General features: G+C 39.3%; 1 protein-coding gene across 2 annotated transcripts; it reads right to left on the minus strand.

Moving 5' to 3' along the window:
- Positions 1–24926: 24926 nt before the first annotated feature.
- On the minus strand, positions 24927–278959 carry UNC5D (unc-5 netrin receptor D). 2 transcript variants are annotated; one of them, XM_053465190.1, is made up of 17 exons: positions 278642–278959; positions 160378–160596; positions 152067–152210; positions 150984–151087; positions 96103–96283; positions 93237–93404; positions 89441–89605; positions 82644–82676; positions 72742–72927; positions 69318–69695; positions 57783–57867; positions 52480–52648; positions 51393–51620; positions 46913–47062; positions 36756–36920; positions 32567–32745; positions 24927–25409 (listed from the first exon to the last, which is right to left on the minus strand). In XM_053465190.1, the coding sequence occupies exons 1-17, from the start codon at positions 278718–278720 to the stop codon at positions 25205–25207; spliced, it is 2838 nt and encodes a 945-aa protein (XP_053321165.1). In that variant the 5' UTR covers positions 278721–278959; the 3' UTR covers positions 24927–25204. The 2 variants fall into 2 exon arrangements, with proteins under 2 accessions (XP_053321165.1, XP_053321164.1); XM_053465189.1 differs by lacking the exon at positions 82644–82676.
- Positions 278960–576716: the final 297757 nt, after the last annotated feature.

Genomic DNA, 576716 nt, shown 5'->3' on the forward strand with positions numbered 1-576716 from the left:
TGTTATATTGTGCATGGAGGATGAGTGAGATTGCTGGATAGGATACTAACCTTTAATAACACGTATTTCTTGCTAATGGGGATAACACATCTATTAAAATCTCATCAGAAGAGATTTAATTTATCCCAGAGAAATAATGTTTAATCAATCCTTGTTTGCCTAAGCAAAGATACTTAATGTCTGGGTTTTCTTTTTTTGTTGTTTTTTTTTTTTTAGAAAGAAATGTTTCAAGAAGCTTGTGGATTTTAATAACTTCCATCTCAGTACCAGAACCTAACGTATCTAACGGTATTCATCGACGTAAGGATTTTATACAAACACTCTTCTGCGCTCCACCTGCTCTGTAGAGAGCAAGAGAGATGACTTAAAAGTCAATCCCCCTTCTCTGATCTGTCAGGATTTGAGGTCAGACAGCTCCGTGGTACACAGAATCTTTCCTAGCATTGAAATGACTTTGTTTTATCCTCCAGGTCTTAAAAAGACAGCAGGAAATGGATTTGCTGAAGATTTCTTTGTATGTTTTCCTCTCCATCCTGTCAGGATAACTCGACAAGTTTCTGCTAAAGAGATATTTGTCCATCGTTAAAGAGATCTGAGTTCTCCGGGTATTTGGCACTGAGAAAAAAAAAAAATATATGGGCTCATTTTTACTGTGCTTCATGCAGAGGATGAGCTAGGGGCTGATGAAACGTAAGAATTGATTGCTCTGAACTCTCCATTCTATCCTCAGCCCAGAGCTGCGGATGGACTAGAATTTTTAACCTGTTCAGCACAATGATTGTTGTTTTAGCTTAGGTACTTTATATTATATATTAGCATTCTTATATTTATTGTGACAAGGTGAAAGGATGCTTTTATATAAGCAGGAGATTGGAAATGGCAGGTTTTCCCTGTTAACTATGGGTCCATTTAACAAAGCTCCCCCCAGTTAACATACAAACACTTTACAAACACACACTCTCTCCCCCCTTTCTCGTAATTTCTCCCATACCTGCTCATCTCTCCCATTTCTCCTTACCCCTTTTATTTCTGATTAAATCTCCAATTTCTTTTTGTGTCTCCTCTGCTTTCTATTTATCTCTCTATTTTTTCACTGTCTCTGCATCTCCCTTTTTCTATAATTTCTTTTTTTATCTTTCTTTGTTTGCTTTACCTCTCCAACCTTTCACTTTATTTTCCTCCTCTTTTCTCTCTCTCCCTTTCTCCCCTTTGTTTTTATCTCCCCTCTTTTTTACCCCTTCTCTCCTTTTTCTTTTTCTCTCCTCCTTTTTCTTTACCTTTGCTCCTTTTTCTATTCACCTCACCCTTTTTGTTTCTTCCTTTTCCTCTTTACTTTGTCTACTCTTTCTCTTTATAGTTCTCTCTTTTCTCTCTACCTCTGCTTTTTTCTTTCCTCTCTATCTCTCCCCCATTTTTTCGTCTCCTTTTTTCATTATCCCCCTTTTCTGTATCTCATCTCTCCACACTGACATTATCTCTCCTCCTACTTCACTTTATCTCTCCATTTTTTTCTCCACCTCTCCCCTTTATTTCATCTCTTCTTGCTTTATCTCTCCCTTGTCTACCTGTCAACCTTTTCTCATTATTTGCCCCTTTTAATGATTACTCCCCTTTCTCCCTATCTCTTCCTTTTATCAGTATCTCTCCCTTTTCTTCCTCCATCTCTCTACTTTCTCCTCTTTGTCCCCATCTCTCCTCCTTTTTAATATCTTTCTCCTTTCTATTTAACTCTCCCCATATTATCACTCCTCTTTTTCAACAGTGTTCTCTCTTTCCCCAATCTCTTTTTTTTCATTAGCTCCCACTTCTCACCATCTCTCCTCTTATTATTATTTTCTTATTCTCTCTATCTCTCCCCTACTTTTCTCTTCATTTTTTTTTTTACATTTATTCTATATATCTCCCCTTTCTCACCATCACTTACCTTCCTGAAGTCTTCTCCTTGCAGGCCGCAAATCATGGCTCAATTGCAGATTCATAACAGAGAATTCAAAATGTGTGAAGAACAGTCATTAGGGCACACTGAGCTGTGTTATTGCATTAAATCAATAGTATGAGGGCGTTGGCATTCAAACAGTTTAAATAACACGACATACATAGCAGATGAGTAGCTACCTTCATTCAGCAGATTTCCTTCTATATCTCGTCTCCGTACGCCCCACGCATGTTTGTCTATCACTGCACTAAAAACCTCTTATCGCTCACGCGACTCTGCAGTAGCTTCTGGTAATGACTGAAGCCTGTTGGGTAATCCATATGTTTGCTGTCTGCTGTTCCAGATTGCAAAACGAGAGATGCCGGGATGCTGACATGCTTGGGATGCCTGAAACGAGATGTAATGCAACAGACTAGTCTAATAGAGGAAAAGACTGGTAACCCTTACTAAGCAAGGAGGAGAGGACACAACCTGCAAAGAGCTGGAAAATATAGTCTTAGACTGTATGCTTGGAAAAAAAGTTCTATAAGGAAAGATCTATTTGGAGTATTTTAAAACATAGTGGCATTTATATGAAGGCTATGTAATCCATAAGGTCAAAATTTGCATATTCGCCATTGGGATCACAGAGGGTGCTTATGCTGCAACAAGTTTGCCTGATGTCCAACAGGGTATCAAAAAGATCTATGCGAGAAGATCCAACTATCTCTTATTTCGTCTACGTCCTTGTGATCGATCATTGCTAGAAACTAAATTTTATGATATAACCAATTGTCAGAGGCAATTGCAATATAAGACTCCAACACTGCCCTCATTCCCTTTGCATAAATAGAGGAGACTTACAGTGTGCCTGCTGGTCTAAAAGATAAATTATCAGGACACCGTAAATAAAATGGGATAAATAAAAAATAGTATTAAAAAGAGACACTATTAACATGCACAGAATTTGAATACCATTAGATGCATGGTTCCATGAGATGTATTTATTTGGTAAGTTTCTAAAACTTGCTCTCGGTATTAAGCTAAACAATTCAAGGCTTGTTTAACAAAGATTAAATAGAATTTCTTCTAAGTATTGATACTTTAATGGCAATGTCGAATACCAATATGTGAATCCTCCTGCAGATCGGTAAGTGTGTATAGTACAGGGTTTTCAATTAACTCTGTGATTAGAGCGTATTGCTATTAACTCCCGGGTCTGTAAACATGGCGTGTTCATTGGATTTACTGTTTGATTTGGTCTGTGGATCAATTCAAGAAACCCCGTATTAATTTCAGCCTCATTTGTTTTCCCACAGGAGAAGAGAGCAGTGATTTAGGGCTGTCCCGTTCCAGATACTGTTTATCACTTGGCCTGATATTTCACAAGCAGTCAATAGAAGGTCCTTTTTATCCTGTGTCAGCCAGACAGCTGAGTGATTTAGGCTGAGAAGGGATGTTATCATATCTGCGCCAACATAATACTACCAAAAGGCAGAGCCATTAACACATCTCAAGCAAGGAAAAGCGCAGGGAACTCTCTAATAAATGAGGAAGTAAATCTCTAGATCTATGGTTTGGCCATAAAACATCCTTTCTGCTCTTGTTTAATGAGCTAGTTATACATCCTACAGCGGCTGGGCAATACTTTATCCTTCTTGTTCCTGGTGTAGTTTATTTCTTTTCTGTTATAGAACCACTAGCGAAAATGAAATCCTTGTTAAAGGGATAGATGTGTCTGTTTTTTGCCATGGTTTAGAGCCAAAATATGTGTTTGATTCACTGCCCCTGTCTTTCAGCAAAACGACCACCATTTCACTTAGAAAGTGCTTGTCACCCTCGCTGCAGGGTTTACAAAATGACCCGGTGAAGCCTTATCAGCCAGCAATGAGGAAGAGAGGACAGTAGCGTCTCGTCTAAAACGAGAGGGTAAGAGGCTTAGATGTGATGTAAAGTATTTTTGTTTCACTGAGAGGGTGGTAGATAAGAAGAAGGGCCCCTCAGCATAAGTGGTAGAGTTTGATACATTCAGGGAATGTAAACATGCACGGCATAGCCCTATGGCTAAATATAAGAGAAGAACAAGGAGTGGTTAAGGTTTGATTCTTTACAGCAGATTAGATGGGACAAATGGTCCTTCTCTCCTGTAATATGCTTCAATGTTTGGCATCAAAGAATAATGTGTTTTATTTGCATAAACCACAGAAACATTTGCCTTGGGCCAATCCAGGTGTGGTGAGAAATCCTGAATATTTAATGAATACGAGAAATAAAGCCTACCCTTTCTTATTACAGGTTTTCATTTGGCCGGGAGGTCCAGCCAGTTTATGGTGATACAGTTTATTCCCTCCTCCCGTGGGGTATCTTGGTGTGGAAGGTGAGCTTGTGTATGTTGTCTAAAATACAGTATAAATCCTCATGGTTATTTCATCTACAAATTTTAATGGTTGGATTTACATGCACGTAGTTTATTCTTCTTTGACCTGCTGTCCAGGGAAATCTGCCCTGGACTACAAACCCCATGGGAGAAACCGTCTAGGCCTACAGTATATCCTTCACAATGTTTGTTATGTTTGTTTTACATGGACGCCATTCCTGTTGCTATGTCACATGACTGAACATTGACCGTTGATACTCTGGAACTTATCAGTTAATAAAGTCCAAAATAATAGACGACACCTGCAGAGTGCACGTCATCAATGTTATGGCAGATGCCTGTAAGTCCAAAACATGTACAACTATGTGTCTCGGTCTGCAATGAGTTACATTTCTGAATCAATAGTGATGTTTGTGTAAAAAGGAATACTTTAAGAGCTTTGCTCGTGTCTTTATGCCAAATGGATCACTGGAGAATAACTTATTGATAGGCTGTAACCATTTCTTTTAAGATATGTCTGTTCCAGTGTATTATGTTTCAGAATAGAGTTGTCTGGAAAAAAGGAAAGGAGAAAAAAAATCAACATCTTTATCCCTCACTCTTAATGTGTTTTGATAGCTTTCTTAGCAGCTTCCCCAGTTTAGATAGCACTGTCTTAATACCCCCTCTAAAGGGACATCAGACGTGAAATCTCGTGTCAATCTTCCAGCCACGTTTAAAGCACTGTCCGTGTTTCAGAAAAAAAGCGTCTTCCTCTTATGGATTATTCATTATACTCTCCACAGGGGCAGCTGGAAAACTGCAGAATCAGTGCATTACTTGTTTGATTAAGGCTCAAATTCTCCCCAAATACTCCCAGAACAAACAGCGCTCATCCAATTAGCAAACAACAGGCCTCGCTTATAATAGAAATTTGATTTTGAAAGTTGAAGGCCAGGAAGTAGATAAACAATTTGCCAGGTGAAACGAGGTAAAACTTGTCTCCCTTTAACCCATTAAATAATACTAGCCACCAAAATGATATTGGCTCTGGGGCATTTTATATATTTATATACTGCGCAACACTTTTCAGTGGAAGCTCTGCTTGGCTTCCACGAAGTGCATTTTTTCAGTATTTTTCTTAAATATTGCTTAATAGGATGTGGAGGTTTCAACTATGACGTGTAATCTCTGATGAATATGGTTTTCTTGGAAAAAAAAATCACTAGGGAAGACTTTGTGTTTATTGTATATTTGGAGATTTTTAAACTCACTGTAACTTGAGATTTTTAAAACGTCTCATGTTTTCAGGTTGCAAGACAGTGAACCTTTCAATGTTTGAAAGTAAAACACAATCTAATTTGGAAGGTTAGGGGAAAAAGCACTCCATCTGAAGTCCTAATCCATGATGTTGGATGGTGTGTTTTCTGGTGGGATTTTTGGATGTTTAGGTCTGTTTTGGAATCACCATTGTCATTAGGGCTCATAGGTGAGTCTTATGTTAAACTATAGCTCAGTAGCAGACCTAAAAGGGGGCAGGGGGGTGTTCTTCCCCGGGTGCCACTCTTCGGGGGGGGGGCCACAGCCGCAAGCTGCAAGCCCGCGTTAGCCGGCCGTTGGGCCGCATAGACGTATGCCCGGCCCCAATGAAGCTTGGTCGGCCCCCATATGCTTGCACCCCCCCCTCAACCTTTAAACAGACTTGGCAGAGAACATTATCAACCCAGTGTAGTAAAAACCTTAGGAAAATCTTTCAGCCAAAGCAGCCCAGGGGGCTAATTGTCCCTCTACCCACCAGTACTACCATGCACAATACAGACATTTCCCAACATACTTTCCAAATACCAGTACCAGTTATAATCCCTTTTTTTTAACCAAGGTAACTTTCTACAAAGAGACAAAGTTTAAGAAGGTATTAGTGAACCAGATTATAAAACTCCTATAGGAATTTGTGAATAATGAGAAAGAGTGTGTATTATAATAGATGCACCATATGTAGCCTTCAACGGCAAATAGAATATCGTATAACCCTTTAGAGTATTCTTATTGTCACCAATGCTAAAGTGCAGTGACAATGCCCCTAGGGCACTTCATATTTTAATCATGACACCATTAGCCATTCTGTTCTGTATCCTACATTTGGCCCAGAGCTTAAAACAGCCCAAGCATCTCAGGTTACTATTTTTACATCCCACACAACACACTTCCCAAGCTTATACTGATCAAGAGGATTGGTAGCCAAGGATTCCAGAAATAAAATGGCAAGGGGGAGCGTAGGATGGGAAGCAATAGAGGCATTAGACACGAAAACTCACAGCACTGTCAGTGAATCTCTTTTTTTGGTTATTTTTGGTTATGATATACAGCTATATCAATATATGAAACATCCCCTGACCCCATATGGTAATGATGCAGAATCGTGGAAATATTATAAGTTTGTGCATGGAGTTAGAAGAGCGAAGACATAATTTTGGGACCTGTTTAATTTTCCCCCCTACGTGAACATCCTAAATAGAATTTAGAAATTGAATTATAATAAATATAATACATGAACTCAAATCCACTATATCTATCACTATCACATCCTATAATGAGCTTAATAGTTAGAAGGAAAGTATCCTGCAGCTTCTTCTCTACAAACTCAGTTTACCATTATATGTTCTGTACTGAAAAAACTTTATTGTTTCATCTGGAGGATTTAGGAGACTTGTATGTTGGGCTCCTATATTGGTGATTCTTACATGAATGTAGCCCTTGTCTGATCCATCCATTGGGAAATATTGTGATCTTACCAGATTTCGCTCCTACAGCATAATAAAGCAGGGACAGACTTCGTCACTGTCTTACATACATTTATTAGCTGTTGTTGCTGAGAAATAATTCACAGGGGATATTGGTAGCTCTACCTCACGAAACCCCACAAAATCCTGGCTCCCTCTGATCTCCAACAAGGATTGCAGTAAAAAGAAATGGAAGAAGAATAATGGACCCAGATGAATCTACAATAAGGTTGAAAATCTGGTAGGCTTTACTGAGAAGGTGTTAGAAATGTAGAACAATCACCCATCAGGAGGGGTAAAGATTAATTGTTGGTTGAATTAATGGTCGAATTCTCCTCAGAAAAAGTTATTTCCTTTAATAGATTATGCGCATAATCGAGACAAGGCACACAACACACTAAAGTCGAAGCGTTGTCTAATTACGTATTTGGATTACATGGTTTATATAACTTCTTATACTTCTTATCTGCTTCTAATAGCATGCATCATTCTGATTGGTTACTTTTTAAGCAGGTTACGCCTCTTAGTAGATATGTTGGCGCAACTCGTCATATATCATAGACTAGACATTTTCTACTGTCTTTGTCAGCAATAATATTTATGATAACATAAGCATTTTTCTAACATTTCCCTCCTGTTTATCAAAATATTATTCAATATCAGTCTCCTCATCTTCAGTATCGGTCATTAACACTGATTATTCATCTTTCATGTCAACAACGTCATTAATATATAGAGTCTCAGATACTTGTAATAATTGATCACATTCTTCTTTGTCGATCAGGGAGTACATAGTCTGATTTACAGCTTTATCAATTGTCTTATTCAAAAATCCTTGGCAACATGGAATAAAACAGCATCCTCCGAATATTAATACTGCAGCTACTATAGTGATAGTAATTATTCCGGATATTATCATTCCCGACCATCGCCCGAACCATCCTTCTAACCAAGAGGTGAACACATTATGTATTCCTGCATTCTCGGCAAATTCATTTGATAAGAATGTTAGATGTTATCGTGGGCTTTAGTGATGCTCTCATCAGGGGCGGTGTTATTTGGTATGAAGGTGCAGCATTGGTTGCCGTACATCTTGCACACGCGCCCTTTCTCGGCCAATAGCATATCCAAGGCCATTCGATTCTGCCAGACCATAAGAGAGGTCGCATCCAGTTGCTTATATATTCCTTTAATAGCATCTCGAGTATAATTCACAAACCGCTGTTGATTATAATAGAGGTAGTTTATCCAGTCCACGTTTTTCGCTATTGTACTCCACCAGAAAAGAATTGATTCGAAACCTGCAGCAATTTGGATTCGGACTTTGAACTCATTTGGAACTCTTCGTGGTACTCCAATTTCATCAATATATATATTCGATCATCAAGCAATCCTTGTGGTTGTATTGGTCGCCTTTTCCTTGACTTTGGCTCCTTCTGTGAAATCAACAGGTTTATAGGTACAATGAGTTGTATTATTATTTTCCTTTTTCTCTGGGATCGATGAAAAGTCTTATTTTTCCGGTCTCCGCACAACCACCAACCACTGGGTTGGCTGTCGCAGTTCTGTGGAAAAAATCTTGACACATAGTGATTTAGACAAATCTTTATAATCAAAATAGCTGCTATTACCCCGAAGTTCCATACAGGTGTAATTTCCCCCATATATTTGCACTGTTGGAGGTAATTGGGGTCTCTTAACCTTGGGAAACAACAAGTCTAATATATGACAAATTCCATTTCCAGATGGGGTATAAGTCTTATCAAACAGCTTTATTATGCAGTCAAATCCGACTGGATCATTCTCTTTTGTTAATGGAAATGGCATCGTAGCCAACTGCGGATAGGCTTCTGCACAGACTATACAATTCTCTTTGTTTAGACTCTTTACAGTAAATCGAAGCCATTCCAACCAAACGTTATCTCCATGAAATCCTGCTTCCAGGGCAATCTGATCAATAGAACTCAAATTGGTATACGGAATTACCCCTGTCTCAATTTCCTCGATATCTCTTTCTTCCTGGATCTGAAACTCTTTTTCTGCTTACATTCAGATCTTAATCTTTTTACAGATTTTGATTTTACTTGCTCTTGCCCTGGGCATATTATATCCCCAATCTTGACTAGCTGTTGTCCACATAGCATAATCCCAACCAAGACATGATGTTATACTTCGTTTTCCAGGGGGCTTTTCGGGCATCCAGCATATATATATATATATATATATACATCGGCCTTAGCATAGTTTCTTGCTTGCCCAATATTTTTACAATGAATCAATTTACACAGATCAATTTCAATGGAACTATCTCCTGCTAATGAAAAAGTCAGATTTTGTGCTTTGGTATCTTCCCATTTGGTCACCTTCTTCTCATCCCACTTAGCATTAGTATTAGAATAAGAAATTATTGTAAAAACATCAGTCACTACCCAATAAACTATAAGCAGGCACCACCCCTTCATCCTACCTGGCCGTCAACTCAGGGTTTGGGGAATGGATTTCTTCACTGGCTTGAGACGAGTCCAACCTATCGTCTGGACCCCCCTTTGTACCCAGACTTAATGAGTGACTACCAGCAAGTGGTGTTACCTTCTTACAGTGCGACTGATGTATCCAACAACTCCTCTCAGCTATCTTACACGCCGTGGGGGTGGTTAGTAGTACTTGGTACGGTCCTTCCCACCTCGGTGATGACCAATTCTTTCGTTTGATTATACTTATTAGTACCCAATCTCCAACGCTCAATTTCTCAGGAATTGGCTCTTGTGTCTCTGGAAGAGAATTAACAGTTTGTATTGATCTGGTATTCAACATTTTTACCATATAATCTGCTAGGGTTAATTCCCTTTCATCATTTGCCTCTTTTACCTTTATCTGTGGCAAACTATAGGGTCTCCCATACATTACTTCAAATGGGGTGAGACCTTGCTTGTTGGGTGTAATACGCATCCTCAATCTTACCATTGGTAGGCAGGAAACCCAATTCTTCCCGGTTTCTGCCATGGTCTTTTGTAATTTATTCTTTATTGTTCCATTGTTACTTTCTACCAACCCTGCTGACTGAGGATGATAGGCGCAATGATTCTTTAATTGTATACCAAATACTTGTGCAAATCTGGAGATTAGTTGATTGACAAAATGAGGCCCATTGTCACTATATATTCTTTCTGGTATTCCATATCTAGGAATGATTTCTTTTATCATGACCTTAGCTACTGTATCTGCATCTGCGTGGGCTGTTGGGAATATTTCTACCCATTTAGTTAATGCATCAACAATAACTAGACAATATTTTAAATTTATTTAGTTCAATATAATCCATGCAAATATATTGAAACAGATACTCTGGGTTGGGGAACTTCCCAATAGCAAATTTGAGATTTCCCTGTGGATTATATCGAGCACAGATAAGACAATTAGCACATAAAACATTTTTTTTTAGAGTAATTTTGGAACACCTTATCTATAATAACTACCATCCCTCCTGTTGAGACATGGCTCAGCCCATGACTCAATAAGGCTGCATAGCGAAATAATGACTTCGGCAATATTGGTTTGTTGTTAATATAAAAATTTTTGTTACATAGAGTCGCTTATTTAGACTGCCAATATTGTTTTTCAGACATAGGGGCAGCCTGTTGCATGTCATACAAAACCTGGTGATCAATTTGTATTTCATTAGTGATTATGGCAATCATCTCTTGAGCAATTCTTTTTGTTTCTATATCTGCACGGTTATTGCCTAATGCAAGGATCTTTGCTGTTGGTATGAGCTGCACACTTTATTACAGCTACTTCTTTTGGTAGATTTATAACCATTAATAGCTCTTTAATTAAAATTTATAATTTATCGGTTTCCCTGTGGAAATCATACCTCCTATTTTCCCCATTGTTGTGCAAACACATATATAGTAGAAAACACATATTGACAGTCGGTATAGATATTTACCCGCTTGTCTACTGCCCATTTGCAGGCCTCGATGAGAGCCATTAATTCAGCCACCTGGGCTGATAAATAATTAGATAATTTACCTGCCTTGATTACTTCAGCATTGTATTCAATGTTTCCTTTATCCCTTTTCCACGAGTGATTAATCTCACATCACAACACCATATCTCCCACAGACTTCCACTAATCAGCTTGCTGTTTACACAGAGACAAATGTGGTGTTATACCTTTAGAAAGTGTGGTCATTCAGGGGGGTTAATATACAAGATAATGCCCCTTGTCCTTTGTCTGTCAGGTAAAAGTATTCTGTCTGTATTACGGTATTTCATTCGTCTTTTAAGTGTGATTCATAATACTCGTCTCCTCCTGCTGTTCTCTTAACATACATTGTACAATGAAAATTATTTGAATATTGAACTTGTAAATAATCACAGGTCTCAGATGTCTTATGTACAAGTTCCAAAACCTGTATTATATTTCCCTTATTTTCAGTAAAATCTATGTTCAAGGCATAATAGTAACGATCATGCCGTCCTTGATAGTTATTTCTTCTTTCCACTGTAACATCAAACTTGTCTCCCACGGGTGCAATGTGCACTCCTAACTTTTTAATTAGATCTCTTCCCATGAGATTTACGGGACATACCTCAGATAATATTACACTGGCAGCAATTATGTTTCTAGACTCTGGATGTTGTATTTGAAGGGGAACAGATAAGCTTTCGGTATGTGTCCTCCCTTTTACTCCCTTTATGTGAATTTAACCAGTCCCTTTCTGTATGCCCGTGCAGGTGGGATAATTCAATAGAGTTCGTGAAGCCCCTGAATCTACCAAAAACGTTACACATTTGTTATTTACAATTAAATCAATTCCAGGCAAATTTGACAATAACAACACATCATGAACATTACAGAGATCTAATGTCTTTTTCTTGTATTGGTCATTGCTCTGGGGAGTTCTGCTTTCTCTTGTCTGGTTCGGGACACTCTTTTACTTAATAACCTTCCTTTCCACAATTATAACATCCATGTGACCGTCTGTTACCTCTACCTCTTCTACCTCGGTACGACCGTCTGCTCTTGCCATAACTTCAAAATTTCTCACTTTTTCTTCACCATTTAATTGATAACTGTTACAGAGCCCTCATATATCCTCCCCAAACTGTCAAGGATCCTCTTTTGGACTTTTTACATGTTCAGTAGTTTTTTTAATATCTTTCTCTGTTCATGTTCTATGCACCTACATGGTTAACGGATATATTTGACCTTGACTACTCCCTAAGGAGGCGCGTTACTTATATTGTTACTTTAAGCATATTAATTTGAATATAAAATAAAACAAGAAGATATATATCGTAAAAATTACAGACAGGTATACAGGATATCTTATTATTTTAAAAATAAAATGTGTTCATTATAAATTCTAGCATTTAAAATATTAACCCTTATTTAAATTAATTCTGAAAGAAGCATCTGAATAAAAGCATTAGAATAAAAAGATAAAAAAGCTCTTCTAATGTCGACTCTACATATAATTTATGATCGATCACAGATAACAGACAAGACATACATTTCACAGATTCTGGAACCAGCTGGAAACATGGTTTGGAATTTGGAACGTTATAATTTAGTCACTACGTAGTTTCTTTTAAATCCACCACTCCGAGTCTAGACTCTACTGGGATGGTCCAGCCATCCGAAACCTGAGGGATCCGCCCTCAATTTTAAATGCACTATACCTAAACAATGTGAATTTATGCCTAAACATTTTCTAGATTGAGTTTATACATAAACTGTTTGTCTCCTTTCAGTGGTTTCTTCTTTATCCACAAGAAAACACTCTCATCCTTTTGTTTCTTTCCCTTACTGTGGGATTTCCCCATGATACAATCTCACCGCAAAGCAGAAAACAAGGAAAATCTTTCGGTATTTATAAGATACCACGTCTGGACAGAGTGAAACAAAGGACCTCGGTATTTATAAGATACCGCTTCTCGACAGAGTGAAATAAAGAGCCCTTGGTATTTATAAGATACCGTTCCTAGACAGTAAAGGCAGGAAAATCACTCTCGCAGCGAAGTTGTTCACTTGCAATCCCAGCACTTGATCACAGAGAGCTTCTCACAAATGCCGGGGGGCGTATTAACAACAACCTTATTAACTGTTCGTTCGCCGTAAAGGACTCCTGAACAGTCATTCACACAGATAGATTCATTCAGACAAGATTTGTGACATGGGTTGGTATAGCTGTCCCTGGACCATAAGAGCTCTTCTCTTTAAGGTCTTGTGATACTCATTCACAATAATACAAGCCGCAACCAACATCAACAGTATTATCACAATTACAAACAACAATTCGCTATCACAAAAATAATGACTAACTACCTGTGCACATTTCTTCTGATCAGCCTCAGTACTCCAAGTACTATTCTCATTATCGAATGCATACGCAGTTATTTATTTCAGTAGTCCCTGACAGACTTTGACCTCCTTTAATATTTCCCAGAAATATTTTTCTTACTCACATTTCTGAAGAGAAGACCGTACTAAATCTTCGGGAGGACGCTGCCGGTTTCAGGGACGATGTCGCGAAGTGCCTCTAATTAACAGCAATCTTAGCTGGAGGACTTTTATTACCTCAGATGCAGATTCTTGAGGTGCGGTTCCTCAGGACCGTCGTCCCTGTCTCCGGTCAGGACCTCCTCACACGGGGCACCAAAATGTTGGTTGAATTAATGGTCGAATTCTCCTCAGAAAAAGTTATTTCCTTTAATAGATTATGCGCATAATCGAGACAAGGCACACAACACACTAAAGTCGAAGCGTTGTCTAATTACGTATTTGGATTACATGGTTTATATAACTTCTTATACTTCTTATCTGCTTCTAATAGCATGCATCATTCTGATTGGTTACTTTTTAAGCAGGTTACGCCTCTTAGTAGATATGTTGGCGCAACTCGTCATATATCATAGACTAGACATTTTCTACTGTCTTTGTCAGCAATAATATTTATGATAACATAAGCATTTTTCTAACATTAATACAGTAAGGGACTTTAAACATGAATGAGTTTAACATATAGCTATGCTGAACCTAAGAGAACACCAATGGCTGATCTAGGTCTTTAGAGCAGGAAAAACATGCAGACTAGATAGGCAGATTGGTTCTTAATTACCATAGCTTCAGGTGTCAAAGTGACAGGTACCCGATCAACCTTAAACCACAGTTAGTCTGCTTTAGCCTTTGCTGCTTTACCCCCAGAGAAAAATATGTTATGACCTTGTAAGCCACTCCACGTGACGCACATCTACGGCAACGTATTACTATCTGCGCCTTCTCCATAAAAGACGAGCCATTTAACTGTGATGTACAGAGTGAGTCTTACAAGTAACCCAGCCATCTGTTGGATTACTGGTTGGGTTTATTGTCTAGTCTGCCTACCTGAGAGCATTCATCAAGCAGTAGAAAGTGCCCCAAGCCCCAAACCCATTATGTTTTCAAAGGGAATGTCACAAACATATTGTGTTTTCTAGTTTTAACTTAATACAATGTTTTCAAGGATCTGCAGATTAGTCATTTGTATGTGTTATAGCATTACCATAAAGAATCAGTCCGATGTGTTGTTTGAGGAGGAAAAGTCAACCATAACACCATGTGACTGACAACAATGGCCGCCTCCAGGACTGCAGATACAGGAAGTTTATTGGAACACAGGGTACTATGAGGAAATGTTTATTCACTACTAAATATCTAATTATTTCTCTGTATAACTTCTAACTTCCTTTTCCCTCTATGTTCTCAGTTATGTTTTATCCTTATATTTTCTTAAATACACTATTTATACAACCTCAATAAGGCGCTATAACATTAATGACTGTTTTTCTATTATCACGACTCCATCTCTATGCAGCCATTAGATCCTTCATGAAAATTGCCTTTACTTTAGAGAAAATCAAACAGAACCGGATAGAGACTGAATGTAACCTGCTTGAAACAATGAAGCAGTCATGGGACTGCGTATCTTGTACCTAGCACTGGGAAAAGTAATTAGAAATGGGTTGTTTTGAACACTGAGGCTGATGTCCTTGGTCTTCTCAGTAAAGCTGGCATGGATTTTGCTAATCAACATGGACATCTCTATCGCTGTGTTTAAGGAAAAGTTATTTGTTGCTGCGCTGGGTTATTTTGTTAGGTTGGTGTTTTCACAGAAAAAGTTATGTTCCTTCACAATGCAAACAGTTTAAGGATATTTTTTATTTTATTTTAAAGACATTGCTTCAAGATTTCAGTGTCATCCAGGCCTGGACTGGCAATGACGAGGCAGCCTTGGCACTCTAAGGCCAGCGGTCGCCTACTTTCCATGGCATTTTTAGCTGCAATATCAATAAGGGAAATTGGTTTATTAGGAACATTTATTTGAATTATATTAATTGAGGTGATGACAGTTACCGATAACCTCATCTCAATGTATAAGTACATTTGAGGTCCATGGCAGGGGCTGTAAAGCTCTGGAATATACTAGCTATGGGGGTGGGGATTACAAGTACTGTTTAGATTTTCAAGAATAAACTGGTAATTAGTGGTGCTGATACTAATTTAAAATGTTATAATAACATTAATAATAACAATAATAAAATAATTAATTTTAAAGCCAACAGAAGGCAAATATTATGCAATAAGTCTCTCTTAACTACTCCATAGCAGCAACAAAGTTAAGGAGAAAAAACGCAGTACAACCAAACATGAACAATAGAACACAGGTGAGTCAATCATAACAGTCCATAACACATAAAAGCTCAATTACTTCCTCTTTCTGTGCTGCTCCTCAGAAAGATAAGTAAATGTGCCTCATCCTTTACATATTGATTTTATCTTATTTACTATTTATACTATTTGTTGGTTATGGGTTTTGTGAGCTTAGAATTTTTTATTGTACTTATTTATTTATTTGCATATATTCCACTATGTTTATTTGTTTTGGGAATTTTATTCCCCCTTTATTTTTTTCATAGGGGTCTTTCCTTCGGTTAAGCAGTTTGTTTTTTTCTCGGAAAACCGAGAAATTTAATTCTCCTCATAACTGAAGAGCTCTTAGAGCGATTCTGACTGTTCAGCCGCAGTTTTGTTTTCCAGGACCACGGACAGCGTTTTCTCCCCTGACGTTATGCTCACCCTTCATTTTATGATACACTTATTCCTAAATTTTATATTACATTATCAAAAAAATAATATTAATTATATTTAATAATATTAAATACATTAAAATATTTTGTTCAACATGTCCACAGACAATCCAGTGCATACCACATTAAAGGACTGCGGCTCATAAAGTCAATACGAATTAATCGCGTTCACCATGGATTACTGACAAAAAGCAGATATACCACTTTACCTGTAAGGATGTTAATTGGGGTAAAAAGGTGGCAAAAAGGAGAAAACCTGACTCCTATTGCACGTCCTTAAGCGAGACAGACACTTCAGAGGAATCTAGCTCTGAATTATCCTCTGATACCGATGAGGAAATTCCTGAGTTTGGCACTTCAGTTGTAATTGAAAACGTGAATATCACTGATTAGGCCATTCTAGATGTTCATATATGTTACCATATTTTAGTCCAGAACAGATTAAACATTCTTGGTCTTCTGAGTGGTGCCCTATTCCACAAGCGGCTAAATATCTAGAGCACTGGGTTCAGAGACCTCTTGATAAAGTTGCTAGAAACAAACTTTATTTGGATATTTGACCTCAACTGCTAAGATCCACTGGCACCTTAGTCAATAGTCCTGCTACATACATAGGCTTGGCCGCTATTGTTATGTTTCTCCTCAGATAAACGTGTTTCCTTTTTGAGGTGCGCTACTTTATGGTGACATTTAAAGATTATGGGTCAACTGTGGTCATGAAATTTGTAACTAAAGTGAAAAGGCAACTCAGCTTATCCAACTATTAAAATGTTTGTTCAGAATGTATTTATGGAGCACGAAATCCTGGGAGATTTCTTTGTGAGTAATCACGCTGTTTTATATTCTGTAATAGCAATGAAAACATTAATTACTGCCTTATTATCCTCACCTCTCTGTTCACAAATTTTGTGATTATCATGGGAACACCGTCAGATATGACTGTTATCAATCCCTGGGGGTTTTAATCAAGCCATGGGGTCATTATCAGAACAAAGCTTAAAATATGTACGGCTTTACATTTTTGGGTTGTTCGGTTGATGCTTATCTCTTTCTCAATTTATGGCTGCCTCCATTATTACAGGACTATCTAATTTGTTGGAGGTAGGAGTGTATAGACTTTTAGAAACTGTTGGTTTGACCAGGAGTCTCCAGTTGATGTTCTGCTTCCCCGGGTCTCTGGGTTCCTTTCCTCTGGGCGACTTGCCACATCTACTCCTTAACCTTCCTACTCCCTACCAACTAAAGACTGTCTGAAGCTAACCAACAGCTAGACCTGCACACATTAATGTGATGATTGCTTACCAGAGCGTTCACTTTGCCTGCCATACTTCCATGGGCTCTATTACCTTATGATATTCTTTCTTTTTTTTCTTGTTCATCCTCTTTTGTTCTGTATGTTGGTGGAACTTCCGGTGTCCTGTTATTTTTCCAAACTATTATTCAATCCCTGTCCACATATAGGAAACTTGTATAATCTGAAAATCAGGTCCATTTACAAATCCTTAATGCCCGTTTTAATATCAATGCCTCATGGCTTGGCCTTCTATGCCTCATTTGAAATGGTAGATTCAAGTTCCAATGTAAGGGAAAGAATAATTCTTAAACCAATTTGGGTTAATTAAAAGTTATATAAAAAAGCCGGTTGAGTAAAACTGCCGTATCGGTGAACGAAACAGCTTTTGTTTTATGGCATATGTTGTTTTTTTTATTTTTTTTTTCTTTCACGGAGCTCCGTACCGCGAAGATCCCCAGTGGAGTACAAAGAGAGCAGAAATAATTATCATTTTAATTGTGTTGTTGAAAATTCTCAGGTTTCTGATGGAGCTGGAGGGTGAAGAAAAATTACTTCAGTGACTAGGAAGTAAACGAGGAAAGTATTTTAAGCATGTAGTGTCTGTGCTGTCTTTTCATTAAATGGTGGCACATTTCTCAACCTCTTTGTTGCCAGATAAGAAAAGGGTAAGTCGATTCTTGCATTCTGTACTGGGCAATGTTTTATTATTACAGACGAACAAGCTATTCTGTAAACAATGTGGTTTTGTATGATTGTCTGCATTCGTCAAGTGATAGGGGTTTTATTTTGGTGATTATTGTAACGTGCAATTGAGGATCTGGAAAAATGACTAGGTCCAAACATCTCCTTACTACCCAAAAATACAAATGTTTACTTGTTTACAAAACAATATGTCAAACTCCATTTGCTTCACTTATTCCTGCCTTATGTTTTTACAAGTGAAATGTTGGTCATTTACTTTCCCGTTGGCTGCTAGAATTCTGCAGTCAGAGCACACATCATGAATTCATTCAGAAATCCAGAATTTTATATTTTTATATGTTTATCTATGACCTTTGTGAAGCTTTACATATGATTGTTTCACTTGCTTGATAAATGTATCTACATTGGCATAGTCTTCCCTGCCAACTTTATGACATATTGCACCGGGAGGACTTAAGAACCCCCCTGAGTGCCATAAAGGGGATCACCTCTGATTTTAAAATATCAATTGCTTGGTTGATCACATTTAATATGTGTATTATTATTTTAAATTGATTCCTGGTCTACAGTCTTAATGTCACTATTATCCACCCTTTCCCAATAAATCAATTTATAGTGTCTCCCAAACAAATGATTCAGTAATAAACGTTGTGTGTTAATGTTTAACCTTATCAGGAAGAAAATCAGGAAGATCGCTGAACCTTCACAAGATTAAAACCATTTCTAAAGTATATCAAATGTATGGTTACCTTCCGGGCATTAACCCATATCTGACTGGTCACAGCACCCTGCCTCGAGTTTTTAGAAATCCCAGTTAAGATAGCTAATCACATAAAAGTTCCTGTTAGTTTTCCAAGCAACCATGTGTTTGCGATCATATTTTTAGCTGTACCTAAAACTGTCTCTGCTTAATACAACTGGTATTATGTTATATTCACACAGCTTGATTGAGTTGTAAAAGCCTGTATTTATCTCACTGGTGGGCGGCTTTACATAAGATTTAAAAGATGCAAAATATAACATGCATTCTCCCTTTAAAGGATTATTTGATTAACCTTTTCGTTCCCGGTGAGATGTATTGCTGCATGGAATAGGAAAAATAAGTAAGATGGGCTATTTTAGCCTTGTTCTTCCTTGTTAAACATAAAACACAAGATTATGAAAGAAGATAAGTATCGATTTGTCGAGTCTCCCTACTGTTGTATACTTCTTAAGGTTCAGACCTATTTACCCAGTATTTATCCTATTTACACACTAATATGTGCTGATTTGAAATGTTGGGAATTACTATTATAGCATCTGAGTCCAAAATAAAACCAAACAAGAATAACAAAACAAATAAAACTGAAACATCAGTGCATTAATTCCAAAGTATTTATCACCTACCACTTTATTGTAGGTCCAAAGAACAGTTAATAATTTAATGTAAGATTCGTTTTTAAAATCTACATTATTTTCAGAACCTTACATTCATTGTATAGTTATTTGGATTTTTATCTGCATTATTTATATATGTTTTATGTTTATATATAAATATATATATTTATGTATGTTTTATATGTATATATATATATATACAGTATATCTATATGTATATATATATATATATATATATATATATATATATATATATATATAGACTTTATTTATGTCCATTTCATCCTAGAAGCAGTAGTGTTGGGGATTTATTCAAACAATCTTGTGTCAGTAGAGCTAATTTATATAAATACAGAAGAACTATCATCTTAGGTACTCATTTATATGTCCAAACCGTATATATGTCCAAACCATGGAATTCTGGTTTCATAAACATTCTTAATTTTCCTGGACCTAAATAATCAGTTCTTTTAATGAACAATATCTCACCGATAAACAATTTTTTTTAAAGTAATTAAAACAGTAGTAACAGGCAACTTTTGATTTAGAAGCAGAATTCTTATTAGAAATTTGAAAGCATTGGATCCAAATAATGGAAAACACAGCACACGTTGTGACTGAAGCATCAGTAAAAGACCCTTTTTAATAATAAACAAGTAATATGCAAGAAGTGACTCCTGTACATTCTGAAACGGCAGCCGTACAAGTTTTGCAAACTCTACAGAAAAAAGAAAAAAAAACACTCAAACTGCCCCATTTAGGATGTTTATATTCAATACAATATAAGACAGCTGTTTGGCATTACCAAATATATTTGTATATGTATATATATTTATATATTTATAGAGTTATGTACATGTGCTGAAAAAAGTTGCAGATGCAGACTTTGTTTTGAAGTTTTCTTTTTTTTATTTTATTTAAGGATTCCATCCATGTGTTCACATATAACATTCAGGTTTTTTTCGTTGATTGGACAAGGCACAGAGTTTACAGCCGGATAGAGCTGTTACTGATTGGTTGGTTGATTAGTTTTGAGTAACCATTTCAGTGCCAGGAGGACTCATCAATGCACTGCATTGCGGATGCCTTTGGCAGTGAAAAGTGAAAATCTGCTAAGCCCCAAATGTAGAAGCCTTTTTTTTTTTTCAAAATCACCCTGTGTTTTATAATTTCCATTATGGTCCATGCAACCATTACAGGAAAAAAAAGCTACATATAGATATCAGGGACATAGAGAAAGAGATATTCAGATGTGCTGCACCAGAAACGATAATGACAATGGCCTATAAATAAAGTTACGTCTTTAATCCTCCCAGAATAAAATAAAAATCATTATATAGATATATATATACTGTACACAACATTATATATATATATATACGGTATATATATATATATATATATATATATATATATATATATATATATGCATGTACTATTTGATTTCATCTATGAAAATAAAGAATTATTTTTGTATGGCGAAGGGATTGATCCAGTGCATTAATTAAAAGAAATCGATTTGGGTTTGAGGAGTAGTCACTAAACTGTGCAGGGAAGTTTAACATTTCGACTTACTGATTTCAACTGTTCATTATGGCTAGAAGAGCAACTTTTACCGTTAATAATGCATATATAATGAGGATTATTCTTTAAAGCCAATTTACTAATTTAACCCCTTAATGACAAAGTGCATTGTTTTCAATGGGTTTAGGGACCGCTTATTGTCCTTAAGGGGTTAATGTTTCATTATGCATGGCCAGCTCTGCCCTTCTTACAGGGGAAGCTCACTGGGGCTGGTCCCAGTTCCTGATTTAGTGAACATACCCCACTATGTCAGAGAATTAAGATAAGCTTGTTATGAGTGTGTAATCTCGGCTAATCTGTTTCCCATGTACACCTGTTGAACTCTGGTTACCATTTTTCATGTACATATTTGTTAGTGAAGTATGCAGCTTTTTTGGTATAGTCAGTAAATGGTACCCTGTTCTTTATCACCTTCTAAAACCCCTTATTATCATGCTCCCAACTCTCCTTCAGACAGATAGCCTTCATCTTACAGGTATTATCCAAAAACATGGATTTCTCTGTAAGAATATGTTGGTATTAAAGAGCTCACAACACCAGCCCCAATGCATTTATCCATTTTTATGACATTGTTATAAATTTGCCATCAGTTTTAATTAAAACCTATTTGCGGGTGTTTTTAAAGGTAAAGTGTGCAGGGATGCCCAGCTTCATCCCATAGTAAAAATGTGGATCTCATCATTTTTACCATATACATGGAAAATCACAAGAATGTTTTAGCAGCATGTTATGTGTGCAGGTGCCTTCTGATTGGTGGGGGTTTGAGTCAGATGACTTATACAAAACAAGGCCAGAAATCATCTTAGCACAGACACAAGTAATGAAGTCAAAAGTATTCACCAAGTTACGAACTCAAGAAGTGAGCTTTAAGAGCCTGACCCCCTAATTATCTAACACAGTAAAAAAAAAATAATAAAACAAGCAAACTTGTGAATTTCAGAAAAAATGGTTCACACCGTCTCTAAACAATTCTGCCTGCATTTTTTATATACAAATTTACCTTTAAGCAGCTTTGGTGCATATGTCAAGCTTCTCCTTCTGATGGTATATATATATATATAGCACTATCAGAAACAAGACTTACTGCCATCTATAAGTACTGTACATTACATACGAGAAGGTTGAAGTGGACATGCCCAAGCCAAGTCATCGTCCACCACATATGAATGCATCCTTTTAAAAGTGTTCAAGACTTGAAGCTGTAAGGTAGAGAGACATTTTATTCAGCCTGCCTGTAACTCATGTTTCTCCCCTACTGCTAAGCCAATGACACCCTGCCCAACTCGATTAGATTTACTATCTGATCGGCATGCAGCCCTCGTTACCATTGGTTTTACCAGGGAGATCACAATACAGTTTATACTTTTTCTGTGTTATTAAAGCAAACACACCAATTACATCTGTTTGAGAATTTGTTGTCATTGTTTACCTCGGAGGTAATTGCTTCTTGGTCTCAATACAAATACATTGATCTATAATAATGATCAGATCGCCTGTGGTTTTGTCACTGATGTAGTCAGTCAATTAAAAGAAATCATCTACCCGTTTCATATTGTTTCTTCAGCAGGGCCAATATGCAGCGCTCTCATGTGGTCTGTTTATTAACCAAGAACCAGGGGTCATCCTGTCAGACAGGAAGAGCAAAGATATCATAGACAACAAAGGAAGGAGATCTTTACAGTAAGGGAATAAAGGTATGGAATCCACTGCCAAGAGAGGTGGTGCTATCAAACACAATGAATGTCTTTAAAAAGGGTCTGGATATTTTTTTTTTTTTTAGAAAAGCAGAACATACTCCAAGGAGAAATTTGATATGGCGAAATTCGAAAAAAATAGCTCAACTGGGTTTTTTGCCTTCTTTTGGATCAAAAGCAGATAGGATACGTAGACGGGCTGAACATGATGGGACTTATATCTTTTTAAACCTAAATTACTATGTTACTATGTATTGTTACATATTGTTATTGTTGTAACATTGGTGACCAATTATCCCTTTACCATTACATGGTTTTAGGATCCCTTAAATTACCGCCCTTTCATTACCGTTAGTAGATTTGTGGTGTAACAAAATATACTTTTGATCATGTAAGTAGGTCCTTATTAGGGTGGACTCGATGACAATCCTTGGTAAAGTTGAACCTAAACAAGCAACTAGATTTTAAGCTTGAGTCATTCAACAGTATAGTAGATTACCTTGAAAACAATAAGAAAACTTAATTAATATGTTTATCAGTTTTATCCGAGTTCTTTAATAAGTAGGGCTTTATCGCTGACATGTATAGTAAATATTGAGCAAAATTAGGATAACATTTTGATAATACTTAAGTTTTAATACTGTGTATTATCCAACTTTTAGCCCTGGCTCATAAGGATGATGACAACCATATGTGAAAATCAGCTTAAGGGCCCTATTTTTTATGGAACACTCACTGCCATTGCAACATGGTTGGCAATATTATAAACAGTCTTAACTCTGTGTTACTTATTTCTCAAGTTTCAGCTATTTCATGTGTTCAAAGGCCGAATGAAACGACCCATTACTGGTTTAATTAAATTTGTTAAAATGCCAAAATTAACTAAATACTTCCTCAGTGACATCACACATTTCCATAGACTTTTATATCAAAAGCTACTTAACATGTAAAAGCTACTTAAACATGTATATATGTGTTGTGATTGACTTTTATCGCTGCAACGTGACCCTTGCATCTTGTAGGCTACACCTAGTTATTTTTCTTCAAATATTTAGCACACGGGACATTAAAGATATTCAGCAACATAATGGTGAGGGCATGAGAAGGGGTGTAAAGAAATAGCCAGCAGTAGGCCCAGTAGATAAAGCTGATCTTAAGTACTTTGAAAGGCTTGTGGAGCAAGACAAAACTTGGTTATAGAGACTGTCCATAAAGGGTGGTTGGGAGGATTCAATAATTTCTCATACCAAATACCATATAGAACAGCAGTGTTCAGCTCCTGTCCTCAAGGACTGCAAACAGACCACAATTTCTTGGATATCCTAGCTTGACCACAGACATCTTAATTAAAAACCTGTTGTTAGACAAGAATACACAGAATTTGTGGCCTGCCTGTCTCTTTCATGGCCTGGAGTTGAACATCACTGATACAGTGAATTGGGCAAGTTAAACTGAATTTGAATTACTGTCTGAATTCTACCATCAACTTACAGAAAGTTGTTGTGTACTGCCATGCTTCTGCTCGTGTTCCTAAATGGTGTACAATGTTCTTTGGGCTGCCATGGTGTACACAGTTAATAGCACTAATAACACTCGGTGCCATAATCCTGTTCCAAGATCTGTTTAATACAATGCAAACACATTTTCAGCTGTCTAAAGGCTTTTTCTACATTAATGCAAATGAACATTATATATATATATAAAATATATATATATAAAACGCCTCGCCAGCTGCAGACCCAAGGCCTACAGCACTCACCACTCCGTTACTAGCTGAGCAGCTATGCTGGAGAAATGCAAACAAGTTGTAAGGTGGGTCTCAATCCAGCAGGGACACCACACAAAATGCACATGCCAAGGAATAACATGTATTTGTTGGTGACTGCATTCTAGTTTCTCAAAGGCAAAGCAGATTGGAAAGCCTTATAGGGACTGGGCTACTTAGCATCATTATAGAGTGTAACACGTCCCGTTAATATGGAAATTGACTTCTTTTTCCTCCCTAACCTTCAATGGGGTTTATCTAAACAAACATTTTTTTCACGTATGTCTTTTGTAGACCACAGAGAAGAGGAGAGATTTTTAAGTATTTTCATTTAGCGATCCGAACACTCCGCTGGTGGATGGCTTTTTTTTCTCCAAATCTTTCAGCACAAACAAGGTTTTGTTCAGAAATGTTTCATTCTTGATTCACAGAGAAGCAGCACATCTTCACAAGCCATATCTTTGTACTCTATAAAGCATTTTGCATTGTCTGGAGTGAGGAAGAAACATACAGCTCGTTTCTTCCCTGTAACTTCCATCTCAAAAGAGGCTGGAATCCATATTTTAGACACTGGCCCCAGGAAGCCAGGAATAGTCATTTATTCAAAGGCCATTCTGTCTACTGTAGCTGAAGTCTGGGTCTTCTGTATGAGTCTCTGTTACCAGTGAGAGTTTGCTTTGTGTCCTTCCTATTTCCTCCAGCGCACATGCCAGAGAATCCAGGTTCCCATCATATGGATGTCGTGCTTCCCACAGATCCAGAATGACGGCAGATGGGCTGCTCTTAGTAGCAAAGTAGCTCAAGTTCCTACAAGGATAAAGCAAAAAAAATGAGCAGGGATACAGAAGTGCATGTAAACAAAAGTCTACGAACGAAGTGTAAGCATTGCATGAACAAGACTTTCGTGCTTACCAAGGAAGGGTGGTTCGATTTACTAAGATGATTTGCACGAAAAACTTAGTGACATACTAATATGCAAGTTGCGTGTGAGTGATTTTGACTTTACATTTTGGTGCATGTTTACATTTTGCGAGGGTATGTTGAATGAATGACTTGAATGGAAACTCACATGTCCTTACCCAAAACTACCAAAATTTAGATATTAATAGATTAACCCCACAACATAAATAATTAAATAATCATAATATAAATTAAATGAGAGTCCCTGCATGGCGGGGGCAGGGATAATAAAATAAACCTTAGTTGTACAGGGCCTAGGAACGCCTCAATCACATAATAAATAAATGGACCTCAATTGAACCTCCTAACCCCAACAGGCAGGAGTTGTGAGGCATAGATAACCACTTAGAATTTCTTATTACATACCCTCATTATATCATTAACCATATCATTGTCTTATCTCTTATGAAGGCAGACAGTGGGTATCTATGTGGTTTGAGTATTCGTGTCTTGTTTTGTGTATTTTTGGGGGGGTTAGCTCTCCACAAAGTAAGAGTAAGCAGAATCTGAAAAATCTGTAAAAACTCTAAAAATGGAACATTGTTTGGAGGATATCCTCTGCTCTGTAATCAGTGTTTCTATGTACAACAGTTAATGGTCCCTTAAGGTTACACAAGGCTCTTGGGGAAATCCGACTAATAGCACAAGTATGAAGTCCATGCTTGAGACTGGATTATGAAGAGTGCAGAAAGTACTCATTTTACTCAACACTGTGACTGTTGATGTTAAACAGTAACACAATACCATATGTTTTATTGATACAGCACTCCTAAGAGTTGTTTGTTCAAGTGATTTTTATGGAATAAAGATGGAACTGAGCAAATTAGTTTTCTTCCTTCCATCTGGCCCCCCTGGTGAAATCAGTTAACCCTTTTTATGTATGTGCATCTACAATAAAGCAATGCATTTTAGCAAACTAAAGTAATCAAAACAACTATCTCCAATATAAGGGCTGCACTCCAAAGTTTCAAAGCCTCTGTAAAGTTTGTAAGCAGTGTTATTGCACTGTTTGCCATAATCCACTCTTAAGAAGGGAAAAAATGGAGATAATATATTCAACTATTCTGAAGGTCTTATCCTTCCCCTCACCCTCAAAGGGTGACTGAACTAATCAATAACAATCAGCAACGTAACAATGGAGGAGATATATCCACTAAGCTAGACAATGACCTACATTTCTACATTTTTCTCGTAAATATGTATATAAGACATTTAGGGCCTGCACGTCATTCCCTTCCCAATACAATGTCTGCACAATCCCAAAGAAGCCACGTGAGATCCAGAAACCCGAAGCACCTTTGGAGCTGTTCCTTTGCGACAGGACGACCTCTGACCAATGCTTTACGACAGGAGTGTTTGGGAAACAATAGGTGCACATACGATTACATGATTTCTACAGTCCTTTCAACAGACATGATGAAAAAAAAATAGCACGCCATTTCAATCTTGCATGTCCTGTGCCATTACGCATGCAACTGTCACTCACAATTGCGTTACCATGGCAACTCACACAATAAGAGTATTTCACGTTGAAAGGAAAATGTTCTTTAGTAATGCTGGGATGAGGAACTGAATGGATAACAACACGCGTGGAGCCTCTCTGTATATTCAACTAAACATCTAGCCGCTAATAGTGATTACCATAACGACACTAAGGTCTGCCCGTCACGAGAAAAGATGGGCTGACCCGGATGTAGATGCTATTTCAGAGAGACATTCAGTATTATGATTATTTGGTCTCAATGCAGTAATGCACTGAATTATAGTAAGCATATGTCTTTGTTTTTTTTTAGCAGAAATGTTGCTTTTTAATTTATAGCATCACTTTCTTATAAACATGAATTGTAACTTTTCATCATCTGCCGACGGCAATGTACCGAGCTGTCTTATTCCTGAAATGTAATCTCTGTAAAGACGGGTAAATAGAGCCTCGGTCTGCCATTCCTACAGCAGGTGCGGTGCTCAAAGATGGAGCATTTAAAACCCACCTGCAGAATCTGGATACTACTAAAAAAAGAAGGACCCTAAGGTTACCCCTAATGCGTGTGATTGTTTACAAATTGGGCTGATACCTACCAGCCGTGGACCTGATAAAAGTCCATACTGAACCCACGCTAAAGTAGGATTCAAGCACTTTCCTCAAAGTCTTATCCTCCTAACCCTTTTGGTTGCAAGTTTAAAGCATGCATTGGAAAGCATGACAGGTCTAATAGGGTTAAAGAGGCAGCTGGGATTTTTTAAATCAAAGAACCCTCACCTGATAATAAAGAAAATAATTAAATTACAGAGTGAAACGGCGAGCCGGCAGTAGGGCCACTTGAGTGTGGAGCTATTTATATCATTAATACCGTGCCTTTATTAGCATTCAAAGTGGGTCCGATTGGAAGCACCGTGATAAAAGGCCATGCTGAAGCACAAAATCGCTTTTGTTTTGAAACTTGCTATACATGAAGAGAGGTGGGCTTAGGGACAGATTGCCAAGAAGTACAAGGCTCATAACATCTGGTGTTTTGGAGTTCCTGTTATTGTCGTCACGTTACACTATTTCCAATTTGCGTTTTAAGTTGGGTATCAATCTTCAGACGGCAGCCATCCTCATCTCGACTGCCCACTTCTATTCTCTGAGGAACTAGGAACTACCTGAGAATATCTGTTGTGTTCTTTTGTTCATTGCCAACCAAAATGTTAACCTTTTGAGCACCTCCATTGTATTGGGGGAACGAATACATTTTATACATCTTACACGATGGGTCTTGTTGTGCTCTTTTTTATAGATACCATTAAGTACTCCATGGCATACCTCCCAAATGTCCTGGTTTTCAGAGGACATTTTCTATTACCAGTCATGGTATGGCTGCCCCAGTATCGTGCATTGGGGATCACGGGCCAGTTGGGGAAATCTTTGGAACTCCCTTGACTGGCCCAGGGATATGTAAAATCAATAGAGGACTACGCTGTTGCAGCAAAGGCCTTCCATCGTAACTCCCACGTGGACACCTTATGCAATATGTATATTTTGAGATAGGAGACATGACCTGGCAATAGGGTACAGCGGACAACTACGCCTCTTACTTACATTATTGCTGCTTGTGTGGCCAATCCAGTGCTTTACTGGTCACCCTAGTCTGGAGCCAGTGGCTGCCATGGTCTGCTACAGACTTTAATACAAAAAATACCCACCTTAACACACCACCAGTGCCATGTTTACGATATATTCCTTTTACACTTGGAAATATCCCGGTTACCCCTGGTCTGTAATGCTGAATTGCATTTTCGCTGTATAAAAGTTTGTAAATCGGATACCAGATTTAATTAATAAATCACACAAACTCATCCCAGGCCTTGAAATCAGTTGTCACTGTTAACATTCTGAGCACCATAACACATATAACGAAATAAACAAAAGTAATTATCGGCGTGACTCAGGCTATTCCATTTCTTAACTCAATCCTTCCACCAACAGCCCTAAGGAGCTTACAAGTAGATTGTGGACGGAGAAAGAAAGACAGATTTGTTATGCATTATTCGGATACAAATTAGAGATGGCAGGCATTTCAATCCATGACTTAATAACAAATACTGTCCAGCTCTACAGGTCACAACGTTCACCCATTTCACATCCCCTAAGAGTATTAGTCCTAGAGGTATGGCATCCGCATTATTCACCAGCTGCGATCCATATATTTGCCTCTATGAAAGAACACTTATTATGTATGTATTCAAAAGCTTGGAGGCAGAATAAATCTAATTTTTTTTTCCCCGCAACAGGATGTATTTATTAGATTTTCCCATTGGGAAGTTTAGTTATAAAGCTTCGCCATTAATATTGCCTTCATCAGGGTTGGCCTCAGGGCGTGAATATATGTAAGTGTCAGGGAGGGGTTGGGGCTATGGAATGTCTTTATTATTATTCTTATAGATTAAAATCCAGGCCCTAGAAAATGATTGACTTTAAAAATTAGATTGTAAGCTCCTAAGGGCAGCCATTCCCTTTTGGCTATATGAGTCTGTGCGTATACCTACAAATATTGCAAACAAATTATTCTCCTTCTTCTGTTATGTGAAATAAAAAAGCAGTTGTGTTGCTTGAAGAATACACAACTTGTCAGTGGGTGAACAAACCATCTGGTCGTCTTCTAAATATATAACACGATTGCTTTACCTGATAAATACGGCACCCACCTATGTATCTTAAATCAATGCATTAGAAATAACAATACCAAAAAATAATAATCATAAAAATCAGGAGAACAATATGTTAAGATCCTTGCTCCTATTCTATATAGCATTGGTGCATATCTCCAGGCATCAAGTACCACAAACTGGCCAGAAATTCTGGGTACCAATGCTGAAAACACATAGTTTAATTGAATTAACCCCTTGAGTTCTGGGGTTGGGGCACATTTTTCCTTGTGGGAGATCAGGACTTTTTTTTTTTGTTTGTTTCAATATAGTTACATTCAGGTAAAACCATATAAAAAGTTTCAACTTTACCTAAAGAAACCTATATATTTTTTAAGTTAAGTTAAGCTAGTAATTGACACCTAAAACCGTGCATCTGATCGCATTTTAAAAAATACAAAAAGACCAAACAACATCATTTTCCCAGTTATTTCCCCATGAATTCCAAAACCAAATAGAAAAAGTAATGGAAACAAAATATTTCTTTAAAAGCTTCCATGCCCTTAAATGACATTCATCCAATATCGGTGGAAAATATACATGTCCACAAGTATGACAACTTTTGACAGCTAGAATAGCCATCGTCCAGTTCATCATTCTGGCTGAGGGTGATGGGAGTTGTAGTCCATAGACACCTAGTCCATTTTTCTTATTTAAAAAAATGTATTTTTTTATTTTTTTTAATATTGTTTTATGGGTGGTTAGAGTAGTGGTGGGGCACTCATGATGTCATACGCTCCCTGCATACCTGCATGGCACACACTAACCAACTTGTATCTAATAAGATCAAAGGAAAACATCTAGTTTATGTTAACTCAGGTCATTGCCACCTCAATTCAAGAAAGAACAAGGCTACATTTATGTGTTGAATATTTGGCTGAAAATATATGATAATGACATAATAAGCTTGTAACGCCTGTAAATGTGGTGCGGTAATTAATTTAGACCTATGCAATTCCTAATTCTGTGGGATAACATTTATTGTGTTGCGACTTTGAATGCTACAGTCTATATGTTGGCATTTGAAACTTTCAGTGATATACAGGGGTTTGATTCAACAGTGCTTATGTAACATGCATTTTCATCCACCATTAACCCCAGTTAAGGTTAAGATTGGTGCCTGAATTAAGCCCCACATGTTCTTTGCTGAACTAGAACAAAAACGATTTTCCAGACATAGGTTATTTATAGGATTGGAGCTGGGAAAGAGGAAGAGAAAGTGGCACCAAATGTAATGCAAAGTTCCAATCATGGTGCCATCCCTGAACATCTGGGGCAACAATGCAAGGTCATAAGATGGCCACTTACTTTTATACCCCAACTCCTCTTCTAACGCCTCAAATTAAGGGTATTGGGGTATTAAGTCTATTAGGTTCGCATATGCTATCGCCAGGCAACTTTTCTACTTCAAGGCTGATCCCACCACATCCTTGCTAGATGGCTCTGATGCCATCAATCGGTGTCACCTTTTGTTTTAATCTACACACTTCTACATTTGACCACATGAGGGCACCTGGGATAGTTTAAAGTCAGGTCTTTACACAGCATTTCTGATCTAACTTTCTGACCTAACAGAACCCTTTCTGTGATACTTCTAGAAGTTCTCCACGTGGTCCTGTGAAATGTATATTAGTGGGTTTTGAGGAAAAGTAGACATTGTGTATTAAATTGTGCTAAATGTTTTTTGTCTATGCAGACTCTATGCCTTCTTTTAATGTGTTGCAAAAGGATTTTTTTTTAAATGAATGCCTTAATTTAGAAAACATGTCCTTGATTTTGCTTTTGCCATTACGTCATGTTTTTCTCACAGCGTGAGGTGACATTATTGTCTTGTATTCTACAGTAACCTTGGAAGTCTTAATAGGGGATGTTGCAGTAGAATCTAGTATAATGTGCTTTTATGTGAATTTTTTTGTAAATGTAACCCATTTGGCAGAGATTAATGACCCCTTTGCCTCCATTGTTTTCGTTAAGAGTGCTCTCTGACTTTACCTGCCACCTATTTTATTATAAATAGGTAAAACATTTTCATAAACCTTAAAATGTTTGAAGCAGGTGTTCTTTTAAAGTTTCTATACATCTGCACATAAATTCTACCGATACCTGGGAACTTTCCGGGTTTGACCCAGAGATTGCCGGGTGAGCGCTGCTTCTCCGGTTCTCCGGGTCAAGACCCTAATCCTCTGGGCGCTCCCTGCCCATTTTCCCTTGAATTCGGGGTGTTTCCAACAGACGTCAGCGGGAACGCCCGCCGTCAGTGGGCAGTCCTGGCCGCGTCCCGCAAGGGAAGGCTCTGGGTAGCCGAAGGCCAAAAGTTCCCAGGTATAATTCTACCTAAATGAAGAAATATTAAACTGGGACATCTAGGAAGGCATCATGTGGAGATCATCACAAAACTACCCACTCATTTTTTGCATATGTGTCTGTGGCTTACTCAGTAAAGTGGGGGATTGCAAGTAGCTTCAACACCATGCTTTAAGAAGGGCTCCTACAACAAGAACTTGGTTGTTCCAGTAAAACTCCTTCTTTTTGAAAGTACCTTCAGCCTATTGAACTATGCAAGCACACTTTGAGGTGAAAAACCTGAAAGCTTTGGTCCTGTATAATGAATAATTATGGTGTGGGGGGGGGGATGAAACAAAGTTTCAAGTACTAATCTGGAAATCAATGAATAACATTGGAAGCAATTAGTTTCTGTGTCTAGTTAGGAGAGTGATGCAGAAATGTCTGTGTAGGTTCCATTTGGAACTAGAACCCCAGCCCTCATTGGCTAGAACCCCAGCCCTCATTGGCTAGAACCCCAGCCCTCATTCTCAACCTACCTGCTTATAGAGAGTTTCTGTGCTAACAGCTGCCAGTCTTTTCCTTTGGAGTTTGGTGTGTCAAATGTTGCACATATCCTTTGCCTGATAGAGTGTGGAATTTTAAAGGCTTTAGGACCAGGATGTGCCAAGTAATTATCGTCTTCTGGTGCCAAGAAAGCTATGGTTTCACGCTCATTCTGCAGGAAAATTTACAGAAAAGCAAATATAAGGAATACATTTCACTAATTTTGAAGTTAGAATAACAGCAGAGAACAGACTTATAGGAACGCGAGAACACTACAGAATTCTCAGTCTTGAAATAGCTTTATATTGAATGATATGACTCTTTAGGTTAATTCATTTTTTCGCTTTTGTCTTAAATTAGCAGAAATGTCGGTCATCCAATAGTTCAGCCTGATCTATTACGCATTTAAAAGAGCTGTATCCTCACTTTGCTTCTGTTTACCTATTTTAATGATATCTTGCTTTACAAACTAGACTTATTGCAGAACATAGACCACAATCATACCACCCTGGGTATGTGACATTAACATATTAAATAATGACAACTAAAACATGCTTACTTGGCAAAAATGTAGTCTTTGTTAACAAGCTTATATATATAAAATGATAATATATTAACCGATGCAACGCCTATCTTAAATAAAAAACAAATAAAATAAATCTGAAAAATAAAAATAGATGTTATATATAACTAACAATTTCATAGTGGGAACTGTGTTTTATTTATTTATCTCAATGAAAAGTAGATTTTTTCTTAAAATTCTAAAAAAAAAAAAATACACTTTAGAATCTGGCATAAACAGCAGCATTGGACTGTCACATATCTCAAATACTTAAATGAAATCCACAGGGAAAGGGTAGGTTTTTATATATAAAACACTCTGAACACCCGGAGGGAATTTTAAAGCAAGCAGTCTATTTATTTCGAAAGAATCAGCACCTCGTCGCTTCCTTCTTCTCCATCACCTCCTGAGAACTGGATCCCTATTAAGGAATCTCTTTGAAATGAAGGCTAGCATTCTTACCGCTATGTACATACTTAGCAAATACTCCTCTGATCTATGTTTTGGAATTTCACTCTGATCCAAATATAGGTATAAATGCTTGCACATCGATATCAAATAACAAAGCTCATGCAGGACTGTGACTCAACAGAGCCATTTGGGAGATAATTGTGAAGACGTTTTACTGTTGTAGAGCTATGCCCAAGACATTCAAACTAGAAACAACCCATTGGAGAGATTTTTCTTCACTGAGATGTTGGTGGATAGCTGGAGTGGCCTTCTAGCAAAAGTAGTAGAGGGATTTGAAACATGCGCTGCATAGGCATAAGGCTATCCTTAGCACAAGACAAAATATACTAAGGTTTGAGGTTTACCTTTAAGCCTCGTACCACTTGCCTCCATCAGGAACCCCTTAAAAACATGTTGTGATGCAGTGTGTGACGGAACTGTCCATAACTGGGGCCCCTGGAGAGGACTGAAAGCAAGCCTGCTACCCGCAGATTATGGACCCTGTCTCCCTGCCCTGGTGAGTGGGACTGTTGTCCTCGTCTGGGACCCGAACTCCCCAGTCTCTAAGTGCACCCCAGGACTGGTTAGTGGGACAGGTGCCCTTTGCCAGCCCCCTGCATCCACATTTCTAGGAGCGACGGAGCTGTGCTCCCCGACTGAACTGGATGCAGACACGGTTGGGGTCTGGCCCCAGTTCAGTCTTCTTTTTAAAAGGGGAGATATGTGACAGAATGACCTGTCATACAGGAGCCCAAGGTACTCAGAGATGGCTCCAGCCTGGCTGCCAAACAGGCAGGATTTCCATTGTTAAACTAATCCCATTAACAGGATGGCTACCAGGGGGATATCCAGTAGCTAAAGGGGATTAAAGGTTGGGTTGTCTACCTGTTTATCAATGTTGATTTATGTTAATGAAGTTCTGTGGCTATATCAGTCTATGTTTTACAACAATAAACTGTTCATTCCTGCTGTACTCAATTCAAGGTAGTTGTGTGTCTACTTATTGGGTACACATAGCAGGGTTCCAAGATGCGCATGCTGGCTGGTGCTGGAAGTGATTCCGGGGACAAGAGGAGGATACATGTGGGTGATCTCTGGGAGTTACTACAGCTCTCTTGGTGAACCCGTTACATATGTCTTTCTAGAACATTTCTATCTAGTTTTAGATCGGACTGAGGACATCATTGCCAGGAGAATCATTGTCTTCAACGTGTTGTACAGCATATAAAACCGGAAGCTGCCCACTAGCTTGTGTGACAAGTCTTTATGACATTGTTCAGCCAATTTCCCCATGAAACCACCAGACTTTACAATAGCCAACACAATAACAAGGTGCAGGGTCGGGGTGGTCCGCTATCAGAGCTTGTTAAAGACTGAATAATAATAAATATAATAATAACAAGCCTGAAAAAGGTACAGCTCAACAGCAAAACAAAAAAGTGTGAGAGAGACCAACAGGCGTTGATAAACTGACTATGGGGGTAGAGTTGATAAATGTAAGTATACAGCTCCAATGCAGAATGGGGCCATCAGTAACAAAATATACAGAGTCATCACTATTCATCACAACGTGACAAAAAGCCTATGTCATGCATATTGCATTTATCTATATTATTAATCCTCTGCTGAACCTATTCATATCGGGATATAAAATGGTCTCCTGGTAGCGTTCGCACTTGTTATATATCAGTGTTCTGAGTCTTGGGATCTAACTGGCAGATGAAACTTTGGTCTAATATAAAAGAAAATGACAGTTAATAATGCTGATATCTTGACTCGAGACAGCTCACATCAATTTCGCGTCCTGTCTCCAGCTCTCTTTTTCTATCTGGCTCGTGCTTTAAATGCCACTTTGATGAATATGAATTTTGGTGGAGTTCAAATTACAGATCCCCTTTCCTTTACAATTCTGAACGCTGTTTTTTTCCTAGCTATTTTTTTATTCTACTTTATTTTACACGCTGATGTGTATGCAAAAATGATTTTTAAAGCGGGTTATGAATATCCTTGAAGGTTGTAAAATGGCACGGCAGAAAATAGGCTGTACATATATATTACGCCATGTAAAAGGGGAATCTGTTTGGCCTAATATAATCTTGGTAATGCTCACATTATAGGAATTTCTTGGTGCATTTACCAAAGGAAATGCACTTTTAAAAGAACTGTAATTTACATTTTTTTCACATATGTACCTGGCTCAGTAAATTCTTCTGTTTCAAACATGGGGAAAGGGCTACAATTTAAGGTGATTAGCCCCCATTAGTCTAAGAGACCTTCTTAGAGGATGCCAGGAGAGACCTAGATAGGTATGACAGAGATTCATCATTATGTCTCTGTACTACGCAACAAATACACACAATAAGTTACTTCTAGCTATTATATTTGGACACAAAACATTTCCAGTACCCTAATGAAAACAGAGCTTAACTTATATTCCTTGATTTTGGGGTCTTCAGAAATTTGTTATACCTTTTTTTGGACCATTAGTGGTCCCACACTCAAAGAAGTGGAGTTGAGAGCTCATAGGATCCATCTTTAAATGTAATCTTTAAAGGTCATGTGATTATATATGACCTTACATCTAATGAATGTTGGGCCAAAGATGTCACATACCATTACCTCTCAGATCAACGGGACAACATCCATTATTGTTTTTAATATTCCTATGCTGGATACCACCATGGTGCCGCACTTCACTGACAGTCAGTGGAGAAGGTGGTGGTACCCTTGTAAGGCCACAGTGGATCACCAGGTCCCCAAACGTCCTCTTCTGGGGCTGCACCTACTACATAGGGATGTGAGACTCCTTCTTTATCTCCTCAGTCAAAAGGCTTACAAAAAGTCCAGATCATTTTACCCCTACCCCCCCTGAATAGGGGAACCACTATCTTAAAGAGGAGATGACAGCCCTTCAGGTGGAATTTCCAGTGCATTCAAAATCCAAAATAAACTCATTCCATCAAAATGTTCACAAAGCAAAAAAGTGTAATTTACAATATGGGGGGCATGGAATGGCTAAAAAGTTTTTTTTAGCTCTTTTAGTGATATAATAAGTGAGATTGCATTTGGGTCCAGAAGAAGCGTGCTCCACAACAATATTAATATTACCTTACCATTCGGATACATCTCACCTGTAAATAAGCAGCTGCGCATTAATGTTGTGTGCTCACCTCCAGAATTGACGTTTGGACCTGAAGAATTAGTTCATGCCCTTTGACCTGTCGGACACAGATCTTGCAGGACAGCTGGGTGGTGGCTGGGGTGTATCGCTCCAGGGAGAAGGCACAGTGCAGTGGCTGCTGGTTGCTGCACCAGACACGGGAGAAGGGGACCTCCTGGAAAATAATTCAAACACAGAGATATCATGAGCCAATCAGACTTCTCATACCCTTGATCCCTTGATCCTGTAATAGTAATTGGAGGGCACTAATGGTAGTGACGTGTGTACATTAACTATTTCTGTAATCCATGTTGTTATAGAGAATAAAATGTGAGTAATAATAAAATTTAAAAAAAGCCAGCAGCCTGTGTATTGTGCAAATCTGTTTACCCCACGAGTGGAAAGAAGTTATTAACCAGTTATTAAGCATGTGCCATTACTATTATTATTACACTACATTTCTAAAATATGAATATAAAACCAAAAAGAAATCCGAAAGTCTATGCAACAATAGTATACCCAAAGATAAAATATTTAAACAGATAGTATAGGGTGTTTTATTGCTTGTATGAGTTTATAGCACCTGTTTCAGTACCATGGACAGGTAAATGTTAAGCAAGTATTTGTGTTATAAGCATTATGAGTAATAACCATACTGCTGTCTCCCTAGCAAATAGATTGTAAGCTCACAAGAACAGGGCCCTTCTCTCCTTCCGTACCAGTATGTTTTAATGTGTGTTAATGTTATTGCCATTTTAAATTGTCTCTGTTAATTAGTTATAATGTCCCCTATTGCAACAGCTCTATGGCATCTGCTGGCGCTATATAAATTAACATAGTTGGAATGGGTATGAGACAGTCATGCTTGGTATTAACCTCTTAGATCATTACCTGTCAGTAGCCCCAAATCTATCCTCATTAAATCACCACAAACAGAACGTATAACACAGATGGTCTCGCATGATCTTAGGCAATTCAGTCAACTAATCTTAAAAAAAGGATTAACTATTTTGGAAATGTAATAGTTAATCTGTTTTTCAAACTTTAGATTTGAAAAGAGGCTGGGAAATGCTGGCATCAATTTCTTAACAAAATGATAAATTTACACGTAGCATACTGTACATTGTAGATATAAAATAATAAAGTAACTATAAAGTTCAGTGTTTTAAGTCATCATGCTCAATTTCACATAGAAATACTCTGTGGAGCATGAGGCGACAGAGGAGACCTCAATACGAAAAATTAACAGTAATACGTTATAAATAATACATTAGTTAAAACATGGTATCTAAAGCAAAACTAACGTAATCTGGAAACTGACAAACATCCTAACTGTGTTCATTAAAGGCCCATTTAATATAAAAAAGCAAATAATGCCACTTCACAATTTTAGTTATTAGGCGTAAGAGGGTCTACATCAAAGGCTATTTATTTTGTGACCTAGAAATAATTCTACGTGCTTATCCCCTCTCCAATTTCCATGGAAAAGGTTTCAACCAAAACAACCTTCATCACAGGCTCACAGAATATTTGATTAAATTATAGTTTACAAGCTCTGTTTATATATTACGACCAACAAACATCTCTTCTTTAAACTTTTTTACTTGAACAACCATTTTGTTTTAAAGAGACAGTAAATGAGGCCAAGTTTACACTCAGGTGATTCCGGTGTAAAGTTTGAGGCATAAATGTGAAGCGCCATATTCTTTTTATGAAGAAGTCAATGTTTTTAACAGGTCATTAAGTTGAGCCCATGTGTCCTTGTCATCAGGACATCGTAGCTCCCAACAGTCCCAATTTTTTATGAGATATTCTTGATTTTTATAAACTGTTACACCGTCCCGTTGTTTCAGTTTTGAAGGAATAGGGTATCGGAGGCCAGTTGGGGAGATCCCTTGATCTGCCCTGACTTGCCCAGTGAGCTGTAAAATCAGTAAAAGGTTTGTTCTCCATTGCAGCTGCCAAGTGGCCACCTCGCAATGTTCTGAAGTCGCAATGTGGCTCTTTCTGTAAGGCAGGCATCCTGACCCCACCAACATCTGGTGCTGACCCCCGCACACTTCTGTAAACAGCTTATATCTGCCTGTTGCCACAACCCACAACATGGGTCTCCCAAACTGTAAAACGTAAGGGTTGTTGGGGAATATGGTACATGTTACTGTGGTAGCCTCAAGAACCCACAATATTCTGCCTAGAAGATGACTCCTAATCCTAGAAGTGCAGTCATCATTAAGCCGTGCATCTTATAGCGTGCCATCTAATATTGTTTTTTTGGGACCTGCGCTAAGAATGGTGCAGTGCGTAAAAATAGATTTATATGCTCCATAGTGTTTGTCGTTTAAAGGAAATATTGCAGGTAATGATAATAAAAACAGAGCTAACTATTTTGTCCAATAATTTCCATTTCTGCTGAATACCTCATTACTACAAGAATTAAAATAAACCAATCTCCCCTATAATACCAAGCACTATTGGATGTATTATATCATGTCTTCTCTTATTAGAGAGTATATATTTCATATAAAGTGAATGGCTTTTCTCTGCACAAAACAATGCTGATTACATTGGAAACACATCCTAATTATACTTGAACTGGCTTTCTTTGCAGCTAATGGACTCTTTTATTATTATTACTACTATTTCTATACTTAACGTGAGATTAACAACTTGCGTTAGTTGGCTAGAAAAGTGTCCTCTCAACGATAGTCTTCTACTTGCAATAATAATATGGCCCTCCAGTAGCATAATCCACTTACAATATATCTTACATGTGAAGTATAGATGTAAAGAGAGGTGAGCAGTAGACTATGAAGAGATAGCAGCATATTGTTATGTAAATGCCACTGGCCGTAATTGCACAGCAGTTAAATTGGAAGAACCTTTTGTGAGAAAATCCTAGTTATAGAACAGTAGTCATTACCTGGTATAGACCAGCGGTAGTAGTAGGCTAATAGAGCATGAATGCAAAAAAGCTTGGGATGTGCATAAAGAATTATTAGTAAAAAGACTACAAGGACAAATTAGTTAGCTTGTTGGAATCCGTTTAGACTAGAAGAGTTTTCTAGTTGATTATATTACCATCAGAAATAACCAATGTCAGTCTTTTGGTAGACACACTTCCAACCATCTCTTTTGTTGATCATGGGCCAGTTGGGCAGATGATCTTCTTTGACCAGGCCATGATTTACAGGTTAGCTCCTATGATGTTTCAACTCAACCCATTTAAGTGAGGGGCCAGGGTATGATGTCATACGATGGTGATCTGCATCAATATTTAGCAAAATGGATGGAAGTTCAATAATCTGCCCCTAGCCCAAGCTCTTGCCACATCCCTCTTTGGCTTCCTGGAAGGTGTATAGACACAGTGATATCAGAAGCAACTATTTCATTTTTCTCTTGATCTATACACTAGCTTGCAGTTCTAATCTAAGCAATGTTTAGGTAACAGATCAAAAGTGAGTGTTTTTATCAATGAGTTAGGTAGCGGAAAAAAGGTAAATAAGGAATAACCGGTATAACCTTCTGGCACTGTGAGAAACGTAGGAGGGAAATGAGACATTGCAAAAACAACATAACAGTAAAAAAAAGCGGGGAAAATGTGCCTTGAAACCATGTCCCTAATGCACTAAACGAGTACTAGGTATTCTCGGAATTTTCCACATGTCCTATTTTAAAGTGTTTATTCAGAACAATTGTAGAAAAGAGCATCCTGTGGTCATCACACCTGCTCTGATGGCACTACACTTAAAACTGTCTCTGTACTGATGATACCGCAGAGAAGCGCCATCCATGGGCACACGCGGTAATAGTTTCTTTTTTTATATATATTTTTTTGTAATTATTATTATAAATTATGGTAAACTCTCTCTGTAATTGTGACATGTACCATGTCTTTGAGAACTCAAACACAGTTGCATTATCTCTACTACTATGAAGGAGTTAACAGTCCTTCAATAAGAGGGAAAGACATTTGGAAAGACATTATCTCCTATGATCCAGTTTATGTTTTTGTAATGCGTGTGAGTCTTTTCGGACCTGAAGTATATAATAAAAAAATGCCTTCTTTGTTTGGGATGACTATCTAAGTCGAACACAAGCGTTTAAGAATGAAATCCTCCAGGTATCGTCTGAAAAGTATTCTCTTTAAAGATTAAGCACAATTTTGATGTGGTATTCTTAAAATACTTACTTCAGATGTATAAAGATAATCTTCAATCAGTTAAGCCTTTGTAAGGGCAGGTGATTTGTTCGGTGGGATATTTTATAATAATAATATAGATTTTATACTAATTGCCTTGTTATCAGTTTTGGTCTAGTTGACCCACATTGTTATTTTTTTATCCAGCATGAAAATGTGGATCTATTTTTTAATCCAGCATGTGAATTTTATATACCATGCCCCCTAACATTTCTGTTGTCCGAATTGAGATACCTGTGTTGGAGGTGCAGCTGGGACACGTTGATGGTGCCATAGGTGGGAGTGGACATGGCTGTGTGTGTGTGTGAGCATAAATGTGTAAGTGGGGTGAGATGGAGTGTGTGTTAGAATGAATGTGTAACTGTCTGTTAGTGATTATGATTAAGTATGTGTGATTTGTGTTACTGTGTTTACATACGTGTGCCAAAGTGTATGTTAGAAGGGGGGCAAGGGGCAAACAAGGCCACGTTGTGTGGGGGCAATGGTGGCACAGACCAGCTGTTGAAGTTGGGCGCCCCAGTGCAATTTTCGCACCAGGGCCTTATGGTTTCTAGTTCTGTCCCTTCCAGCGTGGAAGGCCATCACTCTGAATTCCATATTATAGGGGAGTTATCACTAATGGTCACGGAGGCCGAACCTAAATGAATTTAGGGCAGAGCTCTGGTATGTAGAAGCGTTGGCCAGTCTGTTTGGCTTAAGAGGGCGAGTTGTAGGCTGTAAAACACATCTGGAAGTTAACCCTTCCAATGCCAAACCCCTGTGTTAGCCTGACACAGGCTCTGCATGACAGGCTCGAATTAAGACTCGATTGGTACGCAATATATCTTTGTAAAAACGTTTTGTCTCTCCAGCTGGTGTGGATGGCAACTGTCATCATCAAGCCATGGGCTCCCAGACATGTTTTCCCCAGTAGTCAAGTGACAGAAATTGCCCATCTGCCCAAAGCTGTTTCATTTTTTTTTACACTCTTTCCCCACTGGGCTTGGATGACTTCGGAGGAGATACACACACACTGTGCGCTAAACTACGCAACTAAGAAATGGCAGAACACCAGTTGTCTTTGGCCTGCTGTTCTCCTTATTCTTGATTCATCGGTAGAGTATCATGGCTCTCCCGCCGATACACACAGAACACACACTAAAATACATGATCAAACGGCGTCAGCCAGCTCTTTTCTGAATGCAATTATGGGAAATATTTGTCCACTATTTACAGTGACCTCTAGATAGGAGTTCCAGTATATCAGCAATTGTTATTCTAGACAGTGCCAAGCTCTGTGCATGGAAATGTTTCAGGTCTGCTGTCCTGAAAGGCGGTTATAGACTGCCTGTACCTGCCATGACAAATTACAGGAGTCTGCTTTCTCATGTATAGTTATTACATCGGTCTTGACTAATTTAGCAGTTGTGAAGTGATGATAGTGATCTCATTTCGAGGACCCGTGTAAATCCAAACCAGCTAATAATGGGGATTTAATCAAAGTCAGTCAATTTTACATTTTGTAACTGTCAAATGCCATCGATATCTAAAGACGTTATAGTTAAAGAAGTGTGTATTTCTTTGTGTTATCTAGTTAATAATATTGAGATAGTATTCCTGGTTATGTAGAAGAGGGTCTGCTGCCCACCTAGAACGCCTTCATCTTCCATTTTAGAAATCCTACTTGTGATATATGTTAATGTACAGATCGTGTAATCCCAATGTGTCTATTGCTGAACTCTCATCACTGTAAGGCAACAACGAATCAGCTTTCTATCCTGAGGGGTATTTTTTTTTAAATGTGTAATCTATTGATTATTTACATCATAAAATATGGTAAGCTTAATAACCCATAGGCAGCCTGCATTCTCCTCTACAAGTATGTTTATATATATATATATATATATATATATATATATATATATATATCTTAATGCCTTAGCTACATTGTATGTACTAATGGCAACAAAAGGGTTAGCCAGAGAATTGTAAAAGAAATGCATTCTCTTGGGTGCCTGTGAATTTTGTTGGCACTTTAAAAGAAAAGCTAATATTTTTTTATTGTTCTTACATTAGGGCCTGTCAACGTGTTTGACAGACAGAGCTGTGGAATTTGATATAATATGTGTGTTACTTAATTCTTCTTACTAAAACTGCCATAAACACAAAGGAAAAATGCAGTCTGCTGAATACATTAAGTCGTGGAACAGAAATACCACTCTTCGTGTAGACTTATATCAAAAGGTGCCTTTCAATGCTGTAGGAAGTCAAACATGGCTTCCTGTTAACCCTCTGGCACCCAGGGAAGTATATGCCAGGCTAGAAGAGCTTTGTCTATCCAAATCAACGCGTTCCTCACCTCCGAGACTCAAATGGTTAAAATAATTTATGTTCCTAAATTGAGTCCATGTTTCCTAAATCATACCCAGCTCATTTTATGATACTCCAGCACATCGCTTCCCTTTTTTATATACTGTGCCGTTATAAAGTAATGCTTCTTTCATCTGCATTTTATCTCCCCGTTGTAAATTTTAATAGTTACTTAGAACTACGGCACTCGTGGAACTTTTAGCAGAGTACGGATTGGATACACCATAAAGATTAATGCCTAAGAATTTAAATTGTTATAATGCGCCTCTCTCTCTATTTTTTTTCATAGTGTCCTATTGTTCCATTTTGCTTCAGAATGGAGAAGGGATTTTGGCAGAAAAACTATTTTTGGGGGAATTTATATGAAAAAAACTATATGATGTGCCCTATATATTTTATAAGGGGTGGGCATGAATACATCGGATAGGGGAATTACAGATAAGATATCTCACTTTTTTTTCTCTTTTAGTAAAATATTTTCTGCTGTTCTTGAAAATTCAGAACAGTAGGGTCAGGAAAAAAAATCATGTGATTACTTGTCTAAAAAGATTGCCTGCCAAGGGAGAATATGATCTCTGAGCGTGATATTGAAACATTGCAAATGTTTCCAATGTATCAATCTTTTAACCTCTGCGCGTGACAAACAGCAGAATATTACCAAACCTGGGAACTTCCCAGGGCAGTAAACTCGGAGCTCTCGAATTCGAGTGGCTTTGTGTAGGGGTGTGGTTAGGCAGCCATATGGGCGTGGCTAGCCCTACATAGGGCAGAAAACGCCCCGAACAGTATTGAGTGGGAGGGGAAGGGGGTGTGGCTGAACACTGCTCCCCTTGCCCAGAGGAAGAGAGAAGAGACCTGAAGACCCATTGAAGCAGCGGTTCACTTGGAGACTCTTGGTCAAACCCATAGAGTTGCCAGGTATGCATATGATCAAATTTCTCTTGGTGATTGCAATCGGCTATTTACCAAGATAATATCGCAGGTAGATGCACACAGGATTATTCTTTTAACATCCCCCTCCCCCTTTTGACCTGGTGTGCCATTACCAATTAAAATGATCAAATATACTAGTATACCAAGTCCTTGATAATCGGTGCTATCTCATAGTAAATTAATAAAATATCTCCAAATATATGTAACCAGAGGAGTCACGGCAAGAATTACACAAAGCTGCAGAAGCTCCCTTAAAGCCTGAACTATTTTCTAAGCCTGTGTGCCGATGATTAAGCCCCAACATATGAATGTCCATAATGTCTTTAGTATTACAGTAAAAGCACGTCCGTCCATATGGAGAAGCCTTGTACGTACCGATTAACAAATCCTCCACATTTTGGTTCTTAAATCATCTCAAATACTGGATGGGAATCAAAGCGGAGAACTTTCACATCCATTCAAACAGAAAAATCATCATAATAACATAATCAGAACATAAATCTTTTTTTAATGATGGATAAAAATAAACATGAACTTTTGAGCTGGCACGATTAGAACCAACTGAACTAATCTAATGCGATCAGACAGAAACGTTATGCCAGACAATTCTGTAAAAAGCATTGTCTCCAAAATACAGGAAGCACTTGTTCTATATATTGTGCGTTTCTTACAATGCAATGTATGATGCAATGTATGTATCAATACTTTTCACAGACTCAACAGATTACTATATAGATACTTTAACCCATCAAAGGGTTTTTGGAGTCCTTTTTCGGAGGCAGAAAGGAACAACACACTTAAGTTGTGCTGACAATGGTTTGGTTCATACACAATTCCTAGGCTCATTAAAGCTTTTCACAGACAATTATGTTATTTTTTTTAATCAAACATCATGTTATTTTAGTAAAAACGATGCACAATAGGATCATTTTGTCCTGCTGAAAATCGGCATAAAGCTATCATGAATCTAAGACAAAACTGAGGCTTTACATCAGAAAAAAAAATGAACAGACTAAAGTTTAAACATTTTCCTAGCCACATGTTGGCGTAGATTGGCAGATCGTGAGTAATTTCAGGAAAATTACAGTATTCAACACCTACAATATATGCCAATTTATTACAAAAACAAAAAAAAACAACAACAACATGTTTTAATGTTGAATTACGTTCTAAATTCACATTTTTTTTATAAAAAAAAACCTCTAAACTACCGTATTTGCTCGATTATAAGACGACCCTGATTATAAGATGACCCCCCAAAATCTAAATATTAATTTAGGAAAAAAACAAAAAGCCTGAATATAAGACTACCCTATAGGAAAAAAAGTTTTACTAGTAAATATTAATTCATGTAAACAATATTTTCATATTTAATATAAGCTATGATTGAGAAAAATATATATTTTTTTATTTCCTTTTATTTGCCAACCTGCCCCCCCAGTTATGCACATCTGCCTCCAGGGTTGCCACTCTGCCCCAGAAATGCCTTATACCCCCTATTTGCCACTCTGCCCCATGATGTGCCTTTTAACCCTCTATATGCCACTCTGCCTCCAGAAATGTCTTATACCCTCCTATATGCCACTCTGCCCCATGATATGCCTTTTAATCCCCTATATGCCAGAGTGGCAAATAGGGGGTATAAGGCATTTCTGGGGGTGTATATATATATAAACTGCTAACAGCAATCACACTCCTATCAAGCCAAGGCAGCCAGTACATGCTGGAACCTGAGGATGATAGGAGTGTGAGTACAGCCTCCCTATGCCATGCTACCACCACCATTACACATCCATACTAACACACACTCATTCACAAACCTTTAAATACTCATTCATTCCATTAATCACACACACACACACAGACACACACACACACACAGACACACACACACACACACAAAACCCCCCACCCCCTTACCTGAACTGCAGATCTCTCACTCGAAGACTTCTGCAGGTCCCGGCTGTGAGTGCAACTTCTCTGGCCCCGCCCCCAGAGGAAGGAGGGGGAGGCAGAGTTATGTGACACTCTTCTAGCTTCCTTTTTTCCTGCTGCTCGCGACCAAAGCCCGGTAAGTAGCATGGCCCCAGCGGACATTTTGAGGTCTTATTAGAAGACGACCTCGATTATAAGACGAGGGGTATTTTTCAGAGCATTTGCTCTGAAAAAAACCTCGTCTTATAATCGAGCAAATACGGTATATGCAAAAACAACAATAAATATCACACATGGTAATATATGATATTCAATATTGTTTAGATATATAGTTTAGTTCCAATGGTGATTGGAGATTGTGTTACTGACTTTCTCATTCACAACCCTTGCCAGACGTTCCACTGGTGCTTTGTTATAAGTGGCGGACACGATCTGCTATCTAATTTTTGATTAGATGGCAAATTAAGTCTGATATTACCAATCTTATTATTGCTTAGGCAGGGAAATGTGCACATCTTCCCCTGTCTGCGATGTAAAGCGATGTTAGAAGACTCCTGGCATCAGACACGTGGATGGCCTCTGGAGTATTCTGCAATCGTTACTGTCGTACACCTGATACCCTTCACATAGCACTAAATGCATTAGCTATTAATCAATGTGTATTAAGTAAAAATAAAGGTCCAGCTCATTGCTCACAACGTCTGCGGGTCGAGGGAAAAGATCTATAAAGTAAACACAAATGATTTTTGTACCTGACATGCAGTAAACGGTTTGATCCTCCAGAGGAAGGGAGGGATGTCAAGAACAGATATCTGGATGCTAAACGTATTCCCCTTGAAATGAAGCAACTTTGGTTCCTCCAGAAGCTGTCCACCTTGATGTCTCTCATCAGAAAGCACTTCCTACAGCAGGGGGAAAAAAAGAGAAATCAATAAAAAGGATGAACCCACAGAGTTTTAGAAGGTGTCTGAGTGGCATTTTTAGTAATGTCATCTTCGGCAAGCTATATTAAATGATTATAAAGCTGATATAAAGACAAAAGAATAATGCTATTAGTGTTAGGACCATACATTTATTACACAAGCTGCCTTTTCCTGTAATGGGACACCAGCTGAATTCTAATCTAGTCTACGCACTTACATATCGCAGAGAACCAATAGATAAGCCTGGATAATAGAGAACAGTCAAATATACTTGGTGTGGAGGCTCTGGGAAAAATGAGGTATTCTTAGATCAATGTGAGTTTTTCAAATACCTATAGCTTTTCGGTTTTCAATTAGGGTAATTGGTTTGCTTTGTGGAAGCTGAGATTTATGGCTAAGAGGGCAGATCAACGGCATCAATGAATTTCCTGTCCTGTTTCTGTTTTTTTTGCTCCAACTAGTGAACCAGAGGCAAAGTGAGAGAAAAACAGTGGAGTAACCATTCATATGCATTAATTTTATGAGCAGAGGTTAGTATACGCATTAGTTGCAGTCCCACAATAATAACTTATTACACCAGGGCTGGACTGGGAAAGGAAAGCGTCCCTGTGGTGGCCAGCTCGATAGAGAGAGTTGCATGATATAGTTTTATTCTCTCACAGTGTGTGGTCATGTGAATCCCGCCTGCGGCTGCTCGCTAAAGGACCATGTCTGCCACACAAGGCCTTTTAGTCACTGGCCCACCAGGCGTTTGGCCAGTCCGTAAATGATATTGAGGCCACTAAGATCAGTAAAAGAGGTTGACATAATAGTGTGTGGCTGCCTACCGGATACACACACTATATTTTTCTTACGACTTATCTCCACAGCCATGAGGTCCCACGAAGCACCGCTGGATGTGGCTCCCAACTAATTGAGTAGGCCACGTCCAGGCCTTACTCGCCGTAAGCACATGTGTGACTGTGAGAGGGTGGCATGTACGAGAATCATGTGACAGAGCCCAATTCTTCTACTTTATTTCCTAGTTGACCCCAGATGAACCCTGAGGTACCCTATAAAAGTACAGAGTCTTCCTTCCACTCACTGCCCTTGGTTGGTGTGGACATCCTAGTATTATCTACTGCATCTATGATTCAGGGTATTCCTGGCTCTTCCTTTGGCTTGAGTTCAGTGTCCGTCTGTTGGTATCCTGACCTGGCCTGCCCTACGATTACGCTTTCCTGACAATTTGGTTTTGACTTATGCAATTTGGTTCTGACCCGACTCGCCCTTCGACTCTACCCTAGTTTTTTTAGTTCCTGCTTTGTGTTTCTGCATCTGGTCCAATATCCTCTTGAGGGTTCCATTATTCTACATACCCGTTATAGGGTCTAAAAGTCACTGGCTGATTTTCCTCCTGATCAGGAAGGTTTGTTTATATGTTCCATATTTTTTAATCTTTAAAAAATGTTGAGGTGTGTAGCATGTGATAGGGAGAGATGTGAGCCGCGGCCTCCAACATGCCTTTTCTGAATAGCCACCTCGCGTTGCTAGCTTCACAAGGAGACTGGAAGGACAGTGGGGCAGCTACCCAGAATAGTGGAAAAATGCCTCTCTCTCCCTCTCTGTATAACTATGCCCAAAAAATACAATTTATCTTCTTATCTTTGCTTTGGGTACCTTTTCAAACTCAATGTGATATTATGCAATCAAGAGCTGAGCAAATCGTTTGTGACGTGGGCACTTAGAACCAAGTCACTATGCACATCTGTCCACGTAAAAATCACGACTTGTAGCCGATGTACTTATTTCAAAAGACCGGTTTCCCTGGTCTGCTACTGTCATCAGAAAGGACAAGTGTGTGCGGCTACAATTCATTTCAAAAACAACAGCAAGACCTGAGCTAATTGTTTAGGGACGCTGTCTTTCTCTGCAAAGTCACAAACAATCTAAAAAAAATTAATCACAAATCCAGCTCCTCTGTTCACCGATTGTGCCCTTCTGTCCGAACGACCAGCAGTAAGCATTTAGTTACAGCAGGAGTCTCGCTCAGTCAGCTGGCAGCATTTTGCACCTCGTGAAAAGTGCATCCTATTTTTCCTAATAATGCGTCTTTTGAGCCACCCTTTGAGTTAGAGAATAGAAATCTTTCCAAATTGCAGGTCACTTTAGTAAGAAGGGCAGGGGGTTTGCAGTGTGCCAGCACCTGCCGAGACCAATCGCTGCCAGCCGCACTTTAAATAGGGAAGGAAAAAAGATCAAGGAAACCTTCCAGTCTTTAGCTATTGGTTCTTTTGATGCCGGGGAAAATGAATATTTTAAGAATAATTTAGGATTTTGATCTAATCCATCCATGTTACTCATTAATGGAATTATCTTAATGGCCCATTCTGTTTAAAATGAATATGTTTTAATAACAAGGTTTATTGTATGAGTGACTATAATGTTAACGTTTTGTTTAATGATGGTGGTATATTCCTGATGTTCTGTATATTTGTCTTTCCATATGTACACTTTTAAAATTCTATTTAAGAACAAAAATGCCAGATTTTGGAAAACTCTTAAATGGATATGTACATAATTTAATGCATGTTAGCGCTGTTTTGTCTATTTTTTTTAGACACACAATACTATCCTGCAGCCCCACTCCTTTCTAGATATGACATGAACAGACAGAGCCCAGCTCCCCCCCCCCCCGTGTGACTAAGAAGGACTTTACATGAAAGGAGATGCCATTTTGAGAAATGGTAATTCTGGGGTTAAATGTGAAGCAAGCACTATAGTAAGTATATATATATATATGCCATTGATTAGGGAGCTGAAATGGTGGTTTATTTTCATGTGAGTTGGAGTAACTTATGGGCTATTATTAACTAAACCACTGTAATAGTCCATCCACAGGCATCGACTTAAGCTTCTAGCTTCGGAATGGCCGAACATGGTGGTCTTGCAGCCGGAGTGTTGGATTGTGCATGAACCTGACTTCTGACATTTATTTTATTACAAGCGCAGGGGCACTAAGGAAGAGCAGTTTGGATTTGTCCTTCATATGGTTAACCTTATGAGATTGAAACATTGTCCTTTTGTCTTCGCTTTAAAGTGAGCACAATTTGCAAGCCCCAGAAGTGTGGATCTCTGTCTGTTTGTTCACAGTCAGTGCTTCCGTGCCACCTCAGATTAGTTTGCTGCACGGTAAATTTTCTTTTGGACAGAACATCTCTGATACGGTGGCTTCCTGCACTTGCTGCTTCAGAAGGTCTACACCTTCTGCTTTTTGTTAAAGAACAGTAGAGAGAAGCAGCACGTCTTTGCAGTACAGCCAGCATTAATACCTTCCATTAGCTGACGGTGCAAAAATCACTATATAGGTGTAATTGGTAAGCTGCAGGTTGATATTTTAAAGGTTTGGGGCAGTTAACCTTATAATTTCCTTGCGTGTCTGACCTTTTAATTTTATTCTTCTACATTAGCTACATTACTATATTGCATGAATGTATGTACTTTAAAGGGGAACTCATATCTTTTATTACTAGTTACAGTTTATAAATTACATTTCCAAAATAGTGTTATTTTACTGTTAAAACACTTCTAGTTTTTGCATAGTATGATGTTTTCAGCTGCATATTAGCCATCTGTGTTTGTCACAGATCTGTTATCTCAGCCCAATCCACTAGACAAACATCCTGACTTCTTATCGTAGTGCCCATGGTAAATAATAAAATGTCTCATTGTTACAGACATTCTAGCAATTCCTCTATGGCGGAATGGACTTCATTAGCACTGCCATAAAGAATCAGCGTAGTGTGGTGTTTGAGCATATCACATGACTGACAATAATGGCAGCCACCACATCTGCAGATAAAGGAAGTTTATTAGAACAAAAGAAAAATATCTTTCGCATGGGACCTGTCCTTTAAATGAAAAACCCGGGGCAAAATGTTACGTGTAGCATATACTGTATAGTATAGGGATGGAGAATAATTTTTGTTTTGTTTTATTTGCATTATATGTAAACATTTAACGTAATTGTAAAATAACGTTATCATCCGCATCCTCTCTACTCAAAATCTACACGGAAATCTCCTTTAATGTCTTTGTTTCTTCAGTTATTTTATATACAGGTCAGTGAGTCAGCTGAGGGACTCATGGCCACAATGTATCTCTATAGAGATAGGGTTGATAACACACTGGAATTCTTTTGCTTACAAAGTTTAGCTCGTAAGAACATATGGTTTTTTTAAGCTGGGTGAAAGAGGGGAAATGTAGATTATATTTTCATTAAAATGCACACATTCCTTGACAGTGATTTAGGATGTCACATTTCCTTTACCTGGAACGCACACGGGGTATTGTCTATGCAGTAGACCCTCAGATTATAGTCCAGAGAGTTACAGGACATGCAGCCAAACACGGCCACCTTGAGCTCCTTCACGGCACAGTCAGTGAGAGGTTCCCCAACCAAAGCATATGTCCCGAAGCTGTCTATCAAGATATGGCAAGCAAATGGGTCCAAAAGGCAATAATATGATGTGGTTTCATCATCAGTAGACATCACTTCCTGTAGAAGAAAAATAAAATCATTTTTGGCTCTATTTTCCATTGAAAATTAAATTCTGTGTTTGCTTTAAATACATATATCTATGTATTTTGTATAATATAACTAGAAATTATGAATCATAGGACACTGTATACCATCAATCTTTATAGATTAAATATATGGTATATTTGCCTTTGCAGGTACTCATTAAAAGTTGCTGAGAGGCATTGGCTAAGTGTGAGAAGTTGGAGGAAAAAAAATCCTGAAAAATCCTTTATTACCACTTAGTAAATCATCTCCTAATATTTAAGATTATGCAAAAATCCGCATATGCCAAGAATATTGGTACCAATGAACCTGACACTGTGTGTCTCCAAAAGAGGCGCTTGTGTAATGAACAATTTTTTCAAGGAATACGCCTGACCTTTTTTCTTTTCTTTTTTTTTTTTTTTATAATTAGAGGATGCCATTTGCAGTATTGTCAAATGTAAAATAAGGGAAGAAAAGACTCTCAAGGTAAAAAAGGATAAGCAGCTCCAAAAAACACCAAAAATGTGGTTCCTCTACACATAGAACTACAGATCAAATTGGAGACAGGTGGGAGTGCTATGAGTAAGAACTAAAATTATATATATATATATATATATATATATATATATATATATATATATATATATATGTATACAGCTGGCAAGGACTATACATAAAATGTTTTAATATGGCCAAATGACTCCAGAACACATTGAACATAAAAATTAAACAACATATAAAATAGTATGCAATGATTTAGCAATCGTGCGTCAGGGTTTAGATATGAAGAACCAGAACCTGGGTTTCTAAATTCAATAGGTTATTGTATGAGAGGCAGAGAGCCCCTTACCTCCCATTTGCCCTGTTGAGATCTTCTCTTCAGCCGGATATGCCAGTGTTCACAGCTGACCTCGGCGCAGTGAGGGATTGTTAAGGCCACAGGAGTTGACAAGGTCACATCATTAGGACCACATGTTACTTCAGGTCCCAGGAGAACTTCGGCTCCTTCAAGCTGCAAACTTTTAACAAAAAACAGCAAGAGTAAAACAGTGACCCCAAAGAGATAGCAAGAGCATTAAAGCCAACTGCATGTGCCTTTCTCTCTGTTCCTTGGAGGACTCGCTTAACCCTGACATAGTCAAATAGAATTCCTTCCATATAATCACGCCAGTCGTTGTTTTAATGTATGGCTCTTACAGTAATACCAGAAGATTTATACAAGTGATGGATGAATATGTGGTTTGGACCAAATTGATGACAATCCATTATATTACTCTCTTCTAATAGCAAGACGAAAGTGACACCTAACTTTTTCCCCCTTTTCTCCAAGTACCAGCCAAAACTATACTCTGACGTTAAAGCAACAGTCTTTAGAAGTCCAATACGGATTTTGAAAACTGGCATTGGTAGGGCGAACTTGGCATGCTCATCTACGGATTAACTTCTTTGACAGCTGGATAACCAAAGCCATCTTGCAGAAAGAGTGTAAATCCGGCAGGCTTAATACATGGCAGCCAATGAAAGAACAGCCTGCTTGCATCGCTATATATATATATATGAAGGTGCTGTATAGATCAACAATTAAATAATGTACGCCAGGTAGAAGCGCCAATAAGGTGAAACAAATTGTGTGCCACAGCTGACCTGGAAAACTTTTTTTATGTTTATTTGCAATTTGTATTTCATATTTAATTAATTTTTTGTTTATTCATTATTGATACAAAATAGATGCAACTATCTGGGCTGCCGCCAACACCTTGTGGACAGCAGCCAATAAATCAGTATATGATACATATGGCCACCCATTGCACTCTTATGCCAGCTGCTTTGACCTTTATAGAATATAGCTGTGTGGCAGCCACACACTTATGTTCTGGATAGACTACACAAACCGCCAATTACTTTATTTTCAATTAATTGAAACTGTCAAATAGCTATAGCAGCCTTTTATTTTATGAATAGCTTACAGTACTTTAACTTGTGGTCCATTCAAGCCAAATGGTATATATATCATAGATGCGCAAGGGTAAAATGCAATACTATGTAATGTATATGCTTTTAGGCAGATGCAGACAGCATTGCCCTTGGGGGTTGCCATCTTAAAAGCGTTGAATGTATAAATGTGAAGACACACAAATGGTGTTTGGGGATTGTTTGGCCTCCTGTGTTGGTAACCATTTAATGGAGGTTTACTTCTTCACCTTTTTCATTAGTAAAAGCTTTTAAATCAAGACAGGTGCTAAAAACCCATTAGGTCCCATTCAAGAAACATGAAATTCTGAAGATGTCCCATAGGACCATTAATGGAGCCACACAGAATATAAAGAAGGTCAGATACTTGGAGAAAGGGAAAGAGGATAACTAGAGGGTGGGAGGTGAAACCAGTATGAAGTCAACCTAGAAGAAAATAGCAAACACATTAGAAATGGAGACTGTAACAGATAGGAAGACTGATAAAGGTGAATAGATAGGTATGCTGATAAAATGAGAGGAAGTATTGGGTTCACAGCTGTATTGATTACAGAAATCTGAATTCGTTGCAGTTTATATTACATTTATGGAACTAACAGGGATATTACAATCTACTCAGCAGGTCTGATATGTCCCCCTTCTAAGTACTCTTCTTAATGTTTAAATGCTGGGTCAGGCAGTGTCTTCAATAAAGAAGCAGCAAAGTATTTAGAGGAAGATCCCAGTTTTTGTTGTGGAAGAACTGTAAAGGATCATTTTATGTATTCTTCAGTAATAAAAGTCACGAGGGCTAGCAGACAGAAATACCTAGACACATCATGCAGGCTTGTAATATCTAGAATCCTACGAAAAAAGCACCCGTAATTCATCTGTATCCTACTGACTAGATACATTCTTATTCCACTGTAATTCATCTTAATCAAGTCTAAGTGATATCATATCTAAACAGCCCCACCAAATCAAGTTTTAGAGATTATATTATATAATACAATGGTAGTAACTCATTAATTTCCAAGATTACAAACAAATATCTGTGTTCTCCATGATTTAAGATATTTAGAGCTATGCCTTATGCTTTGGTTATTGGATGTTTTCTTGTTTGTAAATGAGGAACTAAGCCTTGTGCCCCTCAATTTACACTTACCCATACTTCACAGTTATCTACCTCTTATCTTATCTGACCACGTGTTAGCAAAACACCTTAAAATTTTACTAACTATGCCTTAGTACTATCTTTGAAAACCTACCATCATCAGGTAGACTATGCCTTAGAACCCACCATCATCAGGTAGACTATGCCTTAGAACCTACCATCATCAGGTAGACTATGCCTTAGAACCTACCATCATCAGGTAGACTATGCCTTAGAACCTACCATCATCAGGTAGACTATGCCTTAGAACCTACCATCATCAGGTAGACTATGCCTTAGAACCTACCATCATCAGGTAGACTATGCCATAGAACCTACCATCATCAGGTAGACTATGCCTTAGAACCTACCATCATCAGGTAGACTATGCCTTAGAACCTACCATCATCAGGTAGACTATGCCTTAGAACCCACCATCATCAGGTAGACTCACATAAGCATTCATTTGGACTTGGCCCCAAAAGTCCTCCTTGAGTACAAACCTTAGCTTAGTATTTGCTATTTTCCAAAATAATAGCTAGTCATTTTGAGTTTATCTCAGACAATAGTGTAAATGTATATCTCAGTTTTGGACTTGTGTGCAGAAGAAAACTTAAATTCATGTTTAATTGTGTGTTCTGCAACTATTTCATGTGGTTTATAAACGAGATGATAAGTACCGACAGACAAATGTAGGTATTCTCAAGGTCCTTTCTAATGGATTTTGCTGTGCCTCTTTAATGCAAAGATTAAAGCAACTGAAACATGTTTTCCGTATAACCTTTCTGATTTTTATTCTCTTTATATTCTTTTCATACGTATTTTGGAAAATTGACTTCTTGATTAGGCCTTTTCTGCTGTATTCTCTCTGGATGTATGTGAACCTATCGCCCTGTGTTTTTCTGTTTTGCTACAGATAGGTTTGTCAGATGCTTGATATTAAAAATAATCTCTCCTTACTCCAGGGTGACAGCCGTTGGGGTGTAATTCAGTTAATCCATATAGCAGACGTTCAGAATCAAAAAATAAATAAGGAGTGCTCTTATCCTAGACAGCTTCTTTGAAAAAAAAGGAAACATTGTGTCCTTATCGCGGCCTTGTCTGGATTTGTCCAGATGGGAACAGTTTGAAGGCCTGTCTTAATTTAATGAAGAGGCGAATGGACTGAATTGTGGGACTGATAAGCAATTGGAGTCAACATCTTTCATGTACACAGATGCTGCTGTGGGTTTTGGCTGGCGAGGATGTTGCCATTGAAAGATGTGCTGTGCGTGTATGTGTGTATTGCTATCTAAATATACAGTGTCGAGAAGGAACTGAAATTGAGAGATAATCCACAAATTTCAGCATAATCCTGAAACATACGTCTAATATGACTGGAGGTAGCATTAGGGTAAGGGGCAGCCATATACAGAGACTTTTAATGGGACTTTGTGAGCAAAGGTAAGGCGTTTAAGGATTTTATTTACAGAATTCCAGGTATAAACACATTTTCTGCTTTTTATACACTTTATGTTTACGTTTAGGGCTCTGGAACGCTCTGATACTCTTATACCCAGCAAACATCCTGAGCACCTAGAAAAGAAGGCATCAGGAGAGAACGAGGGACCGAGGTATTTGGGATGGGATTCAGTGGGACAATCAATGCCGAAAAAAGGCACACAATTGACTCTATATGGCGATAAATAGGAGATGATCATATATCAATAAGCGAAATTAATTTTATGAACGCATTGTTTCATTAGTTAATCGTACAAATATTCTTTTTCATCTAGAAGTACCCAATTCAGGGACTGGAGAGAGCAGGGACTTTTTTTTTTTGTAAAGATTTAAAGATGTCAGCGGTAGAGTTAAAAGTCATCATGGCATTTTACAAAATAAACAGCCATCGAATCTGTTCAAACCATATGTTTTTCCAGCTGATTCCTGTTCCAACTTTTCAATTGCTTTTTTTTTGGCAATGAAAGTAGTCATGTGGGAACCCGCAGGCTCGGTTAGAGAGAGGATGATGACTTGTGAGAGTGACGGATCAATAAGTGGAGGGGACATTAATATTATTAGGCAGGATCCCTCAAAATGTGGAGAGATGTTTGCCTTTGGAACAAGGGAGTAGGAAATTGGTCTTTGGCAATACAGTAACTTCGAAAAAAAACATATTACTTTACCGAAAATTTAATATGACCTTCTTGTCTCAGTTGCCATATTCTTGAGAAGCCCAGTCTGAACCAGTTTGTGTGAAACACTGTTTGAAAAGGAAGGCTCTACCTTCAAATGTAAACTGAAATTATTTAATTTATAACTATTTTCATACTGGTCTAAAAGCTAGAAGGTCTAGGTCTCCATGTTCTTTGAATAAAGGTTATTGGGAGATGTCGTTCGTGATGTCGGGGTGGTGGATAAGTAGAACGATCTCAACGAGGAAAGGGAATTCATGGGGTATGCATAAGGGTATCATGCTTATAAGACAAGACCAAGGGCCAAATGAGGTTTTAACAGTACTGAAAAAGGAACTCCTGAACTAGATCAGGAGAACGATAAAATAAATAAAAATAATTTGGTGGAATGAATTTTGCATGTAGAACAGAACTATTTATTGACTGTTAGTGGAACTTTGTATCTTAAATGACCAGAACAAAAACTGCGTATAACTGGAATCCAGTAAGATATTTTATGGAATGGATAGTCTTTTGTGCTCACGTTGTTCAGTTAGCAAAAGGGAATAGTCCGGCCACATAACATATAAGTGGCATTTGGAGAATGGAAGGACATATATAACGGATGAATCGGTAAATATATACAGCGTCGGAATGAAAGGCATGAGCTGAAATCCTTTGGATTCCGTCTCGCAGAGAATTTTTACTTCTATTACAGTGAATTAACTCAGAATGCTGTTCTAGCCTTTATAAAACGGCTTGCCTTGCTATCCAACAAAAGCCACAAGAGGCTCCCATACCAATCACTCTGTATCACTGACCTGAAACAAAGAAGCATTTTTTCATTGCAGTTTAAGTACTTTGCTTCCATTTCCTGATGCCTATCATTCACTTTACCTTGGTTCCCCTTGATTGACTGACAGATAGATTTCCCAGGAGTTGTCTTCTGCAATCGCCTCATGTGGGATCAACAGACTCACCCCTGAAAAATAACAAGGAAAAGTTTAGAGACCGAATTAAGGTTCTGGCATCAAAAAAACACTGTGAATGAGAAGACATTCCTGACTTTTTTTTATAAGTGTACTAATTCTAATAATAATACAAAAATAATTCAAATATTGTCAGATTTTAATTGCAATGTGTTAGGAGCACAATACCTAATCTTTTAAATATGTGTCATATGTATAGATCCCAGTAATCCATTTGATGAGGTATTGATAAATATTCATCTATTGACGTAACATTAAATGAGTGGTTTAATTTTGTGATCTTTGTATAACATGGAGAATGAGTAATGTTAGAAAGTTTTCATAAATGGAATGGCGGTCCAGAAGATGTAGTACAGAACGATACAGAATATGTAGGACAGAATAGTATGGCAAATAGTTAATATAAGACAAGGACCAAGAATGGTTTGAGAGCTTACAGCTTGTAGGAACAAATGAGCAGATGGAACGTGCCATATTGCTCCTATGGTATGCTATTGAGTGTGTTCACAAAGAGTTGAATTATCATGAAGTTAGTCATGAGATTAAATCTTCATTTTAACGAGTTTAATGGCCAGTCCAGTCCTCCTCTCAGAGAAAACCTTTGGGTTCCTCGCTGTGCCATTTTAGGCTATGGTAAAACCGATAGAAATGCACAGTGCTTCTCCATGACTGGTGCACGGAACGTCACTCGCCAAATGGCGAAGTCATGGGGTACTCCACCACCGGCACTCCCAAGCGAGTTAAGCTTATGGCCAGTGTGTCTACTTAGTGATCATAGTGATCTTTTGTGTTGGGCACTAAGGTGTGATGTGTAAGGGTTTCTACATGGGTGGGAGTGGGACAATTATGTACGGATAAATATACCCTGCATTTGGTTACTTTTTTATCGGAAAATTGGTGTTATTTGTTGGTTTGCATTGCTTACTATTATGACGTTTCTAAATTCGTTACCTGATATGTGGTTTTGTAGTACAGTTTAATACAGTCGTCTCGAAAATCTACCATTTTCTGTCTGGCATGCATTTACAGTAAAACACAAAGCCAGCAGGGTGAACAATAACCCCTATTAACCATACACGAGGCATCCAAGTTTGTAAAAATGCATCATGTTATTCAATATTTCCAGAAATGACCCTTCCGCAGTAAACTATGGATTTTCCCTGTGCACTATACATTATGTCAATATATGTTTGCGAATATTATTTCAGTGTTAGCTGGCAATTACAATAATGTTATCATACATGACAAATTCCTACGTGAACTAAAATCGTCAATACAAATTATCTCATCTGATCAATACAGTGTCCTGGGCATTATTCCTCAACGGTTTTTAATCTCTCGTTATGATTACTCCATATATATGTATATATATATCTATAATGACATTTTAGTAAAGCATTAATTCATTTGCCTGTAGCTTTTGATTTTACTACAGTATGCATCTCTGTTAACTCTTTTCTAGCCAAAGAGGTGTACACGTCATACATTTAGTAGCCTCCAACTCCCAGATTGACCTTCTTAATGGTATGTGATCCTCTTCATTAAAAGTATGGACAGTGCTGGCATTTGTAACACAACACTTTTACTTCCTAAGCACATTCTCTGATGCTAATATTCAGAGTGTTTGGTGTTCTTGTGCTACATGAACATCTCCGAAAGTATTGATATAAATTGAACCAGGTTTGGACTTGGTGGTGTGAATGGATGTGACAGACTCTGGTGGAACAGTGTCAGGAGAGAGAGAGGTTAGATGAAATATTAAAGAGGCCAGTCATAATACAGACACAGGAATAGCGCTAAACAGCAGCAAAACTAGCAGGGATTTTGGATGACACCACCATTTCTTAGAACCGGGCAGATCTTGCCCTTAATTGGCCTGTCCCCTGCCCCCCCCTCGACCATAAGAAGAACATCATATTGTGACATCATGGTCCAGCATCTGATGTCACTTCTTAAAAACCAGGAACTCGGAGCAGACTTGAATCTGTCCCTGGGTGACTTTCAAAGTTACACCCCTGGACATTAGCTCCTTATATTCCACCGAAGGACACTTCTAACTTTCCATGCTGGAAGTTGTAGCCTAATGAGCTTTTTCATTTTGTAAAGAAATGCATGGCAGAAAAATCGTAGAACATCAGTTAAAAATCATGAATCTAGCTATATGTACGTGACATACAGATGTAGCCAGACTCAGTAATTATTTTAAATGCATGTTTTTATACCCAGCCTGATTTGCATATTGTGATACAGTTAATCATCCATTATTCTGAGGTCACCAAACTCAAAATGAACCCATTCATCATCAGACAGCTGCCGCAGGGGATCACATTTAAAAAAAATCCCTGTTATATGTTCTTAGGTGAGCGTAGCTGAGGCAAAGTCAATGATATGTATACGTAGCACCTTTTAGATCTAGCGTATATAGCACGCAAGTTAAAACCTCTGCCTTTAAACCTTTAAAAAGGTGAACCTATAAATCCGTTATCACGCTGTGAACATAATCGCTGCTTCTTTGTGTGCGGGATAAGATTTCTATGCTGGGCTTACATCCCCTTAAGTTGATCTCTCTTTTTGAGTTAACGTCTTACTTGATGTGTGTACCCTTTAAGCCTTCAGAAAGTGGATTAAAGGGTACAGAAATGTCTGAAAAAATCCTTTATTTAGAATAGTTATGTTGAGGGTTTTTAATTCATATAAGGTTACCGGTAGGGTCATAATTCTATCACAAATGTTAGGGTGGACTGCCTAACAGGGGTGTTGCGTGTTGAATTGTCTTTTTTGCTCTTTCTAAAAGATAATATTGTCCTACAAGGAGCAGCGGACAAAGAAAGAAGAAAGAAGAGCATGAAGATGCCAGAGAAGAAGTGGAGCTGTGCGGCAAGGAGACAGGGACACAGAAGCGGTAGGGAGGGTAGACAGACATTCAGTGGGAGTGTTGTAGAGAGTGAGTGATATTGTGAGAGAGCATGAGGGGTTTGCTTAATTTCATGTATTTTGTTGGGTCCCTCTTCATTTTAGGAGATTCGTATAATTTTACAAAATGGGCAAATTTTGTTAACATTGAAATTCATATGAATCTGAATGCACAAATCAGTTTGGAGCTGCTTGTATTAAACGTTTTGTGCTTTATTTCCTATGTAGTCACAGCAGAGTGTCTTCTCTTGGAGCACTTGGGAGGCGTCAGCTGCAAAGTTGTTTTTTGAATGTTATGTACTAACAACACCTTGGCATGAAGGGTCACGGCCATCCTAAGAGAATATCTGGATGCAGGTTGTAAGTCACTGACCCAATGGCTGAATAAAGCCACGTTGGCTAAGCAGTCATGGCAAATGTGTTCCTGATGTTAAATATACCGCTCCACAAGTGAGTTTGGATAAATACAATAAAGGTTGATCTATCTTGAAAAGACTAACATCGTATGATAGGTTGATTGGTCTGTATCAGTAAGCTCAGAGGAGGAGAAATGTTTATTTTATTATCATGACATATTTGTCTTTCTGCCTCCAGCCATAGCTCTACTTATTTTATTATACGAAGAAGGGTATACCATTATTTAAGGGTATTCAAAGAGAAATGTATGACTTTGAAAGGATTGTTTTCTTCCTTTCCATCCGCAATAAATTATTAAATGTTTTCAGTTGATTTTTCTGTTTGTTTTTCCTGGATCAACCGAGAGAGCCATCAAAGGCTGAGGGTGATTGATTTCTGCCATTTTCAATCTCTGCCAACGTATCTATGTGTAATTCATATAACATATTATATATATATTGGAGTGACTTCCTCTTGAAGCTGAAATCTCAAAGAAAAGGGAAATGATCCATTTGAATGGGACCCAATAACTCCAGGCTGTGTTAAAATCAATCCAGTTTGATTTTTTTAAACCAGCTGTGTTCTCAATGCAGTTGCACATTAGGCGCTGGAGCATTGCGCGTACGGCGTGTCTGAAGGGCAGTATGTGTTAAGGGCAGACTGCCTGCTTGTGAACGTGCCATACTATCTCCAAGATCCCATCTATTTCCTCGCTACTTCCAAGCCTGAGAAGAATCTGAAATTAGCCTGGAAACGATCAAATTCAGCTTAGTGCTCAGCCAAGCGAACGGCCAACAGTACGCAGAGTTTAGTGACTGATAGCGCGGCACCGTAGACCCCAGAAGAAGCTGCCACTTCTCCTCGGCTGTGTCATTCGATGAGCTAGCTTTGATTAACCCGAACACCTGTTACCCAAGACTGCCTTTTATTTGATCTGGCAGCTGAACAAGTCATCGTGTTTTTTACATTGAATAATGGCACAAAGAGAATGGAGAGAGAAAAAAAAAAAAAAGAACAAACATATTCCGTAGTCTTAGCTGTATTTTCAGGTCAGAAGCCTGGTAGTCGCACATAAGTTCTTTCCTTTATGTTTCTCTGTGGGTCAAAGTAATCATTTTCAAAAAATAGCTTCATACAAAAAGAAAATGTTGTATCATGGGTCAGGAACAAAAAAAGAATGTTTCTTATTTAAAGACTTGGCACAGTGAAAGCACTTATAATGTAGTGATTGGATAGTAATGATGTAGGTTTTAGCTACAAGAAGGTTAATGGGTAGAGCTGGCATGGATAGAGCCTTTCTTGCCGCACAAGGAGGATTTAAAACATCTTCCTCTTCTCTGTTATGGTTTTTATACATTTCCTTCTAGTTTTTCTTTACCAGGTGGACAGGTTGGCTCAGTTTTTTTGTGTCTCTTAGTAACTAGCCAGTTTGCCCACCTTTGTTAAAGAGTATCACCACGTAACAATACAGATTTTGCTTCTTCAACATTCTTCTTCGCTATTTTACTTACCAGTCTCTGTTTTCAAGGTCTTGTGGCTCTACTTACTAAACTGTGTTTTCCAAGCCTACGCCACCAAAAAAAGGCCATAATGATACATTTCTAGTTCTTGCTTTTAATTTCATGGATTACATTAGCCAGGCAATATATATCTTACACACACAAATATAATAAGTATTAAGCTAATTATAACAGTGTTTGTTGTGTGTGTTTGGCACAGAACAATAGGTAAAAAGAAAGTGCAGAAGCCCATAAGCAGTTACAATTGATTTTTTTTACCTAACGAGGCAGAATATTCTGTATATACTAACTGACTTCTGCGTAGACCTATCACTTCTGTGTCCTTAACGTATTACTTTAGGCTAATATAAGTAGCATTGGTAGATTAGGATTCAATTACTGGTGCAGGCAGCTTTTTTCAAGGATTCATATATATATATATATATTTTTTTTTTTTCTTTTTCTTTTTTTTTTCCATTTAAAACAATGTAACATATTCCCTTAGTCAGGTCTCACTATGAGTAGAAAACGGCAGCGCGCGTCTCTCTTAATCCTGACACCAGTCTCATTCTGCATTCATAGATCACTTGTAACAGCAAGGCCTTTTTTTTTGGAAGGTGCCACATGATAGATGCTGGTTTTATTGTCTGCATCATTATGACAAAGCGGATCTGCTAGCAGCATTAACATGGTGATTTGAAACCAATATTTCAGTCCCTGATCTTCGTATCAGTTTGCACTGCCATCCGCAGCCCATTTATGTATGAGTTTCAGTATATCGGAGCGACTGAATATGATTGACCATCAGTTTAGAAGCAAGCTTCGTGTTATATAGTCCAGTAGTGTTAATTGAAGAAGAAAAAAAGATTACTGTAATACAGAATGATGCCTTTATATCGAACTAACATGGATTTTTTTCTTCAATTTAGTTTAATATAATATTTTTTACTGAGGGGCATGAAATGAGAATAGCATGTTATAATACAAGCAGTTTTATCTTGTTATCTTAAGCATTGTATATTGCACTACATAGGGGTTATTAATGTAATGCCATTTCCCTAATTGCCCACCTATCTGCCTGTCTATCTGTCCAGTTGCATGTAAATTTCCAGTGGGGTTCTGGAAAACCCCCCCACTCATGTACTGCAATTTGTAATGTCTCGAGATCAGGAATTTCTATGGTAATTTTCCTTTTTTTATTTGCCTACAAATGTGTCTGTCTCCAGCTCTATATAGCATGTAATATGTTGATATCTTCTCTATAGCGTGTGTTTTTTTCAAATACAAGACATATTATTTTATTGTTGAGTTCTATCGTGTGTGATTCATCGAGTGGGTAAATCTCTTATGACTTCTTCCACGGCAGGCCTGTTGGCTGGCTGCTAGCCCTAATCGAGCGCTGGGCTTCAGCCTGTCTGCCTCCTACTCCACACCCATTCTGCATCCAACATGCCTAAAAAACATACTCCTCCTGCACCCCTGTTGGATTTAATTGTCTAACAATTGTGCGTTCTAAATGTCTGCTCCCTGGGCTCTCACGCTTTGAGCAGCTATCTTGCTCCCCTCCCAATCACTGAGCTTTACAGCTTCGTTAGGATTGTTTTGTTATGTTCACTCTTCTTTTTTATCGTTATTTCTTTTTTTTTTGACACCTGCACAAAATCAAACCTTATCGCTCCTTCCCTGCGGGGTTCTCATTGTGACTGGGGGAATATTAGAGAACATACTGTTTCTGTTGTATACAGTTGACAAAATACAATATATTTGTTTCCAGATGTTCAATGAATCTCACTCTAGAATTATGCTGGAAAAAAAACTGCGTTATGTCTACTGAAAAGGACAAAAAGGATTAGTAAAAATCTAGGTACAGAAGAGTACTTTCTATGCACCATTTGGTAGAAATGGCCTTGCATATGCCACGTTAATGTGAAAGATGATGCTTCTGAAGAGGTTACAATTATAATAAATGGGTGCTAATACAATATGTTTGTATTATAGTTTGAGCTGTATAGGCAATGTGTATCTGTCTTGTTTGACACAAAATAATATTTAGAGACAGAACGCTAGATATCATGGACTCAAAATCGCCTGCCTGGCTCAGTCAACCAAATACTTTTTCATGCCAGCAGGTAGATCAAGATGACAGGATCTCGTAGTCCAAAGCAGATGGTACATCAATGGCCACCTCACCTTGCTGACATCCAAACATTTTTCTCCTTTTATTTTTCATAAAATATCTGTCGTGTGTAAGCTGAATGCAATATGGAAGCTAAATTTCACCTAAATGTAACATTTGGAAATGCGGAAAATGTGTAAACAGCGGCCTGTGAGAAATCACAAAGACACAGGAGGTGAAAAATGTCCTCAAGTCTAATAAAATCTAAATCATTCGTGAAAATATAAAAGGATTAAATCCCGCAATCTGATTTGATGTTTCATTCGGAAACATACCTTGTATAAGATGAAAACAATGATGAATATGTACTGAGGAAAAACAAAATTGAACATGTTTCTAACAGGGTCACCATGTTGAAAACCAAAAGAATATCCGCAAAATGCCATTAATTAAAAATATGTAAGCAAAAAAAGCTTTAGAAAAATTAATTAGAGGGGAAAATAGATTTACAGATGGAGAGATTAATGAATAACAATCCCAAAACTTTCAGATCAGTTTTACTGGAGTTGAAATCTGACAAATGTGTTTGCTTTAACTAGGATAGACATCAACCGACTATCCATCTGCAGGCGGCACAAATCTTAGATCAGACTCAGAACACAAGGAACATACATTTTCTATATTTATTCATTGATGTGATGGCCTACCCATGCTCCGCAGAGGTTGTCTATGTGCCCAAAACATTGACTGGGGGTTATTATAGAGCGCGAGTTTTGCAGTAACTAATAAACTTTAATATGCAGTATGAAGGGCCAACCATGGCGGACTGAGCGGGCACCAAATAATTCATAGTGGCGTTTAGGGACTTAACGCTCCTGCAAACTCACCTGGAAACTCCTGCTTTACTGAATAAACATCCAAATAATGAATCAAAAGATCTATACTGGCGAGTATATAAACTAAAATAAAATTGTGCAAATAAAGACAGTTTTTGTTTTTTGTATACATTGTACAGCCAATACACTGTTTCTTGCAGCATGCTTACACCTGTTTGGTAGGCCTCGTATTATACATTTGTGTTATTTGAGCCTGTGACTAGCTTAGCGCACCGACATTTTTCTTTTCCCTGTTTGCACATATTTGAGGTTTTTGGCTCCTCATCAGTCTGGTTGCAGCTTGCTGTCCAGGGGTTAATAGGGAGGAGGTTTAATTGCACCTCCCCCAACACATTAATAAGGTTTTGGTAGCAGTATAAGCTGCTTTGTGTGTCCACTACGTAGGAGGTGAGAGTAGGTTCTCACCCTATTGAGAGTGTGCCTTGACGTGGCGGGTGAGCTTAATTATGCTTTGGCCAATTCATATAACCAAAACCTCTCATTTATATTATGTTTATATATTTGTTGCCAACTTTATTAGGGTAAGAAGCGCAGAGAGTTTTTGTTTTTTAAAATAAAATTGTACTTAAAAGCCTAAAGATAATTTTACTGGGTTTTATAATACGCGATTGACTAGTCCTATTGTATGCCAGATTACGTAACATACAGAAACACATTTCTGACAAAATGTTTTACATGACTTGTTTTGTTGGAGAAAAGGAGGCATATTCAAAATGTGTATATATAAATATACATACAGTGCCGTGAACAAGTATTTACCCCTTCCCTATTTCCTCAATTTTTGTTTGTGTCACATTTTGTTTCAGATCATCCAACTAATTTTAATATGAGACATAAGACAATGTGCGTAAACATCTGTAGTTTATATCTGTTCAACATAAAGGATGATGTGTTAATAGACTACTTTGTGCTAGGTCAGCAATCATGGGAATTAGAGATGATTTTAAGCATCCATAACTAAACGGAGTTTTATGTAAAACTCTGTAATCTGTTATATGATGCTGTCACAAGGAATTTCTCAATGACATGACTGGATTACTTTAATTTAATTGTTGAGTTCTACAACTATTTTAGACATGTATTTAGAATTTTGCAAATGCTGTCAAGCAGAAATGTAAGACCCAAAAAAGTTGTGGTTGCCATGGAGGGCCTTCCCATTATGAACCTTGTTTCCTAACAGAGCACAATGTGACTAATTAGAAGTTATGTTGGCACTGAGCCGCTCTTGACATGGATATTACCGTATATTTGGGAGCAGAATGCGTGATTTTCAGAGACAAGTTTGAAAAGTGGGCAATATTCTGGTGAATTTAAATAAGGGAGGCCAACCCCCTCTCTGCTTTCTTCATCATCTGTCTCCTAGTCTTTGACAGCACAGAGGTGTCACAGAAATATTGATTGTGTTCTTTTCCGTCCCCCCACACAAAAAAAGACTACGGATTCATGTCCTTGCCACAACATTTTCAAGTGAAAAGTAGGCGAATCATTTTATGATCTCAAAAAATACGTTCCCCTAAATATGAAAACGATTTTTTATTGTGCACATTTAAATAACTAATGATGCTCTTTATCTGCAATTAACTACGTAAATAACAATAAAATTAAAATAAAGAGCCAAAAATGAACCCATATTATGATTGGTATTTAGAATTACCAAATACTATAATCCACTGTGCAAGGCCCGGTTACTAAACTGTTTTTATATGCAAATGTGTCTACATTTAGAGTGACACGCCGGCCATCGTATGCATTTTAATGTGTACAATAGCTGAGTGGCCCCTTTACATTTTCGCAGTGCCCCCCTTGCATATGCACGGAGGGATTCTGCAATATCCTCCTATATGCATTCTCCCCTTTCCTCGTATCGCACTGTACGGCTTGCAGAAGATGTGATCAGTGGTGATGTTTCAGTATTTAGGCTTCAGTTCCACTAATTCTTTTTGGCTAGATGTACCCAGTACCTCTGTACACTCTGTACCTCTGGACCTACAATGGAGCCTTTTTTTTTTTTTTTTAAGTGGAGGAGAGAGAGGGGCGCCGAAGGGTTTTCGCTTACGAACTCGGCGCCCCTCTCTCTCCTCTGCGAGCCCTCTAGCTTGGTCTCGGCTTGTAATGCTAAGCGCCGGAAGATGACGTCATTTCCGGTGTTCATCATTACAAGCCGGCACCGAGACCGAGCAGGTAGACTCGCCGAAACACTGCAGAAAGGTAAGTACAAAGGGGGGGGGAATAGGGTAGATAATAGGGAGGGAGAGGAAGGGTAGATAGGAGGGAGAGGAAGGGCAGATAATGGGGGGGGCGGCAGAGGAAGGGTAGATAATGGGGGGAGGCAGAGGAAGGGTAGATAATGGGGGGGGCAGCACTTTAAACTTCGCCCCAGGTGGCATTATGCCTTGGGCCGGCACTGGGGGGGGGGCACCAAAAAATATTCCAAATTGCCTTGTTTATCTGCACCTTGAGAAGAAGACTGTGCTGTGGAGTTTAATCGTAAAGCAAAGACACCTGAGCTTTGGAAGCAGGAAAACGGCAGGAATAATCATACTTCTATAAAATTACTATGCAAAAGAAGTATAGGATTTTTTGAGGTTTTGCATTCATTGTATCAAAAGAAACCAGGTTAGATATGTATTTTTCATTTTTTTCCTGAAATTCCAAAGTTGATGCAGCCGAAAATGACATTTGTCTATTGCACGCTTTCACAACAGTTCTCCCTAGAGTCATAAAATGCAATAAGAAATGGAGCAATGCTGATTCTTAATTTAGAAATGAATTTGTCTGTCTTCATTAAATTATTCAGCCTTTTGCAAGATGCATGAGCTTCTGAAGTTAGTACATTGTAATGCTTTACATAACATGGGGACTTATTCCACACAATACAGTAAAGTGGATTTTAGGTAATATTGGATTGTCTATTAGGCACACTAGGCATGTGCATAGGGACCTGGTAGCTCTATTGGATACTCTGCAAACCTGGAGGTTACCCCTGGAGTCTCCAAGTGAAGAAGAGCTGGTTCCTCGGTGATCTCAGTTAGTATCTGCAATGTCTGGCCAAGAGAGCATTGTGTGGTTACACCTATTCCTGCCTACTTTCCACCCACTATCTGCCCCTTTAAAGTCTCCTACCCCAGGAGAAGTGGAGCTCTTGGCTGCCAATTGTAAGAAGTCCCTATGGTGATGGCTAGCTGCGGTATATATCCAGTCGACTGTAGCCAGGGCACATAACATTAGTCCACAGTACCACGTACAAGGATAAGTGGAGCCAGGCGTGTGTTTATTTATATTTGCTAGTGGGTCTGAATAGTCAAAATATGTACTTTTTCAGATTTGAATTACACATACGATCATTTTATTCGGCGAATGATAATTTAGCTGTCATTCACTAAAGCTGATCAGGGTCAGTCTTACTGGTGTGAGGTGACCAAATAGGTCTCTGTTTCCAGCTGTTGTCATTGTAATCATGATTAGCATCTGAGGTGAAATCACAGTTTACAACTTCAGGGCCCCCCAAGAAAGTGATGTTCTGAAAAAGAACTGTGCTGTTAAAGCTATTTTGCTTGTACACATCTCATACACAGTTATGAATGTCAGTTTTAGCCTCTTTGGTAAAGTTTGAAGATTCTTACCTGTATTCGGCATCACTAGACGACCTCCTTGATGGCCAAAAAGCCCACAGACTCTCATTTCTGGCTTGGATGAAATAGATGAAAGGTTCTGTATGTAAGGTGTTTTATTCCTGCCATGGAGAGTTCCAAAGCACCGGTTATTCCCATGAGGAAATGTTCCAGAGAGAGTCTTTCCATGGAAATCAGGTCTCTCTGTCACTCCTAGAGACACCATGAAGGAACTTTGCACTTTGACTTTAATGTCTGTTAACGGGTTAAAGATAGAGGACTCTGTCATGAGCTCCTTGTCCATTGGGTCTTGGAAACAGATCGGACCACTGTAGGTTCTGCTCACTGTTAAATCAGGTTGAAGTGATGAGTTCAGGAGAAGAGAGTTACCTAAAGAAAAAAAAAGAAAAAAAAAAGAAATTTTCTTTTAAATCAGATATAACATTATTACCTTTGTTCATGTGGGAAGTGTTTGGCGCACAAAAATATCTCATCATATGTCAGTTAATGCTAAGAGTTCAAATCTGCAAATAACATTTTTTTTCTATAATTCCTCAGCATATGATTAACCTTTGACCCCTTCACATGTGAAATTGTTTTCTTCTGCCATTAGTGATTCACCTTTCATCACTTCATGTATTATGAGTTCCTGTTTGTTCTCTCTTTAATTACTGACCTTTCAGTATTTAATGACTTAATACACCTCAATTTATCTGCATTCATTACTCCATGTTTAACACTCCTTTCATTGACATAGTACATGTCTTAGACAGCTTCCATTTATTATCCAACTTATTGTCCATTCATAAAGTTTTAAATCCATCATGATCCACTTGAGTATTCAAATATAAAACTTCTTTCCATGCAAAATGCTCCTCACATCCCTCCATTCTTCATCCACCACACACACCTTTATTATAAAATACTCTTCTTTATTCCATGGTCATCCACCTTCTCCAAGATACATTATTTTATTGCTCCAGGGATGTTTCCCTTTATTCACTGTTGTATATGTAGTGTTTAGCAGCTGTATGTGCTTATCTGATGTCCCTTCGTTATGAATGAGGCAGATTTGATCACATTTTACATGGCCTTGATCCAAATCCATTCCATCAAGGAGACATCTGTGACATCTTCTACCTTCCAACAAATGAAACGCTGATGGAGTGGACATTTGCAATAATACACAAAACAACTCTTGTTCCAGAACCTAAAGAATCCCACGCAAATGAATCTTCACTTCCTTAGCTTTGTGAGCACGTCTGTCAATTGTGTGGGTCCAACAAAAGGTACCAACCTCAGCCAAACACTACAATAGGGTAGAAGTATGCTAGTGTTTTTCATGATGAAACAGTGTGGAAATTTCTATTTGAGCAACACTTTAAACCCCACATATTTTTTGGGGGTGATTTGGGGGCCATTGTAGTTGTCATTCAGACCTTCATAGGCCAGTAATACAACAAGGAAGGCAGTTTTACCTTCTGTACTGGCTTGCGTGACAAGCTTGGTGGAAAATAAATGATGTCTAGCTGAGGAAAAAACATTGAGAAATGGGCTAGATACAGCATTAATAACTGCTACTGCCGGATAATAGGGTTGAGAATCATTGGGGTTAAATTGTTATAGGACTTTTTCTTCTCTTGGGAATGCTTAAGTCACCAGTTATGAAAAAAATGCCTATATTTTCATTTTTGTCCTAAGCCTCAAGGCTTCCTAAAGCATATTTTATTTATTCTTCCACATTGCTAAAGAACACTGTGTAACAAGCTTCTCTAATGAGGGAAACTGTTCTCTGTCTCTAAGAGGTACAGTATTTTGCATCCTATGCATAATTCTCACACATTGCGGTGTGGAAAACAGCTGGCATAGGAAGGAAGGTATAAGGAAGTGTTTATTCACACAGGCTTTTCTGGATATTCTTTCTGTACAGAGCTGCTGGGTTTGAATTCAGTTTTTCTGGAAATTTTCAGATGGTCGTTTGGAGCAGATAGCAGAGAACTTCTATCGATTTTACTGACCTAATATTAAACATAGATTTTTGTAGAAGATGCATATTTCAGCTACAATGGGCTATATTTCTAAATAGCAAGTCTCAGTAAACATTCTCAATGTGCAGCAACCTTTACCAACTGCGCATATATTGCATACAATGTCAGTCTTAGTGCCAGGTGATTCTTATCTCTACTCTTGGCCAGAGCCAGGACCTTCCTGCTTTACAAAAGCATTTTACCCCTAAAGAAGCAAAGGGGCATGCACAAAATATCTTTGCCTATATTGATATTCTAAATGTTTTAAAAAAATCCATGGGGTGTTTGTATGTGGGGGGGGGTAAAGGGACTTCTTGTCTGGGGTGCTATGTGGTTGAGGACCATCCCTGATTGCTGATGTTCATCTCTAAATACAGTTACGTAAGTTTACATATGTTTATTTAGTGTATAGTGGGATAACACATAACATGACATAAGTGATAAACTTACTTTAAGACTACTCTGTTATCTTTCTCAAGCAAATAATCTTCCTTCCTGATATAGCTGTTTTTTTAAGATGATGGCTTCTCCTACCCTGGAGGAACGTTGAGTGGTCTCAGCTGCACTATCAATCTGCCCCATAGTGCTCTATTCTACCACCTTACTTCCTACTCATCTTGGCTCAGCAAGGTTTAGCGATGCTGGTGTTAGTAAGATGTTCCAGTACTGCGTAAGGTCTTCAAGGACTTTATTATAGTTACAATATATATGGCCCTATCCATTGCTCCTTAAAATGTTAAATGCCTATATTCTCTATTGGTTTCTTATTAAGAACCACAAGGGCCTGCTTTCGTAAAACAGAAGGGTCTATTGTATTCGTAGCACTTGGGCTCTGGCCAAGAGTCTGCAGAAGAATTGGTCTTTTCCATCATGTAGCGCATGCTGTTGCAATGTTCATGATCCCAACGTACAGACATAATGGAGTTCTTCTAGTAAAGCCATTGCTACAATGATTATGAGAGAATAACAAAAGCAGTGCAGTGTTTGCACACTGTGAAAAAGCAATTTTGGCGATGGAGCTGTAATGGAGATTAAATTCATCAATAGGGAATACAGTCTGGCACCAGTTTAAAGCACATTTTCAACATAATGTGCACATTCCTCTTTCAAATGAATACTGGAAAATTTTAGCTAAGGGTGTGGACCATTTCAATCATTAAATAACATAAGATCTGTATGCAAAGTATAGCAGTGATGGTATTGTATGTATGTAAAGAAATCCAACAAACTCAGAAGCTCTACAATAACATTTTTGAGTGAGATGACAGTCGTACTAAAGGAACAATACAAACGGTAACGGAGTTGTCATTTCTTTCTTGATTTTTGAGACATCCAAATTGATAAAGCCACTAATGAAGTTCTGGAGGCTATGAGGAAAGACAAGAAGCTCAAGGTTGTAGAAAACTAACCTTGACGGACAGTTTTGAAATTGAAGGTCTGAAAGCCTCCTGTCAGGGCAGACGAATCGATAACATCCACGCCGTATTCACTCTGACTTCTTCTGTACAAGGTAACTCCCACCGCCAGCACAGCTACAGCAATAATGGCTGCTCCAAGACCAGAGTACAGGGCAATGTCACTGGCTGTGTCGGCACCTACATAGAAATTGAAGAAGGGGGGGGAAGAAAAAAACAATCCAGCTTACTTGAAATTGTTGAGGTTGTATTGGATCATTGAAATCCACACCACTGAGAGATTCCGGCTGTCAAACAATGTAAAGAAATCAATACTCTACAGTGCAGCGTTCTGGTGAAGTGCTGGTGGTATGCCACTTTTTATATGTTTTTTTTAACGCATCCATTGTAACTTGGAAAATGTTACGGCTAATCATTTTTGGGTCAAGTTAATTTTTATGTCATGTATTTTTGGTCATCAAATCCTGTGTGGTTAAAGGTCCTTATTCACTAACTCTGTCTAACTATGTCTAAACCCTACACAAAAACAATCCTTCAATCAAGTAACATTTCCATAATTTTTGTAAGGAAAACTTGCCATGCACCTCAAAAGTAGACATCCATAGGATGCTGCCATAGAAACCATCAGAAGAAAAAAATAAAATGACAAATCCCTTAAGGATACAAAGTCGGATGACAACACTTTGCACTAGAATAGACCCCCAACCCCACCCCATGTGCAGTGGTAAGAAGATATTTTTATAAATACATCAGGAACGCTATGTCTCAAATAATGTGCAATAAAGTTATAATTCACTATTTACTACTATTCATACCCTTATTGGAAAATAGTCTATAGGGCACCATACTTGTATGTGTAGCTGATGAGTAAAAGGAAAATCATGTTTAGGGGTTGTCATGGCCGAACCGATACTAAATAGCTCTGCAAGTGGGTGCCTGCAAACTTTGAGCCACCCCTGCTGATTGCATTGTTGATGCACATATTTTGGTAAACGTAATTACCGTGTATTCCTTCTGACTAAATTGCTTAGTGTCTTCCCATGAAAAAAATAATGCTGTTTTGCCAAACCAAATATTGGACACCCTTGTTAGTAACAGATGTTTGTTATTGTTGCTATAGCTCCACATATAGAGCGATTATTAGATTAAATGTGCCCTTGGAAAGTAGAATTAGTTTATTTTAGAAATGCTGTTCATGTTTCAAAGGAACATCTCAAGAAGCATTGTAATGTTCAGTACTCTAAAAGAATAGCACTATAATTTTATTGCCACATTTAATTTAAACTTAACATAAAACGTATTAAAATAATTTTACGTGGACATATAAACAGCTTTACCAGGGGCAGGTCAAATGGGGCTCTACTGTGGAGGTTCAGCTCAATGGGTAGATTGGAAACCTTGTACACGGTCAATACAAACTATGAAAGGCTGTGCTTTGACTGGCATGGGCTTCTACCTACTACCTTGAACCTTCTAATGTCATGTCCCAACATTCTGAACAAAGAAGATGTGAAGAAGAGGACCCACTCCAAAATGTAGATTCTTGGGGGTTGGCTTAGCCATTCGACTGACCTAGAACAGCACCATGTATGAATATATCACTACTTTACCCTGGGTGTCCTCTAGCTTATCCCCATAGGGGTAATGTAAAAAGATGATTCTCATGCAAGGTTTGGGAAAAGAGCAATGCTATCACTATAACAATAAATGAGAATAGTCCAATCAGCAAGAAAAATCCATCTGTCGAAAACACCACTTGGCAAACTCTGATCCAGCACCACCTTTTTAAACACAATCCCGTTAAGCTTGGTGTGAAACAGATTATAGTGGTTTCCAGCAGTGATCAATGCAGGTCACATAAAGCAGTTAACAAATAAGTAAAATTAGAAATATATATGAAACTGAACAAAAAGTGCTTTCTGTTTCACTTTTCTGCCTAATGATTTCCTTTTAATGTTTCCTCTTTAGATAGATATTAGATTTGTGCTTTGTTAAACACATATTTTTTTCTGTTTGCTTTTAGCAAACTAGACTAGTGATACTTAAAAATCAATGAGATATAAGCAATCATGATACAATAACGACAAGAAAGATCTATGGAAACGTCCACATTCTTTTCACGGCTCTCCCAGGGATTGCTCTGTGTCTGTGTTGCCAGAACTGTCTGGTGAGAATGTTACAAAACATTTAGTTAATGCATATTAACTGAAAGTGAAAGTTTCTATTAAATGTGATTATACTTCCAGAACGCACCTGAAGATAATTTAGGATGTGCACAAGCAGAAAATGAAACATTCTGTTTAGTACATTAGAAGACATAATTGATTAAAATTAACTCATTTATAGTAACTGCTTATAAGAGTGAGCTATTTGCCTTGGGATCACCAGGTTAAATTGGAATAAAAGCATGGTTGGGTACCTTCACTCTCCAGCTAGAATATAACTGCTATTATCCTCATGTGTTGATCTCCTACACAATACATTGTATCTTACTAATGAACATATGTTATGAAGGCCAATTCCCAAAAGGTAAGCCCATCAAGTTGATGAGATGAGATGTTGTGTGCACAACTCATCATTTAGTGAGTAAAACCAAATCTGTCTAGTATTTGCTCATTTTGTCTTTCCTTTATTATGGATTCTATCTCATTTTTTTAATAACAGCACCTAACTTACAAGATTGTATATCTACAATAGTGTTGTCCAGCATTTTAATGGAGACAGTCACATACAATAGGAAAACACGAGGACAGACACCATCAAATTAATAACACTAGCTTATTACATTATAAAGGGTATGCTTTTCAAAACTGCAAACAAAAGCATGCAGTCAGAGGTCCGCAATCCGTAAAACAATGGTTACCATCAAAAGAAAATGTCCTCTACATTATTTAGATGATTCAATGGATTGATGAGTTTTTGCATGATGTTGAATTAAGGGACAAAGCTACAATTCAATTCGGTAGGTACTAGAGATCTGTTGTGTATGCCACTCCATGTAGTTGAATCACAGTTCATGTCCGATGGGTGGGATCTATGTATTCATGTAATAGACAACTATGGCTTCCATATCTACGAAGCCTAGATCATGAAGTAAAATACTGCGACGAACAAGTGTATGACTAAAAAATACAAATACAAAAGTTGCAATAGTTTAAGCCAGACAGAGAACAGGGAATGACAGCAGTATTTTCAGTATTCAGCATCCCCCCTCCCCCAGTTATCAAGATTACAGTACATTAAATAGCCTAAAGTGAACATCATTTGAATTTATAGCTGGTGGTTGTTAATGTGTATCTAGCTATGGGTTGGTGGGCCATATTTCTAAATGTGAAAACTTGGACAATTTTAAACATTAGTGCTAAATGTATCAACATTTACTGTTGAGAATGGCACTGCATGGGCTCAAACTGAAAAAGAAAATTCTCAGGTCACAATTAATGCGTGGGCTCCTTTGGTATTCTTTACTTTGCACCTGGATTCAAAAGAGCATGACTCACCGGCTTAACTTGGTAAGATCCCTGCCTGGTTACAGGGATCTTCTCAATTGATAGCTGTTAGAAGCAGCTTGGTGGGGATCTGCTGCAAACACAGACTTGGTCAAGCCACAGGGGGCTCATTTTGGCAAAGCCATGAGCAACTTGGCAAGCCAAATTCAGCTAACTTTCGTTTGAGTTTCATTCAAGCTATTCTGAATCTTTGTTACTCGTTACTACTGATACTGCGTGGAAAAAAAACTTCTTGAGCAAAATTACAGTGTTATTTACAGTAATGTAGGTTAGCATTGACAAAAAATATTTTTATTTCATTTTGTTCTAATAACCATACCTGGGAACTTCTGGTCTCCGGCTACCCGGAGCCTTCCCTGGCGGGACGCGGCCAGGACTGCACACTGACGTCAGCGGGAAACACCCCCAGTTAAAGGCAAAATGGGCGAGGAGTGGGGCGTGTCAAGACCCCGCTCCCGCGACCCAGAGGATTCGCGTCTTGACTCGGAGAACCGGAGAAGCGGTGCTTTACCTGGCAATCTCCGGGTCAGAGAATTCCCAGGTATGCTAATAACCCTCTTTTATCTGGAGACCTAGAGACTGTTGTTGTTGTTGTCAGTAGTGATATTTGGGTGATTTTGCCCGCTCAAACATCACACTGACCCGATTCTTTATGGCAATGCTAAGGTCAGAGTGTGTGAGTGGACTAAGGTAAGAGAGCTCAAACACATATATACATTATGTAAAAACTAGAAAAGTAAAAAAATAAAATAGCATAATATTTGAGAATTAAAAGAGTTTGCTAGTCCTGTGAAAGAAAGCGAGGGAGTGAAAGTCTATCGTTTATACTTGACTTTTGCGAAAATGGAGAATCTGTGGATGCCGCAGGTGGCTTCTCAAGAGCTCTAAATCTTTAGGGTATGGAGTTTACACACGCAGGTGCACATTACAAAGAATTATGACAATGTATAACAATGGTCTATAACACACTAAAGCAAAAAGAACGATGGCTACTCTTTGCAATAATATTTAGCAGATCTTATGCATGAACTGGTCTTTTATACTTGCTTTGAATGTAATAACCCTCTGATAATGAATGAAAAGTTTCCTCGTTCAGATAATAAAACTTACTAATAAGCTTTAGTGTCTTTTTAACTGTATAAAATGTCCCTTGGTTCCAATAATGCTTCTAAAGGTTTGAAAAATGTTTGAAATGAAGAATTCTTGCTAAGTCCATATTTTGAAGCAGCGTGAATGGCTCTTACATTTTTAAAGATGAGCGCAGGAAGAACTTATTTCTTAGCTCTGTACAGAGGATCTAACGGCTGACAGCTGGAACCTAATAGGTTATTTTTTTTTCTGATTTTTTTTTTCTACTTAATGGGACAAAACAAATGATTTGTCAAAAAAAAACAACAATTAGGAGTAATATAGATAAAATAAGTAAAGAAAATATTAGGTGTAAAATCTGAATGCAGCTCCCTAATTGCAACATCTGTGTTATTGTTATCAATTTATCCATGCCATTAAGGTATTTTATATTTCCCAGAAAATACAATTAGCTGACATGTAAAATATCTATTTGGTTATTATTTGAGTCAGAAATAAAACCAACACAGTAAACTGAATAAGTGCTGCCACGAGCAGAGGTAATCTAAGTTTGCTGCATTTATGAGGGTGTCTATGTCTCATGTAATAACGAATATATCTACAAACACCAACTGCAGATTTAAAAAAAAAAACACTAAAAACAATAAACATTTCACAGATTTATTATATCTGTAAATTACAAAACCCTGGAGACACGTCGGCAGTGAGTGGTTGTTATTGAGGGCCCTGGACAAGGGCAGAAGTCCCCATAGTGTTATGTTTGATGCATCTGGATGGAGACAGGGGCTGTAGTTAGGGAAGGCGGGAATTATGAGGAGAATTGAGATCCATGAGGGAACACCATGTGTTCATTTAAAGCAGGGTACATGAGACATGCACCCCTGGTCCTGCCTTTTCTAGTGCCAAAGGTAACTATGTCTCCAATGCCCTTGTCCTGTAGGGTCTGGGTTTAGTAACATTGGAGAGACGATGGCAACAATGGCCAGCTAAGTGCTCTAGGTAACGGCAAGGCCAACCCTTTCTCCAGTAGCGACCCATTCAAATTTTTTATGTGGGTGGCATGAAAATTGGTAGCAATATTTAAGTCTTGACTGAATTTGTTTCTTTATTTATCTACAAAATGGCCACCAAATGTTGCGTTTGGCACATAACTAATAATTGAGATCTCCAACTATTGTTTTTGTTTTGTTTTTTAATAAAATTCATAATCTCTTATTCCTAAGGCAAAAAGAAATATTAAACAAAATAGAAAGTAATAAAAGACAAAACATTGTCTCGAGACCAACTGAGCAATATTACAAATGATTTCAGAGCTCAAAAATATCCTATAAAACTGTAGTTATAACTGATAAGTGAGGATCGTCACTCCTAAATAATATTTTTTTTTTCTGGAAATGTTAGCCTTCAAATTCAGCTTTTGTCTTTCGTTCAAATGGAATAGACCCAAGTGTGGAGGGAAAAAACTAAAAACAAGACCTTGACATACACTAATAGCCCTTGGCCTGAGACCACATATGCAAAAAAAACATTTATATGAAGGTGTATTGACTAAAGGTTTAATAGGACTTTTATTTCATTTCCCTGGAAGTAAATGCAGCTCCTGAAACACTTAGACTTTCTTTGTTCTTCTATGAAGTCTTTGTAGGAAGAATTCATTGTGATCTTTGTTAACAGATTCTTCCTTTGTTGCTAAACTAATTGTTAGGAGATTTGTTCTTTGTACTATTTTGATTTTAAATTAATCATTAAGGGATTAAGCCTTTGTTTTTTTATTTCACTAGAATAATTATGTGTTAGTAGGTTTTTTTTGTAGTACAAAAAAATGCTACATTGATACAGAAATCAACATTCTCTACACGATCACAGCCATATATTATGTATCAACCATTGGCCAAATATACCACTCCAAACCAACCGTGACAATTTGGAGGGCAGGGTCAACGTCAAGAAAAACAACCACGTATCTGTCACTCTTTTCTGAAAAAGTGTAATCACTGGGGAAAACATAAAACATTTACAAAGCTTTCCTGTGCCTTTACTACTAACAATCTCTTTTTCTTGTGGCCTGGACCCTCAAAAGTACCACAAAAGAGCATTATTTAATTCTTAATTTTGTTAGCACGGAAGCTAAGTTTATTTCCCCACATATTCCAAGTATTCTCGGAGTGCTGACTGAGTCCACCAAGTTGCCTAAAGGTCACTGAGTTGTGCAAAGCACAAAAACATATTATTATGGGACTTAACTGGGTTGAAGGTAGGAAAGGACCATGGATACTTTACTATATGGATTGCAAGGAGTTGGCTTCTAATTAATGACTCATTTTTATTAACTAATTCAATCTTTACCTGGAGTTTTAGCAGGCCTTATTGAAGAAACTAATTTAATGCATTCCTAGTAGGGCAGTCTTCAAATATAACAGGGCCTAAATGGTGCCTTGCAGAGATATTGTATCCTCTCTGTCCTTCCAGTCTATTTAAGGTCCATCCATACCTGTCCTCTCTTATTTGCTTACATAGGGGAAAAGCTATTTCTTTTCCATTTACATTGGGTTGTATGGAATACATTGTGAACCTCCTTTGTATTATATTGTATATCTTAATTGCTTATATGTTTATCATTAAATAATAACACACTGTCCACCTATCACTGTTTTGTGGTTTTTTTTTCTGGTTTCTTTATACTCTGTTTAGTGAGTACCTCTCCATTGCTATTTGGTTCTGAAATATTGCACATATTGACAACTTGTGACAATATTTGTTAATATTTCTAAACCATATCATAAATATTGAGGTATGTAATATAGCTGGTGCAGATTGAGAGTTTTGTGCCTACTGTACACCACTGCTTTAGGATAAAGAACCACTTGTATGAAACAATATTGTAACATGGTATGTCATTACTTTGTACAATGAACAGAGAATTGATTAAATATAACAGGGCCCATGCAAGTAAAGGCAGAAACATCACTTCTGAGTCACCTTTGAGCCAGTGTGTCTTCTAGAAAAAGGTCACATGTCCCGAAGGCTGCTCCTGACTCACAGTCAGGAAGTGGAGCAGGCAACACATTATTACTTCCCCTGATCCCCTGAAACGCAGTCTTAATGTACCTCAATGACGTTAACTGTTTTAATTATTTTTCATACACATTTTTTAGTTTAAATTAAATAAATATCAGTCACTAAACCAAAACAATGTATTTGAACTTGGCAATAAGTCAATAAATGTGTAGACGTTTTGGGAGAGGAATTATATCTGCATTTACAGGATTAGACCTGTTAATCCTGGCAAATTAGGGGTTAAAGGAAACATCAGTTAGTTCCTTGTCCTTGTACCGTGCACGTCTATCCGTTATATGAGGCTTTGGCGCCTGAACCACACTGTGCATCTCATTGATATTTACTAGAACAGGTTGTTCTCCAATTATCTTCATAATTGCCTTTGATTTTGCTTCATGCCTGATTCACATGGTGTTAAACGAAGAGCCTCTTTAATTGAATAGTTGCAATGTTTCTACACAAAGCCCTAGTATTCCCTTGCAGAGGGAATCATCGTTGAGCTGCATATCTCTTACACCACAATTGATTTTATTGGCGCATATATTTAGGTTTGAAATAGGATGCATTCACACAGTACAGCTTGGAAAACTCTGAATCTTATCTGCGTATTGATGGGATGTTTAACACACACTGGGACATTAATGAAGCGTCATTCGCTTTGTTTGAAAGACCATAAAATGTCTTTATGGCATCAGATAATGGGCATGTGTACAACGTATTGAATCACTGGCTTCCTTCTGTAAAGATTCCAAGATCTCCCTCCCGTTCTTCATTTCAGAAGCCACCGGGGATCTACTGTCGACAATAAAGTCACCAGATTGGGCTACAACATAAAAGCCAAACATATTAATAAGCCAACAAAAATCCACAGAGCCCATTATTGTGATGTAGGAGACTCTGATGATCAGAACACCGTTCTATACATCTACAAATCAATTTAAATTGTGTTTACGGAAATATATTTATCTGCTCATAATGATTATTTAGGAGAAACAATTAATGCCTGATACTGATATAAATGTACTTTCCCACACAATCAATCAGATACAGTTTTTCTTTTTCCCTTTGGAAATTGGTATTGACATGCAGGCCTCTAGAGCTTATTCTGAAAATGCCATGACTTCATGGTTGGATATTCTACATATTTTAATGTATTGGCTGTCTCTAGAATGATAAACAACCAGGAAATTGTTATTTCAGGTTGCAAAAAAAAAAAAAAGTGTGGGCCTATAATTTAATAACACAAAAACACGTGCATCTTACATCTGTAAGCTGGTGTGTCCAGTGATATATTAGTTACGACCACCAAAAAATGCCAGTAATTCAATTTGATTTAGCCGTATAAAAACTAATTATGTCTACACTAAATTGTATTGCTCCCATGTGTCCCACTTTAGGAGAAACAGTCCTTCCTTATCCCTCTTGTGTCCCTCTTTCCTAGGAGCGTGGAATGTATAGTAGATAGGTATCACAGTGGTTAACCGCTTTAAATGTCACATTTTTTGTATTTAAACAGCAGAAAATGTGTTTGTAAATTAACTTATAAATTGAATTCAAAACATAATTTTTCATTGAAATTCCTCGCTTATTTACAGTAATTTTAAATGTTTAATAGTAAACAGCGGGGTCTCTCCACTTAAGAAGGAGTTTGCAGGAGAGGTGAACATCTCAACTCAACCTGATATCACTATGTGTTATCAAGGACTAACCCCGGTGAGCTTCACCAAGAAGGTCTAAGTTGGACCTGCATAATGCATAGGTAATATGAGAGAGCCCCTTAAAGCATTTCTCACTGATTTCGCTATGTATTGTATAAGGAGTCAGTCCTTCACCCAGGAGTAGGTCGTTGAGGTTTACTTGTCATAGTGAAATTGGGCTGTTGAGATGTTTAGCTCTACTGTAAACTCCCTTTAGTGAATAGTCCCCAACTGTATTGAAAGTGAGCATTATAATAGATCACGGTGACTGGTCTCACAGGAGAGACTTAGGGTTGTCATCTCAGAATATGGTGAGATTTTTCATCCAACATCCACCCACCTGAGTGAATAAATCTCAGTGTTTCATATTACAAACATGGAACTTCTTCCATCTTTTCTCATTTCTAATGTAATTTTCAAACAACTTATTCACTATATAAGAAAATTGTGATAAAAAAAAACCCCATATTAAACCTTAAAAAAAAACTCCATGCTCTGGTCACAGGTGGATAAAAGAATATTTTACAAAAGAAAAACAACTTACTTTGTGATTTTATTTCATGAAGAGGTTTTTTCTCTAAAAAAAGAGAGAAATAGGAAAAAAAAGAAAAATGTACTTAATATTAAGACTGTATTCACTACTGTATTCTATGTATACAAATCATTTAATATGAATATCTTGCAACATGCACTAGATGTAATTATTAAATGTATTATCTACTATTAGTAATGTATTAATTTATATATACTACGTGTCATTTATATCATATATATATTATAAATACCATGAGGGAGTAACTAAATGTTTCATTGAATTACAATGATATCAGTCGGTGATAAAGTAACCCACCACCACCATTCAATACCCGACACACCACCTAAAACGCAAGCATCTATCTATGGCGTAATTGTTATACAGTCTTACATCAGTTTAAGGATACTATCAATGTTTTATGTCATTGTAATGTATATATGTGTATATGGCATGCTTGTCCATATCCGGAAAGCCACACTGTTGGGTTAAAATGGAAGTCCCATGGGAAAATCCTTGAGCATAAAATGGAGTGCTATATACAGTAATGTAGGTTGGCTTTGGCAAAAAACACTTATGAGTTCCAACATTTCTTGATCCCGCTGTTGCTCGTATTCTATATGTTATGCCAAGGCCCTGGTGTACACTGAAAAGGAAGGCCTTGCCATGTAGAACTTGCAGTCTAATTACACTTAGACTGTAAGCTCTACAGGGCAATAACCCCCTTTCCTAATGTAGTCATAACTATTGTACCACGATCCAAATGTCTGTAGACTATTGTACTTGTTCTATGACAGCACTTATTGTACCTCCTCGTTTATTATACTGCTAAGTCTGTTAGTGCTTAATAAATAAAAATACACATACATATGTATTGATGCTATTGTTCATTTTATCTAAGGAGAGCATTATGTCCATCTTCAATGGATGACTTTTCACATTCCCCTAGGTAAATGTGTGCCTCCCTAGCTCTGTGAAGCTATGAAAGCCTCTTAAATTGCTGTATTAATCTGTGGAGGCCCTAGGGGTCTGCAGTCTCATAAATATTCAAAAGTCACAAATGGAAAGAAATCGTTTCCTCACAGGTGTTCGTACCACGGAGCAGTGAAAAGCCTGAATTCATGTCTGCCCATAGTGTACAGCTTAGTATAAAAGAACATAGACAAACACAACACAGTAATTAGGAGGCCACATGCCGATCATCAGATGGAGCTGTCTGGCGAGGTCTATTGAGAAACAGACTAAGTGAAGTCCCTAGAGGACATTGCCAAGTTTTAGGCAAGGCTACTTCCAGAACACTCATTTTGTGTTAAAGTTTCTCTTCTTTATTTGCTTACAAAACATAAATCATACGGCACCGATCCAGCATCTTCTATTATTTTGTGGTGGGGACATTCTAAAAGAACCGACCCAAGACTCTTGAATATTAAATGGTTCTAATAACAGTTCTCATGAAAACAATGACTTACCAGAAATTAAAGATATTACAAAATTAACCATACGTGAATATTTAAGCAGGAATTTCCATTGAGAAAATATATCGTTAGATTAGAGAACAAATACAAAACTGCCAGGCTGTCTTACCATGCGAATAAGATCATTTTCCCTGAGATTGGTATAAACGCCCTGAGATTCAGAGTCAAAAGATGTGTTTGTAGGTAGCTATGCTAAAAGCTTTTAGTGTCTGATCAACAGTTTCTGGCCTTTTACTCACGGCGGAAATGCCCAAGTGTGACACACTGTGTGAGGCGTTCAGAGAAGCAAGGCCGCTGTCAGAAATTTTAAGGCCCAGCTCCAATTTAGAGGCTGGGCCCCCACCGTTTTTTAATCCTCCAAGGTGCCCTTGATTTTAAAAAGCTCATTCCTCTTTGCCTAGATTTCCCTATGTTTTTAAACAAAAAGCCCCTCTGGAGGCTAGGCTAGCAGAGTATATAGCAGAGATCCCATAATATTGCTATAGAACTTAAAATTCATGGAAGTTGACACAAACAATGATTTGTGTAACTTCCCCCAAGAACGAATTTCTCCTTAAACCAGGGGTGACAAAAAAATGGCTCTCAAGCATTGAAAATAGGGTTTGTTAACAGCGAGTTAAGGAGTTTGCAGGTACCGCCGCACCTTCGTCGTGGGGTAAATTCTAACAGTTGTTGTAGCGCATATAACATGAAGAGGTTTCATATTGTGTCGAAGCCTATGCAAGGCTAACACACATAGGGTTATAATCAAGATTCTCAACTAAATACAGGGAGCATGGGAACAGAGCTCATCAATTGATGTTTTGCTATTGTTTGGGTACCCTCCCTTTAAACGATGGTTAGGTTAACACCAGAGGAATCACTAACTGTGGCATATCACTCCAATATGGGCATTCCATACCATTATCTTGGTTGGCAGCCAACAAGAGCTGTTTTTTCTGCCATTATGTTATCATTTTTTGTATCCACTATTATTTGTGTGCCAGGGATCCATATCCTGAATATTAAATCCCTTTACAGGTGGAGGGGGCAGGTGACACTGTGCAGATGCTCTCCCAGCATTGAAGGGATTGAATAATATTAAACAAAGTAGAAAATCTGAATGCCCAAGTGATAACAGATGCGGTTTTGTGCCAGTGGGACCTTACTGCTCGTATAATGAATGAAGGGCTAAGATCTTTTCACCTCCCCATCTGCAATCAGTCGCAGAGAAGAGCTTGCAGAATGTGTCTATTCAGTATTAACTATAGACCCTTCAATGGTTTCTTTATGAAAAGCGGCGAGGATCATCCATGCAATGGAGATAAGCCCTGTTGTAATCGGAGATTATGCCTCTTGTACTTTGATAACATTTGTATGATAAATAGATTTTGATGCTGGTCTGTGTGTTACAAAGTCTGGGTGCTTGAATAGAGTGTATAGAATAGCTTTTTTGATGTTCAAAGACTAATTACCCTTTACTGCTGTTATAAGAATGAGGAGGCATGAGACGGAACTTGGAAGAAACTATTTACCCTATAATTGCTAGAAAAGAGTTGGCAACCACATGGGATCTTTGTGTAGAAATCAGTGTTATATCTGTCTAGCAACATGTCCACACAGTCGTTTCTGATTGGTGGATGCTTTGTCCAATTGAATGTTTACAGTGGCAGCTAAACTCATTTGTGAGTGCTTGACCACTTTTATTGTATAATGCACGTCCATCCATCTTTAGTAGTTGCCACTCGCAGAATATCCGACCTGAGTATGCATGCCTGTTGACAACTTTATTGTGTATTTACTAAACTAATTACAAGCTATTAGACCAATACACTATCTGCTGGGCGTTTATAAACTTAAAAATGTCATTGGCGAATATTTGCCAGTGATCCACATCAAGCAGCAGATGTACAATGTTTAGACCAGTTGTGTATTCTGGGGCTAGTTACCTCTATACGAAGGACAGTCCTTTTGGAACCATGTGAGCTAGAACACGAGTCTCACTAGCTAGAAATAGAACTATACATGCAAGACATGGAATGTGGATGTTGTCACCTATGAAGCTTAACAGGACAAAATAGGACAAAATAATGAGAAAACTCATTCTGAAGACGTAAAAATGTTATACAATTTTCAGTAACTTATAGATATAGATACATATAGATATAGATATGTATTGGGATGACATCCATTTCAGATGAGACAACTGGAGATGCTTAAATAAAATACATCATGGAGGATAGCAGTGAATTGAATGCAGTTTTCCAGTTAAAGCAGAGACTTGTTCACCCTAATACAATCTGCTCCCAAAATGATAGTCGATGCCAGATTACATGTTAATATTAGCCCATGAGTGGGACGGTAAATGAACAAATAAGGCTCATTACTCTTAGTGGTACATCATGTCTCCAGCAGCTGAAATTACCTTCCTGACTGTAGTAATGTCAATCCAATTTCTAGCCATATCATTGACTTTAATTTTGTAATTCAGTTTCATGTCGCAAAAAGGTTAGATGTAATTTTAGTAAGTAAATGTGAACTACCTTTATTTACTCAGATTACTTCTAACCTTTTCTCTACTCCATCAGGGGCAGTGAATTATTTCAGCGAGGATTCATGCAATGTCGATCCGTACATTTTATCATGGGTGTAGGAACTGGAGGGGTTGAGAGGGTCGAATCTGGCCAGATTCAGCCAGAAACAGAATCATCAACAACGCTTAGATTATATTGTTCTATCTGATAAAAGGACAAGGCAGCCTTGGTCACATTAGATTTCACGGCTCTTACGTCTTTCCTGCCATTGTTAGGTCATTGACTTCGGTATATGAGATTTGTAGTTGGCTTCTAAGGTAAAAAAAAACGAGTGATGAGTACTGAGAAATTCTACATTATTGGATATAAAATACAAAAAATAAAGAAGGGTTACAATGGTTTCACTTTTAAACCAATACCACATACTATTAAATATGGAATATACAGTAGTATGTCGTATTTTATTTGGTAGATGGTGAATTATTTTAGTACACTGGCCACATTGGTGATTTTTAAAAACATTATTTAATTGTGTGTGATATTTATTTTAATATATATATGTATTAAAAAAATAATTGAATATATGTTTTAATAAACTTATTATGTAACAAAATATGAACAAGGAGCCCCACGTTAAAAAGGATCTACTGAGTTCAGAAATGTATTTAATGGTTCCTCAAAACCAGGGTTTGATGTATTAGTGGAAAAAAGGGGGGGGGGAAACAAAATGGTAAAATTCAATGGCTTTCTAGAAATATCAGCATGCTGCATGTGACCCACAGCAATAGCGCAGACTAAAATGTTAAAACTAGTAGCTTGAGGTCACACAACAGGAAGATTTACTTTACTGAGAGGGTGGTAGATAAGTGGAACAGGCTCCCAGCTGATTCGGTAGACGCTCTAATGCAGTGAAGGAATTTAAACAATGTATGGGATAGGCAAATGGCTCCTGAATCTAAGTAAAGACCAACGACTTATTCATGGTTGAGCCTTTACAGCATATAAGACAGGCTGAGTGGGTCTTATCTGCTGGGAAATTCTTGTTTTCCCCTACAATGGTTTGAAAAAGATCCTGTAGTTGGATCAAAACATTGCCACGTGGTGGAATAAACACGTCAATTCACTGAGTGCTGAATTATATACCGTATTGGCTCAGATATAGGCCGCACTCGAATATAGGCCGCACCCTAAAAGTTAGGTGCTTTTCTAAGGAAAAAATTTTCCTAGTTAAAAAAAAAACGTAGAATAGATCTGCTGCCACTCTGCCCTCCCCCGAGATATGCTGCCACTCTGCCCTCCCCTGAGATATGCTGCCACTCTGCCCTCCACCCGATATATACTGCCACTCTGCCCCCCCCCTGAGATACCGCTGCAGGGGATCTGTATCCTAACCCTGCTGCCTGCCCGGCGCCTGGAACTGCATGTCCCGGGCGTCGGGCGCTAGACCCCAAATATAGGCCGCACCCCCACTTTAAAGATTTAAAGTGGGGGAAAAAAGTGTGGCCTATATTCGGGCCAATACGGTAATTTATTTTTTATTTTGCTGTTTTGGATCGGGTGGATCCTGCTCGGGAATTACTTCCACTATGTAGGCACATCTTTCCATGATACTGGTTATTGCAGCCAAACATATACTCCATGGGAATCGGAATAAATGTTATCAAACTAATACATTTTATAAAAACTACTTAACAGCACATTTAGTATGGGAATTACAACCCCCCAAGTGCATGTAAGTAAAGCTGGGCATTAATTTACCTCTAGAGACAAGCCAGGGCTATATTATAATTTAGGGCAGCTTCTATTGCAGGCACTGTGTACACTACACACTCCCTCCCCTCTCTCATCAGTTTCTTCTCTGTAGCTGCACACTCTCTCTCACACACTCCCTCCCCTCTCTCATCAGTTTATTCTCTGTAGCTGCACACTCTCTCACAAACTCCCTCCCCTCTCTCATCAGTTTCTTCTCTGTAGCTGCACACTCTCTCACACACTGACTCTCTTTCCCCTCTCTCATCAGTTTCTTCTCTGTAGCTGCACACTCTCTCTCACACACTCCCTCCCCTCTCTCATCAGTTTCTTCTCTGTAGCTGCACACTCTCTCTCACACACTCCCTCCCCTCTCTCATCAGTTTCTTCTCTGTAGCTGCACACTCTCTCACACACACTCTTTCCCCTCTCTTGCTTCCCTTTATCCTGTTAGTATCTTTTCTGCAGCTGCACACTGTCACACACTAACTGGATATGATTTCAATGTTATTTATATACAGTATATCTATATATATACTGTATATAAATAAGATATAAATACATATATAATATGAAGTTGTAATGGTCAACAAAATGTGACTGTTCAGACTAGGTGCAAAATCCTCAGGGTTTATATATAACGATGACAAATTGTGGAAAGACACTACAATGTACTTTCCATTCGATAAAGAACTTCTATGATGCTCCATTTGAAGGTCACTTGGTTCCAGAAATAGCCTCTTCTCAAAAAGAAAAGCTGACTGTTATGTTTCATGGAACTTTAAATCATCGTGGTTAAACGTAGAGTTACTTTTGCTGTTTCAAGGACCTCATTTTGTTTAGTCTGTTGGTCAAGTTGTTAGCTTTCCATCCAAAAGTTATTGCGATAAACTTACATAGAGGATAGTAATAAAATGTATATTCATGACCTACAATCTGGATTTCATTTGATGTTTCTACAAACCCAACAGCTGTGGGTATACATCATTTAAACACCAACATACTATGTAAATACAGGTACCTACAGCAATTTTAGCTATAGTAGACAGTTTAATCTATATGTAACGGATACCTTGAATGCACAGTCCTTCAGTGCAGTTTTCTGACTCTTGGCTTAGACCTTCGCAGGACTTTCCTCCATTCCTTGGTGAAGGTGCCGTGCATTCCCGGCCTCTCTGGTGCTCACATTCAGGGCTGCATACGGACCATTCACTCCACACCTCCCAGTTACCATCCACTGAAATTACAAGGAACACAGAAATTAGCTCAGCAACGCACCATAATTCTACTTAGACTGTAAGCTCCCAAAGGTAGGGACTAGAGCCCTGCGCGGGACTGCTTTTTGAATCCCGCTCCCGCCCGCTCCCGTTGTTTTGAATCCCGCTCCCGCCAGCTCCCGCAATGTGGGTGTTCCGCTCCCACCACATTTGTGGCCAATCCCGCCCGCTCCCGCCACATTTGTGGCCAATCACGCCCGCCTCCTTACCGCGCAGTCCCGCAAGGCTGCCCTCGAGTTGTTCCCTCACAGCATCTCTTCTCTTGCTCCGCCCAGGAACAAGGCGGAGTCACAGGAAGTGACGTCACATCACGTGACTCTGCCTTGTTCATGAGCGGAGCAAGATAGGAGACACTGTAATGGAGCAGCGAGAAGGCATCCTTGCGGCACTGTGCGGGATTACCGGGACCCGCAGGTACAGTACCTGACCGCCCGCTCCCGCCCGCAGCCCCAGAAAGACCGCCCGCTCCCGCAAGTTTTTTGGACCTGCGGGACCCGCCTCCCAATGCAGTCCTCTAGTAGGGACCTCCTTTCCTTATCTGTATATATATATATATATATATATATATATATACATATATATATATATATTGTATCACCTCTTTTTTTGTAATAATACATGTAAAGTTCCCTGTTCCCTTCTTCTTCATATTTATTGTTTTATATAGCACCATCATATTCTGTAGCACTGTGCTACATCACAGGATTGCATTGATCTACATATTTGCTAAAGATACAACTAGTGATATTTTTTTTTTTCAATCAAGTAAGCAATGTAGCAATAGTTTGATATGAGTCATATATGACGGTTGTTCTATCAGCACAATACTTGTAAATGAATTCTCTTGTGCATCGTGTGTGTAATAACAGTATGCATGTGTTTTACGCTCTATCAATATTACTAACATGCACGCTGGGCAGTGCCCTCTGACCTCACACTTGCAGCAGAGAACAATTAATGAGTCATCGGACTAACACAGGCAGACAAAACAGTAAAAAAAGGCTTCTATCCATCCTTGGTACATAGACTGCTATTTAAATGAATACAGATTGTTAAGGGGGTTAATGGTATTTAAAGTCTGGGACGTCTTTAAACATAATGGGGTTTGGAGCAAGGCCAGTGTTTTCTGACTGCGATAGCAGACCTTTCCACCAAAGCTTCGTCTGCTGTGCATCATGATATGAGGTCATACTTAAGCACTCTCCAACAGCAGATGGAGAGTTCTGTGCTGGCACCTCTGGACTATGGTTGCTGTTGAGTAGGCCAAAGAAACAGCTGCTATAAGCCCTTAAGGTAAGCCTAGGCCCAGGGCAGCTGTCTCTTTTGTAAAGATTAAGGTGATGAAACATCTGAACGCAGAGCCAGCTCTGTCAACTTGGCTGGCTAAGCAGCTGCTTAGGGCAACAAGTTGGTAAAGGGGGTCTTCTATAGGCCGAGCAAACAGGAGAATGCAGAAGAGGGTATGTATCAGAGACGGCCTAGGGCACTAAACCCTATCCTTCAACATCTTTAGTTCCTGGTAAACCTTGCTGCTCCAGCAAGGGCCAGAGTAGATGGCCAAACGACATTTGGCAAGGAGTAAAGATATTGAACTCAGCACCTCCAGGGAATCGAGAATACATCAACTGAACACATCTCCTGTAAGGTATTTGGCTGTGGGAGTGGAGAAAGGGGCAAATCCAGACCCCCATGCATTTGCAAAACAGGCAGCATAAAAACATTAAGGAACCATGCAGCTATAATTTGCATTAAAGTGTCACTTTAAAATTCACAAACACTGAACTTTACATTTCAGTTTCAGTTACTGTATTCGGGAATTAGGGTGGAATGGCTCTCTCTGTTATTACAGCATACTTCACCACCCCTCCCTCCTAGACACACAGATAGCGAGAGCAGAATTTTATTAATACTTATTAATTCTTTAAGGCAGCTTTATGCACGTACCAAGCTTTCTTCTATTTTGAAGTCCAAAATACTTAGCTTTAACAGATATATGAGACTACTGTTTGGGAAATGAATTTTTGAGCGGTGAAAACGACGGCAATAAATTGAGAAGACCAATGAAAAGAAATGGAGCTTTATATACTATAAACAACTCATTGACTTCTGTTCCCCTCTCTGTTAAGGTTATGCTCGCACAAGCTAATGCATTTTATTGTCTCTTTTTTTTTCATAAAGGGTCCCTAGAAGCAGATACTGGAGGAACAAAGGAGCGAGGAAGGACAGCTTCTCCATTGTGACCTAAATAAGCTGGAATTCAGTCTATTTGGTGAATGTGTAATGCATTTTAGTCATTTGAGCATTCTTTCCTACAGCATATATCAATCACATTTCTATTGAAATTTCAATGTGATTGTGATTCAAGTTGGATGGAAATATGTTTCTTACATAGAAACAACATTAACATGACACAAACACTGTCCCTTCATCATATGCATGACTTATTTCCTGAGATCTGGTTTGATAATGCTGATGTGGATAGAGGTTGTAAACAACCCAAATAAATAAATAAGACTGTGAACCCCAGGGAGTTGATTACCATGGCATCTGGGTACAGCTGCTATATATCATACATATGGCCCCCTGGGGTGGAGCAACTGGAGAGCAGGGTGGGCCAATGCTCCGTTTCCCCATGCTGTGGAAATTCCATGCCGGGTTTTCCAGGAGGCAAGAAATCTGCAGGATCCGGTCCGGGATTCCTATGGGGCCGGCATCAGGCACAGGTGCTGGACATTAAAAACCCCTGGAGCCTGATACTCAGAGAGACTGTTGGGGGAAGAGGAAGTTTCTCTGCGCTCCCAGGGCAAGGAGACGCACTGAACAAGAAGACCATCCCTGAGCCAAGTGAGGCAATACCTGGCTGGACATTTTTTGTGTTGTCTGGGGGAGGTTTTCCAGAGCCTGGCGTAGCTGGGTCTGGCTGGGAGGTTGAGGTAGTGGGTGATTAGGCTGGTCAGTCTGGACCAGCATAGTTTAGTTAGAAAGGCTCCAATTGGGAGCTAGGTTTTCTTTTTATGATTTGGTTATGGGGTTTGAGTAGTTAAAAAATAAAGCACTGTGTTTTTGCTACAAGCTGGTGTTCCTGACTCTGATTGCCCTAGAGGACTGTGCTTAAGACCGCTAACTGTGGCATTTATGGCCCTTGTGCTACAGGGTTTGTCGCAATATACATATACATTATATATATATCAATTTCTATTTCCTATTTGCAAAGTCAGGATAATAGTATAAATTATATTCTAAACATAGGTTTAGTCCATTCTGGAAAATCTGGAAGCTTTGTGTGAAAATCTCCACCTCCATTCAAATTCTGCCTATTACTAATACATAGTGTGTTATTATTCACATTCCAAAAATGCAAGGTACACATTATTGTTATTATTGCATATTTACAATGTTTCACTAATGGCTGCCCGATCCAGGAGACTAACCTCGAGGATCAGTTAAAATAATGTGTTTTTTGGCAAAAGATGTTTCTGAAAAATAAGCTTATTATTGCCAAGCTTTCATATAAAACATTTTTTTCTGGATTCTGTGATTGAGTACACATGATGTTTGGATTTCTTTGTGTGGCCTGTAGAAATGACTCACCTGGGCACAGTGAAGTACAGGTGGTCTTCTGCATGGACATTCCATCACAGAAGGATCCACCATTAAGAGGTGCTGGATTAGTGCAGGTCCTGGAACGTTTTTGCCATCCTCGACCACAACGCACATTACAGGATGACCACTCGGTCCATGAAGACCAGGCTCCATTCACTGGGAAGAACAAAATAAACTTTAAAATACACTTCGTATTGGTCAAAATTACTTTTTTGTGCAAAGTTTAAGAAGGTTAATAATGAGTTGAATATCTTGTGTTGCAAACAGCTTGGATTAGATGTTTTGTTCTTCCTAATTTGACTATTCAGTCTCCAGGCTTTCTTTCTCATTTGTTGAGGACCACAGCCTTATTGTTAGGTCTTCCTTGGACATGAAAGCTGAACAAAAAGTTGCTCTCCTAATATATCTTGACATGGGTTATTTTCTTATCATGACCATTCTGTTCATAATACATTGATCTGTATGGTGCCACATGTGTGTGTGTTTGGGCTCAGAAATGCTTAACTAAGACCCAACTCGGCTGCATTCTAGTTTCAAAGAGTCAAATATATACTGGACTTTTAAGATTGTTTCTTTACTATCTGCAAAAAGTCAAGGATACAAATAACTTTTCATGCTGATATTTTCATTAGTGCATGCTCAATTTATAACAGCAGAGTTACATATCATGGATGTATTTTACCATATATAAACATATGCCCCTTAGGACCTTATTATTAAACCTGTGAACATTCTATTTACCATGTTGTCATCTCCCAATCCATCAGGGGTTTTTGGAAGGTATGAAACTCTGCTGGTGTCTTACAATGCTTTGGCCAGCGTCCATTTACCGTTGTATACATTTGTATAGACCAAACGTTATTGTGAGATATTATTAACTTCATCACATCTAAAAATTTCTAAGAAAAATAGCACAATTTTAAAATAGCAAGAAATGTTCTCTGCATCAACGACCTAAAGTGCTGCTCTTCTGGCCATCATACTCTCCTGGTACCCCCACGACAGCTTGTTTCTGACATTTCTCTAACAGAATCCCTAGATTTTCATCTGTAATCAATAAGTTCAGTCAGTGAACTTTTCTCGTGGTCCTGGATGGCTGTGAGCTTGACGCAGACTGAGTTCAGACTGACAGCTTTGACCTGACGGGAAATTTGAGGTTACCACCTCAATTCTGTTCACACAGGAGTCTCTAGCGCAAAACAGCAGCTCAATGTACGTGTCAAATGTTAGAACCTGTTCAGCTTTGTGAAGTTCTGAAAGATGACTACAGAGATTACATGACTATAAATTCCTTTCTAGTGTTTGTTTTAAACAGGAATCCTCCATCCATTTCTATTTAGGTTGTCAGGCCAGTGTTTGATACATCGCAAAAGGGGCTACCTTAGCAGCAGTCATTTGACCCCCCTCAAAATCCCCCCGGTAATTCTTTCAGTATTCCCCTGGTATATTCGCATATAATATTCTGTGCGGTGGCTGATCATATTTTCCTATCTCTTATTGGTGATAGTTTGTTCAGAATGGAGGAACCGAGGGGCCGCTATTGATCCAGGTGCCTTTTTGTCCAGAGGTATAACTGGGCTGGGAAAGCCACTAGGGAAGGTATGCCTAGGGCCCCATTATCATTAAAGATGGCCCTGTATATATACAATATGTATGCAACACATTGTCAGGACATGTTACTCTTCTCGCTAGGACTTGGTGGGTTAATGTGAACTGCCAAAGGATGAGAGGGTAATGTACATTGTGGCTGCCACAGTCCCCTAAGGCTTTGCACTGTGGGATATACTGTACATAATATTGATCATATGGAATTGTGGTCCAGGTATTTTTGGAGCTTTACACCACATGCTGGTTTCTATTACAAACAAGCATCATGCATAACACATTGCGGTAATTGGAGTAATTAATAGAATAACTGTATCTGAACTTCTTGTTCCTTGGCTATAATTCTCTACCTACATCATGTTACAGAGGCTTTTTTGGAGAAAATCCCTGCTTTGATTCTCTCAACACAATCAGATCATTCTGAGCTTTTTGTGTTTCAGGGAATTATTTTCTTTTATTTTACAAAAAAGACTTATGGTAATCCAAAATGAATTACAGACATGGAGCAATACTTATGTGGGTTTCATAAAACTCATAATCTAGATAAGGTGACAGAGACATTTCATGAGTTCAAATTACCTGTTTCCAATTATGGAAATGATCATGTGGGTAAGTTACAGATTAGAAACCTCGAATTGGACAGCAGATATGAAACCTATGGTCCATCTAGTTGAGTTGAGCTGAGTGACAAGAATGCACCTCTATGAGTTAAATGTATTTTGAGTTAATTTATGAAAGTGGGACCTCTCAGGATAGTTGACATTTCATCTTGCTATACATTATGAAGGGTCAACCCCAGTGAAGTCGGTAAAGTGTATTTCAAGAAATGCCAGATTAAACTATGCATTATGCAAGGCCAATTTACACCGACCTATAGAAGCATATTGAATTTAGCCCTTCATATTGCATAGTGAAGTTGGTGAGTGAATTCTACAGAAAACTCTCAATGTAGTGAATAAACCCTACTTTGTTGTAAATTATTGGCCTCCCAATACTACAATCAGTAAAAAACCTAATTGTTTAAGCAAGTATATTCTGGTCCACTATGACCAGTATGAGTTACTTCTGTGGGATCTTTTTTCCAATGGACATATGAGAAGGTAACAGCAATAGACTCCTTCATTATGTCCAGTGGTCATGTCTGCAGACCTCTTTGGTTCATCTCATTCTGTTGTATGGGTGAACAATTTCTCAGATAAAACCCTGGGGAATGATACCACTTGCCATAATATTTTAACGTGCTACTCACCAAAAACCACGACTGTGGCCGATGCGCTCCTCCTCTTTGCAACAATATTGGATGCCATGCAGGTATAGTTACCGGAGTCAGAAAGACGTGCCTTATGAATTATTAGATTGTGATCGGCCCTTGTGTCGATATTGTCATCTAGAATGGAGTCAATGGGCTCTTCATTCTTAAACCACTCCACCTGGAAAAGGAAGCATTGTTAGTTATTGTCATATATTTTTTTTTAATTATTCATATTCAGTATCACTCCATTCAGCCCTCCAGGTACACGGCCGCAGCCACATCTACTCGGTATCTACACATATCCTCATATCGATATCATAATTAATTTAAGGATTAATATATTAGCTTTTGTCCCATACTTCTATGCCTTCCATGTGGCACCATCTCAAGTAACCATCTAAAATCAAATCATTGCTACTGAGCTGTATTAAACCAAACCTTTGTCTTGAAGGCATCCCAAATTCAACTGGATGGTGATGGAGAACTGGTACCACCGCTACACAGATATTTATATACCGTATATCAAGTTTTTTAAAAAAATAATTGTTTATTTGCAGCGCAGTTGAACACACTGTTGAATCATCCAAGTAAAATAATTATTGCTTGGGGTAGATGTAAGACTATCTTGAATGGTAACCTAAGGTCATTTAGAGGTCGAAGTATTTTAAATTATATTTTGTCAGTTTCTTACTTTCTCGTTGCTGATTATTCATTATTTAGGGATTACTTGCATTAGATCAACAAATTCCTCCCCCACATTGTGCTGCTCTATTGAATATGTTGGAGCAACAGGTATGGCACGGACTAATGTCCTATGTCTGCAAATGAGGCGACTTTTTTGTACTCTAATGTATTTCATTTCTTTCAGCAATTGGATTTGTAACTGCTGGTTTCCTCTTCTATGTTAAAAAATCTTTGCCTCTTTCCTATAATGTTTGATTTGTGACAGCTTAATATTAGCTTAATATTCTGCAGGCATAAAGCTAACTCCCAGCGTTTGACTCTGTCGCATAGAGATAAAGAAGAAAGACTTGGAAATGAATGGAAAGCATTTAGAAAGAGGGGTCATGGCACAGGCAGGACCGGATTTTAACATGTTGTTTTCTGAAGGCCATCAACTGGAACAAGGCAATGTCAATCAGAGACATCTACATGGGGTCCCGTATAGACCTTCTCCTCTGTGCCTCTTGGCAATGGAGGGGTTTACATACAAGCCTTGATTAACAGGTATTAAAAAATTATGATTCATTCCAAGACACTGAAAAACAGCTTGGTTCACCTTGAAGACACGGACAGATTTAGGAATGAAGCAGAGCTTGATTAAGATTCGAAAGGGCCTTGGGCAGGGTGTCTCAATTAGGGTTTTATGTCCTTGCTTCCTTAGACTTCATTCAGAGCATAGGGGACCACAGTGTGTATGACTGACCCCGTATCCCGCGCTATAGCTTCTGCTGCATTTTGGTTACCCCCCTTTAGAGTAGAATTTGGGCAGTAATTAACTTTAGGGAAATGATGGTGGCTCTCACCGCATTAAGAAGTCCATTTAATAAATCAGCCATAAGAACAACCCAGACTACCCTAGCAAACAATAGAAAAGCTAGCAGTACATCATACCAACCAAAGTAAGCACAGCAAAGGAAGCCTATGGAACGCCCATATGCTGTACCTGGTCATCGTGGAAATAAGCAGAGGGGTTTTATTCTATTTGGGAAGTCCTGCTTCGCATATGTAAAATACAAAAATGTTACTCTTGTTGCGAAAAAATATCACAGTGGGCCAAGAGTAGAAAACAAAGTGTTTTTTAAACACTGTTCTTGCTTGCTATGATTCATCGCCTTTCCCAGTAACACAAGGTACATAAAAAAAACAGAAGACCAAAAATAAAAGTAACCATTGAGTAGACAATAGTAAAAAAATCAAATCCTACTTATAAGTTGTTCAGGATGATACCCTTTAATGGGGCACATCTGCTGTGTCTCTTTCAGCACAGACAAACCACATTACACATCGTCTTTTTTTTTGTTTTGTTTGTTTATTGTCACAAGAGCGCCTTTCGACCCTAGATATGTCGAAAAAAGATATTGACAAAGGAAGCTTCCAGTGTCTGGAGCTCAAATTGTTGCCGGCAGCTCCTGACCCAGCGGTGTTCGAACACCTTGAAACCCCTGCATGCGACCCTCAGTATTTATTATCATTATAAGAAAATCATTTATTTATCACAAGACATTTTCTGCAAAATAACTAAATGCTTTAGCCCACGAAGAACATTTCTCGGTTCCCCTTGTGTGACTCTGGTGCTTATTCTACTGTTTCTTCTCCACCGAGCTAGACCACAGTACCTAATAGTTGGTAAATTAACTTGTTCATTTCCACATTTAGGACTGGACACATTGCATACATTAAAAAGCACATCAGGAATAATTGCCGTGTCTTCTTACCCCGTAGAGCTACTAATACTACTTCTAACCTTCCTCAGCCTCCACCTCCCTTTCTTTATTTTCTAGAGCCGCTTCAAGTGAGGTTGGTTTTATTAGCATTAAATTAACTTCAGAAGCTCTTTTATGCAATAATTAGATTTTTTCTCTCTCTCTCTCTTTTCCAATCGGGCAAGGCACTTTCCAATTTCTCCCCTTATCTTTACGAGCCTGGCGTTCGTGCATTGCCCTCGCCAAATTGAAGGAACAGTGCTGTGCGTGCGTGTGTTTTTCTAGTTAAGTTATTGGCTGTTTTTTTCTTTCCTCTAACACTTTTAATTTGTGCGCAGAGTCTTAGAAGGACAGAATCTCTGAAGCAGAAAAGTAATAAAGGAGGGGGGGGCTGCTGGATGTTCTCCTAATAAAGTACATTCACTTTTCTGCATGTCTAATAATAATAAGGTACACAGACATTCAAAGGCAAATACACGGTTTACACTTATTAATCTATTAATCTATAGGAACATTTCAAACATTTTAGCACTTTCAATATCTGTAGCTACGTGGAGACTAATAGCGCTTGTTGCCATCTCTACTCTATGTGTCTATTCAATGCGGGAGAGTAGAACATTTCAGCTACCTGATCGCTATGCATTATAAAGGTTAAACTCTTTTGGTGCAAGAAGGGCTGAGCTGGCTCAGTATAATGCATAGTGAGAACATTATCTTCTACATTGCCTATGCATTGTGCAGGACCAACCTCCTGTTGGGTTCTGTTGGGTTTGCCCTTGAATAAACCCCAAATTATTGTTTTGATGCACCACAAGTGAACAGGTAGACAATGCTCTGGATGAGCACATAGTAAACGTAATATAACATATACAAGGGCAAACAGTATGGCCCTAATATGTGAAAACCGGAACTATTCATGAGCAAAGTGGAGAGTCATGGGCAAGAACAGGTGTTCCCATAGTTTTTGTTCTTCATGATAATATATGTTCAGGAAGTGATTCGACGCAGATTTCCATCAGGGTAAACCTGGCAAGGCCTTTCCTAACCTAGTTAGAGATTAATGTGCGTTGTACTTAGCATGCATTTGACCTTTATATGCCGGGACATCAGAGAGTACGAAGGGGACTAGTCTATGCAGCGGCTGTCCAAAATGATGGGACCTTGTACTTTTCATTTAAAGAAATTAGAAGCAGACGCGTAGGAATAGTTATATGAACATAGTAATAATAGGAGCTATCCGATGGGGAGTAAAAATTCTGAAACAGACAAATTGCAACTTTGGTTAATCTTAGCTGAAGCCACTTTGATCTTCTTCGTTGTCACCATAAACCCACTGTCATCACATTAAGGACTTCAAGTTAAATCTACATTGTTGACTATATTCAAAATCTACAACATTTAGGATGAAAAACTCTTCCTCTTACATAGAATTCTGAACATTAAAAGAAATAGTAATAAATCAAAGTTAACTTTCTTTTTAAATGAAAAGTTTGTTTTTTTCTTTATTTAAGTATTCAGGTAGAAATATAAAAAAAATATAAATCCTCAGTCCTTAAAAAACGGTTCTTTTAACGTCTAATATACCCCTGTGCCTGCACCCCAGGAGGAACATGCACAAACACACATATACACCTTTTGTTAACGCTTGAACTGCAAAGCTACATTTGTGAGATGCAGCAGGTAGCCATCTAACCCTTTGTAACAAGCCCAATGTATTGCAAATATACCAGTAAGTCCTGTATTGCTTATGAAGCGTAATATCCACTGCACGGGTCCTACCCTCCACGCAGAGGGTTAAAAATCCAGCTTTCTAGGGATTAGAGCCGCTAAGGATGTTTTAATGCGTGTATCATGAACTGCAGGCCCCCTGTCTGCAATAAACCACACGTTTTAAACAATCCCTCTCTCAGAACCAGACCTGCTCAGAATGAGAATTTTCCCATCAGTGTAGCGGCAAAGGCTAATCACATAATGTGCCAAAGAAATGCAAGGACAGCTATGGATTAACTGAGCTTCCTCACCGAGGGGCAGCGGGCGGTGAATTAGTATTATGTGTTTGTTCCAATTACAGGAGGTAATTATGAAACCGGCTTAGAGTAAATGGGGAGGAGGCTGTGCGCTCTTGGCTAAAGATCTGCACACCTGATCACTCGGTGAATTAAACCCTTAAGAACGGGTTGATCCACAAGATCACCGGTATGTTGAAATCAATTATCCTGATTGCTGAAAATGCATTCTTGTATAATAAACAATTTGTCCTCTGAATATTGGGAAAGCATGACCCTCTACTATAACGCTGAGTAACTCTATGAGTGACATCACACTCTGGGGTGTATTCACTAAAGGGGGAGCTAACAGGAGAATTTGCGAGCGAGTTGTCTTTCAGCAACTTGACTTGGCTATACATTACCCCAGTGAGTTGGCCGAATCCTGATTAAAGCATGCATTTGTATAAGCATCATGAATATTTGTTTTACCTAAATAAAAACTTTGGATCATCTTGCTCGGATTACATCTGCCCATTCTCCTTAGTTACCATAAAAGCAGAGCTCTTAATTTACAGGAACATTTTGGACACCGTTTTGCAATAACGTAGCAAAATATTCATTCATAAAAAATGAATAAATAAAGGTTAATACAACTGCGTAGCGGAGAGCTGACTATTAGGGCACAGACAACATGGAGATGGGAGCTGAATGCTCTATTGTTGTAAATTCTACATCGTCTTCTGTTTATCTTTATTTTAATCTTTTTTTAATCCTGTTTTTTGTTCCCCATCCGTATAACACTTTCAAATAGCTGTAGGTTCTTTGTCGTATTCTTTTTTTGTGTGTGTGTTGGTTTCTATTTTTTTTTAATATATTTGTATCTTTCTACTCTGATTTTCATTTTCTCTTCTGTCAAAAGCAGCAGGTATATTATACATGGCGTGAATGCCTATTCAATTTAAGCACCAAAATCAATACAAAAGAAGGTTTAATACTCTGACTGCAAGTGCTGAAAAGTTTGCGATCAAGCAGCTGCAGATACGCAGGAATGGCCAGGATCAAAGACGCTAAAAAAAAATTGCCCGTTATATATTGATTTTTATTTATATTTTAGAGAGGGTCAAGAGAGTGGTCTCATTATTGTATCTGCACCCCCTATATTAGACAATGCAACACGGTGAATCTGATACCATGCAGCTAACCTTTCTCGGGTTTGTAAGATTTTCACCATTAAAAATAAAATGAAATACAAGTTCCAAGGAGATTGCTGTGGGGTATTACTAATATTCCTAAAATCCACATGAATATATTACTTAGATAAGTTGCAGAACCAACCATGCAAAAGAAGTGAGTATGAAAGCTGAGATCCCATTGCTTTCAGTCGAAGCTCCACTTGCTGGTGTTAGCAAGGAGCTCTAATGCACCGTTATGGATACCAAGGTAGCATACTTAAGTATGCTCCATGCTTCATGGAAGCTGGAAGGGGAAGAAGCAAACGAAACTCAAACTCCAAGAAAAAAAATAACACATGCATTCATTTACATAGTAATAGAACCTTTTTAAGTGGATCTGTGACAACATTACGTTTTCACGGTTCCATACACTAAATAAACCTTTTTAATGGTGAGGCAATTTAAACATGCGTGGGATAGGCATTAAACTACCCCAGATCTAAGATGAGAACATGGACCAATCAAGGTCTGAGTCTTTACATCAGGAAAAATGGGGGAGACTACATGGTGCGAATGGATCTCCTCCTATGTCCTGAGGTTCTTTGGTGGTGGCTGATTTGTGGTAGCCTTTGTAAGGAAGAGAGGAGGAGAAGGGATGATATAATTAGGACAGGTAATATGGCCACCCTTTATCACGAATATAGCAAATATCCCCAAAATAAACAGCACAAACTTCATTATAATTACGTAAAGTTAGTTACAAACTTCAAGGGGCATGTTCCCCAGTAAGCAAAGCCTTGTTTATCCATCATCTTATCCAAATCATAGATTAAGCATTTTCTGTACAGGAGATGTGTTCAGCCTAACACGTGTTTTGTTTTACATGATATGATGATGATGACGGTCATCTCCAAGGCTGGCTCGGCTCTATCTATCTGAGCCTCTCTTACGCCCTGTTTTCAATATAGCCCCGTTCGTCTGGATTTATCAACCCTTGATCGTTGCCTGCTGGATTACAATGACTTTAAAGTAAATCGGAAAAACTAGTTATTCCAATGTAAAAGCCAGCCAGATAAAGATGTCACATTGAATAGAACAACGAGACAAAATCACCTAATGTCATCGTTATTGACCAAGCAATAACACTGAATAACGCACTTTTCTGCACTATTCTGTGTCTTAAGGACCTTTATTGCATTTAGCAACAGTTACACGTTTGATGGATTTGCCACTTATCTTAATAGAGTACAGGTTACAAGATTGTCCTCAATTCTGGGCATCACAAGAGAACAATAGTGCCCAAAGAGCATTTTATAGTATCTCTCTGTGAATATATAGGTGTTCTCATTAACTGTGTGCTATTGTCTGTCACACGTAGGATACACTGATGCATCGTAGAAATATTGTTGTGCATATACTGTAAATACACATCATAAATCTACTTGATCAATGGCAGAAAAGTGATCCCACTGAAATCAAGAGGAGCACTTTATGTGCAGGTACACACAGTTATCTTTATACCCCCTGAATCCTCACGTAGACAGTGCTGGGGCTGACTGGTGATAAGTGCATCACAAGGGCCGATGTGATGGGCAGGGGATCCTGCAGAACCCCCCACATGCATTTGCAAGAAAGAAAGAACACATGACAATTTAAAGGAACCACTCAGCTTTATTCTGCATAATGTACATTTTTTTCCAGCTATGAACACTTGTATTTATACTTAAGAAATGTATTTTGCTGAATAAAAATTGTAAGGAAAAAATATCACAAAAATGACAACATTCTTTTCAGTATGATGGGCATTTATTAATGGAACAATTAATAATATTGTATTATTATTATTATTATTATTTATTTTCACATTTTGAGTATTACATTATTAAATTAATATTATTATTATTATTATTATTATATTGAGTATTATATCATTGTTTTGTAGAAGTAATTTTATACTGGCTCTTTTTGCAGCCAATAATCATGTTGTAAAGCCACAAATTCTCCATACACAATGCGCTGGGAGATAAAACCCGGGATAGACCGTGGCTTCATTTGTGTGTCTGACCCAAGTTCAGACTCATACCTTAATCAGTTCTTGGTCTTGTCTTAAGATCAATTAGATATTTTTTGTTGTGTCCTTTTGAAGACTAGCAGTAATTATAGGCATTTGCATTAACTACTGGTAAATAATCTCAGAACTGTAGACTTCAGTTCATTTTCCCGAAACAGGTCACCTACTCGGGTTCCGTCTTGATTGACACAATTGTCAGCCAAGTAGTTTCAGAGCTGCCACATATAACACCCAGGCTATTTGTATGCCAACTCACAGATACAAGATACCCTTTCTGAAACCAGAAGTATTTCATCAATACAACAGAAAGGCATTAATCTTCATCGCACAATGAATGCCGGTGACAGAAGGGGCAGGAAGGCGGGGGGTGCAAGTTACCTTATCTACCGCATTGTCTAAATTGGTCCGCTGAGGAACAAAATTTCTTTAATCAATGTGCTGCCACCCTGCTCCAGTAAGCATATTTTCAGTTCATTAGATTTAATAAATTTCTCATTATAACAAATGTGACATACCAGTAACAACACTCAATACAGGAATCTATTGCGCCAATGTGATTTTTCCATACCGAGCGGGTACTAGAAGACACCTCCACCCCTCACACGTCAAAGAAAGGAGACAAGTTGGATGTGTACGCTAAAAAATTGCATGTTCCAATTATTGACTTTTCTTTCCTGAAAATCATTATGCATTAAAGAGATATCTTTGTGGGCTGACGTCCCGTGGCTGCTCCAAGCCTAATTATGTTAATATAACAAAGTTGGTGTGCGAATAGATACACATTCTGACACGTTGTACAGGATTTCTACTAATTGTATAAAATTGTTATGCACACGTTCGAGAAATGTATGTATATATTTACATTAGACGGTTCTATATGGGACCAACTCCTCTTGGTTCAGTCCAGCTATAAATCCCCTTGTGTCTATTTCTCCCCTAATGTCCTTCTTTCCAACTGTTCGCTGTGTATCCCAGCATTCTACAGCCCCAAAAAACAGCAGATGAATCTGTTCATACGTTAAATTCTGTAAATAAAATACACTATGCTTCTTCTAAATGCCCTGCTCGGTTAAATAACAAATCTGGAGGTCCCAACGTCACAAAAAAAGTTTTGGTAAAGTCCCTCCCCCTAACCACACCCCCAGAAACATAGGTGTCCATCGGGGATGTTGGGAGGTATGCAATTTGGCTGAATGATTAATGGAAACATGCAAATAATAGATCAAGGACGATTGATAATCATATTGAACAGGGAGGCCTGGTTAGCATTTAAGGGCTCATAGGAGCAATATACAAGCACTTACACATGCAGAATAAACTATAACTGTATAAAGGCTCGAGTTTTCTTTAGACCTATATAATGCTATCCACGTACCCCATTTCATCCATGTCTGATTGTCTAAACTCTGTCTTGAAAAACCTATCATTTTTCTGGAAAATGAAGATTAGCAGTTCTGATCTCACAAAGTCGGCGTTTATATTCCAGTCCCCACCCTCCGTGTCTTCCTTGTTCTACCGTCGAGAAAATCTTCTGCAGCTGGTGTTATTTTCCCTTGCTTTGTCTTATACACAGGTCAACGTGGATTTGATCGCTAGTTCTTTTATACACCCATGCCGGCGGTTATTCATTTCTCAGCCTGACCTGTAGCTTGGAGACACAGATGTCCTTGAGTCTACTACAGCACGCACCTACTCCATCAGAAATCCATTTCTCTCCTCATTGTCTCTGCCCTAATTACACAAAAATGATTGGTATTCTTCTGGCGCCCGGCATAATGATTGGAAACATATGTGTAGGTGTTTTGGGGAGAGTCGACAGATAACAGCTCCCGGTATCAAACAGGGAGTAGTAATCTCCAAATGATGCAGTTTGGGGGCTGATCACACAGATGGGATGACATTAATGGAAACATCATTACGTTCCTCTAATTAATCTTTTTTTTCCCAATTTACTGGATGTCTAGGGATGGGTGTTTAGGCTCTATCAGATGTAGCTCAAGTTGCTTTAATCATTTGCATGCAAAGCAAATTTGAATTTTCTTCCCACAGCATCACTACTAAACCACCCAAAGCTGAATTGTTCGAAGCAACCTTTTGATATACAGTATTTGTCAAGAGAGAATGTATTTATTTGTGTGGTTGGTGAAACTTTTATTTCCTCAAGGTAACATGATTTTTAACTCGTTCCCTCTAGCATAATAGATTGGCCTGTCACCAGCACCAAACGCCATATATCAAATTCTAAGAACATATACAAACATAGAACTTGGCGGTAGATAAGAACCATTTGGCCCATCTAGTCTACCTATTTTTCTTACTGTAAAGATTCAGACTTGTCTTACATTCCTGACATTATGACTACGACTTATTGTTACCTTTGAAACAAACTTCCCACCTCTACTTTGTTAAGTACCTTTATGAACTTAAGTGTTTCTATCATATCCCCTCTGTCTTCTCTCCTCTCTCTCTCCTATATTGTGTCTTCTGTCTCTCACTTATCTACAATCATTTATTTAAATCAGTATATTACAAAACGTGGCTATGCCTTCCACATATGATTGCTTGTCTACAAAACAGTGAAAACAGCAAACATCTTGGGTTTTCTAGAACAGTGTCTTTTCATTTGTGCAGACATCAAATAAAATAGTACATCATTATGCAAATGACAAGTACCTCCTACAATTGATTATAATCATTAAAAAAGATAATTCCTTAAAGACAAATAAGGTACACGTGAGAAACATATATTGGAAGGAAAGGAAAAAAGAAGAAAGAAGGAGGAAACAAAGTGGTGGCAACAGGACCTTATCTACCATGGGGCAAGAGGGGCAGCTGCCTCAGGCCTGCAAAGTGAGGGGCATGCTTCAGCCACCTGGTGGCAATTCTGGAGGCAGATGCGATGTGATCACTGGACAGGACCTCTCATCCCACCCCAGGTGCCAAAATACCCCGCTAAGATGGCTTTGGGTGGTAAATTCTTGGCACTGTCTCCTGGAGCCAAGCAAATGAGCTGTGAAGGTATTGATAGGGCTACAAATCTTCTAAAAACTAAAGAAAACTAAACAAAGGATGAGATATTTTCCAAGAGGAATACATTAAAGAGTTGATTTTCCCCTCCTGAACCATATTATTATTTACATTGGTACTTGAATGAAACACAAGATCCGGAGGCTCATGCTTAACCAGTAATGCTTATTTCATTTCAGCCTGTCAGGTTATTTTGATGTGAGTTCGAGGTGAACGCATGATGCGAGCTGTCTGAGGAGCTCATCTCTCCCTTCTGAGATATATGCATCATTCAATCTCTCTCTGACTCCTGCTGACTGTTCAAACAGTGAGCCCGTGTACTATACACAGAGCTGAGCCTGAGTGCTTTGATGCGGTACGAACAAAGACAGCCTGTGTATGTATTTTTCAATGAAATTACCTGGATACGTCCGCTTGCACCAGCTGGAGGGCTATAATGTAACACAGAGTTAATACAACCGCATTATTTTCCCCTGTGTTCATCACAATGCTTCCTGCAACAGCTACTTGAAGAGAATTTAGCCATCAGTGAGGTTCTGTAATTTCTCACCCGGGCATTTATAGGGCTTCTTTTTTATTAACCCTTTAGTTATCAGTAAAGAAACACTATACTCGGTCTGGCTAGTTAGACCATGAGTGGATGAGTTGACTAAGTTAATATTGTTATTTTTCTTTTATTGCCTTCCATTTTTGAAAGGAGAAGCAGGTACATAAATTATATATATATATATATATATATCACCTCCAATTCTTACAGAAACAACAATGGGTTCTTCTGCAACAGAATTATCAATGACGGCTCTTTGTGATTTTGCTCAGGCAGATATTTGATGTCAAGAAACTGTACCCGGTGCCTTTATTAGTGTGACAGATGTGCAGGACAGCATAGTTATCAGAATTGGTGTTCTTAGCAAAGCCCGGAAGCCGCCCATCGTTTACCTTTTAACAAAGAATGCAATATCCTGCATCCTGTTATCTTCTCTCGGGCAGCCTAATGACAAAGTGGTACATTCCCTGTACAGAATTGCGAGTGCTTAATTTCTTTATTCTCTGCTGGTTTGTCCAGCCTGGAAGGTGATTAATTCTGAAAAACACTGAACCTATCCAAAGAAGTATATCTTAGCTGCAGCCAAATCTAGTTGTACCTCGCTTCACGTAGGGCAAGCAACAAGTGCAGACCATAAATCCCACCACCCGAGGCTATACTCACCTCACGGTTTCATCACATAAATGACATTAAAAAATGTCCCCTCTTTAAAGCATTTTACTTCCTGTATCTGGGAATGGATGTCCCATTTATTACTTATGTGTGCAAAGATAGATAGACACTTATTATTATTTACTGTTTTATATAGCACCATCATATTCCGTAGTGCTGTACAATGGGTAGACAGGATGGGGTAGAATATAACATAAAAACTTGACTTACCGAAGCAACAGGTGAGGAGGGCCCTGCTCAAAGGTGCTTACAATCTAGATAGATAGGTACCAGTCTCAGATTGTCACCCTAGGTAGTTTATCTTCATACTGGTTTATCTAAACAGGTAGGTCACCTTGAGGAGGTGAGACAATGAGGAGTGGAACCACTAGATCTTTCCAGGTCACAGTGATATTGGAACGTTCTCCTTGGGATCATTTAGTTTTAATTTTAAGATCTCTTTTAAAACTCCAGCTATTATTTTCCCCAGGAATAGTGACTATAAACTGACAAAGGGCTCATGAAAACATATTCTTTAAACCATTGGAATCTATGCATTTACCATAAAACAAGATAAAGACAAGCAAACTGGTGTCCAGCGAATCATCAAAGTAACATGATTTCCCATATTAAACATACAAGTTGTTTGCATTGAGCCTACATATAGTACAAAAAAAGAAAAGAATATGAATGATAACACAATCCACTGACCTTTCTATGAGGTCAAATGATTTGAGCCGATAGGATTTATCCTCATAATGTAAATCAATTAAGGAGTTAGAATTATAAAATCTTTACCCGTGATGCTTACAATATATACCGGTATTCAATCCTCTTGAAGTTAAAGAGTTAAACGATTTTACCAGTAAATTAGATTACACTATTAGAAATAATCTGAGATTAGCCTGAGTACTTTAGATTTGTGAGTATTTGTATTTCCTTCAGAGGTATTGATGTTTGCTTGACTGAATCTTTCCCTGCCTTGCATCAGAGCAGACCTAGACTACATTAAATCTTGTTCTTATTGCCTCTCCTATCTTTTGGATCACAGATCTCATAGCTTCATTATTCACACATCAAACAGATCACAGAGGAGCATCAGCGTGCATTCTCCCCATCACCGATGACCAAATACTCATTTGTCAAGCCCATTTTTTTCTCCTTCTTGGAGATGTGCAATGGAAATAAACCCTCTCTTTGATAACCTTCAACTGAATGTAGAGAAATGCCCTTTCCTTGTTATATAAGCTTACATAGAAAAGAAACATAGAATTTGATGACAGATAAGAACTGTTCAGCTCATCCAGTCTGCCTATTTTTCCTGGTGTAAAGACTCAAACCTTAACCCCTTCAGGCTTGGTGGTGGTTATTAACAAAGGACCAAATTGTTTTTTTCATTTTTACCATATGTTTGTTAAACCTTGATTGCCCTTTTCCATATTTGATAAACCTGCACATTATGCATCATGTTGTTCAGAAGAAGTAAGTCCTTCTTTTAAAACCATAGAAGTACATAAAACATAATAGGTATCAGCGAAAATAGATACAAACCTATATTAGAATAAAAAAATTCTCATTTTTTTTTTATCTTGCTTAAATTTTCTTGTATACTGTAAGTGTCACAGCTGAACAATGACCCAATTTATGTTCAGCAACATCTCCTGATTACAGTCATAGCCCACATACATATTTTTTAATGTTCAAGAGGGCCACATCCATGCTTTACCTTTACTCTTAATCACATTTTTTTCATTCTACTGGCTTAAGGAGTTTGTCGGTAGTGATTGTTTTACTTATAGCCCTTATAGGGCTAAGGGGGCACTTTATATATATATATATATTTTAATTATTTATTTTATTACTTTCCATTTTATTTATTTGTTTAGTGTGCCTCAAGATCCCTTTGGGTATCTCTCATACATTTTTGATGCAAGTGATGCCATGGTGATCAAATGTTTTTCTTTATTTTTTGAAAGGGGAGAAATTACTTTTCTCCCTTTCCACCTCCTGATCTGTCTGTTCTGATTACACTGTGATCAGCAAGCAGGGCTCCATAGGCCTTCATTGTCAGTTGCAATACGTGCGATCAGCCAGCAGAGGGAGCAATGGGAGAGTTCAGCAGGGTCTCCTTTTCTCAAGTGAACTTCTGGAAGATAATGCCGATCATGTGATTGGGCATTCCTTGAATGACAGTGTACCGGCGCTTGCGGTGAACTCCATTACACACTATCAATCCATGCAGTCAACAGACATCCTTATCTCCTGTGTAGCAACAGAGAGATGTCACTGCCTCTACAACAAATTCATGACATACCAGTACGTCCTAATGGGCTTCTTCCCACAGGTTTTAAGGACATACCATTGCGTCCTATGAAAACTGAAAGGGTTAATCAGTCCTTAGATTTATGATAGCCATATGCATATCCCGTGCATGTTTAAATACCATCACTGTATTAGCTTCTATCGCTTCTGAAGAATGATGTTCCACTTATCTGCCACCATCTCAGTAAAAACACAAGGGAAAAAATGTTTCCTTCTAACACAAGGGAAAAAAACATTGTCAGGATACAGATCTGGAATATTTGATGGCCAACAAATACTGTATACCACTGCCACCATACTAGCTGACAGTTAAAGTCCTTTCTGTGGACCTGACAATTCTGGCCCTCATGGTGCTGCTGGATTACAATTGTGATGAATTTTGTGGATTTTCTTAAAAGCTGACTTGTCACTTTTAAGCTATAAATCATCAAAGCTGTGGTCTGTATTAAGTGTTCCTGAATCATCTTAAGATATTGTAAGACAGCTGGCTACAACACAATAAGTTCACACATCTTTGAGCATTCCAATTTCACAGCATGACCTCTTAATACTAGGACTCTACCCTTTCTCTGAAAGATACTTAGCCCATCTCTGCTTCTTTCATATGTTTCAAAACTGCAATCAAGCCAGTGTCCCATGATCATTACCTACTGCTACACCATTCATTACTAATCCTTGCTGTAGCCCGAATCTGAAACGTCTTACTGCCCTTTCGTTTGTGCGGCCTTGTCCCTCTCCTATACCACTTACATTCAACACTTATCCAGTTATCTGCTATACTTATGTGGTGCTATTTCATTTTTCTTTGTTCTGGTTTTGCATTCTGGGTTAGGCAGTGCATGTGTTGCAAGAACATTAAATAAATAGAATGCCCGAGCTGACCTGAATAACCAATTTCAATGCACTAATTAAAACTTAATAGTGTATTTTTTTAATTAATCTCCTATGCATTTCCAATTAGTCGCCCCAATGTGTTGGTTTAAGTAACTATGTAACTATACATTAAATAATGTGTTTAATTGTATTACATTAAATGCAACTATAGTTTTACAAATATGTCAGCAAAACATATATCTACCACGTGGTGACCTTAACTGAACATAAATAATAAACCGATATTTTGACATTATTAGTGTGTGTTTTCTTTTCTGTTAGTTCCATTAATTAGTTTGACTGACTTTCCGATCTCCCAGTGAGGCTGCTCATTTCCCTTGTTGGAAGACATGTCTCCAGACAGAGGACCTGCTACATTTTCAGTAAAGAAGGGTCCCACATTGTGGTGATCACAGTGATCTTGCGGTCCCCACTTGTAGCTGACCACTCTGTGACTAGAGCGGCCAGGCTCCAGTCGATCCCCTACCAGTTTGTGCATGTGATTGCTGCTATAGCCAATCACACGCATGGATACAGTCAGATGACAAAGGCAGTGCTTGTTTCTGTTCGTTCTCTCTCTCCAAAACTTTTTTTTTAACCTGGTTACATTTTTCCAATATGAGGACGTAAAGTATGCAAACCTTACTGATACGTATCATTTAATAGGAGCAGAACTATAAAATCTTCTGACTGACTTATATCAAAAGCTAAACCACATCATAGACTTAAATAAGTTAATTGACACCAACTGATGCAAGTTAAAAATGCCTCTCCTTTCATTAATTTAATGGTGGAATTGCCTTGATCTGTGGATCCCACAGTGTACATTAAACTAATAGGTTTATTTGTTACTTTCAAAGCCTCCATATATGCAGTCCAAGCTCTGCCTGCTTCTAATGTGCTCTTCACTCCAAAGGCTTTGGAGTTTAGAATACACAGATAAGATGAATTAACTATATATCGTATGACCTACAAACAACCTTGAAAAATCCACTTAGCTGCAGAATACCATCTGAGCTAATGCCAACATTGGAGATAGGACTTTTCTTTACAGTGACCTCCAGCTTAGCTGGATGACCCTTGGGCAACAGCTTTAAACATCTCGCTGTTGACAAGGCATGCAGGCAATTAAACCATGCTGGGTCCTTATCTACCCTCCCGGTTTTTCAATCCCATCTTAGTGGGTCAAAAGCAACGTTTCTTAAGGTAGCTATATGCAATGTGCATCAAGGACATATTATAGTATAAGATTCACACCTAGGTAATTTTATATATATGTGAGCAGCTATACATACCGCTCATTCAATAGTAAATTCTATTAAAAAAATGAAACATGCTCTGAGCGGCTGATTCTATAGATGAGGCAGAGCTGCCTACCGAGGTATTACAGGAACAAGTCATTTCTTTATCTGGAGCGAAAGGGAACTGCCTAACAGGTACATTACTGATGAAGTCTTGCATACACGACCTTGATAATTCTTCTTGCTTTACTCATTGATGCATTGTGTTCATAGCAGAATAGATCTGAATAGGGATTTTTCCGTTTCCCAACTTCACACTTAGTGAGGTCAACAATACATTGCAGATCGAGCGCATGAAACTATGTATCAGCTGAACTGGACCACTATCAGAAATAAAAGGGCACCTTGCTATCCTGTAACAAATGTGATAACGGTTTACAAATTGTTATGTATCTCTACTGAGAAAGAACACTTTGTGTTTCAGAAAAGCAGTGCATTGTCACGACAAAAGAATGCAATTCTGCAAAAATGAAAGTATTAGATATAGGGTTTTCTTTACAAAATCGCGAGTTGCCCCATTTCATCTCTCTGAATAAACTTTGCATTGTGAAGGCTTAACCTTGGTAAATTGCTCCTACAAGAAATGCTGAATGTATAATGTATGGTTAATTTTTTTCTCTCCTAAATATGCTAAATATGCCAATTTTAAAGGGTTTGCAAAGGCAATAAATATGTATTGAAAGCTCACCTAATGTGTACACCATTGGGAAAGTATCTTAACTTCTCTAAATCCGTCTGATTATTCCTCCTTATTAACCCACCGCTGTCCTATTGTTAAACTGCTTGTTTTAGCTTATGAAAAATACATTACAGAGCTATGAAGAGACAAAAAAAAATAATAAAATACAGCAGAAATAATAAGCTCATGTGCAATCTTGTTATCCGCTAATGCTAGGCAAAAATGTTTTTTCTTGAGGGCAGAACAAAGTCCCTTAATGAAAGATAAATAAATACAAGGTCAATAGGGAGGTTTTTTTATATAGTTAACTATATATGGTATTAGCTATAATTGTATCTTTCAATATGAAAGGAAAAAAGATTTAATGTCCAATGGAAATCATTGCCAAAGGAGATTTGTGCTAGCAGATAAAAAATAAATAAATAAAGAAATGGAATAAAGAGGACTAGGTGGGAAAAGATTCATTTGAGTAACAAATGTAATGTATATATACATGGGCGTAGGAACCCCTAAAAATCTGGGGGGGATAGCATTTTTACTGGTAGGGTATACCTGACCATTTCACCAACAGGGACTTTTATGACATTGCATTATAAATACATAGACATTAATATGTAGTTGGTCCCCCTTTGCAGCTATAACGGCTTCCACTCTTCTGGGAACGATTTCCACAAGATTTTGGAGAGTTTCTGTGGGGAATTTTTGCAACCATGCCTTTATGGACCTTGTTTTGTACACTGGGGCACAGACCTTCCCCAAAACTGTTCCCACAAAGTTAGAAGCATAGTGCTGTCCAAAATGTCTTGGTTTATCACCTTCAGCTCATAAAACGTTCTACTGGATGAATGGGAGAAAATTCCCACAGAAACAGAAAAATCTACAACCACAGATGGACCCCACTGGACACGGCCACAGAGACTACTATGATGTATTGAAGGATCCATCTAAGACTCCTAACACGTCATGCACACAGGAACATATCCACACACTTACAACACTTAACATAATAACATACACATACATACACACCAACATACACACACACACAATAATACACCCAAAAAGATTCCCACCCTAATATACCTAGACACATGCCCACTATAACACACCTGAAAACAGACTAACATACCCACAAAAACAGATGTGCACAATAACATACCCACAAACATACGCTATCACACCCAGACACGCAAACACATCCTTCACTTACTCTGCCTACCCCTAGATTTAACACGTGGCGCTTTGTATTAGTGATGCCCTAGACCAAGTAGCACCCCGCAATATTCTCTTGTGTCCAAATGCTACATACAGTGACACACACTCATTTTAACCAGAAATAGGCCTGGATTTAACCCTAGGCGCCCCTGAGTTAAACATGTGTTACAGGGAATCATTCTCTTCCCTTTAAGTACGACATGCCTGCTCATACACACACATATGCACTGCTCTTACGCATGCCTGCCCACAAAAACACACATATACGCTGCAATTGCCTGCACATACACACTTGCCAGTACTCACACATATGCACTACCCTTATACACGCCTGCCCAAACATACATAAACTGCTCACACACACATGCCTCCCCATAAATATACACTGCCCTTGAACATACTTACACAGACGTATACACTATAAGACAAATACACTCCTAATATACACACATATACACACATACACATATACACTGCCCATACACACATACACACTGCCCATACAGACGTACACATATACACTGCCCATACACACGTACACATATACACTGCCCATACACATGTACACATATACACTGCCCATACACACGTACACATATACACTGCCCATACACACGTACACATATACACTGCCCATACACACGTACACATATACACTGCCCATACACACGTACACTGCCCATACACACGTAAACATATACACTGCCCATACACACGTACAGATATACACTGCCCATACACACGTACATATATACACTGCCCATACACACATACACATATACACTGCCCATACACACGTACACATATACACTGCCCATACACACGTACACATATACACTGCCCATACACACGTACATATATACACTGCCCATACACACGTACACTGCCCATACACACGTAAACATATACACTGCCCATACACACGTACATATATACACTGCCCATACACACGTACAGATATACACTGCCCATACACACGTACAGATATACACTGCCCATACACACGTATATATATATATATACACTGCCCCTCGTTTTGCACATCAGACCCCCCCCCTCGTTTTGCACATCAGACCCCCCCTCGTTTTGCACATCAGACCCCCCCTCGTTTTGCACATCAGACCCCCCTCGTTTTGCACATCAGACCCCCCCTCGTTTTGCACATCAGACCCCCCCTCGTTTTGCACATCAGACCCCCCCTCGTTTTTCACATCAGACCCCCCCCTCGTTTTGCACATCAGACCCCCCCTCGTTTTGCACATCAGACCCCCCCCCCTCGTTTTGCACATCAGACCCCCCCCTCGTTTTGCACATCAGACCCCCCCTCGTTTTGCACATCAGGCCCCCCCTCGTTTTGCACATCAGACCCCCCCTCGTTTTGCACATCAGACCCCCCCCTCGTTTTGCACATCAGACCCCCCCCTCGTTTTGCACATCAGACCCCCCCTCGTTTTGCACATCAGACCCCCCTCGTTTTGCACTTCAGACCCCCCCCCCTCGTTTTGCACATCAAACCCCCCCTCGTTTTGCACATCAGACCCCCCCTCGTTTTGCACATCAGACCCCCCCTCGTTCTTCACATCTCTTACCTTTCTCTTCTTCCTTTCTGCTTTCTCTTGATCTCTTCATCCTCTCCTTCTGGTTTGCCGCTCACTCTCAGTGCAGTGCGGCTGCGCACAGCTGTTTATGCTGAGCGCCGGGGCTGGGATATAAACGTCATATCCCATCGCCCCGGGCTCAGTGATCACACCGGTAAGTGTGCCCTTAATGTTGGACTGGTTAGGGAAATCCGTGATCTCCCCAACCAGTCCTGCACGCTGCAGCTGCTGATCGGGCAGCTGTGCACCGAGGGCACTTACCTCACACAGCCCTGGGGGGGATTTCTCTATTATCGGTCCCCCCCGCATGATTTCCTGGGGGGGATCTGTCCCCCCCGTCCCCCCCGGTTCCTACGCCCCTGTATATATATATATATATATATATATATATATATATATATAAATACACTCACTGGCCACTTTATTAGGTACACCTTGCTAGTACCGGGTTGGACCCCCTTTTGCCTTCAGAACTGCCTTCATTCTTCATTCTACAAGGTGCTGGAAACATTCCTCAGAGATTTTGGTCCATATGGACATGATGGCATCAATTTTGGTGATCCTGTGCGAATTGTAGCCTCACTTTCCTGTACTTAGCTGAAAGAAGTGGCACCTGGTGTCTTCTGGTCTTCTGCTGCTGTAGCCCACCTGCTTCAAGGTTCGATGTGTTGTGCGTTCAGATATATATATATATACACAGAAAAAAAAATGACTACCTACTGCCTATGTGTATAAAGTCAAATAGATTGCCTACTCCTCTAGATAGGCATATGTTGAAACGTGATTGTGAGTTTATGTTTAACTCACTTGATTATTCATGTGCCCAACTGAATAGTCATAATGCCTCATAAATAAGCATGCATATAATAGGTATTGAATTGAATAGTTTGAATCAGCGATGATTTTCTAAGTCAAAAAGTAGCTGATCACCCAATTTCAGACCGTTATTTTGTCACACATGCTCGCTGATGCTTCACGCTGACTGCCGTTTGATTCATGCTGTGGAGCGCGCTCAAACATTTAGACTCGGTGCACTGAAACTCTTGCCAGGGTGGGATATCATCCAGTTGAAAATGTGCAGCAGAATTTACCATCTATTGATGTATCATAGAACACAGGCAGCAGATAATGTCATAAATTCACTTCTTTAAATCCCTCTTTCTATTCCAGTCCTTTTAAATTCAAACAATGCCTTATGAGGCGTACAGAATCGTATACCGTGAAATCTAATCTAACATAGCCATCTATAAAACGCATGCTAATTTTATATTGCACTTTACACAGTGACAGCCACGCTAAAGAAGAATGCATATGAAAGTACTTTGCCTATCCTTCAAAAAATGAAATAATAATAATAAAGCTGCAGCTGCCCTCCTCCTCCATGGACTGATGATTCGTGCCACTGATTGGCTGCTTGAAGCAGCCAATCAGTAACAGGAAAGTATACCCATTGAAATGTGTACATTGGTCCGCATAGAACCCAGTCTGCATTGTTTGCCGAGGTATTGTTTGACTAGTGCCAAATACATCTCATGAACACACATTTGCAGGGGGGGTACATATCCCCCTGCAGAATCCCTTCATATATTTTCAAAAAAGACACAACAGAAATTTAAAGGGACCTTTCAGCTATCATGTGGATTAAAGTGCCTATGATGGCTGAAGTTTCCCTTTAATCTCCAGCTCCACTCTCATGTATGTATTACGTGAACGTTTTCATATTCAGTAGGTAAACACACCAGCTCTTATATAGTGTGTATATTGGCTCTGTAGTAAACACTACCCAACTGGAAAACAGGAAATTACTATTCTCAGAGGAGTATAGATACTTAGACATTATCATACCATTTCAGTGCAGATTAGGTCAGGTGGGATAGTTCCATTAATTAGCATGATTGACATTTGGAACTGCCCTTACATGACGGTAATTAACACTGGTAGTACTGGGACCCAAAACACTGGGCTTTATTTTCTGTAAGCCTGAGGTAGTCAAGCTCCCTAGAGACTAATACCTGCTAGAGAAATCAACAAAGAGATCAGCTATTTCAACATTCTCTGGGCAAGAGATATAAACCTCTCACAGGAGCGTGGTGTACATACAGGTTCGCTGCATGTTACGTTATCACTTAATTAATTTTCAACTTATATCACGTCAAGAACACGTTTCATGTGACCTCTTGGCCTGATCAGGACCCTGCATGCTATGGAAGGCTATGATTTGTTAAATTCTTCTTTCCAAATGGCTTTTCTTGAAACCCACTCTTTATACCTTTTTGCGTCTTACTAACCCGAGCTCCCTTCTTTTTTTATGCCACCAAGACAGAAGTTTCCTCCTGGGGATGGAATAAAAGAAGGTAAAGAATATAGATGCAAATCTGGTGTAAACATAGACACTTTAGTATTTTATTTATTTACTATTATTTATATGTATAGTTATTACTTTATATATTGAGATGAGCCAGAATATTACAGTCAAAGTGTGAGTGCAACTATAACTGAATACATTGTTGCAGTTCTTTGGTCTGGCTACACTATTGTCTTTTTGAGTATTTTTTCTTTTCTTTTTCATATTTATTCATCATGAGCACCCCTTTTATTTGCGTGACTTTTATTTGTAAACATAGATGCAGCAAGATGTGGTAGAACACAGCAGGCCCACCTTAAGAGTTACTTTTTTCATTGTATGTTGCATGATGTAGTCTATGGACATATTAACCTCTAGTGATAAGAAAGTCATTGCTACCCTTGGGTTGTCTTGATATTGGGTTGTTTATAGATTGAAAAAGAAGCAGTGGGGTAAAGCTGAGAACCATCCATACAGAACAACTGGAGATGTAGTTGGTGCCGACACAACTGTTGGATCCTATCAGCAGTGTTGTATAAAAGGTCCTCCAAGTTGACTTCCCAGGACTTACATCAGGCCAGAAACCCTATTCCTTGTGCCTGGACATGACAGAATGTCCTATTATTTCACCGTGCAGGAATGCTGCTTCTGAGGCGTATACTTCATAGTGCAAATCACACACAAAAGGCGTCTTGTATTGTTTCCAACCGGAAGATGGAGTCCCAAAAGGACAATCTGCCCCTGTAATGTGTCAGAGGACCAGGGCCCCAATATCTGCCACCCTAGGTCTCCAAGTCTTCGACAGCTGCAACTTTGCTGGGTTTCTTTTATGCTACCTTAAGAAACATGCAATTTTAGCTAATAATTAATAAAGTCTTGGCCAGATTAAAGAGTTCAAGGGAACACTCTGGATTTTATTTGAACACAACATTTTTAAGCAGGATAACATGCTTCTGTATTTAATCCTCTCTCTGAACACAAGGCTTCAGCTATATCCACTTACAAGGAGAGATAAGCAAAGGGGAAAGGAACACACGATACTGAAAAATAAGTCATATGACGGCAGAAGATAGATTTAGAATTTCCTGTTCCACCGCCCCAAAATCAGTTATTCTTATAGCTTCTCGAAGGACTCACATTTTGCTCACCTATGCTGAAATTAGTGTTCAAAAAACTCTCACAGGTATAATTATGAATTACAAATGAACTATAAAACGTATGTGGACCTTTTACTTTCTAAATTGTGCTTCGAGCTGTAAAATCTTGAATTTCCACATCATATCCCAACTTTTAGAAACACGGGGTTAAAATAACTTGTTGTCATGAAAAAGAGAATAGCATTGTGTGCCTGAATTCAGAAGCTATTTCAGGCAATTCACTTCATGAGACAAGGTGACAGCTGCCAGACTGTGGTGACTCCGCTATGTAGGGAAAATCACATTATTCCGTCGATATGTGAATTGCAGTAACAGCTCACGGTGTCTTTGGAGAGCAGATAACACATTGATGAAGAAGCCTCTATCTGTTTGCTATGTCGCAATTATAACGTTATTACACTAGCAGATTAAAAAAGAAATAATAAAATAATACTATGATCAGGTCCTACTTTCCAATTACACAATGCTGCAACGGTTTATTATTTTTGTTGTATTTTAATTATCTTTTTTTTCCATATTAGAGTCTCAAGTAATCATAATTATGCCCATTGCCGGACTGGCAATGACAGGGTTGGCCGACGGCAGGATGTGCGGGGCTGCAAGTGGGGATTTATTTCATATGTACACTATTCACTGTAGTTACCATAAGAAAATATGAAGATCTAGAGTTATAACATAGCTTTTGGGACAGGCCCAGACTGGCCATTTGGGACACAGGCGGGCTACTGGCCAACAAAGCCACACACTCACCCGATCGGCCGCTCTATAGCGCACGCTATGTGATCATAAATATGCCATATGCTGCTGTCGGCTGCAGTTACGCCATCAGGTGGCAACTCTCCGTCGTTGCCTGTCTGGCCCTGTTCTGGAATACCAAGATCTCTCAAAGTGTTTTTATTTTTGTCATTTCAAGAAAATTGTCACCGTACATTTCTTTTTTCTTTTTTTAAGGCAGGCAACTGCATCTATCCAGAATGTCCACAAGCTATTTTCACCAGTCCAAAGTGTTTACTTTCTTTGAAGGTTCTTCCATCAATATTGTAATCAATAGCTAAGGCATTTTGATGATCACAGATTTATTTATGTGAGGACAGGTAAGTGGCGGAACACAGAATGAAATCAAAAAAGGTATTTATGATGGGTAGGATGATTAACTTAAAAACCAAAATAGGCCGTAATCACAAAACAGATCAATGATTAAAGGACTCTGAATCAAGCAGAGCACCGGCTGATTTTGTATGAGCCCTTCTGGGGTGTGCAACATTGCCCACAGAGAAAAGCAACGTACCACACACATATCAGACGTTGGAAACATTCAGAAACCGACTCCCGGAATCTCAGAAGAGACAGAACATCTAACTAAAAGAGGGAACAGGTAGGGAGTGACATTTTTAGAAGGGATTATTGCATTGATGTGTTAATTCAGATCACACGAATGCACCGGCACAACCTTTAATTGCAGGTCTCAGTTCCTGCCTTGCCCAAGTATTACCCTTGGTCCTTGTTTCTTTGCATCCCAAAAGCTTACTAGATTTACCGATTTTCAATGTTTCAGTCAATAAAATGTACAGACAAACACACACACACACACATATATATATATATATACACACACACACACACACACATCAGCATACCTCCCAAATATCCTGGTTGCTGCAGCACAGTCCCAGTTTGTGGGCAGTGGGGATCACGGGGCCAGTTGAGGAGATCCTCTGATTTCCCGACTGGCCCAGGGAGCTGGGAAGTAAATATTGCAGCACAGACCTCCGCTGCAGCTCCCACCATGCAGTGCGCTGCAGCTGAGCACTGTACTGTACATGGCTATTTAGGTAAGGTGGGTAGGCGGCCATCCTCTGACTCCACCTTCTTCTGATGTCAGCCCTGCCCTCACCTCCTCTTTCCAAACATCCCCAACATCTGTATCGTGATTTATAACCCTGCAGTAGCGTACTAAAGTGGGGTGGGAGCAGTCTGCCCCAGTTGTCACTCATCGGGGGGTGCCTGATGGCCGCCTAACATGGGCTCGCAGGTTACCACTGTATAGATGGCAAACTGTATGAGGAAACGCTTTTCCTGCATCCCCTGTAAGCTGCAGGCCCCCTGACCATTACAATCTGCAAGAAAGGTAAGGTTGGTGTGGGAGAGTGAATGGGTGCATGAATCAATGAATGAGTGTGTGTTTAGGGGCAGAAATGGGACAGGCAGGCTGTTTAGGGGGGAGCAGAGTTGGCACAGGCAGGCTGCTTCAGGGGCAGAGATGGCACAGGCAGGCTGCTTCAGGGGCAGCGGTGGCACAGGCAGGCTGTTTTAGGGGCAGCGGTGGCACAGGCAGACTGTTTTAGGGACAGCGGTGGCACAGGCAGGCTGCTAAAGGCACAGCAGTTGCAAAGCCAGGCTTTGTTTAGGGGAAGAGGCCTACCACGTAGATGTTTGGCTTACCATCGGTGTAATAATTTTTTCAGATTTCTATTTTTTTTCCAGCTAGCATACAGTTTACAAATGTGTGAAATAAATATTCTTGGCAACATTATTTCTTTGTGTGGGGGTGCAACATGCAGTACCCTCCCTGGTTGCCAAATATTCTAGGTACGCCCCTGACCTGTGTATCACAGATTTCTGTCCCATAGTTTTTCAGATATGTTAGTTCCATCGTGCACTCCATTTCCCAGCATCTGTTTGACTTGCTGCTGAATTCATTCTTATGATATTATTCTCTAGTGTTTAATAGAGAGGATAGTATATCACAGACCAGCACAGGAACAAAGCAAGATCCTATGAGGGCCACCCGTCTGATATTGTTGTCCTAAAGAAAAGTCAGTGTTCTACTTGTTAAAGTAGCAGATGGGTGCAAAGTCCTTAAACAGGTGGACATCTACTTATTATGCCCCATATTGCTATAAATTTTGTAAATATCTCTCTCATGTTCCTGAAGATCTAAGGACAAGGTCAAATATACTGAAATTTGTCAGCTAAATTATGCTCCAAAAATCTAATTTCACTGCCAAATCCTGTTTCACAGCTTTCCTACCTCCCATACCGTATCTCTGCTGTATACATTTCAACCTCTCACCCTTTATGAAGGAGGCTTAGTCTTTCTTCACCCACTGCTCTGGAAGCCCACTCCATCTGTCTGTATTTGCTGCATTAATCCCCCTCTCTGGGATAGCTCCAGACTGTCTTCAGTATTGAACTGTAAAACACCACGGCTTTAGATCTGTATTGAAAGAAACTGTTAACACATGGCTAACAATGCATTCCTCTCCAAAAATACTGCCGGGTTGGAATGTCTCTAACAGTACAGGAGGTCCGTAAAGAAGGGAGGAGGTGACTGTTTTGTTGTATTCTCAAATAATAGACAAAAATCTTTAACCGCCATCTCATCTTGTATTCTGGTTAAGGTTTTAATGGTTTCCTCAGAATTCGGAAACACGTCCACATTGTATAGCGACCCCTGCAAAGATACATAGCCCATGGAACTCCTTATGAACAATAACTCTCATCAAGTTTAGCCAGTCAATGAATACCAATAATATACAAACACTGGCACCCTACATATTGTGAACTAATAAGCTTATAGCATGGGGATTACCAGGGTTGACCTTGACTAAGATGGACCCTGTCCAAAAAGCATTTCTGGAGAGTTGGCCAACAGCAAATTAAACATGGTGGCAGTTCTGGTCAACATCAGGTAAGCCCATAGCTGTTCATTTTTGCATTATATCCATCTATTTGCAGACGATCATGTCGACTAAGTCTTCCTTTTTAGAAATGAGAAGGTCACTCCTTTTGGACCAAAACCAGCTTGTTCCCCATTTTCTTGGCAGAAGGTCTACCTTTTCTAGGTGCTTGGAATGTTTGCTTGAAATTAGTGAATCACAGTATTCTACAGCCCTCAACACAATTAGGTGTCCAGACAGTCAAAAGGCACACTACTGCCTAGAAAGCCAAAGTTGGTTATATAATGTATAGCGTTCCTTTCAGATCAATAAGTGTCAGCGAATAATACTGCGAGTTTGTGGCTGTTGCATATGGTACAAATTGCTTTTATTTACCGCTTTCATCTTTCTCAATTTTCTGAGAAACCCTATTCCAATCTCATCTGACTCCTCTAAACAACAGAGTGCGTGAGTCCACTCGCAACTACCGCTCTGTAAATACATTGTCTTTGACCCTCAGTGAACTTTAATGAGGAAGCTGTTGAATAGCTATAGCCAGACATACGAGAAAGAGCACATACATCATGTGTTTCATCATGAAAAATAGAATGAGATGTATCATAATGCATAACAGCCCAAAATTTCATAAGATTGGCCCTATTTGTGACAAAAGGCTCTTTGTCCCTTTTTATCCAAACTCTAGAGATAATTGCCTGATAAGTAACTTTACGTAGGCACAGTTATAAGAGGCTTGTGAGTAAAGATGGGCTGAGGATAGCCCCCTAAAAAATTCTGCCATTTTGGTAGTGGTGGGGGCTGGAATCATTATACCTAACAAATCTGTTGGTTGCCCCATTTTTAGCTCCATAGTTAGGTTCCTATTGAAACCAATGGGAGACACCTTTGGACAACTGGACGGAAGATTAGAAAATACATATTCTTATAGTTTTTTAATACATTTAGGGGTTAAAGAACCACTCAGAATAAATTCACCATGATCAGAGAAAGTGACTATGGATTTGGAGTGAACTCAACAGCAGGGCTTAATTTAGTCTTCATCGGATGCCGAAGGTGGTAATAAGCCAACATTTGCCTCGGGAAGGATCTTAGGCAAAGGACTGGAATTTTTGTTATAGTTACATTAATACTGGTTGGCTTCCATATAAGACTACATAAAATGGGGTGTGAAGTATATAGCTGGCAGGAATGGTTTTTAATCTGATGTCAGTTCTGTATCCACAGTTCAAAATAATATGAGTCTTGTTGAGCGAAGTCTTTAAAAAGCTTGAAAACATCCATCATTGCGAATCACGAATCCTCAGATGTTAGTGCGAAATCTTCAAAATGTGTCAATCCAACATTTCAATGCACAAAAATCTCTCCAGAAGTGTATTTACCCAGCGAGTAAACCCCCCAGCCAACCTATCCTTACCCCTGCACAATATCTAGATATTACCCAATCAAAGTCATTTATTTGTTTCTTCTATAGTCATTACAGGTCCCTCAACATTACACAGTACATTTCCTTTTTTTCGATTCTTAAATTTAAACAGACTGCTCGAAACATTACCGAGACCCCAGAATACCACACAGAACTACCAGATCTAACGAAACGTGGATCCAGATCTGTAGTCAGATCAGAACTCAAGAAGCATACTAAGCAGGAGCAAGAGAACGTAGCCTGTGAAAGTTACATTTAAATGCCCAGTATTTATGGCTGGTTCTGCTGCAACTTAAAAGTGAAAAACATTAACACAAACAGCAGTGTACATAACCCAAGAGAACATCTCCGCAGCTAAGATCAATTACACTTTCTGGCAAGCGGAACAGTTCTACCTGCGACAGAAATACAGCACCTTTTCCCTTCCACTCAACGTCTCATTTACCCATCATCTGGAAATTTGTTTTTGCCATCTAGTAATAACTCATAGATCTTCGTTTTTGTCTTAGCGATTGCAATCTGAAATCAACGAAAGGCTCGTCGGGTCCCTACTGGACAGACACGCTTTATAATGATATTACTTAATTGTGGTATTTAATTCATAATGGCGGACATGTTGATATATTCCCTGGTGCTTTATATTCACTTGGGAAATTTGGAACATGAAAAAAAAATATTCAAGAGATCAGAACACCCAGAGCAAATATTATTTAAAAGCGTGTATCTGAGGCATGAATATTGGGGATTCCGTCACGCTATATGGCCATATATAACTACGTCAAAGTGACCCAGGTTTGGCGAGTCCTTTCTGATTTTTCATGACAAATATCAAAAATGTATACTAAAAAGCATAAAATGCATACACATTCAGATTCTAGGGTGCTGCTAAAATGACCAACATGTACACACAACCAAGCAAGAGATCAGCACCCCACCTGTCACACAGGTGCATCAATAATGGTGTCCAGAGAGGGCTATAAATTGCAGGAGAGTCTCAATGGGTTAAAAGGCAGTGTGGTCCCACTGATTGAGCTCCTTGGTAAGCAATATAGCTATGAAAAATTAGATAGGACTCGTCAAAATTGGGGTACTTTGACCTAGCCCTTACAAAAAAAATACTGCAGTTTTTCTGAAGTAATACTACAGTTTTTTGGACATGAAAAAACTGCAATACTGCACTTTTACTGCATTACTACTGCACATTTACTGCAGTTTTACTGCATTTGTACTTCACTGTACTGCAGTTGTACTGCAGTTATTTTTGTACGGAAGTACAAATGCAATAAAGCTACAGTACTTTGAAGTACAACTGTAGGTTTGCAATATAAAAAAGTGCAGTAAATGTGCAGTAATACTGCAGTAAAAGTGTAGTAAATGTGCAGTAATACTGCAGTAAAAGTGTAGTAAATGTGCAGTAATACTTCAGAAAAAACTGCAGTAATTTTTCGTAAGGGAGTGGCGAGCTAAGCAACATCTTGCCATATATATTGCGACGAAATCCCTATTTGTATGCCTGAGACAGGTGCTTTTATATAGTATAGTACTTGTTGGGTGTGCGCTGATCTCTCGCTTTGTTGTGTGTACATATTGGCCATTTTAGCAGGAACCCGGAATCTGAATTTGTATGCTTTTTACAAATATATATAAAACAACTATTACACTTTCTAATGTGTATTGGTGGCCCTGGAGAATAATCTCCAGATTCTGGCCCTCCATCTTCTTAAGACAGCCTATCAGATCCTGAAGGCGATAAAAAATATACCGTTCCTGCAGCTACTATGACATTTCTCAGGAACATATAAATCCCTACGTGCCGTAACGGGGAAAAAAATAATTGTTAAATAGTGCATTATAAATACGCTTCTCCATGGCAATGGCACTCCCCATCCGTATAAATTTAAATATTTCCATTTCATACTTCTGTTTTGTACACAAGAAGTTGTTAAACTAGAAATGTGCGCGTCTCAGCCCCTGATGTTAAGCAAAATGCTGCAGCGTCTTGCATGAATAACCTTTTGTGCGTACAATTACACATCCCCTATTATCACTGCTTGATTATGTCTATTCATTGCCCACACTTAAAGAGTAATCATTAATTTCTGGGTGTATATATATATATATATATATATATTTATATATATATCGCGGTGCGTTCTGCTGCAGCACAAACAGGAAGATCTAAAATATCTAAAATATCAGCTCAAATGAGTTAATTGAAGAGTCTAAAAAAGTTACGAAATTACGCAGAAGAAAATCCCACCTCTCAAAAAAGTTTCATTGACATAATTAGTCATCCTGCAATTAGCGCTACCTCTTGAGCATTATATTCTTGTATCTCTTCTGTAACGACTAAGGAACATACGCATGGAAGTGTTCCATGACTTATTTTGTCCTTGGCAGCCTATTAAAATCAAATCCCAAACCTTAATTTCTTGGAATTAAATACGCATCTTTCCTATACAGATTGATAATAGCGCTATAAATACTACGGAGGACTCTTATAACTAACACGATCCTTGTTTCGTTTTCAAGAGGAGCTGTCCCATCTGATATGAAACCTTAACTAATACAAGCGCTGTGAACCATCTATTGCTTGTGTTGTTACCATCATTGAAGATTTTGATATTAAGTTATTCAGATTTATATTTTCTGATATTTTGGATACAGGAGTTTAGAGTCACATTCATATAGTGACTTCATCCCTAATAATACCAAATGTAATTAATAGTCTATGGGGAAATATGAGGAAATAATTAAGGTTCCAATGGTCTCCTAATTGTTAGGAGAGTAATTAAAAAAACATTTTAGATCAATAAGGTGCCGCCAGTTAAATTTTTTGGACAATAATATGCTTCAGAAACATATCCTATTCTTCACTTATATATTTTAGGGTTTGTCCCTCCTCAGTCACAACCAGCAAACATTCTTTGGGATCACATATATAGAGTCAAGCATGTAGAACCTCCATAGCTCCCATTTACTTTATTTGACCCAATGGTGAGACCAGGGAACATCTAGAATAAAGTGTTTCACAAGTAAAGACAAAGATCTGAGATCTAAGTCAGCAAATTTACCAAAAGCATCCTGGCTTTAAACCTAACAATTTATCTTCATTCACTTCCTCGCCTTCCTTACCAGACCTTCTAATCAAACATAAAAATACGGTCATTTTTATTCATAGTAAATGATTGGGACTAAAGGTATGGAAGATATTTCTATCACTAAATTCCCTCATTGTTTTGATGTCTACCAATTATTCTGGGCAGTCACTCCATCTATAAAATACCCTTTCAGCTGTTTACCCTCTAGGTTTAGACCATAACCTTCTCTCTTTGTTTGAGGTAGACTTCCATCCTGCACATTGTAGAATCCCTTTATGTATTTAGATGTTTCTATCACATAACACATCTGCAAAGAAGCACATCAACAGTTTTCATATGATTTTTTAAGTGATTTATGATTTTTTTGAGTTTTCAAAGTATCAAGGTCACCTGGAGACACCGATGGGGTACAATATGGTTTCCAAATACATAAAGCAATCTCATTGGCCACTTGGCATTTAATCCAAATAAATTAAATCAAGGATAGGTATTCAAAATGAGTCACTTGTGACAAACCATAAATATTCTACTCACTTACAGTCTGGTTTTGGGGCAGCACGAGATTGTCATTCCATCCTTATATTTGTATGTCTGATGCTTCTTTCTGACTCCATGGATCTTTTTGGTCTATTTTCTTAACATATACATAAAAAATCTATCTATTTGTACATTTCTCTCACTATATATATATATATATATATATATATATATATATATATATATATATATATATATATATATATAATGAACCCTTCACCCTGGGCTTCAGAATCCGGCGGACTATAAGGGATTGTGCTTGATAATTATTCTGTGAAGTACAGAACATAATCATTTCTATGTCCTAGTGTCCGGTTCTTACTTTTACAGCGCAGTATAAGTATTTCATAGCTCTCTTGTCAGCAAGAAGCTCTGTTAGCTGTTAATGGCTTGAATGGTTAAGTTAATGAGGTGCAGTTGATTGCATATTTGATATTCAGGAGACACATTCATTAGCCGTCTTACTGTATATTGCGGCTCAGATGGCTTAATTTGAATACAGAGGATGGCTTGGATTGGAAAAGAGGAGGCCTATTGAGGGCTTCTCGTCATTGGGGACTTTTCTAGCATATTCAGGGCTGTTACAGATTAATAAAAAGCTAGTTAGACTTCGGTATGAGCCGTACAGACACAAAGACTCTGAGCGCTAGAAAAGTCAAATTAAGAATTAAAGCAAAGGATAAGTGATTGTCTTGGCAGGCATTCTAAAGAGGTAGTTTCTTGTATTTGGTTTATGGTGGAAATGAAATACATGAAATATAATAAGATTTTTCCAAGTAGAATTTTGGGGTAAGAGAGAGGAAAGCATGTGTGCCATCCTATTTTTAAGCTTTTGAAAAAGGGTCTTCGATACATCTAATAAATTATATTCAAATAATGTGTTAAGCGGTCAGCCCATCCATCTGAAATAATACCTAATAAATTAATATAGTGTTATTATTTTAAACCTTGTGTAAAATTGGAAATAATAATAAAAATAAAGGTAGATTTGTCAGGAGAAGGTGAGGTTTGAGGTTTTTTACTTCATGTTTTATTATGAAGGTCCAAGATGTCCCCTGGTATGGATGTTACGTTGGAGAAACTGGTCAGAAATCGCTGAACCTGCATAGAAACTCCATTAACAGACACAATGACATTAATAACTTCACCCTGGGCGCCAGAACTTCACTCACATGGACCACTCAGTTTGGGTCTGAAAATAAAAATAGTGAACGGAAACTTCAAAAACCCAGAAAAGCCAGAAAAACATTTGAAATAAACATGAATAACCATTTCAAGGCCGGACTAAATATGGACATAGGATTCCTCTAACATTACCAAAACGTTGTGTGATATAATTCTAATTTATGTATTCTCCCCACACCTCTAATAATATATGTATGAGTTTTTTTTTGTTTTAACGCCATTATCATCCTCACTTTCTCTACCCCTCCAAATTCTTCTCACGCTGGTAAACTAATTTACGGCCACTTTACACTGTTCTGACTTTATCAGTCTCTGTCATTCTCCTTGACCCATATACTGCTGCCCATGTCTCACTTAGATGTTTTGGGGTCAGTATTGCTTTTGACTTAATAAAGGGAGGTTTATTCTCCTGAAAGCTCGTCCTCAAAGTGGAACTTTAGTCCAATAAAAAGGTACTACCTTATATTACATTACATATATATATATATATATATATATATATATATATATATATATATATAGTTTGTATCCATGTACTATATATATATATATATATATATATATATATATATATATATATATGAGTAAACTACAGACACTTAAATCATGTGATGTCCATGACATGCTTTTGAGCATCCTATGAAGAATATCTCCCCACACACAGTGCCAATTAATGCCCATGACTGCTTGACTACTGTCACCCTTCAAAGCACAGCTCTGGCAGATATGTGTGATGGACAAGCGTGAAAATGCCCATTTCAAAACATGTCTCCATGGTGCCTACTTTAAGAGAAATAAAATATGAATCACTTTCATCTGCTAATGGTTATTAATACACAGTATTATTATCCACAATAAGAACAAAGCTCAGGCATTGCAGTTGAAACCACTAGAAGCTTGTGCATTAGAGAAAAAAAGATGGGTTTGCAGATAAAAAAAAATCACATTCAAGCCGAGTTCAGAAAAAAAATCCAATTCTGTATTACCTCTGATTTTGATAATTCATCTCCCCATCTGAAGCAAAGTGCATTTCCATTATGTACAAATCGAAATCTAGTAACTACGGCCTAGAAAACCATCTGAATAACTGAATAAACATAAAGTATACAGCCGCGTCCTTTAAATATGTGCTATTTCCCAGTTCACATTTGAAATGCGATTGAAAAAAAGGGTCTCTTGTTTTCCAATAGGATTATTTACTGAAACCGTCTCAAACGGCGCCTTTCATCCTGTGAATTTCCATCTACGGCGATTAATTGTCTCTGGGATGCAGCGTGAAATAAACTATTGATGTTCAAGCCACTTGGTTAAAGGATCCATATGTGAAGCTTTAGTTGGTTTTCTTTGTAATAGGCCTGCTTGAACTTCACTTCTCAGCCGGTGTCGTGGGAAGGCCCAAAGAACTATATGGTGGAGCGGTAGACATCGTACTTGCAAAGTTTGCCTTCTTAGAAGACACAGCTTATCTTGGGAGCTCAACTTCTTCCCTCCTTCTGTCCCACCAAGATTTCCCACTTTTGTTAGAAGATCAAAAGATTCCGTGGGTGACTCAAAGTCTTCTGCTGCTTTAAAAAGTCAAAATAGTGTGCATAGAAACTGCAAAGGATATGTTTATATATTAAGTTGTGTAAATAATTATTATTCTTCCGGATTCACTACGCATATAGTTATCAAAAGGTCCTACAAAGCCCTGGGTCACCCTCCAAAGCAGTCTGTGTGATGATGTACATAAATGTCATACTCGTACCTGGGAACCACCCAGCCCAGACTGGCTTTCTTAGGGGTGGGGCTAGCTCTAGGTCAGCCTTTGGCTGTTGGGTTTGGAGTAGGAGGGAAGTGGGTGGGGCCGAACACTATTGCCTTGCCTGGAGAAAGATGAAACTGACCTGGAGACTCAAGAAAGCAGTGCGTAACCTGGAGACTCTGCGTCTAACAAAACCAATTGCCCGGTAAGTTAATAATTATAACTCTCACAAATCATTGAAGCATATAGGATAGGTGGAAGTTACTGTATGGCTCACTATTAAGGTCTATTTGGGTGTCAAGTATATTCAAATAAAAACAAAAGCAAGATTTCAATATAAGCATTTTAGCTTGTTTTTTTTTTAATCTGCAAGTATATTTTAATATAGTGCCCCCCTTAATTAATACATTAGATTTGGGGGTTTCTACAGAATGTTAAGATAAATAAAATTTTTGCTTTTCTGTAATTAATCTGCCATGGTAGTTTCAGCCAGGGGAGTGACATGAGACCCCAGTGTAGTGTATGAATGCTCGCTCATCCACCAACTTTCATCTAGGTGTACTAAAGTGTTGGAATGATCAGTCTTTAAGATCCCTGCAAACATGGGTAGCATTTTGCAGCAAAATACTGGTACAGATGTACGAGACTGAATTCTGCTGTCACTTTCCTCTAAAATCACTTGCGTGCACAGAAGATGGCGTATACCTGGGGATAATGTCACGGTTGTCCCCAGTGGGATCAAATGCTGCTGTGTATACAGCTCTGTATGGTTTTAGTCTGCAAAGGAATCATCTTGGGAGTTGATGCCAACCTGACCTGTACATGACAAGTGATAGATTTTAAAAGCTTTAGACTCTTCGCATACATGGAGCTGTAATTGGTACAATTTAAGGATTTACAGTCTTATTTTCCTATCCCAAGCCCCTAGAAAAATGAGACTGGAAAAACGACTGGCACGCAGAGTCTTGGTTGGCATAGCAATCGGTTGTCTTTACGGAAGCTCTAAATGACATTAAGTTATAAGGGGCAAGTAAAAAAGAACCCCTGCTGAGTTCACCATGCGAAAAGGCGCAAGAAACTTCTTAAAAAAAATATCCAATAAAAGTACGTGAACACCTTTTCTACCTGTCAATAAACACTATGGGTTTTCAGGTCACCAATACTGTTATTATTACTACCCCTGCAGTAAGAAGCCAGCAGAATGAAAGTATGACCAAACAGGGTCCTTTAAGATCACAGAAAGTAAGGAAGCCTAATTTATAATCCGTCCTAGAAAAGATGATGATTATATATATATTCTTCTTTGTTTTTAGATATATTTGGAAAGTTGTGGTTGCTGTGAGTGCTGTACAGTGAGACATTTTGGCTATGGATGAGTTAAAGATAATTTCTCCTATATCCTTATGTAGCCCGTAGTCACCACTGTGGTCTAAATTCTCTACCGTGGGCATCCTCGTCTCTGATATATGTAGTATCACCCATCTATGGACAGATTAAACACACACCCCATCTCCTCCACCCCCAGAGCCAACATTATTCTCTTTGGTTTCACAGTGGCAAATTAAAAACGTAAATTTACATCTCTGGTAAACTGCACCGGACATTTTTATTATCCCGGGAAAAGACAGATTTTAAGTTGCAGAGCTCCGAGCTGTGACAAGAAGGTTTATGAATGATGGCCATGAGGATGTTGCGGCATAGAAACCTCATCTGCTTGGTAAACAAAACCAGGGAGCCAGTACAGTAATTTAAGTGTATTTATTGATGCTAACAACAGAATTTCACGAGTCTTATAAACCAGAGGTGTCTTAAGAACCTAAAGCCAACAGATCACTCTTCAATTTTCCTTTTTTTTCTCTCTCTCTCTCTCTAACACCTTACTGTGGTGTCACAGCGCTCGGCAATCAATAATAATTTAGTTCAGAGTCTGTAATAAATCCTCACGGCTGAAATATATACAGAATTATTAGTGACTCTTTGAGTGCCAGGGAGAGATTATTCGATTGGCATCGCAATGAATTTGTCACTGCCTTTGCCGCCTAGGCAGTTACTTATGCCACAATGACACCTGCTTGACCACAGTGTTCACAGCCTGCAGTAAAGCGAATGGAGTAAGCTGTCAACGAAGTCTACTCAATCTTCCCCTGCAAACATTTTCTCTAAACATCACATAAAATATACAACAACAAAAAAAACCCCCTAAACATTGTGTTACAAAGCCGTACGCCTTGGTTGCCTACAGTTCTTTTTTGCGGGGGTGGTGATGACTTACGTGCATGCGCAAGGGCCAGATCATCCTTATACAGCCATGAATAAAATATCAGGACCCAGAACGCAGCACTATATAATTTATATTTAGGGGCTGATGTAGTATGTAAATGACAGGTCTATTCACTAAACTGCAAGTGCTTGCAAGTTGGCTAAAAAAGTGAGTTTGCGGCAGTAAAACGTGCATGAGTTGGTCTAAAGCCCAACACACAAATTCCGTAAACAGAGTTTATCCACTAAATGGAGCGTTGGCAGGAGAGCTGTCTTCTTAACTCTTTATTTCCCTTTTCTTTATGAAGGGCCAACACTGTCAGGTTTCTCCAGCAGAAAGGGCTGAGTTGTCCCTGTATAATGTATAATTCGACTGACAAATCTCACTGATTTAACGATACATTTTCCAGGGTCTGCAAAGCTCACCCTGCAGCAGAAGACGACTGGCTCTTTGTAATGTATAATGAAGTCATAGAGATGTAACACAACTCTCCTGCTTTGTGTTAAGTACAAGAACTACCTAGTAGGAAACCAGGAACCTCGGCGCAGAAATAACTACATCCCTGGAGCTACCCTTCAGATAGAACAAAGCCAACATTAGAGGATCAAGAACTGGTACAGCAAGCCGGTGGGTGACACCAGGACCAAAAGAGGTGCTGCCACCACAGAAAGCAGATCAGGAGGAAGAACGCTAGCGGTGATGAGAGGGTAGTAGCCAGATGTTGGGAGCCATAGCCGGCGTACAGCAGGAAACCACTGGCAGACGCAGACAGGAGCATGTTAGGACAGACATACCATCATTATTTCTACTATAACCCTAGTCACGATATAACTTGTGATTACCGTATTTGCTCGATTATAAGACGACCCCCCAAATCTGAATATTAATTTAGGAAAAAAAGAAAAAGCCTGAATATAAGACGACCCTATAGGAAAAAAAGTTTTACCAGTAAATGTTAATTCATCTAAACTATTTTTTAAAATAAAAGCTATGATTGAGAAAAATATTTTGGTTTTATTTCCTTCTATTTTCCAACCTGCCCCCCAGTTATGCACATCTGCCCCAGAAATGCCTTATACCCCCCTATATACCACTGTGCCCCATGATATGCCTTTTAACCCTCTAAATGCCACTGTGACCCATGATATGCCTTTTAACCCCCTATGTGCCACTCTACCTCCAGAAATGCCTTATACCCCTATATGCCACTCTGGCATTTAGAGGGTTAAAAGGCATATGATGGGGAAGAGTCGCATATAGGTAGGTTTAAGGCATTCAGGAGGCATAGTGGCGTATAGAGGGTTAAAAAGGCATTTCTGGAGGCAGAGTGGCATTAAGGGGGTTAAAAGGCATTTCACAGAGCACTCTGCCTCCAGAAATGCCTTATGACCCCCATTTAACACTCCCCCGCCCCCCCCAACTTACCGGTGCTTCTGACTTCCCTGTCATGTAGCCGGGGCAGCGTGTAGATCCTACGCACTTCCGCTGCAGCCGGAAGGAGGCGTGGCTAGCAGCGGGGGTTGTCTGCGTCCATCGCGCAGACCTTCCCCGACTGTCAGAGATCAGAGTTCCCGGCACCGGTGCGGGGAACTCTGATCTCTGACAGCCGGGGGAAGGTCTGCGCGATGGACGCAGACAACCCCCCGCTGCTAGCCACGCCTCCTTCCTGCTGCAGCAGAAGTCGTCTCTAACACGCTGCTCCAGCTACACACCAGGGACTCAGAAGTACCGGTAAGTGGGGCGGGGGGGGGAGACAGGAGGATCCAGGTCCCCTGCCGCTGCGGGGGATCTGGATCTTAGTCGTCTCATAGTCAGACCTATTTGAGGTCTGATTATAAGACGACCCCGATTATAAGACGAGGGGTATTTTTCAGAGCATTTGCTCTGAAAAAACCTCGTCTTATAATCGAGCAAATACGGTAAGTCTAACATGGAGGCATAACCTAATCTTGAATCACTAAATCGAATGGTGTAAAATGAAGCCAGACTGTATTTTCTGAAAGTACTATTGAGGAACCCGTGAACACCGTTATATACAGTCGGTCTATCCTACATGCCTTAAGCAGTGAATTGATTGTGATGTTTTTCATAATTTAATTAGAATTTTTATGTCTTGTAACAGTTAATTGGAAATTGTTATGTTGATGCCATTTGCGTACCTTTGTATAGATCAATGCAGCAGATAAAGAATGAGAATGGCTGCCAGTCACTTTGTGTAATTGTGTATTGAACTGTGTTGGACGTGATGGATACACACCTTTGCTAACCATGTTATTAACACATTCATGCTGTCTTCATAGTTAATGGGGCCCGGTGTGTATGGAAAACGCAGCCCTCTTTATAGCAGACATGTTATTTCTGCGAAAGGCCAGGTTTTTGGCGGCCAACTCCCATCATTCTCAATCAGACCGCGTGGATGTTCTTACAAATATATTCTGTCAGATGCCGCCAGCACGTTTAGAATTTAGAACATTGTTCCAAGCTTTAGATAAATACCTCATTACAAGATCAAAATGCCTTTTTCTCCCTGCTACCTTCAAGCTGTTTATTTGCAGAGCTGACACACAAGCGAGATTATAATGCTTTTGACAGATTTGACTGCATGAAAATCGCCATCAATAATCCTGAGGATGTAAGGAAAGAGCAAAAAGGAGGTCCTTCTGGCTGACTATCGCAGGGAGCCAGAAGCCATTAGTCTTATTGATCTTCAATGTCCCTAGCACAGGACTGACAAAAAATGCCACAGACTTTCCCCCCCTATTCTTCACCATTTGACAGAGGAGCCTAAATGAGTTTGTCACTGGAGGGAAAAAAAATCAAGCTGATGAATCTTTTTTGTATAATTCTGCAAGCTCCTGTTTCTCGAAGGCAAGGAAGCCATTGTTTGTGCGTTTAATCATTTACGCATTCTCCTATGGCTCCACCGGTATACAGCACTCTGCAAGGATCTAATTGTCTTCTTGTGGAAACATTTCATGTTTCTTCACACCGTCTTCCCAAATCGAGACCCAAATTGTACATCTGGGTTTACATTTATATACACGTCAAAATAATGAGCCACCTTTGCCTTGTTCCCTTTATACGAAGAAAGAGTGAGAAGACTTCTTTTACACTTTGTAAGTTTGTTTAAATGTCACTATACATTTATATATTTCTTTTGGTTTTCATTTGATTTTTTTTTAGAAATGTTAAAATGATAAATAAATGGAATAATACGCAAATACGTGTTCTATATACAGCCAGTGTAGATTTTAAAAAGTGCCCCTTCCAAGTGTCCCGTTTTATGTGCCAAGAGTCTTGACTTCTTGACTTGGCTAAAATCTTCAGATCTCCAAAATCTCCCACTGATCTACAAAATCAATTGAGGTCTCTGTTGTTGCAATCACAGCTCCCACATAAGGACTATGACATCATAAAAGGTTTCAAGCCCACTGTTTTCATGAGGGCGGGTGAAGTTAAATGTGGCAGGAACCAGCATTGCCCAAACACAGTCGCCATGTTGAGAGATTAAACACACTGACCTAGAATTGAGTCAGGTTTCAAATGAAACGTTCCTAAATACAACACAACAAACAATATTAAAAAAAAAACACAACTGGGAAAGAGGAAATATGGCTAACAGATGAGAAGAAAGATTGGAAGTTGTAAAAGAGATGAAGACAATCTCCTTCATTCTTTTTATCCTCATATGCAAAGTCCCATTTATACAGTGGTGCTTTGGGAAACTCATTAAAAACTTTTAATCTGCATTGAAGATTTACAGCTTCCCATAAAGCTAGGCTGAAATGTACCAAGAAAAGTAATCCTAAGTGTCAGCGCGAGGGTTAATGCTCTCTGTGACCGCTGATCTTTGGAATAACATCAAACCTCAAACCCAAAAAGAGAATGTCTTGTCGAAAAAAAATATTCAACGTGACTTGAGTTTTATTAACCTGCTACAGCTTTATAGTTCTCAACCAACCTTCATATAATTCATGAGAGTATCATCCTTTGGAAGATATAGCTTCTTTTCTTCTACTACATACTGATGGTGGTAACTGTGTTTAGATGCATTGGACACATCTGCCAATCTGTATCAGACTGTCAAATCCTTTAACTCATTTGACAGCTGATAGGACTTTTCAACTCGTACAGTTTTCTTGAAGTGAAAGACACACGCTTGGGGTGCTGCATTCTCTGATATGTTTACCTTGTATGAGCAGCTGACCTTCAACTGTCCTATTTTAGTCATACTACAAGTTTGGTGCCGATGATGACTACTGTCATGCCGATCAGCCATAACATTATGACCACCTGCCTATCATTGTATATGTCCCCCTTTTGCTGCCAAAACAGCCCTGACCCGTAGAGTTAGACCTCTGAAAGTGTGCTGTGGTCTCCGGCACCAAGACGTTAGCAGCAGATCCCTTAAGTCTTGTAACTTGCTATGGGGGCCTCCATGGATTGGACCTGTTTGTCCAGCACATCCCACAGATGCTCAATTGGATTGAGCTCTGGGGGATTTGGAAGCCTAGTCAACACCATTTTTGCTTTGTGGCAGTGCGCATCATCCTGCTGAAAGAAGCCAATGCCCTCAGGGAATACTGTGTCCATAAAAGGGTGTACGTGGTCTGCAACAACGCTTAGGTAGGTGGTATATGTCACAGTAACTTCCACATGAATGGCAGGACTCAAGGTTTCTCAGCAAAACATTGCCAAAAGCATTACACTGCCTCCGCTGGATTGCCTTCTTCCCATAGTGCATCCTGGTGCCATGTGTTCTCCAAGTAATTAACGTACCCGCACCCGGCCATCCATGTGATTCATCAAACCCAGCCACCTTCTTCCATTGCTCCGTGGTCCAGTTATTATGCTCACGTGCTTATTGTAGGCACTTTCGGCAGTGAACAGGGATCACCATGGGCACCCTGATTGGTCTGTGGCTACGCATATGTAACAAACTGGGATGCACTGTGTGTTCTGACACCTTTTTACCAGAACAAGAATTAACCCCACAAGAGCTACAGTTTTGAAGATGCTCTAACCCAGTCATCTGGCCATAACGATTTGGCCCTTGTCAAAGTCACTCAGATCCTTACGCTTGCCCATTTTTCCTGCTTCTAACACATCAATTTTGAGGACGAAATGTTCACGTACTACGCGTAATATATCCTACCCACTAACAGGTGCCATGTTAGCAAGATTATCAGCGTTATTCACTTCACTGCACCCACATTCCAAGTGCCCTAAAATAGGAAAAAATAATAATAAGTATTATGCATAAGATTGAACACTGCAGTAGACTGACATTCGGTAAGGGTAGTGTGAATGAATGTGATTATTTATATTTTTCCTCAAAAGGTATATAAATATGATTTCCAGTGTATTATCTTTATTTGGATTGGACTTTTGGTGGGATGTTAAATCTTGTGAAAGACTTAACAAAAGATTTAACAAAAAAAAATTGCTGTATAGCAAACCTTTTCATACGCTTACTTGCCATGATGCCAGAAGGAGATTAAATGAAAATGATAGACAGAATTAAATACAGAAAAAAAGAAGCAGGGAAATATAATTATCTTATATAGGAAAAAATGTATAGTATCGCAGGAGACAAAAGCAACATCTAGATATTTGAATCTAAAGATAGTCTCAAATGGAACATGTGTCTGGTAAGTAAGATCAAAGGAAGTCAGATCCAGGCATAGGAAACACAACAGCCGTGTGCTCAAATAGCGAAATCCAAGCACACATCTGGAGAATGCTAATTCAAGGCAATTTAGCAGATAGAAGGAGAGTGCAGCACTTCAGGGTAGAAGAGATGAGAGGCTGCAAAGAATAGAAATGGTTTATTATCAAGCCTAGAGCCTTGGCCCCAAGGAAAATCATAAAGAGCATATGGTGCATAGTGAACAATGTTAGCTAAACATGCTACCAGGCAAAGTGTCCGTGGCCAAAGATAAGTATTTGCCATTCCTTTGTTAAACTCTTAGAAAAGGTGTCAAGCTTGATGAAATAAGATAATAAAAATCTACATTGGCGGAGGGTAAGTGCTGCCATGTTTGTAATGCTAACTCCCTGCTGATATCAATAAGGAAGTTCTTCTCATTCTTATTACTGCATGACTTTATCCACCACAGAGAACACATATATATATTTATATACATATAAGATGAGTTTCAATCTGGGATATGCTGTAATGTATTTCTTTTCATGATCTCCTTTTCTGAGGACACACTTTTAGAATTGATATAAATAAGGTTGTAGATTGATTCATTCCATGTTTCCTCTGATTTTAAAGATCATATGACCGAATTGGATTATTTGTTCCCATTTTCTCTCCATCATCATTCTGAAGATAAGTACTAGTGCACAGGTAATTGAACATCAATTGTACATGATTGAAATCCCACTCTACAAGCCAAGTGGCAGCAGTGGTGCAATCAGCGATTGCTACACGCTACCCTTCCAATGTTCCAAACACTCCTTCCCATGTATACCTGAGGGTCAACATTCCTACGTTTGTTATCTTTCACGCAGGACGACTACAATGATGAAGTCACAAGACTTCTAGACCCAGCATGTCTTAGCAGAGCCCTTCACATCTCTGCTACCAGCTCTCCAGCAACGTGAAAATGAACTGTACAAAATCAAAGAGAGTCCTTTGAAGTAGTCAGGTTCTTACATAAAATATTACAAGAGGAAAAATGAATCAAACTTACAGAGAAGGAACATTAGCTGTTGACTAAAAAAAAGGCATCCAATCAATAAACAAACTGGCTTTCAGTTGATTACACTAAAGAAGACTGATTAGGAGCCAGCAAGCACAGTCGATCAGTCAAGTATATGAGTGTTGATACGCCGCGTGGGGCGGGGAGCTCGATATCTTTGTTCTTATTATTAACGGAATTGTGCCTGGGATTGTACAGAGCTTTATAGAAGGTCCACGGGAGTAATGAGCAGGACAGGGGTGACACTAACTTTCAACTTGACTCCGGGCAAGTTCCACCAAAAAAACAGCTGCAGAATTGAGTACCATTCAAAGTGAATAAATATTCCACTTGGTTAAGTGGGTTTAATTTTTGATCAGACATTCCAGGTGATTTCTTATCGTGGTACCTGTCACCAGTCTCATGAGGTCTGGACAGGGAAGCTATACTCCAAAAACTATTGTCCAACTTAGTCTCAGCTACCTTTTCATGAGGTAAGTCTACACTTAAAAGTAGGCAGAGTTTTTGTTAAAAAAATACATTTAGTGTGAATAGATCTCATTCTTCTAATCCGGTTATAAGGGTTGTAATTCAGCCATGACTTTCTTCGTTTCATTTGGGTCTCACATACCCAAAGCCCATACTCTGTGTTACAGGAACTGTTCACACAAACATGCTAGCTGTGAATTTACTCTATAAAGTAAAAAAAAAAAAGCTTTTCAATTATAGCAAACTTGATTACAACAATACAGACATCTAAAAACATCAAAACATGCATTTATGGCAACCGGCACCACTATAAAACAGACTACATTACTGAAATTGTGCTTAAAGTGAAATAGGATGGTACATTTCATATGTTCAATGCCTTTTGCAGAAGCAATAATGTTCTTTTTATTTATTTATTTTTTAAATATGCAATAATCGTATGGAAACTGAGAATAAATGTGTAGACATAAACATCCCATCTTTTTAGCAGTTTGGAGGTGAGATTGGGTTTTATTTTGTAGTATGAAGAAAGGAATGCAATAAGGAACATCTAGGAAATGCTGGAATCCTGATAAACCCAGAAAACCCCTAAAATGAATAACTGTAGGGAAGGTGAAGGCTTACGATAATAGGTTAATACATGGAGACATAGAAAGTCAGTAAAAGTTTTTACCCGGTGTAGCAGGTGTCGTCCTGTTTCCTTGATGGAGCCATCATAAATTATAGATAAAGACTTGGCTCAAGTCTCCCTGGACACTAAAAACAACGTTTGTTTCCCTTTCACATTCATAATTCTTCTCACTTCACATTAAAGGCATTTTAAAATAACATTTTTAAAAAGCCATTGAAAGGTCAAAATGTTATAAATATTCAATGCTTTCATTTTTTTTTCTTGTTAAACCATCATCAGATATATTGTTAATCAATAGCAAAATCATTACTTCCACTCAGACAATCTTTTTTTTTTATACACTAGTATTATATAAGGGAATTTCCCTTTAGCAACCATGGGCAAAATTTCACCATTTCTCAATAAAAAAAGGTTAATATTATTGAAACCTCTTGGGATGGCTAATATATTGATTAGAAATGAATGTTGTCATTTCATTAAAGAATGGTAGCCGTGCAAGCAGAGGTTTTACTGGTATCAGTTACCAAATTTTGACATATACCGTACTTATGTATAGTAGTTGAACCTAAATTACTCTTTAAAAGACGCATTCTGTGCCGACGTGCCGGCAAGCTCTACTCTAAAAACCCATATTACAGTTCAATACACTAAATAATACATTAAAATAAGCAATATGTATGTATTAAAACTCTACCTAATATACCACTGGGAAAGATATCTTAACCCCTTCATTAAAAGGGTTTTTCATACCTTAGTCACTGTAACTTTTTGGCCTGTTTACAATATATCTACAAAAATAGGAGAGCGTACAACCTAAAAGCACAAAAGGCACAAAAATTCAGATTCCCTGGCTGCTGCTAGAATAATAATGGCCGATTAGTACACAAAACAAAGCTGAATTCCTGATTTGTTTTGCTTACCATATATCTGTTCAGTCGTGATTGGTCTATTTTTGATTTTCTCCATAAATGTATATATATATATATATAGTTTATATAGACAGTAAGGATCTTCCCAATGTAGACCCATAGGTCAGGCTTATAAGATATTATTCTTTACAAATGCTGACATAGCTTTTTCACCGTAAGTAAATGCATTATTCAGAGCAATCACTGTAAACCTGTACTAACATCTTGTAATATTATACAAAACCAGTCAGCAAATATTTTAAATATTAATCTTTAGCGTCCAGGAGGCAATGTTGAGCACATGTTGAAAGTATGCGTTTGTAAGCAGGTTGTAAACCCTTTATTGCCTGGAAGACACTGAGGGTTTGATTTTTCCAGCTATATGATAAAATACAGCTGTGGCCACAGCAATGTATCCTGGCCTAGGTCGACATGTTGATCAGGCTCCCCATATGCTGCTCTTTAATCTCCCCTATCGGCACATCATGGAGGACTGTGTAGAGCCAGCACAGCCTCCAGAGATTGCAATCAAAGGCACCACATGGAGCGCTGAGGTATAGCCTCTTATCCTAATGCTCCATATTGAGGATGTGACCGGCTGAGAGGAGCCTGTCCTGGGTGAGGTCTAGGGCAGCGTTAAAAGTAAATATGCCTCTGGTACCACCTCTTGCGATTGTTGTTTGTCAACTACTTTAACTTTAGGAAGATGAGATCCATGGTAAAAGGTTTTAGAAATATTATACATTTGCCCTGTTCTTCTGTTATCGTCAATTCTCCTACCACCCTTCCATAGGCAGTTTTGACCGACGACATAAAAATCAATACACAAGGGTGTGGGGGCATAAATGCACAAAGGGAGCTGTCTGGGGGCACAAATACATATGGGGCATGTGAGATAGGTCAGGGATCGCCCCTCGCTGAGGTCAAGGGACAAGTGCCCGTCTTCATTCAAACCAGGCAAACAGCAGTAAGTTTGTGCAATCTGACGCAGGGTCAGGTTTATTAGAAAGGTTGCAAACACACAAGAAATATAACAACACAGCAACAAAAGAAATAACTTGCCTGTCCGGCACTTACTATACAAGGGATGTCCCTCACTACCAGCTGGAGAGCTTCTCTTTGCCAACTTAACATATATGTCCAGCAACCTTTACTCACATGTCTCTCCCACAGACAGGCTTTCTGTGTCCTCAGCCAGAGAGCTACCTGCCCTCCTGGCTTCCCTTTATATCCGCCCTCTCATTCACCTACATTATTCACCTCGCAGGTGGAAGACTCTGGTGTTACTTCACATAGGAAAGGAATCTAGGAGAAACATACCTCCCTTCCACCACCAATCGTACATGAATGTCACAGGCAATACACAAGGGTGGGGGGAGTACATTAATACTAAAGGGGGGCCTGGCTGGGGCATCAACACACAGGGGGAAACACACAAATGTTTGTTTTGTGTAGCTTGACCCATCCTGATGCGGGTGTCGGTGTGGCAGAGCCTGTCTTGGTGTGTGTTTGGGTGTCAGTGTGGCAGAGCCGGTCCTGGTGTGTGTGTGTTTGGGTGTCGGTGTGGCAGAGCCTGTCCTGGAGTGTGTGTTTGGGTGTCGGTGTGGCAGAGCCTGTCCTGGTGTGTGTGTTTGGGTGTCCGTGTGGCAGAGCCTGTCCTGGTGTGTGTGTTTGGGTGTCAGTGTGGCAGAGCTTGTTCTGGTGTGTGTGTTTGGGTGTCGGTGTGGCAGAAGCTGTCCTGGTGTGTGTGTTTGGGTGTCGGTGGGACAGAGCCTGTCCTGGTGTGTGTGTTTGGGTGTCGATGTGGCAGAGCCTGCCCTGGTGTGTGTGTTTGGGTGTCGGTATGGCAGAGCATGCCCTGGTGTGTGTGTTTGGGTGTCGGTGGGACAGAGCCTGTCCTGGTGTGTGTGTGTTTGGGTGTCAGTGGGGCAGACCCTGTCCTGGTGTGTGTGTTTGGGTGTCGGTGGGGCAGAGCCTGTCCTGGTGTGTGTTTGGGTGTAAGTGTGGCAGAGCCTGTCCTGTTGTGTGTTTGGGTGTCGGTGTGGTATTATCTGCTGAGCACTGATGTCATCTTTATCCAGTACACATGGATGCCGAGGAGTTAAGATTCTGTCTATTTTATTTATTTCAATAAAAAGGCCACCAAAATCGTCAGCAACCAGGCCCACGATGCTCTTAATCCAGCCCTGCCTCCAGTATGCGTCAGCCTTCTTAAATCCAGCTTGTACCCACAGTGTGCTCCAGCCTTGTGCAGTTTTATTTGGGTAAACTTGTTTTAAATGGTTTGTGGACTGATTTTGTTTTACTGTTTAAGAAACTTAGTATTGATAGAATGACAAATAAAGTTGATCAAAAAACTGTTTGTTCACTTCTGTTTTCATTATCGCCAAATTAACCCTGTATTAATATGCATTATGAAGCTAAAAGGCCATATTTTCTCTCAGTGAAAAATGAGTAAGGTCCACGCACACATACATTTCTGATGAAGTGGCCCACTGCAGAAAAAACTTAGACACTCCTGCCCTATGGTATACATATGAAACAGATTTCTAACAGATATATATTGTTTTTTTAATCACTTAAGTAGGATTCTTTTGTGCACTGAACTGCGGAATCTAATATGCATGAAAAATGATAGATTCCCTATAAGTCACGACAGCACAGACCAATTATATAAGAAGCAATGGGGAATTGCCATAGGATAGTTCAGAAATTTCAGAATGAATGCCTCCTATATATGTTTTAGCCCTTCATATACTAAACCCCATCGAACCTGAGCAGTTATTGTTATCCTAAGTAAGCACCGCTTTATAAAAGCACTTTATACATATTATATAAATGTAAGTCACCCAATAATCTGAGACTAACATACAGCAGAGTAATAAAACCATGTAACTAGTCTTAATGGTTGAATTCTAATTACTCTGGTACTGTAGCATCAAGCTTAATTGGCGAGGTTTAGGTAATAAGACATTTAGACTGTGATGACTTGGTAATCCAAAGGTTTCATACTGTTGTTTTATACATTTTATTGTCTGATGGGGCATAAATACACTATAGTTAAAGAAAAAGTCAACTACCGTATTTGCTTGATTATAAGATGAGGTTTTTTTCAGAGCAAATGCTCTGAAAAATACCCCTCGTCTTCTAATCGGGGTCGTCTTATAATCAGACCTCAAATAGAGGTCTGACTATGAGACTAAGATCCAGATCCCCCGCACCGCTGCAGGGGACCTGGATCGTTCTGTCCCCCCCCCCATTTAACACTCCCCCCCCCCCGTAGACAACTTATGCTGCAGCCGGAAGGAGGTGTGGGGGTTGTCTGCGTCCATCGTGCAGACCTTCCCCGACTGCCAGAGATCAGAGTTCCCCGATCGTCTTATAATCGAGCAAATACGGTAATACCATAAAACAAGGTAATTATGGTCCATGGGGCAGAACGAATAATTTAACTAACAAATAGCTAATTTACTGTCCTGAATTTATCTCCCTAGAAATTGTACCCAAAGTGTTACTAATTCAATCAACAATGAGTAAGTTAAGAAAAAGGAGCAATAATTGTGCCTACAGAAAAAAGGTCACTTCTTCCATGACACACAGATAGATAGATAGATCGATAGATAGATAGATAGATAGATAGATAGATAGATAGATAGATAGATAGATAGATAGATATGTGCCTCTAATACATATTTCGCTATATCATACTACACAATGTAATATCTGGTAACAGTGACAGATTGGTCTTAGTAGGGTTCTTATGCATCACTATCGCAGTCCAAGCAATACATGAAGTTGAGTTGCACCATTTTGACTTCCAGTCAACAAATCGACCATGTCCATCATGTAATCCCTAAAAACCCGTAATGCCACCACTGCTGTGTCTGTTGAATAATCAACTAGACCTGTATTCTTGGAGCATTTTTTTGTATGTTCTTTTTTGTGTACTCTTGTCTTGTCCCTCCCTTGTCTCCGAAACTGTATTCAACCTCACTTTGAACTGAGTATTATTAAGTGCCACTGGTTCTCAGCCATGGCTGGATTCCAGGCTTATACCTCGTGTATTGACAGACATATATGTCTTGTTAGCACATTAATACCCCCCCAAGGCTTGACCTCAGTGAAAAAAGGGGGTTGTTTGTGCAGACCCCTCCACTAGAGCTGGCTGAAAGAAAATGCCCAACTTGGAAATGGGAGAAAAAGGGGCTATTACACCCTGGGGTTTCTTGCAGGTAATACCTTGTTTCTACTTAATTTGAACCAACGTATATGCCACAAGTGACAAAATATTTGAAGTTTCAGGAAACAACTCTTACAGCTTCAGCAAATGCACTTTTGTAGACAGAACCTTTACGACAGGTATGTCTTTGTTCCTTCATATTATATTTCACCATTGCTCTTTAACTCATCGACACACTAGATGGATTTTCCGGTATCCTTTCCTATGACAAGCTTTTGTCCTTTGTTTCTATAAGATCTACATAAATTGTATTATTCAATAAAATAATAATTTTCTCTATAATCAGGCTCTCTTTACAGCCAATTTCCAGCTCCTTTGTTTAATGCCAAGTCTAAAATACCAATCTAGATTAGAGTCTCCACCAATGTTGCTTAAATAATGTGCATTATCAATATCAGCCTCTTCCGCAATTTTCTCATTACTGAAACAATTCCTTTAAACAGTCTCTTCTCCAAGCAGGCATTAAATGCCCCTTAATTACTAGTATTTAACCAATCAAATGTTTCCATTTCAAAGACCATTAGCTTTCTATTAACACATTAAACAATTTAGTCAAATGTGCCTCATTGAAGGATCTCGCCGTGGGATTGCTTTAAGGTTTATCTCCGATGTCTGTCTCCTAAATGGGACGCTTATTTACTGATGTGCTGTTGTTCTGGTAATTTGTACTGTTGGCAGACATCATGGGCTTTCTGTCAGACGCTGGATGAGTAATCTGAACAGATAAGAATGTCTGTCGAGAATGGAGTCTGTATTTCATTCAATGCATTTGCATGGCAAGGTGAACCACAGCCTAGGGATGCTTCAAGGTGGGTCAAATCCCCGTAAGAGTTCTTTACCTTCCAAGAACTTGTCCAATGTAATAGTAAATTATTTTCAATTGAACTAGTCAATATATAACTTTAAGTCTTAATGCCTATTTCAAAGGTAAAACGCCGGGACAAGTGGCCATAGTCAAAAACAAGAGGACCAGAGAACTAACTGTAATGCAATATACAAAAGTTTTACTTCTCTGATGGGAGGTGGATATGTAGAATAACATTCCAGCGGACGTAGTAGAAGTTAATACAGTCAGCATAAAAATACAGCCTCCATAAAAAAAAGACCAAGGACCTAATAACATTTGCGGTCAACAGGTAGCAATCAGGGGGACCAAATGGGCCTGAAGGCTCTTATCTGTTAAATTGTTAATAATGTATTTAAAGTAATTATATGTGTCTAATCAACCCCATTCATCTTTTCTTCTCGTTACATAGGTTAGAGTTTTTATTTTTGACTGAAATGTATCTTTATTTAGATGGGGTCTCCACTACTGTAAAAAGTGCACTAGGTAAACTTTCTCTATATACAGAATGTTATATATATGCATGCGTTATACATGTACCATTCTGACGACTGAACACTCTTGAGGCAGTAAAAAAAATGATAGATATCAATCAGCTTTACAACCTGACATATTTTATATATGGATAGAGAGTATTAGATGAAGAAAAAATATTTTCATGAAGAGCGTTAGTCCCGGTCAACCCTTCCGGCTGTGTTTTCAGATAAATTCCCTAGGTATCATAGTATGGTACCTCATATAGCTGTGGCAAATGAGCAATAAAAACTGTCATGTATATTCCTTAATATTTCAAATAGGCGAAATAGGGACACTTTTGCATACCCTGACCTAGGATCCATGCTTTTGCAGACAGTAAGGATTATGAGCCAGTTGGCTAGATTCGTCGATCTCCCCTGACTGACCCAGCGAGCTGTAAAGTCAACTGAGGTTGGTGTAGCACCGACCTACAGAGTAGTTTCTACATGTCTATCTCGCGTCGGCCTGCAGCTGAGTGCCACAAATCTTTGGTAAGGTGGGCTGGTGGCCATATTTCTAGGAGGCTGGGCTTTACTGAGACTTTTTATGTGACCTGAAGACCTTTTAATGCTATATAGGTTAATGAGCAAAAAATATTAAAAAGTAGAAGAGTGTATGTTACTTTGATACACACATTCTGCTACATACAGAGGGCATTATTGTAACCTTTAGGACTATATAACCCTGTGATATACAGTGATACCAAGCATTCTAATCTCCTAGAAAAGAGAGACATCTTGAGAGAAAAGAGGGATGGATTTGGGTCCCTAAACAAGGACACTTGAGAGATATGACATGGGACCATCCTCTTCTGAGCTCCACTTGTGGCTGGACAGGTATAATTAATTTATTCTTGTTATATTGTAAGTTTCAAGTGCGCAGTGAGAAAGCAGACGATGAGAAAAGATTATAATACAAAGCAAAAAATAGAAACCCTCATGCCCAGATTAAAACATCACATTTCCATTTCCCCTTAACCGCTAAACTCTCTGAAGGAGCGATGAGTTTTCCCGGCTGAGATGTGAAGTAGAAAGAGTCGCATCTCGCGAATAATGAATTGTTTTGGAGCCGATAAATTGGTTTCCATGAAATAACAAGTGTCTTGTGTTGAGATTGTGTTCTCTTGCATTATAAATGTTCTTAAAAGTTCACATCAACAAGTTAAATGTTCAAAGGGAAACCAAATTGCTCTTCTAGTGCTACAGCATTGGCTTTTAGTTTGACTGAACAAATGGCTGTCATGGTAACGATACAAACCATGCATTTTTCCAAAGAGCCCATTAAGTCTTTCCATCCATATCTCGGCTGCTGTGCTTGCTACTTATGCAGGGCAGACTGATCCCACATAGTTTTATTTTAATAGAATTTATGTTGGATGCTTGGCTGGGCTACCATTTCTCTACAGAATACAAAAAAATATATGAGAGCTAGTTATTGATAAAAAAAAAACACATAAGCCCTAAATCCACAGGAAAAAAGCTACACATTTTGGATTAAATGCATCCATTCCAGCGAGAACATACACCCAAGCTTTACTTAAGAAAGCCACCACCCTAACTGTAACAGAACATACCTCCCAAGGCTATAATATGCATTGTCCCTAGAATCTCCTAAGGCAGACAGTCCATCTTTGGGGCTCAAACATTCTTTCCCTTTTCATTCCCACTTTTCGTGGAGCTCAGAATGTCTGCTTGATATGACCGTTAAGATGATATGTAAATAAAAAGCAGAAATATGTTATGACTTGGTAATATACTTTTAAATGCCTGGCACTCCTCTTATCAAAAGCGGTGCCGGCTAGCTGTGCCGATCAGCCATAACATTATGACCACCTGCCTAATATTGTGTAGGTCCTTGTTTTCCTGCCAGAACAGCCATCAAGGCATGGATTCCACTAGACCTCTGATGTCGTGCTGCAGTATCTGGCACCAAGATGTTAGCACGAGATCCTTTAAGTCCTGTCAGTTGCAAAGTGGGGCCTCCATGGATGCATCATGGTGCCATGTGTTCTCCAGGTAAGCGATGCACCCAGCCATCCACGAGATGTAAAAGAAAACATGATTTATCAGAAGGGGCCACCTACTTCCATTGCTCTGTGGTCCAGTTCTTGTGCTCATGTGCCCATTGTAGGTGCTTTCGGCAGTGGGCAGGGATCAGCATGGGCACCCTGACTGGTCTTTGGCTACGCGGCCCCATACGCAATAAACCGTGATGCATTGTGTGTTCTGACACCTTTCTATCAGAACCAGCATTAACTTTTTTTTGCCAATTTGAGCTACAGTAGCTGGTCTGTTGGATTTGACCACACAGGCCAGCATTGGCCCTCACGTGCATCAATGAGCCTTGGTCGCCCATTACCTGGCTTAGTCCAGAACACACCACTGTTGGCAGACGTTACTTATAAATTCGACAGCAGTTAAGAGCCACTTAGCCCATCTAATCTTCCCACGTTTCCCATCTGATGTAATACCCCAAACCTTACTTGGTATTAGAACGTTTGCTTAGATTCACAAATGACATTAACCCCTGCCAGCTATTCCATAACCTTCTTAGTTTACATTGGCCCTTATTGTTTCACTTGCTTTAAGACATGCCCATTGGTACTAGTCCTCCCCATGAGTAAACCCTCTGTTGATTTTTAAAGCTTGGAACCGTCAATGATTTTATCATGTCTGTGCTGGAAAAGGGGTGGTAATCGTTATTCCCTGCCCTGTATACTCAGCAATAATATTAAGCCACCACCAGCAGAATACTTATGGTATGGAAACCATAGAGAACCGATAAATGATGAGTATGTGCTCTTGTGATTGTCTAATGTTTCTGCTTAATAAGAAAAGTGGAATTTCTCTCATTAAAAATATTAAATCTATAGTTTAACATAGGAGTATACATTTCCAAAGCAAAACTTCTCAACTTTGAGTCCCCCAACAATGCGCATTTTCAGGTTATTCTCAAATTAGAACAGGCCAACCAGTCGTGCCTTTCAGCCATTTGTGCTCTTGTGAGGAGAACAAGGGGACTCTGATCTGGAGGATATCAAATCTGCAATTCTGCATTCCATAAATATATTTATCTCTGCTATTATAAAAGGTTGTGACATATTACTTATTTGGATATTATGTTTCTCTAGGTGACATAGAAAGAAAGACAAAAGCAGACTAAGCAAAACAAAATGACCATGGTGAAATTCGATTAAGATTCTAGTTCGACAGAACTATTTATGGCTATACCTGAAATACTGTAAAAAATAGTTAATGACTCACCTCTGCGGTGGGAACCCCCTCTGGAGGACGGCAGTGCAGAACAATCATTCCTTCTATAGGGACCTCTTTACCTTGGGGTTCTTGCTCAAAGTTTTTTCTTAAATCTACAAAAGATCATAAACCAACATATTCATGAGACTCAATAAAGATCTAAAACAGGTATAAGAATGTCATTGTAATCTCCCCATTGTGTCCAGATTAACAATCAACAGCAACACAGCCAACCAAGTCAGAACAATGTTGGAACAACCTTGGAATTGATGGCTACATACATTCAGAAACCCCAAGCGCTATGATGCTTTTTTTTTTAATTGTGGTCATTAGAGATTCTGGTAACATGTTTGAGGTATACACAACACAAAATTCATACAACAGCAGTATAACTTCTGTAATTTTAACCTATGTAATTTCCTACTCCATTGTGTAGGGTTAACAATAAATAGGTTAATGGCTGTCCATGGCCCCTAGTGGACACAAGCTACCCAGAAACTAACTTTTGGTTCTGTGTATTCTGTATTATTATTTTTTCATTTTTTTATTATTCTTTTCATGTATCAAATTAAAAAAGTGTTATCCCTGCACACCAGAATGACACTCACTGTGCTTATGTGCATGGAAAGGGTAGGTTATGTTGAGTAACCAATGTTCTGGTTTCATCAGAAAAAGGGAATAAAACTGTCAATAAAAGTACATGTTGTATGGGTAGAAAGGCTAATGCTATATGTCTAGAATTTACTGCTCTCCAATACGAGCCAAAGCAAACGGTACAGCCATAAAAGTGAAAGGCTGTGATGTGCACTGTCCCTAACATCTCTTATAAATTAATTTAATTCCATCATTTTAACTTAGACATCTGCCAGCTGTTCTTGTCCCTGCTTTTTAATTCAGTGGGTTCCAGAAGACCAATGTTTCTATCAATAAATGTTCTTCCTAACAAAAATGTCCGTCTATGACCTTGCGTGGTCTTACGTTTAGTCTTCTTTCTGATATTTTTGTTTGCGTTGGTTTACATGTATTTATGCATTGTTTGCCCTTAGTGTAGAAAGAGGGAAGCGGTAAAGAGAAGTTGGCCAGAACACTTACAGGCAATCCTCACAAACGCTCTCCGGCTTTTGGAAGTACCCAGATTGCTCCATGCCACACACTGGCACCAGTAGTCTTCTGAGCCATGGAAATCCTCCACTTGCTGCCTGGTCACATTGATATAGACCTCACGAATCGTCACACCTGGATACAAAGAGACGTATTAAGCCATTTCAGACACCTTACAAAATCTCATTGGTTCAATTGAAAAACAACAATAATGGTCCCATTGATTTACGTAAAGAATGCAGCGTTCCTATGATTGAATGCTTTTGCATTTAAAGAGCATAATTGTAAAACTGCTCTATGGAGAGCAGGGGGATATATCAATTGGCGTAAATAACATTTTTTCAACTCAGAAAAAAGAGGTTGTAGTTGCTAGAGCTTACATTGAAGATGTGGGAAGTTTCATTGGAGTATTCTTTACATAGGCTATAAAGGCACTGAAAAAAGTTCAGCGCAAGTTATTGGATTATGAATGGACATTAATAGTAATTTACCACATATTTTACCCTTTTTTTAGGTCATTAAGAGAGCGAGATCTATATTTAGAGATGGGCTTGTCGGCCTCTGAACGGTGTGGCTTGAGCCAGATATGAGGCAGGATGGGGTTTGAGCTGGCTTGGACTCAAACCGAGTGGAAACCCATGAATCAGAGACGAGCAAAACATTAGACTCAAGAGATTACTCAAGTAAATTAAATTGTGTAACTAAAGTGCATTATTCTTCTATTAAATGCTCGAGTTCAATAACTGTCAATTAGTCACACGAAACAGTCTTTGGAAGTCCTGTCCCCAGCCATGCCACTATGTGTTCCTCTGCAAATCGTGGCATTTATGGAAGAAGAACCCCTAGATACATAGACAGACAGATGAGGGAATAGAGATATATCTCATTAGGAGTCCATATTTATGATGAAATGCAAGGTGTTTATAAAATGTATTTTTTCTTTAACAAGACAGCTCAAGAAATGACCTGCTCTATTTTCACAATAATTAGCGTCATGGGTCAAGCAAGCAAGGTCATTCCAGGTCTCATTTTTACTGTGGATAATGATAACCAAAACTTGACGCCCACAGCTGACTATATTATCCAGCAGCAATAAGATCATATTCTAGCAATGATGAATTTTTATTTCACAGTCTTGATTAGTCTGAAAAGTCATGGTAGCCCCAGGGCAGTAGGAGGGTTCACATACAAAGTAATGGATACACTGACGCCCCACGAGATACTCATCCGGCACTTATATAGGCACAGGCAACGGAAAGAAGAAAGTAAAATTGAGCAAGCAGATTACCTTAAAGTAGATTTAAATTCTATGCTTTAAAAAGTAAGAAGAAAAAGTAATAAATTATCTAATGTATTGATAATTAGATGCACAGATGGGAAATCAGAGGGTAGACAGTATTCCAGAGACTACAGAATTACATATAAATTCTACCTTCAAGAATCAAAGAAGAGAGAAATTCAATGTAAGGCAAATTTTTTGAACTTTCTGTAGAGTTTTAATTCCATGCAGAATATGCTGCTTATTTTCCTGTCAAGTCATACCTTTATGAGGCACATTCCCTCATTGGGACCTAAATCCATCTCCGTCTTTCCTCCCTTGATGTCCCTTGTGTCCCAGTGACTTTCCCAGATCTGTTTTGTCGCAGTAGGAGATAATAAGGTCACAAAGACTGGGTAGGGAGTTTTAGCTCTGACCAAACATATCCACCTCTATACTACCCTGACCTAGTCTTATCCCCATTATAGATACATAGAATCTGATGGCAGATAGCAACCATTTGGCCATCTAGTCTGCCCATTTTTTTATGCTTTAAAGACTCCAACCTTAATCTGGCCTTTGCCTTCTCTTAGGTTCAGGATAGGCACATGACTATCCCATGTATGTTTTCATGGTGTTAACCTCAACCACATCTGCTCGGAGGCATTTACTGCTAATGTAAACCTCCCCACATCCAACCTTCAATATAAAGCATGACATAAAAACTTCATGGGTAAAGCGTCCTTGTACAATAACAAAAATGCATAATTCTGGAAACACAAAACTTGGCAAAATTTTAAACGAACCACAATTCTAACCTTTAGCTACTAGCTTCACCTGTTACATTAATTCTAAACTGTCCTACAATTTTCAATGTTTACTGATATTCTATGGCAAGATCAGATTCTACATTTGTCATGAGCGCTCTCCAGCTATGACTACTGTGTGCCAACTCATTCAACCCAGAATTCGTGATCTTTGTGGTTTTGGAAATGCAGTCAGTGATGACTGATTGGCGTCATCTGTGTATCCATGTCTAATATACATAATCTTACTAAATAAATGACCGTTATATTTTCTTAGAAACTACTTGTTTACATGTTTACACTTACATGTTTAAAGTATGACTATAAAATGTGATATTTACATATTTGGAATTTTGATTAAAAAAAATTGCATTAAGCCAAACTAGAAAAATGATATTACCCTATAATTTAGCCTCCGAAAACTGGATTACTACCAAATTTGGAACCTTTGTAATTTTCTGGATTACTAGGTCAGAACATCATTATAATTTTCCTTTCTCATTCTTTTCTCTAATTACTTTGGAATACATAGAATGAAGGACGCTAAATAAAAATACACTTGGTTCCATGGCCTCCCTCATTTGCTTGTGCTTTTGAGCATAGTATAGGGATGGAAATACATGGACCTGGTCATTTCACCTACAGACGGTTAGGTATGCCTTTACAGTGTACTGATGAGAATCTTAGCAATCGTGGGAACACTGAAGGTCTATAGATGAAGTTTTGTTTCTTGTGTAATTTCGTGCTTTGAGTTACCGTATATCTCGTACATATGCAACCGATTTACAGTTTTTCTTTTTATTTTTGACACAAAATGGCTCCTATTTATTAAATATTAAAGCACCCTGGTCTGTAGAGTGAGAAACGCTGCTTGCTTCACGGATGTCTGGGGGGGGACACGGTGATAGTTTTGAGGTGTTGCAGTACCTTTAAGAAATAACAAACAGAATATGGCGTGCGGGTTTATTCTCCCTCGTGGTTGAACATGAGCGTACCTCCTACATCTGACAGAATACCTCGATGATGAAACGCCAGTGGTGTAGGTAAGTGTTTCTCTTTATCTTGTATGTGGACACCAGCCTTGCTTGGCCTAAACCTGGTGCTTAATAGTCACATTGCTGCTTCCAAACATATGTTCCCATAATCCCCTTATCTCCTGCTCATTATCGCTGCTTTGAAATGTCCATCAGCAGCGGCGTGCTGGGAATGCGTTTGCCAAATGTGTTTTCTTCCTTTGCACCTGGCTGGGGCTTGCAAGGCACAGGAATGATAAATGGCGCAGTGGCTCCCATCCTCGCAGCAGTTTACAAGGCTCACTGAATACTCTGCATGTTAATTTTGGAGTCATGATAGGAAACGTGAACGCAGAAGCAGAATCCCAAGGTGGAGAGCGGTATCTCCCTGCCGCAGAAATCTTATCCAGGCCCTTTTTATTGGTAAAGTAATTTTGTATGAAATTTAAAGTGACATTAAACTTTAAGTAAACAATTAAGCAAATCTTACTTATTTAAAAAGTAACGCTTGCACAATCTTTATTTTAAGAAAAAAAAAAGCTGTATTTCTTACCTTACCACAGATCACTTGCTGCGGGTTTCTCCCTCCTCAACATTGGGGGTACCGGCAGTGTCCGTACGTAATCCCCCGTTTATGCGTTATGCCGAATGCTTAAAATAACAATTGTGCAAATCTTACTTTTCTTATAAGTAAGGTTTGCTAAATTGTTTTCTTAAGAGGGAAAGATAAAGTTTGATGTCACCAAAGAAAAGTTGTCCTTATGCCACAATTCATACCCCCATATTTGAAGAGGGACATTTGTTTTAGAGTTGTGGTCAGAAGCAGAGCTTCATTGAGGTCTTTTTTAATCTACTATTTAGTAGCAAAATTGTATATTATAATGCAATCTTTGCTGTTCATATCATTGTGACTTTCGGCACAGTAAACACTAGAAAAGAAGGATTTGGGACCCAAAGATGGACTTAGTCTACATGCCTTCTCGTATTTCTAGTTTCGTATTTCTAGTTTCTAATTTTCGTATTTCTAGAACTGGTTATGACTTTAAAGAAGGCTTAATTGGGAACCAACTGGAAGCAGCCCATCCTTCAACCCTGTACATTAAAATGACAATAGCATTAGAGGGTTTCTTAGGCACTAGCTTTCTATTGTTCAGATCGATTTCATAACGCCCCGCCGCATGTGTCTCCAAAATAAAGTGGTTATCATTGCAAATGGCATTGTTGATTGGGCCCCATTAATAACTCGTTCTCTCTCTGTGGCCACAGCAGTTCCACATGCAAAGGTTACTAGGGGAAAAATTAATTGGTAACCCTTATAAATGTCACGCAAGACCCTTTTTGTCATGCTCCTCACCCAAGGCTAAGTGCTCCATGTGTCTTGCTGTGCCACTGTTGTTTTCTTCCATAAAATTATCCACTCAAAAGGAACAGATTTAACCTGCGTGTCTCGCCCCCGGCAATTTAAAAATCCATTTACAGCCAGAGCGTCTCATCATGCTGAATACTTTTGGAAATGGACGTTTATCTACATGTGAGTGCTCGGAATTGACAAATGCCGAGACGGTGTTGGGAGTTAAGCAACGACACCAGGGAGAGATACATATGCAATGATATGAGGAATAAAATATGGTTTAAAAGCAGCAATCAGAGAGTAAGGTAGAGCAGGACAAGTGAAGAATTGCCTGCTCGGCAATCCCTTTGTTTAACAATACCTTCCACAGCTGTCCCATCAGGCCAGGGACGGCAAAGAATACAAATAAAGGGGGCTATGTGTTTTTATTTGGAATGTTGCAACAGTTAATAAAAAAGAAATGACAGATTCCCTACTGTGATGAGTATATCTACTCTACCTTATGAAACGTTAATAAAGCAAATGTTAACAGGCAGAATGCATAATTTAATTCTCATTTAATTAGTAATAATAATTGCTGAGTTCAAGTATAAATAGCAGCTAGGATTGCCACTGAACTAGACACATCTGGCCTCCGGGCCATGTGTTGCCGCTGCCTACGTTAAGGTAACGTAACCATTCTTCAGAAGTGTGAAAAAAAGAATCTGCGGCAGAGAAAAGGTTATTCATCTCAAGGAAAATAGAGATAGCAGATTAAACATTAATGTATGGAAGTGATCTGATATGCAACCGGCCCGTTGAGATCCGCGTCTAGAAGCGCAGGGTCCCATATGGATGGCCAGTCTCGACCTTCTACTGGGAATTAGCATAAATACAGTCTGCAAGCCATCCCAATCAATTCTTTTGGATTCCCACAAACGGCGAGCACTATAGCCGTGTTTCCACGTACCCATGTTCTCTTCCAACTGCTAAAAACCCATAATTGGTAAAAAAAAAAAAACTATACAAATAAATTACTATGTTTAGTGCTTCCAGCAGAAGCCAGCGTTTAGTGAGGTGCACAAGCCAAGGAAATGCTTTGGCTCCACGTATTAAAACATTATTACAGGTATCTCACTGGTAATTATCACGCAAATTGGGAGAGAAAGGACCCAGAGTCTGACGCTGATGAGATCAGTATTTGTGAAATACATTTTAGCCATTTTAGTTACATCACCTCCCAGCATTGGCCCTTCAAAACGATTAATAACTAGGAATCTGTCCCTTTAGTGAATAGACCTCATTCTGTGTATCAGTTGGGTTCTTCCTCAATTGTTACCTTACCATGACGTTAATACATTAATAAGGGATTTAGGCTTTTTTAAAACATTGAAAGCAGTGCGAGTGAATAATTATTAATCATAACTCTTTGTATATTTTATTATTTTCCACTCCATAAACTGTGAAAGTAAACAAAAGTAGATGAAAAAGCCTAGATATGAGTGGGAATACTCTATAATGATGTTAGTCACGCATTTTCTAAGCACCTTCGCATCAGCCTACCAAGAAGTGCGGAAGAGCGTGGTACCACAACCTGCTAAGGCATTCTGTACTCACTCGACAACTCACAGATGTTGTTGAATTAAATGAGTTATATCACTGCTCTTATTTTGAGAATGTAATGTTCATGTAATGTTTTTACCAGCCTCGGACTAGCAGATGCCCGGTGGGCCGGTGGCTGACAGCGCCACTTAGTCTTGTGCAGCGTGTGTCCGTGAGCATAAAAAAAACGTAGGGTATCTCCGTGCATAGTCAGTCGTCGGTCGTACTCATGTCATCGCCAGTCCGGCCCTGGTTTTAACTGTTCACCTACTGATGATTCATAATAGAATGTTGATAAAATGTACTGTAAATAGGATGATAGGAGATGGAAGGGTACTGCCTGCTCAGACTGAAGGGAATTAAATAGGAAGTAAAGCATTTAGGGCAGGGTTTCATTACTTAAGATAAATGCACCCCTCAAACAAATTCACAACGCCTGCAAAATGTGTAGATAAACACACTGATACACTGATGGCTGAAAAGCACTTGTTAGATCCCCTCCTCCGCCTGCGACATTTGTCAAGACAGCTCTGGAGCTGACTGCTGGTCAGAGAACCAATCGCCAAAACGACATCTCCTACACGGCAAATAGCTTGGAGGGAATACCCCTATGTATTAACAAGGGGGATACCACTTAAATTTAAGAGACCACTCAGCTATCATGTGCAATAAAGTGTAGATGGTGGCTGGAGAGTCCCTCTAATAGTGTTAGTGCCAGAGGACATATACTAAACTTCAGACTCTATAGGTTCTGAACTTAAACTTATCTTGTGTGGCCGCTGCCCTAGGCCACCCCCTACCACCTACCTCTGTCCCCGCCATCTACCAGAGCGCCAGTATATGACATCATATCATGGTGCGATGGATGTGGAGTGTGGAGGAAGGTCATTATGGAGGATGTGGCGGTTAGGCACAGAGCTCCATAGTGTTTTCAGGCTAGTTACTAGGGAAATCTCCCCACTAACTCAAGGATAAGTGACGTGCCAGGGAGCATGGCTGCCTAATACGGCAATGAGGAACCCTGTTATGTGATAGAGGGCCTGCCGCCCTAAGCCTAGGCGAGGCTGTATTTTAATGAGCGTTATCTGGAAGGAGGCTCGGTTTCTTTCTGAGCAGACTGGCACTAGCGTATTTCCCATGGTACACGCTACACCAATCTATTTCCACGTGGTTTGATTCTATTTCATTCCTCATTACTTTCTAGTTAGCTCCCAAGTAATATTTATTTTTACGTGGAGCATGCGGATCGATCCTCTGGGTGCTATTCACACTTCACAGAATTTTAAGATGCCACCTTTGTTTGGTTTTTTTGAAGTACGTACGTGATATGATGGCGCAAAACTTCCTGACGTGAACAGGAAACGTTCCTTGGTTGTTAATCATCTTTGTCAAAAAGATGTTCTCATGTCAATCCTGCAGACGGCTGCACAATGCTCGGACGTCAGATTTTAATTAACTGCATTTATTTTAAAGCAGCTTAGTGACACATTTCCAATTACTCATAATTTATAGATTGTTAACTGCTGGAAAGGCCCACACAGCCGAGTGTATGCTATAAAATGCTAAGGTCGCGTGTGTCTCTCATCTCAAGATCAGCCTCCTCCTTGTATTTATTAGGGTTGGGTGTAAAATCCCATTTTTGCCTTAACAGATCTTTCTTGAAATGTATCGATTTTCTGTAGCAATTCCTGAAGTTTACCAAAGAATAAATTGATGTGTTTTTCTCATATGGTTTTTGTGATTTTGATCTTGAAATAAAGAGACCTCGTTATGACTGAATTTTTGCTTCTCTTTTATTTTCTTTTGAGGTTAGCACCCTAGAGCTGGGACACTAGACAGCACGTGATGGAGTTGCCACCACTGAAGCCCTTTGGGTTACCCTCGGCCCATGTTGCCTGTGTAAATTTGAAATGTTATAGAGCGTTTTGCTGACAGAATGCCTCGTATTGCACATTTTCCACAAGATGACTGCAGTCCCACTTAACTCCCAACAAACCCTGATGGCAAGACTATCAAGGCAAATTTGGGGCAACTAAGGGTGTTTGACAAATATATAGCTGGATTTGTGTGATTTGGCTGGTGGGCCAACATTTTCCAGTCCACCTTGGTCTAAAGATGTTTGTGACTCTGGATTTTTTGCTGCTTGTGTTTTACAGGATAAAGCAGAGAATCGTGGCACTGGCACAGTATTTGTAACTTTGTCTAAGGCCAACAGAAAAATTCATAATTTGTGGCTCGTCAACCCCGTTCAGCAAACTTTACATATATGAAAGTCTAGGGAGTCACTCATTACCTGATCCTTCATCCACACTCTCCTCGGACACATGCTCATTCTGATGCACCCATTCCCCGTTGCATTTGAAGAATATCTGCATTGCTGGGATGGCCCTACAGCGGAGACTGATGGGGTTGCTCTTGATGATGTAAGCGTCTTCTGGCTCCATTTGGAAATATGGAAGGGTTCCAGGGGCAGAAGGCAAAGACTCTGGTAATACCTCTCCATTGCTGTTTCCTGGGGATACAAGATTATATCAAAAGGTTAGTCAAAGGAACACAACTTATGTTATAGATACTTTACAGCTGGCCTGGGATGGAACCAACATGTTAATAATACGATAATTATACAAAAGCAGCACTACAAACATAAACTCATCTTTTGTTATAGGATGAAATTATGGCAACACCACCAATACTGGTCTGAAAAGGGCAATTGAGACATTAAGGGGCACGTATTTCTCACGTACCATTCACTTTACTCCAATACAGAGACACATATAAGAAAACTCATGAGCACCACGTAACTTTTATCTCTACTCAGTACACAAACATCAGGACAAATAACGCTCCTCACAAAGTCACCAAGCCCATCCCAATACATTGGCGTTATGAACGAACCAGGGTAGGGGAGCACTCCTTTGTAAGAGCCTAGTTTGACCATACCCCAACACTCACAACCATGCTAATATAACTTCATACAAATCAGAGCAGATTCGAAGATGACACAAAGAACATACATAAGTAGCCTTCCCAACACATAGGAAAACATAATCTGGGGATCAATACGTCTACCATCATATTACGTACGGCATCAAGATATATCTCTTCCCACACCTCTTTATTCTACAGAGACCAAAAACAAGTATTTCTAAATCCAGATGCACATTCTCTTAGAAAGCTAAGCAAAGTGTCAGAGAAACCTAATTATCCTTTCTAACCCATATATAAATCTGGGTCAGGGTAGAAAGGTGATGGAAAAATAAGACAACTAACGACACGCCATCCGCTGCCTGCTATCTCTCTATTGATTTGATATTGTGCTGGGTAGACTGTTCATATATGCAGCAGGGCCATAGGGAAAAGGAAACGCAGGAAACCTCTGGAAGCCATGGCTAATACTAACTACAATTATACAACTGAAATTATGCACTTTATCTTTCTGCAAACTTTTTAAATGCACTTAACAGGAAAACCTGTAGGGAGATCACAAGTTGTACTAATTCCCTCTACCCACTATCTAACTAGAATGAATATAATCTCCAGGGAAATCATTTTCTCTTATTGCTAAATTGTTTGAGAAAAATGTGAGAATTCACAAGTTACTTCAAGCTCTGAGAAAGTAGGACATCTATTTGCACAGGTATGTGTTTTGATATATCAATGTTCTCTCAGCTTTTTCTTTGTATGAAGCAGAATGTAGATTTTTGAAATTGCCCATCCTCTTGAAAGCGTGTGACGCAAGGTGCCATTGAAACATTTTTTTATGTGATCGCTAAATGAAGTGTAAAGGTAGTAATAAAGCGAGACGGTAAGGAAGTGGGTTTTACTTGAAATTGTTCCATTCTTTAAATGTTGGCTACAGATACACTAGTCACCTCCAGCTGATGTTGGCTTGTCCATGTTAGTGGTATGGGGCCTGCTGGGGGCCCATGATATCACTCTTAACCATGGGGTTGGGATGGACTTGGATAGAAATCAAAACGACCCCGAATTATGATTAAAGTTTAAATCTTCACAGGAAAAAACAGCTTTAGATGGGCCAAATGGGTATTATATTTCATAAAATTCCATCGACACACCTAAAAGCGTATGCAGGACTGGTGACCAGATCACTTGCTTATTTATCCTTTATGGGAGTGGGTATAGCCTGGGTAGGGCAAAAATGCTATTTCCCATACTTATAGAATTCCCAGTATGATTATAAAACAGAGAAATAAACCAAAAATATGTGAAATTTATAACATTTACACACACACATATATATGGCATTTTTTAATTCTCGATTTTCCAGATGAACTGAAATTAAAGAATAATAAATAAAGTTTATATTCCTCATAAGCATTATAGTACAAAATATCTATAGAAAAATATATAGCATGTATGCCAATGGAATTTTTTGTTATTACATTTATGAAACAATACGGCTAATACTCTTTTTGCCTACCCAGTGTTAAGCACAGATCTATCTTCCTCTAGAAATACATCAGTAGGTGGTAGAAGATTGTAAAGGGCACTTAGAAATATTTAATTCTTTGTGCTATAAACTTACTTCTTTGAAAGGTCAGGCCATGTTTCAGGACTTATGTATTAGCTTGGGGCAGATAAAAATGTAAAATAGTAGTATGATATGGTCTGGCAAAGCTATCATAACCATTCAGAAAGATTAATGCATACAAGCCTATTATCTCCCTGTTAGCTCTGGAGAAAAAATAAGAATTTTACAGGGGAACCATCACTTTCCAAAAATGGTTCTCTGCATTGAAAACCTACGTGAAATTCTAAATGCTGCTCTAGACCAACATTTCAATGCAATGTTAAATTGTTATTATTAGAATATATACAGTGACGGTATGCATCTTGTAGTATTATCACTGTTTAAAGCATAGTAGATGACAATAAGCAGGACTGAGGTTCTAAAACAAGAAGTGCCATGTTAAATGTGGTCCCTTCTTGTTCATCTATGGTCCATGTGCAGTACGACATGATCCGTGTTGCCCAAACTTCTAGCTGGGATGCAGAGAATGACAGGGATGGATATTTATTGCCTGTAACAAGCTGTCCCAATAGGCAAGTTACCTACAAGGCAACCAAGGATCATACCTGGAAACTTAAGGGAGCTGGCTACCTTGGGCTCTCCCTTTTCTGAGACAGTGGCTTCGTGAAGAGGCAAGTCTAGCCAGACATGAGGATGGCCTGACTATGGGAGAGCAAGGACAAGAGTACTGTAGGTCTAATCCAAAGTACCATTAAACGGGTTGGGAGTGGACATAGCTAACCCTGCTCTCTTGGACTGGAGAACAAGGAGAGTGACCTGGACACGGGGGGGTGAGCAGTGCTTCACATGGAAACTCTCATTGACTTGGGCCCATGGCCAAGTGAGGTTTTAGCATGCTGAAATGTTAGTTAAATAGCAAAGAACTGAGAGGAGGAGTCTAATTTGTATTCTTATAGGGTCAATCGCAGGGGTCTGCTGGCCCGAGGGGCAACAGTGTGAGAGAGCTGTTGAGAAAAGACTACAAACAAGGTAAAGAGTAAGGGAGTAAGAGGGTATGAGAGTAAAGGAGTAAGGGAGTGAAGGAGCGAATGAGTTTGTATGTATGTTAGCATGAGTGTGTATGAATTAGCATAAATGTGTATAAGTGTGTGTTAGAGGGAGTGTACAGAGTTATTAAGGTTTTTAGGTTTATTTGAGAAGTGTATCATAACTCAGCTCATCAGATTAATGCCTTTAAATAACAAAGAACATTGCGACTTCAGAGTTTTACTAGAACCTCATGTGGATGCTAATGTTCCTATTAAAATGCATTGTGTACACTTGAGATCTTGTGTATAGATACCATATGTCAAACTATAGAAGTATAATGCAGTTACCAACTCTTCAGGTTGCATTCAGCAGGATGAATGATCGTCAGTGGTAGTACCAGGAAAAAAATCAACTTTAGAGATCCAGCTAATAATGAAAATGAGACAAGTTCTTGACCATAATTATTTTCCGAGAAAAAGCAATATTGTTTGTGCAGCGGGACTATCGTGCAGAGAAACAAATGCTGACAGAAAGAGAAATGTGTTTAGAGAAACTGTTATATAAAGGTTCAGGAGTGGCATTTAAGGTTGAGTGTGCCGCAGAAATATATAGTGATTAGTTTGAGGCTTTGATGGGGACATATTGGGGTAAAACAATACGACTGAATTGAGAAGTGGTATCATGATACAGGTGTCAGAATGAATGATTGGGGATTTAGAAAAAAATATAAATATAAAATGAGATTATTCATGTTTTTTTCTGAACCCTTGCAAGTCGTGTCTTCTCAACTAGGGGTGCAGTAGGTAAACTGTACAGAACTGAACAGGATAACCTGGGTGCAGAGAATGTAATCGCCAGCCACCACCATTTACCGAAATGTATCCTTCTAAGTGTTGTTGGACTCAATCCCCAGCAGTAGGATAGGTATCGTGGTAGAACCTTAACTCAAGATTTGCTGGCAAGTGATAAAAGCTGAAAGTATGCAAGAGATGCAGTTCTGGTGCCTGGATAATGAGGTTTATAATCCAACAACATAAGCAGGGGCAGGAAAAGGCCCAACAATGATCGACCTTGGCAGAGGACAGAGATTTAAAAAAGGATATTCTATTCCTCCACAATATTTCAGTTAAGGAAATAATAGAACTGCAGGTATACAAGCGAACAGATGCATTATACAGTTACTGCTTTACAAACAACAGTGAATATTATTTTTATAAAGTATTGCAGGGTGTACTAAGACTTCATTGAAACACGGATAAATAGAGGGATTGTACAGTACAGCATGTCCTTGTAATTAGGCTGTTTACAGTGAAGCATGAAAACAGATTAGCAAGAGCCTGCATGCTTTCAGTCTATGGATTTTGTATCGGTATTGAAGCAGAGAACCGGGCTGTGCCATATTTCAACCTGTGACTGCTGGAAACTTTTTCTCACTAGTTTCTTTACATGGTATTGAATTTGGATTTGCACTATGATAAACTTTTAGGAACAACTTGCAACAGGCCTGGACTGGCCACCTACTTTATCGGGCAAACATTACACAAACTCACCCAATCTGCCAAACCAGTTGCCTAATGGGTGCTGCAGCGTGCGGCCACCAGCTGGGTATGGGTGGCCAAACGCTATATAGACATAAAAACATAACATGCAGCCTTAAACTGTCAGAGACTAAAATCCCCGTTCCTCCCGGGCCAAGTTGCTCAGAGTGAGTCTAAGACAACAGCTCTGAGCAACTTGGCCTGGAAGGAACGGGAATTTTAGACCTCCTGGTGAAGGGCGGGGCAAGGTAAACCTCAGAGCAACTTGGCCTGGGGAAACCAATGGCTTTGGGTTCAAGATTTAAATTTTAAAGGTCCGTAAGAGCGAATCTATTGGTCGCCAGCAGAGGGTGTTCTTCTGGCATCAACCAACGAAAAGCAGCTGCCCTTCATTGGTAGATGCCAGAGGAGACCCCTACTAGCGACAAACACTCTTCGTTTCCAGTCTTCATAAGTCTATTTATATATACTGACCATCGGCCCACTGTCCCAAGTAGCTGTTCCACTTTTCCCTTTTTACGGGCAGTGGCTCATGGGGGAGATCCTGATCCTTCAACATGTTTACTGGGACACCAATCTTCTCTCCCTCCCAAAAAAACATTTTAGAAGATGCGTCCTAGCTCCTGACTCAACAACTGACTAAGAGGTAAATAATTGCCTATACCAAACACACACAATGATACACTGGAGTGGCTTATTTATTTTTGGATTAAGAACATTCTGTTTTCCTTCATATACCCCCTTCTGTAGCTCTAAAAAATGGTTTTCTCTCTTCTCGTTTTATAAGCAGGTACCTCTGAACGCTGTTGGAGTTAACATGATGACTCCATAGTGTTTCTGACTTGTGATTTCTGGCCTTTATTAAGCACTGTCAATTGTAGCTCAAACTGTTACATTGTCGGGACCTCATACACTAAATTGACCTGCGCTTCTTCCCAGACATGGCCTTTATCTTCTTCTGCTCATTTCCTTGGGATGCATTAATGTTCAATGCATAGGTCATACTCCTCTCATCAAAATAGCTGGGTGACAGGAAGAAAATTGCACTGCCAGCGGTACGCTAAATAGAGAAAAAAGAAAGGAAAATCAATTCCCTATGCAATTTGTGGCAGTGGAAAAAAAAACTCTTCGACAGGTGGTTAGTATCCGTTCAGTTATAATGCTCAAAGAAAAAAAAAATCCTTATCATGTTGAAGCGGCATGTCCCTTAATGTCTCACTCCTGTTTATCGAGTCTCCGAAATACGATTCTGTCTCCTGGCCATGTGAGAATAAGGCCTATTTAAAGATATTCAGCCGTCTGTAAGTTTCTAGCTCGGCTATAACCATTCGCACAGTCAAACGGCAAAGATTTATGAGCCGTCAGCTTAAGTTGCAAACCGGTTGGTTTGGCTGCAGTGTCAGCAGAAGAGTCTGGCGGCAGCCAGGAATCCAGAAAGCCATATTACACTGAGGCGAGATTTGCATCCCCTTCCAAACAAGAAAGTTAGAGTTTGACAGGAATGATGCTTTATGGATGACATAGCTTCAGATAATAGAGACAAATGCTTACGCATGAGAGACGGCGGACAACACAATCCAAAATTCTGGGAAAATGGGAAGGAATACAGATTGGAGTGTTGGTTCTCCAACATTGTGTAACGATAAACAATCAGCTTCTGATTTAATCCAGTGTAGCAGATTTCTACACGGCAAAAGTTGGTTGAAAATGTATATGAAATAGTAATCGCAGGCCAGGCTCGTGGTCATTTAAATTTGTGAAATGTCCTGTCATAACTCATGGCCTCTTTTGTCTGTCTACCTCTTTTGAGCCTAAAACTGTCCTTATTAAATCAAGATTGTTGGCAACTATGGTTTAGACATAGTAAGTTTTTCCATAAAAGCTTTTTTAGTCCACATTCCAGTATTGTTAAAAAGTTCCAATTTTTTTGGGGGGGTTACTAAATTATTGGGGCATCTGTTTAACCGCAGAAAAAAAGTTATAATTGTCTTCCTATCAAACACAGGCATTCATGGTTACGACCTTAGCATTGATAATGGTGATCCACAGAAAAACCTGATTGCCTTTGACGTCAAGCAGGAGTTTCTTACCTCTTTGGCATAATATTGGATGAAAGTTTATTTTTTTGCGTTTTTCGGGAACTGATTTAACTACTTTCAAGGCTTGAACTTGATATACTGTACGTTTTTTCAACCAGAGTAACTATATAACTATATGCAGAAATTGTTAACCTGCATCAGCTGATGCGAATGACTATTCGGGTCCTAGGTAAGCCAGGTGGCTACAGGTATCCATCACTAAGTAGCCAATTATGCGTATGAAGCTTCATTTGTAATTAGTCAATGTTGGGGTTAATTCCATACTGCCAATTAATATATTCATTTTACATAGACGGAATTTTTCTTCCAAAGGGCTTGTACGTGAGTTTTAAGGTTTCCACATCGTCCATTTTAAACTAGACATCTTCCGTATTGTAAAGGCTTCAGGCTGATTGTGCTGGCAGTAGGTAGAATACATGAAGTGTATTAATTTGTTAAATCAGTGTATGGATCCTCCATACTCCTGGGCTGGATTTGTCTAAGATTGTTCTGCTCTGTGTAGAAATCATTGGTGCCTGGCATTAAATGGTCCCACATCAGCCATCCTAAAAAATGGAAAATGTGACGCAATGCTAACCTTGGGGAACAAATACTTTGTAAGGATGATACTGTTATCAGGTATCACTTTTGCTAAATGTGCCCTTTTCACAATGCACACCACCTCGAAGCAATCATCATTCTTATTACTGATTTTCCACAAATCTTACATTCATGCACAGCTGCAAGGAAAACATTTATCGTAAATAACATTAAACTGTTTCTTTTTTATTAAAATAACAATGAGGGACTGGTTATTAATCATGAATATATTTCTTTTTCTAATTTAGAGTGGTTTCTTTTTCATAGATGATATTATTGTATTTGCTTGTTGATTAAGAAAATGTTTTGTGTAGATATATTTATGAAACCTGGGGCTTCTTAATTAATTTTTTACAGTTGTATTAATTATGCAGGCAGACGTATGGTTTAGAGTCTTCAATTGTTCTGGATTGCCAGAATTACATATGGAGATCTAGAAATAATCTGCATCCATATATCAACTAAACTGACAAATGATCCTGATGTCTCCATTCATCAGCATATACAATGCTGGTTCGTAATGTATATTTGATGCAATGCTTGGAATCTCAGAATCTTATTGCCAAAGATTCTTGCAGCCACCACACATAATGAGATTTGATTACTGTAGAAAATGACATAATTTACATTTTCCTGACTGCAATCAATGTGGTAATACAAACAGGAGCAGGGAGAAGGGTGACAGGAGGATTTAGGGGGAAAAGATATTACCATTAGAGAATTGCTCATTAACAATCCCGTGGATCAGAAGACAACTGAATTAAACATATTGAAAAAGAATATATTAACAAAATAATATCCCAACAATTTATCTTTCGAAGGGTTTGGCGGGATTAATTGTCTTTCTGTATATTTGGAATGTGACCTATGGAGAAACCATGTGAAGATATAATTTATCCCAAATGCATCTATAATTGAGTTTGGAAAATAATAGAGGCATTTGCATCAATGAGTGTAATAAGTAGTTAACCTTCAAAGGGTTTAGTGCTAAACTGGGATACCTTGACACAATGAGCTATCTTTATGGTCTAATAACCACATTGGGTGCAAAAGGGTGAGTAATGGTGAGCAGAAACATTTAAACCCGTTGACTTTACATTATGATGGATCAACCCTGGTTTCTTGCTTGAACAATGATGACTGTTTTCCCACCACTGTTATATCAGATAATATTTCAAGAACATCATGTATTAACTATCCAGGACCAACTCAGCCCATCTTGAAAGAGCAGATCAAGGTTGGTCCTTCATAATGCATGGTGAGTCTCTCATTTCACCTTAACGCTCACACAGACTCCCAATTTAGTAAATAAGCCCCACAGCCTGGTGGTATTACGATAGATAAATGTATATCCTAAACATAGCCAAGCAAGCCTGTACTATAGAAGTGTTAAAGGTTTTAGAGGTATAATAAGATCCCCTGGCCCAAGGAGCGTTTGGTCTACTTTATACAGGAAGATCTACACATAATAACCTCCCTATGTGGTGATATGATGATAAATATATGGAATTCTAACTATTAATTTCTGTTTGAGCATTCTGATTCCCCTATTTCACAGGCACTGTGAGTTTCAGATTTATTGCCATGTAATATTTCATATTTTAAAATAATGGATGATTAAACAGCATCCCTAAAATAACAAAAAGTAATCAGAAACCCAAAGGAGACATCAGATCCACTGCCACTCATCGCAGTTACCAACTGAGCTACACATTATTCTCTGTCACAATGTACAGATATCCATGACACGATGGTCCCAAAATAAGACAATGTTCTTTTTGTGCCTTAGCAATTGATGCTATCACCTTTCCAATTGTTTTTGTTAGATTATAATTCAATCATGCTTTATTCTGGGCATGCAGAAAGTTGAAAAGAGTTTAAGGGGCAGGCAGAGAGAAAATGGGTTAGAGAGTTTTACACTTTCTCTTGGCCAGCTTTCACGCTGTAAGACACAGAGGACAGGAGAGAGTTCAACAAGAGACCTGAATAAATTTATCATGAGAAAGTTAAAAGCGGTGAGGGAGCGCCTAACGTGCCAAGAATTAGACGGTCACAGGGGATGATCAGTGTTGTAAAGTTAAATATATTGAGAAAAAATACTTTGGACGCTGATAATAAATTCTTTCCTGGCGAATCAGAGTTTGTGTCATTTTTTTTCCACAGCAAGGGAGGTCCAAAAACTGCATTTTATATAACTTAGTAAAATTAAACAACTGCAAGTGAACGCCTCTTATTTTCTGGCCCTTCAGCCAAGAGGAAACCACCAAAATCTGTGTGGATGCATCCTATGACATGGGAACGTCTTTATAGCTGTTGTCAAGTCCGGAGGGCCAAGAAATTAGTTGCCCTCTTCTTATTTAGTATATTGATCATAGAGAGTGTCCATATGGATGCTCTCAAGGAGCCTCCTCTTGTTGGTGAGTCTGGTTTGGCTCATGTGGGCCCCCCAGGTGCTTTACCCATCTCTAAATGTGGTATTGCTGGTGTATCCTGAGGAACATTGGTAACTCCTATAATCTATGGTCGTTGACCTCATGACCCCAAAGTCTTTCTCACTTCCTCACACTATGATGCAAAAAAAAAAAGAAAATGTAAATATTTGGTACCGTCATCTATATACTTCCTAAACTACCCTTCCTAGTCAATATCAATCATGAAGCATTTGCAAATGAGATATTTCAATGTCCTCGTATTAATTTTTAAGTATATAACCAGCGATGGTGCCAGCTGGCCTTGGATGTGAACAGTTTGCATATGCTATAGGAAAGAGAAGCGAGGATCGAGGCAAGCATGTTGGCCAGAACAGAAAGGGAATGACTTTGCTGACAGCTGTAGTATTTTTGGAAACGAGTCTATGTTTAACTTACTCTTTCCTGCCTAATGGGAATGGCAGGAGGCAATGAAGATGTCGACATAAAATGTGGCATGAATGGTCTCGAAAAACAAATAAATAATGCCGGCAATGATTAAACCCACAGCGCTACACTGTCTGTCTGTCCCACTGTATCATCTCTGCGTCTGTAATGTGGATGACTGATGGCAAAGAGATAAAAGGTTGGATTTATGGATGACATTCTCTGTTGCACACTGTTATATGAGCAAGTCTCCGCGTCTGGCCTGGAGCTCCTGGGTCAACTTTCTCCAAGGAGGGGATTGCTTTTTAGCCACTCCTACTAACTGCCCAATCCCCTCCCAGTCTCCACCCATGAAAGTCTGTCTGGAGATAGCTCCACCCCTCTGTGCAATTAACTCAACCCCCTTCATGAAGCCACTCCCCAGAAGAGGGAGAGCTCTGGCTACCCTAGGGTTCCCAAGCATGTGTACGAGGGTTTAAAAGTCCCATTTAAAGGCATGTCTCCATTTATTTCTACCTCCTCATCACCTTTTTATAAAAAATGAGTCTGGTTAAGTAACTGAAGGTGTCACAATATGTTTGGTGTTGACAAAGGCTATTCATGAGGGGAGAAAGGAATAGTTTTGGGAGTTTTATACTCTATTTGCTGAGGCCTATAAGTAAAGCCCGATTAATGAGCTCTGAGCCCTGGAACAATTGGACAGGAATTGCCCCTCCTCTGGATTTCCTGCCTTTAGCAAGCGCTTTCTTCTTTGCTTTCTGCCTCTTGCTGTCTCTTTTCCTTCTGTTCTATTCTTTCTCAATATTTGGTCATTTCTTTTGCCCCTGTCTCTTTTTTCCATCTCACTTGCTGGTATCTTTTCCTTTTTCCTTTTTTCTTTCTCTTTATGTTATTTTATCTTGCTCGCCTGCCTGCAGATTTGGAGTTTTCAGCATTAGCTCACGCTGCTCTCTAAAATCCCGAAGTGTTCCACTCAGGGACCCATAAATATTGTACAGCACAGCACTACGGAATATGATGGCACTATTGAAAACAATAAATAATAATAATTAACAAGCTTTGCACATCATCTGTGCACAAAACACATGCAAAATGTCTCCCTATATAATATTTTTTTTTATAATATATTTTCCACTTGTTTTAAAATAAATCCTTTTTACTTAGTAAAATGTTTAAAATTAAAAATATTTAATTCCATTCCCATTCATTATGTGTATATATCTATGTGTGTTTATATATATTATATATATATATAATATCAGTAGGGTGACTTTCTTTTTTTCATAAACTGTACATACAGGCCAACCCAGCCATTACTCCAGGAGAAGCTCATCATGGTTGATAACTCGTCATAATCTATGAAATGATGAAAAATTTGAAATGTTGAGCTCTCCTACAAACCTCCTTTGTTACTGAACTTTTCTTCCATTTCTGTATCTGTATTATGTCAATGCCAACTTCTTCAACACACATCTTCATCTTGAATTAGCCCTTAAAGTCAATCGGTGATGATAACCCTACGAAGAAACTGATGGAGGTTGTTTGAAGTTTCAACAGTAGCTGTAAGATTCAGGGCCGGTTGGCAGCTGTGTTGGAGACTGATTTTAGCACTAAAGGAAAAAGCTAATAAGTTGTATAACAGCAGAGAGAAAGTGATAGATGGGCGATTAGTTCTGCTTCACTTAATCAGGTACAGCTCAGGAGGTACTGGAACTCTCCATGGGATATTTTGCCCCCATTTAAGATGGAAAGAAGCGCAAGTAATTGATTTGCCACCATAGGGATTTCTATTTGAGCTCACCCCATTGGGTAGAGGTGGATAGTAATTCTTTCTGCAACGCTTTGACACCTGACTTAAATTCATGGTACTACTTCATGGCACCGCTTATTACATATATTTTTTGATGATCCCCTGTTTCTTTTTTTCCTGCAAGTAAAATTCAGGCAGCTTGTTGGCTAATGAAATAACTCACCTCTAAATTATTCAGCCTGGACATGGAAATAGAGAAGATTACGTAAACTTTTTTCTTATACATTGCCTACATTTCTAAAATGAATCCGGAAGACATTAAAAAATATTTATTTATATTATACTATCAAGCAATATACAAAGAATCAGCTATTATATACTGTATGTCGTAGAATATTTCCATAATAAAGTGTAGATGAGTGGAAAAAGTTGGCTGTGATATAAGCATAGCTTAAATGTGTATTTTTTATAATAATATTAAAATATTTTATGATATTTAAAAGAAAAGTCCAATTTTACTTTCAATATTTTGTCAAAACAGCACATATATTTCCAAAAACCTATCAGTGCCTGCTTTTGGGTCACATGATAATTAAAGGAGAACTCCAGCCCTATTTTCATGTAAAATGCATATTGTAAACCAATTGGTGTATTTATTCTTGTTGGAGTTAGAAAATTAGAATTCTGTCTTCCCCTGGTTTAATGAAAGCAGGAAGTGTACTTAAGTATGCTTTCTGCACATCCTTAGTTGCGCATCAATGGGAGCAGTGGCAGCCAATCACATTTATGCTAGCCACCAGCATAAAGTCATTCAGCTATAAAGTCTAGCCCTCTTTGTAGGTCAAACAGTAACTGAGTGTTTACTTCATTCCTCACTATGGCAGAGGAAAGGGCACAACTTCACTGGTGGGGTATGGCATCTGTGAGTTAGAGACCAGCCTGCTGGGAGGCCCAATGGCCAGTCCAGGCGTGTTACATAGTTACATAGTTCAAGGTTGAAAAAAGACCTAAGTCCATCAAGTTCAGCCCTTCTACCTAACCTTCCTATTCTTGATCCAAAAGAAGGCAAAAAAAAAACTAACTAAGAATTCTGTCATCAGGGGAAAAAATTCCTTCTTGACTCCGAGAGGCAATCGGATTTCTCCAATCTCCACACCCATGACATGAACTTTTAAGTATCTCAAAAATAATGATATTGGCTGATAAACAAAAAAGTTCAAGCTAGTTATAAGCTAGTTAGTGTTGAGGATCCTTGGCAGTGACAGCTCCCCATTAAGCCATTTCAAGAAACGAGACCTGCTAGACAATCAGGTGAAAAATGACTGTAATAATATTGTATACCTAAGAAGACTTATTTAAGAATCTGCAATCTACCCCAGGCAGACGATATCCCGAGCAGCGTTCATTTCTCCTAAACATTGATATAATCTTGATTCACTCCACAGATTAAGCAATAATGGGAAATTAAGATGCAGGTAATTATAGGGAGTTTAAGTGTACATTAATATATTTATAGTCATTAGTGTAACAGTCTGTCAACTGGGGGGTTTGTTTTAATATAGAGACCTTTTTTTTTTTAACCAAAGTATGGGATGCTGGCTGGACCAGACCGAGTGAAAGCTAGCGATTTTTCTTCTTTTTGAAATTGTTATATAAACTTCTTTAGCCTTTGTGAATTATGAAACTTTGATCACCATCAAATAATCCCCAGACACCAACAACTGATTCAGCGCTTACTCATGCGGATGCCCTCAGGCAGTGTGTATTGTCCGGAAGACATGTTCCTAAAATTATGCACGTTAGAAGATAATACACACCAGAAAGTTTGCTATATCCAAAGCTCTCTAATTTGTCTTTAGCCCTTCCCCACCATACAAGCACACTTTCAAGGTTCTTCATTTCCATAATTTGGATAACTTATGTTATTTCTGCGTCAGTGCACTCAAACTCCCATCATGCTCGGAGTTGTAGTTGTAGGGGAATTGCCGCATTCTTGCAAAGCCTGTTCAGAATCCCGTGTTTAATCATCTTGTTAAAGTCGAGCTGAAAGGCGCGGTATGGGAAAGAAAGGTGGCCCCTGGTGTTTAATACATCTTGAAAGTTTTCTCTAAGCCAAAAGCATTGGGCAATCTCTGACTTAGAATTCAATGCTTTAGAGAGAAAGGCTTTAAGAAAGCTCAGTTATTTTATTAGCATTTATTACATTATGTTATATGCAGTAATGGATATGATACATTTGATTTAATTTTTTTGTGTATCCCCCCCCCCAGGTACTTGAGGGAACCACTGATCACATACACAGTATGCATACACATCACATTCACATCGAAGAAATGTTATTGGATATAAATTATCCAAGCCTTGGAAACCATGTTGATTTCAGATTGCGTTATATATATATTAACCCTCTATTACCAGACATGAGCAGTTTCAGACAATTAACCCCTCTATTACCGGGAATTAAAAGTTTCAGACAAATAACCCCTCTTGTACTGGGCATGAGCAGTTACGGACAATTAACCCCGTTATTACATGACATTACACACACACAGTCACAGAAACAAACACATACACACCCACAAATCACACTCACAGTTGGTTTCTTACCTGGTGCTGGCTGCAGCTTACATTGAAGGATGGACTCAGCTAATCAGGAGAGTCTTCTGAACCCTCAGGCAATCAGGAGGTTTCAGAAGTCTCTCCTGATTGGCTAAGACCTCCTTCACTCAGAGCTTACATTCTGGGACAATGTATTGTACTGGACTCAGGCTTATTGGGACCTGGGACATAAAGTCCCATTACTGAACTGTCCCGGGCAATCCCATATGGGTGGTCACCCTAGCTGGCCACCAGCAAACCATACTCACTGCAGTGTATGGCCACTGGCTGGAGATGTTTGGGCACATGCTGTGCAGTATTCAGCTGGCGGTCAAATTACGCCATTTGGGGGTCGTATTGGAGGTGCCAGGGTTAATCATTCTGAGTCCGGCCCTACCACCTTACTTTTCCAGCATGCATAGTGTCTGATTAGTGCCCAGGCTGCTAAATCTAAACTGAGAATCTCAGCAGCCAGGACTGACCCTGTAAATAAGCGACTATTGACAGTTACCTAGTATGTCCTTTATATTTAAAAGAATACCGAGAAAAGCTGCAAATAGAAATCAGCTCCTGCTCTCAAGTTCAAAGATACCGCTAACATTCTTATCAATTAAATTAAAACGGCTAATGCAAAATATATCAGATCAACAACTCCAGGATAATTCGGGCTATTTTCAAGTCTGCGTGACGTTAGTAAAAAGCCGATGTGGCTTAGAACGCGTTCCAATTAGTTTTACCGTAACATGCGACTGGCGCTCAAAGTGTTAAGTAAAATGCAATGCCAGCACTAAAATTATCTAAATGGAACATTAGAAAAAACCCACTCTGCTGCATTCCTATTTGTTGCCAAGTGCACTAAGATTAAACACAACATTAAAGCACTCGTCTGAGGACACTGACGCTGTGAACAGCGGGACTCTATGAAATATAATGAATGGATATTGTTTTGCTGGATCTTTTTTTTTCTTGCTAAAGTGTTTTCCGAGTTTTGCATAAATCTTCTGTGACCGGTCTGGTGAATTGACTCATTGTGATGACAGGGTTAAGAGTGTGATGCGGTGTGCCGCTGTTACCTCCGCCGTGACGGGTGGCCCACCTCTGGGCTGTGTGAATCATACCTCATACACTGTGCCTGGCACTCCGCCGAGACGGCAGCGTGCAGCACCAAGACCCGAGACTATCGCTGTGAACGATAGAAGAGATTACCTCTATACAGGAACATGGATTCATTCCATCATCTAAAAGGCATCTCCTCATATCGTAACATTAAGATGTAATGTAAGGAAGTTATACTTTACTGAGAGGGTGGTAGATAAGTGGAACAGCCTCCCATCAGAAGTGGTAACAAATAATACAGTAAGGGAATGTAAACATACATGAGATAGGCATAAAGCTATACTGAATCTAAGGCAAGACCAAGGATTTAATAAGACTAGGAAGAAATTAGCAGATTAGATGGCTGGATGGTTCTTGTCTGTAAACCAGCCCTATGGAAACCACATGCAAATGTTCCTCTAAATGATAAACACGCTTCAAATGTCTTTGTGTTATACTGATGAGGATAAAATTAACACGGCAGGATTATTGTGCATTAGTGTGCAAAACCATAGCAGCCTATACGCCGGTGGATTGCCAGCCACACAGTTTCATAAACCATTGTTTTTAAAATTGTGGATTCAAATATTTTATGGATAATTCATAAAAAGCCATCGTGTTGCAATTTTGTTTTTAAAAAAAAAACTCATCACCAACATTTTCCATTGGTTGGCATGATGAGAAAACCACAATTCTTCCTTATAAACCCCCACTGAAATATGTGCTAAACATGATGACCTATTAATAAAGTCACTGGGCTGGACCTACAGTAAAGAAGGCTTTCATCCAGAGGCCCTGGGAGTCATAGTTGAGTACCGGACCTCCGAGTGTGTTTAATCTCTACATAGGATGTGGTGTTTGGTCATGCCTGCCCAGGTTCTGCCCAATCCGCATCCTTATATTTGACGATCCACGCCCCTTATCACAGCCGAGCCCCTCTTAAGAGGAGAGCTTTGGGGGGGCTAGTCCTGAGAAGTGTTGTCACTGGAATCCGAGCGCTTGGTAGCCCATATCCTGCCCTAATAAATCTTAATCCATACTTATCTCTTATCTTTAGTATTTACCGTTTACCTTTTTTACCATATTGTAAAAGCTGGGTTAATTATATAAAATTGAAAAATAAAACAGTTTATGGGGGTCTCCCCTACTTATAGCTTTATATTGTGTACTCATTTCCAATTGGCCAATGGTAATGTCAATCACATTTCACATTCTAAAACTCCTAACACATAATACCGGGGGGGGGGGGATTAAACAGAACCAATTAACATCCCTTTAAAAGTAAATAAAAAAAAAAAAAATGAATTCCTTTAATAATAATAATATTCAAGTGTGCTATGAGTCAGTTAAATAAAACCCCCACAATCTAATGGGGTAAAAATGAGTCATGGTAAATCTTATTTTAGAGAGCTCCTCAGAAAATCTTTCTCGCATCCCACTAATATTTTATATTCTATCTTTCCAGTTATTAGTGACTCATTAAATTAGTAGGTCGAGGAAATGTGTGCGACTTTCTATTGCTTATTATCCCCTGTTGGGGGGGTTCTTGGATTCCATCTGGATAAAGAAACGTAAATGCTTGTTACGAGAAATCACTGCGGAGAACGAGGAGAGAGAAACATTGTTTTTTTTTCTCTCTCCTTGAAGTCCGGAGTTAGAACGGATACACGAGGTTAATTACATTTTCGCTGGGTCAAGAGTTTTAAAGACGGTCCTTCTATATTAAATAATCATTATTGTCTTAGAAGTCATATTTTGGACAATACTGATCCTTGCTTGCTTTGAAGGGATCTACAAGTTAGAATGCAATAAGAGCTAAGAACTTTCCTTCTCAGAACTCGGATGACCTTTTAAAATGTAGCCATCTCCAATCCTTTACATCGCCCTGCATTAATGCATTTGCATCTGTAGGTGTGAATTGATCCGGGAAGTCATAAATGTATTGGGAATAGTAATATATTGAAAACAGAAAGGTCAAGTGAGAGACGTAGGTGTATGTTGGACACACAGCATCTGAACAAATTCACAGTTGACAATAAATACACATCATTTCCATTCATGCTGCAGGGTTATGTGGCAAAAATCCTGCTAAATAATTTTTTTAAATATAAAATACCGTATTTGCTCGATTATAAGACGACCCTGATTATAAGATGACCCCCAAAATCTGAATATTAACTTAGGAAAAAAAGAAAAAGCCTGAATATAAGACAACCCCAAAGGAAAAAAGTTTTACCAGTAAATGTTAATTCATGTAAACTATTTTTTTTAATAAAAGCTATGATTGAGAAAAATATTTTTTTTGTTTTTATTTCTTGTATTTTCCAACCTGTCCCCCAGTTACACACATCTGCCCCCAGGCTTGCCACTCCAATATGGCACTGTGGCCCATGATATGCCTTTTAACCCTCTATATGCCACTGTGCCCCATGGTATGCCTTTTGACCCCCTATGTGCCACTCTGCCTCCAGAAATGCCTTATACCCCTATATCCCATTCTGGCATTTAGGGGGTTAAAATGCATATTATGGGGCAGAGTGGCATATAGGGAGGTAAAAGGCATTTCAGGAGGCAGAGTGGCATTAAGGGAGTTAAAAGGCATTGTATAGAGCACTCTGCCTCCAGAAATGCCTTATACCCCTATATGCCACTCTGGCATTTAGGGGGTTAAAAGGCATATTATGGGGCAGAGTGCCATATAGGGAGGTATAAGGCATTTCAGGAGGCAGAGTGCTCTATTAAATGCCCCCGTAACACCACTCCAGAAATGCCCTATGCCCCCATTTAACACACACACACACTCTCCCCTCTCACCCCTCTCAGCCCTCTCTTACCGGTGCTTCCAGCCGGGGCAGTGGGTTGACGTCGCCTTCCGCTGCAGCCGGAAGGAGGTGGAGTTGGCAGCGGGGGTTTGTATGCGTCCGTCGCGTCCGTCGCCCGGTGCGGGGAGCTCTGATCTCTGACAGTCGGGGAAGGTCTACGTGACGGACGCAGACAACCCCCGCTGCTAGCCACACCTCCTTCCGGCTGCAGCGAACGTTGTCTACGCGGATCGCGTAGACATCAACTCGCTGCCCCGGCAACACAGCAGGAAGCACCGGTAAGTGTGTGTATGATGGGGGGGGGTGAGACAGGAGGATCCAGGTCCCCTGCAGCGGTGCGGGGTATCTGGATCTTAGTCTCCTAATCAGACCTCTATTTGAGGTCTGATTAGAAGACGACCCTGATTAGAAGACGAGGGGTATTTTTCAGAGCACTTGCTCTGAAAAAAACCTCGTCTTATAATCGAGCAAATACGGTATATAAAATCTGAGTCAATGGAATGACTGTCTGATTCCACTTACATGGAGAAATTTGTATTTTGTTAACAGTATAGGAGTTATGCATAGGAAGTATAAAAAGTGGTCTTACCACCATAGATGGAACTCCAATAATGATAAGAAGAAATTGATGTCGCTGTATGAGTCCAAGAGAAACTGGAGTCTTTATTTGAAGTTGAAGTTAGAAGGCCATCATAGAAAATTATGTGAAGTTACATAAACTTTCATCTGAAGAAGAGATCTCTGAGGTCCTGAAAGCCTGAGTAACTTCTGTGTTGACCCAATAAAAAGGTATCAACGTTGACTAAAGATTACACTCCAACAGTGAGGTTTCTTGTTCTCAGGGCGTCTATCTATTTGGTATTCTGTTCAGCTGTGTTAGAACTACCACTCCGAGAATCCTCAGCATTGCGCAACATAAACTGCAAACAGTATAATAAAATATAAACAAGGTCCTGATCTTGCAAAGATCACAAAGAAGATGGCCCTGATCTTGTAGGCTTAAAATTTCTTTATAATTAATTCAAGTTTGATTTGCTAAATTAAAAATGTGCAGGTCAAGCCTGGTGAGCTTCTCCTGCAAGAAGAATGTTTTCAGTTCTGTGTAATTCATAGTTACTCGTAAGATTTCTTTAATCATTTGTCCACTGTACACTGCATCATTCAGGGCCATCCTGGCCCATCTTGCAGGAGAAACTGGTTAGCGGTGGCCCTTTGGAATGCATAGTGAAGGTGGTGAGAAGAAAATGCAGCTCTCCTGCAAACCTGCCTGCTGAGAAATAGCTGAGAGACAGGAATTTGTGAAGAAAACATGGTTTGCTTTATGTGTGTCCATTTAAGACAGTGCGTCTTACATGATGTATGGATCTCATTCTGTGTCCAGGATCCCACTTACTGCACAGAGCTGGCTCCTCACATTAACACACCATTTACACCTCCGACGAGTGAAATTATTCTTTGTTAAAGTCCATTTTCTCTCATAACTGAACAATTTAAAAGTGCAAAAACGGGGCAGATAAAAATAAGGGATCAAATCATCTCCGTGTACTAATCCCTTGTAATTCAGTGAACTGTATGATTGAAATATTCACCAGGACTAATGCTTTTTTTTTTTTTTTTTTGTGTTAAGACAGTGAAGCAGTTAAATTTTAAGCAGCTCTTCTAGGCTTTTAATCTGTTTCCGGTGGCTTTTTGCATTACTTATCAATTTTACACTTTAAAGCGTCTTAACACCTGGGCTTTACTAGTGTTAAAAAAAAAAAAAAAAATTGAAAAAAAAATAATACTTAGAATTAAATGGATCAAGCTTTTCACGCCTTATCTAAAGTACGGAATTGGAAAAAATGTAAAAAAAAAAAAAAAGTATGAAAAGATGGCACCTTACGGTCAGTCACGCCTGTGGCCACCTGGTGGATGCACGCAACATATATCCAGGTGGCCGCGCATTGAACGACTGAATGGTCCAGGCTGGTGGCAATAACTCCCAACAGTCCCTGGTTTTGTAGTTACCCCACTGTCCTGTTTTTCCTCAGGGAGCTGCAAAATCAAGCATTGCCGCTTCTACGTGACCACATTGCGACAATCTGAAGCTGAGTGACACAAGGCGGCTCTTTCAGTAAGGTGGACGACCTTGTCCATTACACTTCTGGTGCCTGCCCTACCTCCTGCCTCACCACCACCAAACACAGCATCTGTAATGCTGAGGTTTGGTTACAGGAACTGCAATGCCTTCAACGCTGTGCTCAGTAAAAGGCCTGCCGAATATCTGATTTACTGCCTCACCGGACTTGTGATATTTACTCCACAAAATGTTAATTGGTGGAAATGCCAGATATAACTGAATGATGATCGGGGAGTAAGAGGAAAGGCAAACTTGCTGTTGGAGGTAGTAAATATACGGCTGACACAATGATAAATATTTTTTTAGTTCAGCTCCAGCCCAGACCATTCTCTCTCTCAATGCATGTAATGTAAGCCTTGCCCTGTGTTTAGTCCATTGATCTCACCCTTTGAATAAGTAGTTTTGGAGATAAAAAATAAGGTAAAACATTACACAAATGTAGATGTTGCTCAGAACTCTGCGAGATTGCTCAGGATATGTCGCCATCTAAAACCCTGCCCTTTATGAAAAATGCCATTTTACTTTGGCCTCCAAACTTTGGATCCATACAAGAACTTTGCTATAAACCAGATGTATTTGTAATCCATTTTTTTTAACGTTCAGGGCAAAATGACCTATCTAGTTAATAAATATTGCGGACACAATCATTTATGCCGATTTAAACCCCTTTCATTAGCAGATCAGATCAGAACGGTTGTCTCTGTGTTCTTTAAACGTTGCGTGGTGGCAGGCTGATTTCTCGTAGGGTACATCATAACATCGTAAGAGGTGGCACTCTGTTACAACTTAAGTCTTATATGAATTACTAGAAAGTATATGGCATATTTTGTTCCAGGACACGTTTCACAATCCATTACAAATGCCACAATCAATTGCCGAGTTTTATGGTTTTGCTACATGACCTTCTAAGATGGGACCCTGGGACATGACGTCATAGCCTGGAGCTCTGTACAAAGAAAGCACATGATGGCACAGTCTCAAGGTTTCTAAATCGTATTTCTTATTCATATTATTTACCAGCCCTTCTCCGTGTCTTCTCATACTTGGCTTTCTTAACGCTAAACTTCTAAACTTTTCTTCTACTGTCCCCGATTGTTGAGTTTTCTAAACTCTATCGATCTCTTTTCTCCAATCTCTTTCTAACCTCTCACTGTTTTTTTGTCTTACTACTCAGTTTACTAATACCTCTCTACCGTATTGTTCCTTGGCAAACCCTCTTCCCTAAATCTCTTTTTCTTTCTCTATAAGTCATACAGGATCTTTGTTGTATTAGAAGGCTATCTTTAGAAGTGACAACTAAGACCAGGCAGCCTGAAGCTATCATGTGTTAATCCATGAAGAAGGAAGACCTGCTCTCTGCTTTGCCTTGTTAAGGCTGGAAAGTGCTGTATTTATTTTCTGATTTCAAGTGTTTAAAAAGCAATTTCAGCTTTGGACAAGATGTTGGAAGAAGTGGCAGAGGTAAATTGTATCGGCTTGCTTAAGCTATGGTAAGGGGGGAATGTCTGCCCATTGATTTGGTCTGATTGTTTCTGGGTCACCAGAATAGAAGTGGAACTTTTCTCAGCATTGGACTACATGCAAAGTACGTAGCATTGTTATTATTCTTCATTGATAGCATATTCTGCAGCTCTGGGCTCAGTTTAGGTTCCAGGAAAAATAATATGTAGGCTGAAATTGTGTATGATTTATACCTAGAAATAAGTTATATAAATGACACAGTGTTCCTGGTTTAAGGGCCGATACCCACTTTTTGACTAGACTTGACCATGCGACAAACTGAAAAAACCCCTTGGTCCAGTTTTTGTCTTCAAAAATTCAAATCTGAGCACTTTCAGCTTATTGTCAGCAATATTTTATATTTTTTTATATGCTATTACAAAAAAGAAAATGTGCTTTGCAGTACCGCTGTAAAGATGCTGTTCCACTTGCTCTGCTGAATTTCACATTTTTGTAACTGAATGAAGTATTAGACATGATATCCTAGCACTGATGAACGCCTAACCCTTCCAGAACTAATTTGTTAATCGGATCTAATTTTTTCTAGGAATGCTTAATTGTCATGTGACACAAAAGCAGGCACTGATAGATAGTTTCCATAGAAAACTATAAAAACTGTGATAGAACAGTTACCATAGAAACTGAAAAAGCTTCTCAAAAGGTTGTAGGAAATCATTAAATAAGAGGTAGGCTAATGTCAAGACATATAAGAGGGGGCAATTAATGGAGCAGTGTGTGGCTTTGTTTCAAGCAGCACGATAGGCTCATGATGAGGGGTGGACGGCCCCCCGGCCCGGTCAAAATGTTTCAAACAGGGCTGGCCCAACTTGGGCCGGCTCGTCATTGAAGCAGGAGGCCCAGTGGGGTCGTGTAAAACATAGTAGTACATTGGCAGCTTGCATCGTGTAAGAGTGTATGAGTGATTATGTATACACATATGTATACAGGGGTGGGGGGCCACTTGGCTTTTTCTTTTCCCCCAAAGATGCCAGCCCTGCCATGATGGCATAGTTAAAGTCACATGTGCCACTTAAAATGTCCAAAAATTTGTTCTCTGGTCCTGAATACCTCCTCTATCTGTCTGTAAAAAATATTTTTAGAGACAGATTTTCCGTTGTAGGATTTATTAAATGAACAATTAAAGCCTATTACTCAGGTGATCTCGGGGGGGGGGGGATTCCAGTGACAAGCTTATTAGATTTCATTGTTCCACGAACAACAGCATGAAGACTGACAGGCATTGTAAACGAAACATTGTTCTATAATGATGAGCTGAACCTTATGTCACTGCCTCGGAAATAGCATTGTTTTAATGTAAAATACCACTCTATCTAGAACAGAAATCAACTACAGATGTATAATAAATTACTGCTATTCTCTGTGTCCCCATAACATTCTCAGCGATGCGTGAATCAAGTCTGGTGCAGAATTAGTCCAGCATTAATAAACTGCCTTTAGATCTCTCTCTCTCTTTAATAATCAGGCTTTTCTGGTCACTCAAACAACGTAGCAAGCCAAGGCATAAACAGAAATTTATATGGTCTTACATGTCTAAAGGAGACCAGGTGGAAATCTGCAAGCACGGAACGACTCTTGTGTTGAAATCAACACAGGGTTTGAGGTTGAAAGTCATCGCCAGAGACACAAACAAAAATGGTCAGCGCACCAATATTGTAAAGTGTATAATCCTCAAACAACAGTACGACCTGTAAATGTAAATAAGATCTTAGTTACCCTTGATGAAGGCATCCACACTGTACTTTATGACAAATGATTGCTTATCTGTGTTTTTATGCGTTGTTATGTGTTGTTGTTGCTATTGTGTTGGGCTAAGTAACTTGCATTATGCATTGATTGATGATAATTGGGTTGCAACTCTTTAAGGTTACACCACCCACTCTTATTCTGTGCATATACTATTGTTGTGCCTTCCTGCGGTTCCTGCATATATTGAATTGATTTCTATAGACAAACATTGGCAGTAGGCAGTAACTAGGTCCCTTATTTCCAGTAAGGAGTCATGTTAATGCTACAGCATACAAAGACAATTTTCAACTTTGTGGCACCAGTTTGAGGAAGGCCGTTTTCTGTTCCAGCATCACCGTGACCCTGTTTACAAATCCTGGTCCATAAAGACATGGCGGAATGAGTTTCATGTGGATGAACTCGAGTCACCTGGAGAGAACCCTGACCTTAACCCAGTTGAACACCTTTGGAATGAACTGGAACAAAGCCAGACCTTCTCGTCTATCATCAGTGCCTGACCTCACAAATAATCAAGACCACGGTTTTGACCAAAACAATGGTTAGAGGTATATTTTTTTTTAGAAAATAGTTGCTGTTTCCATGTTCTTGTTTTTAATTTAAGCTGTGAGGCACAAAAAATATTTATAATTCTTAACATGACCAGCGGTAAAAACCAGTGCTTTCAAACAGCGTAAACCGCTAATGAAAGGGAAGGGAAGAGATTTCTTTTATGGAGGCACACATTGACTAGACCTTCTTGGGGTGCAGAGGGGTTGAGACACTACACCTACTACAATACGTGTAAGTTCCGCCAGTAGTGTGCGGAAGCCAAGTATACAACTGAAAACGTAACCAAGAACATGACTTTCATTTACATGTAAATCAGCCATACACATAATGCGGCATTAGCACGTCGATAACGCAACCGTCAGTACGCAGGGTGCGAGTGCAGCAATTATCCACCGGATCAGACTACGGGCAGAATGCACCCATTGCTTTTAGGGAGCTTAGCGGGGTGCCCAGAATGATTAAGGGTCATTAGTAAAGGCCTTCAATTACTTATTGGTCCTCAGGATCTCTTAAAGCTGAGTCTTTCATATTAATACTGTAATTTGTGTAAATGCTTAATTACATACTCAAAATGATTGTATTTTTTTTAATTCTAAATTACAATACACATTTGCGCTGTGAGGCCATTGCTAACTTAAAAGCAAGTAACACAGGATAAAGCACCCAGACGATGCCTCTGCAATTTTCAGGTAGTGAAGTCCCTTTAATTAAAACGTGGTAGGACTCATTAGCAGCTGCTGTAACAATGATGTCTGATCAAGTTTGTTGTGATAAACAAAGGCTTGCTAAAAAGCTTAAATTCCACTATTTTTCTCTTTTGTGAAATGAACAATTGCATTCTTATGGAAATAAGTTTTGGAAACATAGCGTGACAACGTGAGTCAGTTCTGTTTGAAATTTGCATTTATTATTTTACTATGCTAATTTGTAAAGATTTGTAGCTGCTAGTTTCCATAATGCGCCTACCTGAGAATTGTCTATGTTTGACCTGAATTCTCCAGGTGAAGCACTGCTTCCTTGGGTCTCCAGGTCAGCCACCACTTTCTTTGGCCAGATGAATGTTTAGGGCACATCAACTCTCATGGCTAGCCCTGCCCCACACACGACTAGCCCACGACTAGCCCTGCTTCTTATGCGCATGTGCCTATTGTAGGCACTTTCGGCAGTGGACAGGGGTCGGCATGGGCACCCTGACTAGTCTGCGACTATGCAACCCATACGCAACAAACTGCGATGCACTGTGTGTTCTGTATACATTTACAAGTATTGGGGCACCTGACCAATATACCAACAGGAACTTTTATGACATTGCATTCTAAATATATAGACATTAATATGAAGCTGGTCCCCCCTTTGCAGCTATAACAGCTTCCACTCTACTGGGAAGGCTTTCCACAAGATTTTGGAGAGTTTCTGTGGGACTTTTTGCCCATTCATGCAGTAGAGCATTTGTGAGGTCAGACACTGATGTTGGACGAGAAGGTCTAGCTCGCAATCTCCGTTCATCCCAAAGGTGTTCAATGGGGTTGAGGTCAGGGCTGTGTGTGGTCAATCAAGGTCTTCCACACCAAGCTCATCCAACCATGTGTTTATGGACCTTTTGCCTGCAGAAGCGGGACTGTTGGGGGTTATGAATAGACACACGGATACATATTTAAGTCCCAGCCTTTTACCTGGAAACACTTGGTGGTATGATTATGACCCACTCCTTTAACTGTGATGGCACATTACTGGCACACATGAAGTTTCATTGTAAACGCCCATTCTATCAGAGAATCTAAAAGCATCTAAAAAAAATGACTCAAGCCCACCGGCCCTTCAGCTATTCTGTCTATATGATCTTCAACATAAAAGATTAAATATATATTTAAAAAAGTTTTTGGGAAAGTAAAAAAACAATTTCCACAAATTTGTAAAAAATTCATTATTCAGCCACTCTGAAAAAACCTTAAAACACTCCTAAAACAGCAGTAAAATATAACATCTAATTAAATATTTACAGTACAACTACAATGACATGTAACTATTATCCCTATTAAAGGTTAATGAGGATCAACCTCTAATTATTATCACCAGATCAAATGTCTCCATGTTTTTTTATAGCGTATCAGACTGTAAGCGATGTCTTATTAAGAGAATATTGTAATTGTTTCAGTTTTTTTTTTTTTTTTACAACACAATTAGTCTTTTCTAATCAGGGTTTGGTAAATTGCCGGAGACTGAAATGGAATTTGTGATGCGGGTGACATTGAGAAGTGGTTCTTAGCTGATCAGACTATAGCACAGCAGACAGTCCATGAAATAATCCTCTTTGGGTTACGGGTATCGCTGTGCTGTGTGCATGCCGTATAATTTGTGGGAATTTAGCTTCAGAACATTGTGATTTTAAAAGTAAACTTAAAGGGGAACTCCTACTGTTTTTGTTTGTTTTCTGTAGGTGTCGGTCAGTCTGATTTACCTGAAGGACACCCTATCCTAGCTGGACATCAGACGCTTGGGTGCTTGCCAGACGTGAAGTCAGAATTCTTGCAACCATATGTGGCCTGTGTAAGAATATTTCATGCCAATTGCAGCGTACGTATTAACAGAATTACATAGCACTCTGTGCTACATGTGACACAATAAGTGCCATGTTTCGTTCTCCAGGAAACTTTGAGACAAGGCCAGACTGGTAAGGATGGAGAGGCCCTGGCTGCCTGATGACGTCAGTTAGGCTAGATAGGCCCAAAGACAAGCTATGTTTCTACGTCCAGGGAAATCTAGCTGGAGCGGCAGATGGGGTGAGTGTGTGACGCGGTCGGCCAGTGGTCCACCGGGCATTTGCTTGGTGTGCTAGATGGCTGGTCCGGGCATGTTTCCAGGTGATGAAGACTAGCTCCACAAATAGCAGAGAATCATAAGTAGGAGACTACTCATATGAAACACAGGGATATATGATAAAGTTTCTGTTTATGTGACTTTTTGCGATTATAAACATTACAGACATTACACATGTATTCCTTACAGCCATAGGTCATAAAACTATGGTGAAAGTTTCCCTTTAATGCCTTTGTTTGAGCCCAGAGTTCCATTTCTCTAAAGCAGGGGACTCAAACAGGTACCAGCACACTCTATATCTAAAGGAGGGGATGGTGTATTTATCTGTTCTAGCACAATTAACTGTGACAAATAAATAACAAACAAAATAAATAGCAACAAAGTAGTAGAATATTCAGTGACTGGCTATGATACTTTTTGAAATCATTATAATCTTGGCATATACGTATAAACAGCATACTCATGACAGTATGAGTGCAATCAAACAGAATATGGTACTCCGCAAAGTCACTCTCACTCACATCCAGTGGCCAGACTAGATATGAAAGCATACATCCCTCTCCATGGTGTTATAATCATGTTGAGTGTTATAATCTTTCAACTTGTAACGCAATCTTTTTAAGCAACCTCATGCCGTCTTTTGCCCTGGATCCCTCTGGTTGTCCTTGAACTAGTGACTTATTTTCTTCAAGAAGAAGTTGTGGACTACATGATTGCTACCTACCTTCTATTGAGTTACACCTACAGACCATAATCTCTGCCACTATTTAATGCTTCTTCAAGCAGACTACTTAAACGTTGGATGGTCCCTACAGACGTGCTTCGTTATTTGATTTGCTACTGCTCCATGGCATCCATATTGCAACAGAGCTCTTGATACATTACCTTGACTCGTACTAAGCATACAGTGATCACTGACTTTGGCTTGACCACCTAAATCTTGGTTTGTATTGTTGGCCTACAATGCATGGGAAAAGCTCTTCATGGTTTAGATGTATTTTGCGGTTCTATGTCATTGTCTCTCAAAGTTCCAGGCTCAACCAAGGCTCTGAAAAGATTGTTACTGAATCCACAGAACCCAATCTTTACTAAAGGTCAACAGGAGCCAGAAACAATTTCTTTGCACTTTATATATTACTGCACTTGTATGTATTCTTTTCAGTATGGATGCTCAGAAAGCATAGAAAGATATGCCACATTACCATAAAGAATGTTGTATTTCACACAGAGTCGCTTTTATATCTGGAACATCTCACATAGAGACTCTTATTCTCTTTTAACCAGGCATCCTCCCATCAACTAAAGCAAGTGTGAAGGCACTTAAGCTTCCAGGATATGCCCGGAATAGCTGTCTTTGCAGGAAGCAGCCATCCAGTTGAGATGTACTCCAGATGCCAGAGCAATACCTCTGAGTGCCCCGTTTTAAATTGTCTTATTAATGTAATGAAAATGTGAGGGAGAAACGATCACTCCCCTCAATTATCTGCTTCAGCTCAGAAATTCCCTACAGAAAGCTTTAAATAGTACTTTTTTTGCAGACTGCCTATTATATTGTGAATATATTAAACTGTGAAAAAAGCAGGTGCTGTATTTGTTCTGCTTCTATGATCTGTTTTCTTTTGAATCTGATCACTCAGGTTTTTTTTTATTCTTTATCTGTGTATTGAAAGAAAAAAAGGTTGTTTATTGCCTTTGTCGTGATATGCCCATTTAAATATAACTTCTGGGGTTTATTCACTTAATAGTGAGTGGGAGGCAAGAAAAAAAAACTTTCATTAATTATACAGTATGAAAAAAATAAGTTCTCTCTTTATCTCTCTTCAAGGGGAGAGGTAACGGGGATTTGTCCATCCTGACATATGGTTAAAGCAGGGACATGAATCTCATACCAACTCATGTTTTAGCAAATAAACCTATCAGTTGCAGATACTTACATATCTCTATTAAAAACATCATACTAGACATCCCCACACCTTGGAACTCTCTGGGTATTACTCGGAGTCTCAGGGAGAAGCACTGCTTCCTTGGGTCACTGAGTGCCTTTGCTTTTTCTCTGTGCAGGGGAATGTGTTCGTAAGTGGGTGTGACATACACTCCCCTTAGCCCCACCTTAGTGCATTCATAACCCCACCCGTGATTAGCTATCCCCACCTTCACACCAAGCCACTCACTTACAGGAAGAACTCCAGATGGCCTACCTTTGGGCCCCCAGGGCTGGACATCACCTATGGGAAATATAAATAGACGAAGTATAATGCAGAGCTAAATTAGAGGGACTTTTATTCTGTATTGTGTTTCTTCTGATCACCCCCCACTTAATGTAGACTGATGTCCAAATATAAAGAGAACAAGGAATGCTCAGAATGTCATAAAACTGGAAAACTAGAGCCAAATCACCTATAAAAATGCTCAAATTCTTTCTACATGTTTTTTTTTTATACACTTAAAAAAAAGGGTTTGCTCAGCATTAAATAAGGCTGCCCTAATCAATAAATAGGTCAGCAGCTCTCTACATAATCCAATATATATATATATATATATATATATATATATATATATATAAAAGGATACAGACGGAGGAGCCCACATAAATATTGGAACATGGTTGACCTTTAAGGCTACCTTAATGAAACATTCCAGTGTTTTTTTTATACACGATAGAAACTCGCCAGTACTTGCATATATTTTGTTGGCAGCCGGTGGACCGTACCGGCGCAGACAGCTCGCATGCCTTGCGTATGTGTTCGGAATATGCAGTAACATTTTTTTTGCGGGTAGAGACATTTTCAAGAAAGGGAGGGTAGCTAAAGAGAGCGCAGAGCTCATGCTAGATGATGCTTTTTTGTTTTGATGAGTCATTATATTTCCAGGCGTAGCAGTTATGCTAATTAAGCAAAAGCGTGCAATTAAATAGACAGATTGCATTTAAGGCTTTGGAATCTCACATGGTGCTTTTTTTTCTGTTTTGTAATTTAAATTTGCTTGATAAAAGTCTTTTTTTTTTCTATTTTTCAATTCCCTCCTTCAAGCTATTTAACACTAGGAAAATCCACATAGTGCACAATTTCATTTTGCATGAATGGATGTATTCCGCTGTGCGCCATGGCGCATACAACATCTTCAATCTTTCCTAAAGAATTGCTTGTTTATGATCCACAATTAAAATGTTCTACTAATCACAAAGTTCCATTCCCTGCCAGCCTGCACATTTAATTTGTTGTCCTTGCCTTATGACCTGTCCAAGGTCATTGTTAAATGGCGTTGCTTTTTTGACTTGAGATCAGTCTAAAATAGGGTAGCCATGATTTTTAATGGACTGACACAGAAGCGGGTCAACAAAGCGGGTCAACATTTTGATTCCATGCGTTCCTAGTATTTATGGAAATACTAACCTGTGTCTGCCACATCCCTTATCCTGAACCTAAATCCAAGAGACCTATGGAGACCTGGTCACTTAAAGCGACATATAGCATATATAAGGATGACTCCTAAAATAAAAAAAAAGTGATAGTGGGCTCCAAATGTACCTGACATGACTCTAAGTGAATTGTAGAGTAGGGTGGCCACATCGGCCATGTTTTCCAGGACACATTTTTTACATATTGCTGACCAGCCCAGATAAAATGCTGCCCTGCAGTATGGAGGATGTATAATTGACTAATTGGTTCCCTCCCATAAGTCTATACATGCCACGTTCTGCAGGGAAGCATTTTATCTGGGCTGGTCAGCAATATGTAAAAATGATGTGTCCTGGAAAACATGGCCGATGTCACCCTACTGTAGAGCATTACATCAGGTTAATGAGATGTTTGAGTAAGATGTGTACAAGGCAGACTCTGCTTAAGTTTATTAACTCTTCCAAGAGGAAGAGTGCACATCTCCAGATATTTTTAAAAGTTAACCCAAGTTATGTGATTCTGCCAGGCCAGGAGTGGCCATCTATCACACCAGGCAAATGCACGGTGGGCCGCTGGTCCCCATCGCTCTACATGTAGCTTTCTGCCAACAGCCTTAAAGTTCCAGGGCCACCTTGTTGTCCCCAGTTTGCCCCTGAATTCTAGAAAACAGAAATAGACACATAATCATACTATTCTACGAGGAGATCATGAACATAGAAGGGTCAGAAGAAGTCACTTTAATGGAATCACGTTCCTCTACAATACCCTAAACTTTTCAGTTCAGAGGTGTAATCTTGTTCACATATTATGTATGTTTGTACCTACCGTATGGATACTATGGGAGCAGCTAACTTAACGTTGTGTTTTATGAATTTGCCTGATCATCCAAGCCACCTTATTCCTTACCTTTGGTGGCAACCTTTGTAAGGGTAGCTGAATGAGAAAGGATATGAATTCTGAACGGATATTTCCTTGATTTTAAACTTCACTTAGTTGAAATATTCTTTTAATATTAAAGCAAATATCTTCAAAGCAATTTCACCAAAAAAAACCAAGACGCGGAACTTGTATTTATTATGGATTCATTTCGTTTTTGTTTCAATTTGTTTAGATGGCGGTTTTTCCAGTAAGAAATCCGACATTGTTCATAATAAAATATACAAAATTCCAAATGCCTATAATAGCAGCTCAGATTAAACCCATGTTGAAAAAGACTGATTTAAAATGCAATTAATTACAAAACACGGGGCACACCAGTGTGTTAATTACTGCAAGCCCTTCGTTTAAAAGAGCCATTGTCCTGCCAGCTCTACGGTGATGAGTAATTATTTTTCCTTTTCTCAGGATTTTTTTTTTCTTTTTGTAATTCATTTGATGAGTTTCATATCTTGTTAAAAATGGTCTCTGGTGATGAAAGTCACTTAGCATAAATTAATTCTGTTGAACAACTCTTTAAACCTGCTCCGTAACCTCCATTTACGCATGGGTTAAAACTAACTCTGTTCACATTCACTTACATCTTCAGTAACATCATGACATGTAACATGGTGTATTTTTTTTTCTGTAAGAGCTGGGAACAGACAACTGGGATCATTATTCTAATTCATTCAAAGAGATGAAACTGTATCAGGCAATATATTTTACAATTGAACCAGTTCCAATGCTCTTCATAGCAGTTCCCCTACTTACATCTCCTTACTTATGACTATATGATGAAAAGTATGTGGACACCTCTCCTAATTATTCAATTTAGACACAAATTCAAAGTATCTATCACCTCTGCCCCTACTCACTGCCTTCCCCCCTCTGCCCCATCTCACTGCCTTCCCCCCCTGCCCCATCTCACTGCCTTCCCCCCTCTGCCCCATCTCACTGCCTTCCCCCCATGCCCCATCTCACTGCCTTCCCCCCCTGCCCCTTCTCACTGCCTTCCCTCCCTCTGCCCCATCTCACTGCCTCCCCCCCGCCCCTTCTCACTGCCTTCCCTCCCTCTGCCCCATCTCACTGCCTCCCCCCCGCCCCTTCTCACTGCCTTCCCCCCTCTGCCCCTTCTCACTGCCTCCCCCCCTCTGCCCCATCTCACTGCCCCCCCTTTGCTCCATCTCATTGCCTTCCCCTGACATCATATCATGAAAACGCTGGCACCGCGACGGAGTCACAGAGAGTGAGGGGCGCTTGCTGAAAACTCCACGAGCGACCGCTCGGCGCCCCTGCCCGGGACTTAAATTAGAACATTGGGGTTTTTTTGTTGTTTTAACTTTATTTAACATCCTCCATGTTAAATAAAGTTACAAAAAACTTTATTTAACATGGAGGATGTTAAATAAAGTTAAAACAAAACAAAACAAAAAAAAACATGTTTTAATTTAAGTCCCGGACAGGCGCCCCTGTTGCCATGGCGCCCTGTGCGCCCGCACAGGTCGCACACCCCTAAGGACGGCCCTGACCATGCACACTTACAGAGCGGGACCACTAAGTGCTAAAAGGCACAAAGTTTGCCTATCCTCTGTAGGATCACACACTGCATACTTGAGTTGAGATGTTATAGACATTACTTCAGCATTTTATCCCAAGCTTGCCCTTTTTTGAGGACAGCAAGTACAGAAATAAATGCAATAAATGTACATTTGATTAATCCTCACGCAGCAACGGTGAGCCTCGATGTTTTCCTACCGATGTCAGGGTCACAAAGCCTGAACCTGGACGGTCTTATTCTACTCTGATTTAATGATATATCACATTAAATGACCAAGACGCTGATTATTGAATCTTGTGAGTGAATTATGAATACAAATAAACAGATAGGATTGTGAGATGCCTAAAGCTTTATTATGTGAAAGAACATATTGTAGCACAAAACATTGTAACATTAAAACGGTCACAGTTACTTTTAATGAATATATCATTAGTCAAACAGAATCTTACATATGTGTAAGTTCAAAGTAATTGTCTTCTTTAACACAAAGAACACTCAACAACTGTTTCAAAGACAACAACACACTTTGACATGTTATTTTTAAGCATCATATCAAAAGGGGGCCTTTCTAAACAAAACGTCAAAACTATCCCAGTATGCCGACATTGCCCACAATCCACAATCTCTACATCCAGGTCGAAAGATCAATTTTTCAAATAATGAGCCATTGGGACCATGTAAAAATTAGATGTGTCCTGGAAAAAGTGGCCAATATGGAAACTGTTGTTAGAGACCCAGTAATCATACCTGGGAGTTCTCCAGGTTTCGTCCCAAAAACTCTGGGTAAATCGCTCCTTCTCTGGTCTTCTGAGTCACGTTGGTAAATCTCCGGAATGCATTTAGGTACGCCCACTCTCTGCCCTCTTCCCCTCCCATCCCCATACATATTAAATGTGTTTGGGGCTAGCCCCACCCATTTATGTGGCTAGCTCTTCCCCTAACAAAGCCACTCCCCTGAAGAGTGAGAGCTCCAGGTAGCCAGGGTGTGGGTGTTCTCAGGTATGCTAGCAATCAACTGCGACAGTGGAACTAGATTTCACCCTAAGTGTCTAGGGGTTCATAAAAGTGGCTTTAGGCTAGGCCCCGTAAACTATGCGGTATATGGGGGTTTTGTGGGTGAGTTCCATTGGGCAAGCCAATTTAATATGACTGCTTGAAATGCATTTCTGAAATACGATTATTAATTGCCCTGCAGTCCATGTGCTCTATATAGCCCGCATATTGTATCGCCCTCATTCTAATGTAATGTGAAGGTACCCAAATTAATCAGCGTGGAGCATAATGAACACTTTGGTGTCTCATCCAGAAACAAAATAAAAAGGTTGATCCTAAGTGACTTTAAATCAATATGGAGATGCTCTCTGTGGCAAACTGAAAAATGAAAGACTCAACATTCTTTCGGATATATTTATTGAAATTCATGAATGTTTGGAGTACAGAATGCATTGGTCACAACACAACTCCCAGCAATCTCTCACAGCCAAAGAAGGATGAGACACGTTCTGACCATGTGTATTTTGCCTCGTGTTACAAGCTCATATTTGCAAATATGTTGCTGTTATTTAATGCAGCTCTGGATACGAGTGATAGGAGTTGCTGTTCAGCAGCATTTGGTGAGAATGAGATGGGCGCGCTGACATAGCACAAGGATACAGGATGCAGTATATAAGAGCAATACTCAGAATTACGGAAATGCACCACCTGCACACTATAAGAAACAACTTACTTTGTTAATCGTACATTCTCACATATACAGCTCAGTCATCAGTATGATTGCAGAATAAAGTGTATTACACTTGGAAGCGCATGTACACGACTCCTGCAAACACTTCCCTAAAATCTGGCTAGCTGGGTAGTAGTATTTGGGTAGGGTAGGGTTTGAGGTGGTATAAATATGTCTATGTAACTATTTTACACTTATATTATACAAACAAAATCTATAGCAGCATAGCCAAATCCCTCTGTCCCTCTTGCCTCTCCCGATGTCTCTCATAGAGTGCATGACTCACGGCCTTTTTAAATCTCTTACGCTCTTTTTCAACGTCTCTCTACCTTCTCTGCCAACCGATTCTGTGTCCCCGTCTCCTTTTATGCAGCTCTGCTTCTTTTTGGTCCGCTTCGCCCTGCTATTCGTTGCGTTATCCAGGGCTCCCAGAGCGCTTCGGTGAAAGGGCGGAGCCTCTGCACACACCCTCTTCCCTGATAGGAGGAATTGGGTAGTGGCTGTCCTCATGGGGTATGCCGTTGCTCCTCCCTTTTTGCAGAAGTACTCCAAGAGGCGAGAATAATGCAGACAGATTTGCGGAGAAAGACAGGTGCAGAAAAAGTTCTTTTACTCTGCGGATCCGTCTGCATTATTCTGAAGCACTCCAGGACGCGAGGTTAAGGGAGCGGATAGCTGGGAGAAGCGGACCAAGAAAGAAAGGATACGGAAGAACAAGTTGTTTGAACCAAGGGCAGGAATTGAAATTTGTTGAATGGACCAAAACGAAACAAAAAATGTGTTTGAATAATTTTTGGACCATTTAGAAGCCATCACACCTGGTGTCACGCTCCGAGACAGAGAAGGAGCAGAAGGTGATGTGGCAAGTAGACCTGGAAACTTCCTAGATGCACTCTTTCACCTTTTATTTCTAGCTAATCTACTTGTTGTGTCCTGTTTACCCACAGTACGTCACCACAACATATGACGGTGCTATATAAATCAACAATATAATGCAAAGGGCATTTAAGGCACAAATAACTGATATTTATTGTGTCACATTGGTATTTTTTAGAGTTAAAACTGCAGAGGTTCAGGCATTATTACCTGGCTCTTGAACTAGCAGGATTCTGTCCCTTGGCAGTCGCTTGCCCTCTTCTGAGTCCCACGACCATTTATACTTTTCTTTTTATTGCAGAGCTAAGTGCTTCCTGTGATGCAGATGCATTTCCTATTGATTTCACACACAAAGAAGCTCCTCTATGGGTTTATTAATAATGATAACAATTATACAAAACGATAGTCTTACAAAGGACATTTCACCAAGGAGCTTGCACGTCTGATTTACTGATGCTGTGTTATGGACTCGGTCACGCAGACACCTCTCTACTGAAAAATAAAAAAAAAATAAAACACTTCGGGAGTTCAATATGTGAGACGGGAACACAGAGCTTCTATTTAAGGAATTGGCACCAAAATACTTGTTATTTATGGCTTGTCAAAGAAAGCCACTTCTTTAGTGCGAGAGTTTCAGAATTGTTTATGCTATCCACATAACTTTTGGTAAATCCAAGGCATTTTATCAGCTGTTTAAAGGTGTTGTTCCACTTAGGGGGGGGGAAACACTTATTGCTACTTAGGAAACTTTTCCTTTGAAGGTGTAACCACATAAAACAAATTAAAAAAAAGTTACGATTCTCCTTTGTCTTCTATGGCAACAGCCTATCAGTACTTGCTTTAGTGTCACATGATAACGGAGTGTTGACAAACCAAACATTAGAACAATCTGTCTCTGGCTTTAGTTCTCCAAGCAATATTTATTTTGTTATGGTTACTATATTATATTGTACATAAAACATGTTATATTATAAATGAAACATAATCTGAGCATAAAAATGAACTATGTTGTGTGTATATATATATATATATATATATATATATATATATAAACACACATATATACACACACACACATATATATATACATATACACACATTTTTATTCATATACATGCATGTCTAAGTATGTATGTCTACCTATTATTCATTGTTTAGTATGATTTAGTAAGGTATTACCATTTGCATTGTAAGTAGCGCTTTTCTCTGCATTGTAGTGCTTTATAGTTTATTTTCTGTAGGGACCCAAAGTCATACATTAAGGTTCCTTTGAAGGAATCATAATTCACAGCCATTTTTCTTATTTTCCATGAGAATGTTATTGGGAAGGTTATTATGTGAAATAGCAAAAAGGGAAAATCCATTTCCCTGAAGAGCCCGCATTTCTTTCATGTTAGGCTGCACACTTGTCTGCAACAGGAATCAAATTAACTCTTTGGATGCTGTGGACCATGTAGCCCATAGCTAAGAATACCATAGGTACATTTTTTTTTATGGTCGATTTATTCATTTAAGTGAATTTTGCAGTCATTTTATAGAAGTTGCCCCAGTCAAGTAGACCTCAAAACTGATGATCTCCAGGGTCATCTTGGAAACATTTTAGAGGATGAAGGACCTTTTAATTGGCCTTTAGTAGACCATCACAAAGACTCTATGAATATGATGCAAAGATTCCATTAATATGACTTGCTAATGATGTAAGCAGAGTCGGCTCTAGGTTTCCAAGGACGCTAGTTATGTTAAAAAAATATAATATATAAATTATTAAACAATTATATATATATGCGCCATCAGTTTTTCAAATAACAAAAAGTATATTTGTACCTAAAAAAACTCCATTATACATCAACAAAGTAGCACAAAGTAACTTTTTAGAAAATATTCATTATAGTGATATAACTCTATGATACACTCCTATTTTTCCTATTGTTTTATCTTGGTTTAGAAACAGGAGAGTCGCTACAGAGGTTGCATAGCAATGAGACGCTGCTATGGTCACCACAACTTCTATAGCTCCAATGGTTCGAGGATGACCCCCACCAGCCCCTTTTTTTTCCAGGACACGTATACATTTCACATATTGCTGGCCAGCACATTTAAATTGTAACCTTGAAGTATGTAGGGTGTATAAACATAAACAAGGAAATCAATGACTCGTACTGTACTACAGCGTAGTGCAAGGTCAGGAACAGGTGAGTTGTATGTGTGTCCTGGAAAACGTTGTAAATGTGGACATCCTATATACTGCTATCACCCCAAAAGGAAAGGAGAGCATATATGGATGGCTGAGCAACATTAGAGCTCTAGTTCATCGACACCTGCAGTTTATGATTACCAGGGCTGTCATCGGGGGGTACAACCAGTACCCATGTATGGCTCAAGAAGGGGGCCTATATTCCCTGCTCTGTCACAGACTGTTGGCCCTTGCGGCCTGCTACCTGGGACTGGGCTCCTGTAGACTGTTACATGGGACTGAGGAATCACGGCCCTCTACCAGGCCCGGTCCTCTCTCCAGGAATTGGGGCCCAGTGGCCCCGTTGCTTGCATGGGTGACGGCAGTGTGAGGAGCATCGGGTGGAGAAGTGGAAGGAGCTTGGGGTGGGACATGATCTGTACTGGGCCCTAAGATTTTTGATGGCAGCCTCAATCTATACTGCCTATTTTATAACCTTGCAACATGCTCAAAACACGCAAGGCAAAGGAATTTATTAACTGGTTGCATTTTATATGATCATTTTTTGCAGAAAAAATATGGCTAGTTATATATTTGCCTCTTAGAAATGCTACCCTTGTTTCCTTCCGTAGAAAACACGGATTTCAACTGCAAACAAAGCAACAATCAGATCCGCAGCTCTTATGATTTACAGATCTGCCATAGAAAAATATCTAGGTCTAGGCTGGAATCGAATTTTTTATTTTTTTTGCTCTATTACTCTCGGAGCTGTCATGACCCTGTGCTTCTAATTATGGTAAAAAATACTAGAAAATGAGATAGAAGATGGAAAGTTAAATGATGGAGTTGGACAGGAAGGGACCAGTAAGGGAGAAAATAAATCACTTTAGACACATTTCACCTCTAGGAAAGCTAAGTGAATGGACGGCAGTCTTATTTATCATATTACATCAGCCTGGCAGCTGGTTAACCAGACACACAAGGATAGTCAATAAACTGCGCTGAATAATACCCCTTGTCTGTTATATCATTTAGCGAATAAATAAAGAGCCTTCCATTGAGGGCCACGTTCCCCCTTCCCAAGTTAGTTGTATATTAAATGCTTTTTGAAAACTGTTAAATTGACATTTTATGATGATGGAATTAAAGAAGCAGAATGGGAGTGAGGGCTTGAATGTGCCGCTCATAAATGAAATGGAAAAATAACCACATTTTCTCAAAGAAAAGGGTAAAACACACTCACAATCACCTAAGACCTCATTTAGAAATACCCACAGGGCAGAAATTATAATAACCACGGTTTATAATTGTAGAAAAAGAATATTGTTTGAATAGGTTTGGCATCCTAATGGTTCCTTCAAAGAGAAAGACACGATAATAAATCTCTTCTCCAAATCCTTGTGATAGAACATTGACTTCCAAGCAGATAATTGGGAAAGGCAACTTCTTTTTTAAACCGAGTATTCAATGACTTGAGCATGCGTGCCACTACCTTGAACCTGGCAGGACTCCTTGAAATGTTCGAATTTATTAATTAGCCTCGGGGGACCTAGTCATTTCAGCTGAAGTTAGTAGCAACTGCCTCGAAACATGAGGGAACTTGCCCAGGGTTGCAGACGTTAGGGTTGGTTATTATATGTGAAGAACAAAAACATAGGATACCTGGTGACTTTAGTCTGTCATATTTGTGTCTCACTTTTGTAATGGATGGGTGACTGGATGGTATAACACTAATGTCACGTGCACTCCCATGCCTATAAAAGTACTCATGAGAGGACAATGATGTCCTACAAACTGGATTCTGAAAAGGCTTTATGTAACTATGGTAAATCATCGCTGGTATCTGTGTGGACCCAATAATCACCTACTGGGCTAGACTGGCCATGACTGAACCACTCTGGCACTTTAAGGACAGCAGCCACCAAATGATGTATGTACGGCAGCTGGCTGGACACATTATGACCCACGTTGTACTTTTATACTCGCAGTGTGTGGCTACATGTATCCAGCCGGCGGCCACATACTGCAGGACCTGATCTGCTGTAGTATCGCTAATGACGAGGTCCTGTTGGCCACCGGCCCTATCAGGCATTTACCCAGTGTGCCAGATGGCTAGTCTTGGCCTGCTCCAAAATTTTACACAATTGTCATTTTGGCACCTTAAGCCCTGGTGCTTTATGGGGTAATGTTGATAAATATAAATAAGTTTCCATATAATCTATCTGAATGGTAGGTAAGAGACATGGGGTTTAAATGTAGAGTGCCCCCAAAAGCCACTGCGTTTTACAGAGGTTTGGTAGAATTATTCAAATTGCTTTCAATACTTGCAAAAACGTTTTGGATGTTTCAAAAGGAGAATCTAGACTCATAGACTCCGTAGGAAGACAGTCTAGGTAGAAATGTGATAAAGAACTGTTTTACAGAAAGAGTGGTGGATGCGCAGAAAAGGTTCACAGCAGGAAAGGTAAAGGCTAAAGCGGTAATGGAATTCAAAACTGCTTGGAAGAGGCATAATCAGACAGGATCTGTGGCATTTCCTCTGTGCTGTCAGCCACTTCCTTTCTCTGTTAATACAGAGTTACGAGCAACAGGGAGAGGAGAGGCTGGCAGCCCGTGGATGGCAATGAGGCTGTCAGCACTTGGATGAAGCTGGCTACAAACCGCCTCAGCAGGTAGCGTTACTTCATTAAAGGTGATGGCATATAGTGTATTATAACCCCTTAACGTCTGGAGCTGTTAAGGAGCTATAGGCGAGCTCATGCAGATCATTAGCCTTTTATTCCTCCCCCCTCTGACACCTATCCCAGTGCTGAACAAGACTAATTAAAATCAGCAGGAAGCACCATTAGCGCTGAACTTGATGGAGACAGGAAACAGTAAATAACCTTAACCTCTAGTCTGCTGGTGTGTCCGGCTTAACACGTCTTAATGCCTGAGACTTGCCATAACGTTAACCTCTGCAATGCTGGAGTGAATGTCATCGCCTGCAAAGCTAACGATAGCTGAGACAAGCGTGCCGTAACCTTAAACTCTACAGTAATAGACCTCATAATCTGCCATTAACCTCTGCTTTGCTGGCATGGTCTGCATAGTAAACTCATCTGTGAAAGACTTTGGACTGGGTGTGATAACTACTGTCATTAGGGAGCGTTGCTTGAGCCAAACCATACAACTAACAGGAAAAGCAGATCCTCAACTGTTACCCTAATGGATAACGCCCCTAATCTTTACTTAAGTGCCAAGAACACCATGTCATTGTCATCACTATATCATACTTACTAAAGAACTTCTCTTTCTATAAACGGATTGTTACTGTGGGAAATGATACTTGGAGCAGTATGATAGAACATTGTTGTTCCCACACACTGATCAAACACACACGGTGAGACCCCCGAGCTTGGCGTGACATGCGTGGCTACATGCCTGTGGTGCTGCTTGGTGGTTGGAGAAGCCACTGCCATGTTTACAAAGTTCTCCAAATTGGCTTTGGTAACACAAGAGAAAAATGATTTGATGAGGTCACTAATCATTCATGGTTAATGAACAATGCCCACCTAGGACTGGGGGAATCGAAGGAACAGTTGTGAGAGATGCAAGTCAGTAGAGTATCTGATTATTAAAGTTGAATTAACTTTATTAAATGGTCTTGGACTCTTGTGGCATAGTTGGCTGTTGTGGGATTTGTCTAATTAGCAAGTTAGAAAGATCTAACTATGCACCACTTTGTAACCAGGGACAATACACAAATATAAGTAAGTGATGTCTCGTACCCCCAACTCCTGACAAGTTATAAAAGTGGTTGTGTAGATGGTAGAAGGGGAAATTATAGACAGGAGTAGCAGTTAAATGCTTTATTTTATTTGAAGTTCTTGTTAAGGAGAAAGGCGGGGTAGAGAGATAGAGAGAGAAAAGAAGAGATGGGGAGAGAAAGGAAGAAACTACATATTCCACGAACTAGTATTTTATATGGAATATTTTGTCTAAATTGCTCCTGTAAGGAAATCACAAAAGCATTGCCATAAATAATAAAACACAGACAAAATCTCCAAGTCTGCAAAATAGGTGTGCAAGGCATCTTTTAGAAAAAGGTGCAATAACTGCAAAAACATATTGTTCCGATATCAAATGACCAGGGGCTACAAATATGTCAGCCGCTACATTTAGACTAATGGTAGTGAAACGGCAAAGGTTAATTCATTATAGAATGAGATAACATAGAGAACCAGGAGGTAAGCAATCCATTGCTGAGATACATTTTTATATACGCATCATGACCAGTATCTAATATTTCTCATACTCATACATAATTCTGCTAATAGTATTGTTAACTGTGCTCCTTTTCGGTCATATTCTTGCCATGTCTGCATTTTTTTTTATAGTTAAAGGGCTCCGTTTGTTAATAAAGAAGATTCTCATTTGCGCCATAACTTAGGTTCTAGAACAAAAAAAGACTTTCAGCCACATAAAAGACATTTAAGGTTAACTCTCCGTCCCCAGAATTGCACGCACTTTACCCAGACAATATGTAAAAATGAGAAATTAAAATAGCTGGCACAGATCAGAAGACTCCTAATGAAAAGCAAAAATGATGAATCACCTAACACGTCTCTAAGGAATTTTAGCAAAAATTAGGATAGAATGATGAAATGAGATAAACATAAAAGTAACAATCTTCCAGGGTATGACTCTTATTTTTGATAGTATCTAGTCGGAATAACAGCAGGTAACATTTTAATAGATATAATTCAGCTCATGTGACATGATAACAAGAACAGATTTTCATAATGCAGAATAAACAGTAAAGTATCGCCAACCATCCAAGTAGTCTAACATGCTGTAGAAGACAGGGTACATGTTTTGTAATGACATTTTGTAATATGTGACAGGACCCTGAAAATATGGATTCTGCACACATCTTATCCAGTATTTTATAAAACTGATTATAAAGAACAAATTAAGTATTCACTTGATTTGGACATATAAACCTACATTAACCTGAATTGAATATTTCCCTAATACACGTTTCTTTTCTATTAGATAGACCTCTTCCATAGTAATGCCACGTTTCATATATACCAATGTCAAGGCAACATTGCATCATATATAATAATATATAATTTAGCCGGTATGTGCCGTTCTATCTAAGAATTAATGTCATCATCATTTCATTGCATGTCCTTGCTCTGCCAAGGTAGTCGATAAAAGATGTGGCCTGAAATTGCATTTCTTTTTTTGCTTATATATGTTTCTATTGTCACGGGATCTCTCTTTGTTGAGCCTTAGTTCATTACACAAAGAAACTGAGTAATTCTGCTCTACCTGTCCCAACCCCCGTTAAAATATCACCCTGTCTGCTTTATTTTGATATATAGGAACTGATCAAAAGAATACAATAGAAAAAGGATCCTTGGGAGCTGTCCGGCAGTTGGTGGTGCTGATCTCTTCTGGATTCTATTAGTGCTGCCTGCATGTTTGTGTCCATTCAGAACTGTCCAGTGGTCTGTGGTGCTGAACTCTTCTGTGTTCCTTTAGCTCTGCCTGGATCTTTGTGTTGGTTTAGAGGTGCTGAACTATTCTATGCTCCATTAGCATTGCCTGCATCACTGTGTCCATTCACAGCTGTCCAACAGCTGGAGGTGCTGAACTCTTCTATGCTCCATTAGTATTGCCTGCATCGTTGTGTCCATTCACAGCCAGAGCTGCTGAACTCTTCTATGTTCTTTTTAATGCTGCCTGGATCTCGGTGTTCATTCTGAGCTGTCCAACAGTCAGTGGTGCTGAACTCTTCTACGCTCCTTTAATTTTGCCTGGATCTTTGTGTCCCTTCAGAGGTCTCCAATATATATTTATCGCTGCCCAGACCCTTGTGTAAATTAGGAGCTGTCCAGGGGCTAGTGGTGCTGAACTCTCCTGCATATATTTCCCAGTTCTCTTCAGATATCCATAGCTATATTCACTGGGAGCCGATACTAGACATATACCCAGAGGCACCGTTTTCAAAAATACTTTATGTGTCAGTGGAAGGTGAAGAAAAATAAGGTGTTGCTCCCTGGTACTTTCATGAATAAGTTGTGCTGAAATTCATTCTAGATGTCAAACTAGATCTATGTTAACTGACCAAAAAAAAGGTCCCATCTGTTCTCTCCTTGAAGGCCCTTCTACCATTTTTTGCATGTTATTTCTTCACGCTGTGTTATCTTATCTTTGAGTTATCGAACAGTGAATTGCAGCATTTGAGACACTTTTATAAATCAGCTCCTGTGATATTTTCCTCGCACGAGATAACGTACTGCCACAATGTTGATCCGCTCGCTTGGCACTCGGCTATTTATTGGATTTATAACCTGCTAAATGTATGCCAAAGCATTTGTTCATTTGTAATTGCGTCACAATTGTCAACCAGCTTCTTCCGTGATTGCTTTTTGATGCACAGTTAGCAGTGCCTTGAGCTACGAAAACATTTTTCATTTGAGATTTCACTTTAAAGAAACACAGTCACTGTATGTCAAGGCAGATATGATTGTATTGCCTCATCTACTCTACAGGTTCTCTAACCTACCTAAAAGCTGTTTGTTCTCTAGATATGCTTATGTAAATGTCAATCTCCTTCTGCTTTAGATATAGTGCTTATCGCTATCATTTCTGCTAAAGGCAAGTGTATAAGACAGAACGCTATTCAAATACATTTTACTCCCCCCTCCTCCCAACTTTTATTCAATGCCCTTGTTTATCTAATAATATATGACAAAAATAAATCAGTAAATATATTAAGGTAATGGACCCATTACCAAATAATGTCTGTTATTAAATTCTAATTAAGATAAGTATCATAATAACCAGATATAGCATAGCCATAGCTAACTTTGACTAATACATATTAATACAAAAATCTGACATGATATCAGGTCTAATTCTTGCATTCCGCCTACAGGCACCTGACATTTCATACCCCTAATTCTGCATATTGTGCTGCACCCATGAGAATGGGTCTGAATGAGAGCCCTATTCAATTATTATGTGTATAAAATAGAACAAAAAACAGATCAAAGTATCCCCAAATTCACCATAAAATGTCCTTTATTTAATGCTTTCATACACAACCACTGTGAGTAGCCATCTGCTCAACCATGATCGTTTCTCATACTACAAATCCAATAATACATAGTAATATGTGCAAAGTTTGAATCAACAATATTATTGTTAAATAGAATTCTAGTGCAATGAGAGTATTAAAGGTGTTCCTTTTTTCACCCCTACGAATACAGCGTAAAATGTTCTAACAAATCCACCCGTTATAGTAACCGGATTCCCTGTGGTCACAGGCTTCATTATTTCAGGTAATAATGTGAAGTATATTGCGAAGGCTGATTGTGCTGCACAAACAGAGACAGCAGAAGATCTACACCCGTGATTTATGTCCTATACTTAAACTACAACATTCCTAGGACTAGTGCCGGACTTTACAGAGATCAAGAGATACAGCATGTAGCAAAGGAAAAATCAGGGCTTATTTGTATTCTGTGATAGCACAAAATACCATTGTAGAATATATATATATATAGTATACACACAGTATATATGTGTGTTTATAGTGTGTATAGAATTCGACTGCCAATAAAAACCCATCCAGTCTGCCAATTTTCCCTGATGTAAACACTCAGACCTTAATCAGTCCTTGGTCTTGTCTTAGATTCAGGATAGCCATACGCCTGCCCCATGCATGTTTTTTATTCCCTCACTGTATTAGCCTCTACAACATCTGCTGAGAGGCTGTTCCATTTATCTACCACCCTTTAGTAAAGTAAAGCTTTCCTACATTGCATCTACATGATATAAAATGTGTTACAGTAATGTTGTCAATCAATTTCTTTTCAATCAAATACTTACCTGAAATGCTTCCCTGCTCCTCATGTCGGTGAAATGACATATAGATGACCACTTAGGCCCACACGGCCCCTGTGGTGCCCTCCAAGTCCTAGGGGGCCCCAAAGGTCTTCTTGGTGCAGAAGTGGATTCTTTGACATCTGCTACTAATGAATGTTGTAATGATGTATTACCATGCGTGTGCAAAGCAGTTGTTATCATGTCACTGTCTTATTTATGAGCTAAACTGACATGTGGGGTTTATTAGCTCCATGATATAACGGCAGGTAATTGAGTTCCGATTTCACATATGTGAAATGACATATTCAGAGACGCGGAGGATCAGATCCACGATGGGATACACAGGAAGAGCGGGAGGACCCTCAACACAACTCGCAGATGGGGGGGGGTATGTATAGTGTTACACCTCTGAGGCTGCCATTATAAACATACAAACAAAAAATCTTGCGGCATAAAAGCCACCCAACATCTGCCTTATCCTTATCTCTACGAAATGTTACATTGCGTCTTGTTCCACATAGTAAATAAACATTCAAAGCCATTTCCAAGAGGCTACAGATCAAAAAATCCGATGGTTGCTTGATGAAATGAGTCAACAATACCCCCGTAGAGCTGCAGAACACACTGTTCTTTCAGGAATGTATTTACTTATTTTAATGTCTTATACTTGGAAAGATATATGCAGATGTGTATCTGAAATCATAACGCCGCACACAATTGAGTCAAACACACAGAAGGGGGGAATGGCAATGCGATAACTGCCTATTAGCAATTCAATCACCAGCGTGACAAGGTCAGGTGCAAAGCCCCAACCACCGAAGGCTATGGGAAGCACGCGATCCGTTCCAAGGGAAGCTGTTTCTTCCCACTTTTTATAATATATGAAATAGATCCTCCATGAATTGCAAAATAACTTGTCCTCCTAAAACTGTACATGATAAATGGGGTCAATCGCTATGATGTAAAAGAAGTTTCTATTTAACTTTGTTTTGATGTCGGATGTTCTCAGCGATCTATGTAAGAAACGGTAACACAAAATATTTAAAGGGCCCCGGAACTTTTGATTTCACAACCGTACTGACGATGCTTTTGCTTCCACACTGCGTTGCAGTAAATATTGTGTAATATGTTCATGGAAAATAAATATTCAATAAAAAAAAAAAATGGGGTTTTCAACAATCTGTGTTTTGGTTTAAAAGTAAAAAAAAAAGAGTATGAGATTTGTGAGATTTATTGCATATTTTGGCTAAAAATTGCATATTAATCACTTTCTTTTTGAATACAATAAAAGGCGAGGAATAATATACAATGATACAGATCATGAGAACATAAGTTAATGTATTATTTGAAAACATTATATCGATTGATTTAGTGTCCTGAACTGTAAAAAGTATCTTAACTTTGACCCTCTACTATGGGGATGTTCAGTTTGTCCCTAGGTAATGTTAATACCCCCATGCTTGTCCTAGATGGATTGTCGATGGAAAAAAGACATGTGGAGGCATATTGGTACCCAAAATGCATTTTTAAGCACTGAATGTTGTATTATATGGAAAAATGGCACTGAACCAGTACAATGTACTCCTTGCTTGAACTTTGTGGATCATTAGTCATTACTGATTTACCTGTCTCTGAAGGTTTGGACTCTGTGGACCATAAGATTCTTTGTTAATTCAGATATGATTAAACAGAAGTTACATAGCAGAGACAATCACCCTTCGATGACTTTGTTCTACTGTTGTCCTGCTGTAAAATGAATGCACTTAATGGTCCATATGCCTTCTCCTTCACTGTGTGTCTGGCATAACCTTTAGCGGAAAGGACATGTTCAGTAATCTGTAGTGTTGGTCTTGTCTGCTTCTGCATCATTGCCATGTTTTATGTTTGTAGATAACTTTCAGTACCCTCTAGATTCATGAAAAGTTTTCCATCTACAACCCTTTAATGATTGGCTGCATCCGCTCAGAAACGGGGGAAAATTCCGTCAACTCTTTCTTTAGTGAATAGACACTAATGAAGAATGTTCATTTACTTGGAAAATGATGCCTGTTGGTACATGAGTTCTGCGATCAGTCCTCTTAAAATGTATCTGTGCCTTATTTACCATGACGTTCATCCCCATCAGTAACCACGTTCTAGAACCCATGTGAGGTCCTTCTAGGATGGTAACTTTTTTACACAATATGTGGACGTATCCTATACAGATATGCAGAAACCAGGCAGCTGTTTATTTAAAGCTCCACCACCCAGCAGAGAAGAAGTTTCTGACATCGACTGGCCTTTTGACAACTCATGGGGAGGGCAGGGATGTAGCACCGCCAGAGATAGCTCACAAATATAAGAACAAACCCTCAAAACCTTTAACCTCCTCAGGAGACACACTTTGTTACTGAGAAATCAATTGCGATGTGTTAAGTGGCTGTTTGGAGCCCAGCCACGGAAGCAAAGTGACTGCTCTATGTGAGAACTATCCACATAAATCAGACGGTGTAGACATTATCCGCACATAGTGTTAACCGGTTCCCTTTTACGATCTATTCATTTAAAGATCAGAGGGACATTCACTGTTTCGGTGAGTACAATCAGAATAGGAACGTTACAGAACAGGTTAATAGATCTTCTATCTGCCTAAACAGGTCATTTATAGGTCCTGCCCAAGTTCATCTAATAATAGTATTTACAGACCATGCCCGTTCTGTGCCTTCTGCAAAACGCTCTGCCTTTTCCAAGAGGTATCATCTTCCCTGCTTGTCTATAATTTGGCATCCAGATAGCACATTACACCCTCAGCTTCCTCAGTCTCCCTATCATTTCAGCTGCCGGTGTTTACAGCTGGCAGTAGGCACAATAAGATGACCCGTACGTTCCAAAACAGCAGGGTGCGCCGAAAAAAAAAGGAAAAAAACATCAACTTGGTTTGAGATGGCATCTAAACCAAGATGGAGCAGACAATAGGGTGCTTTGCACATAAATAAATCCGTTCAGTATCACTTTGAGGTCTATTGTGAGCAGGAGCATGTGAAATTGATCAAAACGCAAGTTTAGTGAAGAATTTGTCCAAGTCGGCCAAATATATATATAGTTTGTTGTTGCTATCAACTATAGTTGAGGCAAAAGCTCAGCAATGGGTTGCGATGCATTCAAACTAACCGGTAATATGTCCTTGACAACCTTTCCAAACAAGAATGCATATTAAAGCTCACTCTAAATACTTTCATTTGCCTTATTCAGAAACAGAAAATAAAAAAACACCTTATGTAGAAACTGCACCCCTGGTCTGACAATTCTTGGCACCGACTAAAGCAGCCAATCAACGGCAGGGAAGCTCTCCCTTGAAATCAATAGGAGCGCTTTCTGCACATGTGCACTGGGGTCCGAACAGATCCCTGCCCGCAGCATTCTCCAGGTGAGTGCCGGATCTGACCGGTGAGTATACCATGAGCACGGATAGATGTTTGGCTGAACACATTTTGTACCCGGGACATTGCTGGGGGGTGGGGGAAGGGGCAAACGTATATGGGCAGATAGATGTAGAAACGTCTTGTGCTGATGCAGAAGAACTAAGGCCAGTGGCTGCTAAATGATATAGCTGTAGCCGTACCCACGCGACTGCATGCTGCAGGACCCAATCTGCTGAAGAAGCAGGTCAGCTAAGTAGGGGGCGCTATCAGCTAGAAGCCCACTGGGCATTTGCCCGGTGTGCCAAATGGCAGGTCCAGGCCTGCTATTTAATACACCTTTCTTAGCCAATCCACCAATTGACATTGTCATGGCAACGGACATTCTTACTATAAAAGTAGAGAAAACAACCATTGTGGCTAAATGTATTTTTCTAGGTATAAAACTATATAGCTCAAACATCTCCACAGAGCCATGTACAACATGCATCATTAATACAAGAGAGTTAAGGCATACATGGTATTTTTATCATGTTGATGCTATCACGTGAGCCGTAGAATTTTACCTGCATTGCGGGAACACGCAGATCAGTAGATAGGACGGAAAGGCTCATGAATGCGTAACATAGATTTATCACAATCTTAGTTACAGATCTTGTGTTAATGTTTTATTTATCACACTGTATACAATACCGTACAAAGCGTTTTTTCGAAAACAATGCTTACAGTGCATTTTATTACGTTTACCAAGAAAACAATGACCCGAAGAATAAGAACTAGAGATAACAGATATAAAGGAAAGGAGAAAAAAAGGGAAAAGAGAATGAGTCGACCAGGGCTCATAAATGGAAAGTATTATTAGAGAGCCAATGTGTTCAGAGCTTGTAAAAGGTTATTGAGGTCTAGAAGATCGCTGCCTTCTATGGTAACATTAGGAATAATCTTTTATCAGACGCTAATGTTGTCAGGGCAGGACTTGGAGCAAAACTAAGCTCAGGCAGGCCTTGGCCCACTGGACATACAGGTCTTCGCCCATGGCTGGTTGGAACCTGGTTGCTCAGCTTCATATAAAAAATATTGATGTATTTGGCCTCTTGGTTTATATAGAACTTCAGTCGAAGAGCTCAGTGGGGGCTTCTAAAAATTGAGACGCCTCATTAATACAGTATAGATGGTGAAGAAGGACCTGCTACAGTAAAATTACAATTTGTATATGTATTTTTATGGGATAATTCATTCTAAGTTGAAGTATAGCCTTGTTAATAAAAAATTTGGTTTTCTGAATTTGTCATCAAAACCATTTATTGTCAAGCAGGTTCTTGACTTCTAAGAAGGCAAAGGTCGCTGTGTATTGTATATAGCAAAATGTATCTCTGGATTAGAGGACTGCCCCAGAATGAGTCTTTCAAACATTATCTGATTAGACCCTGTTGTTTCTTGGCTGCTGAGACAAGGAATTCCTCATCGGCTGCAGAAAATGCTGACCAGGAAAATTAGAGAAATGCGTCTTGAGTCCAGCATTTTCACGTTTAACCCTTCTCTGCAAAGTACTGCATCTGCAGCTAGTTCCTGGTCTCAGCAGAGGTCAACACCTCAGAAGAACTAGTGGGCTTACATAAAGTGTTCTTGCAGTTGCGTACATTTTTCCTCATCTGTAATGAGACAGTTCTGTCAAAATATAAAGGTTATTCTCTTACTCCCCGGGAAAGTGAAATCACAGGCACATACTATATGACATATGTTCATAGTAAACTATGCATACTGGCTACTAGTGAACAGCAATGGCTGTTTCTGAAGTTTATTGGGACCCTGGGCAAACCTCTGCTTATGGACGCCCCATACCTGCACCCCTCAATCTCTCTACATAGAATATCTTCTTCTTGAAGACCTTCTGTTTTCTTTCTGTTTCCTTGGTCTTCCCTCACTTTAACTTAGTATGACACAAGGGCCAGGCGACATGGGCACCTATAGAGGGATTGTACCCTGCATTAATTATATCTCTATGAAGAGCGGCAATACTGAACAGGCATTTATACTTACTTTGATTATTATCTTGTTTTCCGTTCTTTTTTATGCAAAAATTACATTAAAATATTGTTTTGGGATAGACCATACAACACACTATTAAATGCCTTTTAACACAGAATTGAGTCATATCCTCTAATGTTAAGAATGCTAAGAATGATCACATTGTGTTCTCTTTTTAGACGATTTCTAGCATAAAACACACACATTTATTTAGCCTCTGCCACCTCTGCAGGGATGCTGTTCCATGATCTCAATAAGAGTTTTACATATTGTTTTCTCTCCAGCAGCAGATCATAACCTTGTTTTCTAGAACTCCTCTCTCTGCAGAATATAAGTGGATAGAAAAGATTCTGTCATAACGGAGCTTTTCTCCACTCGCTGTCAGCTCCATCCGCGCACACGTGAAGACGTGTTCTGTATTTATTATGCAATAACCGATCTGCACTAATTGTTGTGAGAATCCCCACGGTCACTGACTAATCTCACACGACAAGCTTTTGTGGCTTAGGCTGTGGTTTCACATCTCTTGGTTAACACCTTACGCCGCTAACGGGACCATAGTGAATAACGTAGGATACAGATCAGCCAGCATCTCCCCTTGCAGAGTAAGCTCTGCTTTAAACAAGACTCACCTTTCAGATTTACAATGTTAATCTGAATGCCTGCAGTGCTTCAAATGGCAGGCTGATTGTCTGACGTTACAAAGGAAATATATATGTGTGTGTGTAAGGCAATAGCAGCCATCAATGCCATAAAGTGCATTTAATATTTTATTCATTAATAGAAGGTTTTATGTTACCAGTGAGAATTCACGTCTATTGAGTCTGTATAACCATGCGTGCAATCCCATCCTGCAGAGCAGCAGGAGACTAATACAAAGACTTTGAAGGTCTGGCCAATATGGCTAATACATTATTAAGGCCTTGTAAAACAGATGTTTTTGTTTTAATCAACCTTGAACCACAGAAGGGTCATTGATAGAAATGATGTCACAGTGTCAAGGGTGATATATAAATATATATTCCTTTATGTATACATTTCTAGATAAACTGGCAGACATACTGTTTTTACATGGCTGTAAATTTTATTTTTTTTATAGTGAAAAGGATTGAAGGAGGAAAAAAAGGTCCATATGTAGGATAACTGATTAGGCTTTCATCATTACATTTCGGTCTAAGAATTGAGGTTTATGTTATAATAATGCATTCAACTCACAGGTCTCCAAATGGGTGGGAATGAAGAAATGGAATAAGAGGGGAAGTTGTAAGGGTATTTACCAGTTGCGGAGGAGAGTTGCCGGAGAGTTTCCAACATGCTCCTTAGCTCATTGGAACTCTTAATGCATTTTGATTAGAACACCCCAGGGCTGTGGTTGCTAGACTCTCCAAAGAGTTTTTATCAGCGAAGCCCTCACATGAAAACAATCACTTTGCTCGTATTCCTAGACCTACTAGAATGCTCACCAACAGAGCCAGCTGAGTTGTGCATGATCTGATTGCTATCATAACTACCAGACAGTTTTATTAAATTAGTTGGTTTCATTGACTCAGGCTGATCTGTTCTCCCATCCTTATTTTCATGGTTGTTGTCTTTTTCTCAGTGCGACTATAATCCTCTCCCATTCTGGGAAGCAACACTATAGCCCTGTTCTTGGATAACTTCCTTGAAAAAGAAATATAAGTGTTTAAACTGATTTCTTTCTTGATCCATGTAAGTTAAACTTTTAATTGCCAGAAGGAGGAACAACACAATCCATCACACCTTGTTCCGGCACTGCAAGAGTCAAATATGGACTCACAGTCATGGCTTGACCCATCTCTTGTATTAAATGTCATAAACTTTTGCACTGACAGAATTGATCTTCAATGTGTTCTCTGGTCTCATTAGAGCTCTCTGAGAGCATGTCTCGTAGGGGATATAAAACAAGACGTGCCTGAGTATGTCGTGTAATGCTGTAAGCAGTAAAGCCAGGGGACCTGTACCTTGATGGTCATTCCCACCATCACATGGCCTATTCCAGATATTAAGTTGCTGTGTATATGGCTTGTAAAAGTATCAAATGAGTAAAAGGCATGTTTGTGAAACAGGAAAATAGGGTAAAAGAGAAATCTAATTTACTTTTAAGATATGTGAGTGTGAGAGGCATGGTACACGATCACTCTGTTCATTTCAGTTTCATTATGCTTTCAATTCAGGAAAAAATATGAAGTCTCAAAGCACACCCATTATAAAGGCAATAGAGGTTATGTAGGTATTTGGAAAAAAACAGGTACAAAAAAACAAAACATAGAGCGCTTGATTTCCATCAATACAAAATGTACTGCCCGGATTGTCTAAAGTTTACAACTATTTCAGACATCATGTGATCTGTTTTATTGGTCTTACAGGGGTCGAAATAAGCAATGAATCCTGAAACAGCAAGGACTAGACTGGCATTCCTGGCACCCCAGTGATTACTATCACACATTTAAGTATTTTAAATTTAAATAAAGATTTATAAAGCTGTTTAGGCACTGCAGAACATTAACAAACATGTGAAAATAGACACGATACAAGCAGGAGCAGAGGGGTGTATGATCTATAATGTACATTTCCTCTCCCTGACTACAATGTATATTAGAAATGATGACCCTATGGGACTTTCCATAGAGGCCTTACCTGACCTTTGGGGGCCCTCAACAGCCACCATTGTCCGGTGGAGGTCTGAGCAACCTCCAGCACTGGCAGGCTTCATCCCTCAAATCCTATGCACCCTTTGTCCTCCCTGCGGCAGCACAGAGCTCCACGTCTACTCAAGTACAGCTGGGTTGGGGAGGTGCGGTGGGAGCTTGCCTTTTATTAATTTTAAGAAGATTCAATCTAACCCACTGAACATTTTCTGCAATAAGGGGCGATCTGGGAACTGTATAACGCCTAGTCGATGAGTTCTTATATCATCTGCAGAAGAATATCTGGACAATATTCAGGGACAGGCTTTCCTGAGAAGCCAGAAGCTGGAAGCTGTCCTGAGAAGCAGGAAGCTGGAAGCTGGAAGCTGTCCTGGGAAGCAGGAAGCTGGAATGAGGAAGCTGTCCTGAGAAGGAGAAAGCTGTCCTGGGAAGCAGGAAGTGGAAGAAGGAAGCTGTCCTGGGAAGCAGGAAGCTGTATGGAGGAAGCTGTCCTAGGAAGCAATTACCAGTCCACCTTGGAGCAGCCCATTCTTGGTGGCTGGAACACAGTGGGTCACTAAACACAACAGTAAAAGCGAGGTGGCTTGTAACCCAAAAAAGAAGTCAAGGAGTTGCCATATTCCATAAACTCTCAATTTAGTGAATAACACTATAGACATTTGCACTTGCAATTTAGTAAATATATCACTAATCTGCATTGTAAAACATCCAGCACTGGAAATGTATTTTGCACAAAGCAATCATTCCTCATCTCTAAACTCAGGATACTCATCTGATTTAAGGCATTATAACATCCTATGTAAACATCTATTTGCTTTTTTTCACTTGCACAGCAGTTGTCTATGAATGCGATTTGCCGAAAGGGTTAAGTAACTATATTAAAGAATCCCCTCTCAAGTAATTACATTTTATTCCCTGCAATGACTATTTCAATTTAACCACTCTCCTGTCACTTTTCACTTTCCGTCTCAGCGCAGAAGCGGCTTGGCAGAAATACGGCAGTACAATTAGTTAGATGTGATATTAAAGATTCAATCGAAATTAAATATTAAAAAGTTATTCCGCTGATCCATGAACAGATCAAACTCGTCTGTTGCTGTAAACACAAATGTTGCCATATGCCAGCTCAGTTGACTACATTTACAATATTAATATATATATATAAATAAATATATATATTATGTATACCAGTGCTGTTACTGTGCACCGCTACATTTTGGTTACAGTTTTCCATAAAGGAACTGCGGACATGAATGTATTATGGAAGACTTCCTACTGAGAGTTCCTAGGAGCTCTGGCTGAGCGAGCAGAGACATAGTCACTTTCTATTTATATCTGATTATTTCTGTGCAAAATGTTTAACAATGAGATTCCGCATTAAAAACGCCCCGGCGATCGGGCGTACTAACCTGGATTTCTGCATACGATGGATCACCGTGCTAAATACATTTCACTCAATTAGATGATCCTGGTAATTATGGAGGTGGGAAAAGATTTACACGTAACATCTACCAGGGTGAAGGTTACTGAATTCCAAAATGCCCATGCAACACTGCTGACTGATACATCTGCCTCCGACACCCTTGTTAAATTACAGAAAACTAAGAATGACCTATTATGTTTCAAACAGCAAAAACTAAGTAAGGTCAATGAGGATTACACCGCTCACCGTGTGTACAAGTGGGCAGAAAGATTCTGGCTTTAGCAGGGGTCCTCGCAGAGACAGGACAAAGATTTGAAGTTTCTAAGTTATCAGACAGGCCATTAACTTCTTCCAAAATAAGCCTCTTGTCCAAAGGCTTATCATTTGTTCCTACTAACAGACCTGACTGGCTTGAATGGGAGGTTGAATGGGAGGTTTTTTGCACATACACAATATAACACTATACTCACTTTAAACTAAAGAGTCACTTCTATCCTTTTATGACCAATATGTCATTAAAATGTAAAAACTGAAACAGGCCGAATCAAACAGTGCTTTTAAACATAATTTTTCGAAAGATGGAATTCAGGGGTTGTAAACGTTATCCACGGATCCATCCATAGTGATCAGTTCTGTGGATAGAGGTGGAGGTGTGGTGATCTTGAGGCACACAATGTATCGTAATTAAGTCTTATCAACTATGTTACTTGGATACATAATATAACATAATTGGACACTGTAATATCAATTAAATGGCCTGTTGGATCTTGTATTGGCATCGGGTCATATAGACGGGACCACATTTGAGTTTTAAATGGAGCAATAACTTGTACGCTCAGTCTTATATATAAGATGATCATATACAATGCCTAGATGTGGAGGTATTCCTTAAAAATGAAGTGATTGGCTTTACATTGTATCAAAAACCTACAGACTGCAACTCCTATGGCCTGCGGCCATGATGAGTTCCCTGCCACACGCATATACAGGCTATACATGTATAATGCATATGTATCTTTGCTGAGCAAGATTGAAAAGCATACACAAGATGATTATTTCAGGCTTCCTAGAAAAAGGCAACGAAAGTTAATTCAATAAAACAGTAACAAAAATGCATGATTGACATTTGATTCAATTTTATCTTAGCCATGAGCCTCTTCGATCCAGGAACCCAACGCCAAAGTTAAAAACATTATGGCAGATTTAGCACTTTAAGTGGTGCTATCAGTTAATATTTTTTTTCTAAGTAAATCTAATCTCGTTCTTCAACCTCAACCTCCATAGTGACCCTACTCCACTCCATGCCATTTACCGGTGCACAGCGGCCAGTAGTAGAGGGCGGCTGGGGTGCTGAATTGGGTGAATTGGCTCCTGGTGCAGTACCGAGCCAACATACATCTCAGGCTTAGGGTTTTTCCTTCTGCAAGTTCATGCTGTTTGGCATTTAATAACCTGGACAGATTGTGTTGAAATACCGTTGATATATTGCATATCTGATCATATGTAAATGTTGGCGTTGGGAAAAAAGGTACCAAATGTTACAGAACAAACACAAACGACTGCTTTCATCACATGCTAATTAGTAGCCAGAGAAAAGAGCATGAAGTGTTGTGGCCTGAGTTTGAAAGCAGTCATTGAAAAGCGGTTAATCTGCACATTTAGAACTGCGAAGGCAAGAGAAAAATACAATTTAAAACATGTGGCCCGGCTGCAGTGACAATGGATTAAACAAACCTCCTCTTCTCCCAGGAGATTATACCCATACCTGGCTGTGTCCTTCAGTTTGCTGTACTGTTTGTGCTCATTATAGGAAAGCACTTTGAACCTGCGCATCTGTGATCAGTGTCTGTGCTGGAATCGGCTTAGCTGTAAGCATCGGGCTCTAGCGAGATACTGGAGCCATCCTTCAGGTTACATAGGGCACTGATCTGCTACATTATTATACCATGGCTTGTAACGTAACAGGTAAAAGTACTATGTAACATAACAAGATGCCTCTGAATAAAGAAATGACACATTGTGATTTACTCTTCCACAGAGACCAGGACAGAGAGTGAAAACAATATTTTTATTAAAAAGAGCGAGCACTATATGCATCTTGTAGATAGAGTTATAGGGCCTGTATGTACTTCTTTGCTATTTTTCTCCATATAAATACATAAGTATATCTTCACTGGGGGATGTTCTGGGTTGCCGGGGTCATGTGACGTGATGTGACGTGAGGCTGGAACACACGTGACGTGACCCCGCAGTAAAGCATGGATGCCGCTGAAAGGGGCAGTTGAAAAAAACCTCTGGAGAGGTAAAGGATATGTTGTGAGGTGAGTGGCTGAGAATGTATTTGTTAGAGTGAATGTGTATGTGTACGCGTTAGCATGAGTGTGCCTGAGAGTGTGATCTGCCCCCAAGTTTTGCACCAGGGTGACTGACGCTCCCCCAGGCTTGCCAACCTCGGCTTGGGCCTAGTGAGCCTTGGACGGGATACGTCACTGAGCATGAGTGTTTAAGTGTTTTAGAGTATGTGTTAATGTGTGTATCAAGAGTATGTATGTGTATGTATGTGTGAATATCTTAGTGCAGGATTGTCTGTGTAAATATGCATAGCGTATGTGGTGCAAAATGGGGTGATAATGGAAGGGGATGGACATTATAGTAGGGAGGAATGATGATTTTGGGGGTATGAATATGGTGGTTGGGGGATAATGTTTGCGGTTGGGGTTGTGTGAATGAATTATGATGTGGGTGGATGGTGATGTCTGATGATGTATGGTGATCGTCAGGGGCAAGTCTACACTTACACATACATACATACATACAGACATACTCACTCACGCACTCTCTCTAACAACTTTCGCATACATACATACACACAGACATTTTTAGGGTAAATCAGTTTTTTCTTTATTTTGTAGTTTTTCAATATAGTTCACAGAAAGGGATACAGAAGGAAAAATAAGGGAGGGGGGATCATGGTATCAACAACATTAGGCGCCGGTCAGAGAAGGGGCACCAGACATTAGTGCGGTAACAAAATGAGAAATCTCACGGCAGTAGCGCAAAGGCGCATGAACATCTACAGACGAGCTACTGAAAGAGGCACAGCAAAACATACAGCACCCTCAAATAAAGTCGTTGCAAACCCAGGCGTAGAGAGGAGGAAGAGTAACACGCCCAAAAGGACGTGGGGAGCCGTAATAGCAGCCTGGGAAGCCAACAAGGAGGCACCCGGTAGCAGCGCAGCAGGAGCGCCCACATGACAGAGGCAGTGGTGAGTATGGAAAGTCATATGCGGGCTGCGTAGCAAGACACGGGGCAATACACGTCCGCCACTGAGAAACGCAGTACAAGCCCAATACGAGGGAGGAGGGGAGGCAAACTGGAGGGAAAAAGACATGAGGGAGACAGACAACGGAGAAACAAGAGGGGAGTGAGAGAAGGAAGAGGGGAAAAAAGGGAGGGGGAAAGAAAAAAAAAAAAAAAAAAACCCCGCGGCCACCCGCCCATACCAGGGAGGAGACGGAGAACCACTCAGGTAGCTAGTCCAACAGAGGACGACCATCAGGCCCCGAAACAAATTCCAGCCAGTGGAACCAAGTGGACCGGTACCGCTCGAGGGACTCATCGGACAGGAGGTGCAATTCATCAAAAACGCGGATCTGCTCCACCCGGAGAACCCACTCCTTAATGGTAGGAGGGGCAGGGTTGCCCCAGTGCAGGGGGATCAACGCCTTGGCCGCCGACAGAAGGTGACGAATCACCGACCTCTTGAACCAGCGCACAGAATAAGGCATATGATGGAGAAGGAAGAACTCCGGCGTAAAAGGAATGGACCGATCCGTGAGGTGCTGCATGTGCTGATGGATCGAGGTCCAAAAAGGAGCGAGCCGTGGGCAGTGCCACCAAAGGTGAAGAAGGGAGCCAGGGGTGGCGTCGCAGCGCCAGCATCTGTTGGGCACATCTGGGCGGTAAGCAGAAGTCAAGGCCGGGGGCCGGTACCAACGGGCTAACAATTTATATGCCATTTCCCTATCCCTATTGCTCCTAGAGCAGCAGTGAGTAACAACACAGATCTTACCCCATTGCGCCGCGGAGAAGGTGACCTGCAGCTCAGATTCCCAACCCCCCATGAACGGCGGCGACACCTGATGAAAGGCCTCGAGCAAAAGGCCATACAATCCAGAAATGCCATGGGACGGAAGCGTAGAGGACACACAGAGCTCCTCAAATCGCGTGCGATCCCGTAACATAGCGTGTTGTCGTGGCAAGGACCGGAAGAAACTACACAATTGCGCGTAACGGAAAGAATCCAAAAAGGAGGGCGGAGAGCGGGAGGACAGCACGGCCAAGGGCTTAAGGCCCCCAGAGGACAGAAAGGAACCAATCCACGGTCCCGTACCAGCAGGGGAAGCCGGAAAGAGATCACGGCCCACCCCAGGAGGAAAATCAGGATTGTCCCTGACCGGGGTCAATGGGGAGGGTATGGAAGAAATCTGCGTCCTCCGGAGGACCTGAAGCCAGGTCAAGTAAGTGGCACGGATAAAGGGGTGGGGCAGAGTGAGCGTGCGCGCCGTCGGAACCGACAGCCATGGTAAGACCTTAACAGGGAGGCCCAGCAAGACCGCCTCAATGCCCACCCACTGCTTATGGGACGGGCTATGCGCCCACTCCAAAACACGCAGCAAATGACACGCCCTAAAGTAAGAGCGGGGACAGGGTAAAGCAAGACCACCCTTCGACTTGGGGAGTATCAGCGTAGTAAATCGAATGCGGGGGGCACGAGCACCCCACACAAAGCGTAAGAAAATGGACCGAAGCGAATCAAAAAAGGAGGGGGGAATGGAGATGGGAAGAGTCTGGAACAAATAAAGGACACGAGGCATAACAGTCATCTTGAGCGTATTGATGCGACCAACCCAGGAGAGCGTCAGCTTCCTCCAGGAAACCAGATCAGCCTGGAGAGCGGCCAGCAGGGGCACAAAATTATAATGATAAAGTTGGGAGAAGTCAGGAGACAGCCAAATCCCTAGGTACCGGATTTGGGGGCTACGCCACGCAAAGGGAAAAGATGCCTGTAGCGGGAGGGCAGCAGCCTGGGACAAATTCACGTTCAGAATCTCCGACTTAGAGGAATTAATTTTAAAATTGGTGAGGGCACCGAACTGGGAAAGCTCCTTGAGGATGTTCGGAAGAGAAATCTCCGGGCGAGTAACAGCGAACAAGAGGTCATCAGCATAGCCCAGAATTTTATGGTGCGTAGAACCCACTTGGAGACCGCGGACGTCAGGGTTCATCCTGATAGACTGAAGGAGAGGCTCCAAAGTGAGCACAAAGAGCAGCGGGGACAAGGGACAACCCTGACGAGTCCCATTCCGTATAGGGAAAGGATCGGAGTAGGAGCCGTTGATCCGGACACGGGCCGTGGGCGTGGAGTATAAAGATCCGATCCAGGCGAGTAAACCCGGGCCAAATCCCATGTGAGTCAGAGTGGAGAGCATAAAAGCCCAGTCCACCCTGTCAAAAGCCTTTTCGGCGTCAGTAGAGAGGAACAACGTCGGGACAGACGTGTGTTTCGCGTAATGCATGAGGGAAAGAGCTCTAATAGTGCTGTCCCTGGCCTCCCGGCCCGGAACAAAGCCCGTCTGATCAGGGTGCACCAGGAAGGGCAGAAAGGGTTTGATCCTATTGGCAAGGATCTTGGCGAACAACTTCAGATCGGTGTTCAACAAGGATATGGGACGGTAGCTACCGCAGTGCTCAGGGTCCTTGCCCTCCTTAGGAATCAGGGTGATAGAGGCCGATAAAGTGTGGGAATGGATACGTCCGCCCTCCAAGATAGAATTAAAGGCAGCTATAAAGTGGGGGGCCAGAAGATCCCTGAACACAGAATAATATCGTAAAGGCAACCCATCAGGGCCGGGGCATTTTCCTGATGGGGAGGACTTCAGGGCCAACAGAAATTCTGACAAAGTAACTGGAGAATCCAGGAGGGCCGCCTCATCTGCCGTGAGGGATCGGCGAATCGTCCGGGCCAGGTACGACTCGACACCGGCAGCCTTACTGGGAGGGGAGGGGCCAAGCGGGCTCGAAGGGAGGTTGTATAGCTCTTCATAATAGTCCTGAAAGCAACGGGAAACAGCAGAGGGATGTGAAGAAATGCGACCCCCAGAGGAGCGCACCCTGGGGACATATGTGGGTTTCCGCGCCGCACGAAGAGCCCTGGCCAAATACCTGCCGGGCTTGTCGCCGTGTTCATAGAACAGCGCCCTAGTCTTCAAAAAGGAGCACTGCATCCTGGTGTTAAGAATGGAGGCTAATTCACCCCGTAAAGTCAAGAGGAGCTGCAGGTCACCTCCGGATAAAGAAGTCTTGTGTGCCTGTTCTGCTGAAGCTATCTGGGTATAAAGCCGATCCACCCGCTCAGCCTCGAGCCGCTTACGCTTGGAACAGACACTAATAAAGTGGCCCCTAATCACACATTTGTGAGCCTCCCATGCCGTCAGCACCGGAGTCTCGGAGTCAAGATTTTCATCAAAATAACATTGGAGGACCCGGGATGCCTCCGCGCAGGACACCTCATCGGACAACAAAGACTCATTGAGTCTCCAGGATCCCCCCGAGGGGCGAGGCAAAGGAGAGGCGAGGGAGACAGAGACGGGGGCATGATCGGACCAGGTGGCCGACCCAATGGCAGAACCAGTCAGGAGTGTGGCAAAGCGGCATGGAAGGAAGAAATAGTCTATGCGGGAATAAGAGCTGTGCGCCGTGGAATAAAAGGTATAATCCCGATCAGTGGGGTGTAGGGCCCTCCAACAATCAACTAACCTATGAGACGCAAGAAGGGAGGTGAGCTTGCGCAGGACGTGGCGGGGGGTCCGCGTAGTACCAGACGAGGTGTCAAACTCAGGGTATAGGGCAACATTAAAATCGCCGCCTAAGACCAGCACACCCTCCTGAAAGCCAGCAAGCTCACGGAGAACGGCACGGAGGGTAACATGCTGGCCCCGATTGGGCAGATAGACATTTGCAAAGGTATAGACGTGGTCTAAGAGCTTTCCCTTCACCAACAAAAACCTCCCCTCTGGGTCTACCCGCGTATCCAGAACCTGGAAGGGCAACCTAGCGGAAAAAAGGATGGCCACCCCCTTAGACTTAGCCAGCGGGTTGTTACTGAAGAAGCCAGTGGGGTACGAGCGGCAGGACAGCTTAGGAGCCCTGTCCCCGCAGAAATGGGTCTCCTGTAGGAAGGCAACATCAACCCGGCCCCTCCGCAATTCACGGAAAAGGGTGGAGCGCTTCTCCGGGATATTCAAACCACGGGCATTTATAGAAAGCAAGTTCATCCCAGCCGGAGCAGGGGGGGTCATCTTGAAAGGTAGAAAAGGTAGAAAGGTAGGGAGATGGAAACCACCAGCGAGAAAAAAAAAAAAAAAAAAAAAAAAAAAAAAAAAGGGGGGGGGGCGGGGATGAGGGAAGACCCGGGCGGAAAAGGTGAGGGATAGGGGTAGAGGGACAATAAGAACAGACACTAACTACGCCAAACGGGTTCGATCAACCCGACTGCACCAAGGCGTCACAGTGTAAGGGGCGAGTCTGCCACAACAGCAAGGGCAGAACACACAAGGAAACAGGGCCAATAAACCCGAGAACCAGAAGCGGGCCGCCGCCCGCAACAGTGAGTAACAGGAGTCAAAACGCCATACGGAGGGAGGAGAGTACAAGGGAGACAGGAAGGAGGCATATAAGTGATACTAGACCTGGAGAAGACAGCAGACGGGAGAGACACACCGCCAGGGAAGGAGCAGGGGTGGCATAGGCAGGAAACACAACCATGTAAGGAGGGTGGGAAACCCCCACACCGTAAGTACGAGAAACACCACCATAATAATAATGTGACAGCATATGTAGAAGAAACATCCAAATAAAAGTGTGGCAACGTAAACATGAGAAACAGCTGAGCGGAGACGTTACATAAACTGGAGTGCAGTGTGTGCAACAAGCGCCCAGAGAGCGCGGTACGAACCGTGTGCAACGTGTACCAAACAGACCCGCATCCGTAGGTACCGTGGCCCGGAAAGCCCATGGAGGTAGGATAATAGTAATAACAAAATAATAATAATAACCCCCCCCAACCCTGATAAGAAATAACAATGAGAATATAGTAGTAATGCGACAGCAGACGTATGAGGAGCCACTCGGTAGCAGCGAAAGCACGACATGAAGACGAGTGCAGAGAACACAGCGCGTGCAGCAAGCGCCCAGAGAGCGCGGTAGTAACTATGTACGATTCGTGTCAGATATGCAACAATGGGTACCACAACCCGCGAAACAAGGCCCACGCAAGCAGGAAACCCCCACACCATAAGTATGAGAAACAACATCACAATAGGGTGACAGCATAAGTAGAAGAAACATCCAAATAAAAGTGCGACACCTGAAACATGGGAAACAACCGAGCGGCGGTGTGTCATAAATTGGAGTGCAAATTAACAAAAATAACAATAATAATGAAAAAAAAAAAAAAAAAAAAAAAACCCCAATAACAAATAATAAGAATAATATAGTAGTAATGCGGCATCAGACTATGAGGAGCCACTCAGTGGAAGTGTGTGATGGATGTGTGTGTGACTTATTAGCGGAAGTGTGACATGGAGATGAGTGTAGAGAACACAGTGCGCGCAGCAAGCGCCCAAAGAGCGCGGTAGTAACGGTGTACAATTCCCACAAGGCCCACACAGGCAGGAGAGCAACAATAATAAAAAAAAAAAAAAAAAAAAAAAAAAAAACCCCAATAACAAATAATAAGAATAATATAGTAGTAATGCGACATCAGACTATGAGGAGCCACTCAGTGGAAGTGTGTGATGGATGTGTGTGCGACGGATTAGCGGAAGTGTGACATGGAGATGAGTGTAGAGAACACAGTGCGCGCAGCAAGCGCCCAAAGAGCGCGGTGGTAACGGTGTACAATTCCCACAAGGCCCACACGGGCAGGAGAGCAACAATAATAAAAAAAAAAAAAAAAAAAAAAAAAAAACAACCAAAACCCCAACCCACCCAACCCCCCCCCCCAGAGAAACACCCCAGATATGAGTGGCAGTAGAAGCATACAAAACAACCTAAGAGAAGTGTGACAGCGGGAAACACAATACCGAAATACCGAGCCGGCGAGAAGAGCAAAAGTCCCGAAGACACAGCGGCATGACGGAGTCCACGGAGGTGGGTGGAGCTGTATAGGAGCCCCAATGGAAGCGGAATGCAAAGTCGGAAGCTCGAGGGTGGTGATCTCAGCCACCGCAGAGAGACCCAACTCCAAGTCGGCCGAAGTCCTCACAGCAGAAAGTCAGAAAGGAGCTGAGCACAGCTGCGTGGAGGGCCAGAGTCACATGACGTAATCCGCAGGGACGGAGGAGAAGAAAAAAAAAAAAAAAAAAAAAAAAAAAAGGAAAAAATTATATATTTTACATATAGAAACAGAAGCGGAGGAGCACACCGCACGCCTCACTCCTCGATGTCACCCAGGCGGCGGGAAACCAGGGCACCTGACAGTGGGTGGTCCGTGGGGGTGCGGCGTCGGGAGGACGCAGGTCGGTCGCGCCTGCGGGGCAGAGGAGCCGGGGCAACCTCCAAATCCGCCCAATCCGAAACCTGAACACCCGGGAGGCCAAGAAGGCGTAAGACATCGGCGACATCATGATGGTGCTGAATGGTAAGAGACCGGTTATCGTGTCGAATCACCAGCGCAAAGGGATGACCCCAGCGGTATGAGATGTGCAGCCTCTGTAGCTCCAGCGTCAGAGGGCGAAGGGCCCGTCTCGCTTGCAGGGTCAGGTCAGATAGGTCGTGAAAGAGCGACACCCTGCAGTCCTGTAGCGGCCAGGTGCCCACCTCCCTCGCACGAGCCATGATGGCTTCTTTCAGACGGAAGTCGGATAGGTGGCAGATAATGTCTCTCGGGGGGGTCCCCGGGCCACCACGCGGGCGGAGAGCCCGATGAGCGCGATCAATAGGCATAGAGGCGTCAGGGGCACGGCCCAGGAGGCCATTAAACAGACCTGTCAGGAGCGCTGAGACATCTTCAGGTGTGTCAGATTCAGGTACACCTCTCACCCGGATATTCTGTCTCCGGCCCCGGTTATCTAAGTCCTCAATCCGGCGGCGCAGTTCCTTCAGATAGCAGGCATGACGATCAGTTGTATGCTGCAAAGCTGTGGTAGTAGTGTGCTGCTGTGTCTTTACCTCCTCCAGGGCCTGCACTCTCTGCTCCAGGCCGGATAAATCATTGCGGAGCGCCGACACCTCATCCCGGACCACCTGCTTGAGTTCGGTTATAAGCAGCGAGAAGTCCGCCCTCCAGGGAGCCGAGGAGAAGAGTTGCAGAACCTCGGGCGGATGCGGCACCGGGGGCAAGTGTGGTGGAGCCGTTGAATCCTCCGCAGAGGATGTACTGGCAGGAGAGGCGGCCTCGTGGTCGGCTGAGGCCTGGGAGGCCAGATCCGCTGGAGTGCGGAAATACTCCCGGAGGGAGGAAGAGGACGACCGGGAACGGTCCCCCGGAGTGGAGGGGTCAGCAGCCGACTTCTTGGAGCGTCGCATGGCGGAAAAGCTGTAAGTAGGCTATAAAAACGTGCGAGCGGCGGCGGAGCAACTAGCTCATGCGGCCATCTTACTCGGCGGCCAGACACGCCCCCCCACACAGACATTTTTGTACACTTACACTTTAGGAGTATGTGTTTTGATGTTTTGAAATATTGGGCTGGTATTCAATTATTTCAGGGGCTGTTTTTTAATCCCAGTCCGGCACTGGTTATGATTTACAGTATAATTAAAGTCGGGTAATAATAAGTGCAGTAATTATGCAAATGTTATGAAAGGTGATACAATAGCCCAATGATACAGGCCTATATAGATTGAACCAAACTGGGGAAGAAAAGCAGCTAAATGGGGTGTATCCAGCCCATAGCCACATGGTAAAGGACTGAATATGCCACACAAGTCGCAGAAAAAGGTAAATGACCCACTTCATCAGGGCACTTGCCTAGTTTGCCAGATGGCAAGTCTGGATCTGTGTATATATTATATATAATATAGCTGTATTTGGAACTTCAAGTAAATCACTGAAAAGGGCCTCTTGCAATGGCTTTGGACCTATAAATGTAAACAGCCCAGGGGAATTGACCCCTATCAATGCTCGACTGTCTCTGCCCCATGATACGCATAACCCTGTAAAATAATGGTCTCTGGAACCGGGCAAATAACAAGAGTGGATCTAATTTAAATATAAACCGTGCATATGTAGATACCCATCTTCAATATGCAGCGATAGTATCTAAATGACTTGCAGTGTTATTATTTTTCTCACATTAAAATAGAAAGTTATCATCATGGGTGCATTAAATAGAAATGAGCAAAATGTATTCCTTGAGAAAGGACACTCTGTTACTGTAACAAAGACTCGTTCCTCATAATACCAACAGCCCTAAAATATACTGAACCGTAATTTAAAAACACAGAATGGCGAGGCAACCAACAGAAGTCACTACTGACTACATTTGCGTTTCAAGGTACGTGATCCAACTACAGTGACAGTCATACTCATGGTCTTTAGAACATTCATAGTGTATCTCTCCATATCTTTGAGTTTTCCTAGAGTGATGTCAACTCTCCAAACTCCTTTAGTGGTGTTATTGTCCTAATAAAAATGTCTCATCTGTATAGAGAAGCCTTGCTTGGTTGCCGCAGCACCACCAGCCAGCTCACCCATCTCTAGCAATAAGAGTATAATTCATTTAAAAACCCTTGAGTGGACAAATACTCAGCGCAGACAGTTGAAGGGGCTGTAAATGTTTGTTTTTATGTCCCCTGACTGCTGAACAGGACTTCGCTTGTCTTCTTTTGCAGCAGCTGCTGCCCATAATCAACCTAGTGTACAAAAAAGGCACTGAGAACCTGCCCAGGCATTCTCTCCAAGCATCGGACTCCGCTGGCACCCATCCACGTCAATGACCTATCATCCTTCCAGACAAGCTGCGGTTCCATCAAGTATGAAAGGGTGGTTCCAAGCAGCTCTGAAGAGTGTCTCTGGAAGGAAGCTGTCAAGAGGAGGGATTCCTTTTATAAATGCCTGTTCTTCTATACATAATACACTTCTACAGGCGAGTACCAAGCAAATAAACATACACATTCCCCTTCATTCCCCCCGGACTCGGTCTCACGCTGCTATAAGGCAATGTGCTTCACTTACGCAGCCGTTTGAAACCGTATATATCACTTTATCCACATTGAGTGTAATAAAGTGCTAGGCTGCTCTTCAAGGCTAAAATGCGAGCGCATTAAGAACGACTGTCATGGTTCATATTAAGTTCAATTTCATTGGTTTTTATATTACACCCCGCAGCAATATCAGTATATGGTAATCAAGGAGCCGGGGACGAGGTATATTTCACTCTGCTGATGCTCTGCTGTACCAGTTAGAATGCATTTATGCTTTTGAAATGTACTCTGTTTTATAGACGCTCGCCCTGAAAATAGATTGCATCTAGTAGTGAAATGAAAATCAAATTACCGTCCTCGTGTGTCTGCTGCTGTAAAGGAGAAACTATTAACCCCTCTGTGAGAGACCGAGAAGGGGTTAAAAGAATGCCCTTTCTACCTTGAAGAGTACACCTAGCATTTATATGTATTTATCTATTAGGGAAGTCACTGGTACAATATGGATGAAACTTCACTCTTCCGTGTGCCATTATTGTATTGAAAGCGGGATACCAGAAAATGTGACCAGCACATATTCCGATAATACAGCCAAAATACTTAAAAAAAGAAATAATGTGTGGATGTAAATTGATTCCCTTCTTGCCGTGTATAACCAGTATTCATTTTAGTAGTGTATTGTTACATATTTATCGGTGTGTATTTTCCTGCTAGCTTGACTTCTCAATTCAAAAATATACATGGCGATTCTCTGGATGCATCCCTGAAGCTTCTTTTTACTTTGCTGAGCGTGTGGTAGATAGGTGGAACAGCCTACCAGCAGAAGATGTATAGATATGAGAATTTAAGCATGGTGGAACATAAAGGGGGTGGAGCCTAAAACAGGTAGATGTTTGTGGCACTACATGACTCCATCTACTTTTAGGCTCCACCTCCTTCTGTCCCATGGGGTCCGGAGCTTATTTACCAGCATTTAGGCAGTGTGTGTCTCTCAGACATACACAACTTAAACACAATGTTGCCCGTGCACAGTGCAATTAATGCATTGTGGATAGGCAGTATTTTTATGCCGGAACATACCCAAAATTTGACCAAAAAGAGACTGTCCCGGCAAATTTGGGACTTTTGGCACATAAGCATAAAACTATCCTGAATCTTAAATCAAGGACTGATTAAAGTCTGGATCTAACATCAGGAAGAACAGGCTGACTAGATAGGTCGAATGGGTCCTGTCTTCCATCAGGTATGGCAGGAGCCAACCTTCTCCACCCCCGACAACCATCTATTTTCCCTGCTGCTTCACCAATGATGATGCCTCCCAAGATGCAGAGTTAAGAAGATCTTGTTGCCAGAACACCTGAGCCTTTAAAATACTGATGACCCTTTCAGGATAACAATATCATATTTACACAAATTTACACTATTGGTTTATTTTCGCGTAACATCATCATTCCAAAGCCTGTTGGAAGCAAAAGGTTAAGCATATTGAATGATTTGGGGGAAAATCAAGCAAATGATTTCTATTCGATTTGATCAGCAATCACAGTAAGAGCTTTCACAGGCAGAAGGTTTAGCGATAAGCAGAATTTCTTGAATATTGCTTGAGAGTTTCCAGGAAGATACATTTCTGTTCTCATAATTTTGAAGTTGCAATCATTCTGTGACAAGTTCAGGCTGGGCAAAACTATTTCAACAAGCCGAGCCATTATTTCACAATGTTAAAATGGTCTGTAGATAGACGGAAACCCTCCGACAAGGGGCTTATTCACAAAATGTGGGAATTTGCTTGTGAGTTGTTGTGACTTACATACCCGGAACTTGCCAGGTTTCACCCGGAGTCTCCATGCATAGCACTGTCTCTCCGGGGATTGAGGGAATGGCTTTCCAGGGCTCGGGGAATGGCTTTGATTGTGCCAACTCCAAACGCAGGTTCCGTCCAATCCCTTCATGCTCTCCAACCATAACCAGTCTCCAAACAAACTAGTGCCATGACACCTGTGACGTGTCCCCTGATTGCTGCCGCACCCTCAGGAGAAGGAGACCTCTGGCCAGCCAACCATGGCATGTACTCAGGTATGATAATCTGAAACATTTCAACTTGTGGCTCCACCACCAAATGACAAACCTCAGTATCACCATATACAAAAAATGGATACACTCATGGGAAAAAAAATATTCTGTCCAAAACTGCATCCAAAAATATGTTGCTTATGTCACATGACCACTTGTGACATCACAAACATTTGCAGAAATGTTGTGAACATCTTGAAGAAGTTAGCAGTTATGACCCGGTTTAGTGAATAACCCTGAAGGATTTATCCGCATTAGAATTAGATCACGGAATACAGGAGTCTATTACTTGATGTATCTAGAAGTAATAGCAGCAAACGACAGCGGTTTAAAATAATTTTTGGAGAGCTTCCAAAATGACTCCATTCCCAGGTGTTATGGAAAAACAATAAAGATGCTGCGTTCTCGCAGAAAAGCGAAATAAATAAATGAAGATGAGTTTTACTGCGAAAATACATCTTAATAAATAATGAGAAATCGTTTTGATCGCAATATTCAGAGAGAAAACGAAATAATGCAGGACAGGCAAAAAACATCAATTTGCTGATACTGCAAGCGCACTCAGAGTACACAGCAGTGTTGTTGTGTGTGTGTTTATGTCGTATCCGCATGAGTGTGTTTAAGTAAATGGGTATACCTGCCCATGTACCATGTACTTTACTGGTTTACGTTATCTCTTGTTTTACGTGTGAAACTGAACATGCGCTCCTTGCAAGAATCAAAAAGGCTTTCCTGAAACACCACAAGCCCCTGCTAGCCAGGCTCTTTGCAAAAATGGTATTCAACCTCATTTGAACTAGTTTGGCATTTCTGCAAGCAAGTTTATTAATTCACATTTTGTATAATTATTAGACTTGTGCATTCGTCTTCGGGCGAACATGGAAACGAACACGAAGAGTGCGTTTTCGTGTTCGTTCCCGAAGACACGCCGAAGAGAAGACGGCGGCGGTAAAACGTAGGCGAAGACGAAGACACACACCACGAAGATCTTCGTGATTGTCTTCGTCTACCATTCCCCCCCCCCCTCTTCTAACTTACCTTGTCTTCGCGGCTTCGCGGCATCGCGGCAGTTCCCGGAAGTGGAAATCCGCAGGTTCGCCGTCACGGGTTACAGGGCAGTGCGAATGAGCCTATTGGTCGCCTACAGAAGACCCTGCAGGTGACCAATAGGCTCACTCGCACGGTCTTTGTAACCCCTGACAGCGAACCTATGGATTTCCGCTCCCGTTAACCCCTTCGATGCTGCGTTATCTAACACAGCATCGAAGGGGTTAACGGGAGCGGAAATCCATAGGTTAAAGGGCCGTGCAAGTGACCAATAGGCTCACTTGCACGGCCCCTTAACCCTTTAAAAAAAAAAGTTAACCCCTAATGAAAAAGTTAACCCCAATGCTGCAACTTACCCTGCCGATCCCACTGGTCTCCCTCCCTGTTCAATTAGTTACATGTCCATACGAGCGACTTTATTGTTCGCTCGTGCAGACTTTTAAAACCCCAATGCTGCAACTTACCCGGCACATCCCACTGGTCTCCCTGTTCTATCAGTTAAATGTCCGTACGAACGACTTTATTGGTCGCTCGTACGGACATTTAACTGATAGAACAGGGAGACCAGTGGAATGTGCCGGGTAAGTTACAGCACCAGGAGCCTAAAAGTCTGTACGAACGACCAACAGAGTCGCTCGTACAGACTTTTAAAATCCCAATGCTGCAACTTACCCGGCAGATCCCACTGGTCTCCCTGTTCTATCAGTTAATAAATGATAGAACAGGGAGACCAGCGGGATCTGCCGGACAATTACGGCACCAGGAGTTTAACAGTCTGTACGAGCGACCCTATTGGTCGCCAGCAGGGGGCTTGTCTGCCATCAACCAATGGCAGACGAGCCCCCTGCTGACGACCAATAGAGTTGCTCATACTGACATTTAAACTCCTGGCGCCAGAGCGGCTTTAACCCCGTATTAACCCCTTAACCGGGGAAAACGAAGAAAACCCGAACACGAAGAATGTCCGCGAATATTCGCCCGAAGAGAAGACAGGACCAGGCGAATATTCGCGGAATACGAAGTTTTTTTTTACGAAGACGAACACGAAGAGCCCCCTGGTGCCCAAGTCTAATAATTATGCACGTTAACCTGTATATGTACCAGATATGTATGTTTGGGGACATTGTATATTTTTTGGCCAAATGTTGTTGTTTACCTTTCCACATGCAAAATCGTTTCCTCCTGATCTTCTCCCCTCTAGCCTCCTACAGCCATAACGTCCTTCTTTTTTCATTCCTCTTATTATCTCTCTCTTTCTCCTCTTTCCTGAAACACCACAAGCCCTCTGCTCTCCACCATGTGTTGGCACTTGATAAATAAAAATAATATTAAAATAATAATGTGTGTTATTAGCGCTGGAAGAGCCCTCCTTAGGATTTCTTGGCACTCTTGCGTTTATACCTGGGAACCTCTCAACAATCTGACCCTGAGACTTAACACTTAAATAGCTCATAATGAAGATTCTATGTAGTGACACACCAAATGTGTTACCAAATGCCTCTAATACCGGTTGTCATTATTTAAAGATAAACTTTTGAGTCACCTGCATTCAAGCAGGGATATCATGCAAAATGTACTGGTAGCAAAATGACTATTTGGCAGTCTTAAATGAACACAGAAGTGTAGAATCAGAAGGGACATCTGAAAATGTTCCCCTTCACCCTGAGACACTGTGATTGGGGTAAAACCCCTGAGACTCTGTGATTGGGGTAAAACCCCTGAGACTCAGGGTTAAACCCTGAGAATTCCCAGCTATACTTGTGCCCCCTCATATTTTCTATACAAATACAGTGTATACTCACTACCAGAGAAGGAGGAAGCGCTTGAGAAGGTTGAATCTTAATCACAATCCCTTCTATGCACTTAGCCTATTTTCTGTTCCTTGGCTTGGAGAAGATGCAATTGGTGGAAAGCATCTCCTGCACAGTAGTGAGCATTCACACATACGCCAGCGCTGGCTTGCCTGACATTTCCATGGTGTCTACTTAAAAAAAGTACTCCCACTAACTGCAATGCAACCAGAAGGGGCTGTACATCTTAACAAGGTAAGTGCTCTTTTTTCTATCTTTCCTACAGATGAAGAATGCATATTAATTTGCGTTCCTAATTGGCGTAGCTATATGGGACATTATACGGTCCCTTTGATGGAGCATAACGACAGCGTTCCCTGTGTTACATTCTCGTTCCTCTCCTTTGTCTCTGAAGCAGGAGGGAGAGTCGCGCAGTTATTGTGCCGGTGAGACATGCCACTGTGTACATTGTTTCAGTGGTTCAATACCTTTTTTAGGACAGATGCTTCCAGGGAGCAATAGATTCGAGCCCAATCAATTCTGTATCCGCCACCAGCATTGTTTGCCGATACAAACCCAGCTGGGCTGTTGAGCCTCCCGCCACGTGTAGTGTCTGAAATGTTATTGATCAATATGATTCATTTCTGAGAAATATGAGACAGTAGAATGCAGTTACTTAGAGTGCGTGAATGGTTACATATTCTATGGAACACTTGAAAAAAAGTGTTTGAATCCCTCTAGTACCATGATGGCTTTTAATGGCTTCCAGAACTCACAAAAAATAAATAATATATTTAGAATTCATACCGAATATGAAGATAAAATAAATGTTCTACTTTGTATAAGTCCTCCAAACTTGCTTGATCCTTGGTTTTGGTTTTCTGTTCTAAACTTCTTTGTCCCATGGTTAAATGCCACCACTACCACTTCAGCTGGAAAGTCATTCCACATTTCCAGCACATTCCCATTCAATAAAGACTTACATTTCATCTCATCATCATCTCAACTTGCTGCAGCAGAGGTTGAATCATCCAATCTGAACGAAAACTCCAGTGCAATTGGCCCAATCGAACAAAATTAAAATGGTGTCCGGCACATACGGCCTTGTAGGGGAAAAAATAAATGGTTTGTTTTTTTCAATTTTTCTTAATTACCAAATCAATGTTAGAAAAATATGTATTTCTAGCTGATTGTGTTAATCCATTTGTAGTATTTTCCGCCATTTTGTTCTATTCAAGCAAGTATTTTTTCTTAATTTAAGAAGGTCAAAGTTGGAGGAAAAAAGTCTAGTGCAAGAATGTCTCAGGGTAAAGGGGCAGAATAATCCGGTCACACAGTCTTTTGTCTTCCTTATATTATTTAAAATAAATATATATCTGTAGGACACGTACATTTAAACTTACCATAGCCCCACAATTGGGGAGACTGTTGGGAGGAGAAGATCTGCTGGGTTCCCAGAGGATGGAAAGGCCCCAAAAGAAGAATACCTTAAGCGTGGTATTACCGGCCTGGACCTGTGTGTGGCTGCCTGGGGAAGGTTTTTCCGAGCTTGGGTCTGGCATGGAAGATTAAATTATTGGCTTTAGACCGACCAGTCTGCCCCAGTAGAGTATAAACCAAAGGGGGCTTTAGTGGGAGCTGGGCTTTTATTTTTATGATTTTATTTTGGGGTATTTGTAAATAATAGTTTGCTGGAAGTATGTTGTTCCTTAGCTTTATTGCCCTAGAAGACCACGCTTCAAGATCTGAAAAGTGGCCCTCAGCTTTAAGGGTTTGTTCCACAATAAATATTGTTTACCCAGGAACATAAGAGAGCCAGCACACTTTATAAGAGTTCAGTAACTATTATTCTTTATAAGAATAATAATAAGAATAATAAGAAGAAGTAACTTTATAACAGTTCAGTAACATGTGTTGGGCTTCTTTTGTGTTCCTCGTCTTCAAAGAGGGATCTGAAGGACTACATGTCTCGTGCAAATCAGGAGTTGTTATTATGGATATGACAATTGTGTATCTTAGATCGTAAAGCACAGCATAGTAGAAGATGTTAGGAGTTGGAACAGAGCCCCGAACACCATTGCCCACATTAGTATTGACAAAACCTTATTTCTTTTACCAAAAGTATTAGGTTTTTTTATTTAATGGTTTAATGATTTTTAATTTTTGCTTTACCTACAAATATTTTGGTAGGAAACGGCAGAATATGTGCATCAGCAGGACCGATATCGGTTCACATTTGCAGCACATATGCTGTTACAGATGGTGCGGAACGTGTTAAATAACTTAGTGTCCTGACTTTTATTGATAATTCAACACGGTGAATACTTGTGATGTGAAAATGTCACGGAAAGCTGCAAAACAAAACCCCAGCATGGGTTTAAGTGCATGTTATTTATGGGGTCAGAGGAATAAAAATCTCCCAGCTCCGTCTGCGGATTTGGGATAGTGAGAGGTGTCACTCAGACAGATCCCGGGGAATTTATAGCAACGTCTCTGCGGACGGCACCTTACTCGCTGCTTTACATCTGTTCTTCTCCGAGAAGCTTTGCTGCAAAGGTTAATGCTTCTGTAATCCTCGTTTCCGCAGATGTTTCGGGGTAGTGCTATATGTCAGCGCGCTCGTTTCAGACGTAACTTCTCCCCTGCCAAAGGATACTTTAAAACACCTCCAGGTAGAAACGGGACATTATGAAGCGATTGACCTTATACTGCTCAGATGGCCCAATACTTTTTACAGCGCAGAACGTTTCTATTGAAATAATCGATGGCGACATTTTATGCACGCTATATACGGTTTTCAATTAACCACAACTGTTTTTTGTGTATCTTCATTAAGTAGCCAAGTTATTACTCTGTTTAGTAATCATCCATGTGTAGCCTCACACATGAAAAAGCCCAAGTATTATGATAATTTCAGCAATCTCAGCGTCTCTGGGAGAAGTCTAATCCGAGCGTGGACCCCTCAACTACTGCGTTTTGAATACATAGACTGCGCTTAAGAATAGGATCCGAACATCACACTCAGGGAATCTCCCTCTGTGTGTAAGACAAGCGGATTTGAGAGATTCTTAAGGCCATAGGACCAATTTGGGGGTTTATCCATAACGAATTCCGCTCCCTAACTCAGCTATTCATTATGAAGAGCCAACAGTGGTAAGTTTCTCCAGCATAAAGGGCTGAGATGGTCCTGAATAATGTATATTTCAATGTGCAGAGACTAACGTGTTTCACTATACATTGTATGGACCAACCAAGCTCGTTCTGCAGGAGACGTTCATTGAAGTTGAGCCTTTACAATGTCTAGTGAAGTGAAGGAGTTAAAGTCATAACTCTCTAGCGCTCTCTCCTTTTAACGAACAGACTGTATTGCTTTTGCTTTGTTCTTCCGTTCAGATACTAATTTTGTCGAAACCAGTATATTTAACATTTTCGACACCGTGTTTGTATTGTTATGTTTCTTTATTAATTACTTTCGTCGTTAATTATTATTTGGTTCACATTAAGCCAACATCTTCATTTAGAAGACAAACAGTCCCGAGTTAAGGCATAAAGAATGGTTCCCACATTTGAAGATGTTTTCCAGTCCTACAATTTATTTCAGGCTTCTTCACGGCCATCAACGGATATTAATTCAAATATAATTTTAGCTTTTTTGTCATTTTAATTTAAACGATAGCTGATCTTATTAGCAATATCTCACTCTTATTGTGTTCTTTTCCCAGTCTTATGTTTGGGTGTCTGAATTATTCAATTTAATTACTTAATTCTATTTAATGAGTTAATTATCATTTTAATTGGTGATTAATTCTTTGCTTTGACGTTATTTTTCTTTTTAACTTTGTTTAGGGTAAGTAGAAAGTGTTTGGCTAATTAAACATCTTTTATTGTTGTTCTACTGTATACGACTGTCATGGATTTATTGGTTACATTTTTATGGCTGGAATTGATAGATTAACCACAGGCTTTTTCCTCTGGGAAAATTCCATATGCCTGTGTGCGTTGTTGTCTTCGTAGGAATATACGGTAATAGAAGCCACTCAGTGCCAACATATTTAAGGTTATGTGGTCGCTGCATTGATATTCTGCCTGTGTCTACATATATTAACAGGGTAGAGCAATGGCATTAAAAGAAAACCCCTATACTGACTTAAATGGCTATGTCACAGACATGACACAAACATTTACATACTTAAAGAGACTTAAAGTACAGGAAAAGAAGCCTTAAAGCCTACTAAGAATGTAATAGGCGCTCACCTTTCTCTGTTTCCAAAGGCATGGCTGATTATTTTGTCACGTTCATACAATTTAGGGTCCAGCATTAAATCCAGCCACAACATGAGTTGTGGTGGGGTAAAGGTAACGGAAAACCCCTCCACTTAAAATTAGGGGGATAGCAAACTACCCCCTTAATTTTAAGTGGAGGCTCTTTCCATCACTTTTACCCCAACACAACTCATGTTGTGTCTGCTTCGCGTATTGCTCCAAGCCTCAGGCAATAAACCAGTATCCAACCTCATAGTGATGAGTCCCATTATGGACAAAACTGCTGACCATGAGTGGTGATCTGGCACCTTTGTCCCGGGCTTTGTTTAAAGTCTGTATAGTACATTTGCTTCAAGGGGTTTATGTATAAAGTGGCAAAAAAGGTGATCATTGTTAATTTGCACACACCTACCCAGAATCCCTTGCAGTGGTGTCAGCGCTACAAGTTTTCCGTGGGAACAGCAAGTCTCTGGGTTTGTCTGGTTGCTGCGGATTAGTGTTTAATAACGCCTCTGCTAACCCCTTACAAAAAGTGAAGAAGGCCGGACTGGCGACCACAGGATGGCTCTGGCACTTTGATGTAGGTGCGACATTTTTATGTTCATCATCCAGATACAAAGTTAGATATCTAAACTATTGTTTAGGATGTGGTTAGAGGTAAAACTAGGGGAGGGAAAATAATTGATTTTATTTATACAATTTATAAACATTTTTTCTGCCATTTCTATAGACGTTATTGTGGCTTTTAGGTCTATAGGACACTGTGATGTACATAAATATTCCAAAGTCTTAGAAAAGAAGGACATCAGGAAAGTATAGAGAAGTAGAGGAGTTTTGGCCACTCCTAAATAGGGACACTTGGATGATATACCAAATGGGTGGCGAATGCCCCAAAATGCCTGCTCACATGTTTTAGTATACATCTTTTATACACATACAAGTGTAATCAAGCTCCAGCTACTGTTGAATAGTATTGGGTAAAAGTATTACCCGAGGGACTTCTCAGGGGAATTTTTTCCCAGGTTTTCAGTTCCTGCTGACATATAGGTTAGGAACGTTGTGAGGTATATATCCATCCCTGGGTACTTTTGAGCTCCGGCTACCCTTGCAGGACGCAGCCAGGACTGCCTACTGATGTCAGTGGGTGGTCCCGCTGACATTGTTGGGCCGCCCTGCTGGCGTTGAGGGTGTTCCATTACTGATGCCGCCAGTGGGCGTTACTGATGCCGCCAGTGGGCGTTCCTGATGCCGCCAGTGGGTGTTCCCGCTGACATCGTGGAAAGCACCCCCATTTAAAGAAGAAGTAGGCCCGGAGTGGGGCATGTCAAGAAATAAATTTCTGCTTATTCTTGCACAGCCATGGGAGCAGGATTAAAAGTGTGCTTCCGGTGGTGGCTGTTATGGTGGTGGTGGCTGATATTTTGCTGTAGTGAAACCTATGATTTCTATGATGCAGGCTTAAGTAGGGAAATGTTGTATTCAATATTATTCAACATAATTACACATTTGAATGATTTATGAAACTGTATAAGTGTGAAGCATTAGCAAATTTAATTTAGGTCTGTAAACCAGAATGTTCAGATGGAATGCCAAATGGGGCCTAGTCATGTCGGTAGCATGATAATTGTAAAAACTGCTCTAGATCCTCACTCCAGGAGATATTATAGACCCCTGTTGCTTAGCGTGACAATAAAAGACTGCATTGAGAAATTGAATCATTATATCTAGTCTTCACAGCTGTAATAAAATTCTAGCTCATCTTTTTTTCGGTTCTAGAAACCAGAACGTAAATGCTGATGTTGGGGTGACTAATGAAAGCATTATTTTGATGCAGGAACACATTAGTCAACTGTGCATTCACACTGACCCATCGATTATCTAATTGTAAAGTGTGTTCGGTGCATCCTTTGCTTGGATCTTCTACAATTTTATGCTGAATCTGCTCCCTCGCCCATTTACACATATTCCCCATCGTTCAAATACTGTGTGTATGCACGGAATATGTGAAGACATACCCCCTTACTTTTATATATATATATATATATATATATATACATACAGCTTCCTTAGCAACACTACTCAGTAAGCCACAAGAAGCTCTGCTCTGATGTCATCAAAGACCACGTTGCCGTTATTTCACTCCATGGTTTTTCATGGTCCTGACATAATTATTGGTCGGCACTTGAGACATATTGCAAAATTATGGGCTTTTTTTAACTTAAACCTAATCAAGAACTGAACGCGATCAGCAAATCTGAGAATTTTAATGGGAGTATCTCCTGCAGCTCACAGCTTTCATTCTACCTTCAAGAAATACATTATTTATACCAAGGGAAGGTTTGCTAAACGCTGCCAAATGATCAAAATGCTGAAATTGATCAATCAGGTTTGACATTTCCCAACACTTTCCTGTGGGATCTTCCTCCTGCCAATAATCGAATGGGCAATTCCATTGTTGAAGGACAAGGTTGCCACAAGCATTTTGTTGTTTATTCATCACATGCTAGGCAAAAAAAAAAACCTCTGGTTTCTACTGAAAAAAAAATAATCTGTTCATTATTCAGAGAAAAGAAGTTTAATACATAACTCTATATGTGTCGGACCAATGGAGCAGGGAGTAAAGGTTTAACTGCTGATAGAGCATCGCCAAGCAGGTGCCCCTTTTCTCACTAAGCCAATTATCCTCAAGTCTCGGGAGGATGAGATGTAAACATTATGCTTGAGGGAATAAAATTAAAAAAAGAATAAGCAAGAAAGCTTAAAAATAAATAAACCAAAAAAAACAGACAGTGCAGATTTCGTGCTGACTACAGACGGCGGAAAAAAAGCTTAAAATGTGGCTGTAGGGGAAAGGCGGTACCTCCGTATGCCGTATTAAATTTGGATATTTGATGTTCTGAAGTATAAATCAATGGGCTTAGAGGTATCGCAGAACTGTTCCGTAATGGTTTTACTACCTGTGGTTCTACTAGATAGTAAGAGATGGATGATTTCCCTTATAATAAAGGACATTCTATTATACAAATAGACTTATGCTTCTTTAACCTTTTGAGAAAACAAAAGTGCTGTCACATAGCACCTAAAGGGTTAAGCTGTGTGCATACCTGCAAGTGTCCCTCTTCAGGACCCAAGCCTTACCTCTAGCCACACCCCCTTTTAACATTTTATTGGTATGCAAATGCTAGCTCATTAAATATTTTTTTTTAGATGAAAATAAATAAATAAATGGATCAATTTCGTGATTTTACAATAAGTGGTCTTGGCCGGAAATGCATCATTTATGTTAGTAAGCTAAATTGTATGGTTATCATTTCTGATCATATTGCAACATTTCATGGATATATATATATATATCTTATGAGAAAAATAATTAAAGAAGGAACTTGTTTCACTTGCTCTCTTCTACCATGTAGCGAGATGCGGAATTTGCCGGGTATCATAAATAAAATAACTTATAATATGTGAAAAACAAAACCCCACAACCACAAGTAACGTAACTTTAAGATCCTAATATATTTACAAATGCCTCCTTTAGTTAAGTTAGATGTTCTAAAATGCTTTATTACTTTCTAGGAGCATCTACTGCAGCCATAATGGATTCCGATGTTAGGAAAATATAGGAAGAAATAATAGCAATACACAGCGTTCCATAAAAAAAGAGGCGATTGTTAGCAAACTGTTATGCGTTACGACTTGTAATGGCTGTTTGTATCCAGTAAGGTACAGTTAACATTAGTGGAACGTTTCATATTTGCTTCCCATTTTTACTGCTCACATTATGTTAGTAAATGACGTTACCTGGCTGGCTGTAAGATTAAAGGACGGACTTTAAAGACGGGGGGATTTAACAGCCGCACACAAACAATGCTTTCAACATGAAAATGACTTACTTCTTATTCCAAATGCAGAAAGCAAGGAAAGTGAAGAAGTGCCAGAATTGTAGTAAAGGAAATAATCATCTACATGTTTAGAATTAAATACACCGGCATGGGTTGCGCAGGAGGATCATACACGTTTATGTATATCATAGGTGAGGCAATGCAGAGTATGGATGAGACTCTAATGAGATACCTTGTCTAGGATTCAAAGTTGTATGAAGACATCAGCAAAGATCCTCTTATTCATCTATTTTAGAATTGTTGCACAACGACGGCTCCCATGAGCTTCCACCAACATATGATTAGGTACAGGCTACACCCAAGATATCACATCCTTGGGGAACCATTTTTTTGGCCACCTCGAATTTACAAAAACAAGTAAAAACATGTCTGCCACAAAAATAAACAGCAGCCAGATCGAAATTCAGCGATAGACCACGTAACATACAAAACAGATTGGAAACAAAGTGTCTTCTTCTATCGGGCCAAAATGTCAACTATCACAATGGTTTCACAACACATTTCTAATGTCTTTTTGAATTTCTTGGGTAGTCCCATATACACGTTTACCAAAGGTTTTCTTGATGATTGGAAAGCTCGTTTCCGTTTTCTTTTATATGTTGTTTCATGTTTGATGGCACTTCCAAAAGGCATTATATGTCCATCAAAAGAGTAATGGACTTGTGGCTCTAACACTATATGAACCCGTTATTTAATCAACCCTATCCTGAAGATGACCCGGCACCAATTCAACGCCTATCTCTGAGTTTACTTATCAATTATAAATGGATACGACCATAAAGCACTGGATGAGGTGCGTGTCTTTAAGAATATAGGATAGCTTTGTCTATATTTATTAGCCTATTTGCATAATTGTCTATATATTCTCGCTTTTGTTTATTGTTTAAACACTAAGTGTTATAGTTATCTTTATTACATTATTTATACAATATTGTATTTCAGAAATTACGCAGGGCTGCTTCTAATCATAACAGTTTTAATTGGATTTTAGTAATTACTTAATCTCATCAAATATACATGTGTACATATGGATTTCTATATACTTAAATGTGTTTTTTTTGTGTACACAGTATGTGAAGCTCGGTACATTAAGCATCAAGCTAATCAGAAAGAAACAATTTTAAATATGTGGAAGGCATCGTTATGGCATCAATGGGGGAAAGAGAATCTTGTTCTAATTCAATAACAATGCCTTTTTTATTTCCTGCGCTGGCACGAGATAAACTAGGCATGGATTAAAAAAATGATCTAATTTATCATTTTTCAATTATTTTTACCCATTACAATTTTTACATTTAGATCTGAACATAATTGTTCCCACGAGCATGGACGTACATCTTAAAATGATAACATGAACTTCATGATCTTCAACTGTAAGCGGTTACCAGGGCTGGGTTTAGGTCCTCAGGTACACAAACAGAACTCCACGACACTGACAGACACACAGACTGCCAAACCCATAAATATATTCCCGTCAGTGGCGTGTTTTCCTTGGGTGCTGTCCCAGGACTGATCCAGCTACCCCCCCCCCCATGGAGCCCTGAGAAATGATGTCATGTACCAGTACTCCATGTCTTATAGATGGACAGTACCTTGTGCTGCATCCCGTAGAGACATAGCCTTCAATAGCGTAAATGGGCTGGTTGAGGAGGTCAGGGATGCCCCACGAAACTGACCCATTGAGCAGCAACACAGCTGAGGAGCAGGTTACCAAAGAGGACTATCTTCCTCCTGATTTTGTGGCAGGTGGATTCCTGTCCCACTAGACCCGTCACCCTAGGCATTGTCAGCCTTGGCTAGAATAAGTCGCTAAACATTCATATATACACATGGAGTCTATAGTCAAAGTTGGTCACCATAAAACAGATGTAAAGGTATGTAGGCTTTGGGGATCTCGGAAGAGGTCAACATTCTTTTCAATAGGAGAAATGACGATAACATGTTTAATTTTATATGCTGTATTTGAATTTAAATTCTCAGAACTTTGACCTACCTGAGGAACCATTTCTTAAAAGTTGCATGCTATACTGTACTGGAATGATTTCCGGATACCTTGTATACTCACAACAACCTGGCCTTTGGCAACCAGCTGCAATGGAAAGTGCTAATTAACATATCTTATGAACCTTACGTTTAAGACAGCAGAGTAAGTGTTGTATGTGTGAGCAATTTGGTTTTTATTGAAGTTGTAATTAACTTTGTAACAGGTGCTGCTACTGCTTTAAAATGCATTCTGTCTTCCAGACAAACTGTATTTGAGAAATCAATTACGGGCTGCATAATGGAAAAAGAAATCATAAAAATGCAGCAACTGAGACAGACGTGGAATGTGTGTCTGAAAATGATGCATCTTAAAACAATGTAATGTAACGTAATATGAACATTAAATCTTGATCTACGCTGATAGCAGGTACACAGTATGACTACCAACTTTAAAGGGGCGGTAAGGCCAGCATGCGCAGTGCAATAAGGAACAACATGGACTTCCAGAACTACAGGAGCTTAAATATTTCCTTATATCATGCAGTTTAAGGGCAGCACACATACACAATAACAAAAAACCTGTAGTATTCTTAATTTTAGGGTCCCACAACCACCAGACTCACAGCTGTGGTGGCTCCTTTATTCTCTATTGCCTAGCATGTTGTTGTGGATGTTGACTATTTTAGTTCTGTATATTGCCTCTATTTCCATTATAATCTTCATTTCATTACAACGCACACCCTACAAAAGGCTGCTCTGATCCACCTTTTATAACAAAGGAACATATCTCTCTCTCTAAGTTCCCCTGCATCTTATATTTAATGCCTGTACTGTGTTATTTACCCCCATAAACTAATATGAATAAGTGTCTCATATATACACAGATACAGATGATCCCAGTTGATACAGTGTTTGGGTTGACCCAGTATTAAAAACCTGCTATGATTTCCCAGACCCAAACCAATCGAACTTGGAAATCCTAGGTGTCTACCATCTTTGCCTTAACCTTGGATCCCCTGTATCGATGGCCATTTGTCTTGATGCTCTGTAATTCTCCAGTTAGGCAAACCAATCTTTGTTATAAAAATCCATATCAGCAAACCAGACATGCGGAGCTATGTGTCATGGTGGGTAAGCAGGGAATTGTGCAGCAGTGTGTCATCTAATTTACTTCTCAAAGCCACTTCTGTCCGTTGTAGCAGCCGCGTCTAGTGATGCCATATATTGGTAGCATTATTGATCTTTCAGAAAATTGGATTCTTTATATCTCATGTCTTTTGTTGGGCTAACCATTCGAATTGAATCGTTGCTGCTGAAACAGAATCCTACGTGCAAAAAAAATGCTTTTCAGAAGGGGGCTGGCAACCCCTTTGGGTTGGTTATATTCAAAGATTTTGGACTGGCAGAAGTTTTTGTTTGTCTGTATATTTTATTTGTAGTTCCTCGTTTAACCACTAGGGTGTCTAAAGTAACAAGTGCCTAGTCAGCATTTGTACCCTGACTATATCCTTTCTGTGCGCCTTTTAACCAGACCAGTTTAGAAAAGATGTATTGGCCAGGGACGGATTATGTGCATTGGGGCACTAGATTATTGGGACACAATATTATTATCCTCTAGCTCTGCTTGTCCCCAGGGCATGAAATCAAGGTGAGCCGATCTTCTGTATCTGATATGAGCATCTGTCAAGTAGTGAAAGCTTGATGTAGACCAACAAAATCAACTTTTAAAACCTAGACTACTTGCTTAAATAATATACTATCTCATTCAACTTACTGCTTCGGAGCTGAATAGAGGAGAATTACTTTTAGAATTGGGTATCTTTTTATCTGTACTAGTTTTGCAATACGTGGTTGAATACAGGATTATATAGAGTTTGTTATTCTAGTTAGATTTGAGTCAATAACACTGCAGGCGGCTGACAAAGCACAAGCAATTAGAACCATTGCAATTTCAGAGCTGTCCACCTTCCGTGTCGCTCTACTTTCTCCGCACACAGCGAGCACGTGATTTCACAGCTTTGTCACACACACTACCTATTATGTTGCAGCTATCAATTCAGAGATTTACAGCGTCTGTAACTGTTCAACGGGACTAATTCTTGGAAGAGGTGAGAACCGATTCTTGTTATTCTACAGATCAGAAGATGGGATGAAGAACTAAAACATGTTAATGTCAGAGTGGCATGATATTTCAAAGAACATTGCTAGGATTGGATAGGACTTGCCGAAATTGACATACTTTGACATAGCAATAAAGGATGATATCGTGTGATGGAATCCCCAATATTTATAGGAAGCCATTTATAAGATTTGGAATATGCATCATGAATCATGTGCACTGATTCCCTGTTTCATTGTGATGTCTTCAAAATATGCATTTAAATGTTAGATTATTAATAAGGAAATACTAAAAACAACTTAAATGGCCTGCTAATGCAATATGAGTTTGTAATTGGTCCAAAGCCAAATGTTCCTTTGATAAGGATCATAATGTTATAGTAACCACTTCATGGCAAAGGGTTATATTAACACCACTAGAAAGCCAGTGTCCTCCAAAAATTATGTCCATCTTTTTGGGTTAATAATAACACTGCACAAGCCAATGATTGGTCAACTTTTTTCCATTTTTCTTAGATATTGATTTAAATGTGATTTGCCACCTTTGTATACTATTCAGTTGACTTCTTCCTGAAGGACATGGGGCAGCTGAGAGACAAAAACTAACATTTGCATTAAGCCTTCTGAGGTCAATGTAGAGGGGTTCTAGTTAGGTGTAGACTAGGACAATGAAATGCGTAAAACCAAGGCTCATGGATGGAAGAGGAAAGCGTTAGGGAAGCGATCTTCAGAACCTGAAAGGGATGGAATGTAATCACAATGATATTGTGTGTTAAACTGTTATTAAACAAATAAATTACATTTGCCAATTCTGCATAAAAACTATTTATATGACAAGAAACATACTGTGGTAGAAAATAATTGTCATTAGTAGCTCATGTCATTAATGCCAGCCTCAAAGAAAAAAAGAACTGGTAGGACCCATGCTACTCCTGCGCTTACATCATTTTTCTGTTTACGACCACGTGATAAATTATAACCACATACACCAACAGTGTGACAGTTACTACAGCAAGGATAAAAGCTTCATATTTCTGCTCACCAGCGCTCCGGATTTGGGAGAAGTGTTACACTTAAATAATGTGCAACTCCATATAAAACAAAATATGTTAAAAGCATAAAACATCTTAAGAAAAACAGAAAAACAGAATGTCTGACATATAAATTCTCCCAAATTGTACTTGAGTTGTGAAAATGAAGCTCTTTGGCAGTATTCAGACATGCTTACTCACACAGACTGCTTGTATCTGGCCATTAAGCGCATCCTTCAGAAATGATATGGCACGAAGGGGCTTTATGTAAAACGCCGGCATCTAATTCTGCTTTGCATCCGTAAGAACCATGCAAAGGTACGCTCCTCACTGTCGTAAAACTGTATCGTATCACGAGGGTCCATCCCAGGCATTCTAGCTTTTACTAGTGTCCCAAGCAAACTGTTCTCCATGGCCCCCTCCATAATTAGTGCTGGCTATTTTATGCAAATAAATGTCTAAATATAGTTTACTTAGTTAAATAATTATACCCGCCTCACAATGGGTAATGCAATAGACACGCTTTACACCAGTGGCCTAGAAACCTGTTTGTTTGATCATTAATTTAATATATTTATGAAGTGCTAAAACCTATTCATATAATAGCCTAAGGGACACATCGGCTTGACTGAGACGGATCTGGCGATCAACTGATAAGATACGAAAGGATTCATTTAGAAGAATAGAGTACCTAGGTAATACGATATGTAAGTGAAAGATGGATGTAAGGTTAATAGAGAAATTAATAATTTTAGGTGCGAAGATCACAAGCTTTTCCACTGGATGTATGGAAATCAACAGTAAGATAACAATGATTTATTTTCAGAAGGTGGAACCTTGGGGGCATACGGGAATATTGGACGCAATTGTAAGTCACTGGCTGTGTTTGTGTCCCTAGTCGACTTGTGTGTGCATAGAACACATTACAGATAGTAAACCAGAACATTTCCTGAGAGGAAGCCATTTATTAAATATAAGATGCAGGAGAATCTTAGAAACAGAGATGTCTTCTCTTGTTTATGAAAGGTGGATCACAGCCGGTTTTTGGAGGAAGGGTGTGATATACATTTATAAAGGGTACAAAAGGTAAGATTTTTGTCTCTGAGCCATGATAAGATTTTATAGATCTATCTATACATTGTTCCAACAGACTTACAAGCAAGTATTTTCCATGGTTACAAGAGATCTTGGATCTCCCCAACTAGCCCATTCTCATTATGGAGGATTGTGCTAATTTGGCACAGCCTCCATAGCATCCTTTACCAAGTGTCATGCGTCCTTAAGAGGTGGACATGATGCCACATCTCGGTGCTCAACAATAAAGACATCAGTCATGGAGGTGAACCCAGGAGATGTTTGGGCCTCTGTCCTAGGTCAGTGCCCATTGCAAATACATCCCCGTGTGGTAATACACAAAAGAGGTGCTGCAAGACTATAATTTATTTGGATATAACTACATGATGATGTTACAGATCTAAGGAACATCCTCCATCTAGACCTTCCTGTTTACAGTACAATCCCTCTTTAGGTAACTGAACACCTTTGATTGTTCTTGGAAATTCTGAAGGAGCCTGAAGGACACTGATTTTGATATTGGTAAAAGGTTGCTATTACAACACTGGGTGCCCTTAGATTTAGAATGTGTTAATTAATCTTTGCAATCAAAATCTTTACCGATGTAAATAACAGAACAGTGTGTGATGAAGGGCTTGATTTAACATAGTAATATTTACTTCCTAGTTTGCTTATTTTTAGAGATGCTCCTTCCCAATTTCCACAATCTGCACATTTGTATTCAGAATTGAGAGCACATCCAAAATACTTCCAAAGGAATTGGGGAAATGTCTTAACGAGCCTCATCTGGCCGCTTATATTGTGTACTCCTTGTTCTAGAGCTTAATAAAGAGAGGCAATAAAAGTTAATAAAACTGTTATGTTTTCTTAAAGACACAAAATACTTTTTCCATATTTAGTCACGCACACGTTCTAATACCAGCGATCGTATGAAGGTAAGAGCTCATAACTGACAGACTATGGGTTTACTTTACAAGCTTTTGTCAAATATATTTTGTGAGTCAGTCCTTCCTGTTTAAACCACAGTTTTCAGTGATATAATACTGTTTGGTCAACAGAGGACTGTATTTTTTTTTCAGCCTCTGTAACCGATGGTGATAAATGAATTTGTAGATCTATATAGAATGCCAGTGGTAAGAATACAGATGTCAACTTTTAAAAATTCACTTCAGGGAGACTTTTCCCATTATATGTATTGATGGAATGTCAGGAGCCCAGGAAAAATGGTTTGTGAGAAGGGACAGATTGGTACAGATTTTTGACAGCCCAAAATGAGCTTTTCATGACACGAGGCACATTCCATTACAGAATCCAGTCCACTGCCACAGGAGGCTGCATTGTGTACGGGGTCTGCGCAAGCACTCTGTGTCCCAGAAAGTGCCTTTTGACCTCAGAGTTATCAAATTGTGTCAAAGACGCATTGTGTAACAGTTTCAGATTAAGCCCGGCAAAATGCACTTCCCCCAAGACCAGATCGAGTTGCCACAATAGAGTTGGTTTACAATACAACGTGGACACACACACACGTATACTTTTGTTTCAGTAGAGTTTGTGTCAACCGAAACACTAAAGTGTGTTTCACCATGTGAACACTGACTCGAGTCCATCACCTGGCTTGGTTCAAGACAAAAAAATATGGGCCTGAACCTCCCGTCTTGTCTGGTTTGTGGTCCTTTGCATCTGCTGTAAGCTCTGTCCAGGCTTGAGTAGATACATGAACAACGTAGTCTTGCACGATGGTCGTGTCCTGGTGCACAAAACAGATTTTTTCCTAACCCAGCACATTGAAGATAGAATATTTTTCTATTTTCAAAGTAAGAAAAGCAGCTAAAATATGGACAAAACATTAGACCTTTGGATGAATTCTTTGTAGAATTCTTTGTGATATGTTCACAAAGCGTATTGTTTAGAAGGTACTTTCTCGTCGTAGAGCACTGCCAAAGCAATATGGCTCTAACTAATCTCTATTGCTGTTGGAGATCAATGTTATGTATTTTCCCTTGGAATTTAATACACCACGGGATCCTCTGCCTCTCATTTAATTAATATTGCTGTAATTTCTTAGCTGTGTTTGCCTCCCTCTGTTCTCGCTTGGCCTCCTTTTGTCGCCTTCCGTTTAGCCTGACGCCTGGAGTCTTTCAGATGGAATCTTCCGATTGCTGTTTGGAAGGTGATCAATTTGCACAGCAGCTCACCAGCCTTGTGTTGTAGCTCGTAGCATTGATCGAGATCTGTATATGCAGAATAGAACACTGTCCTTGCACAAATGAAAGACAGATCAATCCAGCCTTCTTATTAATGTCTGCATTTCTTTAGCCCTGCGTTTCTTTAGCCCTCTGGCTACGATTGGGTTTAGTGAACTCATAAAAATGTTTTTTTTTTGTCAATACTTAGTACCTGGGATGACATGGAGAATATGTAAACACAAACCTTTGGCTTTCCCAAGCTGCTCATGTAGCAGATCCAGTTTGAGGCCATGGGGTCCACATGCAATGCTACGGGAGTTTAAGGATGTGGTGTATGGTTGCACATATGTAATTTAGGGTCCTTTGGCCTTAAAGTGCCATGGTCACTTTTCTTTCCGAGTCTGAACCAGTGGAATGTTGCATCATTGATACATTTTTTTAGCACTTTGCAACATATTATTTTTATATATAATCCCACTGAGTTTCACAAAAACACGTAGACATCATGATGTGTTACGGGCAAATAATAGGCAAGAAGGGTCTATAACATCTAATTTGACCCCGAAGCTCTTCTGTAACATGATTCCAACCTTACACCCCTGCACTGCCTGGCTGATCTGAGGGGTGAAAGGTGAGTGACTGTCACAAAAATAAATTAGATATACATTGGGGAAATGTTCTATATAGGGATTTCACAGAAATGAAATGAATTCCTCCATGGAATTAGTTAAAACGGAAGGGCTGTGGATGCTCAGGTTAGACAAAGAGGCTTGTCAGAGCTAAGTAATGAGTCTGATCCTTCCTTTAGACTGAAAACATACATTAAAATTCAACAGTAGCAGAGAAGTTGCATAAACAAAGAGAAGCTTGAAAGCCACCTTTCTTCAAATGTAAAAATTCTTCACTCATCTGGAGGTTAAAGGGGACAAAATATAGCAGAGAAACCTCATGAAGGGGTAAGCTTGCCATTGTGGGAGTTGAGGTTCATGAGCGGATCTGTCAATTACCCCAAATTTTAAAGTTCTCTATAGCAAGTAAACCATTGTAACTGTGCTTGCAGATTAAAATAATCTAAATATATTAAGAAACCACCATATTTGTAGACCACTGGAGCAGCTATACTCACTTCATGTTCTCAGCTTCTGCATGATTATTCCTTCCCATTAAAGCAGAACTGCCACAGCTTCTAACAATGAGTTAAATTCATTTTAATCGAAACAATCTATTGCTTGTGCCAATTGGTAGTAATGTTTTGAAGATATTTAATTTAAAAAAAAACCTCAACCTCTTGGAAGCTGAGATTGGTCATGGAACAAATGATCAATGACCTATCCGCCCGGAATAGTGAGTTTTACCATTCAAGACTCAAAGAACGTGGTCTTCAGCAGATTGAATATTAAAGGCTGACCACCCTGACCTAAAATTCTAGGTATTATGCCGTAACTGTGTTTCCTCCCTTGCCGTATTCCTGGAAAGGCTATTCGTGGTATTCAGAAACATTTGTATGTATCTGGAACCTCAAGTTCAAATGATACCATCTTGCTGTATTTCACATTACCTTCGGTCTCGCTTTTCATCCAACGCAGAAGTACCCGTTCATCTGTCTTTCATCCAGACAAACATGACATCTATTTAGAAGACGAAACATCTTTGTAAGTGGAAACAAAGATGTTTTTATAGATGTGCTGTACAACATAGCATGATTATGTATATAGTGTGAAGCCTTAAGTGCACATTTACATGAAAACGCACTTCCCTGCCCCGCAGTCATAACGGCCGCTGTTGGCAGCAAACCTCTCTTGATATAATGAATATATGTTATTTCACTACAGGCCATCTTCTTTATAAATGCATTCATTTCATGAAGGTCTAAAATCAAACTTGTCTATAAAACTATTCTTTGCACACCCTGTAAATGAGTTAACTATTGCTGGGATGGGACATTTTCAAGTGAGAGATTCCCACTGAAATAGCACAAAACCGTGCCGCGCTTATAAACTCCCAACCATCTGCTTAATATGCCTGAAGACATCATTTACGAGAAGCCATAATAGGGATGCTTATAAAAGAGCAGTGGTTTTTGTTCCTGGAGTGTTCTGTTTACCGTTATCCCATTGTACATCACTGCAGTGTATGATGGTGATATATAAATCAATAAATAATGATAACAACAGTCTCCGCGGCCTATGGACAACACCAGCTTTATGGCCGTCTAGCCGGCTAAAGAGTTCAGTTACGCTTTGTACAAATTTGGTGTATAAAACATAAGATCACGTGACCAGGCATGCCGTCGTTGGCAGACAGAGAGGGATCAGTGAAGCAACAATTGTTTGCTTTACTGATCCCAGAAGACAACCGTTTGACGCTACACTCTAAATCCCCCATTTAACAGATTGCTCTAACATCGCCGAATAACTATAATAACATTGGCCAATCAGTATGATTAATCCCAATGGTTCTACCAGAATTTCGAGAGTAAATTCCAAGACGTATATTATGTGAATATACGTTAGTAACTTATGTCCTTCCATTTTGTTTTATATAAGTTCTAAAATAGTAATATTCTACCCAATAATACTTCCCGGAGCTATCGAATGTAATATGAATGTGTTTTTTACTTTATGGCTTAAGCATGTTGCTAGAATAAAGTTTCCTTTAGCAGCTGCTATTCCTTTAAGATGCTGACGCTTTTGCAAGATGTAAGGTTTAGTGGGACAGGTGGCCCCCAGGGACTGTGAAGATGCTCTGTGTGGAACGTTGTATTATGATGAGCTGGTCTTAAATCTGTTTTCCCAACATAATCCAGCTGTGAGCTGTGCTGCGCGGTATACTGGCGCTTGTTCGCCAGAGGATGAAAGGCATGAAATATTTATTAAAAGCAAAATCCTCCTCTAATGTATTCTTGATCTGCTTAGAGGAGAAGGAGAAAAGGCCGGAGTGGGTACGTTCAGTATTCACCGCTCATAGGTGCAGCAAACCTTGGCTTTCCCATCTGTATACGCTCCACTTTCCAGTGGCTTTATTACATCTGGCTGGCGCAGGATATATGCATTGGTTTATTACCAGGAAAAGCATATTATATATGATACGATGGTATATTTTTATGTACGTCAGTAATCAGATAAAAAGACAACTTTCTTGCGCTGGTAAACCAAAATCCAAATGCATTTCTAAGGCTCTTATCACGTTGACAGATGGAAAACCTGTTCCATCAGTAGCATAAAATAAGCGTAACCCATGAAGCCTTTTAAATGAGTGATGTTTTATATAATTGTGTGGAGAGAATGCCCTGACCATACATTCTCCAGCCAGATTAGACTATCAGAACCCTATCAAGATCGAGTAGAATACTTTAATCTGCGCCATTGTCACAGAATAGAAGGTGTTGTGAGGACATTGACCTTCCAGCTTGGTGGCATCTTAAAGACTGCATCAACTATTTAGTCTGGATTATTATTGAGTCTACTTATGCCGTTGATTAAAGCATATAATGTGATTTTTACATTTGGGTTAGTAATCAAGCACATTTTTCTTTCTTTTCAAGTAATTTAAATTTTACGGAAATGAAGCTATTACAGCGGATAGTTTTTCTTAACCCTTGTGCCGAGTCAGGAAGCAAATGTCTTTGGATATAAAGTTGTTCATATAGAAATGGACTATAGTCACATACCTTGACTAAACATGCATGTTAGAAGTTGCATTACAGTTTGTTTGAAGGATAGTGGAAGCAGAAAAATGCACTGTAAAGCTGGATTTTAATAATGCAATGATTTAAAATAAAAATAAATAAATAAAAAAGCATAAATATAATCATATCAGTTCTGACCCAGAGTCTCAGGGGTTTTACCCCAGTCTTAGGGAGAATGGACACATTTTTAGGGTTGCATAGTCTGGGATTATATGACCAAAAGCATGTGGACACCCCTCCTAATTATTAAGTTTAGGTGTTTCAGCCACTTACATTGCTAACAGGTATATCAAATCAAACACATGCAGCCATCTCAATAGACAAGTATTGGTAGAGGAACGGGTCTGAAGAAAGAGCTCAGTGACTTTAATAGGATGCCACCATTGTCAGTTCATGAAACAATTCCACCTCGCTAGATCTATCCCACTCCACTGTGCTATTATTGCGAAGTGGAAGCGTCTAGGAGTAGCAACAGCTCAGCAACAAGACGGTAGACCACACATATTCACGGAACGAGGATGCCAAGTTGCACACAAGCTGAAGGTTACAATGCACAATGCCAAACGTCAGTTATAGTGTTGTAAAGCACAACGCCACTGGACTCTGGAGGAGGGGAAACATGTTCTCTGGAGTGATTAATTATGCTTCACTATCTGAAATGGATGAATCTGGGTTTGGCGGATGCCTACCGGAATGAGTAGTGCCTACTGTAATGGTCTCCAGTGAAGGGTATATTAATGCTACAGCATCCACAGCCATTTTAGACAATTGTATACTTGCTGTGTGGCACCAGTTTGGTGAAGGCCCTTTCATGTTCTAGCAATACTGTGACCCTGTGCACAAAGTAAGGTCCATAATGACATGGTTTAATGAGTTTGGTGTGTAGGAACTCGAGTGACACACACACAGCCCTGACCTAAACCCCACTGAACACACTTGGAACGCTGATTGCAAGCCTGGCCCTCTCGTCTGACATCGGTGCCTGATCGTTTTTTTTGTTTAATGGGCACAAATTCACACAGACACACTCCAAACTCTTGTGGAGAGCCTTTCCAGAAGAGTGGAGGCTGTTACAGCGCCAAAAGTGGAGCCAACTCCATATTAATGCCCATGGTTCTGGAATGAGATGGCCAACAAGCTCATACAGTTGTGATGGTCAGGTGTCCACATTCTTTTGCCCAAATAGTGTAGTTAAACATCCAAACTGGCTCTTTTCACATTTGGCACATCAAGTTGATATTGCCGTTTGAATTGGGATGATAAAATAAGTTAGCATTTTACCATTATTAGAACCGTTTGCATATGCCATTAGCAAGTCACCATATTTTGATGGACTACTGAAGGGTTACTATTTCAAGAGTCTCGGGGGCATATCATTTATAAATTGTTAACAAATGGAATGAAGTCATGAGAGCAACTTGAGTTTCATATAAAATTCACTTATAAATCTAGGGCAGTTTTTTCTCACAATGCACTCTTGTCATCCTTCATTTCAATAGCTACGAACTTGTGTGATGCAAAAAGTCAGCTTAAAAGGTAATTTGTAAGAAAGTGGTATTACAGACCAAGTAAATGTAGATGGTTTAGACAGAGCTTATCTTGCAAACAAATCAACATTAAAAGGTTTTTGGAGCCATGTGTTAGCATGCACTGAAACACCTAATGGTCTTGAGTGCGTCTCCAGTGAAACAACTCTCACTTATTCACTAAAGGGGGAGTTGTCTGGATAGTTTACTGGAGAGTTAAATTAATGACATTTCTTTCTTGTCTCGCCCATTGGATTATGGTTTATTCACGCTGGAGAAACTTGGTTGGCCCTTAATAATAAATAATGAAGTTAAAACCCAACTCTCCTGACAACTCTTCCTTAAGTGAATAATTCCCGGGGATTTTGCTGTTGGGAGCACAGCGAGGCTAGTCCCTTCAGACTACCGTATGAGGATGCCCTTGGCTCTGTCTAAATGAAATCTTCGGACAGGTGTTCTTTGATATCTTTGTGTAAGGATCAAGATGATGGGCACATTAACAGCTAATGAGATAAATACAGCATTAGCTGAATGTTGTAGTGGTGGTGGTGATGGGGGTATTCTGCAAAGCCAACCCAGAAGCACCATGAAAAGCTGCAGTTTTTAGGTACCTAAGTCAAGGTTTCCATTTGAATGTCTGTGAGCGATCCCCTAAGTCACTGGTACTATCAGTGCTTCGCCGTGTACTCATCTTTCCTCCTGTTTCTCCTGGGCTTCCAGAAAGATCCCACAGAGCTTTGTGAACAGATGGTGTTAATAAGACAGAGCTCTTATGCGTGTGACTGTTTATTTAGCATAGTCTAAATGTTTCCCTGTGCAAAGCACACCAGCTCTGCAGCTTTTCAAGTGACAGCCCTCACCAAGCTGTCTGAGCTAACACACACATGCACAATATCTCCTACTCGTTGTTCCAAGACAGCATAGTCATGTGCAAGTCCCGTATCCCCTCATTATACCACAATCAGGCCGGAGAGGTGATCAATTTCTTGGTTTGTACACACGCTAACTGCTAAGCAGGAAAGATTATCATAAATTATGAATTAGGATGCCTTGTCTTGTGTGCTGCTAGGAATCGGTGGCCAATAATAATAAGTCTGCATTGCCAAATCAATACTGTCAATCAGTCTCACACCCTAGCCACATCTGGGCTTTTTGGTGCTTGGTAAAATAAGAAAAAAAAAATAGGGATGAAAATTAGATATAATTATTTAAATAAATGCCACACAAGATCTTGGCAGTATCAGGAAAAATATGATAGCACAAACACCTTTTACACGATCCAAGCATATTAACAGAAGAGGGCAACTGCCAGCAGATTTTTGGGATCACTACCAGCATCCTTTTTCATTTTGTGTTGTATATTTTGCTTGTGATACAACATATAGCCACCAGGGGGAGGTTACACGGTAATAGGGACTTCAGGCAGCCTTTGTACCTTGACTGGATCCTTTATGTACACTTTCTATTTAACCCCTGGCTAAACATCGCCATCCCTCCTCGTATATATGATTTCTTACAGAAGGGCCCTTCCCCTCATTTGGGTCCTGTACAATACTGTACAGTATTTCTACGATATACGCTTTAGCCATTTCAAATGAATCTTGATCTTGTACAGACATTACTGTCCACCTGGAGTTATACGACCTGCGTGTCGAGAGTATTGCCTGGTGCTTTTTAAATCACATAGTTGGAGATGTTGGCTTATGTGTTTTAAAAGAAACCTATGTTAATATTGTGGAAATGTCACTAATAATAAGTTATGCGATGTTCTTGTCGCAGCATAGATCATGTGAACGTCTCATAGAATTTCGCCAAACTGATATAAATCAACAAGTCTCTTCTGAGGCTCTGAAGCTGATTAACAGCTGCCCACACGAAATCAGTAATGATTTAAAGACTGGATGGCAGAGGGTTTGTTCTCCAATGAACACTGGCAGATTAAGGTGGAGGTCAGCTGGGGCCAAACACGGTCAAACTCCAAATATCTTTCTCAGAAATAACCCCCATTCACATTAATCCAGGATATTAGGGTAAATACCCCTAGATAGCTATAAAACGCTTGTCCATACAAGTAGGGCTATAAGAGGTTATAGTGTTATATAATGCCCTTTATTCTGTTTGGGCTGGTAATGTATCAGTAACAAGGATTCTTTGCAGTTCTTTCATAGGAGATCATACGAGATCACAGCCATTTATTGCTCATATGAATCCCTTAAAACGGGAGATATTAAAATGCATCATACAAAAAAGGAATTTGTCCAAACAGAAGCTGCTGGCAAGGGGTCCCTACTGTGGGTTTCCTCTCCTGCAGGAGTATAATCAATGGCAGCACATTCACTTCCTGTCATATGAAGTCACAGGAAACAGTCAGTAAGAGTGGACGCTGTATGGCTCTCTGCTTGAAGGAAGGCTCAGAGTTACTGTGTCGGGATCAACCAGCAGCCTGCAGACAGGAGCAGAGATACCCTGTGCAGTTAGGAGCTTGGGTTCATTTGTATAGATGGCAATTTACGGTATGTTTGTATTTATGTAGGAACGTCTGACAGCTATTTGGTTCTGCTTGGACATTTACTTCACTGTTATTATTTTATACGTCTTTGGGGGGTTTCTCCAGTAAGGTCCCGCCAATGTAGCGGGACGCAGTCTATAAGTCGGACGAGAATGGGGCATGCCCCACCACCTCCCCTTAGTGACCCGGCACTTCCCTGAAATGCTCCCAGGGCAAGGAGGAGCCCCGAAGAAGATCTTTGAGCCAAGCGTGGTGTTATCTGCCTTGTTCCTTGTGTACTGTCTGGAAGAGGTTTCCAGAGACTGGCTTAGCTGGCGGGAAAGTCTGTGACTAGTGGGGCTGACCAGCCTGGGACAACAAAGTCAGACAGGGTCCAATTGGGAGCTAAGCTTTTATTTATTATACTCCACCATTCAAAAGTTTGAGGTCAGTTAGAAATGTCCTTGTTTTTGAAAGAAAATGTTGTTCATTAAAATAACATGAAATGGATCAGAAATACAGTGCAGATGTTGTTAAATGATTATTGTAGCTGGTAACGGCCAATTTCTAAAGGAATATCTTCATAGATGGCCCTTCGTCACTCCCATCACTCCTGTGTTCCAGTGACACATTGTGTTTGCTAATCCATGTTTAAGGTTAAAAGGCAAAATGGTAGTGTGTGTATATATATATATATATATATATATATATATATATGTGTGTGTGTTGAATTATGTTGAGGAGACCCCTTGTAAGAGTGTTTTTCGAGGGCCCCACCTGATGTGCCACCATCTGTTAATCTCTTAAAATAAACTCCAAAATGACTCCCAAGTTACACCTGTTTTTTATTTAAAAGAAACACTTATTCCCTTTTCCTTGGAACATCTTACGCTTTACCTTCAGGTGCCGTATGGAAGCCCTGCTGGCGAAGACTGAGAACCATAACAATGAAAGCACCATTTGCTTAGCAGAAATGAGAGTCACTGGGGTAACTGCTTAACCAATTAGCACCTGCGCCGCGCCATCAAACCATCCCACCCTCTGCGTTCCCTTTCTGCCTTTACAAAACATGTCCTGTAGGAGCCGAGAGGAATGAGCAATGAGGGAGAGAGGACAGTAAAATAGCTGATTACCTAATTATCTGAGGGGCGCCAAGGAATTACAAGCTAATTGTTAAGCTGTGGCAGGAAATCTCTTCTTATGGGGAGGGGGGGTAATATAGAGATGCAAATTTTGGGTCCTTAGAAAGTATTAACCTGTTGATCACAAGTAAAAGTCTTTAACCTGAATGAATTAGTGGAAACATCATGTGAATGATCTTTGATGACCCTCCAATATTACCAATATTACCGCTTAATTGGGTGTTCTCCTTATCAAGGAATGCATAGCTTCTGTAAACCATAGTTAATCACACACGATACTGACTGACCTGACAATACTTGTTGTAGACAACAAAATGGCATAGGTTTTGCACTGTTTTCTTCCAAAATGAAATAAATCCACAGGAATTGGGCAGACGGGTGATGACGGGACAGCCCTGGCACTTGAAGGCCAGAGGCCACCTTATGACATAAGTGTCAACGGCTGGATACGCGCAGCTGCATTCTATGTCTTTATGGCCACGTAGTAAAAGATCGGGTAAATATGTGGCTTTGTCCACCAACGGCTCACTGGGCATTTGCCTGGCTAGGGCCTGCACGGCACAGCTTCCCAGCAAGGAGGTACAGCCAGATAAAAGAAGAGAATACATAATACTACCAATCAGGGTGACAACATCAGCCATTTTTATTTTTCCAAAATGCTCATGCATTAATGTATGTCTGCACTGGAAAACAAATGCCCAGTGTGTTCTCCCTAATTCTAGTAACAGCAACGAAGAAATGCAGTAATAGGCCATTGTAAACATCCTAAAATATAAAGACCCTTTAAGCAACAAACACTCTGCGGTACAAACTCTATGCTCTGTAACCGCTGTGACTCAGAGAAGAGGACAATGGCTTGGCAGAGAACATTGTTCCCGTTTGAACCAGTGCATCGGAAGAAAACAGCCTTCGCTAACGCAGAAATGAGATGTAATTTCTAGAAGATGGATCTGAATGTAGCAATTGAAGATGTGAGCAACTGTGGCACGCCGGGCTAAGAAGGAACAATGCAATGTCTTGGCAGCGAGAACCTGAAACCTTGAAACACTGAAATAAAGCACCTTCAAAGACGCGAACTTCCGCATATATCATTTCTAACTGCACGCTGTAGTCCATGGTCATTACAATAGTGGTACTGTTCTAGGAAGGTGTAAATAATGGATATACTGTACAGGGGAAAAAAACAGGATCGGGTTTAATGTTATATTTTCTCCTGAACACGCTACAGGATGTTAGATCTAATGAGAACATCTCCCCTGCAGATTAAGTCAAATTTAACACAAGGGACCCATTGGATAACCATAGAAAATATATATTAGGCTCAATTATATTTAGAAATGTGCAGACTCTCCTGCCATTCTTTTGAAATATTATGTTTACAATGTTCCTTTTTTATCAGCAAAATGGATAAAAGGGCTCAAAGGGCATCACTTTACAATTAATGTCACACTTCCAAGACACTGAGTCATCTGTTGACTAAATCACTGGAATATGTTGAACTAACATAGGATTTCTCCTACACTAAAGCAAGCAGCTTCTGGCTTGGTACACAGAGGAGATACACAAAGTGTGGACGTTCCAGAATACTGCTCATGCTAATTCCCATCGCACCTTACACCGACATTGTCGAATGTACTATAGGGGACCATTCAGTGCATATGGATTCCACTGAACAGGAACCAGGCTTTAGCTGTTACATCATGGTGCTCATGCATCTGAATTAGATGTAATCAATTAATGAAGTGGCCGCCTCGAAATCTTCTGTCCGTCTGTGGAAAATGGAAATTACTCTAAAATTAAAGGCTCAGATGCATAGCTGTAATGTAAGGATGTTTTACTTTACTGAGAAGGTGGCAGAAACGTGCAACAGCTTCACACCACGCGTGGTAGATACTGCGAGAGAATTTCATTAAGCATGGGATAGGTATAACGCTACCCCAAATCTAAGGCAAAGGACTGATCAAAGGCGGAGTGTTTACATCAGGAAAAGTGGGCAGACTAGATGGGCCGAATGGTTCTTATCTGCTGAGAAGTTCTATGTTTCTGTGTTTAAGTGCCTGAGATGGGTTAATTTACTTTGTGTCCTCATCTGATCAACACCTAGAGAGTGCTGGATTTTAATGAACTCTTGCAAGACCACTAGTGCATATCCCCTGCCAGCTGCCTTCTCCAAACACGGCTTTCTATTTATTGTTTAGCAGTACTAAACAAGAGCTTTAAAATGAGAATTTAACATTTTTTAAGCATTAAATCACAGATTTCTTTTTTTATATTTTGACTTAAAAGGTCACTTCAATAACCCAAAGACTAGAACCATATTGGGCATTATTGTTTTCCTGGACACATCTATTTGTTACATGTTCCTTACTATCACCTATACGTTCCTTACTGCTTTATAAGCGTTGTATTAACTTGAAGAAGGAATTGACCCCCTTCTGTGAGTTTCTACATCTCACATACTATAAATGGGGGTCAGCAACATGGAGGAATAAGGCGAGTCGATGAAAAAATGGCTGATACAGCAAAGCTAACTGGTTTTATGATTTTCAGTAAATGTCAAAAGCTCTGCAGCTAGCCTGCTCTCAAGTATTGCTAAGCAATTTAGCTGCGTATATGATGTATTCATATGGTAAGTGTTTCATCATAAATTCCTTCTAAAGTCAATTGACACGTATATAAAGGGGAAACTTAGTATCAGTACTCCTTGTATGCTGTAGAGCACAATGCAATAAATCAAAGGATTCCATTGATATTATGCTAAGAATGTGTGCACATTGATCTATATTCTTTAACAATGATCGCCATGTGCTTACACAATATCTTATATCGTATTTATGTCTACTCATACTCCTGGGTTGATGAAAAATGGGCTGAAATTGCTTCTTTATGCCCAGGGGAAGCTCCCATGAAAACGATAATGGTTCTGCGCCTTAGCTTCTCCTTCCATTTGTGTCACAAATTGGCTGTTTCTGCCAACTTTCTTGTTTGTCGTGTCCCTGCGTAACATTTTATCAACTTTTGCCTGGCTGGACTCCCTGAGCCCTATTACTTACCTTCTTTTTACAAATCTCTTTCTTGGGAAAAATCAAATGAGTGGAATTTCAGAATTACCCTGTGTATCACTGCATGTATACTTAGGATATTTGCTGTATTTATGTGTAGTTCTGCCCTAGAGCTGAGGGCAACAACACTGCTTCTTCACTGCAGTCCTTAATGCTGTGTGCCACCAAATCCTGATGCTAGAAATGCATTCTAGCATAGGCTGACTAGGCCCAGGCCTAAGGAGGCAAGCCCAGAGGGGCCACAGTCCTCCAGCCACAAGACCAGGGGGCAGATTGCCATCTTAAGTGGTGTCCCACTGCTCAATGGACTGCTTAAAATTGAGATCTTTAATCTCCCCAACTGACCCATGTATACCATGCCAGCACAGCCTCCATATACTGCTTTAAAAGGTGCTTGGTCCCTTTAAGCCCTGGAGTGCTGGGTTATGACGTTCGCGCTCCATGGCAAAGATGGCTGTCGTGGAGGTGGTGGCCAGGGGCATTACCCTAGGTCAGCGCTCAAGGTAGATACCTTCTAAACATGCACAACATGGTCCTCCATACTGTTAATGGGTCAGGGAGTGCAACTAGCCCATTAAAGAGTAGTAACTAGCCCATTAAAGAGTGGCACTACATGCAGTCTGATTGCCCAAAAGGGGGCGACTTGCTCCCCGGAACATGGTAGAAGAGTTACTGCTCCCTAGGGTTTATTATCGGCCAGAAAATGCCATTCATTAGGATTCAAATCTTAAATACGGTATAATACATTCACATGGTTGGGAAAAGAAAAAAAAATATTCCAAAAAAAAAAAGAGGTACCTGTCATGTTTATTTTTGTACTTGCATAAAATACACAGTGTTCAAAGACAAATTGCTTTATACCCAACGCATAATACTTTTACAACAGATTTTACCGAAAGCACTGGTAAATATTCCCCAGACTACCAGCTGTGACAGGTAAGTAAATCTTGTATACAACATTACATTATTACTTCTTATTTATGGTATTAACATGCTTAGTTAACCCTTGAAAGAAAGAGGTTTGCAATTTTTCCGTTGTGACGGAGAAAGTGTTAACGTACTTTTACATCTTATTGCTTACACAACCAAACACCTTTTAGAGCTTATAAAAGTTATTATATCGCTTCCATTATGGTAATAAAACAAATCTAGTATGCTATATTGCTCACTAAATCAAACAGCAAGAACAGAAATATCATTAAAGTGCAGATGTAGCAAGTTCCATAGGAATAATATTACTGCATCGAACAACACAAATGTAGTGTATTGGCACTCTGGTACCAAACAACATTTGTGTACGAATCACACACATTATATATATATATATATATATATATATATACACAAAATATCTTATGGTTTTAATATGTATTGGTTTATATGCCACCATCGTACATCACAGCATTGTGAGAGGTTTGCAAAGGTCCATAGAACATCATTTTCCACCGCACACTCTGGTAAATGTCCACCTTGAGAAATGTTGGTAGGGAGAGCCTGGCTCAAATAAGCTTACAATCTAGAAGGAGTTGGGGGTATATTAAATGAGAGTTAAAAGTGCAGATGTTTGGGATGGAAGTGGGGGGTTAACCTGTAAGTAGATAGGATTCTCTGAAGAAGTGGCTCATACAGGATTTCTGAAGGACTTGAGACAAGGGGATAAGAAGGGGGTAGGATTTCAAAAGAAAGGGACCCTTGAGAAGACTTGTCTACATGCATGAGAACATGCATGCATTAGAGCAAAGGACACGCGAAAATCATTAGATGAATGGTGGGACCAGAGATGAGCGAGGAGATGTAGGTAGGGGAACCACTATGAAAAGCTTTGTAGGTTAAGGTCTTGAAGCAAGGTAAATAATGTCTTTGGCACAGCTAACAAAACTTTTATCTTTTTAGTTTGTGAGGCCATTTGTGTTCAGAGCCAAGTTCAACCAAAAAGAGATCAAAGGCTCCCCCAAAAGGCCCCAAAACCAGCCATGATACCAGCAGCCCATAGGGCAAGGTGTTTTATGGGGCTTAGAGCATCAATATTTGATTTTAATATATTCTTTAGTAGAATGTTAATAGTTTTTTGCTATATGAATCCATAAATGCGATTGCGAATGGTAGGCACTCACATGATTCATTAATATCCTACAAGTGCATTTTCGGGGATATATTTATATATTTATGCATTAATTTGATTGTATTTAAGCTTTTTTGGGTAGCTTTTGTTTATTATTAATGAAGTGGACTTCAGATATACTAATATATATATATATAGTTCAAAACACCTATTTTCAGCCTCATGAAGGACCAAGCAAGGACCAAGTGAACTTCAAGTCTGTGTCTTCTTTATACGAGATTACACGCTGCACTTTGGGCAAAGGCCCGAGAAACCAGAATGCTTGGCGTCATCCACGGAGAATCTTTCAAACAAAAATACTAATGGATGGAATATTAATTGAGCTGTTCAGTTGCTAATTGGTAACACTTCATAAGCAGACAGAGATCCTGTCCCATCTTTGAACCCTTTCACTGCCAAAGGGACCTTCAATTTATTGATCTAAGTCTGTAGCGTGGATTATCTGTGGATAATGCACCATAATGTGTCTGTAATGTGCCTCCAGGGCACATTTGAACACTGAGAGCGAAAGAAAGAAATAATGCTTTATTTATTTCATTCTTTCTTCTTTTTTTTTTTTTTTTTTTTTGCTGGAACGCACACTCTGCCAAAACGCTAACAGATTGAGTGTATTTTAAATAGCCATGTAACAGGTGCCTGTTTAGTGAGTTCTGCTGAGCAGGAGGTTCATAAAATACACACAGGAATGATAGTAATTCATTAATAACTTTACTTTCCCTTCCCCGTCTGAAATTACCACTATCGTATGTATAGAACAGCGCCAGAAACTGAATGTCTTTCCAATAAATGTAAAAAAAACATAATAGAAAATTCTATAGGGTATTAAACAATATGTGTTCTGCTTATTTGCAAGTTCAGCAGAGCATTTTACATGTAGCTGACCAGCTCATACAAAGTACTGCCCTGTGTAAGGGATGTGTATATATATATATATATATATATATATATATATATATATATACTGTATATATATATATATATATATACTGTATATGTATAAAATATATACACAAATAATATATATATATATATATATATATATATAAAGAGAGAAAAAGCAAGATAGAGGGCATCGATTATATATATATATATATAAAACACATTTAAAAGGTTTAAATATCAACATTGTGTGATTGCGCGTTTGAGTTTGATGCACAGTTTCCCGCTATCTAAGAAATAAAAGGAAACCACAAACACGTATCAGATTTTGGGTTTTACAGTAGGTGTCATGGAAAAAAAAATGTTGACATGGTCCCTTCAAATTGTACAGGGGATTATTTAACTTTAATAATTTACACAAGCGGTATGGCTGCCTAGGAGTCAAGTCGTGGCGCATCTTGCTGCAATCAGTAGTGCCTTAAAGTCTTATTTCCAAAGCTGCTCCTGTAGGTCCAAATAAAACATAAATTCAAGCGCAAACAAAGGCCAACCCAAAATCATAGTGGCTGGCATTGGGTTAGAAACATGCAAACCATGATTTAATTAAAGGAGCACATATTAGTCAGTGACTGTCTTAATTGCGCTGCACACAGAATAGTCCATGGGAGGCACGTCCGCTGGTCTTCAATTCGGCACGGAGTCTAGGAGACAGTCCTGAGCTCCTCAAGCAGACAGACCTGATCTTCTCAAGCAGACCAATTCCCATCTTGTCTGTACACTGACTGAACATATCACAGACTCCGTCTCCCTGTTTGTGCTGCAATTTGATGCTGAAATTGAACTCATTTCTGTGTAATGAGATGTTAGAGGATTATCAGCAGTGTCAGGCCCAACTGACTTCAAGCTCATTCAGCTAACGTAATGACTATGGCTGTAAGCACTGGTAAATCCACCATTAACTAGATCAAGGAAATCAATCTCTGTTTAATGACAGTGCCTCTTGGCAGGCACATATGTCTCTTCGATCTTTCTTGTGTGACATATAAAGTTTTTGTTTGTAAGGTTTTTAGTGCTTTATTGGCCAAAGCCACACGGCTACACCGTGCCACTAACCAGTCCGATACTAACCCAACGGTACGTGAACCAGGTGAAGGTCCGCACTTTTGTTACCGTGCAAGATGGTAACCAATCTAGCCATCCGAGCTTAGATAAATATATTTTCATTATTTTCGTTTATTCCTTCTGCACAATTTGCGGTTTAATCAGAGTCAGCCAAAAAAAAAACCTCAACGATAAATCTTTCGATGTTTTCAAGAATGCATCTAACCTTTCAGCTAGAGTTGGACAGTTTCTCCAGGTCACATAATCCTTCAAATTCAACTCTGATTTAATGATCCCTTCACATGTCAATTGCTATCATTCCCTCTGGATACATACATAACATTTGGATCCCTGCTTAAATTCAGGTGACAATTCATGTTTTTCACGAGTATCGTTCTTAAAACCACGTGGTTGCCGCCATACGGAAGTCAATACAGCAGAATCTGTGTGATAGGTCACTAAATGGTTAATATTTTAGAGAGCTCCAGTGTCGCCTAATTTTTAAAGCTCACATATATATACACACATGCTCAGCAGGCTTAATATGCCTGTTAGCTGTAGGATAATATTCTGCATTATGACTCAAATATTCTATAATTTGGAAGGCCATATGCCACGTTACCAGGAGCACTAATGGAAAGAAATATTACGGGGACTCTATTAACGTCAGGGAGTCCCTAATTTTAGAGAGAAGTCTGTTCACCGTACCTTTAATGTGGTTTGGAGATATGAATCGTGTTCCTTGTCTGAAATAATCTGCCGTGGTTTGATTGCCCTTGTGACAATCAGAGGACTGTCCACGTGGCATTGCATTGGAGTGCTTCAAGCTGTCTCCGTTTCAAAGTGGTAGACAGACAATTTTCCAAGCACCAGACACAGTCTGTGGGAATGTTAATGTGATGCTAAAATGTGACAACCCGCAGAGCATTAAAATAAGAAAGTCACATGAATTTAGCTATTTGGCTTAAAGAAGCCAGCGACTGGGTGTCGATCCCTCCATAGGTTTGGAGAGTTTTGAGTCTCTGTTATGATGAATGAGTGTTGCCAGGGTATCTGTGTGTAGCAGTGATACATTGCGATGGCACCAGATGGTACAGTACAACTTCCCCGATATCATTTTTGCCAGGAGGATTTATCAACCCCGACATTTCCTCGGTGTATTTGCATTTTGATACGACTTGTGCAGGATTGCAGCGTTTCAGGGAACGGGTTCTGCATCTGGTAATGAAAGAGGGGGCATCCTCATTTTCTAAGACTTTTAAGGTTTGGATTTTCCCTACTGCAAGATTCTTGAAATTTATATGATCATGATGCAAATGTTTATGAGTCAGTGAGATGATCTCAACTAAATATTGGGTACTGGAGAGGACTAGCGGGGAAGGCAAGACAATGCACAGATTTGAAGTACCAGGCATATTTTACTTTCTATATGCTCTAAAGAGTTCTTCTGGCCACCATGGTGTTGAGAGTAGGTGGGATATACACCATTACCAGATCCTTTTCAAGCATTATTATTTAACTTTACATTTTGTAATAGTTTAATATATACCTTTTTTTCCCGATGAGTTTCTGGCTATTTCATTGGGCTTGTCTTCTAAGCCAGAAGTTCCTAGCACTCCACTGAGTAGCTGGTAGCCAACGTACGATGCAGTAACGATCGTAGCGTCCATGCACATAGAACGTCACTTTTTCAATTGATATTTTTTTACCATATAAATCACAACAACTTATATAAATCCATACACGGCGCAATGCCTTAATCAATACGCTTCTAATCATATTGCTACTGTGATACACCGTCTCTATGTACCTCTTCATGTCTCTTACATTATATGGTTGTGTGTTCATGGGAGTTGTAGATCATCAACACTTTAAGAGCTACTTGTTGCTTACATCCATAATACGTTGTGGCTCTGTGACAAAAGGACCTGTAATATTAAATTGTAAGCTCTTTGCCTTCTATAACAGCATTGTATAGCATGGATGATATGGGAGGGACCCCTTCATTACCTGTATGCCCTGACTACTCTTGGGCTTGTTAATTACATTTTCATATGGTACACGGCACACCATGTCAACTTTCATTTTCTTCAGTCCTGTCTCATTTGCTGACTCTTTGCCAGTCTTGGAAGATTCCCAATAAAACGTTGTTTTTAATTTGCTTCAATTGAACCTGTATACAATATTGATCGATTACTCCTTTATGGCTCAAATTATCCATGCAGTTGAAAGCCAATGATTAATAACATAAGACATCGCTCCCTTGATATAACCTGTTTCGTTACCTGTAGGGGGTCTGATGCTAGTGAACCGTAATCTGTTACAAACTCAGACAGGTAGATTTCTCATGATATACTTTTTTATTATTTATTGTTCTATATAGCGCCATCAAATTCCGTAGCGATGTACAATGGGTACTTACATGTAAACATAACACGGGATTTCTAAGCGTCCAAAACTGTAGGGCATCTATTATATATATACTAGATCCAGTGATGGTATTATGGCCAGACGGGTAATAAAATTGTCTGTTTCTATAAATATCCCAGGCAGTAAAATACATTTCTACAGATTGGTGAGTGAATGCTTTCATACTATGAATAAGCAGGATTTATATATTATTGGCTCTTGGCATAAACAAACGGATGCTGCCGTATTAGTCCTAGAAAAGACAGTATAAGGATGATCCCTTTTAGTTTATAGGGTAAGGTATAGCTTTCAACGACTCTGAGGTCCCTTCTTCGGCAAACTGGGGAGTCATAAGGCTTAGCTCTTAGAGCGCCAGCTACGTACACTAAACATACCCATACCTGGGTGAGCGCTGCTTCTCCGGTTCTCCGGGTCAAGACCTGAATCCTCCGTGTCGCGGGAGTGGGGTCTTGACACGCCCTGCTCCCCGCCTATTTTTCCTTTAGATGGGGGTGTTTCCCGCTGCCGTCAGCGGGACCGCCCACCGATGTCAGGGGGACCGGCCACCGATGTCAGGGGGACCACCCACCGATGTCAGGGGGACCGCCCACCGACATCAGTGTGCAGTCCTGGCCGCATCCCGCAAGGGAAGGCTCCGTGTACCCCAGAAAATTAGTCTCAGAATGCCAGCTATATACACTATACATACCCACAGAGACAAGAGCTACGTATATCTACACCACAAACATTGTATGAGTATTGCATATGTTTATTCACATACTAGGTATTCACTTAGTGTAGTATGCCTATAGATGAAACCTAAGTAGTCTCAAAAGCTTGCAATCTAACGCAATTCATGCAGCCTTTTATGGTACCATCTTTACCCAATTTGCTTATTGTCGTTCCACAGCTCACACAAAAGACCTCAATACCGTTTGATACGGCGTCGTGCAGCCATAAAAGGGTTAATTCACTGCTCTACATTCAGAGCGACTGTGTTAATACCGCTGGCTGCCAATAGGTCGAAAGCCAAAAAAGTCTCCCCTGTGTCAGCTCTATTTTTGCAGTTGTTCCCTTTTTTTACAATTAGCAGATGCACAGCTGTTGAGCATAGTAACAGCATGTTAATGAGGTTAATGACACAATGATCCGGGAGCAATTTCTGCACCTATCTCTAAAATAAGCGAGGAAACCAAAAGCTTCCAAAAACCAAAGCCCTCCTCGTGTTAAAAAAAAAACATTCATACTGGTAGGTTTTGTCCTCAGTTCTATGAGCTGTGAGTAAAAAGCAGCCGTGAGTAAAAAGCAGATGTTGAGCAGCACAAATGAGTCTTTAATAATAATAATAATAATAAAAACAATAATAGTAATAGAAATAATAATAATTGTATAATGTCTTCTGCGCGAATGGAAGTGCAAACCTCATCGCACTGCAAGGGTTAAAGCTTCTTTTATTAGTGTTTTTCTATACTCTGTGTTCTCTTAACCTTTTAAGTAGAGAAAGGTCAGGAATGCAAAGGTTTGCAATTTACCGCACAGCTCTTGTTACCTACAAGGTAGAGGGAATTTTGCATCAGCTAAGCCTTTTGGGATGACATGTATGACAGTGATGCAAAACCTTGAAATACTGTATGTTTTCAGGTCGTGGCTGTGCTGAACATGACTGGAATTGTTATATAGACGAGGCCGGGGTTTAAGTAAGCAAAAAAAAGAAAAAAGTAACGACTGTATTCTGCAGCAACCCATCTTTAAGAATTCTGTATCCATTGTTACATCGCTATGATGTCATTAATGATGTAAAGGCTTTCATCCTTGAAACAATCTCTACAAAGTCTATAGATGGAACCTTGGTCTCAGCCGACTAAGAAGACCCTGAGAGTTTTGGTCTTCAACCTGTAACAGTCCTATGCCCCCTCAGGACTTGGGGCAGTGGCATATTTACCTTTAGGGCTGCCCAAGGCACGACTCGGGCCCTCAGCTGCCCCCTCCAAGGGTGCCATCTTCACTATAGGATGGCTGTCATATGCCGGCGTGTCTTAAAGGTACGCAGCATTTTTTAATGCAGCGTATTAGAGCTGTGCCTTCTCGGCACAACCTTCACAGTGTAAGTGGGCTGGTTGGGGACATCAGAGGGCTACCTTGTAAATGGCCCATTGAGCAGTAACACCCCAGGGTGTCAGACCTGTCGGCCAAGGCCAGAATACTCCGGTGACTTAGCCAAGATCCAAGAGCTAAGGGATAACCTACTCAGAACCAAGACCTGGCCGAAAGCGTCTGGCAGAATACAGAGATAGTCCTGAGATAGCCAAAAGCGTCCAAAACTCCTGTCCACAACAACTTCACCAAAAGGCCAGACACTAAAAAAAAAATACAAAAGAAGCAAAAACAGCGCCGGAAAGTTCAACGGAGTGATCTGTGCAATAAAAACTTGCTTTTTTTATGTGTGATATAAAAAAACTGAATAAAAATAAATAAAACTATACTTTAAAAAAATAACTAAATAAAATGAAAATAGCAGAGTCTTAATCTTTTTTTTTGTGAATAAGACGGCATAGAGAGATGTCTCATGATTATGGATTTATTGTAATACAAATGTATCTGTAAATCTCTAGTGGGGAAAGGGCTGCTGATTTAAAGGAACCTAGTTTAGATGTAGCACATTTGCAAATTGTTTACGACTGTTTACAAATTATATTGCTGTTTTAAAGTTCTTTTATGCACTAGTGCCACTTAAAAAAAAAGGCAATGTTGTGAATGCAATCTAAGTAACAGGGACTCGTCGAAGTAATACCTTGTGTGTGTTTTATGATTATGGATTTAGAAAAACAAAAAAAAACAAACATAAAATATACTTAAATGAAACACAGCTTTAAAACGCCATATGGAAAGTGTCGAGAGAAGATCTGATATCTTATACATTATACATATATTGTATATATATTATACAAAGGATTTGGACGTATAAAATCGACGAGGAGGCTTCATAGACCTACGTTACAGATCTCAAATTCACTATTAGCGATGTAACTGGATGAATATCACTAATTAGTACACATTTGGGATTTTAAAAATGGGCCATCTATTATTACGCAATTTTGCATAGGATACAGCATGTCGTATCGCCCCGATGTATAACTCAGTTATTTCACTAGATTCCAGTTGAATAGAATATGGAAACTGGAATGTCTGCTTTCAAGGCATCAATCTTTACTGAAGGTCATTTCAAGGACATTCAGGGCTCGACAATTTTCGTACTTTGATAATAATATGTGTCCTTTGTGGCCACACTGGAAACGCTATTATTTATTCCCATATTGTCAAACTGTTGCTAAAGGAGCTTTGCATTAAGCATGTGTCACAATCCAGGGGACATTTTATATTCCCAGCTTCATGCGAGATTAAAGGATAAGGATACCTGAGAAAAGTCTATAAAACTAAATTGTCGTATTGATTGGTCGTTATTTGACAAAAACAAGTGCTATAGGGCATTTTAGAACCTGAGCATAGTACACATATTCCATTGGACATGCCACTTTGGAAGATTGTTCCTATTTTTACATATAATTGCTATGAGCTGGTAGTAGATAAGTGGAGCATGCTTCCAACAGAGGTGGTAAAAAAAGGTCTAGGATAGCGAGGAGACCAGGGACTCATTATGGTTCAAGTCTTTAAAGCGGGAAAAAGATAGCTAGACTGGATGGGCCGAACGGTTCTTATGTGCGATCAAATTCTATGTTTCTGTGCTATAGAAACTGGAAAAGGTGCTTCTTAAAAGTTAAACCATAAAACGAAATAGTAAATGATGGATCTGCCAAGGTTTATTTGCTTAACATTCTAGGGAGTTCAATTAATGTTTTTTTGTATAAGTGGAACAGCACCTTTAAACCATGTTATTTTAACACTTATGATAGTTACCACTTGTGAAAGCTCCAAACATGTTATTGTCTTGGGGCTCGTATCTATGTTTAGGTTGCGCTGATATTTATATTAACAGTTGTGATATCACTGCTCTTTCAAACCTAATGTGAAAACACAACTACTCTCATTGATTGCCTTAAACGGAATCACAGCTCGGCATTAGATACATTTCTGCGTACTCTTTCCAGTTTACTTAGTAAGACTCATTAGCCCTTTTCCCCATTAAACATTTCATTCCCATTACTTTTGTGTTGGGCAGAGCCGGATCAAACTGGATTGTGAAAGTTTGGGGGGATTTTTAAGCTTAGTACAACTAAGTTGTTTTTTTTTAGTTTTGACACATAGAATAGGACGGTAGATATTAACCATTCGGCCCATCTAGTCTGCCCATTTTTCCAGATGTAAAGACTCAGACCCTAATCAGTCTTTGGCCTTGTGTAACATTCAGCATAGCCATATCCGTGCATACATTCCCTCGCTATATTAGCCTCTTCTTCTTCTTCTTCTCCTGGTGGTGGGCCTTCCATAAAGCCAAAATGCTCTTTCCAAACAATCATAATCTTTTTCATGTTCTTGCATAGCTGTTTCATGTCTCCACTATATATTACCATTCAGGAAGAAATATACAGTGTAAAGCTTTACATTAACACTTCTGATTCATGGTTTCCTTGCCCCACATTTCTGTGATAGGGGACCTTCAGATGTCCTCACTTGCAGCTGCCCCAGTAACCCAACACATGTGGCCGTGTTACAGAAGCATCTACCCCATGTAAGAGATGATGCATGGAGGTGAAACACAACCGTCCTCCAAACTTTCCCATCAACACTCCCTTTAGTGAATGAAACCCCTGTGAATGTGTTAGTAACTTGGCGTTACATGCCCTCCGGTCCAGGAGGTACCAACTCTCACCTCCTTCACAACGTACTGTGACACCACTTCTAACTTCCCTTAGGCTTTGTGAGATCGCTCTAATCAGTAGCGTACCTATTATTTTTTACCCAAAGCCATCCCTATTTATCATTCTCATGACTTGTGCCTTGGGCTCTGTGAAGAACCGGGTTCATATAGTAATATTGTAAAAAAAACAGTTTTTTCTGGTTTAATTATTAAGTGCAATTAATGACATGTAACTGCAGACTGTTTCCAGTTTCCGTATGGTGTGACAGAAAGGTGTTCTCGGGGAATATCCGTTTTGGAAGTGAGAGAGAATGGTAGAGGTGCTCCGATTTGCACTAGGCGATGTACAAAGTGAAGGAGACCTTTTTAAAAGAAGGAAAATGTCAAATCTAAGAGGCCATGATGTGTGGCCACCAGTTGTCATGGCAAAAGGGAGTGCTTTGTTACTAAAACGGGAGAACATTCAAAGAAATACGGGGTGATGACTTCCATAAATAAAATGCAATGTATTAAACCATGGCTGATTCTAGTGTCCTTGTTACTTTTTAACTGTGTCAGGCACATTATTTTGTCCTGCTTCCAGCGTGGTGCCTATGTGGCCGCATGGAATGAAGAAGGTCAATCAGTCTTGCTTATCCATCAATTACATTATAATCATAAACACATTGTGCTGTGTTATACTCATTACACCCCAATATTAATGTATCCTTTTGTGACTGCTGTATGTTTTCTTTCATTTAATTACATGCATGTATGATCCTTTTTTATTTATTTTTTTTAAAAAACACAGACCTCACTGCAATAATCGTTCTTAATATTAATTATTATTAATTGCTCCTCGTAACCCACTTAAAACCTCTCTTCATCTCCAAAAAGCCACTTCTATAATTTACGTTGATCGTTCCATTGAAGTGTATCTGATATCGGTTTTTATTTTACAAAAAGGGGGGTGGATAGGTGGAACAGCCTCCCATCAGAAGTAGCAGAGGCTTATCCAGTGATGGGAAGTTAAGCGTGCATGAGATAGACATAAAGCTGTCCTGAATCAAGACCAACGACTGTTTAAGGTCTCCACATCAGAAAAAATGGGCCAACTAGAGGGACATAATGGTTCTCATCTGCTTTCAAGTTCTGCTTTTCTATGCGTGTCTATATATACATATAGATTGTTATATATTTTATATATCTATATATATATATAATTTAAATTGTTGTTTGATTTTTGTTCTTTATTTTTTTGGAGCGCACTGCTTGTTCCGTCTAGTAAGAGTATGTAAGGTCATCCAAGCATTGCTGCTTTCAACATCTTTTTCATATTGTGGTTAAAACCAAAAGGATCAGAGACAGAGAGGTCGTTCTGAAGAGCAGACTCGGCTCTTTGTTCTAAGCGTCATACCACACAACACTATCACAATTCAGTCATTGCCAATATGTCTAGCATTGAACCCGAGCTTTACAAACCAATACATAACAAACACAAACACACGCGCACGCAGAGGGCTGAACACCTTCTCTCTCAGATAAAACAGGCCACTCACTACTATCATTTAGCTATGGGCACTCAGTTACATTTCATATTCCGATGTCAAGGGAGAAGAAGCAAGAGTCATTCCTGGAAAGACAATGCAGGGAGCAGGCGATGGCGGGGGGGCTACACATGCAAGCGGGTCTTATGTTTGTTTTTTTAAAGGGGTGAATTCACTGAAAGGGTAATTAGTTGACGGCAGCGCGTCACTTATAATGAATGATTGCCGTGCTACACTTATTTGGGGGTTAAAACATTCACTTGTATCTACAGCAACCGATAACGTCCATGTTTTATCACTCTTGTTTCCAGAACGTGGCCTTAAAGGTTAACACTCATCCATTCGCATTATACGCATCTCGAGTACACGCTATAGCTGTAAATGTGACAATATATTACCATGCAAATAATTCGCCGGCAAGCAGTAATTCTGTACTTCTGATTAAAAAAAATAATTTATGTGCGTTTACCGGAATTTAGACACTTTTTTTCATCTATTGCAGAAATGTACACTAACGCGCTGCACTTTCACCAGGTTAATGAACAGCCACAGCAACCGTCACATGAATTTATTTAGAAATCTTCACAGCCTACGTTTATAGCATGGTGAGCGTAAGAAATACTGATTTTTTTTTAATTTTTTTTTTTAATCTGTTTATGAGATATACAAAGTACTTTAAAATACGCTAAACAATACCACAAGTGAAAAATATGTACTACACAAAAATACAGTTAAATACAGTGGGTAAAAAGATAAGATATTTCTACATAGAGAAGATATATATATATATTATATAAATAAATGTAAAGATTATAGAAGATATATATATATCTACATACACACACATACCGTTATGTAATACTATATAATGTTAGAGATAGGGACATTTGAGTTAAAAAATTAATAAGTGAAGGAAGTGAATAAGTGAAGGGTTAACACAGTTAAAGAAATTGAAATTGCCTTGTTTTTTTATCTCAAAACCCGAAATCATCATGGCGTGCGAGCGCGTTAGCGTGAGTGACTTTACAGAACTATTTGACGGGAGTTTTTTTTGTTGCTTATGATATTTCTTTCCTGTGGTTTATTAGTATTTTTTATTTTGTCGTATACAAGGCTAGGCATGCAGTCCCGTAAAACCCAAGAAAGTTATAAAATGGCTATCATGCAATGACATAGAAATCGATAAAAACAATTCTAGGGAAAAAAACAACTGATTTTCGTTTTTGGGTGTGTGCAAAGTTAAAGTCCCGAAGAAGGGCTGTTTAGAGATGTTATATGCAAGAAGTTGGGTTTATCTAGCATTTTGATACAAAAGCGACTAGAATTCTAAGCGCTGCTTGCCCTGTAATGGGTGATTTAAACTTAGATATCAACATTTTTCTTGTATTGTAAATAATTTAACTTTCTGTGTGGTTACAGTTTAATCGGTTATGCACATGTCTTGTTGGTGAAGCTGAATTATGCATCGTGTAGTGCAATAATCCATGGGCTATGTTACACGTACAAAAAATTACCATGTAGATGACATTTTTAGAATATATGTTGCTGTAGATTTAAAACGAAAAAAAAACCCCATAATTTGCCCAGAAACGGCTTTCTATCACAGCACATGGTACCTTCAAGACATGGGTCCCAACGTGTCTTCATCACCTCCTACCAATAACCCATACCTTAAAATACAATTAACGAAATTCCAAGTTATTGACTGATTTACCAGTTCTCCTGATAATAGATATACTTGTAATGTATGGTTTTACTGGCAGGAATATTGGACTATTGAACTTGTGTATAGAGGCATTGACCAAAGGTCCATAGTGTCTTCTCCACTCATGGTCAATATTGCCCTACGTTTCCTATGAGCACTATGGGGCTCTAACCAAAATAAATATAAGTTGCAGTCAAATTAAACATTTTATCTGACTTCACTGTACAAGATCGACCTTGTAAATTTCTCCATAGGGAAGGACTGACGTAGACCTGCATAATGCATTCTGAGGTTGGTAGATAGATATAATGGTTTGTTTCACCTCAACTCATCCACAATTCACGGTTTTAGTAATTATTCCCCAGAGCCAGACATTGATTTAAATTCTTAAACATATTCTTAATTAGACTCCATGAAATCTTGGATATTTGCATCCATCACATGCAGACACGCCACCCCTGCCTGTGGATAACATATATTGTTCTGTTAAACTATCAGCTTTTACATAATAAGAATCTCCCCTCCAGTTCGTGCAGATCTTCTGCTTGCAGTAGGCGACGGTCTCAAAAATAGCTGAAAGCTCATACCTTTATAAGAAGATTTAGTACGCAATACACACTCTCACAAAATGATCTACCTTGTGAATACTTTTTTAGTACATATAGTTCAGTATTAAATCCGTAAGTCTGGGCTAAAGCACTTAAGTTGGTGACTTAAGAACGTTCAATGCAAAATCTGGTATTGCGGCTAAAAAAAATACTATAGTTGCATTAATTGGCATTAATTGGCACCCATAGGACAGTGTGAATTAGATATTTATTCTTGTTATCAACATATCTGGGATTGTGACTGTGACTCTTACATTGAAACCAGTGCCTGTCACCATCAAATGGCTCAGCTAGGGGGTGGAATGATTCAGTATCCCGACCGGTATGTCCTGGACTCTTCGTTTAATAGTGGGAAAGCCGTCTAGTAGAAAGCTAATGATTCAATAGTCACATCCAACAGTGACTCTCTGTATTAAATACTCATCATCCCCTTATTATGCAGAACCTCTTCTTATGCGTTCATTAATTAACCCCGTCCTACTGGGAATAACATGTAGTTTAATGCCCTGACTTAGACACCCTTTTTACAACAGTGTTTTTTTGTTTTTTGCTCCAGCCAACATTTTTCCCCAAGGAAGTAACTAGAAAATAAGAGATCTGCATTCCAACCATTTCTTAGTCTTAAGATATAGTCTTAAAGTTATACTGCAAGGTACTGAGCAGAAAGTGGGTTCAACTCATTCCGCTTTGCAATTTCATACTCTGTAAACCGGACAAGCAGTTCTATACAATGCATTTAGGTAGAACATGGGACAGCTGAGCAAAAAATATCATCATAAAAGAAGTACACAGGTACAGAGGACCTGGTATGATGAGCGCTGGTGGTCTGGGACCCATACGGTTTGGTGTTAAACAGCCAGCTAAAGCAAATGGTCCATCACTATTAAGAAGGCATGCAAGTGCGGCAGCCAGCAAGCGATCCAAGAAAGCACTGAGCCAAAGGCAGCTAGAGACACACACGTTAAACGGTTTTATGTTATGCATGATAGACTTGTCATAGCCTTTCTCTCATTGCTGTGCTCATTCTTTGCGGGTTTGTTGGAGCTAACTGTTGCATTAAGAACTCCTATATGACACAACACAGAGGAAATACATGGGGGTTCTGGGGACAAATGTGTATGTATATGTATATATATATATATATATATATACACACACACAACACCAAGCCCATCTGGATATATATAAATCATTCAGTGCATTATAAGAGCATTTCATATGTTATATACATTGGTTTGCTGCAGTGCACACTACTAAGTTGGAAATTATTTGTTTACACACCATTCACACATCTGATAAACACACACAGTTAACAGGCACAAATACACAATCCTGTATGACACATGTATATATATATGGAAATATACATGTACTTCCAAAGCAGCTTGAAGGGGAGCTTGTGCATCCACATGCCATTGGCTAAATCCAGAGTTGGCCATTAGGACATCTTTGAGATGTTTGCTGGATATTCTATCGCATATAGTACAGGGTTTTGTAAGATTAATGTTATTAACTAGACAGCCACAGAAACATTCAGCCATTGAAAACATGGCTATAGCATGCAAGTCATTCACTAGCCTGCTTTCCCTGCTAAAACGGAATCAGCCAAGCTTGCAATCCACAGCCTGAGCTTCATCTGAATTCATGTTCACATAATTTGTTTAATACCCCTTAATATAATTAACAAGATTACCACCCCTGCTGGTTTCATAATACCCACATTTTTTTTTGCATGCAATCATAAATTGCTTTAGGCACAATTTCACAATTTCATATCAACAGATGATATACTAGACTGTATGTTATGAAGGTCATTTTGCATAAAGGTTTTATGGATGCATTTATAGAATTTTGATAGAAGAAATAAGGAGCAATCTAGGGTGTGGTTGCACCCTCCATATATAAACTTCACCTATGTATAAGGACACAGTTACCTAAGTTTGCCATCCTCAGTACCCTATGCTCTCCATAGCTGAGTGAGGTGAGGAGGGGTACCCATAGGCATGCCTCCTTCACATCTGACATTCATGTACACTCAGAAGACCTTAATGCCCACCAGGGACAGTCCAATAATATTATGATAAAGGTCATATATTATTAGACACCACGAACAATGTTACAGAAGCACACAGACACCTGATGCTATAGGGTTTACTGTACCTCTCTGAGCAGCCCCTGCTGGGTGGAATCCTGCAGTGATAACAAGTATCAAGCAAACCAGGAACTGTCCAGGTTCCATCCTCACAGGACACCAGCAGCCATCCCTGGTCTCCAGTCTCTGCCTGGGCACGGTGCAGCCCCTAAGGCTTCTTCAGCTCCAGTGGGCTTTAGCCCTTTTTGTCAATGCTTCAGCTTGCAGATCTCATGTAATTGCTCTTGTTGGAGCAGAACAGTAAGGAGGACTGGTTGCCCCTTGAGACCTATCTTTAAATATAGGTTGCCCCTTGGATCAGTCAGTGAGTAGTCCGTGTAGGTTATTCTTTTGATCTCTGGAGTCTCCTCCTTTGCACAGAGTCTTCTTAGTGTCTCTCTTAAGTCATAACCAGTTACTCCTGGGGCACAATATATATAAATACTGTTTGAAACCGATCCTTTAACCAGTATTTTACATCACATATCCAGAAAATAAGTCAAATATCCCTAGAGGACAGCTCTATGAACGCTGTCTCTTTGGAGCTCCATGTCTCCTGTGATGTTAAACCTGGGGCACATGAGGTATCCAGGTGTCTGCTGGCTGCTCTGTGTCCCGGGGGGGCTTCTCTGTAGGATAAGCTGGAGTTGTATGTCCACAGATCTTGTGTCTGGAAACCAGCAAGTTCTTCCTTCTTATGTGCGATCGTCCTCCTTGCTCTGAAGACTCTCTTGCGCTGGATATATTTCAATCCCCCAGATGGATGATTTTAGCGGATCCAGGCTCTGCTGATGTGTCTGCTGCTCTTTCTAGCCCAAGTTTGCCTGCTTGCAGCCCCAGTGTGCGCTGCTCTCCGCTGTTGCCCTGGCTGGCTCAGTCCCTGTGGCTCCTTCTGCCTCCCTCCTCTTCCCGTCCCTCATCAGCATTGCCACAGCTTCAACATTCTCAGCCACAGACCACAAGAAGCTGCTAAATTATTAATGAGCTTTGCCCACGCTAGTAGCCAATGACTGTATAGAAAATATATTTGGGGGCGTGGTCCGGGAGCACGGTCATTGCCCATGCCATAGAGTAGTGTTTGCCTTTGCTGCCGGTGTCTGGAGACAATGCCTTCTTACCATCGTAAGGAGCTGAAGAAGTTCGATGTGGCCGGCCTCTGCCGGTATCTGTTTACCGGGATCGGGGGAGGATTTACCGACAGCCGGCCTTCACCCCATCTGCGCTAGGAAACAATGGAGCATTCATTAGATTGCAGGAGCGGTCCGACGATGAAAGAGTGTTTAGTTGTAAGGAAGCTGTCCAGCGCTGAAACAGTTATTAATATGGGATTCATGCGGTTCTGAAACCATATAGCCAATATAGGGGCTGCCCGGTACTGAGACTATATACTATATATATATTACTGTCCGGTGCAATATTCTCTACACGGGATCCATGCAGTACTGAAGCTATATCCGTAACACGGGAGCTGTCCAGTGCTGAAACGGCTACTAGTGAGGGATCCATGCGGCAGTGAAATAGGAGCTGTCCGCTGCTCAGCAATGCCAGTTGCAGGGTGCAGCACCGAAAACGTGTTCTTTATATCCGAGCTTTCCAGTACTGAAGGGGTTGGTTATAAGGTAGCTGTCCACTGCTCACAGTGTTAGTGATCCAGTGCTGAAAGGGTTAGTTAAAAGGAAGCTGCCCAGTACTGAAAGCATATTCTTCATACGGAAGCTGTCCAGTAATGAAAGGGTTAGTTATATGGGAGCTGTTCAGTGCTGAGCATCGGAGCTGTTCGGGACTGAAAGGGTTAGTTATAGGGGAGCTGTCCAATACAGAAGCTGTATTGTTGGTATGGGAGCTGTTCGGTGCTGAGCTGTGTTATTATGTTATGTTATGTTATTATGTGCTCAGTATGGAAACAGTGTTTTTCCATATGAGAGCAGCTGAAACATATTTATATATATATATATATATATATATATATATATATATATATATATATATATAAATATATGTATATTTGTATCTATATATATATATATTACACACACACAGGAGCTGTACAGCACTTAAAGGGTGAAGTGAGCCTCCCGCTGCAAGAAAGGTGCCTGTCTGTGTTCCACAGGCATCCTACGTTATGTACGACTAAATGTATTATTATTTAGCTTAGAAATCTATTCTTTCCAACCCATTCTGCATAATAGTTCATAAAAGTTCCTTTTAAATGTAAATGAAAACAGTTATATAGAAGTAAATAGATGTCTCGCCCCTTACTGCCACCCCCAAAATACCAGATAATCTTACAAAACAGTGAACATTTTATTTGGCCATTTAAGACTTTACTAATATGCAAACATTTTCCAACTTGAAAGTTATCGCCAAATCTGATGGCGATAAGACCCGTTCGGCCCATCTAGTCTGCCCCTTTTCTGACCGTAATCAGTCCTTGATCCTGCCCTAGATCCACGATAGCTTGACCTATCCCGTGCATGTGTTTAAATTCCCTTACTGTGTTAACCTCTACCACTCCTGCTGGGAGGCTGTTCCATTAATCTACCACTCTCTCAGTCTCTCCCTCTCTTCCATACAAACTTACGGCAAGATATACAAATGTATTATTCAGTTCAGGACCTACATAGAAAGACATCATTTTTAGCATTCATACAAGACTCTATAGCGTGCATGTAGATAGATAGTAATGCATTTATTCCCCCTAAGAACTGTTTATATCATCGTTTTGAATAGTGGGACCACGCCACGAGAGGTTAACCGTGTCAGAAAGCACACGCCAGCTCCCGTACACAGCGTCTTGCTTTGGAAGTGCTGCGGTTTGCTTGTTCCGTCTGTATGTTTCAAGCTAGAGGCTTTGATCTATTTTTTATTTTAGCAGTAGGGGGCACATGCTGTATGTTAATAGCTTTAAGGTACGGCACATGATGCATGTTAAAAAAAGGACGGTCCGATGCCGTGCTACAGAAGCCGATTTCACGTATTCAGACAAATCGGATGATGCTATCGATGGTGATGGATCATCAAGAAAAGGAAAGGGTTAACAATCGCACTCAATTCGACTCGGTTTCAGAATCGCCGTCTAAAGCCTCGTTTTGTAAAGGCTGATGCTGCGACAATTAGCGTTAAGTATCGGCAGCCATATATTTACTCATAATAACATTTTAGATCCTTATTTAATAAGGAACTCAATAAGCTTTCTTCGGAATTCAGTCATCGAGGATTAGACCATCTCAGCGAGAGCCCTAATGATTCTTTGTCTCTGTTCTTTCCACAGACCAGTGAATCAGACTTCTGCATCCCACTTCTCCACGGCTCTACATCATAAATAATCTACTCTTTAAACCCCGGCGGTGCTAGAGGCAGGTGAAACGTAATATATTGCGGGCGCATCCAAACCTTCCGTAATAACCACGCGTTTCCAATTATTTGGTCTATTATATCATGAAATGATTATTACAGGGATAATAGTTACTCGGCGTCGTATGTCTGCGCGTTTATTGTCAGAAGACGTCTGTATGATTCCCACATTGTTACATGTAACTCACGCTATATGCATTACTGTCACAGAGAGACGGTTCTTGGGAAATGTTAATGTAAAGTCACATAAGGTTATATACTGTATATATATAGATATATATATACATATATATATATATAATAGAGGATACACTGTTTAATTGGAATTCCTGGATCCACAAGTCCTATCTGACATCTGCACACACAACAATACCCATAGGGAGTTTGGGGCAACCGTTTTTTAATGCATTATTAGAGATCAATGAAGAGCGACTTCCATCAGATCAGAGGAACCGGTCTTTGAGATCATTGGACTGACGCACATTGCAGTTGCGCAATTTGGTTCCTTGAGAACTCTGGTATCTAACAGGTTAAAGGTGCACTCCAGCCATCATGTGGCCTTTAATGTATATAAAAAACTGCGTGGTCGCTTTACATTTTCTAGTGGTCTGGTTTTTTAAATGTATGGACCCCTCCAAATGCATTTGTGCCTTTTTCCCTGCCCCCCCCACACAACTAAATGCCCTGCAGCAGATGCATTTCCATGTATGTGACATACTCACCTCCAGCTTTGGTGCCCCAGTGCACATGTGTAAAGTCCTCCCATTGGTTTCAACAGGAGCACTTTCCCACCACTGATTGGCTGCTTGAAGCTGTCAATCAATGACAAGAAATGTTGGCTCATGGATAAAGGGGTTCAATTTTTTGTAGCATGGCTGCAACTTCTGTATCAGGTAATTGCACTAAGCAAGGTCCATAAAGACATGGTTGGATGAGTCTGGTGCGGAAGAACTTGACCGGCCGCACAGAACCCTGACCTCAACCCCATCAAACACCTTTGGGATGAACTGGAACGGAGATTGCGTGCCAGGCCTTCTCCTCCAACATCAGTGCCTGACCTCAAAAATACTCTACTGGACGCATGGGCAAAAATTCCCACAGAAACTCTCCGAGATCTTGTGGAAAGCCTTCCCAAAAGAGAAGAAGCTGTTATAGCTGCAAAGGGGGACCAACTACATATCAATGTCCATGTATTTAGAATGCAATGTCGTAAAAGTCCCTGTGGGTGTAAAGGTCGGGTGTCCCAATACTTTTGTCCATATGTGGGGTTAGCAAAATGTGACAAGCAGTTAATAGGTTAAGTGTCTTTGTTTTGGGGGGCACCCATGCCATTGCAACCTGTTGGACGTGGTACTAATGTCTACAGAGAAAGCTGTTCCAAAGGCTTTCAATGCACCAGCTGAGCTTGTGTGCTTAACCGTTTCATTACACTTTGTTTATTTTTAGGTCTTCTATTTTCACGCCATCTTCTTTATTGGGAATGTATTGTCAGTATTTTAGTGTCGTGTTTCTGGGAGGTGATGTTGTTCATTGGTTGAAGAGATAAACATGGAAGTAAAGTGCTGGTAGTACAGTGTTTTTGTTGTAATGTTGGTGTTCTCTGTTTTGGTGATGTCATGTCTGATGTCACCACCAGCAAATGAGACTGGGTGAGGAGAAGCCAACGTGTATTTCCAGGCTTTTGTATGTTACAATTACATTTGTTTGTGCCATTAATGTTTTTTTCCTCCCCAACAAAATGAAAACTAGAATTAGTAGCTACAAGACACATGGGCAATGTGTTGTGACCCTGATCATGGAGAAGTCCTATGGATTGTACATAGACTAATACTTCATAGGCGCCAACCCTCTACTAGCCAATCTGGCTATTAGCTAGGAATTCTCTTGCTTTTCCCTAAAAATGTTTTCCGTTCCATGGACTGGCCATCTGGCATCTCTGAAAATTGCTCAGAAAGGCCGCTGGCCGATAGCCCCATACCCCTGCAGTGTGTGGCTGCTGGCTGGTTATACACCGCCACAAGTGGCTGCGCATATGGCATTTGGCGGCAACTGGCCTTAAAGTGCCAGGGCCACTTAGTCACTCCAGTCCAGCCCTGCATTATACTACACTAAAAAAAAATGGTTGCCGCATGCCAGAACCTGCCTTTCTTCTAAGTTCATCGGGCTTTGTGAATCTTACCTGGAACCAGGTTTGTCCATCTTACCTGGATGAAAAAATGTAGCCTATTTGACTACTAGTGAGCAAAAGTTATTTGCCTAATATAAGTTCTTAGAATGATAATGGAGGACACTCTCCATGCTAGAGAACCCACTATGGTGGCCTCTTGATGTGCTGTTGGTTATTTCTAACTTCCGATCGCTCCCTTCTGCTAGCCGTAATAAAAAAATCATAGCATTACCTTAAAAATTCCGTTCCTGGTTAGCATTTTTCATAAATAATGTTTATTCATGACAACGCATCAGAATGCTGTCAATGTATATTTGGTGTGTCCTGCCAGCTTCTTGTTCTGACCCCCCGTTCCCACTTACAATGCACACCCCCAGGTCTTCCGTTTCCAGCAACTGTTTATTTTCAGTTCTTCTTAAATACATTTTAAATGTCTGTTTTTCCAGAATTCCATCTGCCCAGCACACATGGATGCGCAGGGTGTGGGTGTTCTGATGGTAACACTGAATGTGAAAAGAAAAATAAAATGAAAAAATCATGATTAAAAAAAAATAATAAAGAAATGAGTAAGTCAGTAAAAAAAAAAAAAAACTATACAAGTACAAATCAAAATAATAACTTCGCATATGGATGGCAAATTGGTTTACAGACAGAAATTATGCATCACTAAAGTTATCATTACGCAATTACAATGCAGAGCCGTGATTAGCGGCATGTAGTTTGTCACCGCGATAAGCGGAGTCTTCACGACGCAGTTGAGTCTTAAACTTTGGTACATCACAAAAAGCCCCGGTACGCTGACTCAGGCCGTTGGCTTACTTCATTGTAACCCGGGCAAAAGATATCGTCTTGGAAAACATCTTGCGTCTTTTGTTTAAGTTTCTGGGAACACCGTCATCGGAGAATTATGTTCCCTCAAGATTGTAAGCTTGCGAGCCGGGCCCTCTCCACCTAATGTATCGGTTTGTCTTAGTCTGTCAATTCTCGTCTTGTCCGACCCCTTGAATTTATGTAATGTATTAAGCTCTGCGTAAACTGTTGGCGCTATATAAATAAAAGATGATAATAATAATAATAATAATAATTGTGCTGTGATAATACAAGCTCACTTGAAGAATGTGTTGAGTATTGAGGTCCATGTAGATGCAAGAGGGCAATGGTGACAATTTCATAAGGAATACAAAAAATGTACGATTAAAGAAATAGGGAGGGCTTTACAGTTGCAGACAACAAAGCAAGAGCCCCCCATGGGCAGATTATGTGTTTCTGGTGCTGATACATGACTCGGCCCCCCATTCGATTTTTCTGTCACGCTGCAAAAATGAAAACCAATCTCAAATTTGGAACGAAAATATACTCAAGCATACGAGAACGTGTAGAGAGCCGACAATTTCCTTTTCAAGCCATGAGGGTTATTGAGGAGAAATGACTCATATGTGACATAATCGCCATTCGAATTAACCGAAAATCAAACATACATTGCCTGTTTCTATGAAATGAGGTTACTCGTGCTATAGGTGTGTTTAGATTTTCCCGGGATGTAGCCTCGATTGACGCGTATTCTCGGTATAGTAAGTAGCACGCGCTGTTGGGTTAGCTTGTAAATCTTCTTAAAGTTATGGACCTACGGCAACGAGCTATGATTAAGGTGCATTGTAACCCCACCATGAGGTAGAAAATTCCGCATAATACAGTAAAAGTCTGGATATGTGGTGGGGACTTTGCAGCTACATTGCTGCTCCGACCAGCACTGCTGTTCCTTTATTGGAATATTGCTCTAGACGTCGGTACCATAGGCCAGTGTATTTTCACAGCAGCGTTGTAATTAGGAATTGCACCGCAGATGCTAGCTCTCCTTTCGCTGCGTATCATATTCTCCGCTCCCCGCTTCTCGCCTGTCTTCCGCATCTCACGCCGGTTCCACAAGCGCTGCTCCGTCACGGGTTAATTGTGTAGATATGTAAATGAGTTTGCCTTTGGATTTGATCATACAAACATATGGGCTGCCAGCCGGGATCCCTGGTAGTCGTTTCCTAATCCTTGTTAACATTTTCAGCTTCCAACACGAGACCTTGGGGAAATCTAGGCAAACAAAAGCACGCTCTACATGCGTTTAGGCAACCAGTCCCTTTAGGATAGGGGCATTTATTGTTGACCAAATCCCTGCATTTACATTGATGCCAATCAAGTCGTTGTATTTAAGAGGAAAATAAGTATTTCTCTTTAGCAGACATGGATTATGTTAATGAGGAATGGGACTTGGGAACAATTACATTTCTTGATACATTTCCCCCTCAGCAAAAGAGCCGGATGGATCTTCTGTGTATTATAATCAAACCCAGTTCTGGTCATTAAAACCGGGGCCGAGCGTCCGGAGCTGAAATCCCACAACTGCATTGCCCTGTCAGCTTTTCTCCCAATTTTCAGCTACATCAGCACCATAAATCTTTCTTTTCTTAAGTGCAAGTACCAGCGAAAGAGGGAGTGGCGCAATCACTAAACCCGTTTTCTGCTCATCTTTCATTAGCCAGAAAATTTGATAGACCCCCAGTCGTGGATGGACTGACTGTAACACCTATTACTCTCAGCCAGAATACTATTGCTTAATGTTACAGCCTTACTGTACTTCCACAAGCACACAACGCAGCATATGATACTAGTTGCTATATATATATATATATATATATATATATATATATATATATATATATATATATATATACACAATATATACAATTATATATATATTAATGTGTGTGTGAGTGTAAATGTGGTAAATATTTTCCCACTCTGGTAAATCAATACAACATTCCTGAGATAATATATATATATATATATATATATATATATATATATATATATATTTTATCATATTCCTTGTATATATATATATATATATATATATATATATATATATATATATATATATATATATAAAGGTCAAAGTTACACCACTTCATTTTCCCTCTTACTTATATTTAAACCCACAATTTATATCTATTGAATTATTAATGAAAAGGCTGCTCGCCTGAGAGGTGCCGTATTTTATGATTATGCTGCATTTGCCTGAATGATCGTCAATGTTATATTATTACCAGCTATAAAGTCTGGTCCTTAAATAAAAAAAAAAAACCTCATCGAATGATGACCAACATTAAGTAACATGATGAAGCATGTTAAATAAGAACCATTCAGCCCATCTAGTCTGCTGTAAAGACACAAACCCTAAGCAGTCCTTGGTCTTATGTTAGTTCCAAGATATGGCTATTTTATGCATGTACTATGTTAACCTCTACCACTTCTCCTGGGAGGCTGTTCCACTTATCCACTGCTCTCTCATTAAAGTAAAACTTGTAAGCCTCTAGTTTTAAAGTATGGCGTTTTGTTCTAACAAACAAAGTATTTGAAGTATCCTTAGAAGATCAGAAACTATACGGTATACTTACTACTGTTCTTTACAGCAGAATGCACTAAACAGAGATGGCAGCTTTTAACATTAGCCGAGAATTTGAGATGATGATTACCTACGCTCTGCTTCAAAGTAGCCTATTTCATAACAGATCTTTTGACAGCTGTGGTAGATTTTGGGTGGAAAATAGCAAATCCGCCCACCGAGCGGAATCTGTTTGTGTAAGTGTTTGACGGTATTATTATGCTTTGATTTGGAGCAAACAGACTTTTGATGGCTCGGCAGTCTGCTTTGCTGTTCTGTCGGCTGGCACCTACTTAAGCTGAGTGAGAAAGTTCGTAAACCGGGGCTACTCAGTAAAATAACAGACTGGGGAGACGTTTGTAGTATAACGCGTTTAAGGAAACATCCACAAAGAGGGTTCAAGCATCATGGAACAAAATGCAAACACGTGCAATTGCTAGAATTCCAAGCAATTTCTGATGGTATTACCAGGGGTGGGATAAGACAGCTCTGAAATGGTTACTCTACCATTCGCGGGATGGTCATATATGATATCAGTATGTCGTAATGTAAACGTGAAACACAGAAGTATGGAATTTGACAACATATGAGACCCACTTGGCCCATCTGGTCTGTCCGGTTTTCCTGGTGTAGAGTGTAAGTCATTGGTCTTAGATTCAGGATAACTATATGCCTATCCAATGCATGTTTACATTGCCTTAAATTTAAACAGCTATATATATATTACTCTGCTCTCCAAGAAGACTGTAAACACATTCACATCTAGCTCTTTACATATTCCAATAATAAAACAACACAGGGATCCTACTTTCAACAAAAAGAACGCATTAACAACTAGGACAAAGATACGTGAAAGGATTTTAGCGAAAATAATAGAAAAGTTTGAAAAAAGTTCTCGGTGATGTATTCTGGCCTAAGATGACGAGGCATGGGGCAGAAAGTCTAAGGGGTGGCAGTCCTCCAGCTGCAAAACTGGGAAGCAGGTGTAAGGGCACTGGTGCCGGATCAGGTAGGAGTCTTGATGCAGGGGCAGGTTCGGGTTCAGAGCATGGCTGTAGGCAGGCTGATGATGTATGAAGTTCAGGGCTGCGCTCCACTTTAGCCTTAGTCTTTCTCTTGGGTGCCATCTGTAGGTGTTCTGAGCACGAGCAGGATATAAACCTGGGGTAACAAGCTCAGTACAGGCAGGAAACTGGAAGTGCACCGGCAAGAGGTAGGAACACAGCTGGAAGCCCTCTGGCAGGGCACACGGCAGGACCACGGCTGGAAGCCCTCTGGCAGGGCACACGGCAGGAGCTGGAGCTCAGAAGTTCCGAGGTATGGCTATTAGAGAGATTTCCAAGACAACACAACCTCCATAGGATGCTTTAAAAGGCACTGCACACCTTTAAAACACGGAGCTCCGGCATTTGAAGCCATATCCTGGTGCTCTGCAGTGAAGATGACCACTGATGGTACCTTTAATAACCAAAGGTACGGTGGGCACTCCTACCAAAGTCCATTTGGAATTACAGCTCAAATTGACAATAGCTTGGTATGATACGGTTCATCAGAACATCTGACTGAACTCCCAGAACATGCAATCTTTTCTCCATGTCTGTAACCCTCTATTTTTGGCTCTCATTTAACAAATTGTATTATTCTGCCGGATGACAGAGTACCGTTAGAATTGCCAAAGTAAATATGTTAACGAAGACAAAATAGGAAACCATGGCTCATTGCATTTTTCCTACCCACCTGAGATGGAAAGTCTATTTTCTTTCTAAACAAGTCAAAGGGATCAGCACTAATGTTATTTTTTAATTAAGGAACAAATTACCTGGGACACAATTTCTCTCTGCCATTGAACACATTCACTAGTGTACATTATAAGATAATACCAAGTAAAGTTCACTGTGGAAGAAACCCCAAATCAGTGAATGTGGATATTATATGTTATTATTAAACATGTTTTGGTAATTTTCGTATTTTGGTCTAATAACCTGTCACCAAAATTTCATTGATGGCTATGATGTACTGAAATGTACAGTAAAATAGTAATTTGTTCCCTACGAAGGCTTTAAGTGCCCACCACTTTTATGTTTTTGTGATACTTCACGTGATGCTTTTTCATGGAGTTTGGGTGCGTACATGTGTTACCTTACTTTTCCAACTCTTCTGTATAAATAAGATACTGTACTTCATGCTTGATACATCTTATGGCCATAGTATGCTTAGCCCACCACTACGCCAAAGTACTCCAATATTCGGTGGGTCCTAATGCTAAACCCTGCCTACAGAGGTACGAAACAAACTAAACATGGAATCTAAACACATATCAGAGAGACATACCTGTATACTGCAGACTGAGACAAACATAACGGGTGGGACACACCTTATAAAGGAAACAGAGCTGAAGCAAAGAGCAGAACAAGAATCCAGGAATCGGAGGTTCAGGACAGAACATACCGAAATCCAGAAATGGACCACAGCAAGACAGGGAAACAAACGACATGCAGCTCTGCAGCCTGGATGAGCCCCGACAGGCTTGTTTGTTTAGTTGGGTTTAGGTTTGGCTTGGCTTAGATCGTCCCCCACATATCATGTACAAATGTCTGCTTTTAAAAGAACAATATAGCAACACTATGTGGTTAAAATACCACACTTAAAATATTTTGCTCAGCCTTAGTTATGAAGTAATGGAAAAGATCGCATTGCTGCGGATTCACTGAAGTCAAAAGTAACTTTTATTATTCAAAGACAGCATCTAGTAGAACACCATAGCCTTGACTCTTTGTTCAACACCTACAAATATTGTGTTTTCCAAGAGTACATCTTTTTGTAATGTTTTCATCCTGACTGCAAATCTTTTCCATTATCGTTTCATAACTTGCCATGATCAGAGTTTCTGACCTCATATTCCATGCATCACTAGCCGCTAACAATGTAATCTATCAAGGGAAAACTACACCCCGGGTATTTTTGTACAGTAAACCGACGACCATCACATGCCTGATTTCACACATAAGTTTTTTCCTTTCGGTTTCTGATTTTTTTTTTTTGTTAATAAACAAATACAAGACAGATTAAATTTGAGATTAACTTGACAACTTGTAACTGCCATAAACATTTAAGGTAGATTAGACCATTAGACCTATTATTATTAAACATGATTTTCCTGCTCGCATGTTGGAATCGTTAAACGTAATGATTTAAATCAAACGGCTTGCTTGGATTCTGCTACATTTGTTCATATTGGGAACCTTGTCCATATGTGTTGGTGTATGTATGTATGTGTGTGTACTGTATGTATGTATGTGTGTGTATATACTGTGAAAACATTTTATTCAGGTGTTAAGAATGTCTTAAAAAATAGACAGGTTAATGGTTTATGTAAAAAAATTTTTACAAAATGCAGAGTGAGTGAATAGAATAAAAATCTAAATCAAATCAATATTTTGTGTGACCAGGGCCCTTTGCCTTCAAAACAGCATCAATTCTTCTAGGTAAACTTGCACATAGTCAGGGATTTTGTAGGCATATAGTTAGGTGAATGATTAAACAATTATACTAAACAGGTACTAATGATCATCAATTTAATATGTAGATTGAAACGCAACCATTAACTGAAACAGAAACAGCAGTGTAGAGGGAATAAAACAGGACGAGGAGCAGCCAAACTCACTATCAAGGTGAGGTTGCTGAAGACAGTTTATTGCAAACGTCATATAGCAAAGCAACAAGACACAATGTAGTTATACTGCATCAGCCAGGTCCTTCCAGGCAGAAAATGTCAAGCGGACAGGGGTTTTTATATGTTCTGTCCTAGCTCATGTTGAGGACCGGTCAGAAATGGTCTCCATGGAAGACTTGTGGTCAAAAATCAATACCTCCGACATGGTAACAATGCCATGTGACTCCACTATTCATGAAAACACAGGAACTGGGGTACAGAAAAGTGGCAGTAGGTGCTCTGGACTGATGAGTCAACATTTGAAATATTTGGCTGTAGCAGAAGGCAGTTTGTTTGCCGAAGGGCTGGAGCGTGGCACGAGTGTTTGCAGGCAACAGTGAGGCCTAGTGGAGGCTCCTTGCAAGCTTGGGGCTTCATTTCTCCAAATGGAGTTGTGGATTTGGTCAGAATGAATAGTCTCCTGGATGCTGAGAAGTACGGGCAGATAGTTACCCATAATGCAATATCACCAGGGAGACATCTGATTGGCCCCAAATTTATTCTGCAGCATACAGACATACAGACAAAGCCATTAAGAACTATCTTCAGCATAAAGAAGAACAAGGAGTCCTGGAAGTGATCGTATGGGGCCATTTTATAATCAGGGTTGTTTTATAATCCAGCCAATGCGGTTTTCTTACTTTACAGCATTTTTCCTACTTTACCTACATAAATTATTTGCACAGTACAGTACTGTATATGTGTATGTATATAGCCAGTGCCCTCCACTAATATTTGCACCCTTGGTAAGTATGAGCAAAGAATGCTGTGAAATGCTTGATTAATCTTTTCTTCAAAAAAAACCCCCAAAAAAAACATAAATATACTCTGCCTAACAATTGCAACACAAACACAACACAGGTTGATCCAAAAAATATATATTATTTTGTGAAATATATGTGTGGCACAATTATTGAATTCATATGAGAAAAATATAGTAGAAGTACATTCCCAGTGATATTTTACATTTTTAGAACACCTGGGTGAATAAGAACAGGAAATTGTTCAACCATGACTTCCTGTTTTACAGGGGTATAAGTATTACAATGGGTAAGATCAAGGAATATACAATAGCTGTGATGTGCAGCAAAAGGGTTGTTTAGCTTCACAAAATGGGAAGTGGCTATGAGAAAATAGCAAAAGCATTGACAATGCCAAGTTCTGCCATCAGGGCAATAATTACGAAGCTCCAGTTAACTTGAAATGTTAAGAATCAACCTAGAAGAGGATGTGTGTCTATTGTGGTGACATAACAAGTATTGCTGTCAATGTTTTTGCCAGTTGAACTCTTCCGGTATCACATGTGTCTTGATATGTTAATGAGGACACATCTCCAGTGATCTCACAATTCAATATGCTTGAATGCAAAATCTTAGTTCAGTCTCTCTCTGCCCACCATCTTGGATCATGGATGGTGCAATCGGTGGTGTACTGGGTTATGTTGGGCCTTTTGGTTGCAGGTTAGTCTTGGAAAGTGTTGCATTGTATGTTGGGCTGTGTTTTTGTCTCTTATTAAATATCTGTTAATGTAGACGGTCCTTTGTGTTTTTTTTTTTATATTTGGTTTAACACTACATCTATATTGTCTCAATTCACTGTGAAGAGGATGGTTCGATGGCTAAATAATCTCCAAGGATCACAGCTGGAGAATTGCATAAATTAATTGCGTCTTGGGGTCATCTTCAAACAAACTCATCTGTCTTCAGTTTGCCAGAAACAACTGGAACTTCAAATGAGATTGGGTTCTATGGTCAGATGAAATCAAAATAGAGCCTTTTGGCAATAAACAGAGGTGGGTTTTGCACACAGAGAGCTAGCCCTATAGAGAAGTACCACATGGCCACAGTTAAATATAGTGGTGGCTCTTAAATGTTTTGGGGTGTTTTTTCTGCCCGTGGACCTGGACATTTTGTTAGGATACATGGCCTGACGGACTCTATCAAATATAAACAGATATCAAATCAACACCTGACTGACTCTGCTTATAAGCTTAACATGGGCCATCGGATCTTCTAGCAGGACAATGATTCAAAACATACATAAAAATCAGCACAAAATGATTTTCTGACCACAAAATCAAGGTCCTACCATGGCCATCCAAGTCCTTTGACGTGAACCATGTATGGAGGAATGGCCATGTATTCTCAAACCTAATCAGGGATTATATGAGAAGACTCAGAGCTGTTCTCTTGGCAAATGGAGGTAGCACAAAGTATTGACTAAAAGGGTACCAATAATTGTGCCCCACACTTGTGTTTTAGAGGGTTAAACAATAAATACAATGCAATATGTATACACAAAAATGTAATCCTGATTCATTGTTTTCCTAGACTATCCATTTATTTTGTCGAACCTTTGTGATAAGTAGGCGTGTATAATAGAGCACCACTAAAGTGAGTTTAAATGACATAATTGTACATCTAATTGTTGAACTAAAGAAAATTTCCATCTAACATAAGTATATTAAATACCCAATTCTGTTATTCTGAGTTAAAGAACAATACAAAATAACATCAGATGTAGGAAGCAGACAATACCGGATTACGAAATACACAGATGGCACCAATAATATGTTGTAAAACAAATCATCAAAAATGGAATTCGTCATTCAGGACTTTATAGAATATTCTGATTTCTGCGATGTATAATAGCACAGTGAGTTGTGGGAAAATACATCTTAATCATTTTATCGAATCGATTGCTTTCTTAATTGTAAGTGTTTCTACTGACGCAGACACAGCAGATGACCAGAATCCTTGACTTTTTTTCTTTATGAATCCCTATATATCTTTAAAAAACAGAGTTACATTTCTCACATCTTGTCCGACAAAGTCTAGTGACGCTAGTTTGAATGATTAAACAAATGTTGTAATGAGAAAGAAGGTATAACATTTTATTATAGTCTCAAGGTGTGTGCCAGGGGCCACCATTTATTTATATTGAGTAGACGCTGCAATACTATTACAAAGTGAATTAGAAAGGTCAGGACTTAAAGAATTGTGGGGGAATGGAACAGCTTCCTGGCATAGTTGGTATAAAGGCATAATTCAAGACGGCCCCAGAGACTGGTAGAAGGCATCATTGTGAATTATACCAAAGATGAATTACAGCCAAAGCATTAATTAAAACAAAGCTTTTGGAGCTCTTTTTAATGTCCAATATTCCGAAATTAAATCACAGAAATGGCATTCCTTGGCCTAGCTACATAAATTCATTTCTGGGAAAGATGAGAAATGTTCTTTTAAGCTAAACAGAATAAGAGCGTTTCAGATAATTACCAACAATGTGACTTTCACAGAATGTTATCTTTTTAATTCTAATGATACTTTTTTGGCACTAGATATTTAAAAATGCATTTTTCTCCGCTTAATAAGACGATTATATACTCATATAATAATTGTATTTTATTATATATGAAATGATTGGGATTATAGCTATAGAGAGGAACAGCGTGGTTGCTAATGATCGCTAAAGGTAGTGGCTTGTCCTCAGTGTCCTCAAGTATGATTCCAGGGCTATGCCCTTATAGTAGATGCCACAGTTTGAAAATACAAATTTGGGTTCAATGATGGTGATCTAAAATGTGACAGTTCCACAGGAGAGTTGTTAGTTCGACATAGTAATAATGTCAACATTCACCAAATAGGTGGGAAGCAAAAAAAAAAAGAGGAAAGCAGATCATTATTGCTCGTTGATTGCAAATAATAATAAAAAAAAGTATTGAGTATACTTCTCCTTATTTTTTTTCAACCCACTAGCTACCTGTTATTATTAATAACCCACCATCTATTTTAACCCTCCGGCTCCTATTCTATACCTACTCCAAAATTGGTGGTGCATAGATGGGATTAGGCCTAGTTACTATCTCCTCCCTTTTTTTTTATTCCCACAGTACCCGTAAAAACATTGCACTTTAAGTGCGTTCTTACTATTGCTATTGAGAAGTTGAGAACTGGGGCCAAAGTTTGATGAGCCCATTACGTATGTGACGTAGAACACTAGGGCTGGGTAAATAACATTCAGCTAGAGCCCAATGCCCTGCTTGGATTGTCTCGAGGGGACTGATTGAGTCCGGTGGTGACGAGGGCTGCTGTCCCGGGGACGCCTGTGGTCGCAACATGGATCCAGTTTTTTACGCCTATGCCAGCCAGTTCATTATAAAACGGTTAAATAAGTGGTTTGAAAACGTTTATAGTGTTTATTTTCAAAAAATTCAAGGTGTCAGCTTAAAAGTAGCCATTTTCCATCTTATGGTTAAAACATGTTAACAGCTAGTTTTGATGTTAATAAAGAATTATTTTAAATATATATTCTGGCGTTCATGCCATTTGTGGGGGGGCATGGAGGGCGCAGACATTGACGCCACGTCAGTCATGTACTTAATCTTCAAACACATAAGTAAAATCGAGTGTTATACATACTCAAACATACTCATCACACTCACACAAGTTACTCTAAGTAGGCTTTTGTTTGTGCCATCTTTTTATTATTATTTATCTGCCCACATTACTCCTATAATGAGAACATAATCCATGGGAAATAAATTGCTTTCATTCAGAATTAACACCAAGGGAAAAAACACATCAGCATCAGGATTTAGGGTCCGGGAATGGTAATGGCTGATTACTCCAAGGGTAATTGTAAGTGAACTTTGATAAGACTGCAGGCTGTCTTCTAAGCCTGTTATTGCAGGGTTTAAATCAGACATAAATACATTAATCCAGGTTCTGCAACAAAGAGCCTTGTTTAAGTAGAGACACTTGTTAGGAAGATATTAACCATTTACAAGCTGAAAGGATCTAGCACGAGAGCTGGATTATTAAACTCTTGACAATTTTTAAATTCCTATTTTAAATTCTCAATCATCAGTCCACCCCTCCCTTCTTTTATATTCAACAATATATGGAGGGATGGAATTAGATTTCTTCTCCCTACCAAAGAAGGTCTGATGTCGAGCACACGTCTGCCCACAATGTGCAAGTGGAGTTGTATGTCACAACCTGGCTTGTGCATGTTATGGGGGTTTCCATCTATATAATGCCAATTTTGGGTATATGTGATATATGTGAGATGTTTATAATTAAAAGGCTACACAATAGTTGATAGGACAGATTAAAGGCTGCTGGCAGTAAGTACTTTGGCAACCACCTGGTTAAATGCATTGTCTACACACACACATACACACAATCTCCAGACATGCACCAGTTACCAGCCCTTTTTAATTAAAAACAAATCCAGTTCCCACAACATGATAACACGAGGGGAGACAGCTAAACGCTGATAAGTTTTATGCTTATCAATACAGGACTTTTTTGATGCTATCTGCAATTTTCAGAGTGATGTTAATCTGGCAGAGCGGGGATGCTATTAAAGAACACATTGTTGCTCTGGAAATGAATCAATTTCCCTGGATAATGCTCATGTCACTTTGTCTCTTATTTTTTAACAGAATGGCAACAGTTTGACAAATATGAAAAATGCAAGGGGATGGCTGACTCCAGCTTTATGGGCAGAAATAACGAAGGCCTTATTTATGAAGATGTCCTAGCTTCATTCATTGACCCATGTAAACTTTAATTGGTGTTTACAGTTGTTAAAAAAAACATCTCTTACATCTCCTGGTGGAAAGGGGGATCATTTTTCAAACAGGTTCAAAATTCTTCAAACAAGGGTGGTGGTGGGACTTGGGCTGGCCAACTTCTAGAGATACCAGCCGTCCTCTCTCAGATGAAGTCTTGCATGTTTGAGAGTACACATCCAAGGGTTCCATTAATGAGGGAGGCTTCCCGTCACTGTCTGTGACTGGTAGGGAGCTTCTCTGGTAATAAAGTAAAACAACTCTGATCACTGCCCTTGGGCAGTGTGACAGGGCCATGTGACAGGCAACCAATATGGCTGCTTGCTCCCATTGCGCAATAATGCTCAAATAATCTTATAAAGCCATCTTCATGCTGTAGTGTATTATGGTATATAAAAAAAACTAAACCTTGCTGAGGCTTGGATTGTGACATCACAGGTGTCCCCACTCTAAACCCCACCCCCCTCAATAAAAAATGGGAAATAATAGACGAGAACACTATTTAAATACATCTTTTCTGTCTAGATTTTGTTTCTTTATCCCAATTATAATACTTAACCCCTTCTTATGTGTTCCCAAACTATATTATATTGTGTACCCTCATACTTTTGCTTCTTGTGCAATCGACATGTGTGTACAACCACATTTGCTGCATATGTTAACTAAAGGAGTGGGAATTTTTAAGAAAATTATTTTGTTTCATTCATTTTACTCATAGGTTAGTATAATCATAGCAAAACTAGGATAATTGTGTCCTGATCCTGGCATTCAAAGGGTTATATAAAGATGGCTCCTTATCCAGTCGTACAATCTCACTGTCATGCCAATATGTGACACATAATTGTAATTATGGTATTTTTGAGAACTATATCACTTGATACATATCATTAGAGGCAAAACAAATGAATTAATTAAACAGTATGGTTAAACATAGCCACTTAATTATGTTCCTCATTAGAAATCCATATCATTATAGAGTCACACATGCATATAAATGCACGTTACAGCTTAATTGTGTATGGGCAATAGATTTCTAATGCATGATATATCAAATAAACTTTCTATCTGATGTTTATTGCAGTGCTATAATATTATTTTTATTTAGTTATATAGTGCTATCATATTTAGCAGCGCTGTACAATGGGCAAACATGACATAACAAGCAGCGCATAACATTTTACTATTTTGGCTTAAAGAAACACACGGATACTGCCCAAATGAGCTTTTTGTCATGTTTTGCTGAAACATCGTCATTATCCTGGTGCAGCCTACATTATGGAGGTTTCATAACAAAGTAAAGTAGACAGCTATCTCTCACAAGCACACACCACTATCTCTTGTTCTTTCTGTCCCAATATTATGTACTCATAACACATCGAACATCTATGCTTTTCGAATGCAAAAAAAGTGTTCCCTATCATAAGACTAAATAGTATAATACTTAACTTTTATTATGGATCTCTTAAAAACTTCCCAATCAACAAAATATTGCTAACTACATAAGAGGCGTACACTTCCTTACTATATTACCGCTACTTTATATGCTGTAACTGATGGACCAGAATACAATTCTGAATCTTAATTGCCCCCTCCTGTTTAATCATGCTAAATCTAACAACATGTAACAACTCACCATGGCAGGCATTCTCCCACAGAGGTGTACACTTGACACGATGCTGTATAATCTAACACTAAGTGAGAGCACCTGGTTCTGATCTTATTAAATCCGGTTTGAACCTTGCCCTTGTGTTAACATCCCTTTGTGAAGTTCTCCTTTGTCTCCTGTGGTGGCTTGGCCTATATTTTGATGGCTTAATGGCTGGAGGATGAAAAACTCAATTTCTTGTTCCAAGAGAGTCACCACCTATCCCAGAAGAGTATCTCTACTCCCAGGGACCAATCCTGTAAATCATAACATAAGGTAAAACATATGGTAAAGTCTAATCCCCCCAAAATTAGTCAGGATTCAGTATATGAGTGCTAGGTTGTCCCCTTGAGGAAGCCACGGTGAAAGTGGTGAAATGAGCTTTGGGGTTTTGTCCACCTACTAATAACCTAGTTCTTATATATAGCTTCTAATTTTTTTCTTTAATAAAAGTTTTATTTTGCAGTAGGGAACCATCTTGTACATTCAGTATTCAATTTTAAGGGGTTTTAATATCCTGTGCTTCTCCCCCTACCCTTCCTTCATAAACATGTGTAATTGTGAGGACTTCATGTTGTAGCTTAATAATTCCATCATTTTCACTTTTCACATGTCAGCCCTACCTAAACATGTATAAATATAGCTGGAGCCGTCAACACGTACTCTGGAATATTACCTTACTGCAAATATTCAATTAAAATTTGATAATGACAGCATGTTGACATGCTTAAACACACGGATGATCTGGAGAAATGGCTTTGAACTGTTCTCAGCTGAGCCTCAGAATCCCAGTCAGCCTTGTTAGACCCAGAGTATCTTTACATGTCAACAATGTTACAACCGCCTGAGGGAATACTATCATTTTTCATAATAAATGCAGAGGGAGGAAAGAAATATAAAGGAAATTAGGTTTATTGGTTGGCCTGGGACCAAGTCAATGTCTAAAAAAAAAACGAATAAGCAAATGAGAGCGAGAGACACGTATTCTATAAATATGACTTAAAGCCTATAACAGAATGTCATGACGTTTATGAGTGGAAAAGCTCTCTTGGTATGTTATGTGGGATTAAGTTCCTCTGTTGATCATTGACAGCCCATGTGAACTAAGGTCTGATGCATGCCAAGGAAGTGGGTAAAAAAAACCAAAACACTAAATCTGCCGAGGCTGTTGATTAAAGGATCAAGTTGGCATTAAAGATGACCTCATGGCTATTGTACTGGAAGGAATTAAAAATAAGCTCAGGAGGAAAGTATATTGGGGTAAGATACCGATACAATTTGTGTCAGAATTAACAAGGTAAATCCATCCAAGTCATTTATTATGTACAGCCAATACCTGGAATTGCTTTGTCAAAAGAGAGGTTGTATTTACCCCAGATATTTACAAACTAAATGTGGTGGGGTTAATTTTGTGCATCTACCACTTTTATGTGAAGTGCATCCACCAACACATTGTTGCCCTATGGCTAGATGTTCGAGGAATGAAAGCTACCACTGGGTTGCCAACATCCTCTGCGCATGCATATAACTTACGAGGTAGCTTTGCCCAAGTGTGGGACATTGTGGCGAACTCTGTAATAGTTTTAGATCTACACTCACTAGTGCAAACCGAGCATCAGAATGGGGAAGAAAGGGGATTTAAGTGGCTTTGAACGTGGCATGGTTGTTGGTGCCAGACGGGCTGTTCTGAGTATTTCAGAAGCTGCTGATCTACTGGGATTTTCACGCAAACCCTCGCTAGGGTTTACAGAGGTCCGATTCCAGCAGCGACATTCAGGTGTCAGGTTCAGGCATAAACAACACGAAAGCATGGCTCCATCCTAGCTTGTATCAATGGTTCAAGCTGCTGGTGGTGGTGTAATGGTGTGGGGGACATTTTCCAATTGAGCATTGTTTAAACGTGACAGCCTACCTAAGTATTGTTGCTGACCATGTCCATCCCTTTATGACCACAGTGTACCCATCTTCTGATGACTACTTCCAGCAGGATAATGCATCATGGCACAAAGCTCAGATCATCTCAAACTGGTTTCTTGAACATGACAATGAGTCCACTGTATTACAATGGCCTCCACAGTCACCAATAGAGCACCTTTGGAATGTGGTGGAACCGGAGATTCGCATCATGGATGTGCAGCCAACAAATCTGCAGCAACTGCGCGATGCCATCATGTCCATATGAATCAAAATCTCTGAGGAATGTTTCCAGCACCTTGTAGAAAGTATGCCACGAAGAATGAAGGCAGTTCAGAAGTCAAAAGGGGGTCCAACCCGGTACTAGCAAGGTGTACCTAATAAAGTGGCAAGTGAGTGTAGTTATCTACTGCAACGACAAGAGCAGATATATAAAAAGGCCAACTCAAACATAAGAACTTTTCATGTGGGACATCTTTTCCAGTTCTGGACACTTGATAATATGTGTATCCACACATTCTTCTGGTCTGATACTGTTTGGTCTTACATCATGACCTCGAGTATTTATTTCTTTTGATATATTTGATAGCTTGTTATATGCAATATCTGCTGTGCCTGCTCTCTTCTGCAAACTATGCATATTTTATAGGCTCGCCAAATCGCTCCTTTAATAAGATATGCTAATGAAAAATGCATGCTACAAGGCTGCAGTGATTAAAATACAGTCCCAGATTCCTTTGTCTTTATTAAAGGGCATTATACAAAAAAGTGAAGCATAATTGCCTTTATAAAATGTGTACTGTCAATTGCCACCCAACATTTTGCTTTTAGTTGCTCCAATCTTGTGACATACTATTGGTTTAGGCAAACAAATAGTTTTAGAGAAGAGCTATCACAATCTACTGCATGAGTGCTATTATCTCGCTTTAAAACCTTTTTGTCGCTTTTGTAATATAGTATCTTAAAAAAGTATTATGTAAATGAGATATACTTGATATAATTGTCCTTCTATATAGTTGATAAAAACAATTGCAATCATATGTGTTTTTAATACATAAATATATAAAATACATATTAAAGTATAACCACATAGAAGCTGCAGCATATAGAGAGAATTAAAAAAATTTTGGTTTTCTCCTTATTGCTCCCTGCCACTTAAAAACTGTGTTTAAAGAAAAGGAGCATAGTTAAGATAAAGAGGAGGATAGATAGAGAAAGAAGATATATAAAGAGAAAAGATGAGATGAAGAAGGAGGAGAGAGATCATGAGAGATGGGGAGAAAAGATATGGGGGGGGGAATGGAGCGATAATGAGAAATACTCTTTGCACATACAGTAGTCAAGGTTGTTTCAACAGATATAATGTCATTAAGTATAAGTAGATAATTACCAATTTTATTAAACCCAGTTTAGTTTCTGGACAAAACGGCCGTGAGAGGAGACCACACAGGGTTTGTGTTTTATCCAGTAGCTCTATACCGGCAAGGCTACGTTTTCATGTGTTATTTATTCAAGCTATACCTGCAAATACATGGTATGTATGTCTAATTCAGTTGATCTATAACTATAGTGCTGTGTTTCCATGTGTAGTTTATTTGATCTATACCTGCAGTACACAGTTAGAGAAAAAGACTAAACACTGCCCCCATACCCTGTGATTTCAGGGAAGCAGCAATTAACCTGAAGCCTCTGGGTTAAATCCAGCAAGTTCCCGTGTATGGTTATCTCTTATATTGTCAAGTTGCTGATTGTTGTTTGTTGGTTTAGGAAGCCTATTAAAGGGTGGGGTGAACGGAATAAAGATAACATGAAGACAGAACGTTTGTTATTTAATTATTACAGCAAGAGGCAGATCTTCAGCTTCTCATTGAAAAACACAAAGGTACAGGTAGTTCTCACTAATACATTTAAGTTTTCTAAAAGCTTTAAATGTTTGGGGTTGCACAAAAACCTCTGCACAAAAACTGTAAAAACACAATGTATTAGTAGTAATGATACATTTCGAACACCCATATTTGGTAACAAATTAAAATCCTTTAAAATATCTTATTTGTTGTGTCTACAGTTGCGTCTACTAAAGGATCCAAATTGACTACCAGAGTTAAGTAGTGTGTGACAGTCAATCATATACGTCGACATAATATTTTGAGGATTTGTAGTACAATATTTTTTATTTTAGGTTTTTCCATTTTGCTGATTCAATTTTTTTTCCCAGTCACTGTATCTATTAAAAAATAATCCTGTCTCTGATGGATGGAATATAAAATAGGAAATAATTCATACCCAAGGAAACATAAGAAATATAGCGATGCTGTTTTAACAAAAGCCCCGTCCCTTCATCCAATAATTCCTCTTTTTTGTCACAACAAAAAATTCAAAGTCTTTACCAATGTTTCTTTTTTAGCAGCAGAAAATTGCCCACATGACTGCAAAGCGATGATGGATTACGTATTATCAAACATTTATTTATTGATCAGTTTCCTGCGGCCAAACGCCGGATCTGTGATGTTCTAATAAACTCTTCAGAAAAAGCTTTTTTTTTTTTTTTTTTTAAACAGAGAAATGCGTCTTGTACACTGTACAATTTTCCCACAGACCTGACATATTCTGGATTGAATTCCATTCCCTGGAAAGATTTATCATTTAATTATACGAGGAACACAAGCTAAATCACAACCACTCAAAGAAATTAGTCAACAGGAAATGTAGGCTTTTCCATCAGAGCTGTGCAGCCTCCTACAGAGTATAGAATAAGGAAAGGGACTCTCTGGGGTGTAGCCTTCTTTAACAAAAATGTGCCAATGAATCATTAGAGTGCTTAAATACATGTGTTTAACGAAGAGAACAGAGCTGTTTATCTTCTTTTCTCTACTCCTGTGAACTTGATGTTTATGTTAACTCTTTCTATATCAAGGTTTTTAGTATCCTAAACTACTGTATGTTTTTCTATTTTTACCATATGTCGGTTTAATTAAGATTTGCATACCTGGTGAGCGCTGCTCCCCCGGTTCTCCGGGTCGCAGGAGCGGGGTCTTGACACGCCCCGCTCCCCGCCCATTTTTACTTTAAATGGGGGTGTTTCCCGCTGCTGTCAGCGGGAACGCCCCCAACATCAGCGGGAACTCCCATTAACGTCAGTGGGACCGCCCACCAACGTCAGCGGGACAGCCCGCTGACGTCAGTGTGCAGTCCTGGCCGCATCCCGGAAGGGAAGGCTCCGGGTAGCCGGAGCCCAGAAGTTCCCAGGTATGAATATTCCTATTTTCCGTGTTTGATGTACCCAAACATAATCCTTTTTTTTTTCCCACAAAAATAGGGCTTTTGTTTGAAACTATTCAAACATAATAAATAATAACTGTGATTGCTAGTATGTTAAAAACCTATACTAAAATATTTTTTTTTCTTCGCGCAATTTTGCTTAGAATTTCTTCTACACAGTAGGTGACACTGATAAACAATGACCCAATTTATGGACTACAACATTAACTGATTGCAGACATATACCAGGTGTTAGTATTTTTACATGTAGTGCTAGGGCAATGGGATGTCATGGCTTTATTTAATAGTGCAAAAGGGATAGAGATCCCTTTAGGGATCTTTCGTACATCTTATGTATGCCAGTGATTTCACAATGACATTACTGAGCTCACTGTATTGTTTATTTTTTTATGTTATTCTTCCGTTTTATTTATATTTCATTAAAAAAAAATTATTTTCTATTCTTTCACTTAGTGAGGAGAGGATGAGACATTGTTTATCACTCTCTTCCCTCTGCTCCCCCCTGCACTGATCACACTGTGATCAGCAAGCAGCGCTTCATAGCCTTGCTGATCGCAATACATGCAATCAGGCAGCAGGGGGGCAATTGGAGATCCCAGCAGGGTCTAGACAGACCGTGCAGAGTCCCCCAGTGACTGGGCATTCCTTATGGAAAAGTGTACAGGTACACATGTTGAGCACCATTACACATGCTTGGATGGCAGGATGGCTTTTACTGATGTGGGGGGTTTCGTCTGTCAATAAAATAGCCTGATCTAATATGCAGCAGCAGAGAGATGCCGCTGTGAAAAATCCACAACGTACAGGTTTGTCCTATAAGTAATCTTGGCACACCTTTTGTAGACTTACCTCTACATCCATAGGGTAATGAAAGGGGTAATCACATAGCATTGTTAAGGCAGTCACAATGCTTACCAGTGTTTTTAGAAGCATATACTTTGACGGCAGATAAGAACCATTTGGCCGATCTAGTCTTCCCATTTTTCCGGATATAAAGACTCAGACCTTAATCGGTCCGTGGTCTTCTCTTAGATTCAGGGTAGCTTTATGTCTATCCCATGTATGGTTAAATTCCATCACATGGTATACTACTGATATTAACCCCTTCAATCCCAGGGGTTTTTGGTACCTCAAAGCCCAGAGCAATTTTGCCATTTTTGCGGTGTGTCAGTTTAGCGATTATTCTCCTTTCCTGTGAAAATTTTAATTTTTTTAATTTTTTTTGTATTTTTTATATATTTTTTTTTTTTACACAGTAATGGTTAGAGGTCCTCCTAGGGACCTCCTGAACATGCCAGTGATGTCACAATGACATCACAGCTCAAATTATAATTTTTTTTAGTATTATTTATATTATTATTTTAATGATTTATTTAATATTATTTTGAAATGACTAACCGTTTTGGTTTTTTTTTCAGCTTTTCTGTTACAGGACGGGAGGGGGAGTGAGAGAGATGGTTTCTCACTCCCCTCCCCGCGATCCCCCTGCACCGATCACACTGTGATCTCTATGCAGGTCCTCACAGACCTGCATAGAGATCGCAGCGTCTCTGTGCCTCCTCCGATGACCTTCCGGGTTACGTCAGCAGTGACGCAACCCGGAAGGGAATGCCCGATCGCGCGTTTGGAACTGCTCGATCGCGCGATCGGGCAGTTTACAGTGTAACAGCTTACCGGCTTTCATGCCGGAAGCTGTTACAGAAGAACGGACAGCAGAAAGCCGGCAAAGCAGGCTTCTGCTGTCAGTGGGGAGTCCAGGCTGTCAAACGACAGCCTGGTCTCCCGTGCAGTGGCATGGATGTGTCCCTGACGCTGCATGAAGGGCTGGACGTACCGGGACGTCCATAGGGGTTTCTTAGTGGGCGTTTTTTGGACGTCCCGGTACGCCTATAGGGGATTGAAGGGGTTAAACACACATGGGTATTATTTGTTATTGAAAATGTGTTATTACACATTTTGCAATTACACTTTATTTTGATAATTTTAAAAATTGTAGATCATTTTTAAATTGTTACTCATAATAATTACTGCCACCCATACACTTAATTTAAATGCATTCTTGAGGTAGATTAAGAGTTAAGACATTTGTTTAATGCTGTTTATTTTTTAAAAGAGACTCAAAAACACATAATGGGAAAAAAAAGAGAGAAGACAGGAATTAAATTGGCATTTTCTTGATTATCCTAATTGACCTTTGGCTGGCAGAGAGATTGTACACTGTTCTTAGCAATGCAATCCATTGAATGGTTTAACATTTGCATATATCCCAGCTTACTCTTTATTTGCACATGTTAATGTCACCCCATCATAGGTCATTAACGCTTCCTCTGAGCATATCAGCTCGTTAAGGAAAAAGGTACGTGCTAGATGCCAACTTGGTTTTTTTTTCAGGGTTTGGGAAATGGCAATAAGGATTTGTTCCCAATTAGTCACAGGTTAGACACTGGGTACACAGAACTTGTGCAAGAAAAATAAGCTGTATGACAATAATAAAGAAAAAGAAAAGGGAACTGATACATGACCAAGATAGCCTGTCCATCTTTTAAGAGAGTGTCATAATAACAAAGATTGTTGACATAAGACGAGCAGTTTTGAGTTTATTGAATTCTTTCTTGTCAAACCAGTGATACAGAAGTTAAATTACTATTTATTTCTATTGTATATATATATATATATATATATTCAGTGGCGGAACTACCGGGGTCGCAGGGGTCGCGACTGCGACCGGGCCCTGGAGTTCTGCCAGTCAGGGGGGCCCAAGGGGTGCCGAGCGGTTGATGAAAACGACCTCTCGGCAACTCTTGGGCCCCCCTGACTGACAGAAATCCAGGATGCCTCTGCTCCCCGCTGCTGCTGCTGCTGCCGCCGCCGTCCCCTGCCCAGAGTGCGGTGTTGGGAGTGTGAGGCGTTTGTCTCGGGTGCCGGCGCTTCACACTGAGCGCCGGCATATGACGTCATATGCCGGCGCTCAGGAGTGAAGCGCCGGCACCCGAGACAAACGCCTCACGCTCCCAACACAGGAGTTGACGGTAAGTGACCTACAAAGGGAGGGGGAGGGAGTGGGTAGATCGTGAGAAGGGGGGTGGGGGGGTAGGGAGGGAGAGGGTAGATTGTGAGAAGGGGGTAGATTGTGAGAAGGGGGTAGGGAGGGAGAGGGTAGATGAGAGGGGGGGTTAGGGAGGGAGAGGGGAGATCGTGAGAAGGGGGGTTAGGGAGAGAGAGGGGAGATTGTGAGAAGGCGGGGTAGGGAGGGAGAGGGTAGATAATGAGAAAGGGATAGATGGGGGGCCTTAAGAGATTCTTGCACCGGGGCCCTGAGGTTTCTAGTTCCGCCCCTGTATATATTCCTTTTATGTACCAAATGTCATCCATTATTATTGGAAATAGGCACTGTCTTTTCTGATATGTATCCACTCAAGTGTGGATATATCTTATTGCCCACAACCTGGCAAAACAACAGGGGTTGAAGCCGGTGAGCTGCTGGCCAACGGCAAATCACACTTACCTCTCCAGGGGCAGATGGAGTGCTGTAGTGTGCGGCCACCAGCTGGATATGCTCAGTCCTACAACTAAAAATTTTAGTGTGGGGCCACGCATATGAAGAGGTCAGCCGCATTTATGACAACCTCTGGCCTTAAAACATTAGGAAGTTTTACTTTACTGAGAGGATGGTAGATAATTGGAACTGCTTCCCATCAGAAGTGGAAGAGGATGATAAAATGAGGGAAATTAAACATACATGGGATAGGCGTAAAGCTATCCCGAATCTAAGACAAGAGCAAGGACTGAATGGGCCAACTGGATGGAGCGAATGGTCATCAACTGGATGGAGTGAATGATCATCAACCGGATGGAGCGAATGGTCATCAACCGGATGGACAGAATGGTCATCACCAGTCTGGCCCTGAAGTCCACCTGACCTTGCTATTCTGTCATCAAATAATCCCTCTAATAAAGATCCATCTTCTCTACAGAGGGTGTAGTCATCAAATATCCTTTTTTAACAATTAATTCCAAATACTGAATTAATTATGTGTGCTAGTTAAAAAAATAAATACGTATTTAGCAATGAAATAGCTAGAACAGCTAGCGTGGTTAAAAAGGGGTATTAATACGGCCATAAAAGAGTGCATTAAACACTTGATCAAAGTGGATCAAAGTCATTAAATTTCCCATGTAAAGTTGTTTTTAATTTTACTCAAGGGAGACTTTGAAACAAGTGAACCAATGAAAAAAAGGGTAGGGAAGAAGGCATACATAAAAAACAAAGCTGTCTAAACCCAGCGCTACTAGCATTGCTGCTGGCAGAAAGAAAAAAAGACAGTCTTCCTTAAGGAATTAAAGAGAAATGCTTAAGCTTTAGTCTGACAGATAGATGAGCAACACGTGGTAAAGTATAAGAAGTGTCAGACATTTTTCATGAAGCAAACGTATAGATTGTCACATGTTCTGAAGATAACTAGTCGAAATCAGGGAAATCCCACAATTATTGAGATTTCCCCAAAGTGCTCAGTCACATCTTCTGAAGATAATATAAGCTAACAAGTCACTCATTTCAACAAGTATTTTATGTGACGAGGAGGCTTGTGTTCCCAGATAGCTCTCTCTGAAGCAGCATTGACTTATACTACGGGCATCTGTTTACGGTTGTAATGACATAAATGCAAACATAAATACTTTTCTTTCTGTAAGTACAAATTGTTATGTGATGCACTACTTCTGTTTATCCATTGTGCAACACAATGGAATATGACGGCACTAGATAAGTCAATAAATAATACTTTTTCAATATCTGCCCTAAGACTGGATTTCAAAGCCGTCTGCCACCTGTGAAAGGCCTACGGCTCCCTCCTTCAGTTGTCAACTTTATTATATGTGACGTTAACTATGTTAAAAAATGATCTTGATGTTTGTCAATGTATCAATTTTAAAATACAGTAGGAAATCCCCTTTTATACATACATCAATGCCACTGTAAGCTACTGCGTAGAAGCAATGTGACATTTACTGCAGATACCTCCGAGAGACAAGTGATACAGATAGCCGATTCATATAAGCTTCTGTTAATCCACTGTCTGCTCAGTGTTTGCTTTCACAATTTCCATTTACAATTAGATAACTTGCATTTTATATACATTTATATAGTGTTTTGATGGAACTAGATGTTCCCTCCCTCCAATGCTAACATTGCCTCATTTTCCCTCAATATCAATGGTGGAATCATCTCTCCATTCCCTCAAGTTCGCTGCCTTGGTGTCATCATTGACTCTTACCTCTCATTCAATCCCCACACTCAGCCTTAAAACACTGCCACCTTCATCTTAAAAAAAAACATTGCCTGCATCTGTCCCTTCCTAACACAAGATGCCACTAAGGATGTCCTGCCTCGACTATTGTAACTCTGTCTTAGCTGGTCTCCCTTATACCCATCTCATCCTTCTACAATCCACCATGAATGCTAATGCCAGACTTACCTTCCCTCAGTCTCTTCACTGGCTGCCTGTGTGCTTCAGGATCATTTCGAAATATTAACTCTTACTATCAAAGCTCTTCATAGTGGTTCCCCTATTTACATCTCTCACTCCTTTCAAAATACACTCCTAACCAGGCCCACCACTCATCCAATGATCAGTCTGACCTCTCCTCTGATTTCTTGCTCTTATGCACGCTTACAAGACTTCTCACGTGCTGCCCCATCCTCTGGAATGCCCTCTCCCGGCCTATCTGTTTTTCTCCTGCCTTCAGTCCTTCAAAAAAACCCTTAAGACCCACTTTTTATAGATGCCTACAAACTCATGCCTTAACACCCTTCCTCCCGTATTCCTTTAGCTTCCCTTTCCTAGTCTCTTTCCTGTAATACTTGCCTGTTCAACTTACCTACCTTCTCCTCTCCTTCACTCTCCTAACCTACCCTCCACTCACTTCTCCATTCTTTACTTCACCTCACCTTCCCTTGCCTCACATAGCTTCTCCTTTCATCTCTTCACTTCACTTACCCTCTCCACACCATATCTCACATAACCTCTCCTTTGGTCATCAACCTCTACTCACATCCTCTTTCTACGCGTGACATCTCCTCGCTGTACTGGCTCATGTATTTACATCCAGCCAACTTTTTAAGCCCCCACATAGGGGGGACAGGTCAGAGGAGGTAGGAAGGGGTGCTCTGCTCATTAGGATTCATGCTCTTTAGTCCTACTTTACCTATAAATCATGTTGATATCCCATTGCTGGCATGTCCCTTTAAATCTAGTATATGCTTATGCACTGGATATTACATATACCTAGCAAAACAATTCACACTTTACAAGCTCAACCACAACGCTCCTATATAATATGGTGTAAGACACTTTTGAAATTGTATACATTTCCAAGAAATTCTAGTATTTCCAGCTCACAAAGGGTTAAACAATAAACTGCAAACCTCCACCCCCACCCGGTCTGTGACTCCAAAAACAGTTTTGAATTTAAACAATACATAACCTTTAACAATGTACAATATGTGAGTGAAGAGATATTGTATTGTTTTCGAACTCGAAACAAAGTGAGCTCATTCTATTGTTTGAAAAATATATTTTGTGCTATGAATGACTCCTTAAATTTTCACAGCGATTTGTAAAACTATAGAGTAGCTTAACAATGGAAGATAATAATTATAATAATGAAGTAGCACACGCTGTAATTGAATTGAACAGCTAGTTTGCCAAAGCAAATTACCAGTGAAACATATTTGACGCCTCTTTGTAAGCATTCTTCCAGGAAACAAAAAATTACATTTGACGCCAACAAACACTTCAAATAGGGAACTGATGAGGACAACTAGGTTACGTCAGAAAAAAAGAAAAATCGGCATCCATTCAGAGCTGGGGAGTTGGGTAATTATATCAGGAGCCATAGGTCCCGGACTAGTGATTGTGATTTTACAAGCCTGCACCTACCTATGTGTCCACCAGGAGGCTTTGTGGTTACTGGGTTCTCTGTCTCCTCTTGGCATTGGTCATCCTAGATTGGTTGCTTCTCAGCAGTGGCCAATCGAGCTATTAAGAGCTTGTTGGGCAGAGATACGTATACCCATTCAGTTGGGTCTAGAGTTATTTGTATGCTCTTGTTACATGATCTGACCTGAACTTGTGTTCTGTTTCTGGATATTGTTCATATCTGTCTCCGATCTGGCTCCTGGCATTGTTTTGCACTCCTGAGTTCTCTTGTATTCGTGTTTTGAATTGGTAGGTCTGCCGGATGATCTTTTTACTGACTTCTGGATTTGGCTTCTGGGTTTTCCCACATTCTGTTGTTTTTGGACTGATACCTAGTTTGACCTGTCTTGCTCCAGACATCCTAGTCATGAACCATGAATTCTTCTTAAGACTTACAAAGTGGTTAAACACTCAAAGTAATGTTTAAATGTATAATATTTTAAAAATGCCACTGGTATACACTTAATTGTGTCATGATCATAGCAGTGTATATTAGGAAGGAGTCAGTTCCAGACTGTGTCATCCTGAGAATCTACCCTTACACCCTGAGATTGAAGCAAAACCCCTGAGACTCAGGGTCAAACCCTGAGAGTTCACAGGTATGTTTATAGCTCATTTCTGTCCCCGGCTCTTCCCCAAACTAGGCTATATATGAAATCAATGTAGCACAGCACTAGCTTTGTCCAGTCAAACATAAATATTGTCAATCTCACAACCCATGTCCACTGTACTAAATGAGCTTGATGGAACTGCTACTGTAGCTTTCCACCATGACAGATCTGAGTTTGATTACAGGCTGTACATAGATAGCAGACACTAGTTTATATATGACCCTAATGTGTGGCCACAGAGGGATAGAAATAAAAGAGGCAAGAAGTTGCCCCAGGTCAGTATAGAATAAGTCACATATAGAGTGATAATAGAGCATATAAATAAGTAAGAATGTAGCAGTATAACATAATAGTGGATAGTGTACTGTTTACCATGTAAAGCACAAATTACCCATTACCAGGTACTGCCAAACATCACACAGTTGCTGCTAAAGAAGTGTACGGACTCACAGGGAGGCAGACACTGGTTTAGTGTTTGATGTAGTACTTCATGCTGGGCCACCTACCAGGATGTTCCTTTAGGCCAGTCTTCATTTTAACCATTTTCCAAGTATAAGCGTTAAAAATAAAGAACAAAAACAGAAGCTGATCCTGAAAATTTCAACACTTGGTTTTCTGCTTGCTCCCTAATTCTGCCCCCAGTGCATGAGAATTTTGTTGTTCCTAATTACATGATAGCTTCATTTGAGATTAGAGCATAAATACACGCGATTCCTGACCTACAAGCATACTTTGTTGGGGCACCAAGGGCAGACTTGATGGACTGACTGGTTCTTATTTGCCATTAAATGCTATGTTTCTACCAAAAACAAAACTTGGAGATTTTCCCTGTATGATTATCCTTCACCATAAAGCAGTCCGAAATTGCAGGAACAGGCTAGGGATAAAAAGTAGCCCTGGTACTTTAATGCCAGCTGCCAATTAGTCACATGTGTACAACCCCCCTCGAGTTACACAAAGCTTCACCATACAGTCTTACATTTACCTAGCTAAAGCGCTACAGCTTGAGACTACTTGTTGAATTGGATCGGTCAGGTAAGCAGAACTTATGGGTAATTTGGCTGGTGTGCCTAATGGCTGGTCCAAACATTTGGACCAGCTTTGTGCAGTATGTACAGGATCTAATTTACCTATATAGATGTACTAGGCCCTAATAATGAAGTATAAGGGAATTGTCCATCTCGTAATATTTTTTAACTAATGTCTTGTCTGTCCCTAAGTTAGGAAGTTACTAATATATTTGCAAATTGTCATTATATATACGGTACCTACAGGGCATGGTATATTAGGTTATAAACTAAGCTGATCTAATGTTTAAAATATTAAAGTCAATAAAAGGGATTCTGGGAACAATTTGAAATGTTTATACTAACAGTGACAAAACATGCAAGAGATCAAAATATGAAAAAAAAAAATGTGCAAAATAGAATTTTGCTTTTACAAATCGTATTCATAACAATGAAAATTCACAAACTACATAATGTAGTCTCTCAGGAAATCCCACTTTTTTTCTTCTATGGCAAGTAATTCCTAAATCATCTTTTCTTTCTAAATCAAATTTTACTTTTAAATGTAAAAGAAGTTTAGGATTTCCATGCGAGTGAGAAAACAGTAACATAGTCGGTTACATTATCAATATGTGTGGTATAATTACTGTCTCGTTATGCCATTTTTTTTACGTGACACGGAACATGATAACATGCTGTCATGTACGTAAATACGGCAATGACTGTGATTATATAGAGTGGGATTAACATGTCCTGTATGGGGTATCTTAATGAGCGTCTGTAGAACACATGCTCCGCTATGACATTTGACAATCACCTACTGACAGACTCTTGTCACACTTCATATTCATAGACGGCGGCTAAAAACTGTCATTGCCGATTAACCCTGTCAACATTTGCCATATTGTCTGCCTGTCTTACCAACACTAATTTTCTGAAAGTAATAGGCTACACCTCAAGAATTTCACAGTGCATTACATGAAAATTCATAAGTTCACTTTTTATGTGGCTTTGTGATTTATTAGTAGTCACTTGTTTAATAGATGAGAGGTAGACTATATTGTATTTTGACTACTACATTTATTTAGACATCTTAGGTGGTTTCTATTCACATTATCAGAACTTTGAGGGCTGTAGAACGCTGCCCTTACGAAAAAAATACTGCAGTTTTACTGAAGTAATACTGCAGTTTTTTGGACATGAAAAAACTGCAATACTGCACTTTTACTGCAGTATTACTGCACATTTACTGCAGTTTTACTGCATTTGTACTTCACTGTACTGCATTTGCATTTGTCCGGAAGTACAAATGCAATAAAGCTGCAGTACATTGAAGTACAACTGTAGGTTTGCAATATAAAAAAAAAAGTGCAGTAAATGTGCAGTAAAACTGCAGTACAGTGAAGTACAAATGCAGTAAAAGTGCAGTAAATGTGCAGTAATACTGCAGTAAAAGTGCAGTATTGCAGTTTTTTCATGTCCAAAAAACTGCAGTATTACTTCAGAAAAACTGCAGTAATTTTTTGTAAGGGTGTGACGCACCAATAACCAGAAAACATTCTGTGCTCCTAGAAGAAGGGACACCAGGGGCGATCTTGGTCCAGAAGAGGGACTCTCCCTCCAAACGAGGAGGGAAAGTTGGATTAGTGTGAAACTTTTACTCTTTTTATTAATTATTGAATACATTTTTAAACAACTGTAAGCTGTTATAAACTGAAACGATCTACAAACTGAGGATATAACCATCTAAATGTGCTACCAGAATCAGTTTGATCAACAGGCTTTTATAGATTTCTAGTCAACTTATAGACCAATATCCTTTTTTCGATTGATTTGCATTGGCACACTCATTAAATAGAAGAAATCAATATAAATAAATAATAGCAATCGTCGCTACTGTCTTATCTCCTTCTTAATACATAATATTGCCTTAAATTGAGTTTCCTGTCTAAAATGCCCTTGTAATTAACTGAAACACACAAGTCAATTTTCAGAAATCCACATTTGAGTACTTTGTAGACACAAGGGATGTTTATTAACGTCCTATTTCACATTGGTACATAAGCAGGTTAATGCCCACTTCACTACCTGTATCAAAAAAAGAATGCACCTGCTGAGGGCTAAGCCAGGAGGCATTGTGTGTATACAATGGGAGCAGCCATCTTAACTTCCTGTTCTTACTCTCCAACTTTATTATTCCTCCATATTGAATTACATCTTCCCTATTGTTGTATTGCTGTTTATCAGACACTCTTTGTGGTGAGCTTCAGCACAGGATATCGATTATTGATAAAGTCATATTGGAACACTGGCTGGAACATCCTCTCCTATGCAATTTCAGTCTGTGCTATGATCCAGGCCGTATGGGTATGAGGGAGCCCATGTAAACGTGGAGTAGGAATCAAAAGGGGACATGCTTTATTTGCATGTTTTCACCTAGGATCCTAAACTTCGTACCTTAGGATTGAATGCATAAATGTGTTTAGATTCCTATATTGACATAAGCTCCTTTTTTATGGGTGTTTGTGTATAAATATATGTTACACTTATACAATTGATGTGCGTATGCGGTTTGTGAAATAAATGCAGAAGTGAGCTTTCATAGGCTAAGCAAAGGAAAAATCAGAACCAAGACAAGCATATTTAATGAATGGATCTCAAGCCAGAGACACTCGGTTTCCAAGCTGATAACATGTCTGATGGCTTTATTTTATTTCTCTGCTTCAATCTGAAATAAGCCAGGCTAATCCTTGTCATTGTGGCATGATCCAAGTAAGACGTTTGAGCTGATAAGACCAGCAGCTAAGTGCTCGGGATTCGTACCATCTTTCTTTCGACTATAGTCTGCCTACCTCCACACACCAGGAGGACTGAATGCAACGTTTTGTAATTGCTAGACCGCAGTGTGTTAAATATGAATACATTTTAAACTGATAAAAAAAAAGCTTTTCTTAAAAAAATAATTACTTTATTCTAATTAACAACAATTTCCAGACCTGAGATATAACCAGGATTTTATCTTGGCTGTCTCTTGACAATACAAGCCAAGAGGGGGCACAACTAAGCTGGGGAGCCAGTGCTAGCTCTACGGGGGACATGATCTTCTCATGGGCCAAACCTGGAGAGTTCCCAGGTATGCACATATGTAGCTAAACATATCTTATATGTATGACTATCATACTAATTGTATGTGTACTGAAATCTTTTATATCTAGTGACGTTGCTGAGCCAGGAGGCAACGTTACTAGATATAAAAGATTTCAGTTTCTTTGAAGCCTCACTTTTACCCAGATACTTACATTATTTTTTTTTTAAACAAAATAATAGGAAGATAAGCTCTTATGGACTAAAACTCCCATACTTTAAAAAAGTGTGTTTTATACTCCAATTGTGTTATTTTAGTATATTGATGACATAAACCCCCCATCATGTATGCCTACCTTGTGATAAATCATGTGCATAGGCAAAAATGTCCTGCCCTCTGAGTAGAACAAATATGTGTCCACTTCCCAGCACTCACAAGGTTAAATATAGTCTATAACAAATAAATGTACAGTGAGGGCTTGGGCAAACATTTTAATAAACACTATACTTTACTTACAAATATGAGCAATCTGAATGACCTTTGATGGAAAGCGGTGGCTGGAATGTGATTTTGTTAGAAGCCTGAACACAACCTGTAGACTCCTGTAACTATGTATTCCCTCGGGGAACATGTCCAATTTCAATCGGAATTTCTTTACCAGTCCTGCAGACACTGCATCTCCAGGAAACAACTCCAGCATTACTCATAGAATGAAAAATGTCATTTTTTTCATTTGTGCAGTAAAAGTAGCCACTTTCTTCCCTATTTATGTGAACCAGGGAGTGTAGGGCTATGCCGCTGTGATTCCGCTTATGGAAAAGGGCATAGTAGTGTGCTTCAGTAGATGGTTGTTTTACTTAGTTTCAACCCTTTTATTGATTCTTTCTGGTCCTACCCATATCTAGTATGGAGTTTCATCCCAATAAAGACAAGATATAGGACAGAAATGAGATATGACATCATATGCTGATTACAACAGTTCTATTGTTAAGTAAAGTGTTTTTGGGGTGAAACTATTGCTTCTGCCATCCAACCTGCCATTTGTTCAGCACATGCATCCTTCTCAATCAAAACAACTTACAATAATAGCAATAATCCCTGGAGCAGAAGTCAATGGTGTTCTACTTGATGTTCAGACTGGGTGTTTTTCTCAGAATGGTGTTCTCCTGGCTTTTGCAGCTGTGGGTAAAACAAGCAGAATACTTTGGGGTCTGTTCACTAAAAAGGGGAAGTATGCAAGAGAGTAGCAGTTTCATCTCATTGATTTAACATAAAGATTAGCCTAAATATCTTGGAGGGTCCTGCATAAATCAAACTTAAATTAGTGACAACTTGTCACCATTACTTTCTTGCAAACTCTACAGCCAACACTTTTGTTAGTGAAAAAGCTTCTTTATGTTGAGAATACTTCACTTTTTCTATCTATCTCGGTATTAGTCACTTAACAGTGAGGCACGGTTAGTTGCATGGACAGAAAAACATCTTATGTAGTTTCATAGATAGGAAAGTTGATAAAAACAATACGAGTCCTACCTATCCAGAATTTCTTTAATTGCATTGATCCAGCTGAAGGCAAAAACATATAACACAAACTGTAAAATCTCTAGGTGACGTCTTGCTTCCCTGGGCCTCTGGGTCATTCTCCTGGCAGCGGAGCGATATGGCCATGCCCATTCCCTGCCCGCTTTCACTTGATTCCTGCCCAGTCAAACTTTGTGGTTAACCCCATTGACCCCAGTCTGATTCTGCCCCTTCCATTTCCAAATCGAGTAAAGGAGACCTGTCCATGGCAGCGTACGTCAATCAAAATGTATGACTTATACCTAAGCACAATTAGATCATAATTCGACTACAAAAGGCTTAGATGATAAGAACTGGAAACTCATTAACTTCAGTCATACACATTACAACCATAGTATATGAGCAAATGAAACAAAATCACAGATCCAGACTATACGAGAATAATTTAAACAAGAATAGGATCTCATATGGTTTTGATGTAAAATCTATTCAGAAATATGCAAAAAGCTCTTTGCCCATAGAAACATGGTATATAAGTATCACCTATCATTACATAATATTATAAAATCAAACAACAGTATTTGGTTGAAGTGGGCTTTATGATTTTCTCGGAAAGAAATACATAAGTAAAAGGTTTCATTTACTTGTATTAAGCCTACTTAAAATGCTGTTTCAATTTCTCCACTTTGATCTTAGGAGGCTTTATGCATTAAATACTTTGCTCTGCTGAATAGAAGTAACGAGATCTTCCTCCCACCCACCTTTTTATTTCGCACAGTTGTGTGCGAGAGAAGAGTCTTCCTGCCCTGTTTAATCCCGTCTCAAAAAAAAAAAAAAGACGCAAATGGCATTTAAGTGCCCGGCAGTTGCATAAAGAACAGGCTATTCTCCTGCTATTAAATCCAAAGGAGTGATCAGCAGCCAATTCTACAGGCTGATTATAGCTCCATCTAACATTTCTCACTAAGTGGGTCCCCTGCCGAGGTCATTGCTTTTGTAGACTTTTCTCCAACATGTCAAATTTCCTTTTTTAACCTAACAAGTCTATTAAATTGGTACAATAGATAATTACAATGGGCTTACGTTTGAAGAGCTTGCAGCGTCTTCCAAAAGCAGAAGCAAGGTTCAGTCTGGACCACAAGCCAAGAGAATGCTGTGGAAGCCTCTGTGTTTCCATCCTTAACCTTTTTTTTCATTTTTGGATTATTTCAATGTGTTCTATGAAATCCCAGCATAACTATGCGCTAAAAAGTTTACAAGGAATTTAAAGGGGCACTTCAGCCGTAATATACACTTTAACGAAGGTGACAGCTCAGTGTCACCTTTACATTAATGGGGTTTTGCATGCAAATATATAGTGGGGTACACCAGAATTTCCCCATCCCTCAGCATCTGCATTGCATTTTTTTCTTTGAAACCTTACAAAGTGCTTGCATTGACAATAATCATTGTTGGGACTGCATGGGGGACTGTCCCTTTTATGATACAAATTTGTATCTGTTACCTTTGCTCCTTCTAGAAAGGCTAAAATTGCACTTTGGCAATAACACATCCAGAGGTGGAAATAACAAGGGAATCTTAATGGTTGAGGTTATTAGAGCTGGTTTTTCCCAATAGGAAGAAAATGGTTGTAGTCCCTAGCATTTCTATAAAAATATTAAGGGCATCCTGCAAAGTTCATCAATGTTCTTACTTTTTTGTTTTTGCCTAATAAATGTCTACTCGTCATCTAGTCCCAGTCCAATTGTAAGCCCAATTCCTGATTGCCTCCCTGGTGCACGTAGATAACAGGGGATTGGTCACCTAAAAGCTGGGACATTTGGCCAACCGTAATTCATTAATAATTCATCCCTGGATTATAACTGTAGACTGTCTAGAACCCGTGTCCCACCAGAATAAAATAACCATTGGCAGACTGGAACCCGGTGACCAAGAAGTTATTGTGAAAAGCAGGATGGCCAATCGATCTTGTTTTCCATAATACATAACATTTTCTTATACTGTATTGCTGACACCACAGGTAAAGTGCTGTCCTGCAGTATAAATCCAGGAAGGGAGTAGTGGTTGCGCTTTAACAATATATACCTGGAGTATAAACATACTACTACACCATTGTGCTGCTTTTCTTTCTTCTATTTTATATTGTTGAAGCTCAACCACTACCCCCTTTGTGAATTTCTACTATCAATCAAGCCAAGAAGAGGAGACCTTGGCAAGTGGGCTGCTGCTGTATTTTATGGACTTTTTAGGACTTTAAAGAATCTGTTCAATACGTTTTTAACAAAGAATTACCTTTAGAAAGTCCTGCCTAGCGCTATTTCCATCCCCCCTTCTTTTATATTTCGACTGTCCTGCAGTATGTAGAATGCATAAATGCACTGACTTGCATGCAGTATAAAGTACTCGGGTCTTTGCAAAACGGACCCCAATCTGGCTCTAACAAGAAAATAGGGTTGGTGTACTTCTCTGTGCATTTTAAGCTATATATATAGAGAGAGTTTCTCCGTCTTGTCTTTTATTTATGCAGTATGCATAAGTCAAGCTTTGTTTATGATTTACATTTATGCCTTAGGGAACTGTGTTTACTCCCTCGACTTTTAACTGAATTTGTTTCTTTTGATAGCATTAGCATTTATTTCACTGTGGTGCTGGGCACGTATATTTATATATTCATGTGCAACTCAATGATTGATATACTCTGCTTTGCATGCTTTTTAATACTATTGAGCTATGATTGCCTTTTATTTTCCATGTTGCAATCTTGCACTTATGTAATGCATATTTTGCTTTATTGATGTGTATAATGATAAATCTTTACATGTGTTATTAGAAACTGTTGGTTTTTTTTTAACTTTATTTAGTTAGCATAGATAGGTCTGTGCGGTACTTGTTTTTTCATTTTGACAAGGCCAAATTTTGCATTATTACTGAAAGTTATTTACACATTTTTTATATCGCCGTCAGGAAAGAAATCCTATTAGATATTATTAGTATTAAATATTAAATATAATTTGTCTGACATAACTATGCATGGTATAATTTATGGCCCCCCATTAAATAAGGATGAGAAGCTCACCTATATTAAAATAAATGTGGAAATGAAAGAGAAACAGATGCAAAAGAGAAGACAACATGCATAGAAACCTTTGCAATAAGCCAGTTTGTGAAATTTCATCCCTGCTGGATATTCCACGGCCAACTGTAAGTGGTATCATTGGAAAGTGGAAGCGTTTGGGAACAGCAACAACTTAGCCAGGAAGCGGAAGACCACGTAAAGTCACAAAGCGGGGTCACAGAGTCTGGAGGAGCAATAGTCACCAACACTCTGCTGCTTCCATTAAACGTAACGTGGAAGTATACCGAGACATACACTCTGCCACGTACTCATCTTGTACGTACACTTACACTCTGCCATGCACTCATACTATAGGTACACTTACATAAATGTACGTGACAGAGTGTAAGTAAAGGATGTGCAGAAGTGGGGATACTACAGTGTTTTTTAAGGAGAGGTAGATACTTAACCCTTTGTTTACTGTTTAAAATGTAATAAAGAAAGTGAAAACAATAGCTTTATTGCTTTAATTACTTTTTCATATTACTCCTCTCTCCTCTCTCTCTCTCTCTCTCTCTCTCTCACTCTCACAAAATCAAAGAGAGGAAGCATTATAACATTTCAGTGTTGACAGATCACTGAATTGTCATTTATTGCATGTCATTGATTTTCGTAGTGATCACTAGACTCGTGCATTCTGATTCATAAGAAGTTTTAAAAAAATGTGCCAATGTGGTTAATTCGGACAAGTGTCTGAAAATGAGGAAGAACCCCCAACAAAACAAATGAAAACAAAGTAGAGAGCTCACAATTATTTTTTTTTGCATTTTGTTGCTCTCACTCTTTTTCATAATCTCTCCAACACTCCTTTACTCTCGCACTGTGATTTCTCTGTATCACGCTTTCTCTGCCGATCGCTTTTGTATCCCTGTCACCCTTTCAGCAGCTCTGTTTCTTCTCTTGCCTCTTCTTGCTCTTCTGTCTTCTTTTCCCTATCAGCTCCATTATCCAGGTACTTCCGCAAAAAAGGTAGAGCCTCAGTGCACACCTGAGCTCCACAGCTCCAACTCCAAAAGGCCAGAAAAAATGAGAATCGATCTGAAATATTCAGGTCACTTGGATGGAGCAAAAGGATGGAGCCATGGCACACACCAGCCAGGTGGTAATTACATTTGTCACTCACTCATTAATTCTTTCTCAATGGCTCTCTCTACCTTCCGTATCCCCGCTTCTCCATCTACGTCTCTGCATCTCCTCTTCTTGTCCTACTCCTTCTACTTGTCCCAGCTCTCCTTTGCATTATGCTGGCCCCTGCACAACACAACAGGGTGGCCCTCCATGCACACCCTCTCTCTTGATTAGAGGAAAAGGGGAGAGGTTGGCCCCTGGAACATCTGACGGCGTATTCATTTCCAGCCATAATAAACATTTGAGAGGTCAAAATAAAGACCAACAGCATTTTACTAAAACAAACCATGAGAAAGTGTAGGTGGCCAATTACCAATAGTTGCAAGCTGTCAGTAAATACCTTACATCAGCAAATTAGTTCAGATCCTGAAATAATGTTCCACCGACGCATGCTCTTCAAGAACAAATGCAGTTTATTATATAAAAGACAAGAAAAAGGGCATTTACTTAGCTTCAGGTTGCTTCAACACAGGGGGTGGCCATGTAAATAAAATAAATAAATAAGGGGTAACAGGGCCGAAAGGTATATAAGAGGGAGGTGAGGGCAGAGGACTCAAGGAGCCCCACAGCTTCTTTAAGCACTTCATGATAAAGACCTTTACTATACTAATGATTCAATTTCATACCCTAAAAATAAGAACTTTTTTTGTGATTTTTTTTTAGCGACTCAATTCTTCGTTCATTGTCAAAACAGTAAAAGAGTAGTGATTTTTAACCTTATATTAAACCAAAATTTCCCTTTTTGTGTTTAATGTATCCACATTAGTTATGATTTACTATTATGTCCTTTAGATGTAATAGTATGTTCTAATGCTTTCCATAACTAAATTATTTAAACTACATGTAGCTTGTGTTTCTCGTTTATCAATCACTGATTGTTTTATCATAGTTTAAAAGTTCAACTCATGGAAGCCGACATCCATGGCATCCTGTGGCACAGACAACATTATCTGATAAATTTCCTGCACTAATGAACATGCTTTAACTTTGGGACATAACCTTTTATACTACGCATTATTACTGTTTTTGTTGTCTGGTGGCCTGTAAGGTACCCCTCCTTGCTATCTGAGCAATAGAGGTTTGAATAATGTGAATTTTGCATGCTGAAACCATAACACAAAAGGGTAAAATTACCTCAGCAAAGGAAACAACAGTTCTTAAATGTCCTGCCATTCGGTGAATCTCTGCTCAAAAAAGTCTCAAATGTTCTCAAACTTTTGCCACTGCAATGAAAAAAAATCTCTATTAACAAAAATGTGAGGCAAAATGTTCTCTTTGTGAGGGAACCAACAACGCTACATGTACGTTTCAACATCTACTTGGCCTTCTCAGTGGGATTGTTCATATGGGCATTTTCGAACATAATCCATGGACTATATATACAACTGAATCATTGATGTGCAGAAAAGGGAGATTATTCACTAAAGGGACAGTTGACAGGAAAGTTTCTAGTGGAGTTGTATTTCAGCTCCTTGACTTCACTCGTCATTATGAAGGTCCTACCACTGTGAGCTTGTGCTTCAGGAAAAGCTTGGGTGGCGCTATATAATGTATAGCTAAATCAGAGAGATTTCTTTTAAGTCTAATTACATTAAATGACACATTATACAGGTCCAGCTCAACCCTTCTTGCAGAAGAAACTTGTTGATGAACAGTGAAGTAAGAAAAAAGTTAAAACCGCAACTCTCCTGCAAACTTTTCCTTTAGTTAATAAACCCCTAAGACAACATGTTTATTTGCTTCCAAGTAGTTAAGAGAGGGTGGCAGATAAGCGGAACAGCCTCTCATCTGAAACACTAGAGGCAAATACAGTGAGGGAATTTAAACATGCATGGGATAGGCATAAAGTGATCCTTAACATCACAGAAAATGGTCACACTAGATGGGTTCTGAATGGTTTTTATCGGCTGTTAAATTCTATGTTTTAAGAAGATATATTATTGATATTATTGATTATAAGTTGGCTGAAAAAAATAGCCATATGCTCGATTTTGTTAAATTACCAGGAACATTTACATTTTAAACTCTCCTCATTTTGTTCTTGCTATTGTATTGTAGTATATTCACTCCAGACTCCTTAAAGTGCTACAAAAATAGATTACAACAAAACAGGGATTAAAGAAAATCAAGAATCCAGTGAAGGAATAATAGCTCTCTAGTTCAAATTATATTCTAGAGAATAGAGAATATTATAAACTAGTACAAAAATAACATGAACTCTATGTAAACATTTCCTAGGAATTGAGCATGTCTGTTAAACATAAGCACATATTATATGTCAGGGCTTACTTTATTTTTATTGAGAAACTAAAACAATTCACTAGAAATTATTCACTTTAAATATTCTTTTTTTTGCCAGAAATATTCATAATTAGGGAAGCATGACACTTATTTGCATACGTATATATTTTTGACAATCCGATGAAAACAGTTTATTTACACCAAGATTATATTTTAACTGTATTTACTTAGCTTTTTGATATCTAACTCCAGAATTTTAAGAACGTTATTTTTCCAACTAACTCAACAAGAATACATCAAACCACCATAAACCATTTCTGATTATCTTGTTTTGGGAGGGAGGACTCAGTAGACTCCACTAAGGACAATCTCCAAGTGCCTAGTTTTGCTCCTAAATTGGCTAACTTGGCCCTTTTAATACTTGAATGTATTAAAATGTCCATATTCAAATATTTTAGAAACCAGACTGCTAAGGGGCCGACTTAGCTTAGCAAATAGATCCTTTACATTTAGTTGTTGTTTATTCATTCAGTTGCTTCTGACTCTGTGACTTCATTGACCAGCCCACATCAGATTGCTGTCGGCTGCCACTATCTCCAGCTCCGTTGAGGTACCATGTCTCTGTTGTCAGTACTCTCCTTCCAAGAAGTAAACATCTTATGACTTCCTGGATGCAATCAGCATCTGCAGTAATCTTTGTGCCTAGAAATACAAAGTCTGTCACTGGCTCCACATTTTCTCCCTCTAGTTGCCACTTATCAGTCAAGCCGGTTGCCATAATCTTGTTTTTTTTTTAAGGTTTAAATGCAAACCAGCTTTAGAACTTTCTTCTTTCACCTTCGTCATAAGGTTCCTCAGCTCTTCCTCGCTTTCAGCCATCAAAGTGGTATCATCTGCGTATCTCAGCTTGCTGATGTTTCTAAACAGTGATTTTAACCCCAGCCTTGGATCCATCAAGCCCAGCCCATCACATTATGTGTTCTGCATAGAAGCTTAATAAGTAGGGTCAGAGTATACAACCCTGCCATGCTCCTTTCCCAGTCTTAAACCAGTGTGTTGTTCCATGGGCTGTTCTTACTGTTGCTACTTGGTAATTATACAGATTCCCCAGGAGGAAGACAAGATGACTTGGTATCGCCATACCACCAAGAACTTGCCACAATTTGTTATGATACAAACAGTCAAAGGCTTTACAATAGTCAATAAAACATATAAGCTTTATGTTTAACCAACCAACTGCAATAAATGGCTCACGTTAGTTGTAAGACGAATAATGTTTCCCCGCCCAGCGAAACAAGACACTGACTTGGGGGCCCAGGGAAGCAGTGCTTTACCCGAGACTATGTCAAACCTGTAGCATTCCTTGGTATGTCTGTAATATATAAGTGTTTGAGTCTATATTTTTATATATTTAATTTATTTTATATCTATTAATTCTAGATCGCAACAGATGTGTAGTGTCTGCAAATTACCTATAAGGATTAACCACTTTACACTTTAGTGTACACATTGTCCATTACTTGGACATCCCCAGGACACTAGTAAAGAAAGATGATGTCAGCCAGCCAATACCAATATAGGCTCTATGATTACTGATATGTTGTATACACGTATAGATAAAGTTTGAATTCTATAGATAAGGTTCATCTATCGTTTGGAAAAATTGACTGTTCATGCTGACTAGGTATCACTGAAGCCTCCTAAGTTATTTTCCTACATACCCCATAGAGAAATATTTCTCATTATTCTTAGAACTCATTATTTTAAGTGACTCATAGGAGCAAAGTTCCACTGGCATCGTAAGATGATGAGTTGGACATCATTGTGTTCCTTTCTTCTATATTTGTTATGAATAGGAACATTATTGCCCATGTGATATTAGGCAGTTGTGGTCTAGTCTTGTAGATTTCCAGATAATAGCAAGTGCATGCTTAAGCCTAATGACTTTTAGGATGTACATGAACACCTTAGTCTCCAGAAGTGGGCCAACCAACTCATGCAAGGGCTTGGTGATCCAGGCAGACCTAGTTTAAACCCCCCCATTAACAAATGGCTATCTCTCATTATAAGGTTTCCATGAGAAATGACAAAAAACTGTTTACTTCAAAAGGTGAGAAACAACATGAAATCTACGGAGCAGGCTGTTTAATAGCATATATTTTAAAGGGTCAGTTAAAAATGATCCCTGCTAAGTCCATTACATGTCCATTACATGCATATATTTTGTATGGAATTCTTGTTTTTTTATATATATATGATTTCATCCTCATCGCAAGATTGCCTATGCTCCTTATTTCTCTCTAAGCCACAGCTTCATTAACTCTTTAAGTGCCAACATTGAGCAAACGATCAGGAAAATGTGTTGCATAGACTTCTATATTAGAGAATTAATAAACACATTTACAGGATTTAACACTGCTACTATAAAACTATTGTAAGTTAACCTGTCACATCGAATTTTGCAACATTAACAGTATTTATTAAAACTACCCATATTGTGTTTTTTTCAATTAGTGTAATTGACAGATATATCAGTAAATAGGAACTATTTTACATCTAAGCAATAATGTGATTAAAACATCACACTAAAGAATAATATGACTGATACCGTTTTTGTGCATAACATACTATAGAGTAGAGTGGAACAGCAGCTTTAGTGATGAGGAGTAAACAAGAACATCATGTATGTAATAAGTATTTGCAGTAGAAAAAAAGTTAGATGTTTGTAACATTTCCACTTATATTTATTTTACACAGAAACAAAGGTTGGAATACAGTACAGTAGTGAGCTTGAGAAATAAGTGCAGTAATAGTCTATGGTACTTAATAACTATATATATTATACTCTTTATTCTCTGTTACCCTAGTGTGCAGAGCAAAAATGCATCCAAAGAGCTTTTAATTTATTTAAACCCCCACAATGTGAGAGGGGCCCATGGCTTGGGGGCTGTACCTCCTAGATTAGTTTTAACTTTTGACCCTTAAAATGCCTCTGAGAAAAGGGTTTGGATAAGTGGGGTTATACGTGGGCAAAATACCCCTCCAGGTTCATTATTACCCTTTGCCCAACCATATACAAAGTGGGGGAAGAGGGATAATTTCTACCCCACTTTGTTATTAGGGGTTCTCCAGGGCTCTTTTTATTTTTGTGTATTGATTGTTGATGGTGTTGATATTTGCACTAGATTATGTGAGCTTTAAGTGAGGATATACAAGATGTCAATGAACTTGCATGCACTCGCATGAAATTCACAAAATGTTTGATGTGAGTTGCTTTGCAACTGTTAGTGTACAAATCCATTAATTTCAGTGGAATATGGTCAGTTTGGTAAACCTTTTACTCACCTGACCAATTAACCTTTTAGTGAACATACCCAAATAACTGGGTTTCGAAGGCACAAGTTAATTTTAAAAGGTCCTTTGTATGCAAAAGTACACAGTAATTATTACCACCTGAACATCCCTGATACTATGCTATAAAGAGTAACTACGGGAATAATATTTGTTTACTTCATGTTGGAGCTTCAATGTTGTCCTTGTAATCCTGTTGTAACCATGGTTACTATGGTCCTTCACAACCAGCCATAACTATACCAGAATGCCGACCAATGTAAACACTGTACAGAGGTCCCCAGCCTTCACTTTGGATAGTTTCTTGGAGATCATGCGTCTCTTTTGAGGACAGATGCATATTCAGTAATTATATCCAAAAATACATTTTTACAAGTGCTTTTTCGACACATAATATTTGTGTTCACGAGAACAATCAGGTTTTTTTTTTTTTTTTTGCAAGGATACATTTTTACCAAGTGAATTATACTTTAATATTAAGATGAAGAACAGGTACGGATAAATGATGTGTAAAATGTATATTATTTTAATGTATGCTCCTGTAGAATTATGACAGTTAAAAAAGCACATTTGTTGTCACCCAAAGTGTTCCAGAATGCAGAACTGTGAATGCGCCTGCTGTTTTCATTAAGCCATCCTTTTGCAGCCGTTAATGGCTGTTACATATTAGTGGCATGGATGTGACTGGTAGGTCTGATTAATGAATCACAAGCTCTTGAGCTGAGTGCCTCTAATTCATAGTAAGTGTTCCTCTTTCAGGCATCAAACTTCTTCTCAAAAAGGGGAATTCATCAAAGCTTTCTGATCAATCAGCAGCAATTAACATCTAGCAAGTCAAAGAAAAGTCTGCTACCATTTCCTGTAATCTAAACTCTGGAAAGCACTTGACGTTGGTCTATTTCATTTTTTATATCAATGTGATTAACATATATACATATAGTATGTATGCAAGTGTGTACAAAGTACAAAAACTGAGCTCCAACAAAATGTTTAATATACCAAAGGGGCTGCATTACTATGTTAACCCTTTAAGCAGCTGGTATCTAATTCCCTTCTGACAAAACAAACCCAGTACTCAAATCCAAATCTCCAAATATATACTTTAAATGATCATGAGGATTTTGGCCAAAGTACGCAAGCTCAACTGCAATGTCAAGACCCCCCGCCAAAGAAGGTAAAAAAAACAAGCAAACAATGTTACTTGGCTAATTTACAGTGGCTGGGCTTCTAGACTAAGTGAAGACCTGTAATAAGAAAATCATAGACTTTATATGCCTCACCCAATTAACCCTTAATCCAATTAACCATTAATCAGATTAATCCAACCAAAGTGTCAGATTTTTTTTTTTTAAGAAAAACATCTCAATCCCAGTTTACTGGGAGCCAATGACATGAAATGTAGCCATGTTGAACAAAGAAGAATATGTTATAAAAGCATGCGAAGCATCCATGCCCTTAATTTTTGTTTTGATCTACATGTTAAGGGTTAATTGGCTAGTGTATATAGAGCTAACAACTTTCTGATTTTTTTATCCTCTCTTAAAAATATAGTTAAATGCAATGTCTTTGCTGCCGTCCAAGCCCAAGTTAGGATCATCCCACCTTCTGTATAATATTGGAGAAAAACAATAAATAATAGCAAGAATGACACAAACAGCACTCCACCTCCTCAAAGATTCAACCGCAGTGCCAATTACATACATGTGCTACAGATGCATGCAAGCACATTGGTGCTCGTAACGTCTCTAGGTACGAGCAGGTTAATATTTTTTTTTAAGAGATTCATCTGCGTGATTTCATCTGGTTACTCACCTGCCTTGCATTAGATCGGCTTGGTATCTGTCAGTTGCTTGTTGATTAGTAACAAAACAGCATGTATTTTTTTTTTTAACCTTACATAGATCAAAGCTTCCATCTCATCTGTAACCATACATAATGACTGTTATTATGTACTCCCATTGATGGAAACATCCCCCACTAACATTGTCCTCCTAGATAATAATGTTTTTTATTCTTGATGACAGTGTGTACAGACAAAATGAGCAGCTATCCTGCAGAGCTTACACTTAGTGTTACGGTCTGAAATAAGGCCAAAGAGCAAATAAACATGTCTGAAATCCAATCTCACTTCATCCATTTAAGAGATTAAAAAAAAACTAATATTTATGTTACAATTGAGGAAATAATTCAGAATTTGATTTTTTATTCAAGTGATGGTTTAAAATATGAATGACGTGTACAATAAATATATCACATTTGCCATGTGATTTAGCCCTCTTAAAGAAACGTAACCATATCATCCATTGAAGACAGAACACGTCTTTAGAAAATGTGTAAAAAAAAAAAAAAAAAAAAAAAAAGTGATACGGTAGAATAATTAATCTAGTGTTTCAATTGTGTATAATGTCAGGAAGCACAAGGAGATTGGCATGATGCAAGTAGAATTTAGAATCGTCCTGTTTTCAGTGATCCATCTTTTTGTCTTAAAAATGACTTAAGGCTCTGGTCCCCAACTTTGACCCTCAAGAACTCTTTTGTGGGTCGGTTGTCATGATAGCCATGCAAATACACTGCGTTAACACAGGCAGATCTGTCACAAAGACAAAATATTAGAGCTGCGTCTTCTTGGCAGTGTTTCCACCAGAGGCTGCTCTGAACACCAATGATGGGACACTCGTCTTTAAACAGATTTAGTTTTATGGATTAATGAAATCGTTTTACTGCTGTAAATTATAGGTCATATGTTCAATCAAGAGTCTTAACATCTCGGAGAATGCGTCAGGTTTCAAACGTGTCAGGTTTCTAAAAATCTTTAGACTGATTTAAACATATAAAATTCTATACGTCTTTTGTTCAAAAATTAGGTATTAAAAGAATTGTGTATAATTTTGTATTACTCTGTATATTTAAAGAGGCGCCTGCCCTATTTTTATTGACAACAGATCTGTCAGAAAGACTGATGAGAACTCACACGAGGAAACATTAAAAGCCTAAACTGTTGAAGGACCTTCAGTAGCTGGGCAGCATGGCTTTAAGGTCATTAACTTTCATCCATAACCATGTCCAAGTGGACTCATTCTGAGATTCTAAGTATTAGTCCTACATTAACAGGCCATCATTTTAACTTCAGCACACCAATACATTTTGGACAATGCCATGCTTCCAGCTTGGTGGGAACAGAGCTTCGGGTGGAAGAACTTGATTGGCCACACAGAGCCCTGACCTTAACCCCATCGAATACCTTTGGGATGAACTAGAACAGACATTTTTGCATAAAAATGCATTTTTTGTTTTTATTTCCTTTTATTTGCCAACCTATGCCCCAGTTATGCATTTGCTCTGAAAAAAACCTTGTCTTATATTCGAGCAACTAAGGTACATCACATTTCCGCAAATACTTCTAAATACTTCTAAAAACATAAGGGGTCATTTATATGTTGTGGCAAACTCAGACTTCAGAGTTATAGAAATCTGCAAACGCAACAAGTTATAACAATACGATTTAGCAGAATTGGGCGATTAGTGACAAGTGGGCCAACCTGCTAAACCCGTCGGATTTCTGTGATGGCAGCCATTGTGCAGCCTAGTTATACAAAAAGGTTTCACGCGTCGGAATCACAATTTAAAAGATAAAGTGTAAAGGTTACAGCATCCTTAATACATTTAAATCTGTCTGTTGCATTATAAACTGCATTGTGGGGCAACTATCTTATAAATGCTCCCCTCCCATATTGTCATTGGAGGCCATGTTTGTCTTGAAAACATCAGACGTGAACAGCAGGTGAGAACACAACAGCTCTCGCTGCCACAAAATGATCAAAATGATCACACATTATAGTGATGTTTTTATTTTCACTATCATTCCATTTCATGTCCCAAATATTATTCGTTGTTTCCTCTTCAAAGCCAACAAGAGGCAGTGGTAGCAAAAATGAATAAATGGAACAGGGATAGATTTTCACAGGAAACACAGCCCACCGCACAGATAAAAGGATGAAATATAAAATAAGTATAAATGGGAATGTTATTGCTTTTTGAAAGACCACTCTTCCTAGAACAGAATTTTCTATTGATTGTGATGGAGACTTTTTTCTCTCTCGTATGACCTGCAATACATACCATCCTTTTTTCCTCTCAGTCTGTTGAGTTCATTGTGTAAATATAACCTTTTCGTTTTGCGCTTATTTGCCATCCATTTTGTTTTATGTTGCTATAAACATGCCTTGGGGCTTGGCTTTCAATCTAAACAAAATAAATCCCGCGTATAGTGTGCATGCCACTCATCTGGTTAGAGAAAAGTGCAGTGTATTTATTAACACAAACTCATTCAGCCCGAGTGCTGATGGCCTAGCAAAACGTCTTATATCACTCCTATAACAATGTAGCTAAATGCATTTATTTTACTGACGAGGCCCTACTTAATGCGGCTTTTGCTTTGGTTCTGTGTAAGGCTATATGTCATTGGAGTTACATTACAAGAATAAAACCAACGCATAAAAATATTATTAACCTCATAAACAACACAGCATTTCAATGGCAACTTCAAGCGAGAAGCCAATTTAAAGGAGTAATATACTGGAATTCTTAAAGGGAAATTAGCATTTAAAAAAAAATATATATATCAACATAGATTGAAAGTGATTCATGACAATGTTTCAAAGTGTTTTATTCAATGTAGGACCCAACTGAATGTTGGCCCATCCCATTTAGTGCTATGATTGGAAGGATTTTTTCTTCAAACTTTGCATTAGAATATTTTTATATGCAGTATTTGCTTGATTATAAAACGACCCTGATTGTAAGACGACCCCCCCAAATCTGAATATTAATTTAGGAAAAAAACAAAAAGCCTAAATATAAGACTACCCTATAGGAAAAAAGTTTTACTAGTAAATATTAATTAATCTAAAATATGTAAACTATTTTTTCATATTTAATAAAAGCTGTCATTGAGAAAAATATTTTTTGTTTTTATCTTATTTGCCAACCTGCCCCCCCCCTCAGTTATGCACATCTGCCCCAGGCTATGTCTTTCAACCCTATATATGCCACTGCCTCCAGAAATGCCTTATACACTCCTATATGTCACTCTTCCCCAGGGGAAGAAGGAGGGGAGCAGAGCCATCTGACGTGCATTCACGTTCCTGTTCTCCTGGCTAGTACAGGAGACGCTGCTCGCACACTGATGTTCAATTGGATTCAGGTCTGGGCTCTGGCTGGGCCATTCCAAAACATTAATCTTCTTCTGGTGAAGCCATGCTTTTGTGGATTTGGATGTGTGCTTTGGGTCGTTAAAATGTGAACTTCCTCTTCATCTTCCTAACGGAGGCAATGGAGTTGAGGCCATTCCTCCATACAGACTCCCTACAGATGCTTCAAATTTCAAGGTTGGGGGACTGGGATGGTCATGGTAGAACCTTGATTTTGTGGTCAGTAAAAGATTTTTGTGTTGATTTTAATAAATGCTTTGGATCATTGTCCTGGTGGAAGATCCAGCCATTGCCCATTTTTAACTTTCTGGCCGAGGCAGTCAGGTGTTCTTTTAATATCTGTTGATGCCATGATATATATGATGCCATGTAACAAAATGCCCGGGTCCTATTGCAGAAAAATATCCCCAAAAAGAGCCACCACCATACTAAACAGTTGGCATGAGGTGCTTTTTCATATGGCTACCTCTCTGTGTGTGTGCCAAACCCACCTCTGTTTTTTATCGCCAAAAGGCTGTATTTTGGTTTCTTCTGACCTAGAACCCAATCCCATTTGAAGTTCCAGTAGTGTCTGCTAAACTGAACAGTTGAGTTTGTTTTTGGATGAGAGTAGAGGCTTTTTTTCTTGAAACCCTTTCAAACAACTTGTGGTGATGTAGGTGACATCAGATTTTAGTTTTGGAGACTTTTTGACCCCAAGATGCAACTAAATTCTACAATTCTTCAGCCGTGATCCTTGGAGATTTTTGGGTCACTCCAACTATCCCTTGCGCAGTGCTTGGAGACAATATAGACACAGGTTCTTTTCTAGGTTGATTCATAACATTGACTGGAACATGGGCATCTTCAATGCTTTTGCCATTTTCGTAGCCACTTTTGTGAAGCTAAACAACCTTTTGCTCCACACAGCTATGTGTTACCTATGTGTTACCTGATACTAACACTCCTGTGATACAGGAAGTCATGTTGAACAATTTCCTGTTTCTAGTCACCCAGGTGTACCATAAAATGTAAAATATCAGTAGAAATATCCTTCAAATATATTTTTCTCATATGAACTCATAGGGATGCCAATAATTGTGCCACACATATATTTCACTATTTTTATTTTTTTTCTTGACAAACCTGTGTTGTGTTTTCAATTGCTTGATATCAATGACAGCAGATGATTTTGTGTATTTTTTTAAGAGAAGATCAAAGGGTTAAACAATAAAGACAATGTTTTCACAGCATTCTTTGTTCATATTTACCAAGGGTGCCAATATTAGTGGAGGGCACTGTATATATATATATATATATATATATATATATATATATATATATATATATATATATATATATATATATATATATACCTGCTTCAAACAAACATTTAAAAATAAGAAGCAGACACTTGTCTAGAAAGGTGAAAGTGAAAATCAGTTTGAAGACATGAGAAACATTAAAGGGGAAAACTGTGCCTTTAAACTGTCACCATAAAAGTTCAGCCAATTTGCTAACTTTCCCATCCCATCCTCTTTTTTTCAAATTTGAAAGGAAGACAGTGTGAGACATGTTTATGAGTTTACCATATATTCATTGTTTTGTGTGTTTACTTATTTCTAAGGCACAATATTTCTCCTGCTAAAAAAAAAGGCTTTGAATAATCCATGTGACAACCTCCTGCTGATTGCATGGGAAAAATTATTTATTTTCCCCTTTATCAAATATGCTCATTTAAGACAATATTTTGATTGAAGGACTGAAAGAGTTTCCATTCTTTAGGTCTGACCTAATTTTCAGTAACTCCTCAAGTTACCATAATATGTTTAATTCTTTAATAAGCAAAGCTTTATGCCGGTTCAAACAAAAATATTAATTGCTATTTTTAACATATATAACACCTTGTCCACTTTCCGGCCTACTCAATACTGTCTGTGGCTAGCCCTTCCCACATTGCCGTTTACCCCCCACCACCCCCAGAAGAGAAAGAGCTGTAGGCAGCCTAGCCTGGGAACTTTCCAGGTAGGATTAAAAAAATAGGCCTTTTTTGAATTATACAGTATTTATGATTACAAGTCATTTTTATTTTGCTTTTGACTATTGACATCTCTTATTATGTGCGATGTCCTTAATGAATCATCCATTGTAAGACAGAAAGGCACTTCATCACTTTGAAAACACTTTCTAATCTGTTCCTTTTTTTTTTTTAGTAGAAGTGATTATTTTTAAATTGTGCTGCTTTTGAGCCCAAAATCAGTGATTGCTTTTGTCTTAATAGAGTAATATGCATTTCACTGACTGTAAATTACAATTGAATTTTTTTTTCTCTCATAAAAGAATGACAGTGTTTTATACACATTATTTGCATAATTATCATACCTGGGAACTCTCTGGGTTTGACCCGGAGATTGCCGGGTAAGCACCGGTTCTCCGGGTCAAGACCTGAATCCTTCGGGGCACGGGAGTGGGGTCTTGACACGCCCTGCTCCTCGCCCATTTTCACTTTAAATGTGGGTGTTTCTCACTGCCGTCAGCGGGAACGCCCCCAATGTCAGCGGGACCACCCGCTGCCGTCACGGGGCCACCCACTGACGTCAGTGGGCAGTCTTGGCTGCGTACCGCAAGGGAAGGCTCTGGGTAGCCGGAACCCAGAAGTTCCCAGGTATGATAATTATGCATAACTATAGTAGATTAAGAACTCAAGAAAATCAGATTTTAAAAAAACAGACTTAGGTGTGACCATCATGATCATCCATAGAAGGCCGAAAAAGTGTAAGCTGCTTCGAAGTCTCCCACAGCGGTGTTATTTGTGCCCCTTGGGTACTATGGCTCAGTGTTGTACTGTTGAAGAAGAGAAGTTCCCGAAGACCTTGTCTAAACTTAATGTATAATAAATGAGTTATCTCCCTATCTATAAGAATCATGGAAGAAATGGCTGCAATATGTCTGATAATTCATATATTAATCATATTTACCAGCATGAAAATATATCTGAACCAGCAGTTATATAATTTACTTACCTACACTAATTAATATTTTAGATCATAGGTCTGCCACCATCTGGTAGGGTACATTGGAATCCCTTCTTATAAATGTGCTCCATTATGGATTGTTGGAAAAAGGGAATTAATTGATTTAATTGATGTATGCAAGAAATTACTGACATAATTTCCAATTATCGCATCTCTTTGTCATGTTTCCTGCTTATTCTCATATTGTACAGTTCCAACTAATCATGATGAAAGTATTACTTAGTCTGTCATCAAGGGGCTTCTAGTGAGTGTTCCAGACATGAAAGCAGTAAAAAAAAACAATGTGTTTTGGGCAATTTATTTATAGGTTATTATAACAACTGGGCTAAGCCTCTTACAATAAGTTTCCATTCTGCATTACCCCTAAATTATCATTCCGTCCCAATTTGTATAGTGCTCTTATAATATCACTATGCTATGTAAGTGGAGATGAAAGCAAAGGTTCTTAGATCTCTTGGCAGAGAACGATCGCCCATGAAAGCCTATGTTTATAAACAGCAAATTTATTTTGTTGGATTACCAGCAATTCTAATGTTCCCCCTTCCTCGTTGACATGCAAAACCTTCTCCTAACTCCAAAAAGAATCTGCTAATGAAACGGACGCTGGTTTACATGATCTCTCTGGAAATATTCGTAGCTGTAATAAATTATACATAGTATGCAAGTAAATCTAACAGAATAATGTATACAATGATGAACCTAGTGTTGCTTTATCAGAATAGCAGTAAAACCTGTGCTCCAGGAGGGAAATGAAATATACATTTATCTGTTCAATATATCCAGCACGCTATCCTAGAGGACCCACCAACAGAGAGCACTACGGATGACCTGTTACATGGTTCTGCAAGACATCATGTAAATGCAACATGTTCCACAGAGTCCTAAAGGTGACTACAAGGTTTCCGTAACCTAAAAAGTGACATGGCTTATATTAGTTATCATACCTAATTGCATGATTTTAAACAATAATTGGAACTTTATTGTATCTATTCATATGAATCCAGTCTCCACCATATATGTGCCACGGCACCCCAAAGAAAAACAAAAAAAAATGCAGTTGGAAATTTCTTTCTTTCTTTCTCTGAAAACTATTATCCCCATACATACACACTTGATTTTAAAATGACAGACATATCCTTATCAGTACCAGTCCCTCAACACCTTAAAAAACTGAAGTTTACCATATATTAGTGAAAAACGGCTGCAGCCAGATGTTAGCTGTTCTTCAATAGGAAATCGCAAAATGCCATTTCCACTTGGCGTTTTTCTGTTTGGCGTTTTTTCAGTCCTCTTTGGCGTTTTTCTGCTTTTTTGGGCTCTGTGGCAGTTTTTCAAAATCGCAGCATGTTGACACTCTGGCGTTTTTTGCAAGAAATCTTGGCGTTTTTCTCCAATAGAAGTCTATGGGAGAGAAAAAACGCCATGAAAAAGCCATGTGGGTTTATTGTCTTGGCGTTTTTTATGGCGTTTTTTCCACAGTTACAATGCAGAGGATGGACCCAGTATCTGTGTGTCCTACGAGAAATAGGCTGAAAACAAACAGTTTCACACAAAACAAAGTCCTGGACTGGTTCATATTGAATTTTACACCATTTGGAACAAACATGCCATTACAAACAAACATACCCAACGCATCAACTGGATCCTGCGTGCCAAAAGCAACAGCAAACAATTTGCACCGTCATTTGGGGTCAATCTTCCCAGAGAAGCAGACATTCGAAATAAAGCATGCCTTACAAACCACAGAAAAGAGACAAAAGGGTCTACCAAGTAAATGACATCAGGAGAGGGCAGATACTTGCCATTTATCCTAATCCCTTTTAGCTGGGTGAAACTTCTAACGTGTAAAGGCTGGAAAAACTGCCATTTCCACAGGTCAAAAAAAGCAATTTCCACAGAAAGGCTAAAACGCCAGAAAAAACGCCAAAACGCAGGTAAATGCAGTGGCAGTTTTCTTGGCAGTTTTCCTGGCGTTTTTCATCAAGAAAAAAACGCCGGACAAAAACCCAAGTGGAAACCTAGCCTTAAGGCGGTCTCGCATAAGCCGGCTGCGGGGCTGCTGGTGAACATACCACTTGCACCTGGGGATGTGTTGGTCTGAACACATCTCATTCTAATCAATGAGCAGGGGCTGGGGGTAAAAAGCAAATCCACGTAGGGAGATTAATGAATTTGAAAGGTGGGAGAGTGAAACTTTAAAGGGACCACTCAGCTATCATATGCATTAAATTTGATGTGATGGCTGGAGTGTCCATTTAAGCAAACAAAAACCAGATAGCCGGGTAATCCGATTCCCATCACCCATTCTGAAACAAGGGATCGCAGTGCCAGGCATACCGCGACACAAAGCAAATTACTATTTTAATTCAGACCAAACATTCGGTATCCATTTTATCAAATGCTGAACAGGGCTGATAGACAGATTCTAATGACCCTGCATAATCCAACAATATGGCTTTCCCAAATGCCATACATGCTGTCTCAGTGTTGGTGCTTCACGTGTTTAGCTGCTATCTACAAATTAAAGACCATGGGCTGCCCATCAAAAAGACTTTTAAACTAGTTCAGGCTTCTAATATGCAATAAGTATTGCCATTAAAAGGACTAACTAACCTCCCAATTTATGACCCACCATCACAAAATCTGGATGCCAAAATCTGTGTGGCCTCCATACCAGACATTAAATTATAATATATATTTTTGATACTGACGTATAACACGTATCTTCCCTTCATTAGGAAACACGGGGGGTTATTACACATACAGTAGATACCAAAATACGGCATCTACGCAAAGTTTTGCAGAAACTATAGCTCTAAACTACGCATTTACATTATACATAATTATACCAAATATCATTAGACTCATTAGAGAAAACTGAGGAATCTGTTGGAGAAATCGAAATAAATTGTAGTAAGAATAATAATAATAATAATAGAAATAAAAATAATCTCTGTGCGTACGCTAACAGTCTGCCAATTTGAAGCTTGGATTAATAAACCTAAAGACTCATAGGTTGTCCTTGAAAATATTGTATTAATTAATCCTGTTTACAAACACCGCAGCAGCTGCCCCGCCAGACAGCTGATTTTCATTTAATTATCAGAATCACGCACTTAACAAAATAACATTTTCCCCCTTCTGTTTTAATGTTTTAATAATTGCCCTGCATTAGCATAGGCTGTCTGAAAAGCTCCGCTGCTGGAATTCAGAGTGACAAGCGGCAAACATCTCATGGAGCGGTTCAGAGGAGGAAACAGCTTTGGTCATTTGGTTAACAGGAGACATCATTTGTCCTGCTCTACCTGATTAGATAACATAATTCTGCAGGCTAGATCTATCCGGACTAAATCACATTTTCTTGTTTCTAAATTCACTGTAGCCAGTCTGCATCTGATTAATTCTTTAATACTGTTATTTTGGAATGATGCATCTTTTTAATTTATGTCTTGCTTTTTTTTTTAAGCTGTTATTTTACTTACACTTGTTTTGTGAGTCCTTCATTTATTATAAATATGTCAAGGAGGAACCAGGAGAGTGATGTGCAAAAATATGTTTAAATTGTATTCATCGATTTGTGCATTAGAGTTGAAAAGTAACAATTACATTTTCAGTCTTTGCCTCTTCACTACTTTGTAAAGGTGGACATGTGAGAAGATTAAGGGTTGCCTTTTCCAGAGTTGAAGAAGGAATACCAGATACCACAAGGTTGTCCAGTAGGCTGAAGGCATCTCGCTGTCTTGTGTGGTTCCCCCCGAGCCATGTTTTGAGATGTGGTTATGCTTTAATTAGGTGCCAATAACTTCTGTATCATGGGCTGACCGGATGGGGTGAATAGTTCTCGTCTTTTTGTCAAATTCTACGTTTCTATCATTGTGTCATGCATGTCAACATTTGCAATGTCCTAATAATCCTAATATTAGATTTGTGGACAAAATGGAAATGATGTATGTGAATTATTCTTGTGCAAATTAGATAATATCACCATAGGAACCTATGGAATGGGCTTGCTGATTTGACCATTCCCTTAGACGCTACAGTGAGAAGATCACCTTTTTAAAAGGTTAGCCCCTTAAGGACCGAGGCTGTTTTAACACTTTTGCGGCGCTCATGTTTAGATGTAATTTTCTCCTCACTCATTCAGTGTACTCACACAAGTTATATGTTGGGTTTTTTTCAGGACAAGAATATCATTTCAGATACCATTTTGTTGATCATCTTATCTAATTTCCTATAAAAAAAATATGATACAAATTAAAGAAACAATTTTCTCACTTTTATTTGAAAAATCTTTTACTCTAAAAAGCTAATGAAAAAAAACTGCTAAATAGATTATACTATTAGAAATACTCAATGTTTGCCTTTTTCTGCAAGTTATTGGGCAATAAGTACAAGTAGTGTTTTGCTATTTCAAAACCAGTTTTTTTGTTGTTGTTTTTTTTAAATATGGTCATTCTGCCCCATGTACTATTTCGGGTATCTTTAAAGCCGGCCAATGCAATTTACCCCATCAAACCATATATTTTTGAAAACTAGACACCTCAAGGTATTTCAAATGCTGGTATTGTAACCCTTTCCATGCATGGGATTCTACCATCAGCCTTTGCCAAAGTTTGTGGTAGTCATTTTTTATGTATTTTTTCACACAAATTTATAGATTTTTGGGAAGATACAGAATTAATTTTAGCACTTGCTCATAATAAACTTTTTTTTTACATTTTGCTGGAACTTCCTCTGATGCATAATTATTTTTAAATGTTACCACTTTTTTCATATTTTTGTTTTTATTATTTTTTAAATATTTTACTAATCACATTGTAATTAGAAAGCTGGGTTCCATTGACTTGCATGAATGCTGAATGCAGTACCAGTATGCAACCTGCAAGTGGAGCCAGAGTTCTCAAGAGGGTCTGGAGACCCTCTAGCGAATTTCTTATTTTTTTAAAGGACGCGCCGCCATCTTGTGGGTGGCAAAATCACTTGCAGTGACGGTTGTGACCGCTCTCCGGATCAGTCACAGCTCGTCACAGCATTTCAGTGAGACCATTGAAGTTAAGGAGGTGAATGCTGACTTCCACGGGGAGGGGCATTCACTTCAATTCAAAATTGCATTAATTCACAAATTGCTGCACTCTCTTATATTCTACATGCACACCTTTAGTGTCGAGGAAGTGTCATAACTAGGGATTGCAGGATTGTGAAAGCTTATTTACTATGGAAAATAAAGAGAAATATAGAGAGAGATTGATGTTGCCTATACTTAAAAAATATTTAGAAATCGCTTAATATGGAATGGCAGTCTGCAGTCTGATCTAATTCTGGTAGCCGTTAAAGGTCTTCTGTCCTTACTAGGGCCTGATTAAGAACAGGTGAATCATTGGAACAACACAACAGCTCGATTTCCATCACTAACGCAACTATAGGGGTCTGGAGAAATGTAGGGCAAATATGTTCGTATCTTGGGGACATAGAGCCCCTCACAACCTCTTTGGACCTTTACAAGTCATATTACTATAGAGCTTAAATGGCTGTTTTATACTGTCTTCTATTCATACCAAATTCTCCTGACCGCACTGGCTTTTCGCTAGTTGGAACAGGGTGCTACCACTTAAAAATAAAATCTGTCTGCTAAATGCCAACGATGAGGCTACACAGACCAAGATGCCTTAGGACAACTGTCCTACTGTTAATCCATTCGTGATATTTACTCAATTTCCCATTTAGTCTAGGACACTTATCCATAGAGATGCTTAATACATGCTGGCCTTTTTGAGGTTTGCACTTATCACAGTAGCTTATTAACCTTTCCCGGCACACACCACTGTGATAAAAGGACATCATTCCAGAAAGGGCTCAATAAACAAGCCTTCTACCAACATTCATGGAAGCTAATTGTTTTTTATGATCTACAGCTAATACACTTTCATGGAGAGATTGTAAACGTATATGTACAGGACAATAGTTAATCCACTACTTTGTGTTTAAGCTATCTGCTAATCTTAAAATTATACCCATTCCCGGGAATAAAAAGCATACACTTTTGCATGAATGAAGTAAATGTAATACTTTCTTTAATGCATGTGTTTTTTTATAGATGTAATTACATTAAGCTTATTTATGCAAAACACTTAGATGGTGTAGAGCATTGGAATTATTAGTTCGCGCTCCTAACTATGAGGTTTATTCTCTAAACCATACGTTTGTAGGTAAATTGTGCTGAGATGAATTTCAACTCACCATTCATATTTGGGTTCCAAACCCCTCTGTCTCTCTTACTTCCCATGATGCCCCTCTTTTCTGGGCATGCAGATTGTTTGAGTGTCATACAGTGCTAAAATGTGTGTATAAGTGTGTTATTGAATTTTGAACTTAAAAAAATAAAATGCATTATTCTTTTTCTGAATGCCTTGCACCATAAAAATGTATGCTCCTAGCCATAGTTCTGTGCCAACCCCTTTAAAATAAGTCCCCTTCTTTGGCTCGCAATGGGAACTATGAATTAGAGATTTAACATGAGAACCCTGTAGCCTACAAACTCACAGTTTAATGAAAAACATCCACCTTGGACGTCTTATTAGCTCAGACAGCAAACGTATGGGTTTGTTTAATTGTAACATTGTTCCCTGGTTTTACGTCACAAGACATAAAATCAATATAGAGAGCATAGGAACTAAGACCATTTTTTATGGCATCCTGATGCTCCCTGTGTGTCCAGGAAGCTACTGAAATCAGGTAGCATTGAGGAGTAAGAAAACGAGCCACAAGTCTCATTAAGGGGAACATTGAGGGAAATTAAAACTAGGATAGAAAGGGGAGTCCCAATTTCCCTGTAGACGAGCAGTAGGAAACCGAAAGGCTTATGGATACATTTTATAGATTTGCGTCAGAGATGCGGAGAGGTGAATGTAGCAAGGAAGTCCTAGAATGGTTGACAAGGGACGCACGGGTCGAAAATAAACCAAGAGTGGTGTTTGGATATGCAAAGTAGAACAGTCAGTGTTTTATTCTTATCTGCTGTCTAAGTCTATATATCTTTGTATCACAAATTATTGGCAAAACAAATGCAGCAAATGCAGGGGGAAGTAGATTTAAAAGGATTAGTGACATGGCATTCAAGATTAAAAGTGTATGCCAGTGACACCTTAAAGCTGTACAGTACGTAAAAATATTGCCGGAATCAGACTAGATGGTGATTTTTAATGTGTCCGATTTGCCATTGTTTGTTAGATACATAGATGCCAACACATTTAAGCATCAATTCAGCTTTATTTAGTATATTCGCCAATAAAATGTTAACAGTAGAGAGAGCCTACAAAATCCTACCAGCGGTAAATGTCAAGGAATGTTCTTTGCACAATTCAGAATGAAGTCTGCTGACTGAATTGGCTAAGATTCCGTTTGCTATTCAAAGAAAAAGAAAAAAGAGCAATTCCCTGAGGATATTTCACCGTGTACCCAGTCCGGTGACAAAGGAGAGACTAAAACATCCTATTTAGTCTTAATCCACGCTGACTCTGCTCTGAACCTTGTCAGCTGAACACAGATGCGTTCCCAGTTCAGTCTGAAAATAGAAGAGCAGCCACACCATCCAACAATATGGAAATATCAGTGGTACAAGAGGCTAGCTTAATGACTTTAACATGTCTCCACGGGGCAGTTACCACCTTCTCCAATATACCATCCTTCATGGCTCAGAAGTAAGAATGCAGCTGTTGGGAAATGGTTTTCTATGTGACCCAAGGTGTATATTAGCCATGCTCCTAAAATATTGGTATGGCCACCCGAGGAATTTCTTTCCCAAGCTGTTAGTCTGAAAGTAACCGCGTGTAATATTTTCCCATTGTTTGATTATTTGCAGTTCAGGAAATTTGAAAAACAAAACCAAAAAAAAAAAAAAAGCACAAAGGTCAGAGATCCTGAAGGGAACATTAAATTGTTACATGGAAGAACGGTCACACACATTGTAAAAAATAAATAAATAAATAAGCAAAAACTCCAGGGTATATCAAGAAAGGAAAACTTGTAGCAATTACTCTCCGGGCGATTTGTGCAGACTCGGTGGAGCGGAAAGTCCTGTAACAGATATGTTTGTTGGTTAGTGTTTATATAACTGCTTTGCAAGGAAATTCTAAATAGAATCCAGCTCTGGACTTCTCATAAAATAGCTAAGGAAAGTGCGTGCATGTAGTGCTAACATTTATATTGCTGGAAATAAGATAGATAGATAGATCCTCGGGCTATATGGTAAGTCTTTACTAGTGATACTAGTGATTTCTTGAGGAACACAAAACTACCAGTTTTAGGATTGTGTAATTGTCATATATTCAGGCAAATTAGAGCTGGGTAAACAGGTGTGGAATATAAACCAGAATCACAATTTACTTTCTTCCCCTCCATAAGAATATGCGCAAGAATTTAGATGGACCGAACGGTTTTTATCTACCATAAAATGATATGTTGCTATGTTTCATGAAAGACTAAGTGATCTCAGTATGTATAGCTTGGAGGAAAGAAGAGAAAGAGGGAAGTTTATTTCAATGGAGGAGAAATGTCAGAGCCAGAGGTGATAATCTAAAATTAGAGGCAGAGATTTTTGGATTATGGATGTAATGTAAGGGCAGCCGACCTCCAGAAGTGGTAGAGGTTAGTACAGTAGGGGAATTTAAACATACATGTGATAGGCGTATAGCTATCCTGAAACTAACACAAGATCAAGAGTCTTATATAAGGAAAAATGGGCAGACTTGATGAGCCAAATGTTTCTTATCCGCCATCAAATTCCAGTTTATGTTGGATTTGCCAATGCACAAACCCGATGGGCTGTGGCACAATGTGCCAGATTTACTATCCTGAGACCCTGAGAACCGACGCTTCACCCGTTGTCTCCAGGCAAAACCCGGAAAGTTCCCAGGCTACCATTCAAAGGTTTGGGGTCACTTAGCAATGTCCTTGTTTTTTTCAAAGAAAAGCTAATTGTGTCCATTAAAATGAATCAGAAATACAGCGCAGACATTGTTAATGTTGTTAATGACTATTGTAGCTGTAAACAGAATATCTTCATAGATGTACAAAAGCCTTTTATTAGCATCCATCGCTCCTGTGTTCCAATGGTATGTTGTGTATCCACGTTTATAATTTCAGAAGGCTAATTAATCATTAGAAAACCCTGTCGCAATTATGTTAGCACAGCTAGCTGCTTTCATAGAAAACCAAAGACATTTCTGAGTGACCCCAAACTTTTGAACAGTGTATGAGTCATATCCAATAATATGTGATTTATACGATTCATCAAGAATGAGGAAATGAGCATTACAAAAACATACTACTTTCTGAGAATAGATAACACTGGCAAGATAAATGGCTTCTTATCAGACATGAGCAATCAGAAATCTGGCACCTACAACAAATATCACACTTAATGATTGTGATATAACTTACATACAGGTTTTGTATTCGGACTGCATCCAACTAGGCAGCCACCGGGCCAAACAATGCAACAATGACCAATTCTAGCTGTTAGATTTCAACCAGTAGGAGCCTAAATACCCATGTAATTTCTTATTGAAACCTTAATTTCAAAACGGCTAAATAAGACATTCAACGTGCCATGACACAGCAGTCTCTAATTGGCTGATCATTCATTAACCTTTATTGTCCATTGCAGGTAAACATTCAAAAGGTTTTCATAATCGTAACATTTTGAGTGGGAATTAATTACGGGAGAATTGTTCCGTAATGAGTCTGACATAAACTAATGGGATTTATCTCTAGGCTTCTTGAACCGATTAAGAACATTACAGTACATATTACAACAAAGAAATCCCTGGTTTGCCCTGATCAAGTCTAATTTCTCCATTTCACAACAGACTCCCTATTGATTACAATACAAAAGAGTAATAACTTTTATAGACAAGCAATACATCAATATTATCAGAGAGAAGTAGGAAGCATGGGCTTAAAATAACATTTGGTCTCCGAGGCATTTCTACACCTGACGGGCAGAGGTGAAAGCGAGACGTGCAATTAGTATTGAGTGAGCGTGAATATGCTTTCCTTTTACCGAAACTTCTCTATTACAACATCAAATGGTTATATTGCTACATTGAAATGGGATATGTGCCAATAAGTGCTGCGCTTCCAAGGCTATTTGCTTATGTTAATATGTTATTACGGTTTTTCCTAATGTGCAAATACATACCGCCGAGCTGTGAAATGGCCAAAGTGAATTGTTAATGTATAAAAGCATGTACATAAAAAGCAAAATGCTTATTCCCCCCCCCCCCGGTGAAACACAGAAACATAGAAATTGACAGCAGATAAGAACCATTTAATCCATCAAGGCTGCACATTTTTAATTAAATCAAAATCAGTGCTTGGTCTCGTCTTAGATTCCCAATAGCCATATGCCTATCCCATATACTTCTGCTGGGAGGCAAGAAGTCCTAATGTGAAGATTTATTTAACCCCTTAACGACTTTTGCCGGTTCATGGAAAAATGGTCACTTAATGACCATTGACGGTCCTGAACCATCAAAAAATTAAATAAGCTTAGAAAGTGATCAACGATCACTTTCTTCGCTTAAACGGCGTTGCTGTAATGCCTCGATGTCGACACCATTGAAATCTACAGCCCTATCCTCTCTATCTAGCACTTTGGCAACATTGTATATTTATCTTTTGGGTTTTATCCTAAATATTCATTTTTTATAGGACCAATATTCAGTTCACAAATGTGTCATCTATACCAAAAATAATAATAACAAACAATAAACTTGTGAGGTAGTGGGGATTCCACCTATTCCATACTTCAAAATGCTTACTGATAGGTAGCCGTCGAAAAAATAAGGTAGGAAGAGATGATTAGATCATATTTACATGCTATGGGTGCGTATATTCATGGATCAATGAGACAAGCAAGTATACGTGTCTCTATGTAATGACTGTAATGAAAGTAACGAGTGCAAAGCACAGTCATCTGGCACCAACATCTGCATAGACCATGTCCTCCGAAGGGTGAGTCACAGATTACGCACCATAAACTGATTTATTATTGATAATGGGCAAGTGTAGTATACCTTGTAAACACCAGCCTCACTATACAGAGTCACAAATGTGTTTTTATTTTGTGAAATCGTTTTTGTTGTGGAAAAAAGAATAGTTTTAGATCATGGTATTCCAGTTATTGCCCTAAGAAAGAAGATCATAGAAAATGTTGCCCAAAAAGCTACAGTATCTACAGATCTACTGTCCATCAAAGTAATCAATGACAATTTAGATATATGATATCTAAACCGAGATCTAAATAATATAAATATATATATATATATATATATATATATATATATATATATATATAATATAAATGTATTGAGTTATATTTAAAATATATCAAGTAGCTAGAAGGCCTCTAATAGAATTGTGGAATCAACCTGGACTCCCCACTATCACTAACGTCAAACACAAAGGAATTCATAGTTTTGCTGTTGATAACATGATATTTAAGAATCATTTAGACATTTTTATATACTTTTCTATAATGTCTCTTCTGGGGTTCTATACTTTTGCATTTTGAATTATAAAGTATATTAACTAATTAAAGGTTACACTTCAACATTTCAACTCCATGCTACGCATTGTCAAGGGGTCAAATCATGCAATATGCTTCTTTCAAGGAAGGATGAGAAGACACTGCATGATGAATGACCATTTCACTAGGGCAAAGTGCCAGTGCCAGAGTTAAAGCCATGGTCAAGATCTTTCTGGACATAACAACTATGTGCTTCTGCTGTATTAGGGCCTGTAGATACAGGTCTGTATTTCTTTGTCCTTCAAAAAGAACCTAGAACCTTGACAGGTTTTAGCAGAACTAAATTTGGCATCACTCGTGCGTTTTAGTTTAACTCTCAATGGAATTGTTAATATTTGGTGTAAAAGAACTATTTTCCATAAGGGATGCTAAGATATTTGATAAACAGAACCAACCAGCTTCAAGCAGAGCAAAGCAGAGACTTCAAGGAGAGAGACGATCTAATGTGGGGTGAAAAATCATACAACTCTGAAAAACAGAAAGTTAAGGCGACGGCTCTCATGGTGTATCCATTAGATGGTTTGCTTTTTAATACATATTTATTTTTGTTTTTCTTTGTAATTTCTATATATTAAAACACCATTATGTATATGTATTTAGTGTACACCACTGTAAACTATTAGAAAAAAAGACAAATGAGAAATCAGATTTTCTTGTACAATAAATATTCCTAAATATAATTTTTTAAAGGAACAAATGAGGGGATTTCGTAAATATTCCAGATGGGATATCATTTTTTTGACCCAAACAATAAGATCAAAGAAGTTGACTCTGACTTATACGTGGGCAGCACTGGCCGAGACCACAAAAGGTTACGTTTCTACTGTGGATAGAAAATTCTACAGAATAACTACAGTGAAAGGCTACAGGAAAAAAAATACTAAAAATAAAAAATAAATGAAAGGCTAGGAGTAGGGGGCCAAAGCCACGCAGAATTCCTCTGTGATTTCAATTACAAGCTGTTGACTAAAAACATCAACCATTTTTCTCATGCTCTGTTGATCAAAATTATCTACAATGTGTTCGCAGCAGCTGCTCAGATATGGCATTCTAATTTTTGCATTTCTTTTTTTTTTTGTGTGTTCATTCTCATGATGAAAACAGTCTGCCTCTCATCCAAGCCCCATCAGATCTGATAAGAGGAGCTGGTGTACCATGTAAAAGCCAATGTTTTTTTTCAGTGAATCATGTTTTACCTGTAAACTCTTTGTTGTGAAGACCCCGATTCCTTTCTATGATCTGCCACATTTCCTGTACAATAAACAATGGGTCTGGTATGTATGTGGATATATATATATATATATATATATACACACACACACACACACACACACACACTGTCGGCTAGCCCACAGGGTCTACCTGAAGCAGAGGAGTATGAAGCAGGGGTCAGTAACGGGTTAACAGGTCCAGGAGACTGAGATGTAGTCAAAGTGCGGGTATGTTTAAACCCATTTATAAGTAACATAATATCAATACAACTGTTTAGGCATACAAAATTATATTTGTTTTATTTAGTTTTAATATCACATATAATGTCCACTGTACAACACAACTTTATAGCAAGAACTATAGCTTTGTTACAGTAACACTCACACGCACTCTCTGACACCCTATGCTCACACAATAACACCATAAGCTTATACATACACACGCACGCACTCTCATATGCTTTGCCAAATTAACAAGAAAATGCATTTCAGTTTTTTTTTTTGTCTAGAGATTTCAGCAGCAAAGTGCAAAAAAACTGCTTTATATTTCCTTTCTTAAGAAAGTCTATTGTATGTTTTGGGGTTTTTTTTGAGTGCATTCAGCACCCTTCCCCATACATCTGCCAACTCCTTTGTTCAAATACAATTTGTTGGTTTGGTAAAATTAGAAACTTGTCCTTTTTAACTTTCCGCTATGTTAGAAAACTGTCCATTGCTGCAAGAGTGTGCATTAGGACTGTAATTAATCATCTCAAACACTCTGTGTCCATTCATAAAATACGGCCTGTCTATCACAATGACTTTTTGCCTGCTTTACAGCATTAATAAAACCTCTCTACTTCTCATCAATAGTAATTAGAAAAATCTTTCCACCATCACCAGTCAAATAGCTTTAAGTAGAAATGTGTTGCATTGTTACATAAAATTACTCTTAAAGAAACCATCCCACTATAGTTTATTGTAATTTATAATCCTGAACACAGCCATGACATTATGTTTTAATTTATTTTTATTCTGAATATTTCTGCTTTAGTTTCTCATGTGATATTAACTCCCTCTTTTTCTTATATATATAAATATATTGATTGGAGATATATAAATACTGTATTTGCTCGATTATAAGAGACCCCCCAAAATTTGAATATTAATTTAGAAAAAAAGAAAAAGTCTGAATATAAGACAACCCTATAAGAAAAAAGTTTGTATTAGTTAATATGAATTCACTATTTTTCATATTTAATAGAAACTAGGAAAAAAATGCATTTTTTGTTTATATTTCCTTTTATTTGCCAACCTGCCCCCCAGTTATACACATCTGACCCCACTGCTTGCTATTCTGCCCCCCATATGCTACTCTGCCTCCCTGATGTGCCATATAACCCTATATACCACTCTGCCCCAGATATGCCTTATACCCCCTATATGCCACTCTCCCCCCAGATATGCCTTATACCCCCATATTTGCCACTCTGCCTCCCAGATATGCCTTATACCCCCCTATTTACCACTCTGTCCCCCTGATATGCCTTATTCCCCCCTATTTGCCAATCTTCCCCTGATATGTCTTATACCCCCTATATGCCCCCCGTCTTACCGATGCATCCCTAGACTTGTCCTCTGTGCTCCAGACTCCCTGGTGTCAAGTGAGGGCAGCTGGTGGACAGACAACCTCCGTTGCTACCAGGGACTTCCGCCTCACGGAAGTGCCAGGTGGAGCACCAGAAGGTCATGTCACGCTGGTGTTCCATCATAGAAGCCCCAGCAGAAGAGGTTGTCTGCATGCATCACTCAGACATCCGCCGGCTGCTAGAGAGGAGGATCCAGGTCCCCTGCAGCGCTGCGTGGGATCTGGATCTTAGTCTTATAGTCCGACCTCTATTTGAGACCCAAAGGCTTGTCAGATGCCATCCCTTATGACATTATTTGTTGTGTACACCACTAAACACAAAAAGAGCTGATTTTGGCAGCTATGTGGAAACAAAAAACCTGAGTTTCAGTTGTGGAAGCCCCTAATATAACCACAGTGGCTATCATAACCGAATTTCGATCACTGAGGCACCAGACACAGGGTGTGTGCTGCAAATGTGGCCAAAGGCCTCTGCGCTTTGAGCAAGGCCACAATCACAGATGACCTGCTTCTGCACTATAATGGGTCATTAACACCAGCCATTACACCACAAAACCATGGGCAGGGTTGGCGGGATCAGATCTGTTAGTTTTGTTTCAATAGGCAGTGGTCAACCCTTCCCCACACTTAATCCCTTGACGATAAATGACACATCATGACTTTAAATGAGTGTTGAAGCATTCAGCAGCAACAAGATCGGTAGCAGGGTCCCCGTGTGGCCCCTCCCGTAGGCATTAACGTTCGCCATATATTGCATCAATGAACTCCTCCTAAGCTTAAATGGTGTCGCTGAAATGTCTCGATATTGAGCCTCCATGCAAAACCCAAATCACTTTCTGGAAGTTATTCTTGGTTATACACCACTTCATAATAAGGTAAGAAAAATACTTAAGACCATTGGGTTCAACCTTTCCAAGATATCTTTTAATACAATGATCTAGATCATTTTACACAGATGCCAATTTTAGTCAAGGAAATATATATTACATGACCACTAAACCCTGGGATCAACAACTTTTATATTACTTTGTGTAACCCTGGATACCCTTTGTTGCCAAAAAAAGCAATCCAGTTTGTTCTTAAAAACCTCTTTTCCTTTTCAGTCTCCCAGCTGTGGCAAACAGAACGTACTTTCCATGGAAACTCTTAAGTCTTTCATCTTTCATACCTGTAGCTTTGTGTAACAGTAAATATGTTGTTTGAGTTCTTCCCTTACAAAAAAATTACTGCAGTTTTTCTGAAGTAATACTGCTATTTTTTGGACATGAAAAAACTGCAATACTGCACATTTACTGCAGTATTACTGCACATTTACTGCAGTTTTACTGCATTTGTACTTCACTGTACTGCAGTTTTACTGCATTTGTACTTCACTGTACTGCAGTTGTACTGCAGTTATTTTTGTACGGAAGTACAAATGCAATAAAGCTGCAGTACATTGAAGCACAACTGTAGGTTTGCAATATAAAAAAAAAAAGTGCGGTAAATGTGAACTATGTGTGTGCGAACTAGAGCTCTTGGGCTTTTGTAACAATGTCAGGGTCTTAGGAAAAGGGCTTATTTTCAGAGTCACAAAGTCTGGAGCTGGCTCATTCATAACTAACTCAAATTTAACAGTGTCGAGCGTCACAAACAGCGCTTTCTCACTGTTATTATTAGTTGAAAAACCTTCTTGAATAGAAGGCACTTAATGCAAATATTTACATGCTGACAAGTAATGCTATTCATGTGGAATGTTGATAAAGCCATAGTCGTCACCATCTAGTCCCTTCAAATGGAACCTTTCTAATGGACAATCGCCGTGCTATATTTATAGAGTGTCAGGGTCAGATTATTTTAATGTTCTTAGGTATGTATATAAATTCCTAGCACCTTGCATCCACAGCTTTTCCTGTAACAAAGTGTTACCTGTGTCATACCGTGCCTAAAAAGCAGATAATCCACAAGTTGTTTTGTTTTGAAATCAGGAATCAGCAGGATGGCAGCCTAGTAAATTTTCTCACAGCGCATTGATGTCATCAGTTACTAGAGAGTACCTGAAAACCCTTGATGATGGTCAAACTATGTCACAGTAGGGAACAAATAGCAAGTGGTTCAGAATACACAAGGATTTTACATAAAAGCCCAACATTATGCTGCCAATACTATGACTACATCGCACATTATAAATATTAAATGGATGTTACAGAGGATATGTATCTGGAAGACAAAAATTAACCCATCAAGGGAAAAACCAATTAGTGCAGCAAATTGTAGAAATTTCCCTATAAGACATTCTATAAATTTATAACGTGAAAACCGGTGATATGGATTTTACACATAAAGATTACAAACATAAGACCATATAGCAGTTTATGAGTGATGCTGTAATTGGAAGAGCAAAATTAACCCCTTATTAACACCATGTATTCTGGAATTTTCCAGCCCATACATTTGAGAACTCTCTTCACTCTTCACGGAAGTATAATTTGCTCTAAAACAAACTTCTCATTTTACCAGCCTGGCAATTGTTTAGACAGAAATAACTATGATGATGATGAGGATTATGATGATGATGAGGATGAGGATGATGATGATAGATAGACATTGTTTGGGAGTTAAATCTGTATTTACTCTGTAATAAATAATTCATGAGCAGAAGATAAAAGCGTAAACACTTTATTAATTGTACATTTATCATAATGAAATCTGATTGATGCAGAATGTTAAAGAATAATTTATGACAAACCTTTCGATCAGTTATCAAGTTCTACAGATGGAGGATGTGCATGTAATTTTGGATGCATTGGACTGGATCGGGGCTGGGGAGAGGGGTTTTGATGTTCTTGGTACAGTCTTTCATAAAGAAAATCAAAGCAATAGGGAAATATTACTTCTGTAAACAGAATGTGTGTCCTGTTCAGCGCTTTAATGTTCATAGTCTTAAAGTAGGACTTTTATACTAGGCATGAAAATAACCCACAGATACATTACCATGCAAGAGCTTATCACATACCAAACTGGTTGTAAAACAATAACTGTCCAGTGGTATACAATGCTATTTCCATGATGATAGCTCACAAGGTGGACACAAAATTAATCACATTAAATCAATGCACCATGACACAAAATTTAACATACAGACAGTACATACAGTAGCGTAACAATGTATGCCTTCACTCCACTTTTTTCTCCATTAGTTTGAAAACTAATCATCACAGGGTAATGCTAGTATTGTAATTCTTTCCATGCACTAATTCCTCTACCAGCCTTTGTCAAACTTTATGGTAGTATTTTTTGCGCTCCTCCCCATACACACATTGTAATTTTAGTATGAATTTATAGCTCCTGGTATATTTCATAGCCAAACAATATCCCATTAGGTTTGGGAGGTAAAGGGCCACATATGGGACATGCGTGATATAGTTTTTTTTGGGTCATTCTTCCCATATGTCTTATTTGGGGCATCTTTGAAGTCGGTCAGTTCACTTTACCACATCAAACTAATTGGTTTGTCAAACTTTGAGGTAGTATTTTTTGGTTTGTGTTTTTCATTCTAATTAGATATGCATTTACAGCTCCTGGTATATGTCAAACAACACCTCACTAAGTGTTCAGCAACATCTCCTGAGTACAGTGATAACACCCATGCATAGGTTTGCTTGCCTGTTTGGGAGGTGTGCATTTTTCAATGTTGAAAATTTGGTGATCCTGTGCCCATGCCCTATTTGGGACATCTTTTAGCCTGGCCAATTCAATTTACCCAATTAAACAATCTATTTTAAAAAAAAACTTGACACCCCAGGGTATTTTAAATGCTGGTATTTTAACCATTTCTATGCACTAAATGTACCATCAGAATTTGTCATAGGTTTGTGTGGGGGTGAAAAGGTTACATTTTGACATCTGGCCATATATTTTTGAAAACTAGACACCCCAAGGTATTTCAAATGCTGGTATTTTAAGTCTTTTCATGCCAGTAATTTTGGGAAGATACAGTGCCAATTTTATGACTTGCTCATAAAAAATAATTTTTAAAATTTTATTTTTTAATTTGTTAAAATTAGAACAATTACTCAGAACAATTGTAAGGTATCTGTCACTACTTCGTCTTTCAGGCGATTAGAAAGTCCATTAGTAAATGCTTTCATCGGGGCCTCATTGTTCCAGTTTACCTTGGCTGCCAGGGACTGGAACTCAATAGCATAATCAGACAAGGACAAGAAACCATCACAAAGGTTGAAAAGGTTAGATGAGGTCATCTGTCTTCTGCCAGGCTTATCAAAGACTTATCTTAGAGCTGCCGCAAAATTCGAGTAGTTATTGACCAGAGGCACAGCCCTCTCCCGTAAAGGAGAAGCCCAAGCAAGGGCCTGGTCAGTAAGCAGAGAAATAATATAGCCCACTCTACCCAAATCAGATTGAAAAAAATGAGGAGACATTTAAAACTTGATAGAGCACTGGTTCAAGAATCCTCTATAACTGGCCAGATCTCCATATCGGGAATGAGGAGGTAAACATAGAAACTCAGGTCTGGCTGTGCCGGAGGGGCTGGAGAGACAGTCGCCTGGGCATGTACAGGTTCTGTTTTAGTGAGAAGAGTCTGCAAGAGCCTGGGCTTTTAATTTGTGCCTCCCAAGCAGACATTTTCTGTGGGATCAATGGAGATTGGAACTGTACTGCAAGGTGGGAGAGGAAGCAGTGGTTTAGCCAGGTCAAGACCAGAGTAGGAAGGGACAGATACCAAATCGTGGAGCAAGATCAGAACTATGTGCGTGCAATTTTAAGTCATATTTTAATATTTAACTTTTTTCCCAGTGACATTACCAATACATTGTATTCTCTCAAATATCTCAAGAGTAATTGTGTGACCAATGGGTTAAGAAAAGCCTATACATTGAACAGAATATTCTTATCAAATGACAAGCATACTCATTTCATGGCCAGTCCCCAGCTGTCCCAAACCATGAAAAGGACAAGAAAAAAGAAAGGCATAAATAAAAGAGGGGGAAAAAAGACTGTCAGTTCAAAGGGAAGTAGAGATCAGACACACGAAACCCCAGGAATCTTATTTCTGAGAATTTCTACAGTTAAAAGTCGTACCTGAAATGCTGTGCGTGTGACCTTTGTGTCACCTCACACAACTCGCAAGTACTTGTCACAAGCTTCCCTCTGGTCTTTTCAGTAACACCTTCTTTTTTTACTCTTAGAATTCTGTAGACTGCTCTGAAGTAATATGAGGAATGGCCTAAGGGTTTGGTCCCATCTCTCATTCCTACCTACCCTTAACCACCATGATCACAGACAAGATTATATACTTTAGTGAGGTCTTGTAAAGGGAAGACAAATCTAATTTTACTGGTCATTTCTGACTAGGTAATTTCTTTTAGCACTAAAATCATTTTGCACTTGTTCAACTGTTATTGTTAATTCCAATCTTAAAAAGAGAAATATAGATGAAGTAGAATTTCTGACTGATAATAAAAAGGGGCCCCTGAACCAATAGGGAAGGGGGGTCATGGCTACTGGGCTTTGGAAAGTTGGGACATTTCCGTTGGTAAGGTCCTGCAAAAATATTGTGGACCTTTTGGTTTAAAATGAAGGCATAAGAATTTCCATACCTCCCTTTTTTACAGGACATCAGCCAAGCAGCCGTTCCCTTCCGTCCCTGCTATGGCCACTTGGTACAGGACAAAATTTCCTAGCTAATCAAAAATTAAAATAACTGATTCCCTAGAGTAAGAAAGGAGACCAGCAGCAGCAGTAGAGCACTGGGCCGGGGCAAGCAGTGGCAGACAGACACATTCAGATACTTGGTGCATTACAGAATTTCCACAATATGTGAAAAGATAAAATGATCATCCAGTAGAAGTAGACTGTGGTAGACCCACCTTCTAATGGTCTTTTGCTGCTGGCTTGCTTTCAAGCAATCTTATTGCCTTTTCAATCCGTGAGGGCGGTGAGATCACCAAGTCACCTTGCAACCTCAGTTGGCAGAAAGTACTAAGTTACTATACTAACCCACATTTACAAGTTAGAGGCAACTAACAGCTTAATTAATTTGCAAGTTGTTTGCTATTGTTCAACCTCTGTGCACTTAAACCTTTAAAGGTATTTGTATGTGAATTGTAATTTTGCTAATTTAAAACATCTTGTGTGGTCACTAACAACCTCTAAAATGCTAACCCCCTAAATGCCCATTTCTAGGCAATATCTAGTATATTTTTAGCTGTTGGCTTCTCCGATCCGATCAGAGAGAAACAGGCAAGAAAAGAACACATTGAAACCAGCCCAGGTTCCAGTGGAAAATAGAATAGAACAATTTCAGTGAAAGCATGTTACTTAAAGTAGGATGACATAACAGGGTAATTCTAGAAAAAATGTTGCAGTTGATAGCCCAGAGCTCTTACATGCATAGAAACTTACTGATTGCCAATGGTTGCAGAAAAGAGCAATAGGAGAATGCTCTTACCAGTTACGGAAATGATCTTACAAACAGTCCAAATGTTTGCAATTTTAAATTGTAATAAATTATTCAAAGAGCGAGATCCCTGTCAACTTAACAAAGGTGTTAAGAGTGACCTCAGTGCTCAGTGATGTAATAGAGAAGTAAGACATGCTCAGCTGTGCCTTAATGGTGTGCCGTATGGGATGGATTGGTTCTTTAGTCTGGAAGAAACCCTAATAGAATTTAAGTAAGTGAATAACACCAAGCCATATTCCGCTGTGAAAGATCAGTTACCCACAGCTATTACACAACAGTGTTCTTAGAAAGGAACATTGTAAACTCGAGAGGACACGCGGATGTTTGTTTCCCCTTTTCTAATGAGATCCTCTTTGTGATCATGATTCATGAGGGTCATCTACTCCAAGTAGTTCTCTTGGCATAAATCACAAATGCTCTCAGGGAAGAAAGGTACTGGTTCATGTCATTTTTTGTGTCCTCATTTGTGAGCATTGTTTAAAACCTACTGTACTTCTAACCTGTTGCTGAGCCTGAGCTAACATCTGAATGAAAGAAACACTAAAAAATATATTCTACAATACATTTCCAAGAAACCAGAATCTTCCATCAACTAAAGAATGCAACGGTCATGTAAACTCTTAAGGAATATATTATGTTCCAAATTTAGTAAACTTATGTATTAGAGAAACATTTCAGAACCACCTTGATTATCTCTTTAAGCAAGATACAAATAGACAGGTACATACATGCACATTATTTAACTAAACATTAGAACACACCTGTATCTGTGTTAATTACTATAATTGACTATGCTGAATGTTATATGGTAGAAAATTAAGCACAAATCAAATATTACATCTTTAGTTTAATCTTCAACACCCAACATGCTGAAAGAACATACAATGATGAGAGTTCTAAAATTCTCTTAGGTCTTAGTTGGTTCAGTAAGAGAAAAGCCTCATATCTGCTGCGTAGACAAAACATTAAAATGCCTTCTGTGTGATTTCCCAAATGTATTGCATGACAATAAATTAACATGATGTATGTGGCAGAACTTACATTTTTTTATGCTTTTTACATTTTATTTTCAAGTTTTTGAGTGTTGTAGAAGGAGGTTGAATGACTAGAGTCAGACAAGCTGCTGATATCTCTGCTATGAAGTCATTTGAGTCCTTGAAGTCATTTAAATTGGCTGGTTTGGCCCCCTGGACATCTGATACCAGGGCAATGCACATTAGCAGCAGTCAGCCAAGACAGTAGCCATTCCAGTGCACCAAGTATTGCAAGTTGCCTTTGAGGTAATGGGAATCCACAATGGATTGGGCCTCATATTGGTCATAATTGTCTGCCTCTGCAGGTCCAGTAGCGGTAGCCCACCAGGTATATTTATAACAGACCAGAGGTTTGAGGAGTAAGACGTCAAACACCTTCAGGATGCAGAGAGCTCTAGGTAGAATGTATAGGCAGCCAAATGTATCCTTCCCTTGATGCAATAGGGATCAATATAGCAAGTTGCTAGCTTCATGGTGGGTAGTCTAAGGCATAGATGCAGGGTAGTGAGACAGACCCTGCCTCTAGGTGCATGGGCGGGAGCTGCAGAACACCTTCTATCAGCATTCATCTTTGGTCATACATTGTCTGAGGCTGTCCAGGTGTTTATCCAGCACAGGGATCCCTGCCGTGTTGAAGGCCACTGGGTTAGTACCGTAGAGGCAATAGAAGGGAAACGTCTGGGTGGACTCCTGAGGGCAGTTATTTCTACCAAATTCAGCTCCAATCATTCACCCTGGTTCTCGCTGTCAAAGATACTGCAGTATTGTTTTCTCTCCTTGTTGGCACATTCAGCCTCCCCATTGCATTGGGGATGATAGGCAGACGATAATGCAAGGGAAATTCCAAGCTTCCCGTACAGATCCTCAGCTCTGTCTGAAGTTGTCTAGCTTTATTGCAGTACAGATATGGCATGCCTTGTTAGGGCATGCCAAGACCCATGTTAAGGAGACATTGAGAGAGAGCGTGAGAGAGAGTGAATGAGACAGTGAGAGAGAGCATGAGTGACACGTCCCTAGGCTTATCGGGCTGTGCCGTGGATTTGAGGTCTGAATAAAAGGGTTTTTTTCTGAAAATAAGATTTTTTGAGACTGCAACAGATGTTCTTTTCCCTTTTATGTAAGAATTGATTTATTTAATTTTGGGCTGTTCCCGAGAAGGCTGAGGCCTTGATGGAGCACTGGATAAAACAACTAGCAGTGCCCACACAGCTGCCACTGGTGCCACCACTACCGCAATCACTGCCATCACTGGAATGTTTCTAATTCACCAGAGTAAAGATGGGAAGGGACTGTCAGATGATAGCAGCATATCTATGTTTGGTCCAGAAGGAAGTAGAGGGAAGATCAACCCTTGCTGCAGAATTGGGTTTTATGGAAAAGGACAATGTCCATGACGATGACCTGGATTTAGGAGGGGGGGGGTCAAGTGACAAATCTTTAAGTGACACATAACAAATAATATCACAGAAAATTAAAAACACCAGTACCATTACTACCTCACCTGGTGTATAGCACCTTAGTAAAGTGTGGGATTAGTGTGATAGTGTGGGGGATGGGCACACTGCAAGGTGTAAATTGTGTCATAAAGAAGTGAGCTGGGGTAAGGTCTCACCAACTCAAACAAAAAACAGCATAGCTTTGCTTTAGGGAAAAACGTATATCTGTTATGTTTATCATTTTTCTAACATTGCAGAAATTCAGTCCTGCACCAAGAGGCTGTGTGTGCCTGCTCTGCCCATATAGTTTACTACTGCTGCAATCTCCCTCCTTATTCTGAGGGATCAATTTTTAATTTTCTAATATTGGGAAAATCTAGTCCTGCACCCAGTAGCTGGATATGTCTGTGCGTGCCTGCCCTGTTCCCTGTCCATCTCTATTGTTGCTGCGGCCCAATCTCCTTACATACTCTGGAGGAATCAATTCTTTTCTTTTATAAAAGTTTGGTCCCATACAATCCTGTACAATCTGAACATGTTTGTCTGGCAGTGCCTGCCCAATGCTCTGCCCTGCCTTTGCTGCTGTGGCTCAGTCTCCTTCCTTACTTTGGGGAATCAATTCTTTCTAATATTAAAGGGTTCAGTCATGTAGCTTCTACACGCTTAAGCCCTTCGACACAATGCACCCTACACTTGGGATGTATTCAATGCTAACCCAAATAATAAATCTATATAAATGGGCAGGTTAAATTGTTAGATCGGTCCTTACCTACAATCACATTCCATGTAATTACAATAGTGATATATTTTCCCAATTTGCAAGAAATGTGTTATTATTGTAAATTGTCGTGTGGAATACAGCATATGTCACAACTGCTGACACGGGCCTCAGTGGAATTGATGATCATGATCAATTCCTTAACGCCTAGCGTTTTAAGTTTGTAATTTCATTTCCACCGAACGTATAGGATCGATTGATTTTCCGTTTTCTAATGCAATCTTCTCACCGTATAGGAATGATTCTCCTACAGACAAAATGAAACATTTCTGTGGGTTCTATTTTCCTTTCTTGATGTTTAATAAAATTAAATTTCAGGGCTTGAATTATTGCTATTGCATGTTTGACAATACCTCTCCACTCCGCAGGCACCTCTATACAACTGTACTATTTTTCTTCAAGTGTCCAATTAGCTAGCGTTCAGGGCTCATTATTCTTTATATTTAGGTAATTTGTGTAGAATTTCCATTTCTAAAAGCTTAACAGGATGATGTCTGTTTGAAAGCAGCATTTGCAAATCACAGCTCTGTAGTATGTAGAAAGGCAGCACGTTGCAGAGAAACACATACGTGTAATCAAACTGCTTTAGCTGCTCTGGTAATTAGTCTTTGGACTGCACTCACAAAAAACGTGCCCGTTGATTTCCAGCATGGATGCTTTGTTATTCATATGGATGGGACATTTCGGTAGTGAATATAATGACATACGTGGGGACAACAAGACAAACACACAGAAAAATGGAGACTGAGAATTAGTACTTGACTATATGATCAACCCAGCTTGTTCTCTAAATGCATATCGTTTATTTTTTTTTCACTAAAAGGCAGAGTTTACAGGAGAGTTGTGGTTTAAATACATTTCGCTATACATTATGAAGGGCCAACACTTTAATATTTCTCCAACCCTGTATAATGAACAATACGATGGGTGAGAAAACCTCATTTATTTAACTGTGCACTATACAAAACCAGAAGTAGAAGCTCACTGTGGTTGGACCTTAATAATTGGATAATGAAGTCAATAAAACCACAACTCTCCTGTCCACTCTTCATGAAACGAGGAGACTGTGAGCATTTTCATGGTGTCAGAGATGGATAGATAAGATTAAAAAGGTTTCAAAAATCATAAATCGTAGTTTATTTAACAGAGCAGGGATGCCTCCAAAGCGGTGAAGTTCAGTAATTTACACTAAGCTTTTTATTTTTATTTTCCCTAATTGAATCTGTCCCTACGCTTTTAGGCTTCACAGTGGTTTAAGACAGATCCCACAACCGTTCTACAGGTAAAAAAAATTGGATTTGGATGTGTAATTATAACTGTATAACTCATAAACATCAGTGACATGTCAGTGATGGGAAGGACCTTATTTACAATTTTGATTTTGTACAGATCTGGGCTAATATGTAAAAATCATGAAGGACAGAAATCCTCATGCAAGTTTATAGGTTGCTAGTTCTAACTGATTTTCACGAAGGCCATAGTTGCAAATAACTTTGATTCCGGCAGAAAAACATAGACATACACTGCTCCTGGAGCTATAGTAACACCATGCATTTCCAACGTGACATATAACTTATAGCATTATGTATTCTATGTGCATAAGATTTTGTTATAAAAAGATTTCACATGATTTGTACTGATTGTTGAACGTCATCATTAAACCTTGCTCTATAAATGGCTGAATACAGTAGATGATGATGGAAAAAGCACTGAGAGGACACCTGAAGTGGATCAGCTACAAAAGTAATGAGTGGGATTTATTCCACTGAAAGGAGCAAGAGTCGGAAAAACAGGTAATCACAATTATTATGAAGCATACAATGCAATTCTCAAACTGAGTAACGTCAGTGTGAATTGTCTCTAGTGCCCACACCTACCTTCACGGCTGGTAGGCAGTTTGCTTAGGTGGCTTCTATGTCACACCTTTGTGGGTAATCGCAGAGTGGTGGTTATTTCTGAATCTTTTGTCCTGTCATCTAGCTCTAACTAGACATAGCATAGAATATTAGCATTATGTGGTACTGATCCCTGTAGAAATCTACTCAAAGTAATTCTACGCTTTTCTAAACTTTCACTTTAACTCCGATTTTGCTACAATTTTACTCCTGTCTAATAAATACCATATGACGCATGGTTTTCGCTTCTAAATCATGACCTCCTATAAAGCTACTCTATTATTATCCCTCAGTTTTATCTCTTTATCTTTTAATTAACCATATAAAGGATTTTCTTGTTACAGGCAAAGGCTGCATTTAATAATGAGGTAAAAAAAACTTTAAAGGCCACATAAAACATAATTTCTCATTCTGTTAAAATAAAGACATCTGGTTCGGTATATAATGAACTCGTTGCCATAAAGCCTCCCAAGAAGAAAAAAAAGTATCTCTTTATATTAAACCCAAAGGTTAGGTTTGTCTTCTTTCAGGCGTCAGTGATCGGCAAGGTATCACCCGGGATACAATGCTTTTCTTCATCTTCTGGTGACCAGTCAGTCAACCCTTCAAGTAAAGAACTAGTGATGGGACAAGACCAGCTACACAAAACACAAAGGTTGCCAGTTGTACAGTTATCTACAAGCAATATTACTATATATACGCCTTACAAATAAAATATATAATGTAATGTATATGTAACTTCCCTTAGGAACATTCAGTAAGGTTCCTCTAGCTGAGACACATGCAGACGGTTTAGAATGCCTAAGACATTATTAACTGTTAGACCCATTAAATTTCAAGGGAGATTATTAGGATTGTATTGGCTAATACAAAGGTATTAACGAGCTAGGTTTAAGTAGCATAATTCATAACAGGCCATTGTTTTCCCTTTATGTTGAGGACCCCTAATCCAGAGGGTCATTTGCCCAGTTCATGAATTCTGAGGCCTTTTTTCGAAGGCCCTTCATTGACTTTTTTTTTGTAACTGAATGACTTGCACTTAAAGTTAGACTAATTATTCATCTGCCTGTTCCTGGCCACATTAAAAAATGAAGAAAACATTAGCAGGTCAAGATACAGTAGAGGCTGAGCTTTTCAAAAAACTGCTGATTATAGTACTTACAAACTGTCTGGTTACTTAAGCAACTGTTAGAGAAGAAAAATAACTTTTTCTCACTTTAGTAAAGCCTAATTAACTTTTCTGACAGCGCTCCCACTGAACATGTTAACCAGGGAACAATATTGGGGACACAGAGAATGCTGGTTCCCCCCTGGTAGCACAGGTTGAGTGCGTAGATCAAAATCTAATTAGGAAACATTTTTTCTGCCTAATTGGCTCACCTTTAGTACTCCAGAAATCTACAATATGTTAATAATGTGGAGCTGTGGTACCCCCTTCAGTTCAAACTAATTGACACACAGAGACAACTATTGTCATAATTAGACAGACTTCTTTTCCGAATGTGTTTTAGAAATGTTATGCACAGGGAAGAATTTATGGTCTGGAAATTGTAAATTGTAATATACTTTATTTTTTTAGGTAATGGATAATGTGTAGGAAAACTGTATCCCTAGTATAGCAACAGTGAGTGCGTCTGGCTGGATTCTGAGCATGTCAGTCTGAAGGGAAACACCCATAATATTCAAGAGCATACCTACCAACTGTCCTGATTTACACTTAAAGGGAGCTTATGGGGTGGTAGCTTCTAGGAATGGTCTACCTCCACAGTCTACAGTCATGTACTGTACTGCACTGCAGATGAACATCCGGACGCACAGTACAATGAGGCAGTATGACTGGGGGGATTGGCAAGGAGCATGGTCAGCAGTGATGAAAAAGGTACAAGTGGTAATTAAGTTAATAAAATAAGCTAGAGCGGTAAGTGTGCCTGCAGCACGATAGGGAGCAGAGGAGAGTGAGTGTGCCTGTGGCAGGACTGGTGGGTGTGGAAGGTTGGTCACCACCTCTTCAGTTTGTTAAATAGGGAGGAAAACTGGCATAATTAAATTCATACATTCAATGTATAAAATAGGATGTGTTTGTCAATCCAATTGGTATTATTTTTTTTAGAGATGTTTAGTCAAGGTTTACCTGAAGGAATCCTGGATTAAAATGTGGTATTTTATCTGTCCTAACGTTATCTTCCATCTACATTGAGAAAAGCTGCCTGGACCAATCAACAACCAACAATTTAACAAAAGAGGAGAGATAACTCAGCGAGAGAAATAATAATGCACATCCTAAAACCAGTTAATTAATATAGCTGCTCCCATGGTATGCACATGTAACCTTTGTTTTAGTTGTGTCCCTTGACTAAACTCATCTGAGGTTGCATCTATCTTGCGGCACTAGCAATAGATCCAGAGTCTGTGCAATTAAGAGATTAATGAGTTTGGCAGTGCCTCCTCTTAGCTGGGAACCTTTGTGCATAACATATGATTTGACAAATGATAAGAACCATCCAGCACATGTAGTCTGCCATTTTTTCTGATGTAAAGACTAAGACCATAATCAGTTTGTGGTCTCGTCTTCGGTTCACTGTATTAGTCTCTTCCATTTTTGTTGGGAGGAGGACTGGATTAACCAAGTGGCATATGTAGCAATTGCTTCAGGGCCCCAGGATGGTAGAGGGCCCTGGGTCCCCATCCTGTAGTTGACTTACTTAATGTGTAGTACCCTCACTATATTATCCTCTACCACTTCAGCTTTGAGCCAGGCCAGATTAACCAAGGGGTACAAATAGCATTTGGTCCAAGATCATAGCCCTGAAGCACCATCCTGTAGTAGACTTATATGTTTTGTACTAGCCTGAGCCACTTGCCTGCTGTCATAAACTGTGCTACCTATGAGCTCTTGATTAATGTGAAGGGCTGTCAGACACTAGCAGAAAGGAGCTAGGTCTACTGCAGCTATGTTTAATACCTGATTAATCCAGTGCAGAGGCAGCTCTTCTCTTTCAGGGTCCATCTGCACCCAAACAAGAATGGTTGGCATGATTGACTGTTCAGACTCCTTCTTTTTTCCTTTGCTGCACTGCCCTCTCTTTCATTTCCCTTTATGATACATTGGCTTGTGGGCCAGTCATAGGCCACACAATATATGGACAAAAGTATTGATACACACCTCTTAATTATTGAATTCACGTGTTTAAATCAGACCCATTGTCATAGGTGTATAAAATCAAGCACATGCAGTCTACACTTACAAACATTTGTGTTAAAAATGGGTCGTTCTGAATAGCTCAGTGAATTCAAGTGTGGTTCTGTGATAGGATGCCACCTTTGCAATATGGTCATCACTACCGTAAGTGGTATTATTGGAAAGTGGAAGCGTTTAGGAACAGCAGCAACCGGAATGCCACGTAACGCCACAGAGCAGGGTCACCAAGTGCCTAAAAGTCACTAACACTCTGCTGTTTCCATAGATAAAGAGTTCCAAACTACAACTGCCATTAATATCAGAACACAAACTGTGCAGCAGGAGCTTCATGGAATGGGTTTCTATGGCCAAGTATAATGCCAAGCGTTCGATCGAGTGGTGTAAAGAACACCCCCACTGGACTCTGGAAGCAGTGGAAGGGTGTTCTGTGGACTTAATGAATCATGCTTCTCTGTTTGGCAGTCTGGGTTTGGTGGCTGCCAGGAGAACATTACCTACCTGACTGCATTGTGTCAACTGTAAAGTTTGGTGGAGGAAGGATAATGGTATGGGGCTTTTTTTCAGGTGTTGGACTGGGAACCTTACTTTCAGTGAAGGGAAATCTTAATGCTTCAGCATACCAAGACATTTTGGACAATGCTATGCTGTGAGTTTTGGGAAGGCCCTTTTCTATTCCAGCATGACTGTCCCCAGTGCACAATGCAAGGTCCATAAAGAAATGGTTGGATGAGTTGCGTGTGGAACCTAACTGGGCCGCACAGAGCCCGGACCTCAACCCCATGGAACCCCTTTGAGATGAACCGGAATGGAGATTGCAAGCCAGGCCTTCTCATCCAACATCAGTGCCTGACCTCACAAATGCTCTACTTGATGAATGGGCAAAAAGTCAAACAGAAACTCTCCAACATCTTGTGGAAAGCCTTCCCAGAAGAGTGGAAGCTGTTATAGGTGCAAAGGGAGATCAACTATATATCAATGTCTATGTATTTAGAATGTCATAAAGGTCCCTGTTTGTGTAATGGTCGGTGTCTCAATAGTTTTGGCTATAAAGTGTAGTATATATAGGAATGCTAAGGTTTTTTCTAGTTGTGTTCTGCATGTAACAGTATGTTGTGACCATCATCTGATGGGCAAAACACGGCACAGGAACAGCAGGAACATAGTGCAGAAGAACAAGGCACAATCTTTGTCAAGGCAGGCTGTGTTGGGGCATACTGGAGCAGGACTTGAAACATCGGTACAAAGGTTAAAGCCAAGCAGATGTCTGATACACAGTTCATGATCAAAAGGCGACAGTACAACAGGATAAGATAACTTGTGGTCAAGGCAAGAAACTGGAAACCGCTACGGTAATCAGGACAATGCTATAATGAGGAATAATACCCAGGGACTAAACACAGCTCTTGCAGCGAGAAAACGGTGTTCTGCTGCAGTTAAGTATTTTAAATTTGTCTCATCAGTTCAGAGCACCTGTTGCCATTTTTCTGCACCCCAGTTGTTTTCGTGAATGGTTGAGTCGTTTGTCCTTGTTTTTATGTCGGAGGTACGCCTTTTTGGCCATGTCTTCCATGAAGACCACTTCTAACCAGACTACCCCGGACAGTAGATGGGTATACCAGGGTCCCATTGTTTTCTGCCAATGCTGAGCATCTTCCGATTGTAAAGGGAAGGAAACATGATGTGTCTTTCATCTGCAGCCCTAAGTTTCCTTGGCCGACTACTGTGTCTAAAGTCCTGAACATTGTCTGTTTCTTTGTGCTTCTTCAAAAGAGCTTGGGCAGAACGTTTGGAAAACCCTGTCCTTGAGATTTCTGCCTGGGAGAGACGTTGCTAATGCAATATAACCTCCTTGTCTCTTGTTGCTATGCTCAGTCTTGCCATGGTGTAAAACCTCTGACAATAAATTGTCTTCAGTAAGGCTCTTTATAACCAGGGTTGCTTCGAGACTTGATAGAGCATTGTATTTACTGACCCTGCATTATTGTGGATACTTTTTGTTTACACTGCATATTTCCTTAGTTTTGACCCCTGGCATTTGACTACACAATTGTTTTTGCCCTTTTGTGTCTCACTTGATTGTGATTATCCAGATTTTAACCTTTGGCTTGGACTTTCATTACTCTTTTGGCTTAACCTTTGGGGCTGTGTACTTGCTCCCCTCCATGCATGACCTTGACTAGCCTGACTCTGTTGTTGTTTGCCAGTTTCCCCAGACTCTGTTCTCACCTGGCAATCTTCAGCTGCATCTGCTGCCAATTCCCCATTTTGTGCCTGTCAATGACTCCTAAGAAGAGGTAGCAGGGCCACTTTAGTAGTAGACGTGAGGTTCTTGTGTAAATATCTGTAGTAAAATATATATTTTTTTATGAAAAACTATGCATATACTGTACTTAGTTACTCTATTGAAACTTTCTCAGGAAGGCTATTCAAAGTACTTTGCTCCTTTTTAAAATAAAATCATTGAATTCTTTCTCTATTTTTACTCTTATCTTCTACTTTTTAATATTTCAATTACTAACATCACTTTAGAATGTGGCAGTAGATTCTACAAATTTTATAAAGGTAATTATTTCTAACTTGTTTTGTGGGTATAAATCACCTTTTATGATAATCGGTTAGACTTTCACATAAGAAAATACTCTGCAGTGCTTCACATTGCTAACAAAGGGAATTACAATCAAATGTAATAGAAAACTACCTATTAAAAGTGATTGGTGCATCATTTTGTAAGTAGAACCCATTAAAATAAATTTAAAACAAGGTAGAAAGGTACAATGAATGTATTAGGCCTGTCTGCAGTATAGCACACCATGCGTTGCAGATAACTGCATTGCGAGGTTAAACGATGAATAATAAAGTACAAAACTGCAGTATCCAGCAGCAGTCTCATTTCCTTGTGACAGCAATCTTATCATTTCTCCCTGTAGGTCAAATTCCATTAAAGACACAAAATCATCCCAAATGATGACAGTTCTGTTTTGGTAACTTGTTCCATTTAGAAAATAAAGAACGCATTTCAATAAACGGATACCTCAATTATTTTACACTCCTCTGCCTCCTGGGTGTCCCTCTTTAGGACCCAAGTCTCCCTCCTCGATATCCCTCTGTGTAGGAGCTTAGAATGTTTGGTGAGTATCACAATTAGTGCTAAGCCAAAAAATCCCCGTTGAGTTCCTTTCAACGCATATGTCACGAGCATTGTGATGTGTATATAATATAGCCGCTCATTATGCCACTACTCATGCAATGTTTCATTCAGCTTTAATATCAGTTTCGTTTAATGCCAGCCCCCCCACCACATTACACTTACTCTTCCTCAGCATCTAGTTAACCTACAGTTCTCTCTTTTCATACAGGCTCTCCCTCTTTATGTTTTAATCGTGTTACCTGCCAGTTGTTGGCTTGCCTTAATGTTATTATGTTGACAATTATCTATACGTGTGCGTCCGCAGTATTATTTTCAGGAGGAGCCAAATATCCTCCCCAGACGGAGTGTCAATTATGATATAAAATCTAAGCTTTGTCACTCCATGATGCTAAACATATAGACTGGCTGAGAGCCAGGGGAGCTGGAGTATTTACTAACCCTAGCTGCAATACATAATTGCAATAAAACTACCTTGTGTCTGCATGCAAACTGTGTGGGAACTCTGTGTTTATGAAGAAGCAGCTACCAGAGTGAAAGGGGGGAGACCAGGTAGATAGAGATAAAAAGATCAGACCAAACCACTCTGACAGGAGAGGAGTGTACAGAATTAAATACAAGCTTTTTGCAGACTACCAGATGTTTTGTCTGCCTCTATGCCTAGTCAACCTACTCCAAACAGCCTTCTGTTTCGCCCTCTCCTTCTCCAGTGGGCCTCTTTAAATTTCCAGGGGATGGGTGGGATATAGTAGGCAGAAAGTAAACATTTGTCTTCAAAGTTGATGGGTTAGAAGAAGGAAAAATGGGCAAGCCTAAGGATCTGAGTGACTTTGACAAGGGCCAAGTTGTGATGGCTAGACGGCTTGGTCAGAGCATCTCCAAAACTGCAACTCTTGTGGGGTGGTCCCGGTCTGCAGTGATCGAAAGTGGTCCAAGGAAGGAAAATCAGTTTGTAGCATATGGGGCTGCGTAGCCACAGACCAGTCAGGGTGCCCATGGGTGCTCACGCTTTCACAGGCTGCCAAAAGTGGTTACAATGGGCACGTAAGCAGAAGATCTGGACCACGGAGCAATGGAAGAAGGTGGTCTGGTCTTATGAATCATCACTTGGATGGCCGGGTGCGTGTGCGCCGCTTACCTAGAGAACACATGGCATCAGGATGTATCCACCTTGCAACTTAAAGGACTTAAAGGATCTACTGTTAACGTCTTGGTGCCAGATATCACAGCACACCTTCAGAGGTCTAGTGGAGTTGATGCCTTAACAGGCTTGGGCTGTTCTGGGCAAAATAGGGAACCTACACAATATTAGGCAGGTGGTCATAATGTTATGGCTGATCAGTGTAAAACATAGTGGTAAAACTGATATTGTCCTGGCTATACTGTAATTCAAAACTGATTAACAATTTTAACAGAGATGTTTGGAAGTAACTCAAATAAATTCCTTTCAGTCCAATTTAATATTTTATACATACATAAAATGTTCCTGCCCAAATGTTGTTATGATTTAATAAAACAGATATGTGGGCCAGACATTCATATACTGTATATTGTTATGAACACCAATTGGAATTATGTGGAGAACTATGATAAGAGTATCAGTCAGTAAATGAAATACTGCAACATATGTAAAGCACTATTCTCTCTTTTCCTACCCGGAGCCTCAATGTTCAACATAAAGCCATGGCATCTGCCTTTAACAAACTCTCAGATATATACTTAAACTTGTGGGGTTTTCTTTAGGGATGTGAAAAATGGCTACTGGTAAAATTTGCAGCTTTCCATAGTATAAAAAGCTATTTTTTGGCTCCTTCAGGAGCTCGTCACCTTTTGAGAGAGCCCATTGTCTCTTCACATGAATTCTGGGGTTGTAAGGTGTTTTTCAGCTTTACCCCATTTACCCATGACAAGCTATCCAATTCCCCATACACAGGGGCATAAGTAGAAACCACGGGGCCGTGGTGTGAAAAATTGCCCCGGGCCCCCCAACTTCAACAGCTAGTCTGTGCCATGATTGCCTCCACACAACTGGTCTGTGCCTTCTTTGCCCCTTGCCCCCTTTCCAACATACAACATATGTAAACACACTTACTCATACTCAACACACACTCCATCTCATCCCACTTACACAAGTACACACCCATGCTCACACACACACAGAACTACACATGTATGCTTACACACAGAACTACGCATGCATACTCACACACACAGAACTACAAATGCATACTTAAACACAGACACAAGTATATATATATATACAATCCACCTCCAACCCCCATTTACCTCTCACCGCTCCTGCAGCTTTCCCTCTGGCTGCTTGCACACACTGTGTGGGGCAGCCTCGTTTTCACCGCAGGGTTACGTGGCGTCATGTGACCCTGATACATTACTGTCTCCCCGTGCCAGTTCTAAATAGTTTAGAAAGGGACCTAGATCGGTGCGGTCCAGTTTGGAAGGGCTCGTTCTAAACTATTTTGAACTGGCACGGGGAGACAGTAATGTATCGGGGTCACATGACGCAACGCAACCCTGCGGTGAAAACGAGGCTACCCCACACAGTGGTCCCACTGGGCCCCCTAGAGGCACAAGCCCGATCACAGCTGACACCCCTGTGACCCCTGTAGTTACGCCAGTGCCCATACACCCCTGATTTCCCACAGGTTACCTTTACTCTTGGCTAGAGCTAATCTATTGCATAGGTCTTTAAACTAATATCATGGTATTGTCTTCTCCCTTTCATGGTAAACCTGGGCACTGGAGGTGTTTGCTATGACGGAGTTACCAGTGGCAGGGAACTTAATCTGCCATAATTGATAAATAGCTAGATTCACTCTGTAGAGTCAACTATAGAGCTGTAGAAACACCCTCTGCAGATTTAATTTGGTCTTAAAAGCCACAGAATACCTTATATGACTTTTTTTTGCCTTTTTTTTTCACAACTTACAAAATACCATCATTTCTAGAATCAAGTCATATTAATCATCATTTAGTTTAATGTCATTAACATATATTTTCCATGGTATACATTTAAGGCATTAAGCTAATTGCAATACACTTGCAAGAACCTATTATGAAATATTTGCAGGTTGCTTCCCTTGAGACTAGTCAGTATGATTCTAAAAATATGAATGCATTGGATCGAGGAGATTTTCTTTTTGGACCCCCAGGCAAAAGTATGTTATAGGTCCCCACTAGGTTTTGTTCCTACCAGCTTTTGTAGACAGACATCCACAACTCACTCTCAGAAGAGACTCTTTTTTTTTAAAGTCCAGTGTGGAATCCAAGTGCCATGGCCCCCCTCCAGTACTGGTCCCTTGGTTTGGGAACAAGGGATAATTTATTAAGTACAGCCTTGTCCTGAAACCATAAAGCTGTCCACGTGTGAGCTCTTTAAATTATGCAGATTACCAAGAAGAAAAAAATGAGTAAAACAGAATTAGAAAGCCTCTCCTGAATGCATTGCACAAACAAGATGATTCTGATTTTGGTTTACTGCTGAGCGAGGCCGCACCAATACTGCCGGCCTCTCATTACCACTAAACAAGTGCTTCATTACTTTGTTTCTGAATGCATTAAATGGATTTAAGTTGGCCTTGAAATACTCTCTTCCTCAACGACCAGTTATTGGTTTCTAAATTGTGAGACCTTCCTGAGTGACTCACCAGTGTATATAATATGGACCCTTCCTCCGCTGTGTTATCAAACTGTAAATGACATTACTAACTCCCCTGCCAGAATTACAACAAAGGAAAGTGTAACACGTGGTGGTATAGAAATGTTAAGATTGCAGTGTGTCATATATTACAATATAAGGCGTGAAAAATCACCTTCTAACACTTATAAGCCCTTGGGCCTCTCTCTGACATCTGTAACAACCCATGGATTAAAGATATCGGTGAAATAAAAAGAATCAGAAATACGTTAACTACTGTTGTAAAATCAAGACTATTATTATTTAAAAATGGAAAACAAGTCAAAGAGAACTCATGGTCTTCCTAATAAAAAATATTTTATTTAAGCAATGGCCTATGTTTCCATGTTTCGGAGATTGGATTATGGAACTGAAAAAGCCTTTATTGTTGCTTTAATAAAGTAAGGTTTTATAAGGAAAACAGATGAGTGTTTTTGTTTTCTTTCCATTACTGGCCTCCATGAAGCCCCTTGGCATAACCTTTATTACTCAAGTGCCACCAGACGTATAGATCAGAGCAATTCTGCACCAATGCCATATCTTGGCTGGTTGCTGACTTGGGGAGGCCCAAGACAGCACCCTAACCTCTCCAAACCACTTGCATTCATGGCTGCTGTCCTCCTTGCTGAACATCGTTTGAGATCCTACAGTATCATGTCTATCCTGTTCCCTGACCATGGTACTGAAATGGGCAATGTGGTCAAACTCTAACCTCGGCATATAAATGAAGCTATCATAGGACATCTGCAGAAGCACTTGGCATAATGTATAAAAAGCGTTTCTGGGTCTCTGATCTCATCAACATCAAATAATCCAATGGAATGTCCCAGTCATCAGGAATATTCCAGGGGTTATTACAGGTTATATGGCCAGAAATACATTTTACACATAACCCCCACTTTAAGCTTACTGCCCGATTAACCACTCGTCATGTCCAACAGGTTGTCATATAATAGAATTCAAGATAATTGTAAAACAGCATTTATTTGAGTAGAAATGATTCAAAATGCCACGTAAAGTGTATTAATATTTGCCATTTGAGGGTCAGGTAAATGCAAAAAGCCTTGATAGCTCTATTAGACATACTATGTACGCACATTGTATTCTGCAATAATATGGTGTTTTTATTCTTTAACATAATAATGAAAAGGCAGAAACTCCAAGGACCAAGTGGTTTGAGGAGCGTCAGAGTGTGAATGCTATGAGAGTATTGTGCACACACACTAAAGAGTAAAAAGAAGGACAAGTGCAAATCCCAGCATTACCCATTCACCTTGAGCGTTTGAGGGCAATCCATCAAGTGCTACATTTCGTGGCTGGGCTATTTGGACCTGACAAGGCATCATTGTGGAATATAACAAAGTAGCTGGGCAGCCAGCATCACTAGAGTAAAGAATAATGCCAATGAAGGTTAGCAAAGTTTTTTTCCTGACACATGATATGGATAAGGCTTTTCAGTATGTAAGAAATGCACTCGTCCATCTTCCTGGAAAAGATGCTCTAAGCAAATCATTTTTACAGACAAATAAGGAACCATTTAAAAACTATAATGATTATGCACTGTAGTTATGTTTGTAGGGTACATGACCCTGCTCATTTACAAAATATGTGATAAAATAGGAGTATTCTGTACACTGTAACTAGAATTCCAAAGGGCAAAATAACCTAATGAAATCTTCTGTAGAAAAATAAAACAAAGTGATAGGTGCGCACAGTGTATAAAATAAAATTAGGTTACTAAATTGTTGAGCTGCAAGTCAACCAAAGAAACAAAACCCCACGATTGTTCCAATAAACATAAAAACATACAATTAACACCAGCTGACTGCGCTTAATTAAATCCAATCAGTGAAAAAAATATTTTTTTTTAAATAAATAAATGCTACCTAATAGGCGTGTTGAACGATGTGTGAGTCTCACGTGCAAAATATAAAACAGAAACAAAAACAGTGCAATATGTAATTATGCAGAAATAATTGCTTTAAAGATCAGTGGACTCTTACATTTGATGGGGCTTCCTCAAGCCCATAGAATGCGCCTGTTCCGGAATCAAGATCCGGATGATTCCGGAACAGGCGCATTCCATGGGCTTGGGGAAGCCCCATCTAATGAAATCTTCTTTTTATCAAAAATGGAAAAAAATGGAGGCAGAGACAGCCTGGATATGGCTAAAGCCTTAGACACTCAAAAACTTGAAAAAGAAATTAACTATCAAATCACGTGGTAATATAAAACAAGAGCTGTTAAGATGTCTTCTCACTAACAAATGTTGGAACGTGCTTTTTCAGAATCTTACCTTTTTTTTACCTGACTTGTTTAAAAGTGAATAGAACTTTGGAATCGTTGTTGGTAAACGTGTTCTCTTAGTCCTCTCATGCCTGCATAATGCTGGGAAGCCACTGTGACAAATTGATCTCCCAATGTCTCTATTTCCGTATTCTTGATTCAAAAAACATACACCTGTTTTTTTTTTCTTTTTCATTTCCTCTGCTCTCCCCCTTCACACTTCAATGTAGATATCATTGCTGCCGTCAAATAGAATCCAATTACAAGGATTTAAGCACACATATTACGGATTTAATGGATGGTGTTACCAGTGCAATTTGGTAGGGCAGCTTATTTCATGGCAAATAAATACTATCTCACCAGCCTGGCATTCTAAGCAGCTCATGTTGACCTCTGACACCATATGAAGTTAAATTCCTTCTCACTATATGTGGCTTCCCTAATAAATCATACGCTCTCATCTCCTCTGTTGAGCTACGGCATAATAGCAGCATTTTAAAAAAGAACAGGCAGAACAAACATACCTCTTTGACTTTGTAATATGCAACAGGACATGGTTAGGCTCCATGAAACAAAATCTCAAGAGAGCAATAAATCTGACCGAATCTATAGCTTCTTCGTATTTAGTGATAGAGTGACATACGGTGGTCAGCTTTAACAGCGATCACATTCGGATCTAAAGTCTGCGTCGACGGGCAGAATTTTGGGACAGAAGATCATGCTGGTCAGAAGCATTGGTCCTGCAGAAATAAAAAGTGGCCAAGAGTAATAAAATGTCTAGGAAAAATTAATAACAAAAACAAAAAATTACTGAGCACAACAATGGAAGGAATGAACAACGCTCCTGTTCGAAATCAAATAAGAAATCCACATTTTAAGGATTATGAAGTTTCAACGAAAATTGTAACAAATGCTGATTCTAATGACACGGAATCAGGAAACTAAGAAAACAGTAGAATTTATATGAACCCTGCCAAAACAGTTTGCTTCTTTCTTCTTGCTGCACGTATATATAGGCAGTTGGGTATGATGACAGGGTTTATTCGAGTGCTTAGATCCTGCAGAGTAGGAGTTGTTTTTCAACAAAGCGCAAGGGGGAAAGCATTTTTCACGGGAGAATAACTGCTGGGCCAAATGTCAATGCACTGTGGGTGAACTATGGCAGGTGCACAGAAAACTGGAGGAAGTAATTTCCGAACTGCCAGGGGAGATGGTAGAGACTAAAGTATGGCAGTGCATAGCCTTGGCATGTACATATAGTAAATGAAGTATATCGGAAAGCCAGTGACTACGTGAAGTCTGCGCTTGCATTGTTCAAGGGAGTATAGTTGCTCGGGCATCTCCAGATTACCTCCTGTGCGAACGTATTACATCTTAATAAATCATGAAAATAACCATTTTTATATCGGAAGAGGCTAGGTAAATGTTTGTCTCTGCTGTGTGATTAATATCCACAATTGTCGTGTGCTTTATTGTGATAAACCAGTTTTGTGTCGAAAAAAAAAAGGATTGAGTGACTTGATACACGTATTTCAAATACACGGCTTAGGGTTTTCTGTAAAATGCTGGGGGGGACTCTAATTGAAAGAGAATTTAGAACAAGTTGACTGCCAAGATTAGCAGCCAAAGAAGGGCCACTAAAACAGTACGAGGTCTAACAAAACATACCAAGGAAGACCTAGAAAAATGAAATAGAATAGAATAGAAACATTCAGTTACGTTAATGGATTAAAAACGGGGGGGTTTTAAAGGTCATGATTTAATATTAGAGGGCAGAAGACTGATACAAGTCTACTTTATAGAATGTAGTTTAGACAACCGCTTTAAAGGGATTCAAAACCGATAGATTGTGCATAAAGCAAACTAATTATTAAGTAAAAAGGTATTCAAAAGTGGGAAACTAAATGGGACAATAAATAAAAGCGCAATATTTTTTAAAACATATTTTTAATATTATACCAGTAATTAAAAATGTAGTGGGAGTTCACCTTAAAAATATTTTCAAGATTTTTGAAAGATGTAATCTGTTATGAGTGACCAAAAATTAAGGGAGTTCATAAAATACAGAATGTGCTTTCGAGTTCCTTTCAATGCCACAAAAATATAACTGCAAAATTATGGCACAAAAAAAAATCAGTAAACATCTGTATATTTGGAGCAATGTATTAAATATGCACTTGAAGAAAATTCTCAACTGTAATGTCATAACTATTTACTGTTCCTCCTGCTGCGTGCTTGAGATGTAATTAAAGCTAATTACTTTTGCGTGCTAAATGTCGGTTTAAGAAAAGCAAGGGTCATTTGAAGTAATAATAACCATGACACATTCCTTTGTAGGCTATAACATTCATTTAAAATTTTTACAGGCAAACCGAATCCCTCGTGATAATAATAGTATAAAAAGTGATAAACCGTCTGGCACAGAATGCTTATAGGAAATAAAAAAAAATAAGAAAAACATGTTGGATTGAAATTATAAAGTGGATGCTGAATTTTTATACCGTCGAAGTCCTTATTGGGACTATTAAAACATTTATTTGGTTGTGCTCACTAATCATTGGGGTCTTTTCACAAAGCTTTGAGGTATGTTGAATTGGCATTCAAATTTGTCTTCCAAATTAGATTGAGTTGGTGGAAATTAGAAAATTGCCTGCTATATTATATTACATTTACGGTATTTATAGAGCACAAGTAGATTCTGTAGAACTATTTCAATAGGGGAAAAGTAAAAAATAATAATATTAAAATTGACAATATACAATTTAGAAGATTAGAGATGTTAGTCTTTATATGGTACCAGCGAAACTGGCACTCAAAGCCAAGGATGATCTTCCTACTAAAACATAAGAGGTTTGGTTGTTAGTTGACAGCCTGATTTCCCTGCTTTAAGCTGAGGACAGCTTAAAAAGTGCTCTGATGAACACTAGTTATATTGTAAGCAACTGAATACCAGAATGTCAGTTCAGACATTCAATACTGACACTTAAAAAGAAAGATCTCTCCTATGGGGGAATTGCCTTTTCTTTCAGATGCATGCTCTGTGAGCAGACCAAGTTCTCTGATATCAACCCCTCTCCACGGTTGGTGATCAGATATACTGTGCTCAGGAAAGCATGGGTCTAGGGCAATGCTTCCTGATCACTGTGCGAACAGCAATGAGGAAGAGCAAAGAATAAACTTTGGGGAAGAAAGTTTCTCCCTCTTCAAAACATGGAGTAACTGAGAAAATGTTGTTGTAAGCAGTAGCAACAAAGTAACTCAAAGACTTTCTAAATGCAGATTTTAAGCCAGGTATGCCAAATGCCTATATCCAGATGGCCTTAAATACATTGGCCCAAGAGGTCCTACTGCCCTGAACATACACCTCCCTTTAGATAGAGGCTGTGAAGATTAAATTAAATGCACTGTATAAGAGAACATCTAAAGTAGAACTGACCTATTGGCCTATATTAGGGCCAAAAATGGTATAGTCATTTAGTACCTCTGCAATATAGAATGCTGTTTATATTATAAAGATCATGCATTTCTTTAATACAGAACAAATAGCTCATGTTCCGATTCCTAAAGAGAGAAAATAACAACGCGGAATGGATTGGTAGAACGCTCTGGATTCATAGCACCTCCTGTACGTTGCTAAATAAGACTTTTGTCTCTGTGGTCCCTGTTGGCCCTTTCATGTCAGGGTCAATTCCAGGGCAGGCTGCTACCTGCTGGGAGACAATGGCAAATAAACAAGGCACAAGCTCCCAGGGACACTGGCTTTGGGTGAATCTCGGGGCAGGAGTGCAGGAATGGTTGAGATGATATACTATATAGTGTTCTAAGCTGCAGTGAGAAATATTTTACTGCAAAATTATGACATTAAAAGACATTTACAACAAATGCAACTTGTATGGAATCATAGTACCATTTGCTGTTTCTAGTCTTTATTGTCCCTCATATTGTGGTATAATAGTATAAATCACCCCATATAAACCCACCTCCATCTATAATATATGCATAAAGCAAAGCCCTCAGATATAGCTATAGAAAGCAATGAATTAAATAATAATCATGTCAATCTTAACCCCTTAATGACAAAGCCCGTACGGGCTCAAAATGCATTGTTTTCAATGGGTTTAGGGACCACCCATTGTCCTTAAGGGTTAATTGGTTGTCATGCAAAACTATGGAGGACAGTATATAGAAAATCAAAAAGTAACATACCTTATATCCTTATCTGTAAACTTTTTTGAATTCAGAGCAGGATTGTTCTCAAACATGCCCATATTAACATAAGTATTTTATTTGCTGCATATATACCGTATTGGCTCGAATATAGGCCGCACTTTTTTCCCCCACTTTAAGGCTTTAAAGTGGGGGTGCGGCCTATATTCGGGGTCTAGTGCCCGACGCCCGGGACATGCAGTCCCTGGCGCCGGGCAGGCAGCGGGGTTAGGATACAGATCCCCCGCAGCGGTGCAGGGGACCTGCATCCTACTCTCGGATGTCCTCAGACAGCCTCCCCTGCCAGCACTTTCCACGGGGGGGGGTGCCGGCACGGGAGGTTGTCTAAGCGCATCGTCTGGACGGTCACCGGCTGCAGCGATGCGGGTAAACAGCCTCCGGCTTATTTACCCGCATCGCCGCAGCCGGTGACCGTCCACACGATGCGTTTTACCTCTGCCCCCAAGACTTACCGGAGCAGACTCCCGGGTGTCTTGCGGGGCGCCGGCGGGGTACATCTACGCAATACGCGTATACAACTTCCGGTTGTATACGCGTATTGCGTAGATGCCCCCGCCGGCCCCGCAAGACACCCGGGAGTCTGCTCCGGTAAGTCGGGGGGGGGGGCAGAGTGGCATATCTCGGGGGGGGGAGGAGAAGGACAGTGGCAGCATATCGGGGGCAGAGGAGGGCAGTGGCAGCATATCTCGTGGGGGGGGCAGTGGCAGCATATCTCGTGGGGGGGGGCAGTGGCAGCATATCTCAGGGGGGGGCAGTGGCAGCATATCTCGTGGGGGGGGACAGTGGCAGCATATCTCGTGGGGGGGGGGCAGTGGCAGCATATCTCGGGGGGGGAGGACAGTGGCAGCATATCTCGGGGGGGGCAGTGGCAGCATATCTCGGGGGGGAGGACAGTGGCAGCATATCTCGTGGGGGGGTAGTGGCAGCATATCTCGGGGGGGAGGACAGTGGCAGCATATCTCGGGGGGGGCAGTGGCAGCATATCTCGGGGGGGGCAGTGGCAGCATATCTCGTGGGGGAGGCAGTGGCAGCATATCTCGGGGGGGAGGACAGTGGCAGCATATCTCGGGGGGGGCAGTGGCAGCATATCTCGGGGGGGGGCAGTGGCAGCATATCTCGTGGGGGGGCAGTGGCAGCATATCTCGTGGGGGGGGCAGTGGCAGCATATCTCGGGGGGAGGACAGTGGCAGCATATCTCGTGGGGGGGGCAGTGGCAGCATATCTCGGGGGGGAGGACAGTGGCAGCATATCTCGTGGGGGGGGACAGAGTGGCAGGATGTTTTTTTTTTTTTTTGGTGCTTTTTTAAAGAAAAAAACTTTTTCTTTAAAAAAGCACCAAACTTTTAGGGTGCGGCCTATATACGGGGGCGGCCTATATCCGAGCCAATACGGTATATATAATATGTATATACACATATACTCATAACTGAAAATTAAAGAATACAAATATTAAGCTTTTATTTTATTTTTTTGGACAAATTAAAGGCACGTACGCAGATTCGGTAGCTAACTGGTTCTGAGAAGAATGCAGCATTTCAAATGGTCTTGCAAATAAAATATTTTCACCCTTATGTCTTGCAACAAACTGATTGAAGAATCAGTTCTTCAATCTGAAGTCAAAATGCTAAAGGTTTAGTTTAGTAAGATGCAACACCGTTGTTTGCATATGCAAATGGTAATAAGGCAATCCCAAATGTAAGACTGTAGAATGCCTGTTTTAAGAGCCCGGGACATGTTGCATGGAGCCATCCACCTTGCTGACGATAGACACTCACTTGAGACCTTCAAGGACAACTTCCCTTCAGAGCAACTAAAGGGCTGATAAAGCAAGGCATATCTTGTACTTAATTATTCTGTAGTTTCTTAAAGTGTTATAAGAGAATAACAGTGCTACCACCTTAAGGTATACATGTCAGGAAACATTTGCATTCTCTGTCATGGCAAGAAAGGTTGTACCTACCTTTTCCCACTGTATATAATTTACCCAAGAGGTCTATGTAACCACTTTTTTCTGGCGAGTCCAATTTAAAGCAGCCTTAGAACATTATAAAACCAACACAAATAATCATGGTAGTTAACTATTGGATTTCCCAAAATATTGAATATGTTGTATTTATTTATACCGTCCAATTTAATAACCCCATGATGTGCATGCCACATATTTGACTTTGTTCTACTCTGTAGTGGCCCTTACTTGACATTATACCTACTTGGATCACCATAGTGTCTATTTCCTTTTCAGAGAGTGCAGTGCATATCTTGATAATACATGGCATGCACAATAGGACCTTTTATAGACCACCACAATTCTTCATGGATTAAAACCATAGGAGTCTGGTGTAGGATCATATAATCTGAAATTCACCAGGAGCATGAAAGCAATCTAATAGTTATATACTGTGTGGTTATCTTCCAACATTAAAAATCAAGAAATCCTTAAGATACAGGTGGGATAGGTGACCCAAAAGTTGTATTAATCAATCTTTCGCCCAAAAAATAACAAGAAAAACAAAAGGCTGTTTTATTTCTAGCCTGAGATACGCCTGGCTCTGCCTCTATCGCTGGCAGTGCATTAGAAGGGTCCCCAAGAGTTCAGTAGAGAACGTTAAAGCTCCACTTTCCATCTACTTCTTAATCCAATGACCTTTTGTAATGGCTGTTATTTAAGTATTGCTTACAGAGAGGTACAGAGGATAAGGCAGCAGCAATCATTCCTGGCGTCTGTCTGTAGAGAGCTGTACTTTGTTGTGAACGGGGCAAGCGGTGTCGTAAATTTGCAGATTCTCCTTGGCAGGTGATGGAGTAACATTGGTTTTGGTGATTGTACAGAAATGCAATATTTAGGGCACTGTTAGACAGATCCAGAAAAAAAAGACTTACAGATTACCCCACCACTGCCTCCTTATACCACAGCTTTAAAGACTTAGATGTAAACAGAATTTTAAGCATCGATGTATCTTTCAGGTTTTCCCCCCCCCCAGAATGATAAATGTACTGATGATCCATCACTATGCTGACAGAAGGTTGAAAGATAAACACAGCACGTATAAGAGCTTTCCCGTTCAGACACATTATGTGTAAGTATGATTTTTTTGCAGGCATTTACTAGAATGGCCCAAAAATATCTTAATTTGCAATGTGCGCAAACAACTTTTCCTCAATTTGTTACACTTTGGTAAATGCTTAATTTTAGCATAAATAAATGTCTAATTTTGCAATCTTATTACGTTAACTTACATAGTGTTAATCCTTTTAAATTCTTATTTTTCTTTATTTTTATAAATCACTAGGTGGGCTACACATTCTCTGGTACCTGTTGTCTGTTCTGCACGACCCCCATCCCTGCTACAAGACAAGCATCCAACTGAGAAGCTAGGAGGCAAGGCTGGCTATGCTCAGCAGCAGAACTTCCATAGGTGCCGATGGCACAATAACTTGTGAAAGCAGACTGACAGCTGAAGAGGAAAGGGGAAACAGAACATTTCTTAGTGAAATACTATGCTAAGACACACAATGTTTCCAAGATATTTGTAGAGGAGAGTAAATACAAGAGGTGAAAAATCATTTTTATATGATTGTTGCTTTGAACTCCAGTGGCTAAAGAGCATTTCCCCACAGGCTGGTCCAAATTCTTCAAAGAAGGCAGGTCCAACTTGGACCGGCCATTGGTGGGAGGCAGGAGCTGAGTACGATGATAACACAATGTTACCCTAACTCATAGTGTTTGTAGTGAGGCGGTTTACAGCACATGCCAGGTGGGCTTAAGTTAGACAAAGCAAGAGCGAAATGAGTGTCTAAGAGTAAGGGAGTGTCTGTGTGTGTCAGAAAGATCCCTGGCTCTACTTGACTCCTTAGCCAAAAGGTGCCAGCCAGTCAATGATGATAGCAAGTTGTGGTTGAAAAGTTTGCCTGTCTTAACATGTAGCTTGTGTGATTGATGCCAACAGCCTGGTAAGGGGTGGAATATGGATCATATAGTATACTGAAATATTTTTTTTGATTCTCAGAATTTTAACTTTACCAATGTTCAACCTCATTATGTGCCTAAATTATTCAACAATGCGAAGAAGGAAAGTTAATTCAAATGTGTTTCTTAGGTTATATATGCACATCCACTAGGTTATGGTTAAGGACCATACCAGATAGAACAGTCCCCTGTCTGCCAATACCGACATGTGAAAAAAGGAGAATTGATTTTAAATGCTGTGTTCTGTCTCTATTTGCACTCAAATGTGGGAAGTGTAGATCCCACAGCAGGCTGGTAATCACTGAGAAACTCGTGAGCCTGAAATACATGAAACATTTCAGGGCATGGGATCATGATATGGGGTATTTTAGGTCTTGAGAAATACTGTATTTCCCAAGCATTAAAATATAGTTTTGTGATGATAATTTGCATAATAAATGCATAAAAGGAATACACAAAGATTCTGCTCATCATGTAAATGCCTCCTTACGCTCCTTTTACTCCAGACACATTGGTCGATATAGGCGGAATTGCAATGAAAATGTAAACGGTGTCCCAAAATATCTGAATAAGATTGGTCCAGAAGAAAAATGTCCCACTGCCAGCCCTCTTCTGAACCTGATAAAGCTAGCATGAAGGATCATGAAACATCATGCAATAAGGTACTTTACACATACAGAGAACTTTGGAATTCCAAAGTTGCTCCCTGTAATCTATACAGCTGTGAAGCATGTCATGGAACACCAAGTAAGATGTTACAATTTGATATTCAGTCTTATATCCCATCCTACATTTGTCATTAGTAGCTCCATGTTTGTCCTATATCACTAAAAGGAAGTATGGACACATGGTAATTTAGGTAAAAGGGTAATTTATCTTTAGCCTATTAAGGTGAGGTCTATGGACTTTTTTTTTATTAATCTACCTCCCTACACCCCTTTGGGGGGATTATGTGGTGTAACATGCCTTGACAAGAATACATACATTGCTGTTGCTCAGCACCATAGCCAACTAGGTTCATAAATGTTTAAGTATATATATATATATATATATATATATATATATATATATATATATACTTAATTTTCCCCTTCAACATATGGAGTGAGATGAATGAACAGTAGAAAATGCAGCATATGAAATACATTAAATGATTTGTGATGAATAAAATTCCCAGACCCTAGTAATGTCATGTTAGGTCACATCTGAACACCAACCGTTACGGCTAGAATAGCATCTAGCTGTCTTGCTACAGAATTCGCACAGGATAATGATCTGTATGGTGTGATCCAGTGACCCTCGGAGAGCTCCCAGTGAGACTATTTACGCTTATGACCGAACCAGTGGCATGGCTAGGTGAGAGTCATTTGATTCACAGGCTTCTGAACATCATGAACTGGAGGCCAATATATTCCAACACCTTGCACAGTGGATGATGCAGAGAGCATGATTGATGCAATATCCATAAATGTGGTCTTACCTTAATATAGACACCGTTTTTTTTTTTTTGTTATATAGCCATCCTGATTTTGACTTTGTAAGCAATCCTTTATGTCTAAAATACAAAAATGTTTTGCAGAGGTAGTTATCTAGTAAATATAGGAGAGTAATGATGCTCTTCAGAGGTACAGTAGAGCAGCCCTTGGGCTGCATTCTGGACAGAATGATATATGACACTTTTGTGAGAATTAGGTTGCAAAGATTGCTTAAAACCAATTACAAAAGAATTATCAGTTTTGTACTTTTGTAGACATAGCTTGGGAAAATACTAATTCAACAAGATGGAATATGTTAATCCAATATGTTATGTATGTTTTCTCTTTTTAATTTTGACACCATTTCGGTTTCCGAAAAACTTCCTAAAAATACTTATAATCCTTCAAAACTAAGAAAACTTACATTGTGCCACTCGTTTAATTTTCCTTTAAAGAAAAGGTACAGAGTATAGATTGGAACTGGTAAAAATGGAACCATGGCAAAGTAGGAGAAGCATAACTTGAAGGAGCTTGGGCAATCACTATGACATCATCAAAGTAAAATGTAAAAAAACAAAGCATTTCCACTACTAACGAAGTATATTCATCCAAAAGTAGAAATGTATTGCGGAGTATTCAGCGAAAACCAGGATGTGGACAGGCAAACCACGTCTAACGCGTTTCACACTAAATTAGCGCCTACTCACAGGCATATGAGTAAGCGCTAATATAGTGTGAAACGTGTTAGGCGTGGTTTGTATCTCTACATCCTGGTGTTCCTGGAGTGCCAAAATTAACATAGTTGGGGCCTGACGTTTATTCCCAACCTATATGGATAATCGATACATTGTTGCAGCATCTTGCGAGCAGGGCCTCTCCACCTAATGTATCGGTTTGTCTTAGTCTATCAATTCTAGTCTTGTCATACCCCTTGAATATATGTATTGTATTAAGCGCTGCATACATTCTTGGTGCTATATAAATAAAAGATAATAATAATTATAAATTAGTGTTTTTTCTTAATTTCCACTTTTTTTAAATCCATGAAAGTTGTGATATGATCTATAATTCTAAAAAAAATTCAAACATCCCTCCCAAATGTCGCTGTTTAGGAGATGCAGTCCTGCTTTTTGACCCAAATTCCTCTGTCCTATGTACCTCTTTTCTAGGCGTTCAGAATGTTTCTTGAGTATGGGTACATCACAGTGTTCCACAGCCCCAAAAAAGTCAAATAATACCTTGTTTACAAACAGGAGCAATTGACTTAATAAATAAAATTGTATAAATCAAATAGTTCTTTTTCTGAATGCCAAACTTAGTTACATAAATAGCTATCAACAGGTCACAAAGTCACATTAAACGTTTTAGGCAAAGCTCTGTTCCCAGCCATGCCTCTAATGACACTCTTGATACAAAACATGTCCTCCTTTGGCCGCTTGAAATGTTGGGTGGGATGCACAAATGGCACCTGAATCACTGGAATCACAATTTAAAAAAAAATTCTTTGTGATTATCCATTTATGTTATGCCATGCTATGCTTTAATCTTTAAAGAGATAAATTAACAGCACAGAAATGAAAGAGTGATCTAATATTAAGAAACCTTGATTACGGTATATTGAATCAGCGGCATAGAGCGCCATTGTCTCCACTTTCCTTTTAATTGAAAAAGCAGCCGGGCTTTTCTTTGCAGTTTCTGCTTCCCTTGTTTGCAAAACACATCGGATTTTTTAATTCATGAAATGCTTCTACACATTATTACCCTATTATCAAGTAGTTTATACAGCTTTAATTGGGTAAATACACATACAAGATACACTTTTCCTCTTACCGTTCATTTAGAAACATAGTATTGACGGCAGATAAGAACCTTAGCGCATATCTAGTCTGCCCATTTAATACATCTACACTTTGTTTTGAGGCAATCCTCTTATTTATATATATATATACCTTAATTTCATATTATAATCCACATTGCAAGTAGTGGTGCTGAAAATACAGATCAGAAAGAAAACTTTTCATCAATAGTTTGATTTTGTATCTTGTAGTTTACGTAGTGCTGGGTAAGCCTGGATTTAATCAATATAAAAAAAACGGGGGGGGGGAAAGGCACCGTCATTGAAAGGTTGTTTTTAAAATTGATTTTTACTTTTTAGAATCTTTTTCATACTCATAGTTGAGTCTGTCAATTTTAATGGTAAAAACGCCATATGATGTGGTTATTTGAAATGATACTTTTGTAGCAATACTGGCACATAAAAGACAATTAGAAGACTCCGAGTATGAAGGTGTAACATTTACAAAAAGGTCCTTAAAATGTTGCCACATTTTTTACGTAATATATTATTTTTATAATTATTATTGATACTATATGTCATTATTATAGTGATATACACTGTTCTGTATTGCATATCAATGTTGGGGTATTTTAAATTGAATCTGTCAATCAAATAATAATAATCATAAACCATAAGGTATTTACCACTATAAAAACTTTAGATAGGCCATTGAGTCCATTATGTGCATGCAGGAGGTCCTATAAGTCGTATGTGTCGGACCACTACCAAGGTTTCTACGTAGACGTGTGTTAGAGAGATCATTAAGAATTCTCTGTAGAACTTTTATTTATTATTATTATCATTATTACGAGGTTTTTTTATTTTTTGCTTATCGGCAGCATCTTGTTGAAGTTATAAAAACCATCATACGGATTTTAAAAAGATTTCTAAAATATTGTTAAAGATCAACAATCGGCTAAACTTTTCTCTATTTTTTCCCTCAAATCCTTAAGCACCCAGTGTTTATCCTCTAAATTCCGATTAGCAAAAGACTCACATTTCTAAGGCTCATCAGAGGCCTATAATTAAACATTAAAAGCAAATGCATGGTTTGTAGGTTTTGATTATTGTGGATCTCAGTGGTGGACAACCACTCGAGATAAGGACATGTTGTGATCCTCTCATGGTGCTTTGAAGGACAAGAGTTACTAATCTCATTTTCTGCTCAACTGACAAGCACGTTAGAGAAATGTCACTGACTTTTTATGAACAGCTGGAAAGTATAGCCTGTGTAGACAGAATTCAGAAGTAAACAATGCATCGCACATAAAGGTTCTTACACAAGGACACAGTGCTCACTTAAAGAAGAGCCGCGGTTCTAGAGTATACTGTCTCACCAAAGATTTTTTTGTACAGACAACGAAGGTCTGTATATTGAACTGAAAAATGAGGGGAGTGAAATCAGTCAATAAATCCTTTGTACGGCTCATTTCCCAAAGGTTTTGAGCAGCGTTTATGCACGTTACCCAGAATACAATAATCCACACAACCTATGTCAAATGTACACGTGAAATTGTGGATTGACTGATCAACAGAGTTAAGAAATTCAAAGAGTATGGTTATTGGGTTGGACACAGGAATGGAGGAAGGATGGTGCAAAAATACTGGGTATTATGCATCAAAAGAGATTCTGGTGGAAAGTGTGAGACGTGTTCATCGGCCTGGACGGGCTTATTGAACTATTCTTTTTTAGAAACTTCACAGTAGAAAATTGGAAAATGTAAAATAATTGCTTCGGTTCAAACAGAAAAAATAGCAGCCATTTAAATACCTAAACTAGGACACAAAATGCCTATTGGCTCTGTAAATATGGTTGCTAAAAACATGCTATGTGCTTTTTTTGACCTATACATAGTTATTTGGGTCAAGGGGCAGAGAATATAGAAGAAAACACCCTAGGGCACCCTACTTTGCCTTTATGTTAGGGCCAGGATTGATTTTAAGGCTGTAGAATACTATAATACAAACGCATATATCCACCAAATATTATGAGCTCTCAGAAAAGTGGAACATCAGGTGAGGAAAAAAGGTACAGAGGGTTCTGGGTCCCAAATAGAGACTGATCTCTTTTTAACAAAAGGGGGGTAGGTTTAGGGTCTCAAATCCCCATCTTTTGACCACACCACTTTGAAATATATTTGGATGCTATTGATGCAACCTATAGGGATGGTTTTAAGTAGGGTGATTCTACTTTGCCACCTCTTTTTATGGATGTAACTCACCAAGATTTGCATTTGAAACACAAATGTTTCACTACAACCCATCAGAGATTCATGTGCTCCTCAACATCCATAAGACCTATAAGTGTACATAATGCTGAGTGATAGCCCAAGATTGGGTGACCTGGTACTTTTTGTTTTAGAAATCATCCCTGCTTTCATTGGCTTGCTATTTAGACCCCTTTGATGTCTTACAGTACTCGAAGCTATATTGACTCAAGTATGGACCAACTCTGATTATAGATTTAGATGTATTTGGAAATCAAAAAATACTGTATTATAAGACGATTATAATACGACCCCCCCAAAATTAATACTAATTTAGGAAAAAAAAGAAAAAGCTTGAATATAAGACTACACTATAGGAAAAAAGTTTTATTAGTAAATATTAATTCACATGCAAACTATTTGTCCATATTTAATAAAAACTATGATTGAGAAAAATGCATTTCTTGTTTGTATTTCCTTTTATTTGCCAGCCTGCCCCCCAGTTATGCACATCTGCCCCCTGGCTTGCCATTCTGCCCCCCAAATATGCCTTAAACCCTCCTATATGCCACTCCCCCTAGATATGCCTTATACCCCTCGGCCCCCCTGATATTCCACTCCCCCCCCAGACTTACAATGCCTCCCCAGACCTGTCTACTTCAGACTCCCTGGTGTCTAGATGGGGCAGCCGGTGAACGTCTGCGCGATGTGCGCAGACAACCTCTGCTGCCACCAGGCACTTCCGCCGGGGCTTCTAAGACTGAGTACCGAAAGGTCATATCACGTCAGCGATCCGTCATAGAAGCCCCAGCAGCGGTGGAGATTGTCTGCGCGCATTGCGCAGATATTCACCGGCTGGAGGATCCAGGTCCCCTGCAGCTCTGCGGGGGATCTGGATCCTAGTCTTATATTTCTCTGGAACAAAAACTCATCTTATATTCGAGCAAATACGGTACTTAATGGAAGTTTGGTAAAGTTTGAATTGTATGATTGATAAAATTTTGGGGAAAGCAATGCGTATATTATAGCACAAATAGTAATCCAAACTCAAAATCCTTAATCTCGCATGTTGTGCTTCCTTCTTTTTCATTCTTCATCTCAACTGCTCTATAGGTAATTTCTCCTGTCGACCAAAACCAAAATGACTCCTCCCAACTAGTAGGAACAAATCTTGTATTTTATGTGACACACGAGTAGTGTTTTACTTAGGACCTTAATATACTTTAGATCTCGTGGGCAGAATTACCAATAAATGTGACTGTTTGATTTCCTGTATGCTCCTCTGTTAAAGTGATTTTGATTATCCTAGTATTTAATACATTTATGTCAATGTCATATCATCAAATGTGGCTGAATATTATAGCAAACCTAGCAAGATTTGCCCAGATTTCCCTATTTTCATTTTATGTATATCATTTCGGAACACATTTTCCTGGCTGATTGTTTAAGAGTCTTTCTTTCATTCCATTAACCATACATGAAACCATACATGTTTACATGCATGGAGTTTCTTTTTTTAATGTGTACAATGTGAATTTGTTCTTTGATCATTTAACTTTATATGTAGAAAGTCCTGCATTTCATAGAACCATAATGATTAATTCTGGTACCCCTAGATTTAGTAGGGATTGGGAAAAGGGGCAGATTAGTTAAAAATCATTATGGAAATAGATTAGAATGACCATAGAACCTTTTTGTAGTTTACCCAGAGCTACCTCTTCATACGTTTAGCCCTTGCACCTTTTTTCATGCTTTGTAGTTTAAATTGATAGAGCAGGGAAAAGGGTTAAGGTTAGAAGGGAGTAGAAGAGAATGGTGGCCAAGGAGGTAGGTGGTGGGAGAGGCTAGGGTGCTACCCTTGGTCAGGCCTAGGGAATGGCCCAGCCAAGATACCCCGCTGAATAGGGGAGGGTGAAAATTAACAATAATATTAAAACTTACAAAATTGATAACATCAGTATATGAGTACAAGGAGAAGAGGACTTTACCCTCTTCTCTCCATTTGTTCCACCACATGAACTTTATTAGAAGAGCAATCATGTTCCATAAGTCAATGTCAGGGGCGTTGCTACCATCAGAAACCTTCTTCTGTAGGGGAAAACAATGCCCCAGTTTTTGATGCATAAATCAACATATGCATCGGAATCAGAAGCCGCACATTTAATCTCACGAAACATAACTCCAAAATGAACTGACAAGGTTTTATGTTGTTCTGTCTGTTTAATAATAAGCTCAATAAATTACATTTCACCAGAATAAATGCGCTCCTGATGGGAATCTGCATGATGAGAAGAGCGGAAGAAAGCGTGTAATAGAACTTATTTAGGACAAATGCATACCTGACCCAGACAGAGCTAGCAGGTGACAACAATGAATATCTGCATTGATATATTGTGCCGAGAACTGTTTGTATAGCACATTCTCGGTCGTCCTTTGATCATAGGCACCTGTAGTTGTTTATCACATAATCAAAATGCAATCTGGTAATCGTTATTTTCCGGGGTTACTTTGTTAATGGCTTTTCTTCTCGTGCTTTCCTATGCATGCTTTAGGATTGCAAGCTAAAGAGGATGGCACCAAGCAGGTGTTTGCAGTGTCTCAATCACATGCTGTTAGCCATCAGGCTTAAAATGCGGCCCTTTAGTATATCCGCTGTATAATCGGGTAACTAATTCCCATCTACGAGTTGCATTCCACATACTGCGGGGCAGCACTGCGGTGGTCAGCAACATGTGGAAGGTATATGTGACATGGAGACATTTTGGCTGCCCTATTATTCACATACAAATCATCTGCAGAGCAACGCCAAGGAGTTGAGGTTGTTAATTGTTATATGACATGGGATCAGTGCTGTTCTTTTTACATTTTAAAGTTACAGAGCAGACACTAAAGATAATAATAAGTAAAGAAAACAAATGAAAAGACTGATCCCTGGTTTTTCTGCTTTTTTTTACTATTATTTATAGCAACACATAAATGATAAATTAGATTGGTGTTCTTTTTCACAAGGAATGTGTTACCTTCTTGCAGCTCTTCCTCTGTCTCGGTATCTTCGCGTGTACCTGTCTGAACACGTTTGGAGTCATAATCTATCTTGCCGATGTACCAGAAGCCTCATACCTTGGAAAGAATTAAATGTTGCCTTTTTTTATTTTTCTCGCACCTCTCCTGTTCGTGCAAGTTTATTCACTTCTCCTTTTTTCTCCAAATCTTTGCCCCACTTTTCCCCTTCCTTAAGTGCCCCAAAGGGAATGACTTACTGGATCACAATTACTGAGTTGCAACGAAGGCTACCTGGATATAGCACTCATTGTTAAGTGATAATTGTTCCAGGAGCGCACCTCTCTGTCCTGTTTTATGAGCAATATAATATACTTGGCAAGCAGAGCTGATGCATCTTCTGCACTGGGACTCTTCATGCTATCTATAAAAGTGCAATTATTGTGCCATAAATTGTGTAGCTGCATATTTTCATACTTTGCATATGAAATTGTCCTTTTCCCAGAGAAGCTGTTGACTATGCTTTGTAACCACTCCGATTAGCTTCCCAGTTAATGCCGACACGTATTTATACTTTGTATGCGTAGCTTGTTGTATAATAATTGCAGCCTCTACAATTTACAATGTTCTACGTGTAAAGTCCATTCTCTCTTTGCTAATATGGAAAATGCTTCTGTTAATTAAGATGTGACTTTCAAGCCTTCATTTGGGCCAGGGTGTCACCATGTAAGGTTATCTTTACTAGATATAGATTTAATTGTTTTGTCCATCACCGTTCAAGCTTGACAGAATTAACTAAAGGGGTGTGCATTCAAGGTTGGCCATTAGAGATCCTAAAAGGCAAACATTTCTGACATCAGCTACCCAGCATTTTGCACAATCCACACTGCCAGATAACATCAATAAGTCTCTAGACGGCAGTGCTTGGCTCCCTCACTGCTTACTTGCTACTATGTAACTCCCATAATCTCTTATTATTCAATTGTGTTATAATAGTGAATGAAGGTATGATGTCATATCCTGGCGCTTTAATTTACTATTAGAGACTATAGCTAAGAAAACCGTTGTTGGCTCAAGGTTGGCTTGATTCCAACGCCTGGCACAACTCAGAAAGGAAGGATGAGTATAAGCAGGAGCTGTGCCAGTTTAAACCCCTCCGCTTGGTTAGAATTTGGTCCATATGGGTGCTTACACAAACTTTTGTTGTGGGCAAGTATGGTTCAGCACTTTCAAGGTGTACCAAGGCAAACCTGGAGTAAACCCTTATATGCCTGGCTAGCCCGCCTCTGAAAGATGCCTAAACTTGCCTGCTTCTCTCTCCTAGCTAGACCACTGTGGTCCTAAATCGCCATGTCAGCTATGGAAACCAAAGATGTGAAGAAGAAATAAGTAGGCCTTGAAAACATTGGGATCTCCAGCAGTAATGTCTGGAATTTCGAGATTGATCAGAGACTTCCGGGGGTCAAAGCACTTAAGGTGGAATCCTACGGTGGTTTGTGAATCTGATATTATGCATTGACACTGCTTACATTGTGGTGACAACAAAACTAATGGTGCTTTTCTCAAGAAAAGAAGTTGTTCTTTTCTCAAGGTAGCAAAACAGTCCCATCTCTGGCTCCCACACCAAATTTAACAAAGCAATGTCTATGATTGTTACGTATAGATCTCCATGACACTGTGGAGGTTAATATATTAGGTTGCAAAGTAAATCTCTAGAATACATTGGTCTCTTGTAAACACTTACTGCACCGGCCTTTAAGCTTCCCAATGAAAGACAGTTATAGTCTTTACCAGTGCACTAATTATGTTGGCACGTTAAAACGATGAAGATCATTCTCCTAAATCATTAGTGATGGCTGCTTGTCACCCACTGTGGATTTGTAGTAATTTTATTATTTTTCCCTTTCTTTGTTCCTTACAAAGAAGATGAAAGCAAATTTGGACCGAAAATACATGGCAGATGCTAGAATGGTATTTATTCACCAAAACCACTGAGGTCATTCATTAAAATCTCCATTTTAATTAGCAAACACCTGTTTTCTGTTTGATTGTACACTGATATGTACAATCTGCAATTTGCTTTCTTCAGTGCGAGCAATTTAACAGCTCCGACAGTAGCAGTTAATCTAATTAGGATGTGCCGCTCCCGAGGCATCGCATTGTCTTCAATAAATGACTTACGCGTGCTTGGTCTTCTGCGATACTGTGCAGCGTAAGGCTCGCCAAGGGCAGGCAGGTTAATGTTCACATTCTGCTGTCTCTATGACCTCAGTCGCAGTCAGGGGTAGGCACTAGGCAGTATCAGGAGCTGCCAGTGAACAAGAGTTATAACTCTCATCAAAGAAGGTACCGATAAGGCTATAGTGGGAAAGATGCCTTCAATTGACATTATAAAATTTACGCACTACTACCTATCCCCAGACACCCCCCCCCGCAAATCACCAATGCTCTAGCTGGATATTTACCACCCTTATCATGCACAGCCATTCCAATGCGACATTAATATTAATACAACTTTAGTCTGGAGTAGAAATACACATTCTCTATTAGTGCAGTTATAACATGATGCAATTTCTTTTAATTCCCCTCTGGGGTCAGGATTTATTGTTTGGCATTGTGTAAAAAAAAACGGGCATCCCATTATTCCTGATAATTTCTTACATTCTTACATTATGGTCAGTCTGCTGGCCCCTGGGTGCATGTCATCCAGAATAAATCCAGAAAAAAAGATTCTGCCTGTTCTGTTTCCATATATTCTATAATGTTATTAATTCCTAGATGGCGACAAAATGTATTTTTCTTTCTTTAATCTGTTGTAATATTCTGTCTGTTGCAGAGTTCTATAGAGTAAAAGTAATATTTGATTAAGCAAACGTAGAAATAGATACTGTATAAGTAAGTGTCTCATCCGCTTTCACCTTGACAGTCAGTGTTGTAAGACTACCTTTAAATATTTTACTGTGAACTGTCGACCACATGTAGCCGAGTTCACAGATAACACAATGTATTTTTGTGCTATTACTTTAACAGTGAAAGGAAAACCTATCCTTTGCAGTGCCTCACTGGATGGATACCGCGATATTCTTAAAAGTTTCTTGGTGAGCCTTCCCCGTAACAGAGCATTAAAATGATGAGTAGGTGTTATAGGGAGTTGGGACTTTTGGCAATGATGAGGGGTCCTGGATTACACCCAACAAGGTAGAGATGAAAGGTTCTGTGTCCACGTGCTGAACGTCCGTAACGCCAACTGTTCTAATAACCTCTCTTTACATATACAGATGACCAGCCTACGGGTTTCTGTGCGGTCTGCCAGAGTCCGAGAGAAGGTATCTCTTTATTATGAAAACAGGCTGCTGTGCGCCTGCTTCTCCGTTTCTGTATATAGCTCTTGCTTTTTGCAAGGCCCCTGTCACGTATTGTAAATTGTTTTAGGTGGGCACATTAGCAGTCTGGGAAGTGCCAAATTAAAGCAATTTAGAGGAATTTGAAGCCGGTCAGCATGATGGGAAATGCCAGTACAGAAGGAAGGAGCTGTAAGCAGGGGGAATAGAGGCATGGCACATTCGGAGATCATGCACATCATTATGGGCTCATGCAGTGTCATCGGTAATAAACCTGATAGTGTAATCAGACACAGCTTCGAGAAAGCACTCCTCCGAGGCCATGCAAGTCATTTATTTCAATGTGCACTGTATGAGAGGTCTGGAGATGCATGGCATCCTTCATATTTAGTGGGCTGATCAGCTTTTTGCATCTGTTACAGTCGGCAGCCAACCTGCATGTCACATACACTTTTTACCAAATGCGGTGAAGCTGGCCTGCCTATGTATGTGACACAGCGTGGGATTAAAGTGAGCTCAAGCTCAACACCTAGTTCAACTCAACCCAGGAAAATGTGAGCCAAAAACAACATAGCTGAAATGTCTCCTCATCTTCTATTTTTTGGGGGTCATTATGTGTGGACAAGAGATTCTTGTAAGGACCCTGGTATCCAGTGGGTGAGTTTAACTCAGACCTTTCCCTGCCAAGGACAGATCTCTAGATGACAATAGAAGGGTTAATTCTGGAAACTAACTGCAGGTAAACTGTTGAGAGAAATACCTGTGTTGCCTATTGTAATAATCCAACCAACCTGTTCTTACACCATTTTTAGTAGAATCAGATGAAAAAGTTTTCACAAATATTTTGGTGTATTATTTTTTTTAAATAGTTCTAGGATTTTAGCCTAGTATAACGGTTTCAGGTTAGCTGCATATTAGCCAATCTGGACAGGCACCTTAACTCCTTGTGATACTTCTTGTGGTGAACATCAATGGCAGCCCCCAGGTCTGCAGATAAAGGAGGTTTAATGGCCACTAAAACCAGGTTTTCGACTATGATAACCTACATTACATATATATATAGAGTATTTATGGAATAATGTTTTTAAAATGAGGTGCAAGCTGAGGTAATGGATCAGCTTCCATAGCACACGACTGGAAGTCCGGCCTTGCACATAACAGTGTGTTACATTGTAATCAGTGCGTAATTTCACCAAATTATCAGCAGCGTATAACTAAGTTCTTTTTGCCACCGTGACATGCATATTGGGTTCATTTCGACATACGGAGGTTAGATATATACGGGTTAGCCGAGGAATGCTGCAGTGAGGGAACTGAGTCGAAAGTGCATTATAAATGCTTAATACACAAGAAAATACATATTAAAAGGTGTGTAAATATTGATACACCGTATACTGCACACAACCCATGGGAATCGCGGCTAAACCTATGACTAGTGAAATGAGGATCATTTGTCAGCTTCCCCAAGTGGCAAAGAAGTCCCCAGGGTTCTGCCCTTCAGAAAGTGAACTCTTAAACACTATTCCCTGCATTTTTATAGAGAACAATAATGAACACCTCTGATCATACACAGCACACTCCTAAATTCCCCCAGCACCTATTACTCACAGCATTCAATGGATCTCCTGGCCAAGCATTAGCTGGAGTGCCATCAGAGCTGTCTTATAAAAGAAGAAGAATGGATTTTTGTACAACATTGCCAAGGGTCCGGAGTACAATCCGGCCTTTGTGATTCACATCACAAAAAATGACTATATCACTTCCAAAAGATCATTCCGCAGAAGGCAACCCCTTCATTTTAGACCCACAATTTCACAAGAAAATATAGAATATACGCTTTAGAATATAAGGTGTTCTGTAGTAGTAGGTATTATGAATTTCCATTGCTACATTTCACAATATTAGAGCTAACAATGGAATTATGTGCCATCCCTACGAAAATATAATTTGTTATATATATATTGAGAATCATGACATTTTGTGGTAGCTACTTTTTCACAACGGGTTTTTAATGGTTGCTAGATTTTAACCATCAGTAAGAGTACCATGTTTTAAAAAATAACAAATATATTTTAACAGAAAAAAATCTAGAATATAAGCCCATTAAGCAAAAATATCCTCATCTCAATAAAGGAGAAGGAAGCGGGTCAGTCTTGTTTTCCAAGTCTTCCATTTTGCCGTTTTGTACACTTCCATGGATTGTTAATGTCAAACTGTAAACATCTTTAGAATTTTAGCTACATATCCTTCGTATATACCATAAGAGCAGTCGCCGCGCCTCAGAATCTGTACAATTATTCCCGTTTGGTTATCTTTCCCCTGTTGTTGCTGTTTGTTGTTGATTGGTTCATGAGAAAACTTCACAACATTAATAGTTTTGCCACATTAAGCCATATAACTTAACTATGACAAGGTGAACTTTCAAAAGACATATCTACATTTAGACCAACCGAAAAAACGCAATATATAGATAGTTTTAATACATGAATTCACTTATACTTGATTTTAACAGCAACAGCCATTCATTAAAAATACATACTCAAACAGGAAAAATCTTTTTGATTCCTTGAGAAAGCAGAATGTCAGAGTATCCTGATATTAGACGATGATTCCCCCTAAGCTACATATACTGTGTGGACTGTTATTAGTTCTTGACTATAACATATTTAACACAAAGATCTCCGCAGCCCTGCCAGGACCAGGTTGACCATGGCACACCGGCTAATTTGCCCTGTAGGCTGCTGGCCGTAACACACTCACCCGATCTACCAGTACAGCGGCAGATTTATTTAACTTTGTATTTTATTTGAGTCAAAGATCAAATACTAGTTGTTAAAAAAAATGGAAGTTTTTTTTTTCCCTTTTCTTTTATAAGTATAATATAGCCCCAGATGGCTTTATTTATCACAGTATAAGCAGTCGTTTGTGCTCTCTTAAAAGCCAAGGAATAGAGTTCTTCAATGTTATGTCTCGAGATACGCGAGATTATTAAATCTGATCCTTTTAAGGAATCTCTTAATAGCATGGGTGGGTTACTAAAGGCTTTGCATTTATCTAATGCTCCACTCCCACAGGAGCCAAATTCTAGAAATTATATAATTGAAAAAAACAAATGGAATACAAACCTAACTGTGATTAAGTTAATGTATTCTATCCTCTCCATCAGTTCTTAGCAGGTAAATAGAAGCAGCTTTAGTCTGAGAGCAGACAGGGCGGGAGTGCCCCGAGCTGTCGGTTGCCATGTGAGTCTCCAAGCGCAAATATTTGAGGTTTGTGCAGTGGCGGTTGACACAGCACCACAATCAATTAAACAAACAAGTTACAAGGTACTATTGACTGAGAACATAATAGTTCAGCAAATTTGGTCACTCGAGCAAAAGAAGTATTGTTTACCAATGTTAAATCCCTGGGACTTCTTGAAAGCCGATACACTTGATCTTCAACCATGACAATGATTCTGACAGTAAACTTTTGGAGAAGCCAATGTTAGTGGCTAGAATGCAGCCTTTTAACTCTTCTAACTCCAGAGTGCACAGTTTATTGTTTGAAGGGACAGATTTTTAAGGCTTTGCTACTACCATTAGGAGAACCCCCAACCACTTACCATACTTAAAAAAATACTACATTAAACAAAAAGAAACATTGTGTTGACAACCAAAGCAACTGTTTCCATGGAGCCCTTTAATAAAAGTGTGAATCACTGGCACTGGCTTTGATTAACTACATATGTCAAAAGAAAATAATTAGAAAAAGCACAACATTGAAATACACATTTAAATTATATAACTTTCATCTATGGCTATTGTTGTTAACATTCTTGTTAGTTGAGATTCTGTAGGAACAAAGATTTCAAAAATCCCATTTGGAGTCTTGAAAATACCATAGTTTTGGGGTACCTGGTGCTAGAAGGCCTAATAGGCATTAGGAGAGTGTGCATTAGGTGGCCAGAATGATTATTTAAATCTGGACAATTGCGAATGCTATGTGGCACAAGAGAGCCAACACTCTTTGGCACAGTTCGATTAATTTAGTGTCCAATTTTTTACACAGCTCAATAGTTATGGGGCAAACTGGGCAAACTAGGCACATGTTTATACCCTTGGTTACATATTGCTTCACTAAATCACATAAAAAGTCTTGGTAAAGCCCTGTTCCCTAGTCAGGCCTCTAACCGAACCACCAAAAACCAAGGCGTTCTTCTTGGCCATTTGGGTGGTTGGTGTTATGAAGTCTTGAGGAAGTGAATGTTGGTTAGCAGCGAGTAGGCCCGGCTCTTTCTCCCTCTTTTGCAATACACTTCTAGCTAAGGTGAACTTGGCAAGCTCCTATATTGCTTAATGGATAATCTTCCGTTGCCCTTCACAATCCAAGGATAATAGAACACCTCTTAATTTGCTCCAATTAACCTCACTAAATAAGAATATAGAAGTCAAATGTCTTGTTACATCGATTGTGATCTCTCTCTGAACTGCTGAATCGCTTGTGACTTTGAACTGTTCCTTTGCCCCAGCGTCTAGCTGGTTTATTTGTTACAGAAACCTTTGCCCGTTTATTTTAATCAAATATTTATGTTACCATTTACGTTAATTTTCTTTTAATTATTTACAGTCATATAGAAATTTATAAAACTGACAAACAACCTCACCTCCTGTTTAGGGATCAGAAGATATTTTACAATGTTAGGTGCTATTTTTTTGTGTTAATACAGCCTACTTCTAAAATAGTTTGCTTTAAATCAATTTTTGTTTTCTTGTATTGCTAGCTTAAAAAAAAGAGTTAACACAATATAACATATCAGCATTGGAGTTCACTTTACGTGTGGTCTTTTATACGGACCCTAAGGTGTCTTTAGCAAATGTTTTGGGTTGAAATGTCCTCTGCTCTGGTACATTCAAAAGATGCTAGTATTGTGGAGTAATCAACAACGTGCGGACCACTGTTTAGACCTGAAAACAATGTGAGCGATGGGGACACCTTAGTGTATCCTCGCATAATAGACTGCCTCTTTTTTGTAATATGGGTGATGTAAGATGATGTTAGAAACATCCAACCTACTTAGGGGTATCAAGCTCCAGGGCCACAAGGGCCACAACCCAGACAGGGTTTTAGAATATTCAGTTAAAGTGATACTTAAATAAATTGTTTTCAAGTTTGAAATCCTGGTTTACGTATAGCCCTAGAGACCTTGAGGTTGACACCCCTGATCCACTAGAAGAAATAGAATCAAGCTGAGCTGTGACATCACACCCATGGAATGAAAAGATATGTGTATTATTAAAAATACATAATGAAATGTAGATATTGTGAAATGGTATGCGGAAGAGGATATCTTGTGCTAAATGCTTAAACATGGATGCTTTTATGGAGTTGCATTTTTTAAACTGGTAGCATACATGTCCTAGACTGTACACCCTACCATTAGTTTTTTTATTAGCGTGTATGAAGTGCTTGCAGTAATTGTTTCTAGGGGTTGGCTGAGGGTAAGTCTTGTCCTCAAGAAATGGGGACAAAGAGAGTGGGGTTTGAAGAATAGCTGTTAGTGCCTGGATCTTTGAGGGCTTGCTGTTCCACTTACAGCAACCTGGGTGTCTGGACTAACAATGACTTTAGGTAGCCCTTACATGATGGATGTGCACCTTTTACAGGTTTTCTATACATTTACTCATATTAAAAATGATACATGCCCTGATGCAAAATATTCCCCATTCTCCCCTTCTATACGTAAAAATGAATGGATATTGATTGCTGTGGGATGTTCCACATGCTGTATGTCTTGAAGCTATCATTAATATGTGTACTCCAGTTCATTATAATGCCTACAGCAGCTCGGGTTGTGGAGACTAATTCTATTTTCCTTACTGACATCCCTTTCATAATCATTTAAACTCATGGCAGTTGGAAGTTCCTCCAGTTTATTCTGAAAGACAATGATTGAAGGGGTTTTGTTAAAGGCAAACGACTGTGATATATTCTGATACTTGCTTTCTCCTGCATTATTTAAATACTTTTACAGTTTAACTCTTTATAGTGCGTCCCCATTTTTTTCAGAGGGGGGTTGCCCTGTTGGCAGGGGCGACAATTACCCCCTGGGCTGGTCAGAATTCTTCAAGCAAAGCCAAGCACAAGCTTGTAGGCTCTTCAGTGTCTGTCCTGTCTTAGTAGGAGGGAACCACGCAGGGTCATGTTACAGAATGTCTTCTGCACTAGTAGCGAGGTAGCTCAGCAACTAGGTTGCACTTACCCCTGAACAAAATCAGTCCCCTCTGAATATTTTTTTGTTTAAGAGCAAGATGTGATGTATTTGAATAGTTACTTTTTGTTAGTTACTTTTAAGGAAATCTTGTTGCACAAACATTTAGAGATGACAACTCATTGCTGGACCTCTAATGCAGTGGGGGAAAGGACTACTAATGACGAGGATAGAGAAAGAACTAACAAGTTTTCTTGGTTCTTTCTACATCACAATGCCCAGAAACTTTCCAGGGTGGGCCACATGAAGCTCTCCCTCTTCGAGTGGAAGTGGGGCTAGCCTTGCATGGGATGGGAGTCCCAGACTGCTTTATAAGATACAGTAGGAGGGATTGTGGCCGGGGGAATTAGCATGGCCACATGCCACTCCCTTGTCTGGAGAAAGAGGAAAGTGACCCAGAGACCCGCAAGTTCCTAGGTATGTATGGTATATGCCATCCATAGGACTTCAGTTCCATTCCTGTTTCACTAAACCAATAGAAAGCTTCCAATTTTCCAGGTGTGGACATCCCACTGATTGATACAACACGGCTACTGTTACAAAAACAATCATAATCTTCTCAGACCTACCCTAGCCATGGGACATATTGTACAAATGCCTGGTGGATTGCTAGGCCTCAAGTTGTTTGCACACTCTTTAACACACAATGTACTCCTTTTTCAGGAGTCCTGAACGAGTAAAAATTTGTTGAAATATGCTGTGCGATCACACCATGACAGCGACTGAGCAGCATTAACCCCCAGACCACCGAGTTCACATCCCAGCTGCCATAGGCAGCGTCAGTGACAAAATCCAGGGTATTATCTGCCCCCGCGTGATTGTAGGGACCAGCCCCCCATGCTGTATGATCAGTCCACGAGGGTGATTCTGCAGTGTTAACCACTTCAGTGCTGCGACCTCGTCTATGACAAAACAAAATATTGAACACCACTTTGACTTTCAGACCAGTTGCTGTCAATTACACTCTGAAGCAGTTCAGATGATCAGGAATGATCTGACCATTATGACAGCAACTCCCCCTGCCAGAGAGAGGGGAGCATATTATACCCGAGATTTTACAGTAATCACTTTGCTCAAGGAAAATTTGACTTTAATTGCCCTGGACAGTCCCAGTCTCTTTAAAGTCTCATTTAAAAGGTGACTTTTAAGTGCTTTATGACCTATTGATATGTAAATAATCGATCACTTCATATCAATAGGACATAAAATGATCTCAAAATGATCTCTAAATCCCTGCCCCCCAAAACAATACTGACTTTTTGGCATTCTAGGGTGTTTACAGGTGGCAGCTTATTGTTGATAACTGTGCATTTAATTACCTAATGTATATATACTTTTTATTGCAGAGGCTTATGATGAGTAACATCTTCAGTCACTCCACCTGCATACAGTCTGTTTAAATACACGGAAAAACTGCACTCCAACAACAGTCATTCAGCTGTAGCTTTAACAGCATTCCGCTCTATAGTGTCAGTTTCGACCATTGCGACCAAAGCTAGCATTTTCCAATGCATTCAACTTTATATAGTACAGTACTTTCAACAGCAGGTGTTTCTGTACGGAGAAAATAAATCAGGTACATAAATTTGGTATGAAAGCAGCCAGCAGCTAGTAACATGAGCTTACAGAGGAAACCTGGAAATAAAATCCTGTTGAGATGTCTTCACCGTGATGTTCACATTCATTATATTTTTGGCCATAACACACACACTGCTGTGCATTCACACACTGTTAATTATCTGTTGGCCTTTTGAGTTTATAATTTGTTCTCTTATATGCTGGACAAGAAGTCCACGCTTTATTTCTGTGCTTGGTATCTGATGGCAGACTCCTTCAATGCAGCTTTTACATCCGCCAGTGCTTCGCTCTCATCCAAAAGGCACCACTTAGGTTAATGGGAGGGGGTGAATAAACTCTTAATTAAATGCGCTTATAATAGCCTGCTTAATTAAAGATTGAGCACTTGCTAAAAGAGCTTTTTAACGAGTGACGGATAGGGGTGGGAAGGTGTGAATATTGACATGTAACCTAGGCTGTGGTTAAACAGTAATCCTCTGCAATCTGCTATTTAATTTAATGTATTATAATAATTTTATATAAAATATTATATAATTTATATGTATATATTTATGTAATATAAAAATACATACTCCTTCCATATTATGTTTTCATTATATAGTTTTATATCAGTTTACTATATGGTCATATAAAGGACTGGTTTATGTAACCTTTATACAAACATGTCCTGAGTTCTTCTTTTGGTATATGTAGTAAATTGTCAATATTGTAGGGCCTTGATGATCTAAATAATTATTTTATCATTTAGGGGGTATAAAACATTTCTGGATGCAGAGTGGCATATAGGTGGTTAAAATGCATTTCTGGAGGCAGAGTGGCTTAAAGGGGGTTAAAAGGCATATCATGGGGCACTCTGCCTCCAGAAAAGACTTATGCCCCCATATAACACCCCCCCCCCCCGATTTACGAGTGCTTCTGACTCCCTGGTGTCTGGTGGGGACTGAGCAGAAGGTCATGTGACACCGGTGCTCCGCCATAGATGCCCTGGCGGAAGTGCCAGCAGACATGTGCAGACATTCGCCAGCTGCCTGAGAAGAGAATTCCCCACAGCGCTGCAGGGAATTCTCCTCTCTGGCAGCCGGGAAAGGTATGCGCCTAGACAACCTCCGCTGCTGCCCACATTTTTGCCGGCAGTCGGTGAAAGTGCTGGCAGCAGCTGAGGTTACCAGACAGGAGGATCCAGGTCCCCTGCAGCGCTGCGGGGATCTGGATCTTAGTCTCATAGTAAGACCTCTATTTGAGGTCTGATTAGAAGACAACCTCGATTATAAGACGAGGGGTATTTTTCAGAACATTTGCTTTAAAAAAAAAACCTTGTCTTATAATCGAGCACATACGGTACTTTTATTTTACCAATTATAGGCTGCTCATGTTCTCCCTGAAATTAGTGATGAATCCTATAATTGGAGTTTAACATTTCAGGATAGTTAGTGGCTGTTCCTGTGGCACAGAAAATAGTAATTTACCTACACACTAAGGGAATATATATATATGAATGGAGAGTACCCCAGCACAAGCAAAAGTACTCCATGCAGGGATGAAGGAAGCAGCCTGTTACTACAACCCCTCTTTTTCTGAACTTTAACCCATTAAAGCTAGGGTTCCACCTATATTTGGAAAAATATAATATTTACAGATTTATATTAATTAAGGGGTGTCAAACATTTGGAAGCTAAATTAAAATGTTTGTCATTGATTTAAGTCACCTGTGTTCAAAGCAAGGAATTGCTGAAATCCTGGTCTGTTTGCAGTATTCGAGGTCTGAAGTTGGACATCCTCGTTTTAATTTTAAGTTAAGTGGTTTCTAGTTCCTCAATGCATTTTTTTGACACCCAATGGGTTAAGGATGTTGATGTTTCAGCACACAAGAGTTGGACACATTAATTGATTAATTAAAGCCGTTCAGCCTTCTAAAGTGCTACTTATACTAACTATTCAGTATATAAATACATTTAATGGCTTCTTGGTAAAGCACTTCTGAAAAGAAGCAATAAAAAGCTCTTAATAGTCTTAATCTGGTTCTTGAGGTTCTTTTTTATACAACAATTAAGGAAAAGGTCCCACCATTTTAACACCTTTGTATTGGTGGTCTTCCATATGTCCTTACAAAACAAGGTCAAAGAAGGCAAAATTCTCTGTGCTTCCTTATCAGAATTTCACGAGCTCTGTTTTTCTGTTTTTCTGGGTTTTTTCCAAGTGCTACAATTTCTGAAACAAAGTAATTATTACATTCATGGAAACACCAACACTACACACTAAAATGAGAGGGCTCTCTTAAATGGACCCTTTAAGGGACAGATAATGCATGAGGGGGGATTCTGCAGAATCCCGCATATGAACGCACCCCTTTTTTTCTGCCTCCCTCCTCCAGCTATTTGCTTTTTAGGAGATGTGTTTGGCCATTTACATACCACAAATCATCTCTACTTTTATGGCGAAAAGAGTTTGCAAACTTTACTCCTTATTGAGGGCAATTGACATACAACATGTTACACATACGCTGTATAATAAATGTATATTAATATACATTAAAATTTGCTTAGACTTTTTTCCCCTTCATGGAGCACTGAATATGTCAGAAAAATGGGCAGTATTACCCTTAAAATAATTGGTCATAAAAACCGCATCTTTCTACTTATTTGTATTCAGATAAACCGTGCTTGAAATATGTGCAATAGGTTTCATTTGACATTATGCAGTACATTTTTGGCAGTGATTCTGATGCATAAATGGTCGTGTAGCAAGAAATCATCACAAAATATATATTTTTCAGGTAGTTGAAGCAGCCAAGTGAAAAATAACATGTTGATAACTCAAAATGAGAAGCAAAATATGGATGGATAATATTTGGAGTGATTTGTAATGTGATATGCAAAATTTTATCACACGGTTAGTAATTCTACTCTTTGCAATAAATATTTCACCAAAGTTTTAAGGGCTTAGAGGAGGCTGGCTAGTTCTCCTGAGTAACTGGAGACACATACGGAAATACATATCTGGATTTAATCATTATTCCTCTAAATTATTGTTTTTCCTAGTAAAAGGTATCAGTCAGCCTAACCTTGTGCTTCATATTTCGATCTCAATGTTGATGGAATTTAGAGGATGTGAACAATTTTTAAAGGGATCCAAAGGGATCCAATTCATTTTACTTATTACACTCAACTGCAGCCTGAGTTTTTGTTTGTAAATTATTGTGGCTATTTTCCCTTATGGACAGGGTTACACTAAAGCAGGTGCCACAGGTGCATGGCCCCCCAGTAAGGTAGTAGGGCAGCAGCAGTGTGGCAGCTCACACTGAGAGTCTGAGCTTCTAAGAGGGAAAGAGAGGTAGGAGAGTGTGTGTATCTGTATGTCTGTTTTTATAAATGTATGGTGTTAGAGTGTGTGAGTGTATAGTGTTGGAGAGTGTGTGTGTATGTATGTATGTATGTGTCTTGTGTTGGCGTGCATACGTCTGTGTTACTGTATGAGGAAGAGTGTGCATGTGTAAGTGTATGGTGTTAGCATATGTGCTAGTATATGGTATTACCATGTGTTAGTTTATGCAATGAGCATTTTTCTGTGTTAGTATATGATGTTAGCATTTGGTGGTAACGTGTGTGGGTATTAGAATGTGAGTTTGTGTCAGCATATGGAGTTACAGTGTGTGCTGGTGTACAGTGTTAGCATGTTAGCAATGTTAGCAATGTATATTAGTATTTGGTGTCAGCATATGTGTGGGTGTTAGCATGAGAGTTTTAGTTGAAAGCTGCGGTATGTGAAAAAAAAAATATATATATATATATATATACTCACATGTGTCTTGAGGAAAGTCAGCAATGACTGAAACGTTGACTTTGTTTGAATAAAGAGAGATTGTTAATTTAAAGACCTAGAGTGCTGACCATCTTTTGAAAGTGCTTTATATATATATATATATATATATATATATATATATATATATGTCATGCTAAAGAGCTGTTAAACCTGTATGAGATCCAAATAAGCCACAGCAATAAGACAAGGACCAAGTAAGGTTTTACTCCAGTAATAAATTACAATAACACTTCGTCTACTTTGAGAATCTCCACTAAACATTTGTGTTTCACGAGTTGCTATTTTTTGTGCTAGTGTTGAAAAGGTCTGAAAAACAATGAAAAAATAAACAGAAGATGTCGCTAAATTATTTCTTTGGGGATATTGTGCAAAAGGTATTGCTTACTATCTAATTGCAACATTTGAAAAGTATAAATGTGCTTTAAAATGTTTTAGGGAATTTCATGGGCAAAGGAAAATCATGTAAAGTTTAATAAATGTAACAACCTCCTGGCAGTGAGAGAATTTAAACATGCATAAAGTTATCCTGAATCTAAGATGAGACCAAGGACTGATCTAAGTCTTCACAGCAGGAAAAATGGGGAGACAAAATGGGTCAAATGGTCCTTAGCTGCAGTTGTATTCTATGTTTTCTTTTCTATTTGCTGTACAGTATATGAATTGATAATGGTTGAAAGCTCTGATAAAAATGCACAGAATTCATTCATAATTATTTTATCCCCAAAAATCACTATAATCACTATAATCCGAAAAATGTAAATGTAGGCATGCACTGGTCATTATGATTTTGTCTTGTCTGATATTTTTTGTCAATAGGTGCGGCGATATGTACTCTAAATCTCCCAGGACTGCCAACATGGCCATGTTCCTTCATTTCCCAGCAGCCACATTTACCAGACCAAGATGTGATATACATGCCCCACTTTGTATCCCTCTTTCACTTTGGGTGTCTGCAGCAGATTATGGAAATATATCGTTGTGTCCTTCGTTCCCAAACCGGGACCTTCTTGGAACAGAGCTGACTTTCAGATTTTTCTTTATTACATAAAAGAGCATTTGATTCCTCCGGGGAAGCGGGGAATTAGATTCATTAGGAGTGAACTATGCTCGCTTGGCACAGACTTGTTTTGCGTGCAGGATGGTTTGGGGAGGACACAGAATAAGTAATTCCATTTTGTTTGGTATTTTCTGCATACGCTTTAGTCTCATTGAAGAACAGTCAGGTTTTGGCACAGAAAGTGCTTATCTTGTGAAGAGGGATATGATTGCACAGTTCCATGTTTGTCCTTTATTTTAATCATTTACTCCACACATCACTGGTAAATTTTAGGGTCAGAAACCAACTACCAGATGGGTATTTTGGTCATTTTGGTTTCCTGCACGCACCCCTTAACTAAAACTCACCTGTGCACATATTATGGTGTATGCCATCTTTATGTAGAGTGCAGTCGCTAAAGGGCACACGTGGCAAAGTTCTCTGTGCTCACCCAGTCAAACCATAAATAAATGCAAGGAAGAGCTATGCATGGTTATGAGAGGGATATATTTTTTCCTAGAAGAAAGGGTGGCCAGGAGCACTCTTCTCTGCTAGATTATATTGCCCCAGATGTACAATAGTCATACAGTAGTCCAGTGTAACTCCATTTGTTCACTCGCAGCGAGTTCACTTTTGATGAGTGAACTACATTGTTGTACTAAGCAGTGCAATAAAGGGAGAACCATTGTGCACAAAAATCACTGTCTTAATATGCCTCTGGTTCCAATTCAAAGAGAACAGAGGATTAGTAGCTGTAAAGTAATATTCTGGCAGTCCAAAGTACCAAGTAATAATTTGTTCAAAAACAAAGCCAAGGTAAAACGTCAGAGTGGCAGTCCTCCAAGCAAAAGTACAAGAAGACAACACAGACAAATGGGTGTCAGAGGCCTCCAAGTCTGTAAACCAGAGGAAGAACCATTGAGTGCTCTAAACTGAAGTAAGTGATCTTAACAAAAGCTGGGAAATGATGGAACAGACTTTTGCAGATTGCTGCATTTGCAGTAAGTGTTCCAATCCCCTTGTGAAACACAGTGGTAACAACAAAAATGTCCTTGAATGTCCTGGTTGCTGTCCAAGGTGCTGCAGATTTTACATCTCACTTCTTGACGCATCACAGATTGGCCACTGCCTTTCAACATTACTGTAACAAAGTTTAGAGATGTAACTGGTACCTGCCACAACTGTTGACTTGCTGGTTAGTAAGGATACTTGATTTTTTATTTCCATGGATTTTCTTTGGCTCTATGGTATTTTTATTGTGGCTGTGATGTGGGCATTACTTTTTTGTTGTAAAGTGTTTTAGGATTTCTTTTCAAAGTGAGTGGGCACCAGGTGGATTGTGTAATGGGGCGGGGGATTTCAATTTTCCATGATGCTTTAAGTATAGCCAAGTTCTGGATAAACACAGCCCCAGGCCAAACTCACACCTTTGCAGTTTATGACTGCGTGTATTCTGATCAGATGTAGTTATGCAAACCTATTGCTTTATGATATGTATAATTGGTTTTTCAAATGTAATGCAGTTTCATAAGGCGGGTGCAGGGGCTGCTTTGTTTTCTAAGCCACCCAATATTCCTCTTGGAGACATTGTGAACATCAGCTTGGCTGCAGGGTTTGGATGTGGCAAGCGTCGTTAGTGCATGGCATCCAGATGCCTGGTAACTGAAATAGCCAGCACCAGTAGGGACACTGGCGTAACAGAGGTCCCCACAGGCCCCAACACCAGCTCCACCAAACCCCAACAAGCCCACTGGGCATACCACTATGCTGGCACTGTGGGTCGTGCTTCCTCAGACCCAACACACTGAGTCTGAGCGCTGAGGGAAGGAGCGAAAGAGATGGCACCAGCCTACCCCCTTCTGAGCCAACAAAGGTAGTTTGTGTGTGTGTGTGTGTAAGTGTGAATGAGTATGTGTGTGTGTGCAGGATGTAAAGATGTTAGTCTGTGTGAGTATCTTATTTTTTATTTATGTTACTGGGGGGGTGTAAGTGTAGGTATGTTATTATATGTATGTATGTTACCATACGTGTCCGACAAGTGGCAGCTTGCACGGAAAGAGTGAGCTTCATGGGAGACAGGACTCAGGAGTGAGGTAAGAGGGGGGGTAAAGTGTGTGTGTATATGTGTATGTATGAGTATGTATGTGTGCTGTACTGTACCGATGAGTTTGAGAACAGTGTGTATGTTAAGTTTCGGTGTGTGTATAATGGGATCAACATGGGTCAGGCTGATGGCAGAGGGATGGGGGCCCAGCCATTAAGCGGTTTTGGGCCCCATAAATTTCTGATGGCGGCCGTGATCTCAGGTTTTGCGTTACAAAGACGTTGTAGATGACATCTAATCTAAACTAGCTGCTGTTAGCTAGGAAATCTGGTTTGTGCTAATATGATTGCCATATTTTCCATTTGTTGGTTTTGTTAAACGAACTGCATAACCACAATATAATTCACAGGCCACATATGAGAAGAAGGAGTCTTGCAATAATCCAGAGGCTACAGCATAATAGTTAACCACACGGCAGACATACTGTATTTCATCTAAAGTGTATTAAATTCTGTAAGAGTGTTTTATGTGTTATATATCAGGTCTGTTTATGTCTCTCCTCTAGTAAATTATTAAAATACCAGCAACATAGTAACATTAATGAACAATACTGAACATAGATGGAGATTTGTTGGCTAAACAATGAAGATAATCAGAGCAGGTTTAACATTAAAATAAGATACTAAGCTTAAATTATAAGACTAAACGTCCCGCTCCATTGCTATATTAATGTGATTGTAAAATTGTATCTTCATTTAATGTCATTAATGTGGCTTTTCAATGTTTGCAGGAGACAGTATTCTGTTAAGGGACCCCATATCCATGTATGTGGTTTTCACATGTCACTGCCAATGAGTGAAACCAGTTCCCACTGATGTGCATACTTAAGATCTTACCAGGGCAGGATACCTGGAGCTCACCTCCTTCTAAGCGAGTGATTTCACGAGAGGTGAGTCCATCACATAGGCAGCGCTAGCTGCACATAGGGGAACGACTGGCCATAGGCCATCTTGAGTATGAGGGAAAATGGAAGCAGAGGGGGCATGGCTAAACACTGCTCCCCTTGCCTGGATAAACAGGAAAGTGACTCAGAGACCCAGGGAAGCAGGGCTTCACCGGGAGACACTGGGTCAAACCCAGAAAATACATACCCAGGTATGCTTGTGTACAGGTATATTGTAGAATGCAAGGCGAAAATATTGCAGAAAAAAATGAAAACAATACCTTGTGTATACCTGATAATTAATAGTTAATGCAGTTGTTAAATCCTGAAGGCCCACTTGCATTGTAGAAATCTACACTACACTACACTACACCCCTTTTGCATATTAATGTCCATTAATAATCTACTGTTTAAATTGAGTTTAAGAAATTATAATATTTTAATTTGCATAACTGCCATATATTCCAGGCTCCCAACAAAGCGAAACGGTAACCAATTCCAAAATGTTACATACAAATGCAGTACGGTTCTCTAAACTACTGTAATTGTAAATGTTCATAATGGTTTCATCCTTTAGCAATATTACCACTGAAGTATTAATTCCAAGGCACTATATCTACCTATTTATTTTGAACACGTGTGTGCTGGAGTTGGGCTTGTAAAATTTGTAGGAGCATGAACACTGCAAGGGTTTTCCTTATGTGTCTGGAATATCCAGCTAGTGCCCAGCATGAGAAGCTAAGACTGTGGTCTGGCTAAGCTCATGCATCATCAGTGACTGGTTTCCCACCTCTGTATCTACTACTACTACAGAGATAAGTGCAGAGGTGATTCTATGACTATAATGACAATTAAATGAATTGGATTCATATATACTGTATAAGGAGACTTGTGCACGAGGTTCTAAATATTTTTTTTTTCGTTTTTTACCTATTTATTTTCAGGCAACAAATTTCATTTGTCGCCCTTTCATTTTGGACAAAATTCGGGGGGGCCAAAAACACATCTCTCACTCTGTCCCACAGTTCTATCTCTGTCCCTACACTCTAACTCTGCCTCGTATCTAATATAAATTGATGCCTTGGTTGAGATTTTTAAACTTTAGTTTTAGAGTGATCTGAGGAAAGATTTATTTTTTAGTATAGATATCTCTGGCATTGCAGTGGTTAACTATAGCCTTTTTTCTTTTAATGTAGGTAGCCATTTGCACCCTGACCATGATTGATTCCTGTGTAGTTTGAATTTGTCAATACTTAGTAAGCACCACCGGTTAGATTGATTGGGCTCTGAATGCTTAACACATGTACCCACTTGGAACCATAACCACATTTTTTGGGATTGCTGCCAAAAATGCTAATCAAAGATTGTTTAAGTCTCTATGACCCCGGATAAAGCAACATTTTGTAAATACTGACAATGGTCCTTAAAAATGGAGAGATAACTAATTTATAGTAGGCAAAAGAGTTTGTACAAATCCCAATATTTATCTAAATATAAGTATTGCTTTCAGACAGAATTTATATATCAAAAACATTTTCACTAGACAAACAATGAAATGCTGTGCAACGCAAAATAATTGATTAGTTTTAACCATGCATACTCCAAAGATTTTTACCTTTTTCCAACTCATTGCTTTTATGGCCTCCACACTGGGATCTATACATTCTTACAAATTTATTTTTTTTAATAACAACCAATGTATTCTACCAAATGCTACCTTTAAATATGCCATACATGATATTAAACATGATAAAAACGTTTAAGGTATGGTTATATCCATGGGGGTGTTTTTTATTATTTTTTTTTTCTTTTTTATATCCAAACATAAGAAAATTGCATAATGGATAATCAATTGGGAGTATAACAAGCAAGCTGATATGAAGGATTCACCTTAATATTTGCATTTGTTGTTCAGCAGGTAGAGAACGTGATGACCAGCAGGGATCGACCAGGCGAAACCCAACCCTCTAACAGCTATTAAACATATAAAACAAAAACAATCAGCTCATTTCTCCTTTCTGTGGGTTGTAAAACACTGGGAAATAGTGTGCCCTCTGTCACCCTTTTGAATGGCAAAAACCATGCCAGATTATTCTTATTGTGCAATAATATTTATCTTGGCAACGTGCGACCTTGCTAGCTACTGTGTGTGGGAAATGCCCTTTTGTGTTGAGAAAACACACTCATTTTCAAATCATATACACAATGCTTGACTATGAATACAAATCTGTTGTTAGGGATGGTATGATATTTTTGAAGAAAAAGACTCAAGGAATCTTGAAAGCTTGCGTACTGATGCAACTCTATCATGTTTACCAAATTTGCTTATTGCTGTTATGAAAGGGAATACAATAAGCAATTCCGATTTGTTCAGATAATACTGCAATGAAATACTATATTTTACTATATAGTAACTATAGTATAGTAGTATAGTACAATCCTTGGGTCTTTTCAGTGTAAGAATAAAATTGTTTGGGTTGATCTACAGTCTGATAAAACAGTATTCCAGACAATCCTATTCAGTGGTTTTGCAGGGATATAATACTTGCTTTGGCCTTATGGGGTTAAAGTACTTTCTAAGTACTTTAACGAACATTAATTAAACCTGCAGGAAATAATGAAATCATTTACCTTAAGGAGAAGCTGCACCTCCAGAGTGGTGCACCATCCTATCCACATGAAGCAGCTAATCACTGGTGAGAAAGTACCATGCATGTGCACAGAGGGGGTCTCATTAGAGCCCCTGGAACTCTTGTACAATGAGTATTCTACGCATGCGCAGTGGCGAGGAGGAGATGTCATCAACCTTCACGAGACCTATGTTCAAGGCATGGCATTAGATGGTGGAAACTGGCACAACCGCCACGGCCATTACCTTAGCAACAAAATTCTACTGTTAATTACTACTGCTTGTCCTAAAAATATTATTTAGTTTAAAATTACTGTTGAGCAAACACAGAGAAAATGTTCTTGTTTTTTTTTTAAAAAACACAAACAACCTTAAGAAGTTAGTAAAAGCACAGTGGTGGAACTAGTGAGGTAAGGGCCCTGATGTAAGATAGCTTGTAGGGCCCCAATTTATTTTATTTTTTTGCAATAAACACAATTATAAATAAATTAGATTAAACAAAAAATGCAATTTATTTAAATAAAAAAATAAGTAATGAACTTGAAAACATACAATGCTCTAGGGCCTATTCACTAAGAAAATTGGTGATAATTTAATGGGACGAGCAATAGAATCACAAAATTAATGCTAAAATAGCATACTCTTCCCTAATTTTTTATTAAACTCTTTCTTTACTATTCCTGTTTGTCTTTTTTTATTCCTCTACTTTATGTATCCTACTGTCATTCTTTATTAAACTAGTACTCTCTTTTGTCTTGGTTTAACCTCCACCATTACATATCCCCTTTTTTATACCCCACCATTACATCCTTCTCATGTCATATTCCTAATTAAGAGGAATTTTAGGCCATTCTTCCTTACAGAACTACTTAAGCACTTAGGATGACTAGTGTGAACGGCTCTCTTGCGGTCATTCCACAACATCTCTAATGGGTTAGATTGGATTGATGTTTTCCTACCGGTATGCGGCCCCCTTTTTACGCCATCAGTAGTCCTGCGTGTTCGTCCCCAACAATTCAACTATATCTTCATCAATCCACAAAACATTTTCCCTGTAGTGCTGTGGAGCGTCAAGACTTTTTTGGACTCTTTCATTGCCTGTTCAATGATTTGCATAAGGTAGACCAGTTCCAATGATTCCTTCAAGCCCTTAGCTGTTACTCTAGGGTTCTTTTTTTACCTCATTGCACATTCTGCCCTTGGAGTCACCTTGGATGGACGCCCACTTCTAGATAGAGTAGCCTTAGTACTAAATGGTCTTCATTTATAAACAATTTGTTTAGCTGTGGACTGAGGGATATGTAAACTATTTGTGATTACTTTGTAACCCTTTCCAGCTATATGCAAATGAACAATTCTCGATTGTAGGTCTCCTGAGATTTATTTTTTTATGAGGCATGGTTCAACAGATGCTTCACAAGAATAGCAAACTCAAAATGTTTGAGTGATTTTTAAGTAGCTCTAAAACACATCACATTAGCTTTTGTTGCAGTGATTAGCCTAGGGGTTCCAACACACACTATGAATGTTTAATTCATGTATTCAATATGGACACAACTAATACAATTATTTGTGTGTTATTAGTTAAGATTGTGTTTGTTCATTATTGTAAATTATACAAGATCATATATTAAGAACATTTATACAAAAACATTGGTGATTCCAAAGGGTTCACTTACTTTTTCATGCCACTGTACTTATACACACACACTAACATACTTACACACCTTTGCTGTCTTAGGAGGGGGAGTTCAGCAGCCGATGGACCTCTTCTATTCTTGGTCCTCATAGGCTGATCACCGGGAAATAACGTCATATCCCGACAATCAGAAACAGTGAGGCAGCAGGGTGTCTACTTGAGAAGGCCAGTGAACGGAGTTCATGTGACCTTGCACAGGCGGTAACCCCCCCACTATTGTTCGGCCCCTGGAAAGGTTGTGCCCTCATGCTCTAATTATGCCCTCTTATTCTTTTTACTTAATTTGCATTAATCCTCTATTCACATTTAGGCTGTTACAGTCTAAACAAATATGCAAAATAAATTGCATTCTAACCCAGTATTAAAGCGAATCGTTGCCTGAATGCCCCCAAAATATGACATCAGGCCAAAGACTAGAGCACCAGAGTTAGTAGTACAGTATATTTATTCGGCCTGTAGAGTGTTTTTCTTTCACACACTCTCTGCATATGAGTGGACTGCATACAAAATCCCACTGTTAAGCTGCCAACATTATGATCAAATACTGGATGCCCCCCCATACACACTTTAAACCCCCCTTATCTCATTCTAATGAATGTTGGCCTCTCACAGCTGTGTCAGCTGCATAAAAAGCAGAGGTTGCATATCCAGGGTTAATTAATGTTATGCCTGCTCGAAGGAGACTTCAAATTCAGGAGAACCTAAATCCCTGACCCCTTTCACAATTAATACTTGTAATAGCTGTGGATTGTAGACAGCTATTATGAAGAACAGAATGGAAATTAGAAACCTGATACTTAACGCCGAGCTAATGCATTACCATCATAACACGGAACAGCTTCTGAACTAGCCCATTCGCCACACTCTGATGCATCTCTCCTGTAAGGCAGAGAAGTACCCATCATGCTGTAATATTCAATACACAGAAAACACCAATTTTATTACGTTTAGTTGGATTTAGACAGAATCTGTGAATTAAAATGAATTGTTGCAAATTAAAGTGAGTGAAATATTATTTGTGATGCCACAGCTTTCTTATTTAATGGTAAGATTGATTATTTAGCGATAATGATGCATTTGTATGTCTAGACAGTGAAAAAGAGGCAAATGTGCAGCGAGGTTGCCCCTCAAAGGTGCAACAGAACAGGTACTAATGTATCATTTACAGCAACATATTGTGCTTTTACTGGACTCTCTCTTTCGATGTCTGTCAATGTGGAATATAACAGTCCTAGCTCCACTCTTCCCTGTATTCTCCTTTCGCCTCCTGATTTCTGTTTCCCATGTGCCTTTTTCCTTGTTTGAATGTTCAAAGTTAAGACGTATCTACAGAACATCTTGTCTTGGTGTAATCCTGAACTCCCAATGACCCCATCAAAAAAAAAATTCAAGATAAAAACAATTCACCAAGGGCTTAGCAATTCCCACCACCCACTTCACAATCTGAATTTCCAACTTTTGTCACCTCACTTATTCCTGACTAGGACACTCAACACACTCAGTCCAAGGGCTTTAAAGGAAACTGGGAGCCGTAGTTCACAATGGCTCCTTTTCAGCCATTAACAATTCCTCCCTGTTATTTTTTAATGCAGTTGTTTCATTTACTAAACCCTCCAACACGTTGATGGTGTGAAATTATTGTGATTCATTAATGCCTACAGTTATTCATCAACTATGAACTAGATGCACTGGAGCAACACACAATTAAAAGTAGTGGCCTCAAGGTCATGTCTGAAGATATCAGGGTTTTGGGTTGTAACGGTTTACAATATATTTGCTACAGTCATAAAATTAAATAGTCATTAATATGTGTGGTTTAAAATGATACATACATAAATTACTTGAACATTAATGATGTCCTGAACACAGACCCTTTTATTACAGCCTTATTCATTTAGATTTGTTTATTGTGAACAGGGCCGGCCTTTGGGGTGTGCGACCTGTGCGACCGCACAGGGCGCCACACTCCAGGGGGCGCCGCCGCGGGGTCCGACGCCGCCGCGCGGTCCGACGCAGCCGCCGCCGCGGGGTCCGCTGCCGCCAGTAGCGTAAAAGACCTCCGATACCGCTCCCTTGTGATCCGCGCGGCAACAGCTGCTGTGCGCCGGGGTTTGTTGTCAGATCCCGGCGTACAACACTGAAGCCGCGCCCACCGCTGTCCGTGCCCTCTGGCCCGGAAGAAGATAGAAGAACTGAAGAAGAGGAGCGAAGAGAAGGAAAGGGAGCTGTAAGGAGAAAAGAGGAAAGGTAGGAAAGCATTCAGTGAGAGTTTGAGTGGATTGGTATATGTGTGGATTAGTATGTGTGTGGATTAGTAGGTGTGGATTGGTATATATGTGTGGATTGGTATATATGTGTGGATTGGTATATGTGTGGATTAGTGTATGTGTGGATTGGTATATGTGTGGATTAGTGTATATGTGTGGATTGGTGTGTGTGTGGATTGGTATATGTGTGGATTAGTGTATGTGTGGATTGGTATATGTGTGGATTAGTATGTGTGGATTGGTATGTGTGTGGATTGGTATATATGTGTGGATTAGTGGATTGGTGTATACGTGTGGATTAGTGTATACGTGTGGATTGGTATACGTGTGGATTGGTATACATGTAGATTGGTATACGTGTGGATTAGTATATGTGTGGATTGGTAAATGTGTGAGAGTGATGGGTGTTATGCTGTACCATTCCCAATGTCTTTTTCATGATCTAATTATGCTCTAAAAGTACATCATAACTCCCATCACTCTATACTGTTCCATACAGTGGCAGAGCTGGGAGGCAGAGGCCTTGCACCCCCACCGCAGGACTCCTGAAAGGTAAGTGAACTTTAAAGAGGGAAAGGGTAGATAGTTAGGAGGGGGTAGATATGGAGAAGGGAGTGAGACAGGGGAAAGGGGGTAGATAGGGAGAAGGGTGTGAGAAGGGGTAGATAGGGCAGAAGGGAGTGAGAAGGGGTAGATAGGGCAATCATACTCCTATCATGCCAAGTCTGCGAGTACATCCTGGAATCTGGGTATGCCTGGGCATGATAGGAATGTGATTGCTGTTAATTATATATATATATATATATATATATATATATATATATATATATATATATAATATTGTTATTTAATTGTGTTGTCCTATTTTGGTGTGTTACTTACTTTAAATAAAAGTGTTAGATTTTTTTATGGTGTGGGGGGGTCATATTCGGTTTTGGCCAGGTAAATGCTGCACTTTCGGTTTCAGTCCAGAATTCGTTTTGGTGCATCCCTACTACTAAGCCAGACAATGAAGTGGTAGGCCTACACCACATCAATGTTTGGCGTAGTATATAGTGATTGGGGTTTTGTTACAAGTTTTTATTCCTTTCTTTTTCTGGGATGGGGGGGCGCCAGAGGAGTAGTCCGCACAGGGCGCCAGAACACCTAAGGCCGGCTCTGATTGTGAATGCAGAGTGGACCCATGGAATTCTTTATTTCTTCACATTCCCATCTAATGGTAATACCATAATTTAAAGGCACAGGATAATATAGGAAGAGTGGAATTAGAAGGAATTTGGATGGATGGTTTTGCTTTTGGTTTTGGTTTAGTCTTATCCTATAGGTCACTTGGGAAAACCCTCCTTCTAGGTCCTACATGGGCTTGGGGACCCAAACTTTTAAAGGGGTTGTAAGAACTATGGAAAACATCACTGGGTAGACTCCAGGTAGTGTATACAAGCTCATTATATTATACATTTCTTACTTGTCAGGTTGACCTCTAAAGCCATAGATCAAATTTCTTGCTTTAGCACTCGCTAATAGCGTGTCTGTATTAGAAAACATTAATTTGCTACAAGAAAAAAAAAGGCTGCACTCGATTCAATGTGAAGACGCCACTCCACAAAGTTCTTGGTGCAATGACCTTTATTAATTATCCAGTAAAATTACAGTAAAACCAGTATTATGGACCCATTTAATTCTTTAGAAAAGTCTTTTCTCAGAAATGTGTCATGGACAGCCAGGGTTCTATTTTAGAACTGTGTGAAATTTAAAGGTTATTAATATTTTATTCATTATAAGAGACCCATATACAGATGAACTATTTAATTTCCCATCTTCTCTGTCCACCTCCTAAAAACAAATAGTTAAATTATTCCTGAATTCTATAAAGATTCATGACAATTTAAATATTTATGCGCCGCATAATGAATACAAGCAGCGTGAAAATGAGGTATGAGTTAAGATGGCCTAATTAGTGGTTTTCAGGCATGTTTCGGTTTTGTAATTAATGTGGCCCATTAACAAATACACATGAAAACACAAATGAATGAGTAACATGGAATCTTTGTGTTTGCAGCAGATAAGAGCTTTTGTGTTACAGAAAAGAATGCCTAGAAATGGCATATTTGACAGTTTCGGTTAATCCTCTGTTTAAAAGGTTGGTTTAAATTCTTCGAAATATTAACTCACACACAAAAATGCATTTGACAGGAATGTTTTTCCTTTTTGATTTTGATTTAATAAACTTTTTTTCTCCAACCCTTGTGTCTCTTTCTTCTCTCTCCATACATATCCTTCTGACCAGATTAAAAATAACTCAATACAATGTCTGCAGTAGGGAGATGCAATCCAAGGCACCCAAAAGTAAGACAGGCAAGGAAACGATACCAAGACAGGATAAAATCCCTTTTAACTTGATTTGAAGCTTTTGGACCAACACCACAGGCTTTTGTATCCATTTTGGGGGTTTTAACTTGCAGTTTCACATATAGCCACAAGGATGTGTAGTTTAACAAGGCCTTTAGGCCACGTGTAAGCCTACGATTATTTTTCTGTGTGGGTAAATGTGTGTTTGATGTGACTGGATAATGTGCATTGAGTCTTTTCAGGTTTATTCACTAAAGGGAGAGCTGACAAGAGTTTTTAACCCCCTCACTTCATTATTCATTATGAAGGGCCAACGTTAGCTAGTTTCTTCAGCAAAAAGGGCATAGCAGGCCTTGTATAATGCATAGTTCAATGGGTGAGGAGAGTTTGAAGAAACCGCTCTGATTTAACTATATATTATATATGGCCAGGCAAGTTCTTCCTGCAGCAGAAGCTCACTAGGGCTGGACCTTCATAATGTATAATGAAGTCAAGGAGGTGAAACACAACTCTACTGCAAATGAGAGAAGTAGAATGAGTTGTCTATAAATAAACATAGACATGCACACATAATAATACATAAAAGCTTAAAGATCACCCAGGGTAATTTGGGATTGTTGTAGATTTATATTGTTAAAGAGCAACTGATCCCCTACAGAGTCTATCTTCGGGGCATCATGCACATGGTGTCAGCCAGTAATGTATTTACCTTTGGGGCCGCCTTAGGACAGCGTCCCCAGTGTCCTTTTCCACCATGGTCAGCAATCAGGGTAGAATAAGAGGCACTGTACGCAGTTAAGAAATCAGGCGCCAGGATATGATGTCATATGGCGGCTCGCTGTGCCTTTTAATTAAGTCTATGGAGGCTGTGCTGAGCTGTCACGGCTTTAATAATGTAAATAGGACAGTAGGGATGATCAAAGAGCTCGCCTATATAACTGGCCCATTGAGCAACAGGACTCAGGGGGCTTGATTGCCCAAGATGATGATCTGCCCCCTGGTTTTGACCCCTTGTCTATTCCCCAAACAGCTTGCTTTGCCCCTCAACAGCTTGTATGTGCTATATATGCCCCAAACAGCATGTCTGTGACATCTTTGACATCAAAGAGCTTGTCTGTGTCCCCAAACAGCTTGTCTGTGCCATTTCTGCATCTCAACAACTTGTCTGTGCCCCACAGTAGGTCAGTCCGGCCCTATGTGAGAGAGTGAATGAGAGTGTGAGACAGAGTATAAGAGAGCATGAGACAGTGTGAGTTTGTTTCCAACTGGGCAACCCTCCAAATTTCATCTAAAACAAAAAGAAAAAGAAACAAAATTCGTCAGAAACCATATAGACCAAAAATAAAGTGAAAAATTTGTCTGAGCCATTTTTGCTCCATTTCTCTTATAATTTTAATTTGTAACCCATTACATTACATGTTTATTTAGTAAATAATTGGGGAAGGAATCTTGATCTAATACTAAAAAAATCATAAATTAATTCACATTTTTTATGTGGGTTGTTAGGTAATTATTTTCATGGTTACATTACTTTAGCATTTAATAAATTGGGAACGTACAGCGTGTAGTAAAATGAATGGTTTGTAAAGTCAATTCATCATTCTGGATTGTGAAGTGATTTATGGCTTATTGTACTGCACAATAGCCCACTGTATCCCTGTAAATAGATCTACCGCTACACCAATCTCTTGCATACCTGAATTAACAAAACCATTCGTTTACAGCGTTTACGCTTCATGTTAGTTAATTCTAATGCACTGCATGTAATTGTTGCATATTTCAGTTCCATAACACACCGGATGGGTTTAATAGATTACATGGTCATGCTGACAAATATTATTTTGAAAAATTATGTTGACTATAATGAATAGTAGCAATGTTTTATCTTGATAATTTCCTCTTATCTCCGTTTCAGGGATATAAGGATCTCTTACCTGGCTGCTGTAGACAACTGAGCATGCTAGGGTGACCACATTAGACATTTGTTTTCTACTACATGTAAAGTGCTGCCCCCTACCTTCATAAATCCCACCAACAACACTTCATGTTAAAAAAAAATGCCTATAAGAAAATATTCTCATACGTCAGTTTTAGAGGAGAACCCAAAAATCTCTATTAAACACAAGAGCAAAATGTAATTTCTACCCTTACCCATTGTGAATTTAGAATTATCATTCAAAATATTACTTTATGGATATCCCAGTTTGAGCACAGGCATATAAATACAAAATAATGAAACTACTTGTTTTCAGTGATGGATACACATCATTTTTCTTGGGTTGTTCTGCCCTGTTCTAGAAGGATCACAATTGAAGACTGTATTAGAGCCGGCTAAAATATCACTCCCATCATTAACCAATTAGTAGTACTTGGCTGTAATTCACTGTGATCTGCTTCCAGTACCGCTTTTATTGAGAACCGTCTCTACCAAATCTAAGTTCTCAAGGCCTCAGAATCCAACACGCTCATTCAATTAACATTATGTATCAATGAGCAACTAATTATTACCCATTCATCACATGCTAATATGCTCACATCTATTGCAATGAAAGTGTTAAGACAGATGAGCCTGCAAGTTACACTGCTAGTTTGATTGACACCTGTGCTCAAGCAGAAATAGCAATAAAACCTGGACGATTAAGGGTCACTGATGACTGGCTTTTGGCAATGACTAACTTATTGTATTCGCTTACTAATTAATAATAGTCTGTGAAGTGTAGCTGGCTTGATTTAATTTATGTAAGCTAAGCGGCGTTCCTGTACATTAAACAATTCTTTTATGTTGTGCTGTAGCACCACCAGTTTCCCCGAGAATCACTGGTTGACACTTGCTGGATTCTTGTAAGGCTGAAGGACAAAGTAATTTGACCCCTGAGTGCTGAAGGATTGGGTTAACAACATTCCATTTAGTAAATATTCCATCATTCAAAATACAGCACTGTAGTGCATATTTCTGTTCTAATTATGCAATTCCATGTCATTATTTTTCAATATAATCTCCAATAACAGTTTCAATGGTCCTAGTTTTAAAGAGGAACTATTATGTTCCTTTGATTTATGTTTACAATATTTTAGATGTATATTTTTTATATAGCTTTCTGGAGGTCCACAGAACCCACAAAGTTCTGTAGCAGGTATCTCTAACTGCAGTTATCCGGAACCTCTAAAAAAGCCGTTCAAACAGAAAATGTAGCTGCATACTCCAATTGGTTGGTAATATACGAAATTAACTAATTTGAAATAAAAGTTTCACTAGCACTTCTCTTTGTGTTGCATAAATCTAACGTTTAAATTTTTTTTGTAAAACACTGCTTATCGGGCGCAGCATAGTAGAGCTGGCCAATGCCTTTCACATCTACTTCTCCTCCAAGAGATATAAAATAGTCCCATAGTACCATCAGGTTTTTAAAGAGACAGTCTATCCCCCCCTAAAGAAGAATACAAATTAAAATATTAAAATAAATATGCATTTTCAACAATGAAAATACAAGTCAATGAAAGGCTCAGACACAGAAGGCAGCAACAGCTGCCTTTCTCTACCATGATCAAAGTGTCCTTGCCACTGATGAGCTGATTAATGCAGTCAATCATTGGCAGGAAAGTACTCCCATCAAAATCAATGGCAGCATTTTCTACACATATGCACAAGGGTGTAAACAGACCCCTGTCCCTGGCTTTCCCCGAGCCAGTGCTGGAGCTGACTGGAGGTGAAGATACCACATGAAGGGAAATGTGTTTGACCGAATCTTCTGCAGGGTATGTAGTTGAGGAGTATGGAAAGGGACACATGCATGTGGAGGATTCTGTAACATTTTCTCATGCATTTACACAATCGACCACACAAAAATGTTAAAGGCCCACACAGATATCATAAGAATTAAAGTGAAAATATATCCTTGGGTGTATCAAAAGTACAGCATGGAGTAAACCCACCACAAGATATAAATACAAGCTTTGCACTTTCCCCACGAAAGGTATACATCACCTGGAGGAAAAGATATTGGTCTAGAAACAAAGCGCCCATTGATAGCTTATATGAAGTCATGTTAAAGACTTACACACTAATAATTACAAGCAATCGATTTAAAAAAGTATCTTTTTGGCACCTTACTTTCTGTATTTTAGTGGACATACCAGCTAGTTCTTATTAGATTAAAATGACCAAGCATTGTCATTAGTTACATGAACAAAGAGGTTTTCGTTTCTTCAAACATGTCTTCACATGTTTTTTTCTTAGTGATTTATAACAGGATACTAGTCCATGTAGCTCTTGCTTACTTTGTATGAGGGTCAACGTCGATCAATAGATGAACAAGAGATTAACTGAAACAGTCAATATTGGTTCATTCTTTCTTTGTACATGTGTACGTGTACCCATAATGGAAAAATACGCTGTATACATTTCTCTTTACATTTTCAGTGATGGACTGTGCAGGGTGACAAAAAATGTATGTTCCTGTTCTTTTAGCTTAGAAGTTGTCACATATGCAGATGGGGACAACTTCCTGCAAAGTTCAATCAATGTTTTATTACATTGGAGCCAGTTGAATACATATGGAGTGCTACAACTTACATGATTAGATTAATTACACAACTTGTATAAATGAAAGTTCATTGTTGAGACATTTATACATTTCTATGGGAAAAAAGATGTAGCTTTGTAAATTTGGTTCTGAAACACTACTGCATTGCCTTAGCACTCCACCCAACATACACTATATGGACAAAAGTATTGGGACATAGACATTAATATGTAGTTGGTCCCCTCTTTGCAGCTATAACAGCTTCCACTCTTCTGGGAAGAATTTCCACAAGATTTTGGAGTGTGTCTGTGGGAATTTTTGCCCAATCATCCAGTAGAGTATTTGTGAGGTCAGGCACTAATGTTGAATCTCCATTCCAGTTCATCCCAAAGGTGTTCAATGGGGTGGAGGTCAGGGCTCTGTGCAGGTTGGTTAAGTTCTTCCACACCAAACTCATCCAACCATGTCTATGTGATTCTTGGTTTGTGCACTGGGGCACCGTCCTGCTGGAATAGAAAAGGACCTTCCTTAACTCTTCCCACAAAGTTGGGACCATAGCATTGTCCCCTTGGTATGTCCCCTTCAGCATTACATTTTTTAAAAAAACTGGTATTTTCTACTAGGTTTTTTTTGTCATCTGCATTCTTAACCTAACTTGAAACTGGAACTGAACTCTCAACATTATACAGCAACAGATTTGGAACAATGTTTAATTACAGCAACGTTCTCTCTCAAACAATCAAAAACAGTAACCAACAATTAATCAATCATGAAAGGGGGTTATAGAGAACAAGAACAATGGAACAATAGATAATTGCTTTACAGCTCCATGCCTATCCCCATTCTTCTGATAAGCTTAAACCTCGGTGTAAAGACTTAACCCCTGGAGTTCAGTATCAGTGCAGAGACCCAAATGCTGTTTCTCTTGACTGTTACAGCCTCCCTATGTTTCTGGGTGAAACACTCTGTCATGGGGACTCCATAGATGAAAGGATCAAACCAGTTGCATATGCTGTTTTTTTTCAACAGAATCATGTATGATGTCATACAGCGTGACAAGGGGCAGATAATCTGCAGCAGAACAGAAATGGAAGAAAACCTAGACCCCAAATGTTTTTAAACAAAGATCTCCTCACCTGTTTTATCATGTTTCAACTTATCATATCCCCGTGTTATATACCGGTATGTCCTTTGTACAACACTATAGTATGTATTAGCTAAGATAAACTAGTGATGCCTTTAGCTCGCTCCAAATATTCCCTCTCTGTAAAGTATGCACAGCGTGCAGTCACAAGGAACAAAAATCTACAGTACATAATTTCCAAATTAACGGCATATGATACATGGAAAGCTTAATCAGTTTTAAAAAATGCATTTCAGACGCTTCTTTTGAAACGACAAGCACAATGTGTCAAGAGGGTCCTGATGCCCTTGGAAAGTTGCTAATTGATAGGTGATTGACAGCTCTAACTCAGTGGAGGGGGTGATGTTCTCTCCTTGCTTTTCAAATAAAATAAAAGTAAGCACGTTTATGCTTTGTCACTCTGCCATGGTAATTACTAACTTCAGAAAAAATGGATTGTTTTCATACATAAACATTGTCTTTTTTCTGCCTGCTTTCCAGGTGTCTTCTTTGTAGGTGGATAAATTCCCATGATTCACTAGCAGCTGAAGAAGTGAACGGAATATTTGTTGATGATGTAGTTTAATAGTGTTTGAGGTTTGGTGTGCAGGATTTAGGCAGGGCGGTGTGTCCTTGCTTCACATCTGATCAAGCATCAGTTTGTAACATATGAACAATTAAAGATAAGCGAGCTGGTGTCCCAAACTGCACAGCTTGACAAAGGCCCTGTTTGGCCAAAACGTTGCTTTTGTTTGCTCTCGCTTAATAAAGTGTCCTAGAGACTGGAAGCTGTTTGGACTGCTGGGATTCCTTTTCTTTGTTTCCAAACTGCACATCAGGCACCCTGGGCAAATGTCTGGTGGGTCGTGCATACTTACCCATACCACCTCTCCTGCAGCAGATCGGGTCCAGTAGCGTGCGGCCGCATACATAACGCCACATGCGGTGAATTGGTTTGCGCATGACAAACAATTTTGGGATGTCTTTGATGGGGGTGGTGGCTTTTGTTGATGACACCACACAGGACAGCGTCCTTTCCATCAGGTGCAGTATCTTCTGATTCTTCAAACGAGTCATTGTAGATGGTGTTCCTCATGTAAGTTCCATCATGAGTGCTCATATTGTGGAGAACCCCATCCAGCAGCAAATGTTTTAATAAAGCTAGAGTGTCAGGGTCCATCCAGGCTGCGGAGCTGCATATCTCTGTTTTCCCTGCCTTGCCTCAGTTCCCATGTGTTGCTGTGATCCATTCCTGGATTTCCGTATGCTCTGTTCTGTACCTCTGATTCCTTGATTCCAGTCTGCTCTTAGCTTCAGCTCTGTTTCCTTTATAAGGTGTGTCCCACCCGTTTGTTCTGTTTGTCTCAGTCTGCAGTCTAAAGGGATGTCCTTCTCGGTTCTGTGTTTGGAGTCAATGTTTGGTTTATCAGTATTTTTGTATGCAGGGCTTAGCGTTAGGACCCAACGTCATTGGAGTACTTTGGCGTAGTGGTGGGCTAAGCATACTATGGCCATATGATGTGACGGAATCTCCAATTGTTATCTTTTAGTCCTAGGCTAGTTCCTGTATCCATGTGTGTCTGTCTCGTATGTACCTTTGCCCTTCTTCCCTGAATCATCTGAGGATTCTGGTTCCTCTCTCCTCTCCCCTTGTCCCAGTTAAGATGTCCTATCCTTGCTTAAAGGAGAAGCGTCCGAGGATTCCGGCTCCTCACTCCTTCCCCTGTGTTCCTTGCCTTGTTCCCTGTCCTTTGTTGTGCCCTGTATCGTGTATGTCTTGTCTGGTTATGTTCCTTGCTCGGTCTCCCTGTTCCTTGCTCTGTCCTCCTTGCTTGCTTATGTTTCTGTAATATAATCTTCTTAGCTTCCATACTCCCAGCCTGCAGCATCCTGCACATGATTCCAGTGCTATGTTTCATGTCTGCTCCAGGGTGCCTGCAGGATATTTCCAAGTTTTGTTCGGATTTCCACATCCAGCCAAGTTTAGTTTTGCTAAGTTCTGGACATACTCCGCTACTGCATACTTAACTCCTGAACACAATCTTTGGGCGCTCCGGGTCTTTACAGTCGTCTGTATGGACCCAGTTCCCTGACATAGAGCGGGGGCTGGAAAGCCAGGTAGTAAGGACCTTACCCCAACAGGGCACAACTCCAGTGAGCATGAATGGTTTCATCATTTTTTACTTGGCACAGTGTTTATTACTCATATTTTAAATATTATAATATTATATATATTAAAATAAAAATTATATGATTCTGAATATCCAAACGATGGCCACATGTAAGTAATTTGGTGGCAACTAGCATTAAAGTGCCTGGGCCATTTAGTTATCTCCAGTCCAGCTCTGGTATTAAATCAGAAAGGAGTGAAACCCCCTAAATATTCTTACAGCTAAAGTGATAAGCTCAAACACTATGTTGTGCTAAGGGATATGTATAGATTCAGATATGTAATGGGTGATTTTCACAGAAAGAAGGTGGGACGAGAAGACATGTCGTGGTGTGTGTTCTGAGGGTGGTGTTTGTGTGTCTGAGATGTAGGATGTGTATGTTTGTATGTGTGTTATTAGGCCTAGAACACTGTATGCATTAGACCAAGAGTGATATGTGTGAGTGAGTGGGCCTCGGTGTGTTTGAGTTTACATTGGTGTGGCTGAGGCTTGTCAGTGTGCCAAAGCGTAGTTAGTATGAGTGGGTGCTTTATGAAGAAATTGTGGGGTATGATGAAGGTGGTGGCATCGTGATAACAACAGTGGTGGATATTTATTTTATTTGGGCTGAATATTAAAAGAAAATTATGGGACTAGGACCTTACAAACATATGCTGCACAATAAAGACACTGGAAAATATTCTTCATGTGATCATTTTCCTCCTGAATAGTCCATACTCCACTGTTGTGTTATGAAACACTTGGGTTGTGGCTTACAAAAAAAGTACTTATTCAAAATATTGTGCATTGCTTTGAAATTGGAGATTGCTTGTTTAAATACTCGTTTTCAAAAGAGAACACTATGTTGTTTGCTGGAGGATCTCTTAATAGCCTTAAATGCAAAAAAAAACCCCAAATCATTTAAGCAGAACTGAAGTAGTTCACCATTCTAGTAAATATGAACATTTTGTGTCTATAAAAAGACTTACTCACTGGGAATTCCTGTAAGCACTGATACAGCGACTAAGATGCACTTCTACAGCCTTAACCTAGTGTTACAAACAATTGTTTTAAAATGTTTCACTTAAACATCACTTTCTCTTATATAATCATTTATGAAAATCAGATATCATAGTTATACTACATATCCATTTAAAACATTATAACATAACCATTATATGTTAATGGTGCTGCTTCACCTACTCTATAAAAATTAACTAATTAATTTATTATCATTATTATTATCTTTTATTTATATAGCGCCAACAATTTATGCAGCGCTTAATACAATACATATATTCAGGGGATATGGCAAGACAAGAATTGACAGACTAAGACGAACCGATACATTCGGTGGAGAGGGCCCGGCTCGCAAGCTTACAATCTTGGAATGGGATGACAAACATAAGGCACAGAGAAAGGGTGAAAGGGAGTGTGGAGTTGTATCAATGGCAAGAAGGTTCTAGCAGCTAAGATGGTGCAGCTTCTCGGAAGAAGTGAGTTTTGAGATGTTTCTTGAATGTTGGGAGGGAGGGTGAAGTTTTATTTTACTGAGGCCATGGTGGATAAACGGAACAATCTATCCTCAGAAGTGGTAGAGGCTATTACAGTAAGGAAATGTAAGCATGCATAGGATAGGTATAACAATATCCTGAATCTAAGACAAGACCTAGGACTGATTATGGTCTTTACATCACGAAAAACAAGCAGACTAGATGGGCCGATTGTTTCTCGTGTACAATCAAATTCTATTAGAAACATAATTCTTGGTACTGTTAAATTCCCAAATCCTTCCAAGAAATGATTCGTTAATCATGTAAAATCTTCTTCATATGTTTTCCTGGAAACAATTCATTTTCATGTGACAAAAAACAAGGCACTTATGGATTAGAAACTGGAGAGGCTGCTTCAAAGTCCTTCTAATGCTTTTATGTGATTGATTAAAAAGTATGAGGAAAGACTAAAACAACGTGAAATGATGTGTTGCTAAGGTGTATTTCCCTATCAGTGCACTAGAGAATGCAGTTAATATGTGTCAAAGCAGAACAAAACCTTTAATAATAAATTGAAGCAACTGTATTACTTCATTCAGCGAAATGAGCAGCGCTTCATCTAATTCACTTGGTGGTTAATGCCCCACTTCCTGGCAGGCAGCACCACCAAATCTACGGGGTACACAAATACAAGGATTATCGGAAATGTTTTCAAGTGTAAATATACAGTGAAAATAAATACTATTATTTTCTTAATTAATAGGCCAGTAAGCATATTCTGCTATTCCAAAAAGTAGAAATTAGTTCACTGGTCAAGCATGGATGCATTGTCTATGAAGATGGGCTAAATGGTTCTTATCTTCCATCAAATTCTTGATGGTTTCGCTTCTGCTGGCCATGGCCAGCTTGTCAACGTCTACAAGAAATCCACTTGATGTGCATACCACTGAAGCATTGACGAAACTCCCTGATCTCATGACCTGCATGGTTATTCTTTCACATTTAACGCCAACGCACAATTTTGAAGGCATACTTTGTAAGAATTGGGTATGGAGAAGGAGTGATCTTCACAGCAGTAAAATCTGTCCTAATTTTCCCACAACTGTGACAACTGTACCTTAAATTTAAACTGAAATATCACCTAAACAATTATACTGATTTAAGGTTATAGACATGATATGGTATTTAAACAATTAAATAATTGGTAATGAAACAATTATGTAGGACCAACTCTTCTTTTTGTAACTAGCATGTAATTAAACAACAGATGTTGTCCTTTTGTTAAAAAAAAGTTACTTGCTACTAGCTAGTCCTGATAACTTATTTAGAGCCTGATAACATGTTAGAACATAAATATATATAAAAGAAAGGGCTTTTGCTTAGAGGCCCACAGCAACTGTCCCTTGGACATCCTGATTGTAGTGCACATGCACAACTTCAGTGTGCTGCGTGAAAGACATAGCTAGGGATCACTGTGGCTGCTGGCAGTGGATCCAATCCGGCTGGGTGTACTGGGGGACTTGCCTATAGCACCATTATAATTAAATATGGCCATGCCTTTATGGCCATATATGGCCTTGCCCCAGCCCGCCCTACAATGGAGCCGAATGGGGCAATTGCCTCAGGCGGCACTTTTGAAGGGGCGGCACTTTGCCGCCCCAAGCGCTTTAGCGTTTTTTTTTTTAAGCGGAGGAGAGAGAGGGGCGCCGAGTGGTTTTCGCTTACCCGCTCGGCGCCTCTCTCTCTCCTCTGCGGCGAGTCTCCCTGTTCGGTCTCGGTGCCGGTTTGTAATGCCGAGCGCCGGAAGTGACGTCAATTTCCGGCGCTCAGCATTACAAGCCGGCACCGTGGCAGAGCAGGGAGACTCGCCGCAGGACTGTTTAAAGGTAAGTACCTTTAAACAGGGGGGGGGTTAGGGTAGATAATGGCGTCAGCGAAGTTTAAAATGCTGCTGCCCCCCCGGCGTCGGCGGGGGGGGGCATTTTAAACTTCGCCCCAGGCGGCATTAAGTCTTGGGCCGGCCCTGCATAAGGGAGTTGCACACGGGCTAGGTGTGGAGATAATCATTGCTATAAAAGGTACTTAATTCTCCTTTGCCCAGTAGTTATTTCAAGAAGTGTGGAAGGAGGCGGTTTAAAACCCTGCCCAAACAGGTATGGAAACAGTGACTATAGGATAAAGAGATAGTCACACATATAAAGAGTAAGCACATCTGTTTCAAAAACACATGCACACTTTAAGAAATACAGGGTAACACCACTACTGATGGCAGATAGCATTCTGAAAGGTTTGGTGCAGTGGCACTGGCTTCATCTGTGATATTCATTTACATATAGTGTAGTAAACTTGAATTACTATGTCACATTCTATTTTGGAAAAACATACATATTGATCTATTATTTTTTGTATTTTGAATTGCAATCTGTAGTGGCATGACTTTTCAGAGGTTGCCTCACCCTGCACCTATTACAAAATAAATGAGTTCAACACAGACAGTGTGTGATTGAATCCATTACCAAGTAAATATTGTGCAAATATGACAATTACCTCCAGAATGTTTCTCCTTCCATGTTATTTGCGAGGCAGGTCCATTAGGCCATCATAAAAATAAAATAGTGTTTCCTAGTGTTTGCTAGTACATATAATAACAATATGGTAATGGCGAAAATGTGCTATTCACATGCAGAACCGGTACAATAGTCAACTGAAGAACAATCCATTTTCTAAATGCCCTTAGGATAAAAATCTATTTCCATGTGCCGGATGTTATATATGACTCTCATGCACTCTTTGTCAGAGGACACTTGGCCTGTGACGTGTATTTCTCTAGTCTAGAAAAAAAATTGAACATCTTGTATTTCTGACTTTCCTCATGTCTCACTTCATTGAGTCCCCGCCCTACAGTTTTGAGGGAGGCAGAGTGTTGGGATATGACATAACCAGGATATGACATTATCAAGTGACACAGAAAGTCCTTTAAATAGTCTTTAGGTTATATGGTAGCTGCAATGTTGCAGTGTCTCTGGGTACTTTTGGTTATTATTCTATGCTGTGTATTTAGGCCTAGTCCCACTTTGAGAGGGGTGGTAAGCCCTCCTAAGCAGCTGCCAACAAGATACAGATCAGTGTTCCACAGGCGCCAATCACCATCACAAGCTCCCTCTCTCAATTGTGCAGGGAGCTGGTATAAGATTGTGAACAAACATGTGACCAGTGCATACAGGTCTTGTGCACTCTCCATTATACACCAATAAGAGGTGTCTTATAGGGTGCAGAGTAGTTAGGTGCTTTTTGCTGCCCAGAACATGGTCATACTTGCCCAATCCAATAAACTACAGACAAGATGGTCCATTCACAACATATTTCCCCAACAACCCCTCACCACACAGTTTAATACAGTAATATCTTTAACCCTCCAAAGATTGGCTATATGCGGCATGCAACACTAGGAAAAGAGTCTCTCTATTGCGTCTACACGGAAGGCAGCCTTATAAATCCATAGTTTTTATCTTCATTTTGTCCCAAACGGTAACAAAAATCTGGATGTATCTATAACACGTCTTAAAATGTGTTGGTCAAAGGGATCTGAATAATTTAATGTACTTCAAAGTGTTTTGTGTGTCTTTACTATTAGTTATTGTAAGTCTTGCTTCAGCATTTGAACTGTGGATGCCCTCTCACTTTGAGGTGACATCAAATCTCTGGACTTGTAATAGACTTAAGGTGTGAGTACATCGCACGTCTGGTCTGGCAGCCTCAGATGCACCGAAATACAGCGAGAGAGAAAAAGCACCATATGGAAAGTTCATGGTAGAATTAGGATGACAGTTATGTGCCCGGTGCTACAGACGGACAAATTTGCCAGGGCCAAAAATTCACTGCCCATGTCATTTAGCAACACAGCAGGAGCTGAGTGTTTGATTGATAGATAGAACACAGATTTGTGAGGTCAAGATATTTTTGTACATGGTTCTGCTGTATAGAGACCAGCTGACCCCCTCTATTAGAAAATGTGGTTAGAGCTTATGGTATTTTCAGACACTGTTTTTTTTTTAAATTGACATGTTTGAAGTTCTGTATATCTAATATCATGTAACAGGAGTTTAAGAAGGGTAGTCAGTATTTATTTGATTTTCTTTGGCACCACATGTTTTTAATGATACCTGCATCCTTCTTCCTGCTTTGTCGTGCTTTTTACTTAATAAAAGCATTAAGGTTCTTTTACTTAATATGTTACCTTCAATTAATGTTAAAATACATTTGATTTTCCATGTTTGATAATCCTTTTTTTTTAAATTAGAGCAACTTTATATGATCCCCTAATAACTGTCTGTTCTCCCCTAAAGTTAAAATAATAATAAATGGATAAGGAAAACATGAGGTTTAATTTGCACTAAGTTGGCCATTTGTTTACATTTAAACATGCAGATATCATCCACAATTAAGCATTGGTCAGTGAGCCTTAACTGTTCTGCATTGGGAATCTGATGGTTCACTATTTATAGCCTTTTGTTCAATGTCACATATTATGCTTTAAGGAGAAATGTATATGGCCCAGTTTTCAAGCAAGCTGGCTGAAAGATAAACTGTCATCACAACTGTGTCTATGTGCATATATTCTATAACTATCACTGTGTAGGTTAATGTTTCATAGAGATGCCATTTCTAGATGATTGCTGCATTGTAGCCATCCATTACTATGCAAAGAATGAGAACGCAAATATTCTGTACTTGCCTCAACATATTTGTCTTCAGTGTCATCCTAGACTTAGTTTATTTCTCACTAACATGATTCGAATTGGAATATTTTCTATACATTTCCAGAAATTATCCATAGAGCCAGCTGGAAAAGAGACATATGGCACCCAAACAGATAAAACTGCAGCAGAAATTGATTTAGATTTTTGCTGCTTTTTGCTGCTGTTTGATTTCTGCTGCAGTTTTATTCACTTTTCTCCTGATGAAGCCGACGACCCATCGGCGAAATGCGTTGAGAGAATAAATTGGAGAGATTTTTACCATACACCGGATGCTTTATTTCTACATTCTTTTGCACAATACTCTCTGAGTTGTGCTACATCTTAATTGTAAGTGCATTTTGATCTTTTAAGATCAGCTTATTGAAGATACTGCACCATCCTGGTTTATGTTTGTTTTTACAGAATACTACATACAGTTTTAGAAGCTTGACATTTGATGAGCCTGCTTTATCCAGTCCCTTTGTGAGTGGAACTTACACATTATAAATATACACATTTTTTATAATATCACACTATTGTATTTGTTTTTGTTTTCTTCCCCTATGTATATGCGCTCCATCTGCCACATGTACTGACAGTCAATTATGTCAAATGCCTTCTCAGCATCAACCACCAGTAACAAGGCTACCGTTTGCCTCTCGTTATCAGGTGCTTCTCTATGAGGGAGAAGCCCACTTGGTAAGGGTGCACCAAAGCTTCCATGTATTTATTAAAACGGAAGCTTCATGTCCACATTGCTCAACGAGATGGGCCTGTAGCTGCTACATTGTCTTGTATCTTTTTTCTCTTTGATAATTACTATTCTCTTCACCTGCATCAACTCCTGACGCGAGGGCTCCCCCTCCCAAAATTCTTTAAACAATGTGAGATGGTGGGGTAAGAGGGCATGTTTGAGGGTTTTTTTTGTAGTATGTTCTCGGAAGGCCATCTGGGCCCAGGGCCTGAGAGTTCTTGAATGTCTTTAGGGCTACTAAACTTTTGTGCTCAGTGAAAGTCTTATTGAGCTCTTCCTGATTGTCTTCTGTTAATTTTGATATTGACAAGGTGTTTTCAGGTAGCTATCATCCACTAGATTCATTGGTGCTTTGTTTCAATTGTATAAAACCAGGTACTATCGTGTGAATTCGTGACCTACATATGACCGTGATGGTGGATGTTTTTGTTGATGTTACGCTGTCTTCTTTGGATGCGTAGCTCGCCAGGAGGGTATCAGGTTTATTGGCCTTGTCTTAGTCTTGTTGAGGGCATTTAGAACTAAGTAAAGAGTCATTGAGTGTTTGCTTATGTTGCTGTTCCATGTGCTTGAGATGATCTGTTAATTGTTGGGTGGCTTCTCTCCTTAAGGTCTTGCGTCGGGCAGCCGCATATGTAAGCTTTGTGCGTTAACCACAAGGAATTCATCTAGTGTCAAGTGTTCGGCTGGTGATTGGCTTGTGTCACAGTAACCGGGGCCACATTCTCTGCAGCACGCGGGGCCGCATCCGGTGCAGCACCCAGGAGCGTCCCTTACCTCCACTACTACAGGTCAGTCCTCGGGCATCCCTACTCCTCGCCAGGGCAAGGATCCATCCGGGAGCCTGGGATCAACCCTCACCATTGCCCTCTCACAGGACCAAATCCTGGGTGCTTCCTCATGCCAGCTGGAGATGGAGCCACTAGCCCCTTGCTGACATGCACAAGTTACGTCCCCAGGTCCATGGGGGGAGTGGCACGAACATGCCCACTAAAGTATTCATTAACTGAAGGCTGAAGAGACACTCCCACAGCCCCAGGATCTTCAATACTGAATGAATTGTCTCTTCCCTTTTTGGACTTTGCATTTGTTGGAGTTCCACTCATTGCTTCTCCTTGCCATCGGGTTACAGATCAACCTAGCGAGACGTGTCGGAAGCAGTCAGAGCTGGTTAAAGGATCGTAGACATTTAAGATCGCCACCATGAGATTTCTCAGTAGGCCCTCGATCAGCAGCTGTCTACCCTCTTTGTCTGTTTTACCAGTTTGGTGTTGAAAGTTGAGGGAAAAATGTATAAAGACACACTGACGCCATTTTTGTTTTGGGTTGGATGCCGAGAATGGAAGAGGAAATTGTACTTCTTCCCTTAATAGAAGGGCTTAACTCTGGCCTTGAGCATCTTCTGAAGTAGAAGGATGTCCCCTGTAACCCGGAATAATATCTCATTGCCTGGTGCCTCTTCTGTGGGTGTTGAGGCCTCCAATGAAGAGATAACCTTTACACTAATTTTGCTGTAGTGTAGGATGTGCGCATTGCCTTTCAGATGAGTATTACCGCTGCAGCCTGTGTTTGCCAGGTGGCCTTGCCAAGCTTAGCACGACCTGTCAGGGGTTCTATTGATACTGAATGATCTTGTAAGGAAAAGAATAAAGAATGGTAATGGGAGAAGAGTGAGCAAAAGGAGTGAAAAAAAGGGTGAGAGAAGAAGAAGAGGGGTATTGCAGATCTTGTATTGAAAGACCAAGAATGATGCTATGAAAGGTGAATAAGTCAGAAGATAATTTTGCAATGGACATGGTTTATATGAAATAAGCAGTGATATGTGATGTTTTCTAAGCAGGACACTATTATCCTGCTGTAGCTTTTCATGCCATAGAACTTTTTTCAATTATAGATGGTGATTAGAAGTAATATATTCACACTGGGTCTGTAGTCCAGCTTCTGCCAAGGCAATGTTCCATTACTCTAAGAAAAAGAGAAATCTCTACTCAGATTTCTTTGACAGATAAAACAAGCATATGGTGATGGAAAACCAGACTTCATTTGCTTGACTGCAAAATATATATATTTTTGCAAACTGAGCTTTTATATCCTAGGCATGAATGTCAAGAATTTATGCATGCTTGGTATGTAAAAAGAGAGAATGATTCATTCTTGATGTAGAAATATCGCTAGGATAGTGGCATCAAGATGTTTGATACTATTGACACAACGCATTAGATTAGAGTTGTGCATTCAGATTTGTATGAATTTCAAATTTGCAGTATTTTGGTAAATTTTGTGATTCATACAAAGGATCGGGAAGAAGATGTCACAGCAAGTGTTGTCATTTTGGTGGAAGTTCCTGCCAGGTTATGTCTGTGGAAATGGGGACGAAGATAGCAGATAAAAGAGAGAAGAGAGAACAGAGAAGATGAAGAAGATTTAGAAGTGTTTTGGCAGAAGAGGAAGTGGTCGTCAGAGAAGGTAAGGAAACATTTCAAGAGCGTGAGAGAGCAAACAAGAGCATGAGAGTGAGAGTAAATGTGGGTACCAGGCAAGGAATTTTGTTCACAAATTAAAAATGCCCCCAAATTTTTGGCTAAACCGAATGGGCAGGGAACTATACAAATGGGCCAAAAACAAACCAAAAAATGTGTCCACATACACAAAAAATGTGTACACATACACATCATAATGGTAAACATGAAAGCTGGCTCCTACTGACAAGAACAGAGGGCAAAAAGGGACATAGCCCACCAGGATTTGAGTCAGAGGTTTGTTTCCTGTGGCTCAACGGCTGAGAAACAGCTTTTCATAAAGGTAATAGTCAGTATACCTCTAGTGAAACATAAGTGATGGATATTTAACCCATTTGTTGTTTTTTTGGCATTGCTGTTGATGAGTTTTCTGAAATACTGATTGGTTTTTGATCTAGAATTCTGCCCTCCTAACCCAATGTATGATTTTCACAGCCATTTATAGTACGCACTATATATTTTTCGGCCCCTGTATTTTTTTGACACTATCATTAACATTGAGTATTCAACCCACTAACAATCCTTCTCCAGCTTCCACCTGCTACTTATCTTAAGTAATTGACTAGCCTTGAAAACCTTAGATCTCAATAGACTTCTAAATAACAATGATGTTGCACAAGATGAACAAGTACTGTTTCCAGCAGTAAAAACATTGCTATAAACTAAAACAGATCTCACAAGATGACAAAAAAGTGGGGAATAGGAGTAGTTCATATAAGGATAGGAATGAAAATGTGGGCTCCTGATGTACTATGTTCTTGACTTTGTCCCTTCTTGGACAAACTTCTCTTGACACACATGGAACAACTCCAAGGACGCTAGGCCAAACCCCTGAAAGTCTCAATCTCTTATTAAAGCTTCTATAGTTGTCTAGTTAGCTGCAATGGGTTAAGATCGTTTTGAAGGCAATAAGGATACAGACTCAACGCTTCACTCACCAAACTTGGAAATTATAAATATTTCACAACACCACACCTTTTCACCACCAGGACATTTTCATGGAAAGTAACACGATTATATAGAGAACAAATGGCCATACCTGGGAACCTTCTGGCTTCCGGCTACCCAGATGTCCCCTTGCGAGATGCTGGTGGAAGGTCCTGCCGATGTCAGTGGGTGAAACCCAGAGAGGTCCCAGGAATGCATAAAACCTCTGCAAGCTGATGTACAATATGATGTTAATCTTATCGTTCTTATTACTCTTGTAACTGTCTACTAGTATGTAGCACCCCTTTCGTGTGAAAATTACTATTGTGAAGGTAAGTATGTTTTGTACATTCTTAAAACTCTAAAGTTACAAATAAATGTATAAAGTTATTGTGTCTTAAGATCACAAGTTGTTTCCAACTTTTCGCTGCTTAGTAAATCAATTCTTAAATCATCATTTATACCTCTTCTGGTTAAGGGATGTCCAGGTTATTGTCTGTCAGTCTTAATTTGAAGTAATACATTAATAACTATCTAAAAAGTAGTTGCGTACATACGGTAGCAGTAAGGTGTTCTGTAACGTACAGGCTGACATGCATCAGATTAATATGTGTCAAAGGTTTAATGAAGTTTCCTGCTCTCGAATACATATCCAGCGCACTCACATGAAAGGTGCTTAAGGAAACTGACATATTGCCTTTCAGATGTATTTCACGCACTGCGCTTCACATTAAAACGTATTAAAAGCAGATTTCAGATGCTTCTGGCAATCATTTGAGCGTGCCATTGATGAATGCCATACTTTGTCTCTGATGTTGATAGCTTTGTAACTCTTTCGTTATTGGGGGCATCTGAAATCAGCCATCCCAACCATCAAAAAATCTATTAATTTCTATCTATTAGACCTAGTGCTAATTGTATGTGATTGTCACAAAGTATGGAAACGATCATTCCAAATGGTTAATTTCGTTATAATTATATTACATACTTGCATGTTCGCGCATCTGGCACACGCAATGTTATTTTTAACAGGTAGTTTACGCACATGCGCAAATTGGTACGGGGAAATTATCTATTTAAGCTATAGTTTATAAAGGATGATTAATTAACAAGTTTGTATCAAATGATAATACTATCCCATCGTACAAACTCAAATCGCACACCTCCCAAGTACCCATATGGATAGTACCCTTTAAAAGCACAGGAGCTCGATTCTATAGACATTAAAATTCTTTTTTTTTATGTGTGTTGTGTGAAAAAGGCGAGACAAGTATTATTTATTATGTAATATTAAGATCTTTAAACCATTCAACTCTTTTTAAAGCAGCAAAATTAGGTTAAATGGTATGTTTAATGGATTGTGTCTTAAAAAGGTCATACTTATTATAGGCAGATAACAACTATTCTGTAACTCAAAAATCCGCTCTAAACTGATATGTCCAAATCTTTATATAAATATTCATTTGTGAGAAACGGAACCACTTTATGTATTATAAATGCCCCGTTCTCTATGCAGAATGGGCTAGCTATATTTCCACTCCCAGTGCCAAAAGGTCATCTATCATATAATTTATAGTAGCTGAAATTCAAAGCAAATTATTTTACGGATGGTTCCTAACTAACAGAAGCAATGCTATAAAGTTTAGTAAATCTAATACGTACATTTTGTGTAATTGTAATATTATTCTTGCAGTATGAGGGAATATGGGTTTGCAAACAGGACCAAATAGGAATATATAATCCGAAAACCAGACAGAAAAAATAGCAAATGAAAATATTCCACAAGGACTCCTCGGTCCCAAATTAATACAAAATAGAAACAGAAAAAGTCACCATCCCCTGAATCACAGGATATGGGCTTACAACTGATTTCTACCACTAATTTCCAATTTCTTTATAAATAATTTCCTGAGGTTCCTATCTTTTATTATCTTCCTAAGGTACATAAAAATAGTAACCCCCCTGGAGGTTTATCAGTGGCATTGATTCACAGCCTCCCAAGTTATCTAAGTTTGTCGACTATCATCTACAGCCATATGTAAAACATACTTTCTATCTTGAAGATAAAAAAGCCATTATACAGGAGTAAGAGACTTTTCAGTGGAAGGACTCATATTATTGGGTCACATTTGATGTAACACCATTATATACAATAATTGATCATCAACTGTAAATAGAATCTGTATCCTTAACATTGAGGGCGATCCAATCAATGCACCCATTGCTATCCACATTTTTGTTGTATTCTATTTACCGTATTTGCTCGATTATAAGACGAGGTTTTTTCCAGAGCAAATGCTCTGAAAAATACCCCTCGTCTTATAATCGGGGTCGTCTTCTCAGACCCCCCAAAAAATGTCTGCTGGGGCCATGCTGCTTACCGGTCGCGAGCAGCGTCTCTTCTGTTAGAAGCAGGAGGACAGGAAGCTTGCAGCGTCCTCACAGAGCTCTATCTCCCCCTCCCTCCTCTGGGGGCGGGGCCAGAGAAGTTGCTCTACAGCCGGTCCCCTGCAGAAGTCTTCGAGTGAGAGATCTGCAGTTCAGGTAAGGGGGTGGGGGAGGGTTTTTGGGTAAGTATGTGTGATTAATGTGTGTTTAATGTGTGAAGTATGTGTGATTAATGGAATGAATGAGTATTTAAATGTGTTTGTGTGTGATAGCATGGATGTGTAAGGGGGGTGGGGGTTGTAGCATGGCATAGGGAGGCTGTAATCCCACTACTATCATCCCCAGGTTCCAGCATGTACTGGCTGCCTTGGCTTGATAGGAGTGTGATTGCTGTTAGCAGTTTGATATAGATATATATATATATATATATATATATCTATATCAAACTGCTAACAGCAATCACACTCCTATCAAGCCAAGGCAGCCAGTACATGCTGGGTTAAAAGGCATATCATGGGGCTGAGTGGCATATAGGGGGTTAAAATGCATTTCTGGACCTCTAGAAATGCATTTTAACCCCCTATATGCCACTCAGCCCCATGATATGCCTATATACCTCCAGAAATGCATTTTAACCCCCTATATGCCACTCAGCCCCATGATATGCCTTTTAACCCCCTATATGCCAGAGTGGCATATAGGGGTATAAGGCATATCATGAGGCAGAGTGGCAAATAGGGGGGGTATAAAGCATTTCTGGGGGCAGAGTGGCATAACTGGGGGGGGTAGGTTGGCAAATAAAAGGAAATTTAAAAAATATATTTTTCTCAATCATAGCTTTTATTAAACATGAAAAAATAATTTACATGAATTAATATTTACTGGTAAAACTTTTTTCCTATAGGGTCGTCTTATATTCAGGCTTTTTGTTTTTTTCCTAAATTAATATTTTGATTTTGGGGGGTCGTCTTATAATCGGGGTCGTCTTATAATCGAGCAAATACGGTATTTTTTTTTATACATCACAAATAATTTTTATCTACTGACACTTTTTATTTGCAACTGGACCTCCATGGGCACCAAGATTGTGCCAAGATTTACAAGTTTATAAATAACAATTGGAAAATGAAAACCATTCGGAACAGCCACCCATTTGATGCAAACTTGATGCTGTGGCAACATTATATTGACAGTATTTTGGTGAGTTGGGATGGGGTTCTAATTTCTTTGGATAATTTCACTTCCTATTTGAATAACAATAATTTAGCTTTAAAGCCTGTTGTGAATAGTCATAGTATTGATTTGTGGACTTTATTTAGGGTTGGGTCACTTTATATTAACCCTACGGAGGGCAATAGGTTCATTGATCGGACCAGTTGCCATCTCCCAAGATTGCTTAATGAGGTTCTAGGGAACTCTAGGGAACAGGCTAAAATAGTGAAAGGTAAGTTGATGGAAAAAAGATTTGATGGCAAACGATTGGATACAGTTATAGAAGAAGTATGTAGTTTAGATAGGAATAGTGAACAAAAGAAATGATGAGAGGGAATTTAAACATGCATGGGATAGGCATAAACCCATCATGAATCTAAGATGAAACCAATTATTAAGGCCTGAGTCTGAGGAAGAGTAGCGCTGGCTGGGAATATCAGTGAGGGAATTTAAACAAGTATGGGATAGAGGTTTTAAAACTTTACATCAGGAAAAATGGGCAGACTAGATGTGCCGAATGGTCCTTCTATGATTCCAATGTTAACTCAATACTGGCCTCCCACATTAACAGTGTTTCAAATATGTCCTGCCATTGGTTAATTCTAAATAAACTCATACCATGGATCTTAAATACCATTACAATATACATTTACATATTATATTATTTAAAAAAATATATATATTGAGTAGCAGCTGGAACAATGGGCAACTGGAATATTGGTCAGAAATGCCGGGCCATCCCAACATAAATGGACCATTGTCTTATTAGCCCAACAGGAGTAGACCTTCCAACAGTTATGGCTAAAATCCCAAACTCTTATCTAATAAACATCTTCATACATCATGTCGCTCTTATATAAGCCTTCCAGAAGCTATAGTATACAGTTGTTTATAGCAGTTGTTTGATGAAGGTAAGATAAAAACAACCTTATTAAGGATCTCAGGATAGATGCTAATTGCTGGCCTGTGCTATCATTGCATTTGGTTGCCTGGCAACTCGCGCAGGAGCTTGAAATTCTCACTGTATGAACTCCCAAACTCTGGAAGAAATTTGCAGGCAGGTACAGTAATTGGCTTTGGGTCAAAGCAAAGAGAGATTAACAATCCACACCATTAATACTAATTCCAATCGGTCTAATTTTCTTTCTGTTTTTTTTATATATATTTTTTTTCTAATGGAACTGTTCAGCTGAAACAATGTTGATTGCAACTCATCTTTTATTGTCTTACAGTTAACGTATGCAGATCTCCTACTGCGCGGTTAGTGGAATGAAACTGAAAAAATACATATATATTGTTTTAATAAAATATGTTTACAGGGCCTTATAATGTTCAGCTCATCTTTGATCATGCCTATAGGATATTTTATAGAATATAATCCTAATGTAATTTCTTCCAACTATTCTAAGAATCAAAGGCAGACATGCTATGTTTAACATCACTTCCAGAAAAATAGAAGACCACGTATGGGGCAGAAACCAGGTATGAGGCTCTCTACATTGGCCTTCAATAAAAATACAATAAACTGTTGTTCTTCATAGCAAAACCCAGTGCAGCCCTTTACATAGCTACAGTAGACAAATGTTGTTCCCTTTTTATTGCCATTATGTAATTATTATTTTTTTCCAGTTTGTATTTTTGTCGATAATGCTGTTGCTGGGTGGTAACCCTAATTTTCAATAAACAATGGTTGTTTCTTAGTAAAAAGGATATGTATCCGTCAGTGCCATAGTCTATGTCACGGACTGGGTCCAAACAGATGACTGAAAGGACCCAGCGCACCCAAAGATTGTGTGCAGGAGTCACAATGCAGTAGTGGAGTTGGACAGGGCCTGGTTGCAGGGTGACCACACTCACCCAGGAGATGAGCACCTAGGGTTGTGCAGCCAAACACCAGCGCCCTGATATGGCAGCGGATGTAGTCCAGAACAAAGCGAAATCCTGTAGGCACCCTGGAGCAGGCATGAAACATATCACTAGAATACGTGCAGGATGCTGCAGGCAGGGAGTATGGAAGCTAAGCAAAGGGTATAGCAGAAACATAACAAGCAAGGGACAGGGAGACCAGGCCCGAAACATAACCAGACAAGACATACATGTTACAGGGCACTACAGTGAACCAGACAAGGAATAAACATTACTAGACAAGATATACATGATACAGGGCACAACAAAGGACAGGGAAGAAGGCAAGGAACACAGGGGAAGGAGTGAGGAGCCGGAACCCTCGGACGCTTCTCCTTAAAGCAAGGATAGGAAATGTTAACTGGGACATGGGGAGAGGAGAGAGGAACCAGAATCCTCAGATGATACAAGGAAGAAGGGCTAAGGTACATAAGAGACAGACAAACATGAATACAGGAACTAGCCTAAGACTGATTGATAAATATTGGAGATTCTGTCACATGATATGGCCATAGTATGCTTAGCCCACCACTACACCAAAGTACTCCAATGACGGTGGGTCCTAACGCTAATCCCTGCTGACAGAGATACAAAACAAACCAACCAAACATGTAAACCAAACATGTAAACCAAACATGTAAACCAAACATGTAAACCAAACATGTAAACCAAACACATAGCACTGAGACATACCTTAGACTGAAGACTGAGACAAACAGAACACACAGGTGGGGCACACCTTATAAAGGAAACAGAGCTGAAGCAAAGAGCTGAAGCAGAAGCAAGGAATGGAAGATCAGAACAAAGCAAAAGGAAATCCAGGAATGGATCGAAGCAAAACAGGGAAACTAAAGCAAGACAGATATGCAGCTCCGCAGCCTGGGCAGAACGTGAGAGTCTATGGGGGATTGGCTGGTTTTGTTAAATAACAATGTTATTTTCACTGAGAATCAGCATTATCAAGTGCTTTTCATCCAAAAACACATGTAAGAGGTACTCAAGTGTCAAGTCATTAAGGTCATTTCCAAGTGCAGCATTCTAGAAGAAACTCTTTACATCAGGGAATAGTGGACAGACTAGGTTGGCTGAATGGTTCTTATCTGGCTTCAAATTCTATGTTTCTATGTTTGGCAAAAACACCAGTCCCTAATATTTCTGCATCAACTCTTTTATCCCAATCCTTGAGGTCTTCTCCTAAAACCCAAAGCTATATAATTTATCTCAGCTAGAATTCCAAGCGGTTAACCCACATCACAGCTACCAGGACTCTGCAAATATCTCCTTTCTTAGTTGCTCGCAGCAATTTCAGGCATTAGAAGTTTACCTAATAAGATAATATTTCCTGCACAGAGAGTTGGTACATTCAGTGTGGGGTTAAGTGATATGGATATTGCCTTATTATCCTACATACTTTGGTTATTATGGGAGGTGAAGAACGTGAAAATCGCATTAGGTCTGTAAATGTGTTTACTTATATTTGAATCAGATTCCAAATGCCCCTTGTACTCTCTGCCAGCTCAGGGCATGGTTGTGCCACTGCCTGGAGGGGCAACATACTGACTTCAGCCAATTGGAGCGGAATTGAAAGCTGCAGGATGCGTTAAACAGGTGGGCAGTGGTTAAAGAAGCCATGAAAGGCTAGAGCTGAGCAGCTGCTGGAGAACCTGTGGAGATTAGATTTGCTCCAAGTCAACATATGCTAAGGGAAAGCATGACTCTGATTTGATCTGTAGCTTTCCACCAAAGTAATGGCAACATGGGGGATCAGGAACAGATCCACACAGATAGCTTTGTGAAGAATATCACTTACCTGTTTCTTATTTGTTTCTTATTTCCCTGGTTTTTCCCCTATATGAGAACAATCAATTCAATTGTTAGACCTAATACAATTTACTGGACTGGTAAGTTAATATAATACACATCTCTCATTCCAGCTGTACTGATAAAATCAGGATATATATATATATTAAATGTGATTATGGTCCAAAGTTTGAAAAGTGGTCTTTTCACTTCCATTCCATTGGTTGGTGTAGTGACATGACCATATTGTTCTAGAATGTTATATATAACCTGGATTTGGTTTGTAGCATGTGCTTCTACATATAATTCATACAAAACTTGCTGGGTTTTCCTTGCTACAGCTATATCACATACAGTTTGTTAGTACATATTGATATGGGATCTTTTAGTATACATAGCACACAAGAGTATTAATAGATATTGTGTATTTTAGGTGCTATATAAAATCCAGGATTAAGCAGCATCATTTGTTTATATATACAGTTTTTGTATGATAGAATGGAAAAAATGTTTCAATGACTTCTATGGTGTTTAGAATATATATCTGTAATTATAGGCTCACAATTAAATGAAATGAAATTAAGTGCACGCATTAGCATGACTGTAAATTCATATTATCCAACGGACAATTGCCATTTACTCAGGAAATTGGAAATATGTGAAATAAAGAGCATATCGGAATGTATCTGTCTTAGAGCTGTTTGTATAATTGTTGCAATGAATAAAAGCTTTGGCAGGTCTAAACACATAAATGAAGGTTGTAGAAGTGTTGGTCTGCCCTGCAACCCTAGCCAGGTCCTCCAGAGCAAAGCTAATTTGTCTTAATGTCAGCAAGTGTGACAGAAACTATGTTAGATTTATGGTTCCGGCCCTTGGTGTCAAACAGAAAAATGCATTGCATGGAAGCGTGGATTGCGTTTATGGCCAATTAGAATCCAGTCGGTTCCTGTGCTTTCTCCAAAGTAAGCGAAAGAAGCAGAACCCATCCATCCTTCCTCCTCCTCCTTGGCAGACCCCGCTCTCCTCTCTTCTCTGCTGACATGTAAAGCAAATCAAGGACTAGGGGGTGGTCCACAGGGAGAATAACTGAATGCTTGGTTACTGTTTAATTAAGAAAAATAATCAATGCATCCATTGTGCTTGAAGATTTGCTGGTTAAAGTCCTGCTTAAGCTTCTTCTAAATGTGTTCACTGATGACAACGTACGACAGACCTGCACTGAAATAATGCACACAGGGATATTCCCGGTGGGCTGCTAGTCCAGTGCCTATTATTCAGTTGCAGACAGATAATGTAATTAAATTATGTGTTTTGTCCCGCAAATGTCTCGGTCAGTCTTTAGTCCTAGGTTGGCCTGCTATGAAAGTCCTGGGGCGTAATTGTGCGTGTTGATGACTAGTGTGATTTCTCAATCGGGTGGCTCAATGAACCTGATTTATGTGCCAACTCACTAACAGGTTGAGATTTTAACATGTATAATACATTTAAAAAAAATAAAATACTTAACCACTTTTATACATTCTGCTTACCAGTACACTACATCAGCTGATTTTTCTGTAAAGAACAGTCAACTTATGTGTGCTTCTCTGTCATCGGTTGAATTCAGGTGGCACCAGGTCTAGATAGGACACAACATCAAACCTCCCAACACTTTCAGCAGTAAATTTTAATTTATAATATGTGTTGGGATTACTAATGCAACTAATGAGTTGGACTTCTGCTTGCTCCGCTTTCCACCAAAGTAGTCCTTTTTTGCACTAGAATTGTTCTTTTATAAAGATGGACCAGAGAGTGAATTGTCAATGGCAGAAAAAAAGTTTTAATTTAGCACTAGCGATTAAGTTCCAGTTCAAGTTTACGAACAAAAAAATACTGGATTTTTTCAAAACTAGTGTTCCCGATTAAACTATTTGTCACAGAATGGGTTAATGAATAGAAATGTTAGAATGACGCAGCCACTGGGAAGTTTTTATAATGAACCGTTTTCCAGACACGTGAAGCCATCACCGTGCAAAAAAATGGGGATTCAAATATATGACAAATACATTATATTAGACATATAAGCAGACAGGCAGACTGATTGATTGATCGCATCCTACGTAGCGTCCGAAGAGTGGAACATGTGAGACCCAGACATCCATAACACAGTTTCTACTCAATATCAGACATCTGAAACACAGTAATAACAATAATAACGTGAATCGGTTTCCTTGTGCGGAATAGCCGTCCCGGCATAGATGTTACAAACATAAATCTTCAAATGAAAAGTAAACCAATAAAATGCAAAAAAAAATATGATGTATCCTGATGGTTTTGAGAATTCTTGTCTCTTTGCTTGTAAAAAAAAAAAATGATAACCCAAATCCTGATCCTCAGTTCTCATTACATCATTTTGACACAGATTTGGCTTGGTTTCGTTGATCCCATTAGCACACAGTTGTCTGCTATAAAAAATCACCTCAGGGTTACTCTTTGTATCCTTTTGCAAACAGTGCTGCAGAAGGAAGAAGGCCTGGACACGGGGAATTCTAATGAAAGTTGGCACAGACCTAAGTACATTTCAAGTTCAGATATCAAATAAATTCTGTTTATTGCAGGGGAAAAAAGATGCGCGTGACAAAAAATATTCCAGGCGCAATCAGGTGAACGATGCTAGAGTTCTACTAATTAGTCATTGAAACGGGACACTTAATAAGGAGGCACAATGCAGTACTTGAATTCCAGTCCTTTTTAGAGTTTAATAATATTGATTAAACTCTGGGGAGAGCAGCAGGTATAGGGTGACAACATTGGCTGTTTTGTTCCATGACACACATACATTTCATATGTTACTCCCTTCTTTATACATCACACAACCTGTAAGGATATCCTTTATATGTGGAGACCCAAAAGATATGAATTGTATATCATTCCTCTCAAGTGTCCCATGTATTGCAGTTTGCAGATAGTTCTGGTTTTCAGGCATTGACCTTCTGTCCTGGGTAGAAGCGGGGATCTCAACACTGAAAGGTAGGTTGGTGGCCATGCCTCGGACCCAATCCACTCAAGGCTCCAGCCATGTACCTCTCTGCCTATAGCCACTGGGGTATTCGTACAATACTTATACTTATCAGTTAATTCATCAAACCTTAATCGCAGCTGCACTGAGAAGCCTCATTTTTTAAACCAGACAATTTTGTTTCCCCTTGATTCTCGCAACAAGCAATAAGTCAATACATAGATACAAATTTGGGCAACTGAAATGTTGGGGGCTATTGTATATGTGTCCTGGCAAAACGGACATGTCCCCCCCCAAGGAATAATAGATAATAAAGTGCTAGACTTTTTAAATGCTTTGACATGAGTAACAATATTTTTGTGATTAAATGATAAATAAATAGTTCTCAGATATATCCATACTGACTGCAGCTTGAATGTACACCTGTTAGACAGGAAGCATGCTGATTTGTACCCCATAAAGCTATGCGTTGCCACCTACCAGCAAAGACATGTTTTGATTTTGTTTTTCATTTGCAGTCCGCTTGGAGAGGAATGAACTCCATACCCTGCCTCCCACGCCGGCGGTTTTGAAGTCCTCACAAAAACAACTTCTGGACAAGAGCCATGAAATCAGCATCCAGTGTTCCAAAAAATAACTCTGGTCCATCCGGAAGGCTTTACTGTACCGAGCCAAAAAAATAGGGTCTCATCTGTCCCTTGGAGAGCCTTCCTCTGCAGGGCACTTCAGTGAGGATTCATTTAACCCATTCAGTTTCTTGTGTTTGTTTTTTTTTATTTCTTCGTTGTATATGTATAGCAATCCAGTTATGTTGCAACATTCAATCAAATCTTATCTTCTTTGTTTTCCTGTTTAGCTTTATGCTGCCCCCTGTTCCCTATATTCTCTTTAATTGTTTTCTCTTGTATTGTTTTTTTGATTCATCATTTGGTTACACTAGTAACTTAATCATGTTAGCCAAGCTTTCCTCCTCTCTCTGTGTTCCTTGTTATCGTCATCTTTCTGTTTTACTGCCATTGGCTTTCCTCTTCTAGGGCTAAGATTCAATCAGCCCAAGTTATAACATGGACTGAGCACTTCTTGCATTGATTCCGCATTAATTTGCACTAGTGTTTAGGGAAGATGTTCTATTTTAACTATCCAATGTAAAAACAGGAAAGCACATGGGACCTGATAGGATACACCCAAAAGTTATTAAAAGAGCTTCAGAGAGTCCTGGGAACACCATTAGCAGTCATATCTAACCCATCACAATTGACAGGAGCAGATATTAAAGATTGGAAATGGGCAATTTCTTCACAAAAAATAGGTAGCAGGGGAGACTACAGACTTGTGTGAAGGTAGTGGGTACAGTGTATAGAGACTCTGACAACACCAAAAATGCCAGCCCATCCTTAAATAACGGACACAAATTCTATGGTGAAAACAGGCCACAGTGTTTATTAATTCGCCAATAATAAAATTGTTCACTGTAACATAAAACATTTTAATATATAACAACCCTGAATAACTCGTCCTTGCCAACCGTCATTAACAATGACATAAAAGAAGTATTCGGGTGCATCCCCTCCCCCCTCGTCCACCAACCAATCAGCCTACAATCCTGGCCTTACCTCCAATTAGTGCCAACCACTAGCCGGCTTTTAGCTCAGTGGGCACGGCCATTATCCAGTACCATTACCAGAGGCTAGGGGAGGGATAGCCCCATCAACTCCTGAACCACCCCGATTGGCAAGGACACCCCCGCCAGCTGTGACAATAAAAATAGCATTAGCATACAAAACAAACCAAATAATAAGAGGGAGGGTGGGTCGTAAGCTGTTACCAAGCCATTGATTTCAAAGTGGCTGAGGGGAGGTGACACCCCTATATGTCCTACTAGACTGGACTCCTCCCCTCCTCACTATGACACCACAAGCCACTTCCCCCCAATTCTCTATACTTCCCCCACACTCACATATGGCCCTTGTCCGCCTAGTTGCGCCCTACTTCCAAGGGTCCGGTTAGTCGTCTTTCAGTAGTTGAGAAATTAATGCAAGCCAAGGATTGTTAAAAACTGAGTGTAAATGTAAAAGATCAGAAACGGCATGGGTTAACTGCAGGGAGATCTTGTCAACCTAAGTTAATTTATTCTTTGACTGAGTAACTAAAATAATAGACTAGGGAGGATCAGTAGATCTAGATTCCAGTAAGGCATTTGACACTGTACCTCATAGAAGAACACATGGCAGTGTTTGGGTTTGGATGTTTTAATAGTTAATTGGATTAGACAATTGAGTGACAGGAGACATATTGTAATTAGTGGTGTATATTGTTACTAGTGGGGTACCTCAAGGATCTGTATTGGGACTCATATTTTAATATCTGTATTAGCAACATTACATATGATCTTAATGGTAAGGCATGTCTTTTTGCAGACATACTTACTTATTATGTATAGCGACATCTTGCTGTCATACCTTTGACCCTCAATAACTTGGTTATAGACCTTACCTACCAGGCAATGCCATGGGAGATAAGCATTTAGTTGCAGTCTTCCTAAATGGTAAATAATTACATTTACGATATTTTTTTACTTTGACAACATTCTGGAAATGTAGCTACAATTATAGCATTTGCATAATGTGTTTTTATTGAAAGTGATAATTGCCTACTTTTTTATTAAGTGGAAATATTAGCCTTCTTACTGAAAAGCAGTGCTGGCCTGTTTCCAGATTCTCATCTGATCTTTCCTTTCATCTCATTTGATGTTTTCTTTTCTTCTCATTTGTTCATCTCAAACCTGAAGTTCATTATTGCTTCTTAAGAGTAGAAAATCATGTCATTATATACCCTACCTCAATCAGTTAGACTTCCCAAGTAGAATGCATTTTAAGGCACAAAAAAAATTGTGGCCCCGGGCCATGTCTGATAGCATTTTGAATCAAGACTGAATTTTGAATCTTAACCCCATCGGAACCAATGAGGTACATGAAAAGATGTCCCTAGAGGACCATTGACGAATCTAGTACATCACAGAGTCACCACTGTTGCTGAAAGCTCTGTAACAGGAGCGGTCAGTGTACAGCAAATCTCCTGCATGTGATCGCCTATACAGCCAATGATGTTCACAGATACAGTTAAACGTGTATGTGACTGCACTAAATGAGAAATAGGGAAACAATAGTTTAAGAAAGACAAAGCAAAGACACTGGTCCTCCACACTTATTTTTATCATCTAGTTTACCATAAAAATATGGTGATTTTTTTTTTAAAAAAAGGACATTTTGTGACTTTTATATGAAAACATAGTTTACTCTGCTACATAGATTCTAATATTTGTCCTGAGAAATACCCAACATTTATGTTTGTTTTCTTTTTCTGCACATAGTAGGGCAATGAGTACGAGAAGCATATTGCTGTTTCAAAACTATTTTTGGGGACATATTTGAAGCTGGCCAATTCATTTTACCCCATAAAACCATATTTATATGAAAGCTAGACACCCCATGGTATTTCAAATGTTGGTATTTTAACTGTTTCCATGAACCAGTTCTACCGCCAGCCTTTGTTTGTTTGCCGTAGTATTTTTTTGGTGTGTTTTTTTCCACGCACATTCTACTTTAGGTATTAATTTACAGCTCTTGGTATATGTTACTGTCAAACAACACCCCAATATGTGTTCAGCAACATCTCCTGTGTACAGTGATACCCCCATGCACAGGTTTGTCTGGTTATTTGGGAGGTAAAAGGCCACATTTGGGACACGCGCAGTTCAGTTTTTCAACTTAAACTTTTGGCATGTTGAAAATTCTGCACCATGTCCTTTTTGAGGCATCTTTAAAGCTGGCCATTTCATTTTATCACCATCAAATCTTCTTTGTTTAAAACCTAGACACCCATGCTATTTCAAATACTGGTGTTTTAACCCTTTCTATGCACTAATTCTACAACCAGCTGTAGTCAAAGTCTGTGGTAGTATTTGTTTTTAATTCAAGTATGAATTTGCTGCTACTTGTATATGGCACTGTCAAACAACAGCCCAAAATTTGATCAGCAACATCTCCCGAGTACAATGATACCACCCATGCATGGGTTTGTCTGGTTGTTTGGAGGCTAAAAGGCCACATTTAAGAAGTGTGCATTTTCCCAAATAGAATTTTGACATGTGGTCATCCTGCCCCTGTGTGTTATTTGGGACATATATGAAACCAGACAATTCAATTTACCCCATCAAATGGTGACATCAGTGGGGAATTATTTTTACATGTTACCAAATCTACCTGTGTGCTCCTCATCTCTCTCCGTCCCTCATGTCCCATATTACCAACTGCTTATCTATTTCTTCGTGGATGTCACACCGCTACCTAAAACTTAATCTTTCTAAAAACTGAACTCATTATCTTCCCTCCTTCCATCTCCACCCCAGTACCTATAGATATAATTCTCTACCCAAGGCCCTATTCTCTAACCAGGCCTGGTGCCTTGGGGTCACCTGTGACTCAAACCTCTCCTTCATCCCTCACATTCAATCCCTCTCCAGATCCTACCACTTGGACCTAAAAAACATATCTCGCATTCGCTCATTCCTCACCCAAGAATCCACAAAAACTGTGGTTCATTCCCTTATCATTTCCCGTCTTAACTATTTGAACACTTTTCTGGTTGGCATTCTACTGTCCTCTGCAATCTATCCTAAATGTTGCTGCTAGCCTTCTTTTTTGCACCCCACTTTTCTTCTGCTTCCCCACTCTGTTAGGTTAGAGAAAAAGGGGCAGGAAGAGGCTGGAAAATCTGAGAGAAATGGAGTAGCGGTCAGAGCACAAGGGTCAGGCCAAAGGAGAGAGAGCTGACTGGTCGGGGAGGGGCGGGCTAGAAGAGGGAGACCAAAGTCAGAGCTGGAGTGGGCAAATTAGGGCAGGGGCAAGAAGGGTCTGGGGGATCAGAGGGCAGCTAGCAGAAGTGGTTCAGGGAGAGGGGAGCTAGAGGAGACAGGCCAGAGCATCAGGGGCAAGAAGAGGCTGGAAGGGTCAGATGGGAGTTGGAGGGATTGAGGAGGGGAAGAGGGTTTAGCTGTGTTACATGCCTGAATTTGATGATACATTATGGGTTAATTCAAGTACAGCTGATGAATCTGACTTTTTTACTCAAGTTTACTTAGGAGACAGCCCAAAGTTGAGACAGTTTCCCCTTTGAGGAACTAAAAAGAATATTCTTTTGTTCTTTTCCCCTTACCAAAAAATACATGAATGAGTATTCCTGTAAACATCAGCTGCTGTAATATCCTCTCAAATTCCAGCAATGTCTCCACATTTGCTACCTATAATGAGTTAATAATATTTGGGATACTACTTTTGAGCCATTATGTGTCCACCTTCCAGTCTGTTTTCCTCATTAATGCAAAATCTTTCCAAAAAAATGTTTTCTTCACTAAAGCTGTTGACAGTGGCAGAAGTAAACAAGAAAATTTAATATTTTGATGAATGTTTTCTTTTGTTTTTGACTAATTCGGTGAAGCAAAATAATGACAATGTTGCCAATTACAGAAAGAATGTCATGTATGCATGACTCTAAAAGGCAGTTGTGGAACAGTCAGGATGTTATTCATTTAGAACATCCCATTGCATTGTGGGTAGCATAGTTTAGGTACTTCTACTATTGTCAACAATTTTTCAGTTTTTAAAGGGAAACGCACAATATTTTCTTAAACTCTGTTCTCATAGCCCAATCTAATACACAAACACCCAGCTCCTTATTTTACTGCTTGTGGTAAACAATAGAATTGGTCAGCATCAAGCACCCAGTCTGACTAAATCTGCACGGGCTGGATCTTATTAGCATTGTCATAAAGAATCAGATCAGTTGGTTGAACAGGGAAATTCATCTGAAAACTTCTTTTACTGCTTGCTACACTTAACTTTATGCTCAAGTAGATATATATATATTTTTTTCTATGGGACAGCTGTGACTAGCCACAGGTTTCAAAATAGTCTACCGTAATTGAGACAGGAAACCTGTGCATCTTATATGTCAGACTCTCTCTCCTACACTTAAGTCATCAACCAGGGCTGGACTGGCGGGGGTGTGGGGCCACTTAATGGCACATTAATGGTGACTGCTGGTATGGCCGACTGCTGGATATGCGCTTATACGCACTTTGTTTTTATGCTCATGTAGCATGCGGCTGGGCATATCCAAATGCATGCTGCAGCACCTGAACTGCTGCTGCTGGATCACCAGATCGGGTGAGGTGTGTGGTGCTCTCGTGTGCCAGATGGCCAGTCTGGGCCTGTCATTAACCCACTTTATTAGTGAATGAGGATACATCAAGGAAAAAAATAATTAAACATAGATCTCCCTGTTCACTCTGCATTCAGATTTGTATGAACTTTGTTATAAAAATTAGCTGCTTTTGTTTATAATAATCTACGGAAAACAAAACAAATGGCAAATTCACCGAAATTTCAATTCGTCCATGTGTTTGCCATTTTTCAGCATTTTTTGACAAGGTAAAGTGGGAAGGGACTGCGTGTAGGGTACATGATAATGACAGATAGCTAGAAGTAGACAAAAAAGCGACAAAGGGGTTCTCATTGATGCCTATGGCTGTGATTGATGGGTCCAACAACTTTCGTGTGGGGTGTTCTTATGTGTATATGATATATATGTGTGCTCATGCCATTTTAATCTGTCAGTAGCAGTTACAGACTGTTGAGAGCTGGAGTGTGAGACAGTCAGTGACAGTCAGTAGAGACTGAGATTGATGCTTATTGTTTATCTACCATAATGCTAGTCAATCCAATAGTGTAACGCAGAACATTTACTGGTGTGGATTGGAGGAGCTGTAGTGTACTGTATATTAGTTCAATATTTATTATTGATTACAGCAGACATTTTGCTCAATTCAATTGTTTTTTTAAATTTAAAAATTAACTTGGGGAAAACCTCTAGATTGTGGACAACACAAAACAATAACTCATTAAAAATATTTGTGAAAAAATTAGGCATTGGACTGTTTGCACACAATATGATTTAGTTGTTGAAATGCTGTGCCTATTAAGATAGCTGCAAAACCTCTAGTTTATGGACAACACATGATTATTATATGTATTGATAAATATCAGCGGCAAAATTAGCCATTCCTCAGTAGGGTTATATAGGTCCAAGGCAGCCATGGACAAAACATCCACTTCACCTCCAACATATTTAGCCACACTAGTGCACAACATGCCTTTTATTGATGACACACTGGTGGCTGCCAGTAATTGGAAGCTGGTGTACGTACATGGGGTGACAGAAGGGCAGGAGCTGGGACAGAAAGAAAGAAAGATTATAGATCTTTACTATTCTATGCTGAGGTTATGGACAGGCAGCACACATCACTTCACATCTTGGCAACTCTTAGGAAGATGCTGGTGTAGTGGATTAGACCACAGGAAGGCACAGCAGTAGAAACGGGAGTGGTGGTGTGTAGATGGAGACTTACGTTGTGTGGCGCATGTACTACACCTAGTCGTAAGTGATTGCCAGGCACCTTCACCGCAGCGAGAAGGCAAGCCAGCAGGCGAGGATCAGGAGAAGGCAGGCCTACTCCACGACCGGCTACGTCAGGACATAGCCACACATTGGAACTCCACCCTGAACATGATGAAGTGGATTCTGGAGCAATAACAGCATTTTAATCCCATGTCCTCTGAGCAGAACATTAACAGTGCTCCTGAAGCCATTCAGGGAGGTGACAGAGAATTTAAGCCAGAGTGCTGCCACTTTGGTCCAAGTCATCCTCATACTTACCTAACTTAAACAAAAAATGCATGACTTCCTGGAACTAAATGTGTTCTCTCTGGCTAAAAGATTACACGTGGAGGTTGAAATGCTACAGATCAGTACCCATGAAGAGTAGCAGCACACGATCCTTTGGAGCATTAGCCATTTGGGCAGAGGCTCTTCATACTTACTTGATAGGTACACCCAAGCTCCCCAAGACTAGCACCTCTGAAATGGTCAAAACCTACAGCTCTGCAAGCAACATACTTTAGGTTACTCAGCAATCAATATTGGGATCAATATTCAAGTGAGGTTCTAGTGCTTCTGTTCTACTCTTAGGCACCTGTTCTTTTTATTTTTCAAATATTGGAGAAATTCAGTCCAGCATCAATGTGCTGTATGTGTCTTTCACCTGCCTGAGCCTGTCCAGGCCACATGCCTAACAACTTCTACTGTGCCTTTATCTTCTTCCATATCCAGGGGTGGTCAATGTGGTAACTTGTCTTGTCCCCATAAACAAAGGGAATAGGTTAAGGTGGGCGTTCTTAGAATCCTTCCCTCCCACAGTTCACTAAAGGAAGTGATGAAACAGGATGTGATGTCAAATGAAGGGTATATAATATAATGCCACACATGGACTCCTTCAGTTCTTTTTCCTTTCCTCCATGGTGGATGTGGTAAGAGTCAGCTCCCAGCAGTGAGCTATTATCGGATCTGGAGGCTTAACATTGGGTGAGATCAAATTGTGTTGAAGGGAATTGTTATATGTATAGAGAGAGAGATAAAAGGGGGTTGTTGTCCTGTGGGGTTTGGCTATGTGTGTGTATATGAGATAAATGTGTTTGCTGTGTTGTTACCTTATAATAAATACCTTTGAATGTAGACAAACCTTTGTTATATTTTTATATTTGGTTAAACACCACAGTCAATTATTTAAATTTTTTGTATATTGTGGAAATTCAGTCCACGCACAAGTCTACTGTTCACTCATTCCATATAACTTTATCTACACCCAGACTCCCTTTTCTGGGCAAAGGCACAAAGATATGCATAATGATGGAAGTTGGAAACATGGCATCAACAGGATAGAATGGTATGACCAACACATACCTGTAAGACATCAGATTTTAAAAGCAGGACTGGGTGTTCATCTCAGGTGCCATTAGGCAAAAAAGCCTAACAAATGTGGTCAAATTGGGCAGGCATAGTCAGCAACAGGAGGCCACTCACAGATGATTCAACTGCCAAAAAAAGCATATTTTGTTTTACTTATTCTGCCTTCATACATACAATAATAACTAACGAATAATCGCAAAACAATTATTAGATAAATGTTTCAAACCATTACAAACAATAGGCATTTTTATTTTTTTAGACATGCTTTTCAACAATTATAAACATCCAAAACGGTCTGCTGACTAATGTGCAGGCTCAATGATATAATGGTTTTTGTTCACCAAAGAGGTAACTATGGTGAAACTAACTGTTATTTCCCCGACTAAATAATTATAAATCACAGTGGGCTGACCTTGGAAAATTTCAGAGGAAACAATGGCAAACCTGCCTTTCCAAAATACATAGTTTAATGTTACATTTCACTGTAGTTCATCTACGCCGTTTAAAACATTAGGACTCAATGAAGAATACTTATTAGTATGTTTCCCCTCTACAGATTCCACAATTATTGTTTTATTTAATTGTATGCCTGTGAGACATAAATTGAAAAAAAAATTGATGATGCAATATATGTGCTCAATTATATATATGTATTTATTGTACCCTGGATGTTCTCTCATGTTTCTGACATGATATTATTTCGTTAGGTGAAGAGTCTTTAAGAAACCGAACAGTGCAATTGAACTTATTTAAGGAAAGAAGCTAAAAATGGGATTCCATGAGAAAAGCACTAATGTATCCAGAAGACAAGAGGTGCCAAGAGGAAATTATTGAGCTTGCAATTCTGGCAGAATGGAACTTTTCACAAGGAGCCCCCGCAGTTCTCTCTTTTGCATTTGCAACTTACTGTGGAGGATATTTTTTAAAAGGAAAGATTTTAAGTTAAGGTTATAAAAAATGGACTTTCAAAAACATTGTAGGAGCAAAATTTGTTTTTCTTTGCACGCATATCTCTATACCTTAACTGCTGCCCTTAAACCGACGTTTATTAGAAATACTATAAATTACGTATTTACACTGGAAACAGGGGGACATCTCTATGTAGAAGTATTATCAAGAGACTGATGACTTAATCAATGAATCGTTCCCTGAAAGTAGAATGTCATCTTGATGTCCCAGGCAAGTATAATAAATCAGCGATGTCACATTAAGGGATAACTACTGAGTGCCTGAGGAGTAAAATTATAATATTTAGTTGCTTTGGCATTGAAATGGTTTGACTAGATTGTAGATGCTTTATCAATGAAAATTTATATAGGTAAATAAGTCATAGAAAAGAAAAAGAATAAAGTCATAGATTATACCGTTTATAAACGTTTTCGGATCTCTAGAGGTCCCTGTGGTCCCAAAATTTTCCTCCAGACCACCTGCATCAAAGTGTAATTGACAGTGGTGTATTCTGGCTTAGGCCTAGGGTGCCAGGCCCAGAGGGGCTTATTAAACTCCATATAATGCCAACACACATTGGGCTGGTTGAAAGGGAAATCACAGATCTCCCCTGCTGGCCTATAAACACTATAGAGGGCTGCACAGAGTAAGCACATTTCTCCATACTCTCCTTCTTCAGCGTCCTTTAAGAGAAGGGCACCAGGATAAGATGTAATTTCCCAATTCCCAGTAGAAAGGACAGTAGCGTGGAAGGGTAGCAAGTAGCGCTGCCCTGGGTTAGGCCTAGGTCAGTGCCAAAGGTAAATACACTATTGGTATTAGACAGATCAGAAATAGTTGCAAAGTGGGACAATTGGCAATGCTAGTTCACTCTGAAGATAGATAATTTAGTTTTCCTGGCTTTATTTAATGTGGCATTAATTTAAAATTGAGGTGGGAACATTGATAGAGAGGGTCGGACTGACAATCACATGGCAGGCCTGGCACTTTAAGTCCAGTGGTGGCCGCCTGATGACATAGGTGCAGCTGATGGGTGGATATGCATGGAGGCAGAGGCTCTAGCACCCTCCTTCCCTAATTGGAGGAATGGGGAGTGCTGTGGCTCTTCTATTTAGCAGAAGTACTCAATGAGACCAGAATAATGCTGACAGATCCACGCAGAAAGAGAAGTGCTTTTGCAAATCTTTTTCCATTTGCATTATTCTGGCCTCTTGGATTCCTTCCCCAAATGGGCGGAGCCTCAGCACACCCCACATGGACAGCCTCTGTCCCATTCTTTCAATCGGGGGCAAGGTTCTCTCCATGGTGTGAGCCAAGGCTTTGCCATGTTATGGAAGCACCTGTTGGTGTATATTATTTTCATGTCAGTAAGGTGATATGAGCTTGGCTAGCTAGGCCTCTGTTTTCTGTCAGTTGATATTTGAATAGTCATGTATGCCTGTCACTTGTATGCATTGAAGTTTGAGAATGTGTACAAACAATGTTCTAATATATATGTTCCTAATTCTGTATGTTTTGCAGTTTTACAAAGTAAAGTAAAAAAGATGAAAAGAGAAGTCAAATATTAAACAGTCTCAGTAAGAGTCCAAACAGTACCGTTTTTATTGAGAAGTTGTTCGCTGTCTGCCAAGGCTTGTACTAGCAACACGTTGTGAGGGCAGAACAACCAGCCATTATTATAAAACTTTGTCATGTTATGCTCTGCCCACATTATTTAATAATGCCAAAATAACCAGTCAATGCTATCATACCAACTAGCCCAAACACATGTCCAATGTAGGAGTCCCCTAATATCTCTGCACTACCTACTATAGGCCCCATTTCCAATACTGTTACATATAATCGCATTCATCCTATATACATTAAGAACAATATATATATATATATATATATATATATATATATATATATATACATATATATATATATATATATATATATATATATTCATTCTATACCCAATTTATATAATAAGCAATGCTGGTATACAGTGATAACATTCATGGAAATCAAAGATAATAATTTTACACAAAACTGTTCTGTCAATATTTTATAGATAGACGTTTTTAGAAAAATAAAGGCTATTAGTGAGCAGCCATTGTATTACTTTAACATCAAGATGATATCTTATAAAAAAAAAAAAGCCCTTTTCCACTGGGTTTAAAGCAAGGCATCCCAGTAACAATGCAAATCTTCAGTAGCATCTATCATCAAGTCAACGAGTAGCTTGAACAATGAAGGAAGAGAGCCATTAATCTACACATGACGAAGGCAAAAAAACCACAACAGAGCAGCTAAGCCTATTTTTTCCCCATAGTGTCCATCAATGAGTTTCTTTATGCGGAGCTCGAATATATTTCTACGTTGATTTATGCAGATTTGCTGAAAAAGCCCCCTGTTGCTTGTGATATAACTTTTTCTTTTGTTTCCTGTGCTATGAACTCAGCCGTGCTGTCTGTAATCCGTTCATGACATTTTCATGTCCCTGGGTGTTATACAGCTCTATTATAAAAAAAAGAGAATAAACAATTTTAACTATACTAAACTATAATACAAATGAAAAAAGTAGTGAATCAAAACCACTTACAAACTGCTTATGTTGAGAATGTTCAAGCATTACAATTGGCACACACCGTGCTTCTCTTATCAATGAGTGTAACAGATCGCCCATTTCTATACATGGCCAAATGATAGTCGGAAAATTATGAAAGTGCAGGCAAAAAGGGCCAGCATGGTTTATGTACAGTATATATATGTATTTTCGCATCTGTTATCGTATATAATTCTTCCGAAAAATACATACAAGCACAGACATTATTCCTCTGTCACAGATAGACATAGACAGTCCTGCAACTTCATTTGTAACACAGACCCCAACAAATCTACGCACTCTTAAAAACACACACACACACACACTCATTTATACACACTTACATTTATCACTTGTTTATGCACATGAAAAGCCACACACAATAATACACATACTGTGTGCTCACATACACACTCATTTATACACAAACATATGTGTAAATATTTATAAACACACATCAAAACATACATTATTACAGAATGTATTGGCTGTCACTCAAACTGTTCCCCACCTTAGTGATTTATGTTTCAATCCAGCATTAGATCTTACCAACCCAGAGAAGTTGTACGATAAGAGAGTCAATGCACCCTGGGTTAATGACAGAGGCAGGACGTGTTATCTGATTACAAGACTATCATGAGCAAGACTGAACTGGCTTTCAAAATGTGCCCTGGCACTTTTGGATCAGCAGCCGATAGACTACATCGCCAATTGGATACACCCGGCCACACACAACACTCGCATCAGCCTAGGTGAAGAAGTAGAGCTTAGAATCCTGTGTATCCAGCAGGAGGCCACATATTGTGTTATTAACCTGATAAATGGAAATAGTTATTGGGAGTGGACAACTGGGCATTTACCCGGTGTATATAAAAACCAGTCATCAGTAAAATAATACACATAGTCACCCCATTACATGTAGTAATCACATAATGAAGGCAGTTTGGGATATAATGTCATCCATTGTTAGGTGTCTTAACAAAAGCATTCCAAAAGTATGTAAGCATACAGGACAGAATTAATAGGAAATTTCATCATTTGCAACTTAGAACATAACCAGTAACCATTATTCATGACTGCATTCGCAAGGTGGTCATGAACCTGGATTTAAATGAATAATTTCCATATTCCTCCACTAAAATGTGCAACAACACCCTAAATATGATTTTTTCTCCTAGCTGCAGTAGATGTACGTTAACAACAGACCATTAAATTCTAGGAATCCTGTCTGCCTAAGTTATTCCACTAGCAGCCTATTAGCCATGCTAGGCTGAAGAGTTCATGTGTTTTGAGCATTAGGTAAGTCTAATTGCAATAGCTTGCTGTAGATCTTAGAATTGCTCTAGTAATTTTGTGCCCTGAGAAGGAAAGTCATCAACCCCTCCTGTTTTTAATGTTCGTTTTTCTCCTTGACAAAAGAACTTACATGTCAGAGATGAGAACTCCATGCTAATTCCAGCCTTGTATGGCAAATCATCCTGTACTTAGAAGGTTAATGTCTTTAAATGATCTCGTTAACACACTTGCTGCATCTTCTGAAGATAAAGCACACTGTTATATAATAGAAAATATAATATGTGTGGAAACTTAAAAGGAACTTATTGAGATAAGTATTTATATTATTTGGCAATTACCATCTGACATATTCACTGCTGCTACTTTACTTTAGACTGGAGTGAGTTGGGACAGTTGTTGTTAAAATATATGATTTAAGTAGCCTTACATGTAAACTAACCCTTAACTTGACGTATGCCTTTTAGTAAAAATGCCTCTTTGTGACAGACATCTGAATAAAAGCCCCAAAGTCACCAATGGCTTCCACAACATGTGTCACTGCCATGATGTCAGTGGGAGGACACTTAACCCATCACTTCTGTGCTGTGGCTACTCCATACATTGTGCATTCGCTGCAAATGCTCATACTACCTGAGAATAAATAGTGCTAGAATATAAATACTGGAAAAAGAAAGGAGCTCCAGGGCTAAAAGAAGGCAAAAAAAGCGTGAATGTAATAAAAAGAATGAACTGAGATGCGTTAAAAGAATTATAACAAAAAAACAGAGCAAATGTATGAAAAATGCAACAATTAAAATGGGTTGGAGGATATAGGGAGAAAGGGTATAATGCGACTGAAATCTGTTTAGAGTGGCTGTAAATAAGGGTCTATTCACTAAGAAGTTTTGTGGTTGGTTTGGTAATGTGACTTCATTGGGCTCCCTTGAAGTCAATTCAGAATGCAATACAACCTCCAACCACATGGGGCTATTGGTGCACAAGAGTGTACGTACACACTCCCGTGCAGCCAATGGCCATTTAGGAATACAATGCCAAGGGATTCTTTCGTTTTGAGTAAATAAACATTGGGGGGGTTTTATGCCCCTTTTCATTGGGCTGAACATAAATGCTTGTCACTGGATGATCCCTAACAAATAAGATAAAACGTTTTTTCCCTACATGCTGCTCCCTTTGAATACCAAGGAGATCAACAGTGATTTTCACTTTCCTGGCACCATAAGGGTACTTGGGTAGACCTAATTTCCCCACCTGGAGGACTTACAGGAATTAGGGAGGGGGAGAGGCATGAGATATGGGGCAAATACCTCTCCAGTATATACTGCTTACCCTCATTTCAATAGACAGGGAATGGGGATGGATTTCTATGTCCCTAAAGACATTGTTTAGTTTATAAAGACGTCCAGAGCATGTCTGTTTTTTTTTATTTATCGTGACGGGGGTTGCTTAGTTACTTGCAAACTTCTTACTTCCAATTTGTATTTGGTTAATGAATCCTCGAGTTGCTTGCTTTTTTTCAACTTATATCAGCTTGACTCTCCTCAGGGGTGGGCTGACCCGGGGGCAGGAGGAATTGATTTAATTCAAAATGTTTTAAATTAATATATTGACCTTTTTTCATTGGCGATGTGCTTAATATTTCCAGCTTTAATTTTGCTGACATGTGCAATTGCAATGTTGATTGTTAGACTGCAAAATATTTTGTGACTGCTAAAAGCCTCAATGCGTGTGACATTTCTTTGACGGGCCTTTCCTTCATGTGAATTACAATAACCAATTCCCTCAATTATATTCACCCATCAAATCCATTACTGCTACCTATACTCAATCTTACTTACAGTGTCCCAATTCCCGCACCCCCCCCTACCAAATAACACATTTTCTTTCCTACAGAGAAGCGTGGGCTCTACTTCTTTATTGCATTATCCCAGATTCATGTATAAATTTCGGTTATATATCTATACATATCACATGCACAGTGTAGCTGATAACATTAGGCACGTCACATTGAGTTAAACTGTAAAGGCTGTGTCACCATCTTTCAGGAGCTCATTGATTCAATGTATGAAAACCGAACTTAAAGGTGCTGGCATGCATATTCCATGGAGGCAGTTAATATAGTTAAGGCTTACAAAGCAAAGCTGTACTGTATTCATTTCCTTAAATACACAAAGGTGCACACATTAGCAGCGTGTGCAAAGAAAACAAAACATTCGCTCATGGTCTATGCCCAAAGGCGATACGATGATAAGACCAGAGGAAGAGGAGCTGAAAATGATCATTGTTGGATTATTACTATACTTGGGAAGTTCCAGGGTTACCTAACTCTTACTTCATCCCGTCTTGCTCCATATGGGAGCTGGTAGTAGAGAAAGCTGTGCTTTCTAATAGTTTGCAAAAATAAGGTGTTTATAATTGTAGACATGCAAAATATGCATTGCAACTTTACCTATTTTACCTCTCTTTTAGCATAAACAGCCATTTCCAAGTGCAAAGTTCAACTTTTATTCTAATATATAAAATATTTACCAAAATGTTCAAAGTGCTACTGAAAATATAATACTGGTGCACTCCATAATGCTACCAAATGTAAAGCTGCAATGACATTTTATCTAGTATTATGAGTGTACTCCTGTAGGCATACAGAAAAAGGATACAACTATTCAGCAAGTGGGCGTTATGTGCCAAAATCACATCCCAAATTGTAATTCTCTTGTATTGTGGATGTGCATGAATGAGCAATTCAAAGTAATAAAACACATATTTAAATGAGAACAGCTCATTCATCTACTGTATATATGTACAGGGTATTCTAAGGGTGGCTGGGTTAATAAGCTATTGCCCCACACACACATATATACACATCTAGCCCCCTCTAGACATCTTGTTCCGTTCTTCAAGTGGTTTTAATCACACGTAGGAGGCACCAGAGTGTCTAAATGAGTTTGGAAGCATTTGTACCACAGCCGGATCCTTCCTGTGCTCATATCACGTTTTTTTCCCCGGGAATCGCATTTGGTGAATATGTTGATCAGGGCAGGATAGTGCACCTTCAACATTCTACCTAACAAATGGGTTTTGGGATAGAATATTACTGAGCCATTTAGCTAGGCTTACCCCTTGGGCCAAAAACTGCCAACCTTTCCTTGCATTTAGTAGCTTACCACAAGCTTTTATTTATGGATCCCATGTCTACTTTAATACATTTCAAAAAAACACTTATTTTTGAGTGGTTTTGTTTGGTGAACGAGACCCTGTTTTATGACTTATGACTATGTGCACATAAACATATTACTAATATATCCTTGGCACTAAAAGTGTTAAATACCGTGAGTGCTTATTGTATTTCCTCCCCGCATTGTAAGTTTTATCAATATTTAATTAGTACCATATTAGAATTTAATATCCCTATTAAGATATTATGTTTCTCCTTTGAATTGTAAAACTCGGATCATATAACCGTTGCATTCTTAGATGAGCAGTACGCAACCTACAGGGTATAATGGCTCTCTGGATTTCCTGATCTTTTAAAACATATGCCTGTGTATAACATGTGGCTGTCATTTAGGTAGAAATAAGATCATAAAAATATCAGATTTTTTTTTTTTAAAGTAAGATATCATTAAAGTGAATCTGCCATTTTCCCTTATCCCACATTTTACATTTCAGTGTTACAATAATATGAATTAGAAACTCATCTAATGAGTATATCATGGTGAAAGGAATATTAACCCCTTAAGGAAAAGGCTGTGTATGACCTTTTGTACCCTTTGGGACCGAGGCTGTTTTAACACTTTTGCGGCGCTCATGTTTAGATATAATTTTCTCCTCACTCATTTAGTTTATCCACACAAGTTATATGGTTTTTTTTTCAGGACAAGAACGGCTTTCTTCAGATAAATTTTTTTTGATATTATCTAATTCCTATAAAAAAAATAATAACATATGAAGAGAAATTGGAAAAAAAAAGTTTTCTCACTTTTATTTAAAAAAATCTTTTACTCATCCAAAAAAGCTAATGAAAAAACCTGCTAAATATTCTACTATTTGTTCTGAGTTTAGAAATAATAATCACCAAAAACGAACAAACTACCAATAATGGTAGAAATACGTGCACTGTACATATATAAACACCAAAATCTAATGCAAGGAGAACACGTAAGGAAAAAAGGTATATATAAAGTAAATCTTTATTAAACAATATGATTAAATACATATAAAAAAATATATATAATAAAAAAGCATCTCGGCACCAAGATACATATAGGAAGGTACATATGAACAAGGACACAGGACTACAGGAACTAGGATGGAAATACGTATGTATATGAAGGCACAAATAAGAAACACAAGGATGACCACAGCGATAAAGTAAAAAGAAACAAATGAAATAACATACAGCAATGGTACATCGGTGCTCAAAAGTAACTAACCAAACCTAGAAACAAGGCTGAAAACAGCAAAAAAGCCTGGTGATGAATGGTGCCAAGTCCAAACGTACCAACCCCAGCGTACATTTCGCTGCAATGAGCTTCGTGAGGGGGCCAAAGGACCTGAGGATTAATGATGGCTCCACATATGCATCCATATGAACAAATAATTTTCTTACTGTACAGCGTCAGGGAAAGCACAATTAGCCATGGACGTTTTTGATAGAAAAATCTCTGATACACTTCCATAAAACCCTACCCGAATTTGAATGATTCATTTGATGGAGAGTTTTATTGTAAATACTTGGTGCAGAGTTCAGGCTTTTCTTACATCATAATTTCTTATTTTTTTGATGCTGCGACTTCTAGATTTCAACTTAACAAGAGCCATAAAAGTAAAGTATACTCTGTTAAACCTCAAGGTTACGTGACATACAACGTTTCCTCATGTTTGCTTGGATCGACTGTCATCAGATAGATTATAGCTTACTGAATCAGCAGCTGTCAGAGACAACAAATATTAAAAAACTGCCCAGTAAAAAGTCTTGTAGATGAAGCAAAGTTAGGAGAATGCAGTGGTGGATTTGTTAATGGTTTAACTGCCTGGAAAATTTGTAAAGATGTATGAGAATATAAAGACTATATTCCTGATTGGATAAGAATCAGGCTAATGCATTTTTGTGGAGGAAGACTAGATTGAATTGAAACTATCAGTTTTACAGTTATTAAACTTTTCACAGTCCAAAACACATTTTTTAATTTCTATGTAAAAACAAAGGATATTTTCTTTCTGCTTCTAACAATCTCCTCTCCCTTACTCCACTAATTTTTATATAAAGCAGGATGGAACACATAGCAAAATCTATTGATTTCCATTGAACTTTTTCTTTGGTAAAATTGCATGTTATTATGTTGCAGATGGTATAACCGTACTTTCTTATACCGCATTGGCTCGATTATAGGCCGCACCCTTAAAGTTGCTATTTTAACCCCTTGATGACAATTGCCGGTCCGGGCACGTCACCGAAAATCAAGTCGATAACGACAATTGACGTGCCAGGACCGGCACGTCTTTAAACGGGTGGAGAAAGCGAACTATTTTCGCTTTCTGCACCGAAACAGCATTGCTGTAATGCCTCGACCTCGAGGCATTCAGCAACGCCATGATCGGCACAAAGGGGCCATCTCTGGCCCCTCCCCGGGGCGTCAACATCCGCCATACTTTGTATGGCGGCGGACGCCCGTTTCAAAACCGTTTAGGAGGCGATCAACGATGGTGTCGCTGGAATGCCTCGATCAGGAGGCATCCAGCAACACCAAACACTTACCTTGGGATGGACTGTGACCGCTCCGGAGAGCGTCAATTTGCTCGCCTGATATGCTTTATGTCCCCAGATATGCTTTATGCCCCTTTGATTTGCCTCTCTGATCCCCTGATATGCTACACTGCCTCCTGATATGCTTTATGCCCCCCAGCTATGACACTCTGCCCCCTGATATGCCACTTTGACCCCCCCCCTGACTTAACAATGCAACCTCAGACTCTCTGGTATCTAGCCGGGGCAGCCTGCGTAATGCACGTAGACAACCTCTGCTGCTGCATGCCATTTCCCCGGGGTTTCTATGCCGGTGCTCTGTCATATAGATGCCCCGGCGGAAGTGCCGGCAGCAGTGGAAGTTGTCTGAGCGCATTGCACAGACGTTCACCGGCTGCCAGAGAGGAGGATCTAGGTCTCCTGCAGCTCTTGCAGCTGGTGAACATCTGAGCAATGCGTTGAGACAACCTCCATTGCTGCTGGCAGGTACTTTCCCTGGGGCTTCTATGGTGGAGCACCGGAAGGTCAGCAGCTGAGGTGCCTGCAGCCAGTGGCTGCCGGTGAGGAGGATCCAGGTTCCCTGCAGCGCTGCATGTCCCAGGTGTCGGGCAATACGAATTGCACGTCCCTGCGCTAAACTTCGATTATAGGCCTTAAAGTGGAGGGGAAAAGTGTGGCCGATAATCGGGCCAATATGGTATTTCAACGCTTTGTTACATGTAACCTTTGTGACAGTTCTTGATACTGTAGTTTGGCAGATAAAAACTTTTCTTTGGCATTACTCCCTATGACATGCACAATTGTTGATTTTACTGCCCTTCTTAACCTGAAGGATTATGGGGGTCTATTTACTAAATGTTTTTACTCCTTCACTTTATAAACATATAATAAACCCAAATGAGCTTCTCTTGGAGGGAGCATATCTACCTTATACATTATTCAGGGTCAGCTCAGCCCTTCTTGCTGGAGAAACCTGCAAATGTTGGGAAAAATGGCTTGATTGACCCTGCATAATGCGTAATTTCATCTGTGAGTTGAGTCTTAAGAAATACCACTGATTTAAATATGCGTTATACAGGACCAACCAATCTATTCTTGGATCAGGTGCTCCCTAAGGTTGGCCCTTCATAATGTAAAATGAAGTCAGCAAGTTGAAGTTGTCCTGCAAACTCACCTGCCAACTGAAGCCAGTGGGTCTCTTGGGTTTGCCTGGGGTGCTGTCCATCAGGAAGAGGAGGAAAGTATGCACCAATTCTCAGTGGCTTATTTGTTAAATCTACAGCAGCAAGAGCTATCGGCAAAGACAATCACTGCTTAATATCATAATAACTTGACATTAAAAAAATGAAAAAAAGAATAGAATTACTGTCATTTAACAGGGCTTTATAATGGTCACATTGTAACCCTATGCAGCAATTAACTACACATGTAGCATTGGACCAGTAAAAAGCTTTATTCTCCTCCGCTATTTTAAGATGTTATCTAAATGGCAACTCACCCTTTTCATGGGTCTCCCTTTGGGAGCAAAAACCTTGTTATAGAATTCATTGACTGCGCTAAGGTCTCTCGGTCATAAAAAGTAGACAACACTGTAAAAACAAGTTGGTGAAAATACTTTTTAATGTCATTACTGTCATTCTAGCTATTATAACTTATTGGAGAGGGAATGAGAATTTGCACACAATTAAAAATGCTATTAAAGTCTCAGCTTGAAATGAAATATGCATGGTTTTTTTTTCCTGAATGTAAAGTTATCAGAGTCAAAGATTAGCAACCCTTCCGCTATTGCAGACTGCAACTCCCATAATGCATAACCAAGGTAGCTGACGTGCCTGAGGGGTACCTGTGTCTTGCAAGACGCCATCAGAATATTACATAGTGCTCGTCTGAAGCAGGATTTCTTACCATTATCGGCTGCTTGTCAAGGAAACCGGATCCCTAATTGCAATTTAGCTGTGAGTTAAGACTAAATCTTCATTTCCTTTATTGCAGTTCAATGTAATTGCATAAATATTCCCCACGGCAAAAAAGCAATATACTTTATATCAAGCCAAAATGAAAAGCCCCTCTTCGTTATAGGTAGTCAATTGGATTGCTATCTGCGTCAATATGACAAATGAACAGCTATCATTTGAGTGAGAAAAAAACTGGCCTACGAAAGTTAACCTTTTCATGTGGAGTAAGGTCTCAACTCCAGGAAACTTTATACAGGGGCATCATGAATTGAGTTAAAATCATACATTGGTCTGCTTTTTTATACTTGCAGACACATCTCCAAGTTTCTCACATATTGTCAGGATTCCACCCTACTAGCCCCGGCGCATGCACAAATTATTTTGCTGTCATGTGTGTCTGCACTCACTAGTGGCCGCTCTTCCTTCTCTGGAGCACCAGTTATTGATTGCTTGGGACAGCTGAGCCTGATTACCTGAGTGGAACCTGGCCAATATAAACCTGCCCTGCCCTGCCCTTCAGTCGGGGCCTTTGCATTAACGTGTTTGGACCGCTCTGCTTTGGCCCTGTACCTGACCCTGTGTTGTTCCTGCCAGTGGGCTTCCTGCCTAGAGACTTACCGCCTGTACTTGTTGTTCCTGTCACCTTCGTTAATGCAGTACCTTACAAAGTATTCTGTGTGTACCATCCCTCTAGCCGTCATGCATCATCGTGGGGTACAGACAGAACCCCTTGTATCCCCTGCAACTGGGCTCCTACCCGACCTGCTTACCAGGGTCATGACACATATCAAGAAGTTCTGTGAAATTGCTTAAATACTAATTAATTAAATAACATGCTTGTATATACTTTTCATATACTGATGCACACAGGCTTTGCCCTATCGCTTTGGGTGTTTTTTGCCCCCCATTAAGCAGTGTATGTGTATTTGCTCACCTATATGTAAGAATCCTATCTCTGGGTGCCAGCATATCCCCTGTGATCAGGAGGTGTCACTGAATACCTTCCCAATCTCCGAGGCGCCATTGGTACACATGCTTTGGTTTCTGGTATCTCTTATGGGATCTCATAGCATCACTATGGGAGTGGATTTGCATTGCAAGGTCTCAGAAGCAGATACAGGTTTTCACGCATTGGTGTCTTTATAATTCTGACGCTGTCTACTCTCCTGTGAGCCTTTTTGATGATCGTTGGTTATGCTTTATAGTTTGCTGGGCTCTTTTGCTGGTTTGCTGCCCATCCCGACCCTTTGTTTGTGGATTTGGTTTCTTTTTGTTTAAGAGACGCAACTAAGCCCTGGTGGTCGTGGTATCCGGTCACTCAGCTGAAGAGGAATTGTTATAGACAGAAAACCTTCTCTCCTGGACTTACCCTAGTCATCTTTGACCAAAGGTCTTACAGTGACGCAGTACTATAACATGCTAGGAGGGCAGCTCTAAAGTTAAGACATCTGGGATGTCTGGGAAAAGAGACTAGAGCTACACAAATGTCAAATAACAGACGTAGTTGGTAAACTTTTTTCTACAGGTTTGGCCACAAGCTTACAAACCTACCAGTTCTTCTCATCATGTCATATGAAAACAGACTAGAATTAATCTGGCTTAATAAAAAAAATGAATGAGAAAAAATATTTTTTATGGGCAAGGTGAGTGTATTCAATATGAATTGAAATTATGTTTGCGTTATTAAGCTCTTATGTATGCTGCGTCTCAGAGAAAAGACTGCGCTGACCACACATAGTAACTGCCACCTCACTTGTATTCCCTAATATCCTAGCCTTTAAACTGATCTGATCAACAGACGATGCTAGATTCACTTAATAGCAAAGGAATTCTAATTTGCATCCATGTTTAAAATCGAGAGTATTACGTAACTTAAGTCAGATGGTGGTATCACTCGTGGAGTCTATGCATTATCTTCTCGGAACACGAGTTTTGCTGAGTACAGGTTGGCAACTCTTATTTTAAAACTTGAGACTACTTTAAAGTTTATTTAATCAATTATCAGACAACACAAAGGGGTTTATTCACTAAAGGGAAAGTTGTGGTTTCAACACTGGCAGGTTTCTCCAGCAACAAAGGCTGATCTCACCCTATATTATTATTCATTGTTTTATATAGTGCCAGCAGATTCCACAGAGCTGTACAAAGGATAATAGATAACTTAACGGTTGAGGAGACTTTGAGGAAATCCCAGACGTTTAACTATACATTATACAGGCCAACCAAGTTGGCCTGTATAATGTATAATATAATAATGAAGTCAATAATGAAGTCAAGAACCATAAACACAGCTCCCTTGCAAACTCTGCCTTTAGTGAGTAAACCCTAAAGACAACAGCCTTCCAAAGTCGGAGGACTGACACAATACAAATCAGGAAACACAGAGCATTTAAATGGTACAAGACCATGCAGTTATCCCACAACTCACAGCAAATGTTTGCCATTACTGTTCTCAGTCTGTGTAACAACACAGCTTGAAAAAAACTGTTACGGAGGACCCGCGAGCCCACATTTCATATCAGAGGTTTGATGATTAGTATTTTACACATAGACAGATGGTCTGCCTATCACAGGTATTAATCTGTATTTAAAGAAAAACATGGAGTACCTCTAACTTTTGAGAACCACATAAGCTCTGCTAAATTCTGTGAAAGTAGCTGCCCATTAGCATCTAAATCAATGAAATCTTGTACATTTAAATCAAACTCTTTTAATTAAATTTTCCTCCCCTTGTGTCCCCCATACCTCCTCCCTCATCCTCTGTGTTGCTAATATTGCACATTTATTTAACTAAACGGGTTCTCATTAGAAATGCATTTACACTCAGAAAATCTTAAAAAAGATTAATCAGCTGCATCTCCCATTTCCATATGGTAGTCTGCTAGATTAATATGCTTCGGAAAAGGGAGTTTGAGGGCTGGAAGGTGGTGTCGTGCTTTGACGGCTGCGATAGGAAACCTGTGAATAGTGCGCTGTAATTTTAACGGGGTTTAATGTAATTAACTTGTGCTGGAATCTAATGGTTACATGGATAAGAACTCCATTATCTTGGATTCGCATCTCATAGGAAGGCAGGTTTTACAGAGATCCCTGCATCCGCTCAAGCGGATTATAATCACTTTGATAAATCCATCGTGATTGTGACACAATAGGTTAAATACCTACACTAGGGTGACCACACAGTTCAGGACACATAGAATGTGACAGCAGATAAGAACCATCTAGTCTGCCCATTTTTCCTGATGTAAGGCTCAGACCTTAATCAGTCCTTGATCTAGTGTTAGATTCAGTATAGCTTTATGTCTATCCCATGTATGTTTAAATTCCCGTCACTTTTCAGTAAAGTAAAACTTCTTTACATTAGTTTTAAACTTCTGACCCTCTAGTTTTAGATTGTCTTCTGGTTCTAACATTTCTCCTCCTTTGGTATAAACTTCCCAAGTGTGCTTTGTTGAATCCCTTTAATTTATTTCCTCCAAGAAATACATAATGAGTTCCCTTAGTCTTTTCTGATCATTTCTATCCTGAAAACCATTTACTATTTTGGTATCCCTCCTCTGAATGCTCTCCAATATGTCAATATTCTTATGGAGATGGGGTGGAAGCAGGGCCGGCCCTATAATGGGGCAGACTGGGGCAACTTTAGAAGGGGCGGCACTTTGCCACCCCAAGCGCTTTTTTTTTTTTTGTTTTTTTTGAAGCGGAGGAGAGAGAGAGGGGCACCGAGTGGTTTTCGCTTACCCGCTCGGCGCCCCTCTCTCTCTCTCTCCTCTGCGGCGAGTCTCCCTGTTCGGTCCCGGTGCCGGCTTGTAATGCAGAGCGCCGGAAGTGACGTCAATTTCCGGCGCTCAGCATTACAAGCCGGCACCGTGGCAAAGCAGGGAGACTCGCCGCAGGACTGTTTAAAGGTAAGTACCGGGGGGGGGGGATCGTAGATTATGGCGTCGGCGAAGTTTAAAATGAAGCCCCCCCGGCGTCGGCGGGGGGCGGCGTTTTAAACTTCGCCCCAGGCGGCGTTAAGTCTTCGGCCGGCCCTGGGTGGAAGAAACAAAAAAGGAAGCTATGGGCTAATACCAGTACAATATCAACAACACATCTTTGTGGAGGGGGAATATGCATTGGATGTTGCTTGTAAACACATATTACTGCCAGCAACACATAGAAGAGGCCTATTAAATCCCCAATACAGCAAAGACATTGTCGCACACCAGATCATTTGTTTTCTGTATTTGATGTTGAAGGCCTGGGTTTGTATCACAGACTTGCACATCTCATTGTGTGTGGCTCAATCGGCTCACCTGACACTAAATCCACTAGAGAGCTCCACAGAAGGACGGGAATTCCTGTTTTCTCTAATTGGCAGTCCAGATTTGTCTTTGCATTTCTGCACTGTGTATCTCATTATAATGTTTCAGTGTTCATGTCCACGGAGGGGAACATTATTATTAACTGTTCAGCAAAGGACTGATGAAATTTCTAAGCTCTCCCATAGAGCAATTAGTGAAGATAACTTGAGAACAGGGTGTGACATCTCATGATAACCTATTATGGTGAGATCCTTGCCGGCAGCTGTGAATTAATGTAACAATATGAAACCAAGTAAGTAAAAGTCTTCTTTATTGATGGATTAAGCTACTTTATGCTAACTCTTATTTAATGATCACATAAAAAGATAAGGTGTAACTTTAAAGCCTACCAGGATGGTAGACTGTCATCTAATGCATGTAAGCAGAATATCTCTATGTTGTTTGTATAGAGTACATGACTCATAGAAAACAATATCAAGAACAAGCATATCTCAGCGTTTTACGAATGCATTCTTCACTGCTAGACTGTGGACTGTAACTTCCAAGCTATATACAGCTACTCTTAATAGAGTAACTGATAAAACATTGATCTATTTACTGCATGTCAGGCAAATTTGATGGTAATAAGAAACAGTATCTATCTATCTATCTATCTATCTATCTATCTTGTCCCTCTAAGCCTTTTTTCACGCAGGTGACATATAACACATGGTGTCAATACTGCCCCTTTAAGTTAGAGACACAAACACACACGCTGTAGGGCTGTGATAACATTATTGGTGTCATGTGTGATGACTTCTTTCTGTATGCCCTTGATTTAAAATGATTACTTATCAAGACAAGGGAAAAATTCTAGGAGATGGAACAAGATCAGCTCATGCTTATAGCACTTTACTATAAGAAAGCAATAAACATACAAGTGTTGAAAGAAAATGGTAATACAATGTCATTTAGACCTCAGCATGTACACTGGATATATAGAGTCAGCATGTACACTGGATATATTAAATTATTAAATATATTCACTATATAAATGAGACAGTTCATGAGACGGTTGTATATTTCAACTCATCAATATCACTTTGCATTATGAGGGACCAAACCCTTACAAGAAAGGCTGAGATGACATCACTGCCCATCTTTTAGTCCAAACTCAAAAGTGTTGGCCCTTCATAATAAAAAGTGAAGCCAGTGAGTTGAAGAGATCAATTACCCTACAAACCCAAGTAGAAATTAGAAATGTTCACATTTGTGGATGTAATTGTTGGTATGATGATCTTAAAAAGAATTTGGAGAAAAAATATTTGTTTTGGCATTTTGCATAGGGTAGGTTACGGTGAAATTATCATTATTTTTTCCAGGACACCTACATTTGATATATTGCTGAGCAAGTGTGAAGGGTTAAATGGACAAATTGGCACCTAGGCAAGAATATGTTTTGGCACTCCAACACACAGACATCTACATTTTTCCCTTTAACCCTTTTAGGCCCAAGGGGTTTCAAAATATTTTTATGTCGTTTTTACCATATGTGTGTTAAACCATGATTCACTTTTTCCATATTTAATTAACCTGCACATTATACATAATTTTGTTCAGTGGTTTAAAATCCTATAAATACATAAAACATAATTATTAGTGATGACGGATAAAATAAACATTCTTGGAATCTTGCTTACACTTTCTTCTATACTGTAAGTGCCACAGCTGAACAATGACCAAATTCATGTTCAGCAACATCTTCTGATTATAGTCATACCCCACATTCATATATTTTATGCTCCATGGGGTGACGCATTCATGCTTTACATATTATCCCATATTACATATTTTTAATACTATTGGCGTAAAGGGTTTGGTGAAAGTGACATCCCTTGTTATTCGTTTAAGATTAAAGGCAAAATACATGTAGACCTTGTGGAATGCAGGGAAAGCGTGAGAGAGAGCATCTAGCATAGAAAAAATAGCATTTGGTAATTAATTTGCACAAATCTTGCACATGATTATATTTATTTTTACTTTCAAGAATGAGTTGCACTTCTGCGTCCCATAAACTCTATTTGACAGCGTGACTTTCAGACACCCAGCTTACGTGTCAGCAACATCCATTTCAAACAACAGAATTATTCTCTTGCGGAGCAGAGGTCAGATACATTTGAGTGAAGAACACAACTGCTTTGTACTCATTCATTTTGGTTTTCAAATCATCTTTACCCGCTCAACACTCATTTCCTTTAAACAATAAAGAAAGACATCAAAAGGGCAATGATCCATCAAAACGTTCCTCCCAAATCAAATGTACAGCAAAATTCATTTTGCAGTGATATAGCACAGAGCATTATTATAATACTTAAAACATAATAAAAGGAAAAAAATGGACAAGATTGATTTTTTTTTGAAGACTTCACATTTTATTGATTCATCTTCCTCAACTCAAGAGGCTTTACAATCCACCCCTCCTACACACACACACACATTTTTTCAAAGTTAAATTACTTTATTGTTTTAACAGCAGAGTTAATATAGGATGAGCTATTGATTGTGTTTCAATGGAAAGAAACACTACCCAGGGAAGTGCTGAAATGCTGACTAATGAGTCACTCAAATCAGATTTTAACAAGTTTTAAATACTGTTCATCCCTCGGCTTCTTATTCTATTGTAGGTGAGAACAGCAAGTCTCCAGAGAAGGATCAGTTATTTCAATGCTAAATGGTACTCCGTGAGAAACATTAGAATGTACGTACTCTCCTTCCTCTGTTAATTGTTTCAAAGGTCCACTGTCAAAAAAACAAAAACTTAACTCTAATCAATAACATCAAAAGTACTAAAATTGGTTAAGCATTTTTAATAGATCAGCTCACTTTCCAACTAAGTGTATTAGTGGAGCTTTTTGACTGAGATATGAGGTTAAAAAAAACAATAGAAAGAATCGACAGCATGGTATTCTGGCCTAAGCCAACAGGTCCAGGGGGTAACAGGCCCCCTTCTACAAAACCAGGGGTAGATCGCTCAATGGGCCAGTTGCAATAGAGATCTCTGATCTGCCAGCCAAGTGGGTACAGCCCCTATATAATGATTAACACCTGAGTGCTAGGATATCGTGTCATATTCTGGCGCTCCACAGTGAGGACAGCAACCACGAAGGAGGGTGGTTGAGGGAACTATACTGGATAAGTCTTAGAGGAGCACTCAAGGTAAATATGTCTCTGGGAGTCACTGCAGGATTTTGCTGCTGATGTATAAAAAATGTCCCATCATGGAATACTATTATGTATAAGTGTTTGTGTGTGTGAGTTACAGAAGGAGGGGCACTTGGCTTTACTTGCCCCCAAGGCCAGGTGACGCCGGCCCCCCACCCAATTCCACATATAGTCAACAGGCTGTTTGTTTGCGGTAACAAGACCTTTTACCACAACATGCTAACAATATAATATAATGTAGTGTTTTGGGTTCACAAACACAAAACAGTAGGTCTATAATTTCTTTACTTATCCAACGGATACACCATGTATTATGTATCGTATCCTGACAGTTTGTTTATATGTACCACTAAAAAATAAAGTGATGACTATTACTGAAACATATTTACGCATTCATGTCTTAAGAACAGCGTGAACAAACAAAAACAGGATCTGAATACAAGATTCTTCTGTGTCTGTTTCTGCAGAGAGAAAACCGTAACTTCCCAATGCTCTGGATAATAGGCAAAATTTCTACCGTATGACATTTACAGCAGAAACCTTTTTTTGATATTTAATGGTACTCCTTTGAGCTATGAATATTTATCTATTTTTTATCAAAGTAAAGTAGATAAAGAAAATATTAACATTAGCATGTTAACATTAAGCAATTAATTGGAAAGCTAAATATCTCTTTTGCATTTTAAAAGGCATGGAAGTTGCAGTGTATTCTTTTATTAAGTAAAAAAAAACATTTACAAAATCATCAATGTGAATGTCTCATGTTTCTGAACCATATATCATCTTTTTTTTATTCCTATAAAATCAGACTGGGATTTTAATCAGTCCTGGCACTTTAAGGCCAGTAGGTAATAAATATATATACATGTGGGCATGTTCTTCTTTGGTGTGGGTTATGCCCTTTTCAAAGATCATTCACTGTATTAGTAAAATCTTCTTCAACCAAAATCATTCATAAATGTAAGATTACTTTTCAACATTTCAGCAGCTCTTTTTTCTCTCTGATTCGGTTTTATTTTTAGGTGCAAATAATTGAAGTATTGTCAACTGAGAGCCACGAACACCTTATACATCTCCAGTGATGAGTCCCCTAAAAGAAGAATCTAACAGAAGATCCAGAGGGTTATAAATAAAATATCACCATATTAATTTTACTAAAATCCTTTTACACAAAAACATTAATAATTATCCCTTGTATCTGGCCAAAAAAATGATTGAAAAAAATGATGAAGTAATTGTAGTTATTGCATAGGAACCTGCATGTAGTCATAAAGGCTCCTGTATATTAGTGAAAATATACAATATAAGTAGCCCTAATTTAGTTGGACACCTTATATAGGCTTTATTTTAATCCAGTTCTATGTGCTCAGGAAGATACTCAAGTTATACAAAGTGGATGTCTTGTGAACTTTGTCTGCTTGTTGGGAAAGTTTCCAACAACTTGTCCCTGAAGATACATGGGCCACCTGGTCTTGGTCTCAGCAAACAACCTTCGTCTGCTGCCCAATAACATCAATAACATCTTCACCTATTACTCTTTGGTCTGGAGAAGAAGATGAATAATTTAGAAGCGAGACAAGGTCCCTGTGTGTTAGCTATTGGAAAACTGTCATATTTCGGAGAATGTTGGAGCTGAGACTTTTCTCATTATTGATACACACTGTGAGGGTAACACAAACGTAGGGCCTTATTTACACATATTAAGGTTACCAATGGCTTTCAAAATCATTCTTCTGGATGTTTTTCTCCTATTGGTCACAATGTGACAGTCACAGTCAAAAAGAAAAAATAAATCCACAAGTTCAGTTTTATGTTTTTTAAGCTGAACAATCAAGTTCCTCTCTAAATAATGAACCTTTGGCTAATGAATGTAGAAATTGCACAAAAGATCACAGCTATGAAAACATATAATAGCATTTTAAAACAAGGCAATGGAAAAGTATTTCTTGAAAAGTGTAAATGAATCAAAGGGAAACAAAAATATTTAGCATTGCTGTTGGTACAAAGCATTAGAAACAATATTATGGAATGTGAATGCCCATAGAGAGTGTTGGCAGGAGAGAACAAACTGTCACATTGGGTCTCCCCTTTCTGAACCACTTTTAACTATTTATTAATGATAGCTTTATGCTTACCCGTTTCATAAATAGATTTTCAGTTTAAAGTCTATTCCGGGTAACTACTACCCTTTCTGTAAGAATTTTCTTATATTACCCTTAAGTCTTCTACCCACCAACTTTAATTTATGGTCTCTAGTTCTAGCAGTAATGAGTGTTATATCATTTTGAATGTCTCCATCATGCACCCCTCTCTTTTGCTCTTCTAGACTGTACACATAAAGGTGTCTTAGTATTTGGTGTCAGATAAGCACCATTCAGTTCATCTAGCTTGCTATAGAGACTCTGACTTTAATTAACACTTTTGTTAGGTTCGGTATAGACTGGATTAATGGCGGAGCACACAAAGCAATTGCTTCAGGGCCCATACTTCTAATGTTTCCCACAAAGTGGTGATCTGATTGGGTCCAACAACGTGGTCTACTTTAACACAGGGCTGACAATGAAGCTCCCTCATTGACACTGCGTGACGGAAAGCAACATAATTTCTGAGAAAGCAGCAAATCAAAGTAGCTGCAGCCCACAGTACCTATATCATTTACTTCTGTACGAAGTACTTTAGACTGTAGCTCCAGGCGCACAGTGGGGGAGCTTCTGGCTATGATGGATATCTGAGAGGCAAGCACTGTATGTAGTACCTTGCGGGACGGTAGCAAGAGGGACTGCTCCAGTACCCCAAATCATTTGCCTATCCCATGTGTGTTTAGATTCCCTCACTGTATTAGCCTCTACCACTTCAGAAGGCTCTTCCCTTTCGGTAAAGTATAACTTTTTTACATCTAGCCCTCTTGATTTAGACTGTGACCTCTTATTTTAACACCTCTCCTCTTTTTGAAATGAACGTTTTCCTGTCATGTTCTATTAGTAAGACTATGTACCATTTTAGTGGCCCTTCTCCTAATTCTCAGAAACAGACAATACTGCGGTTAGTGTCATTTATTGTCCAGCAAATATGGCATATACACAATAATATCTCAGCTTGTGACGTCCAACTATAACCATCAAGGAGGTTTAATGACGCCTAAGAACAAGCCTGAACTGGTATCTTCAAACTCTGTATAATAAACTGCAGCTTGGAAGCCAAAGATGATCCTCAAGTGATTGTGGCAGTTCTCTCCCTTCCTGCATTTCATCCATTAATTTAATAGGGTCCTCCCACCAATGGGATAACCTAAATTAACAATTAATAAATGTTTAGCAGGATATTGCTAAACTCCCATCTTTCCTTCTCCTAAAACTAGTTCTTCCATTCTTAATCCAACTTACTCAGTTTTCCCATATTGTTTGTTCTAGAGTTTACCTATAATTCACGCCATCAACCTTTCTTCCTTTCAGCTTTGTCCCCGTCCCTTTCTTTTCCATAATTGTGTTCTTTGTTATAAAAGAAAACATTGTTTCCCCCTTCATCCCTACGCTATTAGTAACATCTTGCGTTACCCCTTTCATTTTTCATTGTTCATTTTCAGAATTATGTTGCATAGGCACAAATGATGCAAAAGATGTATTTGCTGAAAAGTGCTGCAATTTGCTAGCTCCAGCAGTTATGTTTAGTACAATAGTTTAAAAACATATTTTTGGACAATAAAATCTCTCTCAAGTAATTTTCTAGAACATTATCAGATATATACAGATGTAACAAATGCATCTTGGTTCATTCTGTTTGTCTCAGTAGATCTTTTTCCATTTCCTTGAGCAATGATCAGGAAACCCCTACTTTTGTGTATCTTAAGTACCCACTTGTATAACCACAACCAATAATATTTCACAATAATGGTTATGTGAAGGTATATAGAGAGGGCGAAATGTCCTCTAACAGAAAATCTGTAAAACCATATACACCATACAGGAAAAGTGCTAAACATTCACATGATAGTGAATATTTAATCTGTACCAGAGACTTTTTTTCTATGTGAAGCCAATGAACGGTATTAATGCAGACTGAAGACTCCATATTCTCTTGGACCAACACGGCTATATCAGTTTCCTCATTAAACATACCCAAATATGTTACATTTACTTGGGTTAGAGGACTTTCATGCATTCGAAGCACCATAAAGAATAATTCTCAGTGATAAAAGGAAATGGAGCAGGCAGTGGCCGGGTGATATGGGGTGACTCAAGAAAATAATCAGTGGTTAAACCCCATATAAAGTAAAGAATCGGGTATGAAAGGAGAATGAAGTAGAGTGTTTACAGCCCAGAGGTTTAGCATTAACAGGGCATTGGGCACAAGAAATTAGGCTTAGGAAGGGGAAGGGATTGCGAGCATTAATCATGGGAGGCTATAAATGGGAACGTTACGGCAGTAACCTCAGGGACCCCACTCAGCCATCAAGATCCCATCAGTTACCAAGTTTGAGCTAACAAGTTTTATCACTGTGTTATGTTTATAATAATTCGCTTTAAAATACAGTGTTCAATACACTCTGGGCTTTATCACCATGACTCCGTGCCTCTTCCTTTATTTTAACATAGTTTAATGGCCATATTGACATTACATCTGTCAAGGTAGCTGCTCCCCAGTATACAGATATGACTTTTATATATTTATATTGTTTTTGTTTCACTTTTTAGTTTATAAGCCAAATTGCCTTGGTTTACGCAAGCTGGACTGTTAACTGTAGGACGGATGGATCCATATTAAGATCCCATTCTCTTCCGTTCATATATACATATATAATGTTTCATTGTTTTATCACCCAGACTACCATCTGGTCTCATTCTAGATCTGCAGACCACAGAAACATTGGTTTTAATGTTACACGGTGTACCGAATTACGCGGAACCCATTCACCTTACAGAAGAATGTACAATATTTTTTAACACCTTCCCTTATGCTGAAACAGCAACCACCATGTGGTTATTTAAGAAAATGCATTTTTAATGACATATTGCACATTATTTGGTCCCACAATAGATATTCCATAAATATTGAATATATAACAGTACATTTTACTTAATCTATTTCTAAACATCGGATACATTAAAGTATTTACCCACAGACAAGTAATAAAACATAGCAGGGTGATTCATTAATTCAATGTATAGCCACTGCAGATATGTAATATTTATTTTAATGCATTTAGTAGTGTGCCTTTTCCCAGAAGATCTTAAGTGGCTTGGAAAAAAAAACAGAATATCAAATCAGTATTTATATTCTGTATTAGCTGTTTTACAAGGAAATGGCAAGTAATAAACTGAATTTAATGAGACCGAACACATCCGGAAAATAGAGATCTATGTGTGCTTAGAAACCCTAGGATCCCATGTAAGCTAAAGTTTCAAAAAATTATTCCATGAATATGATTCATAACGCGTTATTCTCGCTGGCTGCAGGAGCGGTACATGTTATAGCGTATTTTCGCCTCTCAGCAGGCTATTTGGGGAGATCAGAGACCTCTGTGCAGAATTCCGGAGTGTCTTTGCAGCACGTCGTAAAGTGAAGCCTAGAGTAGGTGGAAGTACACACTTGGCACAGGAAGATGGGGACAGGCCTTGGACAGCAGCAGCACATCAATACATTGCAAGAATCAAAACTGTTTGTCATTATGCTGATGTTTGAAAGCAGCTATTTACATGTAACATTTGAAATTCTAATAAATGGGTGCCATAGTGTGTACCCATTTTCTGGAGATGCTCCCCATATTGAGACTTCTGCCCCAATTACTATTTGTCCACAAAAGCGTCCCTGACTGGAACCCATGACCATTTCAAAACGATTTGGGCCTTGAAGGCTACCTGCATCTGGGTCTTTGCAGGCTGTGGGGCCTTGTGTCCTCTAGCTGGACTTTGCCTGATGCCCTCATTGTGAGCTTTGAGTTAGGCAGTGGGAGGAACACTAAATGGGATAAGGCAGGAGGACCCTGACTTTTCGGCCCCAAGATTTCCGATCTGGCCTAGTATGTGGCTTGAGATATTGACTACCAAGCATGAGTTACTGAGACTTTATATATGACTTTACGACATAACAGCTATTTATAAAACTGCTAAGACATTTGAAATCATGTATTTATATATAAAAAAGCAAACAGGAGCACTCTTTTCATTTTATTGCATTTGCTGCCTTGTTTACATTTGGTACACATGGGTACTTTATGTGGACATTTCTTAATTTGGATGGAGGGATCATTAATATATAGTTTCATCTATAAACCAATTTCTAATAGTTTTATACACATTATGGTGACGTTTGTGTTAATACACTAATACCCTGCAACCATTCTGCAAAAGATGGACATCGCTGGAGAAAGATGGACATCCTGAAGAGGGACACTTAGGGTATATGATTTACATCCTTTCCTCTTGCAATGTGATTTCCATTAAAATAATTGTGTAATAACATGGAGTATGATGTCCATAAGCATTGGAGTAGCACTGGATTACAAATTTAGCCGCTAACAAAACAGACGTAAACCAGACAGTAGGAACAAAAACAGCCAGAATTGATCGAACGCAGCCGGCTTTACACTATGCTTTGAGATGTGTTTAGTTATACGTAAATCCAGCGCTCACAAAAGACCTTCCTGCCCCGTGTCTTTTTAGACATTATATTGAGTACTTTTCTTCCTGGAATTCACTAGTTCTGATTTAAAATACACAGCCCATTAAAGTGTCTCTGTCCAACAATATTGATCTTTCATTCCCCAAAAGACCCAAACTTTTTTTTTTTTTTGCTCTTTGGGAGAAACATAGAAATCTATCTTTGTAAATCAATCACTACTTATGGGAGCTGGTGGTGGGTTCATTTTCTTGCTCCCGTGGGACGGAATTCATGTAAATTGAGTGCTATTGTTATAAAGTACAGTGTCAGAGTAATTACTGTAACTTCTGCTATGCTGAGAAATGAGAAGTGTAAAACAGATGTGACTTGCACCTCATCTAACTGAACTAAATTTAGTCTCACACATTCTTTAGACGATATAAGCTTCTAAAAAAGCTGTCGTGGAGAGTTTCCCAGGAGCAGACTTGCCAGGTGAAGATAAGGTTACTTAATACAAAGGAGGTTCTAGAATACAATTCAGAAAGTTAGTCTCTTCACATTAATGAGAGATAAAAGGGACAACATATGGATCTTTATTTGGCATTCTTCAGTGTAATCAAAAGACAAAGAAACTAGCGCAAAAGCATGGCTGCTTTCCAAAAGAATAGGTGTCAGGACACCGTTCTTTGAGTAGGGTGTTTATATTTATAGGGTATTTATAGACATCCCTGAGAACCGTAGAGGGGTCTTCTCTTGCTCATGCTGTATTGCCTATGTGCTGAGCACCAGAACAAACACCATGAGGGAAGAGATGTTATAGAAGATGCTGGCGATGTACATACCTCTGTAAATGGGCTAGTTACATCAGTAAATGTTGATCTCCCCAACGGCCCACCAGGGATTCCAATTGCCCAACAAGGTGATGGGGAATGCTATAAACCATTATACACCCAGTATACACCATTGTGTCACTCAACACTTCATAGGCTTATGTTTTCCTTATGCCTGCTGAGGTCCCACTAAGGTCTAATGCATACTGAAGGATACATGGAATCCATTAGCTTTTCTGGGGGTGTTGTTTAGTAGTACCTCTTAGTTTCCTAGTGATGTGCTTCTCATCCTCTAATTAGTCCACAAAATCAATTTTTGATCACAATGTTGTATTAATCTTCCGCACTACCCTAGAACTAACCCTGGGCAACTCCATCAGCCACCCTCAATGTACCACCATCATCTAACTGAGCAAAGGAATATGATGTCATATACCAACGCTCTGCCTATTAAGGATGTGCGGCAGCAAGCTAAAGTAAACGAATGTTAAATGGCTAGTTGATGAGATCACCAATCTTTATTTTAACCTGCCCATTGAGCAATGGGACTACAAAGAGCCTGATTGCCAACAATAGGAAGATGAGCCCCCTGTTATGTCACGGAGGGGCTGTGGCACTCCTGGACCTCCTGCCGTAGGCCAGAATACACCACTGTTTCAGTTACTCCCTCTAATAATATTTTTCTACCTGTTTACATTAATTTGGGAAATCATGCTGAGCTGACCTTTTGTTCATTTCCAATATACCCTGTTTGGTATGTGTACCACAAGTTTAGATGCAGCTTACAAGAACCCCCCAAGCCTTTATTTAAAATGGCTTTGTTGTCATAGATCATAGCTATCCTAAACAAAATGGAAAGTATAATCTTTGGGGACAACATAATTACCCTAAGTGGAGCCACAATAAAACACTTTGTCTATGGCAGCACCGTTATATTGCTGCACAACAGGGAAGCAAATAGCTTTTCGTATGCGGATTCCAATTCAGTTCATCAGGATTTGTATTTGCAGCTGTCCAGAACACGGTCCTTTTTGTTTGGGATTATTGGATATATTTAGTGTGGAATCATTTCGAGTTTACTAGCTATGTAGAAAACTGTTTCAGTAGTGCTTCTGGATAAATGGTTTATTCTGTAGGAGTTCAACCGCAAAGATGTGCGGAGAAATAGCCAAGACTGAATATAGGTGTGACAGAGTGTTTCAGTAACTTCAATCTGTGCTTGTTTTTAATTTACCTGAAATGGTAAGATGTTTGGAAGCTCTGAGAGCATATTCTTGGAAATGCTCCCAGTTGATGCAATTGCAGGAATCAGCATTAAGGAATATTTATAACGTGTGTTTGACAGCATAAAGTCGACCTTCTATACCAGTGCTATAAATGGCATGGCTGCAGATATCATTCAGCATGTACAATTCTAATGCTGGAGGGAATTCTGTAACAATGAGACAAACTTTTTTTCCCAAAGAAATGAACAATACCCTTTTTTTTCAGCAGCTAAAAATATTTTATCATTTTTAAAATACCTACAGAAAAGCACCATTACTTTTTCCAGCTGGTAACAGGGTTTTATTATGAAATATTCCCCTTATTATATCCTACCCATCATTGAATCAGAACATTATCTCGCAATATCCCAAATGATCTCAGGTGCAATGGGCCATATGCACATTAGAGATATATCAAGAAGATTTCTGGTGAAATGTGTCATAACTGGGCCAGTTAATAGAACGGGATCAATAATTGGGCAAAATGAGAAGTTAATCCAAATTATCTTTGTGTGTGTGCATGTGTGAGATGGTAAACACACATCTAGGTAGAGCTGGGCTTGGGTGGTGGAGCCAGATGTTCAGTCATCTTACACTACCAACAAGCTCAGAAATACATATGTAATATTTGTTGCAATAACTCTCATAAATAATAACTATCATTTATTTGTATCATCATGCATGTAATAAGCTACCCATTATCCATGATCCATTTGTATTTTTGAAGCTGGTTCTCTCAACGTGTTCCAAAACTGTGGTGAACACCAGATTTACTGCTGGTAAATCACACCGACAAGAACTAAGGATACCTTGGAACTAAGTAAGGGTAACCTGTTCTTCTGTATCAAATAACAAAAACCTACTTAGCACATATTAATAATTGCATATGGTTCCGTTAGAAGACCGAGACAATGATCAAACTGCCTGTTGGGGGGACCTTGAGAAAAAGGCCCCTTGTTCTATACAAATGTATTGTCCAATATGATATCCAATTTTTTTAATTCACATCTTTAGCCCCAAATGGTTAAAGATTTACCTAAAAATCCCATTTTAAAAGTGATCTTTCAGGGAAAGATGTAGTGTAGGGGTGGAAAATGGCCCTGGTGACATCAACAACTTATTAATAACCCAACTGGAGCTAGTTTCAGATTAAGGTGTCTTACACTAAGTCACACTGTGTTTTTGCCTGTCTGCTGTGCTTCAGAGTAGCTTGAACCTCCTGCTGTTTCCCCTTGCAGATACCTGCTGTGTCTGGCTGCGTTCCCTGCTACAGGGCTAGAGACAGATGATAAAAATACACGCACACGTTATTAAGTAAGTTCTCAGACATTAACCTATTCCGCAGCATCCGCGCGAAGGTGCGCAAAGAACTTATTATGCATCTTTTATATTCATGTTTTTCTTGCGAATGCACATATTTGGCATTATACCGGTGTTGGTTGGTGAAATAGAATGTATTTCAGCAAAATAAATCACGATTCTGCCTCTAAATGGGAAAGTTTGAATTTGGAACCAGATGTGCTGCCAGATCAGTGCAAAATTGCAAAGATTGCAGAGAAAGTCTAGGTATGATCCCGTCCCTTTAATAAATCATTTTTCACTTGAATATCCACTTAAAAAGAAGGACATGATCACTCTGATGTCAACTTGCAGTTGCTGAAAGTAAAAAATCATTAACCTTTTAAAGTGTTGCATTGATAGATGGCGTGGGATAATTAGTGCAGGCTATTTCCACCAATACATCAATAAAACATGAATATGGATGATGAAAGAGGATAGACAGCAATGAGAATTTTGTTTGGTATATCTGTATATATATATATCTATATATATATATCTATATATCTATATATATATATATATATAGATATAGATATATATACGGTATATATAATCTGTAGCTTTGGTACTAGGGCTACTACAGATTCTGTAGCAGCTGTAGGAGTGCCCTCCACTTATCTATTATATGACAAAAGGTTCTACAGATTATTTTATGGACAATGGAGGTTTTGCACTCCAAAATTGAAGAGGTTAACTAATTAATTACACACACACAGATTTCTTTTTACTCCAGCATTAGAGTGGTTTATTACTACGTTTCTCAAGATGCTGCTACTCCAGATGTGCAGGGTCACAATAATCTTACATCAGACTGGCCCAGGGGCAGGTCGCCTGCCTGAAAGGGTCCCCAAGGGTCAGAATGGGGATGATGAGGCGAGCTTGACACTTTAAGGCCACTGGTCACTTGATGACATAAGTGTGGCCGACAGCTGTATATATTCGCAGCCGCACATTACATTTTTATGTTCATGTAGCGGCCCGGCATACCCGGTGCACTCTAGCAAGCAATCGGGTATGGGGCGCTGTTGGGCAAGCATGTGCTTTGTGCACCAGTATAAAATACTTATTATTAATAAATGAGAATTTAAAAGTCATCTTGTATTTATTTATTTACATTTAGTAAATGCATATATTGATGAATTAAAACACCCTTTTCTTTCCTGTTTAGGGGGAGAGATTTTTTTTTTCTTCTTTTTTTATAATACTGAATGTTATTGTTCATTTGTTGTGAAAATGTAAATTATTATTGTTATCATTAAAAAAACACTTAATTAAATATAAATCTCATGATGCTGCTCTAGCCCCACTACTGAGTGATTGAACATCATGACAATTGTTTTCCAAAGCAGCTGGGAATCTGGAAAAATCCCAAAATAAAATAAGCCATAAATACAATATATTCAATTAAATATCATACAGACAACACCATGTCTGCGTAGCATGAAAACTCTAGGTTGACCAGATATTAACCATTTTGTGTTATCGACTACATTTCTCATCATGGTCAGATAGCCTAAATTAATTTTTTCGATTTAGTCCAACAATAACATGTAAGGTACATACATTTTAGGGGGAAAAAATATATGTAAAAAAAAAAATTAGAAAACTTAGCAAAGGTAATAAATCAGAATGCAAGTAGAGCTGTAAAAAAATAAAACCAGCATAATTTGTGGTATTTGTGACATTTCACTAATATTTTGTGTTGTCATAATAGCTAATAACGCAGCATGGAGCCAAAGCATGGCTGTCTGCTTCATCCACCCTGTCTATTACACCCGTCTCTTAATGGGAATCTCAGCAGGTGACGGCTGTGTGTTGGGGTCACGGGTACACCAAATGCCAGCCGCAGAGGACCTCAGACACGGATACTGCCAATATAATTGGCATCACTTCTGTCAAAGAAGCTCCTGGAAAGTGACAAGCAGGAGACATGTAATTATCTACCCAGTATCTTGCCTCAGAGAAGAAATTGAACTTAATAAACTTCCCGTCCACTGGGTCTTGGAATCGACTGGTTTTGCCCATTGCTAACTGGAGTGATTGCTATCTTAAATATTACGTTCTGGAGTGAACTCTGCAATATACAGAGAGGGTTAATGTATCTGTCTATCTCTCAGGATCAGGGATAAACACCCCTGACCCATTGGTGGCCTGAACTTAAAAAGGCTTTGTGGTTATTATCTAACAAGATGAGTTTGACAGAAAAAGTGGTGTCTTGTCTTGTCAAATGTCACTTTATGAAGGCAAGATCACATGATATTTATGGCTGATTATCATTCTATTGAACTCAAGATCCAATGTGCTTAATTATTTTGTAATTTACAAAAAAAATCAAATATTGCATATATTAGTAAACATGCAACACTCTGGCCATGGCAAGGTCCTAAGAACCTTTTGGGTGTTTATCAAGGATTTATGTTCAAAACATAAAAAATATATCTTGTATTCAAGACTTTAATGCACTGCACAACAGTTCTATATTAAGTCACTATCACCCTAGTCGGAGTGCATAAAATACACAAGTGTATTTTAAAACCTTTGATTTATCACATACTGTGTAAATGTCAAACTGAGTCTAAAGTCTTCTTGTATACAAATTGAGGGTGCTTGGTGATGTTATTATCTCCAAAAATATGTGAGGGAAATACCTTCCTCTCCCCTACATCCCTCACTAGACTGCTTTCACTCTCCATGTCCTACAGGGATGAAATGCGATCTCCTCGTATGATCTGTCTACTATGAAGGACCAGCTCATTTGGGTTGCCCCTTTACAATGCATAAATAGGAAGCCGGAGAGTTAAAATGTTCAGCTCATCTGTAACATCCCAGTTGGGTGAATGCATCCCATGACTAGACAAAAGAAAGATTTCCTGTTGATTTTTTTTCTGTCTTGATTTTTTTCCCCGGTCTTTGATGTGTCTCTTTACTATGACCTTAGTTGGCCAAAGTTGGTGCTGAGGTTACATCACGTGGTTAAAGCAAATAATTTAAAATCCATTGATCTGGTAATACTGACCATGGTTGCCTAATGTTTGAGGTCAATGCTTCTCAGAGTGTTTCTCATTTTTTTTGTATTTTTTTATGGAACCAGTATCATTTCTTAACTGAAAATCCATTGATCTGGGGACAGCACTTTGATGGACCCACCATGTTTATCGTAAATGGCACCTGGTTTTCTTTCCTTATAACTCAATTGTAACAAAATGGTTCAAAATGTACCTCCTTGATTCATCAAGGACTTAAATCTATTATATTGATGGAATCTTGAAGCTGGTCAATAAATATTACATTTGTCACGCTCTCAGACCTTATTTTGAGAATCCCACCAACCTATAGAATCCCACCAACCTACAGCATATCATATAATTTGTTCTACTTTATCATTTGAAAAATTATTTGAAAGTAATTTATCTGAAATTGCATCTCGGTGTATATATTTTCAACAGCTTTCCACAAACAGATGTTTTTCTTTTATTGTATAAATTCTTCTACAATATGAATAGGTAGGAATAATTAACTACTTCAGTTTGTTAATATATAAAAAATATTAATCTCAACCGTGTATATATATTAATTGTGAGTACATTTGTACTCTGTCCCTTGCGTCAAATAATAAATTATGTTACACAGCGCTGATACTTTAATCCACGGCTCACACGCACAGACTCCATGGAGAAAGCGCCCCGGACAGTGCCTGTCCATGCAATTCCAATCTCAGCCATCACAGGGCTGGAAGCGAGAGTGCTAATAATTATATTAGCCCATGTGTGGATCATGCTTGTTCCTTGTCACCAGGACTTGTTCAAACATGTTTAGCACAGTACCATGGACAGCACACCTGCCTTGTGTCTTAATCCAGCATTAGTCTTTGGAGAATTGAGCTGCCTGTATGAAATATCACTGCCTGGCAGCATTACAAGAAATAATGAGTATAACATATTTTGGACGGCTTGCCACACATAGCATCCTAGTGTAACGCTGGCAATAAAATCAAGCAAATGGTTACAGATTACCGTAATATTTCGACTATAAAACGGAGGCATACCTTATTCTCAAAGTCACAGGAAAAATTAAAGTGCATGCTATATTTACATATATTTAGTGAAGTATATTGATTCTTCATGGTTGCCAAATTCTGGATTTAATTAATCTACATTCCACTCGATGGAAAAAAAAAATAATAATTTGTGAACTCTATCCTTTAGATCCAGAGTTGTGTGTGCTTGCTGTAGTGCCCGAAGGTATATGATGGCCTATATCACATTGTATTAATGGCAGACAGAAGTGACCACAAATGACCACGACCATATCGCACGTTGCTTACATGTCTCACAACACCTGTTTAAGGAGATCTACTGCCGGATGTCTCCTGCCAAACAACCAGTAAACGTGATTGCTGAGCTTTCTGGTTCATTCATACTCCAACGCCATTAACTTGCTTGGGTGCAACTACTTCCTTTATTGCTTCTAAGAGACAGCTTGGAATTTAATATTCAACTCAATTCAGTTACTTCTCATAGACTGTTGAATACTTCGGGATCAGGGTACAGAGCGGACAAACTGGTAATCAAAGCTACATTAAACAGCCATTGATTTGAAAGTGTTTATTAGGATAATTAGATTTATTACTTAAATTAATCTTCAACCTTGTGACCTAATAATGAACAAAGAATCTTATAATTACAGTCACTCATGTATAATTTCTAGAAATTAAGTCTATACTAATTTAAAGTAATTTAAAATAGTTTTACATTAGAAACCAGCTCATTTTAGTTTATTAGTAACCAATAGCAGAGTTTCATTAAAAAATGGACTGTGGTAGGCTGAATGCTACTGTACCTGAAAATGCTTCCAGCATCGTCTGTATGATTTTTGTGAAAAATTACCTCGAGACATTAGTATGACATCTGGAAAGTCACAACTGAAAACAGCACAAAACATTGGTTTAAATTGTTTAAACCAAACCAAATCAACTCATTAAAAACGGACTTTAGTAGCTGACTGAAGTTCTTACATTTGATCTTATTTTCTACGTCGGACGGACAAATCACACAGTTCTGGGCATCACTGCATACAATTTTCTCACTAATCTATGTGTAGTAAGGAGGAATTAGTATAAAGCGCTATCTGGGATGCAGGGAAAGCAATAGTATACCACAAATGCAACCCTTGTAAGTTGTAACTCAAGGAGACTTGACGAGTCCCTGCTCAAAATCATCCCAAGCTGCAGTAATAGAGCAGGACGCTTCTGGGGACACGTAGAAAATGCTTACTGCATGGCTGTTAAATCAGCGTTGTCCTGTAAAAGAAGCCATCTGGTCAACCAAACTTACTTATCAAGAGCAATTCTGATACTTGATGTGAGTAAATCAGCAGGAACATTCCTTTAGGGATTGAAAAAAGTAATTGTGGCATATTTTTTAACACCCTGTGTATGTTTGCATGATACAAAGGGTTAAATGCACTCATGAATTAATCTGAACTATGAGCCTGGGTAGCCCTCGGAGAGTGAGTATTTTTTTTTTAACCTGGCTCCAGGATGAGGTGTGCAGTTATATTGTTACCAGGACCAGGCTGGCCATCTGGCACAGAGGGCAAATGCTGTCACTCCAGTGGGATATGCCTGGCTAGGTGAGTTTAACCCCTTAAGGACAATGGGCAGTCCCTAAACCCATTGAAAACAATGTCATTAAGGGGTTAAAAATGTAGCATGTTGCTGGTCATATCCAGTTGTCAACAGATCTTAGGTCATTTTACATTTGATATCACATTGATTTTTTATTTTTATTTTTTGCAAACCACCGGCTGATTCAGTAACACTATTACAATAGGGAGACTGAAATGTATCACCAGAGTTCACATTGACATTATACGTAATTAACAATAATGTGAACACACATTAAGGCGTACCTGTACTGGAGGAGAGGAGAGCCTTTCTCCTGCATGTTTACAATCTATTAGGAGGATGATGTGGAATGGGACAGAAGGTGAGGTACTGATGATTTGATTGCAGTGAGGGTCATGTGGAGAAGTCAGTGACAGAGAGATCTTGAAGCTGGGGAGAACAGATGGTTTCTTTTAGGGATGCAGGTTGAGGATATTAGGAGGATAGACTGCATGCTTCTCTGAACAGGAGGGTTTATAATGTTTGAATAAAGGAAGTAGGAAGGAGTCTAGAAATATGGAATTCCATTTATCTTCTAAGGCCATGCTCACGCTCCTTCACACATCACTCCACCATAGTGAACAGGTGTGACTTCACAGGGATTTGGTCTTTGGAAGCATTATGTTGAGTGATATCAGTGGCTCATGGTTCACTAAAATGTATCAATATGCATTCCAAACCATTCTCAAGGGTTTTGCCAAATGATGGTCCTAAATAACATTTTTGCTAGCATGATTTTTCAGACTAAAGCTTCCCTGTTTTTCACAGGAAAGAAAAATACACAACAATTTGTATGAAAATCCATCAAGTTGACCCTATCCAAAAATCACTTTATTGATACAGAAGAAGGCACAAAAAACCACACTGTCACGCGTTTGAGTGAAAAGTCCTCCTTGCCCGAGAAAGTTAATCAGTAATTGTTCCCGTACTGCAATGGCTTGGGGTTTTCCTGTTCAATAGGAATAACCCCTGTGCTGTATGCATCAGACCGTGCAATGATTATGCCCATACATACACATATATATTCAGATATTGATTTACAATTTAAAGTATTGATTGTTAATACTAGGGCTAATGTCACTGGGGCTAAAAACACAATATGGAGCATCCTTTTCTGACATATCATTATCATAAATAATAATATGTCCAACTCAATGATCATATGGATAGGGAACATTTGTTTTTTTTTTAAATTTATTTTTTTAAATTGGTTTTTATTTACTTCCATTGGATATTTATCTATTTTGGGTCACGGGATCTATTTGTTTGCATCAATCAAAATTGTCCCGTTTATGTTTAGAACGTGTTTTTCCGAGGACAGATGGGGCTTTCTTTTGTTATTTTTTTGTGTGTAGCAATGTATACAGTATATAAGAGCGAGCACAGTATGAACACAGCCGGCTCCTGGATTATCGATGATGGGCTCTGCGGTAAACTGTAAGTAGAGAATGTTGAGGAGGATGTGTGCATTGTCAGGTAAGTTGGAACGGGGGTCTTTAAAAATGTAATTGATCAATTGTGTAAGTAAATATGCTTAATAAGAGTAAACAAACTTTAGAGGCACTTTAAGTCAACAGCTTGCATGATGACGCATGACCGCATACAAAAGTCATATCTGAGACGTTTCCATTGCTGTCTATTGTCTACACGGGATTCCTCTAATAAATAACTGCCTTCAAGGTCATCTTCTGCCTACCACTTTCTCAGAACGCCATCCTGCGTTATATCCCTGCGGGCCACCATGGATTTAACGTTAATCTTAGAAACCGAGAACGTAGATTGTAGAACCTTAGATGACACCAAGCTATATGGATCAGTTCTAATGAAATCCTTGTTTACAAATCAGTACAACAAGTTCTTTAGACAAACAGAGTAACATAGTTGTAAATGCTGAACTTGACAACTGCAAGGCATGCTGACTGGTACTAATAAAAAGACATACACTAGCTATTATTTATTGGTCTACTAACCGGTTTGTGTTTTGTTGATATACACGGAGCACAGTCCTCTAGGATTCAGACCAGGAGCAGAAATCAATCTATGGGCTCCCATGCGGTTTGCAGTGAATAACAATCATGACTATGGTCAGTGTACAGTCATTTTTTTTTTCTCCCTTTATGTCAGCTGAAACCAGGTAACTCCATATTATGATTAATGTATTAACAGCTATTGCAAAACACGGCGAAGCTGTAGTTTTAATCCAATACCCAATGTTCTGAACCGACTTCAAACAATAATGGGACCCTATCATTGGCCAATTTCCAGATTTTAACCCACAATTTACTGTAGACATCGTAACGCCAGCTGTTAGACTCTGACCTATTCGGTGCTTCTCCAGCATAACCTCTCTGGAACAAAAGGCTCTCAATTCAACCTTTGAGGCCACACGCCTGGGTTTAACAATATTGTCTGTGTCTTCAGGGCCCACGAATGTCAAGGAGCTTTGCTGGGAAGATTGATAACCTGTACACTTGGCTCTTGGTGCAGGCTGCAAGGGCAAAGGGCACAGGAAATTGAATTGTCAACCCCCACTTACTTCTGATCGGAGCTGACATCTTGCTGGGCAACACAATTTACTATGTAATCAAAATAAATGCTAGCCTAATATTATTATCCGGTGGCCAGGATCCAGCCTTAAAGACAATACAAACAAATGATCAAACGTTTTCTCTGTATTAACCGATGATTCATTTATATTTTAACCCTTGCTTAGTTATTCTATAATATTTTGAAATTTTCTATGATATAAGTAGCAATGAACAAATACACTACTTTACTGCTTAAGCAAAAGCCTATAATCCATAAGAACCCATCAGAATAAACAACCTGACTCGTTGCACTTTTAAATGCCCTTATAAGCAAAATAACTGGATGGACTGACGCAAACCGAGTAACATATGTCCAGTGCTCCTGATAGGAATGTTGTGAATTTTGTATCCTCAAATACACAGGATATATTTCTAAAAAAAAGAAACTTAAGGCAAGACATCATGACGCCACTTATGATGTATACTTAAGAGGCAGCAAATATTCCAGGCTAAATAAAAGAGCAGCGTTTCTTAACGAAGCGCTACCTAAATAGTAAAAAGACAAAAAAGTGAAGCAAAAATACTTTTTTGTAGCCATAAATGTTCACTAACTAGGTCTATATGTTGAAATCTTAAAGCGTACAAGTTCCTTAAAATTCGCAAGCCGTTTAGTAGTGAATAAAGTGGGACTATAGTAGATAGTACCAACACATAAAATGTTCTTGCAGACCGGACCGTACGTATTTTTTTGTATGGCAAAAATACCAACATTGTTTGATGTGTTTGTGAGTAGTATAAAAGGATGCCATATTGAAGAGTGAGGGGACCAAGGAAAAGGCTCAAGCAGGTGACTGCTTATTCTCTCTCCTTCTTTGGCACTGGAAGAGTTAAATGTTGAATGCTTATACGTATACTGTAACTATGGCTTCTGAATAGCCTTTTTATGCAGCACTTAACCCCTTAATAACAAAGCCCGTACATGTACGGCTCCAAATGCATTGTTTTCATTGGGTTTAGGGATGGCCCATTGTCCTTAAGGGGTTAAGATTTGAAGATGTTTTTGTAACATGTCCAAAACCTTAAGCTTTAACCTCCTTCTTCCCAGCTCATGACAGCATGTTTGTTATTCGGATATACGTTTAAAATCACTGTAATTCTGTGCCCTTTCAATGCAATTGTATCTTCTCCTGGGGACAGAATTATACAATGTGGCATCTTCTCCTACCTACCAGCCAAAGCGTACTTCCAAATGTCAGGGAGAGATGAATGCTTTGTGTCTTGGGTAAATGAAACTCTGGATTTCCTTTGAAATAACCCCTGCCCCATCAGCGGCAACATTTTGAGAAAGTTTTATTTATGCAGGAAATTTTTCTATGGAAAAAAAAAGCTTTTACATGCAAAACAGGGACAAGCATTTACAGGCTGTATTGTATTTCCAACATCAGGACTAGTGTTTTCAGAAAAATACATTTTCATAGTCTCAAATCCAACCTTTTTATATGCAGCAAGAATTAAAATGTTTACCTGGTTGTCTAGGCAACCAAAATTACTAGTAGTTTTGTAGTGGTGACAATGACGCCCCGGCCTTTTTTTCCCGTTCTTTAGAAACAGCCAAAAGTAAAATTATATATATTATGCAGACAATATACTATTATAATGAGCAATGGGTGTTTTGCTACATCTTATTCTGTTCTCTCACAGGTGTTATCTTTTAAGGCTGCTTTCTATGCTAGATAAACAATAAGCACCAATTATCATTTTTATAACGAATGATACAGGAATAGTTCATTGTTTGATTTTGTTTCAATCATTTTTAATAATACACTTAAAACGACCGTGGGACTCATTTTGGTTTTCTCCTTTGGTACGTATTTATTGATTCTTGCATCAGTTGGGGGAAAAAAAATGAAAACTATTTTATTTGAATGACCAATATAATGAAAATAGATATTTTGGACTTTTTGTGGAATAAATAGTACTATAATTACAAGGTGGACAAGTAATGGGATTTAACCTGAAAACATCAGCAAAATAAAGTAAATCTGTACCGGACAAGAGAATAAAATGTATTGTATGTTTAAAGAGTTAACAATACCAGTGTTTTGGCCTTAACATTGGAGGCCTTCATCAAAGACATCAAGACATGACAAAATCATTATAAAACAACATGGCAAATCTAACTATCCATAAATTACAATTAATACTTTTGTTGACAAGATAGTTTTTGTCTAGAGGAACTGCCATGTTGTACATTTACTAATACTTGGAGTTTCAGCTGCTATAGTTGATAATATTGTCGAAGTGGTGAGTAGCCACAAATCAGGAATTTATGGATAATTTAAAATTACGTATATGACATGCCCTTACAGTTACCCTCATGTATTCTTTGGTTTGGAGGTCTTTTCAACATGTTTGCTGCCTCAGTTCAGGACCATACGTAGGTGAGACAGGCCAGACCCTAAGAAGATGGATTAATTCATGAAAAGGACAGACCTGTAGGAGACTACCTCTGCCAAAATGACACTTCATCAAAGATCTGAGGGTCACCATATTAATGGGAAATTTCCAGACACAGAGAGAATAGGAATAGGAACAGGAATACAAACTCATGACAAAATCTGACACATTTAATTCAGGCCTAAATTATGATAAAGAATTTATGTCACGTTATCCACACAATTAAACATATACATTGACCCATAGTCTGTGGTCGTCTACAACACCAAAAGAGACTGCTAGGGCCAGTAGCGTACCTAGGAGGGCCGGCACCCCTCCAGAGATGGAAATTAATGTCCACCACTAGAGGAGCAGGCTCGGTTGGTGAGATCAAGGATCTCCCTCTAACCGGCTTAAAGTCAATCAAGGGAGCTGGAGGTCTGTAAGATAGTCTTAGAAAGCCACTAAAGGTATCATCTTTCTATGGATAACACAGTACAACTTTATACCACAATAGATACAATAAAGGTTAAGTTTCAAGCCCTCCTTCATGTTCTTTCCGAATGTCTTATTTCTCTGTATCTCTTTATTTTGAGGTTGCTCTCATGGGATAATTGCAAATTGGTGGATATATTGGGTAGCAAATGTAAACCATGTAGCATGAAACCTACGAATTAGGAGATGACATGCGCAAAGTGTCGTGGAGTGCCCTGGAGAAAACACAATGGCTTAAACGTGCCATTAGGTTAAGGTACAGCAAATAAAGTCACAAGCATTCTTTGTACAACTATAAACTGATGTGAGTCATATTAGAGGTAACTATATAATAAGTAGCAGTTATCTCAAAGATGACAAATAATGATATTATACTAAATGATACAAATGAAAATGCTTTTATGGTTGGTCTAAGCTGCTTCTAGTAATGGTTGGTCGCTAGCAATTTAGATGATCATAACGGCTATAGCCATATTCAAGGCAATGAAAATCAAAAAGTTACCCTATCCATACGAGTTTCTTTATTAACTAAACATTTTTCCCCTACTTGCAGTAGTGTTATTTATGTATATGCATGTATTGCACAGCAAGGATATAGTACTTGTTGCCCTTGGCGATGTAGGATGCCACATCAGGGCCCATTTGGGTCATGAGACTCCTACAGCAGAAAGACTGTGAGATTTTGGATGGATGGCGGAGAGAGTTACCTGCTCCCTGTGATGTGGCAGGTAAGTTATTCCTTTTGTAGTCTCACACATTGTAGCCAGTCAGTAAGACTGAAACCGGCACGGAGCAGTCAAGCGAGGTCGAATACTAGCCAATGCCATAGTTACTCAGATATCACCAAAACAACAAATCCATAAAACAAGCTCAATGATTTGAGTGCCATAGGGTTGAAGTCAGGGGTTTAAATACTGAAAATCGGTGCTAAACGAGTATCTGCGACACTACCAGAACCCACCAACAAAATGGCGAAGCCCATAGAATGTACTAAAAACATTCTCCAGTGAGAGGAAGAGCATTGTGGGAACAGGTACGAGATAAGTGTATAACACCACCCTAACTCCCTCTAGATTGTAAGCTTGTTTGAGCAGGGCCCTCCTCATCTGTTGTTTCTATAAGTCAGATTGTTATGTTATATACTACTTTTATGGCCTGACCATATCTCTACAGGATATGATGGCGCTATAGAAAACAATAAATGGTAATAATCATCATAACTGAGTCCATTCAGGTGCATGTAATTGGTGCATCCACCCAGCTTTTCTACCTTACAAGGTATCTCTCAGAGTCCCGTTGTGCATATCTATAATAAACAGCTGGAACGCTATGCTGACATTCTTTACAGGGCAATTACTTTTACACCTATTCAAATTAGACTAAAAAAGACAGCGCTAAGACAGCATATAGATATATAAATCATTATTGTATTATGTTATGGATAAATATGTATAAAAAAAATAAAACAAGTATGTATAAAACACAAAAATGCTAAAATATCAACGCATACATGTTAAGAGGTACGGAAAACAAAGTAGTTAGGTAGCAATCTCCACTACACCTCGGGTTAATAGAAAAACTTACTGTTAGGCCAGGCTGGGCACCAAATGCAGAACGTGTTTCATTGCGTACCTTCTTCAGCTGCAGGAACGGCTCATCTTTTTCTTTGTCTCACTTTGGTTTGTCAAACCTACCCTTGAGCTTCTGGTCTGGCTTGTTATCACAGATAAGCCCGTCAAGACATTTACTCAATTACACCACAAGTGTGGTTTAGCATTTAATGGGTTAAGGCTGCAAACCTAAAGAATGAAAGAATAAGCAAATGAAAAAGAAGGAAACACTAGGTCATTTAACGTCGCACAGATGAAAAATTGCAATAATTATACTTCTAAATGCACACATCTATGCACACAGCTAGCAATTTATTATTATGAGACAGTTGAGTACATTAAATGTGAGAAGTACTGTTATTTATACCATTAATGTGTATGAATTTGCATTTGCTATGTGTATGAATGCATGCTAATAATATCATATATATTGTAGCTTGAATGCATGAGGTTGTGCTTGTGTGTGTAAAATTACTTTACTTGAGATTTTATTCCGTTAAACATATGAAGAATAGATCTGAGCTATATTCACACTGTAACTAAACTGATTTAAATAATGGAGACCCGAGATGCATTTCTATTGTAACAGCTGAGCCTTTTTTTGTCTTAAAAGAGCCACACAATTTTTTAATAACGACCTTAATAAACAGCGTTCATTAACTGCAGATTTTTGGAGTCCAAAAACCATTTCTTGTAGTTGTTAAAAAAAAATTCACTGAATGTAAGAAATGTTTATCTAGGAATAAAAAATCTGATACAGAAAGGGCTATTCACTAATGTACAAGTGCTTGCCAGTTGGCACAAACAGTGATTTTGCAAGGGAGCTCAAAGCATCTCTCCAGCCAGCCCATCCTCCTGAAAAAGGGGGACAGTGGGACAGTACCTGAAAATCAAGACTGTCCCTTGGAAATTGGGACTGTTGGGCAGGGGTCTTGACAGGCCCCACTCCTGCCGATGTTCCCTTTAAATGGGGGTGTTTCCCGCAATGTCAGCGGGAACGCCTCCTGACATCAGCGGGAACGCCTCCTGACATCAGCGGGAACGCCTCCTGACATCAGCGAGAACGCCTCCTGACATCAGCGAGAACGCCTCCTGACATCAGCGAGAGCGCCTCCTGACATCAGCGGGAACGCCTCCTGACATCAGCGGGAACGCCTCCTGACATCAGCGGGAACGCCTCCTGACATCAGCGGGAATGCCTCCTGACATCAGCGGAACTGCCGGCCAATGTTAGCAGGCAGTCCTGGCTGTCTCCGGCAAGGGCAGGTTCCGGGTAGCCTGAGCCCAGAAGTATCCAGGTTTGGTGCTACTAGGGCAGCAGATAAGAACCATTCGGCCCATCTGGTCTCTCCATTCTTACTAATATAGAGATCTTAAACAGTCTTTAGTCTTGTCATAGATTCGGTATAGCATCTACATCTGGTGGGGGTCTGTTCCCTTTATCTACTACCTTTTCAGTAAAGTAAAACATTTCTCTTCTGATATATCATTATTTTAGTTACAATCAAGGATCTCGGGAAACCAATTTTTGTATAACTGCTTTACTGAGCCCCCACCTTTTTTATTTATGAGGCTATATTAAAGATTTTATGTTAATAATTACCCATTTTCTCGGTTGCTACCAATAAATTTGATTTTGCAAAGATCAAAACATGATAAAAAAAAATAATTGCTCAGTCTGTCTTGTTCTCCAAAACAATTGATATAGAATATTGGTTGACTGCAGCACTGTACGGCTGTGACAGGGGTCACTGTTTTCAGCAGCTGTTAAGTATTGTTGCCAACTGATTCCAGATGACTGCACAGAACAGCTTATGCAAAAATAAAACATGTGAAAAAGATGTGTTTTTATACATTCAACCAAGACGACAGAATTCTATTTTAATAAACTTTACGCTGATTACCTCCATAGGATAGGTAATCCACTGAAGCATTAGTCTGACATACCATAGAGATGTATCTAAAAAGGGTGAGAAACAGACTAGTCGTGTGCATTCGGGTTCATACAAATTTTAATTCTAACAAATGTTGTTTTGTTCATTAATTCATATAAATGTCTGAAAAGGAAAGAGAAAACTCCAAATTTTCATTGAAGTTCATTGTTTTTTTTTCCTCTCTCACTCTCTCCTTGCCTTCTCCAACAACCTCCAATGTGTCTCCCATTCGCAAACATTTTTCTCTGCTTTTCATTGCTCTTCAGAGTAGAACCTCCACTCACACCATTGTGGAAACCCCCCCCCCCTTATTTCAATTACATAGGAGGGAGGAAAACCATAATTAAGAAACTTGGGGATACTGGCAAGGGAGGGGATTGAAGCAACTGGGCCAGTTGGGGAGGTTGGAGTGAAGAAAAACGAATTTCGTTTCTAATATTTAGGATACTTAGGAGTAAGAAAGGAGTAAAAAATGAGTTTGACTTCCACAGAAAGGTTTGTTACTTTCATTAATTTGTGTTGAGCTAATTTAAACCGGTTAGAAGGTATTTGAAGTATTCAATATATATTGAATATACGGAGTCTTGTGGGTTGATACTGTCACAATGTATATTATATGTAATATATAGCTTATTCCACACGGAGACACTGACTCCCATTCTCTATGATACACATGTTTTATGGGCAATGAGACAAAGTTAGTTAGACAAAAAACGTAAAGAAAGTCTAGTGGTACCTGGCAGCCTTCCACTGAGGATGTATATAGACTTAAAAGAATGCTTAGAACACCAAGGATACAAACTTAAAACTGTAGCTGTAAAATTAATTCTTTGGTTAACAAATTCCCCTGTGCAATAAATTACAAAAGGGGGGAATAGGTGGTCAGATTTAAGCTATTTCTGCCTTCTATGCAACGCTCCTCCTTATTTCCAATTATTCCCTGTGATGTTCCATTTGAACATTTCATTAATTTATCCTACTTCTTGTCTTTTTTATGCTATAAATATTAAATCCCTCTATTATTTCTCAGTAACACCAGGAGAGAACAAGTATCAGTCCTACCCATATCAAGTCTGCGTTCTGTTTAATGCTGGGGGTAATGTAAATCACACTAAAGATGTATTTTGAGAATGTTGTACCCCTGAATCCATGTAGCAGCCTGGTCCTTAGAAACTGGACTACTAATGGTCCCCACGCTGATAAAAGGTCTACGACAAATGTTAATATTGCTACCTGGATAACATTTCTGGAAGCATCATATTAATCACATCAAAAATATATTATTTAACAATAAGATTCATCCAAAACCCCTCTTATATAGAATTATACAAGTCATATGATCCAACCTAAAAAAAAATGAATTTGAAAAAAATTATCTAATGAATAACCCAGTACATCTACACAGACATGTGCAAATTTTGAGTGACTAATGTATAAGCCGTTACAAGCAGAGCCTTGTTGGGAGATAAGCGTTAAGCTGAATTTTAATGGCTGGGAGGCGTAAGTCCCTGCCATTTCCACTCCTGACACTTCATCAATATGGAAACGGACACTACGCCTCAGGAGTATCACAAATCCAGCCAGACACATTTGAAGACATGTCCAGTCCTTTGGGCTTGATTTGTCTTATATTATGTTCCTCAAACAGCCTCAACTTTCTGTTCCAGCCATTTCACTTCTGTTTTCTTAATTGGCGTATAACTTCTAAGAAAGTTGGAGATATGCTGATATTCTTATATCGAGGAGGGAGAGAAAGTCGAATTGTATAGAAATGAGAGGTCTGACGTAAAATTTAAAAAAATCATGTTTTTTGAAAGACATGCATATATTTAAGTTTCCACACTTTTTTTTAACCCTATTTATTTCAAACCAAATGACATCACTTTTCTACATAGTCACCTTCCTTTGGGAAGCAAATGCACACATGGATGGTTTATTAAAAAACAAAAGTTCAACATAAGTTTTTTACTTAACCCCTCCGTCCCACAGGACAGGGATGAGGGGCTACAGGCTGGTGTGTGCTAAATAGTAGATTTGTGCAAACTTAAATGTTAACAAAATTTGTATGAATCTCTAAAAACAAGGAGGGAACATAAAGTTGATTTACCTCATCTGATTTACAAATTGAATTAAGTTCTCTTGTATTTGTAAAATAATATATAACTTTCTTTCTGGTTTTACTGAACTGAAGATTTTCTATCCTTTGCTTCTTCTTCCTCTCATTTGTGAGAGTCAAGGGATATAAGGGTCAGTACAAGTTCTGGCCTAACCCAGAAGGGACATCCTATAAATCACCAAACTCTCAAGGGGACTCTGTTATGTTGCTTTCAAGGTTACAGTTTCTGCTACGTTAATCCTCAAAATCAAGTTACCAAAAATAAAACATGCCACCAAGTATATTTTGTTCCAGATTCCAGTTTCCAATTTATCTCCATGCCTAGAATGTAATTAGTGCAACAAATGCAAATGTGAAAATGTCTGGTTTTCTCTCAGCCAATAAATGGTATCATTTTAACTATACTTTTCTCCTGGTTTTCTCTCAAACACTATGTAAAAAATGAAGGACCTACCACTAAACCAACCTCCCACTAACACCATCATCCAAGTATGCTCTTTAATCACATTGAATCTAAAAGGATCGGTGCACACTTGTGACATTACCTACATCTGCAACTCCCCATAATGCCTTGTCCTCAGAAGCATATTGGCCTTGTTTTTATCTGTGTATTGTTTAGGAAACAATTGCCTTAAGTGTAATATTATTATCTCTGAAGTCATGCCTAATGATCTAGACAAAGTAGTTTTAAAAGATTCCACATCAATACCTTTCGCACGTTTGTCTCACCACCGGTGCACTTGTGCACCTAACCAACTGTCTAACCACATTATCTACTAATGCACACCAGCAGCCACCGATTTCAGAAGCCTGTGTTCCATCTCTATGAGCGCCATAGAAAAAGATGGATTTTTTATGTCCTTTTTGCTTTCCGTTTTTTCCCCTATCTTTTTGAGATAGCCCCTTTGCATGGGCTGATAATCGAGGAGCAAAGGTTTGTGGATCATCACTGGATGAAAATATTTAAGTGAACCTTTTTTTTATGAAAGGAAAACATTAACTTTAATCATTATATATTACATATGAAATGGATATATGAATTAACTATTTGGGGGATGCTCCTTCAGTTAAATGTTAGTCTTTTATTCCGTTGACCGGTTTGTTTTTAGTTCACAGAGTAAAAAAAAATATATCATTGAGTCAATCCTTTCTCTTTTTTGCTATATGATATCTTATAGCGGCCAATGGCAGCTAACATTGAATCCCAGGCCTTCTTTTCATGTAACAGCAAGAAAGAACTGGAAGCTAAAAGAATGGAGCTCACATTGGTACTAGAAACACAAGTGCACAAACAGAATTTAAATTAGCGAACCTGTCATGTAGTCAGAAATATCCATCAAAGCATTATATTCGTTAACAGAGCAGATAAATGTTGCGTAACTGATTGATAGAATGACTGACACGATGTTATATTTGCTTTCGTTAAAAATTAAAATGCATTTCTATAATTAAAATTATTATTGAAGGTACTCTGTCTTTCCATCTGTGTGAAATACGAAATATATTTTGTTGATTTTTTTTCTTTTACAGTTTTGTTTGATGGCTGTTGGCCTTAAAGTTTTTAACTTAAAGGTATGGGCTGTCAGTGTTATCAATAAAGAAGCTAGGGTTGTCCTGTTGAGCTGCTCTGTGGCTTCTTTGTAAGCACTAGATCACTTGATGTTCGCATTCAGGGACCACCTTTGTTTTGGACAGAGAAGAACTTTCTCAGGCAAACCTAGTTAGGAAGTGCTGAATTTTTCAAATGAATAACGATCAAGTCAACAAGCAGCAAAAGGACAATTGTGGATCTTCATTGTGACAATTTAAGGACAATTGTCACAATGAAAATCACCTACATTTTATGTTTTATTGGGATTCATTCTGTTACCAGGTCCAACAAACCAAATAGCTTCAAAATCGAAATCTATTTTGTAGCAAATGCCAAACCCATGTGTGGCAAAGTAACACATATTAAAGGGCATGCTATCTCGTACACTTAACCATCACGTTAGAATTTACAAAGATTTTACAAATATTTTGTGTCCACATCAAAATTTCGAAAACAAAAATATGTAATATACCATTTCAGTGATACTAGCTATCATTTTTCACCTGTGCAAATCTGAAATTTTTTTTTGCACCAGTTTCCGGTAACTAAGACTATATTCACAAAACAACCTTTAACAAAATGAGCGGACTGTTGTGTTACATTCTGCATGTTCTGGCTAATATTAATGATACAAATTATGTGAAAGAAACTACATTACAATAAACTATATTATCATTGGCTCTTTTTTACATTAAAGCGAGGATATGGCAATGTTAGACATGTATGTAATTGAGTTACTCCCCTGGACCCTTTAAGGTACTACCCTTCCCACTCTGGTTTTTACATGGTGGCTTCCTTGGTCCTCCTAATGTTGCCCTCGGTCCACACAGCTTCCTCTTCTCTACATCTACCTTTGGATGTGGCTCGTGCTAGAAAAAATACCAATGGTCTCCCCCTGATTTATAATCCATTGTCTATCATGGATAGTGGCCCAAAATCTTTAACTCACGTCAGTCCAGGGGGGGGCCCATGCCAGCCCACCACTGCTGTCCCTTGTTTCCCCCAAGCATATATTCAAGCCTTATATGGTCCTTTGGTCCAGACTTACCATATGCAATGTATATGCCATCAAGACTTAAATGTATCCACCACTCTCTCAGTTAAGAAATAGTCATACTAGTCTGTATCCCACCACTAGTCTGGTTATAGACTATGACTTCTGATATTCCCCCTCCTTGGAAATATGCTTCCCTCTTGTAACCATTTATTGTAGTTGGATGTTTTCACTGTATCCTCTTTCTCTTATCTTAACCTTACTTCAGGTGCTATACATAGAGAGATATCGACAAGTAGCGTAAAAAAAAGAAATAGACCTGGCTTTGCAGAAGCCGCATTTATGACACTATAATACAGACAACACGGGGAAAATAGGGTTTGGCGGACAGAAATTTATATGACACATTATGCGTTAAGAAGTGTAATGACAGTAATGAATACCATGCTTAATAAATGCCATTATAAATACCACACGGGCACATGAGCAACTAATGGGATTTCTTGCTCTGCAATTATATTAGGTAGGTCCTCGCCAAATTCCTCCGTGCACGCAGTAAAGCAAAATGACATTGGGCAGCAGAAAATTGGAACAGCGTCTATGGATAACAAGACTGTGATTACAGCTGATCTTCATTTCCACTTTATTAATTGAAAAATCTTTGGGACATGTGGCAGGGAGAGACAGGAAAGATAGATGCATTAAGCGATTGTTACTAGAGCCAATATGTCATTGACCCATCGTTGCTAAGGATGCCACGCAGATATCTAACAAAATCTCGGAATAGAAATGTAGACAATTAAAGGAAACAGACCATGGTAGCCTCTGATATATGACTGAAGACTTAATATCCCAGATGCGATCCTTTTATCCCATCCACCAGCAGCATATCAATGATTGCAGGAAGCTGATATTGAATAGTAGTGTTCTGAGGAGTAATTGTTTTTTAACCCTGTGAGAGGCTGATGGCTCGTCTTTCAAACACACTGAGCGAAGCACATTGTCCAAGGAGATCATGTGGATATTTGGGAAATGTTGAACTAGATGAACCAGAAGGCTTGTAAATGGGCCAAGGTGGTGGGGCAAAAAGTACAAGAGACTTTGCAATGCTATATAGGCTCTTGCAAGAGCAATAGAAAAATGTAGATTGCAGGGTTGCTTTAAAATCATTGATATATTGGAGTTTTATATGTGTCCCCTAATAGGAACATCTGGCCAAACTGTCCTTCAGAATGCAAGGGGACATTATGAGACATGGAGACTTCAAGGCAGGGTCAGCAGAGGTCAGTGTCTGTTGACCTTTTCAGTTGTGTAATGTATTCTGAATTATTTGTGCAAGATAGCCATTAAGATGATTTATTTTCAGGAATGTGTGTAGTGTAAACCATTTAATAACGTCAGTGTGAAAAATGTCTCATCACAGATGTTGTTACAAATGTTCCTTTGAGTACGAGATCATTTCTTACATGATATTATGGTCTAAACACATGTGTGCCACAATAGCTGGGTCTGTAATCTTGGAAAAGAAACTCCAGTGACGCCCAATGAAGAAAATGAATACTAATAAATGTCATTATTATTTATGTCAACATCTGGGCCCTAGGTAAACTTCTGTTGTTGAGCCCTATACATATATTTTATGAATTTGGGCAGACAATACACACGCATGTCATCACAAACATAGTTTTATAAACTGGGATTTCGTTAACATGGTGCAAACAGCAGCTGATGGGACCCTAGCTTATTCTAGTTGGAAACAGCCAGGGCAGCTATGAAGGTGTACACAATACCTATATGCTGCGCGGGCCCCCTTTCCAGGGAATGGGACCTAGTGGACCCATTGCAAGCTTTAGGGTACAATGGCCCCATTCCAAGCATGGGACAGGGAAGTGGGAAGAACGTGGTGTGGGAAGGGGGCCTGTCTTTGAGTTTGTACCAGGCCCCAAGACTTCTGATGGTGGGCCTGCCCACAGTAGCTACCCCTTGCCCCCCTAAATTGCTGCCACGGTCTTAAAGCAGAGGCCGTGCAACTGCCTGCCCAGACCTCTCCTAACATTTCCTCCCTTGACTGCTGGAATATGCTGTCATGTCACCCAGCACAGAGGCAGCCCAAAGACCACGAAGGAAGCATAAGGGGAGAGGTCTGTCCTGGTCACTGCACCAACCATGCTTTACAACCAGGTACGATTGGGCTTGGGTAGGACATATGGAGAGAGCTTGCCCCATGTATAGTCCCCTTTATAGGGCAACTCACCCTAAGAAGGCACTGTGACCATTTTTACTACTACATGCATGTATATACTGTATATTTTTCACTGTACAGAGAGTATGGTGACCTTAAAATTTTATAAATAAGACACGACTTACTGAACAGTAATGGTTTCTCAAACACAGAAACAGATGTTAAAGCTGTGACAGTTTAGTTATTTATATATGAACATAACAAGGGAAATCAAAGACCAACTATTTTGACGATCCCAAACAGGATATACCGTACATTATTATCACTGAGATCAACTCACGAAAAGCATCAAGATCACACTAACTATAAGGTATGTATAGTGTCATCTATTATCATCTATGTAAGATAAGCATAACACATTTTCACTGAACCACCTAGCATGGAAACTATCAGTTACGTGGGCAGAAGGTGTGTTCTGCTGCTAATACCACTTTTCAGGTTTACATGGGTTTTTGAGAGATGTTGAGTGTGTGAACGGTACAGCCTTGACCAACAATTTCCTGTAGACATCAGATAATTCTTCTTGCACCCTTCCATCTGGTTCCATACTCATAATTGAGGTGAGTATGGAACCAGCCGGGGAACCCAGCAAAAGGGTAATAACAAATAAACCCCAGAAACTGTTTGACTATGTAAAGGCTGACTGATGTATTAGTTATAGTTGAATTGAATAACCTCATATGGCACCTGATTTACTGACAACTGACATAAACTGACCCAAAATCTCTTCCAAAAAAAGATGATGTACTGTATACAGCAAATCATAATTATGGTGGGATTAAGAACAATCTACAGAACCCTGCTGTGAATAGCTAATTCATTTCAGCAAGTAACAAATATATTTTTACATATAAGGAACACTTTTAATTCCCTGCTCTGTTTAATTATTTATTTGTGCTCTGCATTTGTGTACAGGAAATATTTTACCAGCAGTGAAAAAACATCATAATTAGAGTGTGAAGCAGAATTTGGAACATTAATGTCAAAAAGCGAAGTCCTGTCTACATCATTGTACGAGCTTAGTGTAGAAGATTGGAACAATAATAAGCATGAGGACGAAATGCTTCTTTAAACACCTCTCGTCTACTCTGGAAACTGTCCAAGACGATCACTATTAGCTGATCAAGGGACTGATTTTGTACTTTTTCCAGGCTTGATACGTGAATGTTTATGAGCCACAACTGCTCTAGATGCCAATTAACATTTCTCAATGTAAAGACAGGGGAAGCGAGGATGGCAGAAAATGACCTGCCAGGTTACGGTGATATGAGAGTGTGCAAAAGCTTCAGTCTGATATAATTATATCCATCTCGTTTTCATCAAGCCTTCCGTTCAATAAACTGCTCAGGAGAACGCTGATGCAGTGCTAATGAGGTTGGACTTGCTTCCTGAGATGGTGCATTAACTGCTGTAAGTATAAAACCATCAGCTCAGAGATCTGCCTGAAAATTCAAACAGAGTTACGGTTCTTGCTGCTTGACACCTGCTAAATTGCATAATCTAACCAATGGGAAAATAGACACTGGATCTTCACACTACAATTTTATTAATTAGAAAAATTACGTATCAAATACACATGAAACGAAACACAAATACCCGCAAAAGTATAGCCTCAACCACACCAAGCAAAAGAGGCAGAAATCAAAGATGCAGACCCTTACATTTCACTATACCTAACACCTTTATCAAGGGGTTAACCAATGGACCAGGCAACTTCTGTCACTCAATATTCACCTGCAAGTCCTTTGGTATACTTCTCAAGCATTTTATAGCATGCCTGCAGCCAGGTATATAATAGCACCACCCTATATGTCTTATAGCATTATTCTATAACTGATACTGCATGTAATATACAGATCCAGTTAATAGGGTGCTATAATGTAGGTTATATCCTATAACACTGTCTTATATGGTGTAGAGAAGTCAAACTCATTGTGTCATCTGAGGACAACCAGTGGTCCTAAGGACATGTCAGGATGATCCTCGAGATGACATTAAAGAGATGGCATGTGGCTTGAAAAAAAGTGTATATGTATGTTGTCATCACATCTCTATCATTGATAAATGAATGTATCAGAACTTCTCTATACTTTGTCTTAATTGTTTTGAAGATATTTGGTTAGGGTTTTTTTTATCTCATGGAAGCAAAGATTTATAGTAAAATGTGGCCGAAGCAACACCGCAATTTCTTTGCCCCTGGTATAATCCCTATATTTGCCAGCGATAGATGCAAAAGACCCAGGTACAGAAGGTAGGTCCTATCAGCATCTGTCAATTAAATGTTTTTTCATTTTTAACCCCTTAATGACCAAGCCCGTACTTGTACGGGCTCAAAATGCATTGTTTTCAATGGGTTTAGGGACCGCCCATTGTCCTTAAGGGGTTAATACATCTCTGTAAACTGTGTTGTAACAATGGGTGTATTTCTGTCACCTATTTTTTTGCATTATAAAGTTCCAACATTTTCACCATGACTGGTTGTGTAGTGCTGATCCAGCACCTTGGTCTCGAGTCCTGCCAAATGCTCAGTCTCACATTGGACGTATTTCCTAAATATTTTATTATAGTGCTGACAGTTTTTAGGGAGTTTGATTTAGAATTCGCTCTCCTTCAATTACAAAATATTGTTTTGACATAATGATCCTCTGACACGTACTATCTATACTGAGATATACAAGAAATGCTTTGCGGCAGGTGACTGCTCAACAAACGTATGTCATAAAAAGCTGTCCTGAAGATTTTAGGAACTAATATTGATATCCCTTTCTGCAGGATGATGAAGAGGCCTGTCCAGAGCTTTTTATAGTATTCAAAATGTTTCCAGATGACTTATCTATTCATTTCCACATAGAATGGATACTGAAATCAAACTAGAAAGGATGCAATAAACTATCATTCAGAAATGACAGAGGCCAGTTACAGTTGTACCACTAGTAAGTCTGATGGTTTATTGCTTTACCACTTGGATCCAGCTTTCAGTATCAAATCGATGTATTTTACACCTATCCATGGTATAACTGTTTTTCTTAATTATTAAGATTGTCTAGGTGTTAGGAGGTGCCTATAACGTATTTCGATTGCATTTCAGGAAATCAAATGTCAGTGTTCTCAGGGCCAGCGTTACCTGTAGGCAATGTGAATGTGGTGGATTGGATGTGCAGTCCAGTCTACTGCATTGTAGACACCCCCAAGATAGACTAAGGAGGAGGGGGGGTCACGCATCATGTTGTGTGACTCTGTGAGGTTGAGCTGCTTCGAAAAAAAGGCTGAGGTTTCCAGGGGTAAGGAAGGTGTCTGTCTGCCTGGGTATGCATGTGTGTCTGCCTGGGTACGTTTAGCGTATGAACATGTGTCTTTGTTTGTTAACACGTGTGTGTCTGGTTGTGTATGTTAGCCTGTCCGTTAGTGCTGAGTGTCTAGTTGTGTTCCTGTGAGTGTCTGTTTGTGTGCATTAGTGAACTTGTCAGGCTCTGGATCCACCCCTGGCTCAGCAGTGATACAGAGCTCTTGCAATCACACCACAGGACCTCCCAAGGTAAGTGATTGGGAGAAAAGGGAGAGAGGTATAGTGAGTAAGGGGGGGAGATTGTAAGAAAAATGGAGCGCTAAAGAGAAAGATATAGGGAAGCGATAATAAGGAGAAAGAAAAGGGAAAGATGCTCTCTAAATGTTTCTCTGCTGACCACTTCCGCATCTTCTTCATCTTCTCCCTTCTCTTCTCCCTGCTATCTTCTGTTATATTGTATCTGTGTCCGCATTCTCGCTGACATAACCCGGCACCATCAAAATGGCAGCGCCTGTGGTGATGTCCTCTCCCCTGATTGAAGGATGAGAGAGAGTACGTCACCGCAAGTGCAGCCATATTGATAGTGCTTCCAGTGGCATCCTTCCCCCATTGGAGGATTGGGAGAGGACATCACTGCAGGCACCACCAATTCAAGATTGTTGATCAGTCCCCAGTGCCGCCAATTCAAGATTGTTCATCAGTCCACAGTACTTGGGCATTGGAGTCATAGTTGAAATTTGTCATATAAATCAACATTCTGATGATGTGATGATCAAACAGTTTGAATAAGTTCCAACTGTACCAATTAAATCAGCACAGTTAACCTAAAAAATTGGTTGACCTAAAAATTGCAATATGGGTGACATTTCAGTCATTGTAAACACTCAACTTTTGGAGTTACAAGTCTACTTGCACACATCAGCAAAAAATATTGCATGTATATTGTGTGGAGTAACCAACATTAACAATAGGAAATACAATCTCCTTTAGACAGAAGATACATCTTTATAACAATGTGATGATCAGGCCAGAAGATTAGCAAATAAATCAATTGCACTACAAATACTGTGTAAGTTAGCATGAAAACCAATGTCCCATCTTCTTTATCCTAGAACCCACACATTTGTCAGCCAGATCAATATATATGTGTAACACAATGACATTTTAAAAGCTAATTCTCCCAGATTGGATCACTCCTTAATTTGTCATGGTCTTCCTTCCATGTCTAGGTACAGAGTGTACATATAATTATCTAACTGCAGCAGAGATGGGTTTAGGGAAAAACGTATGATGGTCTTCACTTCCCACTCCATTTGGGAGCTTGAAGGTGGCAGGGCCTGGCTAGTCACGCTGGGACATAGCTCCTTGCAAGTGGAAGGGACAATGAGGAGCTGGGCAGGAATACTGGGCAAACTGGACAGAGCTAAACACCCTTCATCACACTTGGTGAGAATTCACATCTGGAGGCTTAGCAATCAGCCACCATCCCGCAAGCCTAAGCTGAAGTAAGACTTTCCAGAAATGTTGGTAATATTTTCACATGAAGAGAATTATTTCAATGTTTTGGAACTCAATGGGTAGAAAGAGAGGTAAGGAGTAGACTTTTGCAAATTGACCAAAAAGGATTCTGATGAATTTTTGTTTTCTTTTTATTATTATTATTTACAATGTGTAGACAGGTTTTGGGGAGTATATAACATAGCAATTTGACTTACAAAAACAACGGCTGAGTAGGGCACTGTTCAAACAAGCTTACAATCTAGGGGGAGTTTACAATAGGTAAAAGTGCCGTTGTTAGGGATGGGCCAGCCACACTAGTAAAAGTATTGCAGGAGAGGGACTAGGGAAGGTGAGCTAAATGAATATGGGAGGCCATTAATGTGCGATGTTGTAAGCGTCCTTAAAGAAGTGGGTCTCGAGGAATTTTTAAAGGACCGAGGGCAGGCCTTGAGAAATCTCATAAGCGCGGATGAGAGCTAGAAATATGATCCATTCCTTTTCGGAGAACGAATTCCTTTTTTGCCCTTTTCCTGCCTTTCCATTTATGACAAAATTTGGAGGGCCTTTTCTATTGGCAAACAAAAATTAATTGTCACTCACGTTCAACCACTCTCTTACTGTCTCTCTCTCTCAATGTCTCCTCACCTTCTCCACCAACTGCTTGTCTTGCCGCTTGTTGTTCGATTCTTATGTCTTCTTTCTTGGTCCGCTTCTCCCCACTATCCACTGCAGCACTTCCGCAAAAGGCTCTGCACAGACCCTTTCCCCGATTCGATTTAATAAGGACAGGCTAACCCCACACTGAGGACACATGGGAGTAGGTTTGAGTTTGGGAGGGGGCACTGATGGATTCCTAGGGAGACTCCTTGCTTGTTGGGTGGACTTTGCTGACCATTACATTACATTTATTTATAAAGCGGCGTCTGGCGACCATAGAACTGTATAGGGGAGCTGGGCTTTCTGGTAGTGATGGGATTATACTCCTGATCTAATTATGTTTGTGTGTATAAATAGCTGTGCTGTTCCAAATAAACTGAGTTTGTGTTTTCCACCTTAACATTCGTTCTGTTAAAAACAAAAAGATTGTGAAGACCAGTTTAGAGAAGTGATTTTAGGATATGGATATATACTTTCCTTTCTCTTATTGCCCGGATACTTGGCTGCAGCCCTTTACAACACTCTCCCGGTGTTGGGCATACAGAAACAAAACACTAAGGGGCGCTCTTGTAACCCGGTTCCAAGATGTAAAAGATCTTTTACATCTTGGAACCGGGTTACAAGAGCGCCCCTTAGTGTTTTGTTTCTGATGATTGGGGTGGACAGCTGTGACAACTTCTTGTCTTTTTCAGGACAATATTAGCACTGTGTGGCTAAGCTCTGGCTAGCCACTGTGCCAGCACCGCTCCATTAGATTGCTGTCCCACTTTGTCTCGCCAGTGCTAGTCTCATTCAGCGCTGAATGGGGTTACCTGCTGATGCCTTGGCGGACGGAAGCACAATTTGGTGGGTCTACCCAGTCGGGGTACGGGGCGTCCTGTCATGGGGTGCACCGTGGCTCTGCCTTTTTCGCAGAAGTACTCCTAGAGACAAGATTCTCCTCTATGCTCAGATATACACTGTAATTAGCATTTTCTAGCAATACAAATTTTCCGTACACTTCTCTTTCTGTATAAATGCTCCCCTCCTGCACTGGTTTAAGTGAATCTGTCCTTGTCATGTAAATATTTGTACCAAACACCATTACTGAGTTTGAATTTTAAAACAAATATTGTTTCTGCTGTTTACTAACTGATCATAGTCCCGGTTTTGCTCTAAAATGTCACGACCATTTCAGAAGCCTCGATATCTCACATTCCTTCCCTGAACATTGCGCATTATTACCCCAAGGAGACACTTCTGAGGGAGGAAAAGGTCAAATTGCCAGCCTGCTCTTGTGCTGTATTACAGAAAGCAAATAAATGGCATCCACACCTACAGTAGTTAGAGGATTACTTAATGTGCTGGAACAAAGAGAGAGCACTTAACCAAACACCGGTTTTATGGCCACCCCTCTCAAATAAAGGATTAGGAATCTTGATTGAATACTATGAGTGTTGGCCTCTGCCTGGAACACATACTCACTTGTAATTCCATTTAACAATGTCGCCTTATCTTTCACTATTTAGTGTAGATACTGCCATGGGAGGTGAAAGAGAGATTGCCAGCAGAATGACTCACTTCTTTGTCGCCTTCTGTTTTGTATGTTTTCTTCATGTTGAGTTGATATCAAACCTACATTGTATTCACGTTACAAGGCTATCAAATTGAGGAGTAAATATGTCATATAGAACCATGTATTTCATTTCACCTGGAAACAATCTCCCTATTAAAGATGTTACAAGTAATAAAATGATATGCTGAACTCTTGGTTACCGATATCTCTCCTTGACGCAGTATTAACACGTTTAATAGGGACAATTGCAGAGGCTGTGAACAACTGATAATACTGTGTTCTCCATTCATAGTCTAACCTTTTTTTCTACCAACTATTCCTTGACCAAACCTGTTTTATTTTGTAAACACAACCAACAAGGGGCGTCTCCTAATGTTCTCAGGTTCTCATCTGCTGATGTGGCCACAAAGTGCAGCTAAAACAAGAGTATAATGCTTGCTGCGGCCCACATTAGGGTCCATGGGCCCTAGAAAGTAGTGAGTGTTGCTCTGGTGGTGTCAGGGCCCAGATAATCAGGTTTGGTAGGAACCTCATTGCAGAGGATACCTGGGGTTCTGTCTGCATACGGCAATGCATGGTAACGGAAGGATAAGACAGACAGGCACAATGGAATACACCACAGGCAGATTTCCAGGTAATGCTATGTATTGTACATTATGGCAGCACAAGCAAATACAGTTTAAACAGTCTCTTAGCAAGAAACTGGATGTATGGCAGGAAGCCCGCTGGCAGGGTAGACGGCAGGAAGGCCTCTGGAGGGGTGCACAGTAGGAAGCCCACTTGGCAGGGCTAAAGGCAGGAAGCCCACTTGGAAGGGCACAAGTTAGGAAGCCCACTTGCAGGGCTGAAGGCAGCACTTGGCAGGACTGAAGGCAGGAAGCCCACTTGGAAGGGCACAAGTTAGGAAGCCCACTTGCAGGGCTGAAGGCAGCACTTGGCAGGACTGAAGGCAGGAAGCCCACTTGGAAGGGCACAAAGTAGGAAGCCCACTGGCAGGGCCGAAAGGCAGGAAGCCCACTTGACAGGGCTGAAGGCAGGAAACCCACTTGGCTGGGCTGAAGGCAGGAAGCCCACTTGGCAGGGCTGAAGGCAGTAAGCCGACTTGGAAGGACACAAGGTAGGAATCCCACTGGCAGGGCTGAATGTAGGAAGCCCACTTGTCAGGGCTGAAGGCAGGAAACCCATTTGGAACGGCACAAGGTAGGAAGCCCACTGGCAGGGCCGAAAGGCAGGAAGCCCACTTGGAAGGACACAAGGTAGGAAGACCACTGGCAAGGCTGAAGGCAGGAAGCCCACTTGACAGGGCTGAAGGCAGGAAGCCCACTTGGCTGGGCTGAAGGCAGGAAGCCCACTTGGCAGGGCTGAAGGCAGGAAGCCCACTTGGCAGGGCTGAAGGCAGGAAGCCCACTTGGAAGGACACAAGGTAGGAATCCCACTGGCAGGGCTGAAGGTAGGAAGCCCACTTGTCAGGGCTGAAGGCAGGAAACCAGAAACCCTACAGGTACAGGTGCAGGGCCAAAGCAAAATGGTCCACAAACTTTAATGCAAAGGCACTGACTGAAGGGCAAATATGGATTAAATAGGCAGGTTTCAATCCAGGAAACAAGGCTCAGCTTAATGTAATGGTTAGGGCTGGGTGCTCCAGAGTGAGAAGGCTTGCACCCAAGTAAGTAGAGGCAGCTGGTTGGTTCGTTAGCCTACAGGATACTGGCTGACAAGGTGGAATCCTGACAGGGGGTAATTTCCTTATACTACATGTCCAACTGTATGGATGTTTGAAAGAGCTGAAATCTGGGTTGTCAACTGTGTGAACCAATTGTGAAAGTAGGGAAATGCTATGGACCAAGAGATTAACCTGTGTTTGAATTTATCAGGGAACTACATCAAAACCAATAAACCAATAAATATTGGCTGGGAATTAAATCATGTTCTATTGTGACTTGACATTAAGGGGGTCCATTGTAAATGGGGCTCAAACAGATAGTGGGTTACTGCTTGGGAAGATATATTAATAAGGACAACATTGTAACCATTAAACATAAGCTTTGTGAAAATAGTTTCTATCTGCATTAGGCATTATACATACAGATATCAGCTTCATCAATATTAATTTAGCTAAAATAAAAGCATTTGCATAAGTCAACAATTACTCAAAATAACCGGAATAACTGAATAATGATTTTAGGTCAGTTACTATTTTATTATGCTGAAAATCTGGCACCTTATTTTTTTGTTGCAAATAAAGGGTAACTGTCAAATCTAAGATAAGATCATAATTGAATTCAGTATGGAAAGCCATCTATCTAGATCTTGTGTTATTATTTCTACTGAAAGTTGAATGCATAAGCTACTTCATATTTTCTTTTTCTAATATACACCATAGTCGGGGCATTTCATGCAGATTTTTCATGTTTCATCAGTTGAGGTTGCATTGGAAATGTGTTTTAGCCAGTCGCAAACCATAAGGTGCTACCTGAGCTTCACCTGCATTGTTTTTCCAGACCACGTAGGCGGTTGTGTACAAGTGTACACTTCATCTGTAACACTATTATCACATTGATATCACTACAATACGGTGGCAGGTCCCACAGACCAACAGAAAGTATTTCCACATGTATAAATCATTCTATTGGAATGTGACATAGTGTCAAATTATATGAATGTAAAATCTTGAGAGGAACACTTTTGCTGCTGCAGCTAATGAAAAAAGTAAGGATACTTAACTTGGGTACTAACCATATCATTTCTGCCAATTAAAATGGCACAAACGTGGGTTGCAAAGATCTATCTTAGACCTGCATTATATGTGAATGTTAATAATGAAGAGTACCAAGTCATCTCATACACCAGTCACTCCACTCTATGGTATCTACTGCAGAGATGAAATGTTGCTTTTCTTAATGGAATAATGATTATTGCTGATTGATGGACCCTCATATTTGATGCTCTTTCCATCAATGCAAATTTGGCACAATACAATGAACATTCCTGCAGTTAATTCCATCATCTGCAGTTCATTCCCTCTTCTGAGAGCCAGGATGTGAAAGGGTAATGCTGGAACATGAGGCTCTCTCTCAAGGAGCCTTGCTGCATTTTGTGACCCAGAGACGGGCACCCTGTGACCCAGTACAAAATTATACTCTATTTTTCAGCTTTGGCCATTTGAATGTTTTTTTATATATAAAAGAAATGTATGGGGCCACAAATTATATTTTACATTTATTCTTTTCCCTACGAGGGCCTTTTTCGCTGTTTACATTTGTTTCTGTGTGAATGACAAATGACAGTAGCTGGATATCATTTTGGGATGTATGCAAAGGCCACATGGGAGCTAGGTCAGTGAAAACTTTTTTGTTAGAGAAAGAGTGTGTTGGTCTTTTGGCAATTTTTATTCGTAAAAGAAATGTTTTGTCCGACGCCCACCTTTATTCACTCAAGGTTGTTTTCATTCACTATCTCTCATGCTCTTCTCTGCCAACCACTTTTGTGTCTTGCAGCTCTGCTTCCGTGTCTTTCATCTTCTTGTTCTCCTCTCTTCTTTCTTTCGGACATAATCTCCTGTGGAACTTCTGCCAAAATGGTGGAGCTTCTTTTGACGTCCTCTCCCCCTCTTCTGGAATCATCACCAGAAGTTCACACAAGGTTATCTTAGGGCAAAATGGCAGCGCTTCCAGTGAGGTCCCCTACCCCAACCCTACAATTGGCAGAAAGTACGCCACCAGAAGCCTTACAGATAATGTGAACATTAAATGAAATACAAACAATTTTGTCCTAAATTATTTGTAGGATAGAGTGAGTAATTTGAATTTAATTCTGCTATGGATGGGGAGCCAGTGGAGGGACTCACAGAGAGGTACGGCAGATGCAGAGCGTCGGGTGAGGTAGATTAGTCTGGCAGAGGCATTGAGGACAGACTGTGGGGGGGGGATAGTCGGGAGAGAGGGAGGCCGGATAAAATAATAAAGTAAAGTAAAAAATTAAGAAATAATATTTTATGAACTTAATATTTAAAACTAAAATCCGTTCACCTGTTTTCGATGCGCTGAGAATCACGTTAATGTGCACTCATTTGCTGAATGTAATGGGTTAGCAATAAATCGCCTAATAACCACTTGAACCATAATCTTTTTTTTAATTGAATTAATGATCATTCTGTGTAAGTAATAATTAGAAAGCCGGTCAAAGGTTTCGTTCAAGTAAGGTGGGTCCATTATGTTGAGCTACAATTACTCTCCAAAAGCATTTCTAGATAAATGAGGATATCAACAGAACAAAGACTAATTACCTTTGATATAAACTACAAGGAATCAGCTTAGTGATATTTACTAGGCAAGAATTTAATTAGTAGCAGGTTCTGTAGAAGTAAAGTGACAGACCTACCCTGCATTGGCTTGTCTAGATAAGTTGTTGCTCAACCCTTTGAGCTGTACAGTTACTAGACTAGAAAGCCCATCATTTTGTGTGGTTAATAGACATTTTACTTTGTATAGCAGCTGATATATGAGATACATGAGACCAGCAGACATATGAGATTTCTTACCCCGTGTTCGTTTTGCAGGAGTCTACAGGCTAGACAATTACCCCCTTAGATTTTGTGCCCTTCAGTTCTGTGAGCTACCTACTCTGACGTTATTCTATGGTCACCTTAACTGATGAGGAGACTTCAACGCAAATTCTGCTCTGAACTTAATTTACATTTTGTATTTTGAAAAGCCCATGGTTCGTTTGTAGGAAAAACTGGGTTTTTTTCTCCTGTTGCCCACATTAATTAGCTGTGATAAAGGCCAGACATTTTCCTCCAGGCTTTATTTGGATGCTTCACCTACAGAGCTGTCATAAAAATAAACTAATTGTATTTTAATGCTTCAATTCTATCCATGATGCCAGGTTTGTTTTTTTCTTTCATTGATTTAGAAATCCATTGGAATAGACCTAATGTACACAAATTTTCTTCAATGACAATAAATTAAATACACCACTCTTCAATTTTAATGAGCGTCTCATGAAGCAATTTGGAAGACGGCCATGACCTCTCTCTTCCTTCAATCTCAGCGGCACATCAGCCAGTTGGTTGCTTACCCTGCAGCGGCAGGGCAGTCTCTGCGCATGCCCACACAGGCACATCGATGACACATTCCCAAGCATTTCCCAACTTTCACAGATGCTTTGGGTGTCATCATCACCAAAGTAGAGGGGCTTAACCAAAAACACATACTAAACACTATCCCTTATTTTAGGAAAGGCTAGGGGTTTCGATATTTTTGTTTTTAATTATTTTTGCCGTTAATTTATCCATATCCACGTCTATTCAGAATTTGGAAAGGCATTCTAAAAGAAAGCCCCATCGACACACTTTTTTTAAATTTTCATTTGCTAATCCTCTTTACGTGATGGAGTAACTAAGAAAGAAAAGCAACAATTTTTTCCAATACATCAACATAATTTTACTGTTATGTATTTTGGTGCTTTTCAATAAATGACGACGTGAAACAGCAGGAATGATAACTTGCTTCTTTTCCTGGTTTTTTTTTTTTCTGACACTTTCCAAATAAAATTATCCTCCAACGCTCGAAAGAAAATAAACTTGTGCAGAACATTTTATAAATCTCTCTCCTTACAGCTCATAGCGCCTTGCTTTCGCTACATCAGCTTTTATTAACCTGATAATGTAGGATCATTTAAGTGGATGTGATTATTACCAGAATGAATACTTTGGAAATCAACATTTCCATATAGATAGAATTATTTAGGTATTTATGGCATCTTTTGACAGGTAAAAGCTTCTTTCAAAGTGGAACATCACCATAATTGTAACTTTTCATTATAAGAAAGAGGCTGCACAGAGATTTTAGTAGCTGATAGTAACACAGAGACAGCACAAAGCCTGGGGCATTGATCTTCCTTCTGTTACCTTTGTATACAGTATCATACCCATAGTACATGTTGTAATCTTTGCTTGGTTTAACTAGAAGTGTTTTATTCCTGTATTGCATGATGGGCAATGATCCAGGAGTATAGATTTTTGTCTGTATGGCTGCTTTTAATGGCAGTTGCTCAAGGCTATGGTCATTTTAACTTTTTGTTGTTGTTGCTGCAAAGTGTGATGTGAAAGCAAAAGTCTCAAGTTTCAAATAAAGGGAAAGGCTCAACTGAAAGAACTTATAAACAAAGGATAGGAAGAGCAGTAAAGATGTGGAATCCACTACCCACAGAGGCGATGATATAAAAACTTTTCAAGATAAGGCTGTTTTTTTTTTTCCGGGGTTTTTTGTGTGCACGGATTTTTTTTTTTTTTAAAGATGTTAATGCCGTATTTGCTCGATTATAAGACGACCCCCCCAAAATCTGAATATTAATTTATGAAAAAAAGAAAAAGCCTGAATATAAGGATAACAGGAGGATCCAGGTCCCATGCGTCGCTGCGGGGGATCTGGATCTTAGTCTCATAGTCAGACCTAGTTGAGGTCCGATTATAAGACGAGAGGTATTTGTCAGAGCATTTGCTCTAGAAAAAACCTTGTCTTATAATCGAGCAAATACGGTAATAGTTGGTAAAAGTTTAAGAATTCTTTACTGTAAGTCATATGCAGGTTGGTACACACAACAGTTTGTGGTGTGATGATAATAGTAGCAATTAAATGGTTACAATGGTAATAATTAAAAGACAGCATTGGTATTCCCGGTTATACCAAGAGACATCTTTGAGCACTTTTCAAGCTGCTAGTAGTAAAAGGGGTATGGATATAAACGTGCCCTCTTGTACAGCAGTAAAACAACCACAGTCGTTTCTAATTATGCCTTTATTGTACACCCTATCCTAAATCCTAATGCTTTAAATGTCAGTCCGGTAGAAAACCGGTGGTGTGGTTTTCATAGTATGCAAACCAAACAAGGGAAAGGTATTAAAATAATTACAGGCCATTCGCCTCTCCTTGTGCAGATTGGAAACAGCCTCTTCCTATGAAGAGTTCTTCATATCTCTTAAAAGCTTTAGCGAAAACATATTTTTTTGGTTATGCCCTATGTCAGGTTACAAGGAAATTAGAATTCTATAAAATCTATCTCGTTAACTAATTTGTGATTTTTCCAGCTCACTTTATTTAGCACGGCTTTAATTTCCTCTCTGCACATCTTTTTTTTTTTCAAATTACCTGCAGCTGCTGTGCCATGCAGACCCATCGCTGGTTGTTTCAGACCTCATTAACATTTACGTATCATCTTGTACTAATAATGATGTGAGAGACGGGTGGGAGACAAAGCCGCAGGAAGGCATGTAACTACCTCTGGAAACCTGAGCATGAAATTAGAAGGAGATGCACATCTGGGCCTTGCAGATGCAATTTTCTCCCTGTGGGTTTTCTATACCACGGTGCAATCTGATTAAGGTGTATTCATGCTTACAAACATGCACTTAAAACTAATTTTACCCATTATCCTCTTTTTTTCCTACTCTTCTAGATTACTTGTATTTATCTTCTTTAAAATATTCTAAAGATAATGCCATTTCTTCAATTAATTCTATAACTGCAGCATTTTTTTTTACTTACTCTCTTATATTTGTGGCTCTTCTAGTTTTTCTTCTTAAGATACTGTAACAACAAGTTCTAGAAATGAGGGTGATGTCGACATATGGGAGATTTAACACTTTCTCAACCGAGCTGGGAACTTACCATGTTTCATTCTGAGTCTCGACTTTCCCAACTCCGATACGGGAAATGACATTTGGTCATGTCCACTTCTGCCTACTATCCACTGTTCAAGGTATATCTGGGGCTAGCTTTACCCTTATTCCAGGCTAGCCCTGCTCTCTTATCCATTATAAGGGGCAAAGGAGCCGGGGCTGTGGGTGTCTAGCCATGGGAAGATCCCAGGTATGTTCATCAATCTCCCTATGAGAGAAATTACATGAATTCTTGACGAGGTTTAAAGGATTTAATTAAACTTAATATTGTGTATCACCAGACATGAAAAATCACGAAATACATTGTTTCACGTTTCAAATATATAATTACAAAGTTTCCATGGTTTGTACTTGGAATTCCCAATCAGATTTTTGGGTGTGTGATCCCTACCAATATTTCCAGTTCTGCTGAACCATGCTCCTCGATACCGCTGAGAAGACCACAAGTGAAATACATACTGGGTCAAATCGAGGGAGAGTTGTTCTCTCCGTTTACTAATTTAAATTATAAACAAATTGGGTACTATAAGATTACATTAGTTTGATTTAGACATCTTTCTTTTGAGGGGAGGGTTCGTGGCTGTCTCATACAGCAAAATCTAGGAAGGGAGTCTTCCCAATATAATGAGTATAGATATGAGAAATCCACTTGTCTGTGGCTGAACTGTGGTAGAAGGCTTATGGCCACAGGTCACTTATGAGAGCAGATTTTATTTTGGTTACATAGTATTTTACTGCAATTTAGGCTGGATTTTTAAATATGATTATCAATAAATTTAGTAAATTGTGGTTGAGCTAATTTTAATGTACAAGGAGTTCATGAAACATAGTTATATGAAATAGTGTAAACAACCCAGAAGAGACCTGCTTAGAATGTTTTTTAATTAGTTAAAAATCATTAGAGAGGTCGCAAAATATTCACTTGAGCATACCAGGTAACTTAAATAAACTGACGGTGAATACGCCCTGACAATCTGAGGTGAAGATTTTGAAGAGTTGCTTGTATACAATCATGAATGACATCTATAGGAAACTAGTTTTAAGTTGTATCAAGTTAGGGCTAGCACCTCACACTACCTCACCATAAACTCCTCAATGCCAAAACCCACTCACAAGCTCTCAACTCAACCACCTGGCCTGGTGCATAGTTTGAAGGATTCTCTTAAAAACCTGGTTACAGTAGTTCCATGGTTATTCCTCCCCATTAAATAAATCTTATGTTAATCTTCCCCTTTGGTGGAAGCCAATAGGTTTGGACAGCCATGAAAAGAATGAAAAAAAAGATAGGTGCGTAGAGGATGTAAAGGTTATTGGTTGAATGCGTTAAACCCAGAACGCTAGGGACTTCAGCTCTGCCAAGGAAAAACTGTTTTTATTTATTTTAATCTCCTAAAACAATCTAATTGGTTGAAGGGCAAAAATCACTCATTACTTTAATAGTTTTGATATTTCAACGCCTATCATGCAAAACAGAAGTGAAAAAAGATGTAATTGTTTGGAATTATTTAGAAAGTATTCTAGATCGTCACATAGACCAGAACGCTAATTAACTGACAGGAAAGCAGCTATTTAGAGCCCCTGTTTATAATAATTAGAGCGTTTCATAGAGAAAGATCAGACATGTTTGTAAAGTTTTCAAGTGCTTGAGCTATTCCTTCAATTTCAAAAGCTTTACATGTCAACAGTGTCTCGTTCAAAGAAAGTCCCCAACCGTTTGCGGGTCATTGAGGTGCTTACAGAAAAGAGCAAGATAAAAATTATACATTCACTCCAACAAAATTAGTTTACCTAAAATTGTACGTGTGAGTGATTTTAATCAAAAACTAATTTACACTCTTTTGGAGATGAGATTCCCTCATTTAATTTGTTTTTCTGCTTTGAGGGTTTTTTCACAATATATGTATATCTTTTTTGGACTCATGGTTGAGTTTGTACACCCAAGATTTTGACTTTTAGAGGAAGCGCAAAATTTCACATTATACACAAGATCTGTTTAATATTCTTTGATATTTTTTTTTTCTGTCTCTCTATATTGGGTTCACAAGGGACCTTCTCATATTGTGGGTTCCCAAAAGAGCAACTTATACATTCACAAGGTCTTACTGAAAGACCATTGCACAAAATAATTAGACGCTTCAGCAAAATGAAGAGGAATAAAATTAGCATAGGATTTATCAAGAAATTAGCTTGAAACCAATTTAGTAACAGCCAAAGCATTTTATCCTGGGGCTTTAATATTTGCAGACTAGTTGTAAAGTTACAACAACGTTACCTGCTCATTGGAACCAAATCACTTGACCCTTCTTACTGTATAGAAGGAGCTAGAGCCACACATAAAAAACCCAAAGCTTAGGTTACTCATTCGAGTCCTTAAAAAACATTCATGGTTCTGATTTTCTAGTTTCTTTTTAAGTTTAAGTAATGATGTATTAAAATTCCACTGTAAGGCTAGGTTTCCACTTGGGTTTTTGTCCGGCGTTTTTTTCTTGATGAAAAACGCCAGGAAAACTGCCAAGAAAACTGCCACTGCATTTACCTGCGTTTTGGCGTTTTTTCTGCAGTTTTTTCTGGCGTTTTAGCCTTTCTGTGGAAATTGCTTTTTTTGACCTTAGGCAGTTTTTCCAGCCTTTACAAGTTAGAAGTTTCACCCAGCTAAAAGGGATTAGGATAAATGGCAAGTATCTGCCCTCTCCTGATGTCATTTACTTGGTAGACCCTTTTGTCTCTTTTCTGTGGTTTGTAAGGCATGCTTTATTTCGAATGTCTGCTCCTCTGGGAAGATTGGCCCCAAATGATGGTGCAAATTGTTTGCTGTTGCTTTTGGCACGCAGGATCCGGTCGCGTATGTTTGTTTGTAATGGCATGTTTGTTCCAAATGGTGTAAAATTCAATATGAACCAGTCCAGGACTTTGTTTTGTGTGAAACTGTTTGTTTTCAGCCTATTTCTCGTAGGACACACAGATACTGGGTCCATCGTCTGCATTGTAACTGTGGAAAAAACGCCATAAAAAACGCCAAGGCAATAAACCCACATGGCTTTTTCATGGCGTTTTTTCTCTCCCATAGACTTCTATTGGAGAAAAAAAGCCAAGATTTCTTGCGAAAAACGCCAGAGTGTCAACATGCTGCAGTTTTGAAAAACTGCCACAGAGCCCAAAAAAGCAGAAAAACGCCAAAGAGGACTGAAAAAACGCCAAACAGAAAAACGCCAAGTGGAAATGGCATTTTGCGATTTCCCATTGAATTACAGCTAACATCTGGCTGCAGCCGTTTTTCACAAAAAAACGCCAGGTGGCGCTATTGGCGTTTTTATAGGCGTTTTTAGCAAAAAAAAACCCAATGGAAACCAAGCCTAAGTGACATGGAATTGAGAAATCAAGGAGAAACTAGATTTTTCTAGTGGCCACTATGGTCAGAAATATTAGCCATACGATCTCCGTCTGAGAAACAAGAGATAATGTCTGACCTAGTGCCCTCCCATGTGGTTCCAGAATTTGTCATTTCCTAATGCGTTATTTAAAAGGTAAACATTTTTTGATGAACAAGCATAGACTATGAAATATTAAAAAGGTTGGCAAGTGTGCGTGTGATATCAACAACAGTGCACGTATTTTGTTTCAACAAGAGGGGGGCAAGAGTATAAATGCAGCTTACTTAAAAAAATAAATAAATAAAACATTATCAAATAAAATAACTTTGCTTAGCTAACTGAATATACAACCCTCCATGAACCCAATACCTAACTGACCCTATCACCCTCAGACACGGGGTTAGGCTCCCCGTGGTGGAAGCATACAACAAACCAATAAATAATAACTAATTTCAGACACTACTCAGAGATGCATACATCCATGCTTATACAGTCAGGATGTATCAGTGATAACATTGCACCTGAACATACCATAAGTGCCTCCAGGTGAAGTTCTATTGTTCTTGTACTCCTGTGCTTACAAAAAACTTAGAAGCCAATCATAACGGCAATGAATCTTGATTTGTTTAGGATCTGGACAAGGTGCTTCTCCAGAAAGCTGTAGAAAACAATTTAAAAAAAAACATTTTCTTTGGCATTAATATTGAGCATAGAGTTAAAAAGTTGAAGAATAATCTAGCTTGTTATCGTTGATAAAGATGATGCCGGTTTTTGCTTTGGTTTTGCATCATAATTCACGTAATTAACTAGGCCTCGTAGTGTTCCTGCACATCCATGTGTCTGTATTTCCCAAACAATGCAGTTGTTATGCACTGATGTATTGTAACACCCCCTAAATGATATAATTGCTTGTTGTGAATCAATAATTTGTTTAATTTCCATGCTCCCCTACCCCACTTAATAGCAAGTGTGTGGGAAGATCTTTTCAATTATTTATATTGAAAACCTTATTTACGCTCAATTACCTCTTTGTAGTAGTGATGGCAATACATTTATGTTCACAGTTTTCCCTTGAATCATATGTTTCCATGGATTTGAATGACGCTGACATATTATTGATAGAATTGACTACGGCGATAAAAAAAGGGAGCCAAAGCATTATTATGAAAAGGCATTGCCAGGGGAGTATGGATCCCATAGGGGCTTTATTTGTTAATACAGATATTCATTATCTGTGCTCTATGAAATTATTGAAGTCAAATAAATGCAAAAATATTGGCGTCAATTCAACTTCAATAGTTGTTAATAAGGCAGTTAGAAACAATACATTAATGTTTTGTAAAAGGGGAGCCATGCCCATTTTTACAATATTTGAGTCATTATTAAAGCCTGACGTAAAAAAATCACCCTGTTTAAAAGTTCAAAAGAAAGTTTAATTAACCACCTGTTCAAGCATCAGTAGATGTTCCTCTTGTCACTGGATAACATGTACCGTGATGCAATCTATTTAAAGAAATCATAACTGTAGCACAAGGCATGTATATTCTATTCATTATTATGCAGGGCAGATTTTTCATTAGGGGCAATGACATGCATTATTTTTATTAGACACATCTCCATTATAAAGTTGGTCTCTCATTTACCTCTATATAGATGTTGTAGAAAGAGACATATGGGAAAACCATAAAGAAACACTGAGAACTGGCAAGGGGGCATTTGGGCCGCTACAATACGATTTTTAATTGGTTTCCCTTTTGTGAATATATGCAGACAGGAAAGGTTTGCATGCAGGGTAAGTGGAATAATCTGCGTGCCAGGTTTAATTTAGGCCATTATATTAATAGGAATATTACCTGTCATCCATCCCCTATGGAGAGGCTAGTGAAATTAGCCCATAGGCTCTGGGTATCCAAAGTGGACTTCATAATTCAGGTACAGAAAGGCTTTTCCTTTAATGCCATTTGTATACATACAGTATAATCCATCATTTGATATGATTAATATGTTAAAAACACAAATTTTTGCAAAATTACATTATTTACTTTTATGTTCAGCAGCATCTACAAAATAGAATAATCCCCAGCATGCATCAGTTTTTTGTAATTGCACATTTTTTTATATTTTGGAAATCTTGGTTTGGGAGCAGGGAAGTTGAAGGGGTACAAGGTTTGTAGACACTTATTTTACATATATTACATTTCTTAACCCTTTTTGTATTTTTTTTAGTTATTTTGATTTGTTAAATTTTTTGATTGGAGATCTCTTGGAACCAGATGGTACGCTTTATGATGTCATCGGGTTACTAGGGTTTATTTATTTATTATTTCCGGTTTCCGTTTTTTACTATTTTAAAAAATATTTTTTATATAGATATTTTAAAAAGAGAGAAACAGAGTGATCAACACGCAGGACTCCATTGATGAGTAGTCCAACATAGACAAAGTTATAAAACAATATCCTATCCTTATTATTCCCTTATTATTTGAGTCATCTGACACAAGCACAGCCACACCTATGTATTGAAATTGCTGGCAGTTGACATGTACCAATGTATTAGATTTCTGAAGCCATTTCTGATGTCTAGGACATAAGTCTCAAAAACACATTTAACTGTTGCGCCTACCGGTTCCGTCGCTGTCCCGCGAGGGTCGATCACGGGTGGGCGGCGCGCTCGCGTCTGCAAACGCATGCCCTCTCAGAGTGACGTGTGTACTACACGCACACGGAGGGGCGTGTGTGTAGACGCAGCGCGCTCACGGCAGTCGCATTCGTCTATGCGAACCGCCGTGAGTCGCTCACAAGACTCTGTTGCGGGAGCTGCCGCGGCATGCCGGCAGCACTCGCAGAGTAATAAGCGAGGTGCTGCGGCACGCTCGCGGCGCTCCCAATCTACTAAGTAGTGCGAGACCCGCGATACTCGCGGGTTTAGCACTCGTTTGTTGTTTTGTTTATTTTTCCGACGCCATTATTTGGCGCTGGACGTAGTGACGTCACTACATCCCATTGGTCCCCTGTCCGTTTTGTCCCGCCCTTGTTCCTATTTAAACTCTCTCCTGGCTTCTATCAGTGCCCGTTCAATGAGCTACCGTGTGTACTCTGGGTGTTTGTACTTGTTACCTTGCCTTATCGTGTACCTGACCTCGGACTGTTTCCTGACTTCGCTTCCGTGCTGGCTGCCTCGACCTTGGATTGATATTTGGATTTTGCTCCCGTGCTGCCTGCCCCGATCTAGGATTGTCTTTGGATTTTGCTCCTGTGCTGCCTGACCTGACCTCGTTATCTCCTGACCTCAATTCTCTGCCTCTGGCCCTATTTGGTTCTTCCGCCTTGGACTTACTCGCTCCGCAACTTGCACGTCTCTGCATAGTGGGTCCACTACTGGTGTTATCTAGGTCCCGACCTAACATTAACATTGCAAATTATTTCTTTTGGAGCTTCTTATGTTTACATTAAAATTACCAACTACACAAAAAAGACATGCTGTATCTCTAGATAAATATTCTCAATAAAACCTTTGCTGTTCCCAGCAATGCAAGCAGGTAGGTTTTGAAAAATGATTTCTTATTATCTCAACAAAGGCAGTTTTAAAAGGAAAGTGCTATTTAGAATTCAATTAAATACATATGCACACACACATATATACACACACATCTATGATTGCACTTAAAAGCCATAAAGGATAATATATACATTCATCACGGTGTCCATTTAAGGGGAAAATGCTTGTTGAGTTCTCATAGTCAGGAACAACCAGATACAACAAACAGGGTAGAGAGCCATATTGAGACAAAAGGTTCTATTCAGAAGTACAGTGGTCAGCTAGGTTAGGGTTAATTTGCTTCAACTAAAGCCACATGCCCTTACATGCTAGCACACACAAAACAACTTACATACAAGGTGTTTGCAAGTGCATGTGCCTTTAAATTTTGTGAGTTTTAGGCAAAGGCATGCAAGGTCATAGAAATAACTGAAGAAAAAAAAAGAAACATTGTCAAAAAATAAACAAAGCAGAGGTCCCCAGCTCACATAACCCTAGAGAGCAGAAAGGAAGACAGGAGCGCTACATGCACATGTTTTATGTTAGATTATTTAATCTTGATGTTTACATGTTTCCAATCCAAGGGCTGGAAGAACTGGTGGTGCTGGATGATTGACAATTAAGGCAAATAGACCTTAACCTTTCTGGAGCCCATTCACTTCCCCAGGATCCCTGGTCGTAATCAATCATTCCTGCTTTCTACTGATCACGTTACCTTTAATAACAGCTGTCACTCCATATCCAGAGCCGTAGCTAGCTCCTTTTCCACCACGAGGCAAGAATGGAAAATTGTGTCCCCAGCTACTTTTTTTACAGATATAATTTTATTTACAATGCCCATACACACTTCCCTTACACACACCTGCCCATACACGCTGCATTTACACACACCTGCCCATGTAAGCTTTTTATGTTCTGTCCACCCATTGTACAGCACTACGGAACTTGATGGTGCTATATAAAACAATAAATAATACAATAATAATTAACACGCATATACACACACTGCCCAAACACACACCTGCCCAAACACACACCATACATGCTGCCTTTACACATACCTGCCTATAAACACACATACTCATACACTGCCCTTACACATACCTGCCCATACACGCTGCCTTCACACACACTTCTCATTAACACGCATATACACATACACTGCCCTTACACACACCTGCCCATAAACACACATTTATGCCCTTGCCTTTACACACATATGCACATACACACACCAGCTTACAAACACACAAATACCTACAGTGCTCTTACACACACCTGTCCATACACACACACAAGCTTACAAACACACACATACTGCCCTTATACCCCTTTCTCCCCATCTCTTACCTTTCTCATCCTCCATCCTGTCATGAGAGCGCGAGGTCTGTCATTTCAGGCCATTGCTTTAGTGCTCCCTAATCACTATGCGCCTTTCACCCCTATAGTGATTAGGGAGCATGAATGCCGAGATCTGAAGTCCCAGACCTCTCACTCCCTAACATTGGGCGGGTTAGAGGGGGATCGCGATCTCCCCAACCAGCCCTGCTTATTGGACACCTCTTACTCAGACCAGCTGCCTCTGCTCTCTCCTGAAGACCGGCCCCTGAAACAGCCTGCTTGTGCCAACTCTGTCCCTGAAACTTAGTGACAGGAACACTCATATTAATTTCACTGAAAGTACTTTAGCAGCTAATCAATGGAAATAAATTTGGCATCATGGAGGAAGAAATAAGATTTTATACCATGACTGCAAATTCTGTGTCTGATAAGTGTTTTATTTATTTATTTTTTAATTTTGGAAGAATCCATATTAAAGTTAGAGTTACTCACACTTTAATGTGCATTCTTTTATAGTAGAGGTGTCAGTTAAGTCAGGCTGTCCCTTTCATTGAACTGCATGCTACAAATATATAAGTTTTAGGTGTCTTAGCAGACATCCCTATAAGTTTTCTTTTGAAGTAGGAGTTTTACCATTAATTAACAATATGAAAATTACTGATTCAAATTATAAAAAATTAAATCCGGGGCTAACTCTGCGCTACAAATATGCCATTAATTAGTAAAATTCTACTTTAATTCATAATTTTAAAAAATCTGTGCAATTACTTGTTTAACAAATTAGATTAGATTTTTTACAAGATCTCTATGTATTTTTCATAGCTTATTTAACTGAATTGAACATAATTTGTCAATTATGTTGGTCTCATTGGATGCACAGAGGTTTGCTTTGATCATGTTAGAGTTGCAGTGGTTTAGTCTTGGAATCGGCACACACTGTGCTGTGATTGTGGAATATGCTCAGAAAATATGTATGTGGATTCTTGCACTTAGCAGTTGTTTTTGCAGAGTTGTACCCTGGGAGTTTACTGCTAACTGGTGAGTATCCAGTTAATGTTCCATCTGCTTTTTCTGAAAACGTCCAGATTTCAATGTATGGGTTCAAGCCCAATGTGCCCTCTACTTGCCACAAAGTGAAGCAGTGTGAGAGAGCATGTGATAAAGACCAATGCCAGAAATGGTACAGAGCTCCATCCCCTCACAGGCAGCATTGTTTAGGTGGTCTGCTGGCGCTCTAATAGTTTCACCATAGACATAAAATATGGACATCACTACTCATTGGAACGGAGTTGGTACTAATCTACCCCAGGGATAGTTAGACGGTGGCTCAGATATCTTTAATGGATGCCTTTTTATTGTGTTATCACATCATTGCCATATTTTATTTCTGTGTTAAATATTATTTGATTTGGGCATAGTTTGAGATAAACCCTGTTTGCTATTCACATATCCCACATATCTCTACTTATCTACCATCTGTCCCGACATCCAAAGTAGATTGAAAAAAAATATTTAATTACAGATGTATGGACCCTCTTTAGGTATAGTACAGAACACCAGCATAAGAACTATATGTTGACCCTGCTGAGTACCCTACATGCTGTGTACCCCACATTTTTGCTAAGCCCTGTCTATTTTCAGTCATTCACAGTACCTTTTGTGTTGGGCATTCACAAATATTTTTCGGTCTATAGACTTCATAAAAAAAGTGTTTTATTTGCGTTTAGGGCACTAGGGCACCAGGAATATGAATGACTACTTTTTTTTGATATATATAATCTTATAATGTATGTCAAACTATAATTCTGAAATCTGTGTCCTCCAGAGATGACAAATGGGGATCCAATTGCTCTTGAGATGCCATTCGGAAAAGAATGCTTAATATAAGCACAGAATCTGCTGAAAGGCGTCTTAATTTGTTGTTCATATTATGATTACGTTGTCGTACTAATTACTCGTGATTTTGCCATTATCTCAGTTTTGAAATGTACCAAACATTCTGCCTGCTTTGTACAGGCGGTAGTTTAAATCAAAGTAAAAAAAACAATGTTATCCAAGGCTAACATTATCATTACGGCTGTTATTAACATATCCAGTTTGCACCTACATAGCAATTTTCATACTTACCTCTGGAGTACCATGGAGATAAAAAGCGTCTCCACAACTATACTATGACTGAATCATAATTGCATCCACCTGAGCAGAGTGGATCTAAAGAACATCGTTAAACAGTAGGACTTTCAGTAGTGGGAACTGGGACACTGCAGCCATCTTAGTCACTTAGATGGACATGGCAGCTGTGTGGTCCCTTTAAATTTCCATAGTGTTCCCCAGTATGCATTTACCCCTTTACTGATCCCAAAGCGATTACAGATACACGTTAAATACAACTTAATGCATACACAAAAGCAGTTTGCGGTTTGTAAATCTGTTATTTAAAAAGAAAAGTGAGTAAACATGTTAAAATCTGTCTTATTTCTATAGTTATTTGCAAAATGTCCGCCTCATTGAGTTCTTTGAGGATGGTCAAACCGATTTATTTCCAGTTGCCTCCCAACATCAGATTAACAATAACCAACAGCAGACATGTGACATGCAACTCCTGAACTTGGCAAAGTGTTAATTGTAGGCACAATTTTTTTTAAACAAAATGTAATAAAAAAAAATAACGTTTTATTTTAATAGATGTTGGTTTATGCGTTCATTTTTATTATTCCATGTACGAAAAGTTATATTTTTATCAGCTTTGTACTTTTTCAATTACAATGTAGATTTCATATTTATTTATTTTTTAATGGGGGAAAAAAAAGAGGATTTTCGTCTTATTTCAACACTGGGAAGTACGAAAAGTAAAATGAAATATTCCTTTTATACATTGTCTGGGTAGCTTCAGGCATTGTAAACAATGGCTAGTGCGCGGGCTGATTTCACACAGTTCTTAAAAAAGACACAATGATTAGCTGTGTATTATTAATCAGAAAGGTAATCTTTCATTGCAGAAACATTTCTTTCAAAAAGACAAAGGAGGAATTCTGTCTGAGTCTGAGGCAAAGCTTTACAGAATCTATCAGAAAGAAAGTGCTGCGTATAAAGAAATATTCTTGTGCAAAATTGTAAAAGTGGTGGAATCACCATAGCAACCAAATAAATGGCCCTGCTGTATTACTTCACACCAGAATTGCCCTTTTTATACAGTTTACAGGAAACCCTTTTGCTCGGGCGCAAAAAGCGAGCCTCGGAATGGAGGCCTGTGTTGGCCGAGACTCTGCGGGACCATCCACATTAATCTCACGTTAAGATTAATTATATACAAAGAAGCCTGCTGGGAATTAGGCTTGTAGTAGTTTGATCGAAAAATGCTTGCTTTAATTCTTTAAATCCAGGATTATATTTAATAACACCTATGATCAGATAACAAGTAACACCGAGGAATATGTATTTTCATTAATAGTTAGCCGGACATTACTAAGATCTCAAAATGTACAAGTATGACAAACACAGGTTACAATTCATAAAAGGGAGCAAAGGGAAAAAAAGAAAAAAAGGAGATAACAGCAAAACACACACAATTATGCCAATCACAGCAAAATGTTCAATCTAATTAACTACTTAAAGTGTGTTTGTTTTCCACAGCTAATTGCATTCCCGATGTCTCACATTCACGCAGTTTCATTGTGGTTTTAGTTACACATTATGGCCTTAATTATTAGTGATTAGCTTGACACCGTGCCACTGTATTGTAGTATTGGCAGGTAATATGAAAATTTGGATTTGTCCATATATTTTGTTTGCTTGTATATTAATGTATTCACATAGTACTTTAATACGCATTCTTTTTTAGTAGAGCTGTCAGGGACAGTGGAATGTCCCTTTAATGATCCATACAATAAACAGATACAAAAACAATTGACATTCGGAAAAAGGTTTCCGCCAAATTCTGTTTTGGATAAAAATGAGGGGCTTTTTAAATTTATAAAATAAAATGAATTGCCTGACGCCCCCATTCACTCTCGTTCACACTTTCATTTTCTCTCCCACTCACGCTCTCTGAATATCTCCCTACCTCCTCCGACCGCTTCGGCCTGTCGCAGCTCCGCTTCTTCCATTACCTCACTGTACTATCATACCTAGGGCAGTGTCTGTGGGCTGGGGGAATAATGAGGGTTTCAATGGAAGCAGATGCCTGGCTCTAACCCTTATACATAAGTACATGACTCATTCTCTTCCTCTGCAAGAACACCTTTCACTGGCGATTCTTCTCTGCCACCCATTTAATATGGTGGAGGCTGAAGCAGGTTGAAGGATGTTTTACCCTTTAGCAGTTCTTCCATGTTCAATCCTGTGGTGTAAACACTTTGGCCCTAAAATGGGGCTCCAACAGCCTATACCTTCCCCTTGTACCCAAAAAGATAACCTTACCATCTAACATTCTGCTTGCAGCGTGACTGCATGGCTTTCACCTAAAACTTCATTAACGTTTCCAATAATGCTGAATTTTTTTTTTTTCCGGAAAATCCCAAAATTGCTTTTAGTCAGGAACAAAACAGGAAACTTAACATACCTACTGTAAAGTTGTTGAGTGACATTTATATAACCACAAATACGTTTGTGTTTTCTAGGCATTCCAAAAAGAAGGTGGCTGAGCACAATACAAAAAGGAGCCGGACGGGCCTACAACACACCCGGCAGTGACCCATGGGCCAATTAAGTGCCTGGAGCACCAGCTTCATCAGCACAATGTTAATCTGACCTGAGTAATATAATAACTTTAAAGTTTAACATAAAATTGACATTAAGTCAATGCAACAAAATGTATCTCATAAACATAATAAATATGTTTTGCTATATTCTTATTATTATTATTATTATTAAACAGAGGTAAAAGAGTGCAAGTTCCTCCTGATTCCATGTGCAATATAATCTGTTTATTCTAAGGGACAGCCAGGATGAGTGTGCGTTGTATGAGATAACACTCAGCCGTTCCCTAGGCAGTGCCCTCTGTGTGTGTGAGCGTTATCCCGTTCTGACTAAGCGACCACCATAAGGCAATTACATGATGACAGTAATTTGTTTGCTGACAGAAATCAGGATTTTTATCTGGAGAAGAAAGACCAGTGTCAGGATATTTAATAAGCAGGCAGTTCCTCACCTGGTAAATGTGATATTATGTCAGCTGGCAGATGCTTGAGAACAGAGGAAATTGGAAATTAATAGAAAGGTGATACATTCAAGACACTGAACTTCATCACGCAGAAACCTCATAACAAAGGGGGTGAAGACCAGTACTAGACTAGTCCACAACACTAGATTTTTTAAGTGTAAATCCACATATGCCACATCCAGTTAGGATAAGATGCAGCATGGTCCTTTTTGGATTGTTTTTCAGCTCAACTTGATTTTTTGTGTACCTCCTCATAGTCCTTCAGAGATAGAACACTGGAACAGCACTCAAAAAAGAGATGCACATTGTGACTCCCTGCTACAGGTAGGTCCTGGGGGAGTTGCCCTGGGTCAGGCATAGAGCAGCAACCCAGATATAGACCGCTGTCTGTGCTGTATGTAGCCAATGCTCCCCGGACAGCATAGAATTCTTCACTCTGTATAGCAATTTGACTATTTTAATAATAGAAATAATAGGCTGTAGGTCTGCTTGTTAAGTTTAATTAGTACTATAAGACTTTGCCTATGAACTGTCAGAAATCAGGGAGCAAAAATTGTCGCAGGGAGCCAAAGGAAGGCTCATCCATCTTGAATCGGAATCCAGCTATTGCTGTAGAATGTATTGTGATGGATTTGCAATAAAGGGGCAGACATGTGATCCCAATCATGTTTAATGAAATGTAGAGACTGATAAAGCTGCTGAGAGGCTAACACCATTACCCGTGATCTTTGCTTTGTGGCATAAAATGTTGTCCTGCTAAAAGAACCTCTAGATTGTAAGCTCGTTTGAGCAGGGCTCTCCTCTCTGTTGTTTCTGTAAGTCAAATTGTTATGTTATATACTACTTTTATGTCCTGTCTACCCATTGTACAGCATGACAGAATATGATGGTGATTTATAAAACAATAAATAAGAAGAATTATAACCTCTTGGCTGATGGAGTCATTGTAGCAATAAAAGGACGGGTCTAGTCAGCACCCATGGTGTGGCATTCGAACATTGCTTAACTAGAAAAAGAGAACCATCACAGACTTCACAATTAACACCATGTCTTCATAGATGTTACTAATATATCTATTACTAATATATCCATAACATGTCCTGTCATTAGCTTTAAGAAAGAGGAAACAGGATTTCACAGTTGTCTTTACTCCTTCATTACTCTATGTTGGTTGTTCATGGGCACTTCTGGTGTTTCTTGTTTTCAGTGACAAGACTGGAATGTGGTGTAATATATATTTCAGTAGGGACATGTTTATATCACACGAATTTCCAAGTCTAATCCTCTTCTGCAGAGAAGCTACACCCATTAAAAATTCTAGAGGTAGAATGTCTTATTGCTGTTAGTCATCCCATTCCAATTACCACTTGCCTGCCAAGGGACCGTCGCGTTTTCCTCTACACTCGGATGGATAGTCAAAGATATTTGGCTCCAATTCAGGAGGCAAGAGTTAAAGGTGGAGTAATCACCATGGGAATTAATGGAATGCCCTTGCAGATTGCTTAACATGTAAAACTTTGTCCCAGAATCGCTCTGTATAAATAAGCTCTATTGTGTCCGACTTTGCTGACAGTAAGGAATGTTCAATGTAAGTTAAGCACAAAAATGAACTTTAAAAAATGAAGAAAATGTTAAAAAAACAGGAATAGATTGACTTATTGAATTATTCAAATGGAACATGTTTTCACTTATCTGTAGCTGCAGGTTTCCACAACCCATTTGGTCATCACAAATAAGTCGAGGAACAAGCATTGTTGCTACAACGATTGGAGTGTTGGTTGCTGCTAGTTACATTGGGGATAAAAGGCATTGAAAAACACATTTTAGGGGGTGGTAAAGAGCATCCCAAACGATAACAATGTTTCCATCTGAGTGGCAATTAAACAAGGTGTATGTGTGGCATATGAGCCCGATAATACAGATGAGGAAAAAAGCCATTAGAAAGCTTTACTTATCCTGAAAAATATTCATTTTTACTGTGGCACAAAATGTCTATTAAAATGTATTTAGTTATATATGTAATGTTTTAACCAATTAAAAATCACTGCAATAGGAAATGCATCCTTGGATCTTTATTTTGTTTCTTACATTCTTGAACAATAAATAAAATAGCATTAAAACCCATGCCCTGGAGCTTCCAGGATCACCTAGAACTCCCTTTTAGCGGAGACAGAGCAGTGACTTCCATCCATTACATCTTAAATGGTACGGGGACTGAGCTGGACTGGGAATGGATTGGCAGGACCACCAACCCAGAGAATAAAGCCATGCCCCGTAATCAGCTACACTGAAAACTCCAGAGGTCTTGGGTATGGTAATCACACAGCATATTACCTATACCCATATACTCATACATGCACATATACACACACAGTAATTACCACATCCTCCATGACCCTTCAGTATGTTTCTTGTGGCCGGTAGCTCCCTTTCTGGAGAAGTGATCTCATTTTCGGGCAAGTAGTGAGGGAGAATGATTGCTGCATGCCATAGGACCGCAGCAGAGTAGATTAGGAAGGAGTCAGATCCAGGCGGTATGACCCTTATAATCTGCCTTTTACCCTGAGATTGGGGCAAAAACCCTGAGAATTCCCAGATATGCTTTCTACCTGAGCATGTTCTTCATAAAGTCATACAGTCATACAAAAATATATTCAAAGAACTGGAATGTGTAACAAACACAAAAAAGGGGCACATAAAGGATTCATGTAAATGTCATCCTTGTTACTGGTGGCTATACGTGAGGATGCAAGTAAAAAAATGTCCTCTTGGCTGCACTGCTCACTAAAGCATAATTAACATAAACAATATATCATAATAGGTTGTTTTCACATTCTTCCTCTTCTATTTCCAAATAAGACCTTTCTGAAAATTAGTAAGTTATCAACTGGTCCCAAAGCCAGACAAAAAGTTTTGAAAAAGCCATGTTCATGTTGACCTCCAATCGGACTAGCCATCTGGCACAAAGGACAAATGCCTGGTGGGACACTGGCCTTCATAACCACATCGTCGGGTGGCCACCATCTTAAAATGCCAGGGCGCCTAGGCTTCGCCAGTCCAGCCCTGCCTTGCCCCCCGAAAAAAAAGTGTCCCTTTTTTCAGCCTTTATAAGTGTTAAGTAATGTTCTATCCGTTCTGATACATAACTTCCCACTTTTGTAAATCAGCTTCATTGTTGGAACACAAGGGAAAGTTGAAATGACAAACACAGTTTAAATGAACGAGGCTGCCAACACAATCACTCAATTATAATAATTAACACGGGAAATGAGAAGATAGGTGACAGTGCCCAGGGATGGGATGGCTGGGGTTAAACACGTTTTTCACCAAATGAATTCACCTTGAACAAAGTATAAAGCCGCACAGAATAAAACAGGAGTTTAAAAATAGTCTCATAATAGGTTGTTTTCACCGAACACTGCAGTGTTTTGCTGGCGACACAATTGCAGCTCGATGATAATTCATATGGGGAAGAGGAATGATAAGCAATTTGTGTTTGTAACCAAAAGGAATTGGTTTTTTTTTTATATTATTCGATTGCTATTACTTAGCAAGCATCCACGCAATTATGAGTTTCTGTAGGTTCCATTGTTTTAAGTCTGTAAACTATAGCATATTTGGCTTGCCTCGTAAGCAATGTGCTACTGTTTTTCGGTTTATCATGCTAATTGGATAGAGGCTCGGTGGAACTTTTTAGATGGATAATAACCCTGTGAAAAGGTTTCAAATGGCAGTCTGTAAGCGTTCGCAGCACTCAGCGAAAGGGCAAAAGTGCCTGTTGGATTCAACGCCCAGGCGATAATATGAACTCCTACACTAGAGTGTTTTTGGAAAGGTAAGTGCATGGCTGCTAAATAAATAAATAAAAGCAGCGTATCCATGCGAGGTTTACTCCAGGCGAAATGCTGCCATCTAGAGGCCATGTTGGAAAATAACATGAAGAAGGATTTGTTTTCCAGCTTCGGATGTAGCTCTCTAAAATTTTAAAGCCCGTCACTTTTAGAATCGACCTATGAATAGGAAAAACACGTTGTAAAATAAATCTGAGTGTTTTAAGATTTATTTTCCACCCTTGTGGGCTAGTGGAAAATAAAAAAGAATTTTAAAAAAACTGTTTTGATTAGTACATTGCAAAGCAAAGTGTTAGACGACGCTCTAGAATTCAGCGGGTTGGTGTAAGATAGAGGTGTTTATTGCATTAATGACGGAGCAGGTGCATTGGGAATTGGACATACATACAATAAAGAAAGCACGGCAGAGCTTGTATCTGGCTAAATACTGTGATAACAGATAAAGTGCGTACTCCTAGCTTAGTGTAGAGGGACAAATTGTTTAGGCGACAGGAGGTAAAAGACAGCAAGCTGTTTAGAAACTGAATAACAGCAACATTCAGAAGCTACGTAAATAGGTTGTAAAATCTCCCCCGCGTTCCTCTAGAAACACTACTGTTATAAATCAGCTTTGTTTTAGCTCAATAAAATGATACCAGTGATATTTTAATTTTATATTTAATTACGAAGATATTTCAAGTGACAATACTTGATAAAGAAGCCATATGTTTCATTTACACATTTATTTATTTGAAGGCACAATGTTGTGCTATAACAGCCAGTTGTGAAAAGGCGCTCATTGACTGTTATAAATGTCTTTTCGTTAAAGCCACTTGGAGGTGTTGGAAGAGAGCGCAAGATGTTTTACGGGCAGGTACGTTGCTTAGCGCTTTTCTTTAATTGCTGACTTTTTGGAGGGGGTCTTTAGCCGAAAGTGATTCTTTTTATCAGGCCAACATAAAAAAAGATGTAGAGTCACATAAGAGTAAGGTCCCTCTTATCTCTTGTTCTTTCTATGTGAAAAAGAGTCCTCTTAGGACCTGAACTCTACAGCTTATTCTGTGTTGGCCCAATAAAAGGTAGCAACTTCCACTAAAGGCTGCACCTTCTCTTGGATCAATATAACAATATCAATTTGACATTTTTAAGGGGTTTGGTAGCCAAAACGATGACATTCATTTCTATACATAAAAGAAGTAGGAGCATGCAACGTGTTTGATGTTAAAATACTAAAATATTAAAATGTATACACTACTGTAATCTAGACACTATAAAGTGTAATATATATGTAGAGGCATGGAAGGGTTCTGCATAATACTGTCTAAATACAAGCTTTGTTGACCTTCCAAACTAATGAACGTTTGTGCCACCTGGCTACTTCAACTTTCATTCATTTTATTTCCAAACGTGTTAAAAAGGAGGTTTTCAGGAGTTGTATCACAGGTCCCTAGGGTTTAGTGGATATTAAAAGGAGTCAGAGAAGAACTACTTTTTAGTATAAGGCCAATATGTTATATGGTTTATTGGAGCATGAAAATGTTGCCATAGAAAATACAATTGAGTCCTAAAGTGATGCATAAGTGCAGAAGACCATGACATAAGGGCAGTGTTGTATTTACCAGTCTGGCTGCCTTGGCCAGCCCAACCATAAATACTTACCAGTTGGTTAGGTTTTTATATGGTACCACGGCTAATTCTTAGTAGGGTCACACCAAGATGACAACACAGTTAATTTTAGGGCCTCGCCATCTATCACTGAAACCTAACTACAGATTACAATAGCTCATCAGCATGTGCTGGACCTTGGATGAGACATCTGTGAGTAATGAGGCAACCTAGGACTATATGCCCATATGGCACATGTAGCCCCGCTAGCACCCAGCCTAAACCTGGTGCTTACATTTACAATGCAGGCTCTTTCCCCATGCTATGTATCCATTGGTTATTTTATGTTGTTTCTTATAAATTCTTTATGTACAGTTTACACATGTTGCCAGTAGACAAGAGACAATCAGTAAAAGTAAAGAGAAAAAAGGACTAATATGACCAACAAGGCAGCACCAAAGATTACTACCATGATAGCAGCATCACTGAACAGAACAAAACATCCATAAATCAATTAGAGATCTTTCTACATTTTAGTAATATAACATATCTCCCAAAACCCTCTTAAACCTATAGAACAATATTGTGTGTGGCAACATTAATATGGATAAGATTTACTGGACTCCGAGACCGTCAGGAAAGGAACTTAAAAGATACCTCTGTATTTTGACAGACACAGAACCTTTATTTTTCAGGGTAAATGCCACGTACCACTGTTCTTAACTAAGTGTAATACCCAAATTGTTCTGCAAAGATTTCATGTAATAGGGTGCAGAAGACATCAAAAAGCAATTGTACTATACATAAATTAAATTGATATCTCATCTCTCATCTATAACAAACTGTTCGAAAGTAGTGAACGGACAAGAGGTATCTCCCATTCTTCAGAATTTCTTTATAAATTGAGATATTAATAAAAAAAAACAGGGTACACGTGGAATACATATTGGACGTGTTTGCAATAAATATAGTTCATCGTAAGTATAAAGTTCTTATTGTCCTGAACTAAATGAAATGCACATAAGTCTATTTCAATTTTACATAGCAGAGGTTTAAATTTTAGAGAGTAAAATTGATTGAGATCCTAACAGAGGTGGCCCCCTTGATATCTAATTGTTGGGGGACACAAATGAAAAGAGACATTGGCTTGAATAAGAGTGAGGTACACAAAAGGTTCAGCCTTTCTGATTTTGGATCATAAACCTTGAAGTTGAACCCAAATAGGACACACTCCCTCACTGTTACTTGGAGAGAAAAATGCAGTCTGGAACAAAAAGTCATCTGCGTATGCTGCAACCTTTGGGAGCAACCATGAAACCCAATGCCCTCCACATTTGGATTGTTAGGTATTTTGTCTCTGTGCCTCCTCCATGTGGCTCCCTGTTCTTACTAGGCATGGTTCTGCATTGATTTTTCAAAATTACTGGTCATCACGCCCAGACACGCAACACCCATTGGCTACCAACTTGCTTTCTGTATTTGTTCCGCTCAATAACATTGCTATTATTATCCATAAAAAGCCCAGGTTTTCCACAATAAAGTTGGTTCCTGCTCTGCATCATAACTGGCATGTTGGGCTCTTCTTTGCGAGCTAGTTTGTAGGCACCCTTCAGCGGAGTACCTATATTTTAGTCTGAGAACTAGAGGCGGGAAATCGCCAGGGATCCTCCAGTCTACCTTGTTTCCGTTACGCTTAGCTCCCCGGGCTTGAAGTTCTCCAGAGAATAACTAGTCAGCAGGTCAGCAGATCACATTGTGGCTTATGGAAGTCGTCCTCAAATAATGATTTCCCCAGGGCTCTCCCAATTAAATATTATTAACCCCTTAAGGACAATGGGCGGTCCCTAAACCCATTGAAAACAATGCATTTTGAGCCCGTACATGTACGGGCTTTGTCATTAAGGGGTTAAAAACATCCATTGTAAGAACAGGTAAATGTTACAAAAAGTGGCAGGAAAGCAAGATAAAATAAGTGTTTTCTCTTATGTTTGCCTTTTTATTTTACTGACCAAATGGTGATGATACTTAAACAGCTCAGTCGCAATGTTCCCCGTTTCTTAGCAGTAATTTTACTCTTGATCCCAATTAAAAGTTATGTGTTAAACAGCTGTGAAAATATGATTAAGTATGAATTAATACACTGTAAGAAATAGCCGACGGGCCTGGAAGTATTTCTACCCGCTGCTAAAATAAATGGAGGTGCAAAGTGAAATGATATAATATCGGCATTTTATATGTGTAAAATATAGTTAATGCTTCAAATGGCACCTGGCCATGTGAGGAGTCACCTGTAGCACTTTTATGACAGATGAAACTCAAAGGAGCTGTATAACATCAGTGTCGAAATTTCATTGAAATCTACGTAGTCTTGAAGGTTATTAAACCTGGCCCAAGGCCAAAATCCATGTCGGACGTGTGCATCGGAACAAGTGTTACTGTAAATGCCCCAGAGAGAAAGATAAATTGTGTTTAATGTGGAGTATATATAGCAAGTGGCTCGACTGTGCATAAAAATGGAGAAGCTTTTATATAGCCACTTATCTCATTGCTATGTCCACACATCTCAGGTGGTGATTCTGCAGCTCCAGGCGAGCGCCTAATCTTCCTAAGGAGGTCTCCAGCCCTGCCCATACCTGGTCTCCAGCCCTGCCCATACCTGGTCTCCAGCCCTGTCCATACCTGGTCTCCAGCCCTGTCCATACCTGGTCTCCAGCCCTGCCCATACCTGGTCTCCAGTCCTGCCCATACCTGGTCTCCAGCCCTGCCCATACCTGGTCTCCAGCCCTGCCCATATCTGGTCTCCAGACCTGCTCATACCTGGTCTCCAGTCCTGCCCATACCTGGTAAACCCTGATGCTTTTCGGAGAAGAAAAGATAGGACATAAGGTTACAGTTTGAGGGCCAGTAAATGTATTGATTAGCTGTATGAAGTAGGCAGAGGTAAGCTACTAGAAGGGAGACCCTCATTGCCCTTTTCTTGCACTTGCAGACTAATTATTTTTCCTTTTTCTTGGATTCAGTGAGTGCAGAACCCTTTTATCCTTACTTCCCTCTTGTGCTTTCTATATTTAAATATCTCTATAACATCCCCTCTCGTCAGTTGTGTAACCCGAGTTATGGTAGCCTCGGGAAGGAGGCTACCAGACCAGGGATCATGGTGCCTGGATGCAGCGGACCACCAGCCTCGGCGCGGCCACACTTGACTTCCTTTGGTCCTTTGTGACAATTCGTGCCCTGTAAGCCACTCACCAGTTTAGTAGTCCTTTTCTGAGCTGTCTCCAGAACTGAACACACTAGATGAAGTCCTACCAGAGATCTGTAGGTTCATAAAAAGAAGTGTTTGTAAGTTTGATGTTATTTGCCTTCACCTGTCGTGGCACTACCTGGACCAGGTGAATTCTCAATTATATTTTACATTATTGACAAATGACCTAGTCCTCAAGTATCTATTATACCTTATTACTATTATTAGTTGGTTGATTACTGTGCTATGATGGCCATTTCACTTATGTCTGTTCCGATGAGCCCTATGCTTACTAGCACAGTAGCTGGATATAATTGGGTGTTTCCTAAAACGGAACAATGATTCCCATGCCTTCCCCAGACACTCTTCTACATTGCTCCATTCGTGTAAAAATAATCATATATCACAAGGCAACTGTGAAGGAAAAGCAAGGAAAGGGGACAGGAGTAGAAAGGTAGTCAAAGGTTGTCATTTGAGGTTTTTAAGTTTGTTTTAGCAGGGCCTTTCTCTTGTTTCTCTTGGTGCTATATAAAATAATAATAATAATAGTAGTAATGGGGGGCCATCACATCAAATGATTTATTTTATTTCTGGAATTAGTAAACAAGTGAACAAATAGTGTGTACCTGGTGCAGGGGCAGGCTGGCCCAGGAGCAATTGCCTGTCCCACTTGGACAGGTCTGCTCTCAGAGGCGGCAGCGCAGTGTGATCACCTAACATGATGTTACATGTGCCTACTTCCGCAGTGTGTGAGCAGCTATAAGAAAAGATCCCAGGTAATCTAAGGGTGTGAGGTGAGAGGGCTGATGGAATAAGGGGTGAGAGAGTGAGGTGTGATCGGCATAAGTCAGTTATGACAGCATGCGTAAGATTTGGGTTAGTGTGTGAGAGGGAGTGTGTATGTGTATTACAGTAGGCGTATGTTTGTCAATGTGTGTATGTGTTATAGTGAGTGTTTGCAAATCAGTTACTGGAAGGGGCAAGTTTCCAGGGGGGAACTCAGCTGTACCTGCCCACAGGGCCAGCCCCCCCTGAACTGGAGATACCCGCTAGACCCCTGTTTGTAAGCATACTGCTCTGAGGACATGGACAGGGATTGGAAGTATGCATTCACCATTTCCCCCCTCGCAGCTGGGTTCATTGAGGAACCGACTCTGTCTGAGCTATATGTAATTTAGCCTGCTAGGCATGATAAATAATAGCAAAGGGAGGTGCTTAGCAGTTTTTAGAGTATTCCATATCAAAGACAGTCCGAAATACAATTGAAGCCAAGAAAATTGCTATGTCTATTCTTTTAAAATCGCCTCCGTTTGTTAAAATGTACATAAGATTTCATTTTTAGCAGTGGACAGTCGAGAGGTTCATTTTCAAGACTGCAAATCTACATTGGCTCATTTTCTATGTACATGCTAGGTATATTCTAACAAAATAGTAATTTAAGAGTCAAAAAATGTCCACTTTTATAGTATTTTTTCACTTCCTGATTTAGAAATCCTTAATTGTTATCTTGCCTAACAGAGATCAGTAATGTTTTTTTGTCTTGCTTGTTTCCTTTTTACAATTCTATCTGCTTGTCTCTAATCTGAAACTTGATTGTAAAACAGGAATCATTTACAAACCTGTAAAAATTCATGCAGCATCCTGTTAGACAAGCGTGACAGCCACATACTGCCGAGAATGAGTCAAGGGACTAACGCAGCCAGAGATAAAAATCTGAGGATTAAAACATTCATTTTAATTTTTCAGATATAATCTTGTCTGTGTTTAGCCGGTCATTGTAATGCCTTACAGCCTTGGCTTTGAAATTTGTGCACGTGAGTTAAAATGATTCCTTATTAATTCGGTAGTAAAGAATCACCAGCCAGGTATGGAACAGCCCCGTTTCCTTATGCATACCTACCTGATGAGAGATAATAAGAGTGTGGTATCCAGATAAGAGACTCCGTCAAATTGTGATAAGATTGAACTAACTGGCAGGAAAACAGGCTTAATACCCCACAGAGGGCAACCAGCAGTGCGTGCCAGCTGCCACACAAATGGTATTGCTTTGAAGATTTGCCTTGGTTGCCGTCTTCGGGATGAAGGTTGCCACCCGTAGACACAGCCTGAAGGCATCATAGATCACAAGGCAACAGTTCAGGAAGCTCTGTTTAAGCTGAATTTCTGTAACTTTTGTATTGTTGCTGGTTTAGTACGAAACTTTCTGCTATTCAGACTTTTATTTGATCAATGTTTGGAGAACGTATTGTTATTAAAGTCGTAGAATAGGCTTCGGGCTGTGTACCTTAAATCTGATAATTCTGAATTAACTGAAGTAATACAAGAGCTATCAACTTGCTTGGACTGGCCATCAAATGCAGGCTGGTGTGTGTTATTTACTGGCCTTCCAAGAGACCCATAAGACTGGTTTGGGTCACGTTATGTCACATTTTGTCTCTGGTTCCCTTGTTTTACTGTGAATTCACAAACATTACACACAGTACTACATGCTTCCAATTCATATCTACAGAAGTGGGTCTGTGACATGTCCCTTTCAGTAGCTGCGTCCCCTTATTTTGATTTTTTTAATGTAATTGACATATTATTAGTCTGATATTTTTGCTGATCAATTTGAATACCTATGTGTATTTTGTGTGAAATTGTGTACAACACCACAAGTTAAACAGACAGTATGTTACATAGTGTATATCAACATTTATGCTAGATAACCCCAAATACAATGTACATGCCATGCCATAAATGTACATTATAAGCTTCCCTTCCTAATTTTTGTATTTTCCCATATCCATGATCTCCTAACATATACTTCTCAGAATCAGTGCTCCTACTTACAGAGATCCACAAACGGTGCTTAGAGATACCTGGGAACTTTCCAGGGAAGGCTTTCCCTCTCCTGGTGGTATGGCTTTGTGAAGTGATGGAGCTGGTCAAGTGTGGGGCAAGACTAACCCCAAACTGCGTGGGGTAGTCAAAGGCTACTCCTCTGCTTGATGAAAAAAGAAACTAAGCCAGGGACTTCAGGTTAAACGCAAAGAAGTCCCAGGTATGCAGACGACATGGCAAACATAGTCACGTAGATATCCAAATGTGCATGTAACCCTGTGTGTACATTGAGGGGATGGCATGCCTCCAAACCATTTTAACGGGCAAAGAGGGGCACTTTGGTTTGGTATGGTTAGAGGGTTCACATTTTTATGGAACTTTGTGACCTGTTGATATATGTGTATGAAGTAGAGGGAATTGTGCTCCGGGATAACTACAAAGCAACTTACCCAAATAACCACAGACACGAATATATGGATGAAAACAGGCCGCTGCTTTTTATTACAAATACAAAACCAATACTGTGTTAGCCTATTCCCAAGATAAAAACCACAAATGCACAGCCAAATAAATAATTAACTTATAAATACTTTAGTACTAAACATCCAACTAAAAGCTAAACTAACACAGTAAGATAAATAAACACATTCCTTGCCGGCCCCGCTTTCATACTTCAACTACCAAATTACCCCCCTCATCCAATGACAAACAGCTCCATGCGCTGCCATCTACCAGTGCTAACCACCAGCCGACCATAAGCTCGGTGGGCATGACCAAGGTCATTGACCTTACCACATTGGCCTTCTGTCCTTAGCATCACTTTCCATCTCTACCATTACCACTTACTGACCGGCAAGGACACGCCCCCCTGCTGTGACAAAGAGAAAGAAGTGAACATATGACAGGGGTGTCCAACCAGCGGCCCTCCAGCTTCCATAACGCTCTTTCAGTGAAGGGGCTGGCTGAGGGGTATGGGAGATGTAGTCCTGCAGCATCTAGAGGGCCGCAGGCTAGACACCCTTGGCATATGACAATATACAGTAAAAAAGGAGAGGGAGGGAAGTGACTGCTATAAAATGACAATAACCCAGGTCGCACAAAGTTCACCCCTATATACCCTCTGCATGCACGCCCCCCCCAACATGAACCCACCAATCACTGCGCACTCACCCCCACTCATACATGTACCCTATACATTAAGCTATGCTAATTCCCAGGGGCATTGCCCAGGAAACATTCTGAATTCCCAGACAAGAGGCATATGGGTCCCAAAGAGACACCGTGCATACCTGGGAAGTATGTAATAGCATACCCACAGACAACCCGCCAGAAGTCTATGAGTATAATTTAAATCAAATAGTTGCAAGTCCATTTTGATTTATCACCTGACTGCCATGTCTCCTGTCCTATAATTTGTATGCAGCATTAGTAACACCACACATAAATGCAGCGCTCTGATTTACATAGACATACCATTCTTCTGCATCAGAGGCATAGTGCCATAGGGAGCAGAGAGTCCAGACTTGTCCTCTTTAACTCATGGATCTGGTCAGTCCTTGTCTAATAACTAATTCCTGTTATTAATCTATGTCATTCCTTTGCCTTGTGAAGTGATGCCAACAGGAATAAAGAGGTACAACCTATATGAATTAGTTATTCATATTCAGTACTTTTCTAGAACCTTGCCTCCATTATTATTAATATAAATCAATATATTTTCCTTAGGCAGTGACGATGTTATGAATAATAAATATTAATGCAGTTAAATGTGTAATTAATGGGGGAAAACTATCTGAGCTTCAGTTTCTGCCAGTTTATTCCAAAGGAAAGAATTACAATATATCCACCTAGCCCCTTCTGTATTAATATTAATTTATTTCTTAATAAATCATAAATGAGTCTCATGTAGATGTATAAAGAACAAATAACCATTACAAAACAAAATACCCATAACAGTCAAACTCATAGATGTACATGTCTTATTGGCCGTGCTGATTGAAATAAACTAGTGTTCAATGCACTTTGCTACAAAGACCCGTGAGTGCCCATTTTTCTTTCGTTACATGTGTCTGGCTATTTCTGGAGCACCCGGGCAAATAAAAGCCTGTGTATATTAACGATATTTCTGAGTGTGCAGCCGCTCCCTTTGGTGTGTATGTATATATATATATATATATATATATATATATATATATCAAAAGTATAGTCTCATATATTCAGGAACTTCCACCAAAATGTCAGCTCTTGCGGTGACATCTTCCCAGATCCTACAATCGGGGAAGACGACATCACCGAAAGAGCCAGCTGAGAGAGAGAAGATAGAAGATGCGGAAGTGGTCAGCAGAGGAGCTAGGGAAACATTTAGAAATCATGAGAGAGAGAGAGTCAACACGAATGAATGTGAGAGAGTGGGAGTGAATGTGGGCACCAGGCAACAAATTTAGTTCGGCTGAACCAAATGGGCAGAGAACGAAATTCATTGCCCAAAACAAATGGGCCAAAAATGTTGTGACCTCATTCTCTATTTAAAGACTTATTGCAAACCTACGCAAAAGTTATATATTAAAGATGAACAACTTTCATTCAAGGATATTTGAGACTTAACTTTGATCGTTTATGAATGAATCCAAGATTGCATCATTAATAAAATGTGCAATAAGAAATATATAAAAGGCTAAGTATGCCTGTGACAAGTGTACTTCCACATTTTCACAACTTGATGGCAATGTGGCAGTCCTTCAATCAGCATGTGGTTTGGGAAAGCAGAAGAATGGACACGAGTGAATGAATAAGAAGATGACTCAAGATATGAAGAACATGGTATGGTAATGAAGGACTGAGCCATACGTCATAAGTATTATTGGGAGTTGGTAATGTGTAAGGAATATAAAAGGTGTAGGTGGTGAAATATCTAGATTCATCAAAGAAAAGGTGCACCAGTATAACCAAAACTTTCCTGCAAAATGTATTTTAAAATGTTTGCATTCGTGTTTTTGTAATTAAATGAATGTGAACAGATAAAATTGAATATATAAATATTTGTCAGCATCAAGACAGCGTAATTCACAGATGCTAATATAAAAGAGCAGCTGTGGTGTATTGGTAATTTTAATTAGCTGCCTAGTGATATTTTTATAGTCATTGCTCAGTTATTTTATAGCCTAATAGCCCACAAACTTATTTTCTCCACCTTCTCTTCCATGATAACTCGTTGTTTCTGATACTCTATTTAGGAGTTGCTAGAAACTGTTGACGGGTGTTATAACTGTCAGCACATGGTGCTGTGCAGTACCCCCGAGCAGGTCACATTCTATATTTTTTTTCCCGAGATATAACCTCTGATTGCGTAGAATCTTGATAAGCCAATCACACCTCACTTTTGACACCTTGAATTAGATTTTGTCAGCATAATAGCTGCCAATATATATTTATATCTTTTTACAGCTGAATGGATATGAGAGACAGCTATAGTCACTATGTTAACCTACTTAGGATAGAAGCTCATTAGTTGTATTATTTACTTATTTCTTTTGCTAATTTATGCTGTTTTTCTCTATACAGAAGTGTTTTTAGTAACTAGTTTCCTACATTTCCTAAATTTTCCTTCCCTTTTACTTTTAACGAGAAATAAAAATCTGCAGGCATCCAATTGGCCAAAACTGAATTTGACAATTGTTTGGGGTTTGTTTTTGGACCATTAGTTTTCAGACAATGAAGTCTGTTTCCCGCCCATTCATTTCATATGAAAATCGAGGGTTTTTTAATTCAGAAACGAAATTCATCGCCCAATGCCCAAATTGGACAGGAGGAAAAATGCAGATATAAACCAGTCTGGAGGGTACTGGTCTTCAGCTGCGAGAGGAACATAGATTTGGTCAGAAAAAGGAGTTTCTTGAACAGTAAATAGTATCTTGCGACTCTACGCTATGATCTTCAGGCCACAGAGAAGTGCCTTACCAGGCAGTACATAGGCCGAAGGGATGGTTGAGACCTATATAGCGGTGGTGACCAAGTCAGAAGTCAGGAGGAATGGCAACAAGCTGGAGACAGTTGGATGATGAGAAACAAACCAAGGTCAAAGCCAGGACAGCAGAAGTATTTGTTCTCAGGACAATAACCAAGGTCAAATCCGGGAGAGGAGACGCATTTGTGGTTGGAACGATAGCCGGTGTCAAGCCGAAACAACACTATTCAAGAAACCCAAGCTGAAGCCAAAAATGCACAAACACTATCACAAGCAGTTCTCTGATGCTTTCTGAGTGTTTAAATAGCCCTCCAGTTGTAAACCCTGCCTCCGTATGGACGGGACGTCACTGGGTCCTGAGCAGCCATGTTGGATGAATGAGGAGGTTGCCGGGCTGCATCGCGGGACACAAAAGGGGTGAAAGCAGCAGCAGCAGCCCAAGGGGTACAACTGGAGACAGTAGCTGCCGGTGGAGAAGGTAGGGAGACATTCAGAGAACGTGAGAGAGAGTGTGAAATTGGGAGTGAATTCAAAAGAAATTTCAGAGCTTTTTGCTTTGTTTTTTTCTTTTGTGAGGGGTTTAGCCTTGTTTTCTGAAATTTGTAGGAATTGATGAAATTGGGAGTGAATTCAAAAGAAATGTCAGAGCTTTTTGCTTTGTTTTTTTCTTTCGTGAGGGGTTTAGCCTTGTTTTCTGAAATTTGTAGGACTTGATGAAATATATAAATTTTGTAAAATTTGCAATCCGTACAAATCCAAATGCACAAATCTACTCTATGGGTCATCTCTGTATAACTGCATTAGAGTCTGTTTCCTTACATTTACAAATTAAGTAGTTAAGTAGTTATTTACTTATTTCTTTTGCTAATTTATGCTGTCTTTCTCTATACAGAAGTGTTTTTAGTAACTAGTTTCCTACATTTCCTAAATTTTCCTTCCCTTTTACTTTTAACGAGAAATAAAAATCTGCAGGCATCCAATTGGCCAAAACTGAATTTGACAATTGTTTGGGGTTTGTTTTTGGAGCATTAGTTTTCAGACAATGAAGTCTGTTTCCCACCCATTCATTTCATATGAAAATCGAGGGTTTTTTAATTCAGAAACGAAATTCATCGCCCAATGCCCAAATTGGACAGGAGGAAAAATGCAGATATAAACCAGTCTGGAGGGTACTGGTCTTCAGCTGCGAGAGGAACATAGATTTGGTCAGAAAAAGGAGTTTCTTGAACAGTAAATAGTATCTTGCGACTCTACGCTATGATCTTCAGGCCACAGAGAAGTGCCTTACCAGGCAGTACATAGGCCGAAGGGATGGTTGAGACCTATATAGTGGTGGTGACCAAGTCAGAAGTCAGGAGGAATGGCAACAAGCTGGAGACAGTTGGATGATGAGAAACAAACCAAGGTCAAAGCCAGGACAGCAGAAGTATTTGTTCTCAGGACAATAACCAAGGTCAAATCCGGGAGAGGAGACGCATTTGTGGTTGGAACGATAGCCGGTGTCAAGCCGAAACAACACTATTCAAGAAACCCAAGCTGAAGCCAAAAATGCACAAACACTATCACAAGCAGTTCTCTGATGCTTTCTGAGTGTTTAAATAGCCCTCCAGTTGTAAACCCTGCCTCCGTATGGACGGGTCGTCACTGGGTCCTGAGCAGCCATGTTGGATGAATGAGGAGGTTGCCGGGCTGCATCGCGGGACACAAAAGGGGTGAAAGCAGCAGCAGCAGCCCAAGGGGTACAACTGGAGACAGTAGCTGCCGGTGGAGAAGGTAGGGAGACATTCAGAGAACGTGAGAGAGAGTGTGAAATTGGGAGTGAATTCAAAAGAAATTTTAGAGCTTTTTGCTTTGTTTTTTTCTTTTGTGAGGGGTTTAGCCTTGTTTTCTGAAATTTGTAGGAATTGATGAAATTGGGAGTGAATTCAAAAGAAATGTCAGAGCTTTTTGCTTTGTTTTTTTCTTTCGTGAGGGGTTTAGCCTTGTTTTCTGAAATTTGTAGGACTTGATGAAATATATAAATTTTGTAAAATTTGCAATCCGTACAAATCCAAATGCACAAATCTACTCTATGGGTCATCTCTGTATAACTGCATTAGAGTCTGTTTCCTTACATTTACAAATTAAGTAGTTAAGTAGTCGTACACTACTACCTCGGTAAGATATATTAAATTTAAGGTTATTACCGTTTGGTGGTGTAATATTGAACCCTGCCTACAGCTGTGGTCCCCAACCCAATCTTCAAAGCACAGCACTGTTCCAGGTTTATGCCCCTATTGGTAGAGTGTGGTAATTGCTAAATCTTGCCCTGTTAGCGTACCTTTAGGACTGGGTGTGAAACCACTGGCCAAGAGTGGGTAAAATCGAGATGGAAGAGCCATTGTAGGCTAAAATCCAAGTGCTGTCTTTAGAGGACAAGAGTAAAGATAATAATTCAATATAAGGTTCCGTAGACATGGTTACCTTTTTAGAATGTAATCTAGATAGCAACAAAAAACCCAACCCCAGCTGAAAGTCCCATCTGTTTGATAATACCAAAGATTTTCAACGTACCGTGGCTTTGTTTCCTGTATTGATTGTCCACTTCTTGGTACATCATTAAATTTCTTGGTAAATCATTGATTTAAACCCTCACAATATAATGGATTGATTACACATTACAATTTTCCAGAAAACCCTGAAGGTGTATTTGTCATTCATTCCATTCATATTGTATTATATCTAGATTGTCATGAAAAGAGATGCCTTTGGAAGAATTTGAAGACCTATAGCAGCCATCATGGAAGAACCTAATAACATTTCCTACAGGAAATATGGTTTCAGGAATAAACAGGATCATTGGCGCATATTAAAACTGTGTTGCCGGACTATAACGCCACTGGTTTCACAACAAGTAGAACCCTCGGGAAAGGGATCAAATAATCCATTCATATGAGTGTTGTAGACTCATTCATATGAGTCTTGTAGATAGAAGGGTGTTCAATATAATCCAAATACAGGGCTGGAGGCAAAACAGAATTATCCATGTCACAGGCAAGAGCTCAGGGCAGATGGCATTCAACAAACCAGGGTCAAACACAGTCGATCAAAGAAAGTAATATGACCACAGTCACCCTGGACTAGATCTCTCGCATGGGCAAATGTTAGGCCGAGCATACAACTTTAAATAGTGAAAACCCAAAGAAAAGCTCACTTCCTGTTGGAGGCCAAACATCAGCTTCAGCAACCATCTTGGATGTGGCAGCAGACAAATACAAAGGTGACATTGGCTGGTTGGAGGTGTGATGCAAAACCAGTCATGGAACTCCCAGTGCAGAACAGGTGCATGTAGATGAGAGGCTAGAATCCATGAACACTCTTGAGAACCATTGTCCTTCCAATGGACCAGATACTGCACTCATATTGCTTCATACTATATCACTCTATTTTGGTTTGTTTAGTTTTTCCCTTATGTATTTGCACCCCATGTGGAGGAGTATGGTTTAAAGTGGTACCGGAGGAGTACCTTTGGGAGCAGCAGTGCAGTAGGGGAGTAATATTATATTTTTTTGTATTTATTTGTACACTTATATTCACTTTGTGGTTTTGTTGATTTTATAGTTGTCCATCGTTGCTAACACAGCCTTAGAAGAACATTGCATACATGAGACTGGTGCAAAGCCGGGTCCTTGGATTAGATGAATATGTCATCTGGATAGATAACATACTTGTTAATGATGTCAGGAAATATTTCATTCATGAATTTCTGGAGCTCTACTGGTGTATTACACAACCCAAAGGGCATAACTAGATATCCATAGTGGCCATCCTGGTATTATGATGAGGTTGTATGCTCCACGGAGGTCCAGCTTAGTAAAACGTCTTGTGTATCCCATTCCCATAAGAGATAAATAGGACAAAACATTCTAGAGGAATTTTGTACTGTTTACCACTTGCAGTATGATAAAGCGTCAGAGCGTTTGGAAGATTAGATAACAGCTAGCACAAACGTTTAATATGCAGTTGCCTGAAAACATTATACAAAACCAAGAACTATTTAAAAAAAGAAAACGGCACAATCATTTTTTTAAATTTATGTTAAATGTGATGATAAAAAAGTTGCTATATGACTATCATTTTAGTGCTTGAACTAGCAAAGCAAAAGTGCAGGAAGAGTTAAAAAGTCAGATAATGACTGCTGTGGTTTGCTTCAGTTGTCTCAGATGATCTTATTTTGTCTGTCCTGGTTTTCCATTAATCTATTTTTTTTGTCTTAAACCACAACAGTTTGTTGCCATTAGATAAATTTTCAAATGAAGGCTCCCCATGTGGTATTTTAAAGCTCCCTCCAATCTCATTGTGCAGATCTAAGTCACACGCGATTATATGAAATGCAATAAATAAGGAGATGACTGATTCACCTCTTAAGAAATTCTGTTCCTTCAAGGATCCATCTGGGAAAGTGTCAAGGAACGACATTATAATGGAATAATTCTCACTTGATTTAATAAGAATTCAACAAATTCTGTCGTTCGGTGTGTTTGCCAATTGCTAAAGCTGATAGGATGTCTAAGCAACTATTAATATTAAATGTGGTTTTATCTCTGCCAAAGAAGACTGTGGTATTTCAGAGTTCTGTGATACTGCTTGTGTAAACACATAATCGCTTCATCTTTTTTTATCATACAATATCGTGCCTTATTTAATCTGTTACCTTTGATAACCCCCATGCAAGGCTGAGAAACAAAGAGATGAGTAGGATTAATGGTTACTTTAGGAATAACCAAGAGCACAGTATATCTGCGGGATCAATTGTGTCATTGTATTCAAAAAATGTGCCAAAAATTTGTGGTTTTATGTAAGGCGTGTAAATATTATTATTATTATTATTATTAACAATCACTATTATATAGTGACAAAGAATGCCTGTGGCAAGGGTACTTGTGTATTTCCAACACAAGATGACCATGTAGCAGTACTTCTGTCCGTACGTGGTGTCTAATTATGGACGTAGAGATGCAGAACGGACATGAAAAAATGAATAATGGCACAGAGATAAAATCTTAAAAGGGGAGAATTAAGGTATAAAGAACGGGACATGTTAATACAGGGAAGAAAGGTGACGGGGAAAACTTGAGGGTGAAGAAATAAATGTCCTTTGGAAACTAAGGGATGCAACAAAGCGATGAAGGTATAGATGATGTAATGTCTAGAAACACACATTCTAAGGCTAATTTAACCCCTTAAGGACCTGGCTGTTTAACCTCATAAGGACAACGGGCGGTCCCTAAACCCATTGAAAACAATGCATTTTGAGCCCATACATGTACGGGCTTTGTCGTTAAAGGGTTAAAAAAATCTTACACTTCTTTACAATGGCTGTTTTAACATTTCTGCTGTGTTTGTGTTTTGCTGTAATATTTTTCAGGGCAAGAAGGTCTTATTATTTTGATCATATCACCTAATTTACGATTAAAAAGAATTGTGAAAATTGAGATCAAAAATACTTTTATGAATTTCTAATATATGCTAAATAGATTCTAATATTTGTCCTGAGTTTAAAAATAACCCAATGGTTTTATGACTTTTTGGAAGTTATAGGGCAATAAGGACAAGTAATAAATTGCTACTTAAAAATAGGATTTTTTTTTTTAATTTAGCAGTAGTGACATTGTAACACTGATAGCTCTCATGGATTCCTGAATTACCCAGGATATTTAACTTGACACTTTTCATGTAGCCTTTTTACCACCAACAAACATTTTTTTTCACATAGATAGCAATTCAGGTATAAATGTACTAAAAATTTAAAGGGTTACTAAGAAACAACACCCCAATCTCTTGACTAAAGTGATGCCACCCACGCATAAATTTGTCACGTTGTTTGGAGGCTAAGAAACCACATATCTTCTGGGTCTCTGGGGTCAGCTATGTTCCCAAACAGGTCTCCCACAATCACCCCAGTCAATTTCAACCCGGGCGGACCAAACAGAAGCACAAAGAAAGCACTTCTGTATCCTTTAGTATGTCTAAAACATATCAACCAAAATTTCTAAATAGTCAACCTGGGACCTCATGATTTTGGAGTAGTCAGTCCGCTGATTGAGAACTCTACCAAGATATGAAAGTCTAATTGGAGAAGAACATTAGATATCTTTTAGTAAATTACCATATAATACTTTTTTTAAAGCACCTTGGAGTGCCAGGTCAGTGATATCTCAAGACAAAAGACTGTACAATACTTAAGACGAACAATTCTGAATGAGAATTTCAGGTCCATGCTTGTAATTATTATTACAGGACAGGGGGAGTGACTAGCAATAGAGCCAGCTAAGCTATGCCGAAGTGTATAAACTAAAAATCGTAAAGAATAAAATGAAACAAAAAAGATCTAGTGTCATTTTCTGTTGTTTTTGAAAGGGAACATTGAAAAGATTTAAATTTAAATCATTGATTACAGGGGTTAAAATACCAATCCACAGATTGGCCTTGGAATACCGTTCAACACAGAGAAAGGAGAACACACTCTGGTTTGGATGATGCACAATTTGTCATTTAATTAAAATTATTTGTGTGAGGTTACAATTAGCAATTTATGGTGTAAAGGAAAGTAAAAGAAAGGAACTTCCACCAGCCAAAGTTTTTGTAGCAAATAGAGGGGGTTCCTTTATGTTCCTGAAACACTAACAATGTATTTGCAGTAAAACTTTAATGAAAAGATATAGGAAACAGGCTTTTTCCAACTTCTACACTCCACATATAGCATGCTGGGCTGATATTTTATGAAATATGGATGCACCCAGCGTGTTCTATACATATATGTTAAGTGTGGGGGCTGAAAAAAGGTATTTCCTATATTCTTTCACTAAAGCTTGACTAAAATTATGTTATCACCATTAAAGTAATTTAAAGAAACTTTTCTCCCTTGAAGTTCTTTTTAAATAGTTTATTTTACTTACCTATAGTTTTAAGAGAAATAGTCACCTACCTATGATCCTCTGGCACTCTTTTACGTCTTCGCCTGTGACCTGTTAGCCTGGACCGCGAACATTGAGAACACTGTGATGATGTCACATGCAAGGCGCTATGCGTAGTGATCATGTAAGTATGGAGTCCACATTTTACTGCAAATTGTGGTCTTCTTTGCAGCAATACATGGCTTCATGCAAGGGGCGTCAGAAGTCATTGTCTGCAAATGGCATCCAACGTCCCATACGGAAGACATGTGTTGCAGAAAAGGCATCAAATTGCAGCCTTTTTTAAGCAATATGTGGCTGCTAACAAGGGGGTATGACATCATCTGAGGATATCACTGTCCTTTTTGGCCTGTGGTCTGACTTGGTGAGGTGAGGCTGGAATGCTATGAAGACTTAAGAATCAGCAACCTGCCCAATGGACGGAGCAGGGTGTTCTCTGTGGTTAAGTCAGCAGCTTAATTTTTGAGCTATTTAAGAAATCAAAGACATGCTGCATCTACCTATCATACTGCCATACTGTATCGGAAAGCTATATATTGTGTTCATTTGTATTTGCACTGGACTCTATTGTTTAGTTGGAATAATATACAATATCAGCATGAAGTGCCCATCACCAAGTGATAAACCCATAACAATATAACAAAACAATTGCAGCGTTGTATTAAGTCAGTTTTGTTTGTCAACAGGGTATGTTTTCTTTTATAGCCAGGTCTGACATTTTCTGGTAATAGGGAGGGTAAATTAAATAGAGCGGAACAGTACAAACTTTGAGTATTTTTGTTTTTTGTCAGATGAATAGAAAAAGGGTATAATGGCATGATTGCTATGTGTTCTAACAGCTTTGTGTGAATTGTGCTTTTTGTGCTAGGAAAGCTAGAATAGAGACAATTATTTGCAAAACATATTTGCTGTAAAAATGAAATGAACGTGGCTGTCTGACCAGGGAATAATTTTCTTGCCTCTGACCCAATTCACATTCAGTAACTGCAGGGAGACGGCATATTCCATCAACATCACTCACTAATGTTGTGAATATTCGTGGCCAGAAAAAGTCTCCCATCTCCAAAAAACTGGGCTTCGGTGTTTGAGATTATGTTGGTGTTTCTTTCGCAAGTGGTGGGAGCAGCTTCACATAGGAAAAAGAAAGAACCCCTGAAAGGTGTAAGAAAAATAAAAAGAAATGCATTCCCACCAAACGTGTCAGGAACCACATCGTTTGAGCCTGTGATCCAGATCATTCTTCTGTTTATATCACCACCAGCTGGCTTTGCAGTTGCTGGGATTCCCATCTCCTCCATGTTCCCTTGGCATGCCATCTCCTGACCCACCTGCTCCTTGCTGGGGCATTTTTTCCTGGCCCACTTTGTTGTTGGTGCTCTTGTGGCTTCCACCTGTACTTTGATTATTCATATTGGTTACCATTCTTTGCTGTCTTCTGTTCCCTCCTATGTACGACCTTGGCCAGTCTGACCTGAATTATGTCACAGTCTCCTGCCGTCTACCAGTTCCCACCATAGTCTCCTGTGTGCTCCTTGCCTGTAGATGGCACACAAAAAAATGGCTAAGGCTGCAGTGGACAAGTCCCATATCTGGTATGTACGCGAGCAGTCTACTGGTAGATGGTAGATACTCCAATATCCGCCAGACCCAGGCAGGGTCCTGAACAAGCACCTGTCCCTGTGTGGAGACTCTTGTCTGACCCAGTGTGGGTAGTCATAAAACAGCTGTGGTTATGAGTGGCCAGCCCCAGACAGACTTTCATTAGAGCGGGGCCTGAGTGGGAACCTTGGAAAACTGGATGGAGAGTAGGGCCAACGTGGGTAGGGAGTGGCCATCGCCACATGGCACTCCACTGCCCAGAGAAAAAAGACACTGACCCGAAGACCTGGCTTCACCTGGAGAGTTCCCAAATTTACACATTCTACTTACTGTAGGACATTACTTTACATAAAGAAAAATTCAAAAACGCTCATCCTTCTACTCGGCTATAAGTGATTATGACCAGGATAGCTATTGAAACATTAAAAAGCTTAAATCATGCTAGCCAAAAACTATTTAAGCCTTTCCATACTTGTTTGTTCTTAGGGTAGGAATGCTTGTTTAATATTATGGTTATTGGGTCTTAATCAAAATGAAAGGCTTAAATGCTCAAAATGAAATTCAGTCCCTAATTACCAACTACCAGAGAGCAGGCTTTCACGTTGGCATAATGAAAGTTTGTAAGATGATTAAATGATGCAGCAGTTCAATTTAATGAAGTGTAACATTGCAAAACAGTTAATAATGTGCTGTTATTTGAGTCCCCCTTAAAATACAATCTAGATTTTGCCAGTTTTGAACTGATTTTTGTTATTTCCCAACAAATCAAAAGGATTGAAAGCTAAGTTATAGCTCCAAATATAGTGGGTTATTTAAAATAGTGCATAGTTTAAAAAGTGGTCACGTCACCATAGGATAGGTGATAAAACCAAAGAGATAGATAGATAGATAGATAGAGAGAGAGAGAGAGATAGATAGAGAGAGAAAGAGAGAGAGAGAGAGAGAGAGAGAGAGAGGTAGATAGATAGATAGATAGATAGATAGATAGATAGATAGATAGATAGATAGATAGATAGATAGATAGATAGATAGGTAGATAGACAGATATTAGGTACACCTGTTCAATTGCTTAACACAAATAGCTAACCAGCCAATCACATGGCAGCAACTCAATGCATTTACGCATGTAGATGAGGTCAAGACAATTTGCTGAAGTTCAAACCGAGCATCAGAATTGGGAAGAAAGGGGATTTAGGTGACTTTGAACATGGCATGGTTGCTGGTGCCAGACGGGCTGGTCTGAGTATTTCAGAAACTGCTGATCTGCTGGAATTTTCACGAACAACCATCTCTAGGGTTTACAGAGAATGGTCCGAAAAAGAGAAGATATCCAGTGAGCGGCAGTTGTGCGCCTTTTTTGATGTCAGAGGTCAGAGGAAGATGGGCAGACTGTTTTGAGATGACAAAAAGGCAACAGTAACTCAAAATAACCACTCATTACGCAGAATATGCAGAATACCATCTCTGAATGCACAACATGTCGAACCTTGAAGCAGATGGGCTACAGCAGCAGAAGACCACACCGGGTGCTACTCCTGTCAGCTAAGAACAGGCTACAATTCACACAAACTCACCAAAACTGGACAGCGGAAGACTGGAAGAACGTTGCCTGGTCTGATGAGTCTCAATTCCAGTTGCGACATTCAGATGGCAGGGTTACCTTTTGAGTCATAATTGTAACATTCTCACAGATTCTTTGCTGTCTCTCTCGGAAAGAAGCAAGGCAAGAAAGTCTTTTATTATGAAGTTATCACAAGGATAGCCTGCACTGACCACCAAATCAAATAAAGGATATTTTACAATTCAAATTCAGAAAAACAGTCTCACACTATAATAAATAGCTAGAGCTTTTCCTGCAAGAAGGGCCAAGTTTGCCTTGTATAATACATAATTAAAAGGGGAACACCCACACTTGTTTTAATTACCAGCATTACATCTTAGACAGTTCTAGTTTTTGCATAGTATAATATTTCAGACAGATACAAATTAGCAGTGTGAATTTGTTCTTAGCCCAACCTACTAGACAAACATCCTGACTCTTTAGCATACTACTTTGTGATTAGCAATAGAATGGCTCAGGATTAATCACCAAGCCGGACATTCTTGCTAATCAAAGTCTATGGATGAATAGACTTGATTATAGAAACAGGACTTTATCACATTCCATAAAAAACAGGGAAAGCCCCCCATAATATTACATGACTGACAACAATGGTAGCTTCCAGTTCTGTAGATAAAGACGCTTATTGGAACAAAATGAGATAATGTCTAATCTACAATAATCTACAATACTGTATACAGCACTGTATTTAATACTCAAAATACTTTTTTTCAGGTAATTTCTTTTTAATGCAATTAGATGAAATCTCATTTATAACATTATTGTAAATAAACACCATTGTGTAGGACATACACAGAGTTAGTGATGTTTAGTTGGGAGCCACAGTGTTATAATTCCCTTCATCAGAAAGGCATTTTGATTATTCTTGTGGTGTATGTATTAAGAGTTAATTACTTCTTTGTGATATTCAAATTTAGAAGTATAAATGTAATCAAAAAGTGATTACAAAGTAGGCAAAAATAAACGATGTTAACAGCTACTTCAATATTATAGGAGAGATAATTTCATCAAAAAGCGGGAAAAAAAAAACTCTTGAACACATAATCTCTTGAACAGAAGGATAGATAACTCAAGATAGTATTAAAAACTCTGTCTGTACAAAATGTGGTGTGAATTTACAAAGTAATATCCCCAAGGAGGCAAAAAAGTAAAGGAAAACTTTAGAAATAAATTTAAATAAAACTACAATTGGTTTGGGAGAACAATGAGAAAAGTCAGTGGGTAGTTGGTAATGCAGTATGGGTATCACAGAAGAGATGTGGTTGACCTATACCCTCTACCATATATATAACATGATCGTCTACAGAAGAATACTACCTTCCAGAGCATCAGACTTACTCATAGGTTAGGGTTACTCATAGAGTATTTTTATACATATTATTCTATAGGAGGGGGGTGTCAGGGACATGAGACTTACCCTCAGCCAAATATTTAATTTAATTTTGCTCAGATAAGCCCTAGTGAAAATCGCAAAATGAACTCTGTAATACCTCATGTTTGTTCTGCAGGATGCAATAAACGATGTAAAAAAGTTTATTACAGAGCCACTGACAGAATCCCTGGCCAAGCATTTAGATTAATGCTTGTATTGGGTAATTAATGGTACCAACTCACTATGCATGGTGCATTTACATCAAGTTGAGAGAGTACTAAATCATAAAAATAATGGCAGCTGGACGCTTGCATAACAGCGAGAGAACATAATTCATTTGTCTTTCTTTCGTTTTGTCTTTGGGCACTAGGGGAACGTGGTTATTCTGCAATAATAATTCTCCAAGATTTCATCTTCACCATAACCAATTGAATACTTCAGATCAAGTTTCTTCTGTAACCTCCAAGTCTTGACAGTCTATGTTCTAATTACAGATCAAGTGCAAATTAGAAGGATAATTTGTTTAGGGGTTATATTGGGGGGAGGATAGTTGGACCTTTTGTCTGGTCCTTCAATTTATGACCTTGGATGACTGCACATTAGGGAAAGTAGGGATCAGCAAACTGAGCTTACTTTGTCACGGTATGTCTGAAGCAGAAAATAGAGATTGTGTGGACTAATTAGTTCATTAAAATATCTCCTTTTAAAATTCTCCTTAACATACGATCTGCATGAATAAATTGTAATTTGCAGAGCATGAACAAGAGTCGACAGGGTCAACAGAGGAGGTCCTAGGGCAATATTCTCACAAGAAGTCCTATTCGGAACTATACTATAGTGGAAAGAGCTCGAAATGGCAGGGTCAGCTTCACACACAATTCCATAGCTACAAAAAGGATTTCTTGTGAAGGAGACATCAGCAGTTGTAGCCATATGTGCTGGAAGATTATGTATGTGAAGCTTCAACTTGGCTTCCTGTTCTGTTCTGAGATCCCATATGTTTTATAGAACCTATGCAGAGTTTCATTACATTTAGCAACACCTACAAGACCCAAAGAAGACCTTATCTGAAACCTACATCCTAAAGTAATTAAATGCCTGCGTGTGAATAAGAGATGGTAATTATTAATCTCTGCGTTATTCCTATTTAAACATAACCGGAACCATGAGGGCATTTGATTTAGCCAACCTGGGCGAATGATCTTCCTAAAAACATACCCTCCCCAACCACTTTTTCTAAATGTTAAAATGAAGCAAAACGGCTTGTTAGTTAAGCATGCAATCAAACAGGGGTTAAGCTCTCATCTGAGCTCAGAGGCAGGTTGCGCCATGTCATGGCTGTTTGTTCATCTCGCTGAAAGGTATAATTTCCCTGCCATTGATTTTCTCCGAGAAAACAACATGTTTGCATGTGGCGGGAGCTAATTTCATAGAAGAAATGAGAGACCTGCTCATTGCACCTTGATTGGCAATTGTGATAAATTTCTGTAATTATCTTTTGACTCGGAGCAGAGTCTGAATGTGTTAAGATGTTACAGAAGGTGACAGAGAAGTAAGAAGACTGTTTATCTGCATGTACAACTTTGAACATTACGCATAATATTTATATCTCCCACCAGGGATATATTTAGGCCTAGGCCAACAGGGCTTAGGCTTGGGTTATCACTAAGCTCAGATTGGCCATATACCCCCCCCATTACACCACCGCAAAGGACACTCCAAATACAGGCCAAGGTTAAACGACAGGTACACAGGAAACCATAACAGGGTACCGGTGGGTTAAACAGAGACAGAGTTAAAGTCCAGGCCAGGTCAAACATATCCAATAAAAGACGAATATTTATTCCTCCAAAATAAAAATATTAAAATAATAATATGCTTACAAAATAGAGTGGTAAGCACACCAGACAGAGACTCACGCATACAGCTTCAAAATAGTCTAATTAATCCGTTTTTTACGGTATTCTTGCTGAAGGAGTTGCGTGAAGAGCTCCTGCAGGGTTAGCTGGATCCGCGTCCGTGCAGGGTTAGCTGGATCCCTCCAGCAGAAGTGATAGATGTTAATGCAGTGAGGGAACTGAAATGTAAATAACGAATAAATAAGAATATTCTGAATATAAGAAAAGGGTCAAATATGATTTGAGGATAACAGAAAATAATTGACATGCCTGCTCCTTTCACTTCCAAGCAGGAATTATAGGGTTAAACTGGGTGGCCCAGTTACATAAACTTTTTGACTTCACTGTTTTTCCCCACAAAATTTTAAAATGAGGATGGACTGCATCTTCGTATCTATTCAAAGAAAGAATATATATTTTTAAAAAGTAATGATTTTGGGTCAGATGGTTCCATAAGACCAACTTTATCAGTAACCACCCTTACTAGTGCTAAACCCCCGAATGTAATCGAAAAGGAGCCAATAAAACTTTCATCTTTATCTAATATTATATCCAGATTTTGAAGCCACTCCAGTAAAGCAATGAAGAAAAAAACACGTCGAAGCATTTTTATTTTAAAAGTTATGGTTTATTCTGAATTCATCTAAATTATTTGGCATTTTATGATAGTATTTAGTAGCCTGGCATGTCTTAACTAATTATTTAAGTGCATTGGAGAGAAAACTGCTAACGTCACAATTTTTTATATAGATGTTTTAATAGAAATATTCGTTTTTAACCAATTTTCTTCTGTCATTAACCATTTTAAAATATGCAGTAATAATATATACATAAGATATACACTCACTGGCCACTTTATTAGGTACACCTTGCTAGTGCCGGGTTGGACCCCCTTTTGCCTTCAGAGCTGCCTTCCTTCTTCGTGGCATACTCTCTACAAGGGGCTGGAAACATTCCTCAGAGGTTTTGGTCCATATGGACTTGATGGCATCACGCAGTTGCTACAGATTTGTCGGCTGCACATCCATGATGCGAATCTCCTGTTCCACCACATCCACCACACCCGTTGGAGTACAGTGAACTCATTGTCATGTTCAAGAAACCAGTTTGAGATGATGTGAGATTTGTGACCTTGGTGCATTACCCTGCTGGAAGTAGATATCAGAAGATGGGTACACTGTGGTCATAAAGGGATGGACATGGTCAGCAACAATACTCAGGTAGGCTGTCGCATTTAAACAATGCTCAATTCATACTAAGGGGCCCAACGTGTGCCAAGAAAATGTCCCCCACACCATTACACCACCACCAGCCTGAACCGTTGATGGGCTGTAAAAGAGAGGTTGTGAGGGTCACAGAGAAATGTGAGGTAAGGGTGTGCGAGAGGGAGTATGAATGAGTGAAAGAATGTATATGTGTGTGCTAGCATGGATGTGGATGTGTGAGTGTTTGTGTGTTAGCATGTATAAGTGTTGGGGGTGCACAAATGACACAGTGTGAGGCATGGAGACCAACTCCTACCTCGCCTCGGGGAATGCCAGCAGGGATCGCCGTTCCCGACCACCGGTCGAGGCAGGCTGCATCCCCAAACTCAAGGTCAGTCTGCCTCGACCCCTGGACTGTGACCCCGATACCGATCATTTGCCGCCTGCCTCGACCCCTGGGCCGTGACACCGACTTCTCTTTTGGATTTGCCCTCTTGATAAGGTGTTCTGGACTTTTCTTATAGTTTCCTGCGCTACATTCCACATCCCTGCCTGACACACAGTTAGGCTCTTTGGGGGGCAGAAATGGCACAAACAAGCTGCTTGGAGGGGCATAGGTGGCACAGTGGGACGTGTTGCTTGTGGAGTTGTGGGGGAGGTTGGGGGTCTGTTCCCTAGGTAGTTATTGGGGCCTTCTAACACTTTTGGTTGTTGGGATTTTAATAATAATGTGGTATTCTGTTATCATTGAGGAACAATTTATTGTATATCTGGATGGCAGTGTGACTCAGAAAGGTATGCATAAGGGATGTAGTGTGTGAGTTCAAGAGCTTGACCAATGCGATAAAATATAGGGAGCGGGTGCCCAAATATTTCCAGGGCTGTTTCCCTTCCCAGTTGGGTCCTGGCTAGCACTATGAGATTCGTAGTCAGCTAAAAGAGGTAGGTGACCACCCTTACAGCCCTCTTACCACACACCACCAAATACAGGCAAAATGCTGAAAATTATCCAACCGTGGATCACCCTCATGCCACATTTTCGGTCTGAAGCAGTCTCCAACTTCTCATTTACTGAAAGTTGATTAGTTAGACTATATGCTATACTATATGGGACATTGACCTGCTTTTCTATGTATTCAATCACATCTATCTGTATCATGACTGTATGACTACTGTACTTATTATATGACAACAGTTATTGTACCTTTCCTTTTATTATAGGTCAAAGCGCCACGTACAGCTTGATAAAAATATACATACAAGATGAACCAATTTTTAAGAGATTTTGAAAATGTATTGTATTTTGAAAATTTTATTTTTTCATTCACCGCCCTCATCTTCCACAGTACCAGCATTTTGAAAGCTACATGTTGCAGACACCTGATATATCAAACTGAGCTATGTCTTTATGTGCAATATAAACTATGTCTCTATCCATTTATTATATGCCACTAAGGTATTACATTTTATGTTTATCTTGATTCTATAGGATTTTATGTTTGTTCCATACTGCATTATATCATTTCATATATGTACAGTTTGCTTTATAAATTGGAATGATTTTTTGTATTGATCAATAAGGTTGAAGCTTATTGATAGCTACTTGAGTTAGCCATAGACAATCAATGTATTTTATTTCCACAATTTAATTTATGAACATTTTTTCATATGTATTATTGTGACTTCTGGGACATCTGTACATGAAAGAGGGACAGAAGGGAGTCCTAAATTCTTCAGAAATGGACGTTCTGGGGAGACAGATACACAGTGGGGTGATGTAACCCGGTGATAAAAGTGAGTGACAGGGTGAAGAAGTGTGTGTGTGTGTGTGTGTGTGTGTGTATGTATGATAGAGTGAGGTGCATGTATAAGTGTGTGTGAGCATGAATGTGTGTTTGCATGAGTGTTTAAATGTGTGTTAGTGTGAATATGTGTGTGTATGCATGAATGTTTGTGTGTTAGCGCGAATGCGTAAATGTGTGTGTCAGTACACGTATAATGTGTTTCCAGGGTGCTGGCCCTCCTGTGCTAGTGGTATGTGACCCTCTGTATTGAACGTTGGACGCAGGTTTAAGCAAGATAGATCTGTTCACTGTATTATCCTATTCTGCTGCTGCTCTGCATGGCTGTGATGCAGGAATGACAGGGTTAAGCAAGTTGCATACAAAGCAGCTATATAGTTTTGCTAGAAATTATAGCAAATGTACTAATAAGTGAGTGAACATGAAGCTGTTTGAAAGTACAGAGCTACACAGAATCCCAAGGTCTCACATTATAAATTACCCCTGTCACATTTTTATGAAGCATATTAAGAAACAGAGGGAGCATAAAGTCTGTTCTCCATTTACTGAACTCCTAGAGGGAGCTTGTAGAACAATAGACTGCGAGGTAAGGTTCAAGCCACGTGAAATACAGGAGGTAGACTCAGGCACACAATAAGGTCAGGATAAGAGTCCAGCACCGAGGTAGGGAATAAGCTCAGCACCGTCAGCAGGGACAGGGATGGTTTGATCGGTTCCATCTCTGTGCATGAATAATGATTGGGTCAGTGGCATGCGCTAGGCAGCGAGGAGATTACGGCAGTGTCATTGCCCTTTCTCACCGTGTCACTTTTACAGCTCCCAGCCATTACGGATACACTTGTTCATAATCATGTCGCTATCTCTAAGAACGTAGCAACAGTACATTTGGTTCAGAAGACATATAAACCGTTTGCCCTTTGCCCGCATCTAGTAAAACCTAAGGCATTGTTTTCCATTCCAATGCTTTCTTTCATTTTAAGAATAGATTTGCTATGTATGCATTTAGAAAAGGCTTTAATGTATTAGGCACCAACGTGACCCCTTCTAATGTCTATTTGACTTGCTCACAACTTATTGAAAAGCATTCCTTCCCATGATGGCTCATGTTTGCCATTCCGTAGTACTCTCCAATTTAAGACGATAGCTTCTTGCTCTAAAATATACCCAAGACAATTACAATGGCTGTAGAGACTACTATATCTCTCTCTCTCATATATATATATATATATATATATATATATATATATATATATATATAGAAATAGAACAGAAGCATTGTCAGAATCCATTGTGTGTACTTTACAGACAGAACAATGTGACTACCGCCAACTTCCAAGTAACATAACCACAAATTAGCAGAGGTACATGGTATGTACAAGTGCAGTAACAAGGACCAGTAGCTTTACAAACTAAATCATTTTCATGGCTAGAACGGAAAAATGTGTATTTTGTGAAACCTTAATTTTAAAATCTTAGTTTAGGAATAGCACTATAAATAAGAGAGAAATGCAGTAGGCTGTTCCTTGTGACAAGACATATACCGGTACTTGTACTTCCCTGCCACTCATGTCAGAAATCAAGATATGTTTATACATTTTTATAGATGACCATACCAGGGAACTTTCTCTTAGGTAGGCATTATTATTACTAGGTATCACAACCGATTGCTAAGCCTCTAGTGAAATACATCACCAGTCTCCGGGTACGTGGTGGTGTTTAACCCATTGTTGCTAACTGTAAGAAATCATTTTTACACTCTTATTTTGTTCTGCACATTTTAGGCCTGAATGCAACTCGAGTGCTAGGAACATATGGTATCAATTAAGTGACGTAGTTTAGAGGGTCTTCTGTGGAATGCTGGTGTATCATATTACTGTTCCAATAGGATTCCGTTACGTATACCCTAACCAAATGTAAAGGGGTATAAATTGGCATGACTACAAGGACAAGGTCTCTTTCCACGCTCTCATCTTTATCTCACCAAGATACTAAGCCTACAGTACCTTTTATCAACATTTGTTCCAGCATTGGTATTGTATGAATTCATAATTTGTCATCGAATAAACCTAATTAATAGACTTTGAAGCTGTGGTCTTGATTGCTGTTTGATCACTGGAGAAGCTTAGATATTCAAGACAAAGAATATTCTAACACTAACAGTCCTAAAAACAGGATAATCCCTCTAACCATGATTATGTCTTGGCTTCCCTGTCAGATGTCCCATTTTGATGGAGATGTTGGGAACCTTTTATGTTTGGTGCCCGAATCTGCATTGTAAAAAGCGTAGGAGATGGCATGTTGATGGATAAAATGACCTGTGATGCCATGGCTCGGCCAACATGAGGAGGTTCAGCTTTATATGAAAGCACTGCCATTTATGTATCGTGGACATAAATGCATGTAATAACACAAGCACACTTCATACAGAAAAGTTGGTATGATGGATGTATCCACTCTCCACTGATTCCTACCCTCTAATCATTTTTAGTTTTAGACTATATCCTACATTCCAAGCATCCCTTTATAGTAGGGACCCAGATCCCTGTCCCTCTTTCCTTCCTCTAATGTTCTTCTTCTCTAGTAGCTCAGAATGTTTGCCAGGAATGGAAGTATCTCAGTTTCATACAGCCATAAAAGTCACAATAATTTGTATAAATACAGTGTACAATGTGTTTATATATTAAATTGTGTAAGTAAAATATATGTTGAGAGTTATGCTATAGCCACAACAATTGGCACCACTAGTCCCTCATTACCAATTCCACCTTTCCCTGGTGCCAGTATAAGACAGAAAAGGGTAGACTAAGCCTGCTTGGTCCTCTGCGTATATATATATATGACTTTACATTTATTTATATAGCGCCAGCAGATTATGTAGCCCTGTTACAATCAGTGGGGTAATTTAAAGTCACACACAATAACAAACTGGTACAAAAGGAGACTGCTTAGATGGGGATAAATTGATGGTCCGTATTATTGAGGTTGTTAACCTCAACATTGCTTGATGGCTTGATTAGGATGATGACTGAGATATAACTTAACAAATTAAGTTCTCACACTTTGTTTGCGGATCTATTAAAGGTGCAGATTTCTACGACAAATGATTTAATATATTCTGTCACACGGACTGTAAATCCTGCTGTGTACAATGAGAAAATACAGTGGGAGATAAATTGAGTTGACAGCAAAGGAGACTCATATAGTCCGTTGACTATAAGAGCTTGGTGGTCCTTTGGACCTGGCTCTGCATGCAGTAAGCTCTAATATCTAACCATTTTCTACTCTACAGAGTGGACAACTCAGTTCTGGATTTCCTCAAAATGTACCGTAAAATCTGGTCGCCACAAACATAGAGCATAAAATTGTTTGAGAACTTTTGTTTTATGTTGATGTTCCTCAGTATCCACATAAACACTGTGCTTTCATCCAGCTAAAGAAGGGTAAACCTAAGAGCCAGTTTTAAGAAGGATAGTAATGGGGTAATAGCTTTGCATGTCCTATTACTTTCCCTGGACCTTACATAGGTGATTTATTTGACCCAACTATTATTCTAACTAATCCTCATTGTTACCTTCTTTTTTAAATTCTAATTTTGGTGAAGATTTTTATTCACACCCTGTTAACCTGACAAGGCTGTAATTACACCCCTGTTACTTCAGCAACACTTAACTAAGGGAAAAACCATTTGCTAAATGCAGAACGATAACACTAAGTGTGACCCAGCACATCGGCACATCTGCTAGATGAAAAATGAGAACCTTAAGCTATATTAATATAGCAGATATAATATCCAACATGAACACTTTCTGCACTTCTGCAACTCATGGGGCCGGGATTCAGCAATAAGTCTAAATCTGAACCCTGGAGCTCTATGCGTAAAGATTTCACAGACCTGCTCTAATCAGCAATATATAATCTACCAACATCATCGCTCCATGAAGTTAGAGGAACAAACAACAACAGAATGAATTTTTCCCCTTAATGTGTTTGCAATGAGGTATTGTATCCATTTACAGTTTAAATGAGCTCAGGAGGGTTCATTTCTGCACTTTTGCTCTTTAAAGAAGCCTTTATTTTGCGGTAACCTTCTTGCCCCCATTTTGCATCGCTGTTCACAAAGATAGACAGAGATAGAGACGGAGCCCAGGTACTGAATTGAAGTGCAAGGAGTTGGCAGAAAGGTCAGTTCTTTCAAATCTTGATGCCATTTGTCCCTTCTGTGCCCTCTCCAGATTCATGCTACCTTTCCTCAACAAAAGATGGCATTTCTCTGTTCAACGGAATAAATCTATTTTTGGTGCTGATATGAGAATTTAACTCTTCTGTACACCAGCTCTCTCAATACGGTTCTTAGAACTGGCAGACAGCTAACAAAATCAAGTTAGAATTACACATCTAACCTTAAAAAAAGGAAACAAAGAAAATTGTTTCAAGAATTATCTTTCATATGTATGTATAAATATATTTATATATATACACACATACATATAGACACACACATACATACATACACAGTACATTTATACACTCAGATATACTATATGACCAAAGGTATGTAGACACCTCTCCACACCATTTCTATCAGGTGTATAAAAACCAAACGCACAGGCAGCCATCTCCATAGTCACACATTGGCGTCAAAAGTGGCAGCGTTATAGGATGCCACTTTGGCCACAAGTCAGTTCGTGAAATTGTGCCCTTCTAGATCTGCCAAAGTCGGCTGTAAGTGCTACTATTGTGACATGGAAGCATCTTGGAGTAACAACAGTGTGCTGTACCATGTGCTGAATCATATAGCCATACCTGGGAACTCTCCGGGTTTAACCCGGAGATCTCCGGGTGAAGGACCGCTTCTCCAGTTCTCCGAGTCAACACCCGAATCCTCCAGGTCGCGGGAGCAGGGTCTTGACACGCCCCTCTCCCCGCCCATTTTCCCTTTTAAATGGGGGAGTTTTCACGAGACGCTTCACTATCTGATGGACGAATCCGGGTTTGGCCGATGCCAGGCGAACGCCACCTACTGGAATGCATAGAGCCTACTGTAATGTTTAGTAGAGGAAGTCTAGTGCTGCTTTCCAGAGTTTGGGCCCCTGGGTTCAAGTGAAGAGTAATGTTAATGCTGCAGCATGCAAAGACATTATAGACAGTTGCATGCTTCCAACTTTTTGGCATCAGTTTGGTGAAGGTCCTTTCCTGTTCCAACATGACTGCACGCTGTGCACAAAGCAAGGTCCATGAAGACATGGTTTGGTGTGAAGGAAGTCGAGTGGCCTGCACAGAGCCCTGACCCTAACCCCATTAGGTGTGAAGGCTGTTATAGTCACAAAGTGAGAGGAGGCTACCTCAAATTAATGCCCATATGTTTTGGAATAGGACAGCCAACAATTTCACATACTGTAGGTGTCCACACAAAAAATACATGCCTTCAGGTTAATTTGCTCTCATCCTGCAGGCAGCTGACCATAGTAGCTCATTCTTTTCCAGAAGGTCCACTTGAATTGAAGATGAAGTACTCTCCAACTTGACAAAAATCAGCTCAATTCATAATGAAGAGCAGAGTTGAACTCAAAAGGACCAACAGACTGGACAACCAACCAAACCACCCACTTATGTGATCAACTCCACAGCAACCCAACATCAAGTCAATTATTCACGACTAGAATTAGTCAAGTGCTGCCACGTGGATTCAAGTTAGGTCAGTCAAGTGACAACCCAGACCCCTATAAATAGACATGTATATCTACCAGACAGCCCTTAGTTTTGCAAAACATTTACAACATCAAAACATTTATGAACCGTAGACAACTGAATATACCATCATAATACTGACCATATCATTCTATGCGAAGAAGTTTAGTCACTAAAGCTGACTTTGCACAGTATCCTTCTTTTCATGACCTTGTTTAGGACACGTGAAGCACAACCAGTGCACTCGGAAATTAATCTACTCCACGTACAAAAACAATCATGCGCCATAACTCACTCACCTTTCGGCATGTTTGCATATAAATGGTCATAGATTAATTGTTGGTATACAAGAACTAATGGGCCAAAGAGTCTTCCTGTACATGTTGTTACATGTGTAGTAAACCACAAATGAAAATAAGCGCCATCTATCTTTTTTTTTAGAATTTTTGGTAAAGTGTTCCAATGTTACAAAAAGAAAGAAAAAAAGATAAAGTTTGGGTTTCAAATAATAATGTGTGTCAGTGCTGGAGTTTGGTATTCATATCTGCCCAGCTCCATACAATAGTAAGTTTGTAATACCGTATTTGCTCGATTATAAGACGAGGTTTTTTCCAGAGCAAATGCTCTGAAAAATACCCCTCGTCTTATAATCGGGGTCGTCTTCTCAGACCCCCCAAAAAATGTCTGCTGGGGCCATGCTGCTTACCGGTCGCGAGCAGCGTCTCTTCTGTTAGAAGCAGGAGGACAGGAAGCTTGCAGCGTCCTCACAGAGCTCTATCTCCCCCTCCCTCCTCTGGGGGCGGGGCCAGAGAAGTTGCTCTACAGCCGGTCCCCTGCAGAAGTCTTCGAGTGAGAGATCTGCAGTTCAGGTAAGGGGGTGGGGGAGGGTTTTTGGGTAAGTATGTGTGATTAATGTGTGTTTAATGTGTGAAGTATGTGTGATTAATGGAATGAATGAGTATTTAAATGTGTTTGTGTGTGATAGCATGGATGTGTAAGGGGGGTGGGGGTTGTAGCATGGCATAGGGAGGCTGTAATCCCACTACTATCATCCCCAGGTTCCAGCATGTACTGGCTGCCTTGGCTTGATAGGAGTGTGATTGCTGTTAGCAGTTTGATATATATATATATATATATATATATATATATCAAACTGCTAACAGCAATCACACTCCTATCAAGCCAAGGCAGCCAGTACATGCTGGGTTAAAAGGCATATCATGGGGCTGAGTGGCATATAGGGGGTTAAAATGCATTTCTGGACCTCCAGAAATGCATTTTAACCCCCTATATGCCACTCAGCCCCATGATATGCCTATATACCTCCAGAAATGCATTTTAACCCCCTATATGCCACTCAGCCCCATGATATGCCTTTTAACCCCCTATATGCCAGAGTGGCATATAGGGGTATAAGGCATATCATGGGGCAGAGTGGCAAATAGGGGGGTATAAAGCATTTCTGGGGGCAGAGTGGCATAACTGGGGGGGGGGCAGGTTGGCAAATAAAAGGAAATTTAAAAAATATATTTTTCTCAATCATAGCTTTTATTAAACATGAAAAAATAATTTACATGAATTAATATTTACTGGTAAAACTTTTTTCCTATAGGGTCGTCTTATATTCAGGCTTTTTGTTTTTTTTCCTAAATTAATATTTTGATTTTGGGGGGTCATCTTATAATCGGGGTCGTCTTATAATCGAGCAAATACGGTACTATTCCTTGGAAATACAGATCTGTTAGAGAGGAGATGAAAGCGTCGCACCACCACCTGGTGTAAAAACACGCGCATTACAGAGGCAAAAAATCCATGTCCCCTGTCACATTTTTGATTGCTGAGAAAATCCGATAGTGACTGGCGTTCCGTTAATCCATTACACTAATGAAAATGACAATCTAGCATCTGCATAAGCTGACAGCTTGTGTCCCTGCGCTCCGAACAAGAAGAAAAAGGCACGACTAAACTGCAAGCAGTCTTACAGCCGTGATCAAAGGTTAAGACGTTGCTGCACGGATCGTCCATTTTTGTTTTTGTTGTCTGGTCTAGCCACAGGTAAAAAAAATATGCTAGGGAGGAAAAAACTTATGACCTAGAAATATTAAAATGTTGCGTTTGCAAAAACATGGAACAGGAAGAAGAAAAGTAATTGCAGAATTATTTCATTATTTATGGGTTAAAAGGAGGCTGCCCAGACATAACTGTTCCAGGAGCCAATCTCGATATATTTGTAATAGACTTGGCTCTTATTTTACAACCTGGGGCTAAAGTTAAAGCCACGGAGGGGGGGCATTGAGTTTTAACCTTCCTTTTACATGTGATCCAGTGAAACAAGTAGTCCTTTGGAGAGTTGGGGGGTATGTGGAAACACAAGCTTGCCCAGCTCAATATTTTTGCTGGGTCACTGACCCTGAAGATATGGTGTAGGTGTGGACTATCTAGGACAAAATGCGTCAAACCTTGAGCTCTCCACAACATGCAAGAAGCTGCAAACAGCGTCGGGATATAATAACCCACATGTAAAGTCCAAGCCCAAGATTACAGCACTTTGTCTATTTATGAGATACAAGTCTAGTAACTGCAGTTGAGATCACAATTTCATTTTTCCCCTGATGGCAGAATTCTTAGTAGCTTAATTAGGGTTTTTGACTTCTTTTGGATCAAGAATAGGAAGGTTAGGTAGAAGGGTTGAACTTGATGGACTTAGGTCTTTTTTCAACCTTATGAACTACGTAACTGTGTAACCTCCTCCCTAGGATTCAAGTAGATTTTGTGGAACCTTTCCAAAACTTGGCTCACAACACCAACTCAGCTAAACGTTCTGTGAATAGATGAGCCACCAAATATTTTAAAACACTGCCCATTCTTGAGTTGTGCTGAGTCAAGTAGAAATCTGGTTGATTTTTTTGTTGATTGTATTTTTGGTAAAACAACGAGCAGCCCATTTAAGCCAATATTTTAAGGTATTCTTATGCAACTCACATGCCAGCTCAACTCAACTTTAGTGCACAAGCCACAATTATTGATTTATACGTCAAGTAAGTAAGATAAAATATTTAATCTCATTTACAACCCATCTACATGGTTTAGTAACCTCTCAGAAAGTTCTTTAAGTTCTAAACGTCAACGTAAAGTTCTCATGAGTGAGCCTTCTTCTTTAAACATTTAAGAATAAAATTATTTTTTTTATAGGCATTTCATTTAAATGTATTTATTGGAGTCTTGAAGGGAAAAGTGTTTAAAATCATCAACAAAAATGACAGGTGAAAATTATCATTTCACAGAAGCGCAGAACTCAAAGAAAATTGTAAGATGTTTTTTTTTTTTCTAAATTGCAGGACTTTGTTCCTTAAAAATAGGTGGCACAATAAAAAATCTGCATTGTGAAATGTCAATGTGCATCAATAACAAAGCGCATCAGCGCCGCAAATTGGGTCGGATGCATAAAAGAAATTAAAAAAAATAAATAAATGCTGCAATAACATCTTTTCTATTTAATTCAATCTTTACTATTACGTTCTTTCTTCGCTCTCTCCATTCCATGCTCAATGAATTCCAAACTTGTCACGGCTTAAAATAGATGTTTACTGAACTGTTTCTAAGTGCGGCAAAGCAGGGTGGCGGCAGACAGATTGTAATCACTGACACAAACACAGTAATACGGGTTAACCCTCACCGCACGTTGAGTCTGTGACGGTTTTCCAAAGGTAAGTTTCGGGGTATTTTGCTGAGTTTTACGGTAAAGCTGGGTGCTTTTGCAGACATGTGGAAATAAAACTACTTTAGTCACCATGACTGATGAATCATGTATGATGGAAGCCTTCAAACATTGCCTGTTCTTCATCATGTCTGCTGCAGTCAAAGAGCAGGAGCTACATGTCCATGATGTGCTAGCTGGTATAGTCAACATCATTTTAGCTGTTGTGGACTGCAACTCCCAGCATGCTGAGACACATGGTGGAAAT

Source organism: Spea bombifrons, chromosome 4 (genome assembly GCF_027358695.1).
Source record: "Spea bombifrons isolate aSpeBom1 chromosome 4, aSpeBom1.2.pri, whole genome shotgun sequence".
Classification (NCBI taxonomy): Eukaryota; Metazoa; Chordata; class Amphibia; order Anura; family Pelobatidae; genus Spea; species Spea bombifrons.

Coding starts and splice junctions, on each gene's coding strand:
- UNC5D (XM_053465190.1), bottom strand. CDS start 278,720: ATGGAACCTGGACAGTTCCTGGTTTGCTTGATACTTGTTATCACTGCA. Junction 57,868..69,317: donor TCTAGTGATGCCGAATACAG/GTAAGAATCTTC, acceptor GTTATTTTTCAG/GGGTGAGTCTGTTGATCCCA. Junction 52,649..57,782: donor GTCAATCAAGGGGAACCAAG/GTAAAGTGAATG, acceptor TTTTGTTAAAAG/TTTGCAGCTTGAAGGAGCCG.